This window comes from Acomys russatus, chromosome 2 (genome assembly GCF_903995435.1).
Source record: "Acomys russatus chromosome 2, mAcoRus1.1, whole genome shotgun sequence".
NCBI classification, from domain to species: Eukaryota; Metazoa; Chordata; class Mammalia; order Rodentia; family Muridae; genus Acomys; species Acomys russatus.
Genome location: NC_067138.1, coordinates 17,217,178 through 17,699,677, shown reverse-complemented (window position 1 = coordinate 17,699,677; position 482,500 = coordinate 17,217,178). Strand labels below are relative to the sequence as shown.

Below are 482,500 nucleotides of genomic sequence, written 5' to 3'. Positions count from 1 at the left end.
TAGATACAGATCTTAGCTAGTGCCTAAACCTCCAGTGTTGAAGGCATGGTCTCCAATCTGTGGCCCTATGGGAAAGCCATGGAACCTCGTGGACTGAAGCTGGTCACTATTCGGAGTCTCCTCCTGCCTCCCAGACCTGACCACACCCCCTGCAATCTCCCTCCTTTCTGGGTGCTACTAGGAAGAGCTGACAGACCACCCACGGTTCTCTCAAACACTCAGGTGGCCAAAGCAGCCTGACTATGGTGGCACATGAACTAACGCTAGCCTTCTACCTAGTGCCTCTGTGGCTTCCGTCACACACCACAGATCAAATATTAACCACGCTGCTGCTTTGTGACATTAGTCCTCCCTTCTCTCTCAGAAACCTTTAAGGATAGATTCCTTCCTTTGCCTGTGTGACTGAAGCCACTTTTGGCAGGACTCCCCACCACACACACCTTACTCCTATAGTGTTAATAAGTCATTTAACAAAGCTTTGTTTTTGAAGAAGACCATCCATACTGGACCTCTCTCGATCACCTCTCCCTCCCTGAAAACCTAACAGTCATGGGGCCACACCCTTGCAGGGGACATTGGGCCCCCCAGCTCCTTCCTCTGCCATGAGTTCTTGTCATGATAGTCTACATGGCCCAAGGCAATATATGGCCAACCAATCATTGTGGCAAGGCCTCTGAAACCATGAGTGAGAGGAAACCTTCCTTCTCCTTAAGGTGATTGTCTCAGGTATCTTGTCACAGACAGAAATCTATCTAACAGACCTTCTGCACCTGTCACTGATAAGGGCTCCTCCATGTTGGAAATATGGCCTTTCTGTTGATTTTGAAGCTTTTCATGTCATGTACCATACCCAACCCTTTACCACCAGCCCCCGTTTCTTGAGCATGAAGTCATGCCCTCAATCCACAGTGGTGGAGCACCTACTGTGTGCCAGGCACAGCCATGAACTCTGCGGAGTCTGGCGTGAAGAGAGCTCACTACACCCACTCTAGGAAATGAACCCAAGCACTACACAACCACATCAGAGATCAAGACATTGGGTGCTTCTTGGGTTTATATGGTTTCAGCAGTCTGCTCAATAGTGTGAGAGAAAGCTGACAAAGAGAAGCAAGCAGGACCCCTTGCTCCACCATTCTGTGAGAGAACATCGCAGACAGATGGGTGGACTGACTCAGCCGGTCCCTCCTGAACAGTTCACTGTGCTCAGCTCCAGCAAGAGCCCTGTGTTCAACCAAGGAATCGGCAACATGTCCTGATCCAGAAAAACAGAATTCTGGTAAATCTACTGAGTGACCGTGGTAACTTGGTGTTTAAAGTAGATTCCCTTGTGGAGGTTTCATGGGTTATCCTGATTGTATGAGCCTTCCATGGTCCATGAGAACTTAAGCAACTTGGACCTCCCTGTGTGCTATGCTCAATATATGGCCTTTGCTAATCAAACACCGAGTGTGATGAAGTCCCTACCATATTCAGGTCAGTACTCTTCCCTGTAAGTAGAGCAACGTAACCTAAGCAGCACCACTCTCAAAGTGTGACAGGGTCTTCCATCCCTACGACTTTGAATACATGAAGAACATTTTTTCCTTGCTGTCTTTCAAAGTTCTTTTGTGGCACGGGGAGGGGTTGTTTGCTATTTTAACTTGGGGTACTATAACAAAATACCATATATTAGCTGGCATAAACAATAGACATTTGCTTCTGAGTTCTGGAGACTGGAAAAAATATCCAAGATGCAGTGTGCTGCCTAGTTTTATGTCAACTTGACACAGGCTAGAGCCATTTGGGAAGAAGGGCTCTCTTATATTTGGGGGTTGGGAACCTAGCTTTTAACAGCTGAGCCATCTCTCCAGCCCAGAAAAGGGACACTCAATTAAGAAAATGCCTCCATAAGATCTGGTTGTAAGCGAGACAGACTATAGGGCATTTTTCTGAGTGATGCTTGATCTGGGAGAGCCCAGTGCATTGTGGGTGCCACTACCCCTGGGCTGGTGTTCCTGCATGAAATTCAAAAGCAAGTAGATTAAGTCACGAGTGAGGAAAGCCAGTAAGCAGTAAGCAGAACTCCTCCATGGCCTCGGCTTCAGTTCCTGCCTTGACTTCCTCCACTGATGGACTGAGTTGCTTTTGGTGGTCGTAGTGTTTCATCAAGCAACAGAAACCCTAAGACAGGCAGAGACTAGAGAGGGTGGTTCTCAGAGAAGTCCCCTCATCCTGGCATGCGAACACTTTTTACTACTGCCCAGTGTATGTGAACTAGCGCCATCTTCCTTTTTGTTTCTTCCTCAGCTCAAGGAAGGAGCTCAGAGAAATTAACTAAGCTGTCCGCTGTTAGAGGGGGAGCAATAACATTTCCAATCCGACTTCAGACTGTAGCCATCAACGTGACTCTAGAGAAGCCTCTGGGGCTCCCTGCACTTTCAGTGTGTGTTTTCCACAGCCAATAACCACACATGTCATAGCTGTGCTCCCATGCTCTTGTGACTCATGGTAACGTCTAATGTAAGCAAAACACTCCTGAGGAAGCCTGGGCCCTTTAGGCCCTGCTATTTGCCAACCTCACTGCCCACACGCTCTTTGCCCTGGCTCATGTGTGTTCCTGTGTCCCTCCCAGCGTGATTCATACAGGGCTTCCCTGGCTGAGAGCCCTTATTTACCCACCTGAGAGGCCTGTTACATTTCTCCCATCCCCATCCAACCAGGAAGCCTCTACCTCCATCTCCCTCCAGCCCCACGGGCAGCCATCATTCACTCTTCCTGAAAAAGCCTTCCTCGGATGTACTGCTGACCATTACCAGTCTCACTCTTTCTAATGCCCCCTCCCCTCCCCCCACCCCACCTCTGTCCTCCTCAATAGAGCCTCCTGGGGACAGGGTCAGTTACCCCCACCATCTCTAGGACTTCTCCCCATGCTGGACACAATTTAGGCCCTCAGTCGGCTGTTGAGAAGACAAGCAGAGAAGAAAGTCGGTGTGGGAATCCGGAGTTCCTATTTCTGTCATAAGCATCGTGCAGTTGGGAGTCTGCAATCCTGTGAGGCCAGCAGGAGCTGAACGTGCAAATCTGAACTCCCTCTTCAATTAATGCTGAGCCATTAGTCTTCGCCGAAGCTGCCAGGATCTATTAAGCCATTTAAGGCAACCTCCCGCACTTCGGGATTGCTCCCAGGGGCCTTTTTCTCAGGCCTGGACCATCAGAGCATAAATGACTTAAGTGGTAAGCGTTCTTCCCCCGCCCCCTGGGAAGCCATCCCCTAGAAGCTGACCTTAATGGATCTGAGGCACAGCTAGGGGGAAGTGCTCCAGCTCCCATCACTGTTACCCTCAGACCATCTAGTCTTAGGCTCTTGCCCAAGGACTAGCCTTCTGGGTAATCCAACCAGGAAACCACCCTCTATGGAGTGATTAGACTTATCTCAGGAAAGTCCCCAGGCTTAAAGGATGTCCCTCAGCAGTCCACAACACTGCCTAAAAAACCCTTCATTCATCACTTCATAAATATTTGTTAAGTCTCTATCAGGTACTAGTACTTGGGAAATTTCACAGGAATTCCTACAGGTTTGTGGTTTCAGCTAACTTGGGCTTTATATTGAGCTCAGAACCAAATTTACTAGCTGGACATAGTAGCACATGCCTATAATTTCAGCACCTGATAGGCTTGGACTATATACCAAGACACTCTCTGTCTCTGTCTCTGTCTGTCTGTCTGTCTGTCTGTCTGTCTCTCTCTCTCTCTCTCTCTCTCTCTCTCTCTCTCTCTCTCTCTCTTTCTCTTTCTCTCCTGACTCTCTTTCACACACACACCCTGAAACTACACAAACAAATAAAAGTAAATATTCCCTTGAAGGGAAGCCACAGCATTATCCACCATTCACCTCCATCCTTCCGAGGGGGCTGCCAAGGAAGAAGAAAGCTGCACATCTAGGGTCCTAACAAATATGACGGAAGAGGGATAGGGGGAGTAAGTAGGTTGTAGTGCAGGCCTTGTAATCCCAGCACTGGGGAGCCTGAGGTAGTAGGCTGTGAGTTTAGGCAAGCCCAAGCAGTAGGAAGCCTCTAAGTCAAAATGAAACAAAGAAAAAAAGACTAGGACAGGAAAAGGAAAAGAAGAGCCTGGGCTTGCAGGAGGAGGGTGAGTGCAGGTCTAAGCTCCTGCTTGGACATAAACTTTGACCTCTATGAGCAAAACAAACTTAGCCAGGGCCAATTCTAAACTTGGACAATGACAATAATACAACAACCACAGCTGTCATGCATCAAGTACCTACCAGGTGCCAGCATTGTACCATATGCTGTATGGTTTTTCACAGTAAAATTAAAGGCCCTGATTTTTAAGGCACCAAGGCTTAAAGGGCTATTTGCTCAAGGTCGTGCAATTGGTCGACAGATGCGGTGGGATTAAATGAAATCCCAACACATGCATCTCTAGGGCCCGTGCCCTACACAGTAAGGCTTTGCACTCCTTTCGGCATCTAGTCCCTTCTCTGTACTCGACGAGATAACTGAGGGGTCCCATTTGCTACAGTTTGACCCTTTATGCCATTCCAAAATTCCTATAGAAACTTAATTCCCAATGACAAAGGAGTCAGAGCCTTGTAAAAGAGACTTGCACAGCACTGAGGTGAGGGGATTGCAAGTTCCAAGCCAGGTGGAGCTACCTAGTAAGACCCTGTCTCAAACACACACATGAGCACACACACACACATACACATGCACACACACACACATAGACACACACATATACACACACTTGCTTCTTTTTGCTCTTCCCCTTCTACACTGTGAAGACACAGAGAAAAGGAAGTAGAAAGAGTCCCTCATCTGACAACAGACTGGTCAGTGCCTTGTACTCAGACTATGAGAAATAAACTTCTGTGGTGAATTATGCAGTCTGTGATGTTTTCTTAGAGCTGTACAAATGGATTAATAATACTATCAGAACTCGAGGAATAGATTGATCTGTAAAAACATAAAAAAGTCACTCTATAGTGTAGGGGGGAAATTAATGCCATATCTTATATGTAATTTATATTCTGCTTTTAATACCATGTTCTGCATGAGAACTTGTCTCCAGGTGACTTCACTTCTTCCTGCATGGTGGGAATGACCATGCATTGCCATAAACTAGACCTGCTAGCAGTTTCCAGAAACTCCACTGGAGCGATTAGCTGAGATAAAACAACTTCCCTGGAGACTCAATCTCCACCCAATCTGCCTAAGGAACTATGAAGTTTCCACAGCCTCACCTATGCCTCCCCTACAGAAACTGTGACCATAATCTGCCCAGCCTAAGAATATAAAAACCCTAAAATTCTTGTGCTCAGGGTCGCCTCATTCCTGTGTGCAGGGGGACCCCAGCGCCCTAGAACAATAAACCTCTTGCTTTTGCATCTACCGGGTCTCCGTCTCTCTCCTTTGATGCTTCCCGGTATAGACTCTCCTGATCAGAGTTTTACAATAGAAACTGAGTCTCAATCACAAGCGAACTGACAGTGGAGTGAGGAATGTGCTCAGGACACCACAGATGGGAAATGGATGATTTTCCTCCTCTACTATAGAGAAGTCATGTGCAGCCCATAGCACTGTTTTCCCACCGGCAGAGTCAGGTGCACTGCGTATGGTCGCAGCCTGATGACATCAGCCACCACTGTGGTCTAGATTCTTCTCTTTTCTGAGTGTGGTCTTTCCACAACGTGCTTCTTAGTGTCTGGGGATCCTTGGTGGCTGTAGCTCAGTGCCAGGTAACAAACTGGAATTGTGAGATTTTACTCCCTTGTGAACTCAGGACCGGCCTTCTTCTAGAAACACCACTGATAGTCCATCACCTGGGCCAAGGTGCCTACCCAAGTGGCAGCCTATGTGATGATCTGGTCTGGCTCACCCTAGGCTTCTTCCAGGCCCTGCCTATGTGACCTCAGGCTTTGCCAATCCCCCTGCTATTCTAGGAATCCAGGATTTTGATCTGCTTCTGGGGCAGCCTGCATTTTCCAAGATAACATAAGGATAGCCTATGATACCACAGGGCTGGAGGCCAGAGAAGGTGGGGCTCTTTAAAAAATTTTTTTAGATAGGGTCACTATAATCCAGAATATCCTGGAACTATGTCACCTCTCAAACTCATAGCAATCCTCCTGACTCAGGCCCTAACGCGCTGGGATTTCAGCTCTGGATGTTGGCTGCTTAGAATTGTATCCATCTAGTCTCCTTTCTCCAGAATAGTGTGACTGTGGACTCCAAAAGCATTTAAAGCAAATCTTGTGTGTATACTCTCTGTTAGTCAGGGTTCTTTAGAGGAACAGAACAAACAGGGTGTGTGTGTGTGTGTGTGTGTGTGTGTGTGTGTGTGTGTGTGTGTGTGTTCTATTAATACAGTTTATGTTAAAACGGTAACACATCTTACATCTGAGATTCTGAGAGCCAGGAAAAGGCTCAGTTCATCCACAAAGCCATAGAGAGGTCCTGGAGAGAGCTGCTGGGTCTTTTGTCCATGATAGCAGCAGAAGCAGCAGCAAGGTAAATGAGCTAGGTGTCCAGAGGGAAGGCCGAGCAGGCAAGAGGGAAGGCCAAGGGAGCACAAGGTAAGGCGTGATCTTCCTCGTGCCACGCCCTCTTTTATCTGGGATGCTGCTGAGAAGGTGCTGCCCACGTTATCCTGTACCAACTAAAGCAATCATGAAAATTCTTTAGTTGGGGATCTCTACTCAGGGGACTCTAATTTGTGGCAAGTTGACATTAAAACCAACCATCATACAATCTTAACAGATAAACGTGTGTGTGTGTGTGTGTGTGTGTGTGTGTGTGTGTCCCCTAGTGAATGCTAGGCAGATGCTTTATCAATGAGCTACACTGTAACTCCAGATAAGTACATTTTCAAAAACATAACAATAGTGCCTCCAACAAAATAAGGAATAACATCTTAATATGATCTAATAGCCAGACCCAATATTCAGACTCTCCAGATTGCTGCAGGAATCTCTTTGTGTAACTGGTTGCCGAGGAAGCAAACAAAGGTCATGTGCTGTGTGCACCTGGCTGTTTCATTTATTTTAGTCTAAAAGGAGGCTTTCTGCGCTCTGGCCACTTGTACCTCCTTTGCCCCAGACATTCCTATGCGGCACCAGGAACTTAGATATATAGGACAGATGTACCATTCAAACATTGACTGATTAAAAGGTTACAAAGAAAAATTTAAAAGAACAATTCATTAGCATTCATAAAATTTTGTCATTTACTGAAAAGTGAAGGAAAGTTTTCATACCAATAAGATGGAGGTGTTTGTTTATTTCCAGATGAATTAAATCTTTAAAGTGGTTTTATTAGCATAGATTCATCATACATAGTCATGGGTTTCGTTATGACACTTTCATACGTGTACATAATGTGTTTGATCGTAGTCACCACAGCTTTCTCTTGTCCTTCTGCTTTTGCTAATCCCCTTCATCTTCCCAGCTAGCCCCTTCTACTCATGCACATGCGTGCACCTGTGTGTGTGTGTGTATGTGTGTGCATGTTTGTGTGTGCTCCAGTGTGTGTTTGTGTATGTGTTAGCACACTCTCATTTGTATGTGTATGTATTATGTGCATGTGTGTATGCATTTGTGAGTGTGCTGGAGTGTGTGTGTGTGTGTGCATGTGCATGCGTGTGTGTACATGTGTATGGAGGCCAGAGATTAACCTGAAGTGTTTACCTTATCACTTATCTACCTTGGTTTTTTGAGACAAGCTCTCTCAGTGGAATTCACGGATTCCACTAGGTTGTCTAGACAGTAAGCTCCGGGGAGCCACTGTCTTGGCTTCCCCATTGCTAGCATCGCAGGCTATTGCCCACCCTCTTCATATGAGTTCTGGGGATCCAAGTAGAGCCTCGTGCACACCAAAACATTCTATCCACTGAGTTATCTTCTGGTCCCTAGATAGTGGTTTTTGTTTTTAATTCTATGAATTTAATTCTATGAATAGGTGTTTTTGCCTGCAAATATGCCTGTGCACCACATGGGTGCCTGGTGCCTGTGGGGGCCAGAGGAGAATGTCTGATTCCTGGATCTGTAGTTACAAATGCTTGTGCTGTTATTACAGAGGCTGGGAATTGAACCCGGGTCCTCTGCAGGAGCAACAAGTGCTCTTAACCACCAAGCCAGTGCTCCAGCCCATTGATAAAAATTCTTAAAGTCAAACATTCCAGCTGGGCTGTAGTGGTGCACACCTTTAATCCCAGCACTCTGGAGGCAGAGACAGGTGGATCTCTGTGAATTTGAGGCCAACCTGGTCTACAGAGAGACTGCCAGGACAGCCAGAGCTGGTATACAGAGAAACACTATCTTGAAACAAACAAACAAAAACCACACCACCCCACACCAAACCAAACCAACCAGCCAAACAAACAAAAAACCAAATAAATACAAAGTAAAACATGCTAACACAATTCAAGACAAAGGTGTAGTCATTTGATGTTCACATGGAGGAATGATGGTAGGAATTTAAGGGTTTTTTTCCATGAAATTAAACTACGTGTTTCTATGAGAACCTAAGCGTTGTATGTATGGGAGAAACACTGCAGTGTGTGTGTGTGTGTGTGTGCGCGCGCGTGTGTGTGTGCGTGTGCGTGTGTGTGCGTGTGCGTGTGCGTGTGTGTGCGTGTGCGTGTGTGCGTGTGTGTGTGTGTGTGTGTGTGTGTGTGTGTGCGTGTGTAGCACATTTATGCCACCATATGCATGTGGAAGTCAGACGTCTCTAATCCAAGCTAAGCTGTTTGGGGTAGGGTGAGGACATGAGCAGTGTAAAGTCATGTTGTGTGATCAGAACCAAGGCTTCTGCTCCAAAACATTCACATCCCTTCATCCAGGAGCCGTGCCTGGTTACCACCCAGAATAACAGGCTGAGACCTAAAACTTCTATCCATTTAGTCACTGCAGCAAACAAGTCACTGATATACTGGCAGAATTCTCCCCCCTCCACCCCATCCCCCCACCGCCGTTCTGGAACTGTTAACTAACTCTACTGTAGTCAAAACTTTCTGCACATGGGTGAAACTAGGGGTGGAGCAGTGATGGCCAATGGAAATAGAATTCTAGGCACACATTTCAATATAAACATCTCAGCAGCCACATTTAAAGCGTTAAACAAACCAGGTGAAATTACTTTTAAAAAATATTTAAGTAAAAAAAAATTGTGTGTGTGTGTGTGTGTGTGCGCGCATGTTTCTGTGAGTGTGTGTGTCTGCACATGAGCGAAGGTGCCTCACAGGACAGAAGAGGACCCTGGCTCCCCTGGATCTGGATTACAGAAGACTGTGAATCCCACCGTAGCTCCACTGCAAGGACTTTACCACTGAGCCACCTCACGAACCCTAAAATTACTTTTTAATGCTATGCTTAATTGAATGTGAAATAGTCCAGATGTTATCAGTTCAAAATGAGATTGACATAATAAGTATAAAGAAAATATGTTTGGTCCTCTTGACATTATCACAGTCAGAAGTTCACCAGCTGTTCAAAGTGTTGCTCGGTGACAGTATCACATTCCAGGTGTTCATATTGGGTAGTGTAGAGCTTAGACACAGCAGACTGGGTACTTTCTGTTACTCTGATGGAGCAGTCTGACCCAGGCAACGTGTAAAAGGCGCAGTTTATTCGGGCCTACAATTCCAGCGGAAGAGTCCAGAGCGGTGAGGAAAGCATGGCAGCAGGCAGCAGGAAATTGAGAGATCACATCTAACCACAGACTTGTAGCAGAGCGAACGGGAAGTGGGGGAGGCCACAGACTCTCAAGGCCTATCCCTACCTCTACCCCGTGCTATGCTTCCTCCAGCAAGGCTGCAGGATTGAAAGCTCAAGGCCAGCCCAGACTGGTTACAGAGATTCTTGTTTCCAACATGATCAAGCCAAAGTTCCCTGTCACCTTCTGTTTTCAAGTCCCCTTCGCTAATCAGTTAGCACATGTTGATAGCCAGAGATCACAAAGCCATAGTTTCCTAATCCCATGGTCTGTCTGAATTTGTTGGCCAACACTCATGGTTGCTAGACAGAGCTTCACTGTGGGGTCTAGGCTGGCCTTGAACTCAGGAGCCCCCTGACTCAGCTTCCAGAATGCTGGCACCACAGGCATGTGCTTCCATGCCCAGCCTGGGCTTTTTACATAACAATAAACTCCACCTTACCAACTCTTTGATTATTCTGGAATACAGTGCACAATGGATGGTGGGCCATATGTTTATTCTTTCCTTGTCAATTTTCAGAGAATTGATCCCCACAACCAAGAACCATAGCCAGCATTTAAAATTTCTCCCCAAGTGTTTACTTATCATGTGTGCAAGGAGGGAAAGAGACCTGCCACAGACAACTTACATCACTTGAGTCCAGGGATCAAACCCAGCTTGTCAGACCTGTGCATTGGTGCCTTACCCACTGAGCCATCCAGCCCACTGCCTTTCTGGTGGTAGTTGTCCTGAGAATCACTCTTATCACATTAGCACCCAGCTTCTACTGTGGGCTTAGTCAGGGCTTGCGTGTCTTTTGTTTGTGCTCAGAATCTCAAACATACTTGGCAAACACTCTTCCACTGAGCTGTATCTCCATACCTGTTAGTCCTTTCTGAGTCCTAGCAGAAGCAAGGAAATTAGAAGGAGCAAGAAGAGTCCACTGGATAAAGATTTGGGGGGTGGGAGCTGGGGAGAGGAGAGGTTAGGAATATTTCATGACCTCCCTGCTTCCGGCTCCCACTCCCAGCTCCTAATCAGAACTGTGATGGCCATCCACTCTGATCCTGGCTTTACCTCCCTTAGGGAAGAACTCAGCATCTTTGAGCAAAGCGGTATCAATTCCCACCCAGCTCTTCCTGAGCCAACTCCCGGGTGTCTCCCAGAGAACACAGTGGGCCCCGGAGGATGACATCAGGGAAACTCCTATTTCCAGCCGTTTCTGCTTCAGCTGAAAAAATGTGCAGCGGTAGAGCAGGCGTGGGCTTTTGAAGTCTCCGCAGGAAGTGAGTTGTTTTCTCAGCAGCTCATCTGAGTGCATCTTCCGAGGGGAGGCCGAGCAAGCGCGTGAGATCTCACTGCAGGATGTCAGCTGGAACAGGCCATCTTGTAGCCCAACACTGTCTTCCTCGGTGTGGCATCAGCTGGGGAGGGTTGGGACCCACACCATGTGGGAGCTGTTAAGGTGCACTGGACCCAGCACCAAGGCAGGTGAGACACGTACCATAGAAGTTTTCCCCCAAGACCCGGTATGGGTATGGCAGCATCATCGTGGTCATGAATCCAGAATGGCTGTTTAGAACTTCAGAAATGCTATTTTTGGCTAAGAGTACCTCTATATGTCCTCTAGTTCCATAGCACAATGAGAGAAGAGGCATGGCAACCCTGGTACAGGGTTAAAACTATCAGCCAACTTTTACTGTGGGCAGAGGGAGTGGAAGGATTCTGTGTTTAGATACTGTTATCTCTGCCGTATCATCGTTGAAGGCCTTGGGATCTCTGTTGGCTAAGTCGTTGGGCCGCGATCACACACCTGGCAAAGGGTAGAGCCAAGAGCCGAGCTGGGTCAGATATGTGTGACCTTCACCCCAGACAGGAGGCAGAGCCCACTGCCCACCTCATCCAGTCTCTTATTCAGGGCCAACTCATCGGCAATGCAGGATTTCCTTTTCTTTTTAGGAGCAAGAATTTGGATAAATATTGCTCTTGCGGCATTTAATCTGCTTATCACAGCTTCTATTTCAGACATAGAGACATAGACACCAGCTCTGCGATATGGTTGATAGCAACTAGGCAGAATAGAAGCTTGGGGGACATGTGTTCTCCCCCCGCTCAAGAACCCTTAAACACCTTCTCAGCTCTAAGCACTAGGTGAGGTTCTCTGAATTTCTTTCAAGGCCTTGCCCTGTGTCCTCCAAAAGTCACGTAGGCCCTCCTAAGCCCACAGTAGTAGCTGGCTGATAATCAGGGTCCTACCCCTGTACCAGGGTCGCCAGCCTCTTTGTACTGAAAGGCTAAGCCTCTTCTCTCATTATCATCTGGAACTATGTGAAAGGGAGCGCAGGCTCAAAGTGCATCAAGCCGTCCTCCAGCCCACTCTAGTCATGCCAGGCTCCTAGAGTACTGATCCTGGGCTCTTCGTGTAGGCTACTTCAGTACAAGTGTGAAATGGCAGCAGCATCCTTTCCAATCTAAGTCCCACCCCTTCACCAGGGCACCAGGACACCTTTGCCCATTCTAAACAATGTATCACACTGGATCTCACTTTTCCTTATTCAGGAGGCATGCCTAAAAGTTCACCTTAATTTCTATGCCCTAAGTCACTTGTCGGTGCCATAGTGAGGTATAGGAGCCCAGGACACTTGGAAAAACTGACACTTTTTCCAGTAATCTCAGGACGATCTCAAAGGGACTCTTGATGGGTCCCTGGTGAGGTTCCACTTCTCAGAGAGCTTGGCTCTCCCGTCACCCACAGCTGCTTTCTGTCTGCTTTTCTGTTTTCATTTCATTCTCAGGGGTCCCCCAGGAACAAGTTGGGCTCAGCCTGGCTGGGCTTGGGTGATTGTCACATTTGCAGTTTCCCTGCTGGCCAAGCTGGCTTCAGTGGGGTCTGTGATTCCTCTCTCAGCCAGACACTCTGCATATTTTATCTCGTATTTGATCTTTATTCTGACTTCGAAAGCAGCTCTCAGATTCCTTTAGAAATATGCCCCCTTTTAAATGGACGAGCTGTGCCTATTGTCACTCACAAAAGTGCCTAGATGTGTATCTAAGCCCATGTGTTTCCCACTTGGCTGCTCTAACTTTCAAGTGAAAAGAGGCACATTTTCCATCCTTTCCAATATCAGTGTCTGGACATGTGGTATATAAAGTGCAGAGGCAAACGGCAGGCTCTCTCCTCATCTGAGAAGCAATCAGTCAGCCCATGTTAGCTTCAGACAGCTTCCCTACGGAAGGTTTGAGCCTGGGACCTCATGTGGCGAAGCGTTTGGCAGTGTGCCACTGTTCTGGGCTCCAGAGCACTTAAGGTGATAGGCAACACTTTGAATTTTAATATGCATTAAAGGTACAATTAGCATGCCAGATCCATTATATTAACGAGGATGAAACTACATCAACTAAAAACGCTATTAAATATTATAAGAAATTAGTTGTATAAGTGGGTTATAGAACATTTGACAAAATCCAAAGACTATTGACAAAGAGTACAAGCGAAGTGTACAGTTTTTGTGTAATGCGCAAACGATCTATTCTTTTTTTGTACCTACATAGTTCAGGGACTTCCTCGATGGGGAAAGAGTGAGTGTGTTGGTAAAACAGCATTGGGTGTTGTAGAGAACTCCGTTTATCATGAACCAAGAGTAGGCTCTTGGACTCCTTTTCTCTGGAGTGTCAGACATTGAGCTTGTGAGATAATCAGCATTTTTCCATGTAGACCAACAGACACTTGGTGAGATTTACCAAAAACCTGCTCTCAGACTGCAAGAGCTTATGGGAAATGGTTAGCCACCCTGAGAGGAGGCGGTAACTGGAGTGAGGGTTTTCTAGGAAGTGCTGTGTCTGGCGGGGGCAGCAGTGAACTGAAAGCTCGGGGTTTTTGGCAGGCCCAGGCCATTGAGAGCAGTGATGAGGAAAGCACTCATCCGGTTATCTCCGTGGGAGTGCCTTCTGGGAGGCAGGGAGGGAGTCCACCTTCTTCGGGGATTTCCTCTGTCATTACAGAAAATGATGCAGGAAGGCCTCGCGTGCCCCGGAATGGGAGGCCAGAGGCCACCTGGGTGGTGACTGTGAGGGCAAGATTCTCACTCATGGTTGATCTCTCTGAGGCTGGCTCAGATCTGGGGTGAAATGATTCACTGGCTGCCCCGTAGGCAGAAGGACAGCCTGGAGCTGAGCTTCTAAGGCTCAGTCTCGAGGGAGGTGGTCCTTTTCCCTCCCTTCCTGAGCACAGACCATGGGAACAAGACACTTGAGGCTGCGAAAGCTCTGACATACAGTTGTTACACACACACACACACACACACACACACACACACACACACACACACGACACACTGGTGCATACTTGCTGCTGGCAGCAATACTCAAAGACAAAAGCAAACCAAACAACAGAATAAAACAAAGCATAACAACCAACGGTGATCATGCTTCCCTTTCACATCGAGACCTCCCAGGTGCTTGTCATTAAAATACATACTGTTTCTTCCCAAAAGTGGCAGAGTGGCCTTGTGGCCATGGCCTCAATAGAGCAGTGGCCAGATGGACAAGCTGAGCCCAGCCAGGATCCAACTCTATGACCTTGGGGGCCTATTTGACCTCTCAGGATCCTAGTTTTCTTGCTTTAAAAATGGGCATGAGAACATTCTCTGCATAGGCCTGGAGGAGGACGCAGCTCTTTAAGAAGCAGGTGGACAGTTCCTACTCATGTCGGCCCCGTGTGCGCTACAAGACAGGACGACCGAGGAACACCAGAAAGTGGCTCCCACTGAATCATGCACTCGACAGTAAGTGGGTTGCTGGAGAGTCACTTTCTAGGCAAGGAGCCTTGGAGAGCTAATCCCTGATGGTTCCCATTACACGGATTCCCTGATGCCGGCATTAGTCACAGGACAGCCAGGGCTATGTTGAAAGACCTTGCCTCACACTCAAAGCAAAAACCATGCAGAGGTGAGGTTATGATGAATTAAACTGGGGCCTAAATCAGATGTTCTTATAAGAGAGAAGCAGATGTAAAGAAGGTAGAGATTAGACTGGTACAGCAACAAACCAAGCAATGCAAGCTTATCAGAAGCCACCAAGAGTCTGGACAGACAGGAAAGGGCTGCCCCCTTAGAGACTTCATAGGGAGTAAGGTCCATCAGGCTCCATCATAAAGCAATGAAGAGTACAGCCCTGTGCTATGTGCCAGTGTCTTGGGGTTAGAGAGCATGTAGCATTATATTGTTTACTGGTTCATGGTTTAGGCAACATAGTTTGAGCAAATATGCCGTGTGCTGTTTACCAATAGTGCCTTTCTTTACCTGTATCCCCAACCCTGTGCATGAATGTAAGCTTGCTCTAAAATGTCCAGTTTGTGGAAACTTGTGATTTTAATCTACATGTCACCCAATTAAAAAAATGCCCACTCAAAAGGGACTCTTTGGGCTTTAGTTAAGTTTGCCAAATGACAACTCATTCAGGGAGAAAGTACAGAAAGAGATGGTTCTAGAAGGAGAGGCCAAATCTGATCTGGAATTATGTGTCTGGAGGAGTCACTTTTGTGCTGGGTCATCTATCTGCCAGATGGGACTAGAGACTAGCAAATGAGATCACTCATGGGAATGCACCATGTCAGCACGCAGGGCTGGCTGGGCCCCAGCAATACTGGACGGCATGGACTGGTATCATGGAGACAGTGGAAATGAGGCCAAGCCAAGGCAAGGCTCTTTTATTGGGACTTCAACTTGAGCCAACTGACTTAAGGCAAGAGATACCAGCACTGGCCAGAAGTGGTCCAGCTACTGTTCCTTTGGACAAGAGGAGCAGCAAGCTTATGATGCGCTCTGGATGATGGGCTAAAATTTAGAAATTATCCATTGGTGATGGGCATCCTTTTGTGGACAACCATTCTGACCTTGTACTTGGTGGGCTAAGGGTAGGCAACTCTATCCATTTAGGCATCATCGTCTCACATAAATACCTTGCCTTATGATGGGGCCGAGGGACTGTAGGTGCTTGGTCTGCTGGGAAAGCACAAGGGTGGAGTAGGAAAGTCAAACACACACACACACACACACACACACACACACACACACACACACACACACATTCACTCCAGGCAATAGGCCAAGTTTACCCCCTATTTTGGTCTTGGACAACACAATTTGCAAACATGTCCACATGCAAAGCTGAGCAGAGTCTGACTCAAAGGTTGAGACAGACTAGGGACAGATATGATACGAAGACAGAGATGCCAACCTTTCTATCATCTTTTAGTCATCCAATGCTGTTTCACATCCAAGTTTCTGTGAAGTAACCTAGACAACTGTTTTTATAACTCATGCATCAGAGGTGTTATTTTACAATTTTAAGGCATGTGAATGGACAGCTAATAAACTGTGTGGCTCAGCTCTATGAGCTCTAGAATTAGTTATAAGGCTGCTAAGCAGGTAAAGCCAGGAGATCTACCAGGCTCTTCGTTTGCAGCTGTTCACCAGTGTGATCACGTGACCCACCACCTTTTAGCTTGGTCCAGTCCTAAGGCTCTTCCTAACATGTAAGCATCCTGACCTTGTGGCTTTCACCCAGTATTTGTTAATGGAGTTCTTAAGAGAATATAAGGATGGATGCAGAAGAAGTTGCACTTCATGCTTTTAACAAATCACATGTTAAGAGCACCGAGTTCGGGGATGGAGAGGGAAGAGTGCATACTATGCTTACTGTTCTTGCAAAAGACTGAGCTCGGTTTCCAGAACCCACATCAAGTGGCTCACAGCTGCCTGTAACTAGAAACCCTCTTCTAGTCTCCATTGTATATTCCCTCACACGCCCATACTTATACACAGATGCATACATAATTTAAAATATAATTTAATTAAAAAGAAAAAAGGAGCCAAGAGTTTATCAATCTCCACTGTTAACAGACAGAGTTTCATGTAGCTCAGGCTGGTCTCAAACTCACTAGGTAGTTGGGATGACATTGACTTTCCATTCCTCCCAATCTTACCTCTTGAGTGCTAGGGTCTAGGATGACAGATGTTAGCCACCATGCCTGCTTTTAATGCAGTGTTGGGGATTTAAGCCTGGACCTCATGCGTGTTAGGTAAGGACTCTACTTACTAGTTACATCCCTAACCCTTGTTTGTCGTTTGTCTATGTCTGTGTTGTCCTTCCCTGTCTCATGTTACTCTTCTCCGATTGGTGAAGGCTGCTAGGGAAATCCCCTTTTGATTTTGAGAGGCGAATGGCTACACACTGTGGAACTCAGCAGGCAACCTGCCCGGACCCTATGTCCTACAGCGTTGGGACTTCAGATATGTGTCTTTTCTGAGCCTTTACCCATATAGAAAAGTTAGGTTCTCTGGTCAGTGGCACTGATCACAGTTGATAACAAGGGTGAAGGAACTTAATGTGTGGCCAATGGTAAGTTAGTGTCCTGTGAGGCCTATGGGGGATTCTTATCAGCTGCCTTCCTCGGCTGCATGCCTAGCTTTAAAAATGTAGGCCCTGAGGAATGAGCAGGCCTCCTGAACTGAGGGCTTGAGCATCCTTTGCTCAGTGGCACATCTGCTGTAGCCAAGTTAAAATCATCAGCAACAAACTGAGGCCTCAAGCACGGTTTCACCAAGAGGAAGTTTTCAACAGTTAATAATTTTATTACAAAGAATTGCTTGCTTGGCAATAGTTTGCCAATGCTTTAATTATGTTTTCTTCTGTTAAATTTCCCCAAATTAAAATCTTAACTCAGAAAGCCTGTGTTTTGAATGAGCTCGTTTTTAAATGTTTCTCTAGATGGCTGTGAGAATATAATATAATATAATATAATATATTTCTACATTGTTTTCAAAAGGTAATAGTCATTATAACAGCATAGTATATTATTATATTATATTATTATTATTATTATAACATACCTGCTGATACCCAAATGAGGCAAAGTTCATAGAGACAAGATGAAGGAAGCAGGTTACCAATGGATGGGGAGGGAGTGTTAAGTAATTACTGTTTAGATGGAGTTTCTGTTTGGGAAAATGGAAATGTTCTGAAAATGGTGGTGATGGATACACAGCACAGTTACTTAATAACACTGGGCTGTACTCTTGAAAATACTTAAAATGGTAAATGTTGGTTCACCCTAATCCAGGACCTCAAGTACCTGAGGCAGGGGAATCTAGGATTTCGAAGACAGCTTGGACTATATATAGTGAGGCCCTATCTCAAACACACAAGCAAATAACCCATGTCTGTTTTTGCACAACCCTGGGGCACGCTGGCAGAAAACAACAAAGAAGCCAGTATGGCATATGACCTTGGTAAAGGGTTGGCATGCTTAACTCAACGCTTGTGCAAATAGAGCCATGAGAATAACGCCAAGAAGAGATGGGTGTGGGGTTTGGGGGGATTTTAGGGAGGACCCAGGGAACATAGAGCTGCTGAAACCCTTGAACTGAGGAGGAAATGGGCTTGGAGAAAACCTTCCCCTTACAGCTGGGGGCTTTCTCTTTCCTTTTTCTTTGCAAAGCTGGACAGAAATTCTGAGCCTTGTAGCTGCTCCTGGCTCACTTCACTCTGTATCCTTGCATTCAGCTAAGTGTCCCATGTTTGGGCCAATAACAAAATCCAAATTTCATGTTTGTTTGGCCTGGAGCCCATGATCTTCCAAAGAAGCTCAACTCTCTCTCTCTCTCTCTCTCTCTCTCTCTCTCTCTCTCTCTCTCTCTCTCTCTCTCTCTCTCTCTCTCTCTCTCTCTCTCCCTTTCCTCTGTCTGATGAAGACAGATGGGTTAGCTAACCATGCTCTAGAGACAGGACCCCAGGCCCCATCACTGACCTGTCAATTCCAAGCCCCTTGGAGTCTTTGTTGTATATCGTTGTCATGGCGACGACTGAGGACAACACCTGGCCAAGCAGGAGCATGCCAAAAGCCCACTATAGCAACAGTGAAGGATGGAGAGGGTATTTCCTGGACTGTCAGCAGAGCAATTTAGAGACAAGGGCCAGATCCTGGCCAGCAGGCCCCAGCAGCCTTGGGAGTCTTTGACCCAGAGTTTAAACCACAAGGAGGAAAATACAATTAAAAAAAAAAATCGATGGAGCTGCTTTTGTAAGTTCTCTTAATAAATGTCAAAGGACTCTTCGTAAGTTAATGTTCTGATCCTTTATTCTGAGGCCTGACGGCCACGGAGAGCGTTGGCATTTGTTGCTGGCCTCTGCAGGCCTTATAATTGCAGCAGATCCACAGAGGGCTCCTAACACGATGCCCTGGCGAGGCAGGAGAGCAGCTTTTCACCACAGACCGTGGCGAGGCAAGAGCAAATTCCGGCAGTAAACATGCTCTTGTGTTGGTGGCTTCTCCTGAGCCCTGCCCCACCTGATGTCAACACACTCTGCGAAGTCGAAGTGGCTTCGCTGTGTGTTCTCCTCGGCTCCATTCCCCCTTCCTTAAAATAAAAAAATAAAAAAATAAAATTAAATTAAAAAAAACCCTACAGTTTTAAATTTCACATTCTGTGATCTAACTTCCCATTTCCCACTCACAAACAAATGACATCTGGCCACTCTCAACAATAAACTTGGAAAGATGAGACATTTCCTGTTAGTTCTCCCTGTAACCCCTGCTTAAACTTTCAAATTCCTGCAAGAATTGCCTGAAAAATAAATGGATCATTAAAAAGTGAGGAAAAGGAGGAAGGGGGCTCAGGAACCTGCTCTGAGAGCCTTTTGACAGTGAGCGCTGAGACAGTTTTACTAATATCCTGACATTTCTTCCTCAGAGCCATGTTTCTGCACTGAAAGGTCACACCAGGCTTGCTATTCCCCGCAACTGCCTTCTCCCCCCTCCTCCCTGCCCTCCTCCTCCTCCTCTCCCCACACCCTTTCCCTTTGGAGACAGTGTCTTGCCACATAGGCCAGGCTGGTTGCTAACTCACTGTACGTCCCGTTTCAACCTCTTGAGCATTAGGGTTACCCAGGCCCTACTGCTCCCAGCTCTGCCTTGTCTTCTTCATCATCACCTGCTAGCTCAACACTTCCGAGGCCCCGGGACTCGTCTACCATTCAGCAGCACTAAGGCCAGTTACTCCTCACATAAAGCGTGCCTCCCCGACCTCTTCCTTCAATCCAGTTCATATTCCACTGGCCCCATCTCCCAGGACCTCTCTCTCCACTCTATTCCCCTGGCAATGATGTCAATCTCATCTGGCTTTTATATGTTTATTTTTCCAATAAACCTTCTTCTTTTACTACCTGAGCCTTGTCCTCCCAATCAGTAACTGTCTGGGTTGGGGCCATACCTCATGTGTCAGCGTCATTACTACAATGTCTTGCCAGATGCAGGCTTGATAACCAACAGGTCAGCTATTTCCCCTGCTGTCTCTAGTGGGAGTGTTGCAATGTCTCCACTTTCACAGATGAGTAGCAGGCATCCCTGTGTCAAACTGACTCAGGTGAGGTCCAGAAAGCTGGGGATCATTGTTGAGTACTTCTGTATATTAACTCAGTACTTAGCAAGCGCCTACCCTGTGCCGAGTGCTGTTCCACCTCAACCAGCCAGTGATCCACAGCCATATCACCTCAGCTCACAGTTACATCAGCCTCAGCCACAGTGTGGTCACACACAGGCTGCATGACCTCTCTCTGCCATAGCTTGTCCACATGAAAAGTGGGAATAAAGAAAGCTCAGACAATGGAAGGAAGAGTATACATTTTATCGAAATCAAAATACATTTGGTCTAGCAAAGGATGCTATTAACTGGTTTGTTTCATTTTTCTTTTTCATAAAAAGAATTCCTCAGTGTGGGAGAAAATATTTGCAGACCATAAATGAAAACTAGAATTTTCAAAGATGATAAAGGATTAACATCCAAAATATAAATTAACTCCTAGAATCCAACAACAAACCAAAGAACTCAATTCGAAACTAAGCAGTGAGGGGTGAAGCTATAGCTCAGAGGGAAAGTTCTACTGGCAAGGGCAAGGCCCAGAGTTTGATCTTTATGGGGCAGAGAAAAGTGTGAACAGACATTTCTCCAAGTGACCAACAGGCCCATGAAAAAGTGGTCAGCATGAGTAGTCGTTAGGGAAGGAGAAATGAAAAAACGCCATGAAATATTACTTCGCACCTACTAGAATAGTGATTATTTTACAGAGACGATAATGGTGAGGATGCCAAGACAGAAGCATCATTGTTATGTTTTGCTAGTGGGAATACGGAATGGTGTCACCACCGTGAGAAACAGCAAGTTAATTATAGGATTACTGTACTCTCTAGAAGTCTCACCTCCGGTGTCTGAAAGCAGGAACTCAAGATGTTGAACAGATACGTGAGTAGCAGCATCAATTCAAAGCAGCGCCAAAGTGGAAGCATCTCAGATGCTCACCAATGAATGAGTGGTGAACCGAATGTAGTGTATACATGGAGTGGACTATTAGCTTTAAAACATAATGAACTTTGGGTACCTGCTATAGCACAGGTGAAACCCACGCTAAGTGAAACAAGCCAGTAGTAAAAAAAGGAAATATTGCATGATTCCATTTATATGAAGGTACCGAGGATAGCATTGAATTACACGCCTAAAATAGTAAAGCAAAAAACAAAAAAACCCACAAACGCCAAAAAAACCCTATATGTTATATATATAGTTTGGCACAATAAAAAACAGGGATATGTCTACCTCACAGAACTGTTTTAGGGATGAGATGAACTAATATTTGTGAATGCCTAGTGTGGTGGTTTGAATGGGTTTGGCCCCCATAGACTCATGGAATGCTCAGCCCACAGGGAGTGGCACTATTAAGACTTATGACGTTGTTGGCATAGGGTGTGGCTTGGTTGGAGGAAGTGTGTCACCAGGGGCAGGGCTTTGAGGTCTCATATGCTCAAGCTATGCCCAGAGCGAGTCACTCTCCCTTCCTGCTGCCTGCAGATCGTGATATAGAACCCTTCAGCTCCTTCTCCAGCACCGTGTCTGTTTCTATGCTGCCATGCTTCCCGTCATGATGATAATGGACTAAACCTCTGAAACTATAAGCGAGCTCCAATTAAATTCTTTCCTATATAAGAGTTGCCGAGGCCATGGTGTCTCTTTGCAGTGATAGAAACCCACACTAATGTGTCCCCAAAGTTGGTTAAATACATCACAGCAAGGGTAAAAGCAACCATTTTAAATCATTGTAGTATCTCCCCAAACTGATCCATCCCACTCCTTACATTGCTAAGACAAAAGCTTCTGACTTAATTCTATTCCCATCCCATTGGCTCCTCACCCTCTGAACATCCTACACAGCTCATGGCCCGAGCCTGTAGCATCTCTGTCATCTCTTCATGGAGGAGCAGGTTTCAAGGATAGAGACCCTCTTAATTCAGTTTTATTATTATGTGTCTTATTAGACTCAGGCCAGGAAAAAAAAAAAAAAGATGAAACAAAGAGTGTTGAAGGCTGCTCTTCCCAGGGCTCTATAATTTGTTCATTTGTAGTGATAATGGCTGTTTTTCTATAGGTTCATTCGTGAGAGAAAATACATGCATTTTCCTATAGCTGATCAGGATTTGAGCCTGAAGCCTCCACATGCCCAGGTAGGAGATACTTAGTGTCAACTCAAGAGTTGTCTTCCATTTCCCCCAAGCTGCAGCTCATATCTGATAGCTCCCGTAGCTTGACTGGGCAGGTAGATGGAGACCAGGTGTGTCACTGAACCTCCACAGGCCCCTCCTGAAGCGCTCTGGGCCTCTATGGCTGCTGCTCGCTCCTATGGCAGTTGAAGGCCCCTATTTCTCAACCTCACCTTCCACATTTTCAATCTCAAGGCCTCTTCACATTTGTTGGCTCTGTGCTTTTTTGGAAGCCACATACAGCTGTGGCAATGGGCTGTGGCTAGCCCTGCAGAGGCCTGTCACCATTGGTTACCACCCTTGGGCTCATGGGCAAGCATTTCAGAGCTGAAGGGAGGCCAGCACCACCTCCTTCTGTACTTTGCAACTTTGGCACCAGCTTTCTCTTGAGCTCAACCAGAGCTTGGACTCAGATTGTGTCTGGCTCCTCAGACATATGCGGGGGCCCTGCTGTCACCTCCACTTGAGTTTTGGCATAATGACAAACAGAGTGAGTAAGGGATGGCTTCATTTATTTCCCTCAGTCTTTGCTTAACCTCCTTTACTGTTTTCAACTGTGTCAGGCACTGAAGTCGATAGTTTCTTTCCTGAGTTCTCTCACAAGCCCCATCTTTCCAGCCACTTGTTCCACAAAGCAGTGAACTCCTCTTCCTCTCCATGGCTGCCTATCCCAGCTGGAGGAAGGGCAGGGTTGGGGCGAGGAGGGAGAGTAGAAGGAAAGGCTTGGAAGAGCAGAGATTAATGTTTTTAAATTACACATCTCATCTGCTTAATAAATATCAACTGAACCTGTCTTGCTTGGAACAGTCACTACACAGCGACTGGATCAACCTCGGAAACAAAATCATTCACATTTGCGGCTCTATGGAGCTGAGGACGCAGGGCAGAGTTTGCTGTGAGGAAGAAACTCTCGAGCTCCATCCTGCACTGGAACGCCTATGGTCTGCGCAGATGCACAAGGGACAAAACACTGGGGCTGAGCAGAGGGACACCTAGGTGAGTCTTTCTTGAGAAGTCCAAGCCTGTTGGGTGTGGTGGTGCACGAGGGAGGCAGATCTCTGAGTCTGAGGCCAGCCACGTCTGCATAATGAGACCTTGTCTCAAAATAAAAAATAAAACAGGCCCACACTTTTTCTCTCCCTACCCCACCCCCGCTTAAATCTATATTAAAAATCCTTTTTTAAAAAATAGATCCCTACCTTTGCTTCATAAAAGGTTCATAGAAGATGAACGCACCATGGATGCCACTCTTGTGACTTAGAAAGACACACTCTGTGGCTTGAGTGTGTTAGAAATTCTGTCCTCAGCAGCAGGCAGAGGAGTAGTGAGGGGCGGACTGATGGGAGGTATTGGGGTCAAGAGGGGTCCACCCTGGTGAGTGGATTAACATCCTCTGTAGAGTCTGTGAGGCTGCACAGTGGGTCCCCTGCTGTCTCTTAGGGGCTTTCTCTCCATGTGATGTCACAGCAGGATGGCCCTTACCAGACGAGGCATCTTGATGTGACGAGTCTCAGCCTCCCTCAGAATTCGTGAACGGGATGAAATTTCTTCACTCCCAGCCTGAGGTATCTGCCTATCACCGCAGCATGGACAAGCCAACAGCTCTCCAGCCAACTTTCCGGCACTTGACGCTGCTGAGAGGAATTCAGGCACAGGCTTCCCCTATGCCCTTTTCAAACATGGGGCCAAGGGCAGGGGTCCGGAGGCCTCTCACAGCCATCAGTGTTTCCAGACTTCCGGTCCTGTTGGCAGCCAGCGAGGTGATAGGGTCGACCCTGGGCTGAGGTTAAGGCTGCAGCACAAAGAGGAAGCCAAGCCCTTGGGGTCTGGCCTTGGGGTCCCCACAAGGGAAGGGTAGCCACGCCAGTGTAAGCCAGGCCCCTTCTAAGAAGAAGGGGAGAGAGCCGTGTCAGAGAGAGGTTTTGGCTTTCCCAATGCCTCAGAATTGCATTCAGATAGTTTTTTTTTTTTTTTTTCTCTTACTCAGCTTTATTTATAATTGCAAAGGAACAGCTTGCTGATGTCTGGTTTTCTGCAGAAGTGCTGGGTTTTGATGATGGATTCTTTTAAGACAAGGCATCATTCATTGTTACTCATAGGAATTTTCCCTCCCTGGTTTTTGTTTTAAAAACAAACTCTGACTATTTCTTAAGAAGTTCTACCCAACTCAAGCCAGAGCCATGTACCAAAGAAGACATCGATGGTCTCACCCTCAGCATTTGCTGAGTCCCCATGCTGGCCACAGCATGTATTGCGGCTAATGGTGCATCGGGCAGAGTTGGGGCATCTGGGAGGACCGAAAGCCGTGACGAAAAGGAAGAAGCACGGTCAGAAGGAAGACAGGGCTGGATTCCCAGAATAGCTTCCATACCTCATCCTGCTCAAACACGCCAAGACCCTGCTCTTGTTCTGAGAAAAAGCTAAAGTCCTCCAAGGGCCTGGAAGCCCTGCTCCAACCGATGGCCCCTTTTCTCTTCCGCTTCTCTCACGCTCCCCACCCCCACACACATCAGCCACCCCAGCTGCCAGTCACACCAGCCTGGGGGGGTGGGGGCTTGAGTTTGCAGTGTCATCTCCTCTTCCCCCCTTCTCCTCGCCCCACCCCCACGCCCCCACCCCTGCACCTGCTCAGGTGCTTCCTGGCTCCTTCAGGCCTTGCTTTGCCTATCACCTCTTTGTGAGGTCCCCACAAGACGCCCCGCCCAGAACCCTCCGTTATTCTTTCCTGCTGTGCAAACCTCTACTAAAACACGTAGGGATCCCTCCCAGGGCTAGGGACCCCATTTTGAAATCTCCTGCGTTCGAACCTCAGCTCACCTCGAATGATGCCACGGCGGCCGCTGAGAGGTTGATTTAAAGCGTGGGCTCCTCCCTTGGGCTCCTGAGCAAAAGGCAGAGGTGCTGGCATCTTCCTCTGTGTGTCTCCTTACTGTGTGTCAGACTCCTGCTTGAGTCTGCAGGGTTATGATGATCAGCTAAAGAGCGACCGTCTACCTGACCTGTCTCCTCCCCCCTCAAGACCGAAGGCACCAAGAAGAGCCATTTCCTATACCTGGAGTCACCTGGATTCCAAGGAACAGTAAACAGGGGATAGACCACGCCCCAGATGTGAACAGTTGTCTACGCCACACTCTACGGCAGGAGCAATCATCTTGTGAGAACCAGATTGATCCTCTCAGGCAGCTACAGTGATGACAACCCCTTCTAATCACCTGTAGAAACAGAACAAAACCCAAAGCCAACCAACCAGACCACACCTTGACTCGGACCCACTTGCATACCACAAGGCCGGCGTGCCTCAGCTCTTCCTCTATTCAAAGCTAAAGCTCACATGAGCAACACAACAATGGATTTGCAGTCAGTGGACCCCTCTATCCAGTCCTCCGCCTGGTGCACAGTGATTAAGTCTCCTTTCTCTGCTCTTCGCAATCACTTGTTTCTTGAATCAACACAGTGGGGTGAGTATCGAACCCTAGTTGCTTGGAGCTGTTGGCGGAACCCAGCCATTTGCCCTAAAACTCCAGAAGCAATGCTGTTTCCATAATTCTGAAAAGGAGTCCAGAACTGTGGGTTTAAGAAGGGAGCTCCGAGCTGGGCGTGTTGGCTAAGTCAGAGGCCAGCTAGTCTGGAGAGTGAAATATTCTCTCCACCAGGTTTTATGAATGAAGTTTTATGGGAATATGGCCACACCCCTCCCACCTCCACCCTTGAGTGCTGCTGCTGGAACGTGTGTTAGACAGGCACCCCAGGCTAAGCAGCACCCCAAGCCCAGGTCTCTGTTATGTGACTGTTCGCAGCTGCCTTCCTGCTGGACCTGTAGAGTTAAGAACCATCAGCCTATGTATCTACAGATGTCCATTCAGAGACTGATCTAACACCAGTTCAAAATGTGGACATCTGTACTGAACAATACAGTATAACAACCATGTACACAGCATTTGCATCGCTCTGTTATTACGAATTGACCTAGAAACTGTTTAAAATGTACAGCTGGATAAATGAGGTTCCATGCAATACCAAACCATCTTGGATGGGGCTTGAATATCCATAGGTCTTGGGTGGGTAGGGGGTGGGGCAGCAGGAGTCAATCTCTTCTTCCAGATCTAAGACAGTTATAACACTTGAGACAGAAACTGTGTAATAGGAAAAACAAAAACAACAACAACAACACGCACAGTCTCACAGCCCCCTGTAGGCTTAAAGAGAAAGTTTGATAGTTACAGACAATATTAAAGTGTAGATGGGGTAAGATGGAGTGGGGGAGAGGAGCTGAGAGCCGTGCTTGAAGAAGCGTAGGATGGACAGTGCTGCAGGGCTGGCAACTATCGGGGACGGTTTCTACACAGTCTCCACTGAGGTGCTCTGTAGTCTGTGGGTTGGTATTGCCTCTGACCTGTTTGTTATAGTTTCATCTCACAGCATTCCCTATGGGCTCATGTGCTTGACTACTTGGAGTACCAGCTAGCTGCAGTATTTTGGGAGGTTGTGGGAGGTTTAGGAGATAGTGTCTTACTGGGCAAGTGGGTTTCTGGGGTAGGAGCCTTGAACTTTATAGTTCATCTCTGCTTCCTGTTCAGGCAACATACCAAGGAGGTTCAGGCCCACACTGTCAGGACTTTGCTGCCACCATGAACTCTGTGGTCTTCAACTATGAGCCAAAATAAAGCCTTCTTCTTCCCTCGAGTTACTTTTCTCAGGTGTTGCGTCACAGCAGTGTAGAGTGTGACTGACACTCAGTTACAGACAGTAGAGCAACCTGGGACATGGAGCTAAAAGGCTCCAGTGAGACAGTACAATGGCTTCCGTTTTACAGATCAGAGAAATGAGGCTTAACAATTCACCCACGCTGCCAGGCAGTGGTGGTACTCGCCTTTAGTCCTAGCACTTGGGAGGCAGAGACAGGTGGATCTCTGTGAGATCGAGGCCAGCCTGGTCTACAGAGCAAGTTCCAGGGCAGCCGGGGCTACACTGAGAAACCCTGCCTCGAAAAGCCAAAACCAAACTAAACCAAAAGAACCGATTCACCCACGCAATGATCTGTCACTCTACACTCTTAACCATGCCTATTTCAGATGTGAAGTCTACTATGTACTTTGCCTGGCTTTTAAAGGGCTGCTCTCGGTTACAGGTAATGGAATGTCCCGTTGTTTGGGTGTTTCTACCAGTTTCTATTTCTCCTTTGCTTCCTGTTTCAGAGTCAGTTCCTAATCCATAGCAAAACATTGCACTTAATCCCATCTGTGGTAACTGAATACTTTCATTGTCAGTTGCTCTGGAGCCTGGCCAAGGCTTTTGATAAGCTAAGTGAAATAAACTGCATCTGTTGGGAATTTGTTCACACTAAAAGATACTGTCCAGAGCCTGAGGAGGAGATCTAGGCTGAGAAGAGAAGTGAATGCTCTCCAGTCAAGGCCCAGGCCTCAGAGCTCCCCTCCGTGGTTTGAGAGCAAATGCTTTCAAAAGGCGATTAAATCCTCCCCAAGGTTGCAATGGCCCATCTGAGCTTTAGCAGACTCTGCTGCCATCAACTCAAGGCTGAGTCTATTTCACAGTAGAGAGGAGGGCAAAGACAGACCCTTCCTCCTCAGCTAAACAGCACTGCAACATTACAAAATGCTTTTCACCTGCAGAGGTGGCATACAGCACTAGGGAGGCAGAGGCAGGAGAATCTTTAAGTTGGAGGACAGCCTGGTCTACAGAGTGGCTTCCTGGACAGCTGGCACTACACAGAGAAACCCTGCCTCAAAAAACAAAAACAAAACAACAAGGCTTCAAGACAGATGTGAGAACTGTTTGGGGTTTTTTGTTTGCTTGCTTGTTTTTTGTTTTATTATTTTGAGATTTTTGGTTTTTTGACTGTTTCAAGAAAGGCAAGGCAGTGTGGTCTTCATCTAGTCTGCAATTATTTTCTTGTAAAGATTGAGATAAAAAATGAAGAAGGGAAAATAATAAGACATTTTTAAACAGTAAACGATAATTCTAGGAGTCAGCCATTTCCAAATATGTTGGTCTCGGAACCTTCTTTATCACGTAGCTCTCCCCTGAGCTCCTCTCTGTCTAGCTTTTCATGGTGAATAAAATAATGCCTTCCCAGAATGCTGTGTGAGATCCCCAATGGGCTGCACACTGGCTTCCATGGGAGCCTCAAGGCCACATCCTTTCTACCTCAAGCAATAGCTCTCAGACCTACAGAGCACTCCACTGCTTGTCAACTTCCAGGTCAAGAGAAACTGTCCAAGAATGTCCTTGACCTCCATCCTTCCAAGGTCCTCATTCGCCCCCTCCCCCCGGGGTTGCTGCTGCTCTTGTATGTGAATTCCACTTTGCATAGACTCAACCAATTGCAGATTTAAAATATTTGGGTGAAAAAAATATCTGTTGGAACACATACAAATTTTGAGGTCATTATTCCTTAACAAAAATCTTTTAATCATAATATGAGCAGTGCTGAAGTTGTATTGGGTAGTGTAAGGAATCCATAGGTTATTAAAAGTGTGTGGGTGAGTGAACATGAGTGTCTTAACCATGAGAGGCACTCAAAAATTATCTTTTGAAGGGCTGCAACATCAGTCATGAGCAATTGTTGCTCTTGCAGAGGACCTGAGTTCAGTTCCCAGCACCTACATCAGGAAGCACAAACTGTAAAGGCAGCTGTAACTTCAGCTCCAAGGCATCTGACATCTTCTGGTCTCCATGAGCACCAACATACATGTGGGTATGACCACAGTCAGACACATACATAAAATCAAAATAAAATCTTCAAAAAAGAAAAAGCCAAAACCAACCTGTTGAAAAATATAAATGATGGGCGTTTCCCCCTCTGTTTCATGTTACACAGCCTCTGACTCTTTTTTTTTTTTTTTTTTTTTTTACATCTAAATTTTTTAGAATCACATTTAGTCATGTACCGAGCATGTGGGAAGGCACGCAGAGGCAAGTGTGGTGATCTGAGGACAGTTAGTGGAGCTGATTCTTTCCTTCTACCACATGGGCTGCCCAGCTGGAACTCACACTACCAGGCTTGGCTACAAGTTCTTTTTACCTTGTGGCTGAGCTGTCTCACCTTTTTCCTACTTTGAAAAAGAATTCACGTGAGAGACCAATTTTTTTCTAATGAACCAGAAACACAAGATTTCAGTGGTATCGAAAAACAGTTGACAGAATATGAAGAAACGTCAACCCTCCAAAAAAACAGGGTCTGCTGAACCCCGGAAATGGGGAACTGCAGATCTAGCTCTGGATAAACATGGTCTGGTCCTGGGTGAAAAGCAATCTATCACCGGTAACACCACTTTCACACTTCACACCTTTGCTTTTATCTCATTTTCACAAATCTTTGACAATAGCTGTGTGAAGTTCCCAAAAGTAATCGGTAAGTTTAAAATAATTTCAACCAAAATCTTAACACGATTTTCCTTGGCACTTGACAAGCTGATTGTAAAAATCACAAAGAACGTGTTTAAGAATAACCAAGATAATTGTCCCACAGGGAGATGGAGCAGGCAAGATTTCTCCCACCTGAGAAGGGGATGCACCAGAAACCTAAGGTAATTAAGAGGGCATGGTATTGACTCAGGGACAGATTTTTAAAAACTAGCTTGATGCAGAGACATGGAGATTCAGGGCAACGTAGAGCTGGTATTTCAAATTGGTGGGGAAAGGGAAGATTATTAAATAAATGAAACTGGGAAATATGAGAGAACCTGAGGTCACCATCTTGCATCAGACAGACATAAACACACCTGTACCATAGCAGATAACGTATCACACAAATGTAACAAAAGTCATAAAAATTAGAAGAAATAGCAGAATTTATCACATTAATTTAAGGTAGAGAAGGATCATAAACCTAAAAAAAAATTTTAAAGCTGTTGAAAAATGATAAATCTGACATAAAAATAAAGTTTTCTCTACAGTAAAACACCATTAATGCTAAACTTTTAGCCATATGGCAAAATAAGAAAACATTATGCTTTATGTAGCAAAAGAGTAGTCAAGACACAGAAGGAATGCTTATAAATTATTAAGAGCTAAGATTTTCTATTTAAAAATAGTCAAAACCATATACCTAGCTTGATTTTTTAAAAGAGGACCTTTAAATAAACAACACACGTGAGAAGGCGTATCTCAGGCACACATGGCAGCAATCCCAGTACGAAGGAGGGCTGAGAAAATTCAAGTGCTATATGGCCTACCTCAATAAATAATAAATAAATAAATAAAGTCACCCAATTTCATTAGTAAAGAGGGAAATGCAAAGTGAAAAACAAGGTCAGGCTGACTGCTCCCTCAAGAGCCAAAGACCCATAACAAAATCCCAACCAGACAGGAGAAGCCCTCTTTTGACTTGTTGGCTAGGGCTGCCCAGGAGAATCTCAAATCATGGCTACTGCTCTGTCTTTGGTTCCCCCACCCCCCACTCCAAGGATGGAAGGCAACTGCCTATGGCTGAAGGCACCACGTACTTCAGAAACAGGGCTGGAGCCCCCTGAGCTACAACAAACTTGAATGCCTCCCTGAGGCTTTTGTCATACCAGAAGTGAGCAGCGAAAGGAGGGAGCCAGCCAACAGTACCACCCAGCTATGACTGCCATGAGCTATGTCAATGAACAACACGGCACGATAACCATAAAGGTGTCGTAGCGGCAAGCATACCTTGGTGGTAACTAACAGCTCTCTAATTGGACTTACGACCCACGCAACAAGAAGGAAAACAACCATTCTTGGTACTGGAAGGCGAGCTAAGTCCTCAGCGCTAGTAAAGTCATGTCGGTCATTGGAGAATCTACAACCTCTAATTTATTAAACCAGCATAATCCTAACAATAACCTATAAACATGTCTTTTCACCTGCAGATAAATGTGGTCTTCCCCCCCATCAAGGACAACACCTCACGTGTAATAGATGGAGACCATTACAGAAAACCACGGCCAATCAAAATGCATTGCTGTGGAGCCCAGTCCCAGTGGATACATCTATGAAACACTCCCACACCTAAGGCTCAGGGAACATTTTGGAAAAGGAGCAGGAATATTGTAAAAGCCAATGGATCAGAGAGTTTTCTGGGTGGTTGTGTCTCCTGGTGACATTAGAAGCTCCACCATGAAGTCTCATCAAGAAAGAGCGCACCAATTGGTTGTCCAGTGCTGAGTCTAGTGCTCAGCCCTAAAAACATACATATAAGTAACAGTATATGGACGGAACAGGTTATATCTAGGAATTATTTGTATATACACATATGCATGTAACGGTAATTACTGAAAAACGAGGCCATGAATTTGAAGGCAAATGGAGAGGGGTATATGGCTGGGTTTTGAGGAAGAAAAGAGAAGCAGACAAAAAGAAAAAAAAATAGGAAATTATAAGTCTAAAGTATTCTTGCCGGTGCCTTGCAAAGCATCCCTTTCTTCCTGTCATGACAGTAGGCATGGAGCCCGTCCTGGTTAGATTTTGTCAACTTGACACAAGCCAGAATCATCTGGGAATAGGAACTTCAGTTGAGAGAATGCCTCCATCTGCTTGGCCCATGGCAAGTTTGTAGGACAGTTTCTTAACTCGTGACTGAGATGAGAGGGCCCAGCCTAGTGTGAGCAGTACCACCCGTGGTCCTGGGTTGAGTAAGAAAGCAGGCTGAGCAATCTAGGAGCAAGCCAGTGTACAGCATCCCTCTATGCCCTCTGCTTGAATTCCTGGCTTCAGACGCCTGCTTTGAGATTTTTGCCCTGACTTTTTTTTTGTAATGAACTACAAATATAATCTGAAATAAACCTATTCCTACCCCCTAAAACAAGCAAAAAAATCAAGGTCATGGTTCACACTACACCGCAGGGTAGCTTGTTCCTTTAAGAAAAGCAACTTAGCCACATCTGTTATAACTGTAGACCTTGGGGCTGGAGAGATGGCGCAGTGGTTAAGAGCACTGACTACTCTACTCTTCCAGAGGTCCTGAGTTCAATTCCCAGCAACCACATGGTGGCTCACAACCACCTATAATGTGATCTGGTGCATACTGTATACATAGTAAATAAATCTTTAAAAAAATAATTGTAGACCTTCTAGCTGTGACCCAGCAATTGCACTTTTCAACATTGTCTATCTATCTATCTATCTATCTATCTATCTATCTATCTATCTATCTATCTATCTAATCTATGTATCTGTTTGTCTATCCACCCATCGTCTGTCTGTCTGTCTGTCTGTCTGTCTGTCTGCGTACCCATCCATTCCTAACCATAGTTCCTTCTGGAGGGAAAAGAAGAGTACACAGGTTGTGGCGGGTGGCTGAGCAGTATTAGATATCTGTAGTGCCTTGCATATTTGAAAGTATGTCTGTCTCTGGTGTCAATCAAGTAATAATATTTGGGCTAGGGAGATGGCTTTAGTTCATAAAAGTGATTGCCATGCAAACCTGATGACCTAAAATCAAGCCCCAGATCACATATAAAAGCCAGATGTGGTGGTCTGCACAGTAACCCCAGCACTGCTACAGAGAGATGGGAGGTAGGAAGAAGAGTCAGCCTGAAACTCAAAGGGCAACTAGCCTGGGACACACTGTGCAGTAGAAACAAGACAAATATGGCCTCAACAAGATGGATGGTGAGACTCACCCCCCAAATTTGTCCTCTGACCACATGTGTGCCATGGCACACACAAACCCACATTCACACTCACACATGCACACAGATATATATATATGATTTAAAAATAATTGTCATTTAAGAGACTCGACTCATTGAGCTAGACACAGAAATTGGAAGGAGCCTACTTGATAATACAACGATTTGTTACTGTCCCAGCATCTGAGCTCTGGGTCAGTGGGCTCATCACAGGAGTGTGTGGGCCAGTTGCGCAGCTCGGCAAGCATGTTGTCCAACTGGGAGTAGAAGAGACAGCAGAGAAATTATTCCCAATAAAAGAAAGATTGCATGCCCTGTGAATGTCCACATGGGGCGGAAGGTGAATGGCCTCCGGGTGTGGCAGAGGAGGTCCCTGTTACTTCCGCTCTATAACCACAAGGAACTGTACTCTCCCAGCAGATCACTGGGTCTGCAAGCCTTCCTTCTCTGAGGCCAGGACAAGCCTGGGTGTGGTCCTTATTTTTACCCATAATACCCATTGTGGGTCATCTGGTCTTTTGAGCTCTAGAACTGTATGCTGGTAAATAACACAATCACAAAATGTGTATAAAATGCCATGGGACAAGGCTGTGTGCTTCCTAGAATATATCTAAAACCATATTTTAGGCTGTGGGGACCCACTCTTACTTTGTTTGTGACTTTTTATTATGGTCTTTAACTGCATGTCAGCAGATTGCTGCTCCCTTCTCAGGGATAGTTAAAAACATCTGCAGGGAAATCAGATGCTGGCATTTGAGAGTGTCACATGGCCAGACATGTCCCCTGCCATTTAATGTGAGCACTGAAGATGATAAACCCTGGATGTCACACAATACATGGAGTATTGTTGTCCAAGGACTGTCTGCCACTGAGAAACACTGGGCTTCCACAGACCCAAAGGAACGTCACATAGTTTACATGTTTGCGTGCATGCGTGCGTGTGTGCTTGCATGCATGCATGCAAAGTCTCATGTGTCACTCCTCTGGAGACCATATGCCTTACTTTTTCAGGCAGGATTTCTCACTGGGACCTGGGGCTCACCAAGTAGGCTAGGCTGGCTGGGCAGTGAACCTCCAGGACCTGCCTGTTTCCACTTCTCCAGAGCTAGGATTACAAACATGCTGGCTTCTTAGTATGTGTGCTTTGGGGGATGGAATTCCCATCCTAGTAACTTCCCTGGTTGTCTGGTGGTTAGGGCTCCCTTACCTTCATGTATGTGTGTCAAGCACTTTGCTCACTGAACTATCTCTCCTGCTCAATATTAAACAAAACAAAACAAAACTAGGGGCTGGAGAGTTGGCTCAGTGGTTAAGAGCACTGGCTGCTCTTCCAAAGAACCCAGGTTCAAATCCCATCATCCACCTGGCAGCTCCCAGCTATCTGTAACTCCAGTTTCAGGGGATCTGACATCCTCACACACACACACACATACAAGCAGGCAGAACACTGATGTACATAAAATAAAAATAAATAAATCATTTTTAAAAATCTGTGTGTAACTCCAATCCCAGAAGAAGGGACTGGTGCGGAGGCACATACTCAGGCAAACACCCATATACATTAAATTGATAAATAAAACAATTAAAAATATATAGCATTCTTTTTAAAACCTACAAGTTTGAACTTGGTTGGTAAGAGATTACCACACATTTCCATGAAGGGCTCCCTGTGTGCCGAATAGACGGATCACCAACAGACAGGTTCACTTAATGGCTGAATCCAGCTTACACATGCTCTGATTCAGAAGGGGCAACGTCCCCAATGGCCTACAGCACACCCAGATGATAGTCTTGTTGATTTGTGGGTTGGTTGGTAAGACTTTCCAAGGGAAGCCGCTGGCAGGACCCGAGCCCTTGGGCAGCAGCTGCTGGCAAGTTAGATTTGTGCTGGACGCCGACTCTTGGGAATGGAAATCCGAGTCTGGAGAAGGCACCATCGTATCCTGGGGTGCCAGGCAATCTGTGTTGGCAGCTGAGTCTCGGCTCCACAATAAGCTCAGCCCTCACAGGCAGTCGGGCCACAGAAATTTATGAGCCCCAAGGAACGTGTGTGACCAAGGCTGCTCAAAGGAGGCAATACATTGTGCAGGGCGGACTGTCAAATAACATGTTAGGGTTTCTTCAGTGGTCCCAAGACTTAGAGATTACATCTTTAACACATCAATAACTTCGCTCCTGGTTAGCGGGGCGCACTGGGGCATGACTAATCAGCGGATGAAAGTGTCTTTGTGGGGATTAACTTTAATGAAAAGAAAAGGGATAGTTATTCAGGGGTTGGAATTCCTCCACAAATCAAAGGGCACGCTGACACAACAGGTTCATAAGGTAAGAATGAGGCCATTGTGGGGAAATTAAGGAATGGCTACTTTTTATATAAATCACAGAGCAGGGGCTCTTTGGTTGTGTGTTCCATGGGAAATGGGGCTTCAGGATTTTCAGGTGTATTTGGGGAGGACAAGCAATCCTTAAAGGAAACCAGATGTCTTGTGTCTGTATTAACACTTTCCCAGTGGCTTCTAGGATGCCTGACAGCTAGACCACTGTGTCTGGAAGAGAGTGATCCCTGCTTTCTCCAAATGTGGTGTCCACTCTGAACCCATCGCCTACCTGTAGGCCAGTCTCCTAGACCATGGCAAGGACTGTACTCAGCCCAACTGGCTATGTAAGAAAGACGCATCTGTGCTCCTCACGGTGAAAACAGGTCAGACCAGGATGAGCCACTAATGAGCTTCCCTTTACAGCTGATGACATTTGCTCCACAGTGATTTCCAAGTCATAGCCCACCGACGTGACTGATGCTCTGAGAACACTTATCACCGATGCTGTGCTCATGGCCAAAGTTCATAACGTGTATCCCACCGTGCAAAAAAAAAGGTGCCAATTTCATATAATACAGGGGCTGAAGAGCCATTTGGGATTAATAAGACCAAAAATATATGACAACCTGCTAGGCTGAAAGTCCTGCCACAATGAGGGTGGGCACAAGTAGGACACATGCATGTGTCTTATGAGCTAGGAACTATTATGAATATATCTTCAATGTTAAGTTTCCTAAACTTGATAACTGCATAGCAGTTATGTAAGAGAGTTCTTGGGGTTCTGTTGCTGTTGTTGTTGGTTGTTTATTTGTTTTGGATTCAGGGAATTGAAGTAGGGCCCCATGCTTGTTTGGCAAGCCCTCTTCTATTGAGGTATGGACCCAGCCCATAAAATACTGTTCTTGTCTGTATGGAATAGGCAACACACATGGAAAATTTGGAGGTTAACATTGATGGTGTCTACAACTGAGACCCAGAAAGTCTGTGGGTGGGGGAGCTAGCCTAGTGGGTAAAGTGCTCACTGTATAAGTCTGAGGACTTGAGCTCTGGCCACCTACATGTAAAAAGCTGGGGTGGCATATGCCTGTAGTCCCTGTGATGGGAGGTGGAGAGAGGAGGACCCTAGGTGCTTCCGAGCAAACCATTCTAGCCAGTAGGTATGGTCCATGTTTGATGAGAGAGCTATCCCCAAAGCTGAGATAGAGTATGACTGAAAAAGACACTCAAGGGGAGAGGAAATCTCACATCACAGCGCCCAGGGAACAGGCAGTGAGAATGTGTGCCCTCTAGGCTCCCTCCCTTTATCCTACTACTGCCTCCAGACCCCCCAGTTCACGGCATAGATCTGCTTGAGTTCAGGGCAGTTGATTCTCTCTGGAAACAGCTTCATAGACACCTCAGAGGTGTGTTTTGTTTTGTTTTGTTTTTAACAATCTCTCGGGAGCTAGTTGAGTCAGTCAAGCTAGCCGTCAACATTACCCATCACATACAGAGAGGATGAGAAATCGGCAAAATATGAACTAACCGTTTGTGAGATCTGATGGAAAATATGCAGGAATTAATTGTACTATTGTTACAGCTTTGTAGGTACCAAACATTCTCAAAATAAAAAATAACAAAACCAAGCAAAAAAAAAAAAAAAAAGCAAACTAGCTGTATTTTACCAATAGTAAATGCAGGAACACAAAAAGACAGAAGAAGCCCTGCATGAGTTCCTGTTGTTGCAGTCAGTCAGCCTAAGAGAGAGAGAGAGAGAGAGAGAGAGAGAGAGAGAGAGAGAGAGAGAGAGAGAGAGAGAGGTGTGACATGAACGAAATGCTTCAACCAGTATGTAGTAGGAATGCTTTTGAATTTGACTTTCATACCCACCAACTTGTAAAAATAAAGATCTATAGTTCTCACACCATCCACTTGGGAGCTGGGGAGGAAATTCTTTCTAAAACGCTTGTTTGTTTGCTTGTTTTTGTTTTTAATAGACTGCCTTTGTCTCTTATGGGCATGCAAGATGGCTGCGGCACTTCCTGACGTCATGACTCTGTTCCAGAAGGGATGTGGGTTGAAAAATAAAGATAGAAAAAAAGCGGGCAGTGGGGGGGGGGGAGGCAGAAAGGAGGGGAAATGTCCCAGAAGCCTTCATAATGCAAGTACAGGTAAGTAAATATGCTCAAAATATGTCTGTTTCCTAACCACCTCTTCCCATGAAATGACTGGTCACATGTCAAAGAAAGATTGAGACTGCACCCTGGGCGTCAGTTCTAGCTTGGCTTGTCTGTTCTATACAGTTTTGCATAGACTGCTCTACCCCTCTTGGCCTGTGTTTCTGTGATGTGAAACGGAGGCTGGTTGTTCCAGGTGCTATGCTACATCTGTCACTGTATAGTTTTTGTCTGTTTGTTCTATTTGTTGTTGTTTTTTTTTAATCTGAAGTGCACAAAATCTCCAATGTAAACTATTGAGGTTTTTTTAATCTGAAGTGCACAAAATCTCCAATGTAAACTATTGAGGTTTTTTTTTCCTTTTCTTTTATGAGCCAGGGCCTCACTCTGTTTCTCAGGCTGGTCTTGGATGCATGAATTCAAATATTGTGCCTGCCCTCGCCGTCCATGCACCCAGGACTAGAGGCAGATACCCCCACACCCAGCTCAGGAAATGTGTTGTCTCACAGAAGGAGAAAGCTGAACAGAAACAGAGGCTGTGTGACTTCTCTGCTTACCAGGGTGTGCCATCAGCAAGGCGGGAACTTTTCCTTTGTCTTTTCTGTTCACTCAGCTTTGCAGGAAGCTGCAGGTGCAGCTAGATGACAGAAGGCACATAGGACATTGGAGCATTGTCACCCAGTTGACCTGAATGGAGAAGTGACTTCCCTGGAAGCCTCCAGGCAGCTGTCCTCTTCCACTTATCTGCACAGCATTGGCAAGGAGTGTGGAATAACTAACCGTCTAGTTAGTGGCTAAGATGCTTAGAGAAATCAGCTGTGGTCAAATAGACTTTGGGCAGCCGGCTGTTCTGGATCTTTTACTTATCATGGGAGCTTGCTTTGGAAAATAGTTTTTCTTCCAGATACCACAGTACGGTTCATACATATCGAAGGCTCACATCCAGTTGCCTCGTCCCCTAAATCTGCATTGACCGCTTCCACCTTAGACAAGGAAACGTTTCCCTCACCAACTGCTCCTAGAAACAGGGAGAAAGAAAGCACAGGCCTGAAGAAGTATGGACACCCTGGAGTGTGTTCACTGTAGCTATTGACTCATATACATCCATGTATTAATTTAGCAATTATCTATTGAATATATATATATATATATATATATATATATATATATATATATATATAATATCCTAGGAGCTAATGAAAAGCTACAGTCCCTGCTCTTACATAATTTACAGTCTGGTGATGAGACAGACACATGGACAATTAGAGTAGGTATTGTTAATGGAAGAGTCAAGAGGAAGGGATACTTAAACACTGCGTGACATCATAAAGGGAAATTGCCACTGACTCAGTGCTTTGGATTTTCATTATATTAATCATGTTATAAAATATGGGCAGGATGGTACCTGTGTATGTGTGCACGTGCGTATGTGTGCATACTATGCACTTGTGTGTCCCTGTGAGGGCTATGTGCATGTGCACACTGTATATGCTTGTATGTGTGTACTCTGCATGCCTCTCTCTCTCTCTCTCTCTCTCTCTCTCTCTCTCTCTCTCTCTCTCTCTCTCTGTGTGTGTGTGTGTGTGTGTGTGTGTGTGTGTTTTCCACAGTGGGTCTCACTGTTTCTCCCAGATTGTTCTCAAACTCTGAAAACGTCGCTCTTGCCTCAGCCTCCCAAATGCTGGGATTTACTTTCTTTATCTAAGACTTTTAAGAGAATGAAAATTCTATAGGCATTTTTTGGGGGGGGGGTGGGTTTTGGGATTTGCATACAAAGGGAAATGCTGGTGTCTGCTCTTTCTTCTCAGCCTCATTGTTTCCCCGCTCCTGAGAGCTTTTCCATCCAGTGCCACTGTTTGCAGTTAAAGGGCAACTCTTTCAACGCAGTTCTCAACAAGCCGGCACACCAGATGAACAGTGTGTCCTGTACCATGTCAAATATACGAGTGCATATTATCCCTACAACAGCCCTCTATCTAACACAAGGTGGGGTAGTGGAGGGCAAAGGAAAACTCAGTGTTGTACAGCCAACAGGAGGCTCAGGTTTAAAAAGCATGGGGATGTGGTCGGGGGCAGAGCATCTTCTTAGGCATAAGGCCTTCGCTATGGTTAGAACCGACACAATGGGCTAGAGCCTCCTGTGTCAACGCTCAAGACAAGTTCCTGCAGATGTGGCTGCAGATGTGGCTGCAGATGTGGCTGCAGATGTGGCTGCAGATGTGGCTGCAGGCCAATCTGATTGGGATGATTACTCAAGTGAAATCCTCTCTACCCAGATGATTTTTGGGTTATATTGCTTAACAGTAAAACCCAGAAAAATGTATAAAATGTCTTTAAAACTAAAGAATGCAGTCACAAAAATGAGTAAGGAAAAATAGTAGTCAAGAAAAGGCAGAAAGAATTTTAAATAAGTATAGAACTACTGAAAGTAAAACATGAAAATTGAAATATAAAGGATAACCGGGTGTTAGGTATCAAGTTAAGTATAGCTGTAGAAACGATTTGTAAAATGGAGGGCAAGTAAGAAGAAACTCTGAGGAGTCAAAGCCAAGAGAGATGGTAAGACTGGACTGAAAAAGGAAGAGCTACTTCTATGATGTCTATAAAGGACCAACTGTAGATACAAAAACATAAATACGTTGATAGTAGCTAGAAGGAACTACATAGAACTGTCTGAAGAGTGACATCAAAGAATTGTAAGTGGTTTTATAGCAACAGACATAATAAAATACAATGCCACAAATGCTAGAAGACAAAAGGGGAATGCTACTGACAGCATTGTGACAGAGTAGGGAGACACAATTATAAATTAGATACAACTAAGACAAATTTCCAAGTACAACGACAAGACCTCACAGAATTAGAAAGAAATAAAAAGTTTATCCATCATACTTGCCAGTTTTAAGAATATCCTTCCATTAGCTGACTGACTGGACAGAAACAGCAAGGTTCCAGAAGACATGGGCAATGCCAACTTGATCACACACACACACACACACACACACACACACACACACACACGTATGAATGATAACTCAACCAACAACAGAGGAATGTACATGACCTTCTAATGTACATGTATTATTCTCCATGTATTCTATTATAGTCAAAAAACATATCTCAATACATTTAAAACATTTCAAGTCATAAGAAGTATAGCTGTTCAAAGAAGGGCTAGATTAGAAATTGAAAACAGAAAAAAATAGAGACGGCTTTCTAGTGTTCGTAAAGTTAGGACAGATTATGAGCTGAAGAAGAAATAATGAGGGTGTTGGAAAATATCTTGAACTGAGCCAAATGGCAACAGACAACATTAACATTTTGGTTGCAGCTTAAGTTGGCAGAAAGGATAATTATAGCTTTGAACACTTATACTGAAAATCTAAAATAACAGCATAATTTTTTTTGCTTCAAATGGATAAGGAAAAAGATCATTTCAAACATGAAAATAAATAGAAGGTAGCAAATAATAAAGGATAGAGTAGAAACTAGCAAAAAGAGAAAAATAACAGAAAAAGAAACCAATAAACTAAAAAAAACCCAATAAACTAAAAATGTGGCTTTTCAAAGAGAGCTACAAAATATAAAAAGCTTTAAGTGAATGAATGACAAAGAGGAAAAATAGAAGATTCAAAATAGCAAACTGAGAGCCAGTTGAAAGCAAAAGGCTTGTGAGGAAACACAATCTCATGTGAGCAATGAAATTATTTTGAATAGGAAAAGGCCAAATTTCTAAACCGACACATTACTAAGCAAATTTTAAAGATTAACCTTAGTAAAATTAAAATTAAGACATTGAATTAGCTACCTAAAAATCCTCAAAACAAAACAAAAACAAACAACAGTTTTTAAAAAATATGCAAAAGCCTAGATGGCTTTACTGGTTCAATTTTACACTTAAAAAATTATCAATCCTACACCAAATCTTTCAAAAATAAAGTAAGACTGGTTGCCAATTAATCCATCGATGACAACACTAACCTGGCATCAGAAAAAGACACCATGAGAAAAAGCAGTCCAGAGCAATATCTTTTTTAAAAGGTTTATTTATTTTATACCTGAGTGATTGACTGCATGTGTGTGTGCACCAGGTGCTGGTGGAGGCTAGATCACAGCAGCAGATTCCCTGGGTTTACAGATAGATATGAGCTGCCGTGTGACTGCTAAGAATCAAATTCAGGTCTTCTGCAAGAGCAGAGGTGCTCTTCGCCACTGAGCCATCTCTCCAGGCCCAAGTCCAGTGTGTTTTCCAGTACCTGCGGTATACCTCAGATGAGTGGCTACTTAAATGTCTTGACAGCTGTATAGGGAGGAGATAATGGGAGACTGATTGCACATAGAGGCCAGAGCAGGATACAGAGCACCCTCATCTCTCTCTGCCTTACTCCCTTAAGACAGGGTCTCTCACTGGACTGGAAGCTCACTACTCTGGCTAAGCTGGCTTGCCAAGGAGCTCCCAGGATCCACCTGTGTCATGCCTGCCTCTTTATGTGGGTGCTGGAATTTAAACCTGGGTGCTCATACTTGCAGAGCAAGTACCCTTACCCACTGAGCCATCTTTCCAGCTCCCGATTCTTTTAAGATAATTTTTCATCATTTATGCATATATGTTTGGATGTGTCTGGAGGCCTGTGTGCATGGGCATACGCACATGAAGGCACCCAGCAAAGCCAGAGAAAGAGTTTTGGATCACTTAGAGGCAGAGTTGTAGGCATCTGTTCACGGTTCACAGGTGCTGTGGGTGTTGGGAATCTGAACTCGTGTCCCCATGACTGAGCAGCAAGCAACCCTTAACGCCCGCCCCCCCCCCCCCCCGGTCCATTTCTCCAGCCCTTAGGATAAAGTTGAAAACAAGACAAAAGTTCTACAGCGCAAGACTTCTCACTGGACGGATTGCTCTGCCCTCTGTCGTGCTAGCTTTATTTCCTAGCATTCCGCCATAAGTGGTCACAGGAGTTTGAATCCTGCAATTATTCTGGGGGTTCGAAATAGAGAGTATTTTTCCCAGTCAAGTGCTTGCCTTCAGAGCCTCTGCTGGTTCTTCTTCCCTTCTGCTCTCACTGGTTGTTATTTTTTTCCTTTCCGCAGTCAGGTGACTTCTCAATGATTTGCCCCACTTTTCCACTGAAGTAGTTCCCAGGAGCTCCTGCCGCTAGGTCTGATTAGCAAGCAGCTCCACTTGCTCTAACTACTTAGAGTCTAAGCGGTCTCAGCCCTCTCCACCTTATACCCCTGGGGCAACGTGGTAGTCAACTTCCTGTCACTGTGACAAAAGACTGGAGGAAGTCACTTTGAAGAGGGAAAAATTTCTTTGGGCTCACTATTTCAGAGTTCATGGTTCCTGGTTACTTGGCCTTACTGTTCTGAGGCGTGTCCATGGTGGGAGCATGTTACAGAGGAAGGTTTCTCTTTTTGCCAGGGGTTGGGGGGGGGGCGGAGAGAAAGGAAGAGGCCAAGGCCCCAGCGTGCCCTTCAAGAGTGTTCCCACAATGACCTAAATTTCTGTCACCAGACCCTACCTCCTAAAGCTTCCTCCGTCTTGCCACTGAGCAGGCCAGTGACGTATTGGCCACTAGTATATGGCCTCTGGGGTACACGTTCTTGTTTTGTTTTGTTTTGTTTGTAGTTGTTCTTGAGACAGGGTTTCTCTGTGTAGCCTTAGCTGTCCTTGCACTCACTCTATAGATCAGGCTGGACTCATGGAGATCTGCCTGCCTCTGCCTCCAGAGTGCTAGGATTAAAGGCGTGTGCCAGGATTAAAGGCGTGTGCCACTAACACCCAGCTTTCTGGGGGTACAATTAAAACCCACATCTGTCTGTCTGTCTATCTATCTATCTATCTATCTATCTATCTATCTATCTATCTGTTTTTCAAGACAGAGTTTTTTCTGTGTAGCCTTGGCTATCCTGGACTTGCTTTGTAGACCAGGCTGGCCTCAAACTGCCTCTGTCTCCCCGAGTGCTGAGATTACAGGCCTGCACCACCACACCCAGCTAAAACCCAGGTCTTACTGAGCAACTATGCGGTTGGGCTTGATTCCTATGAAGAGTGAGTGGATAGTACTCAACAGAAGCTTGGCCAGCCTGAGCCTCAGTCCAGGGCTCTCCCACTCCAAACACCAACCCTCCACTCTGTGTGTGTGTGTGTGTGTGTGTGTGTGTGTGTGTTCCTGTATGTACATGAGCTTGTGCAGGTGAGCATGCACATGTGTGTGAATGTGGAGGACAAAGGTCAATGTTAAGTGTCCTTCTCTGTCACTTTTTTTTTTTTTTTGAGACAGATGTAAGCACTGGCCTCACATCTGGCTTTATAACCAGTGTTGAAGACTGAACTAGGGGGCTCATGCTCACAGGGCAAGCACCTTACCAAGTGAGCCAGCTTCATCGCCCCTTTGCCTGCTTTTGTAAATTGGGTTTTGTTAGAACACAGGCATACTTGCTCATTCATGTATTGCCTGTGGCTACATTCCTGTTGCAATGGTGCAAAGCCATTTCCCATCTGGCCTTTGAAGGCTTGGCTTGTTAACTCTCTGGGCCTCTCAGACATCTGGGGTACCAGCGTTATCAGAACTGTCTGTTGACAAGACTCAAGACATGGCACAGGGTAGGAGCTAAGACTCCATGCTGTCACTTCAACCGATCTGATTTTAAGTGTGTAGTGCACCCATCACTGAATTGCTCTCTGCTTCACATGCCCAAAAGGCAATTTCTGCTTACCTGGTAAGGATCTGGTGTGAGCATCTCAAACCGAAAAGCAGAGTCTGAGGCAAAGGGGTTTCAGTCAGCATCTGAGCCTCCTGGAACAACCAGAAGCAGAACGCTGGGCACCCCTCCCAGAAATGTGCATTTTCTAGGTGCTGAGTGAAAATGACATTTGTAAGAGTCTGTGTTTTATGGCCGCTGCTGTTGTGACTTTCCTGACTGTAGGACTTTCTGCTGTAGGAAGAGGTTCTCCACCAAGGCTACGCCTAAGAGCCTCTGGGGGGAGCTTTACAAGCCTTGGCACCCAGGTCCCAGTGCAGGGCAATGAAAGCAGAACCTCTGGAAGGCTTGGGGTTTCCAGAGTGACTACAGCACATGCACAGCAGAGGTTCAAAAGGAAAATGTGAGCCAGTGACGTGGGAGGAGTCTCTGGGTTTTTTTCTTGTTCAATGCCATTCACTCTGTTGAAAATTTAGCTGGGACACGGAGCTCTTATGGAAGACGGTACAAGATCTGTGGGGTTCACAGAGTTTTCTGTTTGTACTAAATGGTTTTTGGTTTTACCCCGTGACCAAAGACAGGGGTTGTTTTGCATGAAAGCATGTGGTGTTTTAAAAGAGGCTGAGAGCAAACTATAATTCTGAACATTCTTGGTCTTCTTCCTTCTACAAATTTACTTCTGCAATGGTTACTTTTCATTGTCAACCTAGCTGGATTTGGAATCAAGAAGGAGGTAAGCCTGTGGGTGTGTCCAGGCTTATTTCCACGTTAACAAATGTCTATTCCAGTTCACAGACTGAGGAGGGAGGCCCACCCTGAATGCTAACTGTCAACCGCTCTCCTCCCTGGGCTGGGAATGCAGACTGAATAAAAAGGGGAAAGGACAAAGCACCTGACTGAGGGCACTGTGTGACCAGTTGCCTCAGGGTCCTGCTGCCACAGACAGAGCTGTCTCTGCTGAAGCCTCTTCGCTCCGTGATAGACAACACCCTCAAACTGGGAGCCAAAAAAAAAATCAAACCTTCCTCATCGGGCGCAGTGGCATATGCCTGGCATCCCAGCACTCAGGGAAGCAGAGGCAGGTGGATCTCTGTGAGTTCGAGGCTAGCCTGGTCTACAAAGCAAGTCCAGGACAGGCTGTGCAGAGAAACTCTGTCTGGGGAAAACAAAAACAAAAACAAAAGCCAAAACAAAACAAAACAAAAACAAAAAAGCCCTTCCTCTTCTAAGTTGCTTTTGTGGGTATTTTGTCACAGCGGTGAGAAAAATGATTAATACAACACCCAATATTTCATATTTTCAGGGTTTCTTCTTCTCTTATACCTACTAAGACTTTACTTCTTCTAAATCAGTGGTTCTCAACTTGTGGGTAGAGTCAGAGAGCAGGGCTGCTGCTGCTGCTCAGCTTTCTCTTTGTAGGCAGTCTTGGGCCTTAACCCATGCAAGTGCTGCCGAGTTCAGGACGGGACCTCACTGCTCTGTTAAACCTCTCTGAGAACACCTTCGCAGACACATCGAAAAGTGTGTCTCTTTGGGAATTCCAAGTCCCATCAAGTTGATGATCAAGATTCTCTTTTTTTCCCTCTGACTTTCCACTCCAGAAATTCCTGTGTGTGTGTGTGGGGGGGGGGGGGGGAACCAAGTCGTTTTGTTCTCTCTTATGTCCCTAGAACTGAACACTGGGCTTCATATTTGCTGCACGAGGCTCCCTTAGTATGACTGCAGCTGGCCGCTGCCTTCTCCACAAAGGACAATAGCATGCAAGGATGGGGCACCCACAGCCATAGGGAGCCGCGAGACAGGAGTGAATGAGGGCCAGGCCCCTAGCGGGCAGCTGCCAACTGCCCTGTCATAGGGCCCGTGTTGTTCAAAAAGAAAAAGAAAAAAAGAAAGAAAGAAAGAAAAAAATGCAGACCATCCAGATTTTATGTGATTTAAAAATCTGGCCGCTGAACTAAACTTATAAAAACAGCCCTTTGAGAGGCCAAACAAAACACATAACACATCTGTGTGCTGGGTCCCGCCTGAGGGCTGCCAGTTTGCAACTTCTGCTGAGATCCAGATGGGTGGAACCTGAGGCTCTTCTCTGATCTACCAGCTCACTTACCCTATCAAAGGAGGAGCGGGGCTAGATGTGGTTTGCATTATCAGTGTTTCCTAAGAAACGATGCTCCTTTGAACCCGGACTGAGGAAACTCAGCTAGCCCGTCATCCAGGGAACATTCCTTTGTACCTGGCAGTGCCAAGAATAGGGCAGCCCTTTGGGCAGTGGCTACAGATCAAAGGCTTACACTGTGCCGGCCTTCCTTGCCTTCCCCCCCCCCCCCCCCCCCCCCCCCCCCCCACTGCCCAGTTCCCCAGTCTCCCAGACAGGCCCTGCCTCCTACCGGGCCCCCTCGGTGCCCACCCTCTGGCCCCCTCGGTGCCCAGCCTCCATCTGGATTCTGTCCATCCCACTGGCAGCACACCTCATAGCTCCTTCTACACTAGGCACTTTCCAGGCTTCCTGGAAACCTGACCACCTCCAAGGACACCAACGATACCACCCACTGTGGTACAGCCTTGTCAGAGGGCCTTTTCATCAGCCTGCCCACAACAGCCCTAAGGTTCAGCCCAGTGGCCAGGGTGCTGTCTATACCAACTAATTTGTGTTTGTTTGTGCTTGCTTGCTTGCCTGTTGTCTGTAATCCCCCAACACTTACTTACCTGCTCAGCCCCCCTGAATGCACTGTTTTTCTAATGTATTTCAAAGTAGTTGTAGAAATCAGTTCTCCTTAATATGCACATTATTAACATTTGAGAGCCATTACGGTGTTTTCCTTTTAAGATAACATTTGTCTTCAGTGAAATGCACTAATCTTAGGTAAACAGCTGCAGAGCTTGGGGGAATGCATACTTGTGGGTAAAGCAAATTCCTGTCAAACTGTAGAACATCGCCATATCCTGCAAGAGTTTTCTGAAGCCCCTTCGCAGTCAGTGTCTCCACCTCACTCAGAAAAGCCAGCATGGCTCTGAGGTTTACCTGCTGCAGATAAAATCCTGCAGATCTGCAGGTTTGGGAAAGGCTTCACATGGTAGATTTGAGATGCAGCGCCATGTTGAGTGTTTTGGTGGACTTATTCTATTTATTGCCAAATGAGACTCCCTTGAATATTTCTATTCTTCTACCTGTGGGCACATGGGTTGTTCTCAGTGGTTTTTCTTTGTTTGGTTTTGGCAGGTGTGTGTGTGTGTGTGTGTGTGTGTGTGTGTGTGTGTGTGTGTGTGTTGTGTGTAAACTGAACATTCTTGTATAGTTATTTTATTTTTCTTACTTCTCTGTGAATACTTAGGTATGAAATGACAAAGCCACTCAGTAAGTGGATATCTGTGTCACTGAGCTTTGACTGTTGTGTGGAACGATATCACTGTGGTGGCTCATTGCTTGTAATACCATCACTTGGGAACCTAAGGCTGGAGGATCGTGAGTTCAAAGCCACCCTGAGCGATAGAGTGAGACTCTGCCTCAAATATTAGCAGTCGCAATTGAGTTCTGCTTGGCTGCAACTGGCTGAATAGATATACCCAGAAAATGGAAAACAAGCATTTCTGTCTGGGAGTTTTCAGTCCATTAATGTAGTGACCATAAAAAATGAGAACACCTGGGCATGAAGCTGTCCTCTACTAAGCAGATGACAAGTGGGGCAGCCTGTGTTCCAAGATGGGGGATATGGTGGTGCCATCTGAGCATTGAGAAGGCCTTCTTGCCAGAAGCAAGCCTTGAACCTCACCTGAAACCATGATGGGACAGTGGGAGAATACGTTAGGTTTAAATGAACATGCGCACATAGGACAAGACTAGTGACCAGACACAGCCAAGAAAACTAAAGATAGGCCACTGCCCTGGCCCAGAGTGGCCCAGGGAAGATGAAGATATAATTGGACTCCCAGGGGCTCAGGGCTCACCCTATATTGGCCCTAAGGCCTCCATTTTCATAGACTCTCCTCTTTCCTCTTCTCGGAGACAGGAGTTTTGGTCCCTAAACAACGCTCCCAAACTCTCAGGCATGGCTGCAGAATTTTATAGCGCCTTTAAACTTCTAGCTGCGGAAAACTGAAACTGTCATCTTCACAATGGCCCTAGGGTCCATTTCATCCTTCTGTCCGAGTTCTCAGTGGCTGTGTCACAGAACCGCCGTGTGGAATGGGGGACGCCTTAGAGATCACCAGCTATTATGCTTACACTGTGATTTTCTCAACATGTAAGACGTACCGCCTTGCTGTCTGCTCAATGCTCTCACCGTTCTCAAAGTTAGAAAAGCAGCAGTTGATCAAGATGGTTAAATTATAACAACATGATCGTTAAATTCCATCTTCAGCAGCTTAGTCCATGCAACACCCTGCCCCATCAGGCTGGCGTCACCAAGGGCTTTCCGGTGACGAGAGTGCGCTTTTCCTTCACGCTTTTTTGAATTCTTTCTTGGTAAAACAAATCTTCTTCGGGCAGAGGCAAGTGTCTCCACTCTTTATAATATGTGTCTTTTCCAGACTTAGCACAGGAACCCCCTCCACTAAGAGATTCTGGTCTCTGACTCAGCGTCCTTTAAAGATACTCAGATGGCCTCAGGGAAGAGAAAATCTGTCAACCATTCTTGCAACACATTTGGATTGCCAAGTTCCTGAATTAGCCCTTTGATGTGATTTTCCAGGTCATATAACGCAGGCAGAACACACTCTAAAAAGAAATGGAGGCTCTTAGTGTGGATAACCCACGCTCTTACAGTCCTTGGCACGTGGTCAGGTTTTCGTTAGTAGACATAGCTCACAAGAAGGTCTCTGCTAGGTCTGTGGGCCTAGTTATTCACGGTGGACAGTGACAAAGGAACTGCTTAAGTTTGCCAGGTTCGCTGGGCAGTCTGTGTTTGCAGTATAGCTTGTGTGTGGGATTATGGGAACGTAGCTTTCCCACCTATTACTGTACTATTACGTTACCCTTGCCGTTTTCAGTCTGAGTGCTAACAGTCATGTGTCCCAGAATCCTTCTCAGCCCTAGGCAAGCAGAGATGGCTGGTCACCCTATCAATAGCAGTTACCTGGTGAGTATTTCTCGCTAAATAAAAATTGGTTTTCTAAATACTAGTCAAAAGGAGAAATTTTAGAGGTTGTTGCTGAAATTCCCTCCCCAGAGGAGACATAAGCAGCACCCATCTTCTCCTGACACCCCAATGACAGAAAGAGGTTCAGTGCAGCCAGAGTTCATTCTGGGGAACCACTGAGTCTATTGGATTTCCTTAGAGAGCTTAGGTGAGGGGTTACTTCCAGGGGGTGTGGGTGTTCCTCCCCTATAACAGGATGCCCCCAGAAAGTCTTTACCTAGTAGGGAAAAGGGCTTCTCCATAGCTTTTTAGATGTATCCTCCACTCAAGTTCTCCCTAGCTGAGACACTCTAACCCTTCTCCAAGGCCATGGGCAATAAACCAGAGTTATATACTACAGGTGTTAAGGAGTGGCTTCACGCTTGGGTGCACCTCTCCACCCTTCTTTCGACAAATCCAGTTGGGGTGACTTTTCACATGGGAGCACAGCTGAATGCCCCAAGATGGCAGGTGCTTGGATCAGAGGACAGTCACTCCAAACAGACTTCTGTGTTTGAAGTGCTGAAAGGCACCAGCCCCAATACTGAGCCACTTTGCCAGTCAGCGTGTATAGCTGACTAGAGTGCTCAAAAGAGAAAAACAAAAAGCAAGCAAGCAAGCAAACAAACAAACAAATAACCCTTTCAGCGAGGCTCGTAGTGATTGTTTCCTGTAGTTCTTTCTGATATGGTTAAATTTGGGGGGAGGGGTGTGATTAAGGCCATTGGTTTTAGCAGCAAACATCACTTTGGGTCCATTTCCATGGTCTGTAATGAGACAACAGATCTTTCACAGCTGTTTTGCTTGAGGATTTCAGGGAGAGCAAATGACATACAGTCAGCAAGCCTGGCTCTGCCCTGGAGGTTGGAGGTCAGGTCATTGCAAGCCTTTGGAGGCTTTGGCTCTGCGTCAAGTAGGGAACCGTGTCCCCTCTCCCACTTAGAAGAAAGAGGACATGGCTTTGAGAGTGATTTGTTGTAGCCTGCAGGGTCAAAAGGAGCCGCCTTCAGTGCGGGCAGCAGCTTTCCTTTCTTGATGGCTGGTCTGCTGTCAGCCTGTTTGTCACCTCGGGATCAGAAGGATCTGAGGGTCTGTCCTCCAAGCAAGCTGTTCCCACCCTCAGGCTACGTGAGGCTGCTCCACTGAGAGAATTCCCAGAAGATTGGGTCTTGAGGCCCCCCCTCTCCCCAGCCCCCTCCACCCTGGGTCTTTTTGAATTGCCTAGAATTGACAGCCGAGGGTTGGGGGAGGGGCGTGGAATCTCATTGTTCTCCAGTTAGTGTAACAGTCCTAAAGTCCGAATCATCTCTCAATTCTAAACACCCCTATGCCAGAAGCAGAAGCCATAGTCTGGACACTTTCCCATCTGACTTCCTTTACCCTGTGACAGTGTGCTAGGAACAATATCAGTGATTGTCCCTTTGGGACATATGGCTGAACTCAGGGCTCCCAACTCAGACAACCGTGGGTATCTGACTCTACAACCCATGCCAGCCAAGACACACAAGGTGTTCTTCATTACTGACTAGACAGGGGGTCTGAGGTACAAGGAAATACTTCAATCTAGCAGGCTAGGCTGACATTGCCAACCCAAAGAACAAGTCATGAGGTCATCTGAGCCTGGATGGGGAATGAATTCCATAACACAATAACTCACCACAGATCACCTTGTTTAATTTTAGTTTTTCCTAGGAATGGTGTCTTCCTGCTATCGATCTGGACAATAAAAAAAAAAAAAAAAAAAAAAACAATGCAAGCATTATACTAGAAACTCCTTTATGTCTGAAATGCAAAGGGTTATAACAATGGTATACTCAAATTACTCTTGTCATAAGTTAATTTACTCTGTTGAAGAGTGTAAGAGCATGTTTACTAACTATTAAAGGTAGAATTTGGGCCAGAGTAGGCAAGCCACATTTTCTGAAGCACTCACTCTGTACCTCAAAGCCCCAGTCCTAGGACCACGCCTTTTTTTTTTTTTTTTTTTTTAATTCCAATGAGGCAAGGAGGAAGGTACTTCAGGGTTTGCTAATCATGGTCTAAGAAGGAGGGTCTGGAATATGAAGCAATGGATGATCCTTCCCCAGAGAAGCAAACTTTTGATGGTTTGAGGGTATGTGGAGCAGGTCACAGGCTGAGTAGGGCTCACAGTGACAGGGGGGCTGTGGAGACTTAACGCCATCTCCATGTGCTGAGGACATGGGTCAGTGGGCAAAAGCACTAACTGTGAAGCAGAAGGTGAGTTTTCATCTCAGAGGCACAGAAAAGCTGAGTGAGGAGCTGGAGAGATGGCCTGAAGTGAAAAACACTTGCTTCACTTTTAGAGGAACTCGCTTCAGTTCCTAGCACACTTCAGGCAACTCACAACTGCCTGGAACTGCAGCTCCAGAAGATCTGGTGCCCTCTTCTGGCACGTGCACTCACATAGACACAGACACACATGAATAAAAATTAATATATCATTTTGTTTTGTTTTAAAGCCAAGTAAGTGGTGCCAGCATCTGTGAGCTCAGGCACAAACAGGACATAAAAAGCAGAAACAGGAGACTGCCCAGAAGTTCACGGCAAAGCTAGCCTGGTGTCTCCAGTGGAAAAGATCATCAGGTCCTGTCTTAAACAAGATGAAAGATGGAGACTGAAAAACAAGGTGGCCTCCTGACCTGCAGACACATTCCATGTCCTGTGTTCCCAGATTCACATAAGCACACAACTGAATGAGCACACACACTGCACACACACACACACACACACACGCGCGCGCGCGCGCGCAAATAGTTATTATGATCAAGCATCACACCACGTCACTAAAACTGGCCCTCAGAGTAAGGAAGGACAGGAACACAGCTATCAGAGCTGCCTTAGCTTTTGGCCTTCTTTCATGCAGACTGGAGAAGAAATGACTTCTGTGTTCAACTGTCTATGTGGAAATGGGTCTAGTCTAGGAGGCTCTCACAGCTCACTTGGCAAAGGTTCTCCTCCCCTGGGGAATTTCCCCAGTTCCCCACTGCCTCGGCCAAACACCTGAGGTCTCCCCAGCGTGCACTTGTAAGGGGGCCAAGGCAAACGGAACTTCAAAACGGAACTGAAATGGGTCATGGGAAGCGGTCCTCACCACTGAGACGAAGTAGGTGGGTAACTTAAGGTTTGTATGTGTGTGTCAGTTACTCCAGCAGTTAGGTTAAAGTTGGTGTGGAAAACATGAATGAAAATAGTTCTGGCTATCCACTGTTATGTAACAAACCACCCAGAGTTGCTACACCAGGAACAGCAGAGGTGGATAATATTCCTCACAGCCCGTGGGCCGACGGAGCTCGGCAGGTCCGTACTCCTTGTGATAACGGCTGCGTCTGAGATTGTTAGAAGAGTTTTTTTGGGGCGGCGGGGCTGGAACACCCAGGATGGCCCACTCACACCAGGAGCCATTGATGCTGATTGTGAGTTTGGACCACAGCTGAGGTCGCAGAACTAAGGGCCTACACGTGGTGTGGCTCAGGCTCCTCCCAGAATGGTGTCTGAGTGCTGAGAGACTCAACAGGAAATCGGAAGACCTGGAACTGGCATGTGCCTCCCACAGGAGTCTACTAACTTAGCAGTTACAACACCAGCCCAGATTAAAAGGAAGGGGGGGGAAGAGTTCATAATGTGGAGAGAGATCCTTTTTAACAAACCTTAGCACACCATAATAGCGTAACGTGGAGCTCCCATATTAGCCTAACCCACACAAAACGCAACCCATGGCCCACCCAGCTCTTGCCAGGCATCCCTAGGTAAGCTTACTTCTGGTAAAATGTCTGCTTCCTGCTCATGACGCTTTCCTTGTAGCAGAAACTCTCCTCAGCAAGCAACTAAGGCAGAGCTAAAACCAGAGTCCACCTAGAGCAAAGCAGGGCTTAGTGTCAAGATGAAAAGGCTCTGCACCTCAGAGCACCTCCAAGGATGTCGCCTACAGGCTGGTGTCCCAGTGCTCAGTAGCAGTTGCCATCTCTGGAGGGCCTTTGGGGAGGAGTTGCTCATTGTCAGGTCCCTGGGCACGTGAGCCCTTTCTGTGTCACTGACAAAGCCGGAACAGGCACCATCTCTGGGTGGCAAGGGGCAGGCAGCTTCGTCTACTTACAGTCCAGACGTATGTTACTTACATACCCAGACATGGTAGAAGTTGTGTAACTTTTACTGGGGCGATGTGAACATTTATTCACCCCAGAAAGGGCATTGATGACATCTCAAAGGAACAATTCTATCCAACTCCAACCTGGTGGACCAATTGAATTATTGGTGTTACCTACAGGATCAGGGTTAGGGAGAATGGGTGACTCCAGCATCTGCATTGACCAAAAGCCCACCTTGCACGCATAAAAGCTCCATCCCTGCCCCAGCTCCAACACAGAGTACCCTCAGCCCCCAGGCAATCGTCTACCGTTTAACCTCAAAGGGGAGCCTGGTGGTTTTTACAGCTGCTGTGAACTTCCTGCATCACGTCACTGCGGCGTGTTTGTGTGTGTTGTGTTTACACACTTGTGTGCTTGTGGGGTGGCAAGATTGATGTCGAATGTCTTTCTTTGTCACTCTTTACGTATATACGGTCACTCATTGAACCCAGTCAGTGAGCTCCCAGGATCTTCCTGTCACCCACTCCTGCCAAGGCTGGCCTTATGGATATGTACCACCATTCCTAGCTTGAGAATTAGAACTCAAGCACTCACGTTTGTGCAGGAGGCACTTCATCAGCTAAGCCCTCTCCCCTCCTCCCTCAGAGCAGCTTTGGTTAGTTTCCTAAACCTTCTGAGCCACCCCACTACTTCCAAGAGAGAAAGGTCCAATCTGGAGGAGACAGGTACACAGTGGCAGTCTCTCTATCTGCTTCGCCAGTGTATCCAGTGTTTAGAAGACAATGGAGCTGGGACTGTTTAGTTCTTCAAAAAGGAGAGTCAGACTGCTGTCCTTGAATCTCCTTTCCATTTTCATTAAGGCGGAGGAAGGGGACCTGCAAAGTAGAGAATGGTGACATAGAGACGGTTGATGCGGTTGGTGACCATGAGCAATATACAGTAATCTATGTGTATGGGATGTCATAATATAGCCAGTTAATTTGCATGCTTTAAAAAAAAGAACAATAAAAAACATGATCCAAGGCCTCTGATGCTGGTCCTGATAGGCTGTGTTCCAACCTTCTCCAGCCACTCCCTCCATTTTTGGTCATCCCACCCTCTCCTGGCATCCTCTTCCTACTGCTCAAATTCCTTCTCATGTCCCTTCCTCTGCAGCCAACCCCTTAAATCCCGGTGCTTCCCAAGGCTTTTTCCCTTTTGCCCTTTGCTCTTCTTGAGTCTGAAATCATCTAGGGCAGTGGTTCTCAACCTTCCTAATGCTGGAACTCTTTAATACAATTTCTCATGTTGTGGTGACCCCCAACCATAAAATTATTTCACTGCTGTCACAACTGTAACTTTGGTTATTGTTTATGAATCATAATGTAAATACGAAATATGCAAACTATCTGGTCCGTGACCCCTCCCAAAGGGGGTTGTGACCCACATGCTGAGAGTTGCTGATTTGGGGGGTGTTTAGTAAGGCAGTGTCACCACTCATCCTCCTGGTGCCCATTGCTTGCACTACCCTTTCTCCTGGGCACAGACACTCCAGCCTCTGTTACCAAGTTGAAGACCTTTTATTGAATGTCCCACACGTATGTCAGTCTCAGTAAGGCCAGAACTAAGCCCATCGCAGCTTGCCCAGCTCTCCAATATAGCAGCCTGGATGGCCTGTTCTACCCTATGTGGGTATGCAGCATTAAAGTTTGTCACCTCTGCCTTCTAAGTAGGTATATACTCGCAGCACCAGGACCAACTCAGACCTGACATTTCAGAGGCATGTTCCAAGACTCTGGGAACTCTGCATCCCTTCCTAGGCCACTGATTGTTTGTTTGTTTGTTTGTTTTACCATCCTCTCTTGCCTCCTTCAGGGGCCTAGAAAAAGAGGTAAGCCAGGTGTATGGAGAACATGGGATCTAATTGTAAGGAAAGTTGTCTCACCTGTGGGCTGGTCTCACACCAATCAGAGGGGCCCTGGGAGCCATAGGCATTTGACTAGGTAGAGAAAACATGGGGAGGTTCTCTTTCAAGTGTGAGAGGCCCAGTGGAGTGTTCTGAAAACTCTCCCTGCCCTGGGTCTTTGAGAACATTCAACTTGTATTATCTATTTGTGTGAATGTTTTAGGATTATGTTTAAGAGACCAAAATTATGTGATACAAAAATAGTGCCGGGCCTGTTCATCCCTGTCTTTTCTTGTCTGAGCACCTAATTCTAATTTCGGGTGCATACTAGTCGATCAATACTTATTGATTAATTCATTGATGTCTTTTGGTCAATCACAAGTCACGTTTATGAGCGCTTACTATGTGCCGCATAGAGCTCCAAACACTTTAGGTGCATTGACTCACAGAATCAATCTGTATAACCACACTGCTACCCTGATTTTATAGCTGAAGAAAGTGAGGTTTGGAGGAGTCAAGCTTACTTTACACATCTAGGGACTGAGCAGAAAAACCAAGAATTGAATACACCAGTACTCTTGACTCCAGACTCCCAACTTGACTCTTTTATTTATTTATTTTTATTATTATGTGTATGTGAATGTGTATGTTTGTGCAGTGAGTACAGGTGCCTGAAGAGATCAGAAGAGTTGAAGTTACAGGCAGTGGAGCTGCCTGATGTGGGTACTAGGATTTGTACTCCAGACCACCAACTCTTTTTTTTTTTTTAATTAACTTTAATTTTATTAATTTATTCAGCTTACAACTCAGTTGTTATCCCATCACTTGTATCCTCCCATTCCTCCCTCCCTCCCGCTTTCACCCTATTCCCCTCCCTTAGGTCTATGACCCAGGGGGACCTGCTTCCCCTCTATATCAGACCACCAACTCTTATTGGCACCCAGAACTACTTCTTTGATGGCACATGAAGAAGAAACTTGTGACCAGTTAGTTTGGAGGTGGTGGCAATGGAGAGGCCAATGCTGAAAAGACCTCGGTGTTCACAGAAGGGACTTAGCCCTGGGGGGTGAAATGGATTCCTACAGCATCTCAGTTACAGTTGGCCAAGCCAAGCACTCCTAAAGAAAAGCAGGCTTAAAGAGCAGAATGTCTTTTTCGGTATTGTGGTTTATTGGCCTGTGTCTCCCCACTTATTCTCCCACAAACACTGTAAGAGCAGAAGCTGAAACACATTCTCCATAGTGTGTCTGTTTCTAGCGTCTTGCATTTCCTCCCTTTATCTTGCTTCTATTTTATCTTCCCAGTTGGAAACATTGGGGTAGGGACTTTAGACTTCATTTGGGTTGCTTCTCCATCAAGGATGGATCCTTTGTATTTGTTGCTCAATAAATAATAGGATTTAGCAAAGGCTGAGAATGTAATAGAGGGGCAGGTATATTCATCAGACTTCCAGGGTCTGGCGCTCAGTCTGAGACAGAGAGTGGCTGTAGTGGAGCTAATCCTGAGGAGATGCCGCGTTCAAGATGTGGTCAACTGCAGAAGCAGAAGCAACTGACCTCGGATCTTCCTACTCTTAGCGGTTCAGAGACAAGGCTCTCTTTGGAGGTTTCACCCAGTCTGGGTCTTTGCCAAAGTTGGGTGCTCATAAATCACACTGAGCTGATGAAGGCGGAACTTATTTATCCCTTGCTCTGTGCTCAGAGAATGAGGTAGGACCAGCGGCAAAGGATCCTTCTGGAAAATGACTCCTCATAGGAGGTTTAGGGGAGGCTCAGGAGGACAAGGGAGATTTGTTTGTTTGTTGTTTGTTTTGTTTACTGTTTATTCCTGAGGCTGGTTCTCGTCAGAACCCTCCTCTAGAACATGGCATTTCCTCGTTCCTCTCCAAGGCAGCCACTTCAGGTTGCAAACCAAATTTTGGATTCTTTCCATTGTCGGTCTCCTACTCACTCGAGCAGCCAAGTCTCTCCCCTTCTCTGAATACCTCTGAGCAACGTTTGCAATAAATAAATAAATACAAATAAAACCAAGATTGCTTTTGTGTGTCCCCCACCCAGCTCTTCAGATAAAAACTTCTCAGGGTAACAAAGGCAGAGCAACTACCTTTCTTTCTCTTGATGTGCAGAGGCCAGGATGGGTGACCTCGCTACTGCCTCGCCCCACCCCCTCATTTTTCCTCTCACTGAGGGAAAGGAGGCTTGTTTGAAACATTGCTAATTTGCGATCCCCGACAATAGTTTTCTTTTTTGCTCTAGGCAGTTTTGTGAGTCATTCGGGATACTTTTGCGGTTCATGAAAGCCTTGAAACTAAAGACGGAAAGGATTTAACATAACCAAGCAAAACACCATGGCCTTGACAAACTGAAAAGCTGTCTGTGACACTGGGGAGACTTATTCACTTATTTGAGCTTCATGTCAACTCCCTGGAGAGTAAAGACTGGCACCTGACTATAATGAGCCTTACCTCCCTGGGAAATGTGGCAGGTAGCTGAGGCAGCTATCCGTTGGGCTGTGTCTTCTCAGATGACTATTTCACTTGGGGTGGGGTGGACAGTCATAGTCCCATAGTGTAAACCAAGGGCAAGCTTCTGGTCCAGCTTGAGCCGGCAGGGGCAGAGGCTTCCTAAGACGCTGGAATGAAGTCAAAAGAAAAAGCTGGTGTTTCTTCAGATGTCTGTGCACTTGGATTCTGTTACTGGCCATGCTTTCCCATGCGTGCATGTCGGAAGCCAGGGCTCATTAGGGAGGTAGAAGGGGGAACTGAGAGAGACGAGCACTTCCTAGTTTCCACCTAGCTTTCTACTTCCTGGCTGCACTTGGCATCTGGACTTCTGCCCTTAGGTTCTGTGAAACACTCTCTGGCTTGGTCCCAAATCTCCCGTTGCTGCCTTTAGTTGCCTTTCCTAGCTACAATGGGAAGAATATTAACTGACATAAGAGATCCATTTTCTTCTCAAGTGTTTGATGAGCATTTCATAACTATTAGAGACAACATTTTGAGTGACTGTGGAAGATAAGTTTAGAGCTACAATTTTCTTGTGTGTGTGTGGGGGGGTCCTCTTATGCGTGTGAAGATGAGATATTCAATGTCTGAAATTAGATCTCTAGAGGAAGTAAATAAGCTACTGTTCTTTCTCTAATATCCGTTAATGGGCTGAAATGTTTACTTATTACATGTGCACACTTGTGTTGATTTATTTGTAGTATGTATGCGTATACGCCTGACACAGTGCATGAGTAGAAGACAGAGGACAACTTTCAGGAGTCGGGTCTCTCCTTCTACCATGTGGGTACTGAGGATGGACTTGGTGGGAAGTGCCTTTAGCTCCTAAATTATCTACTCAGGCCCCATGTGCGCATGCTCAAGCGCCCTGCATACTCCTCCGTACTCTCATGCCCAGGTTTTAGATGTGCGCATGCTCAAGCGCCCTGCATACTCCTCCGTACTCTCATGCCCAGGTTTTAGATGTGCGCATGCTCAAGCGCCCTGCATACTCCTCCGTACTCCCATGCCCAGGTTTTAGATGTGCGCATGCTCAAGCGCCCTGCATACTCCTCCGTACTCCCATCCCCAGGTTTTAGATGAAAAGCAGGAAGTCGAGGTTGTTAAATGCCTTCAACAAGGTTACATGTTAAGACAACAAGAAGTTTAATCTCTTAGGCAAGAGGTTCTATGCAAGTAGGCAGACCTCTGTGTCCGAGTCATCCCTCACACAGTCGGGGAGGAATCCTACTGAGGCAGAGATCTCCATGTTATTCATCCAGTCAACGGTTATTGAGTGCTTACTGTATTCAGATCCAGCTTTCCATGTTGAGTACTTACCGGTTACGTGTTGTTTCAGGCACAGGACACAGGCACAGGATTGGTAAGGCTAATGAGCTTTCATTTTAGTAAATGGGCATGGGGGGGGGAGTGGAAGACATGCATATGAGATAAAAGACTCGACTAGAAATCTAGTGGTGGTAGCTCAAGGCTCAGGAGGAGTCTCATGAGCTCAGGGCCAACGTGGAAAATAAAAGATACAGAACAAGCTCTAGGAAGTTACCCTCCTCACTCACACCCAGCAGGAGTTATACACCAGTCTGGACACATTTCCAAAGTCACCAAGGCATCTTGAAACTTGAAAGCCTCCAGATAATTCCCTGGCCCCCATCTCTCTCTCTCTCTCTCTCTCTCTCTCTCTCTCTCTCTCTCTCTCTCTCTCTCTCTCTCCCTTCCTCCCTCGCCCCCCCCCCCCGTGTGTGTGTTCACATTCACGTGGGTATCTGCACACAGAGGCCAGAGATTGATGTCATCTTCAATTGCTCTCCACTTTGTTTGTTTGTTTTGAGCCAAAGTCTCTCATTGAACCTGGGAGCTCAGCAATTTAGCTAGACTGGCCTGCTGAGCGCTCTTTTCATCTGCCTGGCTCTGCCTCCCTGGGGTGGGGGTTACAGAAGCTTGCCACTCCACCTAACCTTTCCACGGGTGCTGGGGGGCGGGGGCTGGGTCAGAACTCAGGTCTTTACACTTGCATGGGAGCCATTTTACTGACTGAGGCAACCTCTGGCCCCGAGGTTAACATTTCTTGGCTGTCTGCTTTCCCTCTATGGTGCACAAAACGAAACGCCAAGGGGGGAAAAGATCGTAAGTGGAGTGTGTGCTGGGGAGAAGGCAGGCAGGCAGCTTCTTAGAGGGGTCACCCTGGGAAAGGGGAGGAATGCCTGTCATGACCCCATGGGTGGTGCCTCACCATTGATCTCTGGCAAATGGTAGTGGAAAAGATGGTCAGAGTTCCAGAGTGCACTATTATATTTCCAATTAAAATGTGAAAACAAACCTTTTTCATGAAGCACATTGGCCTCAGCCCTAGGAAGTGACTACAAAGCTCTGTGCTGATTGAGACAAGCTGAAAGCGGACACTGTAATTGATAGAGAAGATAAGTCAATCTGTGTCCTTTAACGAATAATGAGTTCCATTTTTCATCAAAAAGATCTCCTTGTGCTGAAGAAACATTCTTTCAATAAATCTACTTAATGGTTTCCCCTCTAATGATATATAACATTGGGCTGTGGAGCTGAGCACTGCAGTGGGCCTTGCCAGGGATGCAGACCACCCATCATTTGCATTGGTAATTCAACAGGAAAAAAGGGGGGGGGGGAGAAAAAAGAAAGAAAGGCAGAAAAACCAGAAGACATGCAGAAGTATTACTGTTCCAGGAACACGCCAGTGTCTTCCTGGGCATTCTAGAAGATAGAGGTGCAGGGTTTGGGATGAGGAACCTAAATCTATGCAACTGTCCAGTCTCCCACCATGCTCATTGCGCTGTGGGTTTGGAAGTGATTCAGCTGGTCAGACAGCCCTGGTTGAATACTTCGGATACCTGGGTGGTGAGAACCGAGGACTTCTGTGTCCCAAGAGACTGCCGTTTTCCCACAGGCCTGCCCAGCTCAGTGTTGCTGTAGAAGGATGTGGTGTTTACAGCACTGGGGGAAACTGCAGCATCGCTTCAGTGGTCCTGCAGGAAGTGGCTCTCACCTCATCCAGGTGCAGAAGAAGCCTTAGGTGGCTGAATCCTAGGCGGAGCAAGAGCCTGCCTCCTGCCAAGGGAATGAGTTAGGGACACCTGCGTCCTTGATTAGGCAGCAGAACTGTGCCCAAGCAAACACCTTACAGACAGTGTTGTTCTTTTCACCAGGACCCAGCCTTATGTAACCAAGCCTACTTCCTCCAAGGGCACCCAGCCCTCCCAACACCGGCAGACTTCCCCACATGGGAACCATTATAAGCCTGGAGTTACTTCCTTATGGTGCTGTTTGTTTATCCTCCAGTCGCGTGTGAGTCAGCCAGATCATGATGTGTATGGTTTTGCTTGTGAAACCTTACATAATTCTACTGCTATTGTCAGGTTGGGCAGAGCAGTGAGACCATATAGTGTTTTCTCATTGCACAATGTTTGCAAACCAATAAGGAGAAAGCCTGAACAATGAGGTGACAGTGGCTGGCTAGACCAGGTCCTAGTCAGATCCCAGTCACCCAGCAGGCCGCCTGCAGTTTCACAGAGACAGCCACTTTTGATTCCATGGCTGGGCAGGACAGTGAAGGCTGGGTGGTGACCTTCCCCACAGGTTTCAGAGCGCTGACATTTAAAAGGCAGGAGGAAGAGGACGAAATAAAAACAATTCATACAGAAAGTGACCAAATCTTTACTGCATTTGCCCCACGCTGGATTCCAAACATGCTGGTCCAGAGCGTGGTTGGCTAGACGCTTCTCCAACAGGCTTTCCCTTACCCACCATGTACAGTATTTATTTTGACCTTACTCACTGTCCCAAGTCCAGAGGCAGTTACTAAAGACACTTGATACAAACAGTGAGTGGCTACAACACACGGATGGAGGTGGGCACAACTTCCATGACAGAGTGGCCTCCCAGAGCGGATGTGCAGAGGCAAGACGCCCCCTCGGTGGCTAATGGCATCACGTAGCACAAAACCCACAACTGCTCGGTTTTGTTTCATTTTGTCATTTTAAAAGTCCTGAAATATATGGAAACTACTTGTTCCTAGTATTATTTATATTGCAAATCAATTATCTGACCTGATTTAAAACATAGCCATTTGCATACAGCTTTGTGCAATGCACCGTAATGTGTGTGTCTGTGTGTGTGTGTGTGAGTGTGTGAGTGTGTGTGTGTTTTCAAGATGAAGGTTACAAATATCTGCATAAAAAGAGAAACTGTGAGACTATATATGAAGACAACCATCACATTTCACAGCACATCATTGGTTAATTTCTGAACTGTCAAGCATTATTTCAAACAAGAGAGAGATTATAACAATACAATCGCCACGACAAAACAATCATAAGGACAGAACCAAACCCAACTTCTCTATGAATCATTTGAAAACTTTAGCTTTGTTTCTAACACTTTTCATTAATGGTTGTTTTTAAGCTTCAGTAGTGGGATCAGATTTCTGCTGCCTCTGGGCAAATGAGTTATGACCTGATCTCAGGTTCCAAGGGAAATGCTCAAAGTTTTATTTTCCCCCCTGGTTGAATAAACAGTACCGTGTACATTATCTCTTGTGTTAGAACAGTGTTGTCTTCACATAAGACTCAGATAATGGTATTAGTCATTCATTTCCCTGAACACAGACACCCTCATGCGTGCTGACAGGTTTATAAGGACGCGGTGGCAGCCGTGGGTTCTGGGACTTGCTAGACGGCCGGCTTTGATTTCTTGCAGTCCTGAGTGATGGAGCCCGGGCTCGCCTGGTTATTGTCCGCTTTCTCGCGCAGATGCTTGGCTTGTCTGAAAGATTAATACATTAACAAGAGCTGAGCTCTGGGCTGCACATCTTCAGACATGTTTATTAGCAGATGGCACACAAGATTCAAAGGTCACCACAAAAGTGACATTTTAAAGGGAAACAACAATATTTATGCTCAGATAGTCTGCTGATGAGATCATGTGGAAATGGTTTTGATTAAATTAGCTTATAAATGGTTGCCAGTCTATAGACAACCTGAAATGCCATGTCTGTTTACCAAATGCGTACTTCTCATCTTTTAATGAAAATGACCAAATGCTGGTTTTGTTTTGTGGGGTGTGTGGTGTGTGTGTGTGTGTGTGTGTGTGTGTGTGTGTGTGTGTGTGTGTGTGTGTGTTTTCTTTTGTATGTTCATTTAGCTGTAGGATCAACATATCTGCTTTTTCCTCCCCAGGTTCTGTGTTTTAATTTTAATTCTGATGGTATCTTCTCTGTGTGCTCTGAGATTGCACTGGCTATATCATTATTGTGTTGAAAGTCTTTGGACTCTGTACTGTAAATATAACTGGCTTTTCACTTTGTTATTATAAACTGGGTCTCTAGAGAAACCCAAACCTCACTCCTTTCCATACCACCTTAGGTTCAAATCTCATAAAAAGCCACAGCTGGCTTGCAGGAATAATGGTTATACTTGCAAGTTTGCTATAGTCCCTGGCAGTCCTGTTTCTGTGGCAAAATGTGCCAATGTTCCATGCAACAAAAGGAAAAGAAAGGGTGGTGGGGGCTGCTTTCAGTCTGCTTTGTTTTCTCTTAGTTGTACTTAGAATAAATGTGAGTGCAATTTTTTTTTTTTTGGCTTAGAAACCGAGCTGATGAGAGAATCTTTGACATATGCAATGAACACAGTCCTCTGTGAGTTCTGTAGCTGTTTGCACTCAGCAAGATTGTCAGGGTTGCCCCCACCATGGCATGAAAATGCAGAGACAATGGCCAACTCACAGGTTAGAATGTCCATGAGCATTTTAGAAAAGTTGATTATGAACATATATATATGTGTATGTATATATACATATATATGGTTTCCTCCATCTGTATTTAATGAGGTATAAAGAATTTTGTAAAACTCAGACACCATTGTCTGGATTTCTTTTAACGATACAGTTACCACATCTCATCTTTCGTATAGATACAAAAGCAACAACACTGACTAAGGACATACTCACTTTTCAAGAGAACCCTTTTCAACATTCACTGCCCCTTCGATCGGTTCCAGTCCTTGTTCGGAAAACTGTTTCAAGGCACTTAACGCTGCCTAAAAGTGAAAACAGACAAGGAGAGCCATTCGCTGATTTCCACAAAATGAACAGATGATTCCAAAAGAAAAACCAAGATACAAAGGCTATCATTTTCACCAGTGCTTTTAAACGTTCTCAAGCAAAATTACACCTGAAAGTTTGCGTTATTGTGGAGCAGGGCACAAGTGCACTAGATGCATATGTCTGTCCATGTGTGCGAGTGTGCGTGTGGACGTGCTCGCTCGTGCTCTTGTACCCAGAGCTCCAGTACTCTCTGGCTGTTGTCAGGGGATGGGGAAAAGAACTCAATGGGGTGCCCCCTCCCCTGTCCTCATTCATATCTTTGAAAGACCATGAAGTTCCATCTGCAAATACAGAAGCTTGAAGTGCTTTGTGCATGGTGACTTAACGTAACTTCCCCTTCAATGGCTGAAACAGTGAACACACACACTCTTTCTCTCTCTCTTGAGATGTGAGAACATTGGATTTTCTACCTTCAGTTCTCTTTACAAAATTAACAGGCATGGAATGCCAACCAAGCCACACAATAGGGAGCGGGATCCATGTACCAGAGTTCAGGGTACCATGAGAGGAGAAGGAAAGTCAGACTCCCAGCTCCTGTGGGCTCTGGGGAGGCAATACTGGCCCAGCAGAGCCTGCAGAGGTGTTGAGAGGCCAGCGCAGGCGTGGGATGCTTTGGTGTTGACAGGCTGGTGGAGCCTGGCTGGATTGCTGGGAGGCACCCAAAAATGCAGCGTGGATAAGATCTACATAACTTGTTGACACTCTTGTGCGTGTTCCAAATTGTTCATTCTTTGAGTAAGAATTTGGGTCTTCTTCCCCTCCCCCAATCCCACCCCTGTCCCACCTCCTAAACTCCATTAGAAGGGTTTTGTTGAGTCTGAGGTAGGTGTCAGCAGTCCGTGATGTCTGAACCCTGGTGAAGCCTGCTGCTTCATGCTTGGGGCATCTGGGTTTCCTCAGCTGCCTTTGAAAACAGAGCTCGCTCATGCAGGTTCCCCAAGAGCTGACAAGGCACGGCCTCTTTGAAATTTCTTTATGTACAAAGGATTTGGGATGGGTTAATTTTAAATTAATGGACCAGGTTTTCTTGGAGTGGAGCACAATTCTAGGTTTACAAGAACTGAGCAGGGAACGTACACAGCTCCCACACTCCTCCCTCCATCCCTGTCGGTCACTATGATGTCTTGTATTACCATGGGATGTCTGCTTGAACTGATCAGCAAATAGCAATGTATCACCTAAGGTTCCTATCAGGAAATCCATACTAGGATTCCTCTTTATTTTATTTTTTGAAATGGAGGAGGGTGTTTGGCAGTGGCGGGGCAGGGGGTGGGGCACTCATATAGACTAGGCTAGTCTCAAACTCCCTAGGTAGCCAAGGATGACCTTGAACTTCTGATTTTCTTGCCTATATCCAACAATGCTGGCATTACAGGTGAGCATGCACCATCATGACTGGTTTTCTGTGAGTTTTGATTAATGCGTAAGGACATGTATTCACCATTGCAGTATTACACTGCGGAGTTACACCGTTCTGAAAGGCCTGAGACCCGCCCATTTATTTCTGTCTTTCTCTCAATCCTTGACAGCTTCCACATTTTCCCCCTGCCTCAGTAACTTCACCTTTTCCAGAATGTCACGAGGTTGAAACACTCTACTCTGCAAACTGTTTCAGGCTCTTCTCTGTCTTTCCAACGTTTATGTCTCTTTATAGCTGGATGATATTCCATGCATGCATATACCACAGTTGATTTTACCCTTTCACTCTTGAGAGTCACTTTGATTGTCTCCAGTTTGGGGAGACTGTGAATAAAACTGCTATAAAGGCCTGTGAAGGTTTTAACATTAGAAATTTAATTTTAATATAATATTAAAATTTTAATTATTTGTTTCCCTTCTTCTTAGTCTTTCTCTTTTGCTTTGTAAGCCACAATTTCAATATGCAATCAAAACAGGCAGTTTTCCATTCAAAAAGTCTTTCAGTAGCCTCATGTTTATAAGCCTTTCTGTATGGGCTAACTTCTCAAGTTAGGCCAGTTCTCATTTTTCCTATAAAAATTTTTAATACATTTTGAATTTAAATATAATTACATCACTTTACTTTTTTGTTTTGTTTTGGTTTTTTTGTTGTTGTTGTTTTGTTTTTTGAGACAGGGTTTCTCTGTGTAGCCTTGGCTATCCTGGACTCACTATGTAGACCAGGCTGGCCTCGAACTCACAGAGATCTGCCTGCCTCTGCCTCCCAAGTGCTGGGATTAAAGGTGTGTGCCACCATGCCCAGCAACTTTCCTTCTTTATTTACTCTCTCCAGTCCCTTCCCTCTATCTCCTTTGGTGCCCCACCTCTCAAATTGATAGCCTCTTTTTCTTTGACTATTATATATATATATGTATATAAAAGTATGTATAAATAATATAAATAGACACATTCAACCTTTTGAGTTTTGTTGTTTGTTTGTGTGTGTGTATATATAATTATTATTATTATTATTATTATTATTATTATTATTATTATTATTATTATTATTATTATTTGGTTTCAGATGCTTTTATCTCTTTACCAGGCTTCCTTCTAGTAAAATAACTGGGTATCATTTCAACAATTTCTATATTATAAATTCTTAGACTATTTTATGCCTAAAATGATGTGGGTTTTGTTATTGTTGTGTTTTTGTTTTATCTTTGTTTGTTTGAGATGAGGTCTTTGATATCTCTGGCTGGCCTTCAAACTTGTAATATAACTATGGTCTACTTTGAATGTTTTATTCTTCCTATTTCTAACTCCCATGTGCTGGGTTTATGGGTGTTTACCATCATGCCCAGCTAAACTATGTTACTTTTTAAGAGTTTGGTGTATATGTCTGTGGTGGTTTGAACAGGTATGGCTCCCATAGACCCATGTGTTTGAATGCTTGGCCCATAAGGAGTGACACTAGTAGGAGGTGAGTGTGGTCTTGTTGGAGTAGGTATGGCCTTGTTGGAAGAAGCAAGTTATTTATTGTGAAGGCAGGCTTTGAGGTCTCCTATGTTCAAGCTATGCCCAGTGTGGCACACAGTCTCCTCCTTCTGCCTGCAGATTAAGATGCGGCACTCTCAGCTGCTTCTCCAGCACCATGTCTGCCTGCACACTGCCCTCCTTCCCACCATGATGACAATGGACTAAACCTCCGAAACTGTAAGCCAGCCCCAATGAAAGGTTTTCCTTCATGAAAGTTGCCCTGGTCACGGTGTCTCTTTACAGCAATAAAACTAAGGCACTTTCCCACCTGCCGCAGGAGAGGCTGTGCTTCCTGCAGCAGCAGGAGGAAGGTGCTTCTTCAGGAACTTCCACATTTCCCCCTCAGAGGCACTGTGGGTCAGATGAGCACACATCATCATGAGTTCGAGGCCCCACCTCCATAGAGTGATTCACCTTCATCATTTACTTTCCTTGTTGTGCTTGGAGTTACTGATATGTGGCTGCTTTCCAAGCTTAAACTCACACTCCAGAGACTCAGATGTGGGCAGTTCTCCCGCCTCTGGGATGGAGCCATTTATAGAGGAATCGGACCATTGTTCGGGTGGTCTGGGAGACCTTAGGGACCGCAGGTAGTCCTGAGGTGCTGGGTGGCTATGCTAAGCAGAGTCCTGTGGGTATGTGCCCTCCATGGAGCTTTGTTCTGTCTCCTGCATGCACAAGGAGCAGGGGAAGCAGGCTGACACTGCCACACTCCACAGACAAACTCATGCCGACTCTAAAACACCACGATTTTGTAGGTGGGTCTGATGAATGCAGAGGTCATTGCAGATGCAAGAACTTGGAGCAAAAGATCAGCTACCTTGCTCCGACCTGACAATTAGGTACATTACTGTCAAGAATGCTAATTTTTATCGTTTCCTCCGAATAGATGATAGACAGTCCGTTGCATGCCAGGAAATGTAAATGTTCAATGTGATCTTGCTATATGAAAGTCGTAAGAGTGTCGAGCTTCTTGCTCCTGCTCTGCTCTCAAGACCAGCACAGCATGACAATACCAATCTCTATACTTCTATTTTGGTCAGTGTTGGGAAAAAATCCTGGGCCTCACCATGCTAGTGGTGTGTTCTACCCCACTCTCATGAAAACAATTATATGTAGGCTAGCTCTAGTCCATTTTCACTGTTTGCCCTGGTAACACTTGACGCCGTGTTGTCTGGACCCAGGAACCATGTGAACTGCTTCTCAAAGCATCGGGATCTCAAGGCATCGGAAAAGAGCTACAACTGAGATGAAGGCCAGGGCTTGGGGAAGCGGGTTTAGTGTTTCAGCACTTGCGAAATCTTCCAGATGATGTTATCCTTGTGTCATGTAGGTCTTCTGCACCCTGTCATCACTTCAGGAATGTCCAGCAGGCTGGAATGACAGCACGCTCTTTCGATCCATGCCATGAACGGTCTTCCCGAGCTCATGTGTGACTGTTTGCCTCCACAGGTACGCTCCACGGCTTCCGAGTAACACTCTTATCTCATCTAATGAGCTCATGCAGCCTACGGCTTACTGATAAGCGGGAATACAATAGCTTATAGGTATGAGAGGATTTCTTGATAATTTACGGAGGGCAAAGGTGACAATTTATCTTAACCTGTGTAATCAGTTGTAGCTGCCATTTGAGGAACATCATTAGGCTACAGTCATTGGATGGAGCCTTTTACCTGCATGACCTCAGGTCTTATCATAGCCACAAAGTTGGCCTTACCTATGAGCAAACAGAGGCCCAAAGAATTCAGTAACCTGCTTCAGGTCACTCAGCCAGTAAGTGCCAGGGCAGATATTTGAACCCAAACCAAGTTCTTAGCCACACCACTGCATTTACTCTGCACTTTAAACTGCTCACACCCAGCACCCCACAGTGAGCATCACTACACTCAACACCAGCATCCTTTGACCTCCTTTGCTGTGCCGATTCTCTCCCTTGCTTCTCACAGTATTTGCCTATGCTGAGCACAAACTTATTTCCAATTACTAGGAAAGAAATGTGTTATCCTGTAGGTGTCCCACAGTCCTCTTGCAGTCCCTAGGTTCCTTTCCAAAGCCACACATGACATTTCTGTTATCATTCACACTACAGGATAGTCCTTATTTTCTCACTTAGGATTACCCAGGGACCACAAATGAGATGACTTCATTCTCCATTTTTTAACATTGTGAAGGTAACAAATCTCACTCCCTTCACTGGACTCCTTTCTTCTCTTTTCATAAAAACGAACAAACCAACCAACCTTTTCATTTCTTACCTGTGATTGCCTGCAAGAGGGAGAGGGCAGCTTTGGGGTTTTGCTGGGCTTGTGGGGTGTAGTATGCTGCAGCAGTAAGAGGCCAGGGTTACACAGTGGACTGGACAAAGGTTGACTGTGACACACAGGAAGCCAGAGGCAGCCGAGTGGAGGTGCCTCTTCTTAAGGGCACTTACAGAACCAAAGCTCCTGCTTCCTGCATATGCGTGGAATCAGAGCACGGCTTTCCTGCCATCATCCTCATCTTCGTTTTATTTATTTGTTTACTTTTGAGTTAGGGATTCACCATTTAGCCCAGGCTAGCCCGAAACTTGCAATCCAGCCCCAGATTGGTCTCAAACTCACAATCACCTTGTCTCTGAGGCATCTCTAGGGCTCAGTCACCACACAAGGTCTCATTCTACCCGACCAATTCATCATCCACTCGTTTCCAAGAAAGGGCAGTTACAGTTTAAAGAAATCCATGGGAGGAGATAGGCTAGTGAGCTGCTGATTTTACAGCCAAACAGCTCCAACGTCAGATCGTGATCAGGGCCTGAAAAGCCACATGGCCTCTGCTTCATGCTGAGCTCAGTAAGCAAAATGAGCCTTTGCTAGCGGATCAATGTCTTCAGAGAATAATAGGTAATAATGTGGCCCTCTGAGCAAATTGTAAAATTGAGCAGTCCACAAAATGTGTTTAAACACTTCCCGAATTTGTCTAGAGGGCGATAAAAGCAACAAAATCCTTACGTTTGAACAATTTCAACTGAAGATATTGTTAACTTAATGGAAGTAGCTGCTTTAAAATTTTTCCAAGTAGAAGCATGATACATAATACTGAAGGACACTTTGAAATGGGTGTGAGGCAAACCACTCTTATTTGGGCTTCATCATCAAGCTTGATGAAGAGGCAAGCTCTAAACTGTCTCCTCCCTGAGAGTAAACAGATAACAAAGATGTCCTGCCCCCACCCCCACCGTCCGCAGCCCACCCTCTCAGCAGGAATGATTTGCTATGTGATACAAGTAAACTCATCTTGGGGAGTCGTGGGAAGAATCCACTCTGGGTCCTTAATGAGGCACATCCTGAATGATGCTAGCCCAAGCTGGGTAACTTCCCACTCACTGCGGATTCCAGAATTTCAAAGATACACTAACAGAAGGACCGGACCGGGGCCCTCCAGAAGTCTTTGGCCATAAACAAATAGACAACTCAATGATTTCATTTCCAAGGTCAGAAAATGTTTTCCTAGGAAATCAAAGCAAACATCCTGAGCATCTAATGGAGGTGGACTGCAACCTCCCAGCTACACTCTCAAACCCCAGCTTTATGTCAGCAAACCTGCTCTGTGACTTAAAGAACAGAAGGGACTAGAAACAAACATCTGAGGGGTTGCTACCCCAGTTCATTCTTGTCTTTTCAACTTGTGTGCGCGCGCGTGTGCTGAGGGGTGATGGAGGAGAGGGAATAGGGAGTAGGTGGGGGAAGGACGTGAGTAGTGAGTATGTGGCGGTGCGTGGATGTGTGTGTTTTCTTTTGAGGAAAGCATCTGCATAGATACACAGACATATTTTGGTTCCCAAATGGCTTTACAACTGTTTTGTGAGCAAAGCCCCACAGCCCTAGAATAGCTGTCGCTACCATTTCATGTGTCCCTTGTTTTGGTTGTTGTTATAGCAATGGCGGAAATACGATGCCAGTGAGATTATTTTCCATGCCTACTTGCTGGACGTGTGTGTGTGTGTGTGTGTGTGTGTGTGTGTGTGTGTGTGTGTGAGAGAGAGAGAGAGAGAGAGAGAGAGAGAGAGAGAGAGAGAGAGAGAGAGCATCTATGTACACACTCAGCAGCACATGCACAAAACCAGGTTGGAGATGCATCTTTCCAGTCCTGTTTGCTATCTTTAACTCTCCCCTTGGCAATTAGCAGTCAGCAAATCTTGTTGACACCAGCACTTATTCTTCCTGCTTCCTTCTCCAGGGACTAGCACGTAATGACAAGGCAGCAGCATTGGGTAACTTTCTGAGAGACGACAATGGCCTTTATTAGCAAAAACGTGACTTTGAATTCATCCCTTCTGCACAGCAGCCCTCCGTGCTGCTTTGAACAAGACGCCCGGATGGATCCTTTCATTCCCTTTGCTTCCGTCACGTTTTCCCACCAGCTCACATCCCAATTCCCAGAAACAGGCTGCTTCTATCAAAGTCAACGGTAACCACACACCCAAATGCGGCCTTCATATTCAAGTAAGCATTCAGGGTTTGTTTTGTTTTGCTTTCTCGCCCCCAAAGTGCCTGTTCATGGTAAGCTCTTGGCCAGGGTCGGGGTGGGGAGGGGGCAGAGCTAGCCGCTGGATTCCTCAGAGAGCCCACAGTTAATTAAATCAGGCCCCTGTCAGAAGGAAATGATAGCTTTTTAAAAGCAAACACCATGGGTGGGGGGCGGGGAGGGGGGGGAAGACTCTCCAAACTTTTCATCTGAATAAGTGGGACAAACAAACAAACAAACAAACAGACCAGAGCTTCCTTCACTAGCATATAGCCTGCCTAGCAGCCTTCCTTCCTTCAAAAGGTCTGCCTTACAGACTATGTCTGTTGACATGTCAACAGACTTGTGTCCCTGGTCCTGTCACACTGAGGTAGGCCCTTCAGCCAGCTCCTTTTCAGATGTGACTGCTACATGAGAAGGGATTACACTGAGCTGCAGGTGAGTACTCGCTGCCCTGCCGGCCCACAATTTCACTCTAGCCTGGGATTCGCATTCCTGTTTCCCCAAAGCTATTAGTTCAGGTAATTTCCATAAAATTGCCACCTTATAAGATGGCTTGCCCTTAGAGAAAAAGAATGTCTGCTTGCTAAGGTGAAAATTACCTGTTATGGAAAAAAATAATTAAAGGGTAGGTGATCTGAGCCACGCAGATTTTCAATAGTCTCCTAAAACAGGTGTTTAGACTCTAGAATTTGGGAAATTTCTTCAAAGACAAGCATTTAAAGTAGAGGCTTCGCCAGCACCTATATTCTTGTGGTTAGGACATTGGAATGGGGAGTCCCATGTAGCTGTGGCCCGGACAGTGCAGAGCCGAGCCTGGCACAGAACTGACTGATTGAGGAGTGTATTTCATGTGTTCTGAGCACTCCTGAGTAACAGGCGATGTCCACACGGCCATGGTTTCCTCTACTACACTCTTTGTTTTCCAAGCACTATTCTTGTTTTGTCTTGATTTGATTATTCAATACAAAGTCCCCTTTGATCTTTTGTTTGTTTTTGTTTTTGTTTTGTTCATTTGTTATTCTTTGAGACAGGGTCTCACTCTGTAGCTCTGGCTGGCCTGAAACTCACTATGTAGACCAGGCTGGCCTTGAACTCACCTGTCTCTGCTTCCCTTAGTGCTGGGAGCAAAAGTATTTGCTATCACGGTTGGCTCTGTAAAGTCCCCTTTGTAAAAGGGCATCTCAGGAATCTGCAAGCCACCACACCCACTCCCTAGTGGGAGGACCTTATGTCATTTCAGGACATGTCCCCACAGGGACTATGGGACCTATTTCTCCTCTTCCTTTTTGTTTCTTGGCTATAAGGTGAGAAGTTTGGGTCTAACCTGTGCTCCTGCTATGATATGGTGCTTGACCACAGGCCCCAACCATCAGGGCTAATGAGTTATGGACTGAAAGACCCAAACTGTGGCCCCAGATGGACCTCTCCTTCCAGGTTGATTGTTCATAAGTTGTTACAGTGATGGAAAAGTAATTAACATAATGCCTATCCTGTCTAGGCCAGCTCTACTATGGATCACCTTTGTATCCATATGCAGATTACTGGCTCATTATCTGAAAATTGGAGCCCTTAACTTCCATTTAAGTAGTGATATTTAAATAAATAAGAGTATGAACTACACATTTTTCTTTCTTTTGCTTTCTCTCTTTGTGTGTGTGTGTGTACATGCACATGTATGTACATATTTGTGGTGGCTTGAATGAGAATGACCCTCATTCTCAAAATAGTGGACTGCTTGGGAAGAATTAGGAAATGAGGCCTTGTAGGTGTGTCACTGGAGGCGGGGTCAGGCCCAGTCTGCTCGTCTGTCTCTGCCTGCTGCCTGTGGCTCAGGATGTAAAGCTCACAGCTACTGCTCCAGCACACACCTGCCCAGTGCTCACCATGATGAGCATGGACTGACCCTCTGAGATTGTGAGCCAACCTCCATTTAAGTCTACTTGTGTAAGAGTTGCCTTGGTCACTGTGTCTTCACAGAAACACAACAGTCTCTCTCTCTCTCTCTCTCTCTCTCTCTCTCTCTCTCTCTCTCTATCTATCTATATATCTTCCTCCCTCCCTCCTTCCCTCCTTCTCTCCCCCTTCTCTCTCCATGCTCCTTTCAAGTTTTTCTTACATTTTCAGGTTCACTGGCTTCTTATTGTTTTTTCTTATTTTTGGTATGGGAATCCTAGAATAACATCCTGTGATTTCACACCAAACAATACTAAAGATAAACATTTATGTCATATAATCCCACGTTCAAGTTTCCTTGGTAGTCTCAAAGATATCTCCTTGAATCTATGTTTTTTTATGTAGTATTCAGTTGTTGGTCTCCTAAGCCCTAGGATTCCCATGGCTGCGAACCATGCTGCCATGACCTCACAGTACCTGTGTTTAACTTTGCATAGTGAAAAGGGCCTTGCGGGTGGGATTAGTTCAGGGCCTTGAAACCATATGCTTAGCTTTGAATTGTGCAGGTGGGCCCGATCTAGTCACATGAGCTCTTCAAATTAGAGAACCATTTCCAGCTGTGGTAAGATGGGGGTGGAGGTTGGCAGAGGTGACATCATCGACTCTAAATATAAAGGAAGGACCATGAACCAAAAGCTGGAGGCAGCTTCTAGAAGCTGGGAAGGCAAGGAAACAGACTGACTCTCGCCTACAGAAGCTAGTGTATATAAGATGTAAGCTGCCCCATTTGGAACTGTTACAGCAGGCAAAGGAGACAAATCAAATCCATTAAAGGGGCCTGCAAGTCACACTGATGCCAGATTCTCTCCTGGAACAAGGTGGATGCTGATTCTGAAAGGAAACCGTGAGAGCCTGAGATGCTTGCTCAGAAGGAGCCTGAAGTAGGAGAAGAAAGTAGGGTGACAATGCCTGCTCCCTACAAGCCAGACCTCTTCAAATCAATCTTTATATCACCATGAAGGCACGCTGCACCTCAATCCTTTTATGGCCTCCTGCTTCTAGAATGGACTCCGGCCTATGGGCCTCTCTCTTTACTCATCATTATGCTCAGCTGGACTCCACTCCTTCCCCTCCTCCAGCAGGTGTCTCTAGTCATTCTTGCCAGCCCCTGGGCTCAGTATGGGGAGGCCTCCTCTGATGGCCCATGCCCATCACAGACCCTTGTTTGTGCCCCTCGCAGCACTCGTCACAGGCCATCATTATTCCCTTGAGGAAAGGTCCTGGTCTGCATGACTCACATCTAGGTGGGACCATTCATTGAACAAATACCTACTGAGACCCCAGTGCTGTGCTCTACATTGGGATAGCCCACACCAGCAAGCGTGCCTCTCCAGTCAGGGGTAAAGCCTGCAAACAGTGGCTCTGAGATGTGAGTACAGCAATGAGGGGGTAGTCAAGGGTAATACCAACAAAAAGCAAACGTCAAACAGAGGCTGAATAGGGGATTGGGTTGGGGGAGGCGGGGGAGGTTGAGAGAATGCTGACCACATCATCTATTGAGACTTCCACCATGGCCAATGACTTCCAGGAGACTTCAGTGAACGCAGTCGTGTGCCTAAGTGGAAATGTAGACCCTTGGGCTCTAGCCCAGCACCCACCCCATTGCATATAAAAGTCATGCCATTGAGCCAGCTCCCTGAATCCTCAAGTACAGTGTGGTAGGGGCCTGGGATTTAAAGCTCAACAACCTTGGGCTGAAGAGCTGGCCTGTCGTCTTATACGCCACAATCTTGAGCGAGTAAAAACCTCAGCTACTGATGACGTCACTGGTGCTGCTGCTCAAGGACTTTTCACTTGTGAATTCGTGAAATTTTCACCCACAGCCTTAATTACTTGACTCCCACCATCGTAAAGATGTGACTGCAGAGACAGATAACTTACTCACAAGGTCATGTGGTTTGTCCCAGGCAGATCTGGCACTTGAGACCGAAACACAGAGTGCTAGCTATGAGAACAAAGGTCTGGGTGTGGGAGCTGAGGCCACTGGTTCTCTCTGGGATCCACTCTCCTTCTATGCTTACAGTCTCCTGAGCCCTGGCCACTCAGGGTGTTACTTAAGAAGGTGCAGGGTGGGAGCAAAGGCTACCTAGACTTGTTTAGGCAAGCAGACTGGTGCGATAGGCAGAGCTGACCTCAACGGGGGGGGGGGGGGGCTTCTGCATGGGGTGGAGATTTGAAGTTGGCCATGTTGCAGCCTCTGTAGACCGAGAACCCAAGTAAGTTGGGTCCAGATTCTCACTGGGTTAACCAGAACCTATCAGTGAATATGTTAGTTGGCGACTTCTTATTTTTTTCTTAAAGATGTCAGGCTAGATTTTGCTTGGCTTCTGGGACTTCCTGTATTCTTGCTTTTCCTCTTTTCTGCCCCTGTCGGTCTCCTGTGCAGTTGGCTCTTTCTTCTTCCTGGCTTTGGATCTCTTACCATCTCCACCAAGATGATTTACTCTCTCAAGATGATTTCACTGAGGCCAGTGCCTTGAGTCCCTTACAAATACAGACAGCTCACATTGCGACTGTTAGCCCAACCTGCCGTCTGGTCTCACACATGTATGGCGGATTTCTCTAATGTGTGAGATGTCAATCCAACCCAAACGGAGCTGTTCATTCCCAACCCACACCACTCTTCTTCTGGAAATGGTGCCTCACTCAGCCAGTTGCTTGAAGCCCCAGGATTGGGCCTTATCACTGCCTTTCTGTCCCTTTCTACATCTGCCCATTAACCAGCTCAAGTGGTTCTTCTCAGAAATCCCTCCAGAATCCAGTTCTCAGGCCCTGTCCTGCTACTGTCAGCACACAGCACTGTAATTTTCCTCTCTAACTCTCCCAGTCTCTCCTTTCCAGCTAACGCACAGCATTGGTACATCAGCTCAAACATAACCAAAGCCTGGTTACTACCTAGCTCAGAACCTTCGAGGAACTCGTCATTTCTCTTAGAAGAACAACTCCCAGTTACTCCTCTGGCCCACGTGTGAGTGTGTCCCACCTGGGCTCTGGTCCCACCATGCGTGAGCGCGCCCACGTGAGCTCTGGCACAGCCGCCTCTCCTTGGAACTCCTCAGTTCACTTCGGCCTCGTGGACTCTCACAATTTCCTTAGGCCCCGTGCACGTCCACTTCCTTCCTTCCACAGTCCTCTCTCCAGTGCCATTTCCTGTCCTCTCGTTCCAAAGAAGTCACACCACACCACTACCTGTGTCTTTCCTTCTCCTCAAACTACCTAAATTGCAGCAAAAAAATTTTTTCCCTAAAATTTTATCATGTATGTAAGCATTTCCTTTATTTTCTGTGTCTCCCACTGGAAGAACTCTGTGTGCAGCACTTACTGTTGAGTGTTTCACATGGAGAGTATGAGGCGGTCAACAGTTACTAGTTGAAAGACTGAAAATGAATGAATGGGTAAAACCAGTACCTGCATTCAAGACTATCTGGCCAGCTAGTGGCTGCCTGTTCTGTACAATCTTACTACTTTTAGACTCAGTAAGGAAACTGGAGTGGCGAGGATTTCCTTCATTCATCGAAACATGAAAGGAACAGTTCATTTGATGCTGATGCTGGAGCCCAGTAGTAGTCACATGTGGGTCTTTCTTTCAGATAACAAACTTGAAGATGAGCCTATGCTGCCCACGTGGGTGTTTCCCTGAGAGGTAAACTCACTTTGCAGCAATTAAATTATTGCAAATTTACACTGGGCCAGAAGGCTGAAAGTGAGACTCCAACATTATAGAGAGTGTTGGTGACTGTTCAGGCAGTAAACTGTCTCAGTCATTTTGTTCATTTTTGGAAGCTAATAACCTGCACTGCTGGTTCACTCAGGAATTTAAGACTTATTCCTTTTCAAGTCTCTGAGGGGTGTTGAAGAACAGATAGTTTAGTTCCACAATCAAGTTTATTTGGTTAGGGGATAAGATCCTTTTAAATCAGAATAAAGGAGTTAAGTGAATAGAGATGAGACAGGATAGATATTAAATTTCATTCAGAAATTTAGGCCCAACAAGACAGGAAAGATGTTTACTTCAGGTTTGACAAATATAAATAGCCAAATCACTATGACTGTAACATTGATAGAACTCGTGATTGTCACATGGTTCTCCCTGTTGTATGTAGTTTGTTTTAAGCATGTGTAATAAAATAAATGTATATGAAAAAAAATATTGCAAATTTGGAAAAAAATTTTATTGTAATTAATTTACATTTTTCTAGAAGCACTTCTTACCTTTCATTCCTTCCTTCTTTTCTGACTCACACAAATGCAAAGTGACTATAGAATCCAAGAAGTATAATATCATTTTAAATTACAACTGGAAAATAAGCACACCACCAGCCGGGCAAAGTGGAGAATAACTGTAATTCCAGTACTCGGGGAAGGCAGATCTCTGTGAGTTCGAGGCCAGCCTGGCCTACAAAGCAATTCTAGGACAGCCAAGGCTACGCAGAGAAACCTTGTCTCAAAATCCAAACAAAACAAAACAAACAAAAAGGCACATTGCCAGGATGAGTTCAGACTTTCCTACAAACAAAGGAATTTACTTTGTATCGGAACAGAATCATCGCAATACTCTCTCTCCCCTACCTCTATTCCTAAATGAGAAGGAATTTAGAATACTTTGAGGAACACAGGTTACTTCTGCTAAATACATTTGTAAAATTTCCCCTGGTGTCCATAGGAACAGCTAGGACTCCTCTAGAATAGACACAGACTTACCCAAACATGGTGCTCTCTGACTGCTGGTCTAGAAGATGAAGATGTAAGACGGCACGTGTAAGGATTCACACTCTGTTGGTGGCTCTTAATCTATGTTACGACGCATGCGTGGCAACTGGCAGTCCCCTAAAGTCTATTGACTGGCTACCCCTCTCCAACAGGATATATTCCCTTTCCAAAGGAGAATTTTTCCAAAGATACTGTGTCAAATTCCACTCTTGATGGTTAATTGTGTAAGGAAACAAGATAGCTAGAAGTGGGTATCAGTGGTAGACTTAGAAGTTTAGGGGCAGAATGTAACACAAGACATTCCAATGTGTAATTTCAGGTCAAAACTTTAGCCCAGCAAAGGGCATTACAACAACCAACAAATGCCTGACATTCAGTTGAACGGAATTGCACATTGGAATGAATTGTACGCATATTGCAAATGTTTTGCCTGTAACATCTGGTAAAGCGCAGGAGGGAAAGGGTGACCACGGCCAGAGTTAAACTCTGGATAAATATGCAGAAAGGATATGAATTAAGTTATAAGAAGGTTAGAAGAGTTTGCTGAAGAGGGGACTGGTTTCTAAAAGCAAGAAGTTATTTGGAATTTGACAGTGTAGGACTTTAGTTCTTTGTATAGCTGGCACTATAAGCCAACTAAGGGCAGGATGATATTTCAAAGGAGGAAAATCAGTGAATGTGTACAAACATAAAAGGCACAGGCGATACTTTGACTTCAAAAGTAAGTGGTACTTATGGTATCAGATGCAATCTGGGATGTGCCCCCAAAGGAAACTGGGCACTGCTCTATGAAACCTTTCTATTCAGGAAGGGAGGGATAACTTGTAAACTCCATGCCCTGTGCACCTGCCAAAGTACCCTAACTGCCTGAGGTTCAGAACAGTGCTCCTCCTGGGGGTGGCACCCAGTTCTTTACTATGCCTTGTGGCTCTGCCCTTTTGTCTGGCATTATGGTCTACTCTATTCAGCCAGTGGAAAGAAAAATAAGGTGGAAGGTGGTGAATAGGGTAGGGATACGAATGGGGACAAAAGCCCTCATATCTACTGTCCAGAACCTGGTGGTGCGACCACACTTAATGTCATGGAAGTTGCATACAGTAGCCTAGCTGTGAGTTTCCAAAGGGAGAACTCCAAGAAATCGGTGAGCATCATCGAGTGTTCTTGCTGACCAGTCTGCCCGGATCTCCCAGGTTAAAAGTTATATCCCTCAGTTAGGGCAGACCTAGGACTTCCCTGTCTTGGTATGTACAGCATTAGCAGTGGCCTGAAGCTAATGCCCCGTTGTTCTCTGTAGAAGATGCTGCCTAACTAACAATGCCCGGAAGAGTGTCCTGGGACTATAAAGATGGCTACCCTGAGTTCTGATATTCCTAGGAAACAGTTGGCTTCCCTGTGAAGACATCTCTAGAGGATACACAAAGCATGTGCTGAAAGCAGGTCTTAGTATATCAATTCTGTGCTTTGTGTAAGGCAAAGCTTTCAGGGAGGGAAGTGTCACCCCTTCTGCCTTAGGAGGAGACCCAGGCAAAGGAAAAGAGGGGCTGCCTGGGAGACAAAGGGTGGCAGAGTTTCTGAACTCCCACCTAAAATGAAAAAGAAGCAAAATCAGGCCAGACTTCCCTATTAGCTGAGAAATCAAGAAGTTATGGGCCAGGAGGCAGGACCATAGAACCTTTGAAGAATCCAAAGTCTTCTTCTGTTTCCCTTTGGTGTTCACTGACAGCATTGGCAGCTCCAGTGTGAAAGATCAGGAGTAGCAAAGAAAGGACACTCCCCAAAGTTTGCATCGCATTTGGCAGACAAGCCTGGGCAAGGGAGATCCTTCCCCACAGATGATCAGAGCAGGCAGCTTTATTATTATTATTATTATTATTATTATTATTATTATTATTATTACCATCATCATCATCATCATCATCATTATTTTGGTTTTTTGAGACAAGGTCGCTCTGTGTAGCCTTGGCTGTCCTAGACTTGCCTTGTAAACCAGGCTGGACTCGAACTCATAGCGATCCTCCTGCCTCTGCCTCCTGAGTGCTGGGATTAAAGGCATGCACCACCATGCCGGGCTATTATTATTATTTTTTTTTTTTAACAAAAGTTGAAAATCTTTTACTGTGAAAGACCCTGGAAAAAAATTGAAAAAGTAAAACAATAAGAACAACAACAATGAAAAACGCAAGCTACAACTGGATGGATGTCTACGGAACAGCTTACAGGAGAGAGGACTCGTGTTCAGAATACGTTAGGAACTTAGACACAACAGTAAAACCAAATTGTCCACTCACAAAACGGGAAAGGGGTGTGAAGCTGTCACCAGTAAAGACTCACAAAGATAGCCAACCAACATGTGACAAGATGCTCAACCTCACGCCATTATGACTGTGCTGTGCATGTCACATAGCAAGACAGCTGAGATAAAAACGGAGCAACACCAAATGCCGCAGATGACCCAGAGGAACGGACCCGTGCCTGCATCTCTGACCAGCTGTAAAATGGCTTGGACACTCTGGAAAATTGTTTTCTGTAAAAAATATTGAATAGAAATGTTAGCAGGAATCCCACTCCTGGGTATGTATCTCAGACAATTGAAAATGTATGTCCATGAGGATGTGCTTGCATGAGGATGTGCTTGCATGAGGATGTGCTTGCATGAGGATGTGCTTGCATGAGGATGTGCTTGCATGAGGATGTGCTTGCATGAGGATGTGCTTGCATGAGGATGTGCTTGCATGAGGATGTGCTTGCATGAGGATGTGCTTGCATGAGGATGTGCTTGCATGAGGATGTGCTTGCATGAGGATGTGCTTGCATGAGGATGTGCTTGCATGAGGATGTTCTTGGTAGCTTCATTTGTAATAGCCAGAAACTGGAAATGAGCAAACTTTTCCATGTAGGTGAATTGGTTTTTGTTTTCTGTTTTTTGTTTTTGAAGAGTTATTTATTAAGTACACAGTGCTTTGCCTGCATCTAAACCAGAAGAGGACACCAGATCTCATTATAGATGGTCAGGACCTTTGGAAGAGCAGTCAGTGCTCTTAACCTCTGAGCCATCTCTCCATCCCCGCCTCCCCCATAGGTGAACTGTTAAACTAATGTGCTACATTCACACCGCAGTGGAATAAATGGTACACAGAGGCCTGGATGCACCTGAAGGGCATGAGGCTGAGTGAAAAAAAAGCTAGGGTTTTTTTGTTTTGTTTTGTTTTTTGGCTTTTCAAGACAGAGTTTCTCGGTGTAGCTTTGGCTGTCCTGGACTCACTTTGTAGACCAGGCTGGCCTCTAACTCACAGCGATCCACCTGCCTCTGCCTCCCGAGTACTGGGATTAAAGGCGTGCGCCACCACTGCCTGGCTAGTATTTTTAAAAACAACTTTATCTTTCCAAGTAAGATATACCTTAGATGACTTTTCTCTTCTTGCTGGACAAACAAGTCTGTTCTGCTTTCGTTAAGTACTCCACTGTATAGCTATACCACAGCTTCCAAGTCCCCACTGATAGATAATTAGGTGGCTCTTACCTCTTACAAATAACCCTGCAATGGGCACTGCACTCACACTACATGTGTAAGATGAATAACATTTTGAGAACTGTGTGACAGGTACTTTAGAGGGAACAGGAAGATGGTCCCATCACTGGGGCCTGGAGAGGAGGGGTGCCTAACAGAAACCTAAATGCTCCCAGTTTTGAGTTTTGAAGCTTTTTAGATTTTGAGGCTAGGGACTCGGGGATATTAACATCCAACAGGAACTCAGCACCTCTTGAGGCAACTCAGTAGAACCTCAGGATCTTGCAGCAAGTGCAGCGCTCACACCAACTGCTAGACTGTAGCCAATGCCTTAGACACAGTCACTATGCTAGCTCGTATTCACAGTGTGATGGCTGTTAACATAATTTTATGATGTCTTTGGTGGGGTTGTTGTTGTTGTTATATTTGTCCATTTGTTTTTGTTTTTTAAGACAGGATTTCTCTGTGTAACCCTGGCTGTCCCGGAACTTGCTCTGTAGACCAGGCTGGCCTTGAACTCAGAGATCAGCCTGAGTGCATGCTCCACCACTGCCCAGCTTGCTCTGTAGTATCTTAAAAGCATTCTGGGGAGAGGAATGTAGGCTTCACTAGTGTGCCAAAAGGGCCCATATGGCTCACAAAAGGCCAGAACAACCCTGTCTACTAAGGCTGTAAGTGAGATGAGGTGGGATGCAAGTAAGAGTATCCACTTTACCCCACAGCAAGACTTTAGGGGCAAGGACACAGACAGTCAGGCTTTGAAATGTAATACAGTAGAATGTGTGCCCATGTGTGCATGCGCACACACAGACACACACTCACTCACACACTCACACATACGTACTGAATGCTATACGCAGCTGTACTTGCCTGTGTGTACACATGTGGAAGCTTTGATTGTCTTTCTCTATGGCTCTTCATTTTGGGGGCTGTTTGTCCATTTGGGTTGGATTCCTGGCCAGCTAGCCCCGGGAATTAGCTCTCTCCATCCTTTCCTGCCTTGCCCTCCCCAGCGTGAAGACGGCTGGTGGGCGCCCATATACAGCTTTTGCATGGGTGCTGCGGATCCGAACTCAGTTCCACACAAGGTCCTCACAGAGCAAGCACTCTACCCACTGCGCTACCTCCCGAGCTGCAAGCACTGCCTTTAGATATCTTTTTGAACCCTGGCAACAGACGATGTACCACCCACAGCACGTGTGGCAAAGCCACTTGAATGGGCATCCCTCTGTAGTTCAGTCACATTTGGACACACACTGGTCACCTCAGGGCCCTCTGCCTACTACCTGGGTGGGTTTATCTGAAAACTCATAATGTGCTGAAGGTGAAGGAGGCGGGGGCAGTGCTCTGGATATAGTCACACAGTGTTCATTCTTTGCCTCAAACTGACTAGATGCTTCTATTGTTATTTATCCAGACACCACAGGGTGTGGTGGCCCTAAAGGGCACAGCAAGGCAACAAGGTGACGGCATTTGTAGTTACCAGCCACCCCCCTCTTCTCTAAAATGTTTGTGTGAACACACCCAAATGCCAGCACAGAAGGTACCAAGCCATCCAAACACCAAAGGCCCCACTCATCTTGTTCGGGCCCCGCACACTGCAAGACAAAGGCTGCCCTTGGCAAGGTTGTACCCGGCTCCCTCCTGAAGCAAAGGAGGAGATGTCACCCTGGCCCAGGGCTCTCTCGGTCCCAGCAGCTCGTTCATAATTTTGTGCTTTTCACTCTTTGAGACTTTGCCTTGGCTCATCCTACACAAACCTACAGCCGTCAGCTCCTTTAACGGGGGTGTCTATAAAGAACAGCCCCCAAATCTGCTTTTCCAGGACACTTAATGTCTTTCCAATTAGATCCAGATGTGAGAAGCCGAAGGAACAGTTCTCAGGGCTGGACAAGATGACATAAATCTTGCAGCTGACAGAGATCCCACTGAGCTCGGTTGGGGAAACTCACAGAGAACTTGTTTGGGGCCAGAAAAGCGGCTGGTTATATAGACAGATGTGCACATTCTGATTCAAAAAAACACGTTCCGAGAGCAGGAGCGCACCACGAACACAGCGCCTACAAACCTTCTGCAGGCGAGAGCCTGCCTGGGGCTCCCCTCCTGCTCCCAGCTAGATCAAAGGAGTGGCTGAGCAGGCTGCTAGAAAACAGACCAGAACCGATGCTTCCTGGCTCCTTAATTGCTCTTCTCAGGGAGAGGAAGGTGGGCACTCCTGACAGACCTTTGCTGGAGAAGAACAAGGGCTGTTTGTGCAGCTGACGGTTAGGCCTTTATTTTTTTTAATTATCTGGTCTTGTATACTTTCCAGAAAGTTCCTTTTAAAAGATAGTATGTTCTTCCTCCTCTTCTCCAGATGCTAGAAAGTACAGGTTAAACCCAAACCGTGTCTGTTTCAAAGCGACACACATACAAAAACAAAACAAAAACAAAAAAATAAAAAATAAACAAAACAAAACAACAGGGCTTGAGCTAAAGGAGTTTAGTGGCATGACGCCCAAGGACTGGGAGCTTTGCTTTGCTTTTTCCCCTCCCAGTAATCTTGCTTTTAAAGCTTGGAAAACAAATTGCACCAAAGGATCAGCTTCTGCAGGATGCAGTGTGGAGAAGGAAAGGGAGGGCAGTGAAGAGTACTAAGGGAGCCTGGGCAGGAGCACATAAGCACTGTGACAGGCAGGTGCCATGGTGGGCCAGCACTTGGATGCAGGCAGAAGGCCTGCACTCTGGTGATCTGCATTCACAGCAGAGCGGCTGGGGCACTCTTCCTTTGACAGAGTCCCAGAATGACGCATTAACGTCTTTTCTAACCCGTCTTCTGCCTCATGGCAGCATCTGGCTGGGTGACAGAGGACAGAGGGGCTGATCTGAGGCACTTCATGAGACCCATTTGCAACACCTGGTCAGGGCCAGTCTTGTGAGCTTGAGCCTGGCCATACCAGAATCAGAAGCTCTTTCCCCTCTGGGACATTTCACTGGTGGCCATATGCCCTGGACCCCCAACCCCCTGTCTTGGGTGGCTGATGCTTTTCCTACCGCATCAGGACCAAAGTGCCAGCAAAGAGAATTCAGGATCACAGAGTGGGACACAGACACACACACACACACACACACACACACACACACATACACACACACACACACACACACACACACACAGACACACACACACACACAGACACACACACACAGACACACACACACAGACACACAGACACACACACACAGACACACACACACAGACACACACACACACACACGTTTTTATTTTCCCATTTTGAGATAAAAGCCAAGTATGGTTTTAAATTTATGTTTTACATCTTTCAGTTGGGCATGACTTTTCTGAGCAAATTCTAAGGACTATAAAGATGTCTTCACAGATAGACAACTTTGACTCTAAAGAAATTAATGCAAATTATAGTGCAGTTCAGTGAAATGCTAATTTATAGCTCCGTAAAGGTACAGTTCAAAGCTCAGAGGAGCGGGAGGAAGTCAGCGGATTGATGGCTTGCAGTAAGACAGGGTTAGAAACAGTAAAATGTAACCAGGGTTTTAGTTGGGAAATGAGCTGAGGGCTCATTTGTTCCACGCTACTGAGTTTTTAATTTAGATTCGTCGTTAAAACAGAATGCATTCTGTACTTGTGGTTACTAAGCGACTCTCTCGGCTGTCTTTAAAAGAAAACTGCAAAGGAACAGGACTAATTCTCCAAGGTAGGAATCACAGGGCAGGCCTCTGTGCTAAAAGCATAACACCTGTCTTAGAGTGGGATCAGGAAGCAGAGAAGTTCAAAGGTTCTTTTTTTCTTTCTTTCTTTCTTTCTTTTTTTTTTTTTCTGAGAGGCTAAGGCTAGCAATTATTAAAAGAAGGGAAGTCACCCCTCCACAGGGAAACGTCACCTGTGACACAGTATAAAATACAGTATCCATGAACTGTTGTTGGCAGTTATTAAACATAGACATTTAGCCCCGAGTCAGAGCGGATCCCTCTCACTGCTTGTTTTCCCATGAGTCTCTGCAGTCCTGTGCATTCCCATTTCCTTGCTTGGCTTCCTGTCTTTATGCTCTACACCTGCACTTAACGCGCAACTATTCCAGGAAAATACACCCGTTTGGTTCTGAGGGCACAGACCTGTAATCCCTGGAAAATGGAGGCAAGAAGGTCAGAAGTTCAAGACCAGCCTTACAATGAGCTCAGTGCCAGCCTAGTCTATGGGAGAATCTATTAAAAAAAAAAAAAAAAGGCATCTAAAGTAATTAAGTAAGTCATGTTACTTATGAAATAAGGATTATTAAAATTGTTCCTTGGGTTGAAGAGATGGCTCAGTAATTAAATGTATGCCCTACACATCCATATGACCCATGTCAGGTGCCGTCACAACAGCCTGTAACCCCAGCTCCAGAGAAACCCAATGCCCTCTTCCGGCCTCACAGTTACCTAAACTAACACTTTCTTTTCCCTTTTAATCGCTTAAAAATTAAAGGGAACAGAAAGTTGTTTCTCAGTAAAGATCTAACACAGGAATTCTCTCCACCAGTTTGTTAGTAGCTACAAATTCAACACCGATCCCAGCTGCTCCTTAGCACCTACTCTGGGTAGCTCTTAAAATACCGCACATTCATAAAGCTCATTTCATTACACACGCCAAAACCTTAAGCAGTTGAACTGTGACATAATAGCCATCAGAAAAACATAAATTCTGCAGAACCTCAAAGGACAAGATTTTCCGGTGGGAGTACACCTTGCCTAACATGCTCAGACCATGGGTTTGATCCCTTACACCATTAAAAAAAAAATTTGTGTGTGGATTGTTTGCTTATTTCATTTTCAGACATAAGACAATATTTTGTGGATTTACCTTCACCTCAGAATTTACTTTTGTCTGACGAAGCACTAGTGATAAAACCCACTTTTTATCGCCGTGATAAAAACATTTTTGACTAAAAGCAACTTAAGGGGGGACAAAAGGGTTGAGTTCATAATTGAGGAACATGATGGCAGGAATGCATAGCAAAACCACTGCTTGCTGACTTGCTCACAGGCCCATGACTGGCCAGCTTTTTTTTTTATACGAGCTCAGGACCACTGGCCTAGAGAGTGATGCTACTCACAGTGGTTTGGGCCCTCCTGAAAATGAACAATCAAGACCATCCCCTGCAAACACGCTCTCACAGGCCGACCTGATGTGGGCAATCTCTCTATTGAGACTCCCTCCTCAGACCACTGGTGGCTATTAGCTTGGCAGTTCAAGGTAAGTAGGACAGTTTTCTTCCTATATTGATGGTTTTGTGCTCTCAAATCCCAGATCAGTGGGAGCAGCAGAGAAGGACTGTGAAGCTTAGACTCTGTGCACAATGAGTCTTCCATCACTTCGCCTGACACTACACGCCAATCATTGAACCGTATCCTCTCTTCTTTCACACAATACTGCCCATAACATGCATGTCGAGGCCTTCGGTTCGAATAGCCCTAAGCCCACGCAATAACGTTTTTAAATGGAGAAGGGGAAATGTAGAAAGCAAGGGGAGACTCCATGTGCATTCTTTTGAAAGTGACTCAAGGTTACTGAGACTACTACACTGTGGGTCGCAGAGGTGTGGCCTGTAAGTGTCTCCATACCCACCTGTGTATGTTTCTTATATGATTATAAAGCCAGCAGTTGGGACTGTGTCTACCCCCCAAAGGGGTAATGACACCCAGTGAGAGTTGCTGACTATACACGTTTGTGGTAGTGGGAAGTGGGGGGCTGTGGAAGGTGAAGGGTGGCACCCTCAGCGTGGAGGAGGGCTAGTGGTGTAGGACCCACGGGCCAGCTCACACTTACACATAGGATTCAGCTGTAAGTGAGGATGGAAACAGGCACACAGCGCTTGCAGCTCGGCACTAGGGAAGTCTACCACAGAAACCCCCCTAGAGTGCATGCCTGCTGTAAACAAAATGTGACTTTAGTGCCCACTTTTCTACATTGCTACAGGTCACCATTTACTACCTGATTCACTTGGGGAGCTCGACACTGCCCTGTGGTCCACTGCTACCTACTGTAGTGACGCTAACAGCCGTAACACTGCAGGAAGCAGAGTTGTGGCGTCAGTTTAGGCAACTGGACAGCTCTGGTCTCTGGTTGCACTGCGACTCTCTTAGGGGTCTGTGGTGAGGGAAGGAGGCACAAGGAGCCAGGAATGCAGGTCAGGTGCCAATGGCCATTGTGTCTGGTGGGGCTTAACACAGTGACAACTGAATTGAACATTTGCAACCAGCTTTCCGTTGGCTTGGAGAGAGGGTGGAAAGTGTCCCAGATGGATTTTGGGATAACCTCTCTGTTCAGGACAGACCAGAGAGAGTGAAACCAGGAATGGGAGCTCTTCTCACAGTCACCCCTGGACCCAGGGACAGATTAAGGTGCTCTGTGGCTTTTCTGTAGCTATACCCTTGCCTGGATAGCTCTTTTCTTCAGTACTTGTCTGGAAAGGGAAAGCACTAGCAGTGATCTAAGATTCAGCCAAGCTGCCATTTCTTCCCTACAATGCTCCTCAGTTCCCTGGGTGAGCCATTCTGTCTTTTGCACTTTTAGACGTCATTACCCATGGATTGGTTGCAGCTTCTTAACGTGAGGCTACATGTGCCTGTATGTCATCTGGCCAGTGGGGATTATTACGTCCCCAGCTTCAACATGAACCCTAGTTCAGTAAGTATTGAATGGATTGATGGGGGAGTAGACAGATAAAAACTTAGGGCTCAGTGCCTGAGTATTAGCCAAGTCAAAGTTCCCTGGATATGTATTCAATATCCGGGCCCAGTTCAGAAAGGAAAACTAGGATGCCACAGTAAAGGGACCACTGCTCTCACCAAAGTCCGCTGTGTGGACAGCACGGACTTCAGTCTGTTTTCCTCCATTATGGCTCACTTCAAATCCCAAAGTTGAATGGAATAAAAGTAAACACACTGCGTGAGGCTACACACAAAGGAAAATCTAAAATACTATGATGTCTATTAAAAATAGGCCCCAGTTGGTGATATACAGGACTTTAAAATAGGACCTACTTTACATAGATGAACCTAAATTAACCCAGGATAAGAAATGGAAGCTCTCATCTTGGGTGATGTGGAGAAAAAAAAAATTCACTAAAATCTGCCTGAGTTATCAATCATCTATTCAGTCGGGGATCTTCTGAGTGCACAGTATATTCTCTGCTTCAAAAACAATGGAGGAAAAAAAGGTGGGGTGAGGGTGGTAGGAGGGAGGGGCAGTGCTCATCCCACCAGGAAGGGGAGGGGCTTGAGCAGCCCTAGCCAGGAAGCAGGGATGGGTAGACTCACAGGACTGTGTGAGCTGGAGCTTTCTTCTGACCTCTTCTATTACTCCTATGCGATTTATGTGGATGGATAAAATTCTGTATTTTGGGTTTTTAATTTTTTGTGGTTTTGAGGCTGGGTCTTACTATGTAATCCAGTCTGGCTTTGAACTTACAGCAGTCCTCCTGCCTCAGCTACCTAAGTGCTAGGGACGTAGGCATATAGGCTAGTACATCTAGGTAAAATTCTGTATTTTTAGAGATAGTGGCACTTTTTTATGAACACACACACACACACAGACACACACATTTTGTTTGGATTTGGGGAGGCAGATTTTTACTCTGTTGCCCAGGATCCTCTGGAGCTTACCATATAATCAAGGTTGGACTCGAACCTAGAGCAATCCTTCTACCTTGACCTCACACATGCTGGGTGGGACTTAGGTTTCAGCTACTATGCCTGACACCCTTGCATTTTTAAGTAAGGAGAGAAGGGAGGAGGGGAGGAGAGAGAGAGAGAGAGAGAGAGAGAGAGAGAGAGGAGAGGGAGAGAGGAGAGGGGAGGAGAGGAGGGAGGAGCGGAGGAGAGGGGAGTGCGAGAGGGAGAGGAGGAAGAGAGAGAGAGAGAGAGAAGGAAACAGTGGAGGGCTGGCTGCTGGGTTAAAATTAAAACACAGCAACTGTATTTAGTAATGGATCCTGTGGTGTCCTGCATACACCTGCCCCATGAAACCAAACCCCTCTCTCTCTCCCAAATCCCAGTTCTCTGCTGGAATGAATACACAGAATGGAATTCTTTTAGCCCTGAGGACTTTTCTCTTAATTTGCACTGAGAACTCTTCGGAGTTCTGCGAGTTTTCCTCAGTGTACATTATATCCATGGACTAAGGTATTTAAAGAATAACTCTGTCCTTGCCTTGCTTACCAAGGACGCTGGCAGGTGTAAACTTGACCGCTATGTGATCTCATATCTGTTTTCCAATGGAAAAGGTGAGGATGTTCAGAGTTCTAACCAAACCTATAAACACACAGAAAGAAATTGTCCTCTAAACATCAGCCAGTGGCACCAGAAGCTCAGGTCACATCCCAGGGCAGCAGGTCCCACACTGGGGCCAGGTAGGCTCTAAGCACTGCCGTCACTATGGCTCCCACAGAAGACAGTAGTCTCTAGTGAGCCATTGAGATCTGGGCACCCTCATGTCCCACCTGGGCATCCTTATCTTTCCATCAAGGAATTCCATGCATACTTTCCAGCCTAAGCGACTTGGTATGAGAAGGGTGTGCAACCCTAGCGAGAGAACAGGCAGGAAGACCAATCTTGGAGACTTTAAAGCAAATCAGCAAAGAAACAGGCCAAGAAAAGCCACAAGTAGTTCCCACTCAGCCGCTGGCCAGTGACTCCCAGGCTTCAGCTACAATTCCTTAAACCTGCCTCTTAAAGATTTCTCACAGACATGTCTGTTTGACTGTCTTCTCCACAGAAGTGGCTTCATTTGGTTGGCTTCTGTTAATATCATTTCTGCCGGGATAGACAGGACATGCAGGCCACAGATGGCCCTGACCAAGTACTACTAACAGGCCAGGGATGTCGCAGACTGTTGCACTGGGTGTTATTGTGACAGTAGCTGGGTCTAAAGAGAAGGAGAAGGGTAGCTGAGGAATTGACAGAGGTGGCATTCAGTACTATTTACCAACGAACTACGTCTTTCATATTTTTAGAGCCCACAGGCACACTAGGGCACATGGATGCCAATCTGAGCAGCACACCCACTCACGGTTGCCCTTCGCATTTCATTTCTAAATTTGCTTTATAAATTACTTTTCTGGGAACCTCACAGGAGGACCTACATGTAATAGAGATTCTCAGCTTTATTTCCAAACACTAATATTGGCCCTAGGAGTGACTTGGGGGTTTTGTTTTCACACCTAGGCACTCCGGCTTCATAACAATGGACATGAGTCTCCTGGTTTTCTATCTTGACTCCAGTTCAGTATTATCCTGCAGTACTCAGAAATAGTAGTTTTACTTCTTTCTTCTCAACATGCAAATAGCATTTACTTTATCATTTCTTCAGCTTGATCCTGTCTGTTAAGTTTATGGAAACAAAGACAGGGCAGTGATGGTGGCCTACTGAACAGCCTCTCACCCCAAGGAGAAAGTGGCAGGGGGCAGGGAGGTGGGGAAGAGGACAGCAGTAAGTGCACAGCTTTACCATGTTCTCTAAAAGAAAATAAGAAGCATACTAACTTGCCTATTGAGTTACTGAAACACTGGCATGTTCTGAACCTCCCAGACAAAGACATAAGAAAGCTGTTCCTTGATGCAGAAGCCTGGGTCTTATGTGCTGTCCAGGGGGAAAAACAGAACTTTATATCCAGATAGGTTCAGAACCAACATGGTATAAAGTAAGCTCTGAATGCAGAGAGAGCAGGAAGCAGTTGATGCTGCTCAGTGGGTGGATGGCACTGGAGTCGGGCAAATGCTTGACATTAATTATACGTCATCCCACCCGATCCTGGTCAGGGCATTGCCAAGCTCTTACATTCCTGTGGCCAGGGAACAGGGCTACAGTAGAGTCTCATGAAAAACAACACTGTGAACTAAAAACGTGTTGGTCACCCAGCTCCCTTCAATGACAGTATATCCAACCAAAGGAGACTTGAGTTAATAGAAGCGAATGTTTTTAAGGTAATCAAATTTTGAGTGTTTTTAAATTTTATTTTAAAGAAATTTCCAAAATTAATTTTTCCCTAACCTCCAACAACAGCCGACTTAATGTTAACCCATCAAGGTTATTAGATTACTAAGGCAGAGTCAGCGATAACATCTGGTGAAGCAACTTCTGCAAACCGGGGCTTTTACTTGGCAGGTCGAAGTTCTCATTGTGATCAAAGTTTTTTTTAAAAAATTAATCAAACACTTTTTATTTTTACATATACATTTATATTATTACACATATCTACAATAGACTACCTATAGCAAGAAGAACCATGACACAGCCAGGAGTTATATAAATGTTACATTCTTAGTGTTTTCGCTATTTGTATTTGACAGCCTTGATGAAAACATCTTTCCTACCTTGGTGCGTCTAAAATTCTCAATGTAAATCAATCTCCATCACATATTGTCATTATTAACTTAAAATGTGATGAAAGTTTCAACTAACAACAGAGAATGGGAGCTATTTCTGACAGGCTGCTATTATTACTGTTGTTGTTCTTATTATTATTGTTGTTATCATCAATTATTATATATGTACCAAAGGCATGCCTTCCTGTCTATAGAAGTCATTTTAGAGAAGATGTTTTCCTATAGGAATGCAAAACTCTGACATAGACTAAAATCCATCTTGAATGTCCAGTCTTTTTCAAAGGGAACTTTGAGTAGCCGAGAAGTGTCCCCCCGGCCCCGGCCCCCAAGCTGCAGCTCCGCCCTCCTCTCTGCCAGGAAGCAGTCATCTCCGGATAGGATGATACTCTGTGTCAGGACTTTAAACAGCAGCCCTACCATGTGCAGGGCTCCCACTGAAATCCAAACTAAATCTCAAACTCATGCAATTCTGCCCCCACATACTGCCGCATCCCACACAGGCTGCTATCATCACACCTACGCCGCTGTCACAACACCCAATGGCTTGTTACTAAGGACCCTGGCATGCTGCTGAATCTATGCATTCCATAGGACTTTCCAAAACATAGCTAGGGAACACTCTTCCTTGGCTTGGCATCTGTGCTGCTCAGTGTGGGCTGTGTCTCTGAGGGGAGCAGCATCCAGCAAGCAGGTCCTTTGTGCGGCTCTCGTCCTGGCCCCAGCCTGAGTGCACAGAGGAGAAATGCCACAAGTCTCTTCGGCCCCTGATGGGACTTTTCTATGAGATCATTCACACAGGTCAGTATGGTGCGCAGCACCTGGGTCCTCTTCCCAGAAGCGCTGCCAACCCAGGCTCCTCCCAAGTCCAATTTTCATCCTGGAGGTTCTCAGTGTCTTCATCAAAGATATCTGAAGAATTCTGTGTCTGGAAGATAATCCTCTGTCCTCTTAGGTGTTTCAAATATTTGCGGTCCATGTATTTAACCAAATGAAAACTAGTAGGGATGGGGGCATTGCTTTCTGAGAGTTTCTACTGCTGTGACAAAACATCAGGACCAAAAAGCAAGTTGGAGAGGAAAGGGTTTATTCAGCTTACACTTCCACAGTGTTGTTCATCACCAAAAGAAGTCAGGACAGGAACTCAAACAGGGCAGGAACCTGGAGGCGGAAGCTGATGCAGAGGCCTCAGAGGGGTGCTGCTTACTAGCTTGCTCCCCATGGCTTGCTCAGCCTGCTTTCTTATAGAACCCAGGACCATCAGGCCAGAGGTGGCACCATCTACAATGACTTGGGCCCTACCTCACTGATCACTAATTAAGGAAAAGCCATACATGCTTGCCTATAACCCAGTCTTATGGAGGAATTTTCTTAAATGGAGTTCTCTCCTCCCAGATGACTTTAACTTGTGTCAAGCCAACATAAGACTAGCCAGCACCACTGTTCTTTTGATGGGTTGGGGAAGGCCTCTGTTCTCCCCTGAGAAGAGAGACATGATTTGATTGCTAGCTGAAGGACTCTTTCCGCTACTCCAGAATGACATATGTCATCACTGCAGGCAAGGCTGGCCAAAGCAAGTACACAGACAGGGCTTTTGAGGAGAATGTTCCAGTAGGGGGTAGAGGGTGGTGATTTCTCCTTCTCCTCCTTCATCTCCTTCTCCTCTTCCATCAGCTCCTCCTCCTCCTCTTCTTTTGAGACAGTGTCTTTATACATAGTCTTGAATGCTCTGGAACTCACTATGTAGACCAGGCCGGCTTCAAACTCACAGAGATCCACTTGCCTGTGCCTCTGCGTGCTGGGATTAAAGGCCCTGTGGATCCTTCAGCTGTGCTGGAGGGCAATTTTGGTAACACAAGTGGCTTCTTGGTCTGTATATAGCTTTATTTTCATGTTTTACAAAGCAACGTTACAAGAAGAGATACTGTCCTAACATGATCCAGCGATGTGCAGATCACCAGCCACTTCCAACATGCTTCTGAGAATAGCTCATTTGACTAGAAGCATCTCAGTTTGGGAGACTACAATGCAGCTCTAAGGGTCAGTTTGAGTATGCCTGCTGCCCCTCACTACCCATCAACTCATTCTCTCTTTGCAGTTAGGTTAGACAAACACTTCTAGGGTAACTGTGGGCCAGCTTCTTCAATATGCATTGGGGAGTGGGTGATTTATTTGGGCTATGGCGTCAGCATCTGGCTGGGGTACTTTGAGGAATTGCCTTACTTCTCTGAGTCCTAGTGTGCTTCCCACATGAGATACCACATACGGCTGTACATGGCAGAGCAACAAATCCCTCCTGGGCTGGTGGGAAGGAAGACATGACACAGACTGTTTCATAATTTCCTGGTAAAGGATGGTTTTCAAATGCCTGTAGTAGGCAGTTAGGCAGAAGATGAGCCTCAGAGGAGTAGGCTGGGAATGGATACCTAATTATACCCATTGCATAAGGAAGTACTGGAGGGCAGCCTGTCTCCTTGGTTTGGGCGACAGTGTGGCTGATGTGGGGAGACACTGCACAGGGTGTCCTGTGCGGACTTAACAATGTGTTGGGTACTAAGGAAAGGAGTCTCCTTGCGTTACTTATGCTGGCTGTGCCAAAAAGTTCACAGACAGCACTGGCAGGAGCATGTGGGAGGCAGCAGTAGAAGGAGGTGGGCAGAAATATAGTAGGGGTTCAGCTACAGGCTTTCATTCACCTGCAGCATGCAGGGGCCTCAAGCTCATCATCCTGAAAGAGGCTTTTGGACCACAGTCTAGAACATGTGTTCAGGACTCCACCCAGCCTTGGGACCACACCAAGGAGGCTTCCAGCTCCATGGCCCCATCACTCTGCTGCAGCCCTGCCCTTGTTAATGTTTGTCCTACTCTCACTTCCTCCCTCCATCTTTTCTCATTGATCGCCATTTACATCAAACGTTCTGCTCACATCAGTAAGACACAGCAGTTTTAAACGTAGAGAACACAGACGAGCCCCGATTGGAGCTGCACTTCTGACCTCCAAGCCTTCCCCTACCGGTGACAACTACAGTCTGTGTTTATGGTTGTTTCAGTCACTGTTCTATTGCTGTGAAGAGACACCAAGATCAATGCATCTCTTACAAAAGAAAGAATCTAGCGGGGACTTGCTTTCAGTGTCAGAGGTTTAGTCCATCATCATCATGGTAGGAAGCATGGTGGCACACATGGTGCTGGGGCAGGAGCTGACAGCTACGTCCTGATCCGAAGGCTGAGAGGCACACTGGGCCTGCTGGGGGCTTCTGAAACTTCAGAGCCCAGCCTCAGTGGTATATTTCCTCCACCGTGGCCACACCCACTCCAATGAGGCCACACCTACTCCAACGAGGCCACACCTATTCCAACAAGGCCATACCTTCTCCAACGAGGCCACACCTTCTAAGCTTTCTACTGCTTCTCAAAGCATTGAATTATATGAGCCTAAGGGGGCCATTCTCATGCAAACCACAATAGTATAAGGCAAGGTTTCCTAGGAAACGTACTAATACTAATTATGAAAATGACCAACTTATTTGAGTACCTCTGACACCATGGGTTCCAGAGTGTGAGGCAAGTAACTGTGAAGGAACTTTCTCTGAAAACTTTTTGGTAGAATGAATTTTGACTGTGGAGGCAAACATAACTGAGAAGCAATAGAATTTTGTTTTCTTTCTGGGCGCTAGTCTGCCCATCCCCTCACCTACTAGCATTTGTCGAGGGCAGAATGGACAGTTGCAAATCTTGTTGGTTTGACTTCCAGTGGTATTTTGGGCAGGTTATGTAGCCACATGACAAAGAAGTGAATACTACTAAGTTTGATGTTATTTTACCAAAGGATATGCTGGTCTTTGAAAATGAAAACGGCCACAGGCCTTTATGTATAACAGTTTGTATATGCTGGACTTGATTTCGTCCATTTTCACTCTCTTCTGACCTTCCTCAAGCCAATGAAATACAAATAAAAATTGTTTTCATCACAATGTCCAAGAAAAAAAATCCAGTGTGTGTGTGTGTGTGTGTGTGTGTGTGTGTGTGTGTGTTTGTGTGTGTGTGTGCTTACTTTCTCTCATGTGTGCCTGTCTGGAAGAGTAAATATGAATGAATTTGTGAGTACTAGGTGGTCGAGGGCATTGCTTCATAAGAAAGACTATAGAAAAATAAGTCACTGTAATTATTATGGAGGCTGAAGACACCCAAAGTACCGCTCCCATTTCAGGTTTCTAGGCTTTGCTTAGTTTATACTCTTCCCATTACCCCGCTAAATGATTATTTATAGATGCACAATCCAAAATTCAGGCCTGGGGCATTTATGGAGCACATGCTCAGGAAGAAGAGCTGAGCTGCCTACTCCATTTGTGAAAGGAACTTTGGGGAAGGACATTTCCTTTGGTCCTGATTTACCCCTGATCGGAGTGATTAAGAGTTTGGCTTCTGCAAAATGATCCCTGCCCAGTGAGCAGCTGCAGGAGGCTTCGTAGCTGGGAGATGCACCTTAAGTCTCCGGGGACTGGCTCCGAGCATCTTTCATCCTTACCTTCTGAGCAGGTTCATTAATCATGTGCATGCAAAGATGAGGAAGCGGACTTCAAGCTGAAGCACTGTACTTTTTCCCCATCGAGGGCCAGATTTGTTATGAAACATCTTTAGTTCGCCTGCTTTTTCTCTTTGACATCCCTTTGACAAAGGGATGATATTTTTGAGACATTTAGCAAGCTGTCAGAAAATAAGTAATGACTTCTAGCTTTGGGATGGAAGTTTTGCAGGGCCCTGCCTGAAGCATGAGGCTCGGGCTTCTGTGTTTTGTGTTGTTGCATACAAGGTCCTGAGGAAACGGTTGGCAGAATGGTGTTTTGAGGGGGCTACTCTGTCTTCTGCGCTACCATCCAGCTGTAAGCTGGTTTCTCAGACGTCTCCATTTCTCCTGGAGTCCGCTCTGAATGGCGGACCTCACGGCTGCTCGCTGCTTTCAGAGAGTGACACCTCCTCTCTATTCTCCATCGCCCTGCATATCGTTTTTCAAGCTTCCTGGGAAGCGCTGTTGCACTTCTATGAAGAGACTCCAAGTGCCAATCTGGAAATATTCTTTGAAACAAGTAACACCAGGTGCTCTGTTCAAGAAGTAAGGAGGCAGCTCCATATAATATACAATGCAACATTTGTTCACAGTGAACCCTCTCCTCTCTGTCTCTGTCTCTGTCTCTGTCTCTGTCTCTGTCTCTGTCTCTGTCTCTCTCTCTCTCTCTCTCTCTCTCTCACACACACACACACACACACAGCTTCCAAAATAGTTCAATGTTTCTCTTAAAACACTCTATGAGCTTCAGTAGATGCAAGGAAACTATCAAAAATAAAACATTAAAAAATATGGAATCAGAAGAACCACAGAAAACATTTAGAAAGAGTTCTAAGTTGATCATGACTTATAATAATACTCTTAACAGGAAGGAAGTTGGGAAGTTAGACAGAGGCCAGGTATGTGTGACATGCGCTATTATGGAGGTCTGGCTAATACGAACTAGAGGATGCTACTATTTGAATACTTCTATTTTCTTGGCATCATTTACGAACGACACAAAAGTAAATGCAGAGTACTTGTCAGCATGAAGCCTTCTTCTCTTCCTGATAAAACTGCTTCTGCCCCTTGGACTTTTTTGTGCTTGTGACTTTTTGTTCACCAAAGGCCAGGGACCTAAACAAAGAAGTCAGGAGAAAGAGATGAGCCCACACAGCCCACACCCACAGAGCGCACACGGGTCTGACCCCTCCACTTCCCATCCCTTTGGGAAGGGTGGCTGAGCAGCACTGTGGCATATGTGGTTGTTATTTTTCTTAACTACTGGGAGTGGAAGCCAGGAACTTTGCACACGCTAGGCATGTAGCTCTACCACTGAGCTACATCCTCGGTCCCAATGTTAAATAATTTAAGCACACAATAAACATTAATTACTTTGTATGTGCATAACATGTGATGGTAACAGCTTGATAATCATTTTAAGTTTTTGTATACATTGTCTTTTGAGATAAGGATCTCATTATGCAGCCATGGAAGTGTCAAGCCTCCTGCCCTATTTCCTGAGCGCTGACGTCATCGATGTGTACTATCACTTCTGGCTTTAATGTGCCTTTGTTTCTTTGATAGAATAGTTTTTTTTTGTTTGTTTGTTTTAAATGGAATCTCAGCAAATAGCTCATTCTCCTTACTTAACTTCTACATTTAGTAAAAAAAAAAAATTTTTTTTTGGCTAGGAACTATGTGAAGCACGTCTTCATTCTATATTTTAAGTAATTAATTAACTTTTGAGACAGTGTCTCACCCTGTTGTCCTGGCTGGCCTGAAATCCATGGCCTTTGCTCTGATTCTGCACTCCCTCAACCTCCCCCCGTGCTTGGATTAAAAGCCTGTGCCCAACATCCACTAATTCGTAGCCCAGGTTTGTATGGCTACACATCACTTCCCTTTCTGCTTGCACAGAACATCATCTTAAACTTTCCTCCTCAGCTAACCTTCCCAGAGCTGACTGCTCTGAAAATAAGGTGCCCTGCTCTAAACACCACATCTCTGTACTTGATCCTCTTAGGTACACCTCCACGGGCACACAGAGGCCATCTTCCTGTAGGGCCTTCACTTTGTTCCTGCCTACCTTTCACACTTCCTCGAAGGCAGCTAATTTTATTAGGGCTATGCCCAAAAGCTCTTGGAGAGAGAGAGAAAGAGAGAGAGAGAGAGAGAGAGAGAGAGAGAGAGAGAGAGAGAGAGAGAGGCAGACAGACAGACAGACAGACAGACACAGAGAGACAGAGACAGAGAGAGATAGACAGAGACAGAGACAGACAGAGACAGAGAAAGAGACAGAGAGAGACAGACACACACACACACAGAGACAGACAGACAGACAGACAGACAGAGACAGAGACTTTTAATCACGGGAGTGTGCCTGTTGTGAGAGCACGTGCACATGCAAGTGGCCACAGAGGCCAGAACAGAGTGTAGGATCCCCAGAACTAGAATCACAGGCAGGGTTGTGATGGTGCTGGGGACCAGCTGATGATCCTCTGTGAGAGCCCCACGAACCCACCATGACTGTGCTCGTAACCATTAAACCATCTCACCATCCTCAAGGCTCTCATCTTCTCTTGACCAAACCATCAGGTGCAGGGCAGAGGGACCGGAGAATAACAGCTCTCATCCAGCCCTGGAGCACACTCTAAGACATCACAGTCGGCCTGGCAATCCAGGTACCATTGCTTTGAACAACAATACCATGCTTTAGGCTCCTCACTCAGTCCCAAGGTCCGGATTGAGGAGCTTGTCCTTATTAATGTATGATTAACCTCTCGTCCTTACTCATTGTGTGTTCCACTCATTTGAACACACAGAGTATGTACTCAGCCCCCTTCTTGCTGAGTTCTGCTTCCTTAAATAAATGATTTCCCAGCTATTATATCTCTAAGTCTTTGTAATAAAATTCCAGGAGAGGAGAGGTGAAAGGGCCCGAGCAACGCCTTCTTCCCTCTGGCTGACTAGAAAGGATGAAGGCTCAGGGCAGGATGAAAGAAATAATCCAGGACTGAAGCCAGGAGAAAAGGGGGTGGGAGGAAATTTAAGCCAGTGTCAAGAGGTTGGCGAATGGAAGAATGTGACACAGAAGAAGGAAAAGAGAAGCCACCCTGGCAACTTGAACCATCCTTCCTTGAGGGCCCCTTCCAGAGTTTCCGCCCCCACTGGACCGTCAGGCCTTTCCCACCCTCTCCTTTTGAATATGTCAGTGCCGCCCCACTCCAGGCCCTGCCATTGCTTCTCCAGGTTATGGATCTTTCTGTGGCTTCCATCAGGTAGCCATCCACTCAGTGTGCAATTAACTGTATTCAGCATCTCTCTGATGCCAAGGCACCTTGCTGAATGCTCACAATGCAGGCTGACCATAGCATGGCCTGCACACCTTGCCCCTGCCACAGCCTAGCTCCGGGCGTCCTGTCATGCCCACATCTTTGTGTCATTACGATCCCCCAACGTCAAACCTCCTCCCTCCGCTTTTCTTCTTTTGTCTCTCAAGCCTCAGGCATAAGCGAAAGAAGAGGCTACTGTTCTGGAGTCAAGCCTTTTCTGAACTGCTGTATGTGAGCTCCTATGGGATATGCAAACTTCTAGGACTTTCTATTAATTGAAACTTTTCATATATATTTACATATATACGCATATTAGATATATATGTATGCATATGTGTATATTGTATATTACATGTTACACACACACAACACACACACACACACACACACACACACACACACACACACATTTCATGTATATCTGCCAGTAGATTAGGGGGAAGAAACCATGCCTTCTAATCTTTGTTTCGCCAAGCTCAAAAGCCATGCCTATTCCATGGTACAAGTCAAAGCTAGCTAAAAACTGGGAAAAACTAATTTTCCTCAGAATGCCCCACTCTATAAGCAGGAATGAAAGGGCAGAGGGAACAGATGACCTGCCCCCAGGTTTGAATGATGGCATATGGGGAAGATGCCTTCTGCTCTGTCCTGAAGACCAGTCTCAAGAGTTAGAAAACATGTGGATGAGCTGGGGACCTGTCGCAACATAGCTCAATGGGAAGGGATTCTCGCTCGCCCGGGTGAGGGACTGAGTCTGGCCCCCAGCCCCGCAAAGGAAAAGGGAGAGGCTGTCACTTCCTCCGCATTCTCACAGAAGGGTGTCTGACAGGAGTGACGGATTGGAAGGTAAGGGAGGCGATGGTGTCAGGGGCAGGAGGAAGAAGGGCCTGAAGAAGGTGGGAATTGATGCAACTGCCTGGATTCCGTCTACAGTCAGGTTAAGAAGAAAAAGAACAGAGAAGGGCTGGAGAGATGGCTCAGTGGTTAAGAGCACTGACTGCTCTTCCAGAGGTCATGAGTTCAATTCCCAGCAACCACATGGGGGTTCACAACCATCTATGATGTGATCTGATGCCCTCTTATGGCCTGCAAGTGTACATGCAGGCAAGGCATTGTCTACATAATAATAAATAAATATATCATAAAAAAAAAAAAAAAAAGAACAGAGAGGCAGGGGCAAGGACAACAAAGGTGAAAATAGATCAGCAAGTTATGGACTCCACGATGCAGAACTCACACCGAGAAATATTCAAAACAAGGCTCTACAAAGGGCCAGACAAAAGCTAGGCTAAAAGAGCTATATCACCCAGGGCAACTGTGGACAAGTTACGCAGACTTAGGTGTAAGGTCCTGATTGTTAGGATATATTTTTATTTTTATGTAAGGTTGACCAGCAGCACCAACCAGGAGTCTAACTGGTCATCTGAAGTTAGAGCCTTGGTCTGAGAATCAAAAGGCACAGGCTATGAGTCTGGACAAGTGACTTAGCTTCTCTGAATGTTAGTTTCTCCTGTAAAAGTTGATCTGATGCTTTTTTTATGAGAACTTTGCCAGGATCAATTCTTGTTACTAAAAAATTCAGATTTGTTTTACAAATGAGTGCATTCGGGGTTAGGTCGAATCGCTGGGTGGCAGGTATTATTTTACGTCTCCATGGCAAAATCAGGTTGTAGTGGCTGCCACGGCTGCAAAGGAGTCTGGGAAACAGCTACTGGTTTTAAGTATTTTTTGAGAATGGCTCTTGCTATATTGCTCATGCTGGGGCTGAATGCACAGTCCTGCCTGTGTCCACCTCCTGAGTGCTTGGATCGTGGACCTAAGCCACCACACCTGTCTTGGTTTTGCTAGTTTAGTGTAGAGGCTATCTTCCACGGACTCCTTTTATTTCTCTTTCCCTCCACCAGCTCAAATCTGTTACATTTAATTGTCTCAGATTCCAGCGCATGGTTACTACTTCTGTGATTAAGCAAGATGCTATGGGTGTAGCTCTGCATGGAGCATTTGCCCAGCATGCACAAGGCTCCGGGGTTAAGAAGATATCCCAGCTGAGATGCAGGTAAGTCAGTGGCCTCTGTTTGCAGAATGTTCCAGTCCCGACTGTCTGGAGACTGTAGGAGAGGAGAGGCCTCGGGACAAAGCTGTCCAAGTCACATGTTGGCCCTGTTTCAGCTTCAAGCTGATCCCTGTGGTGGACTGAGGGGTGGCCGTGCAGTGGGGGGATGGGGGTGACTATTGACAGAGTGTGGTGAGGAGGACAGGGTGGTGGTGTACCCCAGACGGGTGGGTACGGACAAATTAGTTAAAACACGAGAAGGAAACTGATGTGCTGAGAAGAGATGCCACTGGATTTAAATAAAGCCTCACAGAAAGCCATGTGGCTGGGCAACCTGCACTGAGGACAGTGCTGCTGATGGGCCCACATGAAGATACACCTGGCAGCTGTGCATCCTAAGTGAGGAAGGCGGGGCAGACAGAGGGGAACAGGACCTCGGAGGCTTAACCAAAGGTAAGTGAAACATCAGCCTCATATTACATCAGCCGAAGCATAAACCAGGCCAAAATTTAAAAGTTAAGTCTTTGTTTATTTTTCAGTGGAATACATGCTTTCGTTGGCCCCATGTATTTGGCTATGGAAACACTATAATAAAACTATCAGCAAAAGCACATATATGTGTATATGTATATTTATGTATAAAGTAGGGAATCCTTATTCACAATGTAAAACAACTGCTGGCTTTACTGAAAGAATTTTTGAAGTTTCTTTAAAGGCCATTTAAAATATGATTCAATGAGCTATTTTTTAAAAATATATAACACAAACCTATATGAATTCCATACCATATAGTCATGGAAATTCATTTAATACAGAGATCAAGTTTTCACTCAAGTTGGTTATGAAGAGAGAGAGAGAACAGGAAGCATATACTGCTAACAGACAAAGGAGACAGAAAAAACACCGCCCACCTCCAACTCTAACCCAGGGTCACTGCGCATGCCGTGCTGTAGGCTCCTGTTTCACCAGGGAGAATTCATTAAGTACAGAGCAAGTCAATAAAAATGAGCTTTATTAAAAAAGAACCAGTATAATTAAAGGTATTGGTGAAAACCAGCCCGTTATGAAGGGGAAATGACTTAGCAGCAGCAACCTTCAGAAATGAAACCATATGCAATAGAATCTTCTCTCAGTTTTAAGCTGGGGGGAGCATATGCAGTATGCTATATAATTTGTGATTGCCTAAGGTGGATGGCAGCATGATGCAGGAAGAGGTGCCTGTATAAAACCGCCAGCCTTCCAATAATGGTGAATTATGGTGTCCGCAGTGCCGGCAGCTCGGCATCTGTCAGATGGGATGACGACGAGAAAGCCCACGACTCAGGCTGACATGCTGCAGATGGCTAGAGGTGATTTTCATGAATACTGCCCTGCACAACAGTCTAGACGATGAGACTATCCGACAAACACCCCTCCCAGCCACATTCGTGAAGCTACATACTAGAGAAAATACATAGAAGTCTTGCAGGATCCCAGTCAAGTGATACACTGTGTGTGTGTGTGTTGCACACATTAGTCACATGATGGGCCATGCACACTGCAAAGGGCAGCAGTGTGGCTGTGGAAAGCAGCTTCTCACAGGCATCATCCTATCCAAGGCTACATGACCTACTGCCTGATTTGAATATGAGGGCAATATCCAAGATGCCTCAAGGGCAGAGCATGAGCATATCCTTGGCTACAGGGAAACTCTGGCAGGAACCAGTCCACGAGGACAGCTGGCTTGGGGGAGGAGCCTCAGTTCAGTGTGGGCTTGCGATCTCAGCTATGCCCGGAGGATAGAGCAGCCTTGGTCTTGGATTTGCCAGTGATCTCGGATTGCTGAGCCACTACCTGGTCAGATGTTATAAAATAACACAAATGAAAGAATTAAGTGGTACTATCTCAAAAATAAATTTACAAAGTGGCTCTGAAGGTGTGTGTGCCGAGCCCTAGAAAGCTTAGAACGTATTTTCAGTAGCCGCCTCACCCTGGTATCAGGGACCCCAGGCGGAAGAGGGGCCCAGTGAAAAAGAACATTTATGAAAGGGGTGAGAGAAATTTCCGGCAGAAGTAGGCAGCTACAGATGGGAAGGGCCGTTGCTATATGATGCAATCCAGCACACCACCTTGCTTGCCTATCTTGGAGAGCTGCTCACCTGAGCAAATGAAAGACTGTCTGCAAGAATAATTCATGAACTGTATCTTTTAATCATTTATTGTGGCATGTAGTTTATATACTTAAAACAAAACAAAGCATGTGAAAAACTTTTAGAGGAGACAGCATGTAAGGCAGGGCTTTGTACAGGCCCTGGCGGCTGTAGGCTTTCTCTTAAAATCCCCAAACCCCACTTAGTCTTCCAGTGGCTAAGCAATGATCATGTTGGAAAGGCTACACCTGGCCGTGAGTCTCCCTAATAGACAAGGGTGCAGAGACTCCAGAAAGTGAGTGAGAAGCCCCAGGGCAACACTACCCCCAAGCTAACAAGTAGAAACAATAAGTAAGTTACGAGGTAATCATATAAGGAGTAATATACGGCACAGGGTTGACCTCAATGACACAATATCTGCAGAAATAACATCGGATGGGGGAAAAAACCGCACAAAGCTGTGTTGCTTCTGTACAGTAAGGAAGCGAGCACAGCTATATGACGTCATCAGAAGACAGAACAGTTGGCACCCTCAGGGAGTGCATCCTGGGATGCTAGAGTGCTCCTGGTCCACGCGGATTACAAGGCTGGGAAATTCGGCGTGTGCACACCTGCTTTTCTGCTTCACGTTTTGTCTCAGTGGAAGCCAGAAGCTGGTCCAGCCTTCTTGTTGGCAGGATTCAGTTAGGTCTGATGACATCTGGCTTTCAGGTTTTGCTCCTTTAGATCGGGATGCAGCCAAATGAAGGCAAAGAACATTTGCCTCAGAGGCTGAGATGCTGAGACACAACTTGGAGGATGGAATCCTGTCTCCCTTCCTGTAGCTTACTGGTTCAAGAAACATATCTGGAGATCCATGGAAACTGAGGATTCACTGGACCACAATTTCCAAATTTGGACTCTGTTGCTTTTTTTTTTTGAAATCTTTTAAAAACTCTGTGGAGGTTTCATGTCTTAGAAAAATGAATGAGAAGCAGCACATAATGGAAGGCAAGATTCCCAATGCTGTCCTCTGATCTCCACACACACCGCGAGCCATGGCCTATGCACATACACATCACATAACTGACCGGCTCTGCTTTAATACCAACCTGGAACCATGGAAGGCTCTTTTGAATTGATTACGGTATGATTTTAATTCCATCTTATAGATAAACCTTAGGGTGCTCAAAGAGGTTAAAGTTCAGGTACTCAGAAACAGACCAAATTAGCATCCAGGCTCCCTAACTACGAAGACTCCACTTCCCTTTCCAGCTTCCTGCCTTTCGTTTTATTGGTGGGTCATAAAATGACAAGCAACCACAGGATGATATGGAATGAACTGACGTAAAACTGAACATTTAAGCCACTGTGATATTCGTATATTCTAATGAACAGGACCAATAGATAAGGAGTTCCCGAGTGCTTGCTGAGTTCTAGAAACTGGCTAATGGTTCAGGATCTCACATGTTAGCCATATCACTGAAAAACACCTGTTCTCTCAAATTGGAAATTATGTTTATGTTAAACACACATTAGTTCTGGGTGGTGCGTACCTACAATCTCAGTCCTCGGGAGGCAAAAGCTGAGTCAAGGGCACCCTGGGTCCTGAGATCCCCTTGAAAACATTGTGGGTCCCTATGTCAGAAATCAAATAATAGAGAACGCATATTTTCAGAACAGTACGGAAAGATCTCAGGGCAGCCAGGTGAGATCTTAGGCCTCACACAGAGACCCCAGACACCTTTGGTTATGCTGTAGAATTCTCCTTGAGAACACCTGGTCTTTCAGACCACTTAATAGTCTTCCAAGGACTATTTACCTGATGTGGGTCATTTCTATTTGCAAATACAAATAATCACCTGAAATTGAAACCGTATTTACTCACATCCGCTCTGTTTCCCAGAAGCCATCTGCCTTTCACTTTCTTGCTAGGACAAAGCAGTTCAGAGTTTTTAACTACTCCAGCTTTGTGCAATGGCTAATGCCTGTGACTTAGTATAGGAGCCTTATTCAGACTAAAAAGCACATTTCCTTGATCATAGTGGTAGGGCATTTATGATCTGATTCAATATATTTCTAGTAATAGGAAATGAAAGATCACACTGAGGTCTTAAAAGCAGCCATCTGTGAAAATGAAGGGACACACAGTGGTATCAAATTCACCCTCATCCTAAGCCTCTGGGGTGACCGGAGCTAGACTGTACTTTCCTTTCAAATTGCAGAAATGGTTGCCTCTCTCATGACACTCACACGCATGGCTGATCTGCTGGCCAGAAGCCCAGGGGACATAAGAAGCCAGGGACATACAAGTGCCCATAGAGATATGCAAGCGCTCAGAGTTCAAATGGACTAAAGCCAATGACAAGGAGAATCATTGTTGGCAGCACATAACAAACACAAGCACGCCCCTACACCCGTGCACACTAGCTGCTCTAAGTCAGGTATGGGTTCTTTTCCCTCCGCTTTCCCACACATTCTCAACAGATCTCAAGGCAACTCTTTGCTTCAAGGCAGAGGACTGTAGATTTAATAAATGCTGCTTTGATTCATAAAGCCAACCATACTACTTTCTGGGTGCTGGAAAGAAGTTATTGGTCAAATTCATGCTGTGTCTTCCATCAACGTTCATGCCCACGCTGTGTATCTTACCTGCCTCCTTTTAAAGCTTTCCTCTCAATTCCTTCACCTAAAACAAATTGCATTTTTAAATGACACTTTAAGCATTTCTTTTGGCAAAAGTCCAATCCTACAGCGGGTGGACAAATGCATATGTAAGAGTTTCGGCAGTGATGCAGGTGAGTTCCAGGTGAGCACGTACAAAGGTGACAGGCGGGGGCTGGAACTGACGATGACTCTACTGTTACTATTACTGACAAAAGAGTTTAGCTGAATCAAGACAGGGTTTCTCTGTGCAGCTTGGTTGTCCTGGACTTGCTTTGTAGACCAGGCTGGCCTTGAACACACCGCCTGCTTCTGCCTCCCTGAGGGCTGAGATTACAAGCCTGTGTCACCATGCCCAGGTTAGCTGAATCAATTCTTTGAATCTTATTTCCTTCCTTTACTTAAAGTGTGTAGTATAAATTCAAATCTACAGTTGTTAAGAGGATGGATAATGAAGGCCCACCATCAACAAGTGACAACTCCTGGCAATCCCGCCCCCCCCTCAAGTTCTTAGTCCTTGGCTAACTTAGAGCAAATCCCAGCAACTATACTGTTTCATTGTATTTCTTTACAGAACCAGGGACAGGAAGATTTCTCAGTGGGTAAAGGTGCCATGCAAGCCTGTGTACCTGAGTTCCACACACATATGAATGGGGAGGAGAGGGAAGGGAGGGGAGGGGAGGGAGGGAGGGAGAGTGAGAGATAGAAGACAGACAGACAAACCAAGACAGAGAGACTGAACAACTAGAAACATCAGCACATCCCACATTGTCACACCTAAGAAAAGTTAATGAAGGATTCCTTAATGCCACTAAAATTAGCCCATGGCCCCCAACTGGGTCTTCTCTATGTATTCGCTCCCTGGCTGGCTTTGAACTTGTTATTAAGCTCTGGCTGGCTTCATACTTATAGCTCTCCAGCTGCCTCTGCCTCCTGAGTGCTGCGATTACAAGTCTTGTTTTAAAATTTTTTTCAAACAGGTTTTTAATTTGTCTGTCTGCATTGTGGACACATTTCTGTGTCAGCTTAAAAACTGAACTCAAGGCGGAGCCAGGAGGTTTACCAAGGAGACTCCAGGTTCTCCGCTTGAGGCTGGGATTTCTGTGGCTATCCTCTGTCTCTTTCTGTCTCTGGTTGTGTGAGACTCGACATTTGGCATAAAAACATAAACTGCAATGCAGCAGAGCTGGATTGAGTCGGCCCTTAAGAAACTAGCCTTAAGAATGGGCAGCACCGTAGTTGATGACAAGTATTGAAACATCGAGCAAGATGCTTAAGACCCACTGTGGAGCCCTAAAGGGACACTCTACTGTGAATGTTTAGAATGGAATGTCATACTCCAAAAGCTCTGACATCTAAAGGATTGTGTACGTCTGGACACCAGTGTGTGAGTGTAGTGCCTGAGGAGGCCAAAAGAGGACACTGGATACCCCAGACTGGACTTACAGATGCTGCGAGCTGCCATGTAGGTACTGGGTATAAGAACCCTGGGTCCTCTGCAAGAGCAGCTAGTGCAGCTCCTCCTTGCAGAGGGCTTTCCAGCCCCAGGTTCTGACATTTTATGTTCACTGCATCTGTTTCAATATGAAAATGAATGGCTCCTGGGGAAAAAAATCCCTGAACCATCACTGCATACTTGCTTTCACCTCAGTCACTTTCTCATAGCTTCCTTGGCTCTGATCATCTGTCTTCCATCATACCCACCACTTGGATACCCCCTTCACAGCCTCACACTCTTCGGCTCTTCTGCCCCAGTGTTCTTAGTATTTTGTGTGTGCTGGAGCCTTCTGGCTGCGTGAACACAGCCCTCATGCCTTTGTGATTTTGTTCACTTTCCTTCTGCTAGAAGCACAGTGTTTTTGTTGTTGTTGTTGTTGTTTTGTTTTGTTTTTGTTTTTTGAACTTATTTAATATATAATACATAGCAACTTCCAATGCCGTAACATGAAGGAATAAGGCATGGTCATTGGTTTTGGGGTGCTCACCACTGAACTGTCGATGTAGATAAGTGAATGATTTCAAGAGGGTCTGGTAAGGGCAGACATAGGTCTAGGTTTAGAATTAGACTTAGTGATGGCTCAGAGGGATTTTGTTGTGGATATGAGATTATTAGTCAGAATTTGGATATACAACGAACGTAAACGTGTGGGGAAAGGAGAGCCCAATCTATGCCTTTCAAATCCCCAAATGACACATGCAGAACTGATTGATACCCAGCTGTGGGTGGCCACACAGCAGAGAGATCGGCTGGAAAGCATCTGCTGCTCATTGTAGGTAATGCCTAGGAGAGGCCTTTAATCACAAAGTCAAATGCAGCCAGTTTGCCTTCAGCGGCCTTTGTTTCAACACAAAATCGGTGGGAACCAATTGGAAGCATTGGCCAGCAAAGGGAGCCCGAGCGACATGACTCACACAGGGGAGAATGAAGTCCGTAGCCGCTCGCGCAGGCGCACAACGCCGCGACTCTGCTCGGAGCAGGAAGCAGCTCCCAGGCATTAAGAATAAGATGCTCACCTGCATCTGATAATGTTTTCAAAATTTCCTTTTTAAAAAGGATACTGCATACCAGTGGGTGCATACATAATTTCATTTAAGAAGCTGGACACACACACGCACGCGTGCACACACACACACACACACACACAGTTCATAGGTTGAGAAATCAAACATAACTACTTAGCAGGTTTCAAGAATCCCTTTCTGTCATTACTGCCCTCCACTTCCTAAGAGTGGTACTAATTGCTTTTTGTGTTAGCCATCCACATGCATTTTTGTTTTGAAAACTGCATTGCAAGCCTGAGCTTGCAGTCGAAAGCAGAACAGCACTGCAACAGTGGCATCAATGGGTAGAGGAAGAGCCCACGGGGTCAGGGTCTCTGCGGACTTGCAGCGGACCTCCCGGGGTGGGGGCCATTGTTAGGAGTGTGGTATGAACCAGAAGCCCATGTCACAAGGGGCCATGGTTAGTAAGGTGTGGGCAGCTCTGAAGCCTCTGCTTTAGATTTTACTGCGGTAAAAAGTGAAATTTACCATTATAACCACTGTAAATGCACAACTTGGAGCTAAGCACATTCATAGGATTGGCTAGCCACCGTCCACCCTAGCACTTGGCTTGCCTTTCAGATCCAAGGCTGTATACCCACCAAGCACTAACTCTTTTGCTGCCTTTGGCCTGCATAGATCTGACTCCTCGAGGGATGGTATCTTCCTGTTTCCATGACTGAAATTTCCAATTAGCCAAATGTCCTCAGAGCTCATCCATGCCATACAGTGTTGCAGCATTTTCTTTTCTTTTTTTACATTGAATATTTCATTGTATGTGTGGGACCTGTTTTGCTATTCACACATTCACGGACAGATGGGGGTGAATAAACTCCTAGCTCTCACTACTGTGAGTATTACTGCTATGAATATGGCCTACAGGCACCTACTCAAGTTCCAATTTTCAGTTCTTTTAGGCACAGTACACACAGAAATGAAGCCACCGGATCACAGTTGTGGTTTCATTTTTGGGGGGAGTCTTTATTTGTTGATAATTTGTAAATTTCATTACATTGTGGGAGAGAACATTCCTTGTATCACTGAACCTAGGATTTTTGAAGCTTGTGTTATGGCCTAGAATGTCGTCTGTGTGGAATACTGCACCTGTGTCTGAATGTAATATGTATAATGCTGTTCAGTGGAACCTTCTACAAGGGGCACTTGTGTCAAGCTAGTCAACGGTGTTGTGCACGCTTTTCAGATAGCTACTGATTTTCTGTCTACATGTTACATCCAGTAAAGAGTGTTGAGATCCCTGTCTGTAACAGCAAATTTGTTCATTTTTCCCTTGCTGTTCTGTTGAGCTTTGCCTTCTATGTTTTGAAGCTATTATTGGTTACATAAAGGTTTAAGACTATACACACTTGAGAAAGCAGCCTCTTTCTTAGGGAATGATTTTAGCTCTGATTTTTTTTCCCTCTACAATCTGTCTCATTAGTAGTTGTCTTTCTTTTGATTTTTCCATGAGTATCTTTGAGTGCAAATAATGTACATAGAATAGACAATCATTTCTATGAAAACTCCAACAAGAATCATATAGTTGAGGTACTGGAAAGTTCTCAGTGTGGGTGGGGATGTGCCCTAGTTGATAAAGTTCTTGTTGGGCACATATGAAGCCCTGGTTTTGAGCCCTAGCACCACATAAACCAGGTGTCATGGGGGCACACCTGTAATCCACTATTCAGGAGGTGGAGGTAGGAGCATCAAAAGTTCAAGGAGATACCAAGTTTAAGACCAGCTTGGAAGACAATTGACTGAAACAAAGAGTAACAAGGTTCTGAATGGAGCTGGGGATTGGCCTCAACAGTAAAACATTTGTCTACTGTGCATGAGGCTCTGGGTTCAGTCTCCAGCACTGCACAAAAAGCCCTTAGGTGGTTGAAAAGGTGGCTTTAGGGAGCCCACTGGACCTCAGTGTTCCTTGAGGGTTTCAAGGGCTGTGTGGAGCTCCCCAGACCAATAACCTCAGTGTTCCCCAAGGGTTTCTTAGAAACACACATCTTCATGCCCTCTCGGAAACCCACAAGCACACCCGAGAATCTGCTCGGAGTCTCAACTTCTGGTTCTAGAATAAATATTTGTCTCAAAATGAGCAAAGAATACTTCTTGGGGTGGGGTACTAGAGAGATGGTTCAGTTGTTAAGAGCACTGGCTGCTCTTCCAGAGGACCGAGGTTCAATTCCCAGGACCAGCATGGCAGCTCACAACTGTCTGCAACTCCAGTTCCAAAGACTTGACACTCTCACACAGACATACAGGCAAAACACAGATGCACATAAAATGAATATATATAACTTTCTTTGGAGGGTGCACGGGTATGCTCTCCAGTTTAGGAAGGAATTTCTGCGGCCCTATGCTGAAATCATGTCACCCCACCCAGAGGCCAGCTTCTATGTCAGTTGACACTTTTCCTTCTGACTAGCAGATCCCACACTCACATGAAGAGCTAAAGTTTGTTTGAAGCAACATGGGCAACCTCCCATGTTTTGAATTTTCAGCTGTGATTTTTAAAGGTAGGAAATACTGCTGTGGAAACATCATAATGAATTTTCACTGCATGTGACGAGTGAGTCTTGGGGATAAATCAGAGTTGGGCCTCAGTCAAAAATTCCCTCCTCTTAGAACAACTCGGTAGGGCAGAGTCTTGTTTTCCTTTGAGTCTAGCACAGTAGGTGGCCACTTGCACAGCAGTCTCCTACTGTGCTGCTGCTCCAAGTGGAGACTACCCAGGCAGGTAGGAAACTTTCTTCCTTATTTAAGTGTATTTTTATCCCTGAAAAGATGCTTTTGCTCTCTCTAGGCTCCTAGTGTGTTCCACGCCTCTCAGACAGAGCTATGCCAGCTCCTCACCTGCTCTGCATTTCATCTCATTCCCACTGTACCCTGAGAGGTGGGTGTCACACGTCTCATTACAGGCAAGTAGAGTCACAGGGCTGTGTTCACTGCAGGGACTATGCTTAAGGCTGCAGATTTACACTGTGAACCCTAATCCTGGAGAATTGCCTGTACCTCTAGCCACTGGGTCTAATTTCAAAGACTTACTAAGCATAAAGAGATTTGTGATGGGGAGAGCTCCTTTTTAGTTGAAGCTCAATACACACCTAAAACCAAACAAGTTAATGTAGTCAGTACACAGGACACATTTCTAGGTATGACGACAGCCCACAGAAAGAGAACGTTTTTTGCATCAACTCTTTGCAAACTGGCTTCATGCAAAGGTTCTCACACCCACACATGGCAACAAAGACACCCTTCCCAGGTACAGTGACTAAAGTCACTCAGCCAGTTATCTAACTCAGATACCTGTGCTAAACTGGGCTTACAGTTATTGTTGTTACTTGATTTTGTGGTGCTAGAGACGGAACCCAGGGCTTCACGTGTACGGACAAGTGCTAAACACTAGACTCTACCTCCACTCCCACCAGTTCTAGTTATTTATTGAGTGACATGCTGGGCATGCCCTCTCCCACTGAGCCACACCACCAACCTCCTTAAGCTTTATGTTTTTTCATAGTGATCTTTTATTTGAGGCATAAGATAAAATGCTGCTAAAAATCAGTTTACCAGTCAGAAAAATTGAGAATGCCTCATTGTGACATAGACACTTTATTAAATACAGACAACTGGGGAATGCAATTTTTAATTTTTAGCCCATTAGCTGATTGGAACTATCCAAAAGTAAAAGCTGACAGCCTCATGTGCAGGGTCCCCTTGGGGTTTGGCTCCACTACCATGTGCCTGCACTGAGGCAGGTGAGAGACATGGGTGCTACTTATCCAAATGTGTGGCTTTCCTCACAAAGAAGCACAGGCAGAGCTCCCACACCTCTTGAAAGTTCCTTGTATCAGAACCAAAAACAATATTTAATGTTTGCTTTATACCTTCCACAGAGTTTTGTTGAAGCTCCGTCCACAGTCCAGTCAGTGGCCAGAAAAGCAAGAGACACACACTCTGGAGGACAGAGCGGTTGGACTTCCTTGTCTGTTCTCTTAGTAGAGAGAAGATGGAGTTCTACAGAGAGTGTTTTCAACAATGCAGATAACACATTCAAAAGATTTACTTCACTTGAAAAAAAATTTAAAAACATAGCATGAAGACTGAAAAATAAAATAAAATGAAAACTTAGGAAGAGAACACAAAAGTCTCAGAAATTGCTTTAGACAGCTATGAGTGGTCACCGACTTGGGTTGTTACACTTCAGATGAACTTCCCTTAAAATAATTTATAAGTGGCCACTTATACAGCTCTTTCCTACGCTTTCAAAGGTGATCGGTTCAAAGCTTAATGACTTTTCTTGATATTGAATTTTTACACCTTTGAAATCTTATACTTCGGCCTTGTATTAACATTCGAGCAAAGCTGCATGATCCAGAGAACATTCAATCACTTGTGATGATTAAGTTTCAGTAATTGAACATAAAAACACTTGGAGCAAGAAGAGCCGTGTAAACGAACTGTCACCATGTATTAGAACATTACAGCGCAGCTTAGGTAAGAAAACGCGCCTTGGAGAAGCTGCCATGAGGAGAGGCTGATTGCAAAGGCAGAGGAAGGAAGATGTTGTTGGAATAAGGAGAAGCCATTCCCGCAAGGCTCCAGGCCAGGTACGCCAGGAGGTGTGACTGACATGTAGGGCTTGGAGATTAGCCGTGTGGGAGACTGGAGCTCTCCCCACGTGGTCTCACAGGGTTGCTGTATTTGTCCTCCACCAGGCTGAGGTTCCCTGCTCTGGAGAGCTCTTTTCTCCTAAGTACTAAGGACTGTGCCCCTGCCCCATGGTCAGCAAGGGAGAATTTTCATGAGGTGAAGAAAAACAGCCCCGTCTAAGATTAGTCTCCATTTGGGAAGCAATCAGGGTTCATATCTACTGTCAACAATTTAGCAAGTGACATTTCAGACAGAGATAATGACCACGGGCTCTTTCGTTCCCCAAGCTCACACTGGTAGGTCTCAGTTAAGTCTCTTCGGATATTTCTAACAAATGATGCCATCTTAGAAGCCAACACGATGACACGATATAAAATCAGCTTTCCAGTTTTGATATTTATGAATATGGAAGAGGTTCTGAAGCCACACCAGGAACTACTACAGGGTACAGGCCTGCATCTCACATGACACTCATGAAATGCTACTGCGTTGATTCTCAGTCTCACTGTATTTCTACTGTCACGGATTAGATCAAGGGAGGAGGGCAGACAGATAGGTGGGGTAGCCTTACTCTTTAAAACATCCTTTTAAAAGTAGAAATGAAACACTAGAAATCTTGCAAAGTAGGTTTTAGTTAACAATTCCTGTTTTAAAAAGTCTTAATCTCATCGTCAGCCTCCTAAGTACTGGGATAATTGGCATATGCTATCCCACCCAGAAACGAGTGTCTTTTTAATATACTAATTCCAACAGATTGAGGGCTAAGTAATGTCCTACCAAGTCCACTGCAATAGAAATATGTACCGTGTCTTAGTTTATAAAGTGGCTGCAGTGCCATTCCAATACCCAGTCCCATTGCCCTGTTTACTGTTCTTGCCTTACATCCAGAAATAACCCGTGCTTGCTTGGGCTACCATGGGCTTTCTTTATGGCCTTAAAAGCTCACCCAGTGCTGGATGGCAGTCGGAAACTTAGACACTAGCTACCCTGGATAGTCATTTAAATTATCTAATAATAAAATAAGGATTGATGGGGCTAGAAAGATGGCTCAGCAGTTAAGTGCATTTGCTGCTCCTGCAGAGGACCTGGGTTTGATTCCCGGCACCTACATGGAAGCTCACAATTTCTGCAGTTCTAGTTCCAGGTGATCTGATAACCTCTTCTGGCCTCCCTGGGCACTAGACATGCATGTCATCACAGATATACAAGCAGGCAAAACACACCCCATACAACAGAAAACAACACAGTAAACAATACAAACAAGGATTAGAAGAAACAGCCTTTAAGAATTTAGTTTGTCCGTACCATAACTACTTGATCTTTGTTCAAGACCAAATTTAGAAATACACATTCTAATCTTATAGCCAAAACAGTGGCGTACGGCAGCACGATGTGCCAGAAACAGTCAACAGCTGGATTCCACCATGCGTTCCTCAGCCCTAACAGCTGGAATAGAAGACAATGCTTTACATGATGTTTTGTTACCCTCGTGCACACACACTTGAGTGTGACCTGTGTGTGTGTAACCTGTGTGTATGACCTGTGTGTGTGTGTAACCTGTTTGTGTATGTAACCTATGTGTGTCACGTGTGTGTGTCACGTGTGTGTGTCTTGCCATATAACACTTTTTAGATGGCCTGATACTCCCTATGTAGCCTAGGTCAGCATGGAACTCTATGTAATCCTTGCTTCGGGCTCTCCAGGGCTGAGACTATAACCCTAATCCTTTTCAAAAACTATATTCCCCGCTTCCGGTGTGGAATGGCAGCTAACAAGACCATAAACCTGTCCCAGCTCCTGCCACTAGTGCTTGTGGACAAGTGCATAGGATCAAGAATTCACATTGTGATGAAAAAGAAATATAAGATTTGATGACTTTGTCAATATGGTGTTGGAAGACGCCACAGATTTGAAATTACACCGGAAGGAAGGACTACAAAATCAGATGAGACTTTACTACAGGGAAATAATACAGCAATGCTGGCGCCTGTGAATGGACTTCCCCGACTTATGCTAGAGTCTGGCTTTTTTTTTTTTTTTTAACCTTTAATGTTTAGATTCTACAAAATGAAGTTTCCGTTAAAGGGAAGTACTTTGGAGATATACATGCAATTTTCTAAGCTAATCATGGTTATTTTAGAAAAAGGAGAGTTTTGTTTTGTCTTGCTTTTTTAAAGACTAAAAAAAAAAAAAAAAAAAAAAGATGTTTTCAGTATAAAAAAGGAGAACTATATTCCTGAAATCTTAGGGACAATTATTTATTCTAAAATTACTAAATTTAAGATAGCACAGAAGCTCAGGTTCTAGTTTAGGACAAGGAAAATTTTGTGTAGCAAACACCTGATTCTAGCAAGCAGGCGGCTGAGGCAGGGAGCTCGGGAGTTGGAGGCCTCCCTGTTCCATATAGACTCCCTCAGTAAGACTCTCAAAAAACAACAGCAGCAAACATGATGACAGTCTGGCCTCAAGGAGCTTATAACCCAATCACCACATGGTATCAAGTCAAGTCAAAGGCTCGGAGGGTCACCAGCAGGAGAGTGGGGACAGAAGTGGCCAGAGCAGCAGCATTGCAAGAAGCAGCATGACTGTGGCGGGGGATGACAGGCGAGCAATGTCCAAATATGAAAAACAAGAACAGAAGAAGCAACTGGAAAAGCCAAGGGGAAACTAGGTGGTTTGGCCAAACACAATGACTGCATGTAGGAGCAATGAAAAAGGCTGATGGAATTTGGGGGTGTACTGGTCAAAATTGTAGACTCTTTGAAAAGAGCCAGTAACCCAAACTGTGCCAACAAGGCACACAATGCATTTCCTTTCCTCTTGCAGATTTGTGAACACTAAGAATTCAAGAATCACATTTTCTTACTAATTTGTCTCCAGGGCCTGACGTAGCAAACACACTTTTTTGGTTTGTATGAAAAAAAAAAAAAAAAAAGCTAAATGACTCATTAAAGATAAACAGGAAAATTAAATCTTTGTTACTAGTCTATGAGAAAAGCAAGTGCTGTGTGATATATCTCAAATAAATGAACACTCAAAAAAATCAGTGCAATCAACGTAATATATATAAAGTCTACCATCTCTGTCTGCCTTTAAAAGGGTTGTCTTGGGATGGGGTGTATAATGGTGGTGGAGCATGCATGGGCTTAGCTCATCTTAAACCATGGGTTCAAACTTGTATATTGCTGAATACTTGGGTACTATAAACAATCCTCTGCCAAAACAACAACAGCAACAGCAACAGCAACAACAACAACAACAACAAAGGGAAAAAAAAGAAAGAAAGAAAGCAAAAGAAAAAAAAAGAAAGAAAAAGAAAAGGATATTTGAAGGTAAAATTACAAGAAACTCTAAAAATGGTCACAGAGAGCTGCATTTGAAATTTCACACTGTCCCGTCTCACTTGACATCCTGGTGACGGCATAAGCTCTTGCCTCCCCCCTGTGTCCATTAGGTTCCCAGACCTCTCTGTGGGAACAACGCGAAGAGCTTTCTGTGGAAAGGACTCTGCAGAAAATTAGCTCTGGGAGAGACTCTGGGACCTTGAAGACCGTAATGGATGCTGGTGGGAGGGTGGAGAGGCATTCTGTAGATGAGTCTGTGGAAGAGATGTAACGGGGGTGTTCCCTCTGCCACATCAAAAATCAAGTCATTGGCAGTAAGGAAGAGAGCAAGCCGCCCCTGGGCATGTTTTCTATCCCAGGGGATTCCAGCAGCCTTGATAGCAAAGAGTGACATCTCTCTCCTTTTGTCACAATAACACCCCCGAAGTGTCGTATTTGATAAAGAGAGTGACAAAGGAGTTTCTGGTTTATTTGTTTAACACCCCAGCCGTGCCTGATTCTGCCGCCCTGTGAGCAGGAATGTGGTTTTTGTAAATTGCCCACATAAGCCATCTTGGCACATCTTAAGAACTGTACAAGGCAATATTGAGCATTATTGGTGATGCTGAACACTGATTGATAATCCTGGAAAAAAAAATCAGTTTGCCATAGGTTAACATTTGATAATGCAAATAAAGTAAAATAAGCCCTGAAATATGGGAGCCAAGGAAGCAGGAACTAAAGTTCTCTTTAAAAGTAAGATATAAAGTTTCACTCAGCGAAAAGTATAACACAAAGTATAGCATAAAAATCAGCTAGTGTTTATAATAAATCATAGTCTATATTAACTGATTATGATGAAATATTTTGGAGAAATCAGTGATTCTCAAATGTAAACTTTCTTACATGATTTGTCTAGAAATATCAGTTTACCATAAACAGCGAGAAGGAATGATAGCAGAATATTTAACCCCCGCCAGGCAATTTCAGCTTCTCAGGAAGCCAGTTGCACTCAACAAATATGTGAACAAATACAAATTTTCCCATAAACACTTTTTTTTTTTTTTTTTTTACTTCTTGGTAAAATGGGATAAGCATAGTCTCTTATAGAGCAAATTTTAAGTTACTCTAATTTATACATTACCATGTCAAGGTCTAAATAAAGTTATAGGATTCAAGTAAAAAAATCAAGGTAAGTATTTCTGTTTCTTTATAGTCCTTTTGACTATATATCTAGTTGCAAATGTTCAAAGGCAAAAATGGATTCAAGTTTCCTGTTTAGAAAACTACATTCATCATAATGTGGCCTTTGATCATACAGGCCCCAAGGAAATAAAGTAGTAATAAAATGATAATAAATTGCTCTACAGCAAAGGTAGAATGACCATCCAATTAAGCTACAACTTTAAAAATCACCTTGAGGTTAAACTGAGAAGAAATACGAGGAAAGGGGCAATTAAAGTCCGGTCTTCTCGACCGGGGCGCCTTGGCAGCCACGGAAGACTCAGGGACCTAAACTCTCCTTCACGCCTTCATTTGTGGGCTGCTTTTAATAATATCCTGTCCCTCAACAGAGGAAATAAGGGATCCTTTAAAAGAAGAAGGGAAGAAAAAGCTTATACCAGGCTATCAAAATCTTTTCCTAGAAAAATAAACTAATCAAGATTGATCTCCTGGGTCTCTCAGAAGTTCACTAGTTCCAAATGTTCATAGAAGTTTCAAGAGAGAAGAAAGCGGCAAAGTTCCCTTAGAATCCAATTCCTAATAATTCATCGTGGGGTGCACAGGGGTTAGTGACAGCAGTATTTTGTAAAATACATTTAATTATTAAGAATTATTAAGAATTCTGGGTCAATTTACCCATCAGTACTCCAGTGATTTCTAGAACAGCTTTGAAGAAAAGACTAGATATAGTGCTCTTAGTAATACTTTGCACAGAAGAAAAAAATTGAATTTTAAAAATTTATTATTAAAGGCCAGGTGTGGTGGCGCACGCCTTTAATCCCAGCACTCGGGAGGCAGAGGCAGGCAGATCACTGTGAGTTCCAGGCCAGCCTGGTCTACAAAGCGACTCCAGGACAACCAAGGCTAACAAAAAAAAAAAAAAAAAAAAAATATTATTATAAAAACCCCAACAACATAATTAGCAAGCTCACAAAACAAGCAAAAAGAACACTTCCTCTCTATTTAAGCACACTGGCCTGGGATTTCTTAAGAGCTTTGATATTATTATTGAGAAAATGGAAAATGATGAAATAATCTAGTTGTGTAATTTCTCTTCGTTTTATAGTGCTCTTCCTACTTCTTCTAAATTGCACACCCCCCCCCCGCCGCCCCAAACATAGTTTCCTATAAAAGCCACACAAGTGACTGGCTCACGGTTGCATCCGTGAAGGAGGCCTTCATGCACGGAGCCCCCACTGGCAGCTGACCGTCCCTGGTTTAACGGCTTCATGATGAACGAGACAGGGTGCAAATGACCTGAGTGTTTCAGCCCATAAAACAGGCTTAGGGAAATAAAACCTGCAAATCTGGTCACCAGCCTCAGATTGGCCATAGTAGGCAAAGTAGCTTAGGTTTTAAAGCACAATAGGAAGTCATGAGATCTCGGTGATTTACTCTGCTGACTGTAAGTAAGCAAGATTACAGAACTGAAGAGTGCAACCAGCTCAAGCTGACCGCTGTCGGCAGACCCATTGAGCCCTGGAGTTTTACAGAAAGTTTTGGGGGAGAATTAACATGCGTTCACATTAACCAAGACCGGCTCCAGTTCTTAACAGCAGTTGGTCTATTGTTCAAGAAAAAATAAATTCATGTGATTCACGATGAAAGTGGGGGACCCTTTTAGGCATTCTGCATATAAAAATCTCCAAAAAAAAAAAAAAAATCGAGGTTTTTTTTTTTTTTTTTTTTTTTTTTTTTTTTTTTAAGTTTCACCTACTTTTACAACTTCAACCTTTGTTAATTTTCTACAGTTCTCTGCTCTGGTAACTTGAAAGTCATTTCCTTAAGAAAACAGATGACAGACAACTTGAGTGACTGATTATATTGTGCCATCACTTTGTTTTTCTCAGAGGCCTGGTTTTAAGAGGGTGGATGTTAGGGTAAATGGCAGCAAGGGGGGAGCTTCGCATAAGATTTCACTTCTGTTCAAAGACAAGCTAATGTAGCCTCACTGTGGTGCCATCAACTTGACAAATGGACACCGCGCAACCCTCTGCCTCCCACTGAAACCCGAGAGCCTGGTTTATACAATGCTTTCCCTATATATGGAGAAGGCTCCGTGCTGCTAGACTGTATAATGGGTTGATCTGATAATTCCCTGCACGTCATGAAATCTGATAATATGGCCGTGAAATGCATCACCAAGAATGAGGCAAGCTAATGAACTTATAAAACTACACTTAGGTCTTTTAAAACCTGAATAAACACATAAAGGGACAGCTAGGCCACGTTGGGATGTAGCAGCGCTCATGTCAGAGATGTATTGCTTTTCCTTATGGATCCCAGCTCTCAGGAGCATCTCCTGCTCAAACAAGTCAGTGTGTGCTCTGACCCCGCTGGGCCTCACCGCTGCCGTCGGATTTTGCTGGGCTTCAGGTCTACACCAAAGAATCCTGTTACTCTATTCTATTGAAAGATTCCCAAGGAAACTGAGTGTCTCTCCTTTTAAGGTGGGAAATTTAAAAAAATTTTAACTAGTATGCAGAGTTAGCAATCTCACCTGGAAATATAAACATATTTATAATCGAAAGCATCTATGAAACAAAAATAAGAATCGGAGTTTAAGGAATACGAAAGCTCCTGCTTTACAGTCATAGTATAACTCTTTACTCCAAGCATGGTATTCAAAACAACCAAAAGAAATTCAGCCACGTGTGGTGGTGCACGCCTGTAATCCCAGCACTTGTGAGGTAGAGGCAGGTGGATTGCTGTGAGTTCCAGGCTAGCCTGGTCTACAAAGTGAATCCAGGACAGCCAAAGCTACACAGAAAAACCCTGTCTCGAAAAACCAAACAACCAAACAACAATAACAAACCAAATGCATGATACAGTATGCTCTCTAGTCAAGGCTGATCTCCGCACTGCCTACTAAGCAAGACCGCTTCCAAACACACATGGTAAAGTAAGCCACCATCAGATGTGGCTTCAACACGTGTAAATGTTGAACGAAGTAGGACTTTAGTCTTATATTTATTTTGTTGTTGTCACAAATAAAAAAAAGCACGTATGAAAACACTGCATACTTAAGTGAATGGACCTCAACAGCTGCTGATGTGGTGATGGAGGACCCCAGAGGAGACATCCTGCTGAATTAACGTTTTGGAAATGTTAAAAAGGAACTTCAAACAGACCTTGTGTAGCAGGCGGTCAAAGATTCCGCTCAGTGGGGATCATGTGAAGGCTAGCAGAGCAGTCACTCAGCCATGAATCAGGCTTGTCAATAGTTGCCTATTTTCTCAACAGGTGACTCAGACAGACACAGGCCAGCCCCTCACATTTCTGTGTGTGGGCTTTTGCTCTGTCACTGTGCAGGAAGGCACAGTATGCAAGCCTGGGAAATGGCAGTTCATGAGCTTTAGCTACATGTTAAAAAAAAAAAAAAAAAAAAAAGCCTTTGCTTTTCGCTAGTTAAGAAAAAAGAAAAATAAACACTAGCTGAGTTATATTTTAAATTTATTGATTTTTCCAACACAGCCTGATCCAAAGCTGGAGTCAGAGAAGGGATTAGACATATGCACAGACCCTTCAAAAAGACAATGGCCAGACATCCAGCTGCAAATAAGGAAACTGAGGTTGACTGTGTGTTAGGTTGGTGTCAAAGGTCACATGGGAATGCATTTTCTTTTCTTTCATTGTTCTATCATTTCAAAGTCAGGATTACGTTTCTTATAGCAATGTAACAATCTCTCTCTCTCTCTCTCTCTCTCTCTCCTTAAATCAGGCATGTTTCGTTCTGTTCTTTTCTTTCTTTGTCTTTAAACTGGCCACAGAGAAATAGAATTAATGGAAAATTCCTTCCACCCACCACCAAAAATTACGGTGTGTGTGGAGGCCCAGCACCAAGCTTTGTTTTCAACTTTAGCATTTAAGAGTTTAGTACAAATACAGAGTACAAAATAATGAAGCATCTTATCGTGACTGGCTCAGTCAGCACTGTGACCCAGGCCACACAGGCTACTATTATGTCAGAAAATTACCAGGTAGCCATTAAATTAGCCTAGACTGTTCTCTATTGTTGAAGGACTTTTCACTTGTCTTGGAAGCCTACGCACAGAGTTCAGTAAAAGTTCTTGGGGGCGAGTCCAGTCTCAGCAGCTCTCACTCCCGGAGCCACACTCACCTTCTGCTCTAGCAATGCCAGGTATCACAGTTGACTTGGGCTTGGCAACTTGACTTCAACTGGCAAGATGCTGCCTACCTAAGTACACTGTTGAAAATGCTTTCCCCATCGTACAGCAGGGAGACAAGTAAGTTCCAGCCCCATAAACACACAAAAACCTTCCAAGGCCCAGGATCGCTTCTTCTTTTGTCCCGCCCCCCCCCCCCAATTCTTGTTTACTATAATTTACCTTTTAGAGATTTAAGCCTTCGTGCAGTGCAAGGAAACAGGTACTGGAAAGATTGGTAGGAGTGTGTGAGACAGATTGGACTTATATATCAAAATGAAAAATGTGTTCATCTTTTGACCCAGCATTCCTACATAGAGAAATTAACCCTGGGGAGATAATTCAACAAGTGTCGAAAGACATATGTGACAAAGATGCTCCTGGCAGCATTAGTTATGGTAGTAAAAAGCTGAAAACCAAAGTAATAAGAAAATAGAAGAATATAGATATAGCGGCATGCACGCAGCTGCCCAAAGCCACTATTTATTGTCCACAAAGCCACAGTGATATCAGCACAGGACGCCACCAACAGAGAGGCCATAAACAGACCCATCCTTACTTTGCGCTGCAAATCTCAGTCCCTGCATCACCCACACATACAAACTGAGGCTAATGTAAACAAATGCACAAGCTAAAAATTCTCACAACTCGGAAGGAACAAAGGGTTTTCAAAGTGACAAATAACCATAAAACAAAAAAGGATAAATTAGATTACACCAAAATTAAAAACTTCTGCTTATGAAAATATGCCAGTAAGAAAAAGGAAGCCACAAATTTTATTTGCCATTTAAAACACAGGACCGAGATTAGGACCTAGGCACTCTTACAACCTCACAGAAGGACAAGAAACCTCACTTAGACAAAAATAGAAGTAGACCTTATAAAAAATAGGTACAGGCGACCAATAAGCCCACATGAAAGTAGGCAGCATCAACAGTTACTCAAAAGCAACAAATTAAAACCCATAACACAGCGCTGTTGGATATTCACCAGAGTACCAAATGGAAAGGTTGCTACTAAGTGTTGCCAAGGGTGTGCAGCAACTAGGAACCTGCCTTCCTCCATGGTGGGAGTGTCAGTGACTTGTGTGTAAATATATAGCTACTGTATGGCCCAGCAATTTCACTCCAAGATGGAAACACCTTGGAAGAAGACTTGTGCAAGAATATTCATAGCATTTATATTCACAATGCTTGGGGAGGAGAAACAGCTCCGGGGTCTATGAAAAGGACATGGACAAGCAAACTGAGCTTATAAAACATAGCCCTACTCAGTAACAGAAATAGATAATCTATGGCTACATTCAATAGGGATGAACCCCCAAACACTCTGCTGAGCTAAGCAATCATCAGCACACCTACCATACAAGTTCATGCACGTGAATTTCTATTATGACCCAAAACCATACGTGGTGTAAATTATCAGGATGATGGCTGCCTTTGAAGGTGGTACTGGCTAGGATTTACTGCAAAGAGAGACAAGGGGCCTGACTACCATGATGCTAAGGCTTGAGTCTCACAGACAAATGAGCAGACCTCTGTCAATTGGTACATCTCATATTTCACATTTTTACCTCAAAAGAAGAAAAGAACCATAAGCAAATATTGAACTGAAGTTCGGAACACATCTGCTGAAGTTCTGTGGGAGGCAAGACACATGGATGTCCACCTGCCAGGCATCTCAAGGGGTCAGGAGATCAGTAGAGAACAGCTTAAACAGAGATGTGTAACGCACACATCGCAAAATCCTGTCTGGTGGCAGGTGTGAAGTTACCAGGAAAAATCCTTTTAACTTCTCTACAAATGGTTGTTTACATTTGTATTTATTGGAATATAAGATCTATACCACACATTTTAGGAGACAACTGAATATTAAGGTAGATGAAAGAGGAGTTCGATAGTGTAAATGTACCACAGTTTCTTTTTATTTTATTAATTTATTCACATTACATCTCAATGGTTATCCCATCCCTTGTATCCTCCCATTCCTCCCTCCCTCCCATTTTCCCCTTACTCCCCTCCCCTATGACTGTGACTGAGGGGGACCTCCTCCCCCTCTATATGCTCATAGGGTATCAAGTCTCTTCTTGGTAGCCTGCTATCCTTCCTCTGAGTGCTGCCAGGTCTCCCCATCCAGGGGACGTACCGCAGTTTCTTAATTCATTCTTTTACTGAGGGACACTTAGGCTGTTTCCAGGTTCTGGCTATTATGAATAAAGCTGCTATGAACCACGTCCCCTGGATGGGGAGGCATGGTGGCACTCAGAGGAAGGATAGCAGGCTACCAAGAAGAGACTTGATACCCTATGAGCATATACAGGGGGAGGAAGTCCCCCTCAGTCACAGTCATAGGGGAGGGGAGTAAGGGGAAAATGGGAGGAAGGGAGGAATGGGAGGATACAAGAGATGGGATACCAATTGAGATGTAATATGAATAAATTAATAAAATATATATTTTTTTTAAAGAGGAGGTCGAGCTGCCCTCTGTAGACGTTCACCAGTCAGAAGCATCTCCCTCGTCACCCCTGCCTGGTTCCGTCCCATATTGGTGATTGTAGGGTGTTTACAGTAAGCATGCATAAGTTTTAAAAATAACATTTTCCCACACTGGCATTTTCTCTTCTGTTACTGGGTAAGTCTTTATATGACACAGAACATTAAAATTATTCACTTGTCTCTGGCAAATGTCAAGGACTATCATATAATTAGCTCAGTTTCACTGGTTGATTGAGTACCAAAGTTCTCCATATTTATTGATGAAGTGAAAGTGTAACAGTTCTATATTCTATCAAAAAATTTAATACATGGCTCAGAGTGAATTATCAAGAATTATAATTATCAGAAGTATCTAGAATAGTAAAATCTAAGGCATTTGAGCTGTAACTAGAAACATTAAAATTATTAAAATGTAACACAAGTGTGGTTAGCAAATAGTATTTAAATTTTCACTGATTACTAACTTGCATACGTGCAGAGGAATACAACAGTTGTTAACTGTGTTGAGTTGATGAAGGGTAGAAACGCAGATCACAAGACATTTCAAAGCTTACAGGCCATGTGTAACCAGAACACAGCCTCAAAGTTCACTGCAGGTTCAGATTTAAAACCTAACCCTCAGTAAAGTATGTCTAATGCTGACATCAGCCCTTGTGTAGTACAGCTGTCACAGCTATTGGTCTTCAGATAGCTGTAGGGTTGGCATTTTCTTTCAAAATTGCTAACTATATATGTATCACTTTTAGTTTAAAAATGTGCTTATATGTACAGTGTTTCATAGGTATAAAGATTTTTTCACCGAAAAATAAATAAATAAATAAAATCTAACCCATGGGCTGGAGAGTTGGCTCAGTTTTTAAGAGCACCTGTTGCTCTTGCAGAGGACCCAGCACTGAGTTCTAGCACCCACATGGCCGACCACAACCATCTGTAATTTCAGTCCTAGGATGTCCAATGAAAATTTCTGATTTCCATGGGCACCAGGCATGCATGTGCTACATACAAACATACAGGCAAAACACCCACATATGTAAAATTGTGAGAGAAATATAAAAAATTAAGTTATGCTTTGATTCATAGTCTAAGTTACTCAGGCTAAGTAATTAAAGGACTTCATATTACTGGGTCACAACAAATATAAATATTCAGGATTGAGTGTTATCAATTATTGGCAACTTATTCTTGGAAAAGCCATCATCATTCAGATAGATGTTACATAGGTGATAATTTCTAATTGAGAAGCATACTGTATAAGCCACTAGCTCTGCATCATTCCTTAATGACTGTGACAGGGCTGTTACCTGTATCCAGTAGCTACACACACCTCTAATGACTGTGACAGGGCTGTTACCTGTATCCAGTAGCTACACACACCTCTAATGACTGTGACAGGGCTGTTACCTGTATCCAGTAGCTACGCACACCTCTAATGACTGTGACAGGGCTGTTACCTGTATCCAGTAGCTACACACACCTCTAATGACTGTGACAGGGCTGTTACCTGTATCCAGTAGCTACGCACACCTCTAATGACTGTGACAGGGCTGTTACCTGTATCCAGTAGCTACGCACACCTCTAATGACTGTGACAGGGCTGTTACCTGTATCCAGTAGCTACACACACCTCTAATGACTGTGACAGGGCTGTTACCTGTATCCAGTAGCTACACACACCTCTAATGACTGTGACAGGGCTGTTACCTGTATCCAGTAGCTACGCACACCTCTAATGACTGTGACAGGGCTGTTACCTGTATCCAGTAGCTACGCACACCTCTAATGACTGTGACAGGGCTGTTACCTGTATCCAGTAGCTACGCACACCTCTAATGACTGTGACAGGGCTGTTACCTGTATCCAGTAGCTACACACACCTCTAATGACTGTGACAGGGCTGTTACCTGTATCCAGTAGCTACACACACCTCTAATGACTGTGACAGGGCTGTTACCTGTATCCAGTAGCTATGCACACCTCTAATGACTGTGACAGGGCTGTTACCTGTATCCAGTAGCTATGCACACCTCTAATGACTGTGACAGGGCTGTTACCTGTATCCAGTAGCTATGCACACCTCTAATGACTGTAACAGGGTTGTTACCTGTATCCGGTAGCTATGCACACCTCTAATGACTGTGACAGGGCTGTTACCTGTATCCAGTAGCTATGCACACCTCTAACGACTGTGACAGGGCTGTTACCTGTATCCAGTAGCTATGCACACCTCTAATGACTGTAACAGGGTTGTTACCTGTATCCAGTAGCTACACACACCTCTAATGACTGTGACAGGGCTGTTACCTGTATCCAGTAGCTACACACACCTCTAATGACTGTGACAGGGCTGTTACCTGTATCCAGTAGCTACACACACCTCTAATGACTGTGACAGGGCTGTTACCTGTATCCAGTAGCTACGCACACCTCTAATGACTGTGACAGGGCTGTTACCTGTATCCAGTAGCTATGCACACCTCTAATGACTGTAACAGGGTTGTTACCTGTATCCGGTAGCTATGCACACCTCTAATGACTGTGACAGGGCTGTTACCTGTATCCAGTAGCTATGCACACCTCTAACGACTGTGACAGGGCTGTTACCTGTATCCAGTAGCTATGCACACCTCTAATGACTGTAACAGGGTTGTTACCTGTATCCAGTAGCTACACACACCTCTAATGACTGTGACAGGGCTGTTACCTGTATCCAGTAGCTACACACACCTCTAATGACTGTGACAGGGCTGTTACCTGTATCCAGTAGCTACGCACACCTCTAATGACTGTGACAGGGCTGTTACCTGTATCCAGTAGCTATGCACACCTCTAATGACTGTGACAGGGCTGTTACCTGTATCCAGTAGCTATGCACACCTCTAATGACTGTAACAGGGTTGTTACCTGTATCCGGTAGCTATGCATACTTCCAATGACTGTAACAGGATTGATACTTATGTTCAGTAACTACGCACATGTCTAATGACTGTAACAGGATTGTTACCTGTATCCAGTAGTTATGCACACCTCTAATGACTATAACAGGGTTATATCCTCTAGCTATGTACTACCTCTAGTGACTACAACAAGAATGTTACTTGCATCCACAAGCAGGTTTCATAACTTGGTTTGCTTTGCTGTTAAGACATATCTCATGTGGGCCAGGCTGGTCTTGAACTTGTTACAGAGCCAAGGGTAGTCTAGAATTCCTGAACCTCCTGTCTCTGTCTCCTAAGTACTAAGCTTACAGGCATATGCAACCATAACCAGAGGCTCCTTAAAGTTTCAAGTGTTGATTATACAAGCATAAATAGATATCATCTCAATCAGCAATAAGTGTATTATACCAATCATTACAGAAATTACATGAGTGCTCTCCCTGATACTGCTATAATCCTCTGACCACTCAAGTTTATAAAAGAATAGCAAAGCAGAACACTTGAGCACTTATCATTATAATTATATGAAAGATTAAAAAAACAAGTGACTAAAGATTCTACATGCTTTATCAAAGTACAAAAGGTATTTTTTCAAATCTCTAAATTCTGGTTCGGTTCAACATACATAGTGAACAGTGATGATATAATCTACACCTGGCAATGGAACATATTGACTCATTGAGGGCTAAAGAAAGATCACTATGTTTCTTTTTTTTAATTTATTTATTCAGTTTAGATCCCAATTGTAGCCCCCTCCATTCCTCTGGGCCCTACCCTCTTCTCCCCTCCCTGACTCCCTCCCCTATTCCTTTGAAAAGGGAAGCTCCTCTACCCACCCACCCTAGTTCATCAAGTCTACAGCAGGACTGAGTGCATCCTCTTCTGCGGCCTGGCAAGGTATCTTGACAAATAGTAGTGATCAAAAAGCAGGCAAAAGAGTCCATGTCACAGACAGCTCCCACTCACCTTACTAGGGGACCCCACATGAAGCCTGCCCTGCCCATTAGCTATGTCTGTCTAGGGGTCCTAGGTACAGTCTATGCATGGTCCTTGGTTGGTGCTTGAGGCTCCACAAGCCCCTCTGGTTAGTTGGTCTTCTTGTGGAGTTCCTGTCATCTTCAGGTCCTTCTACACTTCCTAACCCACCCCATGGGAGAGAGCCAACCCTTGACTCTACTAACAATATTCTGCTATACTCACAGACAGGAGCCTGTCCTCCGAGAGGCTCCACCCAGATCAAAACTGATAATGAGACTCACAGGCAAACATTGTGCGAAGCTAGGGGGTTTTGCACACTATGTTTCTTTAGGTATTCCTTTCCTGCTTCCGTCTGCCATCTATTGTCTTATTCACCAAGAATTTGTGTAGCTGGCACTATGGTAACCAAGAAGGTCACAGACTAATAGTTACAGGAATTTTTATAAGCAATAACTGCTCTGTGAAGAGACTGGGAAATATGCCCAGCTGACAATGCTCCAGTACCAGACATGAGAAACTTCCTTTTGAAGGACTGTTCAGGGAAGTCCAAGTGACTCTTGAAACAATACAGATTATCAATGTAGGCCTTGGTTGCCTCTCAGACATTGAGGGTGGGCCGCTGCTGCTAGAACACCACACACTTAGGACGCAGGGCTTGGATGACAAGCTGAATCGGCCTGAGGTCTACCATTCATGGTCCCATAAAATATTATGCAAGCTGCTGAGAGAGGGAAGGAAGTGGTCCTGCTGTGGTGGTTTGAACAAGAATGGCCCCTATAGGCTCATATGTTTGAACACTTGGTCCCCAGTTAGTAGAACCATTTGGAAAAGATTAGGAGCTGTGGCCTTGTTGGAGGAGGTGTCTCACTGGGGGTGGACTTTAGGTTTCGAAACCCCTACTTCATGCTTGTGGTTCCGATATAAGGCCTCAGTTACTGTTCTAGCACCATGCTTGCCTGGCTGCTGCCATGCTCCCCAACATGATGGCCATGGACCCAAACTCCGTGGGTAGGATCTCCCAAGTTAAGTGATTTTTGTTGTTGCTGTTATTGTTTTGTTTTGTTTTTAAAATAAGTGGCTTTGGTTATGTTTTGTCTTGGCAACAGAAAAGGACTCCACCCTGCTGCAATACCTATAAACCATGACACTTATCAGCATGGCAAGATATACCTCCTAAAGTTGCAAGAAATGGTGCCCATAAGTCAGCGGCAACCAATAGCTGTCTAATTGGACCAAAAGCCCACTTGACAGGAAGGAGATCATGCCTGGTACCGAAAACCTTGCCAGCTCTTAGAAAAGAGCTACTACATTCTAAATTTTATCCTTACGTCTACAGATATGTATAGCTACCATGCCCTCAACAAAGAAATAACAGGTTTCTCTCTTTATAGCAAAGGGAGTGCATCACAGAAAACCACAACTGGACACAACATAGAGACCAATGAGTTACAGGGAACCCAGCCCCCATGAATATATCTACATCACAGTTCCTGCATCTATGGCTGAGGCAACATCTCAGAAGAGTGTGTGGAAAGACTATACGAGCCAGAATACCAGGAAGTCTGCTGTAAAACAGTCCCAGAGATGGCTACATAAACAAGTCCAGAACAGTAGCAATATTGATGGGCGTGCTGACATTAAAGGGAGAAAATTCATGAGGTCCAACCTTTAGACAAAACACTACAGACAACTGTTAAATATTGGGAGTAGAATTGGCCTCTCCCAGGGCTGAGCTCCTTTCTTTATTGGTTGTTGAATCAGCCCTTGAAGCTTATACATACCAACAACAAAAACGGACTCAACGAGTGGTGCTTTGATGAGAACGGACTCCAAAGGCTCATATATTTGAATGCCTGTTCTTCAGGTGATGGAACTGTCTGGGAAGGATTAGGAGGTGTGGCCTTGCTGGAGGAGATGTGTGACTAGGGATGGGCTTTGAGGTTTCAAAAGCCCACAGCATTTCTAGTCACTGTCAGTGTCAATCTCTCAGGGTCTCCTGCCCTCCTTCCTCTTGCTTATGGACCAGAGGTGAGCTCTCATGTAGTTCTCCAGCACTGTCACCTGCCAGCCTGCCACCAAGTTCCCCACCATGATGGTCATGGACTCATCCTCTACAACTGTAAACAAGCTTCAAATTAAATGTTTTCTTTTATAAATTGCCTTGGTAATGGTGTTTCTTTATAGCAATAGAAAAGTAACTATGGTGGAAGGTTATATATATATATTTGTGTATACTCACATAATATGCACAAATATAATAAAAGGAAAAGAGAGTATCAACTTGAGAGTAATGGGGGCCCAAGGGAGAATAAGTAGGAGGGAGGAAAGGGAGGAGAGAAGTAATATAATTCTATTAGTTAAAATAATTTTTAAAAAACTATAAAAATTAAAAAAAGAAATATGCCCAATGCAAATGAACCTGTTAAATATAAGAACAAAGTATCAAGTCTCAACCTCCATGTTTTCCAGTGATCCCATAATAGAAAAGCCTGGAGCTGGAAAGGGAGTGCGATGACTTGGCTGGGCTGCGGTGGCCAGCTTCCTTGGCCAGACATTGGTCTAGATATCCATCCTGTGAAAATGTTTTGTAGATATGGTTAATAGTTCCAGTCAGTTTCACAGATCAGCCTCCACAAAGGTAGGGGCTTCATCCCATCACTCAGGCTTTATGGAGGAAGAAATTCTACCTTAAGCCTATGACATCCTAATCAGACTGACCCCATAAGACGACAGCATCAACTCTGCTTGCTTCCAGACACCAGCCTGCATTACAGATTTTGGATCTGTCAGATCATGTGCACCGAGTAAAAATCAATCTCTCCCCTTTAAAGCAAACAGATTTTTATTGATACAAATAAAGACGTGAAGACATAGAAATATGATTGACAGTGCCGCATACAAAGGTGGTTAATATACAAAGGCAAGGCAGGAGGCAGTGAGCTGGTCAAGTCAAAGGGATTCATTAAGAAGAGAGGCAATCCTGTAGAGCTGACCAGACAGCAAGAAGCTCAAGTGGGTCTTGTATGTGGAAGTCTGTGGAACACAGGAGACTGTGATCAAGACAGTGTTTCAATGGTGGTCAGGAAGGAAACCACACTGCTCCATCTACCAGGAAGGAAGAAGAAAGAGCTAGGGTAGGGTTGGCACCTGAGGAGACAGAAACAGTACTGTAGTTCTAGGCAAAGGCAGAGGCAGGGCGACAAGGTTAGGATGAGAGCCACACTGGAAGGAAAGGAGCCACTGAAGAAGACAAAGGGAGAAGTGACTTCTGGGAAGCCAAATCCTAGTAGTAAAAGGAATTTCCCAGGAGATGGGCTTTGAGCATGGGGCTGAGAATGGCTCCAGGCAGAACAGAAATCCCTTCATCTAGACAGCAGACACTCCTTTTTGAACTATGTGCAAGCAGAGCTCCTGGCCTTTATCTTGGCTATCCTTCATCAGAGGGAGCCAACACTGAGTCTCATTACACCGTGTGTGTGTGTGTGTGTGTGTGTGTGTGTGTGTGTGTGTGTGTCTGTGTGTGTGTTAAAAACAAGATTAAAGAAAATTCTCTGTCAGGCCACCAAGTCAGGTAACGTGGAGGATGTTTAGTTGCTAAATAGAACATTTTAGCTATTTCTACAGTTAAATATTCCTCTTAGGCAATAGTATATAACAGAAAATATTTAGATAATATGCTTATTTCTGTCAGCACTAGTAATAAATTTTAGTCATCTATTTTTTTAAAACTTGCATAAATTTTTTAAATAGCAGCATTAAAATGAGAGTTTTTGTTGTTGGTGGGTTTTTTGCTTTTTGTTTTGTTTGCTTTTTGAGACAGCATTTCTCTGTAAACCTAGCTGTCCTATAATTCACTCCGTAGACCAGGCTGTCCTTGAACTCACAGAGATCCACCTACCTCAGCCTTCCAAACACTGGGTTTAAGGCGGGTGCCTCTGCCACCTGGCTAAAATGAGGTTTCTAATACACAGTCTAGTTATGTTTTCAACTTTAGCAACAAAGACCAGTATTACAATACATGTCTATTAGAAGGTAGCACAGCATAACTGTAGCACATTCAAATGTTTCTAGACTGACCTTGAGATCAGTGCTTCATCTGTAAGGCTCTTCTTTTGTTAATCTCTCACTTAAACTATTAAAGCAATGGTAAAAACACTACATGACTTCTACAATAAGCTTGAAGTGATTCACAGTTTTCTGCCCTCCTAACAGTGTGGAGATGAGGGCTAGGAAGGGCATCTTCAAGTTCCAGTGAAGTGTTAACTAAACCAAAGGGACAGCTTTACTCAGTTCACAAATGTTTTATTGTGACAGCAATCTTCAAAAGCAAACACTAAAGATTCCAGTATGCCTGGACTTTAAAACATAAATAACCAATTTACTGCACCACTAATGATATACAATAGATGTCTTTGCAGTACTCACTCAGACAGATGTCATCTGTCATACACTTCAAAGGAACAAATTTGGTAATAAGAAAATGCTTCTTTTGTGCGAACTTTCCTGCTTAAAAATTGCCAAAAGTCTTTTAGTGAGATAGTTACTAAATTAGAGCACTGAATCCTCATTAAAATTTTATTTTTACTAAAACAAAGAACAGAGCATACTAGGTATTCAAATTGCATCATAAGTAATATAATGCTTCCAAATGAAAACACAAAGAAAATGACTATTAATGGCTAAATGTGATTTATTTCAGAATTATGTGTTTACAGTCAATGTCTTAAAAGTTCAAAAACCAATTGTGTTTGTTTCCGTGTTTCACGCCCCAGCAGCACTCCCCAGATGCCTCCTAGATAGACTCTGTATTCGTCCCCGGCATGTGTAAATCAAATGATTCTTGGACTCTAAACTTTAAAGGTAAAAGCTTAGGTGTGCCCTCCCAGAGCACTCTGCAGTGAGGTTCCATGTTCTTTAAGGAGGAATTGTAGACTTCTCTTTGCCTTTATTGACTATCACAGAATGTATAAGTTTTGGCCTTCCTCAGGAGTGGGGTTGGGCCATGTAAAGATTAAGAAGTATTTCTGACAGTCTACTTAATGTATTATTGTTCCGTGACCAGGACCATATGTCACTGCTGTTTGGCCCACAATTATCACCCAAAATATAAATGTAGATTAAGACATTTTCAAATATTTGTTGTTCATCTCTAAGAGTAACTGATACTGGGAAAGCACCTATTATCCGACAAGGAACAAGAGGGACGGGACGCTTCTTCTGCTTGCCCCTGACGGGCCATCCGAAAGCAAGCTCCCAGTACTCTCCTTGGGTCTCCTTCTAGTGGTGGTCAAAAATAATCTAATTTCATTAATCTGTAAACATTTTCCTTAAAATTAGAAACTTTATGGGTAGCGATCCAGAGGCAGAATGCTGTCTCTAAGATCAATCATTGCAATTAGAAGAAATTCTGTCATGCCAATGAAGTGTATTGGCCTACAGCAAATAGATGCTTCAGATCCCTATGGTCACATGTACTCATGAGACAGCTAATAAAGGGTTATTGAATGAATGAACTCTTGGGGTTATCTTTTACTCTGGATTACTCTTATTTTAATAGTTACTGGAGTAGAAGAAACTGCTACTGCATAATCTCTTAAAATGAAACAACAGAAGCCTGTAATCCCAGCTCTCAGGAAGCAGAGGCAGGTGGATCTCTCTGAGTCCAGGCCAGTCAGGGCTGTCACACAGAGGAACCCTGTCTCAAAAACAGAAATGATGGAGAGGCGGCGGCTTCTTCTTCTTCTTCTTGTTCTTCTTCTTCTTGTTCTTGTTCTTCTTCTTCTTGTTCTTCTTCTTGTTCTTCTTCTTGTTCTTCTTCTTGTTCTTCTTCTTCTTCTTCCTCTTCTTCTTGTTCTTCTTCTTCTTCTCCTCCTCCGCCTCCTCCTCCTCCCCCTCCTCCTCCTCCCCTTCCTCCTTTTCATTGTTTTGGTTTTTTGAGACAGGATTTCTCTGTGTACCCTTGCTGTGCTGGACTCACTCTGTAGTCCAAGCTGGCCTCAAACGCACAGAGATCCACCTGCCTCTGCTTCCTGAGTGCTGGGATTTCAGGCGTGTGGCACCATACCCAGCTAGAGGAGAGGCGTCTCAACTGCAGTAAGACACAGCACACAGCGAAGTCTGCTGGGACACATCACTCGACATAAACTATCCTGGCACGTGAAAGTGCTTTCTGATGAAATTTTGCTGAGCATATCCTTACTACTGCTTGAAGTGATCAAGTTTTAAATCCTCTGAGTCCATGAAGCTTTAAAATAACAGCAAGGCTCATTTCCCGGATGACACATGCATCTCTGTTTTGAGTTCTATCATCTACATCCATGGAGTTTGGAATGAAAACATTAATCAAGTAGGGCTTCTTTTCATAAAACTGACCCAGACAATGACTAACAATTTTTAAATTACTCAGCCACATAATACTCAAACATGCCGTCTCGTGTTTGAAAAGTAACAAGTGTTCCTAGAATTTTTTTCCTTGTACCCAGGGGCACTGAATAAACAGTAACTGACTGATGTGTAATGACTAGCTGTTTTTGTACGTTAAAATGCTAAGCTGAAACAATTCAAGGACTGAGCTTGTACTTCACGGAAGAAACTGAACACTTTTGTGCTGTCTGAGATTGAAGACATTTCCCTGGATTTTGAACTGCTGTGTTCTGTAGGACAATGCCTGGAGGGAAACTGTCGCTACCTAGGGCCTGGCTGGTTTGCAAACCTCAGCCACAGAGACAGTTTGCATTAGAACAAAAACACAGTTTGCTGCCTTCCAGAGATCGGGAGAAACAAAAGAACAATGAAAAGGATACACACTGAGAAAGAACAGAAATTCGCTGGTCATGTTAACATCAAAATAAACACATTATTTGTTGGGCCCCAAAGCCTCTGACCAGTACATTTTAAAAGTTCCAGTTTGTTACTGGCTATTGTTTTTTATTTTTATTTTTATTTATTTATTTATTTATTTATTTATTTATTTAGGTTTTTCGAGACAGGGTTTCTCTGTGCAGCCTTGGCCATCCTGGACTCACTTTGTAGACCAGGCTGGCCTCAAACTCACAGCGATCCGCCTGCCTCTGCCTCCCGAGTGCTGGGATTAAGGCGTGCCCCAGGCTATTCCTTTTTAAAAGCATAGTCTAAGACCCATGAAACTGATAAAGTTTATAGAAAGGTTTTATATTCATAAAAGCCCATGCAGACTGGCAGGTGACAGAACTAGATTAGAAATGACTTCTGAGAGTCACCCTGCCACTGTTCTAGGTAAAATGCGATCTTCCATAGCATCTTCTAAGGACCTGGGGACAAAAGTGCCAATGATGGCAGTAGTTTTCTCTTCAGTAAAACCAATTTTCCTTCCTGTAAAAACAATGCTGAGAGCCAGGCACAGTGGCACATGCCTTAATCCCAGCACTCACGGAGGCTGGGCGGGCAGGCCAGATCTCTGTGAATTCGAACTCAGCCTGGTTTACCAAGTGAGTCCAGGACAGCCAGGACTACACAGAGAAATCTTGTCTCGAAAAACAAAAAACAAAACAAAACAGCAAAAAATCCACACCAACACAACACACACCCAAAACACTGCTCAGTAGCAAAGCATGTTGCTTTAGAACTGTGTGGTTTCACTTACTGTCTTAGAGACCAACTGTGTTTCACATCCCTGTGGGCCCCTGACACCTTCCTGGTAAAGCAGACTTCTCTGCACATCTTCCCCACATGTGTGAATCAAAGGATGCCTCGACTCAGCAGCCGACCTTCTTCTTCCTGCACTTTACAGAATCTAGGGACAGCATGGACCCTCTATTCCCAATGTCTAGTGTTTGCCTTTTACAAAGTGGTGGCACTAAAGACGCAGGTGACCTCATGGTGTAAAAGCCAGGCTGCTCTGGTCTCTCCCACAGCTTACTTTTGCCACCTAGTGGGGGGAGGCAGTTTCAGGGTCAGGATTTGTGTTGTGTATGAGACTGACTCCAGATAAGAAAATTATTAAACACTTAAAAAAACAAAAAAACCCTTAAATGATTTCTCTAAGCTGCCCTGTCCTATATCTATTGAAAAAATAAAAATAAAAATAAAGCTACTTTTCATTACAATGATTAACCTAGAAAATTCAAAGTAAATTTTTTTATTTGTACTTTTAATTTATTTCTCAGTAGCCTTTTAAAAATTAATTTATTCAGATTACATCTAAATTTTTATCCCCTTGCTGTCTCCTCCCATTATTTGTAATTTTTTTAAAAAGATTTTTTTATTTATGTCTGTCTTCCTGTACATCTGCATTACAGAAGAGGACATCAGATCCTATTATAGATGGTTGTGAGCCACCATGTGGTTGCTGGGAATTGAACTCAGGACCTTTGGAAGTGCAGACAATGCTCTTAACCACTGAGCCATCTCTCCAGCCCCCATTATTTGTAATTTTTAAAGAACAGCTGTACTTTTCCTTGTTTTCATTCTTCATCTCCTTAGCTAGCATGCCTCTCAGGCATGTTATTCCTAACTCTGAAGGGCACAGGGCAAGTCTACATCATTAGCCCCAGTTTCTCACCACGGATCTCATGTCAAATCCTCAGTTCCCTGCTGAGTACCACCACATTGCATGTGACAGAAATTGATGTCACTGTTCCAAATACACAAGTGGCCATCCTTACAAGCCAGCATGCCAGCCATGTCAGAGAGACAGTGCAGCTTGAGGCTAAAATGGCAACGGTAACTTGGTTTTGATTAAATATGAAAAGAAAACTAACGAAGGACTGGCAGTCAAGATGGGCAGTGTGGGGGGACCGTTACCCTAGAGTTGAGCAGAGTAGTAACCACAAAACTGAGGTTAGAACCACGAGCAATCGAGACATGTCAAGAGAGGCTAAGAGAACAAGAAAAGGGGTGAACGAGGGCGCAGCACCCAAGGCCCACGCCACAGCCGAGAGGTCCAAGAACTCCCCAACAAAGCCATGGGGATGTCTGCTCTTTCATCTAACATCTGTCTACTGGGCAGGTTCTTTATTTAAGACAAATGATCGCTCACCAGCACTTGATCATGAGGGCTTCGCAATGGAAGCTTATGCTGCCATTTTAAAACAACCTTGTGGGGTTTTTTTATATACGATGTGAATTTTGCTCTCTGTGCCAGTTTTAGTAAAGCCTCCAACAACCACAATCTACTCTGAGAGTATCTCAGGCAGTACAAAAGGCTCCTCTATGCCATCCTAGCCCGAGGCAATTACTGATCTGGACAGGTTTAGGTCTTTCATAGAAATCTACTACCTATTGAGTTATTTTTGCATACGGTATTAGGCAATAAGCCTAAATTCCTATTTTTTAAATGGGCATTGGATTTTTCTAGTGCAGTTTATTGAAATTACAACCCTTCCTCCATTGAATTTCCTTAACACTTATGTGAAAGCTGAGTTCACACAAAGGTTTGTTTCTAGACCTCACTTCTACTGCACTGATCTGCAGGCCTGTCTTTAAGCGCCAACTAGGCTGCTGCAGTGTTATAAAATTTGAAATTAAATAGTATAACTCTTCCAATTTTGTTCTTCCTCTTCAAAATTGCTTTATTTGCGTTGAACCCTCACATTTTTACAAATTTCGAGCTTGACAGCCTGTACCCAATAAAGCTATCTGGGGTTTTGTTAGGGTTTGTACTAAAAGTGTCAATTTGGGGGAAAGGGCCAACTTATCAATAAGGAATTTTCTAGCCTATGGCTGCTGAACGCCTGCCGTTTACTCAGACCTTTAATTCCACTCAGCAATGGCTTTGCTTTCCATAGACAAGCCCTGTGCCTCTGTTTACACAGCTTCCCATGTGCTGTGCTTCTGAGGCTTTCTGTATCAATTTGTGGGTTTTATCATGGCTGTAACCTCAGAGTCCTCACTAGCCCTAATATGAGCGTCTTTCTAATACAGGATGCTGTCATCTGCAAACAAGAGACCTGTTTCTTTTCTAAATCACACGCTTTCTCTCTCTCTCTCCATTCTCATTTTCCCTTTCTTTGCTGTATCACGTTGGCTATAATCTCAAATATGACGTTGCTGAATAGTGAGAGGTGAAGCCCTGCCCTGTTCTCACTGTTAGGAGGAAAACATTCAGCTGCCCCCTAAGAAGAGATTAGTTATAGGGTTTTTGGTAGATGCTCTTTATCAAGTTAAAGGAATTCTTTCATATTCTGAGATATTTAGTTCTTTAAAAAATAGAATTTAGTTCTTAATAAGGAATGAATGTAGGGTTCAGTCCACATTTATCATGGAGTTAATGTCCGTTACAAGCACAATGGTTGGTTTTCTGATGTTAACCCAACCTGCTCAATGGCATCTAATTGTTTTCACGTTACATGATGCTACCCCCTGGCTTCTGGGCCTCTGTTTGTGAGACAGGGTATGCATCCCAAGCAGACCTTAACTTGTCATCCTCCTGCCTCATCCTCCTGAGTGGCAGGATTACAGGTGTGTACCACCATGGCTAGCTGAGGCTCTGTTTGCTTTCTATTTGCCCTTTCTCTGTGTTACCTACTGGCTCTTTCTTCTGCCATTTTGGCTCTGTTATTGACAGACTATAGTGCACTTTTATTTCGATTATTAACCTTTTTAACTCTAAATTTTTTCCATTTAAAACTCTAAAGAAATTCTCTGTATTCACAGTCTCTGTTTATCAAGTCATTAGTTTGAGCTACATTTTAATTCTTTAAATCTGGCTTCCTTTACATGTTTATTTTAACTGCTTACCCACAAATGTTTTTACTGACCAATTTGTCTTTGTGTATACATGTATGAGTGTATGCACAAGTGTGTAAGTGTATGTGTATCTGTGTGTGTTTGTGTGTGTGTGTGTTTATAACCACTCACCCCCATGGAAGCTGGAGGAAGTGTCAGACGTCCTGCTCTATCACCTTCCACTTTTTTTTTTTTTTTTACTGGATCTCTCACTGAACTGGAACATGGATCCAGTGATCCCCAGAGATGCTCTGGTCTTTGGCACTTACCTACACAGCATGCTGGGGCTACAGCCAGGCATGCTTTTGCCTGGCTTTGTACAAGGGTGCTGAGGACATGAGCAGCAAATGTTCCTACCCAGTGAGCCATCTCACTGACTACATTTTTTTTTCCTCTGAGCATTGGTCTCCCGCTTGTGTGTGTGTGCATGTGTGTGTGTGTGCGGGTGTATAATGTATACAACATTACCTTTTAGATTTATATACTAACATATATTAAAAATAGAATATTTTTATTGAAATTTTAACTTTAATATAATCTGAGTAAAAAATTGCATTTTAATGTTCTCCTCTCAAGGCTGCTGTTCCTGCTAAAGTTATGACATTTACTAATTTTCTTATACTAAATCTTCCAGAACCATTTTCTTCACAGTACAAGGCTGCATGAATCTCTACTCGGTCACCATGATCATCTGTGTTTACAGGGCTAAAGAAAGTCAAGGATTAAACACCCTCTGCCAATGCTCTGTGTTCTGTTTGGGGACCACATTACATGATCAAGTTGTCTTTACCTCTTCCCTGGCATGGACTTTCTGCCAGGACTTCTTGTATCTTTTCTACATTTGTGCAGCATTTCCTGGTAAGAAGGTGTGTAACTAGCTTGAGCCCTCTCTGTCCTCCCTGCATTGAGGCAGTCAGGGAGAGTTTACCAAGGCCCCTATCACTAAGCTACTTCTCAAATCTCCCTGGAAATCACCAGCTGGTCTGCTGGCCGACTGCTGGTTCCAACCAAAACTGTAAATGCAGGTCCTTGTCTGCACTAGGATGGGCATCACTGAAGTGTTAGTGGGCACGAGGGGTTTCATACCCACTTCTTCAGAGAAACTGCGGTTGTCATGGCTTTCCTTGACCTTGACAAACTACTGTGCCAAATCTAGAGGTCGAACATCCCTAGTCTGGAACGCCACAGAACCAACTTCTCTTATTCACTTTGCAGATGGAATGCTTCTCAACTTGCTGAATGCCTTTCCTACTATTTTCAAAGTCTTAACAAGTGCTGTTTTGACAACTTTGTCCAATTTTATTATTGCTTTTTATATTTTTTAAATTTTATTTTGTTCTTTTTTCTCTTTTGTTTTACTGTTGCTTTCTTAAGGGATCTGCCCAACTCTCACTCTGCCTTTTTGGGCCTTGACATCCCATTCAAGTTGCTTTTTCATCTTTTCAGACTCAGCCGCTCCCCAGAGCCGTCCACACTTTCTGCCATGCTGCTCTGGGAAATTGGCTGCTTTCCTTCTTCTGGTTTCTAGTCATCACGGGAATCAGCGTCTATTGCAGAATGACTACGAAGAAGCCTTCCTCCCCAGGGCTGCGCTATGGCCACCATCATAAACACATCCCTTGCCCCTAGAGGAAGAATGTATCTGCCCAAAGAACAAAATGTTTGTTGTGGTCAGTCTTGCTTACAAGAACGCACTCAGCTGCCTTGATCCCCCACATCATGTAACGAACAGCTCCTGCCAAACAAGGTCTCTGACCCCGCGGGCTTTGTTTTTGTCAATTTCCATGCTTCTACCTCTCCTCATATTGTTCTCATACATGACTTATGTCTGGCCTGTCAACTCCTGAAAGAAGTATTATTAAATGAGTGGACTCTTCTACTCTTTACCATTCTGTAATTCATAGCCCTCCAACATTTATGTATTTAAACAATTTCTGAAAAAAATCATATTGCATTAAAACTATTGCTTTTCTATAAGTACTTTGCTATTTCTCCCGCTTTCCCTCTTTAAAAGTTTTTTAAGAGTAATTTTAGGTTCATAGCCCATAACCCATATTTAATTTTAAAATTAGTTTGGGGTTTTATTTTTACAAAACTGAAAATATTTCATGGCATTTAGAATAGTAGTACATACAGACCTGGTGCGTAAAGGCTCACAATTGCTAAATGAACAAACTAAAATATTATGAAAGTCACTTTGGAACTTTTAGCCCATGAGATTTTAACTCTTGCATTTATCTTTGAAATTGTAATTGATCTTAAAATAATTAGTATGGCATAAAGATCAACTAATAAAACTGGATACAAATACACAGTCCTGAAAACTGCTGGGCCAACTAACGGTTCAATTGCTCCTAAATAGTTTGAGGTCCCAGAGGCCTAGGACATGAGGACATGATGGCAGGGAGTGAGGACAGAGACAGCAGCAATCTGATGGGGCAGGAGAGCACGGAGGTGTTAGGGGACACAGAGTACCAGCTCTGCCAGCGACCAGACCGCTGACGATGCTCTCAGGACTTTGTAGCGGGTGGAGAGCGCAGTACCTGTCAAATACAACTCTGCCAGCCCTGAGGGGTTTGGACTGGAGGAGCAATATGGTAATGGTCTCTGAAAAGTCAGATGTGGACAAAACAGCAAAGAGCCAGAGGCCAGTGGCAGGTGAGGAGCCAAGACCAGAGAGCACCAACGACCTACAGGATAAGCCAAACCACCAAGGGTGGGCCCTAGAGAAGTAAGCGCAAGTCAGTCAAGGTATCACCAGACAGACAGTATGTAAACTATAGGCCAGAATCCCAGCAAACCACCATCTAAGAGACAGATCTTCCAACAAATGGACACTCAGTGCCAGGCAGCTTCCTCCTATCTGCTTCTTCCACACAAAAGCTTAAGCTCTCTTCAGGGGAAAGGACGCCAGTTAGCAGCTTCATCTTTTAGAGTAAGAAATTTGAGGGTGAGTCCCCAGTGCTAGGGACTAAGCACAGTAGTTCATGCACACTCAGTGCTAGGGACTAAGCACACTACCTCATGCACATTAAGCACACACAGCTCCATTGACTCAGCCCCCAGCCACTGCCATTGACCTGAAGTTTTGGTAGCGTGGTGATACTGCCTACCAAACAGTAGCAATGTGGCCTGGGTTTGCTGGTAGCGTATGCCTGTCCTACCTGTAAAGAACGACAGAAGACATCTGCCATTACTGTCTGGCGCTTGTAATTTAATTTACCTATGCTAAGTATTTGGGGGTTTAAAATGTGTGCTTTGAAAAGGCAACAGCTGCCAGCCTAGGAGGAGAGCCAGCCAAACAGCGATCAGCAATGGAAGGACAGCACTCAGAGCCTGAAACACAGGCAGTGTAGACAAACACAGTGTGTTCAGAGAGGGTTCTGGAGAAGGACGAAGAGGCATGGTTTACCTGACAGTGTACTACTAAAGGAGAGAAAGTTTCTGGTTTTCATCTTTAAAATAGTGAAATAAATCATGCACACCACCATAATCCAAATTTACGAGGCAGGCAAGACTCTTTAGGCTGTAAACGTGACCTCCAGTGAGCAGTAATGCTCCCAAAGCTGTGGCCAAGGGAGCTATACTCCACTGATCGTCACTTTTAAAAAGACTATACGGGCAACAGTTCTCCATCATAACTTTCACATCCACTTAGTCAATTATACATATATGGTATTTGCTGGTTTAATAATGTACCAATGTGAACTGTTAACAGAAAATTTAAAAAAAATTTCTCCGGTGATTTTCAAATAACATCTAACATACAGACAGAAATATGGAATGGTTAGGAACCCTAAGTGCTTACTTAGAGTTTTTTTTAATTTAGAGAGCACATTAATAATTAGAATATTTAATTAGAAATTAAGAAATTAAGCTGGGTATAGTGGCATACACCTGTAACCCCAGCACTCAGGGAGGTAGAGGTAGATGGATCTTCGTGAGTTCAAGACCAGCCTGGTCTACAAAGTGAGTCCAGGACAGCCAAGGCTACACAGAGAAATCCTGTCTCAAAACAAAACAACAACAACAAACCCAAGAAATTACAGATATGGGGTGTGTTTACTGCTCCAAAACTGACAAGAATTATTAGAAAATCTAGGAAACTTCTGACGATATGAAGTCATGAATACAAATTATCTTTATAGACATAAGCTACAGAAAACATGAAGCCATAGACACCCTGAGCTAAACATGACACAGCCACACTCGGTCTTTTATAGTGTACTTAAGTAAAGTAAGTTTTTATACCTAAAACCTTATCCATTTTGCTGATAAAAATTGGTGGTGTTTTTGTTTCAGTTTTGCTTTTGCTTTTTCATCCTAAGGGAGAAGAAAGTTATGAGTAACTTCACGAATTCTGAGTGCAGTCCAAAATAATTTTACAGCTCCAATTTATAAGTCACTAGTGTGCACAATCCTGCTGGATGCACGCAAGCTCTCAGAAATGTGGCCGAGCTGTACCATGCACAAGTGAAGCTATGAGTCAGTTATAAAGTACATAACATTCACTCTTCCCGCTGCCTTCCCGATAGCTCACTGCTGGTTCTGGAAACTGCTTGTGCTTCTAAAATGAAAGGTCACTATAGAAACAACCGAATATCCCTTATTTCTTAAAAACAAAAAAAGTCCAGCTATAAAGCATTTCTAAATGGGATTTCAGCAGGGAGACAAAAGTAACCTTTGCTACAGGCAAACTTTCTTTCAATGCTCTGATGAATACTGATGAAGACAGACTTGTTTATTATTCCTTTAGAGAATAAAATTAGTTTCCTCTGTGAGTAAATAAATCCAAAGGCCATGGTCAAGTCTATTGTGTGAACACATGGGCAGTATGCTCCAGGACACTGGCTGGCTCATTCTGAAAGAATAAACTCTGGCCACGTTTAACATAACATTTGATACAAAATTCAAAAGCTGAATGCTTAATGTCTTTCCCTTATAAGCCTTTGGTTGAACCTGTTTTTCTACGAAGGGCAGGTAGTAAATAACATCGGTTCCCCAGGATGCAGGGCCTCTTAGCATCCTGGGCCTCTTAGCATTCCCTAGTAGGGAAGTGGTTCAGGCAAGACGAAGATAAACGGTGCTGGGGATGTATCTATGAGAACTTGAATTCCACATAATTTTCACATCATGAAATTTTATTTCCAACCACTTCAAAATGTTAAAGCCATTCGTAGTTTGGGCAGTAGACTAAACTTGGCCTTGGGTCATGCATACTGACTCTTGATCTAGTAGTTTCTGGCGACTCGTCCTGAAGCAATACATTTGTAAAGCTACTGAATCCCTTGGTACGTTTGTACAAAATCAAAATCTCATATATTATAGTTAAATATCAAACAAAAGAAAATTTATTTCTACGGTGAGATACATATATCAGATGGGGGAAATATTTCAAAATATAAGAATAAACAAATAGTGAAGCATTTCCCCAAAATAAACATTATATCTCACTTGCCTTTTAAATTCACCTCCTTTCATGCCCTAGTTCATTAAAAACTAAGAAAAACTCAAGTTAACCGTACGCCTAAGTCTTAAGTTATATTTAGTGTTCTGGTAGCTCCCAGGAACTGACAAAGGCAGTAACAACTCAAGCATGGCTGTTCCCACTCTATAGCATACAGCCGTGGCTGGCCAACACAGACCTCACAAGTGAGCCAAAGGTTAAAGCCTATACTGCATTTGTGATGCCATGGATGCGGAACTCACTGAGGCTCCCTCTGCCGATTACTGGGGTCTCTTAGGCTGCAATGCCCCTGAACTATATTTCATATTACCAAAGAGCTGGTTTTGTTTTGAGTGAATGTTGTTGAAACCTGAGCTGTTTGGTCTCATTAAGAACACAGTCATAAGCCACATTGCTCAGTGGCCTATGGGACAGATGCAAGAACCAGCAAGTGGCCCCAGTACTTGAACCAAGTAACTCAGGGCACCAAGAAGGACAGACAAGCTAAAAATAACCCTAAAGTCTGTAGTAGGCAGTAAAATCATTAATAGCATACATAATTCCTGAGTTCCTTTTACATGTGGAATCATGAAAACCCTTACATAAAACCACAAATGTCCACAGAAAGCCACCAGCAGAGAATGCTTACCGGTCGGACATTATCAGTCTTATTTCAGATATGCTGCAAAACCCAAGTCCCCCCAAGTTTTCTTAGGAATATAACTTCCTTCCTATAAACAAGAAGTGAATGCTTCTGAGGTGCCAAGGCACAAGACCCTGCTCTGAACCTAAAGAAGACCACCATGGGTGGGCAGATGGGACATGCTTTGACAACTAAGACCATAGGATAATATACAAAGCACGGAAGAGGGCTGAGAGATGACTCTGGGGTCCTCGGACTCTTGCAGAGGAGCTGCAGGGGGTTGGTTCTCAGCACCCCACAGTAGTTCACAACCACTCACTAACTCCAGTTCCAGGCCATCTGATATTTCTTTTGGCCTCTGCAGGCACAGTGTATATATATACATGGGGGCAAAACACTTATACATATAAAATAATAAATTGACAAATCTAAAACAATTAAAACAAAATGTTGACTTAAAAAAAAAAGGCACAGAAGTTTTACGTCTCCTCACAGGTTTGATGTTACCTGGAATAACATCTTGGTTGGCTGTGATAAATATAAGAAAATTACAATTAAAGCTCCTCTAAGAGCAAGGAAAGAACAGACCAGAGAAATGAACTGGCATAGGGAATGCACAGAGGCAAGAGCACAGAGGCAGTTAAGTGTGGGCTGGACAGTGAAGGGTGAACTGGGTCGGGAATCCAGTCTTTGTGTCCTTGGGTTTCAGCTTATGGAACTGTACACACATTTGACTACTGAATCCGTGAAACATGACCGTGTAAAAGTGGAGACAGGTGTAAAATACACACCATATTTCAAGTGTGAAAGGAGGACACTGTCTTAATAATACTAAGTGCTGGGTACATGGTACATCGTACATGGTGTGCTGTGTGCAGGTACTGCCTAACCTGCAAGGTCAGTTGGCTAGGACTTGGGGTCACATAGGACACATCACCAGGTGTACCCATCAGGTGTCTGCAGAGAGGCTAACTGAGGAGGGAAGACCCACCCTGAATGTGGGAGGTGCTACCCCACTACACTGAATAAAAAGGGGGGAAGGAGCTGGCCGTGGCATTGGCCTCTCTCTGTGCCCTGACCATGGATGCAAAGTGACCAGCTGTTTTACACTCCTGCTGACACAGCTAGAGCCACTCTCACCACCAAGCCTGCCCCACCACAAGGGACTGTTCCCTCAGACCATGAGCGTAAATGTACTCTTCTTTGCTTAAGCTGTTTGTGTCAAAAAATTTGGCACGGCAATGAGAAACGTAACTAATACATTGGGTTAAAAAATATTGCTAAAAATTTAATTACTTTAAAAATTATGGCCACTAGAAACTTTTAAATTACACATGTGACATTTGTCCCCTGAGGTTTGTCGTGGTGGCTAAGTTCCCAACAGTGATGTCATCATCTATTCAGTCAGTCACTACTTTAAAGATGAGGGAAAGAGTGACCTAGCACTGGTGTTATGAGGGAAGCTGGCTGGAGAAGTTTGGGGTACAGATGTATTTACTCAGGACACACGTCACATCTCTCTTTGTATCCATGGCGACATTGCTGGGACCCAGAAATCTAGTCTCCTCATGCTTCGAATGAAGTGCAGGGTGGCACAGCTAAGGAGTGGAACTGACCAAGTCCTTCCTGACATAACTCAACTGCTCTATCACCGAGCCCAAGGGTCACTCTCCTGGGAACTTCCTGTCTGTGAGAGAATGCGGCTGCTTATACCCAGGACAGCTTGGGCCATGATTTCTGTTAGTCATATTCACAGCCATCCGGACTGGTACAGTTAGATAATGGTGACCTCGGAGCTAAGGAGTGAAGACATTATCCTTCAGATTTTCAGCACCACCTGCATTCTGTGCGCATCCTCAGTTGGCACATCATTGCTGAGAAGCAGGAAGGCTTCTCTTTTCATTTCAAAATATCACATGAATATAAGATTTCATGGCTTAATTGCTTAGGCCAAAGGAAACAATGCCTGAGTAGAACTTAGTGAGAAGTGGCTCACGGGAAGCCAGGTGTGCTGGCATACACCCTAGAACCCCAGCATTTGGAAGCTGAGACTGGAAGACTGACAATTTGAGGCCAGCCTGGGCTGCATAGTGAGACTGTTGGGGTGCCGCACCAAAGTCCCAATTGATTTGCATATTGCTACACTTCCTGGTTGTCCTTTCAGTTAGGGCCCTGGGCAAACTTTCCTCAAAACCCAGGGTGGGGAGCCACTCAACACAACCTGGATTCATACCCAGAAAGCTACGACAGTAAACGAAGTGCAGACGCAGCTGCGGCAGCAGGTTGCACACTGCTTAAAGGAATTTAAGAAGCAGGATAAAGTTCAGAGAGGCCCACACAGAGCCTAGCTCACTGGGGAAACTCCACACAGTATTTAACCACGGTCTCCTTTTATTTTTCCCTTGGAGAACTGACTTTTCACTGTAAGTCATCTGTTATCCGCACATGAGCACATCTTCGGTAAGAGACCTTAGTACTGGCCACCAGGAGTGAGTGAGTTCAGTACTAACACGCATGTGTTGCACCTCACTAGTAGTCAGTGCCTGGGTAACCGACTGGCTCACTATCCCATTCTTTATTGAGGCAAGGAGAGTGACAGATGCTAACATAAGTCTACTTACCCCATCTGCAGGAAACTAATGATTGGCATGCAATCTGAATGAAGGCAGGTTAATAGAAATCATAAAACAGGAACACAACTCCTAACTGTGAGGCCGTAACTAGAGATGACAAAAACAGATAACCATTTCTCCTAATGGTAACGAGGAGAAGGTTAGGAAAGGTATCAGTGTAGAGGTTTGAATGAGATGCTCACCCTTGTCATCAGGGAGTGGTACTACTTAGAAGGATTAAGAGGTGTGGCCCTATTGGGAGTAGATGTAGTCTTTTTGGAGGAAGTGTGTCACTGGGCTTTGAGGTTTCAGAGCCCATGCCAGGCCCAGTGGCTCTCGCTCTTCCTGCTGCCTGCAGACAGGGTGTAGAACTCTCAGCTGCTTTTCCAGCACCATGACTGCCTGCGCGCTGCCATGCTCCCTGCTATGTTGACAATGAACTAAACTTCTAAAACTGTAAGCAAGCCTCAATTAAAAGCTTTCCTTTGCAAGAGTTGCCATAGTTATGGTGTCTTGTCACAGCAACCGAACACTGATTAAGACACCAGGTCCAAAGCAGAGAATGACAAGACCCCAAACCCTTCCCCATGGACACCGAGACACTCTTTGGTAACATGCACCAGCCCGTAAGACTGATTCCCAAATCTGACATGCTAAAAATTCCCGAGCACACCTGCAGAGGCCCAGCTTGCTCGACCCTGTCATGTGAGCCATAACTTTTAAGTTTCCCACATGGAGGGCTACACCTGCAGGCCCTCTCTGCTGGAGAACACAGCTCCCCAGCTCCCCAGCACAGCTTCGGCTACACAGGCCTGCTGAAGCATTGAGTGTCTACACTTTCACACCAGGCTTTTACTCTGGAAAAGTACACATTCTAGGCTGATGTAACTTTGCTGTCACGTTTGTTATGGCAATAGGACGAATGCATGCAGAGCGCCCTCTCAGAGACCACTGGCCTCTCCAGCCTGAATGAACACCCCTGTTGGAAGGATGTCCTGGAGTGGGACAGAGGTGAGTCCAGTCCTCTTTTCAGAGACTAATTGTTCAGGAACTCTGGAGTGGGCCTTTCTCGTTACTGGTAGTGCGGAACTCTGGCTAAAGCTGGTGCATTCATGGTGTGTCCAGCAGACCCAGCGAGCAGCAGGGCAAGGGGATGCCACTTTCCCACACTTCCCAGGGGCCAGTGTTCTGTGAGAAACTGGCAGAGCACCTCCTTTTAGGATTGGATTTAGCTGGGTGCAGTGGCTCACACCTATAATCCCAGCACTCAGGGAGACAGAGGAAAGCGGATCGATGTGAGTTCAAGACCAGCCTGGTTTACAAAGCGAATTCAGGACAGCCAAGGCTACATAGAGAAAACATGTCTCAAAAACAAAACAAAACAAAAAAACAAAAAACAAAAAGATATTTGGGTATCACCTAGAGTTTCTTGCATTTTCTCTTTCACAGTGGAGTCCTAAGTGTGACAGACACACACAGCCACAATTCCACCACAGTCTTAAGACAGCACACTCCCTCACAATGCTCGAGTCACCCTGTCTCTGGATACCCAACTCCAAGTGACCACAGATGCTTCCTATCCCCAGCTGTGCTTTTTCCAGAATGTTATGTAAGTGGAGTCTGTAGTAAGAAGCCTTCTGCCTGGCTACTTTCACCTACTGTGGTGATGTTCAACGAAAGACCCATGAGCTTCAATCGATGAACAGAAGAAAGAGGCTGAGGCTGCTGGGGCAGAGAACCAGGTCAGCCAGGTCTAACGTGTGAGTGGACAGTGTGATGGGAGCCATGTAAGGTTCTAAATGCAGTCACTCATGAAGGGAGCCATGCAAGGCTGAACGAATGCAGAGTAGACAGTGTGGTGGGAGCCATGCAAGGCTCTCAGTAGTTCAGCAATATGAACTTGTTAACTGAAAAATTCAACGTAGCTAGTTTGTGAAAGACAAAGTGGATGAGATGGCTCAACAGGGAAAGGTACTTGGTGATTTCCTGACTTCAACCTCCAGGACCCACCTGGTAGAGGGAGGAAAACAACTCCTTCATGTTGTTCAGTGACCTACACACACACACACCATGGCATGTGCTCCAACCCCATGACTGTCACAAAAATATTGAAAAGAAGAAAAAGAAAAATGGACAGATCACACTGAATCAAAAGCAGAAAGAATGAAGTTACTTTCAGGCCAGGTGTGGTGCCTGTCATTCCAACACTCAGGAGACAGAGCCAGGGGGAATCACTGCAGGCTGAGGCAGCATCCGGTTCTTTATAACAAGGTTGAAGAGTAAGAAACTGTCTAACACAACAAGGAAAACAAGCTAGTTTAGAATGGCCACATTACACACAAGGCTTAAAACCAGAGGTGATTTAAACTAGAATTGTCAGCAGCAGGCTGGAAAGAGTGATCAACTCAGACAAGACACTGGCAGTGGAGCTGGGAGGCTGGGACGGGAGGTGGGAAATGGCCTTTTGGTTAGTACACAGGGGTAGGCAGCCTTCCCCACTGCATCTGCCCGTGCCATGCCCTGCCCCAGCAGCTCTAAGGTGGTGAGCACACATGACTGTGAGTCAGCCCACCGGCCTGGAGCACCCAGAGTGAAGGCGCAAAGAACAAGAAGATAATCACTAAGACACAGCCTCACCTGGCCTTGCACTTCCCACTTTTCCTTTTCTATACAGGGACCATGTGAGTCTCAGAAGGGTTCTCTCCACGTTTTTAATGTGCTTTTGTCTTAGAATCTCCATGTAGGACTGGAGAGTTGGTCCAGGGGCTAAGAGCACTGGCTGCTTTTCAGGAGGATGTCGGTTCAATTCCCAGCACCCACATCATGGCTCACAGCCATTTGTAACTGGAGTTACAGATCATTCCCAGGGATCTGCCACTCTCTCCTGAGGGTGCGAACTCAGACACCAAGCAGATACATGGTACGCAGACAAACAAGCAGGTAAAAACACCCATACACATAAAGTAAAAAGAAGTTTTAAATAAAAAGGAATCCTAATTGCATTTTCTCAGTTGTATTCACACAAATAGGTTGAGGCAAGAGATGCTTTTTCAGGTTACAGTAATTACTCTTGCTTCAATAGCCAGTGAGGGCAAGTACATGCTGAGGCACAGCAGAGGCATGAGTACCTGCTGCTACATGAGGAAAAGCCCAGAATGGGCTCGGGGCTTGCTTGGGAGCTTGAGGGAAGGGAGCAGCACAGTTCACACCTGCTCTGCACTGGAAGCAAGAGTGTTTGGGACAAAGCGTGAGCACTGTTGATCACTGATAATCATGCTGTTCCTGTAATTGGTTCTGCCAGGAGTGGGGACACAGAAAGGTGGAGAGGGAGGGGTAACTTTGCTAGACCTGACAGCCCATGAGGCCAGGAAGCAGCATTAGCCTTAGCACATAGCTGTACACAGGCAAACACTCCTTTCTGCAAGCCTCAGACACATACTCTGTGGTCTTCTACAGGTAGATCAGACACTGGTGTGGTAAACTCCTTAACTGCAATGGGGCAATTGCTAGATATTTTCTAGATCTGTGAACTACACATGTTTATGTTTCTCTGGGCTCATCCAAGAACCTGTAACATCAGTTACAGAATCATGAAATGATAGCAGTGGGATGCCGTGAGTCATCTCAACTCTACCATGTAACATTCCAGGTATCCAAGTCCCAAGGAAGTGATAGAATCCGTTCAGCAATCTGTGATTTACTTATGTTATGATTTCTTCCTGAAAGTCAGATCTTACTACCAATAGTTTGCCTTTCCTTAATACTGCAGCCTCCTTACCAGACACACATGATGCAGAGGCACTGTGGAGGGGAGGAGAGACCCTAACCGTGTCCCAGCTACAGTTTGAGATGATGCACTGTGTATTCCTTTATTTTCTCCATTCAGGAAGGTCTACCCAAACAAAAGGAACGGGGACCAGACAGAAGACTCCAAGGCAGGCTATGAACAACGGCTTCAAGCTAGAAACTCTATGACCTAGATCACCAGTTTAAGTCTAATGTGAAGAATATTTTAGCTGAAAAGTATGCATTATTTTGTATATATGTTGTCTCAAGAAGCTAGCTAAACAACCAGAGGAATTTGTTCATTAAGAAACAATATAAGCCCTATTCAGATCTAGCCAATGGACAGGACATTTTCCACAGTTGTATGGAGAGCAGGGACTGACTCTGACATGAACTCTGGTGCCCCATATTTGACCAGTTCCCCTTGGTGGGGAGGCCTGGTAGCACTCAGAGAAAGGATAAGCAGGCTACCAAGAAGAGACTTGATAGGCTGAGACCATATGGTAGGGGAGGAGGTCCCCCTCTGTCACAGACCTAGGGGAGGGGAATAGGGTGAAAGAGGGAGGGAGGGAAGAACGCGAGGCTACAAGTGAGGGGATAACAGTTGAGATGTAATCTGAATAAATTAATTAAATAATATATTTTTTAAAACCTATGAGTATATGCAACAACAACAAAGAAACAATATAATGCTGGACACAGTGGCACACACCTATAATCCCAGCACTCTGGGAGGCAGAGGCAGGTGGATTACTGTGAGTTAAGGACAGCCAAGGCTATATAGAGAAACCCTATCTCGAAATAAAACCAAAAAAAGAAAAAGAAAAAATATTATTTTTCAGATTTTCATTTTTATTCCAGAAATAAGTCTTTAAAAAATAAAATAATAACACTAGAACTTCATTTAGGAAATCGCAAATTATAAGACTAAGCGATCATTCTTAATAATATGAACTCTTTGGCAGAGCTGGATGCACGTGTCACCCAAACTGTTTTGTTGGTTGAGACTCCTGGGTCTAAGTGTTGAAGATAAAAACACAGAAGGGCAATTTTTGTCTTCCTCGTATGAAAAGTCCTTATTTACATTAATAATGTACTGTAAACCAGAAGTCTAAAATAATTTAAATTTCCTAAGATAGCTGCTCCCAGCCCCAGCCACCTTGATGGTGGTACTATAGCTACCATTTAGGGAAAACAGAACTGCAATGAGCTTGGAAGGCTTCTGTACCAAGGCTTCATTCATATTTCTCAGCTCGGCCAAAGTGCAGCAAATGGACAGGGCTGGCTTCCACAGAGTGCTCACTAGCACGGAAAGTCATCTGTCCAGGACTAGGGTCAGAGGGTCTCATGTCCTTTCCCTTATAGTGGAGCTATAAGAGAACACATGCAATCTGCTGAACCTCATTTTTAAGAAGGAACAAGACACAACAGGTCCTTAGTAAAACTTTAGATTTCAAGAAAACTGCAGTAATTTACACAGAACATATCTCAAGCATTAAGAACCTTTCTAGAATCCTCCAACATATAAGGAAAGTCAATTCATTCTGTTTTGAGACTTCTTGGGTTTTACAAGTTAGTCAATGCTTTTCATTATATCCAGTGAAAAAGGAAAAACACAGGGCTCAAGCATCAGCACTGGTCAGAGCTCATTTGATGCTAATACAATTTTGCCAACATGGGTTTTTCGCCTCTTCAGCTGTGTTTATGTGAGTCCTAATTGGCAGGGACATTCTCCTATTTCTACATTGCAGGCTCTACAAACTCACTGCTGAGTATACGTCACTATACCGTGTTTTTGTTTAAAATTCTGACATTTTAACTAGATCGAATTAAACTGAAATTATCTGCAAAGCTCAGACCTAATTAAGAGTCATCAGAATATTGTGAAGGTAACCACCCTGAAGCCGCATGTAAGACACTGCTGTCTGAGTGGGCGCACCAGGGGAGGGAGGCTGAGACTTCGCCTCACCAGGGAACCTCCACCGTTTATCCACTCCCAGAAATGTTCTGCTAGTACCTCTTGTGTATGCTTTGGGGAATGCTTCAGGCAGGGTCTCTCGCTGGATCTGAACTTGCAATTTTCTGGCTAGGACTGGCTAGCCCCCTCCATTCCTACAGCCTGTGCTATGGCTGGCGTTTACGGACGCTGACCTCAGGGACTCAGGTTTGTACACAAGTGCTCTTACCCACGGAGCCATCTCTCCAGCCCTGTCAGTGTCATTTTAAGCATTAACCTCACAAGTCAGGAAAAATACTGTTTGCACAATAAATCAATGAGAATATGAACATTGAACGGAATGAGATTCCCATTAATTAAAAAAAAAATGATCATACCAGCTATAACTTGCTTAGTTTGTTAAATGCTTAAAGATCTTTTTGAATTTGTGAGGAAGAAAACTACACTATGTGTTACTACTTCCTTATCTGCTTTTTATTGTGATCGCTGCATGAGGACTATATATTCTTAATACGGAATATGGGCCACATTAATGCTTTCATATGTCATGATCTAGCTAAAAATCACAGCAATATGCATCGTAGTCTTCCGGTACATCTTTGTACTGGGCACTATTCCCCTGAAGGTAGAAGAATTTCCTCTGGGAATGTAAAAGTTTAGCACTCAAACCAAGTCAATGTAAAAGCCCTGTTTCCAAAGGACAATGATGATTTTGCTATAAAAATACTTTTCTCTAGTCTCCACTGGGGAAAAAAGACATAAGGACAGTTCTAATTCATTGTCCTGTACCCCCTAAGTAGAGGGGGACCCACTCAGTGTCTATGAATGTCCACCTGTTGCTCACTGAGAGCCAGTAGGGATGGCGGGAAACAGAAATGTACCCTTTGACAATACACTAAAGACAATGAAGGGTGACACCATGACAGCCTGATCTGAGAGCACTCATGAGTCTGATATCATGCTATTACAGGACATGCTTATTTTAAACTTCAGACAGCAAATCATCACCCACTGGCCTGGTGTCCAGAGGACAGTCTGTAGGAACTGCACGGCAGTCTCTCCAATACAGAGGAGTGGTGATCAATTATGTTAGTGAGACTACCACAGCGTTGTTCTTTCTCCTAGAGAAATGGAAGCCAGAAAGGACAAAAAATACAAGATGGTTCTAGTTGGAAGGGCAGCTTCAAATGTTGTTTTCATCACCAGCTTAGCTGCCACCACCCAAACACTGTTCCCTGAACTGTCCACACTTCACCAAGAGCCTAAGTACCTAATAAACTACAGCACATCCTGAGGACATACTATTTGCTATTAATGTGCACTATTTACACGGAACATAAACACGAAGGCACTATTCGACAGCCAGACTTCAGTGTGCCACAGCGCTGCTGTGAGCTGCCGGCTAGCATCCTCCCATGGTGACACTGCCAGAGTTGGTGCTGATAGTTAAGAGTGTTTCCCAAGCTCCCTGTGGCCTTGGCTGGTCTGAGCAGGACACAAATAGAAGGAGTTTGTGGCAGCTTCCTGGGAACTTTTAAAAAATATTTCAGGTGTGTGTCTCATGCCCTTCTTTAGCCGGTCATCTTGCTATTTAGTGTGACAAGTTAAGTTTTTTGATCATCAAGAAACCTAGATGTGGTAGAGTGGTTAGAACACCCGGACAAGTGTTAGCCAGCCCGAGACCACAGCCTCTGAACTCTTCTGCGAGGGGAAAGTGCTATGGCGCTTAAAACACTGTCACGCAAAAAAGGAATGCGGTCAGGGTGAGGCCTTTTCTGTTGCGCCACAGTCAACACCGAGATCCACGGCCTGCCACAGAGGCGCTCCAGAGAGCAGCTGACACCTAGGGATGTTGCTCTCTACCTGGCCCACTTCTGAGAGTCAGAGCAACTGGTCAGCTACTGAGACTGAAGAAGAACTGGATGCAAAGAAGGTCAGTGGCCTAAGACCCAAAACACACAAGGGAGCCTGGGCTGCTCGCGGCCTGAAGACCTCAGAGAACTGACGATGCCTGAGGAAATCATGGGCACTGACCATGTAGGAATCACCAGTAGATGAAACCAGGCTGGCATGGTCGCCTCCCTCTGTCTAGTACTGCTCCAAGCCGCCAACAACCAGCAGGTGGCCATGAAACAGGCAGACTGTATGTAGAAGGTGTCTCAATCAGACCCCTCAGCAGTCACACACACACATATTCAAGGATACCAGATTAAGGAAAAGGACAGTGCACACTTACCATCTTCTCAGTCTCTTGAGCCAGAATGATTGGCTTGCACTAGAGGGGTGTAAACCTGCAGGCCAGCCCTGAACTGAGCTAAACTGATTGGTGCCTTCCGAGCTCTAGGCAGGTCCCATGCCACTCAGCCACACCCCCCAGCTACTGGACTGGGTATTTTAAGAAATGAAGGTAAGGAGCAAATGTTTGGACTTGGCAAAGTAACACACACGAACACAAACGGGAAATCTGAAAGCACACTGAGGAAAGCCTTGACTGAAGAAATAGAAAATCATTCTGTATTACTCCCAGTCCACTGACACCCCTCAATAAGCCAGATAAAAAACCCCCAAAACAAAGAAAATGAAACTACTATTTAAGGACCGCCCAATTTCAAATCAACAAATTTAACAACATATTGACAAAAGGCCTTAAAAAAAGAGTCACACTTTACATATCTAACAACTCATAAGTATCATATGACTCTCTTTAGGTATAAATTTTTCTTAGATATAAAAGGCACGTCCATAAAATTGTCACCTTACTGTCTTTAATGATTCACACATTAGTGGGAAGCCTGAATTCTGAGACACCATGGAAGTAACTCCTGTGTCCTATGAGTATTTAAGCTAACTGGGCAAAATCTTTCTGAAAAAATGAAGAAATAGGTTCCTATCACTGCTCCCCTCATCCCCAGGACTTCGTTTCTAGTGGAGGGAAAAAAAAAAAGACAGTTTTGGAAGATTAAAAAAGCCATCCTCCATCCTCTTGAAAGTCTGGTGTTTTTACAAGATGCTGTCTTGTTGATTTGATCCAAGATGCCCTGAGATGGAAGCACCCCGATGCTGTCCTGCAGCTGTGGACTCAGCACTGTTCACAATCAAGAACTGATGTTTTGTTTTGTTCTCTTGAATATGTAAAGGTTATTCCACTAAAACAGGAATTATAATTTAATTCAAGGGTGTCTGTGGAAGCATGAAAACCTCTGTAGCAACTGTTATTTTCAAATGTTCTGCCTAGTTTGATTTGCAATCCAATTTGCTCAGGTGAGATTTTACACTTTTATATTCCGACAGTTATTGTAGCAGTCTAAAAATTTCCTTTTCTTAAAAAGAAAAAACATTTAAACTATTATTATAATAAGACAAATACTTTGTCTTGGAGAAATTTACATCAATTATGTGAATTTTTTCATGCCCTATATGAGGGCTGTCCAAATGAGATCTGCCCCCCCCCCCCCGCCAAAGAATTGAGCCAAACTGTTTCACACACAGCTGCTCTCCTTGATGCTGCAAAATGACACAAAATCTTCCACAAATCCCAGCAGGGAGCTGACCATTGGGCCGTCTGGCTACTGATATCTAAAGGCTGCCTCCAGCTGGATGAGGGTATGACAAAGACTCAAGTTAAAGCAAGCTATGTTTATATCCCTAAGGGGAAGGGAGGGTGCTCCTCAGCATGTCAGACAGAACACAAGTGTGAGTGAGGAAAGCTGGGATGCTTGGCCCGAGTTGGTTCCCTCCCAGCAGCAGGCAGCAATGGCACTGTAACGTCAACCGGGAGGTCCAAACCTGAAGATGGTAGACAGTAGGAGGCTGACAAGGCAGAGCTTAGTGCTGGATCTCAGGATACTTAAAATGTGCTTGATTTTTACATCGCAAGAATCATACTTGTTCTGTGCTTGATCTAGGAGGACTATACTATACTAGGCTTTAAAGGCTAAGTCTTAGTTAACTCAAGAAGCATGTTCTTAGCAAGTATGGAACATATTTGCTTCATAAACCCTGAACTAAATAAACAGGTGAACATCTCTCTACTTTTGTAGACTTTCATCTAAAGGTATGCAAATATCATTTAATGGAATATAAATGTCCCTTAATGTAAATATCATTTAATGGTGTATAAATGTCCCTTAATGCAAATTATCACATGGACCAACTTGTCACTAGCACACATCTACATTACTTTAGTTTTATGTATATATTACACAGATATATACGAAATTAATACATTGAAAAGTGAATTAAATTTGTATATGAAACTCATCAATTTGTATATGAAACTGTGACTAGCTCATAGCTTTTAATAAAATGTGTATTTTATTGCTATTATATCCCATTTCATACAATAAAAGATATAACAGGATGTACAATTTTAAGAACAAAATTAATTAGCACAATGTCTGTTACTGACTTTCTCTGGATTTTTGTTCTCATTTTTACAACTGAGAACCCCATATCCACTCCTTTGTACCAAAACTGTAAGCATTAACACTGCAGGCACACACCGGTGCTGTGGGTGACCACGCACAGCCTGCTATCACACCTGTAAAGAGAGAGGGATGAGTGAGTGGATTAAATCACACACAAAAATGGAGACACAAAGGAGATGTTTGGATGAGCTCTCAAAATTACATGTTTGTATTTGGTGTTGAAATCTGTCAGTGACGTACAAAGACATAAAAGCTATCTGGCAGTGGCAACAACAGATGTGCTGTCAGCAGTGAATGACTTTACCCAACTATCTGCCAGAAAGGGAGCCTTCTTCTTCTGTAGGAGGTGCTATGGTTACACACACACACACACACACACACACACACACACACACACACACACACACACACACACAAATAAGCCATACTAAAATCTAGAGGGCTTAAGTGTTTCAAAAGGAAAATGCTTTTCAAGGCCAAAGGAGAACCGTCGCTCAAAGGTCACTAAGATTTGGAGTTTCACTCATGCTGGCTGTTCACTCAGCAATCCTGAGGTGCACTTCAAGAACAGGGGACTCAGAGACCAAGATCTTAGGAATCTTCCCAGTGCACACGGATATTATAATGTCTTTCCACTGGTGCTGATACTACGTCTTTTCATTCCATAACAACAGAGGACATGTTACTTTCTGCCTGGGAACTGGCATTATAGGAATATACTTGTATTGAAAATATAATTACATTTATGATTTTAAAACATTCTGCAAAGAACACTTAGGAATTTCCGCTTCCACACCAGGTGGAGAGATTTTCTTTCCCCCCCTTTCCTGCTACATACAAGTAAAAGTTCCAACAAGAGGACTTAGGACTCCACAGAGAGGGATGTAGAGCAAGTAGGGGCCCCAGAACTCCCGGGAAAGCACAGCAGTAGACTCCTGAGTTTTCTTTATGTATTATACATACTGAACTGGGTGCAAGCTAACAAGCAACCTGGAAATGCCAACAGCTATATAGAGAGGGAGGGAGGGGGGAGGGTTGGGAAGGGAATGAAGGCGAGAGAGGGGGAATCAGGTTCTTCAAAGGGAGCTCAACTTCCTCCAAAGGCCAGAAGAATACCTAACAACACAGAGAACTCTGGATAGCAAGTGTCCTACCCCAGCCGATCACTGTTGAGACAGGAGGCAGACTTGCTCCTATCCCAACAGCAAAAGCCATCTGGAGAGTGCATAATTTCACGCCCCAAAGACTATACCTATACCAAGGAGGGTCAAGTCTTGACCACCACCCACATGTACCCAAACCCGTCCTCCCATGAGTGTCATCTGAGTCTATGTGGAAAACACTGAAAAGTGATACCACATGTGAGGGGAACCCAGCGGAAGAAAGCTGGATCATTAGGAGCATGTCTGTGAGGGAGCTGTTGAGATACCAGCCCCTTCTTCCTCCTTCTCAACAAGCAGCCCTGTTGCTGCCACATGACCCATGATGCCATTACAGCCCAAGTGTCCCAGCTGTGCAGTGTCAGAGGCAGCACCTGAAAGCGGGACTTTCAGGAGGGCAGTACCTAATGTTTTGAGAATTCAACAGGACATCACTAACACCTGAGAGCAGGGTAATCTCAATGGGAAAAGACAAAAATGCCAAAGATGAAGCCGACTTACCTGACAAATATTTCTATGGGTTTCAGTAATTGACTGGACACACTTACAACAAGTAGAAGAAAACCAACAGTCTCTCCAAAGAAACAGAAGACAACTCAGTAGATAGGCTTACCAGCAAAATAGGAAGACAAAACCAATAAAACTTAGGGCAAAACCCCATAAATTCTCAATCTGAAAAATAGAAAGGTGACTGAGAGAAAAAAAACCAGAGCCTTACGGACCTGCGGGACCATAAGATGTAACAATATGCGTATCATCAGGGTTTCAAAAGGGGAAGAGATAATGGGTGGGACTTAAAGGAGAATTCTAAAAATCAATTGCTGCAATTTTACCAAATGTTTAAAGAAGGAATGAGCTGACAAGGAGGAGGGCAAGCCCCAGCAGGGCAGACTTGAGGGAGTCTACACATGGCGACCACACTTCTGAGAACTCAGGAGGCGAGCTCTTCCAGTAGCAGAAGCAGCCCTTGGCCTATATAAGTAAAACCATGAAGGAACACATGGCATCATTTTCAATAGTAAAAAAAACCCATAAGGGATGAAGAACCCAGAACATTCTCAAATGCATGGACCAAAGCTTTTGTTGGTATAGTTACCATGAATCAATGGCTAAAATTAAAAGAGAAGGATGACAAAGCAGCAGTTTTGGAACTTCACTAAACAGAACAAACACTAAAGAGTAAGGTCCTGGTGAACATACCAGGCTTTGCTCCTCTTTGTAAATCTTCTAAATTGCTGGGCATGTGATGCCCGCACATGACGCAAACAATGTCTGACATCTACCATGGGTGAAGAGGGAACACTGCAGACAATTTTAAGTGCAGCTGCATCAGAGCACTGTGACAGGTGCATCACTTCTGTGAGACTCTCATCAAAAGTGTATAGCCCCAGCAAGCACGACGGCACAAGTCTATGAGCCCAGCATTTGTGAGGAGAGGCAGGGAATCAAGGAGTTCAAGGTTACCCTCAACTATTCAGCAGAAGGGCAGCCTGGGCTGCATGAGAACCTGTCTCAGAAAAGAAGGCCAAACTCCCCTCATAGCTGCAAACTATTCTTCAAAATCACTCAACAGTCAAAAGAAAACCACTCAAGAACATTTAGTTTTACAAAGTTAAGTAATCACTAGTCCTCAAAAGCTATCAAGACTATGAAAGACACAAGAGCAGTTACTTGGTCAGAGGAGCAGGGTAATAACTGAATGCAGTGTGGAGTCACATAGTGGTCCACGGCCAAAAAGGACTGACTGAGAAAGCTGAGCTATAGGTTAGTTAATACGATTATGTCATTGTCAGTTCCTTGGTAATACTGAACGCTAAATGATGGTTAATTAACAACATCAAACCTCGTGATAAAGCTCTACTGTTGGGGGAAAATACTTATCACCATTTTTACTCTGTCCTCCCATCATTTCCTTATTTGAAGACTTTACACTCATGTTACCCTGCAGCAGTGATCCCCTAATGTCGACTCCAGGCTTTCCTCTGCAGTGTTTCATATACAAAGCTGACGTAGAACCAGGAGAGACCACATCTCAAAAGACAAAGTTTAAGAGGAAATACAAAGTTTGCAGTGAGTTCCCCCAGAACTGTGCCTCAGAGAACAACACACAACTACTCAGAATGATGTAAGCCAGGCCTTAAACACGCCATTCCTAACAGCAAGGATGTAATCTGGAATTAGTTTTAAAAGAAATAGAAAAAGGTACTTAGGAGCTGAGAGACTAACCCGAACTGACCACATGCTCAATGATATGATGGGAGATAATCTGTTAAGAATGACTGGATAGAAAGTTTCTTCAGGGAAGCAGAAACTACAAAAAAAAAATTCCAGAAGAGCACACTGTCTGATGTGCAAAACCAACCAACCCCCCCCCCAAAAAAAAACAAAAGAAAGCCTCAGAGGATAAAGGAGAAATGGTGACTTCTTATCAGGTAAGCACTCGCTCTAGTCCAGAGTGGGAAGAAAGCACAGTGTTGGGAACCTCAGAGCCTGAGCTGAGAGGCATGTAAGCAACATCCCAGAAGGAACCTCAGAGCCTGAGCTGAGAGGCATGTAAGCAACATCCCAGAAGGAACCTCAGAGCCTGAGCTGAGAGGCATGTAAGCAACATCCCAGAAGGAACCTCAGAGCCTGGGCTGAGAGGCATGTAAGCAACATCCCAGAAGAGAGTAGATAACACGTGGCATAGAAAAAGTACTGGAGGAAGACCCAGCTAGAACCCCCCCGCCGCTAAATGCACTAAGCAAAATAAACACCTACACCTCAGAGCACAAGAGGTGCTCATCCACATAGTGGACTGAACAGCAGCTCCCAGAGATAAGCTGCTTCTGAATGGGGCCTTCACTTGAAAACAGGACCACTGCCAAGTGTTACTAAGTTAATTATTTCGACATGAGATCATCGTGGGTTTGGCGTTGACCTTCATAACAGAACAAAGAGGACAGCACAGATACAGAGACGTAGAGAAGGCTGTATGCAGGCAGACACAGGAACGGTGATGCTCTCCAGAAGGGGCTTGTGACCCACAGCCACAGGAGCCAGAAAAGGTCTGGAGCAGATTACTCCTGAGAACTTCTAGAAACAGTCATTCCTGGCAATGCTGATAGCCAAAGTCAAGGGCCCAAGTCTCAGAAAGAATATATTTAAAGCATTATCTTAACAGATTAGATACTGAATGTCTTTGAATATATAAAATTTTCCCCGTATTTTGCTTTATTTCCTTTGGTAAATGCCAAAGTTACAAGTTAGTAATTAAAAGGTCTACTCAGTGGAATTTTTTAAATGTATTGGTAGAATTCTAACTTTTGGTAATGGAAAGACGAATTAAGTCTCTTGCAGGTATTAATGTAAGACCTAGATTTTAAAAATATGTGAAAGCTGGAAAATGATCCAAGTCAGGAATGACCAAGTCAGAGTTTTATTTTAAAAGGCCAGAACTCTATGTAAGAAAAGGTATAATTTTATGGTGCTTGTGGGTCACGGTGAACAAGGATGGTCTATTTCTCATAGTCTACAGATGCAAAATCAAGTGTTAGCAGCTGGAAGACGGAGGAAAATGGGTTCAGGGATGGCAGAAGAGCTAGGTATTTAAGGTAGAAATTATAGAAGCAACAGAGCTTATGCATGATGCAGTCTCTAATCACAGTACGAACTACTCAAATCCCAGCTGACAGCTAAACTCAGTGTTCCAGGGGACCCTAGGGAACGTGATGTGCAAGTATATCGAAGATAACGGATGGTGGATGAAACGGTGAGTCTCCAACCTGCACAGCGCAAATGACAGAAACCTAAGTGAAGGTTTACATCTTCCAGCACGAGTGGGCGCGAGGCTAGCAGATTAACTTGAAATTGAGGGTGTAAATCCCAAACACCAGGAGGGGCAAAAGAGAGTAGGACCCCAGATCTGGGCAGAGATAGCCCAAAGTACTGGCTTACAACTCTATCACACAGCCCAGAGGGGCCACGAGGAAACGCCTCTGAATGAAAGAGCTATGTGGGACGTCACCCAGGGCATCAGCATTAGGTTAGTCCAAGAGGCTCAACAGGGTACTAGACCAAAAGGCAAAGACTCATCTACAGAAGATTACCCAGAGTTCATTTCTCCAACTGACGTTTGGGAACAGTTAAGAGAGGGGAGGAGAAACTACTGACACTCTCTCTTAGAGAGCTTCCTGATGCTACATACTGCCTTGTATGCCAACTGGAGCAACAACAACAACAAAACAGACACACAAACACATACTTTAAGATGTATCTTTCAACAAATAAAAATAAAAGGAAGTCTTTGAGACTTTAGGTAGCCGAGGATTTCTTAGATGAGACCAAAAAGGCAAAAATCCATAGCCTGGGCAAATATTGATAGACTTCATCAAAATGGAAAGCCTTTTCAGAAAAGCCATTAATGAAAGGACAGGTCAGAGGCAGGCATATTTGCATAATGTCAACGCAGATGTGACCACATTCAGCACCCACCAAACTCTTACAACTCAGGAATAAGAAAAGCACAATTAGAAGCAATGACCAGTGGGCATTTTACAAAGAGCCAATGAACCACTGGGGGTGTGGTCACTGGGCCAATTCTTTGTGCTCCAAGGATGGCCCCACACCCACACATGTATCAGCCTACTATTTGGACTTTGTGGGCTATACTTAAAAAGAATTAGAAGAAAGAAGGACACGAGGTTAGTAGGAAGATGTGTGGGGATCCATGGTCAGTTAGAAGGGAGCAGTGAGGATAGGTATGATCACATTGCATTGTAAACATTACTAAACTCTTAAAGAGTGCATTTTAAAGAATTAGTTAAGTGACAGAGTACTACAATCTAGGATGTGAGTGGCACACCACTGCACCCTCAGTAGAACAGTACACACAACAACAGGGAACCTCACACTGTGCAGGGCTACAGCAGTGGAAGAGAACCACTGTCCTTAATAAAAAGTCTGTGTATACAATTGCACTCTGATCTGTTTTCCCAAGGGAAATGAAAACTTGCTGTTCATAAATCTCATTGCTCATACTAGTGCCAAACTTGCCACACCCCAAATGTCCATCAACACATAAACCGAGAAACAATTTTTGCCATCTAGTCATCCAATGGACCAGTACTCAGTAAGGAAAAGGAACAAAGTACCAATTCACAAGACATGGATGACTCTCAAGAGCATTACACTGGGTAGGAGTGAGGCCAAACCTGGGGAGGCACGGAGTATCTGCTGCAAAGAGGCATGCGCACATCTTTTACGGCTGGGGAAGCAGCAGTTCCATGGTTGCAGACATTTTAAAATGGAACCAGACTTTTCTGTATGTAAACTATTTCCCGACGGTGCTGATTAAAACATCTAAAAGGTGCACCATGGTCATGACACCTGGAGTCTTGTCATTATTTACATCTGTGACCTTTCTAAGTGGCTCAACAGCTTACTGCTGGCCTCAGCTCACATTCGGCGATGTGATTTCCTTCCTCATCACCTTGGTCCACCCTCCACACACTCCCATTCACTACCGGGCAGGGATTTTGACTGTTATGTTCGTGCCACGTGCTGAGTGTCACATGCTGTGCTGGCTGGCCTGGTGGTGGCGGCTCAAAAACACACTTGTTACAGCAATGACCAAATAAATCTCTTATGGGCTAGTGATCATCAGCCATCTGCCAGGACTTGGCCACTCTCCACAGCTAACACTATCTCCTTCCACCAACCCAATTCCATCTATCCAGTGACAACTCAGATCTGTGTGCTCAATCTTCTATCACCCATCCCCAGACCCACTACTGGACAAATCCACTTCAATGTCCTACAAGCAATGAGAATTCCACAGGTGTAAATATCAGACTTTCCATGTCATCTAAGCCTATTCATCTGATCCACAGTGCCTACCACACCTCACACTCATAACACCATCAACACATGCGACGCCTGCTTAGAAGTCATCACAAGAGACTTGAGTGTTCAGCTGTATCTAAGACCACGACATCATTACCTCATTCTTTTAGGCTCCCTGGCTCTATTATAATCCAGACTTTGCCATTTCTCTTAGATTTGAATAAAAGCCCTTACTGGTCTTTCTGACTGTTGGTCTTCAATTACAGTGTGTACAGGAAGATCTTTCTAAAAATCAATCATGTTTGTACTCTTAATGTCTGCCTGTGAACTCCCAATAAAACACACAAGGTCCATTCCTGTCTTCAGTACTCTGCCTCCTCTGCCTGTAGCTGCTTTTCTTCTTAGCTACCCTAAGTCTCTATGTTCTTCTGAAAACTTAACCCAAATATCTCCACTGTTTTCATTTTCCCAATTCCACCAGTTAACTGCTCATTCCCCTTCACAATTCCTGACACAGTTCACATCTCAACTTAAACCAGGTCACATTTATGACAATGTAGTTAGTTAGGTAGGGACAGAGATTACATAACTTCATGCAGCATATTGCAGGTTTTTAAACAACTTTTATCCAATTTTATAATGTTTGACCTTTGGCCCTTACGTAGAGGTAGGGTTACTTAGGCTTCTGTGTTGGTTTGATTTACCCACCTTAACCATCACTTTGTGCTTTATTTGCCTGGAGTGGTTAAAGAAGTGCTTGTTTCCTGTCCTTTGCTGCACCGGTTCCAGTGTTCAGTGAGACAAAATTTTATAGCCAGATTAAGCTTATGTCCATCTGATTCTTCATATATAAGCTAAAGGAACTGACAAATTTATCACATACTATCTACTTCTTTCCCCATTGTGAGAGTTCAAACTGTGAGCTTAATATCATTTTTCAGGAGTCATTGTTTTCTTAAATATTTCAATCAAAAAAAACTTGGTTCAAGATTTTGCTTATACTTAAAAAGAAGATAGTACTTAAAAAGAACATAGCTGTGTTTTTCCAATGTCCATTTTATGATAGTTAAGAATTTTTTACATTACATGTATTTCATGTATGTGTGTGGGGTGCACGTGCCATGGCAAGGTGTGTGAAGGGTGAAGGGAAGAGGGCGAGTGGCAGGAGTTGGCTGTCTCCTTCCACTGTATAGGTCCTGAGTCTTGAACTCAGGCTGTCAGCCTTGGAGACAAGCATCTTTACCCAGTGCACCAGCTCATCATTCCTAAATCTTTTGTTGATGTCGCCATATTACAGTGGTCTAAGTTTCTAGAACTTAAAATATGCCAAGATTTAAAATATAATCACACTTAGAAAAATAACTTACTATGTTACTAATATTATATCTAACCTAAACAGCCTTAAGTGAGTCTTTACATATGACATTTTACATTAGAATAAAACCCAAGTTCCCTTTCAGCTCAAACATCAGGATTTTAGATGGCTCAGACCAGCTGGGCAGCAGTAAGGCCAGAAACAAAGCATACTGGCCTTATATCTAAAATACCACAGCCCACCGCACACACTAGCCCTACTGCAAGGACCAGCCTTCCAACATACACTTTCCAGGAGAGCAGCACCTGCCTCTAACCCTAGCACCCAGGATGTAGCAACAAGAGAAGCAGGTGTTCAAAGCCAATCTGCACAGTGAATCCAAGGCCAGCTTGGGTTACATGAGACCCTGTCTCCAAAAACAAAACAAAACAAAAAACCCAATGAACAACAACGAAAGATCCAAGCACAAATGTGCCAGGCACTTTTGACATACATCAGTGTACAATGCAAGCCAGTCCGTAAGTATCAGCTCCCTTCCCTTGTTCATCCTTGTGTCTTCTAAGTAGGCATATACCCCCCTAGTGTCGAGGTAGGTGGTTTTTAGCTTGGTTGAGTTTGAAGAGTCTTTAGCATTTGTTATCCCATCGTGCTTTCTTTCAATGGCAAAGGCAGCCAAGCTTGACGGCTTGAGTTCAATCTTAAGAATTCTCATGGTGGAAGGAAGAAGTGAGATTCTTCAGACCTCCACAGGCACACACAATCACACACACACACAATCACACACACACACACACACATAAATCCCAGCCTCAACTAAGTAACCAGACAATCAGCAATGTAATAAAATTTAAAGAGTTGCCTTGGGTGAGGCATCTTTAGACAGCACTGAATGTTGGAAATAGGGCAACACTGGAATTATTCAATATGACATGGCTGCCAGCCCCTAATGGGTGCTGTAATTAATTACTATAATTAAATCCCTGGTTTAAAATAAAATCCACACCACTGCCAATCTTCCTACCAAAAAGAAATGTAATCCATATTTGTCACAGTTAATTTAGAAGTATGGCCTGATAAATGTTTGTTATTAGGCATAAATATTAAGGTGTTATTTTCTAACTCACTATCAACCAATAAAACACAGACACCTGTTATATTTCAACATAACCTCAGTTCACCTGGGGCAGGGCAGCTATTAATCCCCTAAACTATCTCCCATATCTCCCTACCACAATCCCCTACCATCTGCTTCTCATAAGTTCTATCGTGCTACCTTCCATTCATATTCCAAATATTTGCTAATACTCTCATTCCACCTCATCCATGCCAGACGCCTCCATCTTTCCCCTCTTCCCCTCTTCCCCTCTTGTCTCCTTCCCAAAGTCCTATTCCGGTCTCTGACTGCTTCCTTTCCCAAGATCCTCTCTGTCCCAAAGCCGACCAACGTTAGCCATGCCCATCCCATTTGCCCTGCCTGGGTGTGTTGGCTTTTTATTGGTCAAACAGGAACAAGCTTTAGGCAAGGTTATATTTTGGGATACGTGAGTACGCACCAACCTCCAACACACATTAAAATTAAAATAAACAAAAACAAAATTTTTCCTTCAAGTATTTGATCTTCAGATAATTCCAAATAGCAAAATCTTCGGGTTGAGTTGAAATAGCTTCTAACAAACAAAAAGGTTGCAGATCATTCTGCTTAGGGAGGATGCACAATGACAGCCGTCTTTCTCCTGCATCACAGTCACTTATTTCAGGTGGACACTGGGAAGCTCCTGTAATAGGAACGACTGGACCTTCTTTACATATTACTTATGTATGTGTTGGTGCAGGAGGTTCAGCATGAGCGTCTTTGCTTTGGAGTTCTAAAACACTAAGTGCTTCTTTGTGTTTTTATGTGGGAAGATGCAGCACAGCATATTTTATTCTCAATGTGTACACAAATAATACCACTTAATGGAGAGGCCACAGCTCTTTAGAATAAGGTCAGTTTTGAACAATGTGGTGCAAAACTATAGAGTGCTTTACTCAATACCTTATTTCTTACCTGTACAATTGCTACTCATCAAAGTAAGAAATTAAATATACCCAGGACAGATAATTTGCTAAAGTTACTCACTTTCACTTCAAATTGAACACAAAGATTTTTCTTCAAACATGGGTGTTTTCTGCATAGCCTTTTACATTTCAGTAAAATGAGGTGATCAGTAACTCCCTTGTTTTGTTTTTAGTTATAAGTTGCATAGTTTACAAACTTCTGGGGAATTAGCTTACATAAAGCCTTACAACATCTGACATAGCAGGTCAAGTGGCATAAATTAAGTTGCCCATTCAAAGAATACATCTAAGTGTCAGAGTCACTATAGGAAGACCAAATACATACTTAATTTTTCGAGTCTTTAGAAAGCAGCTGAGGTTAAAACCAAGAGGTGCTTTCAAGGAGTCACTGGAAGTCACAGCAGCATTTGCTAAGCTTGGACCAATGCCACAAGTGTCCTCCCTGCCACTCTAGACTGATCTGCAGCACAGCTTTTGTGAGGCTCTGAACTCATGTCACAAGGAGACTGTAAAGTGGAGGACATTTCTATGTGCAGTGTAGAAGAAGGGCTTCTTTCTCCATATTCTATTTGCAAAATTGTATTTTTATTGGCCATTTAAAAATACATACTCCATTCTTAAAATAACAAACAACAACAACAACAAAACTCCCCACTGTAAACATCCACTCTGAAGGTTAAACAAGTGGATTATGCAGTGTCATGTGTGGGGACCATAAGGGAAGAGAACAACCCTGAAGAAGCCTCTCCCTCCTATCTGTGCCCTATCACACAACCTACAACAAAGCCTGTACTGTCAGAGTGGACTCAGAGCAAAGAAGGCAGCTGAAATGTACTAAGTGTGAGTCTTATCTGAAAAGAAAGCTTCCTTTTGCTAGAAATGGCATCACTATCTAAAACTCACATTTTGGAAAGCAAAATAATACAGTAAACACCAATTCAGTGTGTTCTTATAACACTTATGTGAGGGATAAAACGATTTATTTTATTCTAAAAGGGCTTACAAATGGCACCATTTAATGAATGGAAATCACATGACAGAGAAGAAACTGAATTTTCCTAATGGCCCCTTCAAACGGGCAAATGATTCTTACTACTTACTGGTAATGTTAGTGTACAAAAGCATAGTAAAAAAATTTAGAAGAATGCAAAGTATACTGTAAGACAAAAATCTACTTCAGCTCAAATGCCCAGCATTCCAACTATCTTTGCCATAGTTTCCTTACAATGTGAGTAACTTAGAAACAGTGTAGCTCTGTAGCTAAAGGATGACAACAAGAAACTCTCGGAGAATTTGTTTTTTGTTTTTTGTTTTTTTCAAAAAAGCAGGGATTATAGATGCCGACTGATTATGGTAGACAATGCTGTGGTTCACAAACCATTGACATAAACATTTTTCTAAAAATGATAAGTGAGTAAGAATGCCAAGATTTTAAAAGATAGTTAAAATGCACTCATAAAACTTTATTGAAAAAATATTCATTTTATTAAAGGGTTTGAAAAACATCATTTCTAAAATGCTAAAGATCTTTTGGTGGCAGAGGCCTAAAAGATGGCTCAGCAGTTAAGAGCACAGACTGCTCTTGTAAAGGACCTGAGTCCAGTTCCCAGTACACACTATACTACACACACACACACCCCACACACACACACACCACACACACACACACACACACACACACACACACACACACATAACACACACACACCAAAATAAAATTTAAAAATCTTCGATGGAAATGACTGAGAATAAAAGGATGGTGAGGAGTGTGGGTGTCAGTCACTCTGCTCTGTGAAATCAGTTTTCTTAAGAGTGTTCATTGTGTAATAGTTTTAGTTATTTTGTAAGTTTAAAGAGAAAGATGTGAACTTAATACCTACATTTGCCTGAGCAAATCAGCTTTTCATTCATTTGTACATTTTAATTAAAGATTGGGAAATGGAAATAAAATTAAGTTAAATCAACTTTTTCCCAGACTCATATTTTCACTTGGCAGTACAACATAGCTAACACATATAGGAACTTAGCTGGGCTTAAATCACATTGCAGTGGACAAAGGAAGAACTAGAAGAGTCTACACAGCATTCAGCAAGAATAACAACTGTTCAATGCAGAATGAAATGAAAAGTTACTGACCTACAAACAAAGAAAAATAATTTATTGTTTTCAAATTCCAGAAATAAAAGTAACAGATGGGCATATAATCGCTAACAAGCTGGTCTTATAATTTCTAGCTACTGTCTAATTAAATCATATAAGAAACAAAAATTCTGTATGTTTTCTACCTAAGAAAATTACCTAGAAAGAAATATGCTTTAAAACTCTAAATCACAAAGAACATTCTAGAATGGCATGATGATGGATACACACATGACAAACTGGAGGCCAACTCCCAGAGTGACTGTTTGCTATGCGGCAGCACACAGTGATCCACAGGCAGCACATTTCCCATCAGCACCAGCTCATCAAGTGAGGAAGCACAGCAAAGTTTAAAATCGTCTGCTTATAGTCATTAATATGTAAGAACTACAGCACACAGATCTGGAAATGCTTAGCTTGCCCACAAGTAAGAGTCTGTTACCTCAGCACAAACTTTGTGAGAGATTTAAGCAGCAAGCCCAGCAAGAGGGGCAGCCGACTGCAATTTGGTTCCAGTGAAGACAGGATGGAATTATAGCTGTTGTCATTGCCCAGGAACTCAGAAACTTCAGTCCTTCTGGTGACAAAAGTCTGTGTTGTTACTTAAGCAAGGAAAACTGAGCTCAGAGCCTGCATGCAACTTGTGCTGTGTGTACAGAAACAAAGCATCACTCGCAGACATTGCTAAAAAAACTACAGTTATGAATGAGCAGTGGGTTTCTTTTCATCACAGTTTATTTTAATTTATCCTATGTAGATTATTGGTAGAACTAAATATTAGTCTAGTACTTTCACTATACGAATCAAAGTCTTTTGTTTAAACAGTGATTTATTGTAATTCTTAAGGTAAATAACAAATTCTAAAATAATAACTTGGAATTAAGCATTTGAGTTCCAGATGACAGAGTCAATAAGTGGTAACAGCTTCTTCAACTTCTTATTAATAGTCTGATGAAAAACACTAGCAACTACCTGCCGATAGAACTGAAATTCTCAGAAGAGATCTGTAAAGTAAGACACCAAACCAAACATGCAAATCCTCCCAACACATGATCTTCTTTCTCATCGCATGACTGACGCCTGAGCCATTTATAATACATGGTCATTGGACTCAGTACATTCTACATTTCTACAAGGGATTACAGTTTGGTCTTGAAAAGGAAGACTAAGATGGAGGGGTGAAACAATGAAATGTGGGAAGCCGTATCACCCTACACACACGCAGGCTGCAGTTTCATCCAGTTGGTTGGCAGTTACATTTCAGTACACAGCATTCAAGGCAACTGAGCGGCAGCACACATGAACTTCCCTTCCACAATTAACAGTTCTGTTAAAAGCTCTCATGTATATAAAGGAGTGTTGGTTTTGTAGGGTACTTTTCCTCCAAAGAGGGCAAAGAGTAAATAGGGGAGAAGCGTCATCCCCAAATCCATACACAGCTCAGCTGTGCGCTGCTTTGAGAGATCACGAGACAGCAGCTGGATCCCTGGAGGCAGATGCTTCTCCACCTCCGGCTCAGCACAGGATCCAGTGCAACAGATACTCATTATTATCCCTCCAACAGCCAGAAAGCATTCCATTGCGGCTCAGTGCCATGGCTAATGCCTCCTAAGGTAACAGACCTCAAGGAAGCTGAACCTTATAAATGTACCTGCATTATTACTAACTGCAGGACAGCAAATTCAAAACTGCTATGAAATCAGATCAGCAGCAGACAGACTCAACCATAATGGTAAAGAGAGGGGAAGTGATGTAAACATTAATACCAAATGTCTCCTGGTAGAACCTTGTTTGTGGAGAACAAAGGGAGACGATGAGGGAGAGGGAAGTAGAAGGGGGGAGGGAGGGAGGGGGTGAAGGGAGAGAGGGGGAGGGAGAATGACAATGAGAATAAATGTAATTATGAATATGGAAGAGAGCCAGGTAGCAACAGAGTTACTGGACACAGTGAGAGAAAACAAGGCATGTGCTACGGCTCTCTTTTTTCTGTCTTTCGTGTTCCTAGATAGTTTACAATGTAAGTGGGATGGAGGTCATATTAGCAGGCAAAAATGAGCCTTCTGATGGACAGAAATAAAGGGTTTGGGGCTAATAAGCTTTACTTTCTCTTTTTGTTTTTTCTTTTAAATCATACCTGAAAGCCTTGAATCCTTGCTAAATATTCCAGTTGTTTTGAAGGCTGTACTGGAGAACAAGGGGGAGTAGGAGAACTTCCTTTTAAACCTATGGCTTCAGCTGTAGGAGATGTTCCGTTCATAAGGAGTTCCCTGGCAACTGTGGCTGAACTAGTCGATGAGGGAGACATACTGAAGAAAGAGCTTGAAGGTTGGTTCATATCTTTGGGTGATAAGTAACCTAGAGTCGTGCCAGAGGTCACTCTGTGGCGGCTGGCTTCCATTTCTTGATAAACATCAGGAGAAAGGTGAAGAATTCCTTTTGGAGCTATGAATAAAGTAAAGGCACACTATTAATATACTTAAAATAATGAATACAGAAATACATTATAGCATTATTGAGTCGATGGCTCCCTTTGCTGTACTGAAGAGGGAACGAGAAACTGCCTGTCAAGCCTCTCCCTCAGGCCTGCAGGGGTAGCAGCAGCATCTGCTCAGAGGCTGACACAAGGTGAAGTTCAACGGGAACAAGAATGGGCATGTGCAGGCCCTTACCCTCAAGTCCAATAGTAAATATGCATCCACTGAGACACAGAAGATAAAAGGAAGGCGGCATCAGTCCAAATACCATCCTCAGCAACACAAACCTAAATACCCACTGGTGCTCTGCTCCTCGCATGGCCATCCCATAGACAACTCAGGTTTTGTTTTACTTCTTTTTTTTTCCAAACACAACATTTTTATTGATTATTTGGGAATTTTACATAATCACACTTGCTTCTGATTCCTCCCACTCTTGTGCCTGCCCAATAAAATAAAAATAACACAGCAAGCCCAATTTGTATTGCCTATATATACTCATTGGAGCATGGTCTAACTCCCAGTGGCCAGCCCCTTAAAGATAACTAAGTCCTTCCCCACCCCTCTGCCAGAAGCCATAAACTATGAAGGGCTATATTTCAGCATCTTTATCACAATTTTTAAGGGTTCTCTTCAAAGGCTTCCTGTCTAGAATGTTTCCTTGCTTTGGTGATGGGGCAGTGGGTACCGGTGTTTGTCACAGAAGCCTTCAATGTAATGTCTCTCACTCTCACTTATGAATCCGCAGCCATCGATACCAATGCAAAAAGACGCTTCCTTGTCCATAACAGCCAGTGGCAGCAGGGATCATGGACATCTATATGGTCCTTGGTGGCAGCACAGACCACAAACCTCAACAGGACCTCAGGTGGCAGTGTAAACCACAGACATCCGCACAACCTCTGGCAGTAACATGGACCTTGGACATTAGCATGGCCTCCAGCGGCAGCATGGACTACAGAGGTCTCTTAAGGTCCGATCCAGAAAATGAACCGTTCTTCACCTCTGACCTCCTGCTGTTGCTCTGAGGCAGGGTGTTCATGCAGCTGGGCAGCTAATGTGGGGGCTGAGTCTGCACAAGCTCTAGGCTGCTGCACACCATTCTGCCAGCCCTACTTAACAATGACATGTTCTCCCCCACCCCACCCCCGTCCACTGCAGCCCCACTCCCACACCTGTCACCACGACTCTAGTCCCACCTCTCTTTCTGCCATCTTCCCCACCCACTTCATCTCACATTTATTCACCAAAGTGCATTGCAAACTGCAGTGTAACATGCAGTGTATTTTTTGCTGAAACAGCTTTGTGTGCAAATGCTTACGGCAACAGGTCATTGGTCTGGTTCAAGCTTTCTGGTTTCTGAAGCATCATGAATACCAGCCTACTGCTGAGACTCATCTCGATTATCTTGCTGTTGGCCAGAGTCAGGGTCATCTTGTGGCTAGGCAGGGCATGGGATTGGGGTGGGGTGGGCAGGATCCTTGAGGGCTCCAGGCCACTGCTCTCCAGATTCGACCATCACGTTTACAGCCCACAGGCAGCTCCTCAGCCCACTTCCCCACCCCACCCTGAAAGCAGGGTCAGCAGTGAGGGCTGTATCAGCAGCAGCTCCAGGCTGGGGACACTGGCCTGTACATCTCGGTGAGCTGAAGAGCTGCCCTAGTCAGCAACAACATGTTCCTTTGTCCACTGCAGGTGCGCTCTCATACCACTCCCAGACCGTTGTCTCCCCGTCGCTAGCTTCACGACTCTGCCCCACACATGTGGCTCTGCTCCACTATCTTTCCTTCCACCTTCAAGAGACCACTTCTTACAAGCATCTTCCCATAAAACCTGACTTTTTGTTCCTGCTGTCCCAGAGATGTTCTGGGCTCTGCAGGCTCCTTCTCTGCCAATGTGTCTCCCCTTGGGGCCTCCCTGGGTCTATCCCTCTCCCAGATCCTGAGGTTGATGGTGGCCACAGCCATTGAATTGTGAACTCCTTTTAGTTTTAAATTATATGTATGTATGTTGAAGGAGGCCATTAGAGGGTCTTGGATCGCTGTAACTGGAGTTACAGGCATCTGCGAGGCACTCGATGTGGGTCAGGTCTCCCGTAAGAGCATTGAATGCTTTAAGCCATCTCTCCAGACACTAAGGCTTTTCACCTGTCAGCTCTGGCTTAGGCTAGGTCAAACTGGGAGCTGGTAGGAGGGTTACCTTGACTTTAAGAACAAGGCCATGGGCTAGAACTATAGCCCAAAGGTATTTCATTTTTTCCTACCACTTTTGGTATAATTAGTGCCACAATGCTGTTGGCATGCTTGCCTGGGGTTCAGGAGCCTCAGTTGACGAGTTTCTAGACTTTTCATCAAGAGAATATACCCATGTACAATACAGAGTCGGCGTGTTTGTGGAGATAAGAAGGGTGCAGGGCTTCATAACCTACCATTTCCCCAAACTACATCATTCTCTTATTTCCAGCATGCATTGTTTCCCGTCACTTTCACTACAGTATGTGAGCTCCTTCACACGACAGGAAGCCCTTCTTCCTCCTTCTCATCACTCCATTCCTGACTGCCAAATTCTCTGCAAAGGGCCTACGCTCCAGACACGCGTTCTGATCATCTGGTCAGCCAACACCTTTTCTCCTATTACTGCTCAGTTGTATGTGTGTGGCTCTCTCGTCCACTTCCTCCTCCAACCCCCACACCCTCACTGCTCCTAACATCAATTCTAATTGGTATCTGGACATTGTGCCAATAATACTGTCTGACTTGAAGTCATGGACAGCATCTTAGGGTGGGAATAATGAAAATAGATCACACAAATGTATGTGTGTCTCAATATGTACAGGAGTGAGGACATGCAGCTGATGAGGAGAGAACTAAGGCGATGGACAGCATGTACTGGCAGGGCCTGCAGAGTTTGTGCTGCAAGAAGCCTCTAGCACCTTCTAACCAGCTCCTCGCCATCAGGACACACGCAGTGTGGGAGCTACAAAGCAAAGGCAGGGATTCTGTATCCTGATTCACAAAGCACAATGAAGCTTTGTCCTTTCACACAACTAAATCATTTAAAAATAATATATCTATTAATTTTATGGTGTTCTTTTATACCTTTGTGTTAGTTTTCAAGCTCTATACATTAATAAGTGTTAGATTTTTTTTAATTCCAAAGAAATTTTCATTTAAAAAATATGAAGAAAAACACACTGGAGAAAATACAGAAAAATCTCCATAGCCAGTAAGAGACAAAACTGTTGCTTTTAAGATGTTTTTAGTCCTTTTTATTTATGTACTTTTAAAAAAGCATGGCATTTTGGTTATATGAACTGTTTGTTTGTTTGTTTGTTTTGTTTGTTTGTTTTAAAGGCAGTTTCAGGATTAGCATGAGGGAAACAGCTTGGTGGTAGAGTCATTCCTAGTATGTACAGTCTTTCCTGGGTTTGACCCTGAGTACCACATTAAAACAAAAACAAAAATCTACACTGCTACACATTGAATTTGTTTCTAATTTTGACAACTATAAACATAATCATGACCATTCTTATACTTAAACCCTTGCTCACATGAGCATTGTCTCTTTTAAGTGCAAATATAATTCTAACTCAAAGGATATTCACTCTAGATTTTTTTTTTTTTTTACATTACTCAAGTGCCATTAAAAAAAAAAAATACTAATTTCACATTCTCACAGAACTATTTGAAAGTATCTTGTTTCCTATTCTGGCATTGGATATTATGCTTGAAGAATGTTGCCATTTATTAATAGTGACAGAGAGCAGGTCAGTAGTTGCCTGGGAATGAGTGGGCAAGAGTGGCAAATTACAAAAGGGTAAGAGGAAACTTTGGGGGCCGTAGAAGTGTTCACTTCACAGGCTTATAAACATGTCAAAAGGGATCAAAGTGTACATCCCACATACAGTTTATTATACTTCAATTAAAGTTATGAAAACATTTTCCAACCTGATAAGTGAAATGCTATTATTCCTCCATCTTTTTGCACTATCTACATGAACACTATTTATACTACATATTTAAACAATTTAAATTCTATAACTGTAAATTATATAGTAGACTCAGTAAGTCAAGAAACAAGGAAGGTAGGGAACGGGGGAGTGGATCTTGGAGGGACAGAAGGAGGGATGAATATGATCAACACACACTGTACAACTTCTCAAACAGCTAATGCAAATAAATAAAATTTAAAAAACAGAAGCAATCAGAAAGTTAACACCATTACTTCAGATTGAAGTTGTCTTAACTTTGATTTTAGGCAGGATCCCTCTATGTACCCTGTTCGTACACCTCCTGCCCCTGCCTCCTGAACACTGGGATGACAGGTGCAGCCCCTGGCTTCCGTACTGTTATTTTACAGCAGCTCACCAAGAGCAATATAACAGAGTGGTAAGGATGCTGTCGCGGATCATCTCAACATCAGCACTCGGACAGAGCTGTAGTCTCCTACCACACAGCCAAGTCTACACTGAATTTCCTGCATGAGTAAAGAAGATTCTTAGGAGTCCACGTGATTTTATGTAATTGGTGGTCAGTTTCTGAGTGATTTTCAACTCGAACACTGGGAACTATGCAGACCTGTCAAAATTCAGTTTTTCATGCTGTAAAATTAAGTTGCTTTTCAATAATATAATGGCCTAAAATATAATCAGATAACAAATTAAGATACATACATTTAAGAATCTTTAACTTGTCACTTAGGTTTCACAGAAAAGTGTGTTTATATTTCCACTGGGATAAACTGAACACACTCCCGACAAAATGGAGTCAGTCGTTGTATACAGTCACTGTTACTGAACAGTATTCACCTTTTCATCCTGTTTTGGCTAAGCTGTTCTCCACGTAACTGCTGCAGGTCTGCACCTTCTCTACACTCAGTTTTGCTGTGGACTTCAACTAAACACCACATTTACCTGCTGGGGCTTGTTACAGTCCATTATGCTCACCCTTTATTTTAAGGGGTCCTGAATCCATCCTCCCACCGTCGATCTTTTGTCCTGATTTTGCCTCTGCTACTCCCACTGTGGGACTTTCAGACTGTGGCCACTGTGCACAGAGACACTGCTGACATTTCACTAGCATTACTTAACTCCCACAACTACCAAGAGCTACAGTTTATCATCTTCCTATGTTAAAGATGAAAAAAACTGATGGTAGACAACCTCATACAAGGTTACCAGGGTGTGGTGGCGTGAATGAGAATGCTACCTGCCCCCTAAATATCTGCAGGCTTCATTCCAATTTTGTAGAACTGTTTCAAAAGGATTAGAAGGTATGGCCTTGTTGGAGGAGAAGTGTTATTGGGGTTGGAGGTTGGAGCTCATGCCATTCCCAATGAGTTTTCTGTCTGTCTGTCTGTCTGTCTGTCTGTCTGTCTCTGTCTGTCTGTCTGTCTCTGTCTGTCTGTGTCTGTCTGTCTGTCTGTCTGTCTGTCTGTCTGTCTGTCTGTCTGTCTCTCTCTCTCTCTCTCTCTCTCTCTCTCTCTCTCTCTCTCACATGTCTGTAGGTCAAATCTAAGCTCTGAGGGCATTACTCCAGTGCAATACCTGCTTGCTTGCTACCATGCTCCCCATCATGTTGGCCCTGGGCTTCCCCTCTGAAATTGTAGGCCCCAATAAACTCTTAGTTCTGTAAGTTGCCATGGTCATAGTGTCTCTTCACAGCAACTGAAAGGTAACTTACAACACTGAGTAATAAGTAGCAATGTTTAGATTTATAGCAAGTAAGAATTTACTTAGATTTTTTACAAAGTCAAAAGAACAACTATGAACATACCAAATTAAGGCAGGCACAGTGCACACACCTGTAATCCCAGCACTCAGGGAAGCAGAGACAGGTGGATTGGTGTGAGTTTGAGGTCAGCCTGATCTATAAAGCAGGTCCAGGACAGCCAAGGCTACACAGAGAAACCCTGTCTTGGGAAAACACCAAAAAACCAAAAAACCAAAACCAAAACCAAGCAAACAAAGAAAGAAACAAAAACAAATTGAGTGAGAAAGTAAAACCAAAGAAGCCAACAATATGAGAGAGGTTTATAGAATAATCTAGCAAAAACTTTGAAACAGCCATGATAAAATGCTTCAATGAGCAAAATCAAATGTGCAGCATGGGTAAGAAGCAGACCTCAGCAAACAGAAGGGTTTGAACAAAGGAGGAAAAAAGACAGGCAGGCTAGTGGCACAGGCTTCTAATTCCGCACTTGGGAGGCATAGGTGGAAGGAACTCACTAAGTTCAAGGCTAGCCTGAGAGAAAGCGAGAGAGGGAGAGAAGGAAGAGAGGGAGGAACAAGAGCAGGAGGGAGAGAGGCAGGCACAGAGCAAAAGAGAGGCAGAAGACATACATACAAACTAAAACAAACAAATGGAAAATTTAAATGTAAGCTTATATTTACAATAAAGAGAACAATAAGTTCAATAGCTGAGTGGAGGAAAGAGAACACATGTTGTGCCAGCTCACAGGGACATGAGCATCACTGCATCACAGTGTATATGCTACTCACCTTTTAGTTAGTCATTAGCCACCCCTATTACTAGACTGCACAGTATCACGTACACTCAAGAAGCCTTCATATCCTTAGTGGGCCCAAAGTGATATGAAGAAGAAAATGAGAAAAACAAAGGAGCTTTAATTGGGAAGGAGGGAGGTCAATACACAGGAGAGGGAGGAAAGGAGCGAAGGAGGAAAAAGAAAGAACTTAACACTAAAGATATTTGAAAAACCATAAGAACATTCTTTTATTTGCTTAATAAAATTATATATAATACAGACAGGTATACATAGTTATAATAAAGTGATGTCACTTTGGCAGACACTGTTCTCCACTAACAGAGCCACAGACTAACAGAAACCTCAGTAGCAGGCAAGGGAAACCGCCTTTTCTAGTAGTTGGTCAGGGAAGTCCAAGATTTTTCTCAAAACATTATAGGTTATCACTGTTGTCCTGGTAATGGAAACAGAGACAATTACCTGATGCTAGAGAGGTCACGGGCCTTAGAGAACTTGTACTAACATCACTTCCTAGGACTCTAATTCCTAACTACATTCTAAAACATACGCTTCTACCAGCAGATAAGTACAGAACTCACCTCTAATCAAATAACCTCTCTGTAACAGATGGAGACTATTACAGAAAACTCCAACTGTTCAAAGTGTACAGAGTAAGACTGATCACAGGATGATCAGGCCCAATAAATATGTTTGTAGAGGAATTTTAATTCAGAACATGGCTGTTCTGGCAAGAGATCACATCCAAAGACCTTCTAGGTCTGTGTGATCCAGCTGGAATACAACACGACTTTAATCCCGGGAGACAGAGGCAAGGAGAGACTGGGACAGAGCAAGTTACAAGCACAGAAAAGCTTAGGTCTAGGCGTGGTGATACATGCCTTTAATCCCAAACTCAAGAGACAGAGGCATGCAGATCTGTGAGTTCTAGTCAGTTCTGTTGAGTTAGTGAGTTGAGATGCAGTACAGTGGCGTTGAGTTCGTGGAATTCAGAGGTAGTTTAACCAGAAGAGTTTCATAGAGAGAGGTTGAAGACAGAACAAGCTAGAGATGGGTGAAGGAGCCAGAGAATGAGAAGGAGCTAGAAGATTAGAACGCACTGCCAGAGTTAGTTTGGAGCCAAGGAGAGCTATTCAGTGAGAAACTGAGAGAAGCCAGATTGAATCTGTTATTCAGAGCCCAAACAGTTGCATTGAGCCATCCAGGTAACCAGAGTTCAGAAAGAACTAAAAAGAGTGAGCTTGTTCACAGTAAATCTCAGAGACTGAAAACAGCTAGGCCTAGATAATATTGTACGGAGGCTAGAAGCTTCCAGGGCTTTGCCTAGGTTACCAGCGGAAGGCAGTAAGCACTGGAAACAATTACTTCAGGTGAATAAATTACTTTAACATATGCCCACAGCACAAGTGCTGCACCTAAGACTCAGGGGCCGCGGTATAACAAGGAACCAGGGACTAGGAACTCGGCAGTGAGACTGTATCTTTTAGGATAAGGGAAGATTTACCTGTGATACCTCAACAATGTGGCCATCTACACACTGGAACACAGACATGCCAATAGACATGCTAATGTGGAAGGGGTGTGAAGGGACTCGACCCCAGGGACCCCAAACCCTGCAATGACCCCAGTTGCTTGGTTAGACCAACTCCATGACAGGCCTCAAGTTTTCACTCTGCCTCGCTAGGCCAAGTTTCTAACAATTCCTAAAAATACCCACAAGTTACAGACAGCTTATGGGCAGCTAATCAGGTTATAGAACAAAATGACTAGATACCATGTTTTTATTACTTCATGGCCTTGGTAAAGAACACAGATGGCCCCATCCAGTCAAATTAAAGGCCAACTCCTGAGTAAGAACCAAAACTTCAGTGACTCAAAAGTCCCAAATAACTAAACAAATACCCTCGTACACTCTGACTCAACTCTGTCATCACAGATCCCTCCAACTGTCTATAAATTGAGCCTGTGTGATCATTTTGGGGTTGTCCTCTAGAGAGAAGTGATCCTAGCACGCTAGAATAAAAACACTGTTTTTGCATACTGCCTTGGGGTCTTTCTTCAGTAGATCATGCAACCCTAACAGGGTGCATTCCACTTGGCCCATCCGTAGCAGAGATCCAGGCAAAGCGTGAAGGTTCAGAGCAGGAGAACTGAATCTTCCCTGGGAATACAATGCCTTGGTTAGCTGTTCAGCTCCAAGTGGTTATTCTTGAAAGACCTATCCAACTGGACAGACTCAGTTTCTTGTATTTACATGTTTATGCATGTACATAATATAAAACAATTGAAGAGGAAGTGGCTATGATGGAAGAAGGAAAGAGAAGTGGGTAATGATGTAATTATATTTTAATTTAAACAAAAAGAAACATCTGGACATAAAACCAAAGGATAGACTAGCTCGGATTCTCTGTGGCAAAGGTGCAAGTCATATGAGGAAAACAGTATATAGAAGGTCTAGAGCTACAGTGAGCTTTTGTGGAATGTGCCTTCTAAGTATAAGGGAATGCTATTATATAACACAAAACTCAATGTGACCACTGAAAAGACCACATAAATGACATCAAAGAGACACTCTGGGTAATCAGGAATTTCTAAATGGAATTCTAAAATTCTAAATACTTCCACATGAAAATAAACAGAAAAAAAAAAAAACAGTATGCTTAAGCTTTAGTGTATACTAAGGACATTAAATAAAAATTATTTAAACATACCAATTAAAAGGAGATTGGCATTTTAAGTTTGAAAATATGTTGCATTGACTATACACTAGGCACAGGAAGCTCATATCAAATATAATGCAAGCTGAGCATGGTGGTACACACCTTTAATCCAGCACTCAGGGTAGGGGGCAAGCAGAGGCAGGAGGATCTCTCTGAGCTCAAGGCCAGCCTGGCTTACAAAAAGAGTTCCAGGACATGCAGGGCTATACAGAAAAACCCTGTTTCAAAAAACCAAAATAAATAGAATATATAAATCATATAAGCATTGATTAAAACAAAGTAAGAGGATCTACTTCCAAATGATGAGGTAACATGGGTCCATTCCTCCCATATAACCATAACAAGCACACACTTAACAGTCTGGAAACTATCGAAGGAAACCTGCTAAACAAAAACCATTTCCCTTTGAAATAAATAATCTGGATGGCCTTTTGCTCTCAGCGCCTGGAAAGCAACTGCTAAAGCCCCTAAAATTTTTCTAAGTGAAAACAGTGTCCTTGTTATTCCTGGTGGGCATGATGAGGCTAGCATGGTTCCTCTGGAACATGTGCCCTGGCATGTGATTAGGAAGTTGGGGTTTTGACCTCCCAAGGCCAATGAGATTCAATCTCTGGAAGTTTGGGTGTGATCATTCTCTGGTTGGCATTTCTATATACTCAGTTACAGATTCCAGGAGGAGGCGGAAGATTCACACTTGCAGCCCTTCTCAACTTTAGCTGTGTCTTGTCTTCTGGCCTTCAAAGCACAAGTGTTCTCCTTTCCTGACTCCAGACAGCTAAGACGATGCAGTTCTCTTCCTCCTCAGACTCCCACAAGAAACATAACATGGTACCCTCTAGAAGGAGGAGACTACCAGAAGTTCTCACCTAACCTGACTCCAGGCTGTAGAAGCCACATTCCCAGGACATGAAGCCAAGATGTTGGAAGAGTGCTTCCATACAGCTGTAACCCATGAAGTTCATCTGCATACACACAACAGGCTGAGAATACTTGAGCACTAGCACTTTCTTCCATATCAGGAAATAGAAACCAAGAGTATCAAAAGATACCTTCTATACCTGGCAATTTGATCACACGGCAGAATTGTCAACCCAAGAGAAGTGAGCCACCGCATCAGATTTCTACCATGGGGCAGTGGCTCCATGACTGGGCCCAGGGAGAGGGGCGGTCCATAAAAGAAGAGAATACCAAAGCTCTCCTCAAAACAAAGTGAACTATGGGGTTACTGCAGGCTAAGCCACCATCATTTAGCTTGTCAGAAAGAACCACAAGAAGACAGAATTAAGAAGGGTCCTCTTGAGACAACTGGACAATATGTAGAGAGTGAGACACTTTGGAGCACTCAGGCCTGAATGGGATACCATCATAAAACCCTCCCCTCAAGGCTCAGGGAGGCACACAGAAGAGGAAGTGGAGAATTTCTAAAAGCCAGAGATTATGGGGGACTCCAAGGAAACAGTGCCCTCCAGAACAACAGCACTAATGCAATTATGAGCTCACCAGGACTGTGGCAGCACACACAAGACCCTCACGGGGCAAAGACAACACTGGTTTTCTCGGGGATATGAACCACAGCTCACAGAAGGCCCCATGTCCGGGAGTAGAACCAACATAAAGTGAACTCAATGGTATTCTTGTAAATTTTTTGTCTCATTTTGCTGTTTGTGCTTTTTTTTTTTTTCCTCATTAGTCCTTTTGCTTGTATATTTTGGTTTCTATTTTTGGGAGGAGTACTTGGGATTTTTGTTTTGGGTTGTTTTGTTTTTTAGGGTTTCTTTGTTTTGTTTTCTTTTTTTAGAAAGAACATAAAGTTGGGTTGGATAAGGAGGTTGGGAGGATCTGGGAGGAATTGGAAGAGAGAAAAACAAGACCAAAATGTATTGTTGAAAAGTTATTAAACAGAGAGCGACAGAAACAGAGAGACAATCTCTCTCTCTCTCTCTCTCTCTCTCTCTCTCTCTCTCTCTCTCTCTCTCTCTCTCTCTCTCTATCTGGGAGGAATTGGAAGAGAGAAAAACAAGACCAAAATGTATTGTTGAAAAGTTATTAAACAGAGAGCGACAGAAACAGAGAGACAATCTCTCTCTCTCTCTCTCTCTCTCTCTCTCTCTCTCTCTCTCTCTCTCTCTCTCTCTCTCTCTCTCTTTCTCTCTCACACACACACACACACACAAACACACACACACAGAGGCAGGCAGGCAGACAGACATTGACAGACAGACAGACATTGACAGAGAGAGAAAGGAAGAAAGAAAAGTGTCCTTTTGGGTGAAAACAAACTTCAAAGATTGGCCTCAAAAACTGTCACAAATGGTCTCAAATTTAATTGGATCACATCAAGAAAAATTAAACACACACACCTCTAGTCAATCAGCAACTTACAGAGCTGAGCAGCTGTGTTAGACACTAGCAGAAACAGAAAGTCTAACTAAAAACAGAAAGAGGCACCGTTAAAGAGCTGTCATCCAGGTGACCATGCATACAATCAGGAATGCACCCTCTGAGGAACAATGTTACAGGCTTCATGAAGTAAGAGGAACAGGTTTCACAGAGAGAAACCGGCCAAGTCATTAATTAAATGGACAAACAAACAGGAACAAAAATGAGCCCAGGGAAGGAAGCAATCTATCTAGACAACTTATATTACCTAAAATATCCAGTTTTCAACATCGCATGCAAAGAAACACAAAACTGCATCAAATGCTGGCTGGAAGAAACAGCCAACAAACTATATGTTGCTACGCCCCAAATTAGTGCACAGGTTAAACGAGATGCCTAGATAATTCTCAGCAGTATTTATATGTAGACAGAAAAAAAAATAAAGGGATATTTTAAACACTTATTTGGAAGAGCAAAGACAGCAGTATGCCTTACATATTGGTAAAGAGTTAAGTGGGAGGGCAGCTGACCCAACTGAAAGACTCAGTTGTTGTCCACACAGATGGACAACAACACAGATGCACAACCACACAGGTAGACAACCACAGAGATGGATAACCATAGAGATGGACAACCACAGAGATGGACAGCCATACAGGTAGACAACCATGCAGATGGACAACTACAGGTAAAAGCAGGGCAAGGGATTCCTATCTAATCCTCTCATTTTAAGCAAAAATTATCTTAAATGACCTCAAGTTAAATATAGGCTCTTTAGACCTATGGCTAGGAAGTTTGCTACCACAAACACATCCACAAGAACCAAAACTAGTAGAACTTGTTAAGGTGATTTTCCCCCTATGGGAAAGGCCTACACAGAAAGAGAATGAAAATATAAAACTGTAGGTAATATTTGAAAACCATATACTCAGCCAAAAAGTTAGTATCAGCGGTATACAAGGAACCCCAATTTCTTGGCAGTGAATGGCAAGGAATCGGATTTAAAAATGATCAGAGAACACATTTCACCAATATGGCTGGCAAATGAGCACATGGGAAGAATCTCAGTATCATAAAATGTCAGCATCACTAGCCATTAGAAAAATGCCAGCCTAAAACCATAATGAGATGCCACTGTGTATTCTACTGAACTGGCTGCATAATATGGGAACACAATGACTAAAGCAATACTGAATGCTGGGGAGCATGAAGAAGAGCTGGACCACTCATACATTGGTAAACATGGAAAATGGTCTCTAAACACAGACTGACAGTTTTGTGAGACCAAACACTCAACTGCCACATAATCTGGTCACTGTGCTCGTAGGTCTGCAGCACACACAAACGGGGCTTATATTACACACAGGACTGCACACGGAAATTAGCAAAGCAATTGTATGAGTAATAGCTGAAGACTGAAAGTAACCTGCTGTTCTTTTTTTTTATTTATTATAATTTATTCAGATTACATCCCGATTGCTATCACCTTGCTTATATCTTCCCATTTCCATCCTCCATCCTCTTCCGTCCTATTTCTCTCCCCTAAACCTCTGATAGAAGGGGACCTCCTTCCCCACCCTATAACCACAGCCTATCAGGTCGCATCCTGGGAGTCTGCGTCCCCTTTCTCTGAGTGCCACCAAGCCTCCCCACCAAGAGGAAGTGATAAAATAGGGGGCACCAGAGTTCATGTCCCCGCTCTCCCCACCACCGTGGAGAATGAGCTGTCCATTGGCTACATCTGTATAGGGAGGCTAGGTTTTCTGCAAGCATGTCCTTGGTTGGTGTGACAGTTTGTGTACCCCCCCCCCATCCAGATCTGCCATCCTTAATGGCTCCTGTACCCTCTGGGTCCTTCCATCCCCCCACTTTTCCATACCACTCTCAGCACTCCGCCCAGAGTCTAGCTGCAAGTCCCAACATCTGTCCCGATCCCCTACTTGGTGCAGTCTCTCGGAGAACATCTATGTTGGGCTAATATCCTCTTATAAGTGAGTACATACCACATGTGTCTTTCTGGGTCTGGGTTATCCCACTCAGGATGATCTTTTCTAGTTCCACCAAATTGCCTGCAAATTCCAAGATTTCCTAGTTTTTAATAGCTGAGTAGTATCCTATTGTGTAAATGTACTACAGTTTCTTTATCCATTTTTGCTGTTCTTCAATGACCAAATGCCCTAGTATCCTACAGAATCATACTGACATGCACAGAAATATAAATGGAATCTACAGAGAATTACTGAGTGGGGGGAAAAGTTACATGCTGAAGTTTATCCCCTAAAGCTAGTTACAACTCACTCTTCCAATTCTGTGCTTACTTTAAACAGTTTTTATACTTGTCTTGGTGGCTTCTGTTTGGTTTTGATTTCTGCAGTGCTCAGAATTAAACCTGGCACCTTACATATTCTAGGCTAGCATACTATCAGTAAGGTATGCTCTTAACCCCCATTTTTAAAACATTCTTGGGATGACAAAATGATGGATACAGGCAGAAGAGACAGCATGGTCTGACCATAACAGGGTAATTAATAGGAAAGGCCTCTGTGGTAACAGACTGTCCTATATCTTTTCTGCACCAGTGTCTCAGCTGTAGTATCTCATTGTATAGTTTATAAGAAGTTATCATAAGTGCATTTGGTGGCATGTACACAGAATATCTTTATATTTATTATAACTGCACTTGAGTCTACAACTACCTCAAACTAAAAAAGTTGAATGAAAAAAGAAGTTTGGATGACAAAAGAGAACGGCAAAACAAGACACCTGTTCTTTGCCCTCAGCAGCAGCTGAAAAACATGATATATGTATGTATGACATACAGATTACAGCTCCAGGAAGAGCCCCAGGGTCCTTGCAGTACACCACATAAGCCCCAAACAAGGACAGACACAGTGAAGCGAGCAGAAGCCACAGATCCACCCCAGGTTAGCACAGTCCCAGCAGAGAGTGCTTTGGGTCACTAAACAATTCCTTGGGGTAAACTGTGAAACATGTTTGCAGCATTCTAAATTTTTAAAGAGCTGAGGAAGTAACTAGGTTTTCATTTGTTTGTTGGTTGGTTTTTAAATCTTACTCAGAGTGGATTAAAAACTGGCATAATCTGGATCCTGGGTGCAAGAGAGGAGGAAACAGTTTTCCTGACACAGTTCTGCATGATGTGCAACTTGACTCTTCCTCAAGGAAAGAATTTTGCATGTTCTAAATCTCTGAAGGGCTACCCCAGGGAATTAGTTGGGTACTGAGAGCAGAGTACTTAGCTGGGTACTGATGAGGAGAAGTATACTTTGGGTGTCTGTTTAGCTACAGAGGATGGAAAAGGCACAGTTGCTAGCAGCAATAGAGCCAGAGAATCTACGGAGCAACACACATGTGCAAAAACAAACAAAACAAAACAAAAAGGAGCAAGAGAGTTACAGTTCCTCATGAGAAGACAGTGGGCCTCTCTCAACAAACAAGGTTTCAGAATGCTGCCAAATCACAGCCAGTTTGACTGTGGATGGTCTCCCTTAGGCAAAGCCAGTGCAGAGACATTGTGAGGGTAGTTGGTTCTTCAAATACAGAGCCTAACACAGGTTAAGAAACAATGAAAAAACCAAGGAACCACTGGCTCAGATAAAGAACCCTTCAGAAAGTGATCCTAATGGGAGAGCAAGGCCTTTGACATGGGCGACAATAATGGAGAAATAAGGAGGACATGCTCTTAACAACTGATGTTAGGAAACTGGACGTGAACCACACACAAAAACAATGTCAATGTATTGAAAACTTAATTATTAACTCCTACGACTATAAAAACTCATAGAAGAAATACAGTGGTAAAGTTTCATGATAGGCATCTTGGCAGCGCCTTACTGATGCGAAGCTAAACGTGCTTAAAGAGAACAGAATAGTAACTTCTAAATCTCCCTCTCTCTCTCTCTCTCTCTCCCCCCCCCCCTCTCTCTCTCTCTCCCTCTCTTCCCCCTTTCTCTCTCCTTCTCTCTCTTTCCCCCCCTCTCGCTCTCTCTCCCTCCCTCTCTCTCTACCCCCCTCTCCCTCTCTCCCTCTCTCTCCCCCCTCTCCCTCTCCCCCCTCTTTCCCCCCCTCTCCCTCTCCCCCCTCTCCCCCCTCCCCCTCCTCTCCCCCCTCTCCCTCCCCCTCTCTCATGTGTGTGCGTGCGTGTGTTTTCACACACCTGCCAACCGTGGCGTGTGTACAGAGGAGGTTAGAGGACTCCTTGTGTAGGTCTTGTAAGTCTATTCTCTTCTGCAAAGTACATTCTGGGGATTAAACTCAGGTCACTAGTTTGGCACCTTCACCCCTTGAGAGATTTCACCAAACCCATGAATTGTTTCTTCTATACAAGGAAACCAACAGAATAAAATGAAGCTGCAAAAATGAGAGGAAATATTTGCAAACCAAGTATCTGATCTATGACCAACCTCTGTAATGTATCAAGACCTCCTACATGGGGACTGCAGAGACGGGCTTAGTGGTTAAGGGCACTGGCTGCTCTTCCAGGGGACCTGGCTTTCGTTCTCAGAACCCACGTGGCAATTAACAACAGTTTGTAACTCTAGTCCCAGGAGATCTGACACCCTTTTCCAGGCTCCATGGATACTGTATTCATGAAGTAGACAGATATATATGTAGGTAAAACACCCACACACATAAAATAAAATATCAGAAAAGAGAACTCCTACATGTTACTATAAAAAAAAATAACCCTAGTTAAAAACTGAACAGACTTGGATAGACATTTCTGAACACAAAACAAGTGAGATGCATGAAGAGATGATTATCTGTAATCATTAACAATGTTTGTCTTGAAACTATGATGAGAGGAGACAGGCATGTTGAAACAGCTACTGCAGAGCAAAACAACTCAAAACAAATACCCTAACCCAACAGTAACAATAATAGCAGAAATATCAACTGCTGGCAAGCATGTGCAGTCATTTCAACAAGTGTGCACTATTGGTGCCAATAAAAAGATACAGTGGCAGTGGAACACATTGTGGAGATTTCTCAGAAAATGAAAAATACGCCTATAAGTCTATTCTTGAATAACTGCCCCAAAATATTGAAAATAAAATCTGTAAGAGAGGTAGTTATAGTGCTATGTTCATCTGAAGTACTTTCTTTTTTTTTCCTTTTTTCTTTTCTTTTCTCAAGAATATTCCCTGATTTATTTCAAACCAAAATTGATCACACTTTTAAAAAATAAGTTGTTCATTCATTTCTTGAATAGTTCCTTATATATTCCACTTATCATTCAGTGTGTGTGTGTGTGTGTGTGTGTGTGTGTGTGTGTGTGTGTGTTTCACTGGCATTACAAAATTCTTACATGAAATATTTCACTTCTAACAATGAAAATTGGAAATGGTAGTACAGATTAGTTGTAGAGTGCTTGTGTCTTGGACATCATCTCTTGTACCATAAAGAAATGCAACAAAAGCAAGTGAATTCTCTCAGTGATGACTGAAAATCTCAAATCTAATTGTGTAAAGACATTGCCCTTTCAGACAACTCTAAGGGAAAATCTTCAATTTCCTCTTCTATCTTAAGGTGGATTCAATCATTCTTAATTGCATCTGCTTCACTCTATTCCCTGTCTTTGTTTATCTGCTGTACTCTCATCTGTTTCCTTTTTTTAAAAAATTTTTTTATTTATTCTTGTTACATCTCAATGGTTATCCCATCCCTTGTATCCTCCCATTCTTCCCTCCCCTTTTCCCCTTATTCCCCTCCCCTATGACTGTTCCTGAGGGGGATTTCCTCCCCCTGTATATGCTCATAGGGTATCAAGTCTCTTCTTGGCAACCTGCTGTCCTTCCTCTGAGTGCCACCAGGTCTCCCCATCCAGGGGACATGGTCAAATGCGAGGCACCAGAGTACGTGAGAAAGTCATATCACACTCTCCACTCAACTGTGGAGAATGTTCTGACCATTGGCTAGATCTGGGTAGGGGTTTAAAGTTTACCACCTGTATTGTCCTTGGGTGGTGCCTTAGTTTGAGCGGGACCCCTGGGCCCAAATCTGCCTATCATAATGTTCTACTTGTAGGTTTCTAGGACCCTCTGGATCCTTCTACTTTGCTATTCTCTCATGCTTCTCTCATTCGTCTCTCACATATTACATCCTGACTACACTTTCCCCTCCTTCCCCTCTCCCCAAATTCTCCCCCAACTCCCCTCTCACCCAGGTTCACCCACCCCATCCACTCCCCCTTAGAAAAGAGCAGGCCTCCCAGGCACATCAAACAAACACTGTATAACAAGCTACAATAAGACCAGGCACATACCCTCACATCAAGGCTCCCCCTAGGAAGGGGAAATAGAACAGATTTGCAGGAGGACTGGGGGCAGGTGGGGGTGGGAACAGGAGGGATCAGGTGCAGGGGTGGGGAAGGGCAGGAGGGAGAAAATACTGGGAGAAATTAAAATCGGGGGTGGGGCATTTCGGGGGCAAGATGGAAACCTAGTACAACGGAAACTCCATGGACTCTATCAGAGTAACCCTAGCAAGGTCCCATGTGAGAGGCCGCACTCACATTCGCCATTACAAGATGGCGCTGACATCCTGTGTCCCAAACTGGTAAACAAGTAATCTGCGCATGTGCGAAGGAACTTTCCACTTGTTGTGCTCTGCCTCTCCCGTGGCGTCATATCGCCTGATGAGTAACAGCCAATCAGGGACTGACACATCCTAAGCGGAGAACAGTTTCCTATATAAGGGATGGGTTTCTGCTGTTTGGGGTCTCCATTTTACTTGTCGTAAGCTTATGCTCTCCCTCTTAAGACGCATTAAAGCTTTACTGCAGAAGGATCCTGTGTGTGCAGCGTCGTTCTTGCTGGCGAGACGGTAACGCGAGTCACAGTCCCAGAGTGACGGGAGGCAGGGAGCCTAAAGGACCATCTTCTGTAACCAGGTAAGGCCTCAAGTGAAGGGACTGGGATACCAACCCAGCCGCAAAATCTTCACCCTATCGTTTGTTTTGCCTACAGAGTGTTCTAGGACTGGAGCCTAGCAGAATATTCATCAAAGTGACCAGAGAGACTTCACCCAGCAACTGATGGGAGCAGATACAGAACCCCACAGCCCAATATTAGGTGGAGCTCTAGGAGACCTGCAGAGGAGGGGGAGGAAGGATCAGAGGGATCAGAAAGGTCAGGGACACCAGGAGTAAATGGGCCACAGAATCAACTGACTGCGACTCATGGGGGCTCACGGAGATGAGGGAGCCTGTAGGGGTCTGACCTAGGTCCTCTGCATATGTTATGCCTGAATAGCTTGGTGTTCTTGTGGGGGTGGGGGCTGTCTTTGCCTCTTTTCCTCCTACTGGGTTGCCTCATCCTGCCTCAATGTGAGTACTCTAACAGTCAAGAAACAGAAACATACGTATAGCTTGCTGGATGAAAGCATAAGAAACTGGTATGCACACACAACAAAACACCACTCAGCCATTCTTTTAAGGAAACTGTCACACGCAATGAATGATGATATCAAAGTAATAAATAAGTCTGTCATAGAAGCATAAATATTGCATGATGCACTACAGGAGCTACCTAAATGAGATAAATCCATAGAAACACAGTAGAAAGGTGCCTGTCAGGAGCTGGGAAGAGAGAGGAAAGGTGCTGGCCAGTGGGAAGGAGTTCCAGTCACAGTGAAAAGCTTCTAAGAGTCTGGTGTATGACAGTGTGCTTAAAACAATAATGTAGTGTCTATTAAACAATAAAATGGTAGATTCTCATGTGTTTTGCCACAATTAAACATGTTTATGTAGTTAAAAATTCTGGAATCCAGAGATAGCACAAAGTGTTGACAAAGTCAAAGAAAAGACTACACTATTTCAGAGGTGTATGCCCTAGACAGCAAACAATGGTGTAAGCTTGAGTTGGGCAGCATACACTCTCTTTACTTCTGATTTTTCCTCTGTGAAATGAACTAGGCTAGCGAAATTTGAATGTATTTCAGCTCTAATAGCCCATGAATCATCTTAACACAAACCAGAAAGCTTGGAATAAAAAATAGACTTGAATAGCATTCTCCGAAAAACACGTTGAGTGTTTCTGAAAAAAGGGCTATTACTGATTATTTTTTAAATCTTAGAGAAATCAAGTAATGCAGATATCTGTTCCACTGATGTAATAATAGTTAAACAAACACTTCACGTAGTTCCTCAGCCAGTTAGTGTTTTTACATGATCCACCCAAATATAAATGAGCCATCTGAAACAATAGTTTGGACATTTTCCACGTTATAAAACATCCTAAGTGGTTTAAAAAGAGATTCTAATACATGATATATAAAACATTCTTTCAAAACATGAATACCTAACTTCAGTGGAATTTCTTGAAAACGTAACTGGTTTTGCTCCATTATCAGCATGTAGTATATCTAGAAATAAATATGTCATCTCATAGCAAACGCAAAGACTTGGAGTTGAGAAGACTTGACTTCAAGTCTTCACTGCTGTCTCTGGCCACAGTATAAAGTCACCCAAGCCTCAGTTTCCTGTTTGTATGACGAGAAGCTGAGCATTCTCCAACCTTCCACACTCAGGACTCCTTGAATGCATTCCACATTGCAAGAATGTTTTTCAGAGAGACATCATTTAGTAGTAAGTAATGGCTTATACCTCTATCCCATTACTTAGGAGGCTAAGGCAGGAGGAATGCCATGAGTTTAAGGCCAACCTGGGCCAAACACTGAGTTCCAAGGGCCTTGATTCAAAAAACAAAACAAACAACAAAACAAGCCCACCTTCCAAAGACCGCCATCCTGAGAATCAGAACACTCTGATACACAGAAATGCTCTGTTTCTTTCTTTCTTTTTTTTTTTTTAAATGCTCTGTTTCTATGAGGCTGATGAGACACTAAGAATCTTTCCACCATTATGCCAAATCCAGCAATATCAAGTTGACATTCAGAGGTCTACATCGTATCTAAAAAAGACTTTATTTCAAATGTGTTTGGAAGAACCAATTTCTACACACCATAAACCATCTACAGATCATCAGCACAGTAGGGAAGGTGAAAGCTTTCATTTGTTCAACTACTAAGCATCAACAACAGGGACTATAAAATGTAAGTTTTAGGACTAAAGTAAAAGGTTGCACTTTACTTTCAATAACACGCTCCACTTTTAAAGAGTTTTCTCACCATTTTTTACTCAAGCTGGGAAATGTAATGGTCTTATTTTCAACAGAATTAAATCAAGGTAAACACCATAAAATATAGTATTTCAAGCTATAAAATTCACAAAAAGTCAGAAGTCTGATAAGCACAGGGAGGCTACGGGAAACAGGAAATCTGACACGGTTGGTGGGGGTATCTATTTGTAGTAATTACATTTATCAAAATTAGGAGTATATATACACATAATTTCATTTTAATTGAAACACTCTTTATTACTCTACACATTACTGAGACATAGTGCAGTATTTCAACAACTATGTACAATGTACGAGATGAGATCAGCACCGCTGACATGCCACCTCAGACATATCATTGCGCTGGAAGCACTGAAAATCTCTCTACAGCTACTTGAAAGCTGTCAGGCTGCTGTTTTACTGTGCTAGAGAGCAACAGGATTAGTCCTATGCAGGCACAGATCATCCAACTCCAGCCCTCTAACCGCCCCAGGCTCTGAAAACTACCATCCTAGTATTTCTTTCAAATCTATTAAAAAAAGTTTTCTTGACTTTTATTTCTAAGCTACACAAATTCTTTTATGATGATAAATTTGACGGTACAAATTTCAAAACCTGCACTACTGAATACTTAAAGCCAGGAAAAAAAATTTTAACCCTCTACTCCCTTTTTGAAACAGAGTTTTTCTGTGTAGCCTTTCCTGTCCTGGAATTCTCTTAGACCAGGCTGGCTTTGAACTCAAGAGAGTCTTCTCTAGAAAGTGGGTCAGAGGAAAGGATATCCGATTGAGACTTTAGGCAAGAGTAGCATGGAAGAAAGAGGAAATAGTAGGACCCATAGGGTCCTGGAAACCTACAAGAAGAACTTTATGACAGGCAGATCTGGATCCTGGGGTCCTCCTCAAACTAAGGCACCAGCCAAGGAGAATATAGGCAGTAAGCTTTGAACCCCTACCAAGACCTAGCCGACGAACATGATACTCTCCACCGTTGAGTGGGGAGTGAGATCTGACTCTCACACGAACTCTGGTGCCCCTTTTCTGACCATGTCCCCCAGATGGGGAGATCTGGTGGCACTCAGAGGAAGGATAGCTAGTTACCAAGAAGAGACTTGATATTCTGAGAGCATACATAGGGGGAGGAGGTCTCCCTAGGTCACAGACATAGGGGAGGGGAGAAGGGGAGAAATGGGAGGGAGGGAAGAATGGGAGGAAACAGGGGAAGGGCTAACAATCGAGATGTAATATGAATAAATTAATAAAAAAAAAGTCAAAAAAAAAAAAAAAAAAGAGAGTCGCCTGCCTCTGCCCGCAAATGCTGGCTAAGGCAGAAATTTTAAATACAAAATCTTAATAAATATAGTATCTTAATACCAAGACATTTTTCTTAGTAGTGTAGGTATGTTTTTCAATAACATTCAATAAGGACCAGGTAAGTAAACTAGAGAACTACGGTCAAATTATCAATGAAGTCTCCTTAAACAGTGTGCTGTATTTGCCTTTCTGTGCCTGTCTAACAGCACACAGCATAATGTTTCCCAGTTCAACCTATGTGGCTCCATATGACAAAACTTCCGTTTTAGGGTGCAGTAACACTTCATTGTGTGTAGAAAGGCCTCATTTTAGCAATCCTGTTAGAGGACATATACTCAGGAGGAATCAGTGTGTTGAAGAGATATTTTGCACTTAAAGGTTAATTAGAGCACTGTTCACAATAGCCAAGATCAGACTCAACCTAGGTGGCCACTGACAGAGGAGTAGAAAATAAAATGAGGCCTTCTCTATATAAACCATGCATCTGCAAACAAGGACAATGTGGCCTGCTCTAGATGCCCTGTATGTCTACTACGGTTTTGCTCTAGATAAGACTTCCAACGTGTCACTGAGTGAAGATAGAAGCATTGTCTTCCTCCTACTGTGGAAAGGATTTTAGCTTCTCCCTATTCAGTATGATTCAGGCTGTGGAGAACCAGTTAGCTCTATGTTCAGACATTCCTTCTGTTCCTAATTTTTAATTTTTTATCATAATGTTCATTTTTATTACATTTTCTGATTTTAATAAGATGATTATACAACTTTCTGTCATACTATTAAGATAGTTAGTGATTTTTACATACTGAACCAGTCTTCCATCTTTGGCTGAATCCTACTCGATCTGGGCTTCTCTCCTTTTTCATGTGCTCTTGAATTCAATCAAGTCATATGTTGGTAATTTCTGCATACATGTTGACCAGGGATATTGGTCTATTGTTTTTGTTGGTTATACTCCTGAGTTTGTTACTAAGGTAATGCTAGCCTCATGGAAACGGTTTGAAAGGATATCACCCCTGCGTCACTATTTTGGGACAGTTTGAGAAGAATTTAGTGCTAGTCTTCCTTTAAGCGTTTGGTAACATTCAGCAGTGAATTCACCTTGTTTGGGAGCTTTGCTTGAGACATTGTTTTGTTCTATTCTTTTTGCTGTTGGTAGTGCTGGGGCTTGAACACTGGGCTTTGTAAGTGCATGTTGGGAAAATTGTTGCTACTGATGTATCTTCTACTTATTATTATTGGTCTGATCAGATATTGCAACTCACAGGGCTCAGTTTTGAAGGTTCTATCTAGAAGTTACCCATCTCTCTAGCAGACTTTCTACTTTCTTGTGCACAACTGCTCGTAATAGTTTCTCTAGTGAGCCTCTGCATTTCTGTGGTTTCAGTAGTAGGGTTCTTTTATCACCTCTCAATCTTTAAAAAAAATGAACTTTGGCCATATGCATTTTCTTTACGTATTTAGTTTCTTTCAGATATAATGTTTGGTTTTGTTTCTATTACAGATTTTGATATGTGGCGGTTTTGCTATTGGTTGTCTCAACAGATATTTAAGCTTTTCTTTTTGATGTTTTTGTTGAACACTGGTTGTTCTGATTTTCATGCATTTAGACAATTGCTAACATTTATCTTGTTGATTTCTAGCTTTCTTTCACTGTGGTCAGAACAGATACTTGTTAGTTGTTTTCATTTGTTGAGATTTGTTTTTGTAGCCTGACATATTGTTACTTCTGGAGAAAGTTCCATGGACACACGAGAAGAAGATGTGTCTGCAGCTGCTGGGTGAAATGCTATAGAAATGTATGTTATATCCACCTTGTCTATAGTATATAGTTTAACTCTGGTGTTTCTTTGTTGGCTTTTTTATCTGGATAATTTGGCCATTAATAAAAGTGGAGCCACCAACCACTGTTATCAGAGTACAGACATATCTCTTTTTAGATATAATAATTTTTGCTTTAAAACTGGGCATGTCAGCACTTAGAGTATATAATCACAGCTCTTGTGTCCTCTTGTTGACTGCTTCTTTCGTCATGATACTGTAAACTTGTGTCTTTTTAAAAGGTAGATTTAACAGAGCTACTCCCGCTTACATCTCATGTCCAGATGCTGGTCTATCCTTGCATTCTCTTCCTGTCCAATTATGCCTGTACTAGTAAATGGGTTCTTTACAGGCAGCATATTCCTAAGTCTAGCTTTTGTCCTGTTTATGTTGTCCATTCAGCTAGTTACACCTCTTGAGGGGGTTAATTTGTGTGTCTTAAGTACTATCACTGGTAAGGACAGAACATACTCCTATGATTCTGCTAATTTTTCTAAGTACTGTGTGCATCCTTTGTTCCTCTGGGTCATTTCTGAACTCTGGTAGTTCTCTGCAGTGGACTTTCATGCTTTCGTCTCTTCTTCCTTCCTTTCTTTTTTTCCGTGTGTGTGTGTGTGTGTGTGTGTGTGTGTGTACACGTATGTATGTGTGTGTACATATGTATATGAAAGAATTTGCAGGATATAATACATTATATGAATAAGGAAAACTTTTTAAAAATATAACTGAGGAACTAGAAGACTGAATATTTACATTTGCTAATACATGTATAAGAAGAGTCTAAAACAATATATAACCTGCAATGAGGTACTCGGAAGTCGGGGCAGAAACTGTGCTAATGAGGTCAAAAGCAAGGGCAAACACCCCACCCCATGCTTCTTGAATTTAAATTTTTCCTTATTTAAAATCTGTGCCCATCCGTTTTTGTCACTCGGCACAAACTTAAACCTTTCTGGGAAGAAGGAATCTCCACTGAGGAATTACTTCAGTAAGATTCACCTGAGGGCATGCTTCTAGTTAATAATTGATGTGTGTGTCCCATCCCTGGACAGGGGGTTCCAGGAATTAGAGGACAGGTAGCTGAATGTGAGCCTGAGCTTTCTTCCATGGGTCCTGCCTGCACTTCCACTTGAGTTCCTGCTCTGACTTCCCTCAATGATGGGCTGAAATCAGGATATGTAAGCCTTTTAAGTCAGGTTTGGTCCCTAACTATTGCTATGATGGATCTGATGACGTTGTTGTGGGGAAGGAGGCACGAAAAGTGTTTGGAAACTTTAGGCTGGGAAAGCAATCAAGTGCTCAAAACTTAATGGGTAGTTTCATGGGAGTATGGAAGATAAAAGTGTTGGGAGAAATGCAGATGATGGAGGCCTGGCTGGTAAAGTTTCAGAGAGAAGCAAAGACTCACATGATATCTGATTTAAGAATCTGTTTCGGGCTGGCTGGGGCTGAAGATGTCAGCTGTGATCAACAAGAGACCAACATCACTGCGGCAAAGTCTTTGTGAATCATGTCCTTAGGGACAGCGATGGTCCAGCAGAGGACCAATGGTGCATCTCAAGCTGGACGCAGAGCTTGGTAATGTGTAAGAGTCTCCCCAGGTGGGACCAGGTTTAAAAGCATGAGACGGCCATGGAGAGCTGAGGCTTGGCACTGTGTAAGGCCAGGAGCAGGCATGGGTAGAGATGCAGCCTCAGTTGCTGTGGAGACCCCAGCATGTTGGAGATGGCAGGACGTTGGGAGGAGCATCAAGAAGAGCAGCAGGTATAGACTAGAGCTAATCTGAGCCTACAAGACACACACGCTGAGTATGTCAGAGATGGAGAGGTGGAGCCACCCGAGCCCTCTGGAGCCCAGAAGATCCTAGCTTTGGATACTGAGCTTTTTACACTGTTACAGTTTGGTTCTGCTTTGGCCTGATTAAAGCTGTGTCCAGCGCAAGGTTCTGGATGCCATGAGGCAACTAAGTGAGCGGACACAGGGAAGCAAGCCAATGACCCGCATTCCTCCATGGTTTCTGCTTCTGGCCCCACCTCAAGCTCCTATCCTGGCTTCTGCTTCCTTCAGTGATGGACTATAACCTGTAAGTTAAGTAAACCCTTCTTCTTACAGTTGTTTTCAGTCAGTGTTTTATCATAGGAAAAAAAAAATCAAACTATGATATGGGGATGGGGAGAAATTTGAAAGAGAATGAGGGGAGACTTGATTAAATTCATTAATATACCATGTATGAAATATCAAACATTAAATAAGTAAAAATATCAAAGTCAGATCAAAATTAGTAATGAAAATAGAAAGGAAAATGCAATGTGCTGTATTTCTAAAGAGTAAATCTTTACATTAACAACAACAACAACAAAAACCTAAAGACTATGAGAAAGAAAAGAGAAAAGCAGAGGTATTAAATACAGATCACAGCACCGAGAAGCTGGCAGTCTGCCCAACATGGAGTCACCAGCACGGTGTGACCGAGTGGCTTCAGAATATACAGTTTACTATGATGGGCATATGATACAAGTGACAAAACTGTCAGTAACTCAGCTAAGTAGCAAAAGGCCAGTCAGAACTTGACCCCATCCCAAAAGACCATCCTGGGTCATCTCTGACAAGCTAAGAAAAGCCACTACTTGACAGAAAACTTCTTAAAAGGTTAACAGAAAATGTAAAAATTGCCTCAAAATAATCTCTTAGTTGGGTGGATCTGGCACATTCTGGACAGTATCTTTGAGTTTAGTTCAATTTTTACTTAAGCCAGAGTTCACCTTTAAGAAACAATGAACCTGTTTTTAAGTAAAACCCTGTATTAAGAAACATGGAATGTAAGTACAAAAAAGATATTATCAACTGAACTATATCTAAATATTTTACAAAGTTTTCCATGCGCCATCAGTAGATCTTTAAAATGCACGCGCTTTTAAAGGCTTTGCTAGTCATTCATTTGTAAAACCCAGCTTTTTATGTGTCTGCCAAGCAGAAAATTGCCCTATGCTAAATTTAACACAAATTTCACATTACAGAGTAATGTGTTCTTGTTCTTCAACATAATTATGACAGCAATTCGGAAGGTAAAAACACACTCAGCACAGCCTGCCTCTGACAGAGTTTAGTAAATGAAGAAAGTGAGCAACAGACAAAAATTAGGTCCATATTTTAAAGCTGCAGGCAATCAAGCCAAGAAAACAGATCGAGAAACCAGGCTATGTAATCACAATCACTTGTAAAATCATTTAAACTATTTCTTAGTTGTAATTGTTAGCAGTTTCTTATGACTGTAATCTTTAAAAAAAAAAAATCCTCCACCACAAAAATTAAATGCATATGTACTTCAGCATTTTTGTCTACTTATAGTTGGGTGCTAGTGTGCCAGATTAAAATTTCCTCTTTCCAATTCTGCACTTTCTATTAATTCTAATACATTTGGGTTCCAGTTAATTTTGTATTGTTTTTCCAAACGATGGCTCTCTAGAAATTGAAGTAATGAAGAGTTTGAGGAAGAAAGTAGTGAAGAGAGCCATTTCATATGTTTGCGCTGCAGCACTGCTTTTATGGATGCTCTCCGGTGATCCTGGTCACCTCACTGTCACCTGACTAAGACTCCCAACCTCACACAGTGGTGTGTCTAACACTTAGCAAACACAGTAAGTGGTAAGACTCAAGCATGGCTGCTGAAGGCCAGATGGTAGGTCAGGGAGCAGTCAGCACTGGCAACCACTGTCTTCCCATGGCCTTCCAGAGACGCTGCTCACACCCTTTGCTGAAGGACGCTAACATGGCTGTAAGTCACTTAGAGCAAGAACTTGAGTAGAAGTTAATCAAAACATTACTATAATAACTGAACATAAATTAAGTTTAAGGAACTGATTTGTTACCTGGGTAATCAATTCCTGAGCAAAGACTAATTTTCCTAATACGTTTAAGTGGCTATGTGCAGAGCTGGGCTGCCTAATCACTACAGTCACCCAGTCTGAGCCATGAGTGTTAAAGAGCCCTTGGGTCTGCCTCCTTACCTCTCACTGCTGGGAATGGGTGAACAAACAATCTCAGTTTGACTATTATAAACCAAAGAAAGTCCTTCGGACCCAGTAGTTTAGCTGTAGGAAGACTTCAAACACTTTCATCATTTCTAGTTTTATGTCTAAAACAAAACTGATATGCAACCTTAGACATTTCTGACCACTTAAACTCAGTGGTCTTGTGGTGGTAGCTCTTCCTATACTTGCAAATGTACAATAATCTCAGGAGATTAAAATTAAATAAATAGCTCAGGTGAGGTGATAGCTCAGTGATTAAGAGCACATGCTCTGTTGTGGACAGTTCAAGTTAGAGTCCCAGCACCCACATCAGTCAGCTCACAGGCACCTGAACCTCCAGTCTCAGTGGCTCTCATGTCCTATCCTAGCTTTCACAGGCAGCCACACCTGCATGGCATTTATTCACATAGATGCACACATACACATGAATTTAAAAACAGCCAATCTTTAAAAAAATAAAGTAAATCCAACAAACATCTAGCTCTAAGGGCCAAAATATCAGTGTAGTGAATGCAGCTTGCTGGCCATCTACAGTGTGCTCTCATATTTAAGGTGTCAGATTTGTAAACAGCATTATATCCTTTCTGTAAAAGAAGAGGACAGGTATAGAAACCAATATTCATTGGTAGCAGCACACACCTTGCTAACAGATGCTATGTGCTGAATGCTTTACAATCAATTTAATGTTCCATGCATCCCCTTTATCAAGAAATCACAAGCAAATATGTTCAAACCCCCAAAAGAATAATGCAGAAACTTCAGGAATCCTTGAACTGATCCTACTTCTCCTCCCAGGCTTCATGCTAACAAAAACCCATACACATAAAAGGAAAATAAATAAAATTTAAAATGTCTTTTTTTAAAGAAAATATCTGAATGCACAATGAAAATGTAACTGAGTCATATACATTTGAAAATAATTATAGAAAACTGGGGTACCAAAGGTGTGAAATTTCATACTTACAATCTAATACCAACTTAATAGTCTTAATAAAATATTTAAAATTCTAAGAGCTCAACAAAATATAAAATATGTGTTACAATATAAACAGCATAACAATTTTTATTTATACGACAGATAGTGTAGATATGGCATATAACTATACGTATTGTATGTGCCACATATAAAGATATTATAAACAAGGTCTAGGGGCTATATCTCAATGACAGAATGCTTGCTTGTTATGTACCAAGATCTGGGTTCAAAAAAGAAAAGAAAAGACTAATATTATAACTATATAAAAGTTGCTTTATACCTAAGAAATTTAAACTGTTAAAAATGAATTAAGAGATAATTGATTTTTACTTATTTTTTATTCTTTACAAGAATCCTGTTTAAATAAAACTGACAATTTTTAAAATGTTATCACCACATAGACTGATGGTACTCAGACTGTAGTGGCTTAAGGATTCAAGTGTTTATGTCTACCTGAACTTTCCAACTGTGTACCAGTCTCAGGAAAGCAAACATTGTGACCCCTTGTTCCTCCACAATGCTTATCACTGCATCTATGGCCTAGACAAAACCAGTCATGACCAGTGATGCTTACCAACCGCATGTAACATAAAAACAGGAACTTACTGTTGTTTGTTGGTTCAGGAAACCCAGCCTTTGGACCACTCCATCCTTTGTTTTCCCCTGTCTGAAAGGTTAAATTAGTTGTTGAAATCTGCAGATTGAGGCATATTAAAACAATGTTGACTGACCACATTAGCCTCCATGGCCACCGAGTGTACCCTCTCCAGTTCGCACCCAGGGTGCTGGCCACAGAAGTAACCATTGTGAATGGCACATTGTCCCCGCTTTACATGTGAGTTGCCTACTAACTCGCTTCTACTCTGCATTGCTTAGGTTTTTAAGCATAAGTCTGGAAGTTTATATGGTATCAAGGAAATCTGCCATATGTAATATGTATTACTTTAAAATGGTAATTTTTACTCAAAAAGTGAAAGAATGTCTTCATCCATCCTAAAATCAAAATAGAACAGAAATGATACTGTGTCCATTCTGGAAATATCTTTTGCTAAGTATCACCAACATATAATTGTACCAAATAATTAGCCAATGTTATTTTTAAAGAACTTTTTGTCTCTTTCATTATACATGCTAAGGTGACAAGGAAACATACTGGCAGAGGAAAAGTAAAACAAGAAACTAAGATTGATGGGAAGATGGCTTGACACTGTTACCAAAACTTTCAGCTTCTCATGACCTGACCAAAAAGCGTATCATTCCTCCTTTCTCTCTTTTATCCCGTAGGACACAATATCCTGTCCTCTTCACATTTATGCCCCACCCAAGAGATCACTGCTGTATCTTTGACTACAAAGTTCTTATACAGAGTCTTTGCAAGACAGAAATTACTATACAATAAAGTAGTCCCACAGTATTAACCACTAATAATCCTAACATTTAAGACAAGATATATTTGGTAATGAGCTAATTGTTTTATATGAATATAGATTATCTCATCACCTTCACAAAATCTAATATGGTGTTGCTACCGTTCTGCCTTCTAAAGATGCAGACCAGAGCTGACTGATGTTACGCACCTAATAGGCAGTTTTCCCAAGTCAAAAAATAGAGAGTAACTATACTTTCAGGTTTATTTTTTCCTGTGTTTTCCTCTCTTTTTTTGTAGTTGTTGTTTTACTTTATTTTAGTTGAATTACAGGTGTTGAACCCTTGAATCCAGGGCCTTGTGAACAAGCTAAGAAAGCATTCTAAGCACTGGGGTATGCCGATGATCCACTAATAGTGTTTTATGTAGAAAGGAATCAGAATCCAATGGGAAAATGACTATAAGTGTGATGAATGTATAAGGTACATAACTAAGAAAGGAAAGAAACACTAGGACGAACAGCAGAGTCTGGAACAAGAATGACATGGGCTGGAGAAATGTCTCAGTGGCTCATGGCACCTGCTACTCTCCCAGAAGACCCGAGTCATCAGTGGGCCAGAACCTGGTAGTGCACAGTACACCGCACCTCTCACCTGACCTCTCTTCACTAGGTGACTCCCACCTGGTGGCAGAAGTCCTTCTCTGGCTCCTTTTCGTGTAGGTGTTCTTTCTTCTGTATCCCCCGTACATATTATCTGCATGTGCCTCCCACATACACAAGCTATCCCTAGAGCTGTGCCTCCCACATACACAAGCTATCCCTGAGCCTTCTTCTGTCTAACACGGGTTTCTTTGTTCGGATGCTCCACATGTGGACAACCGCACTTGCCCTCCCTACTTCCAGCCTCTCAGCTCAAATCTATTCTCCATACTTCTGAATTACTTTTATGAACATAACTAGATTAAGTCTTAAATGAACAATTCTTTAAGCCCTTTGCCTTAAAACAGTGACTGACTCATCTCCCTCTCTTTGTAATATGATCAGAGCCCCTCGCTCCCAACACTTAATGGCTGAGTTCCTACAAAGGAAAGACTAGGATTCAGTCCAGTGTTATCTTCAGTTGTGCCTGGCATTTAGTGGGTGTGAGTGTGATGGTCCAGAGTCCAGATATTTGGTAAAACATCAGCCAGGATGTTTCTGAGGAAACTTGGGACAAGGCGCTCGTTTAAACTGGTGGGCTTTAGGCAAAGCATATCACCCCTCACAACAAGGAGGGCCACATGCAATCAGGTGACAAGGTCAATAACTAAAAGGTTGGTTTCCCCGAGGAAGGAGTTCACCAGCAGACCAGCTAGAGATTGGAAGTGGAGCTGCTTCCTGAGCCGTCAGCCTGCCCACCCCTGCACAATCACAAAGGCTGTTCCTTAACAGAAGTCTGTGTGTATTTATAAATGTACAAGTGCATGCACAAAAATGTCCATGTGCACACAACCTGACTGTTCTGTTTCTCTTCCTTAAACATTGATTTTTAAGTCAATATAAACGTGCTACATTAAAACAACATATATGTAATCTATGATCTACCAAAATGCAAACATACATTGTATTTTTTGTTAAATATTTTTTTAAAAGAGAAAAGGTATTGACTAGCCAGGATATATATAAAAGAGCAGAAATGAAATTTCTATCATAGACAAATTAATTTTTTAATCATTGAAAAGAATCACAGCGAACTTAAGCAAACCATGACTAAATATTCATCAGAAGATGTCTTGTTAAAAACATCTTTAAGTTAAAGGCTGTGTCCCTGCAGAAACTAAGGCTAGCTCACAACAGAGTCCTGTGAGAAAGGCCTGCTCAAAGGCAGATTACGTTTATAAAGGTAATTATTATACCTGTTTGTTGTAAATTTTTATGTATACAAAGTAAGAATTTCTACATAATCATAGATAACAAAATGATAATAAAAAATAAAATTAATTCTGTTCTCGACACTTTATCTGCCAAGTCCTGAATTCAGGCCTCTCTACAGCAGAGGCAGGTGCTGATGATGTCATCAGCTGCTGCAGAAGAAATGGAGGACCATGAACATGGTCTTGGGAGAAAAAATAAATATCGAGAGAGGTTTACCTTTAAATTTACATTGCTATGAACATCATACAAATACTTCAGTATTTGTTAATCCTAAAATTATCGTTACTCACTACCTACCACGTCACTTCCCCATAAGCAGATGCTATTCTGTACCTGCAATAATATCGAACATAGAGAGCACTGTCTTATAGACATTAAAATTCAAGTCAACTTTAACACAGATGGGAGCAGAACACGTTAATCGTTCACTCTTTGGACAGGGGCACAGGCACATCAATGCTCATGCTTACCTTGTCGAGCTGATCCTGAAGGCTAGTGGATGCTTTATAGCCAAGCTGTAACAGCATCGCTTCTGCAGCATTTTTTTTAGCTATCTTTTTATTAGGTCCTGTTCCGGTAGCAACTTCATTGCCTACTTTGACCTATTGAGGTTAAAGAAATTAATGGTAGTTCTATTAGCAAACAGGAAGCCCTTATATTTTAAGGCAATGCATAGCACTAAAACACATGAAGGTTAGTCCCAAATAAAACAGAAAGAGAAAAAAAAATCCTCATGTAAATTTTATGTGTACAAATGAAAGCCCACATGGAGAAAGTCTGGGGAAATGGTGCCCAGACTGTGGGAGTGACCTCAGATGGCACTCTTCTAGGGCTTCTACCTCTTTATACACTCTTGTATTTGATTTTTTTAACCTTACTCTTTTACGTGAATAAAAAATAAAGTTTATACCAACAAGGGGTTTGTTCTAACTGCATTTAGGACCCTTAATTTCCAATAATAAACAAAAGAAGTAGAAATTCATGTTGGTGTCATTTAGACGAATGTCCAAAGTTTCTATAAGTTTATATTAGGGCTGGAAACATTGCTCAGTGATAGAATATTTGCCTAAGATACAAGGTCCTAGGTGCAACATCCAATATGGAAAATACTGTATTAAGTAGTTCATAAAGAGAATTAGTACATAGGCTGAGTATAATGCTGTGGTGAAGAAGACGACGACTTCAAGGGGTTGCAGGACTTAGGGAAGCCAACGCTCTGACTCCCTCTACAACAGACACTGCACAGCACTTAACAACTCCCTGAACAGGAACAGTAGGAAGGACAGCTATGTGTTGGTGTTGCTTCAGAAAGAAGAAAATCGATGCCAACTTCAGTGCTTATTCAATGATAACTACTCAGCGAACAGCAAACCTCCCATAACCTTTCATAAGCAATTTAAACATGATCTGTACACATGTACACACTTATACTGTGCACATTCATTTCAATATATGTGAGCTATCTTATACACACACATTTTCTGAGAGGTGTGTACTTTAAGAAATAAAATTATAAAAATTAAATTAAAAAGAGGGACAACAATAAGAAATCTATAAAATGATTAAAATATTGCTGCTCTTGCAGAGGGCTCAGGTTAATCCACCAACACCCCAATGGCGGCTCACAACTGTAACTGCTGTTCCCAGGGATGTGGTGCCCTCTTCTGGGCTCTGCAGGCATGCACACAGTGAGCATACATGCAAACAAAACATTTTAGACATACAAAATACAAATACAAATAAACCTTTTAAGAAGGAAATGCTAATAAATAGAACAATGTAGCATGTTTATAGGTCACAGGCAATAGCAATATAATGGTTTATGTGTCAATCAATCTATCAATCCACCGAATTCCTATCAAAATCTCATGGGTATTTTACACTATTTGACGAGCGGATTCTAAAGGCTGATATAGCAGGACAAAGTGCTAGGAATAGAGGAGTGAGGCACAACACTTCTTTGCTTATCTGAGCTTTCCTACAGCGGCCATAAGAAAGGAGCACATACTACACCACGTTTGCTTTACCAAGGTGCTAATGAGAATTGGCTGGGGCCTCAGGGTTAGTTAAGCACTAGTTGCGGATCTGCTTTTGGATCCCAAAGTACCCCACAGGGTGTGCACGCAGGGTGTGGTGACTCCTGGGACTCCAGCTGGACAGCATGAGGACAAGGTGTTCCCAGAGCAAGCTGCCCAACAGGTGGTCATCGTGGCAAATTCTGGGTTCCACTGGGAGGCCCTACCTTACTGAGAATAAGGTAGGACCCTAACAGCATTTGCCGTTCCTGCTCTACAGCAGGTTCCTGTCTAGTACCCACAGCTGAGTGATTAACTATTTATTATTTTCAGTTTTATTTGAGCTACTATTTCCATGACTACTTTTAAGCTTCAGTACATCAATCACGTTTAAGAAACAGGATCTACAGCACAAAGGCGACAAGATAGAAACTGAAACATAAACATACAGGTGACACAGTGAAGGAATGTACTTCCCAGGAATTGTAGTAGAAAGCCTAAACAACAGTTGTTGCAGCACATGAAACTACAAACGTGCTCGCTGCAGAACTGCTGGAAAACTATCACATATCATGTAGTTTAAATCTGTAAAGTATTTTGAAACATATCATTGTTTTTCTACCAAGTGAGAAGTCCATCTGATGGCCAGTGTTTGGCCTTCTGTGGACTGCACTGAGAGCACTGCTCTACCGGACACTCATGGAGTTCCTTGCTACAACATGAACTCACAGTGCCTGCCCTGTCAGTGCTGGCCTGGCCTTGACCTCAACACAGGCCTACGGAAGACATGCTCCCTTCCTCACCTACGCTCCCCTAATACTATTTTTGCAGGGCTTGGCTTGTTCCCCAGATTCACCAGCCCTTACACTATTCTGGAACAGTTGCTGGTAAAAAGATTAGAACAGCTGCATCAGAAGCTCCTCCACTTCTTGGAGGGGGTCAAAATGCTCACCAAAGTAAACAGAAGCCAAAGATCATTGAGCAGCAAATCACAGCTGAGAACCTTCCATCTGCGCTCACACACTACACACACACCTCACTGGGTCAGCTTGCAGTTTGCCACTGCTTTATCCCCACATCTCATGACCTCCACTGCCCGACGCCCTTGGACCCAAGGCTCCTGCCCTTGGACTTGGCAGCAACGTTGTTCCTATCCGGGCACCAAGTGCTTATCTGTGTCTGCCAAATTTCTACTCAAGCTATTCTGATCCTTCTAAAGACTTCTTCCCTTCCTAACAGGTATTTCCCAGACTCGCTGCCCCTCCCCACCTGTTCTTCGCCTCGTACAACTTCTCTTTTGTAAATATTTATTCCATAGTCTTTGAATTGAATCTAGTGCTGACAGGCCATGCTCCTAAGTGACTCTCACTCCTTGCTAACAAACATAAGGGTCACTCAAAGGATCATTTGACTGTAAAAGTCAAGAAGTGAACATGGGCCATCCTCCTACAAAGCTCAGATAAGATTACAAATAAGGTCTTTACATTAAAATATTAACATCTGAGCAAAACAGCGCTCTACTACCTTGCAGATGGTCAGATGATCAGTTGTTTGTAAATTAAAAAAAAAAAGGTCTGGAAGAGCACTGAAAAAAAAAAAATCACTCTTTCACCAAAACTCACGAAATCTGCTTTATATGTTTTTAATAACTTGAAGTTCTTAGTCAAAAGTATAAAAGTTAATATTACATGATTCACAATAATACAGATACTCACATGTAATTTAGTTATTTTCTATTTGAAAATTAAAATCTCTCTCCAAAACAAATGAAAAGGTTTTTTGTTCCTCAGATTTATCAGTTCTCATATATAAAGAAATTTGCCCTGAAAGCTAGATATGAGGCATAGTGTATATACCTGAAATCTGGAAGACAAGGGAAGACCCTTGCCTACGTGGTGAGCTCAGGACCAGCGGAACCTCTGTCACAACAACACCCATACCCCCAAAGGATATATTCATTTTGGAACTAACTATCCAAATAATGTCATTGAAATTTTTCTTTTCTTATCTAGTAATCAACACAAGTAACTTGTATTCATTTTGTAACATACAAATTCAGTTTGCGGAGATATAGTAAATAAAAAGGAACATATTATTTCTAGATATATTTCTTCCACATTCAATTTTACCACAATACTACTATTCAATGAGTTTACACAAGAGCCTTTCCTTTAATAAGGTTGTTATAATATTCCAATGAATCTACTGGCACTTCCAGGGGAGAGGGTGACACAATATGAATTCAGCGTCAAAGTATGTAAAAGCATGGCCAAATATCACTGTTTGCCTTGAATGTTTATGAATCCCATAAAATGGAAGCTGGCCCAAGATACTCTAAACTTCTCTCTCAAAGTGGGCAGTTCAATACACTCCATAGAAAAGCAACTATATAATACAGCCCAAAGCAGATTATATTCCATGTATGTTTCTGTAATTTCAACCTTTGAAATTAACAAAATAGATCCTTGAATTCTTAAGAGCTAAAACAATTAGTATATTAGTGAGAATGCTAGAGCAATGTGAATATCTAGATACAGGGTGTTTACTAACCGCAGGGAAATCCATAACTTTGAACCTTGACTACACCCCAAGTTTGCTATTCTAAATATGCCTTCTCAGAATGGAAAGCAACAACTACATGGCAAATATTTATTACAGCCTCACTTTTACCAATACCTGATATCCATATATACAGGAGTGCAGAATTTAGCTGTATCTGGGTAACTAATACACACAAGGTTCCATGTATGGATGTTGAGATATCTGATATACAGTTCAACACTTAGTAAATAGCTGGTGTTTTTAATCTGTATTGCATGAAAGGTAATATCCTTGGGTTTGACTATAAAAAGTTTCACAACAGAAAAATGTTTAAGTTCTAACACAATAAGGAAATTTAAATACACTCTGATTTATTACATTCTTCTAATGAATATCACTGTAAGAAACATTTTTGTAATTTTCAGAGCTATGTACTAGGTAAGTCTGAAACAATAAAATTAAAAGTTAGCTTTAAATTTTCTATAGAGAGAGAAAGAAATCCAGAGAGGAAAGTGACAAGTCACAACCAAATCCAATTAGGCAAAGACCTTATTTGCTATATGGGGTCCATTATACTATTTCCTTCCCATATTTCAGTATCTTTTTAAAGATTTTCTGTGTATGTGCTTGTGTATGAGTGTATCTATATTTTGTGTCTCTGTGTATGTATGTGACTACAAGTTTAGGTGCCCAAAGAGACCAGGGGTGTCTGAGACCTCCCACCTCTGGAGCTGGAATGACAGGAAGTTGTGTACTACTTGCTGCAATGTTATGTACTACCTGATGAAGTATTAAGAACTGAACTTGGAACCAGGTGTAATGGTGCACGCCTGTAATCCCAGCACTTGGGAAGTAAGAGGCAAGTGGACCTCTGTGAGTTCAAGGTTAGCCTGGCCTATAAAGCAATTCCAGGACAGCCAGAGCTACACAGAGAAACCCCATCTGAGAGAGAGAGAGAGAGAGAGAGAGAGAGAGAGAGAGAGAGAGAGAGAGAGAGAGAAAGAAGGAAAGGAAGAAAGGAAATAAGGAAGGGGAGAGGGGAGAGGAAGGGAGGGAGGGAGGGAGGGAGGCTAACTAGGAGCCTCTGCAAGAGGAGTGCACACTCTTAACCACTTAGCCATTTTACCAGCCCTGGATATGTTTAATTAAAAAAAAAAATTAGAGCCAAGGTTGCTCCAAGACTATGGCTTAAACTGAAAAACATAGATGGGTCCAGCCAGGCCAGAAAAGAACAAGGCAATTTGGGTGTTTCATCTCGCTCCTGGCTCATACAGAGCAGCCAGTCTTCAAGTTTCTTAGCTGCACAACAGAGTTAGGTCTCTCCCTCAGTCAGCTGGCAAGGCCAGGCGCTCTAATTTTCCAGAGAGCCCCATAACCTTATGCCCTTGGCTCATTTCCATCCCCTATATCTATCCTTCTTATTTTGTGTCTAATTCCCTTTGTCTACAATCGTAATAGTTAATCACTCTGGCTGTAAAATGCAACATGAAAAGTTAGGAGACAGACATTAAACGATAAACTCTGAGGTAAATAACCCATGTGAACTCACAGGCCCTGACAAATCTGAAGTTGTCTATCTAACATGTCCTTGACACCAGCATGTTTCCACCAAGTAGATAGGTGAGTCTAAAGGAATGAATGCTTGACAGTGTCAACAGTTACACGGCCTTCCCAGCCCCGGCCTGTCTTCACCCATTTTTGTGCCAGCCTGGGAATTCCTCAGTCTTTTCACTGATTCCAGAAACATTTACTACGGAGGTTAAAAATACCTGCATCACAAACTCCCGACGTCGAGGCATCCCACGTTCTGAAAGTAAAACATAATCAGGCTCCTTCTCCTTTCTGGCCTGTTGGATCTGGGCCAGGCGGCTGATGGGGTTCATTCCCTGACCATACTCGGGTCCAGCCTGAAAAATAAGAAAAACCTCAGAATCTTGACTGCAAAACTTATCAGACCCTGGAAAAGGCAGTGGTCCTCTCCTGCATTCCCAGCCCACCAAAACGAACTGCAAAAGCGAAAGCACCGTCATTAGAAAGATCTGTAACCAGTGTTTGTAAACTGGACCAGACACCTAGGCTGCCACTGGACTGGGGTTCAGAGACTGTAGAAATAAGGTGGATCACTTATGCTTTAAAAGCTGGGTGATCTCTCCAGTGTGGAAGGGTTGCTCCACAGCCTCTGTTCACAAATAACAACAGAAAACAAGAACAGGACAGGGTAAGACATAAACGGTGAGCAGATACTTGCAACATATAACTTTAAGAAGATGGATCAGTCTCCAAAACATACTTTTAGAAACTCCTAAAAAGTATTAAGAAAAAGAAGGTAGGCAAAAGGTGATGAACAGATAATATTAAAAAGTGATGAACAGGTGTATCACAAGAATGGAAGTGGGAAAAAGACTGATCAGCTTCATTAGATCTTGGCAAATGCATATTAAAACCATGGTGAAGTATGATTATACACCCACCAGTTTGGGGAAGTTGAGAAATCCAACCGCCCCAACAGGTAAGAAGGTGTACTGGATAGTTTTATGTCAACTGACGTAAGTCAAAGTCATCTAAGAGGAGGAACCTCAATAAAAACAATGCCTTCATAAAACCTGGCTGTAGGCAAGCCTGTAGGCCATTTTCTTAATTAGTGATTGATATGGGAGGGCCTGTCCATGGTGGGTGATGCCACTCTGGGCTGGTGGTCTTGGGTTCTATAAGAAAGAAGGCTGAGCAAGCCACGAGGAGCAAACCAGTAAGCAGCACCCTCCATGGCCTCTGCATCAGCTCCTGCCTCCAGGTTCCTGCCCTGCTTGAGTTCCTGTCCTGACCTCCTTTGATGATGAACTGTGATGTGGAAGTGTAAGCCAAATAAACCCTTTCCTTCCCCCAGCTGCTTTTGATCACGGTGTCTCATCATAGCAATTGAAACCCAAACTAAGACAGAAGGAGAATAACAGCAGCTCAAACAGGAGGAGGGCATAAGGGAGCACTATGTTGCCCAGGCAGGCCTTGAACTCCTGAACTAAAACAGTCCTGAGTACGACAAACTATAAAGCACATTTCACCAAACTAGCAAGAAGCAAAACAGAATGAATGGAGAGAAGTGGAGAAATATCTATGTGCGGTACCAAGAGGATTTGATGATTTTGCTGCTAGACAGAAATTTCAGTGTCACGCAGTTCGCGCTGCCAGACACTAGATGAAGGAACCTGGGAAAGATTTACAGTAGCACATGACAAACTTGCGACCCTGAATCTGAGGTGCCTGTAAATTATTAAGCAGTAATGTGGAACACGTGATGTAGAACACAGACACACACGTGGGAACCATTTGTCTTCTCTCTAAAGACTGAACGGAACCACTAGGTGTAAAGGAGAAACTAGGAAGAGTAAAAGACCACAACCCTTAGAGCCAGCACAAGCCAGATCCCCCGAATTCATGGTGGGAGGAAGAACTGAATCCTCCAAACTCTCCTCTGGCCTCCACATATATGCCACGGTGTGCACACACAAACTCAAAGTAAGTTTTCAAAAAGGTTGTAAAGCTCACACTGCAATGGCTAGGCTGGGCGTGAGGGAGTCACGGAGACGGTTAGTTCTTGCTAAGGTACCACCACCAACAAAAGCTACAGAGCAAGGAAGTTACACAGGGTCCCTTGCAGAGTACAGCCATCCGATTGGAGAAATGGGAGGTGGGGAGGGAGTTAAAACACAAAAGGAGGAGGGACAGGATAAATAACAGTAAGAATGCCTTAAAGTGTCATAAGGAATCACACTATTAAATAAATAAAAACAATGATACACGTAAGTCTGCGTATAAGTATAGATACATAGTTTACATGGACTTTTCACTTCTAGGACCACCTAACAAGCTCCACTATTAATGAGGGTGAGAACTCCTTTTTTGAGTTGTTAGTTGGAGTTGTCAAAGAGACTCCCAAGATGCTACAGACTGTTGATAATGCCTTTGGTTGCTGAGTAGAGGTGGAAAGTAAGTCCCTACTGCTGAAGACATCACCATGTGTTACAGACATGGGTTCAGAGGCCCCTGAACTGAAACTGACTTGAACGCATCCTCCCTGAGGACCAGCTTTCATGGTATCAGAAGGCACCATGTGAGCTTCCAAAGGAGAGTGACAACCAACAGTCCTACCCAGCTGTAACACCTACGAGCCACATCAAAGACCAGCATGGCATGGTAACTCCAAGGGTGTAGTAGTGGCTTGGAGGTAACCAGGAGCTCTCTAACTGGACTTAAGCCCTGCTCAATAAGAAAGAAATCATGCCTATTACTGGAAACCCAGGCAGCTTCCCAGGGTTAGGAAGTCATGGATCTTGAGGAGAAACTATAACCATCATTTTAGTAAACAAGCATAACCCCTGACTACATCCTAAATATCTGTCCTTATACTCACAGACACGTGTGGTGCTCACCCCTCATCCAGGAAACCTCGCTTTGCAACACATAGAGACCATTACAGAAAGCCACAACCAATCAAAACGCAGAGTTGTAGAGCCCATTCCCAATGGACACAGCTACAAAACAACTCCTGCACCAAGACTCAGGAAACACTGCAGAAAGGGGGCGCTGAAAGGCTGTAAGAGCCAGAGGATCAGGGAGCTTGCTGTGAGAGTGTGTCTTCTACTAATGTCAGAAGCTCCACACAAAGTCTCACCAGCATGACTGCCTAAACATGGACTGAACAAGGACAACAACAGACATGCCGAAGTAGAAGGGGGGAAAGACCACAGCACGAGTCCTCAAGCATACACAAAGAACTACAGGCAACTAAGGCATGCTGAGAATGGGAGGAAGAGGCCTCCCAGAGAAGAGCACACTAGTTGGTTATCCAATACCAAGTGGACATCCCTGAAAACATGCACATGAAAGGACCATTATACAGACTGAGTGGGTTATATTTAGAAATATATATGTGTATGTGTGCGCACACACACACACCAACAATTAATGAAAAAACAAGGCCAGGAATTTGAAAAAGAGCAAGTAGGATATAAGAGAGGGTATGGAGGGACAAAAAGGAAGGAGGAAATGTTATAATGATATTATAATCTCAGAACTGAAAAAAAAAATTGGAAAAGGTCACTATGAAAAGGAGATGATAAAAATGCCAAGTGCAGACTATAACTAAAAAGCACGGCTGATAATCCAGTAAAAAGATAAAAAAGAAGCTATGGATGAGCCCCAGCACTTAGATGCTGCCACCATACACATGGAGAGGCTCAAAAAAACCTGTATTTCCAATGGGAGGCTGTCTGTATCTCTTTATTTCTGTTGAATCTCTCCTAAGAACATCTCTATGTTCCAAAGAACTACGATTGATACAGATTTTTAGTGACAATGAACCATATGCATAAGTAAAATTGAGGTAAAGGTAGAAATCTGAGAGCATCATGAATGGCTTGATTTTGTTCCTTGATTGACATTAACTACCATGGCCTTGGCAGTTACATTATTCCTTGATATCAAGTCTCAGATTATCCTAAAAGCCAGTAAGGATAATCTCATAAAGAACTGTGTCCAGAAAAGTTTATCTCCAGTGCTGGAGAGCCGCCCTTGAGATCTTCCCTTATAAAAGACAACTATGCTAAAGAAGCAATAAAAACCCAGAGCCATCACGTGGTAAGCTGTGCTTGTCATGAGACTGACTCTGTAAGTATTTTCAAGCCCAGAAGGAGCTCACAGTTACCAGTGTCCAATGAGCAGTACAGGCAGAAATAACTGGATCTGAGACCCGTCTCCGGGTGGAAACAAATGGCCTCCCTGTATGACAGACAGCAGGATACACCAGAGAGACACTAGGGATAATGAGACAATGTGATGAGTTTTATTATTTTAAGTAAAATGAAGGTAGCTCATTATAAACATCTTCTTTACTTCTACTGAATATAAGAAGTCATATATCCAAGGTGCAAAAGATATCTAAATACATGAAGAAAATAATAAAAACTCAAGATAATATCCAAACAAATCTATTTATTGGCCTATAATATGATTATATTTTAAACCATCTAGAGTCCAGTTCATTATATGAACATTCCTTTCTCAAAATAGCCTACATTTCAGAAAATCTCCAAGTTTTATTTTACATAAGACAGACATAGCAAAAGTAATTCCAAGTGTGATGTATGCAAGAAAAAATGCAGGGGTGGTTATCCAGTTCAGGAGTAGGAGAGGCTCGGAGAAGGCTTCTCTAAAGAAGTCAAGTTTAAATAGAGATGTGAATGACGGATAAGAGAACATTACAGAACGCATACTTATGTAATAAAAGCTCTCTTTCCTCCACCCCTAGGCTCTGGAAGATAGTATTTTAACAACTGGTTTTTCAGTGGCTATAACAAACACAGGAATTATATACTATTCTAGAAATATATATATTTCTTAACAGTTAAATAGATTGGACTGAGTTTAATAGATATTGTGATCAATCTTATGTGACCAATATGATAATCAGCACTTTCTTCCATCATAGAATACCTAGAGACTTTATATTTAGAGGATTTTTTTTTTTTTTGGATAGCTCATGGGTACCTTCGTGTGCTAGACAGTATAAGGTACTATATCAACTTAATGTTTGAGTAATTAATACATCAGTAATTTAAAAACATTGCATAATTACTAACGCATTCTGCGCATGCTGCAGTAAAGACTTAACCTCATGAAGCAAGTACAAGCACTGGCCACACTTGATGAGAGCACCATGCAGCTTACTCAGGGCGAGAAGTCACGATGCAAACTGGCTACAGAGGCTGCCCTCACGCCAGCTCTGCCCTGCTCTCCGGCCAGGTGCTCAGAGCACAGGGAACACAGCACCCTCTAGAGAGCCAGTGCAGCTCACCATCAGGATCCACATCCACATACTCCTCCTTAACGCTACCTTACGAACAACATGGAATGCTACTTCAGGGAATGCACCATTTACATTTTCTTCAAAGTAAAACAAAGTCAGTCTTCATAAAAAGAACAGGTAGTTAGCTATTCACTTCTGCATACATGTATGTATTTTCAAATAAAGCAGAGGCACAAAGGAGAAAAATTTGTGAAAGATATACCAAGTGTACTGGTGCACAATTTAAACAACAGAAACTCAGCACCAGTGACTACTAACTCTTATGTGCGTCCTTGACTCACGCGCCTGTGTGTGGCAAGCGAGCTGAGTTAGGCGCTGAAATGCTGGCGACCTGAGGTGTTCTCTAGCAGCACAAAGCCCCAGTTCCTCCCGCATTGTGTGCACTGAGCATTTGACACTGCCTGTCCAACATGCTGAGTCATCCACTCCCAGCTTTGCTTTTTTTTTTTACTTTTATCATGTAAATAAAATATGTCGCAATAAAAGAAAGGATTATAACACTTTGAAAAGCCATGTTCTGTATTCTTCCTTGGCAAGGCTGTTTGAATGAAAACAAAATAAATAGGTTTGACCTCAGAGGTCCACCCTGAGGATTACGCACGCATGTCAAAGCACACACAGCATGGGGCAATGTCAGGCACACAGGGTGCTTTCCAGTCTGTACCTAATGTTGCTATCATCTGTTAGTGTTATTATAGGATTCCACCCTGTGTCCTGTTACAGTCCATGGTACCCTAGGAAGTTCTGGTGTGCAGTGCTGCTGCTACTGTAAAACAGTGGATCACAGCAAGCAGGCTCCGCCACAAGATGGCCAAATAGAAATGAGCAAATTATCCGAGCAGGGGGAATAGGGGCTGGGAGATAGCTCAGAGAGTAAAATGATTGCTGCCCATGTATGAGAACCACAGGTCCCTGGAACCCACAAAAACACCTAGTGGCATGGAGGCCTGCCTATAATTCTAGTAAGTGATGGGCAAAGATTGGGAATTCCCAGAGCAGGATGGCTAGCTGAATTGGTGAGCTCTGGATTCAACTTAGAGTGCCTGCCTCAAAGAATACAAGGGAAATGATCAAGAAAGATGCCTCATGTTAATCTTCGACCTGAACACATATACAAACTTGCCCACATACATGCAAATACACATATACACATATATGGATACACAAAATAAAATAAAGTAAAATGAGAGATTATATCATCTACTTTACATGGTCATCATGAGAATTATATTAAAGGAGACAAAATGGATGCTAAGAAGTACAAATATAAAAAGAAATAAAGTTATCATTAATTTATCATCACATGATCTACATCTTAATTTAGAACAAGAAACAGGGAAGAAAAGAAGTGGGGGGGTGGAAAGGGGAGCAGAAAGGAGAGAAGGAAAAAGATTGCGGTTATTCTTTGCCCACTGGCTCAGGGGTCTATACCCAGTATACTATAATCACATATCGCTTAACAATGGAGAGACGCTCTGAGAAGATGCCATTACATGATTTCTGATTCTGTGGAAACATCACAGTGATTTACACATGCCTAGATAATATACACAGTCTTCTACACACTTAGGGTGCATGGTGTAGCAACTGTTCCTAGGCTACAAACCTTTATGGCACGTTACTTAGTAGAAACTTGAGGCAACTCTAACTCAGCAGTGTTTGCAATATTAAAATTATAGAAATATATGTAAACCTAAAGTATATTAAAATGTTAATATAATTTTTCTGCTCCACTATATTATAGAACAACAAGCACATATGTGGTCTATGCCGATGAAAGAATACCACGCTGTGGCCCATCACTACAATAATTACGTAAAATACATGGATATTCACAAGTGTATGCTTACCTTTACTATTGTCTTAGGGCGTTTTTTAAAAAATAGTTTTGGCTTCTCTACCACAGGAAGAGGTGGGAGTTTTTTAAGCTCCTGTAAGACAGTGGTTGCTGCACGCTTCTTGGAGAGTTTTTTGCTATTCCCCTCTCCTTCTGCAGAAAATTCTCCCACCGATACCCGGGTAACAAAACTCTTCATATGTGGTGGTCCGCTTTCCTTAATAACCTATTAAATGCAAGCAAACTATTAGTCAACACACCAGCATTTGTGTTTAACAGCATGAATCTTTCTCAATAGTCTCTCCAACTAATCTGGAGTTTTATGCCAAAATTACAGTAACAGATAGCTGTTCTGAAGATATGATATCAGCAATGTTCATGTAAAACATTTCTAGTTCTAAATTGGTGAAAGGAATCTTGACCAACATGATGTAGCTTACAGTCAGTCATGGTTCCTCACGTCTTATAGAACAGAAAGCTAAGAGCACAGAACATGGCATGTTAGCTATGATCCCACACTGGATAAGCCATGTAGAGTGAAAATAACATCATTACATATATATCTGATGTTGTCCTCTGTGAGGGTGATACACCAGAAGTCAAAGATGATGTTTTATCATTCAAAGATGAAGTCTGATACAATGGTCCATGTTACAGGACCACATATATGATTACGATTCTATAAGATCATAATGGAACAGAAAAATGTGTAGTATTTTTAGTCTGTGTTTACATATACTTAAATATTTCAAACACCATTGAGTTATGAAGCATCTTCCCATGGCAGATTTTCAAAAACAGAAAAAGGATGAAAATTAACTTCCCATCAAAAACCTGAAAGGCTGTTTTCACAAGGGGATTCAAACCCTTAGGAATTCTAGTGGTGTGATCTTATACGGCTCACTGATAGACCATGAAGACATGCAGGTTTTCAGTGTGAAGAATTACGCAACTCTCAACCAGGAATATTGCTGAATTGTTCAATCTGCCTCTGACATTTAAACTATGTCAGCTTGTAGAGGAAAGATGGATGCCAAGTTCTGATTACTCAAAATGCTAGTTTCCTTTAAAATTCTGGCCTATGGAACACACAGTATTTAGTTTATCACTTAATATTTTACTGAAATCTTATCTTCTAATATTTAAGTCCAATTAGGAAAAGGAATTTTTAAAAAACACAATATCTTAGTAACTAAACATTAGTGGGATACAGAATTAGTTTGTATACTTTCCAAGTAACTTAAGTTTACCAACTTAAACACCAACTATTCATTTGTACCACTCTTATCAATTTAAAAAGTAATTTACTGGCTAAGGAGATGGCCTAGGTAGTAGGGTGCCTGCTGTGCAGGCATGAGGACCTGAGCTCAGATTTCTAACATCCATGTAAAACCAGGCACTACGGCACATGTCTGTAAACCTAACAGTGGGTAAGGTAAAGACAAGAAGATCTCTAGCACTCACTGGCCAGCCTAGCCAAGCTCTGTGAGAGCTTTTTCTCAAAAGGTCCCTGGCTCATTTCTAAGTTTTAGCGCACGTGCGCTCACATGAGCGTGCACGCGCGCACACACACACACACACACACACACACACACACACACACACACACACGCAGCAGCAGCAGCAGCACCTGGAAGGGAATTGAATGCTCTACCCTATGTCAACTTCTAGGCTGAGAACACATTTGCATGCCTACACACACAGGCACCGCACATAAAAAGCGGTTTACTGACTGAATAGGGAGCACTGGATGTTTAATCTTTCATTGCTCACATTAGATCACCTATATGAACATCAAACACTTAAACATAGCATACAGATATGCAAAGACCTCTGTGACTCGTAAGTTCTCCTTTAATCACTGAAGTCTTTAAAAGACCCCATACTCCACGAGTTTCGAGTATGAGACAGACTTCACAAGTTTTCCCAGTGACTTGTTATTGGAATCAATCTATTGTCAAGTGCTTTCTCTCTCTGCCTTCCTCCTTTGGCTCCTTTCAACCTCCTACGGGAAAGCAGCCAGGTCATCTGACCTGTCAGAACTGTGCTCAGGAAGAAAGCAGTTTCTCAATCCAACATCCCTTTCAGTGAGTACACTGCAGAGGCGCCCCACCAGGTCAGCGCTGTGAAGCGGGAAGGAGAGTCTCCCCAGTTTGTGCTTATTTCCTCATTCTTGCCTACTTCCTACAGATGAGCTTTCTTACTACCGAAAGCATATAAAATTATTTTTAAAGTTTCCTCTTTTTTAAAAATTCATATACTCCTATAAATATTTAGTTTGTGCATATTTAGTTGTTGAAAGCTATTTCATTCCTCTTTAGTGATTTGTCAGTTAATGATAAACATATTCTGGGGCACAGCGGGCATTCAGTCGTAGAGTATGTAGTCAGCATGTGGCAAAGTTCCAGGTATGATTCCCAGCATCTCCCCCAAGACAGGTCAAACATGTTTTGACCTATATACAATTAAAAGGAATTGAATAGTAGCATAGTATCTCTAAACAATAGGTTGACTCGTAACTTGATTTAAATAAGATCTAATTAACAATAAATAAGCATCAAATCCTATAGTGTAACAGAAATTTTGGTTAAAAAACAATCTTTATGGTCAAAACTGAAATGTCATGTATAAAGGCAGCCTAGTACAGAAAAGACAGTATTCTTAACATTACAATAATCTCTATTTCTCTGAGGCAAAAATGTTTCACAGGAATGGATGTCAGCACAGGAAACACATGCACTCCTGCAGGAACCTAGCACACCATTTAGCGTGTTTAAACAATCAAACAAAAAACAAAAACAAATAAACAAAAACATGTGACACGTACCTCAAAACTGACAGGCATATTCCTCTTCAGAGCAATTTCAAACACTAAGCTTATTTCAGATTTATTTGCATCTTTGTCATCATCCATTTCTTTTCCTGATTCACCATTCTACATCACACACACAAAAAAAAAACAGGGTAGCATTGGATCTGGACATCACAATACTTCTACACTGTTCTGCTATCTGGTGGGACTAGCCAAAAAGTCAGCATAGCAGACATGGACACACACAGTGGGTTCTCCTGGAACTATTACAGTGAAGGGCTTGCTGCCGGGTCTTTGGATTTTCCTTTATTTTACCTGAAGTAGAAGCGGCTAATGCTGAGTCTGAAAATGTTCTACTCAACCACACAATCTTTAGAGCCGCCTCTTCTACTACAGAGCTGTGTACCTGCCTCACTCCCCTGTTCTGACATGACTTACACAGCAGACAGAGGACTGGACTCAAACCAAGAAACTGGCACTGTGTCTGGACTAGCATCGCTCACTCATTTGCATCTTTAATACATACTTTTGGAGGGTCTCATCTGTTCTGAACAAAGTGTGTCCGAGATAAGAAAATAAAGGGGCAAACCTTGCTACCAAGAAGCTTAGGATCTAATAGTTGCAATGAAAATGCACCAGCAGAAAAACATGATGTCCACCATTATAACAAATTTCAAAGAAAAAAAAAACAGTACCATGTTTGGAGAAGGGATAATCTAGGAGGCTGAACTGTAAAGTGTGAAATACTAAGCAGAAGAGATTAAGACACTGACCATCCTACAGAAAATGCCTTATCTAGAGCTATCACTGAAGTTCTATGGAGAAAATGGATGAAATCTTAAGGATGGGTTAAATTACCCAATAACCTTAGCACTAATTTGCACACTAAAGTAGGACTCCAGTTCTCATGCAGTCTCCTCCTCTTTACACTCCTTGACGTGAGCTCGGAACAAAACCTCAGGCTGTAGATGTGTCTGTAACGCACAAGGCTCTAGGCTCACCTCCCTGCAACTAGAACCTGCTGTGGTGTTTGCCTACGTCCCTGACGTGGGTTAACACATTGTAGTCGATGTCTAATAGAAGGTGCATTAAATTTAGGCAAATCTATGTTACCTTTCATCTTTACACACATATGCCTAAACCCATGTTGCCTGGCAAGTGACTTCCACGGGTGAATCAAGGTCTTCCCACAGGAATGTGTGAGTCTACTACAGTAAGAAGCACCAGAGTGCAAACTGTCCTTCCCTCACTGAACAGACTGTTTCTTTTATCCGCTTATTTGTCTACCAGTAACCTCCCCAGAGCAGCATGGGAAAGAGCTCGGTGCACTCAGCAGTACCACACCTGAGGAGACTTTTCTGGAATCGGTTCATTCTGCAGTGCTTGAAGGGCTTTCATTGCGGCGTTGTGTCTGGCAGCTTGTCGAGTCTTCCCTTCACCAAAGAATTCATTATTTCCTACAGTCAACTGAACATAAAAAATCTTGGGCATTGGGCAATGATACCTATAAAAAGAAAACACAAGCATTAGTGGCAGCTCAATATCAGTCCCTAACCATCTATAGCCATATGATTATATCACTGAAAATGTTAGTTAGCAACTACGTGATGGACTGCCTATTCTCTTACCAATCCTAATAAAACTTTAACTTCACGAATATATTTCTAAGGTAAAATATGAGTCAATGTATCTACACATAAGAGTGTACACTGACATCTATGAAAATGTAACACTAAACAAAAATTAATACAGTAAAAAAATTAAATATATCACAGAAGTTTTTCTAATGAAGTTTTAATCAGTTTTGATAGATGAGAACTGAATAGTTTGTTATGAAAACCAGGGAGCCATAGCAGAAGCTGGAGACAAGTGAACTCATTTAGGTGGCTACATGCACATTACTGGGCTTGTAGTAAATAATGGCTGTACTAAGCTAAGGGCAGAGAGACAGCTTAGTATGACATAAAGTAATAAGGGCATCATATGACAGTAACAAAAGCTAAAGAATCTTGCCAATTATTTAAAAACTTTATTTTAAGCTGGCCACAGCAGGCATGCATATTGTAGAAGGCAGTGACATTTTACCAAGTACACAACACACAGTGGCAGGATTAGGGTAACGAGCATGTGTGCTACCTCAGAAATGGACCATTTCTTTGTGCAGGGAACATTCAAAATGCTCCCTGTTTGAAACACTGATTTAACTTTTGATACAGTTATTCTGCTATACTACATAGAATATATACATTCCTTCAACCCAATTAACCCCTATTAAATACCTCCTCCCCAGTCTTTTTTCCCTAAAATCCTTTTCAGAATCTGATAACCATAATGTATGTACTAACATACATTCTCAACAACAGGATATAAGAGTTCCCTCTTCTCCTTCTCCTTGTATTTTGGCTTTCCGCTACAGTTTGATGTAGTGCTGTGCAGTTTTTAAGCAAATTCTTACATAGGAAGTTAGAGACCAGGAGTTAGACAGACAGATAGGAAGTAGGCCCATGGCCAGGTAATAAAGGTGACTAATTTTCAAGATGGCCAGCTTCTTTCTTAACTTCCTGACTTGAAACAAAAGCCCAGCAGCTTAACACCAAAGCTCTGCAGACTTCTGTCTCCCACCAGGAGACCCCTGCTGATGAACGAAGTCATCAAGTTCAAGGCCTGTTCAGGTCACACAGTTCTGGGTCAGTCAACTACACTAGCTGTTTTCAAACTGATCAACCCTAGGATGGGGAGGAAAATGCAACAGAGGCTTTAAAAGCAAGAAACTAGATTTTTCATCTTTCTGAGTTTCCCTACCTCTCTTGCTTTGCAGAGGGTTTTTTCTCTACGTCCTCTGCATGTGTGTGCTTCCTCACCCCCAACAAACACCTTTCTTAACTGCTAATTCTGTCTGCAGAGCCTGACCTGTCTCTGCTGCCACCTGTCGCACTTCAGATTTTTCCCACCTTTAATTCTCTAACTGGCAGAGAAAATGAACCCAATCAAGATCCCTGGGCTGCTTCAGACTGTATCTAGACTGCATCAGAAACAACATAATAAAATACAGTCATGGTTGAAAAACCTAACAAAGTTTCTGCTTAATGAAACAGGAAGCCAAGTGTGAGTAGGAAGCTGTAACCATGCAGATGAGAGGGGATAAGAGGCTGAGAGAAGAAAGAGCACATCTAGAAGACATTTTAAAACTTAAAATGTGTAATAATAATATATCAACAACTCCTTATAGAATATCTTTCATAAGAGGATCCTGCAACAACAAACACTATAGTAGAAAAGGCAAACAGTAAGAAATATAGAGTAGTAAGCCAGGCGTGGTGGCGCACGCCTTTAATCCCAGCACTGGGGAGGCAGAGGCAGGTGGATCGCTATGAGTTCAAGGCCAGCCTGGTCTACAAAAGTGAGTTTAAGACAGCCAAGGCTACACAGAGAAATCCTGTCTTGAAAAACAAAAGAAGGAGAAGGAGAAATATAAAGTAGTATGTAGCAGATGTGCAGCTTGTCTTTATGTGGGCCTCCCAACAACTGGAGTGGGGGCCCTCTCTGCCTCTGAGGCCTGCCTTTGGATCCCATTCCCCTAGCTGGGCTGCCATGTCTGGCATCAATGGGAGAGGATGTGCCTTATCCTGCAGTGGCTTAATGTGCCAGGGCTGGTTAGTACCCATGGGGGACCTCCTTCTTCTCTGAGGAGAAGGAGATGGGAGAATGGGGGAGGGGTGTTAGAGGGAGGGGACTAGAAGGGGAGGGGTATGCAACAAGGATGTAAAGTGAATTAATAAATTTTTTAAAAAGAAAAAGAAACAGGCTTCAAAAGTATTCTGTCTAGATAAGGTGGCCAAGGAAGTTTCACTGAAAAAATGACAACTTTGTAAAGATCTGAAATAAATGAGGAAACAAAGTAGACGGGAATCTGGGACAGTGCATTTGAGCTACACAGAACACTGTGTGCAGAGGCCCACAGACATGCTCAAGTCATTACAGAGGTCAATCGGGCTAGAGCTGCGGGGGTGAGGGAGGAAAGTCAAGGGGTAAGAGGTAACCAGAGCCTACAGGCCTTCCTTAAAGAATCATTCTAAGGACTTCACTTCCATCCTATGAGAAATGGATAGCCACTCTGAGCAGAAAAGGACATCATCTAAACCATATTTTGGAAGACCATCTCCTATGCTGAGGGCAGACTGAAGGGAAAGGCAGTGGAAGCAAGGGAGCTCTAACAGTGACAATGCGATAAGCCTCAGAACAGGGATGACAGCATCCTAACCTGGGTGTCAAAGCAGAACAAACAAGAAGTCCCTAAATTCTATGTGAGTTTTGAAAATAGAGATGGGATTACCTACGCACGATCTATGAACTCTAAGAAATGGGTGCTGGGCTTTAGAAGAAAGAGTTACTCACCAGAAGAATGAAGAGCATACGAGGGATGTGTGTGCTAGGGACATGGGCAGCTCTGCTTGGGATGTGTGTGCTGGGGACATGGGCAGCTCTGCTTGGGATGTGTGTGCTGGAGACATGGGCAGCTCTGCTTTGAAAAGACCAGACCTCCAAGCAGATACGTCAAGTGGGCAATCATATTTATGAGTTTGGGTTCTAAGAAAAGGTCTAAGGCAAAGACAAAATTTGGGAATCATCAATAAACTGTATTTAAACAAGAACCCTGTGGGATTCAGAGATAGCAGACAGAGCAGTGATAGCACAGGCCCCCAGTGAGGAAAGGGTGTGTTATCAAAGGGTCTGATCACATCCAAAGCGCCCAGACAAGGTAGAACTAGGACTGAACAATTCGATCACTGAACTGAGTGCTTCAGCACTGTGAAGACGATCAATTTTGATGGAATAAAGGATTTGTAATTAAAATGCTAAAAATTAAGTAAAATTTTATTCTAGTGCTGGAAAATGTTTCCAAACCAAAGTCCAACTGAGATCTCACTTTTTTTGTTTTTTGTTTTGTTTTGTTTTTTAAACACAGGGTTTGCATGTGGTCGACAAGTACTCTACTGCCAAGTTACATGCCCCAACTTGAGGTCACAATGTATTTTAAATGGTTATTAAATACACAAGTAGTAGTGTTCTTCAAGCAGTCTGAGATAAATGGGAGAGAGCCCACAATGTCAAAATTTACCAGGCAAATGGGACTAAATCAATGAAGGTTCCTAAAGAAGAAGACCCATACTGAAGACACAGATTAGTGAGGTAATAATTGAGACCGTGTGCGTGGATAACACCTGCAAGCGGTCCACGTAAAGGAGAGAGCCTAAGGCTGGAGTCTGATGAACACCTGTGATCAAAGTGCAGGGGAAACAACAGATGGCAGGGGATGGGATAAAAGAGGGTCAGAGCCAGAGACGCAATGACAACATGATGTCAGGGAGAGGGGTGATCAGCAGTGTCTATGAGACCAGAGAAATCCAGACCAGACCAGCAGAAAGAGTCCCTGTTTTAGACTCTGAACATGAATTTGTATGACTCACAGCTTCCTATTAAGTTTTTTAAAATCAGTGTTTTAAGTGAATATAAAGTGAATAAGTATTCTTATTTTTAAAATAGGAAACATAACAAAGTTAAAGGAAAAAAGGCAACAACAGTGAAATACTATTTTTAACATCCAGAGACTAAAATTAATCTTAAAGTGGAATCTTTTGTTCCTTGATTACAACTAGACAGCACAAGTCCCTATGACTTACTAATTATCACTTTAATCAAAAGTCCAACAGATTAGTGTGAATAATGTATATACACTGTCTTCATTTTGTCATCTACAAAGTTTAATTTCCCACCTTCACAGAACTATACATATTTTAATTTGTTCTATAAAACTTCAAGATACACTAGTTGAAGTCATAAATTGACTCCTGAACTGATCTTACATGGAAAGTTTTCCCGGTAGAGCAAATGCTTACAATTAATTATAAACTTCTGAAAGTAGAGGTCCACACTGGAATGCTGAGACCTTTAACTGCAGCAGAGGGAGTGGGCGCCACTATAATCACTAAGGTCTGCTGACAATTACAAAACTCATTTTGGTTTGCCACAGAGACAAACAAAATTTCTGTTCATTATAACTTTACTGGAATATGATGTCATAACACATAACCATACTGAAACAATCTGCTGATTTTTCTGACCAAAATATTAATTGCACACTAAAGAGCCCTTGGGGCCTCTTCCTTTAGGGCCATCAAATATGGCTTTATGTGTATGTGTAGGTATGCATTTGATATATATGCATATATAAATCATATCATATAAATATCAGAGGAAAATTAAGTATATTACATTTTTACATAAAAAGTAAAATAATCTAGTAGTAACAACAGGAAATACCATGACCTGATGCCTGACTTGTTTCATTCCAGTTTCACTTCATCCTCTGGTTTAACAATGATTCTTAGTAATACACCCCACATGGTTTGAATATCGCACACATCACATCTCCTTAGAGCACCATGACAATTAAGATTAGCCAGAGCACTCTGATTAACGGCATCCAGACTGCACTAAGGAGAGATGACGCAGGACGCTTCATCAAACAGAAAACCATGTGTCAAAGCCCTTGCCTCTAATACTTATTTCCTTTGGTAAAGAAACATTTAAAGTTTATTAACTTTCAAAGGTGGTACATTCTACTTAATGGGGTTCCTTCTTCTGTTGCTATTTTTTCAAATGATAAGCTTAGTTTTGATAATGAACATTCAACATATGAAGCATTTATTTCCACAAATTAAGATACTTTTAACCAAGCTGCAAGAATTTTCTGCTCTCTAGGCAAGGACAATACAATAGTAAACATCAAACCTCTACTCTGATCTAGCCAATGGGCAGGACATTCTCCACTGTTATGTGGAGAGCACGGACTGACTTTGACATGAGCTCTGCTGCTCCATATTTGACCACCTCCCCTTGGTGGGGAGGCCAGAGGGCACTCAAAGAAAGAATAAGCAGGCTACCAAGATGAGACTTGATAGCCTATGACCAGATAGTGGGGGAGGAGATCCCCCTCGGTCATAGACCTAGGTGAGGGGAATAGGGTGAAAGCGGGAGGGAAGGAGGAATGGGAGGATATAAGTGATGGGACGGCAATCAAGTTGTAATCTGAATAAATTAATAAAAAATTTTAAAAAGAGAAAAAAAAGAATTTTGTGCTCAAAACTTATAATCCCATGTTGTTACTACTGTTAGAAGATGAACCATGAACCCCCTGCTGTGCAGTTAAACTATTAAATGGGCTTCTTGAACCCGCAGCCTCCAGAGGCGGCTCTGCTTTCATCAAAACTACTTTCTGGCCTAGTTAAATCTACATTCCAACCCTGGTCTTCTCAATCAGCCTCTGTAGCGGATCCCCGGGTTGCCTTGGTGACGCTGCCTACTGTCTCAGGTCACTGCACTAGGTTATCCCTGCAGCACAAGACATTTTGGCCAACACAACTGCATCAAACGAGGGGACACAGCCACTCCTTAGTGCACACTGGCTACGTCCTCTCTATCAGTTTATTTCTTACAGAAGCCCAGTGTGACAGGAAAAGTCTCAAAGCTCACTTTAAGAGGTAACAACTTTCCCCAATAGAGGTGTTGAGAGTCAAATTCAAGTCCACCTAACTTCATAAGTTCAAGAAAAGTCTTGAAGAGTTGCTACGGCCAGCAAGATGGCCCATCAGGTAAAGGTGCTTGCCACCAAGCCTTAAGACTTGGGTCATTTCTCAGGATCTGAATACTGAAAGGAGAAAAACCTTTGGCTTCATGTATGTTGAGGCATAAGCTCCTGTGAGCACACATGCACACACACCACACATACTAAACAAACAAAGAAATAGAGCGTCTAAAACTCTGCCTTATTATCTTCTAGCTCTGGCCATTTGTGCTTATTCAGCCATATCCTTAGTGGCCAGAGGGTTAATGCTGAGACTAGTAACACTGCACCGTAACTTCCTGAGCCTCCACAGCAGGGGAGTTCAAAAGAAACTGAGTGGTACAACAAGGAGAGTCACAGTGATGGCAGTCAGAGCTGCACTGCTGAACGTCCAGCGCTGCACAAAACCCACTCAGGGCTTCTTTCCCAAGCTTCACTGCTCCCTACATAGTGTGTACACGTGGGGTGGGGGGTGGAAAGAACAAACAGAAAACACCGTAAATAAGAAAACTTCCTTTGCCTTAGATACACAAGAAGCTTTCAGATATGCCCTATTTTCAAGACATACATGACCAATATGACAATCAAGAAAAGATACACGACGCCTTTGAGTTAATACCTACTTACCATGCCTAATACAGTTTTTAAGCAAAGGAAACCTAGCTTCACATGTGTTACTATGACAATCTTCTAAACTACACAGTCTTGCTGTCCTGCTAAAGTGACTTCATGCAGATCCATCCTTCTCAGCTCCTTCATGTTATCTTTCGGAACAACAGAGGCCATCTGTCCTCCCTACCATCCAGCCACTGCTTCGCTTTCCAGCAGCTCACTTTCCCAAAGATCACTTTTACAAGGTGAGAAAGACACATTCCAAACAACATTAGGACTTTTAAAAATTGAAAAATAATTACCTCATTTCATTTGATGGTGTTACTCATAAATTTCAGTACAGCTTAGACATTCATATCTCCTCCTGCAGGTTTATGTCCAAAGCACATGAAAATGTTATCTTCTGATCTAATGGGGAGAGGCTTGGGCTTTGTTTATTTCTAATTCAGACTGAAAACAGAATGTCACTTAACCTTTCTATCTCAGTTTACTTATCTGTAAAATATTTGCAGAATCTATGATTTAAAAATTCTAAAAGCCAAAACTTGGAATTCAAATGACACTTGATTATTTTTACTCATTGTACACTTTTGGCAGCACTAACCCAAATTCCTTCCTTTGCAACAGAAAAATAACAAGTTTTATCATAAAGCTATAGAGTGGTTTTGGCACATTTTCAAACTTGTACATATATAAAATGTCTAGATAGTTCTTTCTTCACATCTATAAAAATTTTAAATATATCTTTTATGGGGTCTGAGTTTTAATTCTTAAGGAATTTCAAATATTAACACTGATTTGAAAAGATTCTCGAGCAGGCTGAAGTTTTAGAAGAGGTGTAAGGACACTGTTCCTGTTGTTTCTGTAACTCCCCTAATTATGTCTTAGATGCCTAGGAGGAAACACAGAAAGAACACGCACAGGAATTCTGGGGTAGGGTGCTTCAAAGCAAAGTTAAAGCAGCATGGCGGCTATCAGTTTCAAGCTCTTTGCTGCACTGAAGATAAACAGAAGAAAATACTCAGCAAAATCAACTCAACAAAGAAAAACCTGTGTTCAAATTAAATCTGGAAAGTTAGTGGAAGGGCATTAATTTAGGATGATAGAGAGACGTCAGCATTCAACCCCCGTCACTGAAATGCCACCACGCTCAGCGATGTGGAGGGCAGAGGACGTGCTCTCAGAGGCCAGCCGTTGAGAACACACCGCCCCCACCTACGAACACTCATACCTGCATGAACCTATGTTCTTGCTCCTTCCCTAAACTGTATCTACATAAACCATCACTACCATGTGATTATCAGAATTGTGGCAAAAGGAGACACTAACATTTAGTTCATCCACCCCACAGCTCCAAATGGGTGTTGGCACCTAAACCCAGCCAGTGTCACTGGGAGCCCACATTCAGCCTGAGTTAACTGCACAAGCATGAGCTGTAAACTTTGAAATCATGCTACATGTGAACAGCAAGACCACTCAAATCTACGTAGACTTAGGAGATCTGGCAGATTCAGATTAGCTCTCTGAGCTAATGTGACATGTAAGACAGCATTTACCAAAGGGAATGCAAGTAGCACTCTAAGTTGAAACTTGACTGAGAAGTACCCCTCTTCCACCTCCCTGTTTCTTCTTCATCTCTCTTGGTTCATCTTTCTGAAATTTGAGCTTATAAATTATAACTTGTCCCATTTGTACAGTTTAGTTGTACTGGCCTCTACCTCCAAAAGAACACTAACAGCAATGTACAGAGGACATTCTTGACTTGTTTCTTCCTAAGTGGAACACAGCTGTTGTGTTTGCAGTAAGTACAACACTGGCTAGATGAAAGGGGAAGGATGCAGGGAAGAGGGAGAAAGCAGGAGAGTTTGCACAAATATACATCTATTGGGCATATATTTTAAAATAGCAAGAAACTATCCAATTATTTCTAGAGTGTTATTCTAGAGCCAAGAATAGAATTTAAAAGAAATGTCATTGTCTGTGTAGGCAGCATTGACTTTATTTTCACCTTTCAATTTGGTAAGCTTTGTTGCTGACTTTCTAATAGCAAAGCAACTTTGCAGTCTTAGAAGAGATAAAGGTATTTGTAGTTGTTTACCAATATTATAAATAGGATTTCCACTAATATTCTGTAAGTAGTAATCATCTAAAGTCATATCTTTCCTTTTGTGTCTTAAACTAGCACTGCAGAATCAGCTGCCAAGGTTATTTTCAGTGTCTTAAATACAAAGATTCAGTAACATTACTCAGGGAACCATTTGGGCCGACTGCTTTCCTACAGCGTTGTGAGTGATTTTAAGAAAAAACAAAAATGAAGACTTTCATGGGGCATGCCTGTTGGGCTAGTGCCCAATTGTAAGTGAGTATATAGCATGTGAGTCTTTCTGCTTCTGGATTAACTCACTCAGTATGATTGTTTCTAATTCCATCCATTTGTCCACAAATTTCTAAATATCCCTGTTTTTTATAGCTGAGTAGTACTCCATAGTGTAAATGTACCAAAATTTCATTATCCATTCTTCAACTGAGGGACATTTAGGCTGTTTCCAGGTTCTGTCTATTATGAATAAGGCTGCTATGAACATGGTTGAGCATATGTCCCTGTTGTGTGGTGGAGAATTTTCTGGGTATACTCTAAGGAGTAGAATAGCTGGGTCTTGAGGAAACCCTATGACTTCACTTACCAGGAGATTGGGATAGATGTGAGGACATCCTACTGGGTCTCTAGGTAAGAGAAATATAGGAGATGGGGAAATAGAAGGATCCAGAGGATCTTAGAAACCTACAAAAAGAACATCGTAATGGGTGGATGAGGGCCCAGGGGTGTCTGCTCAAACTATTGCACTAACAAAGGACAATACAAGTAGTAAATATCAAACCTCGACTCTGATCTAGCCAGGACATTCTCCACAGTTATGTGGAAAACAGGGACTAACTCTGGCATGAACTCTAGTGTCCCATATTTGACAACCTCCCCTTGGTGGGAAGCCCTGGTGGCACTCAAAGAATGAATAGGCAGGCTACCAAGATGAGACTTGATAGCCTGTGACTATAAAGTGGGGGAGGAGGTCCCAATCGGTTATGGACCTAGAGGAGGGGAATAGGGTGGGAGGGAGGGAGGAACGAGAGGATATATGTCACAGAATTAACAGTTGAGTTGTAATCTAAATAAATTAATTAAAAATAAATAAATAATTAAAAAGAAAAAGAAAAAATGGCTACTTGTCTAACTGGTTAGTCTGCAAATTTGACGGCAATCCAAATCATATCCTCTTCCAAAGTAGGTCTAGCCAAGGCCCATTTCCTGTTAAAGTCACCCTGTTGACCTGGCGCCACGCACAGGTCCAGGAGGTCCATTTCCTGTTAAAATCCCCCTGTTGACCTGGGCGCCATGCACAGGTCCAGGAGGTCCATTTCCTGTTAAATCCCCCTGTTGACATGGCGCCATGCACAGGTCTAGGAGGTCCATTTCCTGTTAAATCCCCCGGTTGACCTGGCGCCACGCACAGGTCCAGGAGGTCCATTTCCTGTTAAAATCCCCCTGTTGACCTGGCGCCACGCACAGGTCCAGGAGGTCCATTTCCTGTTAAATCCCCCTGTTGACCTGGCGCCATGCACAGGTCCAGGAGGTCCATTTCCTGTTAAATCCCCCTGTTGACCTGGGCGTCACGCACAGGTCCAGGAGGTCCATTTCCTGTTAAATTCCCCTGTTGACCTGGCGCCACGCACAGGTCCAGAAGGTCCATTTCCTGTTAAATCCCCCTGTTGACCTGGCGCCATGCACAGGTCCAGGTCCTGATCAGCACTCTCGACTTCTTCACGGCTGCAGTGTCCACATCGCAATAACAACTCACATTTTTTTTCTGCTTAAAATCCGTATTTTCTCACTTTACTATATTAAATATTTACACATTCTAATAGGTCTTACTGAAAATAAAATGTACTTCAATATCTTTTCTATCTGTTTTTACATAGCCATTTTATATTTCTGCATTCGTTTTCCTTTCTCATTTGTTACTCCTTTCCTAAGTTCTTGTATTGGGTACGCAAGTGACTTTCACGGTATCATTTCTAACATAAGCGTAAGACTAGTGAATGTGTCTTCCCATATACCTTCTGTTGTCCAAACTATAATGTGCTCAAGAGAAAATATACTACAGTGTTTTCTAAATGTCTGTGACAAGGCCCCTTTCAGGGAATTATCAATGTGTCTAGGAAATACCCTGAGTCAGCATCTGTGTCCCTTCGGAGCCATTTGTTTAATCTGCTTAAGCTCTTAGTTTGAATATAATAATAATAATAATAATAAACTACTCCACATTTTAAGTAATGTAATTGAAAAATGGTTTTCAGACTTCTGTGCGGGGCTCTGGCAGTGCCTGGCAGGCACCATGTGTGCATCCCATAATGATTGGTGCTATGCGCGCTCCATGAATGAATTCTCAGCCGAAGGATATGATTTGTCTGGAAAAGTACAAAAGTTTCATGAGCATCGTCACCAATGTAGCCTTGCAATGAAGCAAAACCGATGTAAACTACACTCAGACAGTCGATCTGTATTCCCTAAATGCGGAGTGTGGTTTACGAATCCTGGCCTTCCTTTGCAACCAGTTCGGGAGGCAGGAGCCAGGAGTTATCAAGAAACCAAAGAGTTTGCAGCTGGCTGCAATGTCAAGTTTGACTTGTACAGCAAGATCTGTGCAAATGCGGATGATGCACACCCACTGCGGAAATGGATTAAAGTCCAGCCCAAGAGCAGGGGCATGCTGGGAAATGGCATCAAATGGAACTTTACCAAGTTTCTCATTGCTAAGAATGGCTGCGTGGCTGCTTGGTGAAGCGCCATGTCCCACGGAGGAGCCCCAGGTAATACAGAAGAACCTGCTGTACTATTATCTCTAGCCCTACAAGTGTGTGCCCCCACCAAGCCTCCTTGCCCTGTGATACTCATGATGGTTTGCCTGCAAATCAGCCTGCTGGTGGGTCAGTCCTGAGAACCTGGCATCCAGAGTAAGGCCCAGAGGCCTGTGGCCCCCTGGAGCCCGACCTTCACCTTCCCTGCCTTATGGGAATAAAATGTAGAAATGTGAAGGGGAAAAACAACCTGGAAATAAATACCGGTAGAGAAAACATTTAGAGTGAGATAAGCTGGATCCACGTATTATATAGATGACCTGGGGAAAGAAGCCTTATGTTAAGGCTAACCAGGAATATGAATGATTCCACCTGCATCAACCTTTACAGCTTTATGCAAGTAGCAATCTAGGTAGAAATTATTTCATTTTCCATGTAATAGCATAGCACAGATACACATTTATTTAGGGACAACTTCTCCAACAAGTAAATAAATGTATAAACACATACTGTGTACTTTAAAATCCTTTGTAAAGTATTTCAGAGAAATACAATCTTAACTTTTCACCATTATATTCACTAAATATGACCTGCTCAAAATCTAAGGTTCATATGAGAAAGAAATATATTAAGCTGTGGCTCATGCGTGCCATGAGTTCTCCTATAATTCACCTCTCCCTATAGTTAAGGCTTCTCTGATGATGCCCTTTGTGCACAACAAGTGTAGACAATCTCTCAGGTCCTCTCCACTAACAAATGATTAATGACACTATTTCTAGAAAACAGTTAAAATACTTCTGTTTTCCCACAATGTTAAGCCCATAAATATTTGTTTTGGGGTTTAAAAAATGTATAAAGCAGGAGAATACAAAAATATAGCCTCAGTGATGGCTAGAATACAAGATTCAGATGCACAGTAGGAAAGCAAAACACCTCCCCTAAAGCTTCCATGAGCTCTACAAACTGCTTTGTTACAATGTCCAACCCAGACATCTCCTCCAATGTTTTTGCTGATCAAAATTAACTATCAACTTTGGATGTTTGCCCATGGCAAATACTCCCCAAAAGAAACAGAGACATTACATCAGTGGCATTACAGCAAGATCAATGAGCTGTGAGGAGATGCGAACAGTAATTAGGCTTACTGCACACGTGTTCTATTTTTTTCTTTCACTGATATCTATGTGAATCTGTTGCACATCTGCATATGGTTTAATGATAACAATAACTTGTAGGCTAGTAGATATTCACTGGAATGTAAAAAGTTTACTTGGCAATTTCCCATCTAATTGTTTTTACAGCTTGAGTTCACTTTATGCATTAGCTGCATTCATAAAAAAAGTTAACATGAAGCAAATATTTTCATACCAAATTCCATTTTCCCACTGTTGCCCAATATTTAATCTTAAGTTATATTTCTGTAAGAAAACGTTGGCTCTAACACATCATAAAAATTATAATTAAAATGCATATGCCCAGGAACAGGTATATTTAATCAATTACTCTATAAAACATTTTATCTTCTCACTTGCAATAAAATTAGCCTAATGGATAATTATTTTGTTTCATATTCTCACAAGCACTTTAAAGAGCAAGCGTAGGGCTTTTAAAGTGGCTTGCAGAGTCAGGCGCGGTGGTGCATGCCTATAATCCCAGCCCTGGAGAGGCTGAGGAGGGGGGCATTTGTGAGCTCAAGCCATGCTGCTCTCCATGTGAAGCTCTAGCTCTTTACGTTTTTTGTTTGTTTGTTTGTTTGTTTGTTTAACTGGAATTGCATCACAGAGTTTGGCTGTCAGATTTCAGCTACACAAGTACTGTCAGATCGACGACAGTAATTACCCTTAGACCTTCCACTTTTTTTTGCTGTTGGTAATAACACAACTCAGGGCTCTCACTGCTACACATGCTAGTCCCTGGATTCATGCATCTCCTTTACAGTCAAAGCACTTTCTGATTCAAGGATCTGTTTTCAAACCAATGCAAAGAAGATATGCACAGCTAACTGGGTCTTGTGTACAAAAATGTAAAAAGAAACCTCTGCTGTCAGTGATGAAGCACTGGGACCTGCCAACACCCATACAGTCCTATGTTTAGCTAGTACCCCAAGCTAACGTTCTGCATGTATGATTTTCAAGCATCATAAATTGGCATCTTTTGTACACAAATTCTCTGCAGAGTACCACAGGGACTACAATCATCAGTACTCTCCCTTTTCTGTATGCAGACAATGAAGGTATGCTTTTCTACCAAGTCGATGTGAAGTGGGTCTTTTTATATCAAGACAAACACTGAGCTAAAAACACCAAGTCCTCTTTATTTCTGTCACATGCCCCAAAGCAAAGCACAGCACCAAGTAAGAGAGACACCACTAGGAAAGATACATCTTGCAATCCAGCCTGACAGGAGAAGTCCCACACAAAAGAGGTTGAAGGACACTTAGTGGTTTGAAAGGCTAATAATGGCTTACACCTTTGACAACCACTGCTTAGTCTTACTCACAATAGGGATAAAACTGGGTGTGTCACATTCTTATCTACACATGAAAGAGCTTCTTAAGATACTCTGAACAAGCCTCTTGAAACATGTTAATATTCCTGATAGATATTCCAGGAATGAGCAGTGTGCAAAGAAAAAGCACGTGAGAGGTTGGAGAGTTCATGCAGCCCTTCAGTAGTAGGTGATACATGGTCCCAGAACACTCCTTCCTTCTGGGCAGCTCACTAGCCTTCTTAGATACAGCACATGTTTCCATGATGTGTCAGCCCCTCCTGTGCTCTTTGTGATTACCCACCAGCTCCAAGAAGCACTACGGGACCATGGCACTAACACCACACCATCTGCTTAGAAGAAAGCCAGGAAAAGAGTGCAATCCTGCGGGCAAGAACTGCAGCCTTCCACAGCACACACAGGACCTGAGGAGCAGACAATTGCAGTGTGGTTGGAGTGCAGTCAGTGAAGGGCTAGATGCTGAGGAGCAGGCAATGGGCAGCATGGTTGGAAAACAACTTCAGGCTGCTGCAGGAAACAAGGGTTGGCCAACAATGTCAGTAGGCTTTAAAATAGCAGGTGGTGAGTAGAAGATGCACAGCCTAGGACAGTGCCATTTCAAAAAGCAGACACCACCAAATACATCTCCGTACATGTTTAATGAATGCAACTAAAAAGTTTTAAATTCTCTTTTCTATGTCATAAAGTGCATTTATTTACAGGTTTGGAGTTGTGTTTTGTATAGACTGTTGGTGATCTTTCCATCACAGTGTAGCAGTCTATCAACTCACTTATCTTTGAAAAGATGCATCTTGAACAGAGAATATGACAATGTCAATAAATTGTAAGAAAACAAACAGGTAAATACGTCAAGGTTTTTGGTAACTGAAGCCAAGAAAAGCCTGGGAAATTAATGGGCAGTAAGTTCCCAAGAAACTCAAACTGAGAAAAAACAGCAAGCCATGATGAGAATAATACCTAAAATGATTAAGTATACAGCACTAGCATTCCTGCCTAAGAACCTAAATCTCACCTGAAGTAACGGGGAAAGCTAAATGCTGAAGCGGCTCGTTTTCACTGCAGCAAAAGAAGAGACAAAGCATCCCAGAAAAGGGGACAAAGCAGCAGGCACACTGGGAAGATGGATGCCAGACTGCTTTAGAAACCAGAAGATCAGAAACCAATGTGATGTGTTGATTTGGACTTAGGCAGGATTAGAAGACAAAATAATTTATTTTGCTTTAAAGTGGACTGTATAAACAACTAATAATATAAGCCGGGCGTGGTGGCGCACGCCTTTAATCCCAGCACTTGGGAGGCAGAGGTAGGCGGATCGCTGTGAGTTCGAGGCCAGCCTGGTCTACAAAGTGAGTCCAGGATGGCCAAGGCTACACAGAGAGACCCTGTCTCGAAAAACCAAAAAAAAAAAAAAAAAAAAAAAAAAAACAACTAATAAGTCCAATACTAACAAGATGTTTGAATTGATTTGGAGAAAGTCTACCACATATTCTTAAAAACAAAGCAAAAAAAAACCAGGGTGCTAAGCAAAAAACTAGTAAGTCACTCCGATCCAGGGAGTATAAGGTTCCTTAACCCCTTAACTGTTAGAGAAAGCAATACAGAGTTCTGGGAACCTGAGAGGTATGTGGGAGTGCAGGGTGCCTTAAACAAGTTTTACTTATTGTTTTTGTCATTCTCCTTTTTAAAAACATCACTCAAGAGAACAAAAGGAAGATTTGTACATAATCTTATTTACAGCAGATGGACCTTCTTGTGCCATCATTGGAGAAAGCTACCCTCACAACGTGAGAGCCAGGCAGGCCTCTGAGAACAGCTTCCGGGACAGTGATCAGGACTGACAGCAGCTCGGCCACAGTGAGCTCTCAGGAAGCACAATCGCCCCAGTTATGTGCAAGGAATTCCAGCCAGAAACCAAACACTTCAGAGCTCATGAACCCATGAGAATGTCAAATGGATGAAGGGCTGTAGCCCTAATATTATCTGTCACTGCTCTCATTTTATCAAAATGTATCAAATCAGCATAGCCTTTTATTTCTCAATTTGAGGAGGCCAGCACTCCTGCAGATGCCTGACAATACTTGTAGGACACCATGCAACTCTGCAACCAAGTACAAAGTTTAGAGTAAATGACTCACATGCCATTCCAAGGGAGATGCTCTAGGAAAGGTTCAAGGAGGGTGGTTTCTGCTTGCACAAGGGAAGTGGGAGCCTCATTCACTGCAGCCCCGGTGTCTGGCGTCTGGTATGGTGTCTAGCACTTAGAGGAAGTCCAATAAATGTGCTAAATGGGGGAGTAACAGTAACACTTACTAAGTGGCTTACTAGATGGCAGCACTGGCCCTTCAGTAACTCACTTAATATTTCTAAAAGCCTTCAGCGGTAAATGCTGATACCGCTTCCATTTTCAGTCATGGTAACTACAACAGACTCCGAGTATCCCAGCATAATCTGGAGCTAGCTTCTAAATGAAGGCACACTAGCTCCACAGCCCTGACTAATCACATTACACTACCGTCCTCCTCTTGAGAGAAGTGGTGTAAGATGGCAAGAATGGAAAGCAGACTCACAGCCAGCCATGTTCTCAGCTAGAACAACACACGTCAGGTCTTAGAAAATGGTCAACTCCAAGTGAGAGAAACACGTGGGACCTTGTAGAGGAGGATGGAATCAACGTGCACCTCCCAAGCTCTCAGTGTGATCTCTGAAACATGCTTTAAACAGCGCTTGTAGTCAGGAGGCATCTGACATGGAAGCGGGGGTCATGGGGGCCTAGCGTTCAATGGTGAACTACTACAACTGATGGATTCTGGGAGACAGGGAACCACTGTGTTAGGTGAAGTACTAACTGTTGAGCCCACCAGTCCCCAACAAACAGCTCCAAACTGAAGGTCACAGAGACTGACCTGGTTAAATTCAGAAGGTTACAAACCTAAACAATGAGAAAGATTTATGGGGGGGGGGGGTGTCAGATAGCAAAAAGATCTGAACTAGAGCTCCAAAACCCACATTCTTAAAAAATGTCATTAGGCAATGGTGGAGCACACCTTTAATCCCAGCACTTGTGAGGCACGGGCAGGTGGATCTCTAAGATCAAAGTCAGCCTAGACTACATACTGAGTGCCAGGATAGCCAAGAGCATACATACAGGAAAACCCTGTCAAAAAATAAAAAATAAAAAACCAAAAAGCACCAAGCGTGGCAGCACAAATTTATACTCCCAGGGTAGGAAAATCAGAGACAGACACATCTCTGGGGTTTCCTGGCCAACCAACCTATCTTACTTGGCAAGCTGTAGGCCAGTCAGGGACTGTCTCAAAAAGGAAAGGTGGAAGACACCTGACGACAGCACACAATGGTCTCCTCAGGCTTCCAGTGTGCATGTATACTTCTTCCAAGTGTATGCGTGCACACACTAGCATTGTTACAACAAACATGAAACAAATGAATGTTCAAAATACAAGTTGGGTTAAGTAAATTATGGAGTAATCACACAGTGGGCTACTAAACAGTTCTTATGTAAATTAAGCAAAAATTCTTTCTGGTCTGACAAAGTTAGGCTCTCACTGGAAAAATTCTCCTACAGGACACTGTAAACTTTAAATAGAATACAAACAAACAAACTTGCTTCAAGTCCCTAAAGAGTGACAGAGTTAACATATCAGAAACTGATAAAACATGGAGGAATCCTAGAAGAGACCTAGACAGAGAGCCTCACATTCTACATACAAAGCTCTGTCCAGTCTCTAGCTGATCAGGAACTACACATGCATGGAGTGGACGCAGAGCAACTCAGCATCTGAGACACTGAAATGTGGGCTATTGTCCAAGGAGAAGAAACGCAACTTTGTTGGTATGCTGTGGACAAATGAACTGCCGCTTACATGAATCTTAAGAGGTCTTTCAGAGGTTTCTAACTTTGGAGCACTTCCTATTTTGAGCTTCTGGGCTGTGGAATGGCTGTACTGCTTGGAGCATGTCAAGAAGCACTTGCAGGCTGGAGAGATGGCTCATCAGGTAAAGGCACTCGACCTATAACCTGAGACCTGAATGCAATCCCCAGGACCCATGTAGTGGAGAGAAGAGAACCAGCTGTCCTATAATCTGTCCTCTCTGTTGCATATGCATACTCACACAAATGCCCAGGAAATAAACAAGCAAATAAATACATAAGAGCACTTATTTCTTAAAGAAGCATCTGGGATTTTAAAGTACACTTTCTAATTAACTGGACCAACTAAACTCATACTCCTTGGGTCATCTGAAATATTCTTCTAAAGGCACAGTCCACCGGAGCAACCTCACTTCACTGACATTTGGATAGAATTGTACAATAAAATTGTAGACTTCGTATTTTCTAAGGTGTTCTTGGAGTGCCAGTATCTCACTCCAGTTTACTTATATTTAGAAAAGCTCCAGGGAGCCAGAAAGATGGTTCAGAGGGTTGAGGCACTTAACACCAAGCCCAGTGACCTGAACCCAGCCAAGTACTGTACGGTAGGAAGAGCCAACCCCCATGATGTGTCCTCTGACCTCTTCATGTGTGCTATGTGCATCCACACTTTTACAAATAAATAAATCTAATTTTTAAAAAGTTCACCTTGCTGACCAAATTGAAAGAGACCATTTCTTTTTTTTTTTTTTTAATTTATTCAGATTACATCTCAATTGTTAACCCATCCCTTTTATCCTCCCGTTCCTCCCTCCTTCCCTCCCGCTTTCACCCTATTCCCCTCCCCTAGGTCTGTGACTGAGGGGGACCTCCTCCCCCTCTCAAGTCTCATCTTGTTATCCTGCTTATCCTTTCTATGAGTGCCACCAGGCCTCCCCACCAAGGGGAAATGGTCAAATATGGGGTCAGAATCAGTCCCCAGTCTCCACTCAACTGTGGAGAAAGTCCTGTTTGTTGGCTAGATCTGAGTAGGGGTTCCATGTTTAGAAAGAGACTATTTCTGAAAAACAGAAAAATGCTTGTTGTATAACCAATTCCATAAGAAAATGATACAATGTATTTTAACTATATTTTAAAGTATGGTTAAAATGTATTTTAATTATATTTAAATAAATATCAAATAATTTCCCTATAAATCAAGTATATGAAGACCATACAAAATTATTCAATTTTCTGGTTTTTCCTCATAGAAATTTTTTACAAACCCAAGTGTTTCTTAACATAATATACAGCATCCCATACTGTTTACGAGTCTAGAGAAAAAAGGGAAGAAAATTAAAAACAAACACTTATCTACCAGAAAATAACAAAATACTGGTTTATCACGGGTAAATGCAAAATGAAAATTATTAGAAGACACTGAAGTTTGGTTCTACATAAAACAGCTCCCTACCTTTCATAAACACATGAGAAAACACTAAATTAGACCACTCACTAAGATAATCCAGGGTCATCAAACTTCCTGAGAAGACCCAGAGATCTGCAAGCCAAAAGACTTGGACAATAGAGCGGAGGACAGAGGCAATGCCTATACCAGTGGGCATGGCCATGACCATGACATCTGATGAATCAGGAACTGCAACCTAACTTTCATATAATTTCCACACATCAAAAATATGATTCTGTTTACTTTTTAATTTTAAAATGTGGAAATTTATGCATGAGATGACAGAGAAATGGGCACTGCATGGTTTGTTGGCAAGCAGCAGCTTGCCAACACCCAGTTTAGAGATGTGGTTCCTGGAGACCCCTCACAGAGTGTAAGTGACTCTGCTTTTTCACCATGCCACTGTTTCCTGTGTAATAAACTCAAAAGCACCGTCATCTGCAAACTAACAGCTGAACCAAAGCTATGGAGGCTAAGGTAGTAAATCTTTAAAATTTACCAAATGGAAGGCAACAGAAATACAGAAAATTGTTATTCCACTATACATTTCAATGTCATAAATCTCACACAGAATTAAACTCACTCTATGCAACTTTGCTTACTGAAGTTATTAGTTACTTTTACGCCAAACTCAGAACTACATTAACTTCAGTGTGATTCAGTATTAAAATGTGGCCACAGGAGTCCTGGCATTTTTGTAGTTTCGGCATGGTAGTACCAAAATATCAAGACTGCCAAAGGACAGAATCAAGGAAACTGTGTTTAGTTGTAACTTACCTTTCATTGGTTGTAGCTTATTTTTCCTGACATTTTAACAACATTTATTATTTTAAAAATCCTTGCAAATAAAAAATACTACAGACCAAAATAAACCAGACCCAAAGTCTATAAATCTCAAGAACTTCTAGATAGGCAGAATAGCCATCCCGACCTTCGCCTGCAAGCAGGTTAGCAAACCACAGAAGCCAGCATTTCCTCAAGTCTGCTCTGTATCATCCATCATCTGTGCCTGTTAACATAACAAGATCCAAGCCCACTGGTTTACTTTCATACTGCCCAAAATTACACAATTACTTTCTCTGGTGCAATACTTATTAACATTCAAAAAAAGCTCAAAATCTTTAAGATACACTCTGAAACTTCTTCTAATCTCTAACACAAGTTAGATAAACACCTCTTCAGGATTACAGGGAAATTCTAATAAACTTTCAGATAAACACTCCTCCAGGGAGATAGAATCAGGTTTTATTCCCCTTCGAGGCCTACCATAACACCTGAACCAGTAAATTATTTTTATTTTGCTTCTATTCTCTTAGAAAAACCTCCCAATTACTCCAGCCACAACCACTGTTAACACTTTTACTGCTTCTCTATGTAAACGTGGCCGGCCCAGTGTCCTGCTACATAAAAGCATGTATTTCTCCTACCTACTGCCAGTGCTCTAAAGAGAATGACTAAGTTCACAGCCCTGGAGAATCCACCAATCTTCTCCCACTCCTGCTCCTGTGTTTACCTACTTTAGCGACAGAGTTAAGCAGATGAGATACTAACCAGTATCGGGGAGGGGCAATGTCAGGGTAGGATATGGTGGAATGCAATTTGGAAGATGTTATCATGAAAAGCAAGACTGAATTGGTTACATTAGGTCACACAAGAAAACAAATACCACTAAAATGGGAGTGTCACTGACTTATTTTGGAAAATGCCATAATGTGGCTGGAGTGAACTGACCTTGGAAAGGTTGTGTGGGGCTCTCCGAAGAGCACAGCTGCCACCCTTGACGCAAGAACTGCAGTGAAAGAGTAAGGGTATACCAGTCTAGTCAGGCAGATAAGCCACGTCAGTGCTAACAATCATCAGTGTGGTGGCATCCACTATAGGGAACTGGTAACTTAGATAGAGAATGAGATCTGGAAGAGTAGAGCCTTGTAGGGTGTTGTACACCTAGTCAATTCCCACCCTTAGCTCTCTACTCTGTGTCATCCTTGAGGTATACTCCCTTGTATCAAACACACACTTGACAAATCCGACTGGATATCTTATAAATATGTCTATGCTCAAAGTTTTAATTGCATTCCAAACCTGATTCTGTATTTTCCACCTCAGCAAATGGTAGTAACGTCTACCTGCTACCAAAAGCTTTACATTTAGAAGATCTGAGAGTCCACTTAAACTCTCTCGTACTAGGCAGCTAAACCCTGGAGACAGCCCCATACACTGGGGTGGGCTTTGAGGTTTTAAAAACTCATGCAATCCCTAGTTAGCCTCCCTCTGTGTCTCTGCCTCCTGCTTGTGGATCAGACGCAAGCTCTCAGCGACTGCTCCAGAGCCATGCCCTCCCACTGTTGGCATGTGTCTTGTCCTGATGGTCATGAACTCTAATCCCGGGAACCATGAGCCACCAAATGAAATGCTTTCTTCTTATAAGTTGCCTTGTCCATGGTATTTTGTCATGGAAACAGAAAAGTAACTAAGAGACAGCAGTTACAGATAAAAAGGTCTCTGTAGTCTCCAACAATATGCACGGACTAAAGTGAGGGGACTAGGAAGTCCCCCACCAAGCACGAACAATTCCTAAATAGCTTAGTTTTTATGTTCTATGAACTTCTTTTGTGTTTGAAACCTATAGGTTTGATATTGGTGCTACAATGACTAACAACAAAATCCATAATAAAAGTAACAAATTACAGTATATCACCACAGTGGAGTATCATACAAATTTATTAAAGGAATGTGTAGCAGTGACATGGAAATTATTATAATGCATTTTAGTTGAAAGGGGAATTATATGAGATGCATATATCTACATACTCACAACAGAGCCAGGCATGGTGGCACACGCCTTTAGTCCAGCACGCAGGAGGATCTCTGAGTTCGAGAACAGCCTAGGCTACAGAGTAAGTTCCAGGACAGCTAGGGCTATACAGAAAAACCCTGTCACTGAATGAATGGATGGATGAATGAGTGAACGAATGAATGAATATTTCAATAGCAGCTCCTTTAGTAGGTAAAATTGTAGATAATTATTTAACCCAAAATTCATATGAGCCTATCCCCAAAGTAGAGAGAAAACAAGGAATCAAGAGGAGAAATGATTTGGTACTCAAGAAGCTGAGACAAGAGACTGAAATAATTACATTAGACTATCTATACAAGTGAGAGCGAAAAGAAAGACCTTTCCTCATCTCTGCTCTCAACACAGTACTAGGTATTCAATAAGAACCCAATATACAATATTCTACGAGCTTTTAACCCGCGCCTTTAAGATTACTGTATTACCTTACATTCAAATTTCCTCATATGTAAATGGTTATATCCGAAGTCTCTGAACAGTGTTGAACTTGGTTTCTGTTTTGTTTTAACATATGAAGTTTTAAAAAGATTTATCGTATGCTTTAATTGTGTGTGTGTGTGTGTGTGTGTGTGTGTGAGTGTGTGTGTGTGGGTGTAGGTGTGTGCACACAGTGCAGTTGCCCAGGGAGGGCAGAGATGTCAGATCCCACTGGAGCTGGAGGCACTGACACTTGTGAGCGTCATGACGCGGAACACACAAGAGCATTACAGTACGTGCTTTTAACTGCTACATCATCTCCCCACTTCACCTTCAGTTAATGGAGTTCCAAGTTTGGCAACTAATAACTTCAGTAAGTAAAGCTGTCTAAGGAAGCCTTCCTGCTGTGTGCTCTTGCCGATATCTGTAGAAGGGAAAGCTCTGCAATATCCTCTAAATTTATCTTCCAACTCCTTATCCCAGGAAACAACATACAGTACGGCCTGAGATCAACTGTCCCAACTTTACCAAGCCCTAGGTGTCTAGGGATAAGAGGCAAAAGAAAGCCAAAGGAGCATAGCTTTTGGTAAAAAAATCTCAAATGAAAGGTTTAATCTTAACTAAAAACATTCAATTTACCTAAGTGATACAGATATTAAGTCCATAACTCAAAGCATGCAAACACTGTATAAGCTGAGTCCAAAGACAAAGTCATGCTGCCCTCTAATGGTTCAAGGTAAATAGTTTCATCTGTACTATTCCAGGAAGATGGTACTGAGCACAATTTCATTATTTTGTCAATAGAAAAATAACATTAAAGGCCAGGGAAAAGGGATCGCAATTGTGTGAGCCCCAGCTCAAAAGGTTAGCTCTGACTGCTCTCTCCATATCAAGATTCTTTATGATGCCACACTTCCAACCATATTTGTCTATGAACCCTTAAATCAACACAAAAAAACACACACTGCATCCTGCAACAGCTTTCCCAACTCATCTTCTCAAGGAAATGTATGGCAATAGCACTCAAACTTAAATGTTCGTGCATTGAAGACTTTAGAAAATCAGTCTTTTATGTTTGAATATGTACAGTATATGTTGTGTGCACACATGTGTATGCAGGTGTGCGTGTATATTGAAGAAGATACAGGCCATCTGGGTTGACAGTGCATGTCTTTCCTTCTCTACTGTATTATTTGAGATAGGCTTCTCATTGAGCTCCAAGCCAGAATACACTCGTCTCTCTACCTGGCCAGCACTAGGCTATACATGCCCACCAAGCCTGCCTGCTACTTCTGTAATGGGGATCTGAACTCAGGTCCTCATGCACACCAAGCAAGCCTGTTACCAACTGAGAAGCCAAGGGCCAACAGACTCCCGAGAAGACCCAAAGAGCAAACATTTTCAGCTCTGCAAGCCAAATGATGTGAACGTTACCTCTTCCAACACTGCTGTAGAGCTGAAGAGGACAAAGGATGCCTGGACCAGTGGCCGTGGCTATGAACATGACATCTGATGAACAGGAACTGCCATTTAAATTCCTGTGGTCATTAATAATTTTTATCACATTTCCTTGTTCTTATAAGTCATTCCTGCCTTTTCCTTCAAGGCAGTCTAATCCAGTATTTTGTCCACTTTTGTTGGCTTCTGGTCACAGAGTTGTAGACATTTCTTTATATATTCTAGATACAAGTTATTGTTCAAATACACATATTGCAAATGATCCTCTTTTCTCCTAAAGACTATAATATGTACTCTTTATGTTCTTAAAAAAAATATCTTATCTCTAGAGCAGCAAGAAATTCTACCTGGAAATTTTATAGCTCTACCTTTCTTTTCTATAAAACAGCTAAAAATTTTTTCCTATACAGTGAGGTTAAAAATTAAGGGTCTTTGTTATTTCTCTATCTAAGTATCTCCCTGAACATCTAATCACTAGAAAGAAGAGATGTCTTGGTTACTGTTCCATTGCTATAAAGAGACACCATGACCAAGGCAACTCTTATACAGGAAAAAATTTAATTGGGGGCTTGCTTATAGTTTCAAAGTGGCTAATCCATTATCATTAGGTGGGGAGTATGGTGGCAGACAGCCAGGCATGGCATTAGAGAGGTGGCTGAGAGCTAAATCCTGACCCACTGGGCAGGGGGTTCGGGGGAGAGACAGAGAGAGAGAGAGGGAGGGGGAGAGGGAGGGGGAGGGGGGGAGAGAGAGAGAGAGAGACTGACTTAGACAGCCTGTCATAGGCTTCTGAAACTTCAAAGCCTACCTACAGTGAAACACTTCCTCCAAAGAGGCTAAACCTACTCCAGTAAGGCCACAGCTCCCAATCCTTCTAGCCCTTCTCCAGCAGTTTCACTCCCTGGAGACTAATCTTCAAATATATAAGCCTATGGGGACTATTCTTATTCAAACTGCCAAGGAGCCTTTCTCACTGGCACCTTCTCTGGAGTTGGTTTTGAAAGAAGTAAATGAACATGTATGAGGGATCTATTTCTTACCTCCATATTTCAGAGATTAATATGCTTTTTCAAAGGGCCAGACTCTAAGTATCTGAAGCTTTGCAGAGTATAAAGCCACAAGGGACTTTTGCTGCACTCCAACAAAAGAAACACACACTAAGAAGTCAACATTATAGCTTCATGTACTGTATCTTTCTTTTAATTTTATTTTTCCAGCTATTTAAAAATGAAAAAACAAAAACAAAACTGCCAGGTGTGCTGGCACATGCCTTTAATCCCAGCACTCAGGAGGCAGAGGCAGGGAATCAATGTGAGTTCAAGGCCAGCCTGGTCTACAAAGTGAGTCTAGGACAGCCAGGGCTACACAGAGAAACCCTGTCTCAAAAAACCAAAACAAACAAACAACAAACACAAAAACAAAAAATGGGGGAAAAACTATTCCTAATTTGCAGGCCACAAAATACCAATCAACCCACATCTGGGACCATGAGACATGATATGTCAACTTCTGTTCTTTCCTAACTATTGATCTGTATCTCTGTTGATATTCCATGTCCATTGATTTAATCAGGTAGGGGTTTTCTTCTTTACCTAAACAAGGTCTCTTAATGCCTGGGTTGGCCTCAAACTCACTATGTAGCTGAGCATGACCTTAAACTTCTAACCCTCCTGCATTCCCTCCACTTCCCAAGTGCATGTACCAGATTTATGTTGTGCTGCAACTGGATACGAGGCAAGCACTCCATCAACTAAACTATATCCCTACACCTCAGAATAGGTTTTGGCAAGTAGGAAAGTCAGAGTATGAGCCCTCAAACTCCACTATTCTCAAAATTGCCTTGTTTACTAAGCAGCCTTCTGCACATCTATAAAATGCAATGCTAATAAATGAACAGCTTGGACTTGTACGGAAACCATACTTCATGTTACCTTCTGGAGACGTGATCATCTTAACCATGAAGAACCTTTTTTAGCAGCAGCAATTATGTTTTAGCTTTCAACACGCAGGCTGTGCACATATTTTGTTAACTTGACTTCTTTTGTTTGTTTTCTTTGGCTTTTCTGTTTTGGTTTGGTTTTGGTTTTGGTTTTCAAGACAGGGTTTCTCTGTGTAGTCTTGGCTGTCCTGGACTCACTTTGTAGACCAGGATGGCCTCGAACTCTCAGCAATCTGCATGCCTCCCGAGTGCTGGGATGAAAGGCGTGCATCACCATGCGTAGGTAAATACAACCTTTTATGTGGTTGTGGCTGCCCTGTTGTTCATGACTACTATGTGGAACTACCTCTGAGCTTTTTGTATCCTGATTGTGTATCCTCTGACCTTACTAAATTCCCTTGGTTTAGTAAGATAGCTCTTGGTTTTCATGTCTTAGAACTTTCTACACACAGAATCGGTATTTACAGATATAAATAGCTTTACTGCTTTCTTCTGATATTTCTCCCCATTTATATCTTACTGTATGTACGAGAGTTCAACAGAAATTGAAGTGATAACAGCATCCATCAGCATCCTGGTCCTGATCACACAAGGAATGAATCCAGCCCAGCAATTTTCAATCTGGGGGTCAATGGACCCTTTCACAGGCATCACCTGAGACTATCAAAAAACACAGAGAGCATAACAGTAGCAAAATTATAGTTTTGAAGTAGCAATTTTACCACAAGATGAAGAACTGTACTAAAGGGTCATAGCATCAGGAAGGTTGAGAACCACTGCTCTAGTCTATTAGCATAAGCACAGTGTCAGCTAGAGATGGTTCAGAGAAGCCCCTGTCTTGCATTCCCAATTTGCTAAATTTATACCATGAACAAGAGCTGGCTTATCAAATGCTTTTTCCTCATCTAATGAGATGCTCATACAGCCTTTGTCCATTTAATTAATACAGTTGATTATTTTTATTACTATACTAAACTAATCTTGTTTTCCTAGAATAAGCTTCATTTAATTATGGTATATTACATTAGCTAAAGTTACCTTACTAATATTTCTTAAAGACTTTTTTAAATCTATATGGCCAAACAGGTTATTAAAATCATTCTTCTTCATTCTTGCTTTGGCAATGTATTCAGAGTCTCTTCTCTGGCTTACTAGTATTTTTAGAAGGTAATATATTTTAGTGTGTCTCAGTTATTTACATTTATTTCTCCTCAGTAAGAAGAACATAACACTGCAGACCCACGTAAAGACATAAGAAACGCCGTTTTAAATGTACTGTGCAATTTTTTATCTCACTTCTGTATCTATTCTATAGGTGCTGTCCTAATGAAGAGACATGACTCTTGAGGCTCTGTCATGAATGGCATGTGTAAGGCATGCTACATAAAGGGGTGTGCCCCCAGACCAAGGCTACATAAAGGGGTGTGCCCCCAGACCAAGGCTATAGCACAGCAAATCAAGTCATCCCTAACTGTTAGAAACGTTTCTGCTTTTCACCACTTCATGTTTATTCCATTTATCCAAAGAGTTTAAAGCTGTTTACTTGAATTTTTCCTATACGATTAAATCACATGAAACCAGCATATCAATAAGTCAAAAATGGTTGAATGCTAGTCATTTCATATCGTTCGACCTTTCATTTCTAAGGTAGCCACTGACCTTGAAATTGTGACTAAAGAGAACACTAGACTCCATGTTTTAGTAACACACAAGTACCACCTAGTGGTCGAAGCCACAGCTATGGGTTTCTCGATATCTACTCCGATCTACTATACGGACTATTATGTCATTTATGAAGCAAGAGAAGAGTGAGCTTTTTTTTTAAATAAAGTCAGGTAAAGAAAAAATAGAAGCACAAGAAAGGAGAAATAAAAACAAGGAAAAATCAAGCCCTGTATCCAACTTGCCTGGAGGCCTGCCCAATAAATGTCGCAGGTACACGGGGCAACATTCCATTCCATTCCATACAGCACAGTCTGAGCTGCAACCCTTTCAAAATCTGTCAGAAGAACAAGGGGCTGAATGGCATCTGCCAAGTATTAATACTTTTCATGTGGAAACAGACAATACTGATCAACTACTGATGGATATTTAAGTCATCCTAGTCTTTCCACATAACTTACTTATAAAAAGATGGATCAGCAAATAAAGGTGTCTACTGCCAACCAGGCCTGATTCCCAAAACCCACCTGACAAAAAAGGAAAGCACTGCCTCCTGTTCTTGTCCTCTGACCTCCACACATGCATGATGGCATGACTGTACACACACACACACACACACACACACACACAGAGTAATTTTTTAAAAAGCGAACTTTTACCGTGGACACACAGAACTGTGTGTGTTTGACACTACAATATGACACTTTTTGTTTGTTTTTTGTTTTTTGTTTTGGTTTTTCGAGACAGGATTTCTCTGTGTAGCCTTGGCTGTCCTGGGCTCGCTTTGTAGACCAGGCTGGCCTTGAACTCACAGGGATCCACCTGCCCCTGCCTCCTGAGTGCTGGGATTAAAGGTGTACATGGTTACATTTTTATCTACGAACATGTTAGGCCAAATTCGTAATTATTCCAGGACACACACTCTTGTGGATGTAGGCTAGGCACATTTACTCAGAGTTTGTCAACTCGATGTTAAATGCTTTCTATTTATAGCATACCAACTAGGGCCTCAGACGAGGGAAACACACACACACATACACACACGCACGTGCGTGCACGTGCGCAGCCACTACCAAGCATCTTGGGTGTTAACAGGAGACAAGTACTTGAGAATCCAGCCTGTATCACAGAGTTGGACAGGAGTACATCTCTCCACTTATAAGACAGGATAGCAGAAAGTAACATTCTGAGTTCAAGTAGAGAAAACTCAAAGAACAAAGAAAACAGTATTATGGGTAACAGCTAATTATTATTTAATATTATCTTAAGTAGTAAATGGCTTTACAAAAGTGCCCCTGAAGGATCTGTTTCTGGGACTTCACTCAGTCCTGGTCTAAGCAGCTACCAGTCGGCCTGGAATCTGCAGCTGCCCCCTCTCACCTCGTGCTGTACATTTCCTGGCGCAGCTTCCAGCTTAAGCTGTCCTTGGCAAATTAAGACCATTTGTAAAACTCATAGTGCTCATAGTTTATCGGGCAATGCGGCCTTCTGAGGAGGCTTCCAGCGGGAACCGGCTTGGCAGCTTGTCTTCTATCCCTTTTGTTATCAGCAGAAAACCATAAAGACTGCAGAAATCTGAAGGAAAGGGACTCCTGCTATGAGGAGCCCTTCGGAGAGCATGTAGGTATGTTCCTGCACCCTCATGGCACACACAAATCAGATCTCAGGGTTAGGAATGAAGGGAAAATGTTAACACTCTTAGCATCTAGAAAAGAAAGAAAACCAAACCGTATCACATGGTCCTTGCCCCTCCTGCACGTCCTCTCCCCCTGGTGCCTCTGCTGCAGACACAGTCTGCTGGTCAAGGCAGCTGCTTCCCCGCTTCCATTCACGTGTTCTCTGCTTGTTTGTCCCTGTTTCCCATCCCATTTCTTTAGATCTTTCTCAAGTAGCAGCACCTCCGCAGTGACTGCCAGGACCCCTCTTACTGCCTGCCAAGCACCCAGATTATTATCTGATAATTTAGCTTTAGTGCCAGATTGCTTTATTTGAAAATAATAAATTCACTAGTCAAAATTTTAGTAAACAACCAGAGACATTAAAATACAAGAAAAAAAAAAGCTTTGACAAGAATATCATGAACCTACTCATTACATTACAACAAAAAGAAAATGGGGGGGGGGCTGCAGGGGAAAGGGGGGATGGTAGTACACACCTTTAATCCCAGCACTTGAGAGGCAGGGGCGGGGGGATCTCTGTGACTTCAAGGCCAGCCTAGTCTACAAAGAGAGTTCTAGGACAGCCAGTTACAGAGAAACCCTGTCTTGGAAAAACAAACAAAAAGAAAATGTCTTAGTCTGGCCACTATGGAAATAAGCATAGAAGTTCCTCAAAAAACAAAAACAGAATTGTCAACACCATTCCCGCATACACACCCAAGGAAATGTAAATCAACAAACCAGAGGTGCCTGCACATCCGTGGTTAGTGCTCCATTATTCCCAACAACCGATATAGGACCAGCCTGATGAGAATAAGCGTGTATACACAATGGAGCTTACATCTTTCACAGGAAAATGGATGGAACCGAAGATCACCATGTCACACAAAATAAGCTAGACTCAGAAAGACACAGACCATGTTTATTCTCATATGCAGAATCGGTATTTTTTTTTAAAGACATAAACATAGACAGGATACTCTTTGAGAAAAGAAATGGGGTCAGAAGGAGGAGAAAGAGGGATAGAAAGGGTAGTGATTAAACTAAATTATATACACCTATAAAATATACAATGAAATCTACTATTTTTACAATTAGCATACACTAACTTAAAAAGGAAAAAATATGAGCTTGGATATGGTGGCACATGCCTGTAACTTAACACTTGGGAAGCCAGCCTGGACTACATACAGAGTACAAGGTCAGACTACAGAATACTGAAGAACTGTCTAATTCCCCCCACACAATCAGATAAATAAGAAAGTGAAAAAATTAAAAATGAAATATATTACCCGTATAAAATGGACTAGGCACTCCTTACTCATGTCTATCGTACTGAAGCAGACACTAGCTTTAAGTATGTCAGGGGAACACGGACGAAAGAAAGATCAGCAGACACTTGTCATGAGAAAGGAGTGAGGAAGAAGCAATTCTACTGTGCACACTAAGCTGAGAGCCAGGAAGTCTCCTTGGGATGCTGCAGTGAGAAATAGAGATGCTGAGAAAAAGATAGGACTGGAGTGGCAGAAAATGACAAGAAAGCCAGACAAGCTGAGGATTTAAGCCAAGGGCTTAAGCCAATGGGGACTGAGTTAGCAATCACCCCACACAGGCCAGCACCAGGACAACAGGGACCTTCCATGCAGACGTGTGCTCTTCCTAGCATAAACTGTCACACACAAGAAGTGAGCGGAGGATGCCTAAGAGACTGGACAAGTGCTAAAGACCACAAACAGTCATTCCTAAAGGAAGCACTCAGAATTTGAACAGTACTGTTTTACATGGAGACTGTTCATTTCCTGCTACCAAACAAGGCACTACAAAGTATTGAGTTACATGTAGACTAAATAATCATATTCTCTACACATCTGAATTAAAGTATCAATAAATACATAAAACCCTACCAAAAGCTTTAACAAATACCTGATCACATATCAAAAGGAATTTCTTATACGCAATAATGAAATTATAGGCCAGGTGGTGGGACATGCCTTCAACCCCGCACTCAAGAGGCAGAGATAGGTGGGTCTCTGTGAATTCAAGGCCAACCTGATCTACAGCCTCAATCACATGGAGAAACTCTGTCTTGAAAGAAAGAAATCGTTTTTTAAATGTCAATATTAAAAGGTAATAAAACTATAGAAAGACACAAAATTGAAGGCCAAACTATATGCAGAAAGATTACAAACTAAATAGAATGAGTGTTAATAATGTTAACACAAACATGTAGAACTAGTCAGGAAATGCAGTAAAAGTAAACAAATAAAAACAGACAAATACAGAGACAGCTAGTGAACATCTAAGAACAGTCCTGTTTGGTAGCAGTCAGCATCACAGAAAGCTTTCAATTAAACATTTAACTATCAAGCAAAGCAATGTATTTCAAATTCAGAGCTATAAAAACAGAAAACATGTCCTCATATGCTATAACAAAAATTAGAATTTACTTTTTTTAATTTTTTTTTTTTTTGGTTTTTTGAGACAGGGTTTTCTGTGCTCTCTTGGCTGTCCTGAACTCTTTCGTAGACCAGGCTGGCCTCGAACTCAGAGAGATCCACCTGCCTCTGTCTCCCAAGTGCTGGGATTAAAGGCATGCGCCACCACGCCCGGCACAAACTTTTTTCCTAGTATGCACCCTCTTTACTTGGCTTTCACCCATTTTAGGCACTTCAGACACATGGAAAGGTGCACAAACACTAAAAGTGCTCACTGCAACAATCTAAGAATAAATACTTATGAATTTACAACATACTTTTAAAAAACGAAAATTGCCAAATCCAATTAAAATGCCTTTCAAGATTGTTTTCTTCACAGGAAACAAAATTAGTAAATATATTTATGACTTGGCTTTTAATGAAAAAATTAGAACAATCTTTTATTTAACTGAGTACTCTACATTCAGGAAATAAACAGTAATATAAACAATATTTATAAATAAGTGTAACAGATTTTTATAATGCTATTTACTACAGTGTTTAATCCGCAATCCGAAGGTAGAAAACAGCCTGGATGACCAAAATGAGGCCATGCAACTATAAACCATACCTCGGCCACATGCAGCGTTTTGTAGCCAGCAAACAATGTTTCTCCAAGACTAATATAATAAATGGTCACTATATTGGGTGGGAAGAAGCACTATGCAGCACACATACTGTTCTGCCTAAATATAAGCAGTATTAATGAATCTCAAAGTAAAACAAGAAAACTGTCTTCACAGTGACAGAAGCCAGAGAGAATAAGTGCTGAGTCCATTTGCATGACAGAGCTAATCTGTGATTAAAAAAAAAAAAAGGAAGATCACTTCTGGGAAGAAGGTGTGTCAGGAGCTAACAAATCTAAGGAAACTCCCTGGTGATGGCAGATTTCTGTGTTCTGACCAAGTGGTGATTGATAAAGGCACACACATGTTAAAAGCCAGTGACAAGAGGGCAGAAGCACAGATACATAAGGTCATCGAGATAGACACTAAAGACCCGTGCATTTTATTGTGCATATGTACACATAAGTATTACAGAACAGCTCCATTTCAGTTAAATACATTTAAATACAAAGAATAATTTAATGTAAAAGATTTAGAATAGTTAGTTCTAGAATGGCAAGATACTTCTATTTATTTACCTTCTGGCATTTTCCATACTATAATTTAGAGTTTTGTATGACATTTACAATATGGATTGTGGTGATTTGAATAAAAATGGCCCCTATAGGCTCACAGACACTATGCGGGGTGGTCTTGTTGAAGCAGGTGTGAGGTTGTTGGAGGAAGTGTGTCACTGTCTCTTCCTGCTGCCTGTCCATCAACATGCAGATCTCTCCTCACTGGCTTTTAATTTCTCCAGCACCATGTCAGCCTGTGTGCTGCCATGCTTCCCACCATGACGAGAATGGACGGAACCTCTGAACTGTAAGGCAGCCCAATTAAATGTTTTCCTTTATAATGGTCACCGTGGTAACGATGTCTCTTCACTGCACTAGAAACCCAGACTAAGCAAGGGGTCTCATTTTATTTTGAAATTTCTACCATACTTGCACAGTTACACTTAAACTATCACAACTGTGCCACGTGCAACAACGACTTAGTAAATCCTTTTCTCCAGTAAAGCTGCTATAAATCACAAACACTCAAAGTCATTAATGTAGTCAAACAACCCAGGGCAGACACTGCGCCTAGTGAGGCGTGGCTATGAGAGTGTCCCATGGCAGGTCAACACGGTGGCCTGTGCAGATCCTGAATGGGCCCTGCCTGCAGCAATCGTGCGGCTCGCAGAGATGGGCAAGGAAGGGTACCGAAGGTATGGGGTTTTGTTTTTGTTCTGTTCTTAACTTCCAATACACTTGGTTAGTCTGATTTATCTAAATTCCCCCAAATGTCCAAAGTCAATCGTGATAATGAAAATAGCCTCAGAATGTCATAAAAATCTATAAATAAGCATAAAATAGTAAATAAGAACAAAAGCAAAAAAGAAATACAAACCTCTGATTGTACATGCCCCGGAAGTTGTAATTAGCTCTATAATTTGGGAATGGCTTTGGATCTAATGGCCTGTAGATGGCAGGCTCTCCCCTTTTCATAGCAAGCCCATTCAGTTCCACAGTTGGAGTTATACTACCTGTTTAAAAAAAATATTAAAGGCACACAAGTGAAATATTTCCACAACAAACCATACAAATTACTTCATTTAGAAACCACTGAAGAAGAGGGGAGTGGAAGCCCCTCTACATAATTCTCTAATTGTCAACAAAGTTTAAAAATAGTTTATAGTAAAATTTCTTTTAAGTTTTAGCATTTTCTGTACATTAAAATGAATTTTCAACTGCACAGTCACATTATTTAAAACAAAATAAATACAAAACTTTAGGTAACTAGTTTGGATATCACTTTTATAAATACTTACCCCAGAAACTATATTTGTATTTAATCACTAAAAATATCACCTGCTAAGATTTTTATTTATTATTTGTTAATCAAGCAACTGAACATTAGTAATAAATATAGGGCTGTCAGTAATGCTTGGACTTATCTGATGAAAAACACATTCTTTTCTCTATACTCAATGAAGCAAAAGTAAATATAATAATCTATGAGTGATACTTTCAAAACCTAAAATGTCATCTATTTCCTGGAAATAATAAAAATAAAAAACAAAAACAAAAACCAACAACAGAGAATGGAGCAGCTTGCTTTCACTTTCTTGCTTGTTTCTTTGCTTTTTAACTTAACAAAGCCGGTGTGTATTCCACCTGATTTTCCTCTAAGAAAATGAAATATAAGTACTTTTTTTTTTAAGATAAAGCCAAAATGTTAAAAATAAATAAAACTTTTACATACACAAAATTTTCCACCAAAATGGGGTGGGGGTGGGAAGAAACCACTAAAACACAAAGAAAACTGAATCTAACTGTGAACAGAGTTGGTGATTTGACCAGAAAAAATATTTAATTACATTTTGAATTAGTCACTATAAAATACCTAAGGGATTTATTCTAAAAAAGAAACAGAACAAAACAATCTCAAACTGTTTTCCATATTAACATTGCCAGCAATATGAATTTGAATAGTTATATATTTTTAATTCAAATAAAATTAAATCAAAATACAGACAGAAACAAGTATTTTTAAATAACACAATTGCATTAAAAGTAAACCTTAACTGTGCAAACAGTAATTATTTGAAACTACTTTAAAGACAGAAAAGTATTCATATGGCCTAAAGGAAAGGAAATTGTGAACTATTTCTAACAACCATGCTATTATTAGTAATATCAGTACTGTTACTGCATTGTTATGCATCCAATGATAGGTACAAAACAAATTAAAGTACATGTTATTTTGTTTATATTAGAATCACATAAGAAAATATAAAATCAAATACATTAAGTAATCTAATTTTTAAAATGAATTGAAAATGTAAGGACCCTGGTACATTTCTCTTTAAAAGAAAAAAAGAACAAAGGAGGTGAGGCTGTGGTGGACTGCTGGCCCAGCACACTCAAAGTGTTGGGTTTGATCACAGCACCATTTAAAACAGGCGTGATAATGCATTCCTATAGCCCCAGGGCTCAAGAGGTGCATACAAGAAGACGCGAAGTTCATGATCATCCACAGCTACGTACTGAGGTAAGACCCAGTCTGGGCTCTATCTCAACAGTAAACATACAAAACTTAGAAGGAATGTGGTATCTGCTAGCTCTGTCCACTGAAGAGGGGCCAACCAGTGTACTAGCAACGAAGTCGCCAGCACCAAGAGTGTGCGGCGTCTAACAACTATCACTCCCCACTTAAAACTATGCACGCCCTCACAAGACTATCCTGGAAGAGATCATTGATTCCAGATCTGCACACGATGTTGATAAAGGGAAAGGATCAAATGCCTGCCTTGTCTCTCCTGAATAAACTGTCTTCACAAGATGATGATGAGATGGGGAGTTCTTCATATTAGCTGGAATGTCAGTAAAAGCAATAATGCCTTGTTAGAAAAAATCACCAGTTTGTAACTGGTAATAAAGTGCCGGATACTCTAGAGAACAGCACGCTCTACAGACACCTGCCCTAACGCTACTGGGGAACTTGCTAACAGATTAAGTGGGCAATACCACAGATCAATGAAGAGACCATCAAAAATTGTCTTCTGATCTGCTGCAGCAAGGATACTGCCAAGATAGTAACCTACTAGGCAGCACTGGCAAAGACATGGAGCCTGAAGCGGTCCAGCCTTTGGATTACAAGACCCAGAGTAGGCTCCGCAGCACCCAGGCAGGCAGGCCGCAAAGCAAGCATGTGGAGCACCATACGGGACTAGTGGCCCTGTCCAACGAGCAACCTGCATAAAGACCAACGCTGGGAAAGGGCTCTGTGTCTCTAGACCAAAAGCAACAAGGACATCTCTTTCATTCTGCACTAACTATAGCAAACTTAGCTATGAAGAATATGCATAAGGAGAATCTGCACCTTGTGTAATTTTAATCTTAAGGAATTATTCCTTTCTTTGCTTGATAATGATAAGAGGCCTCATCTGAAAAAGCACTTTGTGACAAAGTAAAAACTAATTTCTTTTAAAATATTTCAGGGCCAGATGTTCATACTTTAATCCCAGTACTCAGGAGGCTGAGGCAGGAGGATGTGAATTCAAGGCCAGGTGAGGTCCCCGGGCTGGGTGCCTCGTCTTCCACACATATGTGAGAGCCTCAGGAAGAAGAAAATAAGGAGTAAGACCAGCGGGCATGAGCTCACCTAGTGATAGAAGGCGGACATTCAGTATCTTGTTCTACTTAGCTGCAAGGTTTTTTGGTTTTGTTTTTAAATTTTGTAGTAAAAAAAACACAATGTTATATTAGGTCAAGTTTTATTTTAAGTATTAAAATAGATTATTTAGTTAAACATATATGCGTATGCATATATATGAAACCTTTATATTGAATGCAATCTAACACATGTGTCATGTGTTTGAATTATGCCTTTTAGATTATATGCTTAGTATTTCTTTATTACAGAGTAGAAAACAAATTGGATTTAATAGCAATTAGTTATTGAATAGCAAATCAATTAGTTTAAATCCCAAAATTTCTATATATGCAATTCTATAAAAAAGTCAAGAACAAAGAGACCTCCTTTTCTCCCTCCCTCTTTTTTCTACATTTTCCTAAGGGATTAAGGAAAATATGCAAACCTAAGCTTAAGCTCAGTGACTTAGATGTAAAGACTCACATGATCACCACCTTACTCACGAACATCCCCATCACCCACAAAGTTCCTCATGCCTGGTTCCAGTCAATTACCCATCACTCTTAGTGACTCACTTTGACTCCTGTTATTACAGATTTGTTAGCATGTTCTTGCTAGATGAAGAAACTATTTTATCTTGCTTCTTTCATACATGCATGTTTGCATGTATCAGTGTTTTAATTTTTTATATCATAGAATGAAAATACTAGTATTTGTTCATTTGCTATTGAAGAAACATTTGAGTTGTTCACAGGGAATGGTACTAAACATTTCTGAATTAGTCACGTGGTAGATTTATTACTCAGTTTCTGTAGATACTGACTGACAGACAGGGTGCTAGGTCATCAAGTTAACTTGTCTACCTTTAATAAGAAACTGCCCAACAGTCTTCCAAGGACTTTATTTAACATATAAGTATAGCTTGTGTCTTTAAGTTTACATTTTAATTTTTCTAAGACTTTCACTTTAATGATTAAAATAATTATCAGAAACCAAGATTCATGAACTATTTGATTTAAATGTTGTTGTTTTGTTTTTTTGTTTTTTGAGGTATGGTCTTACTATGTATGTACCCCAGGCTAACCTCTGTCTTAACTCTGTAACCCTAGCTGGCCTAAACGTTAAGCTCCATGCCTAATCCTCCAGTGTGAACTACCATTCAACCTATATTTATGACATTTTGAACTCCTTTCTGGAGCAAGTACCCAGTCACAAGTAACATAAAACCTAACTGCGAGAGGAGAGCTCGAAAGATCCCATCCTATAAGCTAAGGCAATAAGTAAGGATCTACATAATCCCAGCACTCGGGAGGCAGAGGCAAGAGTTTGAGGCCAGCCTGGTCTACAAAATGAATCCAGGACAGCCAGGGTGACACAGAGAAACCCTGGAGAGAGCGAGAGAGAAAGAGAGGGGGGCCGGGAGAGAGAGAGAGAGAGAGAGAGAGAGAGAGAGAGAGAGAGAGAGAGAGAGAGAATATTTGAAAATCCCCAGTGGGGGCAGTTCACAGTGAGGTGACATACACACACACATCACAAACTGTAGTGTAGAGTAGGGAAAGTATCCTAGCCATGCTCCTTAAATGAAAGAGTTTCATACAGTTTCCTCGCTTGAACTTGAGGCTACTGTACTTGTTGTGTTAGCAGCTGGCTTTGTGGGGGGCGGTATAGGGAAGCACAAGGCAGACCCCAGCACGCACACTGTGTTTGTCTCCGCAGAGCTGGAGAAGCCTCTGAGAGACGGTCAGCACACTTGTTGGGGGGAGGGGGAATCACTGTATAAGGATAATCATTTTTCAAGGTTTCTCAGGTATTAGAATCTATATGCTGCTGTTACAAATACATCCACTCTTTGGAATTCTTGAATTATTTGTTACGTTATATTGTGTGTAAGTGAGAGAATGGTGGGTGACAGCCATGGCACATGCAGGGGTCAGAGGATAACCTACACAAGCTGGTTCTCTTTGTCCTTCAAGTAGATCCCAATAGTTTAACTGCAGTAGTCAGGGTTGGTGACAAATGCCTTTTACTCACTATGCCATCTCACAGGCCAAGATGTGTTTAAACATTTTAACTGATACAAAAATTTACTTGTTTATTGGTATCTTGTCATATTCTGATATGGTTCTTAGATCTATTAAAGAGACACTCTAATTATCAGTGCTAAATATAAAATAGTTTAATAACTAGGTATATAGTTATACATAGTAATTTTGAATTTCTATATGACAAGTGAAAGAGAAAAGGCCGCTATTACTTTTTTTAATTAACATTTTTATTGATTCTTTGTGACTTTCACATCATGCACTACCCAATTCCATTCATCTCCTCATCCGTTTGTATCCACCCTCCATTACAACCTTCCTCTAAAAAAAAAGAAAAGAAAAGAAATCTCACTGTGGGAGCTGTAGAGTGCCACAGTGTATCCCACAAGTACACTCTTTGGCCCACACATCTTTCTTGCGAATGTTCACTGCAATAAGCCATTGGTCTGGTCCCAAGCCTCTGGCTTCTGCAACATTATCAATACCGAATCCTCACTGCGACATCTCTTAGATATGCCCTGTGTCATGGGGACCCCCAGCTATGGACTGCAGGATCAGCCCCTTCATGCTTTCCAGCAGTTCATAGATGAGGTCGATGTTGGGGTGAGCCAAGCCAGAGCCCTGGATCTGGGCCTGGGTAGAAGCTGAGTTGGTCAGCCCACCAGCTCCTTCTGCCTGTGCCACCAGGACCCACTCTCCTGCTGTTCCCAGATGACGGGCAGGGACAGCTCTCCTGTTCTCGTGCCCTCACGCCAGCTCTCCCACACCCCTGTCATCAGGGTCAGCTCTACTCTGCTGCCCAGGGGAGATGCAAGGCCCACTCTTCCTGAATGCTGCAGCTGGTGAATGGTGGGGCCAGCTCTCACACACTCACTTTATCCATGACATGGCCCTCAGCAGCAGCTCGGGCCAAAACTTCACCATAGCCTCAGGTCTGTGGCAGCATGGGCCACTCAGATCAGTCTGTCCCCTAGCAGCAGCACAGCCCTCAGATATCCAAATAGTTCCAGGTGGCAGCCAAGACCACCGACATCCACATGACCTTTGGTGATAACTCAGGCCATAGACCTGAGATATGTTAGAGCCACGGACCCAGACATGGCCCCAGGTGGTTGTTCAGGCTCCTCATACCCGCCTGTTCCTCACTGCCATTATGCCTCCAATTTCCAACCGCTTGGCCTGGCTTTCTCTCCCACCTCTCCACCATCTCCTCGCTCGTTCCCTCCCCTCCGTCATATATGTGCTTCCTCATAGCTGGGTGTTTCTCTTCTGGCTGCCTGGGGCCCAAGGGGCCACGGAGCTGCAGGGCCATGAAGTGGTACTTCCAACCACTCGTTTTTAAGGAGTAACATGCTACTAACACTAAAATGGCTTTGTAGACATTGGTAAAGTCCTGAACATATTCACCACAATTACTTGCTGGAAGATGAACTGATTAATTGGCCAAGGCTCCTTGCAGAAATGACTGGCACATAGCCAAGACAAGGAAAGAACAAGATGGGCTAGGAACTCCTTTTTTATACTAGAAAGTGGAAGCACCCAAAGAATAATGAGAAAATACCAGAAGCTAAGAGTCAACTGAAAGGACCATACCGTCACTGAGGTAAGTTTAGGATCAAAATAAATAATATGTCAGGTGTGCAGCACATGCCTGTACTCCTCACTACTGCAGGAGCTGAGAAGATAAGAAGGAAAAGCACCTGAGCCCACATTTGTGGCAGCCCAGCAACATAGCAAGACCATTTCTTTAAAAACAAACACAGCAACTACGTGGACCACATAAGTATAGCTCGGTGGTGGAACACATGCTTAGCATGTATGGGGCCCTGGGTTCAATCCCAAGCACAAAAAGCAGATGAAGTAATGATTTTAAGTCAGTAAGTAGAACTGGAGTACAAGGGTCTACAATGACACAAATGAGCAAGGAAACGAGGGAAGAGAGTTCTTCCCTCAGAGGCAGTGCCAACTAATGAATTTAAAGGAATGCTAGAATTTAAAATAAACCACCCCTCCAGACTTAAGGGTCATAATAGACTCAGACAAGAATTAACAATGGATGCTAAATTCAGTAGGCAAAAGAAAATTTGATGAGGAACATGATATTTACATATATTCCTATATAGTCAAAATATCACTTCAAAATGTTTATGTACTTACTACTTATTAATACAACAGCTATTGACTAACTTTATAGTTGAAAAATATGGCAGGCATATCCTTCACCAAGTAGCCAAAGTCATCACTACCAAGGGAGATTAGCAGCTGTAAGTACTGAGTCCAGCCAGTTTCACTTCAGGGATATCTATGTTAAAAATGTAAAAATCATGAGGAAACACCAGACACATTCTACCAAGAAACTATACAAAATATGTGGTAGCCATACTTATCACAAAGGCCAAGGTCCTAAAAGATGGAATGACTGAATGTGCCACAGTAAAATGGACTGAGGGAACATGGCAAGTGCATTGAGCACATGATCTCGATCACAGTAGGTCTTTAAAAGACAGTCGGCAAAATATGAGCAGAGTCTGTGGAGTAAATGATACTCCCATTTTACTTTCTGACAAGAGACAGCCTATGCACTTAGAGTGCATACACATGGAGTCAGGTGGTATGGCTCTCATCTGAAAGAGGAGCAGCACTTGGGAGGCTGAGGAAGAAGGACTATCTGAAATGCCAGGCCAGTAACACCTATAGTGTAAGCCACTGTCCGAGAAGTTGGGTAAAGGAATGAAGGGAACACTGAAATGTTACAGGAAAAGGGAACATCACTTGCATGGTTTACTCCCAGATGCCGCAGCACTGCTAACCATGGGGTGTCTGGGTGAAAGGTACACTGAAATTATTTTAAAAGTTAAAAAATAAAATAAAAGGAAGAAACTAAGTTATTCTATAGCACAGTTGTAATTAACTGACAGGCCAACTGCGCTGTGACAGAGCAGTCACCTCTCTGGGCTAGTTAAGGCCCACCAGCTTAGGAAAGAGAACTTTCTAGCTCAACAGACTCATCTCCAGTTACCACACAGCTGCCTCTGTAGTGCACTGTCAAGGTGCTGCTGTTTTAATCAACTGCACATCATGTACTAAGAAAACACACCTCAAACCCTGCCCAACATCACACATGAATAAACTTCTCTCCCTGCCCCTGTGTGTGTGTGTGTGTGTGTATGTGTGTGTGTGTGTGTACTATTAACGTGTGTGTGTACTATTAATTTTTTGCCTGTATGACTCTCCTGCTATACAAATGCAACACACGAATGAGAGTAACACATCAGCTCGCAACACAAAGAAAGAAACAAATCAATGCCATACCTGGGTTATTATTGACATTACTTTTGGGTGGTTTCTGCACTGGTTTGGGAAGCGTAGATTCAGTCAAAGCTTTATTAGCAACAGCCTGTTGGGCCTTCTTTATACTGCTCCCTTCCGATTCCCATGTCTGCTCGCCAAGACTCAGCTGCACCGAGAACATCTTAGAAAAATCAGACAGAGAAAACATAAACTTTTCAGGTCCCAAAACTGATGGTCTGAAACACACACACACACACACACACACACACACACACACACAGATATACATGAGGGCCACCCTACTGCTTTTATGGTATTCTGTAGCTAGCTTCTATTTTTAAAAATAGAGCTGGAAGACATCGCCATTGAAAATACACTGGGTATGGTGGTGCACACCTTTATTCCCAGCACTCAAGTGGCAGAAGCAGGTGACCTCTGTAAATTTGTGGCCGGCCTGATCTACAAAGTACAGTCCAGAACAGCCAGAACTACATAGTTAGACCCTGTTTTAAAAGAAGAAAAAAGGCAGAATGTTACATACTTGTTCAAAGTGATTGTTTTTCTATCATTATGATCAACTTAAAGTTGGAGGCTAGAGAGGTGTTTCAGCAGGTAAGAGGCTAGCTACTCTTGCCTCTGGCAGAGAACTCAGGTTTGGTACCCAGAACCACGTGACAGCTTTCACTAACTCTAACTCCAACTCCAAAAGATCTGATATCCTCTTTTGACTTCCAAGGGCACCAGGCATGCATACAGTATACTTCCACTAATGCTGGCAAACACTGATACACATAAATTAAAAATATATTTCAGCCAGTGGTAGTAGCAGCACTGGCGCATGCCTTTAATCCAGCACTTGGGAGGCAGAGGCAGATGGATCTCTGAGTCTGGTATACAGAGGGACTTCTAGGACAGCCAAGAAACAGGAAAAGGGAACATCACTTGCATGGTTTACTCCCAGATGCCTCAGCACTGCTAACCATGGGGTATCTGGGTGAAAGGTACACTGAAATTATTTTAAAAGTAAAAAAATAAACTAAATCACTCTATAGCACAGTTGTAGTTAACTGGCAGGCCAACTGCACTGTGACAGAGCCTGTATCACCTCTCTGGCCCACCTCTTGTCCCAAGACACAGAGAAACCCTGTCTCGAAAAACTCAAATAAATAAATATATAAATCTCAATTTAAAACATTATCTCTATTACTCTCAACCTGATTTAAAAATATGATTCATCAATGATTTATTCCTTTACCCAAATTTTCGTATTTAACAAAACCATGACATAAAGATAAATTTAAAGGCTTTACATTATATATGCTAATATACTTTTATATATATATGCTAATATACTTATATATATATGCTTATATATACATATGCTTATATATCACATGTACGTACATATCTCAAAGGCTTAAAAACAGAGGTGCACAGGTGACTACCAGACCCTGAAATTCTGTCTCCAACATGAACTCTTCTAAACAACACCCATATGCACTCAATGACCCACTGGGCATCTCCATAAACTCAATAGGAGTCAACAAAACATTATCTTTTCCATTCTATCCCCTTCAGCGGTTCATACTGTTGAATGTCCCTTCCAGTATTCTCCCAATAGCTCCAGTTCAAACACTCAATGGCTTCTTTTTCTTTCCTTATATATCAAGAAATCTGCCAAGTCAGTGGCATCCATGGAAATAAAAGAACAGAGATTTTGGAAAGCACATTCAAGAAATATAGTATACTACATACTGGATATTCTTTTTTTTTCCCTCCTCTCATTCTTACACAGAAGCCCTAATACTGCACCTAACAGTACCAGGGAGGATTCTGAGAGATAGATAAAGCCACAGAGGGGTGGTCTCCATGACAGAACTAGTTTTATGAAAGAACCTGAACTGTGTGAGGACATGACAAGAAAGCAACATCTTCAAGCCAGAAATGGGCCTGTCAAGGAAAATAATTAGTGGTGCCCAAATAAAATTACTTCCCAGACTCTAGAACTATGAGAAACGGATTTCTCTGATTTGACCTATGTAAGTCAATGGTACTCTATTAAGACAGGCTGAGCACAAATAATTTGGAAAACTTAGTAAACAAAGTCAGAAAAGGGAACAAAAATAATTTGAAGAAATATGACTAGAAATATTACTTTGCTGAAAGAATTTTTTTCAAGACAGGGTTTCTCTGTGTAACCTTGGCTGTCCTGAACTCACTTTGTAGACCAGGCTGGGCTTGAATTTACAGAGATCTGCCTGCCTCTGCCTCCCCAAGTACTGGGATTACAGGTGTGCACCACTGTGCCTGGGTTTTTTGGGTTGGGGGGGGAGGAAGTTGAAAGATATAAAATATGTGTAGTATTTTAAATGAGAATACCCCAATAGGGCTCACACATTTGAATGCTTGGCCCCCGGCTGATAGAGATGTTTAGGAAGGATTGGGAGGTGTGGCCTTGTTGGAGCAGGTGTGTCACTGTAGGTGGGTTTTTAGGTCTCAAAAGCTCAGGCCATTCCCAGTTTGCTATCTCTGTGCCTCAAATGTAAACTCTCAGCTACTGCTCCACTCTGCTGATCTTAGACTTACAACCTCTGAAACCCTGAGCTCCAAATTAAATGCTTCCTTTTATAAGTTGCCTTCATTATGGCATTTTGTTGCAGCAACAGAAAAGTCACTATGAAGAAGCTGGTACCAGAAGTAGGGCACAGCTGTAAAATCCTCGCCATGTTGGGGTTGGGAGGGGGGATTGTTTGGTGTTTTGTTTTGTTTTGAAGAATGTGGAAGACAAAGAAAGAGTGTGAATACTCTAAGTGGGGCTTAATGGGCCAAGATAAGAGTGCTGAGAGCAGTGTGGGCTCTGGAAGCTTAGGAGGGTTCAGAGGGGAACAATATTAGCAGCTGGGCAGAGACCATTCTTGTGATAATTTGCCAAAGAACATGTCTGCTTTTTTGCCCTTATCTAAGAATCTACCTGGGGTGGGGGAGGGAGGATTGAAGAAATCTGAATTAATCTCACTGATAGGGAGATTTCAAGACAATATATTATCAATTCTGTTGCATGGTTGTTAGTAATCACTCATGAAAATCTACAATAAAAAAGAGAAAGCAGGAAAAATAGAAATACAAAATACACCCTTCAAGGAGAAAAAAAGCACCAAGAAATTTAATGTTGACAACTTGCTTTGTGCTGGGAGAAATAAGGAAAAATGGAATAAACAAAGTAGTGCCCCACCCAGCTAATCCTGCAACTTGTGGAAAGGCCTACAGAATTATCTGTTCCTAAAGAGCAGCAACAAATCAAAATTTAAACAAATGTAATTCAAGGAGGGGTCAGCTCCATCCCAAACAAGCAGCAGAATTTGGCAGCATCAGCCATGTGGTTCTGGCTTTAGAGTTAAAGAGGACTCAAGAGTAAAGGGCTGTGAATCTTCTGCTCAGGTTAAAGAAAGCTGCAGAGGCCAGGGGTGTAGCAGAAAGAGGCCATTGTGTGAAGCTGTGAAAGTAAGGCTTGGGTGCTGGGAAACTCCAAGATGTTGGAGGTATCAGAGCCTTGGATCAGATACCTGACAAGGAAAGCAGAATAGGAAGTGCAACCAGGCCACAAGAGAGGAGTGAGTGGTCTGAAGGGTCATCTAGGTCCTTTGGTGGCACATTCAGAGCTTCAGGATTTAGAGCCTGTCCTGCTGAGTTTCTGTCTTGCGTTGGTCCAGTATTTCCTCACTGTGCCCCATCCCTCCCTTTTGGAATGGTAATACGCATCAGTGCCAATGCATGTTGTCAGCATGTAATTTGATTTTTGCTTTTACAAGGGGTTACAATTAAAATACTGCCTTGAATCTCGGAAGATACTTTAAATTCTGTGTTAAGACTCTGAAACACTATGGGGACGTCTGAATTTGGACTAAATGCATTTTGCATTATGATGTAGCTAGAAAGCCTAGAAAGCCAAAAACTGGAATATGGTGGCTTGAATGAAATGGCCCCATAGGCTCATATACTCACACACTTGGTCCCCAGGTGTTGGAACTGTTTGGGAAAATTAGGAAGTGTGGCTTTACAGGAGGAGGAAGGTCACCACCGATGGGCAGAGCAGACGTGTGCTCTCAGCTACTGCTCCAGTGCTATGCCTGCCTGCTGCCATGATGCCTACCATGATGATCAAGGTCTATGCCCTTCTAGAACCCTGAGCCCTCCCCACCACTAAATGCTTTCTTTTGTAAGCTGCTTTGGTCTATGGTGCTTTGCTACAGTGACAAAAATATAACCAAGACACTAAATATTTAAGAATCACACCTGGCATGGTGGAGCACACCTTTAATCCCAGCACTCGGGAGGCAGAGGCAGGCAGATCTCTGTGAGCTTGAGGCCAGCCTGGCCTACAGAGTTAGTTCCAGGACAGCCAGTGCTGCACAAAGAAATCCCCTCCCCCCCAAAAAAATTAATTAATCAAATTAAAAAGAATCTCAACAAATTCCAAGCAAGACAAGCTTAAAGAAGCTCATGGCAACACACATTATAAATAACGAGCTGCACCTCCCGGCACCAGACAAGCAGCCCCGCAGAGGGGAGATCCTCATGTCCACAGTTATCACCTTACAATGTGAAAAATCTCCAGTTCTCGACAAAGGTGCAAAGCACACATGTGCCTGTGTGCCATACAGCCCGGTAACAGGATAGGCACTTAACAAAAACATCCCTGATAAGGTGACGACACTGGACAGACCGAACAAAGCTTAAATTCACTGTTTCAAGTATGCTCCAAGAGTAAAGGAAATTTTATATATATATATATGTATGTGTGTATGTATATACACACATACACACACAAACCACAAAAAAAAACTAAGAGAAAATGTAGGGAATATTAATCATTAAAAGGTAGGAAATACAAATTTGGAGGCCAAAAAAAAGTTAGAAAAAAATTTAAGTTCTTAGAAAAATTCAGTAACATACCTGAATAGGAAGAAAAAAATTGAAAATGAGACAATTAAAATTACCTAGTCTGAGTGGCAAAAAAACTAATGAAGAAAAGTGAAGCTGGATGTGGTGGCATGCACCTAAAGCCCTGCCAGGGAGAGACTGTGCTGAGAGGCCAGCCGGGGCTTTACGACAAGAGTCTGTCTTTTAAAAAAAATTAATTAATTAATTAATTAATTAATTAATTAATTTTAAAAAAAAAAGAGGATGGGATAGGTGTGAGGAATGGGGCAAGAACCAGAAAGAATGAAGTAGACAGAATCTAAGGAACCCATAACAACATACTCATAAAAATATAACAGAAGAAAATAGAACAACAACAAAAACAAAAAAAAAAAAAAAAACAAAAAACACTGAAAACTTATGGCTAAAAAGCTTCTAAAAAAGAATTATGAACCTATATATCTAAGAATCTCAACAAATTCCAAGCAGAATAAATTCAAAGATCTACACTACAACACAATATAGTCAATACAGTGAAAGACAAAGTAAGAATCACGGAAGCACCAGGACAGAAGCAAAGCCAGACATGTTAGCGCACATGCAATCCCAGCATCAGGCCGAGGAGGATGGGGACAGAGACCCGAAGGCCAGCCTGGGATGCACAGCAAGACCCTTTCCCCCAGGTAGGAAGAGCACAACTCATCAAACGACCGAGATCTTCTCGAAGAGATCATCAGTGAAACTGAGAGACTCATCAGAAATCATGGCAACTAGAAAGGAAGGAAGGAGGATCTGTCTAAAGGCTAAAAAGAAAAACAAAACAAAACAAAAACTCAACCAGGAAGTCACACTTCAAAAATGGAGGAGGAATTTTAAAAAGAATCAAGGAGATCTGTTGCTAGTAGCTGACAAGGTGTGAAGAAAATCCTTCACTGCTGAAATAAAAGAACACCAGTTGGTAACTCAAACGTATACAATGAAATGTAAGATTTGTAGTAAGGCAAAATACTACATAAATATGAAAATTACTATACTGTACTACTGCTTTGTAGCTCCACTTTGTTTTCTATGATATAATACACAACTGCCTAAAATTATAAACACACCAAAAGCTGGAATATAATAAACCTTCAAAGCAATTAAGCAATAAAAACAAGTGAAATATCTGAAAAGACACCTGGTTAAAAATATACACTCACATTAGCCAGGTGTAGCAGTACAAGCCTTTAATCCCAGGCAGAAGCAGGTGGATCTCTGTTAATTCAAGGCCAGTCTGGTCTACAGAGTGAGTACAAGGCTATCTAGAGAGACTGTCTCAAAAAACAAAAATAAAACCCACTGATGACAACAACAACAACAACAACGAAAGTGACTGAAATTAACAGCAATTATAGAAACACAAAATGAAACTACAGAGAGGTATGACTGCGTACCTATTGCACTAATTACACTTAGTAAGACTAGCCAGGTGTGCTGGCTCAGGCCTGCATTTTAGCACTCAAAAGGCTGAAGGCAGGAGGATTGCCGATACTCTGAAACCAGCATGAGCTAGACAAGAGAGAGAAATTCTGTTCCAAAAACAAAAGAAAAACCATAAGAGGTTGATCATACCCAAAGAATTCTTGTACGGTCCTTGGGAGGCAGAGGCAAGCAGAGCTCAGTTCCAGGCTAGCCTGGTCTAAAAGTGAATTCTGGGACAGCCTGGGCTACACAGAGAAACCCTGTCTCAAAAGAAAAAAAAATGTAGTGTATAAAAGCTGACAGGGGTAAAATGTCAAACTATCTTCAAAAGCAGCATCTTAGCAAGTTAAATTTATACGAGCCATACCCATGCCAATCCCAAATTACTGCCAAAGAGAATGGGAAAAGAAAATTGTATATTACAGGGTATTTTTTCTGTACTATGTAAAGACTATCCTTGTATTATTCAACTGCTGATTTCTGGTCAGGCAGAGATCTGATTATAGTCTGGGACTCTAGTGTTGTCATTATTATGAAGCATCTCTGCCTTAGTATTTTGTAAACATTGCTCTCTATCATTTTCTGATTGGTCAGATAAAGAGCTGAATAGCCAATAGCTGGGCTGGAGAGTTAAGACTGGACTTCTAATCCCAGTGAGAGCATGGGGACCAGAGGAGAGGAGTAGCCCTGAGGACACAGATGAAAAAGGAGGTGACAAGGGAAGACTAAGATGGCAACTTTGCAGGAAGTAGGCCAGGCCACTCTATTATTGGCTTAGAATAGTTGAGGATCTGCCCAGCTATAATGCCTGTAGCTTTTAATAAATGTAAAGGTCTCTACGCCATTATTCAGAACAAGGGCAGGCATAGGAAGTCCTTAATTTTACATACATATTCCTACTATGACATGTATACAAATGTTCAAAGTATCATTATAATAGCAAAAAGATAAAAACAAAATATCCATCAACCAGTGAATTTTAAAGACTACTGCATCCACACAAGAAATAAAAATGACTGTCCTAAGTGGAACTAAGAGCACTTATAAATAATTACATTGATGTAAAGTTCTAGAAAGGGAATTATTATTGTGGCTGCAGAAAACGGGTCACTAGCTATCTAGGGTCATGGGTGTAGGGGAAGTTAAGCCGTAAGAGTGTGGGAAAAATTGTTGTGGGACACTGGGAATGTTTGGCTTTGTTCACACGGGCATAAATTTGAGCATGAATACTTCTGACGTAGCTTAAACTACAGAGGAAAGTAGGATTGCATTGAAGCGGGAAAATAAAGTGTCTCCATCTTTTTGCTTATACTCCCCTCCTGTCTCTCTATCCTCTCTCTCTTCCATTATCCTCAATCCTGCTCCTGTATTTCCACAACATCTGTCCATACAGTATAATCATTTCCATCTTACCTGAGAACTCAAAAGGCACAGTCTACAGTCCAAATTACTCAGTATGTCCTAGCTGTATTTCCCAAATGATGAAATACAAAACCCTAGGTATCAAGTCTACACCCGGGGTAGATGCTAAGCGTCGTGCTGTGTGCCTGTGACTCTAGCACTTAGGGGAGCTCAGGCACGAGAACTCTAAGTTCCGGGCCAGGCCGTGAGACACCAGCTGGAACAACAAAAGCAAACACAGAAACCCTGTACAAAATATGGAACATTTTACAAGACAAATAGCTCTATCTTCAACTAATAAATATCAGTGGGGAAATGGAATGGAAAGGTAATATTACTAAACAAAAGGCAGCCAGGCATGGTGGCGCACGCCTGTAATCCCAGCACTCAGGAGACAGAGGCAAGTGGATTGCTATGAGTTTTAGACCAGCCTGTCCTACAAAGTGAATCCAGGACAACCAAGGATGCACAGAGAAACTCTGTCTGAAAAAGCAAAACAAAACAATAAATGAAAGGCATAATCTGATGTGATCATCCTTGCTTGGATCCTATTTAAACAAAGCAAATGTAAAAAGATAGCCAACTCAACAGAGAAAAGGTAAACACAGATCACACACTATGCAATGCTTAGTCAGTCATCCACTGAGTGCAATAAGGTGTGATATGTTTAAGCTCCTTATCAGATGAACAGTACAGCACTTATCAGCAGCTATACTCTTTAAAGAGACCTAAGTAAGCCAGGAGCAGTGGTGCACACTCTGTAACCCCAGCACTGGACAGCCAAGGACAGCAGAATCATTCATTGAAGCTGAGGCCAGCCTAGGCTACACAGTGAGTTCCTGGTCCAGTATTTTTCAAAATGAAATTAAAATAAAATTAAAACCTCCACTGGAAAGAGTTAAGTAATCTGAGGGGGAAAATGGTAATGTAGGCATGCTTCAGTATGTCTGTCTTGACTGTTTTGTAACTTGATTTTTATTTTTTCTTTTTTTCTTTTTTTGAGACAGTCGTATGAATAAAGTTCTTGAGAAAAGGTTAATAATGCCATGAGACTAAGCTTCTAATGGTATCCATGTATCTTATTTCAATTCTATTTTAATAGTAATTAACAGTGGGCATTACATAATGAGTACTTAATGTACCTTATTCCAAAATTCAGTCCTATAAACCACTAGCAAATAACTAAAATTACCCAGATGCTTCCGTATTAACTTGATCCTCAAGAACTATAACCCAGGGGTCTGGGTGAGGAATCAGTGTGCAAAGAGTTTGATGCACAAGCCTCGGAACCTGCATTTGGATCCCCAGGATGCGTAAAAGCGAGGTGCAGCAGCACGGCACCCCAGAGATAAAGAGCAAAGACAGATGAACATGGCTCGCAGACCAGCCAGTCTACCCATACAGCCAGTTCCAGCTTCACGGTGAGACCAAATCTCAGAGAATAAGGTGAAAAGCAAGCAAGGACAACCGATGCCATTTCCCAGTCTCCTAATGCACATGCATACTAAATAAACCTGCCCACCACATGCAGACATGCATATAGCACACACAGTAGATAATTATTTTGTCTAAAGAATGGTCAGTCCACTATACCGCAGATTTCTCAGCTACCAGACTTAAAAACTCAATACTATACATGCTAGTAACACAGGACTACAATTGGGCTGGCAAATGTAACCAGAATTTTTTTCTAATGAATATGATGACTTCATTTCAAAGCCACTGGATGAGGGGTTTGGGCCTGTGGCTCAGCTCTGACTGAGGACCTGGGGTAAAGTTCCCAGCTCTCCTGTGGCAGCTCCAGTTCCAGGGGACAGGATCCCTTCTTTCATCTGTTCAGGCAGCAGCACAGTATGTAGTGCAGACATACATCCAGATCAAACATTCATGAATATAAAATAACTACATCTTTTTTAAAAGAAAGAAGGGGAGAAGGGAAGGCAGGAAGGCAGGAAGGCAACACTGCCGACTGAGCTGTCCCCGACATCTACTCCAGAGCACGCACTGTGCGGCGGCAGTGCAGCTTTTATGGCCCTGACAACTTACCAAGATGACGACACAAGGAGAGAGAAAGCAGCCTCTTCTGACAACTGACCTCTGCCCCAGCGCGAGCAGCCTTCCTCCCAGATGTGAGAGAACACCAGGCACAACAACTCATGTACAGCTCACTAGATCATGTTAGTTCGATTACCATAAAGGGCCGAACATGGAAAGGGGGTGAGTTAGACGCTAGGACGATGAGTGTCTACTTAGCAGTCATGTATTAGAAGGTGTCTTAAGGGGGGTTCAATGGGCAAGAGTGCTCAACACTCTTCCAAAGGGCTGGGGTTTAGATGACAGGTCTTTGGTCTCCATGGTCAGCAGGACACATGTGGTGCACACACGTGTAGCCAAACACTATCATAGACAAAAAATTAAATTTTTTGAAGTTTCTCAGATTCTATAAGACTCAATGGAGGGCAGGAAAAAGCATTCACAAATAAAGTAGGCTGCCACTTCTCATCAAGATGAATGAAAAGACCATGTGCATCTGTAGATCTTAACTTCTGGAAGTGTGCCTCAATTCTGCAAGACTGAATGATTTCAAAGCCATTAAAAAAAACAAACAAAAAAACTTGAGAATGGCTCTAACCAAGACCAATTAAATCAGAATTTCTGTTTTGCATACAACCATACATATTTGCAAGAGAACTGATATATCATTAGCTAATGTCCCAAGAAAATGATGAGTCAAGACTAGGTCTAAATCTTTCTTGATAGAGATAATCATTTTCATTACAATATATTTTATGTCTTACAGTGACTGGTAGACATGTGTAAATGACTGAAAAATAGTCTTTCCATAAAAAAAATTCAAATAGCCAATTAATATAACTTAAATCCAGAAATACCATGCTTCATTCAAGAACAAACCAATTGATTAAGAATCTCAATATAAGACCCGATACCCTAAGGCTCAAGAGATGGCTCACTGGTTAAGAGCACTGGCTGCTCTTCCAGAGAACCCAGGTTTTAGTTCCAGCAGTACCGAGAAGCTCACAATCGGCTATAACTCCAGTTCTAGGCAATCCAGTATCTTCTTTTGGCTTCCATGGGTGCCAGGCATATAAGTGGTATGTAGACATACATGCAGGCAAAACACCCATATACATAAACTTTTATTAAATTATTTATTAGAATATTATTAATTTTTTAATAAAAATAAAAAACCCTGATACTCCCAATCTGTTAGAGGAGAAAGAAGGAAATATACTTAAACTGATTGGCACAGGAAAGAACTTCTGAATAGGACCTCCACTGAGCGGGCATTAAGACCAACCACTGACAAATGGGTCCTCACTGACACAAATAGCTTCTGGACAGTAAGGGACACTATCACTCTACTCAGTAGAGCCAGTCTACTGAAGAGGAAAAATACTTTCCCAGCTATAGAGCTGACAAAGGGTTAGTGTCTGGAATACACAAAGAACTCAAAAACTAAAACCAAAGGAAATAAACAACCCGGGGGGGGGGGGGGGGGAGAACTGGGCCATGGACTGACTATCCAAAAGTTCTCAAAGAAGAAATACAGATGGCTGAGAAACTTTTTTTTTTTAGTGTTCAACATCCTTAGCCATCATGGAAATGTGAATTAAAACTACTTTGTGATTTCTGTCTTGCCCAGGCAGAACAATTAAGATTTCAAAACCAGTGAGAACAAAGACAAGAAACACTGATGTGTATGTGGGGAAAGGAATCCACATATCCACAGCAGCGGGAGTGCAGGCTGATGCAGCCACTATGGAAACCAGCGTGAAGGCTCCACAGCAAGCTAGAAATACAGGCGCATGCACGCCATGTGCTCCAGCTACACCAACCCTAGGTGTACGCCCAGAGGACTCTATACCCTGCTCCAGAGATACGTGCTCACCTACTCGCACTGCTGACTAGTCACAGTATCCAAGAAACAGAAACAGCCTACACTTCTAGCAACTGACACAATGAAGTATGTTTTCATCTATAAAGAAAAACAAAAGGGCAGATGTGGTGGCACACACCTTTAATCCCAGCACTCAGGAGGCAAAGGCAGGCAGATCTGTGAGTTTGAGACCAACTTGGTCTACAAACTGACTTCCAACACAGGGCTGTTACACAGAGAAACCCTGTCTCAGAAAAAAACTTTTTTTTAAAAGAGAAAGGAAAGGAAAGAAAAAATAATGGGGGGGGGGGAGTGAAGTCTCAGTTAACTAACCATCGGTTTCATTGTCTTAATGCCAAATTATCCCAACACGCCTTACTTTACAGACTTCCATTTGTGTATGTATGAATACGTAAAGATTATTTTCCACTTCGCAGGGTTTTTACTTTTAGCCTACAGAGCAATGTTAATAAACTTTAAGAGGACCATAATTAAAAAGCCACTGTAGCTCCAGAACCAGGTAGGCCACCCACCCAACTCTCCCAGTGCCCCCTGCACTTGCTCAGTGGCCCCCAACCCCTTCCCCTCCTCTCACTGCGCCCCAGCCCCAAGTCAGGCTGTACAAGAAGCCAGCGTGCAGGCTGCCAGAACTGTAGGCAGGTCTACCGCCCCCCAAATCTCTTGGTGACCCCCCTCCCCATGCTTCTCTATCACAGGTACTAGCTAGCACAGAGCAGCAACTGGTTATTGAAAGAGTTAATACTTTGGGGCAGACTTTGCCTAAAGACAAGGTGGATGACCATGGCCTTGAATCACCAGGAGACAGGAGAAAGTAGCACGCACCTGTCACCTGTTTGCATAATGAGGGCTCAGAAATCTTCCAAGGAAGTTCCTTTGATGAACAACAGACATTATTCAGATATTCTTATGAATTCCATCTCAGCAGTAACCAAATACATCAAATACTGTTGTCCATTCATCCCCTGCTGCTGCTCTCTGCAGACTGCCATGGCCATCATCTCCACCAGGCACTTTAAAATATCTAGTGTTAGTTTATGCCCCCAAGCTTCCGGTGAGCTTGCACTTTGATCTTTATTTTGAACAGAGTTGACATGTAAGGTGCTCACACATGCTTGTGAGATACGTAAGTGAAGAACAAGGCCAGAGCTTAAGGGGGTGCTGACATCTAGTCAGTGATCACAGATGGTTAATTTATGAATCTGAGGGGGGAAGTGTTAAACGTCAAATCCAATAGTGAATATGTCTTATTCTTTAACTGTTTGCTATTCTGGGATTGAAGAAAAGTGAGAATGCAATGAGACGGGGGATTTATTTACAGGAAAAGATCTTAGTTAAAGTAGCAATGAATTAAAAATTACCATGAATTAATATATTGCATTCATTACAAATAACAAAATATTTCAAATAAAATGTTCAAAGCTTTTAAATATTTTGTCTATTTTTCATTTTAAAAATTATATTCAGGACCAACATATTAAAACTTATAGGAGTCAATGAAAGTGGTGATAAGAGTAAAGGTCATAGAACTAACTGCTTAAATTAAAAAATAAGTTGAGCAGATTGAACACTTGAACACTCTAGAACAAAAAGAAACATGCATACAGAGAACCTAGACAAGTTCCTTTATTTCTGGGCACAATTGTGAGGTACTTTGCTTGTCTCAAGACAGGAGCCCCACAAGGAGACCATCAAGGCTGGCAGATCTGGACCCAGGGGAACCTGCACAAACTGCTGTACCAACCAAGGACAATGCATGCAGTAAACCTCGACCCCCAATGGACAGCTCATTCTCCAAGGTTGTGGGGGAAAGTGGGGACTGCTTCTGACAAGAACTCTGTTGCCCTGGATTTAACCACTTCCCCTTGGCAAGGAGGCACTGCAGGTACACAGAGGAAGGGGATGCAGGCTATCCAGATGAGACCTCACAGGCTGTGGTCAGATGGCGGGGGAGGTCGGCCCCCTGTCAGAGGTCTAGGGGAGGGGAATAGGCCGGAAGAAGGAAGAAACAGGAAGATAAGAGTGAGGGTATAAAAATTGGGATGTAAAAGGAAGAAATTTAATAATGATTTAAATTTAAATAAAACAAATAATGTTTTTAAAGTAATAAGCAGGAAATAATCAAAACTGAGTACTGAAATCAATAAAATAGAAACAAATAGGATAATACAAAGAATCACTGAAACAACGAGTTGGTTCTTTGAAAGAATATCAACAATATAGACAACAATATAGACAAACCCTTTTCCAATATAACTAAAACACAGAGAAATCAGGAACAAAAAGGGAGACATAACAACAGACACCAAGGAAATCCAAAGAACCATTAGGTCTTACTTTAAAAACCTATACTCCCATCAAATTAAAAAATCTAAAAGAAATAATTTCCTCAATAAATACCACTTATTGAAGTTAAATCAAAATCCAATAACAATTAGAAAAGAAAAAAATGAAAGCATCGCTATTGTCAGATGATATGATAGTATACATAAATGATCCCAAAAATTCTACCAGGGCATTCCTACAGCTGACAAACACCTTCAGGGAAATAGATGCCAGAGTAACTCAAAAAAGGAAAGAAAAAAGAAAAAGAAAAAGAAAAGAAAAGAATAGCCCTCCTACATACAAACAACAAATGAACTGAGAAAGAAATCAGAAAAAAAAATTCACCCTTCACAACAGCCACAAATAATATTAAATATCTTGAGTTAACTCTAACCAAGCAAGTGAAAGACTTGTATGGTAAAAACTTCAAGGATATGAAGGGGGGAAAATAGAGAAGATATCAGAAGATGAAAAGTTCTCCTGTGTTCATGGATTGGTAGTATTAACAGTAAAAATGGCCATCCTACCAAAAGCAATCTACAGAGTCAATGAAATCCCCATCAAAATTCCAACACAATTTTTTACAGACCTTGAAAGGGCAATACAAAAATCCAGGATACCTTAAACAATTCTGTAAAATAAAAGAACTTCTGGAGGTGTCTCCATTCCAGATTTTAAGATATAGTAATGAAAATCACATCATATTGACATAAAAACAAATGTTGATCAAATGGAACAGAATAGAAGACTCAGACATAAATCTACAAACCTATGGACACTTTTTAAAAAATAAATAAAGGAGCCAAAAATACACAATAGAAAAAAAAGAAAGAATCTTCAACAAATGATGCTGGTCTAACTGGATGTCTGCATGTAGAATGAAAAATAGATCACTGTTCATCACCTTGCACAAAACTCAAGTCCAAGGTAATCAAAGACTTGAACATAAAACCAGATACACTGAACCTGACAGAAAAGAAAGTAGGAAGTAACCTTGAATGCACTGGCATTCTATTAATCAATGGGGCACTCGGGAGGCAGAGGCAGGCGGATCGCTGTGAGTTCAAGGCCAGCCTGGTCTACAAAGCAAGTCCAGGACAGCCAAGGCTACACAGAGAAACCCTGTCTTGAAAAACAAACAAACAAATAAGAACTCATGAAGCTGGAAAACTTCAATAAGGCAAAGGACACTGTCAATAGGACAAAACTGCAGTCTATAGAATGGGAACAGATTTTCACCAACTCCACACCTGACAGAGGGCTAATTTCCAAAATATACAAAGAACTCAAGACACTAGACATCAATAAATCAAACAATCCAATTTTTTAAAATGGAGTACAGATCTCAAGAGAGAATTTTCGATAGAGGAATCTCAAATGGCTAAGAACCGCTTAAAAGAAATGTTTAATATCATTAACCATCAGGGAAATGCAAATCAAAGCTGCTCTAGGATTCCACCTTATACCTGTCAGGATGGCGAGGATGAATAACTCAAGTGACAGCTCATTCTGGTAAGGATGTGGAGCAAGGGGAACACTCATCCAATACAAGAGTGTAAACCTGTAGAGCCACTATGGAAATCAATATGGAGGTTCCTCAGAAAATTGGGAAATGACCTACCTCAAGACCCAGCTATATCCTACTCCTGGGCATATAACCAAAGGATGCTCCTTTCTACCACAAGGACACTTGCTCAACTACGTTAACAGCAAACAGCAAACGTTAATAGCCCAAAACTGGAAACAACCTAAATGTCGCTCAACTGAAGAATGGACTAAGAAAATGTGGTACATTTACACAATGGAGTACTACTCAGCAGTTTAAAAAAAACAAAAAAACAAAAAAACAAAAAACCCAGCATCATGAAATTTGCAGGCAAATAGGTGGAATTAGAAAAAAAAATGTTCCTGAGTGAGGTAACCCAGACCCAGAAAGACAAACATGGTAGGTACTCAATTGTAAATGGGTGTTAGATGTTAAGTAAATGACAGTCATGATACAGTCCAGACTCCGAGAAGTTAAGTAACAAGGGGGGCTCTAAGTGGGGTGCATGGATCTCCTGGGAGAGGCAAGCAGATTTTGCAGGTACATTGGGGGAGAGTAGGAAGGGGAATAGAAGAGACATGACTGGAATTGGAGGGTATTGCGGGGGGGGGGGGGGGGGGGGCAATGTAGAAAATGAGTGCAGTGGAAACTCCTGGAATCTTTGGGGGTTACTATACCGAGGACTCCTAGAAATGGGAGATGCAGAACCTGAACCAGGCATCTTCTGTAACCAGGCAAGTCTTCAGTGGTGGGACTGGGACATCACTCAACCACAAAATCTTCAGTCTACAACCTGTCCTGCTACAGGATGTGATGGGACAATGGTGGCCCAGAATGTGTGGGAGTGGCCAACCACTGAGTGGTCTAATTTGAGGCCCATACCATGAGAGGGAGCCTATGCCAGACACTGCCTGGATGACCAGAACTGGAGGCTGGATAGCTCGAAGACCAAACACAACAGGCCATAAAATAAATAAATAAATAAATAAATAAATAAATCTAATTAAAATCAATAAAATTATTTCTAATGATGTTCTGTTATACTCATAGATTGGTGCTTAGCCCAGCAGTCATCAGAAAGGCTTCCTCTGGCAGCTAATGGGAGCAGATGCAGAGAACTACAGCCAAACATTAGGCAGAGAGAGGACCCAGATTAGAGCTCTCCATTAGGCCCCTCCACTCAGCACTCAGGGAACCCATGGAAGAGGGGGAGGAGAAATGATGGGAGCCAAAGGGATGGAGGACACTAGAAAAGCATGCCCCTACTTCCCCCCACCCCCAGCACCAACTAAGCAGGGATCATGGGAGCTCACAGAGACGGAAGCAGCAATCTTGGAGCTTGCATGGGTCTGTGCTAGGTCCTCTGCATACATGTTATGGTGGTTGGCTTGTTGTTCTTGTAAGTCTCCTAGCAATGAGAGTTAGGGTTTCTCTAACTCTTTTCCCTGTTTGGGGGAATCTTCCTCCAACGGGGTAACCTCACCCAGCCTTGATATGAGTGTTTGTACCTGGTCTTATAGTAGCTTGCTGTGCCATGTTTGATTCATGTCGCTGGGAGGCCTGCTTTTTTCTGTTGGGTGTAAAATGGTTCTGAGGGAGAGGGGAGTGTGGGAACTGAGAGGAGTGGCGGTGAGTGGGGAGGAGCTGCAGTCGGGATGTTTTATATGAAAGAATAAAAAAAATTTTTTTTTTCAAAAAAGCCACATTCAAGCAACAAAAATTCTATTGCCAAAATGGAACTGCAAAGTCCTAAAAGCCTTCTTGGGTTGAAGAACAGCAGTGACTGAGCTACCCGACTGCAGCGGCACACATCTGTAATCAGCACACAGACGCTGATGCAGGGGTCACAAGGCCCAGGGCAGCCTAGGCTACACACAAAAACAAGAGGAATGAAAGGGAAAGGAATGACAGATTTTTTTTTTTTAGTTTTTAAAAAGGAAAAGAAGAAAAGATTTAACATGCCCAAGGTAAACCATTAAGTAAACTAGTAAACTTGTAACTCCAAATAAATGTATTATCAGACATATTATTAATGTGCATTTTTAAAAGTTTTTTAAATGTTAGGAAAAGATCAATAATAAAATTATCAAATATTTTTATTCCATAATTTGTCTTCTATAAATATATTTAGAAAAATGGAAAAATCTGAGCAACAAGACTGTTTAAATAATTTTTCCTTATTATTTTTTGCTTTCTGTTTTTCTTCCTGTAGCACTGAACACTGAACACCGAGTCTACATAAGCTAGTCAATTAAACCACCAGTACATTTGCTCATTATTTTAAAGTCCAGTTAAGGAATAAATTAGTTTCCAGTTTTCTAGGCAACATTTTACATTCATACACTCCTTTTAAATTTACAGCAAAAAATAACTATGATTCCATTTTTGTCTTTGAGAAAAGCTAGCTCACTTATGCCTATACAAAGAACTAAACTAATTGTCCGTGCACTGCTTATGTGCTCACTCATTTACCAAACACTGAGTGCTGACTGTGTTTACCACTCCAGGCACTAGAAAACAGAGTAATAACCAAATCAAAACACAGTCCTATCCTCATGGTTATTACAAGTAGAAGAGAGCAAAGCAAGAAAACATCTGCAAATAGTAAACACTACTGAAAAAAACGAAGAAGCAGCCCATAGCCACAATCAGGAATCCATTTTTGATGCTTTTAGTTTGAAAATTCTACAAGCCATTCAGGTAGAGACAGTGACGAGGCAATCAAACACATGGCATGCTCTCTGAGCTGGACACACGTATTTGAAAGCTGCAGCACGGTTACGTCATTCACAGGCACAGGGCCGGGATGTCAAGGCGGGAGAGAAGACACCAGGACTGAAAATGGGGCCTGACAAACTGAAAAGCTCTGGGAGATAGGAAAAAATGAGACCAAAGTAAACTCAGAATGTAGCCAGTGAGCCAGGCAGCATAACATGAGCACGCAGCCCTGCCTCAGAAAGATGAGGCAGGAGGATTAAGCCTGAAGCCATCCTAGACCAGAACATAGCAAGACGCCTCAAAAAAAAAAAAAAACAAAAACTAAAAAATATATGTGAGTGGCCAGTGGCACAACAGAAAAAGCAGAGGGGATGGTATCCTGAAAGCCATCGGAGGTGAACACACTTCCCCTGTCTCATGTACAGCTGACAGGTCTGGGACCGCAGGCCTGGTGACCACAGCACGTTCACCACAGAAGCCGCTGGTGGGCTTCAGTGACTGACTTCAGATGGCAGGGGTGGTAGAGACAAAACGGATGAGGAAGGAACTAGCACCAGCCAATACAGCTCTCTCCTGAGTGCTGCTATCCAGGACAGAGGCAACCACGGTGACTACAGGAAGACGACTGTCGCCTGATTTTTAAGAGAGAAAAACTTAACAGCACGCTTGTATGCTTATGGAAAAGATCTACCAGAAGAAGAAACTGTTGAGAGAAGAAGAGGCAAATACAAAGGGCAGAGAAAGTAAAGCTGGAGAGATGGCCATAAAAGGAAAAAAGAGAAGGGGAGAAGGAAATTGAGGTGGGAAGACTTTAATGCTGTAATTTAGAGGAAAGCAAAGAGACGTGGAAATAAAGTGAACGGAAACAGTCTGACAGAATTAAGAGCAGAATGGGTAAGAAAGAGTCGGATATTTGGCCAAGCAGATACAACAGGACTACAATTGCCTTCTCTGCTAACACAGGGACAAGAGTTGGGATAAACTCCAAACTGACCACAATGCCTCCAGAAAAGCTAATAGCAAAGAAACCCAACACATTGCAGTTTCACCTTTTTTCCTTGTGTTGTAGAAGATAGAAAACATCCAAAACTCAACTACCAACTGCTTCATAGATTAACCAACTCTTACAGAACCAACTGTTTCCACATTATGTGCAAAAGTCTATGGCTTTCAAAATACCCAATTTAAAGCCAGGCACAAAGGTGTGAGACTGTTATCTCATCACACAGTGAGGCAGAGGCAGGCAGATTGCTGTGAGTTCAAGGCCAGCCTGGTCTACAAGGCAAGTCAAGGACAGCCAATGCGATACAAAGAAACCTTGTCTCAAAAACCAAAACAAAACAAACAAAACAACAATTTAAAATGTGTCAGGCAAAATCATGCACAGCTGAAATATTTTCTAGGAGATGAACAGAGCTTAAACATGTAGATTTCCTTGTAATTAATATACGTGTGTAATATATCACAAGGCGATATATGTGTAAAATATATGCATCTGCAGCTACAAATAAACTACCTTGGTTTTTAAAAGAACAACATTGTAAGTAAATGCCCAGATAACAATAACACTGGTACACACAACTTACGATTTATTTGATGAATGTTAAAATTAAGTATCACATTGAAAGAGATGTATCACTGCTTAAGCACTGCAAACCTGCTCTGCCCATCCTACTTTTACCAGCTCTGAAGCATTTGGAAGAACACTAGACTCATTTGCAAGTGCTGCTGCTAACATTTATAAATTCCTCAGCCAGGCACTTAACATTTCTATAGCAGAAACCCTTCTATTACAAATGTTAAAAGTCTCATGGCGTCAAGGCTTTCTTCTGAGGTACTACGTCTGAAAGTTCTACAACACATAACACATTACAAAAGTGTTTAAGATTTAAATGTCTTCGGGCCATCCACCACCACCACCACCCCCAAACAACACAATTAACACCTGGCAAATTAAGTCCGACATGATTGATTAGCATGTTCACCACCTCTCTTTAAACCTTACCTTCGAATGAGCAGGCCCGCTTTCATTCAGAAGTTTATACTGGGGTTGGATGCTATGGAAACGGGCTAACTCATTTACCAGACACATTGGAGTTTTCTCTTTGGGGTTTGCCATTTTATCGTGGAGAAAAGCTGTAAATAAAAAGGCTGTAAAGTTTTTGTCAAGAATGACTTTTAAAAATGGAAGAAAAACTAGCTTTGATTTTTTTTAGACTAAAGTCATACTGTACAACTAAATTATTTTCATGAATTTGTATTTAAAATGTTATATATCATGTAATGTCTTCCATCACATGCAATAGAAGAATGTAGCAGATCTTGAACAATAAACAAAGGCACCTTTTTCTTATCTGTTATTCTCTGTATGCATGTGACACCACCACCATGCTTAAAATAAAACAGCTTTAATTTATAGAATAACTTTTCCTTTTCTCTCAACAAACTTTTACCATCATCAGATAGGTTTCTTGATTCTTATTATTACAAAAGGTTTTTTGTTGTTGTTCTGTTTTGTTTTGTTTTTTAAGGGTCTCATGTATCCCTGGTTAACCTCGAACTCAAACTCACTATGTGGACAAGGATGACCAGGGCTGGGGTTGTAGGATAAGCACCACATCCAGTCTCATGTAGGGATCGAACCCAGGGCTTCCCGCACGACTGACAGGCAAACCCTCCACCACCTGAGCTACATCTCTAGCCCAATTTCTTTCCACCTTTCCAAATAGTCAAGACTTTTCCTTTTCAATTGGAGCAGAAAAGGTTCCAAACTTGGGGATCAAGTCCTAAAGGTAAATATTAGATTTTCAAAATATTTCTGCTAACTCTATGCAAATTAAACATGTTCCTTTAATTTTTATAGAAATTTTAAAGGCAACAAGTAGTGGAAAGAGTAGCAGTCTTTTCTACTTTTGTAGAAACAGTAGGCTTTCAAGTTCTAGGCCAGACTAGGCTACATCATAAGATCCTGTCTCAAAAAACAACACAAAGAAATTAAAAAAGAAAAAAATAAATGTTCACATCTAATACCCAGCATTAAACTGTTCATATTTTCTACATTTGCTTTGAATGTTATTTTATAGTTATTAATATTTTCTTTAAAAAACAAACCGCACTTCATTCTCATAAAATTCCTTTAATCTTCTCCAAAGAATACCAAGATGAATTTAGAATGTACTCTTCTAGGAAAATGTAAAATATAATTATAGACATATATGTAGTCATAAGGAAGTAGTCTTGATATATTTGGCTAATTCACATTTACAGCATGATAATAACTTTAGCTCTTTCTTCGGCATGTTGGGATTTTAATTGACATTGACTTCTGTGTTATCTTTTAACTAACACCAATTTCCCATGGCACTACTGTAATGGGCTTTTATCTACCCTTATAGTGAGACATTCTGTAGGTAAATTCTTCACTCTGTTAAGAGCTCAAGAGCTCTCAGCACAGCTGTGCCAAATAACCTTCCCATGCTTCAAACATGAAAATGTGGATTATAGTCACGTATCTTAATGTCATTTACAATCTGATGTTTACCTACTCATAGCCCACTAGTGTTTGGACATTTTTTCTGCATTCCTAAGTTACTAGTAAAATCAACCATTTCATATTAGGGCTCACTGTGAAGGGTCTCTGCTGGGTTTTATTGATTATTTTATATATTACAGCTTTCAGTCTTTTTCCATTATGGTTTATGTTTTTTATGTCTTACGACAGAAGGTTTATGTGTGGTGGGTACTATGGCAAGGCTGTTGCAGTGTGGTGGGTACTATGGCAAGGCTGTTGCAGTGTGGTGGGTGCTATGGCAAGGCTGTTACAGTGTGGTGGGTGCTATGGCAAGGCTGTTGCAGTGTGGTGGGTACTATGGCAAGGCTGTTGCAGTGTGGTGGGTACTATGGCAAGGCTGTTGCAGTGTGGTGGGTACTATGGCAAGGCTGTTGCAGTGTGGTGGGTACTATGGCAAGGCTGTTGCAGTGTCCTGGGTACTATGGCAAGGCTGTTGCAGTGTGGTGGGTACTATGGCAAGGCTGTTGCAGTGTGGTGGGTACTATGGCAAGGCTGTTGCAGTGTCCTGGGTACTATGGCAAGGCTGTTGCAGTGTGGTGGGTACTATGGCAAGGCTGTTACAGTGTGGTGGGTACTATGGCAAGGCTGTTGCAGTGTGGTGGGTACTATGGCAAGGCTGTTACAGTGTGGTGGGTACTATGGCAAGGCTGTTACAGTGTGGTGGGTACTATGGCAAGGCTGTTACAGTGTGGTGGGTACTATGGCAAGGCTGTTACAGTGTGGTGGGTACTATGGCAAGGCTGTTGCAGTGTGGTGGGTACTATGGCAAGGCTGTTACAGTGTGGTGGGTACTATGGCAAGGCTGTTGCAGTGTCCTGGGTACTATGGCAAGGCTGTTACAGTGTGGTGGGTGCTATGGCAAGGCTGTTACAGTGTGGTGGGTACTATGGCAAGGCTGTTGCAGTGTCCTGGGTACTATGGCAAGGCTGTTGCAGTGTGGTGGGTACTATGGCAAGGCTGTTGCAGTGTGGTGGGTACTATGGCAAGGCTGTTGCAGTGTGGTGGGTACTATGGCAAGGCTGTTGCAGTGTGGTGGGTACTGTGGCAAGGCTGTTACAGTGTGGTGGGTACTATGGCAAGGCTGTTACAGTGTCCTGGGTACTATGGCAAGGCTGTTACAGTGTGGTGGGTACTATGGCAAGGCTGTTGCAGTGTGGTGGGTACTATGGCAAGGCTGTTGCAGTGTGGTGGGTACTATGGCAAGGCTGTTACAGTGTGGTGGGTACTAGGGCAAGGCTGTTACAGTGTGGTGGGTACTATGGCAAGGCTGTTGCAGTGTCCTGGGTACTATGGCAAGGCTGTTGCAGTGTGGTGGGTACTATGGCAAGGCTGTTGCAGTGTGGTGGGTGCTATGGCAAGGCTGTTGCAGTGTGGTGGGTACTATGGCAAGGCTGTTGCAGTGTGGTGGGTACTATGGCAAGGCTGTTGCAGTGTCCTGGGTACTATGGCAAGGCTGTTACAGTGTGGTGGGTACTATGGCAAGGCTGTTACAGTGTGGTGGGTACTATGGCAAGGCTGTTGCAGTGTCCTGGGTACTATGGCAAGGCTGTTACAGTGTGGTGGGTGCTATGGCAAGGCTGTTACAGTGTGGTGGGTGCTATGGCAAGGCTGTTGCAGTGTGGTGGGTGCTATGGCAAGGCTGTTGCAGTGTCCTGGGTACTATGGCAAGGCTGTTGCAGTGTGGTGGGTACTATGGCAAGGCTGTTGCAGTGTGGTGGGTACTATGGCAAGGCTGTTGCAGTGTGGTGGGTGCTATGGCAAGGCTGTTACAGTGTGGTGGGTACTATGGCAAGGCTGTTGCAGTGTGGTGGGTACTATGGCAAGGCTGTTACAGTGTGGTGGGTACGATGGCAAGGCTGTTGCAGTGTGGTGGGTACGATGGCAAGGCTGTTGCAGTGTGGTGGGTACTATGGCAAGGCTGTTGCAGTGTGGTGGGTACTATGGCAAGGCTGTTGCAGTGTGGTGGGTACTATGGCAAGGCTGTTACAGTGTGGTGGGTACGATGGCAAGGCTGTTGCAGTGTGGTGGGTACTATGGCAAGGCTGTTGCAGTGTCGTGGGTACTGTGGCAAGGCTGTTACAGGGACATCTGGGACACAGGATGTTGGAAGATAGGTTTTTAAAGATTGTAATTACATTAGTTTTTAAAAAAACAAGATTACATCAAGGTCAGAAGACAAGAAAAAGACAGCTAAAGCTTTTCAGGGACATATGAAAGCACATAAAACCTCACACCTAGAGCTGTACACTGTAATTCCAGCACTTGGAAAGATGAGCTACACAGTGACACCTGGCGAGAAGAAGGCTGGAGTTACAGCTCAGTAGTAGAGCACTGGCACATGGCCTTGTGTTTGGCAGCAGTACACTGAACACATCAAGTGACTATGAGCAGAATGAAGAATGAATGGGCTGGAGAGATGACCTGGTAGTGTAAAGCTTTGGCTGCTCTTCCAGAGGACCAGGGTTCAGTTCCCAGCACTCACATGAGGCTGACAACTGACTGTGAATCAATTGCAGAGGAATTATCCTATGTCCTCCTCTGGCCTCCACTGGCACTGCATATACATGGTGTGTAGTGAAGTTTTGGTTTCTTTAAAAGCTCAGTTATGTTATGTAAACATGTCTTTGTTTCAATCCCAGGCATATGGGGCTACTTCAGTTTGTCCACAGCTGCTAACTATGCTGTCTCATGCTCTGGCAGGAGCATGCTCTCTGTTTTTGTTTGGTTGGTTTGGGGTTTTGGTTTTTGGTTTTTTGAAACGCTGTGTAACAGCCCTGGCTGCCCTGGACTCACTTTGTAGACCAGGCTGGCCTCGAACTCACAGAGATCTGCCTGCCTCTGCCTCCTGAGTGCTGGGATTAAAGGTGTGGGCCACCACGCCCGGCTTGGAGCATGACCTTTACCAGCTGAGAACAGTTTAATTTTGAGGACTCAGAAGGTCCTCAGAGCTGGGAGTGACCTAGGGTTGGAGGAAGGAAGGTGTTACAAGAGAGGAGGAGGCTGGTGCCCCCCACTGCTGCTTCTGGTTGCTGTTGATGGGCCCTAACCAGCAGGAAGTAGCTAAGAGACCTACGACCCCTTCCCCCTCTAACTCTCTCTCTCCTACCTAGTGTTGGAGGGTTGGAAGTTATTAGGACAGATAAAGGGTTGGAAAGGAGAAAGAGGCATAAGAACCCAAATAATAAGGATTCTAAAAGTACATGCAACAGTGGTCCACAGGCAAAACATAGGGTGTTTTTTTTTTAAAGTTTTAAGAATGAATGGGAGATTTGAAATAAGAAAGAGATGGAATCAGAACCCACTAAAGTACCAGATGTTTCCTAAATCAGAACTCTGAGTACAAGATGCCCTACCAACTGTAGGTCAGTCAGAGCTCCTGCCAATGAGGCAGGGCACCTCCTGCTGCCACAGCCGGCTTTCTCCACACAGCAGTCCGCTCCCATCTTTTGTTTCAGAAAGGACACAGGCTGTCTCCGTTTCTTCCCCATCTCTCTCTTCCTATTCTCTGCTACTGGGAGGAAGGACTCCTCATAGTTTGCAAGTTAAAAAAAAAAAATTAGCTGGGCGGTGGTGGCGCATGGTTTTAATCCCAGCACCTGAGAGTCAGAGGCAGGCAGATCTCTGTGAGCTCGAGGCCAGCCAGGTCTACAAGGGAATACAGGACAGCCAAGGCCACACAGAGAAACCCTGTCTCAAAAAAAAAAAAAAAAAAAATTAGGGGAAAAATTCTAATATTTAAACACAATCAAAGAACAAAGGAATTTGTCTCTCATACTGTTTCCCCTTCTAAGGAAAATGTAGCTATCTGTCCAGAGTTAATTAAAGTGAAGTTTAAAGTTCAAAGTGGACATTACATTTAAGGCTGTCCACGCAAAGACCACTGGGCTGCTCAGGTACTGAACTTCATGGTATCTATCCACTAAGAAAAGCAAGTTCATGCCTTAAACATAAATTCAAAAATAAGTCAAATGCAAAAGACAAAAAAAATGCCACAAAAGCAGAAGACATTTTGACTAAATATCTGTCATAATCCTGTAACCCAGAACACTTTTCTGGATAAGAATTAAGAAGCCACTAAAAAAAAAAATTGACAGCTAACAACATAAAAATGTAGCACTTCAGTAAACTATGACAATATATATGTATCACTTTTCAAGCCAATAGTAAGGAAGCACATTATACACTATGTAATGCTTAAACCAGGCCAAGTATACCCATCTATTCAATGTTTACCACGTCTTCATGGCTAAAACACTTTCAAAATCCTTACTCCTAACTTGTTGAAATATGTGGTGTATCATGGTTATGCATTTTTAAACTAACATGTAAGTTAACTGGGCAAGGGCATGAAGAAATGGGTATGTGCTGGTTTGAATGAGCACAACCATGACTGGCTAGTGTGTTTGAATGCTTAGTCCCCAGTTAGTGGAACTGTCTGGGCAAGATTAGGTGTGGCCTTATTGGAGTAGTGCCACCGAGGGTGGCGGACACCAGGCGCAATCTCATTTCTCTTTGCTGCCATCATAGCATTACATATAAGTAAGCACCATGCCTGTTCACTCCACGCTTCCATGATGGCTGCAGACTAACCCTCTGAAACCATAAAGCAAGAACCCAATTAAATGCTGCTCTTTTAGAAGCTGCCTTGGTCATGGTGTCTCTTCACAGCAATAGAAAAGCAACTGAGCATGTTGCTCACAGATATTAACGGCATTTAGGGGGTGCAGTGTTGATTAAAATGTCAACTGTACCTATCTCTAAGAAGGCAATAACACATATACAAATAGTATGGGAGACTTTTTTTCTTCTAGCAGCATTACATTTAAGTTCACAGCCATTGTGAGTTCTAGTACCAGTTGTGGTTCTATGTCCTCTATTCATGACTTCTATCTATAAATGGCTTTATTTCTGAAATACTGTTCCATCAATTTGTCTATTTTTATAGCAATACTACTTTCACTAGAGCTTTATAATAATTCTTGGGTCATGGGGATGGCCTCTTATGTTATTCTTTTATACTGTTATTTTGTCAAAGTTACTGATTTTGTGTTGGGTTTTTTTTTTTTTGTTGTTGTTGTTGTTGTTGTTTTGGTTTGGTTTGGTTTTGGTTTTTCAAGACAGGATTTCTCTGTGTAACAGCCCTGACTGTCCTAGACTCACACTGTAGACCAAGCTGGCCTCAAACTCACAGAGATCCACCTGCATCTGCCTCCTGAGTGCTGGAATTAAAAGTATGCACCACCATGCCTAAGTTATTGAATCTTTATATGAACTTTAATGATTTTTTGTCCATTTCAACAATAAAGTATATGAGACCTGGAACATTATTATCACAAATCTACAGATTTGGTGAAAATCAACAAAGTTGCCTTGCAATTCATGGAAACAGTATACAGGTAGTGCTCATTACTAACAGTGTGTCAGTGACGGGCCTGATCTACAGTTCCTGCAAGAGGACTAGCGAACCCTGGACCTCTGACGAAGGAAAAGGAAGAGACTATACTCATGCAAGCCTCTCGCCGTATTTTGTCAGTTCATTAATTCACAATATTTAAATGTTTCTGCTCAAAGGCTCTCTACTTCAACTATGTATATTGGGTGGGTGAGATGGTTCAGTGGGGAAAGGTGCTTGCCACTGAGCCTGACAACCTGAGCTGGATCCTGGAATCCACATCACCTCCCTATATGCATATGGCACGTGCAGGCCAACATGCACATGCATGTATGCACACGTGCACACACACAGACACACACACACACACACACACTAAATAATTGAATTGTTTTAAAGACATGTATACTGTTGACTAACATTGAACTCAGAGAAAAGAGCACTGTTATTCTGTCTACTCAGAGCTTATCTAGTTGTTTTTGTTATTGTTGTTGTTGTTGCCGCTGTTGCTGTTTTTCCCTAGAAAGTACACCAGGGCCTTTTTAACTAGGAACACTCCACAGACTTCAATACTATACCTCAGCACTGTTTTAACAGAAGCTCAGGAGTGCAGCCAGTGTGACAATGAAAACCTATGAGAAAGCCACTTGCAGGCAATGCACAAGGTGAAAGAATGCAGAGCATAGGCTTGTTCAATCTCAGGTAGGGATATGTATATTGAGACTCAGGATTTTCAAAGTTCTACAAGTCTATAAATAAGCATAAAAGTAACATTGACTTGAGGATTACAATTAACTCTAGTGACTAAGGCAATTTCACAGAAATTCAACTCACAAGAAATCAGTAAATAGTGAAGATCAAGCTTCTCAGTTTATACAGGTGCTCTTTCATTTCTCTCAGCAATAATTTGGAGTCCTCAGTTTTCTTTAGCATATTTTCCTAGTTTCAAACATCACTACAAGAGTTTAGGGGTTTGTTTGGTTTTGTATGGTTTTGGTTTTCTGAATTGACACTTGCTTAGACCAGACTGACCTCAAATCTGTACTGATCCTCCTGTCTCTGCCTCACAAGTTCTGGGATTGCAGGCGTGCACCACCAAACCCAGCTATTTCATATTTTTAATGATCCTGAAAGCATTCTCTTTACTTCATTTTAGAAGCCTTTTTAGTATTCTTTAGAACTGACCGGCTTTTTATTGCTCCTATATCCTTTAACCCAGATACACTCACTCATTAGCTTTAGTAGAATCCTGGCAGATTTTGTACACAGACAATTAGGTCACCTATGAATAAAGACCATTGTACTCCTCCTTTCAGAGTCTGAGTGCCTCTCTTGTTTAACTGCATTGGCTAGAACCATTATACAAATAAGATACTATACAGGACTAGTGAAAGTGAGTATCTCTGTCTTGTTCTTGATTTCTTTTCAAAGATTTCAACTTTTCACCAGCAAATACAATTTAAGCTAATAATGTTTTTCTTTTTTCTATATGAATTTTGAGATTATGGTATAATTATAGCATTTTCCCCTTCGCTTTTCTCCCTCCAAACCATCCACTATGCCCCTCCCTGCTCTCCTTCCAATCATGGCCTCTTTTTTCATGAATTATTTTTGCATATATATACATATATGTGTATATACATGTTATATGCATATATATCCCTAAATATAAACTTCATTATCAAATTTTAAAAGTTCACTTCAGCAAACAAGGGTTTGCTGAAGACTTATCAAGAACAAATGAATGTTTTTACAGTTTAAATTTGAGTTTAACAATTAAATTGTAATGCATCATAAAGATGCTTACAACTTCTCATAAGACAAAAGGAAAAATATTTCATAGAGGCACTTAAGCAGCAAAATTCCTAACTTGAAATAACTTAAACAGCAAAATTCCTAACTTGAAATAAAATTATGTATTGCTACTTTTGTCTCTCTTTTGCTAAAGGCTTGAGTCAGTTTTTAACTCTGTACCTCAAAGCCAACAATAAAGCTGCTTCTACTAGAAAAGATGTATTTTCAGTATGGAAAGCTCTTTAGTTCCGAGTACAACGCAGAGCTCTCATGCTGCACTGTTCCCTTCTGGCGGTAACAGCAGCTCCACTGGCAGAGGCACCCAACTACAGCTCAGCACTCAGCAAGCTCAAAGCCAACCCCATCCTCACAGTGAGTTCCAGGCCAGCATACAAGTTGTATACAGTAAGGGCCTGTCTCAACAAAGACAAGTAAATTACATTTAGTTTCTCTTCCTGGTCCTAGTAACAAAATTTAAATAACTGCATTCCATTTACAATTTAAAATGTAAAACTGCATCCTAAACTCATGTTTAAGATACTGAGTTAAGCTGACCATAGTGGCACATGCCTTTAGCCCAAGCAATGGGAGGAAGGGACAAAGAAGCAGGTGGATCTCGCTGGGTTTAGGACTCACTGGGTTGCCGAGCATGGTGAAACACGCCTTTAATCCCAGCACTGGGAGGCAGAAGCAGGCAGATCACTGTGAGTTCGAGGCCAGCCTGGTCTACAAAGCAAGTCCAGGACAGCCAGGACTGTTACACAGAGAAACCCTGTCTCAAAAAAAATTTAAAAATTAAAAAAAAAAAAAAGACTGGCTGGGTTTAAGGACCCCAACAGTGAGCTCTACAACAGGAACTTGAGGTACACACAAAGACCTTGCCTCAAAAGAAAAAATAAAAATAAAAAGATGCTAGTTGGATGGTGCATGCACACATCGTCATAACTGGTGTTTGAATAGACACAGAAGGGCACTTTAAATCTTGGCTAATGGTGCTTATCGAGAAATCAATGAATCATCTTTTTGCTCTCAAACAAAACATTATACTTTATTCATGTTTACTAATTATACAGATAATAATTGTCAGAAAGCATAAGCAACATTATACATTAAATTACAAATATAGCCAAGCCTATGAAATGCTGCCCAGCAAAATTAACCTAATCAAGATCATCTCTCATAGGCATGATTGATTTTCATGTAATCTGAAATCCCATCAGGTTGACAATGTAAATCAACCATCGAAAACTGCCTTCACTATCCCTATAGAAAACAGTGGGAGTTGTTTGGGCTGTTTGGGGGTTGGTTAGTTGGCTTGTTTGGGGAGATTGTGCTCTACTCTCTACAGTACTAGGGGCTAAACCCATGGTCTGACATTAGACAAACAGGCTACAGCTGATGTCTCCCACAGGGTCCCACAGTGTAGTTAGTAGTATCAAGAACTTTCTATGGGGCAGTCACATGATTCTGGTGGAAGTTGTTTGATTGGTTTGTTTGTGGGCTTTTCTTTTCCTTTCTATAGTACTAGAGACTGAACTCAAGGACTTATGCTAGGCAAACATGTCCCCAGCCCATCTTATTTTTTATTATTATTTTAGTTATGCACATGTGTGTGTATCTCTGTGTGTGGGTACAGGAGTCCTCAGAGCCCAGAGGTGTCAGATTTGCCCTCGAGCTGAAGTTAGCGGCAGTTGTGCAAAGCTGATGTAGTGCTAGAAATAGAACTTGGGTCCTTTGAAAGAGAAGTATGTGCTCTTAACCTGAGCACCTCTCCAAACCAGTTTTATTTTATTCACTGGGTCCTACTGTGCAGTGCCGACTGACCCCAAATTCACTATACTCATATTTTAGCCCTCTGGAGAGGTTGAGAATACAGAAATAAGCCACTCTGACCACATATAATTGTTTACAATGTCCTCTGATTATATCACTTTATGTCAGCTAAGAATGTTTTGATTATTTACTTCCTTATGGGTCATATTTTCAAGTTTCTTTGTGCTCATAATTGTCACTGAGCAGCAAACACTATGAATTTTACCCTACTGTACTGGGTATTGCTCACGCCTCTACCTCTTCCTCAACTTTGTTCTAGGCTGCAGCTAAGCACATGAAGTAGTCTGTTCAAGTCTGGCTTGCGTTGGCTGGTTCCAGAGCAGCACCATCTCAAGAGAGGAATGTGCAGGCTCTCCCTCTCACGTCTTGTCCTATGCCACACCTAGGAAGTCTCTCGTGCTGGAAGGGCAACAGCAACTGTACTGCTCACACTGTGAATTATTCATCTTATGCTGCTGTAAGAGATTACCAAGGCTACATAATTCACCAGAACCAGAGCCTGATGCCTGCACTTCTTAGTCTGGGAACTCTAAGGCCAAGAGGCCAGCCTTCTTGCTACAATACCAAGGCAGAAGGCTGAGTGGCAGGAAAGGAGAGAACAAGAGCCATCCAAACTCAGTCTTAGAGCAAGCCCACTCTCATAAGGAGCCCATTCCCACAACAGTTGGAACTCCTGTGCAATGTTGTGTTCTCTATGGGAAACAACGTAGCAATTCCTGGAAGCATTAACACTGAATTACTGTATGACAGTTTCACTGCTGGGCACATACAAAAAGAACTCAAATTACAGACTCAATGTTTCTGCATCATGGTCATAGCAGTATTATTCACAACAACGCAACAAGACAAGAATCAGGAACCTAAGTGTTAACCAAGAGATGAATGGAAAAACAAAATATGGTGTATACATACAGCATTTGCACTCGGATTCACATTAGTCAAAAGGTGAAAACAACTCAAGTATCTATCAGTGGATGAACGCGCGCACACACACACACACACACACACACACACACACACACACGAGGATTTCCTATTCAACTTTCAAAAGGAAGAAAATTCTGATATTCACTACAAAAAAAACTTTAAGAATACTGTACTATTAACCCACTAACAAAACAACATATATAAATATATTTATATGAAGGTATTTAAGGGCAGTCAAATTCAGGGTGATTTGCAAGGGTTCAGGGGAAGAGCAATGGGAGAGGTTAGTGTTTACAAGTATCTGCAATAGATGTGGATCAATATGAACTTAAGTAATGCTGCAGGACTGCACAGGTAGCCATAATCAATTTTATTAGGTAAATTTCAACTCAAGAATTTCTTTAAAAATCACAATCTCTCTTTCTCTTTCTCTCTCCCCACCCCCACCCCCTTTTTTCTTTCTTTTTTTTTTTTTTTTTTTTTCAAGACAGGGTTTCTCTGTGTAGCCTTGGCTGTCCTAGACTTGCTTAGACGACCAGACTGGCCTCGAACTCACAGTGATCTACCTGCCTCTGCCTCCCAAGTGCAAGTCTCTTTTCTAAAGAGTTTACAGTTAGAATAAAATGCTGACTTAACAGGAGTCTTTCAATAGATGTGGCTCTACTCATCTGGCTGGAAATTTCCACAGGCATCTCACACTCATTCATGTCTTTATTGCCATTTGTTCAGGGCTGAAGATGGAGCTTTAATGGAAGATGACTTGCCAGCGCCACAATGGCTGAGGGTAGGGAAGTCAGAACGCATCTATTTGTCTCAAGCTGTTTTTAGGATTTCCAGCTAGTATCACTAGTTTTCAGCCACTAATTACATGTGTTCTCTTTAATATTTCTTCCACTTTGGGTTCACTGACTTCTTTCTTAGAAATGACTACATGTTACTGCAAAGTGTAAACCCATAGTAATAATATTTTGTGTTTCCTTCTCCTAGGCCATATACCCATCTGTGTCTCAGCTGACCTTCCAACTGGTGCTTCATTTTGAACTCTCAAGATTTCTACAGATTGAAGTTCACTCTCTCCTTCTAGAGTCTTACCTACGATCAATCCTAGTCAGTATTTTAACTTCAAGCATTGCACTCTTTGTTTCCAGACGTTTCGTCAGTGTGTATTTTAAAGCTTCCTCCTATTTTCACATCATTTTCCTCTCCTTCCTTCAACCTTTAGAGCATGATAGCAGCACTTTATACCTTAGTATACAAAATTAATCATTCAAGACTACACTTTCAGGGATCATTTCTACAGTTCATTACAAAATCAATCATTCTTTCTAGTCAGTGGGGATTTTTTTTGTTTTTGTTTTTTTAAGGTTTATTTATTACATATACAGTATTTTGCCTGCATGTACTCCTGCCCTCCAGAAGGGGCCACCAGATCTCATTATAGATGGTTGTGAGGCATGATGTGGTTGCTGGGAATTGAACTCAGGACCTTTGGAAGAACAGACAGTGTTTTTAAGCTCTGAGCCATCTCTCCAACGTCTAGTCAGTGGTTTTTTAATCTTGGCAATGAGTTCTTTTTTTTGGGGGGGGGGCAGCCATTTTAACTTTGAAGTGACAGTAACATAATATCAAATTAACCTACTAGAAGCAAGCTATACACTGACAGTTACTAATTTACAGCATTTTACAATCATTGTCTGTATATAATTGCAAAACCTTTTTTTCCTCAAAAGGAAACTCCATGCCCATTAGGCAGTTACTCTAGACCAGTGGTTCTCAACCTGTGGGTCATGACCCCTTTGGGAGGTCACATATCAGATATTCTGTTTATCAGGTATTTATATTATAATTCATAACAGTAGCAAAATCAGTTACAAAGTAGCAACAAAAATAATGTTATGAGCCGGACACAGTGGCACACACCTGTAATTCCAGCACTCTGTGAAGCAGAGGCAGGTGGATCTCTGTGAGTTCGAGGCCAGCCTGGTCTACAAAGTGAATCCAGGACAGTCAGGGCTACACAGAGAAACTCTGCCTTGAAAAAAAACTGACGACAACATGATGATATGGTTGGAGTCACAACATGAGGCCCTGTATTAAAGGGCTGAAGCATCGGGAAGGCTGAGAACCACTGCTCAAGAGCCTGGCAGCTATGGATCTTAATCCTACCTCTCTGAATTACCTATTCTGGCTATTTCATATAAATGGAATCTTATCATACGTAACTTTGTGTGTTTGACTCTTTAACATATACTTAAGACTCACCCCAGTATAATGTGTATTAGTACATCTTTATGTCTGGGTACCATTTCCCTAAGTATAACTACCACAATCTGCTTATTCACTCCCTGGGATTTAACTTCATTGTTTTATATGCTTATTTTCAATTGTCCCAGAATAACCTGTCGAACAGATGATTCTCTCCCCCTTGAAATCTTGGCACTCTTGTTAAAAAAAAAAAAAAAAAAAAAGACACATATTCTCACTTTTGTTCCATTGGTCCATAAATCATCTTTACTGCAATATCCTCCTGTTTGGACTATTGTAGTAAAATTTCAAACAGGACATAAAAGTTTCCCCCAGCTTTGTTGCCTTTCACTGCTGAGAGGCTATGGGCCTGTTCTTACTGTTTGAAGATTATCCTTCCCACTTCATCACAGTCCTGATAGAGACGCCACTGAGTCAGCAAGCTGCATGGGGGAGCAGGGTCATCCTGATCATATTAACTTTCCTGTTCATGGATGCAGTATGCTTTTCTACCCACTTAGGTTCTAATTTCTTTCAACAGTGTTTTGTAGCTTTCAGTGTGAAAGACCTTCATAAAGAGTCTACTATTCCTTTACAAGTATTACTGAAATGATTTTCCTTTTACTTGTATTTAATGTTGGAGAAAAGCACATGTTCCATGGCAAACATGTGAAAACTTAAGAGGAGTGAGTTGCCTCTTTCCACCACGGGGTCCTAGGGATTGAGTGCAAGTCCCCAGGCTTCGGAACATCTGCCTTTAACAGCAAATCCATCTCACTGCCTCAGAAACAAAGTTTTGAGATTTTTTTAGTGGTGGCTTATAGAAACACAACAATTTTTATGTCTTTTATGAGCCTAAATCCATGTTCAATTTGTTTATGTGAGTTGTGTTCATGGCTTCGTGGAGTCTCTCAACAGATAATCACTGTCCTCGGCAAAAGGTTTTATTTCTTCCAGGTGCACTTGTGTTTCTTTTTCTTGTGTAGCTGCTCCTGCTATCGTTTCCACTCCAGTTGACTGAGAAATTAAACGAGGTACCCCTTGTCGCCTTGTTCCTGATAAGATGGAGTGTTTCGGTCTTTCACTCTGGAGTCTGTGGAGCTCTGAATAAGATCGGCCCCTATAAGCTCATTTATTTGAATGCTTAGTCATCATCAGATAGTGGCTCTGTTCAGGAAGTATTAGGAGGTGTGGCCTTGTTGGAGAAGTGTGTCATGAGATGGGGGGGGGGGGCAGTGCTTTGAGGTTTCAAAAACCCAAGCCCGGCCCAGTGGCTCCCTTTGTGCTGCCTGAGGAGCCAGATGTAGAGCTCTCGGCTACTCCTCCAGCACCATGTCTGCCTGTGCGCTGCCTGCCATGGTGATGATGAACCAGACCTCTGAAACTGTCAGCTTAAACGCTTTCCTTTATAAGTTGGTCATGGAGTCTCTTCGCAGCAGTAGAACAGTAAACAAGACAGAGCTGGATGTCAGCTTTGGGTTTTCATAAATGCTGAATGCTGAGGACATGTGTTATTTATTTGTGATCTTTCTTTTTAATGTGGGCGTTCACTGCTATTAACTACCCTCTGATCATCACTTTCACTACTAATAAGTCACTGTCCTAGTTTCATTTCTGTTGCTGTTATAAAACATCCTAACAGAAAAACAACTTAGGGTAGAGTAAAGAATTATTTTGGCTCACAATTCCAGTTTACAGTCCAGCACAGCAGGCACATCAAGGTGGGAGGAACAGCAGCTGGTCTCTCATTCTCAGTTACGAGTCTGCAGTCATAAATACCACTGCAAAAGAGGCTTCCTTGCCCATGGCAGCAGACGGCAGAATGAACCGTGGACTCTCACATGGGTTCCAGAGGCAGCACACATCACAGCCATCCATATGGTCCCCATCAACAGCCCAGGGCATGGACATCGACATGATTAACAGGTCTTCTGGATGTAGCATGGATCACGTACACCAATATGCCTTCCTGGCAGTTTGGACCATGGACTTAAACATGCTGCCAGCAGCTGCAGGCATCACTTACATCAATGTGGGCTCTGGTGGCAGCATAGACCACGGTAGTCCCTCAGAGGAGATCCAATCCAGAAAGTGAACCATTCTTCATCTTTGACCTCATGCTACTGCTCAGGGTCAAGGTTATCTTGCTCCTCGGCAGCGTGTCCAGGACAGGACCTTCCAGAGTTCCATCATGTTTGCAGCCTTGGGTCAGCCCCGTGGCCTGGTGCTCTCCTCCTCCAGCAGAGAGTGCAGTGCTGAGTGGTGGCAGCAGCTGTGGCTCGGCAGTGAGCCAGCTCTGCAGGCCAAGCACCAACACCAGCCCAGCTGGGCCCATGGTGGTCTGAACCTCCTAGAAGGCCAAAACCCTGTTTCCACAGCCACTGCCATGTCTCCAGTTCCACCACTCTGTTCTGACACCTTTCCCATCCTTCTAACGCACATTCATTTATTAAAGTGGTGTTTGCAGTCTGCTGTGTCACACAGTGCACTATTTTGCCCAAATAGCTTTATATGCAAATACTTACTGACCTGATTCAAGGTTTATGAAGCACCTTAAATTTTCCAGGCTGCTGCACACCTCCCTACCTTCATCAGCCCCCTTCCCAGCTTGCAGCCCATCCCCCCAGTAGGGCAAGCAGCATAAATGGCAAAGACTACAAGACAACAACAGCAGAGAGGCTCCGAGCTCCCCCCACCAGCCTAGTAGGCCGTGATAGGGCAAGACTGCACCCATCTCTCTATTCCACCATCTTTTTTCCGAATACCACGAAACCACTTTTTTAAAGCATCTTCCCATAAGACCTGCCTTTTTTAGTTTTTCAAGACAGGGTTTCTCTGTATGGCCCTGGCTGTCTTGGAACTCACTCTATAGTACTGTGATTAAGAGCCTCACCACCACTTTCTTAAAAGGCAGGAAAGAAAGAAAGAAAGAAAGAAAGAAAGAAAGAAAGAAAGAAAGAAAGAAAGGAAAAGAAAAAGATGGCAGTTTAAAGGGAGAAATCGTCATGACTATAATAGAGCATAAATCATTCCTTATTTCACAGTAACAGTATATTCAATATCAAATTATATATTTAAATCAAATTATATGATATGGCATAATGCAGCTTTTCATATATGCTCAACTTTAACCAGTTTTGGTCTGTTAGGACAAGAAAAAGGTGCAGTTATTTAAAAGTGATTAGGGGAAGGGGAAATTCTCCCAAATAAATCCTGTAAGATATAGTAAAATATCTGTTGCTTCATGAGGGTCAGCTTAAATCCTTTTTCATCCCTTTTTATGTTTATTTTGCAAACCCTCCCTCTCATGAGAAAGCAATCACCATGAAAATAAGAAAAAATAAAACTCACTCTTAAGTTTAGTAATTCAATTTAATCTTTGGCTAATGAGAAAGTCTTTACAGCTTCTACTATTCTCAATTATGGCAACTATTCCTCTCTGATTTGAACACTTTGAGGGATGAAACGTAATCAATAAGAAGAAGAAATCCCTAATTGATTCTAGAAATCCATGTCTTTAATAGCTAATTTCATCTATCTCCAATTGCTAATTAAATTTTCTAAGCAAATCCCAAGGAATTGTATACAATGCTTAATTCAGTGATGTGCAAAGTGGCAAGTGAGTAATGCTCATTAGTACTGATCCTTTCACTGGCTTTCAATAAATATGATGGTCATAAAAATGAACAGTCATTTTCACCTGTCTATGCAAAAATATGAAACCCAGTATGGCAAAAAAGAGCTGCTGAAAAACCACTGAAAAGCAGCTTTGCACCTACAACAGTCCTAAGGGAATTCTTACAAGTCGCTGCTGTTTCAAATATGACTAAGCCAAGGACATGCTAAGAGCTCTCTAATACTCCACATAAAGATTTCGTGTATATGTGTGCGTGTGTGTGTGTGTGTGTTGGAAAGGGAAGAAGGTGATCAAAGAATAACACAAGTGCTTTAATATGAATGGCACTTGTATAATGCAAGATTATAAAATATGTGGATGGACACAATTATGTAGATATTGTAGATATTGCGAAAAAGAATGGAGACGTTTGCTTTGATAACAACACTGCTATTTATTAACTTGTAATATATATATAGCTTTTTTGAGACAGGGTTTCTCTGTGTAACCTTGGCTATCCTGAACTTGCTTTGGAGATCTGGCTGACCTTGAACTCACATCAGTTCACGTGTCTCTGGCTCCCTGAGTGCTGGGATAACAGGCGTGTGCCACCATGCCTGGCTATAAATATATTTTTATGAAGATTACCTAAGCCTAGAACTAGGAGAATAAACAAGCAAAACCACCATCTTCATGAATGGAAAAAATGTCACACAAATCTAGTCATCCATCAGTGTCCCTTAGACACTGAAGCCCGCAGATGCTTTAGCCCTTTAAGTGCACATGCTGAGCACAGGCACAGGTTTATACAAATTACCCAGTACACCTCAAACCATCTGCAAGTTACTTATGATACCTAGTGTGGTGCTGAACAACTACTGCTTAAGAAATAGGTGCAACAGAAGGAAATTGTTTTTTAACATCTTCAAGCTGTGGTGGATTGACATTACAGATGTGTTACCAAAGATTTAGCCACAGATGCAGAAGACTGTATTTTCAATTTGATAGTAACTTCAAATGCCATAAAGCAAATAAATAAAAAGGCAGAGTGTTAAGACATATACCAGACTTGGGATCAAGTGAGCCCAAGTAAGTGAAGGGCAGACAGTACAGTCCATGATAGCCTGTGCAAAAAAAGGTTCACGAGCTGGAATGGCCTTGCTCAACCTAGATATGAGGTGTTCAGATTCTTTCTCATATGTATATAAAGTCTGTGATGTGTAAAAACATCAAATTAGAGATAAGTCTGACAACTACAGAATGACTCTAGCTCAGAAAGGCCTAAATAGATAAGCTTAGAAGTCACTAGATACAGTATTCAGGATGGAGGAACCAGAGAGTTCTCAAGTAGGAGAACTTGAGTATGGAGGGGAACATTGTAACATACGCCGAGACCCAAGGAAAACTGTTTTCAGTGAGTCTACAGTGTTACACTGCAGTTTGTTTAGTAGTAACCTTCCTTCTAGCCTATGTAAGCATTCTATGAAAGGACTCCTTTTTAAAATACACTGATACAACCTCTTCACAAGATAGGTCACTGAAAATACTCTAAACCTACATACTGCCAGCAAGTGGTGCTACCTCATGACCACGGATGTTCTGAACACAGCAGCACGTCCTGGAGGGAAGAACAGATCAACCTCTGTCCTGCACAGTCAGGAGGTACCAACTTGCAGGAGTGCCACCATCTTCCTTAAACAGCCAGCTCATCCCAGTCTCTGGCGTTTATACAGTATGTATTCTCCATAGAGCAGCAGTCGGGTTATGGTCACAGAAGAGCTGAGACACAGTTCCACAGCTGATAGCCAGAGCACCATGTAAATCAGACATGCCTTAATACAAACTCACCTGATTTATTTGAAGCATGTTAAGACAATATTGATCAAACTTCTGTATCCCTCACGGCTCCAAAAAACTGGAAAATGAAAACAAAGAATTAAAGTCCAACTTAACCAATTTCAATTTTAAACATGTATTCTTTACCAAAATCATAATAAAATGGAGTCACTCAGATTATTATAGAACTTGTATCATGATAAAAATGCCCTCTATTTACGCAATCCAACCCAGTAGCCATGTGTGCGAGTAGCCATGTGGCTACTGTGACCTAGAAAGCCAATGCCTAATTTTCCCGCGTGTTAGTTTTCATTTCAGTGAACACCCATGACTAGCGGCCACCATAACAAGCACTGCCAATTGCAACTACTGAACCTTGAGTATCTTCTTGTTCTGAACCAATCCAAACAAAAGGGAAGCTGTCTGCAACACTTCCCTTCTGTTGATAGACCAACAGTTAACATATAGCCCACTTCCTCCAGTCCAGCTTTGAACAACTCTGAGCCCATCCCCTCAAGGAAGATGCAACACACACAAGTATTCCCGATGATGTTATAAAAATAACATGTACATCTACCTGGGTGGGTATTTGCTTTTATTATTTTCAATATTAAAGCAGTATGCATATAGTTTGCTTTTAAAAAAAAAAAATCACTGGCACCAAGAGAAGTAGCTCAGCAGTTAAAAGCACATACTGCTTTTACAGAAGACTGGGGTTCAGTTACCAGCACCCACACAGGGCAGCTCACAAACACTTGTAATGCCAGCTCTAGGGGACCCTCTGGCCTCTAATGGCACCTACATTTATGTGCACATAACCATACACATAATTAAAAATAATATTTTAGGTCTATATTGTGCTATACCCACCACACTGGGTGTTTCCCCTTTGGGGCCTAACACTTTTATTCTGATTCCTTTCATGTGGTAAATCTCTTCTGTATTTAATTTTTAAATAGATGCCAAAGGAAGGAAGGAAAACACAAATTTATAAATAAATAAAGCTTGGGCTCTTGTAGTGGAAAAATTCACATGAGATATAAATAATGTACCAGTACCTGCCATTACAACAATTACCAAACAACATAGCAAAAAGGTTAAATCCCATCACTTAGGCAGAAGCGAAGGTGCATATATTCACATATACGCATATACTGGTCTATGCCTTTCTCAAGATCCAAACTGGAGTCAATCCAAATTTACTGCTAAGTTGGAGCCATGGTTCAGCGGGTGGACTGCTCACTGCATAAGCACGATGACCTGAGTCCAGCACCAGGTAAAAGGTTGGGTACAGCCGTACAAAACCGCAAGCCCAGTGCACGAGGGAAGGACACAGAAAGAGATTACTGGTGCTCACAGTCAGCCTAGCCAGAAAACACCAGCCTGAAGATTCAAAGAGAGTAAGACAGAGTAAGTTATACATCACGCCAATCAGTGTGGGCATGAGCACTTATACACTCACATATGCACACATGCATGCACGCATGTGCACATACACACCCACAATTACTTTGAATTTTAAAACCTTTCTCACAGTGTTCTCAGCGTGTGTGTGTGTGTGTGTGTGTTTAATTTCTAAGTGTTTATCAAACTTCTAAGAGAATGATATGTCACAGAGGTCTCAGCTACTGGTGATTTTTAGTTTCAGTCAGATAACCTTCTGAGCTTTGGTCAAATTTTTCTTTCAGGCCCCACCCCCAACTCCTTTGAACCTTTAAAAAGTAAACATGATAGGCAGAAAATATGAACTGATGAGATGCCACTTCTCAAATGCAGTTGTACACGTCTCATACACACCTATCTCCTGCTCATCTGCACTGAGGAAGTCACACACCTTACTGGGAAGGTACTGAGAATAAGTGACTGCTGGGTGCTCACTACTAACTGAGACCTCTTTACCAACCCACATTCAGGGACCATCGCCAATCAGAGGACCAGAAAAATAAAAGAGCCTGAGGCTGGGGGGACACTATGACATGCTGTCTTCTGGACACGACATGGCCACTGCACTCATGAGCTAACAACAGCTGGGGTTACCTGTACAACACCAAGGCAGGCAATAGTTACAGCATGGCTGGGAAAGGGACTCTAAGACTCCACTTCTCCCTGAGGAGCTATTGGCAACTACTGGCGCTGGGGCCGAAGAGCCATTTTCCTTTGGGAGTGTGGCTGCCTGTGCTCATGCAGAAGGCTCTACTTGGACTCTGTAGGTTACTAAAAGAAAAAGAGGAGGCAGAGGGGAAAACCATGAAAGTGGGAAGAGCCCAAGGAAATGGGGAGAGGAATATGGGGGTGACATGATCAAGTTACAGTGTGTGTATGTGCACGCGCATAAAAAAAATTTTAATTATTAAAATAAATAAAAATTTCAAAAACAGGGATGAAGAGATGGCTCAGTGGTTAAGACTACTGGTTGGTTCTGAGATCAATGTCTGGCACTCACATGGCGGCTCACAACCAACTATTACTGTAGTGTTGTGGATCCGATTCCCTCTTCTGGTGTGCAAATGTACATGCAGACAAAACACCCACATACATAAAATTCAAAAATAAACAGATCATTTTTAAAAATGAAAATATCCAATCATTTACTGTTATACATTCTATAAGCCTTTCACAACTATAATGAGCTACATAAACTGAAGCATAACTGTTGTGTCTATAGTATCACTCTGTTAACTGGATACCATTCAAAATATTTTTCCCTCAAGCAAGCTATGATATATTAGATTTACACCAACATAAAATTTATAACTATACCATGGACAATTAAGAATTTCAAATTGCCCTGTCTCAAAAAACCAAGAAAGAAAGAATTCCAAAGCGGCATATATCTTTAAGACTTTATTTCTTCTTTAAAGATATGCCCAGTTTACTATCCTACATTTTAAACAGTATCAATTTTTAAAAGAGCCAAAACAGTTATATATTGTCTGTGGTCTCAAAAACAAAAAAAAAATCTACCTATCCATTCTATGTCAAGAAAGTTTCCAGCTACAGTTCAATCCCATTACAATTAAACACTGTTAAAGAAACCTAGTCACATGTCTCTCAGGAACACCCTACAGTGATAGCCAGTCAGGCACATAAGGGCATGAAGCTCCTCATTCCAGGCTTCCAAAGGAAAACAGGTGAGGCAGCTAATGGTGGGACACTGACTAGGGAAAACCTGCAGCTCACAAGGAGTCAAAGGTCCAAACTGTCCACTTTCAGCATGAATTACATTTTGTCCATGGTAAATTAAAGGCTATAAGGTTAAATGTATATAATCCTCAGTAAGCACAGTTTTACAAAATGGCATAGATATTTATAAGCATTTTACATCAGGCCCCATCCTACAAATGGTAGGCACTCTAGTCACATGGGCCACCCTCACTGACAGGCTACAAAGGACACAAAACTAAGCACCAAGCCAAAGCTTCTTACTCTAAAGAATTTGTGGAATTCATCCTTTAAACCTATGGCTCCCTGGCTCAGAATAATTCCTCTTACAGAAAACCTGGGTCCCAACACCCCTATGACTTCTCAGACTTCCTCTGGTCTCCACAGCCACCTGTCATAAACATGACACATACACACGCAGACAAAACCCATTAAATAAGTAAGTCCTTTAAACTTGCAAGTTTTTTTTAAACATTTTTTAATCTTAAGTTTTTAAGTAGGTATCTTCCAAAGAACTATTAAAGAAGATTCGATTATAAATGTCAGTTATTTCCTAAAAGCCTGTGAGAGTTTCTAAGCACATGGTTTACCCAATTACACCAGCTAGAGACACACCACCAACAGGAAACACAGGAAAACACCTGCCAGAGGCAAGCCTATGACAGGCGCCACATTTGGCCCTTATTACACTTACTTACTCCCATCAGCTTGAGATGGAGATGGGTTATCTACAGACAGCCACATGCGCACTGCCATGATTAGCAGCCAGTTGGGCAGGTTCAAAGTCCCTTTCTCCTCACTGCACACTAAATTATGAAAGATTTGCCTTCTTACATTTTTATCTGGGCCAAAGTCAAGGGTTGTAGTGGCAGAAGCCTATAATCTAGCACTTAGGAAGTGGAGGCAGGAAGATCAGTTGGAGGTTATCATTGGCTCCATAGCAAACTCAAGTCTCAACATCAGCACCAAATGTCTGGCATTTAATGTCGAGGGCAGCGATATAGAACTTTGGGAAAACAGTCAAAGACAACCAGCAATATACATATAAACTGTAATTTTTATGGATAGTACTCATCTAATATTTTTCTCTCCATGCAGACTGGTATTACCAGACAGTTCAACTTCACATTTCCAATAGACTATATTCTTTCCATGAATATAAATGATCAGACATGAAGCACTCAGCACAAAAGAAATGGAGGTAAGAACTAGGTATGGTGGTGCAGGAGGATTGGGAGCACACACACACACACACACACACACAACAACAACAACAATTTGAAACGATGGAAACAGTAACAATAATGATGATGACTTGAAAGGGATGTAGTAAGACTTGGATATAGCCCAATGGTAGCGTTTCCTTAGACTATGGGAGGACCTGGGTTCAATCTCTAGCACTACAAGGAATTAAGAATACTACAAATGGGCTGGAGCGATGGCCCAGTCTTTAAGAACTGGCTGCTCTTGCAAAGGCCCTGGATTTTATTCCCAGAACTCACATGGCAGCTCACAACTGTTTGTAACTCCAACTCCAGGGGATCCAACGCCCTCTTCTGACTTCCATGAGCAGACATGCAAAGCAGAAGAGAACACAGGTGCACACGGTGCACACAGTACATGTAGGAAAACATATACATAAAATAACTTTTAATTTTAAAAAAATACTAAAGAAGTTATGCACAAAAACAATTCCAATATTTTCATCAACTACTCATTCTGGGACACTTTTTGCACTGTTTTTGCATTGAAAACTTAAATATCCTTTTTTAATGTATACTTATCTGCATGCGCATGTGTACATGAGTGGGACCTGTGGAAGTCGGAGGACAACTTGAAAGACTTGCATCCCAGAGACCCATGTGGTACAAGGACTGACTCCTCCTGCGTAGCCTCAGCTGTCCTTATGCCCTCATTCCTGGGCGACCAAGCCTTAGGACCCGAGTTTGATCCCCATGCCCCACATGGTAGAAATCAACCAGAGGCCCTCTACGACCTCTGCAAGCATGTACACACTTGGTGATGAGTGTGTCTGTACACAGAGCCATCAGGATAGTTAATCTATTTTTGTGATTTTGGAGAAATGCCTTCTTCCCTTAGAAATTCATTCCAGGCCAGGCAAGCCAAGCAAGGCAAAATACAGAACTCAACCTTTTCCATGCTGAAGTATCTAGAAACAAAGGGCTATAACCCATTTTACCCATAAATAATGCAGGGAGAAAGTGTGTGTGTGTCTGTCAGAATAAAATGGTAAGGATGTTCTTTGTATTGCTCTTCTTACAACTTTCCTGAAAGCTGAAATTGTCTCCAAATTGGAAGTTAAAAACCAAAAAGTATATGCTACTTGAAATTTACCTACTTGGGTTGTACAGCAACATTTTCACAAATACAAAATACTGTTTAAGGAAAAACAATAATATGTGAGGAAGAATACACTATACTTAACCAACTAATTACAACTAAACATCACTTAGAAGTGAATTTCATATACCATTACCATGTCATGACAGGAGACAGAGGTGCTCAGGACTGAGACTGTGGCCACACACACCACACATGCACTTGGGCTTTACAAATTTGCACATTTAACACAGATCTGCAGCAAATCCACAATCAGGTGATATTTCTAGTTTTCAGTAAAAATAAGAGACAAAGATTTGATATGTTCAAAAAGATCTATTAGGGACTTAGTTCTTCTTTTTTCAATTATTGAACTATACTTTTCCACCATAGTTCTATCCATGAGAGTATAGTTGAATCGACTTAGAAAGAATAGAGAAGAAATATCCTATTAAGGAATTTGACAGTGTTGTTGCTTGCCTGCCCAACACCGTTTTGATTTCAAGTGTTCCTCTCTCAGAAAACATAAGAATACATCAGAATCCAAGTAGGGCCCAACAAAGTTCCCCAACACTGTGAGATCAAGTCTTCAATAACGAATATTTTCGGTTACCAAAATACAATTTAAAGGATCACCTCTATCACTTCTGCAGGATGCATCCCCCTTTTAGATTGCTTGGTGCATTACTGCCTAGTCCACCCTAGTTGGATGGTCCGTCTCCACTCAAGTAGCTCTAAGATTCTGAGGGGTGGCATAGGGGATCCATAACGGAAACTGCACACAATGCAAATTTTTTTAACCTAAATAATTGCAGGGATTCCAGACTTGCTCCCACTTCTCAGCTCAGGCGCCTAACCAGGCTCTCGTTCCCACCCCCTATCCAGGTGGGCTATTTCCATCGCCCCAACTGCCTCTGCAGACCTAGCCCTTCCCCTGCCCCGCTCCCCCACCCCACGGAGACCCCCACGGAGACCCGAATCCCTGCCCTCACGGTGGACTCGGCAGCCAAAGCTTTGTGTCTCACCCAACTCCCCCACGCCCTGGCAAGGTCACTACCGCCAACTACCCCTTTAAGCCGAGCCGTCACGGTCCTAGTTCGCAGGAGGCTTGGCGGAACTTGCCCGTCATAGGCTATATTTTGTCCCCCCCCCCCCCCCCCCCCCCCCCCTTTCCCCATTTCGGAGAGAGTTACGTCTTCGCCACTTGCCCATTATACAGAAATAGCCACTGCCGCCGCCCCGACGCCCCTGCAGGCCTCCGCGGCCTCCCCGCCCTCTCGCCGCCCCGCGCCCTCCGCCGCCACGCCAGGCGCCCCGCCCCGCCCCTCAGGACACCTGTACCGCCGCCGCCGCCGCACACGCCCTTCCCCCTCCCCTCCCCTCCCCTCCCCCCGGGGGTCCGAGCGCGCAGCTCCAGCGAGGCCGCGAAGGGCGGCCCTGCCGGCTCCCGGCGGCGCTCTATCTCGGAACCCGCCGGCGGAAGTCGGGCCTGGCGGCACCGCTCGCACCGGGATTTACCTGCGGGCCGCGGACGCCCGGCAGACGGCTCCACATTGGCGAGCGCTCCCGAGAACTGACCCCGCTCGGCCGCCGCCGCCGGCTCCCACCTCGGCTCCCGCCCCCCGCCTCCGCCTGCCGCCCTGCGCTCCCGCCGCGCCCTCCCGGGCCCGCGCCGCGCGCCCCCGCCTGCGCCGCCGCGCCACGCCGCGCGCTCCCGCGCCAGCCCTCCCTCCACGCCGCCCCGCCTCCCGCCGCGGGCGAGCGGCCATTGTTCGCCGCGCCGCTCCCGCCCCCTGGCGGTCGCCGGGCCCCCCACAGCCGGGACGCTGCAGGGCTGGAGCTCCGGGACCCGGCCTGGGGTCTCTAGCCGTGCGGGGGGGGGGGGGGGGGGGGGGGGGGAGGGGGGCGGGGACCTCCCGGGAGCCGCCGCGGGAGCGCGCTGAGAGCATCCGGCCCCGCACGGTGCTGGTCCCGCGCTGCAGAGGTGCTCGCCCGCCGATCTCTCCCGCACCCGCTGGCCCCTGGCTCTCGGCTCCTACCTTGCCCCGCTCGCTGGCTGCCCGCCTCTGCTGAGCTGGGGACGCGCGACCATCCCGCGTCTGTTCCGCTGCGGTGCGACGACGCACGCTTCGGCGGAACCTGCACCTTTCTAGGAGCGAGGAGGGGGAGGAGCCTTCATCACCTGCTCCTCGGCGTTGGCGGAGTGCCCAAGCATCATTCTTTACCAGAAAAGATAAATAATAAATAAATACGGTGTGATCATAGGAAGAAGAAATCCTTGGGGCCAAAATATGCGGATCGTCTTTAAACGGTGTCCTAGATCCTTGGTTTTTTGAAGAGTGCTAGAAAACTCAAATTACTTGCTTATTCGTCCTGGTTTTGATGTGGGTTAGATGTGGCCAGATAATGTCAACCTAGTTAAGACCAATGAACTCAGCACTTTAAAATAAATGGCACCAAAAATAATAGGATAATAGACGTCTAAAAATAGAACTATTAATGTGTTCTGACAAAGTTACCCACTGGCATTATTCTCGGGGTTCCGTCTCAGTATCGCTTGCTGCCTGGGGAATGTCAGTGAGCCCTGTGGTTTCAGTCAGATTTTAAAACCAACTCTACAAATGAAACAGTATCGGGGTCTATTACCTCACCCACCGATTTACAATGTTTAAGGAGACAAATGTGATCATGAATGTATAGGCACGGTACCTGTGAAGCTCTCCAAATAGAACCTGGCATGTGGTAGGTCTTCTGTGTTAAAATGCCTCCCCGTGATGTTTCTCGTGTTCTTTTCTCGCTTGTCACTTCCACCAGCTTCCTTAAATTAGATTTGTGGGTTTCTCCATAGATGGGCACCAACTCCTTGATTAATGACTTGTAGCTGCTTAGGCCTCATTCACGTTCTCAATGACTCCGATGACTGACTACATGTCCTCCACACCAGGGAAACAAGTCTCCTGGCCCTGTTCCTTTCTGTAAAACATCCCCTCTCCCTGTAATCTATCCTCCCTTAGCCTACTGAACCTGGAAAAGCCATTCAGAAAAAGCCTCCCGTCTCTTGGTGCTGTCTTCTCTGACTATGCTCTTCTCTGACATTGCACATATACCATGTTGTTTGTTTTCTCACCTGCCTTCTCCTGCCAGACAGTGCATTGTGGATCTGGCTCTCCCTCATTCATCTCTGTAGTCCTGTGCCCGCCCTCAAACCCTACCCCCACGCCCCCGCATTCAACACCGAGTGGGGCGACAGACAGTACGTGGTTTTGAAATAAATTGATGTGCTTCTACATTTGGAAGTGACTCTGGAGTGGTCAGAAAGCTTACTCTCTTTGATTCAGATCACTGGAGTTCACTGAAAACCTTATCTCTGCTGTAACTTTTTCTTCTAATGGACTTTAAGCCCCAATTAAATATTTTTCAAACCATTAATTAGAAAGGAGTTTTTTTTTTTTTTAATTAAACTTAAACAACTGGTCTACATAAGTAAGTCAGGACATGAAATTACCTTTGCGACCTAAGCGAATGTGTGCTGTTGACATGGGCACAGCCATGTCAAGGTCCCAAGGCTCAGTCAGACCCAGGTAGGAAATGGCAACCCCCATGGATGAGGCTCAGAGAAATACCAAAGCCTTCCTCTGATCCAAGGGTGGATATTGATAGTGTGTGCGGAAAATGTCCACCATAGTCCGCCATCCCCTGCTCCCATGCAGAGACTGCTTCTATCAAGTTTAGCTAAACCTGTCCCCTTAATTCAGCTGTATACCATAAACCCTGCCTCTTCATTTATCGGTATGTTACAACTCAACCTCTCTGTTCAGCTCATATAATAAACATGCTTAGCTTTCAGGGAGCTGCCATTTTTTTCATCAGAGAGCGCAATCCATGCCTGCTTATGTTTGTCTTTTCTTCCTTCCTTGTCACCCTAGTCAGCTCTATTGAGGAGCTGTGCAAGGGCACGGCGTCTAGGTGATAGGAAAGCACATAAGTCTCTGGTTGTTATAGAATGTATTTATTTTTTATGTCCACCGCATAAAATATGTCCCACATGTGTATCTGTGTTGAGTGTGCTAGAGGCACTAGAACTGGAGTTACAGCCAGTTGTGAGCTGCCATGTGGGAACTGGGAATTGAACCCAGGTCCTTTGAAAATAACGGATGAAGAGTCATGGCAACTGATGACAACAAAACTTGGAGCTGGGGAGATGATCTAGTGTGTAAGAGCACTTGAGGCCCCAGTGCATATGTTTCTGAAAAGCCAGTTGTGGCCACATATCCCTGTAACCCCAGGGCTTACAGAATGTACAGTGACAGCCTACCCTAAAACGGCAAGCTCCAGGTTCAGTGACAGACCCTGTTAAAACGGATTAGGGGAAATGCAATTAAAGAAGATTCCGGTGGTCCTTCAGCATGTGTACACACGCGCGTAGAGTACTCGAGTATTCGACTGTGACAAAAAAAAAAAGAGTAATGCTTTCAAATTCACCTTAATCAGGTTTGAACAGCTGGAGCAGGGCCGGTTTCACAGTCACAGGTAGTGTCTCTCCCTGAGGTGTCTTCTCGTTTCATACACTGGCCTCTTCTTTTGTTGGGGGAGGTGAGGTAATGGTTAGGCTTTTCTTTCTTTCTTTCTTTCTTTCTTTTTTTTTTTTTTTTTTTTTTTTTTTTTGAGACAGGGTCTAACTATGAGGCTCTAGCTGCCCTGCAGCTCACTGTGTAGACCAGGCTGACCCTGGACTCACAGAGACCTAGACCTCTGCGTTGCCTCTGGCTCCCATGCTTTGTCCTCTTCTTGACATCTGTTCTCCTGTAAAATTCTTTTAGCCTCTACCACTCACTGTATATCACCCTCCTCTTTATGCTTATGTGAATTTTTAATCACTATACTATATGTGTTTTCTCCACTATATTTTAAATTTCTTACCTTATCTTTGTCCAGGACCTAGGACAAGACTCAGCAAATAATTATTGAACGAGTATTAGTAAATTTTGCAAACATTTCCCAAATGACTGCTATGAGCCTAATATGCTGTCTAGCCTTGAGCTGTATAGCAACAAGAAAGGTCTATCTAGTCTTTGTCCACAAAGAAATGAAGGAAGAGATAAATAATGAAACTAACTAACCCTTGGTATACTTTTACCTCTGTTAGTGAAATTATTCCAGAAACTCCCAATCTATTTGTGTGTTCACTAATAAATCAGTTGCTTGAATTTCTATGTTCTTCTATAGTTAATGGCTAGAGTATCTGCCCCCTAAAACTGTAAAACCTAGTAGAAATACAATATGCTAAAAACAGAATCGTTAATAAATCACTAAAAAAACAAGCCTTATGTGGTGGCAAACATCTTTAATCCCAGGATTCTGGGCACTAAAGCAAGTGCATTCTGTGAGTTCAAGGCCAGCCTCGTCTACATAGTGAGTTCCAGGCCAGGAAAGGCTACAAAGTAAGACCCTATCGCAAAAAATAACAAAAAAGAATAAGAAATCAAGGCTTTCATGGTAGCACATGCCTTTAAACCCAGCACTCAAGAGGCAGAAGCAGGCAGATTTCTGTGATTAGTCCACAGTGTAAATTCCAGGCCAATCAGAGCTACACAGTGAAAGCCTATACACACACACACACACACACACACACACACACACACACACACACACACCAAAGAGAGAGAGAGTGAGAGAGAGAGAGACCATAAAAAAAGAAAATGTATGTAATAAACTACTTCCAGGTTCTTTTAAGTCTTAACAAAATAATACTGCATAAGCATTTTTAATAAAATAATGAAGACCTAATTATTCCTATATTGGTATTTCTTCCTCTGTACCTGTCACTGAACATCTCATGTTTTTCCTTGCAGACACCATGCCAGAAATTTGATTTTTAGTTATGTCCTCTCTATTTTACTTATTGTTTGTTTGTTTACTTATTTGCAGTGCTCAAGATCAAGCTGGGAGCCTCACAATGCTAAACAGGCGTTCCTCCCTATGGTTTTGACCACTTGTTAATTTTTTTTATTATTCTTTCATATATTATATCCTGACCACAGTTTCCCCTCCCCCCTCACCTCCTCTCTCCCCTCCCCCATGAACTCCTCCTCCATTTCCCTTCAGAAAAGGGCAAACATCCCAGGGTTACCCACCAAACATGGAATATCAAGCTGCACTAAGACTATGCACCTCCCTTCTCATATTAAGGCTGGACAAGGTCTCACAAGCAGGCAAAAGAGTCAGAAACAACCCCTCCCCGCTCTCCTCCTTCCCCACTGTCAGAAGTTCCACAAGAGGACCAAAGTACACAACCACAACATCTATGCAGAGGGCCTAGGTCAAGACCCATACAGGCTTTGGTTGTCGGTTCAGTTTCTGTGAGCACCTATGAGGCCTGTCTAGTTGATTCTGTCAGTTTTCTTACAGTGTCCTTGACCCCTCTGGCTCCTACAATCCTTCTGCCCCTCCCTCGCTCCACCCCGGCCCCATTCCCCTATTCTCCAAGCGCCATCCCACCTAATGTTTGGCTGTGGATCTCTGCATCTGCTCCTATCAGTTGTCAATTGAAGACTCTTCATGACAATTATGCTAAGCGCCTGTCTAGAGTACAGCAGAGTATCATTAGAAATCATTTCACTTTTTTGTTTGTTTGTTCGCTTGCTTGTTTGCTTGCTTGCTTGCTACTGGCCATGATTGGTTCTATCCTAGATCTATGGGCTATCCAGCCTCTGGCTTTCCAGGCACTGTCAGGCATGGGCTCCCTCTCAGGGCATGGCTCTCAATCTAGACCAGTTGGTTGACCACACCCACAACTTCTGTGCCATGCTTACCCCAGGATGTCTTGCTGGCAGGACAAATTGTAGATCAAAGGTTTTGTGGCTGTGCTGGTGACCCAATCCCTCCACTGGAAGTCTTGCCTGATTGCCAGTTTAGGGTCTGTATTCCCCATTGCTAGGGGTCTTAGCTAGGGTCATCTTCATAGATTGCTGGGAGTTTCCATTGCATTGGGTTTCTACCTGGATCCTAAATAGCCCCAATTACAGTCTTTAAATGCTTCTTGGTCATTTAAGATTCTAATGTTGAGCGCCTTTAATCCCAGTACTCAGGAAGCAGAAGCAGGTGGATCACTGTGAGTTCAAGGCCAACCTGGTGTACAAAGAGAGTCCAGGACAGCCAAGGCTACACAGAGAAACCCTGTCTCATAAAACAAAACACAAAAAAACAAAAAACAAAAAGATTCCACTGTTGACAGTTCTTTGTTGAGATCTGTACCCCACATTTTAATTGGATTATTTGGTTTTTTGATGCCTACTTTCTTGAGCTCTTTAAATATTCTGGAAATTGGCCCTCTGTCAGATGTAGGTTTGGTGAAAATCTTTTCCCATTCTGTGGGCTGCCATTTTGTCCTATGGACAGTGTCCTTTGCCTTACAGAAGCATTTTAGTTTTATGAGGCCCCATTTATTCATTGTAGGTCTTAGTACCTGAACTATTGGTATTCTGTTCAGGAAATTGTCTGTTCAGGAAGTTGTCTTGTGCCAATGCATTCGAATCTATTCCCCACTTTCTATAGAGATCACTGTGTCTAGTTTGATGTTGAGGTTTTTCATCCACTTGGATTTGGTTTAGTGCAAGATGATAGATATGAATCTAATTGCATTCTTCTACATACAGACCTCCAGTTAGACCAGCACCATTTGTTGAAGATGCTTTCTCCGCCCTCCCCCCGCATTGTGTACTTCTGGCTTCTTTTTCAAAAAAAAAAAAGGGAGGATCCATAGGTGTGTGGATTTATGTCTGAGTCTTTGATTCAAGTCCATTGATCAACCTGTCTGTTTTTATGCCAGTATCATAGGTTTCTGTTGGTATAGCCCTGTAGTACAGCTTGAGATCAGGCATGGTGATACCTCCAGAAGTTCCTTTATTGTACAGGATTGTTTTAGCTATCCTGAGTTTTTTATTTTTCCATATGAAGTTGAGTATTGTTCTTTCAAGAGCTGTAAAAAAAAATTATGTTGGAATGTTGATGGGGATCGTGTTAAATCTGTAGATTGTTTTTGACAGAATAGCCATCTTTACTATGTTAATTCTAGCGATCCACGAGCATGGAAGATCTTTCCATCTTCAATTTCTTTATTCAGAGGCTTGAAGTTCTTGTCACACAGGTCGTTCACTTGCTTGGTTAGAGTACCACAAAGATATTTTATATTATTTGTGGTATTGTGAAGGGTGTTGTTTTCCTGATTTCTTTCTCAGCCCATTTGTCATTTGGATTTAGGAGGGCTACATTTTTTTTTTTTTAAGTTACTCTTGCATCCGACACTTCACTGAAGGTGTCTATCCGTGTAGGAATTCCATGGAAGCATTTTGAGGGTCGCTTATGTATGCTCTCATCTCATCTGCAAATAGTGATACTTTGACTTGTTCCTTTCCAATCTGTAGCCCCTTGATCTCCTTTAGTTGTCTTATTGCTCTAGCTAGAACTTTAAATACCATATTAAATAGATACATATGACCTTCCTGGGGAGCTGTTCAGTTCCCTCTTAGCATTGTGGCAGGGCTCGGGATACATAAATAAAGATCACTGGGTTCTTAAGACCTGGGCCCAGAAACTGCCACAAATGTGCTACAGATCAGTCATAGTCCATTAGCCAGAGTCACAGGGCCTATTTCAAGTGGAGGAGACTAATTGTAACTCTCCACAGGAGACTGAGCAATGAATGTTAGGATCACATTTTCTGGAACAAATCGCCTGGGTGTTTGTTCTCTTTACCACACTGCTCTGGCATTCATGGAGAGGTGGCATTGAAAATGTACTTACATGTGTTCTTACCTGAGACTGATTCAATGATCCCACACCTTCCTGGCCCATTGGAGATAGACACACATTTGAAGTACAATGATTGCAAAACACAGAGGAGCAGGGCTGAAGCCTCCTTTCTCGTCTACTCTCCTTTGCAGTTCAGGGTCCAGGCCAGGGCAAATTATAAAACAGAGTATTTAATTGGGGTTCTGCTTGCAGTTTCCAAGGATTAGAGTCCATGGCCATCATGGTGGGAAGCATGGCAGCAGACAGACAGGCATGGTGCTAAAGCAGTGGCTGAGAGCTCACATCTGATTTACAAAGCTGGAGGCAGAGAGACTAGGCCTGGCTTTGGGCTTTTGAAACCTGAAAGCCAACTCCCAGTGACACAGCTCCTCCAACAGGGCCACACCACTTCCAACAAGGTCATATCTTCAAATCTTTTCCAAGTGGTTCTACCAAGGAAGTGCCAATCATCCAAGAATATGAGCCTAAGGCGGCATGCTCATTCAAAGCAGCGCAAAAAAGCTAAGGCAGTCAACAGTTCCAGCCCCAGAAGAGGTGAAGCTCCCAGGCAGGCCAAGGGCGAAGGTGCAGTGCCTGTAACCCCAGCGCTTGGGAAACAGAAGCAGGAAAATTGCTGCAAGGATGACGTCAGCCTAATCCACACAGCAAGTTCAATGTTATCCAGGGACACATGGCGAAATTTTGTCTGTGAAAACCAAGAAGGAAGAAAGCTGAGAGGATGGGAAAGAAGGAGGAGGTAGCCCTGAGATAGAAAGGTGCAACCTGTAACATTGACTCCTGCTGTTTCTGGAACCTACTGTCGTTGAAGTGAGCCTGGGGAAGGACCAACAAAAGACAGTCAATCAAGGTCAAGCTAAGAGGTGCCGGAGTGCCCAGCATCCAAAGTAGGAATCATTCCTTCCTGCCCCTGCCCATACCAGCAGTGACCTGCAGCAGGCTCAACTTCTCACTGCTTATTCATTCAACATACGTGGATGCTGGTGACAGTGAAGCATGTTATAGAGCAGTCTCTCCCTATTGGTTCAGTTGACAAATCAATGTGGCTCTTCTCTTAATGGTTGTCCCAGACATCCAAGGATGATAAAACCACAGCGACCTTAAAGCGTGGATGTTGACTCTCTTTTCTTCACACTTCTATCCCAATAGTGGCCACCAATCTTTCTTTATCTTGAATTGATTTTACCTGCTAGGGTGTGTAAACTCCACTCTTAGATCCCTAATCTGCTGGAGACCTCACTAAGGAGGTACACTTGACCTTTTCATGAGTCGTCAGTAGGCTTTATAAGAACTTTTAGGAACTTTTAGGAAGGCTTCAAGTACAGACCAAGCAGAAACTTAAGAGATTTTTGAAGTAAGAGCTTCCTCAATGAATGAGAGGACAGTCCAGCTGTGTAGCTGTGTGGTGCTTTCAATGAGAGTGGCCTGTAGAAAGATTCATTCTTTCTATGTTAATTAATATAGTAAATTATTATGATATCAGTTTTCTTTAACCAGCTAGTTCCCCAATGACTGACATAGACAGACTATGATTTATTATTAAGCTGTAAGCACTATGCTGGGTAGATTCTGAGCTATTCTAATTTAGTGCCTTTAAAACTCACATAATAGCCAATCACTTGCCAATTTGATGACCCCTGACAGCTTCTGCTCCATCAGTCTGTCCTTACAGCCACGTGCTCATCATCATCTTGTCTCATGGTTGGCTTCGCTCTCTTTCCAGCTTCCTGTCCCCCTGCTACATCGTCTGCTTCCTCCTCTATCCCTGACCTCTTCCTCTCTTGACCCCAATCTCAGGAACCTAACTCTCCACCTCCGCCTCTTCTACTCAGCCATAGGCTTCAGCATCTCTATTTAGATAATCAGGGATAACTGGGGAACATTCCTTATCATCACATGGTAACAGGAGATAGTTCAACATTCATAGCAATGCCCATGGTAAGGCGGTAACCAGATTGCAAGGCACTGAAGTCAGCCTTTGAAAACACAGTTGGACCTTCCTCCAACAGTGCCATTGCATGTTTGAATGCTTGGCCTGCAGTCAGTGGAACTGCAAGAAATAAACTTCTGTTCTTTATAAATGACCAAGTGTGGAGCCAGGGATGTGGCTCAGTTGGTACAGGGCTTGCTTAGTGTGCACTAAGCTTTGAATTCTATCCCCAGAACTGCAGAAACTTGGCACAGTTCCACACTCCTCCAATCCAGCACTCAGAAGGGCAACAGGAGGATCAAAATGTTGATGAAATTCAGAATCACACTTGTGCCCTAAATCAGGTCTGGCCACCATCCTCACTAAACCTATGGAAAAAGCCAAATTAAAAGTGAAACAGTAAGCTGGGCGTGGTGGCGCACGCCTTTAATCCCAGCATTCGGGAGGCAGAGGCAGGTGGATCGCTGTGAGTTCGAGGCCAGCCTGGTCTACAAAGTGAGTCCAGGACAGCCAAGGCTACACAGAGAAACCCTGTCTCGAAAAACAAAAAAACAAAAAAACAACAAAAAGAAAAGTGAAACAGTAGAGGCTGGAGAGACGGCTCAGAGATTGAGAGCAGCAGCTGCTCTTCCAAAGGACCCCAGTTCAATTCCCAGCACCCACATGGCAACTCACAACTGCTTGTAACTCCAGTTCCAGGTGATCTGACCCCCTTACACACACATACAAGCAGGCAGAATGCCAACATATGTAAATTTTTTAAAAGTAAAAAGTACAAAATGGAGATTTAGTCAATGTGACCACATTAGGAAGAGGGACAAAGTGAGCCAGTGAACCTGGAAGTCCATCTTTGGAATCCAGAAGTAAGACGAAGTCTTAAATAGAGGGCCCAGGATACGCACACCTAAGAGGCCCAAGTCGAGGCCTGTAATGGTCTGACAAGTTGTTAGAACTGTGTGAAGTCTCTTTCAGGGTGACAAGCTTTCATTCTGGCTAGGGCCTTTTCCTTCTCCTGGAGAGAGATCGCCGAGAAAATGCCCATTTCTTTGAGGTTTGAAGTTTCACTAGTCTGATAGTCAAATGGAGAGATGCAGGTGTCTCTTTAGAATAAAAGCATTTCCGCCAGGCCTATAACAGAAGGACATACTCTGCAACATGGTGAAGTTGAGACCTTGTCTAAAAATAAAGGAGAAAATCAGGGAAGGAGGGAGAGAGAGAGCGCGCGCGCACTTGTGCGTGCATGTGTGTGTCCAATCTAAAATAGTTACAGCAGTTCAAAGTGAGATACAGCCTGAAGCCTAGTGGATAGACAGATGAACAGTGAGCATGTTATCTGAACTTCAAGGCTCAGTTTCCCAGAGCTTCTGACACTTCCTCAGTGCCTGTAGCTTATAGACACTATCACTTCCTGGTCCAGGTCAGCACCACTGTCCGCTGCTTCCTAGAGAGCTTTGTCTCCTCCTCTCCAAAGAAAAGGAATTCAAAGTCTTATCACTCGATGCCAAGTTTTCCAGCACTTCGTTCAGAGGCCGTCTTGATGGATACTATCAATAAACACACAAACAAAGGCCGGGCGGTGGTGGCGCATGCCTTTAATCCCAGCACTCGGGAGGCAGAGGCAGGCGGATCGCTGTGAGTTTGAGGCCAGCCTGGTCTACAAAGTGAGTCCAGGACAGCCAAGGCTACACAGAGAGACCCTGTCTCAGAAAAACAAAAACAAAAACAAAAACAAAAAAGCCACACACACAAACAAAAACAACCAGTTTCAAAATAAGACTAGCGTGGAAAATTTGGGTTCACAAATTTGAGGGAATTCCTTTGTAGTTGCTACATGATACCTGTAAGCAAGTGGGGGGAGTGAAACAATCAATCTGGACCACTCTGTGAGTAGAAAGAAATTTATTTGGGAAATCAAACTGCTGGGCTGTCTCTCAGGGAGCAGAGAACAGTGGGTAGGGAGAAAAGCCGTGTCAGTGCTAAGAGGACAGTTAGCAGTGAGAAGAGAGGTGCGGACCAGAGTACCCTGTGATTTAGCATGGGGGCTTGCATCTATATTAGGCTGTTCTGGAACTGGGCCCTTACCCAAGGTAGTTGATCACTGGGAGCAGACAAGGGAGCTAGTGGCTTTCCTGGTCAACAGAAGCCCATCTTAAGGGATTCCTGAGGGATGCCGAGTTTAGAATCGTGTTTACCCAGTAACTATCTTTCTGTTTACCTAGTCAGAGTCCTGCTGTTAGGAACATTGTCACTAGCACTGCCATTTTGGGGGACCCACTTTGGACCTAACTTTTATAAGTAAAAATAAGAAAATAAGATGCCAGCAACAGATATTATATTACATGATCACACGAGGTGTATTAAATGAGCATGGAGAGAGAGAGAGAGAGAGAGAGAGAGAGAGAGAGAGAGAGAAACAGACAGACAGACAGAGAGATAGAGACAGAGACACACAGGCAGGCAGGCAGGCAGATAGAAAAAAGACGGAGACAGAGACAGAGGAAGAGAGGAGGAGGGAGAGAGGTGAGAGAAAGGGGGTAAGAGTAAGAGACATGAGGAGGGTTTGGCCTTTATAATCTTTGGCAGAGCCACGCCCCCATGGCAGCCAGGCAATGACATCACAGATAGGCAGCCCGGAGAAAAATCCTAACACTAACAATACAGAGTAAATCAGGACACCCCCCCCCCCGCGGGTTCTTAGTTTTATTAAATAAAAGAATTTAAGAACAGACTCAAACAGAAAGATAATTTTATTAGAGTTTAAAAGATTCACCCACTCCCCCAGTGCAAACATGCTGTAAACCTTGGCAGACGTCCAGAGGACAATGAGGAAGAGGTGGGTGTGAGGAGGTAGCCATGTTATTTGAGGTAAGCCAGTAGAGGGGTCAGTTTTGTGGTGGGCAAGCAGCCACAAGACACTAGGGTAGGTGTTAGAGAAAGGCTAAGGAAGCTGAAGACACAAGCAAAAGCAAAGTTAGACTCTGACTAGCTTCCAAAAGAAAGAAAAGGAGAAAGCAGAAAAGTTTCTTGAGAAAGGGTCTTTGTAGCTCTGGATGACCTGGAACTCACCACATAGACCAGGCTGTCCTCAAATTCACTAAGATCCACCTACCTCTGCCCCCCAAGTGCTGAGATTAAAAGCAAAGCATGTACCACCTCAGCCAGCAAATTACAGCTTTTTGAATCAGGACTCAGAAAAGTGACAAACCTACCAGAGCCTCATGCAGCTTCTAAGGGGCTGGGTTTCTGGGAAGGAAACACACATTATAATATTGTATTAAAGAACTGCTATTCCTCATGCATCTTCAGCACAGCCTATGGTGGACCCACCTTCCTGAGGAGTGGTCCCTTGACCAAGTGACTGGCCTACCCAACTGAGGTTACCTCTTATGAAAGGATACAACAGCAGGTCTCCACCCAGAGGTAGATTCCACTCTTATGAAGATAAGAGTTTTCCCTTAACGGCTTGCCAATACTACTTTAACATTATGGACTCCCAAAGACCAGACCAGAAACGGACTTGCTCCTGGACATGATGAAGCATATTTCCCTGGACTACAATGAATATTTAGCAGATATTATTGTAGTAAAAGATTCTTTGACTAAACATATCCGAGCTATGGCATAAACAAAATTAAAGACCCTTCTTTTTCTTCAGACCTTCTCCGAGTCTTCCTCTGCCAGGGCAAACAAGGCTCCAAGAAATGCGTAGGTCCTGCGGCTTCGCAGACACAGATGACGGTAGAACTTTCTGTCAGGGAGCATAGCAGTGGAGTTTGTATTGGGAAACAGCAGCGTGTACTGGGAGACCAGGTAGAAGGCTCTGCCTGAGGTGAGGCTAACAACTTCTAATTCTCAGGCAGGAATTAGGACACTTCTGGATAAAAGAAGAAGGAGAAAGGTGGGAAAGAAAGAAAGAAGGAGAGGAGGAGGAAGGGAGGGGAAGAGAGAGGAGAGGAGAGGGGAGGGGAGGAGAGGGGAGAGGAGGGGAAGAGGGGGGAGGGAAGGAGAGGGGAGGGGAGGAGAAAATAGAGGGGACGGGAGGGGAGGAAAGGAGAGGAGAGGGAGAAGGGGAGGGGAGGAGAGGAGAGGGGGAAGGGGAGGGGAGGGGAGGAGGAGGAGAGAAGAGCAGAGGAGGGAGGTCTCAACCTCTGGACAAATGGCTGAGATGCCTATTAACATATCAAAGCTGAAAGCCCCCCTTTCTCAGCCTCCTCCAATATCTGTCACTGAGTCAGCCTGGTTAGTTAGTATTCTTCACCCCCCACCTTCAACCTTTCGTCACTCAGCTTCACTCTCCTCCCAGCTTCTCTTCCTTGTTTAGCCCGGTCACTTTGGCTTTTGCCCTCTTGGCCTCCTGGCTCACTTCTGGCCTTTTGGCTCCTGGACCGGCTCTCTTCCTCTCTTGCTCTCCTGACCCCCACCTTCTCCCCTCTCACAGCCATATTCAGAATAAACACTTCCGGATGCCCCTGTCTGTGCTTGCTTGCTCTCAGAGACCCAGTGACAGCAGCAGCAGTGCCGCCAAGATGGTACACATTTCCACTGTGGCCGTGAGTCACAAGAGTGCCTATGGATTATGCCCTCTCATGGAAAGCCAGTGCCTCTTCTCCCTGCAGCTTTTCCCTTCCACGCATGCTCAGAGGCAGCCTCCGCACTCCCTGCCAAGGACCGCTCATGTGAGATCTGTTGCATGATGTGACTTTGTGGTGCCCCTTGGTTCCAACCTTCAAGGTACTTTCTACTGCCAAGTCGTAACAATGCTCTCCCTCATATCTACAATAAACCTCCTCAACCATACCTTGAAGCAGTCTTATCCTCATTTTTTTCATCCATGCATCCACCATCCATCCATCCACTCATTCATAAAGACAGGCAGGCAGGCAGGCAGACAAAGAAAAGAAAACCCCTTACATCATCTCTTTATCTTTTTATCTCTCTCCTCCCTCTCACTCCCACCCTCACCCCAGAGATAAAGCCCAGGTCCCTGCCCTTGCAAGCGCTGTACTGAAGTGAGTGTTTAAAAGCCAATTTGGCTAAAATGCCTTGACTCCTCATTGAGCCTACAAAGTAAGTAAACAAGATAAAAACAGAAAACAAACTTGCATCTCTGCCTTCATTTTGTTTCTATTCCCCATTTTACTTTTATTTACGCACGTAGGCATGTTAATCACTGAAAGGGTCTCCCTCGCCTAGTTAAGCCCTCTCCAAGGCTGACGATAAGGTACAAAGTCATAGTCCTAACCCTACAGTCGCCTTCAAGTCTCAGTGAGGCTCCCAGGACAGAATTTCACTCCCCATCTCATGAAGACAATCGTTTATGATGGGAAGGGCGCAAGCTGGAGCAGAAGCAGATAAGAGCCACCTGAGGTAGCAACTCCAAGTTTGACGTCTCGTGCTAAAAAATACATTTAAACATTTTAAATTTAAGTTTACATTATTTATTTATTTATTTATTTATTTATTTGGGGGGGTGTGCGCGCGCATGTGTGCGAGAGAGAGAGAGAGAGAGAGAGAGAGAGAGAGAGAGAGAGAGAAAGAGAGAGAGAGAGAGAGAGTGAGCAAACATGCATGCATGCTGCACTGTTTGTGTGGAGATAAGAGGACAATTTCTTGCAGGAGTCACCATGCTTGCCAGTGAAGGCCTTTTCCCAGTGAGTCATCTTACCAGTCTTGTATCAGCCCAACAAACCAATGACTTGGAAGAAGAATCCTTTCAGTGCTCAAGAACAGAGACACCAGGTAGTGCTGAGGGCTAGAGAGCTGACTCCACAGTTCCGAACACTTACTGCACCCACATGGCAGCTCACAGTCCATCTTTAAGCCCCAGTTCCAGTAGATAGGATTCCCTCCTTCAGCCTCCACAGCATACACATGTGCACATACACATACGTAGGCAAAATACAAGTCAATAAATCATTTATATAAAAAAGAATTGACTTAAAATCTGTCTAAGACCTGCTTCTATCCCCAGAACAAGTAGTTTAGGAACTGTTTTTCTTGTGCAATTGTCCTCCTGGGGCATGGGAGGGTTATTCTCCTGGGAAATCAACCCAATGAGGCCCAAGGTTTTACAATGCCAGGTGGTGACGGGTAACTTGTCTAATGTGTGCTCCAAACCCTTCCTACTGTGCACCACTGCTTGTTCACCAAATGTACCCTACCCTTTTCCATCATGACTGAGTTATAACAGATGCCTCTGCTTCTGGAGTGCTGGGACTAAAGGAGTGCCATCAAGCCTAGCTTCCTGCCCCCACCCTCACCCTGCCTTTTTTCTTTTCTTTTTTAAAGCTAGAGTATGGGGTAGCCTAAGACCCTGATTTTACCATGTGGCATAGATTGACCTAAAACAGTGTGCACCTTTGTGCTGGTTGTTGTTGTCTCACTATGTAGACTATGTTGGCTGGTTTGGTGTTTCATTGGGGTATTGTTCAGTCGGCTGAATGCCTAGCTGGGTTTTTTGAGGCATAGTCTCTCTATTCAGCACAGTCTGAAACTCCTGTGTAGCACAAGCTGGCCTCAAGTTTATGAAAATGCCCTCCTCTCGGCCTTCCCCATATTGGAAGCACACGTGTGTGCCACCATACTCAGCTGAGCCATGATTCTTCCCTCTTCACATGGATCGAAATCTCAAAAGGCTAAGAAAATGCTAAGCCCTACCCAGAGATCTGAGGCAGTAACTCAGAGATAGGTCTGAACATCTGCATTAAAAACCTACTATAAGCCGGGCGTGGTGGCGCACGCCTTTAATCCCAGCACTCGGGAGGCAGAGGCAGGTGAATCACTGTGAGTTCGAGGCCAGCCTGGTCTACAAAGTGAGTTCAGGATGGCCAAGGCTACACAGAGAGACCCTGTCTCGAAAAACCAAAAAAAAAAAAAAAAAAAAAAACCTACTATAAAACAGTGGTTCTTAACCCTCCTAATGCTGCAACCTTCTAATACAGTTGTAGTGAGCCCCAATTATAAAATTGCTTCATTGCTATTTCACAACTGTAATTGTGCTACTGTTATAAATCATAACGTAAATATCTGTCATACAGGATATCTGATATGCAACCCTCAAAGGGGTCACACCCCACAGGTTGATAAGCACGGTCCCAGGTGATGCTTCATATGCTGGGGTGGGAGCCATTACCTTATTCTCAAAGTGTACCTCAACTGAAGAAAAACACCACCCTTAATGACTGCTCGAAGATAATCAATCCATTTATCCATCTTGACATAACTATGCCAAAGAATGCCTTTGTTTTTCAAGCCATCACCATTTGGGGTCTCTAAGCAGCATGGTTTTCTATCCTAATTAAGAGCCATGTCTGGCTTCTTCAAGTGTGACGGACAGCCGAACATCAGGCAAAGACTGGAGGCTTATTTAGAGAATCTAGCTGACTATAGAGAAACAATTTATAGACACTGACATTAGAAGTCGCCCAATGATAAAAGCAGTGACAATTAGGCTATTGTCCCTTGCTGCCTCAGTAAACTTCCCAGTTAATTAGCACCCATGCCAGGATGCCTTTGTGTCCACCTTAGCACTGTACAAACACTGGGGAAATCAACAACAACAATAACAAACCCACAACGAACACGAATGATAAAGAATAAAAGGGAGCCAGGTGGTGGTTGCACCTTTAACCCCAGCACTGGGAGGCAGGGACAGGCGGAACTCTGTGAGTTTGAGGTCAACCTGGTCTACAGAGGAAGTTCCAGGACAGCCAAGGCTACACAGAGAAACCTTGTCTCTGAAAGAAAAAAAAAAAAAATCAGAAAACCAGAAACAAAACTAAAACAAAGACAAAAGAATAAAAAGGAAGGAGCTGGAGAGATGACTCAGTGGGTAATAGCACTGGTGCTCTTCTAAAGGACGTGGGTTCAATTCTTGGCACTCTTCCAAAAGATGTGGGTTCAATTCCCGAACCCACATGGCTGTTCACAATTGTCTGTAACTCTAGTTCTGAAGGAATCTGGTATTCTCACACAGAATTCCATGCAGGCAAAGCACCAGTGCTCATAGAGTAAACATTTTTTTAAGCATTAGAAAATTTTTTTAAAAAGAGCTGGGCATGGTGGCGCATGCCTTTAATCCCAGCACTTGGGAGTCAGAGGCTGGCAGATCGAGTCAGTTCGAGGCCAGCCTGGTCTACACAATGAGTCCAGGACAGCCAAGGCTACAGAGTATCAGGTCCTGGCCCGCTGTAAAAATCGAATCAGGAGGGGGAGACCTGGTGGCACCCAGAGGAAGGACAGCAGGTTGCCAAGAAAAGACTTGATACCTTATGAGCATATACAGGGTGAGGTAATCCCCCTCAGGAACAGTCATAGGGGAGGGGAATAATGGGAAAATGGGGGAGGGAGGGAAGAATGGGAGGATACAAGGGATGGGATAACCATTGAGATGTAACAAGAATAAATTAATTAAAAATTTTTTTTAAAAATCGAATCAGGGTTCACCTGAAAGACGGAGTGGGGATTGAAAGTAGGATACAGAGACACGAGAAATAACGAATCAAGTCGGGAAATTTCTGATCAAGATTCACTTCATTGCCGGGCGTGGTGGCGCACGCCTTTAATCCCAGCACTCGGGAGGCAGAGGCAGGTGGATTGCTGTGAGTTCGAGGCCAGCCTGGTCTACAAAGTGAGTCCAGGACAGCCAAGGCTACACAGAGAGACCCTGTCTCGAAAAACAAAAAAAAAAAAAAAAAAAAAGATTCACTTCATTGCCAACTAGCAGGAGCATATACAGGGCAAGGTCAGTAGGATCTATTCTTATCTCACTCACCCTAGCCCCTGGGCAAGAATACAACAGCCTTAATTGCTCCCTGTAGAACTTCCTAGTTCTCTGAGCAGTTCCCTGTAAGAACTTCCTAGATCCTCTCGGTGGTTCCAAGTTGGGACTTCTCTACTTCTTTCAAAGGTAAATAGTCCAAGGATAGCCTAGAACACAAGACCTCATGAGGTAACGGTCACAGCATACAGCCTAAGCACAGGATTTCTGACATGGAAGAATTTGGCATGGCTTCTTCCCACAACAGAAAAATCCAGTATTAAAAAAAAAAAAAAGAAAGAAAGAAAGAAAGAAAAGAAATGAAAGAAAATTTTTAAAAAAGAATAAGTTACTTAGAAAAATCACTTAAAAATTAAATGGAAAAAAAAGCTTAGTTTATTCAACCTGCCATAATGAAAAGACAATAAGATGGCTGATTTTTTTTCTTTCTTTTAAAAAAGATTTATTTATTTATTTATATAATTTATGTATATGGGTGTTTTGTCTGTAAGTACATTTGCATACCAGAAGAAGGCATTGGATACCCTGGGACTATGATTATAGGTGGCTGTGAGCCACCATGTGGGTGCTGGGAATTGAACTCAGGACCTCTGGAAGAGCAGCCACCACTCTTAACTGCTGAGCCATGCCTCCAGCCCAGAGCTGGGGAATTTCTAAGCAACATACACATAGTGCTCACAGTTCTGGAAAGTAGCAAGTATGATAACAACACAATGGAGTATTCAGTGTCTAAAGGTGGGGCTTTGTGTTCTGTGCTCATACAGTAGGAGGGGTGACCCAAAGACCCTGGGGTGTTTTTGATTAAAAAACTGCTAACCCGATTAATGAAGCACCATGGTCTAATCACTTCCCAAGACCCTTCTGCTTTGTATTGTTGCTTCGGGAATAAAATTTCAGCATATAGATTTGGGGGCAACATTAACATGCAGACCTGACAAAGGATATGGATAAAGAGATACAATACAAATAATAGACCTTATTTATAAGTCATTAATCAGGACTGAATGGGAGGATCATGAATTTGAGACCAATCTAGGATACATAGCAATGACACTATTACTAATGCTACTGATGATGATGATGATGATGATGATGATGATGACGACGACGACGACGATGATGACATGGTCCGAATTTGCCTTTCATGCCTACTTCCTTATTGTGCTAGAGGGATGAAGACAAATGAAATAGTAAAGAAGAGAAAGATCCAACAAAGACAGAGATCCAAGCTCTGTGATTTACAAGGGGCTTTGCCTGAATGAAAGCAAGGGGAATTCCTGGCACAAGGGCTGTGAGGCCAACCAGAAGAGCAAATATTCATAGAAAGCAAAGGAGGGTTCCAAGAGAAATGGACCTGACAAATATTTGTAGTAGACTGAATTATTTGCCAATCCTGAAGCTCCTCCTTTGAGTACCCGCCCCTGCCCTAGTGATGTCAAACTTAAAGTCCTACTTTGTTTTCTATTACTTAGATAAGACTCCATGACCATTTTTAGGCAGAATTCTATCTGGGGTAGAAATGAGGACATTTTGCTCAGTGCCTGGTTTGCCACATTTGAAGCCATCTCCATAAGGGGGTTCTTTGATGCTCATCATCTTCTTTGAAGTAGGCTGGGAGTTATCAGGAGTTAACCTGTCTCATTGTCAATGAATCTTTAAAATAGTAAAAATATCTTTAAATGCCATATTCTGTATGTCTCTGAGGTTGTTGAAGACCGTATCTAACTATTTTACCTTATCTTTCTAGAGAATCATATCTGTTACCTAGAACGAAGCTTGGATGAGGGCAGAGTTGACAGCCAAACTCTGCCAAGACAGGGTAAGCAAGTCCTCAATAGTTCCTGCCTCACAAATATGTCTGTCAGATATACTGGGCCAGCAGGCTGAAGATGATGCTCCAACGTTATTGAGCGTTTTGGGTGACTGTCTAGGCAGTGAACTGTCTCTGTCATCTTCTCATTTAGGAATCTGCTAACCTGCACTCCCTGCATACTCAGGTAATTAATTTTATTTCTTCTCAAGTCTCTGGTTGGGTTGAAGACCAGATAGTTTTACAATTAGGCTTAGTTGTTTAGGTGTTAAGATGTTTTTAGGTCTAGATACATGTTTTAAGTTGAAAATGATGAGATATGATAGACACTAATTTATGCTCAGAATTTTAGGCACACCAAGATAGGAAAGACGTTTTCTTCAAGGCTGCCAAATACAAATAGCCAAAACACTAAGAATGTAACATTTATATAATTCCTGATTGTTTCATGGTTCTTCTTCCTGTAGGTAGTTTTTTTTTGTTTTGTTTGGTTTGGTTTGGTTTTTCGAGACAGGGTTTCTCTGTGTAGCTTTGGCTGTCCTGGACTCACTTTGTAGACCAGGCTGGCCTCGAACTCATAGCGATCCGCCTGCCTCTGCCTCCCGAGTGCTGGGATTAAAGGCGTGCGCCAACACGCCCGGCAGTAGTTTATTTTATATATGTGTAACAATATAAATATGTATGTAAAAATTTTTTAAATTAGCAGAAAAAACCACCATGACCAGAAACAACAGAGCATTTATATGGCTTACCCATCCAGATCACAGTCCACACTGAGGGAACTGATGCAGGGGGATGCTGCTGACTGATTAGCTTCCCCTGGCTTGTTCCTCTCTCTCTCTCTCTCTCTCTCTCTCTCTCTCTCTCTCTCTCTCTCTCTCTCTCCATCTTTCTTTCTTTTCTTCACCTCCCCAAGTATTGGGATTATAGGAATGTGACACCATGCTCAGCTTCAGCGTACTTTCTTATCAAACCCAGGACCATCTTCCCAGGGTGACACAGACCACAGGGGGCTGGACCCTCCCACATTAACCAGTAGAATGTCCCCACAGGCTGGCCTGCAAGCAAATCTGATGGAAGTATTTTGTCTGTCAAGTCCCCTCTTCTCAAATGACCCGAGCTGGGTCAAGTTGGCAAAGAACCAACCAGCACACTTTCCCATAGCACTTGTGTGGCCCAGCATATCCTCAGCAGAAGTGATGATTTGCTTTGGAGCAGACGTTTGAAAAGCCAGTGCTACAATAGCAGCAACATTCCAGAAAGAGACTGTTCATTAGCCTGAATCTTGAAGTGGAGACCCAAACGCAGCTGATCCATCACATGCTTACATCGTATGCAAAAACAAAACAAAACAAAAGCTTTTCCTCTCATCAGTATCTAGAGTTCAGAGGTCATTTGTTGCCAGAGCATGAACCAGTACGGTCTGACATATTATCTAATACTGTCTACCTAATGGAAAATGGCCATTGTGGGAGTATAACTGTACGTGTCAATTAATCAATTACTCTCACTCATTTAACGAACATTGAAAGTTTGATTGGGCACTAAGTATATAATAAGTAACAAAGGTAAATGGGAAATAGCACTGTAAAAATATTCGTAAGAAAGGGAAACATCACAGCATACTGTTATGCTGATCCATAAATAATATTTCCATGGTCATATAAGAAAGAAGATGGGGATGAGATGAGAGAAAGTGATGGAGCAGGGAAGTAGTTATCATAGATGTTTGATCTTTGTGTACTATCCTAGAATAATCTTAAAGTTGATAAAAACAAAACAGCCACAAACATCTTCTGGAAAACATGCATAAAGTCTACTGGACCTTATAACCAACCAAGCACAGAGAAGACACAAGCCGATATAAAGGAGCTGGTACGCAGCTCAGTGTGAGAGCACTTGGCCAGCGGTCACAATGCCTTAGTTATCCCAAGAACCGTAACAAGTAAATAAGTGAATAATATTTCTGTATACTAGCAGCAAACAGTATGACATTTATAAAACAATTTTATGTAAGGTAGCATCAAATCAACTGGACAAGGTGGTTTATACCTGTGTCTCTAGGATGATGCCCACAAGTATAAGGTCATCATGGGCTTCACAATGAATACAAGGTTACACAGTGAAACCTTGTCCAAAACAAACAAACAAACAAACAAAAAACACACACGCCTCATCAGCAAAAAGAATATTTGGAAAAAAGTTTGACAAAGGAAGTGTAGGCCCTACACACTAGAAGCCACAAACACTATGGAAAAACATGAAGACGTCCTAAATAGACGGGAAGACAATCCACATGTACAATCAGGAAGATGGAACTAACATTGTAAATATTAACAAGCGCTGGTTCCCAAAGTGATCTACAAACTCAGCAGAAACACGGTTAAGATCCCAGATAGATTCTTTGCAGAAATCAACAAACCAATCTCAAAATTGGCCTGGAAATTCAACAGACTCCTGCACCAGATGAGAGATTTCAGATCCCACCTACTTAGGCAAATGTATGTCACCTGGAAACATTCCTCCAGGTGCCCTGCTGGTACTGCCTTTGGCACCAAGTCCCCCTTATGCCACCCGAGAAGTTTGCGCCAAGTGTCTAGCCCACATGGCCTCCTGCATCAAGTGAGAGACCTGGGCTACCCCTACTAAGGCCTACCAATCTTGCCTGGGAACCTTAGTTGCTCAGCTGGTGTGGCCTCTTATACCAGGACCCGTCTACACTGCCCCAGGAACTTTGCTGTAGGCTCTAGACAGCAGGTGACTTTCAGAGGAAGATTGTGGGTAGGCCCTGAGCACCTCAGATGTCAGACTCTACATAAAAACATTTCAACCATACTAAGACGTGATATTTTTTTCTAGTGTTCAGCATGATTAGCCATCAGGAAAGTGCAAATTAAAGAAGCTGTTTTGAGATTAGTCAGAATAGCTATCAGCAACAAAATAGAAGATAACAAATGTTTGCTGTTGTTAAGAGAACACTCATTCACTATTGTGGGATGGAAGTGGGTGGAGCCACTGTGGAAGCCAGTGTGGATGTTTCTCACAAAGAAAAAAAAAAATAGAACTATCATATAAGCCAGATATACCATACCACTCCTGGACATATACATGAATCCCTATACTGTATACCCCCTGAGATATACCCCCCAAATAGCATCTCCTCCTACTGAAATGTGTGTCCATCCATATTCCCTGCTACGTTGGTCACAACAAACAAAATGGAATCAACTTATGTGTCCATCAACTGATGAACAGATAATGAAAATATGATATAAATGCACAATGGACTTTTATTCAGCTCTAAAGAAAAAAATGAAAGTAAATCTTTTTCAGGAAGATAGATGAAACTTGAAAGTATACTAAGTGAGATAAGCCAAGGTCATAAAGACAAGTGCAACACACTTGTCTTACATGTAGAGGCTAGCTTTGAATTTTTAGATTTTGTGTTTAATTTGGAACGTCTATAGAGGTAAGGATATCAGAAAGAGCTCATGAGAAGTAAGAGAGAAAAAGGCTTAAACAGGGAGAGCACAGAGCAAAACACATGTGGTATGAAAGAAGAGAGAGATGACACTGGGACTAATGGTGCCTTAACCAAGGTCAGCTACTTGGAAACACACTACTTGGTCAGCTCATTTAAAAATAGACTTTTACAGGGGTTTGAGTGGAGATAGCTTGAGTGGGGGAACAAAACTGCTCCCAGAAAATGTGTTATTAAACAAAACTCTCTGTGTCAGGCATGAAATACCTCCTGATGAGTTCTCAGTCAGGGTTCCATATTCAAAAATTAATTAAAAATGATCAAAGGTCCCAAATTAAGAGCGAAAAGTATAAGTCTCTTGCAAGAGAATGTACATTGTATGAATCTGGGCTCAATCCCCAATACCAAAACCTGAAAATAGCCATACGTCTTCTTTCTTTCTCTTTCTTTCTTTCTTTTTCTTTTTCTTTCATCTTCCTGTCTATCTGTCTATCTATCTATCTATCATCTATCTATCTGTCTATATATCTATCTGTCTATCATCTATCTATTTATTTATGGCTTTTTTTTTTTAGACAGGGTTTCTCTGTGTAGCCCTAAGTGTCCTCTCTTTGTAGACCAGGTTGGCCTTGAACCCAGAGATCTGCCCGCTTCTGCTTCCCGTGTGTTGGGATTAAAGGCACATGGCACCATGCCTAGCTTTGGGTGTAAATCTTTGTGACCGTGCATCAGTCAACAACTCCCGAGTTAAACCTGAAAAATAAAGAACCAATAAAGAATTGGATTTGAGTTTTTAAAATTAAGTTTGTGCACTGTAGGATATTATCAAAAAAGAGAAGTGGCAAAAAGATGGTCCAGAGGTTAAGAGTGCTCATTGCTCTTGCAGAAGACGGGGGTTTGATTCCCAGTACCGACATGATGACTTACTACACCTGTAACTCCCGCTCCAGGAGACCTGATGTCATTTTCTGACCTCTGCAGGCACTACACACATGACACACAAACAGACAAGTAGATAAACATTTGTATGCACGAACGTTTTCTTTTAAGTGAAGACAACCCACAAAACAGGAGAAAATATGTTCAAATCTTGTATCTAATGGGTCTCTATTAGCTGAGATACTTAAAGAGCTTAGGACTCACCTGCAAAGTGACCAATGGGTGATTCCTTTGTGGGGAGGCACAGAGGCTGCTCATGTGTGGGAGAGACTTGTGGAAGAGAAGGAAATGCTCTGGGAGCACTGAGGGGTGGCTGGACAGCACAGAAAAGCCACTTAAATTGGGGGGGGGGATATATGGCACACAGACTATGTCAACATCTCAATTTAAACATTTTGAAAATAGATTTGAACTACACTTCACTTATTTTGTGTGTTTGTGTGCAGACATGAGTGCTGTAGAGTGCACGTGGAGGCCAGAGAACAATTTTCTAGAGTTTGTTTTGGTTCTCTCTTTTCCCCATGTGGGTTCCTGAGCAGAACTCAGGTCACTAAAGCTTGTCAAAGAGTGCATGCCTGAGCCACCTTGACAGCCCAATACCTCAGTTTCCAAAAAAAAAAAAAAAGATGTATTTATTTCTTTATTACATGTGTGGCCTCTTTGTCTGTGTCGTTCTGCATCCTGTGGTAGTCTGGCTTCCGTGTCCGGTAGGCCAGTCCAGGTGCTTTTTGCTTCAGGACAGGAACAGAAGGACCTTGAGACAAAAGGTCCCATTTCTACCTCAAGAACATCTTAGAGGGCTCAAGCCGAGGCTCCTGGTCTCATCCAGGGAGGTAGAAATGAGCTTTCCACTGGGTGTTACAGATAGCTCTTTTTTTTTTTATTCAAAGAATCATTTTATTTATAGTTACAAATTTTGTGGTTGTTTTTTAACCCACTCAATGTGTATGTGCTACCTGTTAAAAACAAATACCTGAAGGAGTTGGGATCTTATGAAGACAGCCAGGACAACAGTGGAGAGAGTCAAAAAAATATGGAACGCTTCACGAATTTACGTGTCATCCTTGCACAGGGGCCATGCTAATCTTCTCTGTATCGTTCTAATTTTAGTATGCGTGCTGCTGAAGTGAGCACTAGATAGCTCTTTTAAAATGAGACTGCTGGTATCAGATCAGACAGCAGTGGGAATTTGGCAGGCCCAGTGAGATGCAGGCCCAGTGAGATGTAGACCTTGTGAGATGCAGGCCCGGTGAGATGCAGGCCCAGTGAGATGCAGGCCCGGGGAGATGCAGGCCCGGTGAGATGCAGGCCCGGTGAGATGCAGGCCCTGTGAGATGCAGGCCCTGTGAGATGCAGGCCCTGTGAGATGCAGGCCCAGTGAGATGCAGGCCCAGTGAGATGCAGGCCCGGGGAGATGCAGGCCCGGTGAGATGCAGGCCCGGTGAGATGCAGGCCCGGTGAGATGCAGGCCCGGTGAGATGCAGGCCCGGTGAGATGTAGGCCCTGTGAGATGCAGGCCCGGTGAGATGCAGGCCCAGTTGGCCTGAAGGCAGATGGGGTGAGACATGGGCCTGGTGGGAGGTTCACCATCAGTCAGCACCAAGCTCACCTAGATGGAGCGGGCTTGAGTGGCTGCAAAGGCAATTCTATCATCACTGCCTGACCTGTAGTCAAGCCCCAGGTATCCAGTGGTGATTGTCCCCCAGAATAAATGAGTCTCAGATGATCGTGGTGGTCAAGTGGAGTGAGAGAGCAAGCCTTTATTTGCGTGAATCAGAGACATTATAAACCTTGGGCAGTGGGAGGAGTTTTGAAAGTGAATGTGTTTGATTTGCTGGAGTTAGGGGTGCCAGGATGATTAATCTACAGGTAACAAAACAGCCCTATCATAAGAGGAAAAAGCTGTACTTAATTATCCTGTGGTGGGGGAGAATCTCTAGATACAGTTAAAAGGCCTTTGGTTGAAAGCCAAGACTCCAAGACATCTCATTAGCATAGAGTGGGTAGCTCCAAGAATCCCCAGGTGCTTGCTGAACTGGTTTCTTATCAGGAAAGGGTCTGGCCTGTACTCTTCCCTGCGGGCTATTTGACGATCCTTAGGGGACCTAGGGTTCCACAGATCAGGCAAACAGGGAATCCCAGAGCTCAGAGGCTATCTGGAAACACCAGATTTCGACCTTACAGCAGGCTCCCACATGTCTGCATGTATGTCTGTGCATATGTGTGCAGTGTCCGTGGATGCCAGAAGAGGGCGTCAGATCCTCTGGAACTAGAGTTACTGGCATTTGTTAACTACCGCATAGGTGTTCGTAACTGAATCTCTGTCCTCTGCAAGACCAGCGTGTGCTCTAACCATTGAGTAATCTGTCCAGCCTAGCAATTTCTCAGTTTTAAAAAATACTTGGAAGCCGGGCAGTAGTGGCTCCCACCTTTAATCCCAGCACTCAGGAGGCAGAGGCAAGCAGATCTTTGAGTTCAAAGCCAGCCTGGTCTACAAAATAAGTTCCAGGACAGCCAGGGCTCCACAGAGAAATCCTGTCTCCACAAAACAAAACACCCAAAAACTTGAAAATAGGAATCAGTAGACACAGCTAATAGCTGTGATGGAAGAGGCCTGGCTGCCACCACAAGGCATGGTTGGGCCAAAGACACCCAGAGGCCTGCTGCCACATGGGCTGCTCACAGCAGGAGCTACTGCAATATGCAAGCGTGTGGTGGATAGATTGGAGAGAAAGAAAAACAAAATAGTTTAAGCACTATGAAGAGAGGCAAAGCCGGAGATGCCAGGGTGGAGAGGCGTAGCCTGATGTGGGTAGTCTGCCCTGCCACCCGAGGCCATTAGGAAGTCCCAGCCTGTACAGTCTGGTGGCGTGGGTGCTGGTGAGTCTGCCTGAGGGTCTGAGACTTGGAGAGCTGACCACACCCCTTGTCCACTGCAGCACTTGGTTGAGCTAGAGCTAGCCCGGGCAGTGCTGGAGGGCTCACGCTGGTGGTGTGGGCACGGGAGAGAGCTGGTGGGCTGACCAGCTCAGCTACCACCCAGGGCTTTGGGTTGGCCCACCTCAACATCCACCCTATCTACGAACTGCTGGAGTGCATGAAAGGGCCAGTCTGCACACCCAAAGCTGCAGGATCTCCAGGACACAGAGCAACAACCGGATATCCGAGAGGAGTCCCAGCTAGCAGAAGCCAAAGGCCTCAAACCAGACCAATGTTTCATTAAAATGAACTTTTGCAAGTTCAGATGTGTGGACAAAGGGTATATTGCGTGACAATACTGCAGCTTCCACAATGAAATGGTTTTTGCTGTTGTTGTTATTGTGGTGGTGGGTTTGGGTTTTTTGTTTGTTTGTTTGTTTTTTGTTTTTTTCAAGACAGGGTTTCTATGTGTAGCGTTGGCTTTCCTAGACTCACTTTGCAGACCAGGCTAGCCTCGAACTCACATTGATCTGCCTGCCTCTGCCTCCTGAGTGACGGGATTAAAGGCGTGCACCACCATGCCCTGCTCGGTTTTTGTTTTCTTTTGGCAGGATGGTTGCAATAGTGGAGAGCAGATATGAAAGGAGATGAGTAAGGTTGGTGCAGGTGTGAGATTCACAAAGAATCAATGAATTTTTTTTTTTTAAACTGTGAGGGGTGCCCTCTGGAAAGCTGAGGTGCACGTGGGAGGAAGGAGAGTTAAGTGTGGTCTTTGCAGTCTTTTCTATGCTTGCTGTTTTTGGTGATATACATGCATTGGTTTGGTTGTAAAAATAAAAGTTGCACTTGCCTTTAGTGATTACAGTGAGTCATCTGGGTGTGATGGTACACACCTGTAATCCCAGCAGAGGCAGGTGTATCGCTGTGAGTTCGAGACCAGCCTGGTCTACAAAGCGAGTCTAGGACAGCCAAAGCTACATGGAGAAACCCTGTCTTGAGCCCCCTCCTCCCTAAATAAAAGATTGCTGTGAGTCATCCATGCCTTTCTAGAGTTCAGGACTGGGATAGATCAGTGTTAGTGAGCGCTGCAACCGATTTACAAATGGCTCTTTACCTCTGTTTTCTTGCCCACACTGTGTATTCTCTTACTTAGACCTAAGAAGGCTTTGGGAAGAAGCAGCCCAGAAATACAGGTGGCACTGGCTAAGTCAAAGCAGAAGAAATCCAAATTTGAGGAAAATGTGAGGGCCAAGAGCTTTCTTACTTAAACACTGGTTTAAATATTATACTGAAAATGAAGTTGAGAAAAGAAGGCTAGAGATAGGGATGTTCTAACTAAATGTGCAATCAGAAATCAACAACACTGGGGGCTGGAGAGATGGCTCAGAGGTTAAGAGCACTGGCTACTCTTCCAAAGGTCCTGAGTTCAATTCCCAGCAACCACATGGTGGCTCATAACCATATATAATGAGATCTGGTGCCCTCTTCTGGTGGGCAGGCACATATGCAGGCAGGACACTGTATACATAATATATATATATATATATATATATATATATATATATATATATATATTTTTTTTTTTTTTTTTTTTTTTTTAAGAAAAGAAATCAGCTACGTAATTACTGAACTCTCTGGACTGTCTTGAAGTGTGCTGAATGCTCTTCTTATTTTAAATATCATGGATGGATATTTGTATAAAACACAATGAAAAAAAGTCACAGAAGAATGACTTTACACAAACAACAAACCCATAATCCCACATGTCATTATTAGGTGAAACATTCACAATATTGTGCTCACGTGTCCTATGAAAGGACCAGACAAACTCCATTTTGTAAAAGAAGCTCCATTTTCTGTTTAAACATAGCCAAGGGCTGAACTCAGACTCCAGAAAACCACAAATTAGTCTAAACAGAAAAAATACTCCCTAGCAACACAATTAGCTCACCTTGGGAAAGTCCAAATATACTGTCTGCTGGTCAAGCTGACCAGCAGGTGGTCTGGCACATAGCAACAACCAATTAGGAGAAGCCAGGCCAAAATTCCTAATGCCCCCATGACTGCTTCAACCAATCTTTTCTATAGGCCAACTTGCCCCTACACCTATTACCCAACCATGAAACGCCAAGGTTTGTAACTCCCTGCTTGCAGCTTTTCTGCCCAAGTGCCATCCAATCTTATACTGTACAACCCATTTCTTTGTCTAAAACCTATAAAAAAATACCCTCTCAATTGAGACTCAGGGTCACTTCCTGGGACAGGTGGCCCAGGTTTGAATCTGCAATAAAGACTTCCTTGCCATTGTATTTGGACTTGGCTCTTGTGTGGTCTGTTCAGGGAGTCTCTCAAAATTTGGGCATAACACCTATGAGTGTTTTCAATTCCTATCCTCTTCACTGACTATCTAAAAATAGTTCACATGGACCAGCATGGACAAGCACGGAAGCTCTTTAAATTGTGTGGAACATAGACTCTAGAAACATTTATTAAACACTAAAATTATCTCAAAAGCAGGAAGCTAGTTTGCAATTTCAAAATAGCAATCATTCTGCAAACTAAGATTATCTGCATGTTAAGTTCTTTGTTGTTTCATTTTCTTTCATTCTTTTGTTAAGTCTAAAAAATAGCTTTTATGTAGGAGTGGCTTTGCCTACATATATTTCTATGTACCGTGTATGTGCCTACAGTATACAGAGACCAGAAGACAGAATCAGATCCCCTGGAATTGGAATTACAGATGGTTGTAAGATGCCATGTAGGTGCTGAGAACTGAACCTGGGTCCTCTGCAAGAGCAGCCAGTGCCTCTTCCCCAATGAGACATCTTCTCTCCAACTTCTGGGTATATAATTTAAAATCTGGGTTTTGCATATAAGAGAAAGCGTGTGGTGTTTGTTTTTATGAGCCTGCCTTACTTTCCTTAATATAATGATGAGTTTTGCCCATTTTCCAGCAAGTAATCATCATTTCCTCTTTCTTTACAGCTATATTAGATTCCACTGCGTACCACATTTTCTTTTCCCATTCGTCTCTTGATAGACATCCCAGATGGTTCCATTTACTGCCTACTGTGAACAGGGCGGGCCATGAGCAAGGACGTGCAAGTGTCTGCAGTTATGTTCCCTTACAGTCTTTTGGGTATATATATCCATGAGTGGTACAGCTGGGTCACACGGAAGTTCTAGCTACAGGCTTTGCTTTGTTTTGAGGCATCTCCACAGTGATTTCCATAGTCACTGAGCCATTTTACACTTTCACCAGTAGTTCAAAGGGGGCTCCACTTTCCCCACATCAGCAGCATTGGTATCGTTTGTGTGTCATTCTGATTAGAGTTTGATAGGTCCTCAAGACAGTCTTAATTTATTTTGTTTTGTTTTTACATATTTCAGTGTCTTTGAGTCTAATAGCTGAGGGTTTGTCATCTTTTGCCTTACTCGCCCATGTTTCTTGTGCTATTGCGCTGCAGTTTGTGAGTGTGTTGGTTTGCATATCATGTTCCGATTTGAAAGAGTTGTTTGGGGGAGGATCCTCTTTTTTCACAAACTGATACTGAAGGCTCAATTCCCTGTACTGGTCAAAACAAACCAGTGGCAGTAGATGTTTCCTCTTACAGCCATGGGTTTCACGGCTGAAGCTGTGTCCAGGTTACTTCTCCATTGTCCCATCTTGTGATATTTTCAGGTGTCCTTTCACTTTTTTTTAGTAGATTTCTGGGCTCTTCTTTCTTATTTTGGTATATAGTCTATTTTATTAATATTTAATTTAAAAATATTTTACTAATTTTTGAGGATTTCATACAATGTATTTTGATCATATTAATGCTCAACTCCATCTAGATCCGTCCCCACCTTCTTACCCCCTCCATGTCCTCTTTTATTTATTAACCCATTGTGCTGCCCCCACGCACACTTCTTGATGTGGGGCATCCACTGGAGGAGCATGGTTAACTTACCAAGAACCACACCCCTAAAGGAAATTGACTCTCCCCTAGAAGCCATCAGAGGTTCATAACGCCTCAGCTAGGAGTGGGGCTCATGAGCCCCTCCCGACTCATGCTAGTGTTGACTGGCAGCCACTGTGAGTCTGTGAGTTTGTGAGTCTGTGAATACGTTAGGTCCTGCTGTGCTCTGAAGACACAGTTTTGCTTGATCCTCCCCAACTCTCTGCTCTTATAATTTCTCCATTCCCTCTTTCCCAATGACCCCTAAGCCTTGCAGAGGATTGGGATATGCCCTATTTGTGTCTGAGCCTGCCTCAGTCTCTTAGTCTGTACCCTTTGACCGGCTGTGAGTTTCTACGTTAACTAGAATTTACTACTTAACGAAGTCTGGGAGCTCCACTGATCTATGAGTTTAGGGAGCAGTTTGAAACTAGGTCCATTTAGTAAAACAGTAGAAGAGCTGGTTTGTTCCTGGGGCCTGCAAGCTCCCCAAAAACACATTCTGGGTGAACTTTGCAGATCATTCACATGTTCTTCTTGTAGAGAGGGCCCAGAATCCAGCACAAATCCTACCAGTTACTTGGTTTCTTACAAATATTCACTGTACAAAGAACAGACTTGTCACAGGTCTATTTACCACATGAATGGACCGGAGCATCAACCCGGCCAGTGAGGAGGGTCTGTTGCTCTCTTGGGATCGGACTTTGTATCTTAGTACATGGCTTGGGCAGAGGGCAAACAGGTGAACCTCTAGCTCCAAGGGACTCGTTACCTTCTTTTGGCTTCTGTGGGTGACATACACGTGTACATATACTCTCAAAGGCACACATAAATACAAATACAACTGTGTTTAAAAGTCTACTACGCAACGGATAACTACATTTTCTGAAAGTTCTAGAATTGAGCGTGCAGCCATCATTCATCTGCTTCAGTTGGCCTGTGTTTCATCGGCTCTCTCAAGGCTTATCACGGACTAGGAACGGTTTGAAAGCTTAGTTATGTTCAATAGCATCTTTGCAGGTTTTATTGAAGAGCTGAAATATTGTCCCAAGAGGAGCTCTGCTGCCCCATAGTTGACCACCTCCCCTTGGTGGGGAGCCCTGGCGGCACTCAAAGAAAGAATAAGCAGGCTACCAAGATGAGACTTGATAGCCTATGACCAGATAGAGGGGGAGGAGGTCCCCCTCGGTCACAGACATAGGGGAGGGGAATAGGATGAAAGCAGGAGGGAGGGAGGAATGGGAGGATACAAATGATGGGATAACAATTGAGTTGTAATCTGAATAAATTAATAAAATTTAAAAAAATATTGTCCCAAGAGCAGCCTCTGTTTTCAAGTTGTTAGACCCTAGGGCTTGGGAACTTTCTCCGTGGCAGGGCCTACCAGGCACAAGGCTCTGGGCCTGTCCTCAGCTCCCAAACAGAAACAAAAGACAAATTACCAAAAAGGCCACAAACCAACCAACCAAGGTTCTGGAAATTAATCCAGTTTGAATTACACTGAACTACCTGTGAGACCCTTTTTTGAACAAAAGAGAGAGATGGCCAGCACACTAACACCAGCCTATTGTCCCTCCCACATGCTGCAAGCTCATGGTTAATTTTTCATTATAACATAGTGTGTGAACCTAACCTATCACATTATTGTTAAGTTCAAATTACAACTTGGATGGAAATCAAATTGTTGAGCAACGTAACAGCTGTCGCCCAGCTGCCTCCTCATATATTTCCCATTCACACACAACCGCGCAGGTTGGGGTACTTGAGGTGAGCACACACAAGTTCAGAGCTACTATCTGGCATTGGGTCAATACAAATCATTCTGAAATGAGTGAGGAGAGTGGACGTTCTCTGCCCATTAAGGTTCCCAAGGCCATTGTCATTGCCTTGGAAACACTTTGACCCTGCAGTATGCTGACGGGGCTGCCGACTCACTGCCACAGGGACAAACAAACAAGAGGGCTTAGACCCTAGCCAAGCTCTCCAACTTCAGTGATGGCTGAGAAATGGGTGGGGCGCACGGGGCTGCCGACTCACTGCCACAGGGACAAATAAACAAGAGGCTTAGACCCTAGCCAAGCTCTTACCTCTCCAACTTCAGTGATGGCTGAGAAATGGGTGGGGCGCACACAAGATCCAAAACAGCCAAAAGAACCCTACTTAAGATGAATGCCCAAGCCATGAGGAAGGTAACTGGTTTGCTTGCAGGTACATGGGTGCTCCTGCCTACACCCTGGGAAAATACACCAGCAGGATAAAGCCAGGCAGATGTGTGGAAGTCACAGCCTCTTTAAGCCCTTGACCCTGCTTATCTGAAATCAAACTACCCTTAGACTCGTCATTTCCACAAAGCAACCCATCCTTTCACCATGAGCCAGTGTTGCTTGCAATCAAATGGAATCTTAATGCAAGGCTCACGGCAAGCCTAAGGTGTGAAGCAATGGAATGGCTGGTTTAGGAACATTAGTATTTGTGTGGGCTGGAGCTTAGCTTAGCAGCAGAGTGTGCACCTACTGTGAGCATGGCCCTGGGTTGGGGAGAAGAGCAAGAACAGAAACGTAATTCAAATGCGGAACGTTTCTTTGCCTACTTGGGGACTTCACTGATCTAAACGGGCAGCACAACCAGTGTGGCCACTGCTGCCCAGACCTGGTCCTTTCAGCACTACGAAGGCTGAGGCAGGAGGTTTGATAGAGAGAGGACAGTAGGAGGTGTGCAGGAGTCACCCAACACTTCTGCCAACTAAAACGCCACATTTATTTATACTTTCTCTTGCTAGTTGTTTAGAAACTTACAAACCTTGCTGTTACCCCCACTGCTATAGTCTTCTCTGCAGGTATTTATGCTACTGAGTTACAATTTAAAATTACTTTGTCTTCGGCCTTCTTGAGTTGTTTGTAACCTGAGCAACGTGGAAGAGACTTAAAGTAGTTCTTCTCAAGCCTGGCTCCACAGAAGAACAGCTGGGAAGGTCTGTTTCCCTAGAATCTGAATAGTAGCCTCTCATTCCAACCCTTACTGGAAAGATTGAGTCAGATTACTCAAACATTGAGCAATAATCTACCAAAAAAGCAATAATGTATTCCTAAACAAACTTAAAGCAATGTCTGTTAGTCTTCTGCCGCTAGGGGGCGCATGTGAGCTCACGAACGTCCTTTTCCGATTTTATAAACAGAGAAAATGTAAAAATTTAACCAAGGGGCCTTCTGTTCTGGCAGGATGGCTAAATGCACCAAGAAGGTCGGGATCATCGGGAAATACGGGACCTGCTATGGCGCCTCCCTCCGAAAAATGGTGAAGAAAATTGAAATCAGCCAGCATGTCAATTACACTTGCTTCTTCTGTGGCAAGACCAAGATGAAGAGAGCCATTGACATCTGGCACTGTGGTTCCTGCATGAAAATAGTGGCTGGTGGGGCCTGGACCACTTCTGCCGTCACAGTGAAGTCTGCCATCAGAAGACTCAAGGAACTGAAAGACCAGTAGAAGCGCTACCGTTTGAGACTTGCCTAGCCTGCAATAAGTGGGTTAATTTAGTTTTTTTTTTTTTTTTTTTTTTTTTTTTTTTTAAACCATGGCTGTTAATACCAGAAACATCAAAACGAGAATGAGTAGGGAATTCTATGGTTGAACTTAAAGGTTAGAATTCTAGTTCCTTTAATCATCCACTTAATAAAGACATGCTGAATTCATTTGTAGCAGTCAATTATGCAATTATGTCAATTATGGGGATTTAAAAAAAAGACACTATTTATGTTCAGCTCAAGTAAATAAATTGCCAGGACTTATGTAGAACTTCTAAAGGTTCTCATCTCTTCCTGTTCGGTTATATGTATTTGTGTTCAATTCTTCTTCTGTACCAGAAGGCACTGATCCTGTTCTCATCCTTACCTGCTGGTCCACACTTGGAATCCCAGCTACCCAGCAGCAGCAGGAGGAGGACAAGGGCCTGTCTGGAAGGCACACTAAGTTCAAAGCCATGATGGGCAACTTGGTTGGTACCATCTTAGAAAGGGGTTTTGTTTGTTTTGTTTTAATATAGGGTTGAGATGGGTGCTGACTGTAATTTGGTAGGACACGCATGAACATGATAGCACTGAAAAAGAAAACTATTCTGTGATATAAAAACCTGCATTTACGGGCTGGAGAGATGGCTCAGAGGTTAAGGGCACTGGCTGTCCTTCCCCAAGTCCTGAGTTCAATTCCCAGCAACCACATGGTGGCTCACAACCATCTAAAATGTGATCTGATGCCCTCTTCTGGAGTGCAAATGTACATACAGGCAGCACTGTATACATAATAAATCTATTTTAAAAACTGCATTGACAATTAGGAGTCATCATTGACGAGCTCTGTTGTGAGCCACCAGCTGTCTCCCCGTCCCCCAACCTCACCCCAAGTATTGATGTCTGTGGCTCGAGTTACCACCGAGAGCCATGGAGGTGCCTGGAGTCTGTGCTGCAGCCTGAAGCCACGAAGATGTCCACAGACCCTGCAGCCACTGGGGGCCACCATGATGCAGGCTGCGCTGCCACCTGAGGCCTTGGTGGTGTCTGGGCCTGTGCTGATGCTGAGGGCCATCTATGTCGAGTCCATAGTCCTCCCAAAGCTGGGGTCTGTGTTGATGTCCATGGCCCATGTTACCACCGGCTTGTGCTGCAACCTGAAGCCACACTGATGTCCTCGGTCCAGGCTGTCTCAGAGGGCCTTGTCTGGGTCCGTGGTCCTACTGAAGCCAAGAGTTGTGTTTGTCTGTCGCTAGAAACCATTGGAAGCCCCTGCTCCGTGCTCCCACTGACTGGGAAGACCAAGGAGGCTACTTTTGCTGTGATACCGATGACTGCAGATGCATAGCTGAGAGGGAAGGACATGGAAGGCTTCCAGGACAACCTCTCCTCCAACCCCAACCTCAACCCCTACCCCCAAAATATAACAACCTAGACAGGAAGCTGCCAAAGAACTCTTAAAAGTGAGATGAGGATGCTGAAGTGTAGATTTCCACAACTGATGCCTTCTGTAGGGGCCTGGGAAGGACTCAGTCATATTAAGGAGCAGGCCACTGAAAGTTTGACCACGTTCCAAGAAGTATATAGACAACACAAAACAGACTTGATTTGTTTTGAATTTTTGTTTGTGTGTGGGGAGGTTGTCACAAGTGTGGGGGAGCACACACAGAATGACAGGGAAGTAAGTGTAATCAGTGAAGGATATTAAAGTCCCAGAGGACCAATAGAAATGTTATGTTAAAAACAAAATGACAACAAACATAAAAAGGAAACCCAACTTGGTTGTTACGTTTTGTGGAAGCCATATGTTCATGAAGCCACTTCTGTGTTCTCGGTGACATTCCCAAGCTGAAAAATGGCACAGTATACTGTCACGTGGCCTTCTTACCACAGTGTCTTTGAAAACAAAAACAAACAAAACAAAACAAAAAAACCCAACTCGTCTATGAAGTGCAAAGATGGAGCTGCAACTTACGAGCTTGTGGGACCCTTGCTACGCCCGCCTGTTGGCAAGAATACAAACTTTTACATTCAGGGCCATTATTCCAAGATCCTCGTAAAGACAATGCCTCCTAGAGAGGTCTGTTTCAAGTGCATACACAGCTTTCCAGAAGATGCACCCATCTTGCAGTGTGGCAGCTTCTCATACTGCCCGGCTTGGCTGCAGAAGACAGCTACCAGGGAACTTAATGACTCAGTGGCCATCTCAGTAACATATATTACATCCCTAGCACAGTTTCCCCTCCCCCTCTCCTTCCAGTCCCTCCCTTCTGTTTCCCCTCTCCCCCATACTTACTCCTCCTCCAGAAAAAGGCCAGGCCTCCCAAGGACGGCAACCACCCATGCATATCAAGCTGCAGTAAAACTAGGCATCAACCCTTATATTAAGGCTGCACCAGGAAACCCAGTAGGAGAAAAATAGTCCCCAAAGCAGGCAAAAGAGTCAGAGACAGCCCCCGCTCACACTGTTAGGAGTCCCACAGGAAGACCAAGCTACACAATCGTAATTTATGCAAAGAGCCTAGGTCAGACCTATGCAGGCTCCTGATTGTCAATTCAGTTTCTGTGAACCCCTGTGTGCCCAGGTTAGCTGATTCTGTCAGTTTTCTTGTGATGTTCTGGACCCCTCTGGCTCCTTCAAGCCCTCCTCTCCCTCCTTTGCAGGATTCTCTAAGCTCAACCTAAGGTTTGGCTGTGGGTCTCTGCATCTGCTCCCATTAATTGCTAGATGACGCCTCTTTGACGTATGCTAGGCTAGGCTTCAATGCATAGCAGAGGATCTTGAGGAATCATTTCCTTGACTTTTTGGTTCTATCCTAGGTCTCTGGGCTATCCAACCTCTGGGTCCTGTCCTTCCAGGCAGTATTAGGGGTGGGCTCCCTCCCATGGCATATATCTCAGACTGGACCAGTCATTGGTTGGCTATTCCCACAATTTCTGCACCATATTTACTCCAGCACATCTTTTGTTTGTTTGTTTTTTGTTTTGTTTTTCCAGACAGGGTTTCTCTGTGTAGCCGTGGCTGTCCTGAACCCACTTTGTAGACCAGACTTTGAACTCACAGCAATTGCCCGCCTCTGCCTCCCTGAGTGCTGGGATTAAAGGTGTGCGCCACCACGCCCAGCTTTCCCAGTACATCTTGCAGGCAGGACAAGCTGTAGGTCGAAGGTTTTGTGGCTGGGTTGGTGTTCCAATCCCTCCACTGGAAGCCTTGCCTGGCTACAGAAGGTGGCCCGTTCAGGCTCCATAACCCCAGTATTAGGAGTCTTAGGTTTACCCTCTTAAATTCCTGGGAGTTTGCAGCTTGACCCCAAAGGACCCCCTATTCCAGTCTTCTCTCCCAGCGCGCTCTCCCTCCATCCTCTCCCACTGTACTTGAAGTTCTAGCTAGAGCAACAACTATACTCATTAACATCTTACTGATGGCCTTGGTGTGTGTGGTAGTTTCAGTGAGAAATGCCCCTCATTATCTCAGGGACTTGAATATTTGATATCCACTAGGTGGCACTGTTTGGGGGAGGTTTAGGTGGTGGGTGCAACTTTGATGAGGGAAGTACACCACTGGGGGCAGGCTTTGAGATCAGAAGCCCAAGGTCACTTCGAGTTTACCTTCATCTTTGCCTGCAGTTCAAGACGTGAGCTCAGCTCTGTGCTTTTGCTGCTATGACTGGTGTGTGTCGCATGTTGTCCTGGCCATATGGACTCTGACCCTTTGGAACTGTAAGCCCCAACAGAACTTTTCTTCCATAAGCCGCAGTGAGCATGGTGTGTTATCAGAGCAACTGAAAAGAACTTGATTCAGTGTGCCATCTTACAGAACAGACAGCTCCTTTGGTGATTTTCCTCATCTCATATACTTCCACTCCAGTGAGCCCTTTAAGGCTTTTTTTTCTAATACTTTCTGTGGCAACTCGGCTTAGTGTGGGCAGACTTTTTCTCCTGGCTTCTAGGATCCACATCAGGGAAAGCTTGTGTCATGCCCTGAGCACTTGTTTGTAATAGCTTCTCCTTTGTCAGTCTCATGTCCCGGATGCTGGTCAAGCATCTACAAAACCATTCCACAGATAAGGCCCTAGATCCGAGGAACAGTTCTTTTTATCTTTAGGCTCAGTGTATCCCAGAAGCATTATGCTGTGACTTAATCCTGTGTACCCGGCCAGTAGAAAAGGAGCCGATTGTGAGGCAGGCCCCTAATGGATGATGGTAAAGCACTCTTACTAGGGGGACATGAGGCACCTCCACAAGCCATTGAACTCAAGGAATCAAGGAAACCAAAACCTCTGGAGCCATATATCCAAACCGGTCGGTCCTATGTGCTAGGTCTCAAGTTTTCCCAGCTTAAACCCCGAACTTTATGTAGCGTTTTTGTCTCATCTGGCCTCCAAAGATGGGCAAAGCTGGGGATCTACCTAGTGGATATCAAATATTCAAGTTCCTGAGATAATGTTTTGCTGGTGGGAACTGAACCCATGGCCTTCTACATGCTGAACACACCTATTGTGGGGCTGCATTCCAGCTTTTGGACTTCAATTTTCCTTACACTTCTGTGAAAGGTGACTTTGGCAGCTACAGCAGGAGGCCTTCTGTTCTTCAGACTTGATAGTTTAACTGCTCTCAACTTTTCATTCCTCTACAGGGATGCTACAGATTAAACTGCATCTCTTTCACCACTGTTTCATTGAACTCCTAATGCCCAGTGTGATGTCTCTCTTCTACCAAGAGAGAGGGTTTATGGGCACACAGCAAGATAGTGGCCACCTAGAGTCCTTGTATTCATTGTCATCCATGCTTTTCAGTTTGTACTGTTGAAATTAGTTCCTCCCTTCTAAGCACCACTTCCCTTTAAGCTTTCTTCCAAGTTACCACTGACAAAAGGTATTTGCCCTTGTGACAGCATCTCACTATACAGCTAGCCCAGATGGGCCTTGAACTAGTGTTTTTCATGCCTCTGCCTTCTGAGTACAGAGTGTAGGCATGAGCTGCCATGCCTGGCTGTCATATACAAAAGTTTTAAGAAGGTCTCAAGATCCCAGTGGCAGGGACTTTTCAAACTCCATATGTAATCTGGGATGTCATCCTCGTGAAGTGGGCAGTGACTGTCTCTAAGCCCCAGTTTACGTTTTCCTTAGATCACAGTCAGTGCCAACTCTGGTGGCCTGGCACCTCCAGGAAGCAGACACTGCAGTTAGGAGGGCAAGAGCAATGTTAGCAGACTAGTTTGTGAAAGATCCAGAAGTGTGGGCTGGAGAAACCAGGCCACAATACAGACTTGAAGCATGCGAGGAGATAGCACGGGGAAGCCAGCTTGGGCAGTATATTAATTACATTTTAGTTGCTCTGACAAAGCACTAGGAGGCAAAGAAACCTTTGAAGGCTTTATTTTGGCTTATGGTTTGAGACGGCTAGAGTCCGTAAGAGCAGGGGACAGTATGGCACGTCGGCTGGAGCAGGACGCTGGCTGGTCACATCCTCATCCGGAGACAAGAAGCAGAGAGCACACGAACTGAGGTAAGGCTACAAACCCTCAAAGCCCACCCTCAGTGATGTACTTCCTCCTGCAAGGTGTAACCCCTAAAGGTTCTACAAGCTCCTGAAACGGTACCGACTGGATATTAAGTGTTCAAACCCATGAGCCTATGGGGGTTCCCCATTCAGACCGGCACAGGCAGGGGGAGCTTTGCACTGAGCAGATCTGGCATGATCTCATAAATGCAAAGGGAGGTCTAGCACAAGGCTGGCTTGGTCACTGCAAAGAGGCAACTTATTTTAAAACAAAGGTAGATCTTGAATGATATCAGCGATTGTCCTGCCCTAGGCTCATCAGGGCCCAGCTGAGGAAGTCGTGTCCTGAATAATGCAGCCACTGCGCCCACCTCACAGCCCCTCTGCGACACTTAGTTCAGCCATTTAGACAGAACTCAACCACTGAGACCTATAAACAGTTGTGCCTGAAAAACAAACATCTTTTAATAATAAATGATTAATAATAAAATAATAAAAATAATAATTCTTATTTATGTATATGAGTGTTTTGTCTGCACGCACTTATGTGTACCACATGCATAACTGGTGCCCACAGAGGTCAGAGAAAGATCAGCTCCAGATCCACTGGAACTGAAGTTATAGATGGTTGTGGGCCACGATGGAAGTGCTATGTATTGAACTCAGGTACTCTGCAAAAGCAACACCTGCTCTTCACCCCTGAGCTGTCACTCCAACCACCAAATCTTTTTTCTTTTTTTTTAAACAAAACACTTAGTATAGGGAGATGGCTCGAGTGATATTACTTTGGTTTTTGACAGATATTAGTGCGATAGCTACAATATTTATATAACATGCTAAGCTGCAAATACTAAAGGCATGCTGTAGACATGGCCTTAGCTTAAAAGATGTAAAACAAAGATTTGGACATATTCTTGATAAGATAGTATATGATGTCATAAGAACCAAACCAAAGCAGCTCAACAGATGGCAGCTCCAAACCGACAGCATGCTTTGAGATCAAAATAAACACAAAACCAGCTACAGAGACAAGATGAAATGATGACATGTCACAAGTCATATATGGCTATGGCATGACTTCCAAGGGTGGCACCAACCTCGAGTGCATTAATGTTTCCAAGCTTGTTTAAAAAGGCAAATTCTTTCTCCTAAGACAGGCTTGAAATATAGTAAGTCTACCTTTGAGGTACCCACAAGAATTCCTTGAGGCAAGAAACAAGTTGAAAATCTCTCAAACCCACACAAGCTCCATGTCATTGGTATATTTATTTAAACTAGAGTAGATCAGTTCTTGTTACTCTATGAAGCATCTTTGAAAATCTTGAAACTACAAAACAAAGTATTTGAATATGTAACTGTAAAAAGACAAACCTGGGGAGGAGCCAGGCTGTGGTGGCACATACTTTTAACCCTAGCATTTGGGAGGCAGAGGCAGTTGGATCTATGTGAGTTCAAGGCCAGCCTGGTCTACAGAGTGATTCCAGGACAGCCAGAGCTACAGAGAAACCCTGTCTCAAAAAAAATGAACAAAAAACAAAAACTGGGGAGGGATCCAAGCTACTAAGGCTGATGTAAGGCTGACTCACTGGTTCCCAGGAACTCAAGCCCAGGCTGGGTGAGTGATGTCTTAAAGTTGTGACACTAAACAAACACACAGCCAAACAAAAGGCTAGTGATGCTTTCCTCTCTGCCACCAAGTAGGTTTTTAAAACATCTGGAAACATCTGAGTGGGGGAGGGGGTGTCTGAAGACAACCTTGGTATCCTTAGTTAGGAATGTCATCCACCTCTTTTGAGACAGGGTCTCTCAGCAGGCCCCAAACTAAGCGAGGTTGGCTGGCTAGCAGTGAGGCCCAGGACCCCCCTGTCTCTGCTTTTCCCAGTGCTGAGATTACAGCATGACACAACGTCCGGCACGTTTATGTGGGTCCTGGGGTTGAACACAGGTCCTCAGGCTTGCAGTGGAGAGAGGGCCTACCTCACCCCAACCTGACCTCAGTTAAGTGGTGTCTTCAACCAACCCTCTCCTTGAGTATACCAAGAGCCTAACTTCCACTTAGCTGCTGGATGACACAAATCAATCTGTTCCAGTCTGGAAGAAATGACTTTCTAGTGATCAGATCTATTGTTGCTTCCAGGAAACACTGTCAGTCAGGGACCGCGTTCTATTCTAACTTCAGACGTGATTTTCCTCGACTCCCCTGGCACAAAGAAGTCAGTCAGACTCAGTTGTTTACAGTGACGTAGCTCTACACAAAAGGTTTTCAGCTCATGGGTTCCGCCCCCGCGCCCCCCTGCCCTGGGTGGGGGTGTTGGGCGACCCTATCACAGGGGTGAACTAAGACCATCAGGAAACACAGGTATTTCCATCATGATTCATAGCAGTGGCAAAATTAGTCATGAAGTAGCAATGAAATAATTTACTGGTTGGGACTCACAACACGAGGAACTGTGTTAAAGAGTCACAGCATTAGTTAAGCTGAGAACCACTGCTCCAGAGTCAGAGCTTTTGGTTTCTGAGCTGGAACGTATGTTGTGTCGATGCTTTACAGTGGCTCTGTGAGATGTCATAGCGCTCTCCCTCCCCCCCAAACTGACAAATACCCTGAAGACACAAGTAGACTGAGCTGGGCTCACCCCAGGCAGTGGAAACAAAGACTGCATGCCTGCTACGCACCTGATATACTTGATCACCTGAACCCCAATTCCATGCCTACTTCTCTGCTCCCTGCAACCAACCTGTTATACCACAGTGCTCAGCTTCACCTTGCTCCTGCCCACCAGCCTCTTTAAACTTCTGACCTTGGCTACTGTCTGAACTCACCTACAACATTGACAGTTTTCAAGCTATGGCACCACTTTCTGCAAACAATTCCCTCCTGTGCTCATTTGATACAGGCAGTTACCTACAGTGTGTATGGAGACAGGGTCACACTTCACACAGTACAGTTCCCTACTTCCCGTACAGCATAAGCCTTTTCAACTTCTCTGTCCTCTCCGACATACCATCCTACTTGGCCAATAAGACACGTTCAGCAAGTATGTGTTTAATGTGGTTCTTAACTTTGTGTCAGATTTATAATTCACTGTTCCCCAAATGTATTGAGTTTAAAACACCTATATTATTATCTAAGAAGAATTCAAGGTAAGCAATTTGTCTCTGGGATAAGGCAATGGTATGAAAAACACCAATTCAAAGAGGCAGAAAAGTTAATTAGTGGTTTAAGAGCAAATTTCCCAAACTCTCTAGGACAAAAAGGGAACTGTTTGGCTGACTCTTCACACAGTGGTCTAGATATTTGTTTCAAAGAGGTAGTACATGAATGTTTTCCAAAAACAGGATGAAAGATACACGTATAGGGCTGGAGAGATAGCTCAGTGGCTAAGAGCATCGGCTGTTCTTCCAGGAGTCATGAATTCAATTCCCAGAAAGCATATGACAACTCACAACTGTCTAAAACTGTAGTCTCATAGGATCCGATGTCCTCTTCTGGTGTGCAGAGAAACATGCAGACAAAATACCCATATACATAAACAAATCTTTTAATAAAGATACAAGTATCATCAGTCTAAGACACATTTACTAAAAACTAATAAACAGTCTCTGTACTAAGTACTTTTTCTGGTTTTGTTTTGTTTTAGTTTTTTGACATATGGTTTTTCTATGTAACTTTGGCTGTCCTGGACTCCCTATGTAGACCAGGCTGGCCTCCAACTCACAGAGATCCATCTGCCTCTGCCTCCTGGACTGCTGTGATTACAGGCATGGGCCACCATGCCCAGCTCTAAGTACTGTCTCTTGTGGGCTGTGATCACCAACAGACCTTGCCAGCAGAGGATACCTGACTGGCAGGAGGGAGGGAAGACAGCACAAAGGAGACAAGCTTTATCAGCGGAATGTTAAAGGAGCACATCTTCAGGCAGAGGAGCAGACGCTGGGTGCTGGAGGGGTGGCTCAGGTGAGCACTTGCTGCTCTTGTGAAGGACTGATTCAGTTCCCAGTACGCACACAGCAGCTCACAGCGCCTCAGGGGTTTCAACACCCTCTTCTGGCACCTGCAGGCACTGCCCAAACACCATATACACCCATGTGCACACATGCACAGTAAAAATAAACATTTTTTTTTTTTAAAGCAGATGTTGGGCCTTTGATCCAAGAATGTGTTAGCAATATATATTAAGTCTTATGTTACTACAACTTTGGGACAAGGCTTCCTGGGAACTCTAGACAAGTGCTGAACACCCACAAACACCAGGGGACTGGAAAGAATGGAAGATGCTTTAAGGTTAGATTCACTAAGACTTGACCAAAAAAAAAAGTGAGAAAGGATTCAGTGAAGTGTCAAATTCTTTGGATAATCTGAACAGACAATACCACTATTAAACTGCAACTGGAAAGATAGGAATTTGTTTTTATTGGCGTTTGAGATTCAAGTTTTTCATGTTGAGTTAAATATACGCAGGGCATAGGCACCCATACTCAGGTTCTTACCCAGGGATGCACATTCATCTGCAGTGTCCTCGAAGGAGAGGTAGACAGGAAGAGTTCCTTTCTATCTAGCAGTGTTACTTCCCTTTTCGTAAGAATTGCAGGTGTACCTGCTTAACTGCAGGGCACATGGGTACTCGCATGTATATATATGCCTTGCATTAGTATGACATACTTTTAAAAATAACATAATCAAAAAGTGCGTGGAGAGCTTTCCACCAAGGCAGACATAGAGCACTGTGGTTGTGGCCTCACATGTTCAAGTACATACCCTATCACCTGACTTTTCAGTGCAGTTGTGTTTTAGGCTGCAGGCTGCTTTTGTACAAGTGCACTAACAGGAAACAGACTCACATATTCACAGCAGTTTAAACGAATGGAGAAAAGTCAGACCTACTACGGAAAGTAGGAAACACTTTAAAGATTGTGGAGAAAGGCAGAGTAAAAGCAAGCAATGCATTTATCTAAGCATTCACTAATCTAGTGGTCAGGCCTGCAACAACAGCTTGCTGAGGACAAGCAAACCCCTTGAGGAAAAGATACTAGTTAAAGCACACTTATTTCCTCCCTGCCCTGGAATGAGATGCAGTCAGAGAGCTTTTCTGCTCACTTCCTTCTCTCTTTTTGTGGCTTCAAGGATCAGTCATCTTAGTTAGGTAAAGCAGTTGGTATACTCAGAAGGGATCCAGGAATTCTTTACAGTGTCCTTATTAACCGTAACACTTTTAAGTTAAGTAACATCAGACTCATAGTAACTCTGTCTCCAGGTCTCAGTTTTAATGCCCAAATCCTCCCTCCCTGCCACTAGTTTTTGTTTGTTTTGCAGCTCTGGATACCCTGGAACTCACTCTGTAGACCAGGCTGGCCTCAAACTCAGAGATCCACCTGCCTCTGCATCTGGTGCTGGGATTAAAGGTGTACACCATTATGCCCGGCTTACCCTGCCACTCATTAGTAAAATTTTTGTTATTTATTTATTTATTTTTTATTTTGCATTTCAGGACTAGGGACTGAGGCTGGGCAGGAGATACCACTGAGCTGTATTGCCAGACTTTTTAAACTTGGGGGACAAGGTCTTAGTATATTACCAGGTTGCCCTAAAGTATAAATGGTAATCTCTCATGTGTTTGCAGCAGAGATAGGATCACAGGCCACATACCACTTAGCCAGGATTTGCTTTCCTGGAGCATAAAGCACCCCATAGCTGAGTAAAGACCACCTATGGATGGGAAGCTTTGGTGACACCCTGCGTGCCATGGTCTCATCTGAAAACAGACACTATTCGTTTCTATACTTTCTTAAATAGTAGGCTTTCGCACTATATAAATTAAAATTTACATTACTATAAATTGTAAAGAACTCTAGTACTTATCCAATTCACGTATACGGGGTGGGAGAGCAAAATGACAACTGTTTTATTATTAAAAGTTACTCAAGATCCATAAAGCACACACAGTGACCTATGTCAACTAAGAAAAGGTTGGTACATGTATTGAAAAATATATAACACAGATTTTTCTGTCTTAACATTTACATTCTATTTAAAAAGTAGTTACTTTACATATTTTTTGCAATCTGTATTTATAAAATATATATACCCACCCTATTCAAACCCTCAAGCACGAGCTTCCACTCCTGATCAGAAGCACAATCTAAATTGTGATTACCAAAAGAACAGCAACAAAATGAACAAATTCAACTTGACCTGAACACGTACTTAACTCTTAACTACTCGGTAACTCAATAATCCACTCAACTAATTCTTTACCGTGTGCCTGACAATTTGCATCTATTTCAATGTTTTGTTATTATGAAGAGATCTGCACCTTCGTGATAGCTGATAAAAAAAATCTCAGAATGCCTTCATAGCCTTGTTTCAGGATTTAAGACGGTAGTTTTTCAGGCTTTCCATAGACCCAAGACTATGATAAATTATGTCTTGCAGAAAGTCCAGAGTTTTCAGTATACTTTGCCTTTAATAAAACAACTTAGATGATTGTATCAACTAGTCCTGAGGAATCCAGGCTAGGTGTGTGCCATTAGAGAGCAAGAACGGACGCTCCTTTCCCAGTCGCCTCCTCACCAGGGCTGGAGTGACGTATCCACTCAGGCATTTCTTGCGCACAAACAAAGCAACACAACACAACTTTTAAAGACAATCTATACTCACTCAGAGGCTCATCACCAAACCTAAGTATCAATAATGAATGTGAGAACTGATATTACAACTGACACATAAGTTACCAGATCACAGAACTGTAGAGAGGGCGAAGCCCGAGACGCTCACAGTCGATGTGCCTCTAAAGATGCCTAAAGTCCTGTCTGAGCTAATGAACAATTTATGCTGATGAAGAAAAAAGTCACTCAATACAACTGCAGTAAAATAACACCACATTTAAATGTAAAAACAACTTACTTAATTCACTTCAGACATAGTAGACTCTGGGAGAGTCAGTCTAAAAGAAAACAAGCACAAACCCCTCATGTCACTACTGAAAGATTCAACCACACAGTCAATTACTCAATATATTTAGCTACCTACTGATGAGATAAAAAACCCCCCATGTATCTTATTTATAGAAAGTATTTTTTAATTTCTTAAAATTTTCAGATATAATTTTAGCAATCCTTCTCTAGATTCCCTAACCTTAAACAAAAACCAAACTTCTAAGTCAGAAAAGGAAACTGTGGAGGACATTGAGCATCTATGGGAAGGCATGGGAAGGAGGTGACACAAAGAGGGGGTGGGGGCTAACGCCTCAGAAGGTAACAGCAAGGGTGGGCGCGGCTGCTGCAGCAGATAGCACAGCAGAGGCCATGCTGAGGCAGTACAGGTCTTGCTTGGAGCACCACACAGCGGGACGCGGCTGACTGCTGTGCTCCCTGGTGGTGCAACTGGAGCTCAGCGCCCCTCCAGCACAGCTGCCCTGCATCGGTCTGACAGTCGATCTTCAGGAAGGGACGGTTTGAAAACCAATTTCCACTTATGTACAATTAAACATAATTATAAATGTTAAGCCTTCAGCTAAGACACATTTTAAAAAGTAATAAAAAGGAGATACAACCACAAGCAGCAGTAACCATGAGAGCTGACACCTAACCACACTGATTTTTTATTTTAAAAAAACCCACAAAAACCTTTGAATGCACAGTACCTCCTCTTGTACTCTACTTCTAGGAAGTTGTAACAAGTTTTAAATATTGCAATTCTCAAAAACCATAGGCTTCTAAAGACGTTTAAAAAGACTTCATTACCAGAAAGAACATATTTACATACCAGTCTCCTATCATTATCCATTCCCATTACTGTAATTCATCTTTGATGGAAGAACCAGTCACTAGATATCTGTTTTAAGATCTCCAGAAGTTCTTATGCACTGTAGGTAAGTAATGTGGGGCGTGTGTGTGTGTGCGTGTGTGTGTGTGTGTGTGTGTGTGTGTGTGTTTGCATATATTTAAAATTCAGAAAAGGGAAAATAGTAAACCACCCTAGTTTACTTGGTAACACCTATCTCTTTAACTACTCAAAGTAACAAGGAGTACAGTCTTCCTTCAGTTGAACTGTTGACTACATATAAACTGTCATCCCTTTCTCCTAGGGCTTAAACAAATGCTTGTTTCTTACTGGTTAAGAGGAAAATTACACACGATAAGTTCTTTAGAAGTAAATATTAACTCCTCAAGAGCCACAAAACTGAAAATAACCGTTCTCCATAAAACCTACAGCATTTGTCTTTATTCAGAAGGGCATCAAGATCATAACTGCAGAATCAAGAAACTGCATGTATCGCATCTAACAAAATTTGGCAAAACAGGAGCATGGCCTAGAATAAATGAGAGAGGACAGACGCAGTCTCCAAGTAGGAAAATAGAATGTTGCAGGGTGGTGTTAATGGAGGGCGTGCAGGGGGCAGGGAATAAACACAACACAATTCATATAACTTTCTTCTAACTCCAGTTCTCTTTCAATAATGTGTTACAGAAAACATTTGTCTTAGTAAAAGACACAATTTGCCTTCAACTGTATGATGGCCCAGATACACATCTTATGAGGTTTAATAATGTCAAATAATTAAACGCCAAGTACAAAAGATTTTTCAATGGCTCCTAAATTCAAGGAGTAATGTTAATCTGATTATGAATTCTAACAGTTGATACTTCTATATTTTAGATATATTCTTATTTTCTTTACTTGGAACCAAAATGAACTAAAGCTGTTTGGTTTCCAACTATTTCCCATTTCATTTGAATCTATTGTATAGTATCTGTGTACAGAGAGGTATATTAAACACAAAAACACAACTGAAGCTATTAATCTACACTACAGCACTGTTAATGCTTGACCTGGTGTACTAATTCCTTTGGTGAATGATGTCACAGGCCACTTCTTAAGATAGGATTTTAGGAAGAGGACTACGAACAGGTAAGAGTTTCTCTCTGTGCTCCCCACTCCCTACCCGCCCCCCAAAATCAACTTAGTTAGTATTTTAGAGCAGTGACATAAAACTAATTTACAGCTGTAATTTCACATTAAAAGTAGTGAAAAACTAAGAACTTAAAAGATTTTTTTTCATTTAAGGTAGGCCAATTGATAAAACTGATAATGATCACTTGAGACCTTATATACATCCAGTCAAGACAGAAGAAAAATGTTTATAGTCTTTAAAAAAATGATGACTATTACCTAGCAGTATAAACAGTGTCCACAATTTGGTGGCTGGCCATGGTTTTAATTTTTTTTCAAGTTATTTCTACAGCAGACATATTTTTGAAGTCTACCCACCCCTGAGTTCAGCAGTTATACTTTTAGAGTGTAAATTATATGCCCTTATTTAACAACATGTACAAAGCTACAAAATGTCATCTACACAGAGATTAAAAACAATTTTTAAAATATTCTTTACCAATTATCAATTGGATGATTTTTATAGGGTTACATATGGGGTTACATATGTCAGACCTTTCAGCCAATTGGCTTTTATTTTTAAGCCCAAATTGATTAATATATTCACTGCAGGATATTCAAAAAGAGTGCAACAATAAGGCATTAGTAAAAATAACATTGTCATAGAAACAGATCTTGCATATGTGAAAAGGTAATTTATAAAATACATTAATCGCTTCTTAAAAAGACCTAGTTGTAGCATCGTTAACTTACATGGTACATGGTACTTAGAATGAAACCTTTTCAACAACTGTTTTATAGATCAGAGAGAGGAGATAGATAGGTAGATAGATAGATAGATGGATGATTGATAGATACCTTGGTAGATACATAGACAGACACAAATAGAAAAACTTCCATCTATCTGTAAGCAAAATCTTTTCAACAAGCGTAGAAAATTCTTCCAAGAAAACCTGTGCAATGGTTATGTGAGACAAGAAAACAAACATATCATTTTATAGTGTTCTTTTGCCAAATTCTTAAAATAAAAATGTCCACACTCTTTTGTTAAAACATTAAGCCTCTGTCAAAAATGTATTTCTCATTTTAGGGTACAGTATTGAAGGACAAATGATACAAGAAAATTTACAAGAAAAAAAAAACTTGACAAAAGTCTTTCAATTAAAGTATTGTAACATTCAAACAACTTAAAATGTAACAAAAGAAATAAGATTACAAACAAAAATGTTTATGAATTTCGAAACATAAATAAATGAAATAGTGTTCGGGCAATAGGGCTCATGCTGATGGCTAGCAGGAAGTAAGAGTGTAATATGCTTGGAAAAAAACAATAGCAGGCCCAAATGATGGAAGGCAGTAGTTTAGTCATCACTGCCATTTTCTTTTTTTTTTTTTTTTTACTTCCAAAATAAAGCCTTGGTCAAACCATTCACACCCTACATTATTCACACCTTTACTTCAGAGATTGGGGACTATATACAACAATGAATTTATTTTCACCATAGGGATAAACATATTGTACCTCTCTGCCAACGTTCCTCAAAAACTTTCCATGTCAAAACAATCTGACAGCAGATATAAACAATTAAATAAATACGCAATGATCTTTCTTACGGTCCTTTAAAGAGGCATGTATTTCATGCTGTTAGCCTTCGGATGACAGCGCACAGAATCCAAATAGAAACAGCTGGGGTGACTTTTCTATGTAATGTTGGACCCCTCACTTTCCTTATAATCCCACAGTAACCGATAAATTCATTCAATAGGCCCTACCATGCATTAATCACTGAGTGGCAGGAGTTAAGCAAACTCTTCCCGTTACAACGTCCATTGCCGGCAATGAACGCCCCCAAACCACCGAGGAAGTCACTGTTATTGCACAATACATGAGGACCTGGAACTTTTCCAAAAGCTTAAAAAAATAAAAATAAAAAATGGAATTATATCTGACATTTCCTGACACCTGCATTAATACTGTATGACTAATAAAAGCATGTCAGTTGCCTGGACTGAACCAGCCATCAACATGCGCCCAGAATGCACACGAGTAAATGCAGTAAAAGGAAGTAGTCTTCATTGCCTACAGGTCACTTCCAGTCAAAGGTTAAAGTTCAAAGACTGAATGATCAAAGTGCTCATTTTCTCAGTAGGACTATCTTCTGCTACGAGGATGAGAACAGTGGCATCAACAAGTATCATCTTTAAGAAAAGGAGAAAAAGAAAATTAAAAACTTAAGCATGTGTAAGTAATCTACAGATTAATCTCACGTAGGAATAATGTCAAGAGACAAGAACATGGCTAACTGAACTTGCCTCTCAATTTTTACAGATAAAAATTTGTGCTCAATTATATAATAAGCAAAACAACTTTTACTCTTTCAAGGAAATAATAGTTTGCAAAATAAACCTCTTAAAATAATATATGATTAGTATATTAATTCAATTTTTAAAAGGAATAAGGTAGCAAGTACTCAGGACACAGCTTGCAACAGTCTTTCTATGAGCAATACTTACACACACTAATATAATATAAGCACTGCTCATATGCAGCACATGTCTTTAAGTCTACGAGACAACTGTCCTTCAACAATAAGATGCAACTTCAAATCAATCAACACATTTAATACTGTTAATGTGCTTTCAGAAAACCAATTTTCAGAAAGTATATATACATATGCAAAGTCATTTCAAAGCCTGAAGAATTGAAGAATTATTCTGTAGTAACTTCTGGTAGCCCCAGGATATTACATTTAGAGAATATATAACTGTAGGGTCTATGACTTATTTTGCCAAACTGATTTCACAAAAATGTATCTGAAAAAATCGAGGGCTAGCTACTTTTCAGAAAGAAGCCTCAGACTGGTAGCAATACCCAAGAGTTAAAAGAGCTTATAAAGGAAAATGCAGGAAATGCTAGTCAAATATTTTATGACTAATTCCATGTCAAGCCTAATAAAAATTTCCACTAATAGAGACTACATGAAGTCTGTTATGGTAAGGAAATTTGTGGATTACAGTGTTCATGAGGAAATAAACAAGACCTTAAGAACAAATCACAGGGTGGTGATACAGCTCAGTGGCACAGAATTTCCTAATAATTTAATAATTTAAAATAATTTAATAATAATTTAATAATTTAAAATAATTTAATAATTAAAAAAAAAAAAGCCCTAAGCTTAGTCCCCAGCATCAACAATAGACAAAGAGCCCAACAGAGTTTGAGTATGCAGCCATCTTGGGCTACCTGGTAAGACCCTCTATCAAAACAACACCTGGTAGTGGTGGCGCATGCCTTTAATCCCAGCACTAAGGAGACAGAGGCAGGGGGATCTCTGAGTTTGAGAGCCTGGTCTACAGAGGGAGTTCCAGGACAGCCAGAACTGCACAGAGAAACCCTCGTTTCCAAAAACAAACAAACAAACAAACAAATAAACAAGAAAAAATGGGCTGGAGAAATGGGTCAGAGGTTTCTTGTAGAGGACCACATTCTTGTATCCACAGCATACATGCTCACAATGGCTTATACAATTTGAGTTCTGGGGAACCAGAAACAAATTTTTGAGACAGGGTTCATGAGGTACAAACTGGTCTCAACCATGCTGAGTAGCCAGGGCTGGCTTTCAAATCCATCTTCTTACCTCCAAATCCTAGCAGCTAAGATTAAAGACATGTATTTACCTGCATGGCTAAACCCTTCAAATGAAAAATAAAAATATGGAAGAAAGAAACAAGTGGAGAATTTATATATCTTATGTTTCATATAAAAGTATTCATTAGTGTGGACAATAAAGTAATATCTTAGTTTTTTGTGTGTGCTTGGATTTTGAGGGGTTTTTGTTTTTTTTTTTGCAAGTATGTGTGTGCATGTGTATATGTGTGTATATGTGTTGGAGTGGGTTATTTTTTGGTTTTGTTCTCTCTCCCCCACGCTACCCGTGTGTGTGTGTGTGTGTGTGTGTGTGTGCACACTGCTCTCCAAAGTAGATGGGATTGTAAGAATGGCGGCTCAATGAAGTATTTTACTGAGACAAACACTACAAGCCACCAAATGTAAATCTCTGAGTTACAGTATGGCAATGAATTCTACCTGAAATGCCACGAAGTTCAGAATGATACAGGCAATACAGTAAGAAAGTGCCTAAATTCAACTAAGCATGCTATTTAGTAAACTAGAAACAAGCTTGTATCTCTAAAGACATACCGTATTTTAAATGGCAGCACAAATTTACTTTTACTAATGGCTGGTCATTCTGGAAGGTTCTCAGTTTGGTAGGCTTCTGTAGAATGTGGTACTAAAATGATTATAGATCCCCTAAAGCTATTCTCCTATCCCAACCTCCATCTTGGATCAAATGTTAGGACAAATTTAGGTTTGATATGGTTCTACCTGTGTGTGTGGAAATGTATTAAGTTCTGCAGTTTAAATTCAATAATCTCTAATAGCAGGACTCCCAGGAAACTGAATATGGGTACTAAGTCAAAACCCTGCTTTCCCCATAGCTAAGAGGCAAAACCAAACAAAACAAAAAACCTTCAAGGAATAGTTTTCTTACTATGTACAAAGATTATTTATAGACACAAGATGGACACAAAAACAAGAGCAATGGAGTAAAGCCTACTTTGGGTCAGGACAAATTATGACTCTAAAAGATTGTGAAAGACCACTGACAGTCTTTAGCCTCTTGGCTGACATACCTGTGGCAATCTAATACCTTGGGGGGAAATCTCATAATAATGATTTCCATGTTCCCCAGAACTACCAAAAGCCTCTACTAAAGTCCCATTCTCCAACATCCCACACAGGCTGTCCACTCCAGCGAGGCCACCTCCATCAGCACTACCTTCCCCGAGCTTATGGATGCGTGAGGACTAGAGAAAAGTCACTGCATCCCTACAGCTATAAAGATGCATCACACTGGAGCCCATCACCAGGGCACCAGGGCACAAGGCGAGAAGAACAGCACAGTAAAGCAGGCCTGTGACACACACTGGGAGGCCAACAGCAAAATGGACAAACTACTTACAGTTAAGTTTATCTCCTAAGAACTTAGGGAATTAATTTTCCTTTGACAAATAGATTCAAGAAAGATTTTAAGGCATACAGGTAATAGAACTGTCACCCATTAGGAAGGAGAGGGTACTGATAAACATTCAAGTTCATTTCAGGAATTTACAGATTTTGTATCCTTAAAATGTTCACATTAGTGTAAATTTGTGACTCTATATTTATACTTATAGCAAAGGCTATAAAGCAGGAAGAAAAAGAGGTGTTTTTTGTTTGTTTGTTTGTTTTTTCAAGACAAGGTTTCACTGTGTAGCCTTGGCTGTCTTTGACTAGGGTAGTCTCAAACTCACACAGCTCTTCCTGCTTCTGCCTCCCGAGTGCTGAGACTAAAGGCATAAGCCACCATGCCTCGCTAAAAGAGGTGTTTTTCTTTTTATTTTTGAGACATCGTCTCAAGTAGCCCAACTGGTTTTGAACTGGAAATACAGAAGATAAAGAATCGATGTGCTGCCACCTCCCGCAGCTGGATGACAAGCGTGGCCCGCTCCCACTTACGTCAGACTGGGCATGAACTCAGGGCTCCTACACGCTATGCAAATGTTCCAGCAATTGAGCTACATCCCGGCACCAAGGAATTCAACATCACTAATCTGAGGCAATTTTATGCTCCTGTCCTCCTAAATTCTTGATAATTCTACAGGAATGAGCCAGCTAGACAGAACTAGTATGTAGCCTGTTTTCCTAAATAAAAAATCACTCAACATCTTCTTGTGTTAGACTGCACCATTTGCTGCATATGCTATCTAAATAGTATGCCAAAGCATTCACTGCCTGTAAGCCTATGTCTCTGATGCAAATACTCAAGTGTGAGCTTCACCTTATGTTTAACATTCAAGGGTCCGACCTCCCTGGTGGAAATCTACTGTGTAAGCAAGGTGAGTATTTGTAGTATGAATGAGTTCCAGGAAACAAGTTCTATTATCAATAGATTCTTCTTGTCTACTTCACTGTAACACTTTTATAGTTAACGATACTTTGTACCTTTGCTATGAACAATGGTTCTGTCTGACAATAAACTCTGGAGTCTATGGTGCAGCCATGACCTCTCAGCAGCTGTGGGTGTCTGCACAAGACCTGCACAAAACCAAGGCAGCCAATGCTCTGCTCATAAGCTCCCATGCCTAACTGAGGAGCTATGGACAATTGATGGCTTTCAGGAGAAAAGGGAATCAGTGTTCCGTAATAGTGTGGCCCCTGCTCAGTCTACCACGCTCCAGCAGCTAGCCTCATCTGTGAGTGTATGGGTATCCCCAATTGGACTCAGTAAGATATGAAAGGGGTGGAGGGCAGGAGGTTGGGAGGGGGGAGTGGATGGGAAGGTGGGGGTAGATCTGGGAGGAGTTGGAAGAGGAGTGAGAAGAGAATGTGATCAAAACACACTGTATGCAATTCTCAAAGGAAAAAAGTGGGTTCTAAGTCATTCATTTAGCTAGGCCCAAACATACAAATCTAAATAAGGAAGATTCCATGTCTGAATCATGGCAAATTCCCAAACTCATGTGTACGCTCTCAAGTGACTCATCTATTTCACAAACCTATTTTGATTTAGCTCTCAGTTTCTGCTCAATTTATTTTTCAGAGCAAACGAACCCCTGTGTTAACTGGCAACATGGTATGCTTGCATCCAAGCAGATATAACCTAATTAGAAACTGAAGAGTTCTGGAAAGTGGTCCTAATTTCAAGTAAGAGGAAGGAATGCATATTCACATACCAATACAACTTCTTATACTCTAAAACTCTACCTACTATGATCACCTGTGATATTTTAAGAAACCATTGTTCCTAAAGAACCTCAAAAGCAATCACTATGAGGTAAGAGGCATACAACAGAGTAGCGGGACTGACCTAATTTGTAAGAGCATCTAAATAATAATGAAAATGAGCAAAACTTACGTTCTGAGTACGTTCATGAAGACCTAACTGTTGTCTGGTAGCTCAGCTGTGGACTACCTGCTGAGGCCCCTTTATAAAAACCAGGAGATTAAATGAGCTCAGACTTGTAATGTTCCACTCTCAGTGTCTCCATGCTGTGAGCCCCTTTTAGAGCACACACATCGTTACGTCAACTAACCCTCTCTTGCCTTTCTGCTTACATGACAGCTATACTACACACGCTGACCCATGCATATTGTCAGTGCCACACAGGATGGCTGGAGAGCTGAATGCCTAAAACATAAGTGCGTTTAGTCCCTTAAAGCTGCAATGCTAAGTGCTCTGTGCATGCGTGTGCACGCATGTGTGTAGACATAGAGAGTATCTAAAGGTTAGAAAGATAGACAAAGCATAACACAGTGGGGTAGGGGACACACACACAGCTGTGTGTTGAACACTGAACACACACCTGGCCACTGAGATACATCCCACTCTTGGCCCTCAATCTTTTGGGACAGCTTCACAGGTCACAGGTCACATATGAAAGATGATCTGTCCTTATAATCCTCTGAGAACTAGGTGGCATTAATGTCTTGACTAGTTTTTTGTCAAGGCAATATAAGCTAGGGTCATTTGAGAAGAGAGAATTTCAATGGTGAAAATGCCTCTCTAAGACTGGCCTGTGGAAATTATTTGACTGATGACTGCTGAGGGAGGGTCCAGCCTACTGTGAGCTGTGACAACTGACCAGGTGGTGCTGGATATGTAAAAGGCGGTATAAGGACACAGGGAAACATAAGCAGCAAAGCAGTCAGCAGTACTCCTCTAGGCTTCTGCTTCCGTTCCTGCCTTAGCTGCTAGCCTGACGTCTTCAGTGATGGACTGTGACCTGTGTGTAAAGCAGTAATAACCCTTTCCTCCCCAAGCTGCTTTTGGTCATGGTGTTCTATCACAGGAACAGAAACCCTAAGACAGATAAGAAATTGCAAGAGTCAGTAGGGCTCAACAATGGACCCCTAGAGTTGAAGCTAGGTTGAAGAGAGGAGATTCCTGGAGCTCAGGAGTGCATGATTAGCCTGGTAAACACAGGAGTCTCCATCTCAGGGATAATGAGAAAAATAAAAAGCATCAGCAAGAATACATATTTATGAACCAGGTATGGTGGCACATACCTGCAATCCTAGCACTCGGGAGGCAAAAGGACTACACGAGTCTGGGCGAGCCAGGTCTACATAGTTAGAAGAAAAGGGGTGGAAGGGAACGAGAGAAAGGAAAAGAGGAAAATGTGCATCAATGTTGTATTGACCCCCAACCATAGGAATTATGTTTATTGCTACTGCTTAAACTGTATTTTGCTATTATGAGTCATAACATTAATATTTGTGTTTTGTGGCTGGGCGGTGGTGGCACGCGCCTTTAATCCCAGCACTGGGGAGGCAAAGGCAGGTGGATCTCCATGAGATCTAGGCCAGCCTGTTCTACAGAGTGATTCCAGAACAGCCAAGGCTACACAGCCAAATACTGTCTCAAACAAACAACCCTCCCCAAAAAATAACAAAAAATTTGTGTTTTGCAATGGCCTTAGGCAACCGCTGTCAGAGTTGTCCGACTAACCGATTTCTTATGGTTGGAGGTCACCACAGCATCAGTGCACAGTTCTTGAAAAACGAGTGTTAACGGACGAGCATGAGCAGTGACAACCTGGAATTGAACCTACTAAGTAGGCAAAAGGCAAACTGACATCTGAAAAGTCCCAACAAAGCTAACAGGTTACACTTTTTGAGAATGGATACGATCATCTTTCTGTTAAGACCATGCAAATTCAACTAGAATGCTAAACTAGAATAGTAATATGTTATTTATAGTGCCTGTAACTAACTGGCATTTAGATGTGCATGAAGGAAAAGACAATACCATGCCCCAACTGTTGAAAGGTTTTACCTTCTTATACGTAATGGATATTCAAACAAGATGCTCTGCAGCTTCCTGGTTGGACGACATGCCACCTGTTCTATTATCTCAATTAACAGCAAACACAGCCCTTTCTCCATCCTCCCCGCCACCCCCGTCCTGGTTTTTCGAGAGAGAGTTTCTTTGTGTAATATCACTAGTTGTCCTAGAACTCTCTTTGAAGACCAGGCTGGCCTCAAACTCACAGGGAATAGCCAGCCTCTGCATCCCTGCATCCCGAGTGCTGAGATTAAAAGCGTGTACCACCATGCCTAGCCAGCCCCTTTCTTGAGTACATAAAAAACTCACATATGCAGTAAATTTGTCTCAAAGGGGAATGGTGCCAGATTCTCTGGGCATTCAGGGTTCATGTACGGTAGAAGAGAGCCACAGTAAGTCAGCAAATCAAGGCTGCTTTAACAGAATTGTATGTAAGCGAAAACAATGGATCAGCGAGTAAAAGTGCTGGTTGTGCAAACCTGACCTCCACATATAAGCCGTGGCGTGCACACAACACTAATAAAGTGCGGTTGCGCCTGTGAACTCACAGTGCATGTGACTGCATGTACAAGATCTGTACAAGACAGCCGAAACCCCACCATGGGTGATAATGGGGGCTGAAAAAGTCTCATCCCTACCTGGGGAGGAAGCATCAGCTTTCTTAAGAGATGTGAACCTGTGGGTCGTGACCCCTTTGGGGTCCAAGGACTCTTTGACAGGGGTCATCTAAGACCATTGGAAAAACATAGATATTTACATTATGATTCATAATAGTAGCAAAATTACAGTTTTGAAGTCGTAACAAAAATAATTTTATAATTGAGGGTCACCACAACACAAGGAGTTGTACTGAAGGGCCACACTAGGAGGCTGAGAACCTTCTCTAGCAGGTGGTCCTACAGCTCAACACCCTGTGCACCACGTGGACAAGGTGGACTGAAAAGAACAAGGAGGTGGAGAGAGAGCACATCAAGTTGGGAGGAAAGTGTTAGTGGGGAGAAGGGGGCTATCGGAGGGAAGGGGATGAGAGTGGGTTTGAACAAAACACATTATGTACAAGTATGACATCCTAAAAACAACCACCACGTAGGGGAAAGTGGTCACAACAGGAGTGTGACAGCGGTGTGGAAGGCTTTGTTCCACTCTTTGCTATCCGTGCCCTGGCACTGCATCCATGCTGGAACTTGCTAGCTCAGCATTAAGAGTTTCAGAAAATTTAAATTTATTACTAGTTTATACACAGGTAAAAATGTGTAGCACGGTAATTCCAATTAGTTATTTATTCTTTTGAGATGGGGCTGGGGCTCAGAATCAAACTCAGGGCTTCACAAAAGCTAACTAGGTCTCTACCACTGAGCTACATTCCCAGACTACATTCTTAAATAATTTCACAAATTGTTTTGGTTTTGATGCTTTGACTTTTCAAATAGATAACTGTATAATTTCTTCATAATCTTTTTTTCTTTTCTATTTTTGAAACAGAAGCTCACTATACAACTCAGGTTGGGCTCAAACTCAACACAATCCTCCTGACCTTCAAGTGTGGGGATTACAGGCATGTGCCACATCTGGTTCTGTTAATGACCTTTAAACTAAAGGGGAAAAAAACCGAAAACAACAAAACAAACACACATTCACACACAAACAAGGAAAATCCTCCCTCCTTATTAATTAATGTTCAGTGTTTTAAAAAACAATTTTAAATACTTAATCTACAGGAAAGATTTTATTAAATAAAAATGTAAATTTCTTTTTTAAAACATTTACCAAATTTCCAAAATGACCAGCTTTAATAATCTTTCACTTCCTGATGTATGATGCATTTCTTAAACTTTATATATATAATAGGGCCCCAATAGTCACAATCCTCCTTTAATGATCTCTTGTTTGTTTGTTTTTCAAGACAGGGTTTCTCTGTGTAGCCCTGGCTGTCCTGGACCAGGCTGGCCTTGAACTCACAGAGATACACCTGCCTCTGCCTCCCAGGTGCTGGAATTAAAGGGGTGCCCACCACCACACCCGCTTTACTCATCTACTCTTACACTGACAGCACACCCATTTCCCTCTAGTATCTCGTATATGTCAACATGCACCCGAGCTCTTCTTCACCATTACAGTGTTCTGTTTCTGTCTGAGGCGGGATCTTAGCACTTAGCATAAGCTTGCCTGGGGCTGGCTGTCTTCTGCCTCACCCTCCTCAATGTGAGAACTGCAGTCATGCACCCCACCATATGTGCGGCACCTGTAATTTTTCCCTTAAAATCCTACCCCGTTACTCTACTAGCTTTCTACGGAATTACATAAAGCTGTAATTTACTGTCTGTCTTTTTTTACAGGGGTTTTTTGACACAGGGTCTCATGCAGCTCAGGCTTGCCTCACCACAGATGATCTTCAACTCCTGAGTCATCTGCCTTTAATTTTCAAGTGCTGGGTGAAGAAAATCTAGCTGGGCATGGTGGTGTACGCCTTTAATCCCAGTACTCGGGAGGCAGAGGCAGGCAGATCACTGTGAGTTGGAAGCCAGCCTGGTGTACAAAGCAAATCCAAGACAGTCAAAGCTACCTAGTGAAACCTTGTCTTAAAAAACAAAACAAACAAACAAAAAGAAAACAAATTAAATCTAACTTCCCATGAAGAATTCTCTCATAGTCCTTCCATCTTTGTCAGTGTCCCTCTAGGTTTGTGTTAATGACTTCACTTCCTATTGCACTGGCTACTCGTATTTCTATGGCCCTTGGGAATGGCCTCCTTTCACTGGCTTCGGTGCCACTGCATCTACTCTGGTTTTAAATTACAGTTTAAGTGAAAACACAAAAGATTTCACATTCAATAGAAAGGCAGGGGGGAAAGGCCATATTTTCATTAAATTTTGCAAGATCTGATTTCTTTATTTTCTTGCTAAAATAAAAAACCTAAGCGCCAGCAGGAAAAGAAATGCTTTTGTGAATACAAAGATCACAGAAGTGACATTTATTTACCTACTTTAAGACATATAGGGATGTAGCTCGGGGGTGAAACTGTCTAGCAGGCATGAGGCCAGGGGAGCCATTCCCAATACCAAGGGAAAAAGAAGTCCACTGGGGAATGTAAGCATTTGCTTTTAATTTAAACTATATTCTTGGGATAGTACTAAGGTTAGTTTAGAAATAATGCAAGCAATTCTGCATTATAAAACTATATTACTCCCTAAACAAGAAAAACAGAAACTTAACATTATCATAAATATTCTTCTCATAAAGCTAACCCGGGCAGAACGTCAAACACTTGAAGAATAGCTGTGTGGTGGTTTGGATGTGAATGGCCAGTGTAGGCTCACAGGGGAGCCCCAGTTTGGTCACTGGGGAGTGGCACAATCTAAAAGGAAGAGGAGCTGTTGCCTCATTGGAGGAAGTGTGTCACTGGAGGTGGGCTTTGCCTTTGAGAATTCAAAAGCCAATGCCAAGCCCAGAGTCTCTCTCTGCCGACACTCAGCTACTGCTCCAGCACCTGCCTCCATGTTGCCATGCTCCCCACCATGATGATAATGGACTAAACCTCGGAAACTGTGAGCCAGCTCCAGTTTAAAGCTTTCTTTTACAGGACTTGCCATGGTCATGGTGTCTCCTCACAGCACTAGAACTCTCACTAAGAGAAGCTGTTGGGACCAGAGACTAATGGAAACTATAACTTAGTTTAACTGCCTGAAATTACAAAAAGTGAGTGCACAGGGCATCAGAACGTATACTTCATATAAACCTAGCACTATTTTATGTAAAAGATTATTATGGACATCAGTCTTTCACAGCTGTATGTATCTATAATCCCAGTCTTGGAAGGCAGAGGCAAAAGAAAGCTACAAGTTCAAGGCATGCCTGGACTACATAGCTAGTTTCAGGAAAGGCTTACATAAATAAGCTAAATTGTCTCAAACCTCAAGTGCATCAAAACAAAAGTCCGTAAGATATGGAATGGTACTGCTTGAATTATCAGAGCAGTGCTAATTTTACTACTTCTGTGGTATGATTTTGTTTAAGAAAATTAGTCTAATACCCACATTTCCCAAGATTTTCTAGAATGTAGTATTACAATACCTCAATTACACCCTCCCACTATTTTCCCAAGCCTTACAACCACCATCTTCCAAATAAAAATTCCCCAAATTTGTCATTACAGATTAAAATTGCTCACCATGATACCACCATTTTGTTTTCTTTGGATTCTTGTTACATGTTCGCACATAAAAGGAATTATCTGGTGGTCGCCTCTGAAACAAAGAAAGAATTTAGATAGGTAAATTCTGAAAGAAAATGACTAAGAGAGAAGTGACTTTAGCAAAACTATTATAGAACATATGAAAACAATGGAAACACTAAAAGCCTAACTTGAGAATATGTATCTCAACTGCTTTAAGAAGGAGTGGGGAGGTTAGTGCCAGTCTATGACATCCAAATTCTTCATACTTACCTCTCCCATCAAGCCATCTAATGACTACTTACATGAGCTAACTCAACAAAAGGCCTTCCTAACTCAGGTTGTCTGAAGAGCTACAGCAACTTTCAAGTATCCACACAGGCTTATCATTTTATTGTAATGTATTAAGGACAGAGCAGGTGATTCCAATTCAAACAGCAACTAAGAGGAAAGATGTTTTAATGCTGTGTTTAACAGTGGCGTTGCAGTTTCTCATCTGCCCCGACAGAAACAACACAGAAAACCTGGCAGCTCTGCAGGATACCTACACAAGAGTGATGCTAACCACAGTGGAGGACTCGGAGGAGCCCTGCCTGAAAACTTCTGGGTACCAGAGCTAGACATGAGGATGTGCCTCTCTGTCAAGAGTTCAAATGTCAAGTTTATTCTAATGCTATAGTGAGGGACAGCTTCCAACAGCATGACAGATAGCCTCACTCTTGCTTTTGGCCACTTTTACACCAACACTGATAGAGCAATGTATTTCTTTCCCTATTCAGTATTTTCTGCAGTGTTTAGACTTAACTATTTAGAGGGGTGGAGAAATGGCTCAGCAGTTAAGAGCACTGGCTGCTCGTCCAGAGGACCCAGGTTCAATTCCCAGCACCCACATGGCAGCTCACAATGGTCTGTAACTCCTGTTCCAATGGATCTGAACCCCCTCACACATGTAGGCAAAACACCAATGTACATTAAATAAATAAATAGAAAATAACTATTTACAGTAATGAAGATGAGAGAGTTAGAGAACTCCCTCTTCTACTGAGGCTGGTCAAGAGGGGCATCATTTAAGCAAGGTCTAGCTAGAAAGCAGCAGGAAGTGTGATAGACAGCCTAGACTGCAAGAGGAAAACAGTCTATCTTCAGGATGCTTCTAATGCTCTTCTACTTAGCTGTCAGCTGGCCCTTACAATGCCTTTATGAACTCACAGCAATGATACTTTCAATCAATAACTACAAAAAAGACTATTTGGGTACAATTTGTTGACTCCTCCAAGATTACACTGATACAGCATGAGAAAATTTCTCTAATAACTAATTGTATCAAACTTACAGACATTCTAACTCAAATTATCATGGTTAGACTTATCATACAGCAACTCTACTAAAAACAGTTTAGCAATAATTAAGTAAAAATGATTAGTTTTACACTAATGTATACAAAACACACTAGCAGCAAACCAAGAGGTAAGGAGAACGAGGAGGGTTAAAGGATGAGAAGCATCCTGAGCAGCAGTTACTCTCCAGCAATTGGTGTAAAACAGTCCACGTAAATGCATGTAAAAGCTAATGATCACCAGGCCACGCAAGAGCAATGGGTAGAGTCACCTGTGACCATCTCAATGCAGTGCACATCAAAGCCTGTAGTCATCACCTCACTGTGAAGAATCATAGGGACACAGGAGCCCTTGTAAAAACAAACTGCTTTGTCCCACAGAAGAAAAGCTCGCTCTCTCTCTCTCTCCCTCTCTCTCTCTCTGTGTGTGTGTGTGTGTGTGTGTGTGTGTGTGTGTGTGTGTAAGAAACAGAGTAAGAAAAAAACCTGAAGCAATAAACAACAAAGACTTGTAACAACTCTTAGGTTAAACAAAGCTTGATTATAGCCTTAAAATGCCAAAGAAACTAGTGATATTAAGGGGGCTGGGGAGATGGCTCAGCAATTAAGAGTGTTGGCTGTTCTTTCCGAGTACCCTTGTTTGTGTCACAGCACCCACAAGATGTTTCACAATCATCTGTCACTCCAGTTCCAGGAAATGCAATGCCCTCTTCTGGCCCCGTAGCTACCAGGCATGCTCATGGTACATAAGCATACATGGAGGTAAAACACCCATATTAAAAAATAGCAAGGTATTTTTAAAGAGTTATTAAGACACATGTATCATATTTCATCTAAAATAGTATCTTTGTATTTTAGTATTTCTGAATGGGGATATGTCTTTCAATTAACAACATGTCATAATTTAATGGCAGGGTTTTTTCTTATATGGTACCTAATAACTGGATAAAGGGCTCTTCATCTTACAGTTGAAACAGAAAAACAAAATTTAGCCTATTATTCTCTGTACTTATTTGAACAATATAACTAAATCAAAACTAAACTAAATCTTATTTTTGAAAAAGAATACCAGGAAAATTCCTTTAAAATATATTATTATGTGTGAGTTTATGTTTGTAGGCACATATGTGCACCACACTGCAACTGGCGATCACAGAAAATCTTTCAGGGCTCTGTTCTTGCTTCCAATGTAGGTTCCAGGGATCAATAGTCAGGCTCACATAGTGAGCATGTTCAGTGGCTGAACCATCTTGATGCAAACCCCTCCCCCCCAAAAAACAAAAACAAAAACAAAAACCAAAAAAACCCTTTGAATTAACATTCCAAGAAACTAACTTAGTCAAACAGTGACTCTGGGTGTTCCAGATTCTAAACAACCCATTGTTTAGAAATGTACCATTGTCTTAAAGATTCTCTAAATTCTACTAAAACAGCAGTGGATTTAATCTGGAGAACAGAAAAGCAATCTGCTAAAGACACATATACACCCCCAGAGCTCCCTACTTTAAAGGTATCTGAAATTTGGCTCATACCATTTTTCATCTGGTCTTTTCCCTCACTTCCATTAGAGGCAGAATCTGTGGGTGAATAAAGGAGAACAAGAGGGAAGGTTCCAAAAATTCTACTAGTAATTGTGCCTCCTTCACTCTAACCACTGAGAAGCTCTGGGTTCTGGGAGACGCTGAGAAATGCTGCCTTGGGTGGAGCTGGCAAAGGGAGCTAAGGAGTGAGGGATGTTCGTTCTAACTTTCCCACGGTGAAATCCAAATACAGGACTATGCTGGACACTTTTACTCTGTGCTTGTTCATAGAAATAAATTCAGATTAAGAACACGTGCATGAATGTGCTGTTTAAAACGATTAAACAACAGCAACAGTCTAGTTACTACCCACACTGCTAGCATGTTATATGCTCAATATACTATACTTCAGAAATACATATAAAACTTTAAGTTTGACTTCTAGTCTATTTAGAATGAAAGATAACAAAATAAATTGCCAATTTATTACTAAAAATGTCATTCACTGCAATTTGAAAACAAAAAGCACAAGTCCTCCTTCAGATACAAATAATTATATATTGAAACTGTTAACCTACCTATGCTGAAAGAGGAGACATTACCTGGATAATTGTGAAAGTCCTACCTTTTCTTTGCAGCTGGAAAGCATGCTAATAATGCTAAGACAGACTGACTGGACTGAGAGCGCTGGGGACCAGTCTTCTGTTAGAATGGATAAACAGATATGACCATTGCTATACACATGAGGATGAACAGGAATATTTTCACCAGTAAACATGACCTAAGAAAAAATAAAATTCCATTAACGCTGAATATTCTCTACTATTAAAAATTAAAATATTCTCCACATTTAACAAGTATTAGTTTTTTAAGACATAAGACCAAGCAGACTTCAGGAGGAAATGCTCACATATCACCAACAATTTCATAACAACCTCACTGCATAAACAACCATGCAGTGTTTGCAAACCCTAGACTGTTTTAATAAATTTCACTGAAAATTTCTAAATTTATATCTTTCTTTACTAGTAAACTGTAAACTACACTCATAAGAATGTTTTTGTTTTTTCAAATTCTAGTCATTACTCACTGAATATTCATTACGCACACCTTTAACCCCAGCGCTTGGGAGGCAGAGGCAGGCAGGCCTCAGTGAGTGTGAAGCCAGCCTAGCCTTCTACATGGTAAGTACCGGGACAGCCTTCCCAGGCTACATACTGACAGCCTATTTTAAAAACCAAAATACAACAAACCCCAAATGTACTAAAAATGCCAAAGTATTTCATTTTGATGCTAACAAAAACGTTTTTTGGTGAAAAAAGGAAATAATAAAGCTGAGTCTTAACTGGCTGGTGTCTCTCTCCTTACTACATTGCTCCTTTATCTAACCTCGGCACAACTGTCAGGGGCCTTGCTCTGCCCTAACATTCAAGTAAACCACCTAAGCATCCAAACAGGAAAGAGATTAAATCCACATATCCTTAAATACCATTATACACATTCCAAGACAATTCAAAGGCAGCAGACAGACTGTGGAACAATTACATACGTGCCCCTCTCTATTTTGCAATGCTGAGCAAAGAACTTGCATCCTTGTACATGCTACCCAAGTGCTCCATTCTGAGCTACAGCTCTAAGAGAAATTTGATTTACATAAAATTCAAATTAAATTAACTCACCAATCTTCAAGTCAATCTTATAAGGTAATAATACCATACTAATTCTGTAGTTTAGCAGTCATTCCTAAGTAGTGATCTCACACACACAGAAAGAAAGAAAGAAAGAAAGAAAGAAAGAAAAGAAAAGAAAAGAAAAGAAAAGAAAAGAAAAGAAAAAAAGAATGGGGGTATGATTAAAAATTCACAACCAGGCTGGCTGTGGTGGTGTCCCACTGCAGGAGCAACTTCTGGAAAGCCCGAGGTGAGGAATTTTACTAGAGCCTGCAAGTTCAAGGCCAGTCTTGGGAAAATAGCAAAACTTTCAAACAAACAGTAACAACAACCATAAACATAAATTCAAACTTGCCAATTGAGAACCGAGTCTCCACATACAAGCCTACAGCTCTCAACCTAGACTAATAGTCTCAAACCCTGCAAAATACCAAGGAGGAGAACCGGAGGAAACGTTTTGCTCTACAGAAGACAGTTGATGAAATCTGATTGGCTAGAGTGAGATAAATGCACACTTAATATAGAGTTGATATGGTGAAATTAAAACACGATAAGGTTTTTATCTGACTTATTAAGATTCTGACAAATGGGGGCTGGAGAGATGGCTCAGCTGTTAAGAGCACTGTCTGCTCTTCCAGAGGTCCTGAGTTCAATTCCCATCAACTACATGGTAGCTCACAACCATCTGTAAGGGGTCTAATGCCCTCTTTTGGCATGCAGGTGTACATGCAGATTGAGTACTTGTCTATATAAAATAAATCTTTAAAAAAAATCTGACAAATATTCACATTAACAAACCAATCATCCACAGTCTGCTACCTGCAATTATTACTAGCAAGCAGGACTCAGTCTGTTAGATGAGGTTAACAAGTATTTTTCAAAAGGATCATTTTCAAACTTGCTTCCCTTAGTCTTTAGGATGTGGCAGCTGTGGTTCACACCTTTAATCCCAGCACTCAGGAAGTAGAGGTAGGCAAATCTCTGAGTTCAAAGCCAGCCTGGTCTACAGACTGAGTTCCAGGATAGCCAAAGCTACACAAAGGAACCATATCTGGAAAAAAACATAAAAGATCTGGCCACCACCTTTACCCTCCTCACAGAAGAAAGGTAGAAGCATAAAAGCCAAGTCTCATAATGAAAGGAATCAACTACTTCTACAGGATTGCAGAAAATTCACTCTTAACCTTTGAATGGCCATTCTACCAAATGCCATTTATTCAGCTGATGTCACTCATCTTGCCCTAAAAAAAACACCCTGCTTTGAGCAATCTTCAATTCTACACTTTTTGAGTATGTTTACAACTGCTTTTTAGCGGATTTTTGTAAGTATGAACCACAGCTTACTACAACACATTTATTTGTAGATTGTGTTACATACATAGAGAACAGGATTTTATAAATGTCATGAAATACAGCTTTGTTCTGGGTTATTCATTCTATCCTAAAGAGCCATTTGACCAGCAGTGTTTTCACTGAGAATATAGGCAGTACCTTGAAAATTTACTCTCTGGTCACAATTATTTTTAAAGGATATTGCCCCATCCCCCAAGTAAGATCTCTTAGAAGTCTATGAAAATAGTACTCTGAAAGTAAAAACAAAACACAAATACAAAACAAAAGCTGCCAAGTTTTAAACATGGCTATCAGCAATCACCGAAGAAAATACATGGCAGCCAGAGGCAAAAGTCATGGGACACTGACTAGTCACTCACAGAGCAAAAGGAAAGCAGTATTCTCCTTGGAGAGAAATTGTTACCAATATCCATGAGGCAGGAACTTGCCCAGATGAAAAGAAAATCCAGACAGAAAAGAAAACGGTGAGTGGCAAAGGCACTATGGCAAAATCAGACAAGCCGAGCAGAGAGCAAGACCAAACAGCACTAATATCACAGAGGTCAAACAAGAGTCAGTTAAGTTCCTTGCTGGGTGCAGTGGCCCACATCTGTAATTCTACTACTCAGAAGGCTGAGGCAGGGTAGGATCTTGGGTAGACAGCCAACCTGGACTATGTAGTAAGAACCTGTCTTAAGAAACCACCTCAAGGGGGCTAGAGAGGTGGCTCAGAGGTTAAGAGCACTGACTGTTCTTCCAAAGGTCCTGAGTTCAATTCCCAGCAACCACATGGTGCCTCACAACCATCTATAATAAGATCTGGTGCCTTCTTCTGGCATGCAGGCACACATGTGGACAGAATACTGGATAAATAATAAATAAAGAGGAGGAGAAGAAGAAGAAGAAGAAGAAGAAGAAGAAGAGAAGAGAGAAGAGAAGGAAGAAGAGGAGAAGGAGAAGGAGAAGAAGAGGAGAAGGAGAAGGAGAAGGAAGAAGGAGAAGGAAGAAGGAGAAGAGAGAGGAGAAGAAGGAGAAGAAGAAGAAGAAGAAGAAGAAGAAGAAGAAGAAGAAGAAGAAGAAGAAGAAGAAGAGGAGACAACAACAACCCACCCAAGCCGGGCATGGTGGTACATACCTATAATCTCAGCACTCAGGGAGGCAGAGGCAGATGAATCACTTTGAGATAGAGGCCAGCCTGGTCTACAAGACAAGCCCCAGCCAGCCAAGGCTACACAGAGAATCCCTTGTCTTCAAAAATCAAAAAAAGAAAGAAAAAAGAAACCAACCCAAGGGCTGGAGAGATGGCTCAGCAGCTGGGGAGAGCTGGCAGCTCTTCCAGGGGACCAGGGTTCAGTTCCCAGCATCCACATGGCAGCATACACCTGCCTGTGGCTCCGGTTCTGGGGCACTCAGCACCCTTACGCAGACATGTATGCAGGCAGAATACCCATGCACAGGGAATGCAAATAAACACTGGAAATTTTTAAAAAGAAACCAACTCAAAACAAAAGTACTTAACCTCGATTAGGCTTTTACCATATCCCATGCCATATAAGTTCAGCCAGCGTGAACATGAAGTGGCCAGACACACAGTAAGCGACCCTTAGGGCCTGGGCACTTTAGACGCTTGGCTAGCAGGGGAAAGCTACTTGACCTGCCAAAGAAGAATTCCTGAAGTAAAAGAAACGAGTTTTTTGTTGTTTCTTTAAAACAACAGTTTGCCCATGTAACCAGCATTTCCAGTCTTTTCCATTTCCAGTTTCGTATAGTCTCTGGGGTACTGCTTCTTTACCCACTACAGGAGAGCAGCCAAGGCTAGATTCAAGTACATACTGGTTTCCATTTTGCTTACTACTCAGTATAAGTCAAAGGAGAAAAATGGGGATTTCTTTTGTTTTAATTCAAGCAAGCAGGTACTGGAAACTGAAAATGCTGTTGTGTATGGAGTTTTTAAAACAAATTGGGATACTCTCATGTAGCTGATAAAACTATCTAGGACTGATACAACAAGACCACTGACTACACGTGATCTGAAACTACAACTCAGTTTATTTGGCCTCAGGTCAAAACTAGTTGTTCAATCACACCGTAACAGTTAACGGGAAACCATACACATTACCTGCCGCAGAAACCCAATCGAAGAAAATGGAATTCCAGAGAGGAAGTGAAAGTACAACTCTAGGATTTAGAATAAGCACTTTTAAAGCCAGGACCATAACAAGCCATCTGTAAATCTCTGTTTTTAATCATCTCCTTATTACTGTAGCTCATTTCAAAAGTAGGTAAAAGCTAACTATACTCAGAATAATTTTAGAAGTTTATATACCTGGTTTAGACATGCAGTCTAAAAATTTAATCAGGCCAATCTTGGAGTAACTTTTGAGTACCATGAACGTAGTACCTATTAAAATCCAAACTGAGATACATCAGAATGATGAAAACCTACTCAGACTATAAATAGCCACCACTCAAGCTAGGGGGAGGAGAGGGAAATGGACTGTCCCTGTTACCTAGGCTGCTCAGAAGCCACTGGGCTAAAGAATTTCCCCTATAGAAGTTTTAAAAGAATCCAGACTATACATATGTGCTACTTATGCCTGACTTACTGCTCAAACTTGACAGATCCTAACAACAGGTTGATCTGATAGCTGCCAATATCTGTAGGTATCTAATATAAAGCAACCACAACAAGACATTTAACTGTATACTCCAGGTTACTAAAGTCTTGACATTACTACTAAGAAAATATAGATGGAGTTCAGGTAACTTTCGTATCAAAATTCAAGAATTTCCCCACATCAAGCCCAGTAATGAAAAACTTTACAATACTTATTTACAAAGAAGATACAACAGTGTTTCATGAGCAGCTTAGAAAAGGAAAGAACATTGCCTATTACGTGTCTAGCTAAGTCCAAAAAGTATGCACACAATGGACAAAACAGGCTATATCAGACAGGAAGTGCAGCTCAGGGGTACATAAGCCCCAGCTTATCAATAGATTTCTAGCATTGGAATCTAGATGGGGCAGCCACAAAGTCAGCCAAACACTAGGCTGTTATTATAAAAACAAGTATAACATATGACATAGAAAAGATAGGATTAATAGCAAGCACATGGATACACAGGCTTCCTGTCAGGGACAACACGGGCAAGGTTTTCTCTTGTGATCAGCACAGTCAGGCTGGTGGTCTAAACCTCTAAGTTAGTACTTGGGAGGTAAAGACAGGAAGACCAGATGTTCCCTATCTTCCGTGGCGACAAAGGAAGTCTAAGGCCAGCGCAGCATACATGATGTCTTAAGCAACCAAAACAACTAAGTAAATGAAACATGAAAGTATAAAATATGATATAGATAAATACGGATTAATAATAACTGACAAAAGTGGCTAGAGAGATCATATACAAGCAGGTAACCTATAGACAAATTGGTTGTTTTTAGGAATGGGGGGGGCATGTCTCAACATCCAAAAATAAAGTAGTAAATACAAATTTAAAGTATAACATATGATATAGAAAGGTTAGGGTTAGTAATAAGCAACAAAAATGGCTTAGGAAGATCACACACATACAGGTTAAATTATACAGATGAATTAGGTTGTATTTAGGAGTGTCTGTGTGTGTGAAAGAGTCAGAAAGACAGACAGATGAAAAAAAGGCCACAAACTTGAAAGAAAAAGCTGAGGGGTGCACGTGAGGGGCTGAAGAGAGGGAAAGAAAATGGGCATATGATGTAACTATAATTTCAAAAAACTTTTATAAAAAATGACTGGGGAGCCAGGTGTGGTGGTGCACACCTTTAATCTCAGCACTCGGGGGCCGGGGGGGGGGGGGGGTGGTGTTAGGCGAATTTCTGTGAGTTCGAGGCCAGCCTGATCTACAAAGAAGGACCAGGACAGCCTGTGCTCTATGTAACAGAGAAACCTTGTCTCAAAAAACAAAAAACAAACAAAAAAGATGGAAAGAAGGGATCTGATTGGAGATTGAAGTTTCCTGAGTCTCAATGTAGATTTTCCTTTAGCACACAAGCGTGGGTCTTTCGCGTCTATGGTGGTAGCCTTCTACTTCCCCATGACTGTCATCGCTATGTAGCTCTAAGTATACTTCAAAGACAAGGTTTTTGTTTTTAATCTTTATTTTTATTTTATGTGTATAGATATTTTGCCTGCTTGCATATCTTGTGCACTGCCTGTGAAGGTCAGAAGAAGGCACTGGAGTTCCTGACACTTGTGAACTGCCGTGTGGGTGTGGGCGTGGAACCTAGGTCTTCTGGAAGAGCAGCCAGTGCTCTTAACCACCAAACCATCTCTCCAGCCCCCAAAGACAAACTCTGTACACACAATGAAGCTAAGTTTGGAAAGTTAACTACTCCTTTGTCATTCATTAATGCCCACACTCCTCATTCGATCATATCAGTACTTTTTTTAAAAGTGTGGCCACTTGAGGAACTTGAGCATGAGTGTGTAAAAAGAGCATCTGAGCAGGCCTTAAAAAGAAGGATGAGGGCACCAACAAACAGGCTCTGGGTCTGCATGAGCAGGAGAAAGGGAGGGTGTGGGTTAAGTACCCACACTGGTAGGAAGGAGGCTGCTGAGGCAGGTTATCCCGTCATGTAGCACTTCCAAAGCAAAAGTATGGGTTCAGAACTGAAGGGGGAGGAACTCCCCCTCAAATGTAATCATGTCCCTACTATTGCCAAGAGAAATTGCATGCTAATAACGTCTTAGCAAAAAACACACTTGAAAAGTGTAAACCAAGTACAACTGAGACATTTACAAAGTACTGTAAGAAGGAAGCATCTCAGACATTTCTCTGAAGAAGACTATTCTGGCAAGGGGCATATAAGTAGTGGGTGTTAGATGGATGGGAAGAACTAATGTGAAAGAAGACGCAGAGTAAAAGAGCACCAAGAGTCAAGACACTACACTTTGAGACCTTTATGGTCTGACCACATCTCCCAAAGCCTATGAAATAAATATCCAAGTCATTCATACTATAGATTCTTCTTTGATCAGACCCTAAGCACTCCCACACTCATGCCAGATGTAGGAGGCTGGGTCCTTTCATGCCTTGCCTGTACATTTCACATAAACGCTTTATGTCCTCTGAAGACCAGTTCAACCAGTTCAAGGCAGTTTTTCTCTGCCTCCTTGGCCTACTCTAAATTAGCAAATGCTTTCCATTTTGCTCAGAGGAACTCATTGTCCTTCACGGAGTCTGACCCCCTTATTCAAATGCCTATCTACCATCAACTCCTGTCTATTGAGTCAACCTCTAAAACAGGTGCGAACTGTTCACCTTCCGTAACCTCCATCAGAACCTGCTGCTGCAAGTCACCACCATCTCCAACCTTGTCTCCCCATTTGTGAAGTGCCACTCTATTCCTTTTAATTTTAGATATGATTCTATAACTCTGCTCAGAACCTCCCATGTGATCAGACCAAAAGTCTGGGCTACAAATCTACCTATAAAAGTTCTCTCCTGTCCAGATGTCTCACAAGCACTTGCTTTCTTGATGAATGGCAACTGACTAGGTAAGATGGAATCTCAATGTAGTTTTGTTTTGCAGTTCTCCAATGGGTAGAGAAGCTGAACACTTCTTCCAATCTTTAATGGCCACTTGCATTTCATCTGATTGGACTATCTAATTTCTCATATAGCTTGAGTTCTTTCTATGTCTCTGTTATATTCTTTCTACATCTCTATTGCATTCTGTCAAAAGAACAGTGCGCAAACATTTTCTCCCATTCTGTAAGCTGTCTCTCTGCTTGATGAACTGTCTGCTATAAAGACACTTTCATTAGGTGCCAATCTGTTAACTGTCGCCATTACTTCTAGAGCAACTGAGTGTGCGTTCCACTGAGCATGTCCTTGCTCCATTTTTCTTCTGCACTATTTTATGTATGGCTTATGTGTCTTTTCCCAAAAGAACGTAAACTATACATAAACAGAAAATTTTTGGATGTTGTCATGAACTTCTTGTGCTGGTTTCCTTTTTCAAATTAAAAAACATATATTGATTTGGATTATGTATATATGTAGACACATGGAGGATATCAGCTGTTTTCATCAATCACTTTCCACTCCACTTTTTTTTTTTCTTTTTGAGAAAGGGTATCTCATTGGACTTGGTGCTCCTTGATTCAACTAAACTGTCTCTTGAGCAATCCCAGGGACCATCCTGCCTCTGCTTCCTCAGTGTCAGGGTCACAGGTGGCAGGGTTGCACTGCCACACCTGGCTTTTATCAGGTGCTGGAGGTTGAAATCAGGTCCCTGGATCTGTATAGCAACACTCTACTTCCAAAACTATCTCCCCAGCTTTTTGTTTTGCTTTTTTGAGACAGAATGTTACTTTGATCCCCAGGTTAGTCTAGAACTCTCAGCTCAGATAATAGTCAGCCTCCTGAGTGCTGGTGCTACAGGCATACACTGCCCCATGAGAACTCTGCAATCTGAACCAAAAAGATCTAATTCCAGTTATATATTCAATCTTCAACAGATAGGTGAGTTATCCTTAACAGGTAAGGAAACGCTGACCTACCCAGATAAGATGCAGATTAGAGTCCTTAAAAGGCAACTTCCTATCTCTTTAGTCTCCGTATTCTCTTCTGTTTCTTGATATAAAGATAAGTGTTTGGCATAGTGTAAATGCTCAGGACACACTGAACTAAGCAGCCATTTGCCTGCAACTTAGCATAAACAAATACAGTACTTACACAGAAGGGCGTCTGGCCTTCACTGCACATCAGTGCTGAAATGGAGCATCATATCTGCCCTATTCTAATTGAGAAATACTTAGTGCCTTGTTTTTACAACATTGATCTAAAATGACACCACTATTTAGGCAGGTGGCCTTTTCACAGTAAAATCGCTTATAACAGCGAAACTAATCATGAGTAAGAGGGAAACACAGCAAGCTACAAAGGGATGGAGATGCCTGTAGGCATCACAGCTTCAACAGTACTGCTTATTCTGTGGGAAGATGAAAAACTGCTATCTAATAACTGCCAATACGTCTGTTTCCTCAGAATACCTTATAATTAGGGAACTGACCTACCTCAAAGGAATGTTTCAACCACTTTCCCAGAGCAATGAACATCTAGAAAGGCTCAGTTATTGGAAAAATCTTGTAATTTACATTTACACAAGCCTGGATTCTCAGACCTATTACATTACTTTAAAGCCATACAGATGATGTGATTAATAAAATAATTTTAATAATTAAAAAATCCCTTGCCCTTTAGAGTAGTTGTCATTTTCTTAACCAATATAAGTTAGAATGTAAAACTTCTGCAACATAGATACATTACAAGATAAGCTGTTAAAAAAGAACACTAGCATTCCAAAAGAATGGGGATAACTGTTCTGGGGCCGTTCAGATTCCATGTATACTCTTTCACTTTCCTAGACGTCACCGTAAAGATGAGCAGATACTTTCCCCAAGATAGTGACAGGGCAAAGGGGAGAGAAATGACTCCATTTTGACTCCTGATTATTCTAACAAGTAATCAAACCATTGATAAGATCTTCCTACAAGCATCTTTCTACAAGTTGTTTCACTTAAAAAAACAAAAAACAACGGGCTGGTGTTGATGGCTCAGAGGTTAAGAGCACTGTCTATTCCAAAGGGCCTGAGTTTAATTCCCAGCAACCACATGGTGGCTCACAACCATCTGTAATGAGATCTGGTACCTTCTTCTGTTATGCAGGCAGAATATTGTATAAATAATAAACAAATCTCTTTTAAAAATTGAATCTATATATCATAACCACTTTATTAAGAACAATTTTTAGGTGATAAAATCAGAATAGAAGTTAAATTATGAAATACAATAAAATGTAGGGAGGTAATCTGTGCAAGAAACGGTTAAGTTTTAACATGCTCATAAAGTAACTTGACAGCCAAGGGAAAGACTTGATTCCACAGAAAATAATTATCCATAGATTTTACTAAGGAAAGCAAAGTGGGGTGGGGGCACAGGAGGGTATGTGGGGGCACATGTGCATAAGGAGTGGAGAATAAAAATGGAGCAAGTACAACGTTTGATCCCCAGCACTATGAAGAGAACTTTAAACATACAGGGAGATGATGAAAATGCCTACAAAGATATCTAACTGTGAAAAGGCGTGTAATACAAGCAGAAACTACTGAAACAATAACCTACTGAAACAACTCAGGTCCAAGATAATGCCTTGTGCTACAGGCCAGATAGTAAGATAAGAGAGGAATAGGCTGACTCAAAGACTGCAAGAGGATCTGAAACACTGTGCACCAGAAGGAGTGAAAGGAGACAACTTAAAACAAAGCAGAAGCCAGATGTGGTAGCACACACCTTCAGGCCCAGCACTTGGGAGGCAGAGGCAGGTGGTTATCTGTGAGTTTGAGGTCAGCCTGGTCTACAAAGCGAGTTCCAGGACAGCCAGAGCTACACAGAGAAACCCTGTCTGGGGGAAAAGTTGGTGTCCAAAAAAGACGTATGAGATCTTAGAAGGCTGTGTACCCACAGCAGTGATCTGAGCTAGCTGCTTGACACATCTTAGTGTAAAGAATGAGATAGCGCTGAATAACAAATAAGAAGTTATTAAAATCAAAGGAGCAGGAAGAAGAGAATGAAAGAAATCTGAAGATAACAATTTCTTCTAAATGGTGAATTGGAAATATTTAAATTTGATTTTGAATAGAAGACTAAGGACAGAGTTTGCAGAATGCTTTTTGGCTTGAATATATACATATATATATATTTTCCTATGATTAAAATAAAACTCTGCACCTTCCAGAGTCTCCCTAAGCTGAAAGCAAGTAAGTAGCATGCTAGAACTTTGCTGAAGAAAGGCAGAAATGGCTGCAGGCATGGAGGTGAAGGGTACAGAAGTCAGAGAGAGTAAAGATGAACTCTTGGTGAGAAGGAAGATGTCTATGCTTCTGACTAATTAACAGATGCTCATCATAATGCCTAGGTCATGACAGCAGAGTTCGTTCAGTTTTTGTTTTTTTGTTTTTTTCCTTTTTTCTGAGACATGATTTCTCTGTGTAGCGTTGGCCGTCCCGGACTTGCTTTATAGACCAGGTTGGCCTTGAACTCACAGCAATCCACCTGCCTCTACCTCCCAAGTGCTGGGATTAAAGACATGCATCACCACACCCGGCCTGAGTTCATTCAATTTTAAGTTCTATAAAAATAGTCAAATAATAGTATTTCATAGCGTAAATGTACCAGTTTCTTTATCCAATCTTCTACTGAGGGACACTTAGGCTGTTTCCAGGTTCTGGCTATTATGAATAAGGCTGCCATGAACATGGCTGAGCATATGTCCCTGTTGTGTATTGGAGCTTCTTCTGGGTATATTCCAAAGAGTGGAATAGCCGGGTCTTGAGGAAGCCCTATTCCCAGTTTTCTGAGATAGTGCCAGATAGATTTCCAAAGCAGTTGTACTAGTTTGCATTCCCAGCAGCAATGAAGGAGTGTCTCTCTCTCCACATCCTCGCCAGCATGTGGTGTCACTTGAATTTTTGATCTTAGCCATTCTGATGGGTGTAAGATGGAATCTCAGAGTCGTTTTGATTTCCATTTCTCTGATGACTAAGGAGGTTGAGCATTTCTTTAAGTGTTTCTCAGCCATTCGATATTCCTCTGTTGAGAATTCTCTGTTTAGTTCTGAGCCCCATTTCTCAATTGGATTATTTGGTTTGGTGGTGTTTAATTTCTTGAGTTCTTTATATAGTTTGGATATTAGACCTTTGTCAGATGAAGGGTTGGTGAAGATCTTTTCCCAGTCTGTTGGCTGTCGCTTTGTTCTCTTGACAGTGTCTCTTGCCTTACAGAAGCTTCTCAGCCTCATGAGGTCTCATTTATTAATTGTTGACATTAGGGCCTGGGCTGTTGGTGTACTGTTCAGGAAGTTGTCCCCTGTGCCAATGTGTTCCAGGCTCTTCCCCACTTTTTAAGTCTTCACTTATCAGAAAAGTGGGACAGAGGGGAGGGCATCCTATTGGGACTTTAGGTGAGAGAAGCACGGAAGAATGGGGAAATAGAAGGATCCAGAGGGTCCTAGAAACCTACAAGAAGAACATTAGACACGCACATCTGGGCCCAGGGGTCCTGCTCAAACTATGGCACCAGCCAAGGAAAATACTTGCAGTAAACTTCGAACCCCTACCCAGATCTAGCTAATGGACAGGACATTCTCCACAGTTAAGTGGAGAGTGGGGTCTGACTTTCACATGAACTCTGGTGCCCCATACTTGACCACATCCCCTGGATGGGGAGGCCTGGTGGCACTCAGAGGAAAAATAGCAGGCTACCAAGAAGAGACTTGAAACCCTATGAGCATATACAGGGGGAGGAGGTCCCCCTCAGGAACAGTCATAGGTGGGGAGTAAGGGGAAAATGGGAGGGAGGGAGGAATGGGAGGATACAAGGGATGGGATAACCATTGAGATGTAATATGAATGAATCAATTTTAAAAATGGTCAAATAAGTCTTAAGTCTTAACTTTCTGCTCACATGCCTACTTTATAATTCAAGGAGTTTCTAGTTAATCCTACTCTTTATACAATTCCTTTCATAGCATAATGCAATAACTAATTCTTTTATTTTCTCTTGTTGCCAAGAAAAGATTTAAACTATATTCAGAATATTATGTTGAAAGTGACACTGAACTATGACTTTGCTTGAAATAGCACATTTTTAGTCACATACCAAGTTGAATTTTAGAGACTTTTCCCAGAAGACTTCATTAGTTAGCAATAACAGTGTTGGCAGCGCTACATGTTAGCAACACAAGCTTTAAAGTGAAAAAGTGCTGGGTGGCCCACACTTTTAATCCCAGCATGTGGGAGGCAGAGGCAGGTCGATCTCTATGAGTTCGAGGCCAGCCTGGTCTACAAGTGAGTCCAGGACAGTCAGGGATACACAGAGAAACCCTGTCTTGGAAAACAAACAAACAAACAAAAAAAAAGTGAAATAAGTTCTTATAATTTTGTAAAGAATAAGTAAGCCTAGTAACTCATCATCTTATAAATCAGGAACCTAGAAATCATCCCAGAATCTCCCCTCTCTAACCTCCAACTATTTATTATTAAATACCTCTTTAAAAACATTCCCTGGGCTGGAGAGAGCTCAGCTGTTAAGAGCTCTTGTTCTTCTAGAAGATCCAGGTTCAACTCCTAGCACCCACGTGGCTGCTCACAACCACCTATAACTCTAGTTCTAGGGGATCCAACACCACCTTCTGACCTCTGAGGGGATCAGACACACATGTAGTACACAAGACATACATGCAGGCAAAACACTAACACACACATAGATACATAGATAGATAGATAGATAGATAGATAGATAGATAGATAGATAAAGAGTTTTGTTTTAATCCTAAGTCATAAACCATGAATTAAACTATGTTTGCCTCAAACCAAAATGATCAGATTTCAGGCTGACTTCATGTATTTAACATCTGTAAACACACCTGTTTAAGAAGGGTGCAAAGAAAACACATCAATGGAAAACCAAAGACACAGTCCTTCTTAAAGAGCATTTGCGTCTTTACCAGCATGATCGCCTGCAGTTATTAAAAATGCTACTTCTCAGCCAGGTGGTAGTGGTGCACGCCTGTAACCCCAGCACTCGGGATGCAGAGGCAGGAGGATCTCTGGGAGTTCAAGGACAACCTGGTGTACATAATGAGTTCCAGGACAGCCAAGGCTACACAGAAAACAAACAAACACAACAACAGCCAAGAGCTTGCTGACTTCTCCCTGTTGTTGTTCTTGAAGCCTATGGATGGCAAGCATTCTCAAATTCCAGGAAGCATGACAGCAACAAAGCCTCTGCCCAAACACACTTCATAAACTCCTGATTTCAAGTAAAACAAGGTAAAAACAAACCCATCTATGGATTTACATTGGGTGTCTGATATAGGTTTTAATTAGGCAAAAATAACCAATTTAGCATTTTGCTGTAATCTAAAAATACAATAAAACGCTACATTCAGGGCAGTTACCTGAGGAGAGTCAAAAGGGTATCGACTACTAAATTTAAACAGAAGTTGAAATTTTTCCCCTTCATATAAGGTTCCTGGTGCACCTTCCATGTCTACGATCCACCTATGACAGGAAAAAGAAAAGCAAAAAGAGAACAAATTTAAAACAAGATAAAAGGGACTGAGGTAAAATGAAAAAGAAGGGCTGATGAGATGCCAAGCACTGGGCCAGAGTGACCTGAGCGCAGTAGTGCACCTCACTCAACAACTCTCACAGCAGGGATTTCTCTTCGTAGAGAATTTTTAACATGTATTACTGTGTGCATATGATATGCGCTTGGGTAATATTATTGTAGAGGGTGTGCACAACCACAGCACACTACCACAGCTTTGTGGAATTGACCCTTTCCTCCCGCCTCTGTGTGAGTTCCAGGGACTGAGCTCGGGTCACTACCTTGTGCTTTAATCTTTCTGGCCCTGAGAGCAGGGTTGGTTGTTTGACTGTGTGTGTATGCTACATGGGTGCTATTGCTCACGGAGGCCAGAAGACGGCATCAGATCCCCTCAAGCTGGAGAACAGCCTGTTGTGAGCCCCCAGTGACATGGGTACAAACTAAGTGTTCTGGAATAGCAACATGCTCTCTGACTGCTGAGCGTTCTCTCTCCGACCCCAGGGTGACACTCTATTCCCTATGCTTCTGTGACACTCCAGATTAAAGAAATTGGGTCAAGGTCAGGGCCAGGCTTGTAACCCAGGTCTGAAACAAACTACAGACAGCAAACAAATAAAAACCCCAAGTATGCTAATGCCCGAATCTACACTGTGTTCTTCCTTTCCGAACACTCCACCTTACTCTCTTTCTACAATCAGTCAGAACACTTTTAGACAGTATCAGGCTCATTAGCTGCCTTCCTGTGTTAGCAGCAATGGGAAAAAGTGCTATCAACAAAGACTACAGAGGACTGTAGCGGACAAACTGACCTCCAAGTCAGTATGCTGAAGACGACCAAGGGAGGCTAAATTGGTCCCCGTCCATATGCTAGGAGGTTACAAGCGAGGCTCTCTGCTGCCTTTCCCTGCTTGCTCACGCTTGGTGCTTTAATAAAGCACACACAGATTCTAAGGCACAAAAGTGCTCTTTTAAATACAGGGAAACTGGGGTTGAGGATGCACCTCAGTAGCAGAGCACTCATCAGGGGCCTGGGTTTGATGTCCAGGACTACCAGCCAATACCATTCACTCATCTATCCATCCACCCACCTGTCCAGGAAGATCAGAGGAAGACGAGAATACTGGGATAAGGTTCTACGCATGTCTCATGCAGTACGGAACTAGGAATGTATAAAACAATAGTCTATGAAAGAAATCAACTAAAATGCAGAAACCCTTATAAACATGACAACTCACTTTCAGAACGGATGCTGAGTGCCTCAGATGTAAGAACAACACTGCTGGGAGAGGGAAATGACACTGCATATGTAAAAAACCTCGCACATTTCTACCATCAGAGCCTGGACCCAGTAAACTAAATACAACACAAAGTTGTATAGAAAGCAAAAAACCTGTGGGGCATACAGCTCAGGGTTAGAGTCCTTACATAGCATGCTGCAAGGCCTGGCCAGTACCCAGCTCTGCACGGGCACACTCTCTTCTTATTAAAGACAAAAACAAATCAAAGCAGGTCTTTCTCGACTTCACATTTCATTTCTCTCCCAGCCATCCACATCTAGTGTGCAGAGTGATAATCCAAGGAAACAGAATTTCCGGGTGCTCCTTCATTTTCTTTATGTAGCAAGTCTTAGGACTGACAAACACAACCAGTGTACTTATGACATACAAAGCAGAGTTTTTAAATAACAGTAAAGCCAACATACCATTAATCATGTAATTTTGCATGAAATAGGTCAAAGACACGATTTCTAATACTGTGTGCAATAAACTTTTAGTATTTGGCTAATTAACAAAGTAATATGTGCTCACTGAATTGAAAGAGCTATGAAATAAAGATACTCAGGAATAACCACTGTTACATTTTTGGGGTGTGTTTTATTCTTATTGTTTTGCAATTTACTACATCACTGATGACAAGAAATATAGTTCTTTTATTATGTGCATGCTTAAATTATACAGTTTTTCTGTGCTACTAATAGTCAGTATACTGTGTGGGGGTATGAGTATGGGGATGCATATCATGGTGTGGAGTGATAGTCAGGGCACAGCCTGGTGGAGTTGGTTCTTACTGTCTGCCGTTACCTGGGTGCCAAAGGCGAAACACACATCACCAGGCTTGTGCAGCAAACACCCTTAGCAGCTGAGCCATCTCACCAGCCTTGACCATACAGATATGAACCATCAGTGCTTAGACCCCAAATATGAGCACATGCCTCGGAGTAAGGATGCAATGGGAGAAGCAAACATGCCTTTCTCCAACGAGTCTCAACTCTTGAATTTCTGTAACCATCACTTTTTTTCTTAAAGTGTTCTATTTACTGTGCCTAAAGCATGGTATTCATAGTTCTTTAAGGGTTTCCTGTGCTGCAGTCTGAATGCAGAGCACATTCTAACAGCCAGATGTGGAGACACACAGCTCCCTGTAATGCAAGTATTCTAGAGACTAAGGCTAGCCCCCAAAATAAATAAGTAGTGAATAAATACATAACAAGAAACACGAAAAACACACAGATTGTTTTAAGAAAAAAGGAAGCTTTACAAAGTACCTGACAATAAGTTTATGATGACACAGTAAGGTTAAAAAAATATATGGAATAAGATCTTTTGACTATATTTACCTAATAGTGTAAAAGAATGCAATAAAATGTGAAAATAACAGTCTTTTTAAAAAATTAGTACATACTTGTACAAGAAAAGCAAGAAGACATTTAAAAATCAAATACTTACTGTGTAATTGAATTTTGAACGCTCTTTTCATTTAAAGTCATTCCAGGAGGTGGATCATTTTGCAAAGCCAACAGTTCTTTTTGTAGTCGTTTCTAGAAAACATCAATAGCAATTTAATCTTATAAACATCTTTCCTCTATATAGGCTAAAATCGGTGGTTAAATTTCCTCCCAATGCTTGAGCCTCTTTCTTTACAAGGCCTACTGCGAAGCTCTACATAGTGTTTGTGGTTAATCCTTAAACAGTGGTCAGCCTCCAGTTCACAGCCAGCAGTGTCAGGGTTCCGATTCCACCGTGCTGCTGTGAGGCAGGTCTGAAGGGCAGCCAGGTGCCTGCAGCTCAGCACCTTCTCCACAGCTCCGTCACTGAGGGCACAGGAATGCAGTATGGGCTCACGACCTACCACGCAGCAGCCTTCCTTCACTGCCTTCAATTAACTACCACAGTACTCTGTAACCATGGAGACAGGTAAGCTTTCCAGGGAAATTATGAAAGAACTCATTCCACAAAAGTCTTCTGAAAAACAATTTAAATTCAAGTCATAACCTAATTCTGTACTTATCTTTTTAAATAGGATAATTTGAACACGATTCACTCACAATGGCCATCTATTTTCACAAACATTTTTCGCTGTACATTAGAATAAGGTTGGGTTTTTTTCCCCACATACTAAATTTCTAAATGGCTTTATATCTTGTGCTTTTTACTTGTAAAATTTCCAGTATCCATCCTCCCTTAGTTAACATCAGCAGACATTCCTTCTCAGTGTATACAGGGCAGAGTAGAAGCCACAGCAGAACCTACAGTGAGTGTGCCTGTGTTCCGACAACTTGCCCGGCACAGGCACGGCTCTGCACTTAGACCTCACACTGTAGAAAACATAACTAATGTTACTACAATTGTATGCAAGATTATACAGGGCCTTTTAAATGAATTTCATTGTTTTATCTGAGCTGGAGCCCTAACTCTGGTCCTCTGGAAGACCAGCAAGCGCTCTTAAGCTACTGACCCATCTCTCCAACTGGGCACTACTTATTTCATATATGAGTGCACATGTATGGCAGTCAGAGGACACTTGGGGGAGCCATTTCTCCTCCCACCATGTGGGGTCTGGAGGACTGAACTCAGGTTGTAAAGGCATGATGGCCAAGCTCCTTTACTACTGAGCCATCTCTTTGGCTGTTTAACTTCCAATTCTTTGTCTTTTGTTTTTATTATTTTATGTGTATGAATTTTTGCCTATATGTATGTATGTATACCATATCACGCATGCCCAGTGCCCTCGGATGTCAGAAGAGGGCATCCAATACCCTAGGAACTGTAGTTAGGGATGGTTGTGGGCCACTATGTTGGTGCTGAGAACTGAACCACGTCCTCTGCAAAAGCAACAAGTGTTCTTAACTGCAGAGCCATCCTTCAATAACCTATTTGTAAAGAGAACAAACACAAATATTATAACTCAAATGGTTTCTCTGCCTTAAAAATGGTCTCTCGGGCTGGAGAGATAGCTCAGCAGTTGAGAGCCCTGACTGCTCTTCAAGAGGTCCTGAGTTCAATTCCCAGCAACCACATGGTGGCTCACATCCATCTATAATGTGATCTGATGCCCTCTTCTGGCCTGTAGGCGTATAAGCAGGCAGAACACTGTATATATAATAAATAAATAAATAAATCTTTTTTTAAAAAAAAGGTGGTCTCTCAATCTAGTGTAGTGATGCACACCATTCCAGATCTCAGGAATCCAAGGCAGGGTGATAAATTTGCAGTCAGCCTAGACTACATAGTGGAAAGTGGGGAGAACGGGCAGAAAGAGTAAAGAGAAAAGAATGGGGGGAGGGCGAGGGAGAAAAAGAGAGCCTCAAATAACAGAACCCTCTCTGGAGAATCTCAGAGAAGCCTTATTTCCATGACTTCATTCTGAGGAACAGCACTGTGGAAGTCCTCCGCATCTGGAGGACTTTACTAAAACCCGTGTAAAGATCCTGTAACCTGGTTGAATCCTGCTCCAATAGCCCACACAAACACAAGCTCAGTGATAAGACAAACTTAAATGCACTAAAAGCAGCTGTAGCATAATCGTAAAGTAGACTAGCTAATAAATATGAAGATGAAGATTTTTTTCAAGCATCAATTGTTGAAAGTAAATGCAGAAGAGCTCTTTTGAAGCCTAACACTGTGCCCCTCGGCCTGCTGCTCACTGGGTGTAAGCGGATGCAGCCACAACTGCTGTGGTGCTGCTGAGGCTCCCAAACTCATTTGACTCACCCTGACAGCCTGACACTCTTCTTGTTCTGTTTTTTAAATTGCCATGTTTACTGTTAGTAACTTGTGACGTCTGGAGAAGTCACAAACACCCATTTCCATCATGTGAAAAGCACAGACAGGCCTGTCTGACCACATTTTGTGCAACAGTGTTATTAGCCTACTTTTTTTTTTGCTACAGTAATGCCGTCTTTGCCTCTTTGGTTTCTGATCATTTTCCCCAATGTATGTGCTTAGATAACAGCTTGAGATTTCTGCTGTTTAACACAGTGGGATGACCGGTCCTTCAATAACCTATACTTATTAAGCATGTTTTAGAAAACGGAAGACTACATTAAGAAAAATATTCCCAGTTCTAAACTACACATTTTCATTGCAATTTTAAAAGCTATTTCATTTCTAAAGTGGCTCCACTTTTACATTAAAGATTCATTTGTTACTTATGTGTATGTCTGTCTGTTCTGAGTAAGCCCATGTATATGCTGAGGACCACAGAGGCCAGAAGATGTTGGATTTCCTGGAGCTGGAGTTACAGGCACTTGTGAGCTACCTGAAGTGGGTGCTGGGATCCCAACTCTGGTGCTCTGAAAGATCAGCAAGTGCTCTTAACTACTGAGCCATCTCTCTAGACCCACATTAATTCATTTTCATATGTACCAATATGTGTTAAATCTAAGGCACAGAACCAGAACAGAGGAAGTTCTTAACTGACAATGGTAACAACACATCAACTGTCAAAACTGACAGGCAATATGTAATAAAATAAAGTGTTCTGCGTGGTATATAAAAGTGGAATGATTAAAGAACAGGTAGGCTTCACATCTTGTAAAGTTTTATCTTAATGAAACCTTGAGAAAGTGCTTTTGCTGTTACTGTTGTTTTTGTTGGGAAACTATTCTAAAGTGGAAATCCTCACTGAAGGTAAAGAGAAATACAGACAAGAGAAAGACATGTAAAATGAAGGGACTACTAAGCAAAGTGGCTTATGCCTTTAATCTCAGCAATTAAGAGGCAGATCTCTGAGTTTGCAGCCTCGTCTACACAGCTAGTTCCAAGCCAGCCAGGGTTACATAGTGAGACCCTATCCTAAAAGAAAAAAAGAATGTGGAGGGAGGGAGGGGAAACTGTGGTGGGGGTATAATATAGAATAAATTAATAAGTAAGCAGGTGTTAATACTGGTTGCTGGGGTAATTGCGCAGACAGAAGGACTGGCAGTGGGGGTGGCTCAGGGGTACAATATTAGCCTTGTGTTAGTGAAGCCCTGCGTTCAATTCCCAGTACCATAAAAGTCTTTCAAAGATGGCCAACAATATCTTCTCCAATTTCATCTAACTGACAGCATACAATGAGGGGGAAACAAGCACTCTCCATACAATCACAGCAGCACCCTTACAACCATACTCATATGCCCCACACTCTTGGTGTTTGAGACAGGGGTTCATGTAGTCCAGGCTGACCTGGAACTTGTTATGGAGCCAAGAATGACCTTCTCGGATCTTCCTGCCTTCCTGTGCTGGCTTTACACATGGAGGTACATGCCACCATGCCCAGCTGTTACCCTGATATTAAGAAATGGTTTTTAGTAATAGCCTAGTAATAAAATAATTTTACCTTATTAAAACATAAAGCAAAACAACACAAAAAAAAGTTTCTCTCAGCTGAACTCTGAATATACTTTCTACAGACCTTACTTCTGTTATTTATTGCATTTTCCTCTTTAAGGGAAAGATGAACCAAAGGTTTTCATCCTTTAAAGTAGCACTTTCAACTATCTTAAAAGGATCCAGAAACTGAGAAATATGACAGGTGCAGCTCTCCAAGAGCCAGCTATACCGTGGGGCCTGTAAGAACAAAACTCATGGTGATAGAGGCCAGAGCACTATCTGTTTGGGGCCAGCCTGTGCTACAGACTCTACTGAAGGACAAAGGTGGAGTTAAATACTTTTCCATGACCATACTACTTCCATACAGTAGAAACTGCTTTACGCTGAAAGCCAAATGCAGACATGTGTCAAGGGCTAAGCTGGTTTCCACTTCCGGCACTGCAGCAGGGTGGATGCCCTGGGTAACTCTAGAGAACAACAAAATGAATACAGTAACTCTGAAGTCCAAGAATACAGGCTGCACTTTACAGTGTTGGCTTCAACCAAACCTACTGAATATAGCATTTTTACAACAACACATCCAATAATGGCCACCTTCTTGGGCTTACACATCTTGGGCAGCTGTAGTTGTTCATGGTACACAAGGTGTCTTGAAAAATAGACACCCAGTTTTTATAAGTCAAAAGTGGGAATTCTAAGATCAAAGACTCCAGCAGACATGCAGTCCCTTGGAGGCACTTGCTGCTTTGCTTTACAGATAGCTGTTGCTGGTGGAATCACATGGAATCTACTTATTAAGACTCTGTCCTTATGAGTCTAATGTGCCCAAAGGCCTCTCCAAACACCAGTTCTTCAGGACCTTGGGTTTTCACCATGTGTACTTGAGGAAAACACATGCTTTCCCTTTATCAGCTTTGACTCTGAACCCTGGCTGATAGGACTTCCAGGCTCTTGTAATTCCAGGCAAAGGCTGCCATGGATTGCTCAGTGAATTTACTCAGCTGCCAAATTAATTACTCAGCACCAAATAAAGCATATCTGTTGCTATTGACCACATAAATTTAAAACTAAAATGCTTTAAAATATAATTCACAGGGCTAGAGAGATGGCTCAGCAGTTAAGAGCACTGACTGCTCTTCCAGAGGTCCTGAGTTCAATTCCCAGCAACCACATGGTGGCTCACAGCCATCCATAATGTGACGTTATGCCCTCTTCTGGCCTGCAGGTGTACATGCAGGCAGAGCACTGTATACGTAATAATAAATAAATCTTTTAAAAAATATGATAATTCATTTTTAAAAAAATACAAAGGATACAATAGCACACACCTTTGACCCAGCACTCATGAAGGCACAGACAGGTAGTAGGTCTGTGTGAGGCTAGCCTGGTCTATGTAGGGAGTTCCAGAATAGCCAGGGCTACACAGTGAGACCCTGTTTCAAGATTAAAATAAATAGGGGCTGGAGAGGTGACTCAGTTATAAACATTTGTTCTTACAGAGGACTTGGGTTCAACTCCTAGCACCCACAGGGAGGCTCATCACCATCTAGAACTCCACCTCCCTCAGTGGGTACCAGGTGTGCACATGGTGCACAGACACACAAAAGCAAACCTTCATACATATAAAAATGAAATAAACCCAACAAACAAACCTAATACACAATATGAAATGTCTCTAAAGTAAAATTATGGGCAGAGGTGGAGAATGCCCAGAGGACTCTTCCACCCCACGCCCTGCCTGCCAACCCCAGCATGGGGGGGATGAAGGCCCAGGCACCACTAAGATGAGCAAGTGTATAGTGGAGAGATGACAGAAAAAAAGAAGCAAAAAGGTGTGTGCACAATGAAGAGAGGTGGATCTAGAGACTTGAGGGTGGTGACAAACAGCCTGATGTGAGTAGCCTGCGCTGCCATCAGAGGCCATGGCGAGTCCCAACCCAGGCTTCCACTGAAGGTCAGTCTGAGCCCACTTTACCAGACAAAGGGACCTAAAGACCTCAGCTCCCCACTCAGCACCATTGTGTCAGCAGCAATCCGATCTGTGACTGCGCCACTCCCAGCCCTAGTCAGAGACCCAACTCTGGTCAAAGTGTTGAGACAGTCGCTTGTGCACGCTCAGCCCTAAGTGGGCTATGCACATCAATTCCTTTCCCTCAAGGCCCATAGAGCATCATGTAAAAGGGAATAAAAAGAATGTAGGAGTCAGAGAATGAGGAGAAATGCTGTGAAATCCTGTCTTCCAGCACAGCACAACTGCTGCAAACGTGGACTCACAGCACATGAATGCACTGAGACTGGCCCAAGACCAAGCCAGTCAAAATTCCAGAACTGACAGAGGAGCAGTACACGAGGCCCCGCCCCTAACAGCTGATGGCTGGTAGGAGAGGGAAATTATATTTCTCTGTTGATGTGGCTACTAGTAGATTGCTCGTACCCAAGAGCAGGGCCTCACAGATCTGTGTGCATACAGGTGGGGGCAGAAGATGAAGGGGGGAAAAAGGTGGTGGTTGTGACATTTCCAGGAATGGTGGTACACACCTAAAGCCCCAGTCCTTGGGAAGTGAAGACAAGAGGATCAGCAGTTCTACCATGTAGTGAGTTCTAGGCCAGTCTGAGCTACATGATACAAAAACCCAAAAAAACTGGATCTGGAGCCATGGCTCAGCAGTGAGTACTTGCTGGTTTTCCAGAGGGTCCAGTTTGGTTCCTAGCAGCTCTGTTGGTGCTCACAACTGCCTGTAACCCCAGCTACATGGGATCTGAAGTCTCTACTGGCCTCCCCAGGCACCTGCATATACACATGGCAGACAGACATAGTATACACATGGGGGGAAAAGGGCCAAATTAAATAAGATAAACACCTTATACGGGTGGTGGTGGCACACACCTTTAGTCCTAGGACTCAGGAGGCAGAGATGGGGAGTTCTGAGTTCAAGGCCAGCCTGGTCTACAGTGCAAGTTCCAAAACAGCTAGGGATACAGAAAAACCCTGTCTTGAAAAACAAAAACAAAAATGTAAATACAGCTATTAAAATAAATACCTTATAAACTCATGTAGGCACACACCAGTGGGGAGAATAAAAACCCAGTTCCTAACAGCTATAGTGACCACTCAGTCTCTTCATCTGAACATGCTTGGTCCTCGAATTCCACTGCACAATGAACTGTCACTGCAGAATTGTGTCTGCTCACATAAAAATGGCCATTAAACAAGACATTTAGAGAAAGTAGGGCTCAATATGTGTTTTGTTATAGGGGAGGAATATAATTCTTTGGTAGAACTATATTTATGTAGAAAATCTGGAAATATACAAACATTTCTATAGTTTTAAATTTGATTCTTATATATTTGGTTGTGAGTCTAGCCTTTAATGGCTGAGCCATCTCTCCAGCCCTTGAAGTTAATTCTTAAAGGTCCTCTAAAAGATTAAACTTTTAGATGTCTTAGGTCTTCTGAACTCTACATTGGAAATAAAAAGATGCATCGTAACCAATCCAGTTTATAATTTATTCATCTAAAATCCCTACATGGTAAAGACACATACTTAACTAAAGCTGCACATTAGAATTACCTGAAGGTCTGGAGCGATGGCTCACCAGTTAAGAGCACTGGCTGCTCTTCAGATGACCTGGGTTCCACTCCCAGCACCAATATGGCAGCTCACAGCTGGAACTCCAGTTCTGGGAGATCCAATACCCTCTTCTGGACTTCTCAGGAAATGTACACAAGTGAGGCACAAGCATCCATGCAAGCAAAACACCCAGGCACATAAAATAGTAATACATCTTTTTAAGAAGAAAAAAGAATTATTTAAGAAGTCAAGAGAAACTCCAAAATGCATGCCAGGGCAATTTACTTATAATCTAGGGACTTGCAAGTTTCCCAGCTGACTTCATTATGAGGTCAAATTTGAAAACAGCTGGTTTGAATTGTGTGGGACAACTTGAAAAACAAAACCAAATCCAGCAAACACAGAGAAAGTCACTAAACTGCAAGAGAAAGAAGAAGCAAGGAAGTTGGGTTTAGTAGCACATTTTACCAGTTCTAATCTGGCTTACACTTCCAACTCAAAGACGGACTGAAACTAATACAGTCAATTTGCAGTATTTACAGTAGTTTGTATCTTAGCAAACACTGAGCTGGTGAAGACAGAACTCACTGCTCCAGAAGAAACAGAGACTTCTGGACTCCTCTCATCACATTTTCATCAGTCAACCACTAATAAACCTTATTTTTATGTGTTTCTCTTTAACGATCCCTTACTGGGTTGAACACACAGTTCATCATAGAGCACTTGCCTAGCACACATGAGGCCCTACACTGAATCTCCAGCACCACACATAATACATACATACATACACACATACATACATACATACACACATAAATACACATACATCCACACAGACAGAGACAGACAGACACACAGACACACACACAGACAGACAGACACACACACAGACAGACAGACACACAGACAGACAACAGACAGACAGACACACACATACAGACACACACACCGACAGACAGACAGACACACACAGACAGACAGACAGACACACAGACAGACACACAGACAGACACACAGACAGACACACATACATAGAGACAGACAGACACACAGACACACAGACAGACAGACCGACAGACACACAGACAGACAGACAGGACACACACACACAGACAGACAGACATACACACAGACAGACACACACACAGACAGACAGACACCACAGACATACGACACACAGACAGACACACAGACCACACCAGACAGACAGACACACCACACATACAGACGACACACACCAGACAGACAGACAGACACACACAGACAGACAGACGACAGACACACAGACGACACACAGACAGAGACAGACAGACACACAGACACACACAGACACGACAGACAGACACACAGACAGACAGACAGACATACACACACAATACGACCGACAACACACAGACATGACACACACACAGATATACAACACAGACAGATCAGACACACAGACACACACAGACACACACATACAGACAGACATACACAGACAGTAGAGTACAGACAACACACCAGACAGACAGACAGACACACACAGACAGACAGACAGACACACACATAAGACAGACATACACACATACATTAGACATACACACACACATACTACATACACACATACATACATACAACACATACTAATACATACACACATACACACACATACATACACACATCCACACACATACATACACTACATACACACACACATACATACATACATACACACATACATACACACACATACATACATACATACATACACACATACATACATACACACATACATACATACGCACACATACATACATACATACACACATACATACACACATACATACATACACACATACATACATACACACATACATACACACACATACATACATACACACATACATACACACACATACATACATACATACACACATACATACATACACACATACATACACACATACATACACACATACATACATACATACACACATACATACATACATACATACACACATACATACATACATACACACATACATACATACATACATACATACACACACACATACATACATACATGTCGTTTATTTACTATACATTGTTAACTCATTAACATCACACTCCCAGCCCCAGCACTGTAATTCATGCTTAAGTGAATCTTACCTGACACAAGCATTTTCTCTAAGGCACATGATAGCATGCATGAACTCAGGACCCCTAAATAGCACTTTAATACTAGGTTTGCAGCTAATTTTAAACAGAGAAATCATCAACAAAAAGCACAAACTACAAAACACAGGACACCAAATGGACCCCAGAAAAAACACTTGCTTGTCGTCAGCAGAAAGCTTTCTTATTTGACCTTCATTGCACTGCTTTGCAAATGTAATCCAAAACAAACCACTTTCAGGATTGATTTAGGGTTTCAGATAAATTTAAGTAAGTGGATACAAATACAGAACTGTAATAATGAGGACTCTGTCCCATCCAACTCCCGGAGACCAGTGGACCTAATTTCCTAACAAATTCTCCTTAATGTAATACAACGTAAGCTTAATTTCTACATTTTATTTCCATAACTGAAAATTCGTTTTATGGAGTCTTTCATAAAATGTAGCTACAATTTTGAAAACGTGAAGTTTGTAACTGAACCCAGTACAGTGTCTGTCCTATGGCATTTTTAAAAATCTAATGCCAGTGTACCTTTTTTAAATTATAATGAAGACCAACATAGAAACAATGTCTTGAGAACAGTTTGTTAGGATTAAAGCCACTTTTTTTTTAGTAGGACTACAAGATAAATTCTCCTCTGCAGACAAGTCTCTACTTATCAGCTTGATACTATCAACCCTGATGGACTTTCAGTCTGGACAATTTCAAGAGGAAAATAAGCTGCCACATAAACACTAAATACATACTACACCATATTCAAAAGGAACTTTACACCAATCAAAGACCTAAATGCATGGGCTATAATTCTAGTACCTAGAAAATACAGATGCAGCCAGGGTAGCGGCACTTGCCTCTAAGCCCAGCCCTTGGGAGACAGGCCAGCCTGGTCTACATGTATGGAACATTTACAAACTCTTACAAGGATGAAGAAATGGCTCAGGGCCTAACAGTGCTTGCTGAGGACTCCAGTTTGGGTCTTAAGCATCACATCAGGTGACTCACTTGGCCTATACCTCTAGCTCCAAAAGCTCCAACATGTTCTCTTCAGGCCTCCAGTCTACTGAACGCACATGCACACACTCACACACATGTCTATAAAGTCTATAAAGTCCAGGGTGGTGGCCTACACCTTTAATCCCAGAAGTTCATTTTTGGTTGAGACAGGGTTTCTTCCGTGGCTGTCCTGGAACTCCTTATAGACCAGGCTACCCTCAAACTCAAAGATTCGCCTTGCCTCTTAACAAAACCTCAAAAACCCACAAGAGGCTAAGTATGCAGCTCAGTTGCGAGACTGCCTGCCCAGCATGCATGAAGGCCTGCATTCAAAGGCCAGCACTGTATAAACAGAGCCTAAGGGGCTATCCCTGTAAACTCAGTTATGTTCAAGAAATACAGGAGGATCAGAAGTTCAGGGTCATCCACAACTATACAGTAGGTCTGCACTCTGCTATACATGAGACCCTGTCTCAAGGGGGAAAGTCTTGGTAAGCTGGGTTTGGAGAGTTTCTACAATGAGCAAGAAATCACCTGCATTCCAACTCCAAGAAATAGACTACAAAACTAAGAATCGCTCTATGCAGTACCTCATCTGGCTCTTTATTTGTACCCTTTAAAAAATGCCTTCCTTGCTAAGCATGGTGGCAAATGCCTTTACTCCCAGCACTCTGGAAGCAGAGGCAGGTCTCTGTGAGTTCAATGCCAGCCTGGTCTATGTTAGAGTTCTAGGACAACCAGGCTACAAACAGAAACCCTGTCTCAAAATAACCACAACAACAAAACCTTTCTCAGTCAGGTGTGGTGGCTTGTGTCTGTAGTATCAGTACGCTAGAGACTAAAACAGAATTGCCAACAGCAAAGCAACCAATTCCTTCATAACACACAGGGAACTTTATACACCATCTTGAAGTACTATGAGGCAATGGAAAAAAATTATTGAAGGGGTAGGGGAGTTGGCTAGCTGTTGGAGGCTGGTCTGGCGCTACGTATTTAGATGCTAACTGCTGGCTCCCAAGATCTAGTGAGAATGAGACCAGCACATGCTCAAGCACGTCTTTCCTCGTGGAAGCCCTACCTGAGAAACTGTTCCTGTTTGACCAATAAAAAGCTGATACCTGGGCAGGGCCAGAGGAAGGTAGGCGTAGCAAAGGTTCTCGGGCTTGGGGAGAGAAGGATCTTGGAGAGAAGCAGGCAGGTACCAGAGGAGGAAGAGGAAGAATATCGCCATGGGATAGAAAGGAGCCATGTGGGCCCAGGGGAGGCACTGTGAAGTACCAGAAAGAAAGAAATGGCCTAAATGAACAACCTTAGCAAGTATGTTGGGACTATGGATGGGAGGTAGCCCAAACAAAAATTATTAGAAGCAGATGGCATGGGATGGAGGCTGGGAGATAATGGAAGCTAGCTTAGGAGGCATATATACTCATGCCCTGGGTGAATTAAATATATCAAGTGTCTGTGTCTTTACCGATTGTGATAGCAAGTAAGTAACACTGCCATAATCATGATAAGCCTAATAATAAACATTTATTGGTTTGTACCATTAAACTAACAGCAATACTTAGTTGAGAATCTCCAATTTGAAGACTGGTCAGACAGAAGCTGGGAGTAACCTGCAACTCTATGCTTGTAACTGGTATCTAAGCGGGGGCAGTCTTGTAGGTACCTGTACTAACGCCAGTCCCTATATGAATTGGATTGAACTCTAAAACATCCCGCTGGTAGCAGATAAATGCTTTATGGAGGAAATAAAGTCAGAAGTAAAGTATCAAGTGTTGTGATACAGAATATAAGGAAAGTTGTCTCTATGGACTTAGTTAAAATATAGCAACTCCACTCCTCAATACACATGAGACAAATTAAAATATGCACGTACAGAAAAAGTGTACAACATGGTTATAGCAGCACTGTTCATCACCACAAGGGAACAATCTGAATTATCAACTGATGAATGAAAGCAGCAAACAAAGTCAACTTGACACATGGATAAACAAACCCCTTACGACCATAAAACAGACTATTATTCATCCCCATGCCCTCTGAGTACTGATAACATCTGCACCACAGATAAGCTTATGACAAACAAAGCTTATGAACTCAGCTATGCTGGCTTGAGGCTGGGGGAAGAGAAACATGGGAGTAACTGCAAACACCCAGGCTCCTTTTCAGATTGATGAAAATATGAAAAACAGTATTCATGGTAGTACAACATACACTTTATAACACGAGTTCTTTTTTTTTTTTTTCTTTTATTCATTTATTTATTTTGGAGAGGGTGTGCTACATATACAACCTAAGCTTCTTGTGCTAGGCAAAATTGCACCACTGAGCGATAACCCAGCCCATACACTTCAATTTAAAGGAAAAACAAGGTCTCTACAAGTGGCATAGAAGGCTCATAATTTGACTTGGCCAATTTTCAAATTATGAAGACACCTGGTGGAGGGTGCACACTACCCGCAATGCACACTTCTGCCCTCCTTTCTATGACGTGTCCTCATAGGACACAGAATCATAATAGAAATCTGTTGGTTTTTTTTTTTTTTTCCTATTGATAGTCAACACAAAGACCAGAAATCAAAAGAACAAACAAAACAAAACCCTTGGAGGAGAGTTTAAATCTGGAGTCCTATAGCAGCACAATTAAGACTCATAAGCAACTCAAAAAAATTCATGAAATGAGATAATCTGCAATTTTATCAACTATGACTATTTATCATCCCTATTTTATGCTTAGTAGAAAAAAAGGTGCTCTCTTACTCTCTCCTCCTATCTTTCTCTCTGTCCCCCTGGGGCACCCCTCCTTCTTCCTTCTCTCTCCATGCTTCTACAATAAATCTTTTTTTGTTTGTTTGTTTGTTTAAAGACAGGGTTTCTGTGTAACATCCCAGCTGTCCTGAACTCCTTTTGTAGACCAGGCTGGCCTTGAACTCACAAAGATCTGCTTGTTTTTGCCTCTGAGATCAAAGGTGTGCACCACCACACCCGACCCTAATAAATTCTATACCATATTTAAAAAAAGTTATACAGCTATTAGAATGCAAAACTAGAATCAAATCCAAATTTACTGGATTTACTGTGTTCAGTCATTCATTCCCATTTACAGAGGCTTCCTATATATACCAGCCATCCAGCTGCACACAGAGGAAATGGGGAGCTAATTAGTTTTCAATAAATCCTAATTCTCAGGGACTTAGAAACGTGTGTTACTAGTGTGGGGGAGAAGCACTATTTGCATTGGGTAGTCAAAGGGCCTCCCTGAAGAAATGCATCTAAGGATCTAGGTTGGGGCTGGGAGGACAGGCCTGAGGGAAACAGCAAGGAGCCAACAAGTAACAGGAACCTGAGTGTCTGGGAGAGGCTAAGGCTGGGTTCTGTGGTTCTCAACCTTCCTAAGGCTGTGACCCTTTAATACAGTTCCTCATGCTGCAGTGACCCCAACCATAAACTCAGGTCGTTGCTGTGTCCTAACTGTAATTTGAACCATAATGTAAACATCTAATATGTAGCCCTGTAGTGCCTGTGACCCACAGGTTGAAAAACGCTGCCTTAGTCCTGTCAAACTCTGAGTAAAATAAGGAAGCCACAGTCAGGTTGTGGTTGAAGTGGCCATTTGCCTTTTGTTGAGAGTCTAATGAGTTGGAAAAAAGACAGTATGGTCCAAGGACGAAGCTGGAAAACTCATTTGTGAAACTGCTAATATAAAATCCAGAAAGGAATGGCGATCCTGTACCACAGAGGAGACAGCTCATTTCTGAGTATCTTTTGCAGGTAGAATTGACATAATTTGCAGAGAGTCTGATATGGGGCGGGATGAGTCTAAGCTTCCCAGTTCAGAAATAAAGAAGTTGGCAAGTCCCAACAAGGAAAGAACATGTTTGCGGAAGAGAACTCAAAAAAGCAATTTTACAGCTGGCTTAATGATACATGCCAGTAGTCCCAGCACTTGGAGGATTACAAATTTGCAGCCACTCTGGGCTACACATTAGGAGAGCCTGTCTTCCATCTTAGCCATGGCATTGCATGCTGTTTTCTGTAACGTAAGACAGCCTCCTTGTAGAGCCTCTGATTCTGAGCCCAAACACAAACACATCAGAGTGTTAAGAGTTCTTTGTTTTACTCCAAACATCTCAGAGGCAAGAAACAGTTCTTTGTGACCAGAAACCTGTACTCAGAACTATCCGGTAAGGAAACTTTTAAAACACCTGAAAACCTCAAGTCTTTTGTAGATATTAATCACAAGCAGATACCAATTACAGAGCAATACAATGGGTGTCAGAAAACAAGTGTTCAGTTGAGATAAATAACCAACCAATGCGCATCTGAAAGATGCCAGTCACACTGTTAACTCTCCTGGATAGAGAAGAGTGCTTTTAAACACTGAAAACCCACCATTATACCTTTCTCAGTACACAGCTAGTACACACAAAATCTGATCCATAGAGTACTTTTACTGTGGATGTTGAGGAGTAACTCCTCCTCCCATTGCCCTCTGAGACAGGGTCTTACTATGTAACTTACCCTAGCTGTCCTGGAATTGGCTATAGACCGGAACTCAGGAGATCTGCCTGTCTCAGTCTCCCTGGTGCTGAGGATTAAAGTGTGCACTACTACCAAGCCAGCTTCCTTTCAGTTTCTTAGTGACAGAGGTTAGAAATCAATGTACTGATAAGCACTGGCTCTTCTCTCCTTGAGCGCTGGAGATGGAACTAGAGGTCCAAGTGCTCTGTGCCAATGTGCTACCACTGAGCAATGGGTCCCCAGCCCATCTGCTTGATTCCTGCCTGAAAAGATAACTCATCGCCCCAATAACGTCTCTACAACGCCAAACTTCATAGACTCTTCATTACCTACAGATGAACAGCATCACTAGATTCCAGAACTTGGTTTCAAACCTGTTTCACTATTTAGTTATTATATAATTTTGAAGAGGTCACTTCCCTAAATAAGTAGCTTACAGAAATGCCTAAATCACCAGGCGTGGTAGTGCACATCTTTTGTCTCAGCACTTGGGAGGCAGAGGCAGGTGGATCTCTAGGATTTCGAGGCCAGCCTGGTCTACAGAGAGAGTTCCAGGACAGCTAGAGCTACACAGAGAAACTCTGTTTAAGAAAAATAAAAACAAACAAAAAAAAAAAACCAAATAAATACATGAAAGTACTTAGGAAAAGTTTTACAAACACATATGATACAACGAATGACTTTTGGACTATATAATGTAAATCTGAATTTTAAAGTATTCCTGTGTAGTTTTCAATCTCAACACTAAAACCCTGCTTAACAGATTTTCCTGAAATAGAATTAACTAAAGCTGAATTTAGTATTCACAAATGCGTCTTCAAGTGGCATGTAATGAACAAAGTTTTATTATACTCACAAGCTTTGCCTGTCCACATTTAAAAGATTAAAGTAAGATAATCTCAGCACCTGGGAGGCAGAGGCAGGTGGATCGCTGTGAGTTTGGGGCTACCCTGGTCTACAAAACAAGTCCAGGACAGCCAAGGCTATACAGAGAAACCCTGTCTCAAAAAACCAAAAATAAAAGTAAAATAAAAGATTAAATTAGTTTTTTCAGGCTTTCATGGAGTCACTGGGAAGGGGAGTTTAAGGGTTAAAAATCTATACCCTTCTAAGACAAATATACAAGAGATCCCATAAAATCTAAGTGATAGAACACAAAAATAAAGAGGACAGAATTATCATCACTTTATACTTTGATCACTTATGTTTTGTCATTTACACAGAACCACCTCAGTTCTATACTGTGCAGACTCCCTATCCCCTCGGCACTTGCTCTGACACATCTGGCTACCCCTATTATGAAAAATTCCAGCAAACCTCAGACATCAGAATTCAAGCTCCCCAATACGCAGTAAGCTTCAGAATCCAAGATGAAAATTTCGTAATTTCTGATTATGCTATAGCCTTAATTATGACATCAGAAAACAGGAAGGTGGCATCTCATTGTCAAGGCAACCAGCCTACTATCACAATATTGTAAGAGCCACACACCACCTCTCTCAATCACTACAGCAAAATACTTGAGCAAAGTGCTATGAACAATCCAAAATGAGATCCAACTAAGTGGCAGAGGAGGAAAACTAAGGGCTCTCAATTAAGATGCACAACTTCATCCCAGCACTCAAGATACAGAGGCAGGAAGATCTGGGAGCTCTGGTCTACATAACCAGGACAACCATGGCTACACGGTTAAGACCCTGTCTCAAAAAAAGAAAAAAAGGGGAGGGGGGATAAAGGAAAGAGAGAAGAGGGAAGGGAGGGGTCCACAAAGAATAACCATGTATTGCAATTACATTATTTATAGTTGGCAAACATCTGCTATTATGTGCTCAATTCCTAAGACTACAGACATAAAAGGCACCAAATTAGGAAAACACACCAGATAAATTCTAGGACTCCACTGCCTTACTCACTCACACCTTGTCGGAACTAGGATAAAAAGACATTGTTTAGACAGAGTCCCTTTATGTAGCCCTGGTTGTCATGGAACTCACTATGTAGACCAGAGATCTTCCTGCCTCTGCCTCTCAAGTGCTGACATCAAAGCTTGTGCCACTATGACCAGCTTCAATCAGGCAAAATTTAAAACTTCTAGTTTAAAAGGAATCTGAACCAAATATTGAATTTGAAAAATATGTAGTCTTCATCAAGACATGAAATGAGCTATAGGAAATGAGGAAAAAATATATAATACATATACATATACAATGAAAAAAGAAACACAAGAATGAATGTTAAGGTTTGGCTAAAATTAATACAGTAATATACTTTACAAACTTCAGAACACATAAAAGGACTAATAAAAAATGCTTGTTTGTTTGTTTGTTTGTTTGAGACAGGATTTCTTTGTATAACAGCCCTGGCTGTCTTGTACTTAGTTTGTAGACCAGGCTGACATTGAACTCACAGAGATCCCCCTGCCTCTGCATCCCAGAGCCCTAGGCTGGGGGAAGATTTCAACAATACTTGTCTCTCAAGTGCTAGCACTGAAACCTATTACAAAGAACTTATTTAATATTTTAAGATGTCCTGAGTTACAAAATCAAGTTTATGTCTATTTCTTTATCTCCTACCAATTTTAAGTATTAGTGTTAGCAAATCATTCTTTTTTTTTTTTTTTTTTTTTTTTTTTTTTTTTTTTTTTTTTTTTTTTTTAGCAAATCATTCTTTTAAGAAAGAGTTCTTGGGGGCTGGAGCGATGGCTCAGAGGTTAAGAGCACTGACCGCTCTTCCAAAGGTCCCGAGTTCAATTCCCAGCAACCACATGGTGGCCCACAGCCATCTTTTATAGGATCTGATGCCTTCTTCCGGCATAAAGGTGTACATGCAGGGAGAACACTATATACATAATAAATAAATATTTTTTAAAAAGAGAGCGCGAATAAGTTCTTAGGGCTGGAGAGATGGATCAGCAGTGAAGAGTACCTGTTGTTCTCTCAGAGAACTAAGGATCAAGCCCGAGCACCCACGCAGTGGTTCACAATTTTACCTCTGGTTTCAGCAGATCTGATGGCCTCTTTTGGCCTCTTCAGGCACGAAGCATGCATATGGCACACAGGCAAATATGCCAAGCAAAACACTCATGCTCATAAAATAAAAACATATCTAAGAAAAAATTTAAAGAGTTCTTAAACTATCTTGTAATCTTTCTGTTTGTTTTGTTTTTCAAGACAGGGTTTCCGTGTGTAGGCCTGGCTGTTCTGGACTCACCTGGACTTGAACTCAGACATCCTCATGCCTCTCTGCTTCCTGAGTGCTGGGATCAAAGGTGTGCACCACCAGGCCCAGGTTCATCTCGTAGTCTTACTTGGTAATTTCTGACTTTACTTTTAAAAGAGCTGGTAGGAAGTGGAAGGGAAGCAAATGGGGAAGGACGCATCCGGTGTGAAATGCAGCGCCCTGAGCTGTGTAACTGATGAATGCTAGAACGGCAGCTTCCCCACAGGACACCCGCACAAGAATAAGGAGCCCGCGTCCCGCATGCGGGCTCATGCCCAGCTCCCCAGCTAGGTGCTTCTGTGCTCCACGATCATCATCGATCTTAGTGTACTATCAAAACCTATTTTTGCTGTTGTTGTTTCAAGACAGGATTTCTGTATAACAAGCCCTGGCTGTCCTGGACTAACTTTGTAGACCAGGCTGGCCTCCAACTCACACAGATCTGCCTGCCACTGCCTCCTGAGTGCTAGGATTAAAGGTGTGCATCTTCAAAAAATAAAATTAAATTTAAAAAAAAACAAAACTATTTTTTTGTGTGTGAAAGAAAGTCGAGAATATACGAAGGCAAAGTCAGGCACAGTGGAATACATCTGTAATCCTAGGACTCAGGAAACCCAGGCAGGGAGGTCTCAAATTTGAGGTCAGCCCGGACTACCCAGCAAGATCCTATTTCAAAAAATGAAAATAAAATGCATAAAAGCATGCTGAGCAGTGGTGGCATACACTTCTAATCTCAGCATTCAAGAGGCAGGGACAGAGGCAGGTAGAAATTGAGGCCAGCCTGGTCTACAGAGTTCCCAGACAGCCAAAACAAAAACCAGGACAACAAAAACTAAAAGCACTTATAACCTCAGCTTTAAAGTCCATATCCTTTAGTAAGAAACTGAAAGCCTGTCCTAACTTGGTTTACTACATATAAAAATTACTTCACTGCTACCAAGTAATCAAACCCCACATTACATGTGCATATATTATACATATCCATGTTTTTAAAATACAGCTCCTATTGCAGCTTAAGCAATCTCCTCTTCAACAATAATAATACCCTTTGTGGTGTGATATGGAAATCTAATCTTATCTAAAAATACTTGCTGACTTACTGAACACATTTGGTCATTTAGTTGTAGTGTTAGGCTTAATTAAGTTATTTTGAAAAGAGCTAACTTCTGCCGTCAAGATGGTCAGGAAATAAACAAAGATACCAAAATAAAAACCACAAAGTCAGCTATGGAGCTGGAGAGATAGCTAAGTAAGAGCAAGAGCCACTTCTGTAGAGGACCCTAGTTTGTTCCCAGCACCCATAGCAACTCATAAGCATCTGTAACTCCAGTTCCAGATCAGACACATACTGCGTATTCTCTCTCTCTCTCTCTCTCTCTCTCTCTCTCTCTCTCTCTCTCTCTCTCTCTCTCTCTCTCTCTCACACACACACACACACACACACACACACACACACACACACAAAATAAATACAAATCTTCGCCCAAATGCTACCATTTCCGGGACAAATTCTCAGATACTTTGAAATGCATGCACAAAGTCAAGATTTAACTTTAATTAAAACGGAAAGTATCAGTTCCCCACTCTAATCAACAGACAAAAGAACGAAACACTGCTTGCTGCTAGAGTCTAAGGCAGTGCTTGATGCACAGAAACAGGCATAAAAAGCATTTTCTCCACTGTTAAAGACCGCGAGGAAATCCAAAAATATCAAGCTCTCTTACAAACAAATCTGCTTTTTCCAAATACTTGAAGTGGAAAAGCTAAGCAGCTCTCCTGCCAAATACAATCAATCACAAGGGTGGTGAATTTTATTCTTTATTTTCAGCCTTAAATAATGCCTCTATCTTAAGACAGACCATCTTCAAGTGTTCCTACGACACAATGTCTTAACACAGATAAAAATCTTAATTCAATCATATAGGCCATCCGCTGTCCAACTGGTGTTCCACAGTTCCTTTTTTGGCCTCAAATGACGAAACTTCTCTAACGTCCTAACGCCTCTGGGGGGACGTGTAAAGTGTAACGTTTCCTGAAATTGTTCTTGTTTCGCGGCGGCAATTCGTGACATCTCTTCAACTAGAAATGTTACTTGCAGTTTTATTGTTCTGCAGGAGAGGCCCGAAGGACAAGCAAATGCAATGAGAAGAATATCGTAAGGAAAGCAGGTTGAAAGAAGACGCAGTGAACGGGGAAATGCCTAAGGATGAAAAACATTTCTAGCACAGAGAAGCGCCAACAGCGAGATCTTGCTTATTCTTCTAGAAACAAAAGCCAAAAATTCTTCTAAGGAAAATGTGGTTTCCCTCTTTACGCATGAGAGTGTTGTTAAAACTCCTGGAGGGGTTCGCTGACACTCTACAAGAGTTCTACCCTTTCTTCCTATGTGCTTTAACACCTCTAGCCTATCTGTAAATTAATCGCTAGCTATAGATAATGCAATCTCGAGAAACTACAATTGTGGTTGCCATATTTGCCTGAAAAAAAAAAAAAATCTTTTTCCTGAATGTGGAAGGGGGGGGGGCGGAGTACGTTAAGTTGGAAGGCAAGAAAATCATCGTCAAATCAGATTTGATAGGACACGGGTTAACAGACCTCTTCTGCCAAACTAAGGTTTTAAAGGTCTGGGGAAGAAGGGCAAAGGAGCCACAGCCTGACCGGGTGCGCAAGGGTGGGGCATCGTAAGGGAAAGAAAAAGGGAAAAAAAATTTAAAGAAAGCGAGTTTCTCTCGAGGCCGAGGAGCAGGCCCATGAGCTCGCACCCTCGGTGGCACAGGACGCAGGGGACACTGGACTAAGGGCGGCTTCGGAGACGTGGGCTGCCCAGGAATGCTCGACAGTGCGGGCTGACAGGAGGAGGCACCCACCGGGCACGGGATGAAGATCGGAGAGGAGCGAGCAGGAGCCCGGAGATCCGAGGCTGCGCGTGGGAGGCCGGGCAGAGGCCGCGGAGCGCCGTGGGCAGGCGGCCGTCCTCGGCGAGGCGCTCGCCGGCTGCCCCACGCTCTGCCCCTCTCCGGCCGCCCCGACCGCGGGCGACGGCAGCGGGCACAGCTGTTTCCACCCTGCCCGGGAACGCGGGATGGAAAAAGCATCCCCGCGGTGGCCGGGGAACCAAGCGGCGGCCGTCCTCGCGCAGGGGCGCGGAGCGGAGACTCCGCCGCGGAGCGCACGCCGAACTTCGCCCTTTCTTCCCCTCGGCCGCCTTTATGCCACAACTTCGCGGCCGCGACTGTCCGCGGCCACTGGCCGACACCCCCGCTCCGCTCGCCGCCTGGCAATCCCTGACGCCCCGAGGTCAGGGAAGGCCGCCCGGAGCCGGGCCCCGCGGTCCCGGACGCCGCCCCCGCGCCGACGCTCGCCCCGTCTCGGTGGCCCCCTCGCCCGCCCCGTTGCAGCAGCTCGGCTCACCTGCATTGACGCCATGATGAAACCATCCCCCCAAGGCCAGCGAGGCCTGAGACGCAGGGGGCGGAGCTGCCGTGCTCACGTCACGCCGCGGGGGCCTAACATCCCGGCCACGGGGGCGGAGTCGCCGATGGGAAGGGGCCCGCGCGTCCGATTGGCTGGCGCGCGGGAGCCCGGGGCGGGGCCAGGCGGGGCGGGGCGGGGCGCCTTGGGTACCTTGCATCCTAGCCAGTTTACACGCCGGCCCACCGGCGGCTCGACCCGTTACAGTAAGCCGAGGTCACGTAGCTGTCTGGATCAACGAGGGTTTGTTTTTTTTTTTTTTTTTCTGTTTTTTGTTTTGTTTTGTTTCGTTTTGCGTGCGCGAGGGGTGTCTCTTTTCTGTTTTCCAGCTACAGATGTAAGATTTATAGGGTCTTTTTTTTTTTTTTTTTAAACCCTCCCCTCCTTAGGTCTTTTCTGCAGTCCTGAGCCAGATACAACTTCCCCTGTGGATGCTTTCTCCTCTTTGCAAACCCAGGAGGCTTGTACTTTGTCGGGCTGAGAGTTAGAGGTTTCCTTATGGGACAGAATGAAAAGTAAGAGCAGGGCAACGCTGTGATCTTTGTGGCAAGAGCGCTGGATTTAGAGTTGGGACGTGCTGGAAAGGGAAGGAGAGAGAATAATGAAGTTTTCTTTTGTTGGCAATTTTCTAGCTCCCTTTCCCAACCTTCTAAATTGTAAAGTCCATGTATACCATAGTCGTTGTTACGTCAGCCTAACTTTGATAAGTGATTTGACTTTAGCCACGAATTCTCAATATAATAATAGTTCATGTTATAACGCACTTAAACCTTCTGCCATGCCGAACTTTCTCTTCATCCTGTTCTGTGGTGCGCAGTTTCATGATCAGCCGACCTATGAAAGAGTTTGGGGTTGGAAACGCTGAGCATACAGAATTTATTCTAGGAATGCACCAGTTCTGCCAACATTTATCAGAAGTCACATTTTTAAAGCTCTTCCGGAACCGAGGATGTCATTTGGTTTATTTGAGGAAAATGGAAGCCAAAAGCTTGCACCTCGTGTTCTAGCTCTAAAAGGAGGCTGACATGTTGAGTAGAAGGCTTTTTGCTTTACCCGAATGAAAGCTTAAATCTTTATTTTTATTGACTTGGCTTCTTTTTCAGAATTTCTCTAAGATATAAATATAATAGCGATGTAGGATATCACCCTTCACACTTAAGAAAGATCACGATGTTCTCTGGGAACATCCGTAAGAAAATGTGTTCAAAAAAGGAAAAGATCTTTAAAATATCTGTTTTTCTATGGTGTAATATTCAAGTTTATCTTCACCAAGGAGGGACTTTTTTTTTTTTTTTTTTTTTTTTTTTTTGGTGCAGGGGGCGGGGTAGTCTCTTCCCTCTCCAAGACTTTATTACCAGAAATGGGCTTTTCCTTTTCTGTGTAGACTGTGATGTTGAGGGAGTTTGCATGACTTCGAAATCAAGAATCAACCTGAAGCATATCAGGCGTCAGTTCAGTTGTATTGTCACCATTGCAGCGTGGCACGAAGCCCGGAAGGCCCAGTGGAAGAGGTAAGCTTCTAGAAAGGGCTCTCAAGCCATTCTCAAAGCCAACTCTTTGTTCTATGACTTCGGGTTGCAGTTTCGGCTACCATTCATTTTATTTAAAAGTTGACTCTCCCTAAAGGTGTAAGCGACAGCAGATGACTCCACAAACAAAGCATTGTGACCTCATCAGAGCAAATACCCTGCAGGGCAAGATATTCAGAAGGGAGAGAAATAGTTACAGGAATTTTGGTGTCGCTCACAGTAGGACTAATGTCTGGTATCAGCCTCACGTGTGTCAATGGATCTTCACAGGAGGGGGACGAAAATCAGCATTAGCCACATCGTTGGAAATTCGATGCCGGTGGTTATTACGTGTCGTCTACATAGTAGAGGGCTGAGGGTGTATAGTTCACTGGGAAAGCCATGGGTAACATGCTGGAGACCCTGGATTTGATCTCTGAGCACCGAAAGCAAAACAAAAGCCAGAGGAACAACAGAATGTTCCCAACACACTCAGGAGCCAAGAGTGTGGCTTTCAGGTGGTATAGAGGCATATATGATCGTCCGTGATTTCTTCAGTGTTTTCTACAACTCTTCACTGCCCATCGGAAGAAGATGCTCCTATGTTTTGTCAGAATGTGGCTTATTAGCAGATAGGCAACTTTAAAATGTCTGATAATACCAAAAGGGGAAGAGGAAGTGAATCTCTAACTTTAGGGTTGGAATTGGCACACCACGTTAGAAAATGGCTCAGCAATAAGAAGTAAAGTTGGAGGATCTGTTAAAAAGTATTCCCAATAAAAACATTAGTAGCCCAAAATGCAATATGTTCATTTCACTTGGACTGATTCAAATTGTAAAAGACAACTGGAGCAAAGTAAAGATATAATGAATATTAAAGAATTGCTATTTAGCTGGAATTATTGTTTAGCTGGGCTGTGGTGGTGCACGCCTTTAAATCTAGCACTCGGGAGACAGAGGCAGGTGGATCTTTGTCAGTTTGCCAACCTACCTGGTCTACAGAGCAAGCCCGATGACATCCAGAGCTACACAGAGAAACCCCATCTCAATAAAATAAAATAGATATTTAAATAAAATTTAATAATGGTATTCAAATTTTAATTTCCACAGCAAATAGAAATGACTATCAGTAGGTGCAGTTCTTCCTAATCTCCTGAACTATTCTCATTTCCTTCTCTTGTAAGAAAACACAGACCATAATAGGTGGGCAGGTGTCTGTAGTCTCCTCTTCCAAGGGCAAGGGGAAACCTGAGATAATTCAGACTAAGATAGCCAGTGCACATTCTGATTGGACAGAGGGAATATGAGACCTTCTAGTCATACTGGAGGACCCGCAAGAGATTCTGGGTCAGCGCTGCAATATTTGTAATGCAGTGTAGTTCGTGGCTGTTTTTGGTCTGTGAGTCGCTAGACCGGAATGTCAGCAGCCGTCTGCTGAGGTTTTGCTCACTGAGGCATGAGGAGGCAGAGGCGAGGAGAGGGTCTTCTTGCCTGAGTCTGTCTCCAAGGAGCCGTTCATGGTTGACCTCACTAGAGAAATGGAGGCATTCAACAACCAACAGCGGACTTATGGGAGCTTAGGAAAGGCAGTAAATGAGAATCCAAGGTTTGCATTCTCGTCCTAGCCCTGTCATTACTAAGTGTAGAGAAGGCTTGTCATCCCTTCAGTCTATTGACTTATTAGTAAGGCAAACTGCACAGCCTTCATGATTTTGACTGAATTTCAAATTCTGTAAGGATAGTAAAAACAAAATTATTTATTTATTTTTGGTTTCTCAAGATAGGGTTTTTCCTTTTGGTTGCTTGGGTTTTTCGAGACAAGATTTTTGCTGCAGTCCTGGCTCTCATGGACTCGCTTTGTAGACCAGGCTGGCCTTGAACTCACAGAGATCCGCCTGCCTCTGCCTCCTGAGTGCATATGCCACTGCACCTGGCTAAGATAGGTTTTTTTCTGTTATAGTCCAAGTGCCAGAATTGCAGGTGTATGCGTTCACAGCCAGCTACAGGAGAACTTTATTTTACTGCAGCCTCTCTACTGAGTCTCAGTCTGCTTCACCGAGTAGTGGTACAGGATGCAGAGGCTATCTGGATTTGGATTTCTTCACTGTAAAATGGAATGTTGCATATTTTTTTAAAAGATTTTATTTTTTATTTTATGTGCCTAAGTTGTTTGCCTGCAAGGGTGTCAGTGCATCACCTGAGGGTCCCCTAACTGGAGTTGCAGACAGTTGTGAGCCACCATAGGGGCACTGTCCTCTGTGGGAACACGTGCTCTTAGCCACTGAGCCATCATTCCAGCCTTTTTTTGTTTTTTTGTTTTGTTTTGGTTTGGTTTTGGTTTTTCGAGACAGGGTCTCTCTGTGTAGCCTTGGCTGTTCTAGACTTGTTTTGTAGATTTGCCTGCATGTACGTCTGTGTGACAGTATCAGATCTTAGAGTTACGGATAGTTGTGAGCTGCCATGTGGGTGCTGGGAATTGAGGCCAGGTCCTCTGGAAGAGCCGTCAATGCTCTTAGCCATCTCTCCGGTCCCCGCATATTTCTTCATAGTTATCCAGATGAGTGCTTTTCCTTATCTAAATGTTCCATCTGCCACTTTGGGTGGCTTACACCTATCGTCCCAGGTGTGAGCAGGAGGCTGAGGCAGGACAGTTGCCTCCAGTCCAAGGCCAGGCTGCTCTATAAAGCAAACTTCAGGTGAGCCAGAGCTGCATAGTGAGACTCTGTTTCAAACAAAACAAAAACTTCAAAATTGTGTCCTAATTCAGTTTCCTCTATTTTTGCCACCCTACTCACCACTCTAGCTGTGTTTATCTGACATTCCTGTACTATGCCCGCAGTCCTATAATGGTTGCGTCTAAATGAGTACAGATGTTTTCGCTTCTCTTTATTCCTTAAACAATACAGTATAACAACTGTTTACACCGCATTTATATTACATTATACAATGTAGAGCTATTCTGTAGTATATGGGAAGATATGTATAGGTCCTATGTAAATAATGAACGCCTGTATATAAGGGCCTGGAGCATTTGCAGATTCTGTTATTTGCAGGGCAATCCTGGAATCACACTGCAGATACGGAGGGCCACCTGTAACAAATGAACCACGCTGTACACATGAACATATTGACCAGTGTTACCTCAGTAAGAGCGAGGCAGCCAGATATTATGCACCTCCTAAGATAGTGCAAGAGGAAGTAAATAGGATGTGTTAAAGCTAAAAGAATCTAGCCGGGCGTGGTGGCGCACGCCTTTAATCCCAGCACTCGGGAGGCAGAGGCAGGCGGATCGCTGTGAATTCAAGGCCAGCCTGGTCTACAAAGTGAGTCCAGGATGGCCAAGGCTACACAGAGAAACCCTGTCTCGAAAAATCAAAAAAAAAAAAAAAAAAAAAAAGAATCTAATGGAGATCTTATGTCTCATGATCGGTGTATATGGGAAATTCAGGATGAGAAAGGTGAATAAATAGGAGCTTATTGAATCATATCACAAGGCTGCAAACAGCCAGATTATAGGAAATTGATCAAGACAAATGAGTCCGTTTCATAAATGTCATACAAGGGAAGAGGATGAGGGGGAAAAGCCTCCTGGATTAAAGGATATTTAAGAGGCATAGTAAACATGCCAAATCCTATTCTTGCTTAGCTCCTGATTCAAACAAAAGAACAGCCAAGGTGTTTGTGAAGGAATACAGGTTTCAACACAGACTAGATAGTGTTCTAAAAGAAAGTTCAAAAGACGATTAGAGAGGAAGTGATGGAGACTGGAGCTGTAAGTGTGCCATTGAACACGCAGGCATAGCTGCTGGTGGAGACTGGAGCTGTAAGTGTGCCATTGAACACGCAGGCATAGCTGCTGGTGGAGACTGGAGCTGTAAGCGTGCCATTGAACACGCAGGCGTAGCTGGTGGTGGAGACTGGAGCTGTAAGCGTGCCATTGAACACGCAGGTGTAGCTGGTGGAGACTGGAGCTGTAAGCGTGCCATTGAACACGCAGGTGTAGCTGCTGGTGGAGACTGGAGCTGTAAGCGTGCCATTGAACACGCAGGCGTAGCTGGTAGAGACTGGAGCTGAAAGTGGCCATTGAACACGCAGGCATAGCTGGTGGTTTCTGAGGAAAAACAGCGTGAACAAAGAAATATTCAACAGTGTGCAGCTAAATGAGAAATCCAGCTGCTGTATGACTTGTGGTAGGGTTACTGACCACAGAATTCCACACCCTTGACCACCAGTACCAGGCAGGAGAGCTGGTCCCAGGGGCCAAGAGAGTGGGATAAGCCAGCCGCATCCTTCATCAGCTGCAGGAGTTGGGAGATCAGCCCTGCACCTGACTTGGGCAGCACAGTAAAGCTGGCTTTGAGGTCATGGACACAGATGAGACGATTTGAGGGCCTGAGAGCTGGAAAGCTAGCCCTGCTCCTTGCTGGCTGCTGCACTTGGTTATGCAGTGCTGGAGAGATGGCCCTGGTGGTGTGGGTACAGGAGAGTTGGTGGGTTGACCACCTCCACTGCCGCCTAGGCCCAGATCCAGGACTTTGAGTTAGCCCGCCCCAACATCTATCCCATTGATAAAACTGTTGGAGTGAGTAAAGGGGTGGGTCCTCCAGATGCAATGCTGCAGGATCTCTGTGACACAGGCCAACATCAGGATATCCAAGAGTGGTCCAGGTAAGGATGCAGTATTGATAGGATAGCAGAAGCCAGAGGCCTTGAATCAGACCAGTGGAGTCATTGCAGTGAAGACTTCCAAGTAAAGCTGGGTGGACAAAGGGTGTACTGTATGGCACACTGCAGCTTCCATGGCGAGATGTTTTGGGTTTTTTGTTTGTTTTGTTTTGTTTTTTATTTGAGGGTTGGATATGAAGGGATGGGGAGATGAGTGGGAATGGGGTGCATTATGTGAAATTGAGAAAGAATCAATACAAAACTAAAAGGAAAAAAATTTTTTTTCTCGAGACAAGGTTTCTCTGTGTAGCCCTGGATGTCCTGGACTCATTTTGTAGACCAGGCTAGCCTCAAACTCACAGCGATCCCCCTGCCTCTGTCTCCCGGGAAGGAAAACTTTTTTTTTTTTTTTTAAATAAAGAATACAGCTGAGGCAGGTGTGGTGGCACATGCTTTTAATCCCAGCACTCGGGAGGCAGAGGCAAGCAGATCGCTGTGAGTTCGAGGCCAGCCTGGTCTACACAGTGAGTCTAAGACAGCCAAGGCTACACAGAGAAACCCTGTTTCCAAAAAATTAAAAATTAAAAATAAAAGAATGAAGCTGGATTACCAGATTTAAAGTTATTCTCCAGATATTACTCTGTAATAAAAACAGCACGGCAGTGGCACAAAACAGACACAGATCAATGGAATAGAAAAGAAGACCCGAATACAGGGCTTTGTAACTATAGCCACCTTACTTTTGACAGAAGTGCCAAAAATATGCACTGAGGGAAAGACAGGGTGAATGGGGGGGCTAGGCTGGAGAGATGGCTCAGAGGCTGTTCTTTCTTTCTATTCATCATTGATTGGTTTTCTTCCTTTTAAAGATTTATTTATTTGTGTATATGAAAACTCAGTTTTCATGCACATCAGAAGAGGGGATCAGATTCCACTACAGATGATTATAAACCACCCTGTGGTTTCTAGGAATTGAACTCAGGACCTCTGGAAGAGCAGCCAGTGCTCTTAACCCCTGAGCCATCTTTCCAGCCCACTGGCTGTTCTTTCAAAGGTCCTGAGTTCAATTCCCAGCAACCTCATGGTGGCTAGCAACCATCTATAATGTGATCTAATGCCCTCTTCTGGCCTGCAGGCAGAATACTGTTTAAATGATAAATAAATAAATCTAAGAAGAGGAGGAGGAGGAGGAGGAGGTGGAAGGGAAGGAAGAGGAGGAGGAAGAGGAAGGCCAGGTGGATCTTTGAGTTCAGGACCAGCCTGGTCTACAGAGTGAGTTCCAAAACAGCCAAGGCTACAAGAGAAACCCTGTCTGGAAAAACCAAGAAAGAAAGAAAAGAAGAAAGCAGATGACTGGAACCGTCGGGGAGGACAAGAGGAAGTGAGAATGCTTACCCAAGGCTGGGGGGAGTGTAGAGATTCTTCAGAAACCTAAAAATAGATCTGCCATAGGACCCAGCTCTACCACTCCTGGGCATACACCCAAAGGACCCCATGTACTCCTACAGCGGTACCTGCACAGCCATGTCCCTTGATGCTTTATTAATGATAGCTAGGAAATGGAATCAGCCAAAATGTCCACGAACTGATGAAAGGACGATGAGAGCGTGACATATACACACAAGGGAGTTTTATCCAGATGTAAATACAAATGAGACAATTTGCAGAAAAACAGATGAAACTGGAAAATACTAAGGGAGATAACTTAGGCCCAGCAAGACTAAGTCTCCTGTTCTTGCCCATATGTGCATCCTAGCTTTGGATTTTACAGTTTGTTTGTTAATTTGGACTGTCTGTAGAGCTCAGGAAACTAGAGAGTGCCCATGAGGTGGGGGGAGATGAGGCATTAATGGAGTGAGAAGAGATTAGAATACACAGTATGAAAGCAGAGGGGGAAGATAGTGAGAATTAAAGCTTCAAATAGATAAGGAGATGGAGTGGGGACAGAACGGAGGGGGAGGTGGGACTGGACTAGCCAAACCCATGGTGTAAGAAAACTTCTAGAAACTTGTCGCGACCCTTCCGACCAGCGGAAAATAAGGACACGACCCGAGCGTTCTTCTCCAGGCAGTTTATTCAGGAACCTTTTTAGCAAGCTTCTCTTTTTCCTGTACCCCAGCGCCCCTCTTACATCCTCTGCCTCACCCAATCAGCAGCTCTTACGTCAGTAGCTCCAATTGGTTCCCGACGAGGCGGGATGCATACGTCAGAGCAAAGCGCGGCCCACAACCCAAATAAGGACTTGTTTACCAGGAGCAGAATTGCAAGTCATTTTGCCTGGCAGGTTGCCAGGCGCCATCTTAGCGAGGGCGATAACTTCAGCTTCCCACAGAAACTCACTCATTTGTAAGCTTACATATATATATATATATATATATATATATATATATATATATATATATATATATTTATATATGTATATATGTATATATATATATATAATGTTAAAATGTATTAGTTATTAATACGATATTAAATATATATTAAAATATATACTCAGTGCCAGGCTTGGGCCAAGGAGGCCCCAAAGGTTCCCCCTACCACCACTGGCACTGTTGTTCTTGGCTAACTCTTGTAACTAGGTGGTAAAAGCCCATTGCTGAAGATACAACATATTTTGGTTATGGGCCATAGAGAAATCAAGTTGGAACTGACCTGAAAGCTTCCTCCCCTCCAGCCAGCTTTCATGGTGCTGGCAGCTGCTCTGCCAGCGGCTGGAGGAGATGGCTCAGCAGTGAAGAGAATATACTGTTCTCGCTGAAGACGTGGGACTGGTTTCCAGCACTCACTTCAGGCAGCTCACAGTTGTCTGTCACTCTGGTTCCAAGGATTCTGACTAGCATCTCTACCTGGCCTCTGTAGATACTACCTTCATATGTATACATTTCCCCCTCACCAATACTTTAAAAATTAAAAGCAGCTGGGCAGTGGTGGTGCACACCTTTAATTCTAGCACTTGGGAGGCAGAGGCAAGCAGATCTCTGTGAGTTCAAAGCCGGCCTCTTCTACTAAGTGAGATCAGGACAGCCAGGGCTAAAACAGGAAACCCTGTCTCAGGGGGAAAAAAAACAAACCAACAACAACAACAAAAACTAAAAGCAAATCTAAAATAAAAAGAGGAAGAGCCCGCTGTAGCCAGGCTAGCCTGGAACTCTCTGTAGCCCAGGTTGGTCTTGAACACAAAGCCACTCTTCTCCCTTAGCCCCTAAGTGTGTAGATTATGGGCACTAGCTACCACACCAGCCACCTATTATTTTTAAGGACTTCAATTTTTGCCTAACCTGAACATTGTTATTGTAGTTATCCCCATAACTATAAGGAGGAAACCCATTGTATTTTTATTAGCATTTCTATATGACTAATGGCATGCACATCATTTCGTGTATTACTGGGGGGGGGGGTGCTGTGTGAATCTTCTTTGAAGAAACTTCTCCTCCTCTTCTTCCTCCTCCTCCTCCTTCTTCTGGTTTTTCGAGACAGAATTTCTCTGTGTATCCTTGGGTGTCCTGGACTAACTTTATAGACAAGGCTGGCCTCGAACTCACCGTGATCCGACTGCCTCTGCCTCCCCAGTGCTGGCATTCCAGGCATGCACCACCACTGCCTGGCCTGAAGACACATCTTCTTTGTCACAGAAGAACATCAAGAATCTAGATGGGCAACCATCAATCTGGACCACAGCTTTCAGTCCTCCCAGTGTTTCTGCACATGGAGATACTGAACAATGTACAGACAACCCCACGGAGATGAAGGGGTACATCTTTTACACAAAATGGATACTTAAATACATCACAATCAAGGAAAATAAACAACAAAACTTTTTTTAAAGACCTAGTAGACCATAATTAAGGTACTGCCTTTGCACATCAAGAAGCTCAGTTCAATAAACACATTAAATACTTACCACTGGATACACACAGAGAAACTGTGTCTTGAAAAACAACAACAACAACAAAACCAAAAAAAAAAAAAAAAAAACAAACCCAAAACCAAACAAAACCAAATACTTACCACTATGTTAAATGTTAGGGAAGTAGGGATAATGCTACCTCAAAAGCCAATTTATAAAATAAACATAAGACCAAAACTACCATTATGAAAACTACTCAGCCGAGTGTGGTGGTGCACGCCTTTAATCCCAGCACTCAGGAGGCAGAGGCAGGTGTGTTGCTGTGAGTTCGAGGCCAGCTTGGTCTACAAAGTGAGTCCAGGACAGCCAAGGCTAACACAGAAAGACCCTGTCTTGAAAAACCAAAAAGAAAACTGTGCTCAAAATCATGAGTTTTAAGCTTCTTGACTCTAGTACAGCCATTCCATAAGCATGTAACTAGATTCATAGTCTAGAAATGGATCCTCATAGGGAGTGTCTCTACTGTTAAAAGTTTTATATCCAGAATAGAAAGTCCTTTGATATGATGTTAAAAACAAGCAAACAGTTCAATATGCTTTAAGTACAGAACTTAATGAAACCCTATCTTCTGTGAGCAAAATAACAGAACTTACATTCTGCATTAAAAAAAAAAAAAAAAACAACATTTTATTTAGTTTTAATCTATGTGCATTGGTGTGAAAGTGTCAGATCTTGGAGTTACAGACAGTTGTGAGCTGTCATGTGGGTGCTCGGAATTGAAACCGGGTCCTTTGGAAGAGCAGGCCGTGCTCTTAACCACTGAGCCATCTCTCCAGTCGCACATTCTGCATTTTAAAAAATACATTATTATGTATACAATGTTCTGCCTACATGTACACCTGCAGGCCAGAAGAAGGCATCAGATGACATAGATGGTTGTGAGCCACCATGTGGTTGCTAGGAATTGAATTCAGGACCTCTTGAGGAGCAGTCAATGCCCTTAACCTCTGAGCCATCTCTCCAGCCCCACATTCTGCATTGTTAAAACAACAGTCTGAGTCAAGTGCTTGGTTTTCATCTGCAACCCCTGTACTTAAGAAGCTAAAAAAAGGATGATCAAACCAAGCTCAAAATCAATTTGTACTACAGAATGAAACTCTGTATTCCCTTCTCCCAAGTCAAATAAAACCAGTTAATATTGTCACAAAACAAACAGGTCTATTTGAAGTCATATTAAATCTGATTATTTTTATTTCCAAGGTTGGGCCTACAGTTCTAAATTTGGCTCGGTGATGCTCTTGCACTTGGTTTCTGACTACATTAATATTGTTTAACTATATCTTCTGAGATTAAATCATCCATTTTGGAGGAAAGCTCACAGGATACTTATAAGGAGATGAAACAATGTATTCTAAGGGGAGGTAAAACATTCTACCCAGCAGGAAGCTTAGGTGCAACAAGTAAACAACTCAGTAGCTCCAGGAAGTACCTAAAACTGACCAGATTTAAGTCAGGTTTAGTGGCACATGCCTTTAATCCCACCACTCCAGAGGCAGAGGCAAGTGGATTTCTAGGAGTTTGAGGCCACCCTGGTCTACAAAAATGAGTCCAGGACAGCCAGGGCTGCACACAGAAACCCTGTCTCAAAAAACCAAAACCAAAACAAAAAAACAAAAAACAAAAAACCAACCAACCAACCAACCAACCAACCAAAACAAAAACAAAAAAACCAACCAACCAAAACCAAAAAACCTGAACAGATTCATCAGGCCCCCTCCATTCTCAAGTATATAGAAGCAGTAAGGACTGCTGAGACATACTCAGACAAGTTCACCTTCTTAGATGCAGCAGAGATGAACTGTGCTGTGCTGAGCTGAGCTGAGCTGAACAGGGCCCTTTCCAGCCTGTTGAGCTTCCTGAAGATTGTACAAAAGTTCCAAATTCCCAGCTTTCATGAACTGTCAGCCATGCTGGGTAGGCTTCTGGTGATGCAGGTGTAAGCCCTGCCCCCCGCCCCCATTCATGTTCCTGTAACTTCAACAATTCACTTGTTCAGCAAACTGATATTGGTGGTATCCACACTCTCTCTGTCCTTCCTTCCATATCTGGGATGAGTAGATGTTCGCTCATGTCTCCCCAGAAATGTCACACAACAATGAAAAGGCTATGTTGACTCCATTAGCCATCTACTATACTGATCCAACCTGACCTTTATTTGCTAAGTTTGGAGAAAAAAAAGTTGACTACTGCAAAATTTAAGGCAAGGCATTTCTCTTCACTTCAGCTATTTAAAATTTTATGAGTGGGTTGCTGCATGGTGGTGGTGGCGGTGGTGCATGCCTTTAATTCCTGCACTCAGGAGGCAGGCAGATCTCTGAGTTCAAGGCCAGCCTGGTCTGCTAAGTGACTTCCAGAACAGCCAGGGCTACACTGGAAAAACCAATACACACACACACACACACACACACACACACACACACACACACACATAATGAATGATGGAGTTTGGCGGCTCTGAGGACCTGCTACACAATCATGAGGACCAGAGTTCGGATGCCAGCACCTGGACTAACTCCAGCTTCTGGAGATTCAACACCCACTTCAGGCCTGAGTTTACCTGTGAGCACTGTCTCTCACACACACCCCTTTTAAAAATGTCTTGTAGCTCAGTGGTAAAGTGCTTGCTAGAATGTTCAGGGCCCTGAGGCTGATTTTCAGCACATTAGGGAAGAATAAAAACCCTGGCCTTTTATTAGCTAGACACACATAGAGGAATCATAAACATACTTAACTTATAAAAGATTAGTACATGTTAGAAAAATAAAGTTTCAGATTGACCTCATATATTAGTATGAGGCTGGAGAGATGGCTCAAAGGTTAAGAGCACTGGCTGCTCTTCCAAAGGCCCTAAGTTCTTTTTTGTTTTTTGTTTTTCAAGACAGTTTCTCTGTGTAGTCTTGGCCGTCCTGGACTCACTTTGTAGACAAGGCTGGCCTCGAATTCAGTGATCCACCTGCCTCCACACCTGGCCCAAAGGCCCTAACTAGTCCCAGCAACTTCATGGTAGCTTATAACCATCTAGAATGAGAACTGGTGCCCTCTTCTGGCCTGCTGGCTCACATGCAGGCAGAACACTGCATACATAATAAATAAATCAATCAAAGAAAGCAAAACATACTGGCACAAAATCAGAGTTGGCAATGAAAAACAACCACAAAGCTGGGTGATGGTGGCACACACCTTTAAACCCCAGCACTCTCCCAAGGCATAGGGAGGCTCTGTTACACATAGAAACCCTGTCAAAAAAAAAAAAAAAAAGAAGAAGAAGAAGAAAGGGGGGAGGGTGGGTGAGGAGGGAGAGAGAAACCCAGGGTGGTTTAGCTCTTGCCTAGCATACTTGAGGGCCTGAGTTTAATACGCAGCACTAGACAACAAAAACCTTTAGTATTTATGTGTAACATTTAATAACTAACCTAGGAAAATGAACAAAAAACCAGAAACGTTTTCTGTCTAGTTCACAATTCTTGCCATCGATTCAATTAAAATCTTGGGGTAATAACTATACTCTACTTCACTAGAGACAGGGTGGCAAGGCCAGGCACAGTGGAGCACCCGTCACCGCTACTTGGAGGGCGTGGGGCAGGGCTGAAGAGAGCCTGGAGAACACAGAGCCTGTTTCCTGCAAGAATGAGGCTGATGGTATAGGTAACTGCTTAGTCACAGAACACATATTTGGGCTGGAGAGATGCTCAGTGGTAAAGAGCATGGGATGCTCTTATAAAGGACCCACATTCTATTCCCAGAACCCACATGTTGGCTCACAATAATCTATAACTCCAGTTCCCAGTGCTCACACTGGGACACACACACACAACTTCTGAACTAGGGCATCAGGCACACTTGTAGTACATATACATACATGCAAGCAAAACACTCATACACATTTTTTAAAGCATATATACTCAAGGCCTGTGTTTGACCCCCTACCCTGTTTATAAATGTAGCAGTGGAGAACCATGGATTTGCTCAAGTTTGCATGGCATCAGGACAAGATACAATGGACTTCTAAACTCTCAGGTTGGTGCTATCCTGTCATCTAAAAGTTTTAGACTAATACGTAGATAAGACACAAATATGACCAGCTTAGTATTATACCAGATTTATAGCAAGTAACTACACAGAAAAATCAGTATCTTGAGTAAAATCAACAAGTGACAAACTTAAAATGTTTTTTTGTGTCTTTTTGCACCCTGTGTGCAGTGCCAGAGGACAGTAGAGAATGTTAGAATCCTTGGAACTGGAGTTACATACAGGCAGCTGTGACTTGCATGGTGTAGGTCCTTTACAACAGCAAGTGCTCTTAACTAACTGTGGATCTATCCAAGCCCTGATAATTTGTAAGAAATTTCCTTTTTAAACAGGTACTACTTCAGTGAAACATGTCAAGTCTTTAACAGCAATTTACTCTCCTTCCTCAGTGTATGTCCACTCTCTTTACAATAAAGATCTACCACTAATCATCCATACAGAAGAGCTTTTCGTGTATGACTGAGCTGAACAAATACAACTGCACTTACTATCAACAAGAGTCTAAGGGAAGTGATAATAAGAAAAACATGCAACTTAAACACGTACTGTGATGAGTGCAGAAAGAGGAAAAAACGAGCCGGTGATTGAACTGAAGAGCCTTGAATATGCAGGCAAGTGTTGGTCCACTTTTCCAGGTGCCAGAAAAAACAGCACTGAAGAAAATATGAGAGCTTTTTTTTTTTGGGGGGTGGTTTTCAAGACAGGGTTTCCCTTGTAGTCCTGGCTGTCCTGCACTCCTGAGTGCTGGGAGTAAAGTTATGTGCGGCTATCAGAAAACTATTAACACCTTAAATGTTATATAAAACTAACTTAAATTGAATCAAACAATTTAGTCACATGGCAAGACATCCTGAAGCAGAATTTTAGTCTTTCATGTACAGGAGACAATGCTAAAAAGTAAACACCAAGTGTTGATCATACCTTTTCAGTCAATACAGCCTTTATTAACACAATGTACCATTTGCTGTACCAAATACAAATTTGCCTAGTGTGTTGCATCTTAATGTCCTAAAGTTAAGGTTACTTCTAGACCTAACACATAGAGTAACCCACAAAAACTGGTCCAAATTCTTTCTAGCTACTGCCTTTTGAAATCCATTGTTTGGGCTTTTATTTGGAGCTGATACAAGAGCAAATACAGGTTAGAGACTGACTGGAGGGCCTTGTCACGATAGCACTGCTGCTGAGCCCTAAATACCCTTGGCTCCAAACACAATTCCTGTACTTTCACTACATCTGACCTAAACTATGTGTCAGTATGTATGCTGTGAGACATCACTAAAAATAACCAATTTATATTTAACCATTTTCTGTATGCTGGAAAGTACAATGTGTAGGTTTTTCTTCTCTTTCCTAAGCAGGAAAGTTACTTATTTCTGCAGCTTCCAGAAAAACTGATCTGTATTAAGTCAAGGCTTGCACAAACATCAGTGACAGCCACTATAGGTGACCCCATCTCACTCTCTTCAGTGCTTTTCCCCTGCCAAGGCAGAGATCTAGCCAATGTTTCCGATGTTTTGTCTGCTGAGTATAAAGGTTGACTGACTACCTCATGCATGACTTCAGAAGACGCACAGCTAGCAGTATGGTTGGCTGGCAGAGATCCGGTGCAGACCTGCATGCATTGCAGGGCTCTCACCAAACCCCTCCATTCTTACTTTCATAGCATTCTGGTAATGCAGGAAGACTAGAAGAGTTCAGAACACCTAGATTCTAAGTTTAGATCAAGCTCATGAAGTGCTGTACGACACATTTCAAGACATACAAGTAGAATCCCAAGAGACCATGAAGAATGAAAATGCAAGGAACCCTGACAGCTTGCGCAAGTCATGCTTCAGACTGTTCAGAACGCACAATGCACAGCAGCTCTGAAATCAGCGTTTACTTGACTAGATGGCTACAGTTCAAACAGTTACTACTCTAAAAGTTATACCTGGTCATCTTCCAAAATTGCTTTCAAATAAAGTTCTTAAATTGTAGCAATAAACAAAACACAAGATGCACTTAAACAATACTGCAGTTTATCAAAAAACACATAAGAAATTTCAACTCTTATTCTTTGAGTTACAAAAATCAAGGTTTGGCTAAGTTATAAACATGTTTTCCATGTAATTATTTGCATAACTCTAGTAATGCTCGGTGGCTTAAGATCAGAACTGGTTTTTAAAAAAACGCTAAAAACATAAAAATACTGAGCCCTGTATTTACCTGCAGAATATGTTCATTTAGGCTTACATTCCAGGATTTGCTCTATTACTTATAATTTTAAAGGTCACATCCAAAGGAGAAAGCAAACCACCTATAAACTGGCATTATTTGTTTATTTCTCAGCTTGTGAAACGTCCTTAATTTGTTGATGTAGCAAACAAATTTCAACTCTGCTACGCAAATGACAGAAGGAATCTGCTCAGCAATTAACTTTAGAGTTCAACTTCATACAGGCAACATGCTATATGTGAAAAAATTACTAACTGAACTACAGGTATTAAATACTGAAAAAATTAACAGTTTATTATAATTTATTTTATTTAACAATCTAGGAAGTTCGCAGCCATCAGCAGTTCCAGTGCAATTTCAGGTGCGATTGGGAACTCAGGGATCTCAGTGGAGCTGTTAGTGTAGCGGACCTTGTAGGTGAAGTACATGCACACTTTCGACAGCACGTGCGAAGGGATCTCTCTGAAATTGACCTCGTTGGTTTCGTTCTCAGCAAACTGCCCTGCAAAACAAGAGTCATTACATATGTTATGGGCTGCATGGTGCCTTTCCTTATTCTCAAGGAACTCTCAACTCCAACTGCCTACTTGAAGGTAGGGTCTTTCAGTTAAATTATGTTACGACAAAGTCTATAAAGCCGGACATGGTGGCACACGCAGGCGGTTCCAGCATTCAGGAGGCAGAGGCAGGTGGATCGTTATGAAAGAATGTAAGATACCAAGGCAGGAGGACTGATTTGAGGCTGGCTGGGGCTGCTTTGCTAAATCTAGGCTCAAAGAATAAAATAATTTACAGTAATGGGATTTTCCTAGACACCTTCTTGGTAAACTAATGCTATATAAAGCAGTTTCCAGGAGTTTATATGGTCAAAATGCCTTGACCATATAAACATTATTTATATTTGTATTTAGTCTTAACTCAGAGACAACGTTTTTTTGGTTTTGTTTATTTGTTTGTTTTCTGAGATAGAAGGTTTCTCTGTGTAGCCTTGGCTGTTCTGGACTTGCTTTCGTAGACCAGGCTGGCCTCCAACTCACAGTGATCTGCCTGCCTCTGCTGGGATTAAAGGTGTGTACCCCCACGAATAGCTGATAATATTTTTTTTAATTACATTTTTAAACTAATTTATTCATATTACATCTCGATTGTTAGCCCTTCCCGTTTCCTCCCATTCCTCCCTCCCTCCCACTTTCCCCCTTCTCCCCTCCCCTATGTCTGTGATTGAGGGAGACCTCCTCCCCCTATATATGCTCTTAGAATATCGAGTCTCTTCTTGGTAACTTGCTATCCTTCCTCTGAGTGCTGCCAGGTATCCCATCCAAGGGACGTGGTCAGAAAAGGGGCACCAGAGTTCGTGTGAGAGTCAGATCTCACTCTCCACTCAACGGTGGAGACTATCATGTTCGTCGGCTAGGTCTTAGTAGGGGTTCGAAGTTTACTGCCTATATTCTCCTTGGCTGGTGCCTTACTTTGAGGAGGACCCCAGGATCCAGATCTGCCTGTCATAAAGTTCTTCTTGTAGGTTTCCAGGACCCTGTGGGTCCTACTATTTCCTTATTCTTCCATGTTACTCTCGCCTAAAGTCTCAATAGGATGTCCTCTCCTCTGACCCACTTTCTTGGTAAGTAAAGTTTTTCATGGGACGTATCCCTTGGACTAGTGTCTCGATATAAGTGAGTATATACCGTTTGTCTCTTTTTGCTTCTGGGTGAACTCACTCATTATGATAATTTCTAGATCAATCCATTTGTCCACACATTTTGGGAATTCCTTGTTTTTAATAGCTGAGTAGTATTCCACAGTGTAAATGTACCAGTTTCTTAGTCCATTCTTCTACTGAGGGACACTTAGGCTGTTTCCATGTTCTGGCTATTATGTATAAAGCAGCTATGAACATGGTTGAGTGTATGTCCCTGTTGTGTGGTAGGGCATTTTCTGGGTATATTCCAAGGAGTGGGATAGCTGGGTCTTGAGGAAGCCCTATTCCCATTTTTCTGAGAAAGTGCCAGATAGCTTTCCAAAGTGGTTGTACTAGTTTGCATTCCCCCCAGCAATGAAAGTGTTCCTCTCTCTCCACATCCTCACCAACATGTGGTGTCATTTGAGTTTTTGATCTTAGCCATTCTGGTGGGTGTAAGATGGAATCTCAGTGTCATTTTGATTTGCATTTCTCTGATGACTAATGAGGACGAGCATTTCTTTAAGTGTTTCTCGGCCATTTGATACTCCTCTGTTGAGAATTCTCTGTTAAGTTCCAAGCCCCATTTTGCAATTGGGTTGTTTGGTTTTGTGGTGTTTAATTTCTTGAGTTCTTTATATATTTTGGATATTAAACCTTTGTCAGATGAAGGGTTGGTGAAGATCTTTTCCCATTCTGTAGGCTGTCGCTTTGTTCTACTGACAGTGTCTCCTGCCTTACAGAAGCTTCTCAGCCTCATGAGGTCCCATTTATTAAGACCTGGCTGTTGGTTCAGGAAGTTGTTTCCTGTGCCTATGTGTCCCAGGCTCTTCCCCACTTTTTCCTCTAACTGAATTAATGTCTCTGGTTTTTGATAATATTCTTTTTAAAACAGGGTTTCACTACTGTGGAGCCTTGCTTGTGCTAAAACTCAACTCAATGGACCAGGCTAAACACAAAGGGCATTTCATATCTCAAATATATTTCTATAGAATGCAACTTCTTCTTCTTTATCATCATTATTGTTGCTTTTATTTTATGACAGGGTTTTCTGTGTAGCTCTCACTGTCCTGGCACTCACTCTGTAGCTCAGACTGACTTCAACGCAGAGACTGGCCTGCTTCTCTCTCTCTCTCAAGTGCTGGGATTAAAAGTGTGTGCCACTACTGCTCAGCAACAGAACACATCTGAAAGTTCCAATTGCCATTAGTTGGAAATTAGGTACGATGGGAAAGAGTAGGACTCTGAGGTTAAAAGTACATTTTGCATGGCTAGTATTTAAGACTCTCTTTCTTGATTTTATATGATTTTTGCCTTTTAAAAAAGGCTGTCTCTTTGGTATTAAATTGCTAATAAAACTTTAATTCTAGAGAGCCAGCTTTTTTAAAAGGCAAAAATCATATAAAATCAACTATCCTAAAGATTGTGGCTTAATAGCATTTCATTTTCATAACTGTATAATACCTATTGCCTACTTCCAAGACATTTCATCATACCACTAAGCACCTGAGGTGTGCGCCACTCCAAAGGTGGAGGCAAGAAGATCACGGATGGTTGTGTGTCTAAGAATCTTGAATAAATATTTAGAAGACATGCAAATGGCCAGCAAATGCATGAATTGGTGTTCAGTATCAGTAGTTACAGCTATAAAGAGAGAGTAATGAGCCCGAGGATGGCTCAGCAGGTGACTTTATTGCTTTTGCAGAAGATCTGGGTTTGGTTCCCAGCATCCACTTGGCACAACCACCCATGACTCTGGTTCTAGGGGATCTGATGCCCTCTTCTGGCTCCACAAGCTCTTGCATGCATGTGATACACATAAACTCATATAGATGCACAACACACACACACTAAATAAGCTGTAAGAAAAAAAGTAAAGATAAAACGCAGTCAGGGTGCTTTACACACTGGAAGATGAGTATGTTGTCAGTGAAAGAATGGGAAACAATTCCATCTCTTCAGAAACACTTTGGTGGCTCCTTGAAGACACAACGAACAACCAAAAGACCAAACAGTCCCTCAGAGCAAAAGAACTGAAGCTGGTGTTTTAAACAGACATTTATCAATAGCACTGTTTATAGTGGCTAAATGGCAGACATAAAATGTTCATCAACTGCAACGAGCAGATAAACGCATTGTAGCACATTCCTGAGAGGATAGGACTAGATGGCTCCACTACCATGTGAATGAATTGAAAGCATTATGGAGCATAGAAAGATGCAGAAGGGCAAATTCTGCATGGATCCCAGAATAGAGAAAACAGAAGGCAGATAAACTATAAGTTCCTTTTTTGGAGAATATAAATTATTTTTGAAACTAAATAATGCTGATGACTATACATAATGCAGATATAATAATTGTTGCTAGATTTGTATGCTTTGAATTTTTTGGAAGTTGAAAGATGTTTACTCAAAAGAATGCTAAAGAACAGAGGCCCAGAGTGTGTATCTTCTTCCTCCTTTTCCCCAATGCTAAGATTACAGGTATTTGGTATTTTACATGGATTCTAGAGACCCTAACTCAGGTCCATATTGTTTTTTTGTTTTGGTTTTTCGAGACAGAGTTTCTCTGCTCTGTGTAGCCTTGGCTGTCCTGGAACTCAGAGCGATCCACCTGCCTCTGCCTTCGAGTGCTGGGATTAAAGGCCACACCTGGCCAGGTCCATATTCTTATGTCCCTAGTCTTTTTGGGCTTTTGGAGACAGTCTTGCCAAGCTGACCTGAAACTCCTAGGCAAGGAGCAGTCTTCCCAACCCCAGCCTCTCAAGCAGCTGTGGCTACAGGCATGTACCATTCTAACTGCTTCTTCCTCCTTCACACGCTCTGTGTGTCTAACTTGAAACACATTTATTAAACATTAAAAAGATATACAAAGGGAAAAACACTGTATTTACCTACCTGGCCCACTCAACATGGCCTTTATTGTTCCTGATGTCAACGCATGTTCTCTTTTTACAATAAATTCATGACCATCAGAAGATATTAATTTGACATACATGGCATCAGGGCCTTCACAGCCACCATAGGTTTTCTCCTCTCCATCTGAGATAAAGCAGTAAGGGAAATTAAATAATATAATTAAAAACAAACAAGTTGTCTAGATCCATGTTTAACAGCAGAGCATGTTCTTATCACATGTGATGCCCTGGAGTGAACTGCTAAGCATGGAAAAGAAAAAAAAAACAAAACAGAGTGTGTACATGTTACACTATCATGGACGGTGCTGGCTTCACCTACAGTTTTCTGCTCAGGATAAAACAAAGGAATGAATGAATATTAATAATGAAATTCATACTTTTATATACCTCCCAAGGTCTTTTCTTACATGCATCTTTTATAACTTTTATTGTTACCAATATATAGAAGAATCTTTAATCGTGCTCTAAAAGTAGGATAAAGATGATTGTTCTGTGTACCACAAACATCCACACTCTGAAGCCAGAGGTGGTGGCGCACACCCTTAATCCCAGCACTCTAGGAGGCAGGGGCGGGGAGATCTGTGAATTCAAGGCCAGCCTGGTCTACAAGGCGGGTTCAGGACAACTGTAGCTACACAGAGAAGCCCTGGTTGGGGGGCAGGGGGGAGAGAAGGGGATGGCAACAGGGTTTCTCTGTAAGTCTTCAGGGTCCTGGAACTCATTCTGTAGACCGTGCTAGCCTCAAGCTCACAGAGATCTGCCTGCTTCAGCTTCAAGTGCTGGGATTAAAGGCGCGTGCTACCATATTCAGCAAAAGATTTTATTTTTATTTTATGTATATGAGTGTTTTGCCTGCATGTATGTTTGTGCATTTCTTGTGCCTGATACCTAAGCAGGCCAGAAGAGAGCATCAGATCCCCTGGAACTGGGGATACAGAGAGTTGTAAAGCACCATGTAGGGGTTGGGAACCAAACCTGACTCCTCTAATCCTCTAGACAGCCAGGGTGACACAGAAAAATGCTCTTGAAACACAAAAACAAAACAAACAAAGAAACAAACAAGCAAACAAACAAACAAACAAAAAACCCAAACCAATCCAAACAAAAAAACCCACACTCAGAAATTCATAAAGATTAGGGTTAAAATCATCATCTGAATCTAACCCATGGAAACAGACACATTTCAGTCTTTAAAGCAAATAGCTAACTCTCAAATAAGCATACTGAAAGGCCTTCTCACCACTCCTGAAAAAGTAGGAAACTATTAAAGCACACCAAAGAGACAAGTTAATGTAGTAAGTGATACTTGTTTAAACTTAGATATTAAAACATAAGTGGGGATGGGGTGGGAAAGGATAGATAACTCAGAGGTTAAGAGCACTGGCTCCTCTTCCAGAGAATCGAGGTTCAATTCCCAACATCCACATGGAAGTTCATGACTGTCTATAACTCTGGTTCCAGGGGATGACACCCTCACACAGACATAAATGCAGATAATATATCAGAGGCAGAGGCAGAGGCAGAAGGATCTCTGTGAGTTCAAAGCCAGGCTGGTCTACAGAATGAGCTCCAGGACAGCCACAGTTAGAGAAGCCAACCAACCAACCAGCCTGGTATGAAGAACAATATCTAAATATTTGGGAAATGTGCACAGAGTAAGTATCAGGGGATGCAAGCTATGCCTGTATTGCTAAGTGGTATTAAACATAGCAAAATGCTGACAATCTCCCCAAAATGTAAACAAGTTTATGTGTATGATTATCTAAGGGCTGTGCTGCAGGACGTGTGTGGAAGCCCGGGGACAGCCTTAGCTGTTGGCCTTGGCCTTCTATTTGGAGACAGGGCATTTCTGCTGTTCATCACTGCACATGTCATGGTGACTGGCCTGCGTGCTTCCAAAGACTCTTCTCTCTGCCTCCCTTCTTGCTATAGAGCAATGGGATTACAAATGTGGCCACTGCACCCGCGGAGGGGCTGCACTTCAAATTCAGGCCCTGGCACTTACAAACTAAGCCCTGTACCCACTGAGATCTCTCTCCAGTCCCTGAAAAGGGACTGACACTATATTAACTCTTGCAATGCTTATAATGAAAACATGGGGACTAATAAACATGTAAGCAATTTCTTCTTTTTTTTTTTTTTTGGTTTTTTGAGGCAGGGTTTCTCTGTGTAGCCTTGGCCATCCTGGACTCACTTTGTAGACCAGGCTGGCCTCGAACTCACAGCGATCCGCCTGCCTCTGCCTCCCGAGTGCTGGGATTAAAGGCGTGCGCCACCACGCCCGGCTTAGCAATTTCTAAACTATCCAAGCTGAGTAAATTTTTTTGTTTTGTTTGAAACAAGGTTTCTTCACAGTCTGGTTATCTTGGACTCGCTTTATAGAGCAGGCTGGCCTGGAACTCAAGAGATCCGCCTGCCTCTGCCTTCCAAGTGCTGAGGTTACAGATGTGCACCACTACAGATTTGTTAACAATTCTTATCAAGCTAAAAGTAAAGGAAGTGTAACAATAAGAAGCAGCAGCAAACAACCAGCCAGTCAGCCATGTGGTGGTGGCACATACATAGTCCCAGCGCTTAGGAAGCAAGGCAGGAGGATCTCTGAGTCTGAAAGAGAGCCTGGTCTATAAAGTGAGTTCCAGGACAGCGGGGCTACACAGAGAAACCGTGTCTCAGAAGGAAAGATGAAAAAGGGGAAGATGATGAAGAGGATGAAGATAGAGGAGGAGGAGGAAGCAGCAGCAGCATTATTTTAAAGTGAAGCTAGGCAGGATGGCTCATGCCTGCCAGTAATTGCAATAATCAAAAGGCTGGTGCAGGGGCTGGAGAGCTGACTCAGCAGTTAAGAGCACTGCCTGTTCTTCCAGAGAACTCGAGCTTGATTCTCAGCACTTACAACCATCTGTAATCCTAGTTCCTGGGAATCCCAGATTTAAAAAAAAAAAAAAAAAAAAAAAAAGCTAATGAAGGATTAGGACTTTAAGGCCAGGCTGGGGTAACTAGTGAAATCAATACTACCTACTAAAAAGTTCATGTTATGTTTCTAATAACACTTTTTTCATGCTGTGATGCCGGACTTCAATTGTCAGCTTGTCTGGACTGATAAACAAACTATACCTTAGTGTATCTATGACAGTGCTTCCAGGAACCACTGGTGGATCAAGGGGCTCTGCTCTGACAAATGACTTAAGGCACTGAGCCCAACAGGCAAATGTAGGGCGCAGGAATGCAATGAGGAGCTCTACTTGTCCTTCCACTTACTGCCTCCTGCCTGCGGACACCAGTTGAGCAGCTCTGCTCCAGCATGTTCTCCTGGTTATGATGAGTGAAATAGTGGAAACTGAGAGCAATACAAACCTTTTTCTCTCAAACCTTTGCAGGTATTATCTGGTCAAGAGGGACAGGGAAAAAACAACATACAACTAAACACTGTACAAATTTGTTATTAAGAAGCTCATTATTGGGCTGGAGAGATGGTTCACTCGTTAAGAACACTGTCTGCTCTTCCAGAGATCCTGAGTTCAATTCCCAGCAACCACATGGTGGCTCACAACCATCTATAATGTGATCTAATGCCCTTTTCTGGCATGCAGGTGTACATGCAGATAGAGCACTCATATACATTTAGATAAATACTTAAAAGAATCTCATTATTATTTTTGGGTAGTGGTGCTGGTTTCAAGCCATTGCTGTCCTTGAATTCAGAGATCTGTTTGCCTCTGCTTCCCGAGTGCTGGGATTAAAGGCTTGCCCCATGACTATCCCACCTGACGTAAAAGTCTCTTTCTATTTTTTTGGTTTCTCTGTGTAACAGAACCATGGCTGTCCTGGACTCACTTTACAGATCAGGCTGGCCTCCAACTCACTGAGATCCATCTGCCTCTGCTTCCTGAGGCCACCATGCCCAGCTCAAAAGTTTCATTCTTGCAGCGCTAACAAGATAGTACAAGTTTTTATTGACACAATTTACCCCTTGGTGTGTATAGTATACGGGTGTATTCAGGTGTGCTCATCTGTGCAACAGGTAGTTGAAAGGACAAACCAGCCCCCAGTAATTGAAACACAAAATCACCTCTATATAACTTACCCATTATTTCCTTATAAAATTCTACTTGATCCCACAGGAACTTTAGGAGTTTCCTGAAAATGTACAAAAACACACAAGATTAATGTTGCATTTGTATTTCCCACACATTACTATTTACTGTGTTATTGATGCTTATCATTTCAGGATTCTCTCTCCTTACAGGTCATGATGCCAGCACAGTATCAGGGATGGAAGGTACCAAAATGCTTTGTGAATTTCAGCTCAGGCTTCTGAATTCCAGAACGATTATGTCAAGACTAGTAGTACAGCTTGGCAGTGTAAACGTACAAAGCTCTAGGTGCTGAATCTACCACTGGGGTGGTATGGGATTCCACGGAATCAGCTTTTAAAATATATATATAAGCAGCTAATAGGCCAGCATAGTAGCAGGAGGACTATTATTGTATTCTTTGGACTATAAGATGTACTTGACAATAAGACACACCCATTTTTTAGAGCAGCAAAACAAGAAAAACAGTAAAAACAGCAATTGGACCATAAGGCACACTGTAATTTTCTGCCCACTTTTTTTTTGGGGGGGGGGGTGTCTTATGGTCTGAAAAATACAGTAGTTTAGATAGAAAGGCTGGTCTACAGAGAGAAACCTTCAAAATCAAAACCAAACCAAACCCAAAACCTTGGAGACTTAGGCCTGCAGCAGTGCGCTTGATCTGCCTTGTTTGTACATGGCCCTGCCTCCCACCCAGCGCAGCACACACCATACGACTGATGGGGTCAGTGCCAAGGAGGCTGTAAAGTGACGTGTCAAGAATAAGAGGCACGGGGGACAGTGCTGCTCATTAAAAGTACACACATAAGCCATAAATACAACTAAGCAAAATACCCAAACCAAGAAAAGAACCAAAAAAACATGCTGTACAGAAATGTTCTAAATCACTTCTTTTCCTGCCTGAAGAAAACTGTGGATCCTGTTGTCATCAGAAAAGGTGTTTCCCCCTGGTTTATAGAATGTAGTTTTAAAGATTTATTTATTTATTATGTATACAGTGTTCCGCCAGCAGGCTTGAAGAGGGCACCAGATCTCATCATAGATGCTTGTGAGCCACCATGTGGTGGCTGGGAATTGAACTCAGGACCTCTGGAAGAGCAGGAAATGTTCTTAACCTCTGAGCCGTCCCTCCAGCCCTGGAAGGTGGTTTTAAATTCTTTTATTCATGTTACACCCACTAGTTACATTAAATAGCAGGCAAATGATGAGCTTTAGCTACTTTAAGCTTGTTAGAAAGCTGAAGACAGTGGGAGGGCTTTTTCTAGGCCTTGACAACAGAATGAACTTTAGGTAGAGTCAAGCACAAGACTTATATCTTGTCATCGTTTCATGTCGGTATCTGAGACTAATATCCCATGTGCCTTCCTTCATGTCAATGAACAGGGGAGACAATGCTACCTAGCTGGGTGCGGTAGTACACATCTGTAATCCCAGCACTCAGGTAGGCAGAGGCAGATCTCTGTGAGTTCGAGGCCAGCCTAGTCTGCTACACAGAGGAAAACAAAAATAAAACAAAACAACAGAAACAAAAAATTCTATCCAAATGCTTATTTGAATGAATGATTATGTAATACAGCCAACAGCATGAAGTGCCATCCATGTGACATGCAAGGAAGTTCAGGCTTGCTGTCTTATTACACAAATGTGCAAGTTTATTTTACTCTTTTATCCCTTCTGTACACAGGCATTAAAGTTCTGAATTTAACAATGAAGGATTAAATAGTAAAAACTTGGGAGGGGGGTTGCTGGAGGGATGGTTAACAGGAGCACTTGCTGCTCTTCCAGAGGATCCAGGTTTGGTTTACAGCTCCCACATAGTGGCTCACAACTGTAATTAATTCCAAATGTTCTTTTGACTCCCAAAAACGAAACATCTGTACACATATAAAATAATTAAAAATAAATAAGTACTTAAACTTTTAGAATGTGGAAAATGGTTTTAAGGTTTTATTTATTGGGCTGGAGACATAGCTTAGCGGTTAAGGGCACTGACTGCTCTTCCAGAGGACCCTGGTTCAATTCCCAGCAACCACATGGCAGCTCGGGACTGTCTGTTAATTTCAAGATCTGACACCCTCACACAGACATATTTGCAGGCAAAACACCAATGCACATAAAATAAAAGTAAAATAAATACATAAAAGATTTTATTTTTATTTTATATACATGGGTGTTTTGTCTGCATGTACGCCTGTGCACTATGTGTGTGTCTAGTGTTCTTGGAAGTTATTGGACCCTGGGAACTGAAGTTACAGACAGTTGTGAGCTGCCACGTGGTTGCTGGGAATCTAAAAACAGTTAATGCTCTTAACCATGGAACCATCTCTCTAGCTCCTAATTTGGGAAATCTTAAATTTACAAAATAGAATGACTCCTACAAGAGCATTTTTTCAGTAATGTCAACACTTTGTGGCATTTCTAATATGAGATATAAAGTAAAGAAAATGGCCACAGTGGCAAGGTAATATAATCAATAACTTATGGGCTTACTCACTGGTGATCACTGCAGTTACTACCTCTTAGACAAACATCTTTAAAAATAAATCTCCCAAAAGAGTATCATTCCTCTAGAGATCAGGACACACATGGCTTCTACTACTTAAGTGACTGCATTATGGTTTAACTTTACTTTTTTTCTGCGGGGAAGGGGGGGTTTCTAGACAAGGTATCTCTATATAGTTCTGGCCTCCTGGAACTCTGTAGATCAGGCTGGCCTCAAATTTAGAGATTTGCATGCCTCTGACTCCTGAGTGCTGGGATTAACGGTGTGCACAACTATTGCCCAGCATTTTTTTTTAACTGGTTTTCCACACAGAGTTTCTCTTTTTATAGCCCTGGCTATCCTGGAACTCACTCTGTAAACCAGGCAGGCCTTGAACTCACAGAAAATCAGCCGCCTCTGTCTTTCAAGAATGATTTCAAATTTTCATGTATTCATGTTTTACTTGCATGTATGTCTGGTGGGGGTGTCAGATCCCCTGGAACTAGAATTACAGACAATTGTGAGCTGCTACGTGGGTGCTGAATCTGCATCCTCCGGATGAGTAGCCAGTGCTCTTAATCACTGAGCCATCTCTCCACCCTGAATTTACAGTTCTTACTCTGGACCGGGCAGGCCTTGAACTCACAGAGATCCGCCTGCCTCTGCCTCCAGAGAGCTGAGACTAAAGGTGTGCATCACCACACTCAGCTTTAACTTGGCCATAGTTTAAAAAAATAAAACAAAACTAGCTCCAGTGAATTAGCTTTCTATTTCTCTTGGAAATCGATCATATAAAACCCTTGGTTGGATAGAAAAGTCCTTGGATACTTCTCTAAGATTTTAAAAACTGTACTCCATGTCACTTTGTAATAAAAGGCAGCTAAAAATTCCACCAAAACCTTTACTGTGTTTATATTCTCTAGTAAACATCCTTTTTAAGCATGAAAGAAAATAGACAGTCTTGAAGTACAAAAATTTCAAGTGTCAACTTTTCTATCTAGACGATCTCCACAGTAAAACACCTAGGTTGTTTATTTAGTGGTAGCTAAGCGACCATGCAAAGTCTCACCTCAGAAGGCCTTTGGGAGGCAACAACTTCTCTACAGACGTAACAGCAAATCAGGGCCAGCATGCATGCAACATGGAGTTTAAAGGAAGGGAGGAGCCCTGCCACCATCAACAGTACTAAATATGACACATGGTACATGTGTAACTCAGACATCCAGAACTCACACTGGAGAAGAATTTGTTAGAACAGACACAGTCCCCATGTAACTGCACCTCTACCTTTAGGAAGAGTTGAGACCATCACACTAGCAGTTCTGTGACAGTGCTCTTACACTTATCTTACTCGCAGTCTAAATAGTTTCAGCTGGGTATGGTGGTGTACACCTGTAATCCCAGTACTCTGGATGCTGAGGCAGGAGAATCCTGAGTTTGAGGCCAGCCCAGTCTCAGTAGACCAAAACCAACAGGAGCACCAGACATACTGTCAATAAAATTAACTTAGATTAGTTAGTAGATTAGTAGATGTTACCTGAAGGGAAAAATAAGATTAGTTGTTTCAAAGAAAGTAAATGGGTTGTTACAATTCTTCTACAGAAAATGTGTTAATGTAATCAGACAGTTTGACCTGGGTGATTGATGGAGATATTTTATCAAATTGAAAGGAGAGTAAAGAGCCAAGGAATGATCAATTCCACTCAGATAGGCTGGGAGGTACACAAGAGTGACTACGTTTTTGAAAACCGGTTTAGAAATCCACTAACCTCACAAACACTATACTAAGGAGTACTATGCCAAATGCTGTTCTAAGTACTGGAGGCAGAACACAACAAAGACTCTAACCTCAGGAAAAGGCGGCAGGGACAAGCCCAGCTTAATGGGGCACTAAGTGAAATCCTAGCTCTTGAGATAGAAGGAGATAGAAGCAGAATTACCAAGAGTTCAAGATTACACTGTGAGTTATTAGGCCAGCTAGAATTGCAGAGCAAGACTCTCAACCCCACCCCCACCCAAAAGGTCTCAGCAGGCATATGTATACCAGAAAACAAAAAGAAAACAATGTATACAATGGAAGAGGCTCTATGAGGAAATAAAACAGTAAGGAAGGCAAGGAATGAAGACAGGAGAAACAAAGTCGTAAAGAGAAGCCTTATTGACACTTGACAAAAACCTGAAGGGAAAAGGAATGAGTGAAGCATAGGTATCCCGGCCAAGAACTCTTTAAATAGGGAGAATAACAAGTCCATGAAAAGCAGGCAGAGGCCAGAGATTAGGGAAGTGGGACTTATCAAACACAATAGTGACTGGCAAAGAACACAAATTGAGACATAAATTAAGACATGGTTAGCCAGGCGGTGGTGGTGCACAACTTTAATCCCAGCACTTGGGAGGCAGAAGATTTCTGTGAGTTCTGGTTACAGTTCATAGACAAGGGGTTGTCATTGCTATGAAGAATGTCCTGTATCAATGTTGCATAATGTCACTCCTAATTATCTCTGGTTAATAAAGAAACTGAGAGCCAATGACTGGGCAGAGGAGATAGAAAGACTGGACGTCTGTTGCAGTGAGGGTCTCAAGTAGGGACCACATGTACAGAGAGAGAAGGAAGGAGAGGAAGGGAAAGGATGTAGCCGTGAGGAATGACCAGGTACCACTATGGCAAGGTTTGGGGGCATATGGCTGGCAAGTAGGCAGAGTAGCATAGATGGGTTAGAATAGATCAATATATGCCCAGCTCTAGTGCTTTAAAGCTTGTTGAATAAGAGGCTAGCAAGATGGCTCAATGGTTAAGAGCACTGTCTGGTCTTCCACGTCTTGAGTTCAATTCCCAGCAACCACATGGTGGCTCACAACCATCTATAATAGGATTTGATGCACTCTTCTGGTGTACAGGTGTACATGCAGATGGAGCACTCATACATTAATATATATATTTAAAGCTTGAGGAATAATTCTAATAGGTCTGTGTCATTATTTGAGAGCTAGATTGAGTGACCAGAAAAGGGCCCCCAGACTCAGGGATGTCTCTCTTTTCCTTTATCTTCCATTCTTAGGTTTGGAGATAGGGGTTGAAAAGAAACAAGAGGGAATATGGAAATATATAGGGAAGACAGAACCAAAAGTAGATTAGGGCATCTACTCCTCAACTTAATGTCTTAATTTTCATTTACAAGGTTATTTTTAATTCACTGGTATAGAATTCAAATTTAAGATTATTCTTCACATACATTATATATATACATATATACATATATATTTCTACCCTAATACTCGGTATTATATCCATATTACTCAATTTTAATACAAGGTTTACTTCCAATACCATGAAAGTGCTATTGCAGGCTGTTTAGGATAAGTAAGTAATACAAGTTAATTGCTAGTTGATCAAATCATGGTCATATCAATTCCTAGTCTATTTTTATCACAAGAATACACATCTTGGGTGCAACAGATAAATATGATTCTATAGAAAGATAAGGTAAAATAGATGACAACAACAACAAAACCAAAACCAAAACACCCCACAAAAAACTCTTGGTAACATCCAGCCTACCTCAAAGAGGATGAGGAACATCAAAGAACCTCCCTATGGAGATGGCTTCAAACGTGGCAAACCAGACACTGGACAAAATGTTCTCATTTCTACCATAGACAGAATTCTGCCTTAAAAGGCTTGGTTGCAGGCAGAGTCGATGGCCAAACTCTGCCAAGACAGGGTAAGCATGTCCTCAATGGTTCCTGCCTCACAAATATTCCTGTCAGATATATTGGGCCAGAAGGGTGAAGAAAGTATGGGTGACTGCTCAGATAGCAAGCTGTATTTGTCATCTTCTCATTTCAAAAGCTGCTAACCTGCACTCCCTGTTTACTCAGGTAATTCATTTTATTCCTTCTCAAGTCTCTGATGGGGTTGAAGACCAGATAGTTTAGTTTTACAATTAAGCTTAGTTGTTTAGAGGTTAAGATGTTTTTAGCCCGAAATAGAGGTTTTTAAGTAGATAGAGATATGATAGATACTGATTTACATTCAGAATTTTAGGTGCAGCAAGCTAGGAAAGATGTTTTCTTCAAGGCTGCCAAATACAAATAGCCAAGACACTAAGAAAGTAACATTTATATAATTCCTGATTGTGTCATGGTTCTTCTTGCCATAGGTAGTCTATTGTGTGTATAATAATAAATGTATATGTAAAAATTACAAAATATTTAATAAAGGAAAAGGGAAAGGCTTCCAGATTACCATAGTTTGTTTGTTTGTTTACAATCTGCACCCTCTCACCTCTAGAGCCACCTGCAATCATATACCAATTCCTACTCACAGACTTATACACATAAACTTAAAAAAGAAATCTCAAAGAATTCTGAAGAACGAACTGATAATACAAAATACGTAGAATGTCTTGGTGCCTAGTACGAGGTCAACATATTAAAGTGTCATTATAAGTCTATATCCTACTTAGACATGTGTGGGGTGGGGGAGTGAACAAGTCGTCCTGGTCCCAGTGGCAGGATAAGTCATGAACAAAATAAACATTTTATTGTACCTTCCACCAGTGTCCTTGCACTGTATTCTATTCAGGGGGCAGCAACCTCTCTATAAGGGGCAGACAGTAAATACATGCTATCAGTCTATAAAGTGTTACAACTGACTATTCTCAGTCATAAGCAAGCGAGCCACAAACAAGATGTAAACTAAGGAATGTGGCTGTGCTCCTGTAAAACCTTATTGTACAGGTAGAATTTATAAAGTCTTTCTAAATTACATTACAAACTAGTCTTTCTTTGGACTTGAGATACATGCATTTGTGTATTTATTATTTTTATGTTTTACTGAGTTTCTATGCATCATATATGTGCAGAAGCCGCAAGTGGAGAGAAGAGGGTGCTGAACCCCCGAAACTATAGTATAGGCAGCTGAGAGGCATCATGTGCACGCTGGGAACCAAATCTAGGTCCTTTGGAAGAATAAGCACTCTTCCACTTCTCCAGTGGGGTTGTGCATGATGTAGCCCAGTTGGCACTGTATTTGCCTAGCATAAATGAAGCACTGGTTTAGTTCCCAGCATGGCATAAAACTGGGTGCAGTGACACATGCCTGTAATCCCCGGCAGGTAGTTAATTATCACCCTCAGCTACAAATGGAGTTTTGAAGCTAGTTGGGCAACATACAGAAAACATCGCAACAAATAGAAAAAAGAAAGGTTTCAAAAAGCTTTACTAGCTTGTAAGTCCCTAGGACTGATCTCCAATACCCCAACAAAAAAAAAATCATGAACAACAAATCAACTGTCTGGTCTTTGTGTTCACCTCATCTGCATCTACCCAACACTCCTTCTTATTTGTACTACTGTTCTCTCTCCTGTCTCAGGACTTGGCTTGTCACCACGCTTACCCTCACCCACTCCAGCTACCCTTTTATTCTCTTTGTACCTTACATACGCTAAGCGCCTACTTTTATCACTTTGCAACATACACCATTTACTTATTTAATTTATTTATCTTTTCTGAGACAGTCTCCTCAAGGACAGCCCATCTGGCTGGATTTCAAGATCTTTTCTGCCTCGGTCTCCTGGCTGCTCTCATTACAGGTTCATGCCTCTCTACTAGGTTAAGCTTCACTCCTGCCTCCCTCTCTCTTTCTGAGGCAGGGTCTCACTTTTATCCCTGGCTGGCCCAAAAATTTGCTAGACCAGGCTGGACTGAAACTCCATGGGATTCCCAGGCCAATCTCCTGAAGGGTGTGCCCCCAGTTGAGTTTTAATTCACATAATTGACTGTTTTGCCTGCATATATGTTTGTGCACCAGGTGTGTGCTTAGTGCCTGCAGAGGCCAGAAGAGAGCATCAGATCCCCCGAAACTGGGGGTACAGTCAGTTGTGAGCCACCACGTGGGTAATAGAAATTAAACCCGGGTCCTCTGGAAAACCAGCTAGTGCTCTGAACCACTAGATAACTCTAGCCCTTCATCTTATTCTATCACCATTCTTCAGAGGCCCTCTCCCCCTTTTTTGAGATAGGCTTTGGCTATCCTGGTACTATGCAGATCAAACACCCCAAAACTCAGAGATCCTATCTCTGTTGGATAAAAGGTGTGAAAGGCTTTGAAGAGACTCATAATCAAACTAGGCACAGTAGCACAGGTCTAAAATCCCAACACGTGGGAAGTGGAAAGAGAACCAGTTGAAAGGCCTGTCTGTGCTACCAACCAAGTGAGACTTCACTCCAACACAAAAACCAAAGACCCAGCACATCAAATTTAACCTGCTTTCCTTGATCACAGTCTATTTAATATCCTCCAATCCATATATTTAAATATCATCCACAAGATTACCTCAAGAGCAACATCTATTCTGAGTGTTAGTCACAAATGTCCTCTCTACCTTCTATGCATATAAGCTCTGCAGACCAGGCTGGCCTCAAACTCAGAGATCCACCTCTTGATTATGGTGTGTGTGCTCTATTATCTGTTACCAAACTAAGCCTCACAGAGAAGTTATAAACCTGTCAGAAACCAATGTTCCTTTTCAGTCTTCTGATTTCAGTAAATGGCACCACTGTTCATAAGATGGTCAGTAAGGGCAAAAAGACTATATATTCTTTTCTGTCCTAGGAATGAAAGACAAGAGCTTCAAAGTCTCAAATCAGATCACTTTTCACCTATTTCAACTCTACATCTGCAGTTCATGCTAACTGTATTTTAAAGGAACTGTTTTAAAAAGCTACCACACCCGGCACGGTAGTGTACATCTTAAACCTCAACAATCAGGAGTCAGAACTGAGGTGGATCGAGTTCTGGGCCAGCCTGGTTTACAAACTGAATGTTAGGTCAACCAGGGCTATAAAGAGAAACCTTGGTGTGGGGGTAAGGGGGAGCTTGATATGTTCCAAACATTTGTCTCCTTGGAATTTCTTGGATAGGTCAAATTTGTTCACACTTCAAGGTCCTTACATTTGCAGTGACTGCTGTCTGAATTGAACTAGGTCAAAAATCCAATCCCAAGGGTGCTTCCCTGGCCAAGATCTTATTTGTTTTTCCAGACAGGGCTTCTCTGTGTAATAGCTCTGGCTGTCCTGGAACTTGCTCTGTAGTCCAGGCTGGCTTGTAACTCAGATCTGCCTGCCTCTGCCTCCAAGCGATGGGATAAAAGGCGTGCACCACCACAGCCCTGCCCAAGGTCTTATCTGTTACACTGACAACCAACGGCTGCTCTCCGCCCCCCCCCCCCCAGCTTGCTGTATTCCCTCTCTACAACTTCTTATTGAAGGAGGGAGGGTCAACAGGGCTTCACCCAGTAGCCCAGGCTGACCTGGAACTCCTGTCAATCCTCACTCAGCCTCCTGAATGCTCTGATTAAAAGGTTTACAGGTTTCTGATATGGCAATCCTTACTGGTTTTTCATACTTACTACCAAAAACTGTGTAGTATATATTTGTGTGTATGTGAACTTTCTTGTACCAAATGCTTTTGTCTTATTTTATTTAATAAAGTAACAATAAAACATTTAAAATGCATTAACACATAAAAGCATACATTGAAAGACTTTTTTGCTTACATTCCAATCTAACATATAGCTGGGTGTAGTAGCACACGCCTTTAATCCCAGCACGTGGGAAGCAGAGGCAGTCGGGTTACTGTTGAGTTCAAGGCCAGCCTGTCCAGGACAGCCTAGGATACACAGCAAGACCCTATCTTGAACAACAAAAACAAAACGAAACAAAACAAAAAATATTCCAATCTGACACTCCCCAGCCCTCCCCCACCATGCAATTTTTTTCCTGAAACACTTCCTAAGATCTGCACAATTTCTTAAGAACTTAATGTATAGAATTATCCCTTCTGCATCCATACCATTGCTTATTCACACGGTAGGATTACCATCTAGTAATGAAAGAGGTTCTCTCCATTTGAAATAAAAAGATATAAACTGGGTGTGGTGCACATCTTTAATCCCAGTGTTTGAGAGGCAGAGGTAGGTAGCCATGCAGAGATACAAAGTGACTTCCAGGCTAGCAAGGGCTACATGTCTCAAAAAAAAAAAAAAAAAAAAGAGAGAGAGAGAGAGAGAGAAAGAAAGAAAGAAATGGATAATAAACCAACATTTTTTGTGTGTGGTGCTGGAAAACCAACCCAGGGCCTTTGCATATTAGGCAAACATATGCTATACCAGGTTATAGTCCTGGCCAGGCAGTTGTTAAATTAATATCATATTTAAGATGAGAAGCCATTTATAAATCAAATAAAGGATACCAAGTAGTGCTACTTAAAAGTGCTGAGTCAGTGCAGCTGAAATTCAAGGTTAATCCTAGCACTTTGAAAAAAAGAGGTAAGAAGGCACGGTGGCCCACACACGTTTAATACCAACACTTGGGAAGCAAAAGTGTTATCTCTGAGACCAGATAGGTTTACAGAGAGACTTCCATGCCAGCCAAGAGTACCTCATGTGTGAATCTCAAAGAAAGAAAGAAAGAAAAAGGTAGTAAACAGGAATCCCAAATCATTACTACCAATAAATAACAAATATACATTATGGAAACCGTTTCCTCATCACTGTGAAGATGAACTTCGATGCCTCGATAACATGAATTATAAGGTAAATGCGATCAGGTATTCACCATCTTCGATCACTTAACAGAAAATAAAATTCAATTTGGAGACTAAAAAGCAAAGCTGGTAGTTTGAACTTAGTCGTAAAACTATTTCAGTTGCTTTCTACCCTGACAGGTGCATAGTGGGGATGCTTTAAATGCCACAACCTCCATGCTCAAAAAACTACAGTGAATTCAGTTCCTTAGGGGAAACTACATGAGTACTGTACTTGGCACTAGATAACTTCCTTTCAGACCAAATTGAGGTTGGTACTAGATGCACAAAATTTCCAATGTACCCAGTCAAGCAGAGATTACCCAAGTTGCCCAGAACGTAAACTTTTGGGGGTGGGGGTGGGGCTGAAAGGGGCCTCTTCTGGGACTAGCAACTCATCTCAACAGTAAACCAAACACAAACGCACATGAGGCAGGCAAAAAGGAAAAGCGACCGGGCTGCCATGCTCTAACTCCACCCTACCCGCGCGCCGCCGGGAGAAGGCCCAGCTCGCCCGCACCTCTCGTCCCGCCTCGCCTTTCCGAACCCACGGAGCTGAGCTAGTTAAGGTCCCGCCAAACTCCTCTCCCCTCCCCCCTCCAGCCAGGAGCAAGGGAGGCCGGCGAGGCTCAGAGCTTCCGTTCCTTCCCCGCCTAGACGGGAAGGGGTGAGCAGAGGGATGGCAAATGCGCCCCAGTCCCAGCTGCCCAAACTCTCCGAGCGAAATCCCAGGCCGGTTCCCACCCAAGCCCAACACTCACTCTCCAGTCCCGCAGCCACCGCAGCCGAATCCCCACGTACCGCCACAGCCCCTATTCAGGGCCGCCCCCCCCCCCCTACCCCCAGCTGCCTACCCCCGTGGGTTCCGGGGCAAGGGAAGGAATTACTTCCGTCGCGTCACAGCCGCTTTAGGCAACGAGCGGGAGATTAGTACCTGGCGTGCCGGAGACTCGGTCAGCTAACAACTTGCGACTGACGGAAGTTGAGTAGCGTTCTCGCCTTTTCTCTTCAGTAATTCAGGCCAATTTAAGACACATAGCTAGCCAATCCCAACCAATGAGATTCTAGGGCTTCTGGATTCCCAGCATGCAGCGCCATCCGGATCCAGTTTCTGCCCTGAAGAGGCAAACCGGCGAGGCAGCACTGCATTCTGGGATATGTAGTTTTTACACGAAGTTACGGCTAGTGTTTGGTACTACATGACACTGCATCTTGGGACTTGTGGTTTTCCGTGTAATGTTACCATTTTTAGTGGCCTTAAAGCTTGTCCCCGCCTCTCGATTCTGTTTAGCCAGGAGGTAGAAGATTACAAAAGAAGCCTAAGATGTGGAAATGCAGTATGTGTGCTAAAGATCGTACTCTTGAGGAAGCGTTATCTGGCCTTTGTAAGAAGTAATACACAGCGACGAGCATCTTAACAAGCTCGCGCAATGTGTTTGCCTCATTTCCTCTCTTCCCGGTATAGGTCAGTGTTTACTGAAACTATGCCACGCCCACCACTCTTCTCTTGTCACCACTAAAGTCAAGGCCCTTCATTCTGGCTCCCCACATCCCATTTCCGCACCCCCTGAACCAAGCCTTTTCATTGGCTTTCCAGTGGTTACCTAAGCACCTTTCCTAGAAAGCTGAAAAAACAACAACAACAACAACAACAAAACCCAGCTCAGTTAGGTTTTCTCTGCTGTTTTCAAAGTGGGCTTGAAAACGTAGATTCAATATACTTACAGTTACCCAACTCTTCACAGTTGTGTACTAGTATCCCCTAAACTAAATATGAATAGGCGATTTTGAATTTTGAGAACTAAGGACGAAGGCCGGACGTGGTGGTGCACGCCTTTAATCCCAGCACTCAGGAGGCAGAGGCAGGCAGATTGCTGTGAGTTCATGGCCAGCCTGATCTACAAACTGAGTCTAGGACAGCCAAGGCTACACAGAGAAACCCTGTCTGGAAAAAACAAAAAAGAAAAACAAAAACAACAACAAAAACAAAAGGAAGGAGAGAGAGAGAGAGAGAGAGAGAGAGAGAGAGAGAGAGAGAGAGAGAGAGAGAGAACGAACTAAAGACGTTTTCCAAACGCCTTCGTTTGAGACAGGATCTTGCAATGTTAACCCGGCTAGCTTGAAACTCGATGGCCCAGACTAACCATGTATTTGGGGGCCATCCTATCTCCTCCCTCTGTTTCCAGGCACAGTATTTCCCTATGTAATCCTAGACTACCCTCAAACTCCAATTTATATTTCTGCTTTAGCTTCAGAGTGTTGAAATTGCTGGTGTTGGCTACTATGCATGGCTCTGAGGGGTTTTCATTTGTTTTTTGGTTTTAGTTGATTTGGCAGATAGGTATGCTTTTATAGAGTCGAAGGCAAAAATGGAGCATCAAGCCCTAAGTTAATTTACAACAGCTTTAGGGGGGAAAAATGAAAGTGTTAGGGTTGTATCCATAACTCAAAATAGTTTCATGGGAAGAGAGGCATTAATTAGGTAGGCGAAGATAAAACTAAGGGGGAAACCTGAACAAGTCTAATCTCCCTTTAGGCAGTAAGGGTTGGGTCCAATTTCAATGGTATACCTTGACTCTGGATCAGCCCTGGAGGTCAAGAAGTAAGCATAGGCTGGGCTGGGTGGTGGTGGCACACGCCTTTAACTCCAGCAATTGGAGGCAGAGGTAGTCAGATCTCTGTGAGTTCAAGGCCAGCCTGGTCTACAGAGCAACTTCCAGGTGATCCAAGGCTAAACAGAGAAACCCTCTCTCAGGGAAATTAAAAAGGCAGCCATGAAGTGGCAGGCTCAGCCTGTGGTATGCTGAAAAATAACAGGCCACTGGGCTAGACAACTGGGCAGTATTCCTTTCTTGAAGCTTAGGAGAAATGTACATTTGGCTGTGTGTGGTGGAACATGCCTTTATTTCCAGTGTGTGGGAGAAGCAGACAGATCTCTGCTGGGAGGCCAGCCTGATCAACTTGGTGAGCTTTTGGCCAGCCAAGGGCTATACAGTGACACTGTCTCAAAAAAAGAAGGAAGGAAGGAAAGAAGGAAAGAAAGAAAACCAGGCCGGGCGTGGTGGATCACACTTTTAATCCCAGCACTCAGGAGACAGAGGCAGGTGGATCGCTGTGAGTTCGAGGCCAGCCTGGTCTACAAAGGGAGTCCAGGACAGCCAAAGCTACACAGAGAAACCCTGTCTCAAAAAAACAAAAAAACCAAAAACAAAACAACAACAAAACAAACACACACACACACACACACACACAGAGAGAGAGAGAGAGAGAGAGAGAGAGAGAGAGAGAGAGAGAGAGTGTGTTAGTCCCTAAACTGGACAGTGGCACACACCTGTAATCCCAGCACTCAGGGAGACAGAGGCAGATGGATCTCTTTGAGTTCAAGGACAGCATGCTCCACAAATCCACAAATCAATTCCCTGTCTGGAAAAAACCAAAAACCAAACCAAACAAAACCAAACAAACCCAAACAAACAAAAAAGTGTCTACATTAATCATGGCAATTTTTTATGAAAACAAAGGACTGTCCACCATTCATGCAAATACAGAGGCATGCTTGCACCCAATTGGTAGTCTTTCCTTCAAATGAAGACCTTTGTTGGCACTAATTTTAGGCTTTCTGCTGGTCCACCAGGAGGAGTGCACTTCTTTTGGTCTACATGAAAATGGCTTAGAGATCATCTAGAGTTCACTGAGGCTTGAAACGGCAAAGAAGCCAGTGTAAATTGAAGCAGTCATGGAATACAACACCAGGCCAACCAGAGCTGCAGAGCATTGGGGCTAAAGCTGTGGGCCACCATGCTCGGCTACTCCTCTACCCCTAAGTCCTGGCACTAGGCACTAAGTATCATCTGCCTTTGGGAGGAAAGTACAATGTTGATACAAATACAAATCTCGTGGCTGGGCTCACTCCTTCAGTCCCAGCACTTGGGAGGCGGAGGTGGGCAGAGTGCTGTGAGTTCAAGGCCAGCCTGGTCTACAAAGCAAGTCCAGGACAGCCAAGGCTATACAAAGAAACAAACAAACAAACAAACAACAATTTTAACCTCAAAGAGATAGAAGATGATGAGTCACCATAGCTAGGGAACACATGTTTAGGTCACCCCCATGTTACAATGTAGAAGAAGTTTCACGAAGCTTTTATAAGTAACAGAACAAAGAAAGTCATCAATCAAGACACTTTTCCACATTGTTAGAAACAGTAGGTAGGTTAAACAAAGTGGGGAAACCTGCTTAGGCTTCAGGGACTATTTGATAGTACTCTTCGCTTTCTGGTTGGTTGGAAAACTCGTACCCTGTGCATTCCAAATAAACAGTCATGCTCTGTGTGTTCCAAATGATTTTTCATATCATTAAAATGTTAGCTACAGAAAACAATAAATGGCTATTAAGAGATCTGTCTGCAGAGCCAGGTGGTGGTGGCACATGTCTTTAATTGTAGCACTTGCAGGGCAGACAGCTGGGGGTGGGGGGAAGAAGGAGGAGGAGGCGGAGGAGAGGGGACGGAGGGAGGGAGGGAGGGAGGGAGAGAGGAGGGGAGGGAGAGAGGAGAGGGGAGATCTGCGGATGGCCCATGATAAATTGGCTCTGGATTTATAACAGATTGCGCATCAGTGCACGGTAGGCAAGCTCATTTTTAATGAGCAAATGGATGTCAATATCTGTCAACAACAAAACTGAAAATTATATTATGTGAAAAAGTTCAATTTTTTGCTATCTCTCTGGTTGAATTAAATTATCACTCATTTTGTTCATAGCATATACATTATTACATTATTTTTGGAATGATACACTAGAATAATTTCTGCAAAGCTAAAATTATTTTTTCTGAACCACTTTTTTTTTTCTTTCTCAATGCAGGGTTTCTTTATATAGCCCTGGCTGTCCTGCACGCCCCTTGTTAACCAGGCTGGCCTCGAACTCACGGAGATCGGCTTGCCTCTGCCTCCAGAGTGCTAGGATCAAAGGTGTGCACCACCACACCATGCCCGGTACCAAAACCACTTTTTAGGACTTAGAAAATGACTTCCACGAGAACGCAGTATTTAGTCAGCCTTCTAGGCTTTGTCTTTTTTCTTTTTCTTTCCTCCTCCTCCTCTCTTTCTTTTTTGGTTTTTCGAGACAGGGTTTCTCTGTATAGCCTTGGCTGTCCTGTACTCGATTTGTAGACCAGGCTGACCTGGAACTAAGAGATCGCCTGTCTCAGTGCTGGGATTAAAGGTGCGCGCCTCTACACTAGGCTGTGGCTTTTTCTTTTTCATACGCCTACCGACTCTGTCCTTGCACATGGCCATAAAGCCGACCAAATATTAAGAACTCAGGGCTCTCCTGGGTAGGGCGTTGGAATTTGCAGATCCTTTGCTGCCTGGAACTCAGTAAGTGGAGAAGGTTGCAGGCCGGTCACATACTCTACGGACGCGCGGCCTCCAATCCGGCCGCGTGTTCCGCTTAAGGGGGCGGAGCCTCTCCGCTTTTGAGGGCCGCTGTAGCCGAGAGTGGCTTTCTCAACCTTGTCGTCAGCTGCGGGAGTCTGTCCGCCGCCACATTGACCCGCGGCATGCTGCTGTTGGCTTTGGGTGGCCGGTGGGCAGCGGGACTGCGGCCCGCGGGGAGGAGGACGACGTGGTGTGCGGTCGCGGCGCTCCGGGGTTCCGGGGTCGCCCCTTGGCGTGCGGCCTCTCCCGCCGGGCCCTCCCGCCTACCGCTTCGCGACGGGCTCCTGCCGCGAGCCGAGCCTTGCGGGCCAGTGAGGCGAGCGCAGGTCGGCGCCGTCCGTGGGCTGGGGTGGCGGGAGCGGGCGCAGCGTGCGGCCCGGGGCCTGTTAGTCCCGGGCTCCAGCGCGGAGGGGACACTCCTTGTATGGGTCCGGGAGAATCAGGCCTCGCCCTCGGCTTGGCTCCAGATGGCAGTCCTGGTTAGAACAACCTGAGAAAGGAGCAGGTGATTCTCCTTTCTCGGCTGCTACAAGCACCTCAGGTGGTTCCAGATGGTGTGGTTTGCGATAACACACCCAGTTCAGCCCCCTCCCCGCCTTTGATTGGTGTTTTTCGAGACAAGGAATCGCCGTTTTGTACCCTCAGCTGTCCTGAGTTCGTATGTAGACCAGGTTGTCCTCGAAATCAGAGATCCACTTACTTCTTCATTTCCCTGGTTCTGGGATTAACGGCGTGTGCCACTACCCAGAGACTAGTTTCTTTCTTACCTTAAAGGTGAAGGTCAGAAGGGTTAATGTGCTAAGAAATTGATGCAACGTGGGGGAAAAAACTCATTTTGAGTTCTGTATTGTGTCTGCTTTTAGAGAAAGGTGGGATGTGGATGTTATTCATTCTTCATCTGTTTGTTTGTTGTTTTTTGGTTTAGACAGGGCTTTGGCAGTCCTTGAGGCTGGACCTCACTCTGTAGACCAGGCTGGCCTCGAACTTAGAGATTCGTCTGTCTCTGCCCCTGCCCCCCCCCCCCCCAAATGCTGGCATTAAACTGGTGAGCCACCACTGCATTATAATATATAAGAATAAATAAAGTTTGAAGAAATGCCAGAAGTGGAAATTGGATTATTTATTGTTGTTTGTTGGTTTGCTGGGTTTCTCTTTGTAGTCCTTGCTGTTCTGGAACATGTAGACCAGGCAAGTGCTAGCCTCAAAATCAGAGCTCCTCCTGCCTCGGCCTCCTGAATGTTGAGATTAAAGGCCTGCCTACTCGGGGCAGATTTTGGAGCCTTAACTGAATTCCAATGCAAAGAAACTAGGCATACTTTTTACATTTTTAAGTAAGAGCAATGTGAAATTTATTGGTGAATACTCCTTTTCACATACTTGGGAAATTCCTGTTATTGTGAGATTTCATTTAGCTTTCAAGCAATGTTTTCTTTCTTGTTGCTAAGAGATAAAAGGGCCAGAGTATGGTGGCACACACGTAAAATCCCAGTGTTCCCTCATGAGGTTCAGGCAGGGATAGCATGGGTTACGTTAATGACTAGACTTCATTGTCAAAACAAAATGAGGTGCAAAGTATTTATAAGGCTTTTAGGGAAACAGTTGTTATTGTTTTTAAAAATATACTGGCAGGCAGATCTCTGTGAGTTAGAGGCCAGCCTGGTTACAAAGTGAGACCTGACACCTCACATACATAAGCAGGCAGAACACCAATGCACATAAAATAAAAATACATAATAAAAAAGTATGAGTTATTAATGTAAGTAGTTCATAAGTACAGACTTTATAACCATAGGATTGGCAGGATAAACTTAGCCTGTGAAGGCTTTTACCTTCAGTACCATAATTTGATCTCTGGACATGGGTGTGCTCATGTGTTCACACTCACCCACCAAACAAAATAATGCAATTTACAGTGATTTGCTTAGATCTTGTTAGTTTTTGTTTTTTGAAACAGTTTTTCTAACAGCCTTAGCTTTCCTGGAACTCCCTCTGTAGAGTAGGCTGGCCTTGAATTCACTGAGACCTGCCCTTCTGCCTCTTCAGTGCTGGGATGCTTCACCACACCCTGTGTGTTTTCTGTTTTTGTTTGTTTATTGAGACAGGGTCTCTCTGTATTAGTGTTGGCTGTCCTGGACTCGCTTTGTAGACCAGGCTGGCCTTGAACTCACAGCAATCTGCCTGCCTCTGCCTCCTCAGTACTGGGATTAAAGGCGTGAGCCACCATGCCCAGTTTGTTTTTGTATTTGTTTTGAGACAGGGTTTCTCTATGTTATCTTGGCTGTCTTGGACCCGGCTCCACTCTGTGTTTTGCCAACAGTTATTTTTGCATATGTAGTATGTGTTTGTGTACACACCTTTGGAGATCAATGTTGGGTGTCTTTTTTTTTTTTGAAACCAGGCTGGCTTCAACTCAGAAACCAGCCTGCCTCTGCCTCCAGAGTGCTGTGATCAAAGTGTGCACTACTGCTGCCCAGCAAGATTTTTATTTTATATGATTTTATATTCATGTTTTTGTTTTTATTTTGCCTCCGTGTGTATCTGTGCACCACGTGCATCTCTGCTCATGAAGGCCAGGAGAGGGCTCTGGTTCCAGAAGGTTGTAAGAAGCCACATGGGACTCCGGAAGAGCAGTAAGCCCTCTTCAGCACTGATTGTCTCCATCCTGAATCCTGACTTTGAAGAGATAAGATCTGTCTGAATCTGGAGTTCTCTGATGGGCTAGACTGGAGTGAGCCCTGGGGATCTAGGTTGTTTGAGAGAATTTCTTATGTGGTATTTAAAGAAAGAAGAAACTTTGATAAAAATAAAAATTTGTTCAAAAAGCCAGTTACTCAAGGGTTTCTTGTTTCAACAGTTACCCGTTTATTCACAAGGATGTGTCCGCTGCTTACATACAAAACTCGAGAAATCAGAAGATGGGAGGCTGATTTATACTGGGAACCTGGCCCGAACGGTCTTTGGTGGGTAATCTGAAATGAGGTTATTTTCCTTATTTTTAGATTATAATTTAATTACATTTCTCCCTTTCCTGACTTCAAACCTTCCCATATGCCAATCCTCACTCTCTTTTAAGTTCATGGCCTCTTATGGTCACTAATTGTTATTGTCTGACTATATATGTATGCACATACATATTCCTGAATACAGTCTGTTGAGTTCATATGTTTGTATGCTTTCAGGGCTGACCATTTTGTGATGGAAAACCAATTGGTATGTCTTTCCCTGGAGGACCACCTTTCCCATGCCCAGCTTCACTCGGTTGCCTGTAGTCTTTGCCTGGGGTTGAGGCCTCCTGGGCTTGTCCCTGCCCAGTAAACCTTTTTTTTTTTTTTTTTTTTTTTTTTTTTTGAGACAGGGTTTCTCTGTGTAGTCTTGGCCATCCTGGACTCACTTTGTAGACCAGGCTGGCCTCAAACTCACAGCGATTTGCCTGCTTCTACCTCCCAGGTACTGAGATTAAAGCCATGTACCACCACTGCCTGATCACCATCAATCAATTATTATAACACACAAAGAAAATTCGTTTTTCCTTGAAGCCTAGTGATACAATGTAGAGATTGAGACTGTCCTTTTTGGGAGTTTTAAAACTATATGAAGGCTGAACTGTGTTTTTTGTTATCTTACAGGTAGGCATTAAAGCTTCTCTTCTTTGGCCATTTGTCTTAGAATATTCAACAGAAAAATAGAAATATTCAAATACTCTAAGGAAAGCAGAATAATATTGTTCTGGTTTGCTTTGAAGTATCCATCACAAGCTCATGTATTAATCTAGCCTAACTCCCCAACTGGTGGCACTGTTTGGAGAGTTCTGGCACTTTAGAAGGGCCTTCCTCTAGAAGTAGGTCAGTTGGGGGAGGTCTTAGAAGGAGGAACATCTTGTTCCTGGCTCTTCCATATTCCTCTTTCTGCTTCCGCTTTCCCTTGAAAGTTTTGCTTATGTATACCTGTTGGCATGAAATCTTGCCTATATGCTAGATTAAGCATCTGTGGGTTGAAAACTCAGAAATCAGGAGTCAGTTGCCTTCTCCTTCTTTTAAGTTGCATTTCCTCAGTATTTGGTCACAGTACAAAAGCTGTGACTAAAGCCTGTTAACCTCTTTTTTGTTGTTTTTTTTGAGACAGGATCTCTCTTTGTAGTCCTGACTATCCTATATCCATGACCCTGGTAATACCTCTTTAGAATAGTTGTTTGAAGCTGGGTGTGGTGGTGCACTCCGTTAGTGCAGGTGTACATCTGTGAGTTTGAGGGCAGTCAGAACTACCTAGGGAAACCTTGCCTCAAAAAAGAAAAAAAGAAAAAACGGTGGCAGGCCTGTGTAACCATATCTGGCCTCATTATTACTTTGTATGTTTCTAAATTTTTTTCTTTTTAAGTTTTTATTTTATTTTTTAAAGATTTATTTATTTATTGTGTATACAATGCTCTGCCTGCATATATACCTGCAGGCCAGAGTAGAGCACTAGATCTCATTATAGATGGTGTGAGCCACCATGTGGTTGCTGGGAATTGAACTCAGGACCTCTGGAAGAACAGTCAGTGCTCTGAACTGCTGAGCCTTTTTGGTTTTTTTCGAGACAGGGTTTAGCCTTGGCTGTCCTGGACTCGCTTTGTAGACCAGGCTGGCCTTGAGCTCACAGCGATCTGCCTGCCTCTGCCTCCCAAGTGCTAGGATTCAAGGCGTGCGCCACCATGCCTGGCATGTTTCTAAATTTAACCTTTAAAATGAGGCTGGGGGTGGAAGTATAGCTCAGTGGTAGAATATTTGCCTAATGCTCAAAGTCCTATGTTCAGTCTGAGCGTTGGGGGAAAATGGTTTTTTTCTTTTCTGTTTTTTGTTTTTGTTTATGGAGACAGGGTTTCTCTGTGTAACAGCCCTGGCTGTCCTGGAACTCTCATTGTAGACCAGGCTGGTCTTGACTTCAGAGAGATCCACCTGCCTATGTCTCTGAAGTGCTGCGACTAAAGGTGTGGGCCACCACACCTGATGCTGTTCCCAGAGGTTGCATGAAATTAATCTCAGTAAAAGTGTAATGAGAAATACCTAGATTGCCGGATAGCCAGGTGTGGCACAGATTTCAGTGCTTGCATTTAATCATGTTGGGATGGATGACTGTATAAAGTATAATGGAATGCTGTTGGTTCTCAAGCGTATTGGCATTAAAGTGTGCTTAAACCTCCACCTGTCTGTAACTAAGAAGGACCAGTTAGTCTACTCACTTTAGAATTCCATTCAGTGCTTGTTATCATTAGGGTTAGAACTTTCTTCAAAAGTTCTTACTGAGTTGAAGGTCAATAATTGTGTGGGTAGCTATAAAGCCTGTGGTAACAGTGTAACTGGGCTATCAAAGTTCTGCAATTGTAGAGCTGCACAGATGGCTTATGGTTAATAAGTGCTCTTCCACAGGACCAGGTTTCAATTCTTGGTGCCCATGTGGAGGCCTGCAATTGTCTGTAACTCCAATTCCAGGACATCTGACTCCTGGTGTCCATAGACAACAGGCACACCTGGGGCACACAGACATATGCAGACAAAACACCCAACACATCAAATAGTGATTTGCAAACCTTTAGCCGAGCACTGGTGGCACACTCCTTGGATCCCAGTATTGAGGAGGCAGAGAACCCTGTCTCAAGAAACAAAAACAAACAAAACAAGTACAGTTTGTAATTTATAGAGGATGTTGTTTCCTGCTCTGTCAGTGTTGAGGATAGCATAGAGTTGCTATGTCAGAGGTCAGTACTGCGTTCTGTGTGGGAATTCAGGGAGAAACACTGAGATAGTGCTGTGATGCTGGAAGTTCCCTAGCTCCTGTATGGGATATTGGTGAAGGCTTTTCCTCAGTTACTGTTAATTCAGCCACAAGTATTTACAAATACCATATTTGCTACATACTATGCAGGGGCACTGTGTTAGGGATACTATGTAGAAGTAATGCAGAAGCTTGAAGTTGATAGGAAGGAAAAGATGAATATGCCATGTAATCAATCATATTTGCAGTGTTACAGGTTAGATAGGAGTTCAGGTTGAGGAGAGAAAGGTAGAACAGAATGGTAGGTAGCAGTAAGATGGCTTTCAGTTAGGTCATGTCTGATGAGTAAAGTCTGAGTGTGAAGAGATGAAAGGGCCCACACATCCTAGGTGCAGAAGCACTTAGCACAGCAGAGCAGAAGGCTGTCATGTTCATATTGACTCTCAGCTCAGAAGGATCTAGACTTACTGGAGAGAGTGCCTAGGCTAGCTTAGTTTAGGTGGGAAGATCCACTGTGAATGAGTTCTGCCATTCCATATGTGGGCTCCTGGGCTGAATAAAGGGCAGAGCATGCTGAGTACCTTTATCATTGTTTCCTGACTGACTACAATGTGGCTGCCACACCATCCTATCTAGTAGTTTCTTTAGAAATGTATTTTCTCCCTCTAGTTTGCATTGAGATGTAATATGAATAAATTAATAAAATAATAAAAAGTAAATAAACAAATGCTACAAAAGTAACTTGATGGAGCAGTCTTTATTTTTAATGATTTCTTAATTGTAACTGGTCCCTAAACTTAAAAAATAAATAAGAAAGTGTTTAGAAACAAACAAACAAACAAATGTATTTTCTTACAGTTCTGAGGCTAGAAGTGTAAAAGTGAGATGTATGCTGGGCCATAGGTTCTCAAAGGCTCTAGGAAGCATTCTTAATCCCATCCAGCTTCTGGTGGCTCCTGGCAGTCCGGAGCATTCTTGGCTTGTAGCTTGCCTAACTGTGCTGGCTGCTTACTCTTCCTGTGGCAGCCTTCCCTGCATCCCTTAACTTTTTCTGTCCTTACAAGGGCACTTTCGTTAAATAGAGAGCCCACCTTATCCTGCATGATCTCATCTTGTTCTTTAGATCTGCAAAGACCTTATTTCCAAATAAGGACACATTATGAAGTTCTAGTTAGACATCAGCCTTAAGGGACACGAATTTACTACAGTGTAACAAAAGTAATAGGGAAAAATATTTTGGAAGGGCTGCGGAATGTTAAATAGGAGGCAGCATAGTCCTCATTTATCCCTGCACACTAGTAATATAATTAAGCTTTCAGCCAATAGTGACATATAAGAATGACTGCTTGCTTCTAGCTTTTGTGAACAGTAGTCAGACTTTTTCTGTCAACTTGGGTGAGAGGCAGCCACATTAATTTAATTATGTATCTTATGAATGAGATTTTTGTACCAATTTATTTAAAGGGCCATGTACATAATTGCCCTTAAAATGTCAAGCTTTTTGGTTTTGTCATTTCACAAACATTATATATGTTGGGAAATTAATCCCTCAGATATAAGTTTAAAATATTTCTCTCAGGGACAGACTGTAGCTCAGACTGGCCTCAAACTTGATTCTTAATTAGGCTGGCCTTGAACTGATCTTTGGCTTCAACCTTAAATGCTGAGATTACTGGTATGTGCCAAATGCTTAGCTATGTTTTTTCTTTTCCTCTTCTTCTGAGACAGGGATTCTCTGTGTAGACTAACTTTGTTGACCAGGCTGGCCTTGAACTCAGTGATTTGCCTGCTTCTGGCTCTCCAGTGCTGGGATTAAAGGCATACGCCACCATACCCGGCCACTTTCTTCTTTTTTTTAAATGTAATCAGATTGTCAGTCTTTTGACCCTGGTTGTTCCTGGGACTTTAAGAAAGATTTACTTTGGGCTGGAGAGATGGCTCAGAGGTTAAGAGCACTGGCTGTTCTTCCAAAGGTCCTGAGTTCAATTCCTGGCACCCACATGAGATCTATACCATCTATACATGAGACCTGGTGTGCTCTTCTGACACTGAAGCAGAATACTGAATAAATAATAAGTAAATATATATATATAAAAAAAGAAAGATTTGCTTTTTAAATTTTAACTTTTTTGTTTTGTTTTTCGAGATAAGGTTTCTCTGTGTAACAGCCCTGGTTATCCTGGACTCATTTTGTAGACCAGGCTGGCCTGGAGCTCACAGAGATCCTCCTGCCTCTGCCTTCTGAGTGCTGGGATCAAAGGCATGTGCTACCACTACCTAGCTCCCCCCCCCCTCTTAAATCTCTAAGCTCTTTGGATTTTGCATAGCTTATGGTATAAAGGATAAGTTAATTTTATCATTTTCTCTTTAAGTTATTAAAATTTTGTGTTTGAGAGAGTGTGTGTTTGCACGTGCGTGTGTCTGTCCGTGTGTGGCACCAGAGGTTGATGTCAGGTATTTTCCTCCATTGCTCTTGTTGGTTCTCATTCTGTTGCTGTTAGATGATAGTCTGACCATCAGCAGCTGAGGCCGTGGTAGTAGGTTTTGTTTCAGCTTGTGGGCTGCAGTCCATCAATGAGGGAAGTCAGGGTAGGAGCTCAAGCAAAAACTTGAAGCACAAACTGTGGAGGAATGCTGCTTGCTGCCTCATGCACACTGGGCTAAGCTGGGTTTCTTTTGCAGTTCACGACCACCTGCCTTGAGAATGGTGCCACCAAAGTGGGCTGGGCTCTCCTATATCAATTAATAATCAGGACAGTCGCCTGAGATGTGTCAGCTCCTACTGAGATTCCTTCTCAGGGACCAGACTGTGCCAAGTTGATGCTTAAAGCTAACTACAGCAGATGTCTACCTTAGTTTTTGAGACAGGATCTCTCATTGAATTTGGAGGGTTTTATTTTTTTATTGTTGTTACTGTTGGTTTTGGTGTTCTAGACACGATTTCCTCTGTGTAGCTCTGGCTGTCCTGTACTGAATTGACTTCAAGAGATCTGCCTGTCTCTACCTCCTGAGTGCTGGGATTAAGGGTATGTGCCATCATGCCCAGCTTGGAGTTCATTTTGGTTGAGTGGCTGGCTAGCAAGCTGACGGAATCTTGCTGTCTTTGCCTGCCCAGCTCTGGGGTTACAGGTGTGTGCTCCCATGCTTACCTTTTATGTGAGTGCTAGAGACCACACTCAGGGTCTCATGCCTATTCAGCAAGCAGCTCTCCAGCCTTCCGTGGTTTTGGAGATAGGGCCTCACTCTGTAGCCCAGGCTGGACATAAATCTAATGCCCTTGGAGCCCTTGTTTCTGTAGTACTGGGTTTGCAAGTCAAGCCATTCATCTTCTTTTTATCTTGTTTTTTATTTTAAGATTTAAGATTGTTTTTATTTTAAGATTTCAGCTGTGCTGTGGCTCAGCCTTGGACAGCAAGCATGCTCAGCAAGCACAGCCTACAGAGCACTTCTATCTAGTCCCTTTCCTTTTCTTTTTTGACTTCTTCTTCTCTTTTCTTTCCTCCTCCTCCTCCTCTTCTTCTTCCTTCTTCTTTCTTCTTCCTTCTTTTCTTCTTTTTCTGGGACGGTTTGTCTGTGTAGACTTGGCACTTTGTAGATCAGGTTGGCCTCGGACTCCACAGAGATCCACCTGCCCCTGCCTCCCGAGTGTTGGGATTACAGGCGTGTACCACCATGCCTGGCTCTTTCTTGGCTTTTTCAGTAGTCTTACCATGTAGTCCATGATAACCTCAAAATTGTGGTCCTTCTCCTTCAACAGTTTTTGCTTGATAAGCGGCGCCACGCTAACAGCTACACACCTTTCTTAGGGCTTGTCCGTATATTTTATGAGTAGCATAAGTTAATTGCTTAAGATGGCAGAAAGAACCTGACACATGAGAAGCACTCTCTTGGGTTTGCTTTTTCTTGTGGATGGAATGATTATTGTATTGTCATCACTGTGACCAAGTACTTAAGAAACTATTTCAGGGAAGAAAAATACATTCTTGCTCACAGTTTTAGGTTTGATCATGGTTGCTGGGCTCCATACCCTTGAACGGAACATCAGGGTAGTAGGATTATGAGTCAGAGGAGCTGCCTCACTATAACATAGGAAAAAGAGTCAAGATGGGCCCAGGAAGAGGGCTGACCTGAATGCAGCAGCCAAGTTCCACCTCCTGAAGTTTCTAAAATTTCTCAGAATTCTGCTACCATCCAGGGACCGAGTGTCAGCACGTGAATCTAGAGGCCATTTTGCATTCGAACTGTAACAGTGGTATAGGAAGAAACGATTGGAGGATTTGATAGGATAGGTTTCCTTATAAAACTTAACGTTATTAATCCTCTTCTAATTTTTTTCTCTTTAGGTGTGAAATGTTTCTCTTATTCTACAAGTGTGCTCAGCCTTACATTTCTACCATACCTTCTTTCACAAAGTAATGTGGTATTTGGAAGTGTGCCTTTACAAATCTTATTTTATGGGATCATGGGAAGCTTCGCAGTGATCACTCCCGTTCTGCTTCACCTTCTTACAAAAGGCTATGTCGTTCGGTTGTACCATGAAGCCACCACTGACACTTACAGAGCCATTACTTACAATGTTATGCTTTCGGAAACCAGCACAGTGTTTCACCAAAATGACGTGAAGATTCCAGAGAGTGCACATGTATTTACCACCTTCTATGCTAAAACAAAATCACTGTTAGTTAATCCAGTGCTCTTCCCAAACCCAGAAGACTACAACCATCTAATGGGTTATGACAAGCCATTCACTTTTGATATGGAAGAAGTCTGTGAAAAGAAACTTCAAGAGGATGAAAAATGAACCTGTCCTTCGTTTGCTTAAGTGTCATGTATATTTCAGTGTATTATAAGATTGCTTTTATTTTGTTATTGTTAGTAAACGATTGTGAAAAACAGTGTAAGGGCGGAGGACACAGTGCGTTGGTGTAGAGTTTGCCTTGGTGAGGCCCTAGGCTTGACCGTCACAGAACCAGGCATGCTTGTAGAAGCCCAGCAAGTGGGAGGTGGACATAGGAAGATCAGAAATTTGGGATCGTTCTCAGCAATGTAGTAGGTTTGAGGTCAGCCTGGACTATGTAAGACACAAAAAGTTGAAACTATCAAGCAGAATTTCAGAATAATTTTCAGATAATGATGTTCCCATGTAATAAAATATGTTTAGGAACATTGTTTTTGTTTAAAATGTAGATAGTTTTTAAATAAAAAAATTTGGACAGTTGTGTGTATTCTGGTGTATGTATGGCATCTATCTATCTATCTATCTATCTATCTATCTTTCATCTTACTATGTAAGCTTGGATGCCTGGAGTTTGGTATGTGGACTAGTCTGATCTGTCTGCTTCTGCTTCCTCAGTGCTCAGATTAAAGGTTTGTGCCACCATGACGGTCATGCATGGGTTATATGAGAGTGGGTGCCTCTGAACAGAGGATTGGATGCTGAGTTTTTATGTTTGTGTTTTCCTAAGTATATGAATATTCCATTTCTACTTCAAATGACTTTGTAAAGTTCATAAATGATAAGGAAGTAGTTATTCTGCCTTTTTAGGTTTCTTTGAGACAGCTTGTCTAATCCTGTGTTCCCCCAAGGCCGGCCTCTCTCCCTCCCTCCCTCCCTCCCTCCCTCCCTCCCTCCCTCCCTCTCTCTCTCTCTCTCTCACTCTCCACAGTGCTTCTAAAAAAGGCTGAGGCTGTTCTGGAACTCACTCTGTAGACCAGGCTGGGCTCAAATTTGAGAGAGCAGCTTGCTTCTGTTTCCTGAGTGCTGGGATTAAAGTTGTGTGTGCCACCATACCTGACTCCCAAGGATACTTTTTTTTTTTTTTTTCCTTTTTTGAGACAGGGTTTCTCTGTGTAGCCTTGACTGTATTGGACTCCTTTGCAGACCAGGCTGGCCTTGAACTCACAGAGATTCACCTGCCTCTGCCTCCTGAGTGCTGAGATTACAGGCGTGTAACACCATGCTCGGCTCCCCCCCCCCCCATTTCATTATTTAGTCACTTTACAGCCTGATTCCTGCCCCATCCCTCCCTCCTCTCCTCTGAGTTCCACCCTCACAGCCCCTTCCCCCTCCTCTTCTCAAAGAGCAGGTCACATCAAGTGCGGATTGTTGATTACACTGCAGAAAATAATTTCTAGTTGGAAGTAGGCTCAGGGCTTATTAAAAGGCATTATTAACAGATTAAATCCAGTGGTTAGAATAGGTGCTTAGGGAAAATGAGGGTGGGTATGTGCTTTTCAAAGGAGAGTTACACATTTTAGTAACTCACACATGTATAATGATTTGGATCCTAAGGTTTACACGGCAGTATCACAGTAAGTTTTTATAAGAATAACTATCACAGGGATGCTATAAAACAGGATACTGTTACCCTAATATCTTGTGATTCCCAGAAAATATCCTCAAGGAGAGGATTAAGTTTGGTATATTATTTTAACATTAAAAAAAAAACAATAAACTTCTGTAGAAGAAATATTGTCTGTGTTGGCAACCATCTCAGGAAGCGTTAATTGTGATGGATTCTTAGTTGGCGTCAACTGGACTGTGGAGAGAGCAGCTCTTGTTTCTCCCCATCTTCCTCAAACGTCTTCTCCATCTTCTAGCTCTGGTGCATGGATCTCCTCCGCATTTCACTCTCTTTAACTGATGCCATTGAAGACAAGTGGCCAAGTGTAGCTTTGTAAGGCTAAGGCCCCGGCTTTGATCCAAAACACTCCAGTAACATTAGGTCTAACTAAAAAATATAACATTGTTTTGTTTTTCAAGACAGGGTTTCTCTGTGTTAACCTTAGCTGTCCTGAACTCACTTTGTAGACCAGGCTGGCCTCAAACTCACCTTCCTCTGCCTCCTGACTGGTGAGATTAAAGGTGTGTGCCACCACGCCTGGCTGTTTTTTATTATTTTTTTCTTAATTTAATATTCTCCCCCACCCCCAGTTTGTTTGTTTGTTTTTGAGACAGGATTTCTCTGTCCTGGAACTCAGAGATCCCACTGCCTCTGTTTCCCTAGTACTGGGATTAAAGGTGTGCGCCACCACCAGTATTTGTTTTGTTTTGTTTTTGGTTAAATTTTATTTTTATTTTATGTGTATGAGTGTTTTGCCTGCAGAATCCAGAAGGTGGCTTTGGATCACCTTGACCTACTGTTACAGAGCACTGTGAGCTCAACCTTCTCACTGCCAGGATTACAAGCAAGCACCAGCATGCCCACTTAATGTCTAATAAAAAAAAAAAAAAATCAAACTTCTATTCTCTCATACATTACATCCCAGCTGCAGTTTCCCCTCCCTTCACCCCACCCCCACCCCCACCCCCAGATCAATCGTCCTCTGTTTTCCTTTTTTTTTAAAAAAAAAGCAGGCCTTTCAGGGATATCCACTGAACATGGCCTAACAAGGTGCAATAAGACTGGGCACAAACCTTCCTATCATGACTGAATGTGACAACCCAGTAGGAGGAAAGGGGTCTCAAGCACAGGTAAAAATCAGAGATAACTCTCCCAACCCCCCAAACTCCCATCCCCTTGTTGGGAGTCCTATAAGAACAACACTCTACAACCATAAGGTATATGCAGAGGACCTACCTAGGTCAGACCCATATAGGGTCTGTGTTTGTCGTGTTGGTCTCTGAGCTCCTATGAGCCCTGCTTAGTTGATTCTGTGGGCCGTGTGTTCCTGGAGTTCTCCATTTCCACTTAATATACTGTAGATTTACTTTGGAAAAGTGGAGAAAGGACTCCCAAGAGCTGAAGGGCTTCAGGGGAGGAATACCAGTGTTTACAGTTTATACAAATGTTTAACAAAATACAAAATTTAACAAAATACAAAAGCACAAGATGCAGAGCTAGAAACAGATTCATTTGAGAGCCAGAGTGTGTCACTACTCTGCTTACACATCTCTTTTACATGGCCCGCATAAGGTGATCATTTGGTCACTGTGAAACGGTTTTATCAGTTTGTAGCAGAGCATTCCAAAAGACATCTTGTGTGGGGGCAGAGAAGCCGTTGAGTGGATAAGATGACCTCTGCCGGGTATAGTTTGGAATGAGACCAGCACTTTGAAGGAATCGACACTTATTTTAACAGAGTTTAGCCATCTAATCACATCACTGTGTTGGCTGCAATTTGCCAAGTAGTCCCAGTGTCCCTCGGTAGCTGGCCATGGCAGGCAGTGTTTTGTTTTTGTGAAATCAGTTTTAAAAGCTAGTCTTGATTCTCATCAGGTCTCTCAGATCACACACTACACACCTAGTAATTCCATCTTATCCATTTGTATATACGAAGGTTGTCTACAAAAGTGTTAAGGAGCCTGGCAAAGTCCCAGGTGACCCCACAGGAAAGGCAGAAGCAGCAGAGCTGTTGTTACAGATGTAAGATGCTCAGGAGAGCAGATCGTGAACCCAGCTGGAGAGCTGCTGCAGGCTGCAGAGCTCCAGCATTGTGAAGGGCAGCCAAGGTACAGAGGCCACATAGCTGGAACTCTGTACATGGATGGATGGGCAGATGGTTGGAAATGGGAGTAAGCTGGATGCTCTCTTACTGTAAGGTTCCCTGAGGCACTCACCAGGTGGTCAGACGACAGGCTTGGGGGGCGGTGCGCGGTGAGGGTGGAAGGAATGCTGTTTTAGGGTCTTCTTTTCTGGGTTCTGGGACCGTGCAAACAAAGCAACAGAGGACACCTATGAGAGGATGGAGAAAAAACAAAACAAAACAAAACAAAAAAAACCCTTTATTTTCCAGGCAGATAGAGAAACAGATACTGACGTCAGGGGCACAGCCCAATGTAAGGACATTGAAACTCTTGACAACCAGCCTCTGCCAGAGTTAGTTTATATAGGCAAAACCCACAATTTGCTCAAGCAAGGGGTTGCCAAGGGAACAGGGTGATCAGCAGGGTGATTGGCTGTGACTCAAACTATTTGTTTTCCTGTTAGACAAAGCAAGTTTTGCTGACCCCTGTTCTGGCCAGTTTGGTCATGGACAGCTGCAAGTGTGGATGGAGAATTCTCGCTGATCATCAAGGCCATAAGAGGTGCTCAGTTGTAAGCATGATTTGTGGTTGAAGTCACCTGGTGCAGGGGCTCTTACCCAGAGTTGGAGGTTTTTTTTCTTAGAACATAGACATTGCCTCTTAGCTTGATCTCATCCAGGGAGTTCTTTCTGGGGCTGAGTTGGAGGTCTTTTGTAAGACAATGGAGTCTGGTAGCCCTTTAACAGATGGAGTCTGACTGCTGCTCATGTGGCCCAGTGTTAACATGGGCCCTGTTAATGTGGGCCCTTCATTGCCTCCACTGAAGTGGCACCTGAATCAAATCCTTCATTCAGTTTCCCTAATGGGTACAGCAGAGTGATGAGTTTGACTGAAGATGAACATAGTTTATCATCAACCTGATCTTGTATAGAGATTCTTTTACAATGATGGGGCAGGTGGGCCTGAAATAACAATATCTATAGTTATCCTACCCCAAAGGAGCAGGCCTAAACACTTTATGTTGTCCAGGTGAGGGCAGGTATGTCAGTCTAATATGTTCTTAGGATTAGTATTTCTGATTTATCTCTTTAACTGAATGAACTCTTAAGAAAAGTCTTCTAGTTGCCATAGTATGCTAATGCATATTTGGGTGTGTACATAATTAAAATAGATGCATTATTGGAAGAGGCATGATCAGTAGAAAAATATTATATGACATAATCTACCAATCAAAATATAGAGCCATCAAAACTATGCCCCTTAGTACAAGCCCCTCCTCCTTTTAGGCCCAGGCAGTAACCTGGGACCCTGCAGTATCCTCGTTTGACCCATTGCTCTCGCACCATATTCTGATTTTTTCTCTTGCTTTGCTTTATACTTTTACAAATCCGTGTGGGCTGTTCAGTGTTACCACCAGAGTGGGATTGTAGGCCACAATTCCAAACCATTTTGGCTGCTAATCCTAAACTAAGATTCTATAAAGGATTTGAAGTAGCAATATACATTTTTCTAAAATAGAGTCTTGAAACGAAATACACGCCAGAGCAAAACAATCACATTTATTATTGGGACTCTTGCTTTTACTATGTAGCCCTGGCTGTTTTTGAACTCACTAGAGCACGCTGCCTTGAAGTAACAGAGATCCACCTGCCAGCGTTGGGTTTAAAGACGTGTGCCACTATGACCAGTGGACTTTTTTTCTCAGTTCTCTCTCTCTCTCTCTCTCTCTCTCTCTCTCTCCCTCTCTCTCTCTCTCTCTCTCTCTCTCTCTCTCTCTCTCTCTCTCCCCCTCTCTCTCCTTCCCTCCCTCCCTCCTCACAGCGATCCGCTTGCCTCTTTCTTTTAAAACAGAGTTTCCTGTCAGTATATTCTAGGGTAATTTTTTTCCCTCTCTTGCAGGAAGTGCTCAGAAAGGAAAACAAATGCACACACATGCAAATAAAAGGAGGAAACAGTTGAGTGGGAACTTCGAAATCACATGACTGGTGACTAAGTTAAATCTTTCCTCATTATTGTGAAGTCCGATGATCTTCCTTGTTTAAAGTGTTGTAGATATTTAATCATGTTGCCATTTATTCTCTTTTCTACGCTGCTTTCTCCCATATTGACTGAACCTGAGGAGCAGCAGTGGATCTGCAACTCCTCCGATGCAACTCTTTCCTACAGTACTGTGGTAAGTGACAACGGCAACAAATAACTGCTGCGCCAGCCATCTATTTTGAGAGAAAGTTTTCACAGAGCCCAAAGCTGGAGCGCAGGCAGGAATGCGCCTCTGCTGTTCCAGCTGTGTGGCTGCGGCGGCCTCGGGTGGGGGAGGGGTGTGGAGGGGTGGGGGGGGGGTGGGTGGAGCAATGCCGACCACTTCCGGGTGCGGATTTTTTTTCCTCCCGCTCTCAAGGCCCCCATCTCTGATTAAAAAAAACAAAAAACAAAACAAAACCTCTGTGCGCTTCTGTTGCTGTCTGCGGTCAGCTCTTTCCACACAGAGCCCAGTTTCAGGTTCTTCTCAGATCTAATAGAACTGTTTGCTCCCAGCCCGGACACAGAAGGCAGAAACATAGCTGCTACCGGTTTCTAGGACCACACCCAGTGGTCCTAGAGGTCTCTTGGAAGCATTTCTCTTCCTTACCAACTGTGTGATCTTGAGCAAAGTATTTAGTCTCAGCCTCACTTTTTTTTTTTTTACTTGAAAAATGAAAGTGGTTTTAGAGTTCAAAATAATGATTTGGATTTATGCATTAATTATTATTATTATTACTCTATTTAAAATATGTTTTTGAGACAGGGTCTCCTGATGTACCTTTGAGTTATTTGCATGTTTTTGAGATAGAGCCTTGTTCTGTAACAGGCTGCCCTGAACTTAAACAGCCTATGCTGGCCTCAACCTCCTGCTCTCTGTTGCCTCAACCCCTCTGGAACTGCAGATATTTTAAAAATATTTTAAACTTGAGCTAAAACTCTAATGCTATTGGATCATAGCTAATGCTGTTGGCACCCCACAACTTCTCATTAACAGATAGTTGCCTGGGATCTGAAGATGTAGCACAGGGCTTGATAGTTGTTTTGATTTGTTTTCTCTTTCTGTTGATTACTTGCTTGGTTGCCCATTTTCTGCCCCCTCTAGCAATATCTGGATGGTTAGAAAGTGATGCCTTCCAAAATGCCAGCCCTTTGAAAGCAGGATTGTAGCCTGGTCATCTGGAAGGGAGCAAGGACTTTATAAATGTACTTTGTAAACTCCCAAAGTACTGAGGAGGAGTTCCCTGGTAAAGAAGCCTTTTCCTTTTTTCTTTTTCTTTTTGTTTTTTTTTTCTTCTTCTTTTTTTTTTTTTTTTTTCCAGATAGGGTTTCTCTGTGTATCCTTGGCTGTCCTGGACTCACTTTCTAGACCAGGCTGGCCTCAAACTCACAGCCTCCCAGGTACTAGGATTAAAGGCAGCATACTCCACCACCACATGGCAGTCACAGCATTTTCCAATTGGTTCTTTTGGAGGACTGGCTTGTGAAGCACTCTGAGCCAGTGGGAAGGTCCCTATTTTGTCAATTTATTTTAGTGTGTGTGTGTGTGTGTGTGTGTGTGTGTGTGTGTGTGTGTGTATTCCTGTGTGTATGTATATATGTGAATATGCTAGTGCCCAAAGAAGCCAGACAAGGGCATCAGATTTTCTGGAACTGCAGATACAGGCTACTTTGAGCTCTGTGATGTGGGTGCTGGAATTGAATCTGGATCCCCTGCCAGTGCTCTTGACCAGAGCCCTCTGTACAGTCAGTTCCTAGTCTACTTCTTTTGGTACTACATGGTGATATACCTAATAGCCATGCATAATAAATATTATTTAGCTTTACTCTTTTTTTTTAATATTTTTATTTTAATTTTTAAATTTATGTGCATTGGTGTGAGGGTGTCAGATCTTGGAATTACAGACAGTTGTGAGCTGCCATGTGGGTGCTGGGAATCGAACCCGGGACCTTTGGAAGAGCAGACAGCGCTCTTAACCACTGAGCCAACTCTCCAGCCCAAGCTTTACTCTTTTAGTAACACTTCTACCTCTTTTGTCCTGCTTGGTTATTTTTTTGAGATATACTCTCTCTATGTACCTCTGACTGTCCTGGAACTTTGACGAGGTAGTCTTAACTCATAGAGACCTGCCTGCTTCTGCCTCCTGAGCGATTGCATTAAAGGCATAGGCTCCCACATCTGGCACACACTTGCCTTCCCTTGTCTTTTGATGAGGCTTTCTGAGGTAGAGCCTGATTCGTTGTTCTGTAAATCCTGTGGGCCTTCCCTACCTTCCCTGGAAGACCCTGACACAAGGCAACAGGGGCTGTCTACCTTCTAACCCTGCAGACTGCTATAACAGAGCATTATCAATCCTCTCAGAGTCCACTTAGACAAAAAATACCTCCCTACAGAAAGCATCAATTCCCCTGAATCAGTCAGTGTGCAAGTGTTTGTGACAGTGAAATCTAAGTAGTCCTGACTGTAAGGAAATTTTCAAGAAAAATAAGAGATAAATTCTATCCGGGCAGGCTTAGTTATTGGCTTGCCTTAACAAATCCACTAGCTTAGGGAGCTTTAAACAGGAAACATTTCAGCACTCAGGAGGCAGAGGCACGCAGATCTCTTGAGTTCCAGGCCAGCCTGGTCTACAAAGCAAGTCCAGGACTGCCAAGGCTACACAGAGAAACCCTGTCTCAAAAAACCAAAAGCAAACCAACCCAAAACTAACAAATCAACAACCAACCCAACCAACAAACAAAACAAACAAACAAATAAACAAAACCCCCAAAACCAAGAAACATTTACTTTATACTGATTTTGGAATATTTGGATTCTTCTTGGCTTGCTGAGGAGGCACTATGGTTGTTGAATGTGTTTTCTCTGCCAAATCATGTCCCAAATCTATTTGTTGCTGTGATAGCATTAATAGTGGGACATTTTGTTTGTTTGGTTTTGGTTTTGATTTTCGAGATAGAGTTTCTCTGTGTAGCCTTGTTTGTCCTGGACTCTTTTGTAGGACCAGGGCTGGCCTAGAACTCACAAAGATTACCTGCTCTGCCTCCTGAATGCTGGGATTAAAAGTGTGAGCCACTTCCCCGGGCTTTGTGTTGTTTGTTTTTGAAGCTGGGTTTCAGTGTAACCCAAGCTGCCCTAGAACTCACTCTGTAGTGCAGGCTAGCGCGGACTAGCCTTAAAATTAATGGATATTCTTCCATCTCAGACTCTGGAGTGCTAAGGGTGGCATACGCCACCACATCTGGCCCATCAAAAAGTCCTACTTGGGCTGGGCATGGTGTTTGCATGCTCTACTTCTAGCATTCATGAGGTCTAGGTAGGTGGAGTATTACAATTTTGAGGCCAGCCTGGTCTACATAGTAAGTGCTAGGCCAGCCTGGGCTAGAGAGTAAGATCTCACAAAATAAAAATGAACAAACAAATAGTTTTTTTATAGTCTGGCTGACTCATTTGAATTTAGTAATTTACATTTCATATATGTATTTATTTAGTGCTGCTGGGGCCTAAACTGTGTATGGCCAGGCGTGTATTTTAACAGCGATCTGCATCCCTCACCCAACTTGAATTTATTTTGAACAGGCACCCACCAATTTGAACAACGTCTTGTGCTACGGGTAGGTAGATTGCATCATCCACGCTCATCAGAACTCAGCATTAGGGATAGAGCAGAGGGGAGAACCAGGCCGTAGGATCTATCAGCTCAGATCACTGCTTCCCTCCTTTCCCGTGGAACTAAACTGTGCCAGACTATCAGATCACCAAGATGCGCAGCCTAGAAGTTAATCTTTTGGGGAGCTGGCTTGGAAAGGCCAGGGTACCAAGCATGGTATCCTAGGTAAAATGGGAGTTTGGTTTTGAGTTTTTGTTGTTGTTGTTGTTGTTTTGTTTGTTTGTTTTATTTCATTTTGTTTTTCAAGACAGGGTTTCTCTTGTAGCTTTGGCTGTCCTGGATTCCCTTTGTAGACCAGGCTGGCCTCGAACTCACAGTAATCTGCCTGCCTCTGCCTCCCGAGTGCTGGGATTATAGGTGTGTGCCACTGTACCCAGCTTTGGTTTTTGTTTGTTTGTTTATTTGTTTTGCTTTTTTGTTTTTTGTTAAAGTGGGAGTTTGGAAGCTGCTTTCTAATTGTATGGTTGTCCTGGGGTATGGCACTCTGAAGAGAGGATGTCCTGAGTCTTCCTAGCAATGCTGGTGAGCAGAGATGGACTGTTGCAGGCACTGGAGTCTTTTCATTACTTTTTGGCTTTCACAAATGGAGTTTGAACTTGGGGGGATTAACCTAGGTCCTCATGTGACTCATGCGGCAACTATCACTCCTCGGGAGAGAGAGATTTTTAACAATCTTCAATTGCTCTCATTATATTAATGTAGTACAGAAACATTTGGGGGGGGGCTGATGTTCAGAATGCTATATTTATTGAAAGTTATTTAATGATGTGCTAACATTTTCCTTATTCCTTTTAGATAACATGAAATTCCCTATTTCTGTTAGTTCGGAACCCTGTATATCATTGAGAGGAACCATTGGATTTTTGCATATTAAGTTCATTCCAAGTAAGTACAAACTTTCATTTTTGTAGTCAGCTAAAGGGCTCTAGGAATTCAACCAGAATAATTCTGTTCAAAATATATTTGTTTTGTTATCTCCTGCTGTATTATAAGTTACCATACTCAGTCTAGTGGCTGCACACAGTACATAACTATTGTCTTTGTGGGATGGTAGTCTGGGCATGGCTTACTCATATCATTCAGGGTCCCTCACAAAGCTATAATCAAGGTTTTGGGGGTTTTGTTTTTGTTTTTCCAGGCAGGGTTTCTCTGTTTAGCCTTGGTTTGTCTGGACTCTCTTTGTAGACCAGGCTGGTCTCAAACTTACAGAGATCTGCCTACCTCTGCCTCCCAAGTTCTGGAATTAAAGGTGTGGCCACCACACCCACCTATAATGAAGGTTTGAGCAGGTTTGGGGCCTACTGTGGAAAGATCTACATCTAAGCTCATGTGATTGTTGGCAGTATTCAGTTTCTGGATTCTAGCTATTGGCTAAATGGGCCTCATTACTATAGCTGCTTCCTTAATCAAAACTGGCAAAGGAAGCCCAGTGTGGTGGCACACGACTGCCATCCCAGCACTCAGGGAGGCAGAGGCAGGTGGATCTCTGTGAGTTCCAGGCCAGTCTTGTCTACAAAGTGAATTCAGGACAGCCAAGGCTACCTAGAGAAATCCTGTCTTGAAAAATCAACTAACTGGCTGGAGGAATGGCTCAGAGGTTAAGAGCTCTGTCTGCTCTTCCAGAGGTCCTGAGTTCACTTCCTGGCAACCACATGGTGGCTCACAACCATCTATAATGTGATCTAATGATACCTTCTGGCATGCAGGTGTACATGCAGGCAGAACACTATACATAATAAATAAATAAATCTTAAAAAAAAAAGGAAGAAAGAAAAGAAAAACCAACAATCAACAAAACAAAAAACTGGCAAAAGATAACAAGACAAAACAATATTATATGACTCGATCAAGGAAGAGATACTTTGTCATTTTTGCTGCATTCGAGAGCAACTCAGAGTCATATGGAGGGTTTTCCAAGGATATAGGGTAGAAATGGCACAACTTCAACTTTCTAATAATAGGTGCCCTTTGTCTTTTGCTGTTGTTGTTTTTCGAGACAGGCTGTCCTGAATTCACTTTGTAGACAAGGCTGGCCTCAAACTCACAGAGATGTGCCTGCCTCTGCCTCTGTTAACCATTGAGTTTCCAGTGGAAAATCTGGGTGTAAGCAAGCCAGATTTTAAAAATTATTTTTATTTTTTTATTCCCTTCATCACCCTCTGTCCCTCCCTATTCCTCTGCATACATTTGTTGAGGGGAGAGGGGGGAGAGAGAGAGAGAGAGGAGACGAGAGAGAGAGAGAGAGAGAGACAGAGAGAGAGAGAGAGAGAGAGAGAGACAGAGGAGGCCAGAAGAAGGTAAGATGGTCTTGGCTTTCTTGGAACTGGAGTTACAGAATGTTCTGAACTACCTAATACAGGTTCTGGAAACCCAACCCCAGTTCTCTTAATGCAGCAAGCACTGTTAAACACAATGATCTTTCTTTTTTTTAAAATACTTGTAGGCTTTGCTTTTTTTGTTTGTTTGTTTGTTTTGATTTTTCCAGACAGGGTTTCTCTTGTAGTCCTGGCTGCCCTGGACTCGCTTTGTAGACCAGGCTAGCCTCGAACTCACAGAAATCTGCCTGCCTCTGCTTCCCAAGTGATGGGATTACAGGTGTGGGCCACCATGCCCAGCTCTTAGGTTTTGATCTTTTAAGTACTTTAGTTGGGGTTTTTAAAAATACCTCTATTTCCTTTCAACCCACTTACCCTAGATGGGAGAGAAAGAAGTAACCTAGGGACAGGTTAAGTAGACCTTTTTTAGACTCCTTGGGGCAATTTCAGTCTTTGTCATCAGGATTCCAGCAGCAAACCCAGCAACAGAAATGAGCAGTAGTGGGAGCAACAGCAAACACAGCATTCTCTTCGAAGTCTTCTCTGGAGTGTCTCTCTTTAGAAGCATCTTGAAGCAGAGCAATAAACAGCCAAGTGATATGAATTGATGCAAAAGCCAAAAAGCCAAGCCTCTGGTTTTTGGCCTCATATTTATCTCCTCTCATAGTCTGTACTAGGATGTTTATCAGCTGCCAAAGACCATGCCTCACATGAGGCAGTTCCTCTTCTATTGGACAAACATCATGTGCCCTCTTACAAGTGTGTTTCCAGTGGGCAAACATCACACAAGTTGTTTCACATCCCACACTTGGGAACAAAACAAAACCGAGCTTACTTTTTGGCTGTCCTAGAACTCACTCTTAGATCAGGCTGGCCCTCAACCTCACAGAGATCTGTCTGACTCTGTCTCTCCAGTGCTGGAATTAAAGGAGTATGCTACTAGCATCCAACTTTTTTTCTCTGAAACAGAGTCTCTCTGTGTAGCCTTGGCTGCCCTGGACTCCCTTGTAGACAAGGCTGGCCTTGAACTCACAGTGATCCATCTGCTTCTGCCTCCCGAGTGCTGGGATTAAAGGAGTGTGCCACTACCACCCGGGTTTTTTTGTTTTTTTGTTTTCTTAATACTTTATTTTCAGACTTACTTCTTTTATTTTATTGTGGGGTGTGGTGTGTGTGTGTGTGTGTGTGTGGTGTGTGTACCCAGGCCTGCCTGGTACCTGAAAAGATCATAAAAAGGCATTGGATCCCCAGAAGCTGGAGTTACTGATAGTTATGAACAATCATGTGGCTACTAAGAATCAAACCTGAGTAGCAAAGTTCTATTAATTTCTAAGTCATCTCTCCAGCCCCAGAACCTTTTATTCTTAAAGATGATCTCTTTTGGGGATGTATCCTAGCATGTGTGATGCCTTCAATTCAGTCTCTAGCATGTAGGAGGGAGGATTTCTAGAAAAAATATAGTGGTGATGGGATGAGAGAAGGCAATGTATTTGCTTTGGTTCTATCTGGCTCTCCCCTCTGTGTTTCATTCTTAGTGTGAAGGCTGTGGTAGTTCTGGGAAAATACAAACTCTCCATCCTCTTCCACAAGCCAGCCAACCCTGCTTGCTTCCTCTAAGTCCTGGGCGGCTGCCGCCTTCTTCTTCTTCTTCTTCTTTCTTCTTCTTCTTCTTCTTCTTCTTCTTTTTCTCTTTCTTCTTCTCTTTTCTTTCTTCTTCTTCTTCTTTTCTTCTTCTTTTCTTCTCTTTCTTCTTTCTTTCTCTCTTCTTCTTCTTCTTTCTTCTCTTTTCTTCTTCTTCTTCTTCTTCTTCTTCTTTCTTGTCTTCTTCTTCTTTCTTCTTCTCTTCTCCGCCTCCTCTCCTCCCCCTCCTCCTCTTCCTCCGCTTCCTCCTCCTTCTTCTGCTCCTCCTCCTTTCCTCTTTTCTTTCCTCCTCTTCCGCCTCCTCTTCCTCTTCCTCCTCCTCCCCCCCCTCCTCCTTCTTTTTTCTTGGCGAGGAAAGGGTCTCATTATGTAGTGCTGGCTATCCTGGAACTCACTATATAGACCAGGCTGGCCTCATACACACACAGACTGGCCTGCCTCTGCCTTACAAGTACTGAGTTTAAAGTCATGAACCACCACAACTGGATCCTAGGAATGAATTCTAATCTTTAGCACTATGGTCTCCATTTTAGCATAGACTTGGAGCCTGTTTTATCTTTACAAAGTATGTAGCAAAGTGATACTATGTAAATAACAAGATTTAAGAAAATATTTTTATTATTTTACTATGTGTAGTGTGTATCTCTCTCTGTGTTTGCCATATATGTGGGTGCCTATGAAGGCCAGAGCATAGCGTTAGGATCCATGGAAATAGAGTTACAGATGAGTTGGTGTGAGCTGCCCAATGTGGATGCTGGGAACTGAACTTGGGTCTTTGGAAGAGCACTCTTACCACTGAGTCATCTCTATAGCCCCTGATAACAAGGTTTCATTGTTGTTTCTCTTCTCTTATGCTTTATGAGACAGGGGGTCAGTCACTGTGTAGTCCAGACTATGGTAAATTTTACTACACACTTGGAGGCAGAGGCAGAAGCAGAGGCAGACA

At 42.9% G+C, this 482,500-nt stretch overlaps 5 protein-coding genes, 1 non-coding gene and 1 pseudogene across 13 annotated transcripts; 3 read left to right on the top strand and 4 right to left on the bottom strand.

Moving 5' to 3' along the window:
• Positions 1 to 62,167: 62,167 nt before the first annotated feature.
• On the bottom strand, positions 62,168 to 312,127 carry Stau2 (staufen double-stranded RNA binding protein 2). 7 transcript variants are annotated; one of them, XM_051158693.1, is made up of 14 exons: positions 311,583 to 311,662; positions 304,575 to 304,641; positions 285,355 to 285,485; positions 265,084 to 265,243; positions 256,982 to 257,117; positions 222,930 to 223,089; positions 221,601 to 221,708; positions 218,787 to 218,999; positions 211,844 to 211,981; positions 205,989 to 206,120; positions 202,844 to 202,904; positions 173,020 to 173,327; positions 63,653 to 63,741; positions 62,168 to 62,470 (listed from the first exon to the last, which is right to left on the bottom strand). In XM_051158693.1, the coding sequence occupies exons 3-14, from the start codon at positions 285,466 to 285,468 to the stop codon at positions 62,377 to 62,379; spliced, it is 1,713 nt and encodes a 570-aa protein (XP_051014650.1). In that variant the 5' UTR covers positions 285,469 to 285,485; positions 304,575 to 304,641; positions 311,583 to 311,662; the 3' UTR covers positions 62,168 to 62,376. The 7 variants fall into 7 exon arrangements, with proteins under 7 accessions (XP_051014650.1, XP_051014675.1, XP_051014666.1 ...); XM_051158718.1 differs by lacking the exons at positions 285,355 to 285,485; positions 311,583 to 311,662 and adding an exon at positions 312,104 to 312,127; XM_051158709.1 differs by lacking the exon at positions 285,355 to 285,485 and having other exon boundaries at positions 311,583 to 311,698.
• LOC127205649 (phospholipid hydroperoxide glutathione peroxidase-like) lies at positions 234,182 to 234,723 on the top strand (annotated as a pseudogene).
• Positions 312,128 to 336,838: 24,711 nt separating the features above from the next.
• Positions 336,839 to 336,945, bottom strand: LOC127208133 (U6 spliceosomal RNA). The gene has a single exon (XR_007833067.1). It is a non-coding gene; the product is annotated as a U6 spliceosomal RNA (small nuclear RNA).
• Positions 336,946 to 345,777: 8,832 nt separating this feature from the next.
• LOC127206559 (60S ribosomal protein L37a-like) lies at positions 345,778 to 346,157 on the top strand. The gene has a single exon (XM_051165872.1). The coding sequence runs from the start codon at positions 345,891 to 345,893 to the stop codon at positions 346,155 to 346,157; it is 267 nt and encodes an 88-aa protein (XP_051021829.1). The 5' UTR covers positions 345,778 to 345,890.
• A 15,837-nt stretch (positions 346,158 to 361,994) lies between these two features.
• On the bottom strand, positions 361,995 to 416,230 carry Ube2w (ubiquitin conjugating enzyme E2 W). Of its 2 annotated transcripts, none has more exons than XM_051158674.1 (6): positions 416,112 to 416,215; positions 394,366 to 394,457; positions 391,488 to 391,590; positions 377,113 to 377,268; positions 373,629 to 373,704; positions 361,995 to 362,771 (listed from the first exon to the last, which is right to left on the bottom strand). In XM_051158674.1, exons 1-6 carry the CDS (start codon positions 416,124 to 416,126, stop codon positions 362,758 to 362,760), a joined length of 456 nt encoding a protein of 151 aa, XP_051014631.1. In that variant the 5' UTR covers positions 416,127 to 416,215; the 3' UTR covers positions 361,995 to 362,757. The 2 variants fall into 2 exon arrangements, with proteins under 2 accessions (XP_051014631.1, XP_051014640.1); XM_051158683.1 differs by lacking the exon at positions 361,995 to 362,771 and adding an exon at positions 376,500 to 376,544 and having other exon boundaries at positions 416,112 to 416,230.
• Positions 416,231 to 432,282: 16,052 nt separating this feature from the next.
• Eloc (elongin C) lies at positions 432,283 to 453,106 on the bottom strand. Its single transcript, XM_051158659.1, has 4 exons — positions 453,020 to 453,106; positions 441,180 to 441,232; positions 437,076 to 437,219; positions 432,283 to 433,002 (listed from the first exon to the last, which is right to left on the bottom strand). The coding sequence occupies exons 2-4, from the start codon at positions 441,181 to 441,183 to the stop codon at positions 432,812 to 432,814; spliced, it is 339 nt and encodes a 112-aa protein (XP_051014616.1). The 5' UTR covers positions 441,184 to 441,232; positions 453,020 to 453,106; the 3' UTR covers positions 432,283 to 432,811.
• Positions 453,107 to 457,781: 4,675 nt separating this feature from the next.
• LOC127200413 (transmembrane protein 70, mitochondrial-like) lies at positions 457,782 to 468,411 on the top strand. The gene is made up of 3 exons (XM_051158647.1): positions 457,782 to 458,004; positions 460,530 to 460,653; positions 467,788 to 468,411. The coding sequence occupies exons 1-3, from the start codon at positions 457,816 to 457,818 to the stop codon at positions 468,243 to 468,245; spliced, it is 771 nt and encodes a 256-aa protein (XP_051014604.1). The 5' UTR covers positions 457,782 to 457,815; the 3' UTR covers positions 468,246 to 468,411.
• Positions 468,412 to 482,500: the final 14,089 nt, after the last annotated feature.

Excerpts from the sequence above, each read along its gene's own strand:
- LOC127206559 (XM_051165872.1), top strand. The coding sequence starts at position 345,891 with ATGGCTAAATGCACCAAGAAGGTCGGGATCATCGGGAAATACGGGACC.
- LOC127200413 (XM_051158647.1), top strand. The coding sequence starts at position 457,816 with ATGCTGCTGTTGGCTTTGGGTGGCCGGTGGGCAGCGGGACTGCGGCCC. Across the intron at positions 458,005-460,529 it reads GAGCCGAGCCTTGCGGGCCA|GGTTTCTTGTTTCAACAGTT; the intron begins GTGAGGCGAGCG and ends CAGTTACTCAAG. Across the intron at positions 460,654-467,787 it reads CCTGGCCCGAACGGTCTTTG|GTGTGAAATGTTTCTCTTAT; the intron begins GTGGGTAATCTG and ends TTTTCTCTTTAG.
- Stau2 (XM_051158693.1), bottom strand. The coding sequence starts at position 285,468 with ATGGCAAACCCCAAAGAGAAAACTCCAATGTGTCTGGTAAATGAGTTA. Across the intron at positions 265,244-285,354 it reads GCGGGCCTGCTCATTCGAAG|ATGTTCTCGGTGCAGCTGAG; the intron begins GTAAGGTTTAAA and ends GATTTTTCTAAG. Across the intron at positions 221,709-222,929 it reads TTCCAGAAAAGTCTCCTCAG|AATGGTGAATCAGGAAAAGA; the intron begins GTGTGGTACTGC and ends TGTGTGATGTAG.
- Eloc (XM_051158659.1), bottom strand. Across the intron at positions 433,003-437,075 it reads GGCCATGTTGAGTGGGCCAG|GGCAGTTTGCTGAGAACGAA; the intron begins GTAGGTAAATAC and ends CTTGTTTTGCAG.
- Ube2w (XM_051158674.1), bottom strand. Across the intron at positions 391,591-394,365 it reads GTTCAAAATTCAATTACACA|GTGGATCGTAGACATGGAAG; the intron begins GTAAGTATTTGA and ends TTCCTGTCATAG. Across the intron at positions 377,269-391,487 it reads ACCCTTTTGACTCTCCTCAG|GTCATGTTTACTGGTGAAAA; the intron begins GTAACTGCCCTG and ends ATTTTTTCTTAG.